General features: G+C 45.3%; 3 protein-coding genes and 1 pseudogene across 3 annotated transcripts; all 4 read left to right on the forward strand.

Annotated features, from left to right (window-relative positions):
- The first annotated feature begins 76660 nt into the window (after positions 1 to 76660).
- LOC145418460 (protein GVQW3-like) lies at positions 76661 to 77224 on the forward strand. Its single transcript, XM_080286877.1, has one exon. It carries the CDS (start codon positions 76661 to 76663, stop codon positions 77222 to 77224), a length of 564 nt encoding a protein of 187 aa, XP_080143003.1.
- Positions 77225 to 235800: 158576 nt separating this feature from the next.
- On the forward strand, positions 235801 to 454821 carry LOC145418401 (acid ceramidase-like). Its single transcript, XM_080286805.1, has 12 exons — positions 235801 to 235913; positions 255505 to 255545; positions 274471 to 274555; positions 276673 to 276762; positions 323536 to 323613; positions 350016 to 350131; positions 356886 to 357030; positions 363323 to 363417; positions 383703 to 383832; positions 430523 to 430756; positions 449264 to 449377; positions 454164 to 454821. The coding sequence occupies exons 1-11, from the start codon at positions 235833 to 235835 to the stop codon at positions 449351 to 449353; spliced, it is 1185 nt and encodes a 394-aa protein (XP_080142931.1). The 5' UTR covers positions 235801 to 235832; the 3' UTR covers positions 449354 to 449377; positions 454164 to 454821.
- LOC145418494 (5S ribosomal RNA) lies at positions 354782 to 354898 on the forward strand (annotated as a pseudogene).
- Positions 454822 to 474126: 19305 nt separating the features above from the next.
- Positions 474127 to 487260, forward strand: LOC145418380 (uncharacterized). The gene is made up of 6 exons (XM_080286787.1): positions 474127 to 474274; positions 474640 to 474774; positions 475402 to 476781; positions 477166 to 477906; positions 479475 to 479619; positions 487149 to 487260. Exons 1-6 carry the CDS (start codon positions 474127 to 474129, stop codon positions 487258 to 487260), a joined length of 2661 nt encoding a protein of 886 aa, XP_080142913.1.
- The last annotated feature ends 41387 nt before the right edge of the window (positions 487261 to 528647 follow it).

Consider the following 528647-nt stretch of genomic DNA (forward strand, 5'->3'; position numbering starts at 1 on the left):
AATATGTAGTATTCACTTTCTCGTCCTGTATACTAGCGATGAGAGCGAATCTGTCACTTTCACTTTCACTTTCATAACTCATAGTATTCATACATGCTAGAGTGAAACTTTCACTTTCATTACTCCTAGTATATATACTCATATTCTTATAGTGCTACTCATTTACATTTCTATTTACATTCTCTATTTTATTTACATTATTTACATTTCTATTTTTTTACACTGTTATGCACTGTCATTTGCAGTAACTTATAAAATTATTTTCCACTGTTCACTTACATTTACATTCATTGCTTTCACTTGCTGTTTGCACATTATTTACACATTATTTACTTTTTCCACTTGCACTGTTTTAGTCACCAGAAATATCGTAGTCAATGTCCATCATTTTCATTGATAAATTAGCCAGTTCACGTTCCACAGCAGTCACTTAGCCCTTTACCCCTTTCCACACGAGGTTTAGTAGGGGTAGAGGTCACAGGACCCTTTGCATGGGGCTAAAAAGCAGCAGAATTGGACAGGCGCAAATCCGACGTGGTTTCACCTTGAAAGACGACAGTAAACTGAATGCTGTGGTGGCCCAGAGGCAGTGAAAGGCTGCCAATGTCAGTGTGGTGACAGCTGCTAATATAAGTGCTATGAAATGATTGGCAGGAAATCTAGACAATACATAATAAATTACGTAGTTCCAGGTGAATGTAAATATCACTTAGGCTTCTCCCTTCCTTTCTTATACTGTATATATTTTTATTACGAGAAAAGATTATACGGTATATTTCAAGGGGAAATAATCTATCTATCTATCTATTGCCAGATGCCTCAATCCCGTTTGGGGTGGCCACAAACAAATCGCCTCCAAGTCGCCCTGTCCCCCGCCATCTCACTGCCCTGCTCCCAACTCACACCCCCCCTCTCTCATATACCTCTCCACCCCATCCCTCCATCTCATCCTCAGCCTCCCCCTCCCTCTTCCCCCCTCCACCTCACTCTCATACACTCTCTTCGTCAGTCTTTCACCCTCCATCCTCTCAACATGGCCAAGCCACCTCAGTGTGTTCCTCATAACGCTTCCTATCACATCCACATCCACACCACAATGCTCCTTTATATCCTCATTCGTCAGCCTGTCTCTCCATGTGACTCCACAGGCTCCTCTTAAATAACTCATTTCCACTGCTCTCACTCTTGACTTGTGTCCTTCCAACAACGTCCAAGCTTCATTTCCGTACGTTAGAGTTGGTATCACAATACTGTCATGTAGTAACTTTTTCACTTCCATGCTCACTTCCCTGTTTCTTATCACTGCTTTCAAAGAACCAGCAACCTTTCTTCCCTGCTATACCCTTTCACGCACTTCACCCTCTAAACCTCCATCCTTACTCATCACACTACCCACGTACTTAAACGTACTCACATTTTCCAATTCCTCACCATCCAACCTCGCTGTACATTTACTGACTTCACCTCTCTCAAAGACCATCACTTTACTCTTCCCTACATTCACCTTTAGATTCCGTTTCTTACACACTCTCCCAAACTCATCCACCAAGCCTTGCAGCTCCCCTTCGTCTTCACTCAACAACATAGTATCATCTGCAAACAATAGTACAGGGAGTTTCCAAACACTATCCTCTCTCACCAGGGCCACTCCAACATCCACTACACTACCTTGTACCTCTTTTATTACCCCATCCATGTACAGATTGAACAAGCATGGAGACATGACACATCCCTGTTTCAACCCAACTTTCAAAGAGAAAAATTCACTTAGTTCACCATCCACATGCACTGCAGCCTTCGCACCATTGTACATACTCTTCACAGCATTCAACAACTTCCCATCTACTCCATATATTCTTAACACTTTCCACAATCCTTGTCTATCCACCCAGTCATATGCTTTCTCCAAATCCATGAAAGCCGCATACAACTTCTTTCCCTTCTCTAGAAACTTTTCCACTAAAGATCTAAGAATGAATATCTGATCTACACAACCTCTTCCCTTCCTAAAGCCTCCCTGTTCTTCACCAACTAATTTCTCTGTTCTTTCTCTAACTCTGTCAATAAGTATCCTACCATACACTTTTCCTATTATACTAAGAAGACAAATGCCCCTATGATTACCACACACTTCTTTTTCCCCTTTTCCTTTGTACAAGGGAATAATTATACCTGACTTCCAATCCTCCGGGACTCTACCTTCCTTCCAGGCCAATCTGCACATCTTCCACATCCATTCTACTACTATCTCTCCCCAAAGCTTCAGCATTTCACCACACACTCCATCAATTCCTGAGGCTTTCCCCGATTTAACTTTCTTCATTGCTTCCACAACTTCTATCCTACTGATTTCTTCCTGTCTTCTCACCTTCCTCCTTCTCCCAGCCATTCCCCAGCTAATTATACTCGCATTACTTCCATCCCGTACGTTCAACAATTCCTTAAAGTGTTCTCTCCATCTGCTCACTTTTTCTCCCTTCTCCACTAGTAATCTACCATTTTTATCTTTCACTCCCCTGCTAACTTCACTTCCACCCTGTCTTACTCATTTCACCTCTTTCCAGAACATTTTCTTACAGTCCCTCCACTTTACACTGAAATTCCTTCCAAATTCCTCATCCACTCTCTTCTTACTCTCTCTTACTAATCTTTTCACCTCTCTCTTTCTTTCTACATATAACTCTCTCTTCTGCCTCTCAACTTCTTCCACGCCCCTATTTCTCATCCATTCATTGTATGCTTTCTTGTTTTGTGCCACAGCCTGTCTCACCTCTTCAGTCCACCACGCTGTTCCTTGCACCCCCCTCCGTCTTCTCTTCCTTCCACACACCACATCACATGCTGCGCATATTACTTCTGTAAAAATCCTACACACACCTTCCATGTCTCCCATCTGCTCCAATTCATATTTGCCCAATCGTTCCTCCACTTCTCTCTTATACTCTGCCTTTTTCTCATCCTCTTGTAACCTTTCCACTCTCCTTGCAACTACTCCTTCCTCTCGTCTTTCCCTTCTTCTATTCCTCCATCTTACTTGAATCCTAATTCTGGCCACCACCAAGTAGTGGTCAAAAAGTCCCCTTCCCCAACCTCTATGAGCTCTTGCATCCATTACACATCTTCGCATCCTTTCATCCACACACACATAATCAATCATTGCCTTCCTTTCATTCAGTTCACCACCCACCCTTCTCATCACTCGCCATGTATACCTGTGGATCATTTTATGCCTGAAGAGGGTATTGGCCATCACCAACCCCCTCCCAGCACAAATGTCCACTAACGCACTCCCATTCTCATCTTTCTCAGCAGGCACATCCCACTCACCAACTATTCCATCCACCTTCACATTCCCAACTTTACCATTCATATCACCAATCAAAAACACTCTCTCATTAATAAACAGGGAAAATTAGCAAACGAGTGCACTTGAGGTGTTGTCAGGTTATAATTGGCCAATTCCAGGTGTAAGGCACTATCAATTACCTTATTTCTTTTTTATATATATTATTTTGTATAAGAATATGGCATAGGGCTTATTTCAATGAATGAAATCAGCGGAAAATTCCGGGGAAGATTTACTTAGCGCAGCGCGGCCGGACAGGCGACTGGAAAGGGTAATGGAAGGGAGGTAGGGAGGGGAGTCAAGAACGGGGAAAAATGACTAAATTGTCAACAATGGATGGGAGTACAGATGAGATTAGGAGTGCTGCCTAGTGTTGGACATTGGCAGTACTGATGGATGATACAAGCCACCACTTGAAAGCCCGGGCAAATTCAAAATAACACAGAATCACAAAAGTGACGCTCCACGGTATGATCCCTTGCTCCCAAGCGTCACGAAAGTGACGCCCTGCGGTTAAGGGGTTAAGACCCTGTTCACACCAATAATGGACTGAAAACATGAAATAGATGAAAAGGAAGCAAAGAATGAGGAATTAGAAGTGACTGTACCTCACCCAGGGTACTTACGGCACATCTGTGGCCGCCATCTCTAAGGCTTTGGCAGTGGTGAAAATGCTCTTGAAGCACGAACAGTAATCCAGTGTTGTGCTGCACTTAATTCTTTACATGTGAGTTATAATTGTTTAACACTGCATACTGTGTTTAACTGCATCACACCAGTTTCAACCGCCAATTTACACTCCACAGTTAATCCTTTGCACTCTAAATTCTAATTTCTTAACAATGCACAACATTGTAAATTCCCATGTGGTTTAGTGGCAAGGTATTGCAGTTTATTCACTGTTTATTCACAAAAAACGAGCACATGTGGCTTCCACTGCGATAAGCATCTACTCGCGATCAAAGTTAGGAAGTAACTGTTGGTGACGGGGAAACAGAGTTGCCGGACCGCAATGGCCACATTACCAAACTCCTCAACTTTCATTACCAAATTTAATTTTCATTACCAAATTCGTAAAGCTAGCATTTATTCTTCACTAATTATATATACAAGTGGAAATACATGTAATCACTCCTCTTATAATTAACAGCATGTTGATTATTTTCACTCTATGTAGGCTAGCAGATTAATCAGAGAGAGCAAACAATCCACCATCTCCATCCTGTGTATCCTCATGCATGTGAAAAATCCGTTTGGTAATGCATTATTCTGATTCATTACCAAACAAATTTTTCATTACCAAATTGGCCTACATTTGGTAATGAAAAATACTAAATGGCAACCCTGACAGGGAAGGGGGGAGGAAGGAAGGGGTGAAGGGGCTGTGGTGTAAACAGCTGTTTGGCGCCGCGCGGCAGTTTCAAATTACAGGTGGAAAAACATTCGGATTTAGGGGGAATTTTTTTTCTTTTCTTGGTTAACAAGGGGGCTGGGAACGTAACCCTCGCTAATTTGGGGGGATGGTTACTGTACTGTATGATACTGTGCAATATTGTAATCAGTACAGTACTATAACTGATTACAGTGAACATATAGAAGTGTAATGAAACATTAGGCCTACAAGTCACAGATAACATTTCCTTGACTGCCGAGATCATTCCAGACATCTGCCGAACAATCAAAGATTTTCGTAAATGGGACTATTCGGTAGATCCGACATTTCGGCAGTTTTGAGAAATACAGTAGTCCCATTTACGAAAATCTTTGATTGTTCGGCAGATGTCTGGAATGATCTCGGCAGTCATATATATACACTAAAAGTACTATTATTCGGCAGCTGATTATTCGGTAGATCCAACATTTTGGCAGTTTTGAGAAATACAGTAGTCCCATTTACGAAAATCTTTGATTGTTCGGCAGATGTCTGGAATAATCTCGGCAGTCAAGGAAATGTTATCTGTGACTTGTAGGCCTAATGTTTCATTACACTTCTATATGTTCACTGTAATCAGTTATAGTACTGTACTGATTACAATATTGCACAGTATCATACAGTACAGTAACCATCCCCCCAAATTAGCGAGGGTTACGTTCCCAGCCCCCTTGTTAATTCTTGAAATTCGCTCATTCTTGACGCCTTCCTGAAAATGACGTTTACTGCTAATTGAGTAGCCCATGAACCACTGATACTGTAATGCATTACCCATAAATAGATGTTGCTTGTTAAATCAGTGTCCCCATTGTTTTTAGCTGTACGGCTGTGACGGCTCTTGTATTTTGATTCCTCAGCATAATGGTGGAAGGAACTGTCCTAAGTGTTTAACTAAACCTAACCTAACCGAGTTTAACTGCATCTAATAATTTACCCAAACCTAACCTAACCTAAAGTCAGAAAAATACGTAAAATAAACTGGGAGAATATGAATTGCTAAGGTCTTTCTGATGAAAGTTAAACGTACATTTAGCGCTCAATTTTTTGTTCGTTTTTGTGTTTATATATGAAAGAGTATTGATGAAAACAGTAATGTATCCCATAGTGGCTCAGTGGTTTAGAACGCTCCGCTCTGACAGAAGGGTCGGAGGATCGAATCCACCCAAGGGTCATTGGTAGACATCAGGAAGGGCATCCGGTCATAATATGCTACACGCTCCAAACCAAAGTCCTCTACCCAGGGGCAACGCCTTAACCCATATCCAAAAAAGGGGTACCTGGTGTAAAACTCACTAACCCCCTAATAACCTCCGGCATTGAACAACCCTTTACAGTACCGATGTCAGTGATGTCAAGTTAGTGTGAGCTATAAAAAAAAATGAACAATTATGGGGAGGGAACGAACATCACTGGTATGTTTACACGACTCTACGCTACGATTCCAAGCAGTCAGGGGGTCGCTTTATCTCAGATGTTTTCGCCCATTTGGTAAATGCACCGTAACTTTATCAATTCTTCCACGACTCATAGCGAATCATAGCGTGGATTTAGGAAGCTAAGTAACACATTGCTAGGAGCACCAGATGATTATCTTCACATCTTTAAGAAAAATAAATTGATTTCAGAAGAATGGAAGAAACTTACTCTACGAACTCAAAGAGGGATTAAATTTCTTCCATTTTCTTGTGGATGTGAAAATAATCATCTGGCTCACCTAGCAATGTGTTATTTAGCTTCCTAAATCCATGCTATGATTCACTATGATTCACAGGAGAATTGAGAAAGTTACGGTTCATTTACCAAATAGGCGAAAACATCTGAGATAAAGCGACCCCCCCTGACTGCTTGGAATCGTAGCATAGAGTCGTGTAAACATACTAGTGACCTTCGTTCCCTTCCCATAATTGTTCAGTTTTTCATAGCTCACACTAACTCGACATCACTGACATCGGTAGTGTAAAGGGTTGTTCAATGCCGGAGGTTATTAAGGGGTTAATGGAATACATTACTGTTTGCATCAATACTCTCCCTTTCACATGTAAACAAAAAAACGAACAAAAGAATGAGCGCTAAATGTACGTTTAACTTTCATCAAAAAGACCTTACCAATTCATATTCCTCCACTTTATGTAATTTTCCAACTATTTTATTTTGTGTTTGGAAAAAGTACTGTATACAGTACTTACTCCAAACATATTCATAATAACATAAGTAGTGATGCCAATGTTCACCAATACAAATGATGTACTGAGCTGATAGGTAATATTCTGTATCATTTCAGTCATCCAGGAAGTGTTATCTGACATGTAGGCCTACTGTGTCATTATACTTGTATATGTTCACTAATTTATATATATACAGTATTTCAGTTTCAGGTATAGTACTGTATTGATTACAGTATTGTACAGTATACAGTACTCTTTCCACACACAGCTGTAATACCATAAGGTGTGATGACAGTGTTCACCAATATATTTAAGGTACTGAGTGGGTAGGTTTTTTTATTATTCGGCAAATCCAATTTCTTGGCAGCAGCCCGGTCCTACAGATGCCAAATAATAGGACTTTTACTGTATATATATATATATATATACAGTCAGACCTCGATATAACGGACTTCAATAGACCAGAATTCGCTTTTATCGGACTCGAGGAGCTATCGGACTAAATTCCTTTACATTGGAAAAAGTCCGATAAAGCCAGAAGCAGTCCGGACTCCTTGACCACTTCTGCTATGTTCACCACAATAAGGTAAATAAAAGACATGTTTATATATATATATATATATATATATACAGTATATATATATATATATATATATATATATATATATATATATATATACACAGTATATATATATATACAGTATATATATATATATATATACCAGTACAGTATATATATATATATATATATATATATATATATATATATATATATATATATATATAAATATATATATATCTATCTATCTATCTATAGCCCAACGCCCCTAATCCCGCAAAGGGTGGCCGCAGACAAAACGCCTCCAAGTCACTCTGTCACCCACCATTTAACTACCCTCCCCCCAACTCACCCCCTCCCTCATATACCTCTCAACTCCATCCCTCCACCTCATCCTCGGTCTACCCCTGCCTCTCCCTCCCTCCACCTCACCTACATACACCCTCTTAGTCAGTTTTTCATTCTCCATTCTCCATTCTCTCCACATGTCCAAACCACCTCAGTGTATTTCTCCTAATCTTCTCAACCACATCCACATCTACCCCACAACGTTCCTTCACTTCTTCATTCGTCAACCTGTCCCTCCACGTCACTCCACATGCTCCTCTCAAGTACAGTAACTCATTTCCACTGCTCTCACTCTTGACTTGTTCCCCTCTTGCAAGGTCCAAGCCTCGCTACCATACGTCAGGGTAGAGATCACAATACTATCATGCAGTGACTTCTTAACTTCCATACTCACCTCCCTATTTCTCATCACTGCTTTCAGTGTACCAACAACCTTCCTTCCCTGCTGTACCCTTTCACGTACTTCATCCCCCAAAGTTCCATCCTTACTCATCACACTACCCAAGTACTTGAATGCACTCACATTCTCCATATCCTCACCATCCAACCTCACTGCACACTCTGTGACTTCATTCCTCTCAAACACCATAACTTTACTTTTGTTTACATTAACTTTCAGCTTCCTCCTCCTACACACTGTCCCAAATTCATTCACCAAACCTTGCAACTCCCATTCATCTTCACTCAACAATACTGTATCATCAGCAAACAGCAACACCGGAAGCTTCCAAATCTCACCCTCATTCATTAGGGCCAGTCCCACATCCACTGCCTTACCTTGCACCTCCTTTACAACCCCATCCATATATATATTAAACAGCCATGGAGACATCACACAACCCTGTTTCAGTCCCACATTGAGATCAAAGAACTCACTCAGCTCACCATCCACTCGCACCGTAGCCCTAGCTCCATCGTACATACTCTTCACAGCACTCAACAATTTCCCCTCCACTCCATATATTCTTAATACCTTCCACATACCTTGCCTATCTATTCTGTCATAAGCTTTCTCCAAGTCCATGAAGGCAGCATACACTTTCCTTCCCTTCTCTAGATACTTCTCCACTAAACATCTTAGAACAAATATCTGATCTACACACCCTTTTCCCTTCCTAAATCCCCCTTGTTCTTCTCCAATTAGCTCCTCTGTCATATGCCTAACCCTAGCAATGAGTACCCTACCATATATTTTACCAGTCACACTAAGACGGCAAATACCCCTATGGTTACCACATACTACTCTCTCCCCTTTTCCTTTGTACAGAGGAACAATTATACCTGATTTCCAGTCCTCTGGAACCCTTCCCTCTTCCCAAGCCAACTTCCATATCCACTCCACAACAATCTCACCCCCATACCTAAGCATTTCACCACACACTCCATCAATTCCTGGGGCCTTTCCCAGCTTAATCTTCTTCATCGCTTCCACTACTTCCGCCCTACTGTATATATATATACGTACGTGTGTGTGAATTTGACTTTTTTTTTCTGGCGCCCTTCATCATATCAACATTAGTAAATGTGGCCCAAAGCTTACAAAAGGTTGAGGACCACTGCCATACATCATATTCCTGAGGCCAGCACAAGCCTTCAATCAATGAAACCAGCCAATGCTGTCTTTGAAACCCTCCTTAACCTCCACCACCTCCTCTTCTTCAGGTATTTCCAGAGGGACAAAGCTTTGGCACAAATGAAGCCCCTTACCTAGAGGCATCCTAGCATAATTCAGCTCATTGATCCACAGCACATGCAGCCGCTTTGGCTTTGAAATCCTCCTTAACCTCCACCTCCTCCTCTCCAGGTCTTTCCAGATGGACAGAGCTTTGGCACAAATGAAGCTCTCACCTAGGGGTGTCCTAGCACAATTCTGCTCATTCACCCACGTTGCTTCACCCACAGTGCAAGTAGTCACTCCAGAGCCTCGGCACAAATGAAGCTCTTACCTAGCAAGATTCTGCTCATTCACCCACAGCAAAAACAGGAGCTCCATCTCCATTACTGGTTCCCTGGTCTACAGTATGCAAGGCTTTTGGCAGTCAGCTGCAAGGACTGCTGCAGACTTCTTGGTCATAGTTAACACAGATGACCGGGGCAGCTTAAGGCCAACAGCAGTTTTACTTGCTCCTTCTCCAGCCCTACGGCACTTTGCATTGTCCAACTCAACTTCAGGGGAAATGCTTCATCTTACCCTCTTGGCCATTCCTTCAGCACCTTCACTAGCACCACTGTTTTCATTAGGCCCTTCATTAGCATCACACTTTTCACCGGGCCCTTCAATAACACCATGCTTTTTCACTGGGCTCTTCACTAGCACTATACTTTCCACTGGGCCCTTCATTAGCACCACACTTTCCACTTGGCCCTTCACTAGCACCACACTATTCACTAGGCCTTTCACTATCATCATGCGCAGGGTTGGCACCAAAGTGGGTAACCCAGTTTTACCCACTAGGTTTTTTCAGTAAAACCCACTTGAAAAAAAACAATATTTTACCCACTTTACTGAGTTTTTTAAAAACAATATATTTAATAACAAATTCAGTTTTATTTGATTAAATGGTTATATTTTTGCACGCAACATCAGAAGTAAATAATAGCTACTTAACCCGCCACGTCCCGGAGACGTGATTTTACGTCCTCACATGATGTGCATTCATATCCCGGAGACGTGAATTAACGCAGCAACATTGCAAGGTCCCTGATTTGTACAATTTTCAATTTTTGCGAGTGATTTCGCGAGTGATTTTTGTCACTTATACACGGGACACCTTCCTCTATTCCTCTACAAGATGCCAAGCAGGGACAATGCCTTACACCGCATAACCTCTCCCCCCCACCCCCTGCACGCCATTGTCTCGGCAATTCACCTGTTACCAGTGACCTGGCCAATAAAGACATTCAGGGCCAGAGTGATTCCCCAATCGATGACAATGTGGAGGACAAAGTTTACATAGCATTAGAGGAAGAAACAGTCAGAAATGATGATCAAGTAATGTGGGAAAAAAAGGTCATGAAAGGTGATGAGTTAGTGAGTGAAACAATGCTTATAATGCCTATATTACTGTTTGAAAACCAATATACTCTTGTACTACATATAAATTCGTACCAAGTAAATAAATAAATACTGTTTATGAGTGGATAAAATAGTTACCCTCCCATAGAACTCGTTTTCTTTGGTGCCAGCCTGTTAGAAAACCCAGTCAGGTAAGGAGGTACTCGTACCTAGATCGAGTATTTTAAACCTCAGGTGAGTGATTTCCCTATGAATTTTCGATGTTTCTCACCAAAAGCGGATGTTTGAGCCAAAAAAAAGAAAAGGTCCAAAAATGTCGGGACTGGGGCGTACCACTGCCCAAAAAACGTCGGGATGGGTTAATCATATTCTATTTCAGTGGTTAAAAAAACACAATATCACCAAGTATTTATAATATGCTATTTGGAAGCATAATCATAGATTTAAAAAAGAAAAAAAAAAGGCTTATAACATTTCTCATCACCAACATAAGTAAAACATGTTCTTTGCATATATGAATGTTGCTTTTTTTTATTTTTTCAAAACTTCATAATACTTCTATTTTTCTAATACCTTTTGTAACCATATCCTTTTCTTTTGAAATTTTTGTGTCACAGTAAATAATAGTTCTTGTCATGTTACCCAACCATTATGACAAAAGAACTTTTTTTTTTTTCAAATAAGAAAGCAATTCTTTGCCTCAGAGAAAAAATAAAAATGACACTTCACTTCTAAATGACTTACCAGCATGAAATAATATTATTTCCTGAAAAAAAAAAAAAAAAAATTACTACTTACTGCAATTTCAAAAAAATCAAGTCAAAGTTTTCTTCTTCTTAAGAATATTTTTACATTGCTTTCCTTCCCAGCAGATATGTGGTTGTATTATGCAGTCGACCCTGTGTGTGTGTGTGTGTGTGTGTGTGTGTGTGTGTTTTCTTACCTAATTGTTCTTACCTAATTGTATCTTTACAGGAATGAGTCAAGCTCGTACTGTCTCGAGTCTTAAACCATATTTATCGTACATATCCTTAAATTTGTGAATTGTTTTGGCACACACTATTTCATTCGGTAGTGCATTCCATTGATCAACTGCAATGTTTGGGAAACTGAATTTCCTTACGTCTTTATCACCTCTCTTCTTATGCAGTTTTTTGCAGTGTCCTCTTGCTGATGCTTCTCCATATGTTAAGTAATCATTTATGTCTATTTTCTCCTTCCCTGATATGCACTTATATAGCATAATCATGTCACCTCTTTTCCTTCTCTCCTGTAGTGTTGGTAGATTCAGTTTATTTAGTCTGTCTTCGTAGCTTAGGTCCCTTAAGCTTGGTATCCATCTTGTAGCGGCCCGTTGAACTTTTTCAATCTTGTCTATGTGTTTTTTGAGATGAGGACTCCAGACTACTGATGCATATTCCAGGGTTGGTCTAATGAATGATGTTATTATCCTTCTTAGCATGTCTTCATTTATGTATGTGAATGCTATTCCCATATTTGCAAGCAGTGTATACATGTTCCGTACCTTCTCGCTGATGTGGTCAGCCGGAGATAGTCTGTTATTAATAATCACACCTAGGTCTTTCTCTCTTTCTGATGTGTATAGGGTTTTATTTCCTAACTTATAATCCCAATCAGGTCTTTTTCCACTTTTACCAAACTTGATTACATGACACTTGTCCACATTGAATTCCATTTGCCATGTACTACTCCATTCATGAAGTTTATTTAATTCTTCTTGTAGCTCTTTACAAGAGTCTGTGTTAGTAATTCTCCTTTGTGTTTTTGCAAACATATTCAGATAGCTCTCATTTCCAGTGTTACTGTTTATATCATTTATATACACAAAAACATGATTGGTGCCAGCACAGAACCCTGTGGTACTCCACTAGTCACTTCTTTCCATGATGAGTAGTTTCCTCTTAGTACTGTTCTCATTTCTCTTTTTATGAGAAAGTCTTGCATGCAACAAAACAGTTTGCCTCGGATTCCTCCTTGATGGTACAGTTTCCATAAAAGTCTTTGGTGTGGTACTGTGTCAAAAGCTTTCTTGAAATCTAAATAGATACTGTCCACCCATCCTTCCCTTTCCTGTATTGTGTTTGTTACTCTGTCATAGTAGCTCAACAGATTAGTAACACATGATTTTCCTTTTCTGAAACCAAACTGTCTTTCTGTTATCATACTGTGTTCTTCTAGATGATTTACCCAAGCTTTTCTTATAAGCTTTTCTAATACCTTGCTTACAACACTGGTCAGTGATACTGGTCGGTAGTTGAGTGGAATTTTGTCTATTTCCTTTCTTGAATAAGGGGACAATATTTGCTTCTTTCCAAATATCAGGTAGTTTACTTTGACCCAAGGATTTCTTGAAAATTAAAAAAAATGGTTTACTTAACTCCTTTGCACATTCTCGTAGTACCCAACATGAAATTTCATCAGGACCACTTGCTTTTCCTCTGTCTAATCTACTTAACTCCTCCTGTATTACTTTTTCTGCTATTTGTATATCTGGTAGTATGTGTGGACATGCATGTTCCACGTAGTCCCTCTCAAAATTTTTTTCTTCTGTAAAAATTAATTGGAAATTCTTATTTAGTCCTTCACAAATATCTTTCTCTTGTGTATAAGTGATTCCCTCGTCCGTAATGGATTGTATTTTATCTTTTACTTTGGTTTTGCTTCTGATGTAGCTGTAAAACAGCTTTGGTTGATCGCTACTTTTATTTATTATATCCTCCTCAAACTGTTTATGGGCTTCCCTCCTTATTCTTGTATAATCGTTTCTTGCCTGTTTATAATTATTACTTATGCGCCCTTTCACTATTGTGTCTTCTGTATCTATTCCACAACAAATCTCTTCTTTCTTTTGACTTTTTACACTCTGTATTGAACCATTTTTGAATTTTCTTATCTGCTTCTTTGTGCTGTGGGATGTACTTCTGGACTTCTATTTCATAAAATTCACAGAATTTTTTATATACAGCATTTAAATCTTGTCCTCTAAGCTCATTTTCCCAATCAACTTCTAAGAAATACTTCTTTAGGTCTTGATAATTTCCCTTTTTATAGTTTAGGCTCTTTTTGTAACTGTCATTGCTGTTAACTATGTCATATGCTATCCTGAAGTTATAATTTAGTACTGCATGATCACTTTTGCCGAGTGGAGGGTGATATATTAAACTGTCAATATCATTTTCTTGCCTAGTAAATATTAGATCTAGCACTGAAGGTACATCAAGTCCTCTTTTTCTGGTGGTTTCCCTCACATGTTGCGTCAGGAAAAACTCCTGCACGAGATCCAGGAGCTTTTGGTCCCAACAGCTTTCTTGGCTAATTATATCTACAGTAGAGTATTCCAATTTATATTTGTGTTAAAATCCCCAGTTAGTATAATTCTTTCCGATTTCTCTTCCACTTTATGTAGTAATGATCTTAAACTCTGAATTGTACTCTCTGCCAGGTCTTCATATTCATCTCTTTCCCATGTGTTTGATCTGGGTGGCATGTACAAATTGGCTACAATTACTTTCCCTTCAGATGTGTTGATCTCTACTGCAATCAGTTCTACTTGTGATGGTATATCTAGTTTTACTTCATTGACTTTTAGATTTTTCTTAGTTAATATTATAATTCCTCCTTTTTTTAAATTTCTGTCTCTTCTCCATATATTGTATTCCTCTAAGTTTAGTATGTCATTGGATATCCTTGGTGTTAATTTTGTTTCAGTTAAGCATACTATTTGTGGTTCATTTCCTCTGACATAATCATTCATCTCTAATCTAGTGTGTGTGTGTGTGTGTGTGTGTGTGTGTGTGTGTGTGTGTGTGTTCTTACCTAATTGTTCTTACCTAATTGTATCTTTACAGGAATGAGTCAAGCTCGTACTGTCCCGTGTCTTAAACCATATTTATCGTACATATCCTTAAATTTGTGAATTGTGTTGGCACACACTATTTCATTCGGTAGTGCATTCCATTGATCAATTGCTCTGTTTGGGAAACTGAATTTCCTTACGTCTTTATCACCTCTCTTCTTATGCAGTTTTTTGCAGTGTCCTCTTGCTGATGCTTCTCCATGTGTTAAGTAATCATTTATGTCTATTTTCTCCTTCCCTGATATGCACTTATATAGCATTATCATGTCACCTCTTTTCCTTCACTCCTGTAGTGTTGGTAGATTCAGTTTATTTAGTCTTTCTTCGTAGCTTAGGTCCCTTAAGCTTGGTATCAATCTTGTAGTGGCCCGTTGAACTTTTTCAATCTTGTCTATGTGCTTTTTGAGATGAGGACTCCAGACTACTGATGCATATTCCAGGGTTGGTCTAATGAATGATGTTATTATCCTTCTTAGCATGTCTTCATTTATGTATGTGAATGCTATTCCCATATTTGCAAGCAGTGTATACATGTTCCGTACCTTCTCGCTGATGTGGTCAGCCTGAGGTAGTCTGTTATTAATAATCACACCTAGGTCTTTCTCTCTTTCTGATGTGTATAGGGTTTTATTTCCTAACTTCTAATCTCAATCAGGTCTTTTTCCACTTTTACCAAACTTGATTACATGACACTTGTCCACATTGAATTCCATTTGCCATGTACTACTCCATTCATGAAGTTTATTTAATTCCTCTTGTAGCTCTTTACAAGAGTCTGTGTTAATAATTCTTCTTTGTATTTTTGCATCATCTGCAAACATATTCAGATAGCTCTCATTTCCAGTGTTACTGTTTATATCATTTATATACACTAAAAACATGATTGGTGCCAGCACTGAACCCTGTGGTACTCCACTAGTCACTTCTTTCCATGATGAGTAGTTTCCTCTTAGTACTGTTCTCATTTCTCTTTTTATGAGAAAGTCTTGCATCGAACAAAACAGTTTGCCTCGGATTCCTCCTTGTTGGTACAGTTTCCATAAAAGTCTTTGGTGTGGTACTGTGTCAAAAGCTTTCTTGAAATCTAAATAGATACTGTCCACCCATCCTTCCCTTTCCTGTATTGTGTTTGTTACTCTGTCATAGTAGCTCAACAGATTAGTAACACATGATTTTCCTTTTCTGAAACCAAACTGTCTTTCTGTTATCATACTGTGTTCTTCTAGATGATTTACCCAAGCTTTTCTTATAAGCTTTTCTAATACCTTGCTTACAACACTGGTCAGTGATACTGGTCGGTATTTGAGTGGAATTTTGTCTATTTCCTTTCTTGAATAAGGGGACAATATTTGCTTCTTTCCAAATATCAGGTAGTTTACCTTGACCCAAGGATTTCTTGAAAATTAAAAAAAATGGTTTACTTAACTCCTTCGCACATTCTCGTAGTACCCAACATGAAATTTCATCAAGACCACTTGCTTTTCCTCTGTCTAATCTACTTAACTCCTCCTGTATTACTTTTTCTGCTATTTGTATATCTGGTAGTATGTGTGGACATGCATGTTCCACATAGTCCCTCTCAAAATTTTTTTCTTCTGTAAAAACTAATTGGAAATTCTTATTTAGTCCTTCACAAATATCTTTCTCTTGTGTATAAGTGATTCCCTCGTCTGTAATGGATTGTATTTTATCTTTTACTTTGGTTTTGCTTCTGATGTAGCTGTAAAACAGCTTTGGTTGATCGCTACTTTTATTTATTATATCCTCCTCAAACTGTTTATGGGCTTCCCTCCTTATTCTTGTATAATCGTTTCTTGCCTGTTTATGATTATTATCTATGCGCCCTTTCACTACTGTGTCTTCTGTATCTATTCCACAACAAATCTCTTCTTTCTTTTGACTTTTTACACTCTGTATTGAACCATTTTTGAATTTTCTTATCTGCTTCTTTGTGCTGTGGGATATACTTCTGGACTTCTATTTCATAAAATTCACAGAATTTTTTATATACAGCATTTAAATCTTGTCCTCTAAGCTCATTTTCCCAATCAACTTCTAAGAAATATTTCTTTAGGTCTTGATAATTTCCCTTTTTATAGTTTAGGCTCTTTTTGTAACTGTCATTGCTGTTAACTATGTCATATGCTATCCTGAAGTGTGTGTGTGTGTGTGTGTGTGTGTGTGTGTGTGTGTGTGTGTGTGTGTGTGTGTGTGTGTGTGTGTGTGTGTGTGTGTGTGTGTGTGTGTGTGTCTGTAAACAAGCTGGAGGCCACAATTCTTCACAGATTTGGTTCAAATTTGCCATGATCATTTATTTCATACAGAAGAAGGCTGTTATTGATTTTGGTGCATGCTGTGTAGCAGCCAGCCCAAGGATACCAGCCAAACAGGTCAAAACATGATTGTTTTCATTTCCCTCATTCAAATAACTGTGTGAAAAATTAGATTTTATTGGGCTATTCATAATTAGCCTCAGTGGTAGGTGGTGGCGACCATCATCCACTCACCTGATGGAGTGCTGCCTACTTCTTCCTTAGCCTTTATCATTCTTTTCCTGTGCCTGCCCTCTTCTCTTCCTATTTCTCCCATCTTTCCTGTCACTTCTTATTGCTTTCCTTTCCTTTACAGGTGGCTTTACATTGAGTGACAAGCCAAATGGTTTCCTGTAAGCCAAGAAACCATTTACAACGCCAGGTGGTAACCATATAACCAAACCACACGTGCTCCCTACGTGTCAACAAGTGGGTTGGTGGAGGGTTAGTGCCCCTCCCCGTAAAACAAATTACTCAAAGTCAAATGGCCACCCCTTATGGGATTATGGCATCTGGCAATAGATAGATAGATAATTAGCCTATGTATAGCGGAAACATTATTTAAGGTAAATTTTGAATAAAAACCCACTTTTGCCCGGGTTTCTTGGTTATTTTGTGAAAAAAAACAAAAAAGCCCAGGTGGGTTGGGTTAATAAAAAAAAAAGTGTTTTTTTTGCCAACCCTGCATTACCAGTGAGGCCTGCACCCTTGCCAGATGTGATATCAGTTTTATTACTAATAGATTGCATCTTCCCACTTTACAGTGCTCAACAAACTGATGGGTGCACACTTGCAATCTGATATTGCAACAGTGATGGTGGTCCTGTGGTGATGCACAGGCATGGTGATGATGTAACACGATGAGCATAAAGAGAGATGATCACCGCGGTGAAACACGTAAGAGAGTGGGGGAGTGCGACGTGGACTTCATAGGGGTAGTGAGAGGAAGGGAGTGTGCACAGAGGATTTCAAAAGGGGTTCTGCACATGTAAACATGGGCAGACATCTTGGATCAAGTCTATGACTGTCGAACTGGCATATGTGGCCCATGTGGACACATGGAATCATGACAGGGGTCACGTCGACCATCACTATAGCAATTCTCACAATTGCTTAGTGACCCCGTGCAGAACTTCTTAATACATCTTTCTAGCGACTCATTGCATAACAATTTGTCATAGGGAGGCCTGTATGTATTGTAAACAACAAACTGGTAAATCAGCTTAATAGGCAACAATGGAACTGTAATCTGCAGTTTTTTTTTTACCATTCAATGGACCTAAATGAAGCCCAGTCAGCCAGCATTTTATCCTTTATCATCCCACCAGTAGTACATGGGCCTGGCACTAGGTTAATTAGTTTAGACATCTAAGGCAAAAGTGACTAACTGTTTGCCCCTGAACAGTATTACATAAACAATAAACCTCAACCATCCTTCAGATGTTATCTCTTATGGTTCACATTCAGTTGGAGTGCCTTAACCCATTACCCTACCAGGAGTACATTCAATTATGGTGCAAGGTTACTTTTTTGGTATAGTACCTGTACATGGTTCCCTAGGCTAAAAATCATTTGGCTCATTATTCAGCATAGAGTCACCTGAAGGCAGCACTACTCCATTCAAATGGATGGTGGGTGCCCTAACCTAATTAAAACACAGACCGCCTATAGTCGCCTCAGTGGCAGGTATTACTGTACTACAAATATATTTGGGATAAACACATAATAAACAAAGCTTTTAGGCATACATACTCATACTAGTAAAGAACTTACGATAAGTATTACCCCTTCACTTCAGTGGCATACAGGCATACCCCGATATCCGGCACATCAATAACCAATGATTCACTAAACCAAACAAAAGGAATGGGGGAATATTCCCACAATCCAAACAGCCATCAGTTCACTAGTTCGAACACTTAGTCCCTCTCTAGGTTTGACATGAGCGCGTCTGAACTGGATGTGCTGTTGCATATGGCTCTCCCTGTCCTCCCTCCATCCTCTCTCTTCTCCCCCCATCCCTCCTCCATCTCCCACCACACTCAGCACTGCCAGGCGTGTCTCCCTCTCCATCCCCCCACCCCCTGTTAGTCTCCCTCCCCATCCTCCCGCCCTCTCCACCCACCCCTGTTTGTCCCCCAAGGTGGGTGCGTGCGTGCGTGCATGCGAGAGAGAGAGAGAGAGAGAACCAGGGTGGGGGGCAGAAGGGCAGTTTGGCTGTCTTGTCTCCCTTCCCATCCTCCCCCCTTCCCCCACCCCAGCTTGTCTCCCTCCCCATCCTCCCATCTTCCCCCACCCCCTGCTTATATCCCTCCCCATCCCCCCATCCTCCCTGATCCCTGCCTGCTTGGCCAGCCCGTCCACTCTCCCACACCCGCTGTGTCTGTTGGCCTGAATACCTTCCTGCATGTGATGTCTGATGTCTAATTTTTTAGCAATAGCACTGTTTATGAGGATAATAACATTATGCATCTCTTTCTTTTCTTCTTATCATCTCATGCGAAAAACTGCATCCATAACCGACATACTCACTGACCGAACACTCCCACCAATACACAACAATGCCGGATATCAAGGTAGGCCTGTATTTTTAAACTCCTACCTTTGCTGATTCTAGATACAGTCATCTCGCGTAAAGTGCATGAATATGGGCGACACAGCACGTCGCACTTTATAAATTCGCACTTTGCGAAGCATATGATCCCATGTTGGCTTTATGGGCGACACATCCTGAATTTTTGTATACTGATTCACCAATACCTATCCCTAACTAACATGCAAAAGGAAAACTTACAATAGAAACATGCAAGAGTAATACTGTATATTTTTTATGAAAATTCAAGACCTTACTAGCATTGTGCAGAGGGTAGATAATGCGAATTGTTGTTGTGGTATCCGAGGCCATACCACGGAAACTGAATCAAAACACTCAACAGCTGTTCTGCACATTCACTCTCATCACTACTGGAGGGGTTTTGGCTATCTTTTGTATTTTTTTTGTTTTTTTCTTGGAAAGAAAAGTTTGTTGACTCTTGGCCTTTGGTTCCTTCTTTCTTGCATTAAAAGAAAAAGAAAAAAAAAACACCATCTCCACCGTCAGTACGCTCATACGTGTGAAAAATCCTTTTGTTTATGAATCATTCTGAATCATTATCGATCAAATTTTTGGTACTTAATCATTCTGAATCATTACTGATCGAATTTTTGGTAATTAATCATCCTGAATGATTACCAATTGATTTTTTCATTACCAAACTGCCTCACATTTGGTAATGAAAAATACCAAATGGCAACCCTGGTGACAACTGCACCAGTGATTAACAAATGCTCTTAAAGCACAATATTGTGTGGCTAGTTTTATGGAATGCACCTAGTTTCCACTAGGTTAGGTGCTGCCTGTTGCCGCTCCAGGAAGCCCACAAGGTCCAGGTCAGACATTACAGACATTACATCATCAACCTGCTGCTGTGGTCACCACTCACACACCAGCTGCACACAACCACACATACTCACCAGCCCCACTCTTACCCATAGCATGCTACAAATTATGCTCCCGAGTTGTGAGAGAATACCATATTTGCCTCAATTTTTCATGCCCATCACACACTGCAAGTAGCAAACGTACTTTCTAAATTATTAATTATCGTCACACTCCCATCGCACATTAGGCGAGACGCACTTTGCGAAGGTGCACTTTAGGCAAGATGACTTTGTATTTGACACAGCTAAAAGGAAAGTGTTGAGATTAACTAACTCCTTTCCCGTGTTGGGATTAACTTAGAAAGAGTCAGCTGCCTGTATCATTGAATTATCCCCAGGCTGGCAAAAATTGATGTTTGGGTCAGTGGCCAAGCAGGTGTGCAAGTGAATTTGGCCCAAGAAACAAGAAAAACATGACAATCTGACACGTCCAAACCATACTGTGGCTCCTGCAATTTATAGAAGATTGCGTGACCTTGGCAGCAGGCCACTTGTACCTACAGTATATAACACATCCCCAGGTCGTCAAATTCGATGTTTGGTTCACAGTATATGAGAAGGTTTTGGCCTAAGAAATAAGTAAAAAAAATCAGGTGTATATGTTTAGAGTTCCCGTTATTTAAAGGATAACATTGGCAGTTGAGCTCAGTTACGAGAGTGTTGTTGCATCATTCTGGGATCATGCCACTTAGCACTTTTTCACTGTTGCATCCTAATGCACCTGGCTCAGTGTTTTATCACTTGCACCATTTTATATTATACATGATATTGTAATATGGTTACTATAAATGTCTGGCTACAAAAAATATTCGGTGAAACAACCTGGGCCTGCAGCGGGCCTAGTGGCCTCAGCTGGGAAAACATAAGTTGTCACCTATCAGTTTCTGATGTCTGCGGTCATTCTGACACAAATATGGTGGAGGATCAAAATGTAAATACACAGGGTTGACACTACTGTACTGTCACATCAGCCACCAAGTATATCTATGAGGAAAGCAATCAATAGGTTAATGGAGGTTATGTCCAACACCACCATTAGTGAGGGCTATGTCCAACACCACTAGTTTGAAAATGCTCTCTTAAGCTAAATAAATGTATCTTAAGGTAGTGAGATTCAAATTGCAACTACAAAACTCGATTAAAGAGATTAAATACTGTACATGCATTAATAACAACAGTGCTCCATACATGCATTTTTAGCAACAGTGCTCCATGACTGAGTGGGTCAGCTTTGTTTGCCTGACACCTGCAGTCCGAGCTATATATGTTTAAAAAATATACATATGTCAGTTGGCAAACATACGGACTTCACCTTTGTGAAAACAGACTGATTCACCAAAAGCAAAACCCATTCACATAACTAAGATTCCCTAGTATTCATACTGGACAGTACAAGCAAACCATATTAATGAACATTTACCTCATTTTCCTTTTCCATCTCCTCTTGTCTTTTTATCAGTACTTCATTCTTCTGTTGCTGAAGCTTAAGTTGTTCTCGAGTGGCTGACAGTTCCTGAAAAAAAAAAATCAATTAGGCAACTGGTGTGCTGGAAGTTCTTGACTACAATATTAATTCATAAACTGTGGCATTAGGATTCCCCTCCCATTCATTCTATGGTGCCAGAAAACAGCTTGCTCTTCATCTATCTATCTAATGCTAGACAAGCAAATCTCAGAATGGGTCACCAAAAATGAGTTACCTCCATTCTATCCTCCATCCTCCATCATTAGGCTGCTTTCTCCCCACCTCACACCCTCCTCACTCATATACCTCTCCATTTCATATCCCTCCTCCTCGTCCCTGCCTTTCCTTTTCTCCATCCATCTACACCTCGTTCACATACACTCTCCTAGTCAATCTCTCTTTCTCCATTCTGTCCACATTACCAAACCATCTCAAGGTGCTTCTGATGCCTTCCAGCTTATCAGTATCAACATCACAATGCTCATTCTTTATCATTTGTCTGCCTGTCTCTCCACATACCTCCACATGCTTCTCAAACAAGTCATTTCCATTTCTCTCACTCTTGACTTCTGTCTTTACAACAAAGTCCAAGCTTCAATTCCATACATTAACACGTCACGTCCCGAGCTATTTCGCACCTCTGACATCCCCCAATCCCGAGGTGTTTTCGATTTTTTTTGGGGGGCTAAAACCTCCGCTTTTGTTGAGAAACATTGAAATTCACAGAGAAATCACTCACCTGAGGTTTAAAATACTCGATCCAAGTACCAGTACCTCCTTACCTGACTGGGTTTTCTAACAGGCTGGCACCAAAGAAAACGAGTTCTATGGGAGGGTAACTATTTCACACCACTCATAAACGGTATTTATTTATTTACTTGGTACGAATTTACATGTAGTACGAGAGTATATTGGTTTTCAAACAGTAATATAGGCTTCTGATAAATTACCAATATGCTGGGAATCGAACCAGGGACTCTCAGGTGAGAGCCAGGCAACATACCACTACACCACGACCAGGTAAAAGTTAACTAACGTTGTCACAATCTTGTAACCAACGTCCCTCCGCCCCCACTGTGGGCATCAAGAGGATGAGTTAACCCCCTGGCACTCGGGCAAGTAGATGCTTTTAACCCTTTAACCGCGGGTGTCATTCCAGAATGACATCGACAAAACTGGACCAAACCGCGGGTGTCATTCTGGAATGTTCGTGAATATTTTGAACAACTCGCGTTTTTCCTGTGCGCAAATTGTCTCACGCAAGAGTAGCTGTCGAGTTCTTTCATGCCAGCCATCCCACACCTCCCTCCTCCCACCCCGAGGGGGCCCCCCCCACCCCTGCCCTGACACGCATCAGTCAGTATCTGTTCAGCTCTGTGCGTGATAATGGCGCTCCGTCCCGACTCATCGTCGCTCGCTTCCTCCTCGCAAATGATTAGTGCTAGTATGCCTTCGACCTCTACACCGAGGAAGGAACTGCCGACGGCGAGGCAGAAGGGGTTGAGCACTCCAGAAATTAGAACAGAGCTGGACAAAACTGTAAGTACAACTCTGGATTGTGGCAGTGAGAGTGATACACTTACAGCAAGTAGTGACGATTTTGCAGTGATTGGTGGTGAACCCTTTAGCATTGACAGTGACAGTGATGAAAGTGAGCATGTAGTTTCCCCCCCACCACCCCCAACTTACTCTGGGAAAGGGAAGGCGCCTATGGGGAAAATTGGTGTTGCACGTGGGAAGGGAGTGAAACACAGACTTACGTCTCCTACACCAGGCCCTAGCAAGCATTTCCCACCACTTTCCCGTTCCCCTAGCCCTATTGCCCTCACATCATCTTCATCTTCTGCCGTGCCCTCTCCTCAGTCTACATCATCTGAGGAATATGAATTCCCAGAGCCTGCACAGCGAGGGAAGGCAGGCCGTGCAGGCCGTGCAGGCAGGGTAAGCAGGGCAGGCCGGCCTAGAACAAAGGGGATGCATGGCAGTTGGAGGGCAAAGCTGGGTGATAAGCGAGGTGATAAGCGGGGAAGAAAGGGTCAAATTTCACCATGCACCAGGTCAGTAACCCCCCTGCCTGCCCCCCGCTCAGCTCCCTCACCCTCGCCACCCCCCCACTCACCACCCTCGCACTCACCCCCCTCCCACTCGCCTCCTGCCTCACCCATTGCCTCACCCATTGCCTCCACCTCAGCTCCTTCTCACGGGGAAACGAGTGCAATGCGACCTGCCACTTCCACTGAACCACGCACAGGGAAAGTTGATGCATTTGTTTGGTCTGACGGTGCAGATTTTCAGCCACACAATCCGCCGTTTGATATGACAAATGCTGGAATACAGCCTGCCTTTCCATGCAACGCAGGAGATGATTTTGTTGACTACTTCCTGGCCTTCATGGATGACGAAATCGTGCAGTATGTCAGCGATGAGACCAATAGGTATGCAGCTCAGTGTGCAGCAGAAGGGCTGGGACCTATTGGCTCACCAAAGCAAGTGTCGTGGTTGCCTGTCGGGATCAGAGAGCTGTATATGTTCTTTGCAATGATGTTCTTGATGCCCCATATCAAGAGACATGAGTTGGAGGAGTACTGGCTCGTGGATGACATTACTTCTATCGCAACATTCGGGAAGTATATGTCACGGTATCGGTTCCGACAGCTGCTAGGATACCTGCACTTCACTGACAATGGAAACCCGTCCCAAACTGACCCTTTGTGGAAAGTGAGGGATTTTCTCAACAGGATTAGGGATCGATTTATGCGATTTTTCCATCCTATGCAGAAAGTCGTCATAGATGAATCCCTGGTATTGTTCAGAGGACGTTTCAAATTCATGCAGTACATCCCCAGCAAACGCCACCGCTTTGGGATAAAGTTCTTTGTGCTGTGTGACTGTGAGAAGGGGTATATCCTTGATTTCGTGATCTACTCTGCAAGCACAATGGACATGAACAGGAAAGACCCCCTTGGCTTCTCTGGCTCCGTTGTAAAAGTGCTGATGGAGAGGTATTTTGGTGGGAATCATGTGCTGTACACAGACAATTATTACACAGCACCGAAACTCTCCAAATACCTGGCTGAACATGGCATTGGCACTGTTGGCACTGTACGGAGCTATAGGAAAGAGTGGCCAAGTTTCCCAGAAGCATCATCCTCATCCAAGGGAGATGTGCACCTGAAGAAGTCAGACAAGCTTCTGGCGATCAGGTGGCATGACAAGAAGGTCGTGAATATGATCAGCACCATCCACAAGGGGGAATTGCAGAGAACTGGGAAGGTCAGCTACAGGACAGGAGAGCCAATCATGAAGCCTGATGCCGTCATTGATTACAATGTGGACATGAGACTTGTTGATAAGTCTGATATGATGATTAGTGAAATAGACTCTCAGGAGAAACACCCGATGGTACAGGAAGGCTTGCCTGCACATGCTCGATATGTGCATGCTCAACGCCTTCATCCTCTACAAGACACAAGTCGGGGGCATAAGGCAACCATCCCTGAGACAGTTCTCCAAGACTGTCGTGCAGCAGCTGCTTGCACGATTTGGTCAGGTGACGGCATTGATCCCAAGGCGACACTCCTGACCGTCTTGAGTGCCACAATTACGTGAGCCGGCACCAGCTTGTGAAATTGCCTCTTACCGCAGGCGGCAGGTTGTCACAGGGCCGCTGCAGAGTATGTCATAACACCACACGGAGGCCTCGGACGAGAAAAATGAGCACACACCAGTGCCAGGAATGCCAAGTCGCTCTATGTGTGACTCCGTGCTTTGCCGAGTACCACTCTCTGAGTAAATACTGAAAGTGACAGTGATATACAGTGATGCGACAGTGACGTGCTTTACCAATAATTGTATAATAGATAATGTAGTAATAAGGGATATTTTGCCTAGAAAAAAATGTAAATATTGGCCAGTATAATAAGTGATATTGTAATACGAGAATCTGCGGCACTTGTGTAATTCTGCGGCACTTGTGTAATTCTGTGATGCGACAGTGACGCAATATAGTAATAAGTGCAGTGTAAATATAATGTATATTGCCCAGATTATATGTAAAATAACATTAGAAGTTAGAAATAATGAAAACATCGCCGCTAACCAAACATCAGTGAGCGGGTGAAGCCGCAGTGAAGTGCGGGCAATTACAGTGCCTTTTACCTACCTCAGTGAACACAGAGTGAGTGTTTATCGTATGTGCAGTGTTCATATATGTTTATATTACTATTATCAGAGAGTGGTTGGCATTTGGTACTGGTGTGTGGGGCATAAAATAGTGATTTTACACCCCTCACTTCTAACGGCACTGCCCGTCCTGTGAAAGTCAACAAAGTCATGAAACCTACATCAATGGAAAGCTGAAGGTTAGTACTTTCTAATGGTACCTTATTTTTTTCTCTAGCTTTATTCTGTGCAGAGTTATTAAGGTTTAAAGGTTTGTTTACATTTGGCTGAAACCCCCGCGGGAGAGGACAGTCAGGCCAAAACAATGCCCGCGGTTAAAGGGTTAATCTATCCCAAGCACTTACGGCAAGTCAGAAAGAAGAGAGAAACCTGTACTGTACACAGGAAAAATCATCTGATAAATTACTAATATGCTGGGAATCGAACCAGGGACTCTCAGGTGAGAGCCAGGCAGCATACCACTACACCACGACCAGGTAAAAGTTAACTCACGTTGTCACAATCTTGTAACCAACGTCCCTCCACCCCCACTGTGGGCATCAAGAGGATGAGTTAACCCCCCGGCACTCGGGCAAGTAGATGCTTTTAATCTATCCCAAACACTTACGGCAAGTCAGAAGTACAGGTTTCTCTCTTCATTCTGACTTGCCGTAAGTGCTCGGGATAGATTAAAAGCATCTACTTGCCCGAGTGCCAGGGGGTTAACTCATCCTCTTGATGCCCACAGTGGGGGCGGAGGGATGTTGGTTACAAGATTGTGACAACGTGAGTTAACTTTTACCTGGTCGTGGTGTAGTGGTATGCTGCCTGGCTCTCACCTGAGAGTCCCTGGTTCGATTCCCAGCATACTGGTAATTTATCAGATGATTTTTCCTGTGTACAGTACAGGTTTCTCTCTTCAGTAATATAGGCATTATAAGCATTGTTTCACTCACTAACTCATCACCATACCTGACCTTCTTTTGCCACATTACCTGATCATTATTTCTGACTGTTTCTTCCTCTAATGCTATGTAAACTTTGTCCTTCACACTGTCATCGATTGGGGAATCACTCTGGCCCCGAATGTCTTTACTGGCCAGGTCACTGATAATAGGTGAATTGCCGAGACAAAGGCATGAGGGGGGAGGGGGGAGGTTATGCGGTGTAAGGCATTGTCCCTGCTTGGCATCTTGAAGAGGAATAGAGGAAGGTGTCCCGTGTAATGTACGAAAAATCACGCGCGAAAATTGAAAAGTGTGCAAATTAGGGACCTTGCAATTGCACGACGTACCAGTACGTCGCCGGGACTGGCAAATGAAAAATGTTGCAATGTACCCATATGTCGACGGGACGGGGCGAATTAAAGTGGGGATCACAGTACTGTAATGTCATGCAATGACTTTTACTTCCATGCTCACTTCACTATTCCTTATCAATGCTCTCAGTAATCCTGAAGCCTTCTTCCCTGTTGCATCTTTTCGATTATCTCAGTAAACCTGAAGCCTTCTTCCCTGCTGCATCTTTTCAATTATCTCAGTAAACCTGAAGTCTTCTTCCCTGTTGAATCTTTTCATGCACTTCATTCGCTAAATTTCCATCCTTTCTTATTATGCTACTGAAATAAAGGCACTCACAATCTCCATTTCATGACCGTACAACTGTTTAAAAACAGTTGTACTCCCTTGACATGAAAGACAAAATCATACCATACAACTATTTAAAAACAGTTGTACTCCCTTGACATGAAAGACACAATGTTGAAATGTGGATATACTTAATATAAGCTCTGTATTTCCCATACAATATTCTCCCATTTATCCAATGCTACATTACCCAAAATGAAATCATCATCAGACAAAGCAGAAAAATCTGGCTGAATTAAAGCAATATAAATTTTTTATTATATTAAACGATGGTAGGCATGAAAACTGGATTTTTTTATTTGCTTGATGCCTTCTGTAACACCCCTGCACCACCAATGATGCCCACTAAATCAAGGGCTTCTGCGCACTCTCCTTAGACACTGAGTAAGTCATCTGGTGTTGGTGAGCATTAAGTCTGCCATGGAGTCCATGACCTTTGTTGCCATACCAGAGATTATATAGGGGCTCATGTTGCTTGCTTTGTGTTGTCTGCACGCTTCTGGGGAAAATAATACAATGTCTGCGTAAATATGCACACAGTTGGCGCCAGCCTATTTTCTTTGCGTTATGTATCTTATGTAGCCAGTTGCCTGCTTTTGTTTTTTTTGTTTTTTTTTTAAATACAAGGAAGAAGGAACCAAAGGCAAAGGGCCTACAAACTGTTCCTTCCAAGAAAATAACAAAGATAATACAAGACAGAGCCAAATTCAAGATCCGTTCATTTCAAGATGCCTGGAGAGACTGCGTTTGAATGACTGGAGATCATAGGAAGTAGGAAATACAGCGGGCTCGCACAATACGTGTGATCACAGTGCGTGAATTGCACAGTACACGAGTGACCAAAAATCATAACCATAAACCTATCAGTGCACGAGTTTAGCCCATAATATGCAAGGCAGAGACAAGGAGTGGACCAAAACCGCTATTTTCCCAGACTATGCGACCCCCCCCCCCACATGACGCACCCATTGTGCCTTAGAGGCTCGTGGGGAAGGTGCTCAAGAGAAGTCTACAGTAAGATCTCCCCAATAACGACTTCGACAATAATGTTTTCGGCATTAATGCCAAGTTAGAATAGATACCCAGTTTCTATAATAATGTTTGGAATCACTAATGCCAAGTTGTTATACTGCAAATACGTTCATAACAAGATAAGGAATGAAACAGACAAACAAGAGAAGAAGGAAATTCCCCAATATGTGAGCAGTAAGGAGAAGATGAAGGACCCTCCCCTCACCATCCCCCCTGACTCGTCCACTGCCATCCTCTCCACCTCCACTGCCCCACCTGACTCACCTGCTTCACTTGGCATACCTGCAACCCCCACCATAATGACTGTTGATGCATTCTAGAAGAAATATAACATTCAACAGGCCATAAATTTCTTCGTCAAAGCCTGGCATAATACAACACTATCTATCTATCTATTGCCAGACGTCTCAATCCCGTTTGGGGTGGCCACAAACAAATCGCCTCCAAGTCGCCCTGTCCCCCGCCATTTCACTGCCCTGCTCCCAACTCACACCCCCCTCTCTCACATACCTCTCCACCCCATCCCTCCATCTCATCCTCGGCCTCCCCCTCCCTCTTCCCCCCTCCACCTCACTCACATACACTCTCTTCGTCAGTCTTTCACCCTCCATCCTCTCCACATGGCAACCATTAAACACACGTGGTGCAGTGCGTGGTGCGGCAGGGGCACTCTAAGTGTGTTGCCGCGCCTTGGAACCCCTGCTATTTAAATCCATCAGGCCTATTGTCTACCATTTTTAAGGTAACTGACCACATTTCTGTTACTTTAGCTGTAACTGTAGTATATGTCTTTAAAATATTCCCATTATTATATTTCTAAAAAACTATCAAGGTTTGAGGGGGTCCCGCCCATATATTATTTTTCCCATTAGATCATGTATTCACAGTAGCAAAATCACAGATAGTGAGGTTGTGGACTGCCCATCCACTCATGCACTGTGCAAACCCACTGTACAGACAGGCAGAGACAGTTCCAGAGTTAATCTATTGCATAAATGAAGGACTGGAAGTAATGGCTAAATCTTGCATTAGAGAGTTGGACAGAAAATGGATGAGAGTTTCTTGCTAGACGGGTGCTACACGCCTGTCGTAGAGGTGGAGAGATGCAAGTAGTTAGTTCAGAGGAGCAGTGACCATTAAAGTAGCAATAGAAAAGAGATAAAGATGCAACAGTGCGGCAAAGAGACAGAAGTTGAAGGGAACCAGTAAGAGAAGGAAAGCTAATAAGATGAGAAGCCTTTGACTCCACCTTGTCGAGAAGAGTTGTATGTGGGGAGTCTCTCCACACATGAGAGTTGTACTCCACACAGGGGCAATAAAACCTGTGTAAAAAGTCAACAACTTTTCAAAGGTAAAGAAGGTAGAGTCAGCTTAGAACACCTAATCTCTTGGAAGCAGATTTTACAAGAGATGTAATACGATCTTACCAAGATTATTCCCGAAAGAATGAAACCCCAGGTATGTTTAAGGATGATGTACGACTGAGCTGGATATTAACAAATATTAGTGAGTACTCCTGTGGAAGATTTTGTCGGGTTGAGAGGTGTAGGATATGAGTCTTTGAAGCATTTAAAACAACAAGATTACTTTTATCTCAATCACAGATACGAGCCAAATCAGACATTAGGTGTGCCATAGCCTCATCCCTCGTTTGTTGAAGTAACTGCCAAGATGAACTTTGCAGAAAACCGAATGGAAAGGTGAAGGATGGAATCATCAGCGTATGAGTGGACAGGGTTAGACATACATTTAGAAGGTCACTGATGAATAAAAGGAAGAGAGTTGGTGATTGGACAGAGCCCTGAGGAACAACACTCTTGAAAGATCTTGGAGAAGAACGGTGGCCGTCTACAACAGCTATAGAACGACTAAAAAGGAAGCTAGAGATGAAGGCACAGACAGAAGGATAGAAATCATAAGAGGGCAGTTTGGAAATTAAAGATTTATGCCAGACTCGATCGAAAGACTTTGAAACGTCAAGTGCAATGGCAAAGCTTTCGTCATGGTCCTGAAAGGAGGATAACCAGGAGTCTCAAAGGTAGGTGAGAAGATCGCCAATGGAGCATCCCTGAAGCAACCCATACTGACGATCAGAAAGAAGGTTGTGATAGGAAAGATGCTATAAAATTTTTCTGTTAAGAACAGACTCGCAAACATTTGAGATACAGGATGTTACAGCAACTGGGCAAAAGTTAGAGGGTTGGGAAAGGTCATCCTTCTTTTGGACTGGCTGAATGAGAGCAAACTTCCAGCAAGAAGGAAAAGTACAAGTTGACTGAAAAAAGCGAAAGAGTTTACCTAGGCAGGGTGTGAGCACAGAAGCACAGTTCTTGAGGACAACAAGAGGGACTCCATCAGGCCCATAAGCCTTGTTAGTATTGAGGCCAGTGATGGCAGAAAATACATCAGTCGAAGAAAATCTAATGTTAGCCATGAGGAAGCAAGAGGGGGGAAATCATGGATGAACAGCACCAGAATCGTTTAAAGTGGAAGTAGAGGAGAAAGTCTGAGCGAAGAGATCTGCTTTATCAGTTGAAGAAATAGCTACAGAGCCATCAGAGTAGAAAAGAGGTGGGAAGGATGATGAGGTAAAGTTGTAAGAAAGGTTTGTGGCAAGGTGCCGGAAGGAACAGGAAGAATTCGTGTTGGAGAGTTGAGAGCATTTAGTATGAATAAAATTATTTTGAACAGAGCAAAGAACAAATTTACATCTAATCCTTCTGCTTACACTGGTAATCTTTTCTCTCCGTTGGGCTCCTCCAATCGCAACCTTATCATCTTAACCTGTCCTATTGCTCCAGTATGGCCTGTGGACCCTCCAAAGAAACGTTGTCTGTGACACTTTGGAGCTGTGGATTGGGAAGCCCTCAGGCAGTACTTCTTTTATTTTCCCTGGAATGATTATTGCTTCCATGGCCGGGAGACGTCTGAATATGCCTTGTGCATTATGAAGGATATTCTCTCGGGCATGGAAGCATACATTCCTTTCTTAGATCCTTTGAATAATGCAAGAAAGCCTTGGTTTAATCACACTTGTTCTAATGCTGTCCACAACAAGGAGAGGGTCTATAAAAGGTACCGGAGCCAACCCACCCCTGATTCACATCTTTCATATGTTTCTACCTGGAATCATGCTAAGTCTGTTCTTCGCTCTTCTATCTATTTATCTATTGCCAGTCGCCTCAATCCTGTTTGGGGTGGCCACAAACAAAAAGCCTCCACATCGCCCTGTCCCCCGCCATTTCACTGCCCTGCTCCCAACTCACACCCCCCTCTCTCATATACCTCTCCATCCCATCCCTCCATCTCATCCTCGGCCTCCCCCTCCCTCTTCCCCCCTCCACCTCACTCACATACACTCTCTTCATCAGTCTTTCACCCTCCATCCTCTCCACATGGCCAAACCACCTCAGTGTGTTCCTCATAACGCTTCCTATCACATCGCTCTTCTAAAAATAATTTTATCCGTACTAAATGCTCTCAACTCTCCAACTCAAATTCTTCCCGCTCCTTCTGGCACCTTGCCAAAAACATTTCTAACAACTTTACCTTATCATCCTTCCCTCCTCTTTTCTACTCTGATGGCTCTGTAGCTATTTCTTCGACTGATAAGACAGATCTCTTCGCTCAGACTTTCACCTCCAATTCCACCTTAGATTATTCCGGTGCTGTTCCTCCATCACTTCCCCCCTCTGACTTCCTCATGGCTGACATTAAAATTTCTTCAGCTGATATATTTTCTGCCATCACAGGCCTCAATACTAATAAGGCATATTGGCCTGATGGAGTCCCTCCTGTTGTTCTCAAAAACTGTGTTTCTGTGCTTACACCCTGCCTAGGCAAACTCTTTCGCCTTTGTCTGTCAACTTGTACCTTTCCTTCTTGCTGGAAGTTTGCTCTCATTCAGCCAGTCCCAAAGAAGGGTGACCATTCCCAACCCTCTAACTATCATCCAATTGCTTTAACATCCTGTATCTCAAATGTTTTCGAGTCAATTCTTAATAGAAAAATTTTAAAGCATCTTTCCTATCACAACCTTCTTTCTGATCGTCAGTATGGGTTCCATCAGGGACGCTCCACTGGCGATCTTCTCACCTCCCTTTCAGACTCTTGGTCATCCTCCTTTCGGGACTTTAGCGAAAGCTTTGCCATTGCACTTGACATCTCAAAGGCTTTTGATTGTGTCTGGCATAAATCTTTAATTTCCAAACTGCCCTCTTACAGTTTCTATCCTTCTATCTGTGCCTTCATCTATAGCTTCCTTTCTGGTCGTTCTATAGCCGCTGTTGTAGACGGCCATCGTTTTTCTCCTAGATCTATCAAGAGTGGTGTTCCTCAGGGCTCTGTCCTATCGCCAACTCTCTTCCTTTTATTCATCAATGACCTTCTAATCTGTACATCAAACCCTATCCCCTCATACACTGATGACTCCACCCTTCACCTTTCCATTCGGTTCCTGCAATGTCCATCTCAGCAGTTACTTCAGCAAACAAGGGGTGAGGCTATGGCACAACTAATGTCGGACTTGGCTCGTATCTCTGACTGGGGTAAAAATAATCTGGTTGTTTTTAATGCATCAAAGACTTAGTTTTTACACCTATCAACCCGACAAAATCTTCGACAGGTATACCCACTAACGTTTAATAATATTCAGCTGAATCCTGCAACATCCTTGAACATGCTTGGGGTTTCATTTACTCAGGACTTATCTTGGGAAAGATCATATTACGTCTCTTGTAAAATCTGCTTCCAAGACATTAGGTGTGCTAAGCCGACTCCATTCCTTCTTTACCCCTGCACAATTGTTGACTCTATACAGGGGTTTTATCCGCCCCTGTGTGGAGTACAACTCTCATGTGTGGGGAGGCTCCCCACATACAGCTCTTCTCAATAGGGTGGAGTCAAAGGCTTTTCATCTCATTGTCTCCTCCTCTTACTGACTCCCTTCAACCTCTGTCTCTTCGCCGCACTGTTGCATCTTTATCTCTTTTCTATCGCTACTTCAATGGTCAAAGCTCCTCTGAACTGTCTGCATGCATTCCTCCACCTCTACGACGGGCATGTAGCACCCGTCTAGCAGCAAACTCTCATCTCTTTTCTGTCCAACTCTCTCATGCAACAGTTAACCATTACTCCCAGTCCTTCATTTATGCAACAGGTCAGCTCTGGAACTGTCTCCCTCTGTCTGTATTTCCAGTTTTCTATGATCTCCAGTCTTTCAAACGCAGTGTGTCCAGGCATCTCGAAATGATCAGATCTTGAAATTGTCTCTCTCTGTATTTTGCATTTCTCTTGGAAGGAACAATAATTGTGGGTTCGCAGCCTTTGGTTCCTTCTTCCTCGCATAAAGAAAAAAAAATTAGCACAATTCCATTCAGAAACATAAAAATGATGTGATTCTTGGGTGGGTTGGCTCTGGTATCTCTTGTAGGCCCTCTCCTTGTTGTGGACAGCATTAGAACAAGCATGATTAAACCAAGGTTTTTTTTTTGCATTTGTTAAAGGATATGAGAAAGAAATGTATGCTTCTGTGCCTGACAGAATAACCTCCATATCCATCAATGCACCTCATTCTTAGTTTTATTAAATAACAAAATATTCGTAGTGCCCAAGGCTCATTCTGTAGAAAATATTATATACATAAATATGCATGCATTTAGCCCCAGCCTGTCTCCTTTGTTTTACACAATTTTTGTAGCTCTACTCATTTCCATCTAGTAGTAAATTTAGCATGGTTAAATTCTGACAGCTTGATTTTCAACAATACATCAAATAACTACCAGCTCAAAATTTTCTACCCCAAAAATGATGATTTGTGACAGGGTGAAGGACCTGATCCAAGTTACACTAATATGGTACGGGTATTCGTATTTGCCATAATTTGACAAATCAAAATTAAGTCAAGAAAAGACAAAAACATAACGTATGTTGCATCATCAATGGCATATATTGCATCAGTTGTTCACACTGTCAAGGAAGTAGCTGTACATGGGTCAAGGATGCAGGTGGTGATGCTCAATTCCAGTCATGCCTTGGCCAAAGAGCAGTGTCACATTTCACTCCTTATACACCCATACCCCGATACCTGGCAGTGTTGTGTACCAGTGGGAGTGTTTGATCAGTGAGTATGTTGGATATCGAAGCAATTTTCCCCATAAGATACTGCAGAAAAGCCAGAGATGTGTTCCAAATCCAAACTCTCACATACCTTACTCAATCAATAGAGACTGACACAGAAACACCAAAGGTAAAGTTATTATCCTCATAAACAATACTATTGCTAAAAAATGGCACATAAAACATCACATCCAGGAGGGTAGGGGATGGGACGTGTGGTGTTGAGATACTTCAAGGTAACTAAATAGCCAGACAGGAAGCTGGCAGTGCAGCAAGTGGGGGTGGGGAAGGGTGGGGGAATGGGGAGGGAGACAAGCAGGGGCGGGAGAGAGTGTTTAGTGGGGGTGGGGGAGGGTGGGGGAACAGGGAAGGAGACAAGAAAGCCAAACAGCCCTACTACCCTCCCCCTTGTCTCACTCTCATTCACTTGTTCACTCACTCACTCACTCACTCATCATTCTCACTCACTTGCCACTCTCACTCACTCACTCACTCACTCACCTTAACTCACTCACACACACACACACACACACACACACACACGCTGGTGCAGTGGTAACGTTCTCGCTTGCCATCTGGTAGACGGGAGTTCGCACCTCGCTCAGGTTGCGAAAAGTTTCACTGACGAAGTGGGTGGTTACTGTCCCCCTCGAGCAAGGGGACGGTGTGTGGGTGTGTGAAGGTCACAGCCGTGCCCTTAGATCGGACTATATGAGCTCTCAGCTCCCTTCCGGGAGGGTAAAATGCTGACGATCACGACCATCAAGTGATCCTGACCGACCCGGTGAATTACACACACACACACACACACACACACACACACACACACACACACACACCCCTCCCCCCCGTCCCTCCTCGATCCCCCACCATACTCAGCACTGCCAGGCATGTCTACCTACCTGTCCCCCTGCCCTCCCCCACCCCTGCTTGTCTCCTGTATGTGTGTGTGTGTGTGTTCTTACCTAATTGTTCATACAATTAGGTAAGAACAATTAGGTAAGAACACACACACACACACACAGGAGACAAGCAGGGGTGGGGGAGGGCAGGGGGACAGGTAGGTAGACATGCCTGGCAGTGCTGAGTATGGTGGGGGATCGAGGAGGGACGGGGGGAAGGGGAGAGAAGAGAGGGGATGGAGGGAGGATGGGAGGGCTGGGAGAGTCTTGTTTCAAACCTAGGGAGAGGCAGGGTGTTGAACTAGCGAGGCGACGGACATTCAAATTGTTCAGATTGTGGGAATGTTCCCTTATTTCTTCTGTTCGGTGTAGCAAAGCGCCGGTTATCATTACGTCAGATAACGGGTTATGGGTGTACCCTGAAAAACTAAAAGTTAAAGGAATAATGATATTAAGTAAATGGTTGTGCAGGTACCAGCTGTGTGCACTGTGTGTATCTTTTCTGTTAAAAAAAGATTCAGTCCTGATCTAGCCCCACCAAAACAAAAAGTGAAGAACAGTACTATATTGTACATTGCAGTATTTACTGGCAATACAGTATAACACTAAAATTTAGTGTAATAAAGACATCGAGCGAACAATTGTGCATGTACTCGCAATATGCATTCATTCTTTTATGACAAAATGTATTCTACTGGAAATGAACCACGACAAATAATTCTAACCTTGTGAATAATGACTGCTTTCAAGAGGGCATGAACAAGAACCTAACTGAATCACCTAGCCAATATTTTACTGAAAATAATTAAGCTTGTGATGAACTGAAATAATAGAGAATAATGCAAGATAACTAAAATGTACAAGGGGCAAAGACATGACTATGTGCATCAGTGATCAAACACTGACGAAAGCAGCAGCTGGAGGATGCCTGTATGTCCTGGCTGACTGATTCATTCCAGCTTTAATAATTTACATTTTTAACAGTCTCTCACCATGACCACTTGATTACATTGTTACTGATAAACCAATAGCAAGTACTTATTCATTTGGTAATATATTGAAAGGAAGTGGAAATGGTATGTTGTTTTGTTTGGCTTGTCTTCATGTTAAAATGAAGGAGCAGAAAATTAAACAGAAAAAAATAATAATTTGTTTGTACTGTCACCAATCACTCCTAGCACCAACTTACATTTCTCCACAAAAAGTCCATTTAAGTTTGGGGGGCTTAAATTTTTCAAGGTTTTCACAGTACCAAATGGTGTCCTAAATTTAAGACTCTACTGTACACATCTCACTCTCACTTTCAACAAATGACTTAAATGCCTGTAGCTAAACAAGTATTCAGTGCAGATGTGAAAGGGCTATGGTGGAATATGTATAAATGAAGTGCAGTTTTAGTCATTAAAATCACACAAACATCAAAACTACATGAAGGGAAAGAAAAGTGGCTGGACTGGGTATTAAGTGTACTTTACTAACATTTGTGCCCAACTTTTTAACCCCTGCCGCGCTCATCGCCCCATATGAGGCGATATGCAGGCCAACCCTGGCAACGCTAATCGCCTCATATGAGACGATGGGTCTCCACGTCATACTTTCAAGCACAAGGATGCGTCAGTGGTTTCCATTGGAACACTGACTCTCCCTCTATGCCATCAGAGCTGGTGCCAAACCCTGCCACACCACAGTTGCCAAATACTGCATATTATGTAATTCAGATATGCAGGCCACCCCTGGCTGCACTGATCGCCTCATATGAGATGGGTTTCTGCGCCATAATTTCAAGCACAAGGAAGCATCAGTGGTTTCCATGGGAACGTTGAGTCTCCCCCTATGCCACCAGAGGCTGCTGCCAAGCCCTGTCACATTGCAGCTGCCAAATACGGCATATTTAGTCCTGTAATTCAGTTCTCGTTTGTGGCCCAGCAATGGCAGATTCATGCCTGTCTACCCCCTACGGTGCTGGCAATTTACTGCCACCCTCACACCCACCCAAGAAGCATAAATTACTAAAAGAGGAGGGTGATGAAGAGTTCAAGCTCAGAAACACTGGGTCTGATGACAAAAAATCAACATTAAAAAAATAAATAATAAGCCCTAGAACAATGGCTCAGGGAAGGTAATGAGGTTGATAAGAATTAGTGTGGTGGGAGTTAAAGAAAATCCTGCAAAGAAAAGAGTACTGATACAATTTCTTTACTCTAAACACATACACATAGTACTTGGGTATTTTGACAGGTTGAAGATATAATTATGAAATCCCAACAACCAAGATGCACAATGCTATGTGAAGTACTAATTTTGTAACCTAAATATGGAGATTCCTGTGTAACAATATACACCTGGTATAGAGTTACAGAAGTCAGTGAGGCTAGGGAACTGGCAAGAGATTGAGCTGGCTGGATGAATGTTGTGGGGAGAAGTGCATGATCAGTGATTTTGGCACCCTTTTTTTAATGTGGCAGCATCCAGACTGACTCAATCGGATACGTTCGTGTGAAGCTACAGAATGTGGTGAATCTTTTTGGCGTAACCGATGGAGCCAGGATTCCAGGGGCTTGAATGATGAGTGAATGGAAATGTGGCCCATTGGATTGGGCAAATTTGGGCTGTCTGGACGCTGTCTGGACATTCCTCACCCTGCCCTTGGCTGGGAAAGGAGGTCCAGATGATGATGATGATGCTATGAGTTACACTGGACTCTTTTACCCTGGGTAACTCCCAATAATTCTGCTCATTGATGGATATCTCCCGAGGTCTGCGGGTTAAGAATCTACCCAGCTTTAATAATAATTGTTCTTTTTATGTTGCTTACATGGGTAAATGGTTTTTAAAAAATCATTATAAAACACATTATCATAATATGTCTTAGGATTCTTAAGTATCACAGCAAGATTGGTAAACTGCTTAAGTGGTAGTTAGCATTGGGGTGATACAGCTGGTTGGTGCTGGCCCTTTGTTGTATTCATGCCAGATGGGTTACATGCTGTCACTCAGAAGGAAGGTGTCTGGACTTTATTTATTTTATTTTATTTATTTTCTTGACATCTAACAATAACCTTAAGAATTTGTATTGAAATGCTGTTACTTTTTATTAGCAACACTGCTGCAGACACTTTCAATACAAATATTCAAAATGTGCACAAAAGACATCTCTAGAGGCAACAGAGACACAACCCCAACTTCACACCAGAAAGTCAAGGCCTTATCAGTCAACGGGACACACTGCAACACTCCCCAACACCCCCATACACAAGACACGGTACAACAAATACAAGCACTCAACACTCAAATAAACAATAAATATCAGAACAGCACACACTAAATTAGAATAATTATCTCCAAAACTTGATCACAAAACAAACACCAGCAAACTCTACAAAACACAATCACACGCTGTCATCACAACAACAGACACCATACCCTCAAACAAACAACAAGCAAACACTCATCAATCACTTTTCATACATAAGTCTTCTAAACTCCCATCGCGACAACCGATAAGTTATTCGACACAAGAGACAGTTCCCCATAGACCCAGACTTCACTTCCTTCACTTACAACCAGATGAAGCACATCATTAACAACCTTAAGCATTCATATGCCTGTGGTCCAGACAAAATATGCAACATAAACCTAAAATCACCGTGGACCACAAGACATACAAGCACTCACCAACATATCAAACTACAGCTACTCACACAACATAATACCCAACATCAAGAAGCATGGTACTATCATCACTATCGCCAAACCCAACAAAGACCCCATGTTGCCTTCCTCACACCACCCCACCACGCTCCTCCGCATCCCCTCCAAAGTCACTGAATGACTAGTACTATAATTAGTGACATCTCACATCTCCCTAGCCCCACCACAACAAGGTTTTAGACCACTACACCCTTCTTACAGACCTTACACAAAGGGTTTTTGATGGCCTCAATTCAACCAGGCCAACACACAGTCCACTCCTAGTCACACTAGACATTAGCAAAGCTTTTGATGCCATCCCCCAACATAACCTCATAAACAAAATATTCAACACAAGCATACACAACAGCACAAAAGAATGGTTGGCAAACTACTTAGCAGGCAGATGTGTACATGTAACATTTGCTGGTCAGTCATCGAACATCAGAAACTTCACCAACAGCATCCCTCAAGGATCTTCTTTGTCCCCTACTCTCTCTAAACTTATACATGCACGACATACCCACACCCCACACACCACAGATACACATAGCTTCCTATGCAGACGACATAACACATGTACATACCAAAATGCAAACACAGCCGCACACATCCTCCAACCTTACCTCAACACACTACACAAATTGTTCACCACAAACTGACTCAATATAACCCCAACCAAACCTGCGGTGACCCTTCTCACAAATTGGACAACAGAACATAGTCACATTCCACACCTCACCATAAACAACATCCCCCTACCACACAAACACACACATAAAATCCTTGGTGTAACATACAAGATATCAATGTCATTTAAACAACACATAAGAAATGTTAAAAACAAATTAACACCATGACTGAAAGCCCTAGGGCCACTTGCCCATACAACATTTGAACACAACAAAGAAACCACCACCACAGTATACAAACAATATATACGTTCAGTGATGAATTATACAAGTCCTGCTTGGGCTTCTAACCACACCAAAACATGCTACAACACTCTACAGACCATACATAACAAGGCCCTAAAAATAATCACAGGTTGCACAGCTACTACACCTACAGACCACCTACACCAAGAAACCAAAGTCCTTAAAGTCAAGGACCATCTAGGCATGAGAGGCACCCAAATTTTTGCCACTGCCTCTGCAAACCCACTACATCCACTACACTACATGGCGGCACATCCACACATACCAAGGAACATCAAAACAACAAAAAGCACACAACATCATACACAAATACTGTCATCTCTCCCCGCTCACCTGCCTCAAACCAGTTTCCAAAAGCATATCCTGCTCAAATCACTCACCACTCCATTCAGTCACTCAGAGACAACACACAGCTGCATACATGGCCTACTGATATTCACCCTTCTGATTCCTACCTCCCTTGTGAGGACAGGCTGGGATGTGGGCATATTTCAGTTCTCTTGCATTATCAGAAGAGGTTGGATGACTCTGATGCCAATGCCTGTCCAGGATGCAACATAGCACCCCATACTATTAAGCACATTTTGCACACAATCGCTTGTGCCAACAATGCAACATACACTCCATGAGAGCTCTGTGAGAAAGTCCAGTCTCGGCAGTGGCCTTCCACAAGGACTCAGGGCTATTTGGCCAGACTGCCTAGGGAACAACTACTACTACTACACTATACAAGTAAACTGCTAAATTCTGGTACCATATTACAAACTTGATATATGATGGGCAACCTGTTCTAATGGACACCCTTCCTTCCCAGTTAGTCCATCTTAAAGGGGTTTTACTATACTTGGGGTCACCTCACTGGTGACCAGAGGCAATCACTGTGAGCATCTAGCACAATGGGGTAGCGGTGAGCAACACTGGCATAGATGGATGAGCCAAGCTGCTGCACATGCCTTAATGCAGTAAGGCAGCAGTGTGGTATCTTTATCTTAACATGAGGTGCCATGGTGATGGGTGAGGTCATGACTGTACACGCATTATGCTCCTCATAAAATGCCTCACAAATATAGTCCTGAGCAGATTCATGTGTAGGTCCTTTTACACCCCACATCAACATCCACATTCCAGTTCACTCATCATATGATAGTAACACAACTGGGATCAGTGCTTCTGAATGAGATCTGGAGACATGGCGGGGTCTGTGAGGCAGTGTCAAGAGGTGTCAGTGTGTCAGATGCAACCTGCATGTTGATGTCAGCAGTGGAGTTCCTGTAGACAATTTGGTCCATTCCTACTCCAAGATGCATTAAGGGGCTGGTGTGCAATGTTAATGGCCTGGGTAGGGCATGACCAAGGGGATTCATCTGGTGACATCATGAAGAGTCCATCATTGGCTTCTGGCACTTTATCTTCCACAGTGTCTCCTCCAGCAGTACAGGCACAAGTTTTGATGGACAGCTTGAACAAGCATATACAGTTCAGGTTGCTGCTCTGGCAGGAAAGTCATGGTCAGCTGAGGGGATGGTAGGGTGTTGTGAGGGTATCAAGCTTCGGCACTGGGTCAGACGGCTTTGGAGGAAAAATGAAGGCCCGGCTCTTTCTAATACGGCTGATGTATTTACAGTTTTGCTAGTGCGGACAGTGGTGGATGATTGCAACCATCATCAACTCACTTAACATAGTACTGCCTACTTTTTCTTTCATTTTTATCATTCTTTTTCAGTGTCTGTCCTCCTCTCTTCAATTTCTCCCATCCTTCCTGTCACTTTCATTACTCTTCTTTCCACTTCAAATGGCTCTACACTAACTGTTTCCTATAACCCAGAAATCAATTTACAGTGCTGGGTGGTAATCAAATAACCGGTTGATATGGAGCCTATTGTGATGCCTCTATTAAGTGGTGCAGAGACACGAACGTGGCACCTATCCAAGAACCAACTCTCCTCATTCTTCCCTGCATCTTACTCTGGCAAGAAACAGAAGAAAGAAACCGAACAAATACGGTAGGTCTCCACACTAAGGTGTGGAGGCCTAAATATACATCATAAGATTCAAGAAGTTAACCATTATGGCAAGGTAAATGTAGCTTTGAAGAGACTCATTTCCACCCATAACAGCAGTACCACACCCTTCATTATGTAAATTAAACACATACTACACTGACATGTCCTAATGAGCCGGCTTAGATTAATGTACAGTACCTGTTGTAGTTGAGTAACAGCTAAATGGTATTCATTTCTCTCAGTGGTGGTGTGTTGCATCTCTTGTTGCAGTATTGTCAACCGTTCCTCCAAATCATGCTTCTCAACGCCTAATTGACGCACACACTCCCGTACCTCCTGTAGCCCCACCTGCAACAATCGCAAAATAAAGGTAAGCTAAAGCTAGGGGCAGATGTCATGAGGTGCTAAGCCGTGCCCATCACCACAACATAGGCCTCTGAGTCTGTAGCAGGTAATTTAACCACTAATTTGGAAAGGCCACTGCATCATCCACAGTTACCTCATCTATATGTTATACTAGGTACAGAACTGTGATCCCTTGGTCATAGCAGTTTTTCATACCACTGAGATGAAAATCTACACTCCTGCTTTCAAAGTGTACTTTTCAGCTCAAAAACATCATTATCACACACCTCAGGTGGTTTCTGCCGACAATGATAGTGCAGTGTCTGTGATTTCTGATGGCTTTGAGGGATTCAACAATTGAGACCCTACTTGAGGAATTAATCCTAGGTGGAGATCACTAACTCTCCACCCCCTAGCCTCAGAACCCCTCACCTCATGCCCATCGCAGGTCTCTCTATGATATGTATTTCTTCTTTATTGTGCCCTTTCCATCACTTTCTATTAACTTAAAAATGCTTATATGCACTTCAGATACTTACCACAACAGTATGTATGTATTTAGTGGGTCTAATAAAAGGGAAAATTTGGACTTGCAACTGCAATGCCTGGTACCAGTCAGGATAAATCTCATAGCATATTCCATACTTAAGAAGATGAGAATGTGCAAATATATGGTATACAGTAACTATTGTACTAACTTAGCACTGTTAAGTCAATATTTCTTTTACAGCTATAACATGACATTACAGGGCACTAATGATATTAAATAAATCATAATCATCATCAAACCTAATTTATCATGATATACTGTATAGGTGACAGTTACAAACCAAAAGCCAGAAATGAAAAACCTGAAAAAAGAGGCAAGTAAATAGCAGGTAGCTAATGGTATTCATCACTCACCTGATGTAGTCCCAGCACATAACTCTACATTGAGTGGCAAGCCAAATTGTTTCCTGTATATCATGAAACTACAGTATATCCTCACTTAATACTGTATAGTAATGTTCCCAAAAGCTACCATGTTTAGTGAAAATCAGTAAGTGAAGGCTGTGTTCCAGCAATAACGATTATCTTTCCTAATATCTATAAAAAAAAAAAAAAAAAAAAAAAAAAAAAATTCATATATGCTCATCTGTATTGTAACAGAATGTATCTGATGTTGTGACTAAATGTATCTGTGGATGAAAGTCCACAAGCAGTTAAAAGAATAAGCATTATAGTGTATTAAGTGACATGCTCTTGATAACTGTTTCAATTATAAATCTCCACTGCATATTCTAACCACTTTGTAAAGAACAATGGCATGTTATAAGCAAAGCGTTCCTATCATGATGAAATGCTTTATTGTACAGGAAATATCAAGTTTAAAAAAAAAGCATGTTAAAAATTTCTTTACTCATTATGCTTCAGTAGCTGATCACAGTACTGTATCAAAAACCTCCTATACTTGACTGGCACCATCAAGGACATATGTTAGTTGATGGGAAGCTTGGTATGGTGGGGTTGGTGGTACAATAATAGTTACCACACTGCTCTTGAGTCTGGTGGGGCCCTGCACACACCAGAGGATACAAGGCACTGTGGTTTCTAGAGCTGCCTTTTGGCCTGATAATAAGATGTTCAGAACTAGGAGAAATACCCCAGCAGGGTTCAGTATCACTTGTGAGGCCAGTTACAGTGCCAAAGCATGCTTGAATACTAACCCTGTAGCTGTTCTAGTAGCCCTCTTATGCCACTTGCACGTACAATGGGTTCTTGGCCTCAGTTTTCTGAAGCTTCGGTGCTCAGTCACTGCCCCACAACAAATTACAATATAACAATAGAAAAAACACAGAATACCAAGCTTGAAGGACCTTATTATCTCACAAAGAATACCAAGTTTCAAGGACATGATTACCTCACAGGGGTTGAGTTACCCAGTTCCCTCATATAAAGTGTGAGAGCAAGAGTTGGAGGAGGTAGGTGAGACAATGAGTTTGAGAAGGATGTATGCTATATACACAAGACACACAGTACTATGAAAGGTAGAGCTGGGGAGATTAATCACTAGAAGTTTTACTGCAAGTAAGGATGATGGGTTCTGGTAGGACTGAAAACTTCTTGGGTGAATGGTGGATTAAATATATGAGTAAAGAAGATAAAGTGAAAGGAAGAATAATATTTATGGTACTTAGAAATGGTATCAATGAACTACTAGTGACTAGGGTGGGGGTATGGATGCCAGTGAGACAGTGTTGTTGAGCAGTGATCTGAATGGATTTGTAGGTGAATAACCTCAAGGATATGATGCGATAAAGGCAGGGAGTTATGGTTTTATGAGCTGGATGGGAAACTACTGTACTTGAGTCTGATGAAGAAATGAGAGTAAATTGATAACATACAGATCAAGGGATGTTCACATTTATTCCATTTTTTGGTTATGAAGTTATGATTGGAAGGCAGCTGAGGAAGTTAAAAGCCACAGTAAGTGAGAAATGTGCACAGCTAAGCATACATGTATGTTTTTGTCACAGAAAAATATGAAGTGAAGAAAATGGCACACAGTACATACATACCTGTAAATGTCTGAATATTAAAGAAGCAGACACTGAGTGGAACATCCAATGAAGTGATGCGTAATGGGATGGTAAATTACAGTTCTATGACTGTGGTTTTAACTTTTAATTTACCATAATTATAATTTTTTTCACAGCTACTTGCTATCACCAGATAATTTGATTCACATTGGGAGAGAGTGGCCCTGATAAGAGAGGGTAGTGTTTGGAAACTCCCTGTACTGTTGTTTGCAGATGATACTGTGTTGTTGAGTGAAGACGAAGGGGAGCTGCATTGCTTGGTGGATGAGTTTGGGAGAGTGTGTTAGAAACAGAATCTAAAGGTGAATGTAGGGAAGAGTAAAGTGATGGTCTTTCAGAGAGCTGAAGTCAGTGAATGTACAGCAAGGTTGGATGGTGAGGAACTGGAAAATGTGAGTACATTTAAGTACTTGGGTAGTGTGATGAGTAAGGATGGAGGTTTGGAGGGCAAAGTGCTTGAAAGGGTACAGCAGGGAAGAAAGGTTGCTGGTTCTTTGAAAGCAGTGATAAGAAACAGGGAAGTGAGCATGGAAGTGAAAAAGTTACTACATGACAGTATTGTGATACCAACTCTAACGTATGGAAGTGAAGCTTGGACGTTGTTGGAAGGGCACAAGCCAAGAGTGAGAGCAGTGGAAATGAATTATTTTAGAGGAGCCTGTGGAGTCACATGGAGAGACAGGCTGACAAATGAGGATATAAAGGAGCATTGTGGTTCTTACCTAATTGTATCTTTACAGGAATGAGTCAAGCTCGTACTGTCCCGTGTCTTAAACCATATTTATCGTACATATCCTTAAATTTGTGAATTGTTTTGGCACACACTATTTCATTCGGTAGTGCATTCCATTGATCAATTGCTCTGTTTGGGAAACTGAATTTCCTTAAGTCTTTATCATCTCTCTTCTTATGCAGTTTTTTGCAGTGTCCTCTTGCTGATGCTTCTCCATATGTTAAGTAATCATTTATGTCTATTTTCTACTTCCCTGATATGCACTTATATAGCATTATCATGTCACCTCTTTTCCTTCTCTCCTGTAGTGTTGGTAGATTCAGTTTATTAAGTCTTTCTTCGTAGCTTAGGTCCCTTAAGCTTGGTATCCATCTTGTAGCGGCCCTTTGAACTTTTTCAATCTTGTCTATGTGCTTTTTGAGATGAGGACTCCAGACTACTGATGCATATTCCAGGGTTGGTCTAATGAATGATGTTATTATCCTTCTTAGCATGTCTTCATTTATGTATGTGAATGCTATTCTCATATTTGCAAGCAGTGTATACATGTTCCGTACCTTCTCGCTGATGTGGTCAGCCGGAGATAGTCTGTTATTGATAATCACACCTAGGTCTTTCTCTCTTTCTGATGTGTATAGGGTTTTATTTCCTAACTTATAATCCCAATCAGGTCTTTTTCCACTTTTACCAAACGTGATTACATGACACTTGTCCACATTGAATTCCATTTGCCATGTACTACTCCATTCATGAAGTTTATTTAATTCTTCTTGTAGCTCTGTACAAGAGTCTGTGTTAGTAATTCTCCTTTGTATTTTTGCATCATCTGCAAACATATTCAGATAGCTCTCATTTCCAGTGTTACTGTTTATATCATTTATATACACTAAAAACATGATTGGTGCCAGCACTGAACCCTGTGGTACTCCACTAGTCACTTCTTTCCATGATGAGTAGTTTCCTCTTAGTACTGTTCTCATTTCTCTTTTTATGAGAAAGTCTTGCATCCAACAAAACAGTTTGCCTCGAATTCCTCCTTGATGGTACAGTTTCCATAAAAGTCTTTGGTGTGGTACTGTGTCAAAAGCTTTCTTGAAATCTAAATAGATACTGTCCACCCATCCTTCCCTTTCCTGTATTGTGTTTGTTACTCTGTCATAGTAGCTCAACAGATTAGTAACACATGATTTTCCTTTTCTGAAACCAAACTGTCTTTCTGTTATCATACTGTGTTCTTCTAGATGATTTACCCAAGCTTTTCTTATAAGCTTTTCTAATACCTTGCTTACAACACTGGTCAGTGATACTGGTCGGTAGTTGAGTGGATTTTGTTTATTTCCTTTCTTGAATAAGGGGACAATATTTGCTTTTTTCCAAATATCAGGTAGTTTACCTTGACTCAAGGATTTCTTGAAAATTATAAATAATGGTTTACTTAACTCCTTTGCACATTCTCGTAGTACCCAACATGAAATTTCATCAGGACCACTTGCTTTTCCTCTGTCTAATCTACTTAACTCCTCCTGTATTACTTTTTCTGCTATTTGTATATCTGGTAGTATGTGTGGACATGCATGTTCCACATAGTCCCTCTCAAAATTTTTTTCTTCTGTAAAAACTAATTGGAAATTCTTATTTAGTGCTTCACAAATATCTTTCTCTTGTGTATAAGTGATTCCCTCGTCCGTAATGGATTGTATTATATCTTTTACTTTGGTGTTGCTTCTGATATAGCTGTAAAACAGCTTTGGTTGATCACTACTTTTATTTATTATATCCTCCTCAAACTGTTTTTGGGCTTCCCTCCTTATTCTTGTATAATCGTCTCTTGCCTGTTTGTAATTACTATACGCCCTTTCACTATTGTGTCTTCTGTATCTATTCCACAACAAATCTCTTCTTTCTTTTGATTTTTACATTCTGTATTGAACCATTTCCGTATTTTCTTATCTGCTTCTTTGTGCTGTGGGATGTACTTCTGGACTCCTATTTCGTAAAATTCACAGAATTTTTTATATACAGCATTTAAATCTTGTCGTCTAAGCTCATTTTCCCAATCAACTTCTAAGAAATACTTCTTTAGGTCTTGATAATTTCCCTTTTCATAGTTTAGGCTCTATTTGTAACTGTCATTGCTGTTTACTATGTCATATGCTATCCTGAAGTTATAATTTAGTACTGCATGATTGCTTTTACCGAGTGGTGTGGATGTGGATGTGATAGGAAGCGTTAGGAGGAATACACTGAGGTGGTTTGGCCATGTGGAGACGATGGAGGGTGAAAGGCTGATGAAGAGAGTGTATGTGATTGAGGTGGAGGGGGGGAGAGGGAGGGGGAGGCCAAGGATGGGATGGAGGGATGGGGTGGAGAGGTATATGAGAGAGGGGGGTGTGAGTTGGGAGCAGGGCAGTGAAATGGCAGGGGACAGGGCGACGTGGAGGCGATTTGTTTGTGGCCACCCCGAACGGGACTGAGGCATCTGACAATAGATAGACAGACTGGGAGAGATTCACTATTAGAGGTCCTTGATTTGGTGATAAAAAGTGGAGACAGACCACGTCCCTCCCACCTACACAGCCCTAAGCCCAGATGGGGGATCAAGAAACCAGAGCCTATCAACCATAACCAATGGCTGTATCAGGGGCCTCAGGGCACCCCACCAAGGCAGCCACAGGGACAACCTCCAAGCGCGCTTTGGCACTGGGACTGCCCCGCCATGATACATCAAATTACAATGTCCCCTCTAGCACAGATTCAATCCCCCGCCACATCCCGGCCCAAAGCCAAGCTGACCGAGCACGTCCTACACCTCCTTTCATGTCCACCATTAGGCAGCAAAGGCAAAGTTTTCCAGCTACATGCCCCTGCTAGCGCCAATCCCTGTGAAAAAGTGAGATACAGTGCGTGGTGCATAAAGTGTATGTAGTGTGGTACTATAAGAGGTCTATCCAATTATAATCCAAACTTTTTAAACAGAGCACCAACTAGCTAGCACAGCGTGATTGCGATGGAAGCACTGTGTAGTGGCGACTTTAAGCTTTAGTCTAACACCAGCCACATCACTTACTCATCAAGGTACACACACTTGAGTAAACATGTGTTTAATGCACTTGGTGAATTTTCTTCTATCTCCTCTATTGTCTGAAAACAGCAACCTTTCAGGGTGGATATCAACTCTGGAAACAAAAAAGGGTCTGCAGGGGCCAAATTCAGAGTAGGATGGCTGGGAGATGATAGTTGTTGTGTCCTTAGACAACAAGTCATGGATAAGGAGCGATGCATGAGCAGGTGCCCTGTCATGGAGCAGCATCCAGGTTTTGTTTGTCCATGCCTCAGGCCTCTTCCTTCACACTGAGTCCCTCAGATGCTCCACAGTATCCATGCATAACTCTTCACTGAGTGTCTGACCACATGGACCGAACTCATGATGAACAAGGCCCATCCAATAAAAAAAGACAATCAACATCACTTCCAACTTTGAGTGAAGTTTGAGTGACTCTGACATGCTTTTTTTTTTTTTGGGGGGGGAGGGGGGGGCCACAGTGACAATGTTCCAACCCACTGCAAAAACTGCTATTTCTTTTTCAACACCATCACCTGTTATGGCATTTTTCAGAAAGTTTTCATCAGCATTTGGGCAATCAACCAGCTCCTAACTAACTGTGAAACTATTCTCTTTTTGCTCACCTGTCAGTAGACATGACACAAATTCTGCAGCATAACGATGCATCCCCATTTGTTCAGTTAAAGTCCTGTGGCATGAACTTTTACAAATGCCTACTTCTTTGTAAGCTTCACGAACAGTCAGACAACAGTTTTCTTGGATCAAAGCACACTCTTTCTCAACATGATCATCTTTTGATGTGGAAGGCTGTCTAGATGTGGGATCGTCTTTTGTGGATGTTCTTCCTGATTTGAACCGCTGGAACCACTTGCGAAATTGAATATGGCTCAAACAATCCTCGCCATAGGCCTGTTGCAACAACTGAAAATTCACCATAAAAGTTTTTCGCAATTTGAAACAGAATTTCAAGTAACCATGTTGCTCTTCAAGATCCGTCATTGTTCAATTTGCAACAAAATGCCAAGTGTACTAAAACGTGCTCATTCAAATGCATGTACATTACCTTGATGACTAAGCGATGTGGTATGATGCAGCTTGTTAGACTAAAGCTCAATGTCACCGCTACACAGTGCTCCCATCAAGATCAAGTTAAGTTGGGAAGTTGGTGATTTTTTTTTTTCCTCCCCAAACCTCATACATAGCAGATAGTCTGAGAAAAGTATTTGGGAGGGCACGTAGGCCTACCCTCCATGTTGGTTAGGTCCTTCCTAGACTGAAAAAAATTGTCTGGTAATGGTCTGAGTAACTGAATAATACGTCAAGTTGAAAAGCTTAGCTTACGATGCTATCCTCTAAGGCAGGATCTGGTGCTGGAGATGGAGACCACCATGTGGTGGCATCTAAGTAACTGGGCTGCCCTCCTTACAAAAACATCCCTCAATTCCCTCCCTATCAAATAATAAGAGGATGGTGAACTGCAGGAAAAGGATAATTTCAGCTGCAGTTGACTCACCTATGAACAGATGAGTCTGTGGCCACAACAACTAATATGTATCTCCTGAGATCCCCCAGTATAACCAGTGGCAGCACAAAGGCCACCATGGCATGAATATCTTTGTGGTAACATGTGAAAATTAATGTAGCAATAAGGGGAAAAAAAAAAAAATAGTGTTTAGGGAACAAAACAAGGTTGGTAATGAAGTACAGTACAGTAATATACTCAAGACAGCAGAGTGGACAAAAAGGAAAATGAGGGATGTCACTGGATTAAAGGGCTTAAAACCACTGAGCTCTACAGTATGGAGAGGCTATCTCCGCCGTGAGCGTGTGGTTTTGGCCGCCATATTGAAACACCTACACTCATCACTTACAATACAAAAAACATGAATGAATTGTGATTTTCTTTTTTCTGCCTAGTTTAATGAATTATATGGGGTACATTTACCCAATGAGTATAAAACAATGCCATAGGTTGCTGCACTCCAGAATTTTCCCTTTACAGCATTAAGGCAGAGAAAGGTAATGGCAGAAAGGGAAAAGACAGTGTGGTATTAACAGTGAAATGACAGTGATGTTGACGCTGTTTTACGTCAAAGTAATGGTGTTGAAATGGTGTGGGAAGTCCTTAGATTATCCATGTCATGAAACCAAATGTCCAGATTGATAGGGGCCAGAGGAAATATTATCTTCAAGAGAGTGTGAACAGAAGAGAAGAGGACATGGAGAGAAAGACTGAAGATAAATGGGCTCCTTTTCATTGCCTCATTCATGCAGGGATACTGGGGAAGAATCTTTTCTCCCCACCCCAGAGGGCAGTAATGTTACAGAATTAGCAGCAAGATATATTTCTTACTTGTGAAATGTAACACTATCACTCTTCGATCAATTCCTGTGCCCATTTTTGTATCCCTAAGCTGCACAGTGGACCATGGCACTATATTTTCCACAATCATCAGATGCTTTAAGAAACCCACAAAGCAGCTCAGTACAAAAATGTGGGCATCAGGCGTAGTGTAACATGGCTGCCACTACACCAGCGTCGCCCTGGCAGTGGCTACATAAATTATGCGGTGCTGCCCATGAGAAAACCTCTCTATACTATAGAGCTCAATGGGTTAAACCTTCAAGGTAAGCAACACAAGTCCTTAAGAAGATCTCCAGCAATTTTCAGTTTTCTACCTATCTATCTATCTACAGTAAGACCTCACTATAACGGACTAATTGGGGCCCGAACCATTCTGAAAAATGCGAAATTCTGATAAAAGCGACATCCGGACCTCCCCCTGCTAAACCGGACTTTTTCCGATATATCAGACATTAGTCCAGATCGCATGAACAGTTTTTAAACTGTTTTAACTACCATTGTGGTACCATACTGTGTTATAACTTCACTACAATAATCAAATAGTATAATATATATAACAGTATTGTACTGTACGCTGATAAACATGTTTTTTATTTACCTTATTGTGGTGAACACAGCTGAAGTGGTCAGGCAGTCCGGACTGCTTCTGGCTTTATCGGACTTTTTCCGATATACAGCAGTTTAGTCCAGTAGCTCCTCGAGTCCGATAAAAACGAAGTCTGGACTATTGAAGTCCGTTATATCGAGGTTTTACTGTATTGCCAGACACCTTAATCCCATACGGGATGGCCACAAATCGCCTCCATGTCGCCCTGTCCCCCGCCATTTCACTGCCCTGCTCCCAGCTCGCACTCCCCTCTCTCATATACCTCTCCACTTATCCCTCCATCCCATCCTTGGCCTCAACCTCCCTCTCCCCCCTTCCACCTCACTCACATACAATCTCTGTCATTATCTCACTCTCCATCCTCTCCACATGACCAAACCACTTCAATGTGTTTCTCTTTACATTTCCTATTACATCCACATCCACACCACAACACTCCTTCACTTCCTTATTTGTCAGCCTGTCTCTCCATGTGACTCCACAGGCTCCTCTCAAATAATTCATATCCACTGCTCTCACTCTTGACTTCTGTCCCTCCAACAAGGTTCAAGCTTCAGTTCCATACATTAGAGTTGGTATCACAATACTGTCACATAGAAACTTTTTCACTTCCATGCTCACTTCCCTGTTTCTTATCACTGCTTTCAAGGAACCAGCAACCTTTCTTCCTTCTTGTACCCTTTCAAGCACTTCATCCTCTAACCTTCCATCCTTACTCATCATACTACTGAAGTTCTTATACACAGTCACATTTACCATTTCCTCCTCACCCAACCTCACTGTACATTCACTGACTTCATTTCTCTCGAAGACCATAACTTTACTCTTCCCTACATTCACTTTTAGATTCCAATTCTTACACACACTCTCAAACTCTTCCACCAAGCCTTGCAGCTCCCCTTTGTCTTCACTTGACAACACAGTATCATCTGCAAACAACAGTACAGGGAGTTTCCAAACACTGCCTTCTCTCATTAGGGCCACTCCAACATCCACTACCCTACCTTGCATCTCTTTCATAACCCCATCGATATACAGACTAAACAACCATGGAGACATGACACATCTCTGTTTCAATTCAACCTTCAAGGAGAAAAATTTACTTAGTTCACTATCCACATGCACTGCAGCCTTAACACCTTCATATATATTCTTCACAGCACTCAACAACTTCTCATCTACTCCGTATATTTTTAATACTTCCACAATCCTTGTTTATCCACCCTGTCATATGCTTTCTCCAAATCCACGAAGGCCACATACAACTTGTTTCCCCTCTCTAGAAACTTTTCCACTAAAGCTCTAAGCATGAATATCTGATCTACACAACCTCTTCCCTTTCTAAAACCTCTCTGTTCTTCACCAATTCCTCTGTTATTTCCCTATCTCTGTCAATAAGTATCCTACCATATATTCTTAATACACTAAGAAGCCAAAAGCCCCGATAATTACCACACATATCTTTTTCCCCTTTTCCTTTGTACAAGGGAATAATTATACCTGACTTTCAATGCTCCGGGACTCTACCTTCCTCCCAGGCCAATCTACAAATCTTCCACATCCATTCTACTACCATTTCTCCACCATGCTTCAGCATTTCACCACACACTCCAGCAATTCCTGGGGCTTTTCCCATTTTGACTTTCTTCACTGCTTCCACAACTTCCATCCTACTGATTTCTTCCTCTCTTCTTGCATCCCTCCCTCTCCCAGCCATCCCCCAGCCACTTATACTCGCATTACTTTCATTCTCTATGTTCAACAATTCCTTAAAGTGTTCTCTCCATCTGCTCACTTTTTCCCCCCTTCTCCACTAGTAATCAATCATTTTTATATTTCACTCCCCGACTAACTTCTTTGCCAACCTGTCTAACTCTCTACCCTTTTCCAGAACATTTTCTTACATTCCCTCCACTTTACACTCAAATTCCTTCCAAATTCCTAATCAACTCATCAGTTCCTTATCAGCTTTGCTGATAGTTATGTACAGGCAGACTGCAGACTCAATATGCCTATGGTCCGTCTATTTTACGAAGAGCGTTTGGGCGTTGTCCCTCTTGGGAATTTCCTCGGCCGCCTCTCTGCCAAACGTGTGCACATCTCTGTCTCATGTCAGCTATTTACAACTTCCAAATGAAGTTTATTTACAGTATATTTATATTTAATTCTTTAATAAGGCTATATAGTGTTATAAATGCCTTTTTTTTTTCTTTTAATAACAATTACTTTTTATAAATACCACAACACTTGGCAACGTTGCCACACTTGTGAGGGTAGAGTGACCGTGTTAATCTAGGCCATTTCCACTCTGGCCGCCACCTGAGATGGATGCTCTTACTCCTGCTACTCACTCTCATGTGCTCCACAGTAGAGAAAATGAACTTTAAGTATTTTTTAGAAAAGGCGGCAAATAAATTATTGTTCCCTCGAAAGCTGTTGGTTAGGCCTCCTGGGGAAAACCTTTATAAAAAAAAAACACGCCTTGACTTTTACCTCAAAGGAGGTGTGGAAAAAAAGTCGAGATTATAGAGAACAAATAAAACATCATACTTTATGGAAAGTATCACATTCATAAGAAAAACATAATGTTGACAGACAGTCAGTAACAGAAAGAGAGAGAGAGAGGAGGGAAAGGGAATGGAGATAAGGGAGATAGGCAGACAGCGAGGGAGGAAAGTTGGAGGGGCCGGAGATAAGGGAGAAAAGGCAAGACGCAGGGAGGGAGGGAGGGAATGTGGTGGAAATTGAATAGGAGCGCAACAAGACAGTCAGGAGGCTTTTCCTCAACCTCAAAGGTGGTGTGGAAAATAAATCAAAATTATAAACCACAAATAAACCTCACACTTTATGGAGCAAATCACTGTCATAATAAAAAATAATGTTAGAGAGACAGACAGACAGACAGACAGAAGCAGAAAGTAGGGGGAAAGGTCATGGAGAAAGGGAATGAATAAGAGCGCAACAAGACAGACTCTTTATAGAAATAAATCTATAAAAAATGCAATTTCTATATGCAGAGAGAGAGAGAGAGAGAGAGAGAGAGTGGTGTGCTGGGAGGGAGAGTTGTCATCAGCGCCTTGTTTCTAATCCGATTAAGTTGCCCAGTACAAAGTATGGCAACACTGTGGGACGGGGACTCCCCAAGAGGGACAACGCCCAAATGTTCTTCATAAAATAGACGGACCATAGTAACCAAGGAGATATATCTGTACCTCATATCTTGGGCTTATCGAACTTAATGCAACCACACCTTTGGACAGTATTCAAGTTGTGGAAGTGGTCTGGTTCAGTAAGGTGAGAACAAACTGATTGTAATAACTAGGGAGACTGACTCCTATCTTGTAACTAAGGCTCATCAATTTTAGCATCTATCCATCCATCCATCCATCATCCAATCCTATGTCACCCCACAGAGAAGGATAGGAACCTGTGGCTAGGCATGTTGGTCCTGACATTTAAGATGAGAGTGATCATAAATTTTACACAACCATAAATTCTGTCAGGGAAGTAAAGATGGATATGGTGGTCTGGGTGTGTTGGTTGAGGAAAAATGGGTGGAATGTGTCATGAATGTAATAGCAGTGAATGAAAGGACTACAGCAGTGAAAATATTGTTGGGAAGACTTATAATCTCATTTATACCAGTATATGTTCCACAGGCTGGCTTCAGTGATGTAGAAAAAGATTCTGGGATGACCTGATATGTGTGGTATTTGGTATGGGGGATGATAAGACTGCAGATTTGAGAGGACACTTAAATCATGTTTTTGATATGTTCCATGGTGCTTAAAGAGCAGATGATGAAAAAGAGGACCTATGCACCTAGAAGGAAAATATGGAAGTTGAAACACCAATCAGTAAGGGATGATTTCTACTGACAGATGAATAGAGTGGTGGCTGAACAGAGAGATGTTGATTAAAGTGTTAATGAACAGTACAGAGCCCTCAAGAACAACCTCTTGAGAGTTACTGAATCAGTGTGTGGATGGACAGGGGGCACCCCAAGACATAAAGTAACTTGGTGGTGGGATGACGGTGTAGAAGCTGCAGTTAAAGAGAAAAGAAGGCTTTTCTGGTAACGGAAGAAGGGTGATAACAAAGAGGAATACTTGGCTGCCAAGCATTGGGCAAGAAGAGAGGTTTACAGGGCAAAGTCTGAATCTCAAAGACTTTTACTTGATATCCTAAATAGTGGGGAAAAGAAGAGTATGATATTAAAGGTGGCAAAGTAGAAAAAGAGAGAGACTAGAGATATACGTGAGCTGTGTGTCAAAAATGTTGAAGGAAAAATAGTGGTGAACAGTGGCGATATTAAACACGCCTGGAAAGTGCAATACAACTGGTTATTGAATGTGGAGTTTGACTGCAACAGGGAAGGTTTGGAGCCAGCAGATCGTGTCTGGCCCTTGGCATTTGACTGATGCTGCTACTGTGAGCACAGCAACAGGCAGGATGCAGGTGAAGACGGCAACAGGTGTGTCTGGGTTGACTGCTGAAATGCTGAATACCTCCGAATATAGGTGTAGGGTTAGGCACAAATTTGATAAATACGATTATCTATGAGTGTGTTGTCCCAGATGACTGGCTGAAAAGTTTAATTATAAGTGTAAAGAGAGGGAAGGGTGATGCCCTGGAAAGACGACATTATAGAGTCATAAAGTTTTTGGACCAGATAATGAAGGTAATATAGAGATTTCCAAAAGGTGTGATTAAAGAAAGAGTGAATACTGATGAGATGCAGTTTGGGTTCATGAAAGGCAAAGGGACCACAGATACTATATTCATTGTTCGACAGCTACATGTAAAATATATTGAGAAGAAGAGGTAACTGTACGTACTTTGTTTCTGTTGATTTGGAGAAGGCCTTTGACAGAATCCCTAGAGAGGTGGTGAAGTGTGCAATGAGAAAGCTTGGAGATCAAGGAGTGGCTGGTTAAGGTGCTTCAGGCTATGTATGTAGGTGCTCACACCCAGGTAAGGGTGAATGGAGATTTGAGTGATGAGTTTCCTTGCATGTTGGTGTGCATCAGGGGTTGTCTTGAGCCCCTTGTTGTAGTAGTAGTAGTAGTAGTTGTTCCCAAGGCAGTCTGGCCGAACAGCCCCGAGTCCCATGGGAAGGCCATGGTCGAGACCGGGCTTTCCCACAGAGCTCTCAAAGAGTGTATGTTGTGTTGTTGGTGTAGGTGATTGTGTGCAAAGCAGTCTTCCATAATGTGCTTAACAGTATGGGGTGCTGTGTTGCATCCTGGACATGCATCAGCGACGGAGTCATCCAGCCTCTTCTGGTAGCTTAAGAGAGCTGGATGGTGCCCATCTCAGCCTGGCCAGGTGGACCCTGTCCTCACGAGGAAGATAGGATTCAGAAGGGTGGATGTCAGGAGGCCGTGCATGCAGCTGTGTGTTGTCTTTAAGTGACTGAATGGAGCGGCGAGTGATCTGAGTGTGGATATGCTTCCGGAAGCTGGTCTGAGGTGGGCGAGAGGGGAGAGATGACAGTATTTGTGTATGGTATCGTGTGCTGGGTGTTGTTTTGATGTTCCTTGGTGTGGGTGGATGTGCTGCCATGTACTGTAGTGGATGTTGTGTTTGTGGAGGCTGCAGCAAGAAACTGGGTGCCTCTCATGTCTAGGTGATCCTTGACCTTGAGGAGTTTGGTTTCTTGATGTAGGTCGTCTGTGGGTGTAGTAGCTGTGCAGCCTGTGATTATTTTTAGGGCTTTGTTCTGTATGGTCTGTAGAGTGTTGTAGTGTGTGTTGGTCAGGTTAGAAGCCCAGGCAGGGCTTGCATAATTCATCACTGAACGTATGTATTGTTTGTATACTGTGGTGGTGGTTTCTTTGTTGTGTCCGAATGTTGTATGGGCAAGTGACCTCAAAGCTTGAGTCTTGGTGTTATTTTATTTTTAATATTTGTGATGTGTTGTTTGAATGACATTGATGTATTGTATGTTACACCAAGGATTTTGGGTGTGTGTGTGCGTGGTAGTGGAGTGTTGTTTATGGTGAGGTGTGGGATGTGACTGTGTTCTGCTGACCAGTTTGTGAGAAGAGTAACTGTAGATTTGGCTGGGGGTATTTTGAGCCTGTTTGTGGTGAACCATTCGTGTAGTGTGTTGAGGTAAGGTTGAATGATGTGAGCAGCTGTGTTTGAGTTCTGGTGTGTACATGTAAGTGTTATATCATCTGCATAAGAAGCTATGTGTATCTGTGGTGTGTGGGGTGTGGGTATGTCATGCATGTATAGATTAAAGAGTGTAGGGGACAAAACAGACCCTTGGGGGATGCCATTTGTGAAGTTTCTGATGTTAGAAGACTGACCGGCAAATGTTACGTGTGCACATCTGCCTGCTAAGTAGTTTGCCAGCCATCTTTTTGTGTTATTGTGCATGTTTTTGTTGAGTATTTTGTTTGTGAGGTTGTGGCAGGGGATGGCATCAAAAGCTTTGCTAATGTCTAGTGCGACTAGGAGTGTTCTGTATGGTGGCCTAGCTGAATTCATGCCATCGAAAACTCTGTGTAAGGTCTGTAAGAAGGGTGTTTGTGGAGTGTAGTGCCCTAAAGCCATGTTGTGACTGGGCTAGGGGAATGTGAGGTGTGACTAGTTGTAGTATCAGTCGTTCAGTGACTTTAGAGGGGGTGCAGAGGAGTGTGATGGGGCGATGTGAGGAGGGTAACGTGGGGTCTTTGTTGGGTTTAGGGATAGTGATGATATTGCCATGCTTCCAGATGTTGGGTATTATGTTGCGTGTGTAGCTGTAGTTTGATATGTTGGTGAGTGCTTGTATGCCTTGTGGTCCTAGGTGTTTGAGGTGAATGTTGCTTATGCTGTCTGGTCCACAGGCAGATGAGTGCTTGAGGTTGTTAATGATGTGCTTCGTCTGGTTGTAAGTGAAAGGTGCGTAGTCTGGGTCTGTGGGGAACTGTCTCTTACGTCTTATGATACGTCGGTCTTCCGGAAGGGGGGTTAGATGGCTGACTTGTGAAAAGTGATTGATGAGAGCATTTGCTTGTTGTTTGTTTGAGGGTATGGAGTCTGTTGTTGTGATGGCAGCGTGTGATTGTGTGGTGTTGCTGTTGGAAAGTGTGATGCTGTTTAGTGTTTTGTAGAGTTTGCTGATGTTTGTTTTGTGGTCATGTGATTGGAGGTAATTTTTCCAGTTTAGTGTTTGCTGTTCTGATATTTTACTGTTTATTTGAGTGTTGAGTTCTTGTATTTGTTGTATGGTGTCTTGTGTATGGGGTGTTGGGGAGTGTCGCTGTGTGTCCCGTTGTCTGATGAGGCCTTGAATTTCTGGTGTGAAGTTGGGGTTGTGTCTCTTTCTGTTGCCTCTAGGGATGTGTCTTTTGTCTGAGTTTTGTATGATTATATTGAAAGTGTGCACAGCGGTGTTGATGTCTGTGATGGATGTACTGTTTAGTGTTTCGAAATGTTGTTCTGTTTCAGTTACAAAGGCCTCCCAGTTGGCTCTCTTATAATTAGTCTATGTGTGTTTGTGGCCAGCTGGGGTGATTCTGGTTTTGGTAGTGATGATGATTGGGAGGTGATCAGAACCTAAGGTTCAGACCACTCTCCATGATGTAGTGGGAGCGAGGTTTGGGGAGCAGAAGGTGATGTCTGGAGATGATGGGAGGAAGAGGGCTTGGTGTGGGATATGGGTATATTGGTCTAGACTGTTTAGTATGAAAAGATGATCTGTCTGGGATTGTAGTACCAGCCCTCTGTCTGTGTCAGGGTTGTTGACATGCCAGGCCAATGACCTGGCATTGAAATCACCACCCAGGATGATGTTGGGTATGTTAGTGATGTGGTGTATCTGTGGAGAGTAATTGTGTGGTACTGTGGGGGACGATTGGGGGGAATGTATGTGTTAGCAATTGTTATGTGTAATTTGTTACCAGTGCGTATTTTAATTGATTGTATTTCTGTTGTGGTGTCATGTGGGGGGAGAAGTGACTTTGTGTGTGTACTGGTATCTGCAAAGTTGATGGATTTGTGTACCAGGGTGATGAGTCCACCGCCACCGCCATCGGACCGGTCTTGTCGAATGGTGGTGAAGTTATGAAATGTCGGTGTTTTCTGTGCTCTGTGTAGTTTTGTTTCTTGTAAAATGGCAATGTGTATGTTCTGTTGTTTGATGAATTGTGTGAGTTCATGTATTTTGGTGTTTATGCCATCTATGTTTAACTGAAGGATGTTTATGTTGTGTGTGCGATGTGTGTCGGCTGCTGCAGCACGGGGGGGAGGTGGTGTGGGTGGAGGGGAAGGGGTAGGAGGAGGTTGTGATGGAGGTAAGGGTTGAGGTGGATTAGGATGGGTTGGAATGGGAGGAGTTGGGGGACTGGATGGTGTGGGAAGGGTCAGTGGGTTTGGCTGTGGAGGTGTGAAGGAAGTAGGAGTAGGATTGGAAGGGGGGTTGATGGGTGGAGGGAAGGAGCATAAGGAGCAGGTCCAGGTGTTTGTGTAATGTTTCCTGGATGCAAGTGTTGTGCAGGTGTAATGGGTCCAGTTCTTGTAGGAGTTAAATTGAACTGAACCCTTTGTCTGTCGGCTTCACATGATAGGTTTTGGGCATGCTGGACATATGTATTTGTTGGTGGGTCCTGGATTGCTCTCAATGTCCCCGGCTAGAAGAAGTCGTCGAGAAATGACAGCCAGGGAGTTGTTTATTATGGTACTTAAAGCCCTCTCACGTGACCAGAAATGGACTCCCGTGGGAGATGCTGTACAAGTATACTGATGATTTGGTGTTGACTGCAGAGAATGAAAGGAAGGTGGAGGAAAATTCAGAAAATGAAGACATGGTATGGGGCACAAGGACTTAAGAGTACATGCAGACAGAACAAAAGTAAAGGTATCTAGGGCTGGGGGTGGTACTGTCAAAGAGGTGGGGGGGGGATGGCCATGTGCAATTTGTCACAAGGGCATGGGAAATAATTCCATCTTGTGCAATGTTTGTGATAAGTGAGTGCATAAGAGACGTAGTGGTATTAGAGGCTGACTGCGATAATGCTGATTTCATGTGTGTGGAATGTTGAGGACAGCATGTGGAGATTGCCAGGTGTGAAAGGTTGAACCTGCTGGTGAGTCTCTTGAGTGTGTGGAAGAGTTTTGTTATTTGGGAGACATGCTACGTGCTGGAGGTGGGGCTGGAGCTAGCTCTGTGGCTAAAGTGAAGAGTGGTTGGGAGAAGTTCAGGGAGCTGTTGCCTCTCCTGACATTGAGAGGGCTCTATCTCCATGCTACGGGACCTTTGAATGAAGCAAGTGTTAGGAGTATAATGCTGTATGGTGGTGAGACCTACAGTAGGCAGTAATGGAAGAAGATATTCGCAGGCTCAAACACACAGAAATGACAATGATTATGTGAATGTGCAGTGTCCCTGAGTGTGAGGCTTGGGGGGGCTAAGTTTACGATGGAGGAGTTGAGAGGCAGAATGGGACAAGAGTGTACTGGTGTTGTGATGAGAAGGGGTAAATCGAGACGGTCTGGGCATGTGGAGAGGATAAGGGGTGATAACTGAGTGCAGAAAGTGAGAAGTGTTAATACTGGGGGTAGATCAGTGAGTGCAACCTTAGGGATATGGGACTAAATTGGGATGCTATCAGAGATCAAGCAGCATGGAGAGCTGCCATTAGGTGACCATGGCCGACACATGCAGGCATGCTGAAGCCTTCAAAAACGAAACAAAATGAATGAAACAAAGTGAGTGACGTAGATCAAGAATATGAAGGGATGCTCAGGGGATGCACATATGATATGAGGAATGTGGAAAGGGCAAGGATAGTCAAATTTGAGGAAGCAATGAACGCGACTGTGTGCAACATGTATTTTAGGAAAAGAAACAGTAGGATGATTAGTGATTACATATGGGTCTGGGGGAAATAGTAGTCAGACTGAGTATTACCTGGACAGGAGGGTTAATAGGAGGTTTATGAGGAATGATAAAGTTATAGAGAGTGAAAAGTGTGTGCAGCAACACAAATTAGGCTACTGATATGTGACATGATGCTTAAGGAGCGGGTGGTGAAGAAGAGGACATATGCACCTACGAGGAGAATATGGAAGCTGAAAAGCCAAGCAATAAGGAATACCTTCTACAGCAATATGAGTAGAGTTGTGGTTGAACAAGGAGCTGTTGACAAAAGTGTTAATGAACTATACAGAGCTTTCAAGAACAACCTCCTGAGAGTTGTTTATTCAGCGTGTGGATGGATAAGTGGCCTTGAAAGGCATAAGGTAACATGGTGGTGGAATGAAGGTGTAGAAGCCACAGTTAAGGAGAAAAGGCTTTTCCAGGAATGAAAAACGGGGTGATCACAGAGAGGAATACTTGGCTGCCAAGCACAAGATTAGAAGGAATGTTAACAGGGCAAAATCTGAGTCTCTGGGACTTTGACTGGACAACTTAAATAGCACTGAAAGGAAGAATACGACATTCAAGGTGGCAAATCAGATGAGGAGGGAAAACAGAGATATTCTAGGTGGGCAGTATGTGAAGAATGATGAGGGATTTAGTAGTGGATGGCGAGGATATTAAAGATGCCTGGAGAGAGCACTGTAATTGGCTGCTGAATGAGGAGTTTGACCTGTACAGGAAAGGTTTGTCAGCAGATCCAATGTGTGGCCCTTGGACCTTAACTGACGCTGCTACTGAATGCAGAGCAACAGACAAGATGCAGCTGGGGAAGGCGGCATGTGTGTCTGCGTTGACTGCTGAAATGATGAAGGCCTTAGGAGATACAGGAGTGGGGTTAGTTACTGATTTGATAAATATGATTATATATGAGTGTGTTGTTCCAGATGGTTGGGTGAAGAGTGTGAATGTAAATGTGTAAAAGGGGAAGGGTGATCCCCTAGAAAGAGGAAATTATAGAGGCATAATACCTTTGGACCAGATAATGACTTTCATGGTGAGAGCTCTAAATGGTATGATGAGATGCAGTTTTGGTTTATGCCGTTCAAAGGAACCACTGATGCCATAGTCACCTTCTGCCAGCTTCAGAAAAAATATATAGGAAAGAAAAGGGATTTGTACTTTGCTTCTGCTGATTTGGAGAAAGCCTTTGACAGAGTCCTTCGGGAGGCGGTGAAGCAGGCAAGGAGAAAACTTGATATCGAGAAGTAGCTAGTTGGAGTGATTATGCCTTCGTATGTGGGTGCTCACACCCAGGTGAGAGTGAATGGAGATATGAGTGATGAGTTTTCTTTGAATGTTGGCATGCATCTCGGGTCAGTCTTGACCCCTTTATTGTTTGTCATGGTGTTTAGAATTTTCACATGTGACTTCAGAAATGGACTCTCATGGGTGATGCTGTATACTGATGACTTGGTATTGATTGCGGAGCAAGAAGGGAGGCAGAGGAAAGATTAGAGATATGGAGCGATGGAATGGGGCACAAGGATTTGAGAGTAAATGTGGATTTAAAAAAAAAAGATGATGATATCTATGGCTGATGGCAGTATTATTAAAGCAGAGGGAAAGTGATCAAATGCAGTTTGCCACAGGGGTGTGGGAAGTACCTCCAACTTCTGCAGCATTTGTGATAAGTGAGTGCATAAGAGCTATAGTGGATTTATTTTTATTTTTTCATTTTTTATTTTTTTTAATGCAAGGAAGAAGGAACCAAAGGTCAGGAGCCCACAAACCGTTCTCTCAAAGAAAAAAAAAAATTTATTTCGAGATGCCAGGACACACTGCGTCTGTAGGACTGGAGATCATAGGAAGCAGAAAATACAGACAAAGGGAGACAGTTCCAGAGTTGACTTATTGCATACATGAAGGGCTGGGAGGATCGGTTAACTCTTGCATTAGAAAGCTGGACAGAAAAGGGATGAGAGTTGGTTGCTTGACGGGTGCTATGCGCCCGTCGTAGGGGTAGTGCAATGCAATAAGACAGTTCAAAGGAGCAGTGACCACTGAAGCAGAGACAGAAAAGAGATAAAGATGCAACAGTGCAGCGAAGAGACAGAGGAGGAGGAGAGTTAATGAGACGAAAGGCTTTTGACTTCACCTTGTAGAGAAGAGATGTTGTCGGGCTGATAGGTGTAAGAACTAAGCTTCTGATGCATTAAAAACAACAATACTTCTTTTACCCCAGTCAGAGATACAAGCCAAGTCAGACATTAGGTGTGCTATAGCCCCATCCCTTGTTTGTTGAAGTAGCTGCTGAGATGGACATTGCAGGAAGCAAATGGAAAGGTGAAGAGTGGAGTCATCAGTATATGAGTGGGCAGTTAAATGTAAGGCTTAGAAGGTCACTGATGAATAAAAGGAAGAGAGCTGGTGACAGGACTGAGCCCTGAGGAACAACACTGTTGATGAATCTTGGTTAAGAACAGTGGCCATCTACAACAGCAGGTATAGAACAACCAGAAAGGAAGCTACAGATGAAGGCACAGGCAGAGGGATAGAAACTGTAGGGGGGCAGTTTGGAAATTAAAGATTTCTGCCACACTCGATTGAAAGCCTTTGAGATGTCAAGTGCAATGGCAAAGCTTTAGCCAAATACCGAAAGGAGGATGACCAGGAGTCCGAAAGGTAGGTGAGAAGATCACCAGTAGGGCTTACCTGATGGAATGCATTTTTTTTTTTTTTACACCAAGTCCCCCTTTTTTGGATAAGGGCTAAGATGTTGCCTCTGGGTAGAGGACTTTGGTTTGGAGTGTGTAGCATTTTATGACCGGATGCCCTTCCTGATGTCTACCAATGACTCTTGGGTGGATTCGATCCTCCGACCCTTCGGTCAGAGCGGAGCGCTTTAACCAACTGAGCCACGGCTGCATACTAACGATAAGAAAAAAGGTTTTGATAGGAAAGATGCTTTAAAATTCTTTTGTTAAGAATAGACTCGAAAACTTTTGAGACACGGGATGTTAAAGCAATTGGGCAAAAGTTAAAGGGTTGGGAATGGTCACCCTTCTTTGGGACAGGCTGAATGAGAGCAAACTTCCAGCAAGAAGGAAAGGTACACGTTGATGGACAATGGGCAAAAGTTTATCTATGCAGGATGTAAGCACAGAAGCACAGTTCTTGAGGACAACAGAAGGAACTCCATCAGGCCCATTTGCCTTGTTAGTACAGTATTGAGGCCACTGATGGCAGAAAATACATCAGCTGCAGAAATTTTAATGTCAGCCATGAGGAAGTCAGAGGGGAGAAGCGATGGAGGAACAGTACTGGAATCATCTAAGGTGGAACTGGAGGAGAAAGTCTGAGTGAAGAGTTCTGCTATATCAGTAGAAGAAATAACTATGGAGCCATCAGACTTGAAAAGAAGTGGAAAGGATGATAGGGTAAAGTTAGCAGAAAGGTTTTTGGCAAGGTGCCAGAAGGACCGGTAAGAATTCTAGTTGAAGAGTTCAAAGCATTTAGTACAGATGAAATTATTTCTAGCAGAGCGAAGAACAGACTTAGCATAACTACAGGCAGACACATAAAAGGGATGAGATTCAGAAGTGGGTTGCTCCGGTACCTTTTGTAGGTCTTTTCCATGTTGTGGACAGCATCAGAACAAGCATGATTAAACCAAGTTTTTTTTTTTTTTTTTTTTTTTTTTCATTAGTCAAAGGATATGAGAAAGGAATGCATGCTTCCATGCCCGAGAGAATAACCTCCACAATGCGGAAGGCACACTCAGCTGGCTCCCAGCCATGGAAGCAATAATCATACCAGGAAAAATAAAAGAAGTACTGCCTGAGGGCCTCCCAATCAGCAGCTCTAACGTACCACAGCTGCCATTTCTTTGGAGGGTCCACAGGCCTTACCTGAGCAACAGACAGGTTAAGGTGATAAGGTTGTGCTCAGAGAAGCCCAACAGAGAGGAAAGATTAACAGTATATGAAGAAAGATTGGATGTAAGGAAGAGGTCAGGCATGTTGGAACTCTATCCAAGGCAGTCAGGGATATGGGTAAGGTGCTGTACTAGCGGCTCTAGGTCAATACGGACAGAAAAGATGTACACTTGTTCACCAGGTGAATAGGTGAAAGGAGAGGAGAGCCGAAGGTGATGGTGAACACTGAAGTCTCCTAGAATGGAGATTTCAGAGAAGGGAGAAATGGACAGGATGTGTTCCATCTCAGAAGCATGACAGTCGAAGAATTTTTCACAGTCAGTATAATTAGGGGATAAGTAAACAGCATAGATATATTTAGCCAGAGAATAACAGGAAAGCCAAAGGCAAAGGGTAGAGAATTCAGAAGATTCAAGTTCAGGAACACAAGAGCAAGATATGTTGTTGCATACGTATGCACAACAGCCACCTAAGGTTTTGAAATGAGTATAGAGAAAGTAGAAGGATACAGAGAAGGGTTTGCTAGCAGTCGCCTCAGACAGCTGAGTCTCTGTTAGGAGGAGAAGGTGAGGTTTAGATGAGAAGAGGTGGTGCTCAACATGGAAAAAGTTAGAGGAATGGCCGCAAGTATTGCAAAAATGAAAAAGTAAGTCAAACAGAGGTTCCAGATATCTCGCTGGGTCGTCACCGGGAAAGGGGAGGATGGTGCGGTCATTTATGTTCCCCCCCCCCACCTTGGGGACTCCAAAGCTTGATCATGAGATGCCAATTTGATGAATTCTGAACAGGAAGTGTAGTGTGTAATGTGCATGTAGTTTGGTGTTGACAGTAAGAGGAACTTGTATTGGAGAGCATGCTGGCTTACACTCTGTGTTATTAAAACACTTGGAAAAGTTTAGCAAAGGGGGATGGTCAGGAGCTAGTCAAGAACTGAAGTTCCAGCTCTCCCTGTCATCAGCTTACGATCCACCCAAGTGGTACTACAGTCTACTCCCTGGCAATTAAAGGTAAACTGAAAGCTAATGCTGATTTCGTGTGTGTATGTGCGATGTCTTGGGAGATTGTCAGGGGTGAAATGGTTGATCATGCTGTCGAGCCTCTTCAGTGCATGGAAGAGTTTTGTTATTAAGAGGACATGTTACATGCTGGAGGTGGGGCTGAAGTTGTGGCTGGGGTACAGAGTAGTTGGAGGGAGTGCAAGGAGCTGTTGCCTCTCCTGACACTAAGACGGCTCTACCTCAGTGCTAAGGGCATGTGTTAGGAGTGTAATGTGTTAGGAGTGTAATGCTGTGTGGAAGTAAGACCAAGACAGTACTGGAAGACGATATTCGTAGGCTCTAATGCGTAGTGCGTCCTTGAATGCGAGGCCTGTAGGGTACATTTACTATTGAAGAACTGGAAGGAAGGATGGGATTGGAATGTTTTGGTGCTGTGATGAGGAAATGCAGATTGAGATGGTTTGGGTATGTGGAGAGGATGGAGAATGACAACTGGGTGTGGAAAGTGAGAAGAGTGAACGTCAGGTGTATGATTATGCGATGCAGACCGAAAAAGGCCTACAATGAGGTCATAGAGTGCGCGGTGACCATGGATGATGTATGCAAGCATGTTATAGCGTTTATAAACTATACAATATGAACAAACTTAGAATTCAAGTTGTGAGAGTGGCCCACATCCATTAAGTGAAAACAAACCAACTAAAATGCATATTATCTTACAGTACTTACCTGAACATGATCATCCAGACTGTTTATGGCTGAGTATAGATTGTCAAGGCCTTGAATGTTCTGGCTTCTCTCTGGAAACATTAGAGCACCATAATCATAAAAAATACATTAGTTTACATCACTATCTATCTATACCCAGACACTTTAATCCCGTAAGGGGCGGCCACAAATAAATCGCCTCCATGCCACCCTGTCCCCTACCATTTAGCTGCCCTCCCTCCTGCTCACAACACCCGATCTCATAAACCTCTCCATTCCATCCCTCCATTTCATCCTCAGTCTCCCCCTCCCTCTCCCCTCCTCCACCTCACTCACATACACTCTCCTCATTAGTCTCTTGCTCTCCATCCTCTCCACATGGCCAAACCACCTTAATGTATTTCTCCTAACACTTTCATCACATTCACATCCATACCACAATGCTCCTTCACAGATGTCACATACCCCCACTCATAGAATAGGCCCACACAACATAAACACATAATGAGGAACTGCACAGCACATGCTACACTAAGATGTTGATACATCATTGGTGTAGGGAATCTATGGGACAAATCCATAAGGGCGGCTGCTTATCTTTAGCCAATGGATCTGCTAAATCAGGCAGGCCAGAGTTAGGTAATAATAACATTAATCCCTTCAATCCAATTATGTGTTCATCTAATTTAGACTGATACCTGATAATTTCTGCTAAAACAAGGAAAGTTCTCTGGTTGTGAGGGGTTATTTAAGGTCATATCTTATAAATCCTACATTTTGGAAGCCTCTTCTAAGCTGAATAAAATAATCTGGATGACACAAGCCTAAAGAAATCTCTCATTATAATGAACTGGTTTAAGCAGCAATACCCAATGCACATCTTGGACTTTAAAGTTAGAAATGGCTGCACAATACTGTATCATACATTGCATTTTCCCAACCACTTCTCTGAGTCTATTAAGCCATTCACTTTTAGAGTATACGGTATAACTTTAATCTTACTGCAATGAGGGGAATTTTTTTTAGCTTGAGGAATTTTCCAACAGAAAGGGTCAGATACACTACAGCATTCATATACCCCTCCACAAGACACCTCCCTTAAAGTGAATCAGATCAGCATGTGGTATCATATTTAAACAGACCAAACAATTTTGTCATCTGAAGAAGAGATTAACATGAATGAAGCAAACTACAGTATATAATACTTTGTCATGACTGGTACTGAAAACCTTGGCACCATAAAGTACTGTATAGAGCTTGTTTACATTAGTCCCATGAGTCATAATCCTTCTTTTACAGGGCAAATTCTCAAAGCAGAAACTCTGATTTCCAAAACCTTCACTTTCCAAAATACAGTAGCTATTTTTCATGTGACAGGGGATGCTTTAACCTGTCCTCACACAATCAAGGTATATTTGAGCTTTTCTTTTTTACAAGAAGAAATTATGAATTACTAAAAAAGGTACTTTACTGTTGTTGCTGTTTTTGTTTAACCCTGGTCTGTTAGGCTGAGAATACCCGTTGACAATAAGTGAGCAACTGTTTCTCTTGGGGTCTTCCAACAGTTACACCATGTAGGGAACCAGCATCCCCCTGTGGTAAACAATGCCTCATCAGGGTCATATCAATGTCCTTCCCCATAGCAAGATCAGGAGAAATAAGTGGAGGCTTGGTGCCCAGGTGGACGCCACAGCTGCTTTGCTTCACTCAAGGTGCATATTGCTACCACGTGTAGGCTATCAGTTACAGCATTTTCTCATTGGTTATTATTAAAGTTCTACATATGAAAATTTTCAGTTTTCTGTAAAGCCTTTAGAACTAAGCATTCCAGATTTAAGAGCATGTACTGAATTTATCTTAATACAAAATAACTGGCATAAATGTAAAACCTAGCCACAGAACTTGCAAAACAGACTGGACAACACAAGCCTAACAACACTGTTGTTATTGCAAATACAGTAATGCTTTATCACAGTCTTATTCTGTTAAAAAAATAAATAAATAAATAAATAAACTGAATACAGTTGTCATCTGGATATAGTTAGAACAAAATGAAAAATATGATGCCAGTCTCAAGTTGTTAATGGAGATCATTCTTAACCCGTTAACTGCACATGGCAGTTTTTAGGAGGTGTCCGTGGTGCCAGACATACGGATAAAAATGAAATTTACCAAAGGCCAAACATTGTCTTAGGAATTGAGAGAACACATGCCAAAGTATATAGTAACAAAATATTAGCTCAATATTTACCTTGGTAATGCCATGGATGAACATCAAAGTGTCTGATTCCCTATAGGAACGTATGGTTTTCGTTTTCTTTTTCTTTTTCGGTTTCGGTTTTGAAGGCTAAAACATGCTTCCATAGGTCGGCCTTGGTCACCATGGCACTATATTCGAAAATCACCTGCACAGCCAGGGCTGTATTGAGCAGTTGCACTCAGAACAGCTGAGGCTGTATAGAGCAGTTAATGGCTTAATACCTTCATTTTATGAGAAGAGGCATCACTACAGTTTACAAAATGAACTGGAGACAACAAGAAAATTACAGATGATATCACAGAGAATAGGGTTAAACATTAATCAGCCAACCTATCTCTGATATTCCTTAACAACACCATAGGCCAACACCAAACACCAGTCACTTTGTACTGTAATGCTGCAGCTATGTCCATCAACCCACAACTCACCAACCTCATGTACCTCTAAAGCATTCTTAGGACCTGGGTACGAAATGGGAAAATTTGACTGCCGAAATGTTGAAGGCCTCAGGCGATATAGGGGTGAGTTTAGTCACTGACCTGATAAATAGGATTATTTATGAGTGTGTTGTCCCAGATGATTGGCTGAAGAGCGTAATTGTAAATGTGTATAAAGGGAAGGGTGATGCCCTGGAAAGAGGAAATTATAGAGGTATAAAGCTTTTAGATCAGATAATGAAGGTAATGGAGAGAGTTTTAGAAGGTATGGTTAGAGAAAGAGTGAATATTGATGAGATGCAGTTTGGGTTTATGCCAGGTAGGGGGACCACTGATGGCATATTCATTGTTCGACAGCTTCAGGAAAAATATATTGGTAGGAGAAGGGATCATTATTTTGTTTTTGTTGATTTGGAAAAGGCCTTTGACAGAGTCCCTAGAGAGTTGGTGAAGTGGGCAATGAGAAAGCTTGGCTTGGGGGAGTGGCTGGTTAGGGTGGTTATGGCCATGTATGTGGGTGCTCACACCCAGGTAAGGGTGAATGGAGATATGAGTGATGAGTTTTCCGTGAATGTTGGTGTGCATCAGGGGTCAGTCTTGAGTCCCATGTTGTAGTAGTAATAGTAGTAGTTGTTCCCTAGGCAGTCTGGCCGAACAGCCCCGAGTCCCTTAGGAAGGCCATGGCCGAGACCAGGCTTTCCCACAGAGCTCTCAAAGAATGTATGTTGTGTTGTTGGCGTAGGTGATTGTGTGCAATGCAGCCTTCCATAATGTGCTTAATAGTATGGGGTGCTGTGTTGCATCCTGGACAGGCATCAGCGACGGAGTCATCCAGCCTCTTCTGGTAGCTTAAGAGGGCTGGATGGTGCCCACATCTCAGCCTGGCCGGTGGACCCTGTCCTCACGGGGAAGATAGGATTCAGAAGGGTGGATGTCAGGAGGCCGTGCATGCAGCTGTGTGTTGTCTTTAAGTGAATGAATGGAGCAGCGAGTGATCTGAGTGTGGATGAGCTTCTGGAAGCTGGTCTGAGGTGGGTGAGGGGGGAGAGATGACAGTATTTGTGAATGATATCATATGCTGGGTGTTGTTTTGATGTTCCTTGGTGTGGTTGGATGTGCCGCCATGTACTGCAGTGGATGTTGTGGGTTTGTGGAGGCTGCAGCAAGAAACTGGGTGCCTCTCATGTCTAGGTGATCCTTGACTTTGAGGACTTTGGTTTCTTGATGTAGGTGGTCTGTGGGTGTAGTAGCTGTGCAGCCTGTGATTATTTTTAGGACCTTGTTCTGTATGGTTTGTGGAGTGTTGTAGTGTGTTTTGGTCAGGTTAGAAGCCCAGGCAGGGCTTGCATAATTCATCACTGAACATATGTATTGTTTGTATACTGTGGTGGTGGTTTCTTTGTTGTGTCCGAATGTTGTATGGGCAAGTGACCTCAAAGCATTGAGTCTTGGTGTTATTTTATTTTTAATGTTTGTGATGTGTTGTTTAACCCTTTAACCGCGGGTGTCATTCCAGAATGACGTTGCAAAAACTGGACCAAACCGCGGGTGTCATTCTCGAATGTTTGTGAATATTTTGAATACCCCGCGTTTTTTCCGTGCGCCAATTGTTTCAAGGGAGAGTAGCTATTAAGTTCTTTCACTCCAGCCGACCCCCACCTCCCTCTTCCCCCCCCTAGGGCCCCACCTCCAACCCCCTGGGTCCCCCACCCCACCCCTGACCAAGCGCGCATCAGTATCTGTCCAGCTGTGTGAGTGACAACACATGTTGATGTGGCAGTGAAGTGCAGGCAATTACAGTGCCTTTTACCTGTCTCAGTGAACACAGAGTGGGTGTTTATCGTATGTGCAGTGTTCATATATGTTTATAGTATTATTATCAGAATGTGATTGGCATTTGGTAATGGTGTGTGAGCGAAAAATAGTGATTACAACACCGCTGATGTGGCAGTGAAGTGCAGGCAATTACAGTGCCTTTTACCTGCCTCAGTGAACACAGAGTGGGTGTTTATCGTATGTGCAGTGTTCATATATGTTTATAGTATTATTATCAGAATGAGGTTGGCATTTGGTAATGGTGTGTGAGCGAAAAATAGTGATTACAACACCGCTGATGTGGCAGTGAAGTCCAGGTAATTACAGTGCCTTTTACCTGCCTCAGTGAACACAGAGTGGGTGTTTATCGTATGTGCATTGTTCATATATGTTTATAGTATTATTATCAGAATGAGGTTGGCATTTGGTAATGGTGTATGAGCGAAGGTAATGATGTGTGAGCGAAAAATAGTGATTTTACACCCCTCACTTCTAACGGCACTGCCCGTCCTGTGAAAGTCAACAAAGTCATGAAACCTACATCAATGGAAAGCTGAAGGTTAGACCTTTCTAATGGTACCTTATTTTTTTCTCTAGCTTTATTCTGTGCAGAGTTATTAAGGTGTAAAGGTTTGTTTACATTTTGCTGAAACCCCCGCGGGAGAGGACAGTCAGACCAAAACAATACCCGCGGTTAAAGGGTTAAATGACATTGATGTATTGTATGTTACACCAAGGATTTGTGTGTGTGTGTGTGTGTGTGTGTGGTAAGGGAGTGTTGTTTATGGTGAGGTGTGGGATGTGACTGTGTTCTGCTGTCCAGTTTGTGAGAAGGGTCACTGTAGATTTGGCTGGGGCTTTTTTGAGCCTGTTTCTGGTGAACCATTCGTGTAGTGTGTTGAGACAAGGTTGAATGATGTGTGCAGCTGTGTTTGCGTTTTGGTGTGTACATGTAAGTGTTATATCATCTGCATAAGAAGCTATGTGTATCTGTGGTGTGTGGGGTGTGGGTACATCGTGCATGTATAGGTTAAAGAGTGTAGGGGACAAAACCGATCCTTGGGGGACACCGTTTGTGAAGCTTCTGATGTTAGAAGACTGACCGGCAAATGTTACGTGTGCACATCCGCCTGCTAAATAGTTTGCCAGCCATCTTTTTGTGTTATTGTGCATGTTTGTGTTGATTTTGTTTGTGAGGTTGTGGCGGGGGATGGCATCAAAAGCTTTGCTAATGTCTAATGTGACTAGGAGTCTTCTGTGTGGTGGCCTAGCTGAATTTATGCCATCGAAAACTCACTGTGTAAGGTCTGTAAGAAGGGTGTTTGTGGAGTGTAGTGCCCTAAAGCCATGTTGTGACTGGGCTAGGGGAATGTGAGGTGTGACTAGTTGTAGTATCAGTCGTTCAGTGACTTTAGAGGGGGTGCACAGGAGTGTGATGGGGCGATGTGAGGAGGGTAACGTGGGGTCTTTGTTGGGTTTAGGGATAGTGATGATATTGCCATGCTTCCAGATGTTGGGTATTATGTTGTGTGAATAGCTGTAGTTTGTTATGTTGGTGAGTGCTTGTATGCCTTGTGGTCCTAGGTGTTTAAGGTGAATGTTGCTTATGTTGTCTGGTCCACAGGCAGATGAGTGCTTGAGGTTGTTAATGATGTGCTTCGTCTGGTTGTAAGTGAAAGGTGCATAGTCTGGGTTGTTTATCATGGTACTTGAAGTCCTTTCACGTGACTTTAGAAACGGACTCCCGTGGGAGTTGTTGTATGCTGATGATTTGGTGTTGACTGCAGAGAACGAAAGGGAGGCGGAGGAAAGGTTTAGGAAGTGGAAAGATGGTATGGGGCACAAGGGTTTAAGGGTAAATACAGATAAAACAAAAGTGATGATATCTAGGGTTGGTGGCGGTACTGTCAAAGACGAGGGAGAGTAGCCATGTGCAGTTTGCCACAAGGGCGTGGGAAGTAATTCCATCTTGTGCGGTGTGTGTGATAAATGGGTGCATAAGAGATGTAGTGGTATCAGAGGTAGACTACGAGATAATGTTGATTTTTGTGTACGGCGTGTCGGGGTGAGCAGGTGGAGATCGTCAGATGTGAAAGGACTGAACTTGCTGGTGAATCTCTTGAGTGTGTGGAAGAGTTTTGTTATTTGGGAGACATGTTGTGTGCTGGAGGTGGGGCTGGAGCTAGCTTTGTGGCTAGGGTGAGAAGTGGTTGGAAGAAGTTCAGGGAGCTCTTGCCTCTCCTGACACTGAGAGGACTCTCCCTACATGCTAAGGGGTCTTTGTATGCAGCATGTGTTAGGAGTGTAATGCTGTATGGTAGTGAGACCTGGGCAGTGAAGGAGGAAGATATTCGCCAGCTCAGACGTACAGAAATGACAATGATTAGGTGGATGTGCAGTGCGTCCCTGCGTCCAAGGCCTGGAGGGGCTGGAGTTACGATGGAAGAGTTGAGAGGTAGAATGGGACTGGAGTGTATTGGTGTTGTGATGAGGAGAGGTAGATTGAGGTGGTTTGGACATGTGGAGAGGATGGGGGATGATAACTGGGTGAGGAAGGTGAGAAGTGTTAATATTGGGGGTGGGGTTATGAAGGGTAGACCAAGAAAGACATGGGACGAGGTCATTAAGTGTGACCTTAGGGTTAAGGGACTGAACAGGGAGGCTGCAATGGATCGTGCAGAGTGGAGAGCTGCCATTAGGTGACCAAGGCCGACACATGCAAGCATGTTGGAGCCTTTAAAAACAAAAATGAAAACAAAAACGAAGTACATCACACTAACATACTGTACAGTTAAACCTGGGGATGCAACACCAACAACCACACCAAGTAGCTAATGACTGCACATTGTAAACATGGCTGCACATACTAAGCTAAAGAATATTATTACTTACTGGTAAACTTCTTAAAACTGAGAGTGCAAAGGTATAAGAATGCCTCTTAATTTTTAACAAACTGAGAGTGCAAAGGTATAAGAATGCCTCTTAATTTTTAACAAACTGAGAGTGCAAAGGTATAAGAATGCCTCTTAATTTTTAACAATCAATTACAGAACAGAACACCAATAACTGTCAGATGAGACCATCCTGCATCCTACACTCAAAGTGTTGCCAGCAACACCAAATCAAACAACTTCTATTATCATCACTTGCCCTAGGATTTATAATAAAAAATCCAGGATTTGTTGGCATTTGTGCACTCTGCTAATGCAAGGTCCTTACCTTTAGATGTATAACTCGTCCTCCTTTCCTGACTGCATGCTGTGGTGGCTGATGCAGCACCATGTTGCATATCCCTGCTTGTATCAACCATGCCATCTGCTGGCCCTGTAGATGTGTGTGCCTGGCTCTCCCCTGCCCCCTCTCCCATCTCCATGTCTGTATCAATACTTGAGGCAGAGGTTGACATTATGCTCCTTTTTTCATTAACTGCAAGAAATCATATCACGACAGGGATTTAATGAATTAATTTATGAAATTCTTGGATAAATAGACCTGCAGAGACTGAATAAACCTCCCCTCTCGTCCACCTTCATGTCTGTGTCAATACTTCAGGCAGAGGTTAGGCCTCTTCTATCTCAATACAGTAAAACCTCACTACAATGGACTAATTGGGGCCCAAGCCATTCCAAAAAGACAAAACTCCAACAAAAGTGACATCTGGACTTCCCCCTGCTAACCCAGACTTTTTCCAGTATATCAGACATTAGTCCGGATCACACCAACGGTTTTTCATAGTGGGGTCAAAAACTGTTTTCACTACCACTGCAGAACTGTACCGTAATATACTGTACATTCACTCGTTTTCATTTTGTTTTTGAAGGCTCCAACATGCTCGCATGCATCAGCTTTGGTCACCTAAAGGTGGCTCTCCATGCTGTTTGATCTGTGGCTGCCTCCCTGTTCAGTCCCTTAACTCTGAGGTCACATTTAGTGACTTGTTCCAGGTCTTTTTCAGTCTACCCCTCGCAACCCCACCCCCAGTATTAATGCTTCTCACTTTCTGCACCCAATTATCATCCCTCATCCTCTCCACATGCCCAAACCATCTCAATCTACCTCTCCTCATCACAACATCAATACACTCCAGTCCCATACTACCTCTCAACTCTTCCATCATCAACCCAGCCCCCCCAGGCCTTACACTCAGGGATGCACAGCACATCCACCTAATCACTGTCATTTTTGTATGTTTGAGCCTCCTAATATCCTCTTCTTTTACTGCCCAGGTCTCACTACCATACAGTACGAGGTATGACAAAAAAGAAACAGGACTTTGGCAGCTAATCACACGATTCAGCAGCCACACAGTAATGAGGTACATCATAGTGTTGCCCAGCATCTCAGCACTGTGTGAGAAAAGCAGCACTTCAATTAACCTATTCTCTTTCTTTTCACAGGTGGTTTTATAGCTACTATTAAGTGCTCTCTGTCATAGTCTGAACCTTGAGCAAAGGATTAACATCAAGTTCATGGCTAACTTGGGAAAAACTCCAGCAGAAACCCTTGCCATGCTGAAGGATGTGTACAGAGAGGAAACAATGTCCTGTACACATGTCTATGAGTGGCACATGAGGTTCAGGATGGGGCAGGGTGATGTAGAGGATGACCCAAAACCAGGACGTCCTTCAACAACAAGAAATAATACCAACATCAAGAAGGTCAAGGAACTGGTGCAGAGAGATCGCAGACTGACGATCAGAATGATGGTAGAGCAACTGGGATTGAACAGGGAGTCACTGAGGTCGATCTTATTGGAAGATTTGGGCATGAGGAAGATTCACGCAAAGTTGGTGCCCAAACTGCTCTCCAAGGACCAAAAGACCCGAGGTGCGGATTACGGGACATTTTGGAGCATCACCCAGCCCCATCCTGAATTTCTTGTGCCACTCACAGACATGTGTATGGGACATTGTTTCCTCTCCATACAAATCCTTCTGCATGGCAAGGGTTTCTGCTGGAGTTTTTACCATGTTGGCCAAGAACCTGATGTTAATCCTTTGCTTAAAGCTCATTCTATGACAGAGGGCACTTGACAGGAGCTACAAAACCACCTGTGAAAATAAAGATAATAGCTTAATCGAAGTGATGCTTTCCTCATACAGTGCTGGGATGTTGGACAACACTATGATGTACTTCATTACTGTGTGGCTGCTGAATCATGTGATTAGCAGCCAAAGTCCTGTTCCCTTTTTGTCACACCTCATATTACACTTTTAACACACGCTACATGCAAAGATCCCTTAGCACACAGGAAGAGACCTCTCAATGTCAGGAGAGGCAACAGCTCCCTGAACTTTCCCCAACCACTTCTCATCCTAGCCACAGAGCTAGTTCCAGCCCCACCTCCACCACATAACATATCTCCCAAATAACAAACTACTTCCACACACTCAAGAGACTCACCAGCAAGTTCAATCCTTTCACACCTAACAATCTCCACCTGCTCTCCCTGACAGGAACACGTAAAATCAGCATTATCTTGGGGAAGCGGTGGCTCAATTGGTAGCAAGGTGGCCTGCAGTCCTATTGGACCCAGGTTCAAATCTCCGCTGGGTCAGGGAACAGTTTAAGGATTTGATTTTCATAAAATCAGACTTTACTGATCTACCAGAAGACCTGCCGATATGTCATAAAAATATCCCCGCTAATACCAATACACAGCCCTAGCATGTATTCAAAGTGGATGGTGGGTGTTAGCACCGAAGTAGTGACATGTAAAGGTATATGGTATGTAGGAGGACTACTGGGCCATGAGAGCAGACTGTGAAGCCTATGCCCAGCGTCAGACAAAAAAAAAAATTAATTAAAAAAAAAATCTACCTCTAATACCACTACATCTCTTATGCACCCACTTATCACAAACGCTGCACAAGCTGTAATTATTTCCTTCGCCCTTGTGATAAATCATGCATGGCCACTCTCCCTCTTCCTTGACAGTACTGCCACCAACCCTAGATAACATCACTTTTGTTTTATCTGCATTTACTCTTAAGACCTTGCACTCCATAGCATCTCTCCGCTTCCTAAATCTTTCCTCCGCCTCCCTTTCATTCTCTGCAATCAACACCAAATCATCAGAATACAACATCTCCCATGGGAGTCCATTCCAGAAGTCACGTGTGAGGGCTTCAAGTACCATGATTAACAACAAGGGACTCAAAACTGACCCCTGATGCACACAAACATTCACAGAAAACTCATCACTCAAACCTCCATTCACTCTTACCTAGGTGTGAGCACCCACATACTTGGCCATAACCACCCTAACCAGCCACACCCCCATCCCAAGCTTTGTCATTGCCCACTTCACTACCTCTCTAGGGACTCTGTCAAAGGCCTTTTCCAAATCAACAAAAACAAAGTACAGTTCCCTTTTCTTTCCTATATATTTTTCCTGAAGCTGTTGAACAATGAATATAGCATCAGTGGTCCCCCTACCTGGCATAAACCCAAACTGCATCTCATCAATATTCACTCTTTCTCTAATCATACCATCTAGAACTCTCCCCATTACCTTCATTATCTGATCTAAATGCTTTATACCCTTATAATTTCCTCTTTCCAGGGCATCATCTTTCCCCTTGTACACATTTACAATCACACTCTTCAGCCAATCATCTGGGACAACACAATCATATATAATTATATTTATTAGGTCAGTGACTAACCTCACTTGCATATCTCCTGAGGCCTTCAACATTTCAGCAGTCAACCCAGACACACCTGCTGCCTTCCCCACCTGCATCCTGCCTGTTGCCTCACTCACAGTAGCAGCATCAATTAAAGGACAAGGACCAAACACTGGATCTGCTAGCTCCAAATCTTCCCTGTCGCAGTCAAACTCCTCATTCAACAACCGGCTATAATGCTCTCTCTCCATGCATCTTTAATATCCCCACTGCTCAGCACTACCCTTCCTTCATCATTCTTCACACACTGCTCACCTATAATATCCCAATTATCCCTCTTCACCTGATTTACCACCTTAAATATCATAGTCTTCCTTTCCACATGGCTTAGGTTTTCAAGTAAAAGTCTCTGTGACTTAGACTTTGCCCTGTATACCTCTCTTCTAGCCCTACACTTAGCAGCCAAGTACAGTATTCCTCTTTGTTACCATCCTTCTTCCATGCCTGGAAAAGTCTCTTCTCCTTAACTGAAGTTCTACACCCTCATCCCATCACCAAGTTACTTTATGTCTTGGTAAGCCTCTTGTCCAACCACTTACTGCAACAGCAACTCTCAAGACATTTGTCTTGAGGGCTCTGTACTGTTCATTAACACTTCCGTCAACGGCTCCCTATTCAGCCACCACTCTCCTCATCTCGGTATAGAAAGCATCCCTTACTGCCTGGTTTTCCAGCTTCCACATTTTTCTCCTAGGAACATAAGTCCTCTTTTTCATCACTCGTTCTTTAAGCACCAAGTCACATATCAATTATTTGGGCTGCTGCACACACTACTCGCTTCCTATAACTTTAACATCTCTCACTAACCTCCCATCAGCCCTCCTGACCAGAAAATAATCTGTCTGACTGCTATATCCCCCAGACTCATACATAATCAACATACTTTCTCTTTTCCTGAAATGTGTGTTGCACACAATCATGCTCACTGCCTCCCCAAACCTGAGGATCCTTTCTCATTTCTTGTACCATATGCACATCCCCCAGGTACTCCCTCATATCCTTGAGTTGCTTCAACATGACTATTTAAGTCCCCTACCAAAACCACTATCTTATCATCCCCCATACCACTTACAATAAGTATTAAGTCATCCCAAATCTATCCTTCTCTACCTCATCCAGGCTTGTCTGTGGAGCATATACCAATATAACTGAAAACACCATTCAGCTGAACAAAATTTTCACTAGTAATATCCTATCACTTACTCTCATAACATTCATAACATATTCCACCATTTCTCCACAACTAACACACCCACATCCCCATATCCATCTGTCCCCCCCTGCCAAAACAACTTATACTGTAGTAGCAATCCTTCCCAACAACGTTTCTGGCTGATCCACCCCTGTACCAGACTACCTGCAAACATCTCACATCCACCCATCTCCTAATGAATGCCTCAACGACTTCCCCCGCTCTACACCTTAAACTTCCTACATTCGATAAATTCCATGAACCCACCCTCATCCCCCTGGGTGATTTAGTGTTCTCTGGTTTGCTCTGATGCTTATTCTCGTACTTGTCATACTCAGTAATAATAAATGGGGACAGACATACCACAGGCCCACCCATTGCACAGTCCCAGGTCCAGGCAATGGATCTGGGATCCCTAGCCCACCAGCCTTACCAGTGGCTGTGGTAGTGGCCTCGGGGCACCTTGCCAGGACAGCTACAGCAACACCCTCCAAGCGCGCCTTGGCACTGTAACTGCTCCGCCGTTATGCACCCACTGATAAGGTAGCCTCTTGGGGTGCTACTCCCAGGTACAGGCCCCTCTCTATTGGGCAAAAGCAGCAGTCTGAGAACCGCAATGCCCTCTACCCTCAAGCACAGGTTCGAGACCCATCTCGCCCCGGACCCACAATCTATGCCAGTGAAACCCCAGTCACGCCTCCCCCCAAAATTCCGCCACTACAGTAATCAAATGGTACACAGAAATATATAGTAGACTCTCTACATTCACGCGGGTTAGGGAACAGAGACCCCCTCGCAAATGTGGAAAATCCGCAAATGTTTGGTGCCCCCCATAAATGGCTCTGCGGCCGCAAAGTCATCTGCTACATATCTACCCTAGTTGTTACAACCATACAGTACTCATTAAATACAGAGATTACTCACCACTGTCCTTGAAGTTTTGCTGGTTTTGCTGGATGACCTCTGATGACTGGTAGTGATGATGATGATGATGATGATGATGATGATGATGAAGATGAAAATGATTAGCCATGCAGTTACTTGATAAGATGCTGCAGAGTGGAGTGCAACCACATGGCATGAGGAGTATGTATGTGAGTAGGCTCCTCGTCTCCACTACATTATTAACCCCTTAACCGCGGGTGTCATTCCAGAATGACGGCGACAAAACTGGACCAAACCGCGGGTGGCATTCTGGAATGATCGTGAATATTTTGAACACCGCGCGTTTTCCCGGCGCGCAAATATTCTCACGCAAGAGTAGCTGTCGAGTTCTTTCACGCCAGCCATCCCACACCTCCCTCCTCCAACCCCGAGGGGACCCCCCCCACCCCTGCCCTGACCCGCGTCAGTCAGTATCTGTCCAGCTCTGTGCGTGATAATGGCGCTCCGTCCCGACTCATCGTCGCTCGCTTCCTCCTCTACAATGTTTAGTGCTAGTGTTCCCTCTACCTCTACACCGGTAAAGGAACTGCCGACGGCGAGGCAGAAGGGGTTGAGCACTCCTGAAATTAGAACTGAGCTGGACAAAACAGTAAGTACTACTCTTGATTGTGGCAGTGAAAGTGACACACTCACAGCAAGCAGTGATGATTTGGCAGTGATTGGTGGTGAACCATTTTCCATTGATAGTGACAGTGATGAAAGTGATCGTGTTGATTCCCCCCACCACCCCCAACTTACTCTGGGAAAGGAAAGGCTCCTATGGGCAAATCTGGTATTGCACATGGAAGGAGTGAAGCGCAGGCTCACGTCTCTCCACACCAGGCCCTAGTACGCATTTCCCATCAATTTCCCGTTCCCCTAGCCCAATTGCCCTCACATCATCATCATCATCATCTGTCGTGCTCCTCTCCTCAGTCTACATCATCTGAGGAGTACGAATTACCAAAGCCTGCAAAGCGAGGGAAGGCAGGCCGTGCAGGCCGTGCAGGCAGGCCTAGAACAAAGGGGATGCGTGGCAGTTGGAGGGCAAAGCTGGGCGATAAGCGAGGCGATAAGCGAGGTGATAAGCGGGGTAGAAAGGGTCAAGTTTCACCACGCACCAGGTCAGAAACCCCCGCCTGGCCCCCGCTCAGTTCCCTCACCCGCGCCACCCCCCCCACCACCGCCCCCGCACTCACCCCCCTCCCCGTTGCCTCCTGCCTCACCCACCTCCCGCTTGCCTCCTGCCTCACCTCCTGCCTCACCCATTGCCTCTACATCAGCTCCTTCTCACGGGGAAACGAGTGAAATGCAACCTGCCCCTGCCACTGAACCACGCACAGGGCAAGTTGATGCATTTGTTTGGACTGACGGTGGAGATTTCCAGCCACACAATCCACCGTTTGATATGACAAATGCTGGAATACAGCCTGCCTTCCCATGCAACGCAGGTGATGAGTTTGTTGATTACTTCCTGGCCTTCCTTGATGATGAAATTGTGCAGCATGTCAGCGATGAGACCAATAGGTATGCAACTCAGTGTGCAGCACAAGGGCTGGGACCTATTGGCTCGCCAAAGCAAGTGTCGTGGTTGCCTGTCGGGATCAGAGAGCTGTATGTTTTTTTTGCACTCATGTTTTTGATGGCCCATATAAAGAGACATGAGTTGGAGGAGTACTGGCTCGTGGATGACATAACTACTATCCCCATATTCGGAAGTATATGTCACGGGATCGGTTCCGACAGCTGCTTGGATACCTGCACTTCGCTGATAATGACAACCCGTCCCAAACTGACCCTTTGTGGAAAGTGAGGGATTTCCTCAACAAGATTAGGGATCGATTTATGCGATTTTTCAGGCCTATGCAGAAAGTCGTCATAGACGAGTCCCTGGTATTGTTCAGAGGACGTCTCAAATTCAGGCAGTACATCCCCAGCAAACGCCACCGCTTTGGGATAAAGTTCTTTGTGCTGTGTGACTGTGAGACGGGGTATATAATGGATTTTGTCATTTACTCGGCTAGCACAATGGATGTGAACAGGAAAGACCCCCTTGGCTTCTCTGGCTCCGTTGTAAAAGTGCTGATGGAGAGGTATTTTGGTGGTAATCATGTGCTGTACACAGACAATTATTACACAGCACCGAAACTCTCCAAATACCTTGCTGAACACGGCATTGGCACTGTTGGCACTGTACGGAGCTATAGGAAAGAGTGGCCTAGTTTCCCGAAGCATCATCATCATCCAGGGGAGATGTTCACCTGAAGAAGTCAGAAAAGCTTCTTGCGATCAGGTGGCATGACAAGAAGGTTGTCAATATGATCAGCACCATCCACAAGGGGGAAATGAAGAGAACTGGGAAGGTCAGCTACAGGACGGAGAGCCAATCATGAAGCCTGATGCCGTCATTGATTATAATGTAAATATGAGACTCGTTGATAAGTCTGATATGATGATTGGCGAAATAGACTGTCTCAGGAGAAACACCCGATGGTACAGGAAGGCTTGCCTGCACATGCTCGATATGTGCATGCTCAATGCCTTCATTCTTTACAAGACACAAGTCGGGGGCATAAGGCAACCATCACTGAGACAGTTTTCCAAGACTGTCGTTCAGCAGCTACTTGAACGATTTGGTCAGGTGACGGCATTGATCCCGAGGCGACACTCTGACACACAACCTGACCGTCTTGAGTGCCGCAATTACATGAGCCGGCACCAGCTTGTGAAATTGCCTCCTAAAGCAGGCGGCAGGTTGTCACAGGGCCGCTGCAGAGTATGTTCAACCACCACACGAAGGCCTACGACGAGAAAAATGAGCACACACCAGTGCCTTGAATGCCAAGTCGCTCTATGTGTAACTCCGTGCTTTGCCGAGTACCACTCTCTGAGTAAATACTGAAAGTGACAGTGATATATAGTGATGCGACAGTGACGTGCTTTGCCAATAATTGTATAATGGATAATGTAGTAATAAGGGATATTTTGCCTAGAAAATAAAGGAAATATTGGCCAGTATAATAAGTGATATTGTAATAAGAGAATCTGCGGCACTTGTGGAATTCTGCGGCACTTATGTAACTCTGTGATGCGCCAGTGACGCAATATAGTAATAAGTGCATTGTAAATATAATGTACATTGCCCATATTATATGTAAAATAATATTAGAAGTTAGAAATAATGAAAAGATCGCAGGAAACGTCAGTGAGCGGGTGCCGCCGCAGTGAAGTGAGGCGCAGCCGCAGTGAAGAGCGGGCGCAGCCGCAGGGAAGTGCCTTTTACCTACCTCAGTGAACACAGAGTGGGTGTTTATCGTATGTACAGTGTTCATATATGTTTATATTACTATTATGAGAGAGTGGTTGGCATTTGGTACTGGTGTGTGGGGCGTAAAATAGTTATTTCACACCCCTCACTTCTAACGGCTCTCCCCGTCCTGTGAAAGTCAACGAAGTCATGAAACCTACATCAATGGAAAGCTGAAGGTTTGTACTTTCTAATGGTACCTTATTTTTTTCTCTAGCTTTATTCTGTGCAGAGTTATTAAGGTTTAAAGGTTTGTTTACATTTGGCTGAAACCCCCGCGGGAGAGGACAGTCAGACCAAAACAATACCCGCGGTTAAGGGGTTAATTAACTCACTTGTTAGCACAGCACTGCACCTGTAACCTTGGTATACACGTGACAGCACAAATATATGGTGCAATATCGATATTACGGGAGGTTTTGCGTGGCAGGGAAACAACCGCAACAGTGGCTGGGCACAGACTGAGAAACAAGTGGCACAGTGCGGGACAGTGTGATAGCTTGGTGCGGAATGTGCATGGCGGGACTTACTGTGCTGCGAGCGTCCACTCTCCGATGTGGGGGGACCGACTTTTTGCTCCACAGGGGGACAATCCACGAATGTTCGAAACAGTGAAAGTTGGAACCGTGAATGTAGAGGGTATACTGTATACTGTACACAATGGGTACCCGAGTTTAGAGTTTGCTTTATTCCGGCCATAACACGCCGAACTAGTGATATGTGCTTACACATAAATAGCCATGTTCCTTTTGACTTACAACAGTATCCACTCATATTTACATCTTAGTCCAAGTTATTCGCTCATATGATACTATAAGCAGTCTGCTGCACAACACGTATAATTTTTGAAAGGTTTTAACTCCACAAAGGCCATACAATATTGTTAAGAAGTGAGATTTGCCACCGAAGTCCTCGAGAAGCTTCTCAGCGTTTCTTGTACAGTAGTTACAGTATCGGTACGAGTCAGAGTTGCCAGCTTGCCTGCTGTTTGTGAGCGTAGTTATTTCGTAAGTTATGCATTAATTTTTCTGTTCTTTTGCTTTAAAATGTATTATTTAAGTGATTGCTTGTTCTATCTATCTATCCATTGCTAGACGCCTCAATCCCGTTTGGGGTGACCGCAAACAAATTGCCTCCACGTCGCCATGACCCCCGCCATTTCACCGCCCTGCTCCCAGCTCACACCCCCCTCTCTCATATACCTCTCCACCCCATCTCTCCATCTCATCCTCGGCCTCCCCCTCCCTCTTCCCCCCTCCACCTAACTCAGATAAACTCTCTTCGTCAGTCTCTCATCCTCCATCCTCTCCACATGGCCAAACCACCTCAGTGTGTTCCTCATAACGCTTCCTATCACATCCACATCCACACCACAACGCTCCTTTATATCCTCATTCGTCAGCCTGTCTCTCCATGTGACTCCACAGGCTCCTCTTAAATAACTCATTTCCACTGCTCTCACTCTTGACTTGTGTCCTTCCAACAACGTCCAAGCTTCACTTCCATAAGTTAGAGTTAGTATCACAATATTGTCATGTAGTAACTTTTTCACTTCCATGCTCACTTCCCTGTTTCTTATCACTGTTTTCAAAGAACCAGCAACCTTTCTTCCCTGTTGTACCTTTTCAAGCACTTCACCCTCCAAATCTCCATCCTTACTCATCACACTACCCAAGTACTTAAACGGACCCACGTTTTCCAATTCCTCATCATCCAACCTCGCTGTACATTCACTGACTTCACCTCTCTCAAAGACCATCACTTTACTCTTCCTTACATTCACCTTTCGGTTCCGTTTCTTACACACTCTCCCAAACTCATCCACCAAAGCCTTCCACTTCCCCTTCGTCTTCACTCAACAACACAGTATCATCTGCAAACAACAGTACAGGGAGTTTCCAAACACTATCCTCTCTCACCAGGGCCACTCCAACATCCACTACCTTACCTTGTACCGGTACCTCTTATATTAGCCCATCCATGTACAGATTGAACAACCATGGAGACATGACACATCCCTATTTCAACCCAACCTTCACTTAGTTCACCATCCACACGCACTGCAGCCTTAGCACCATCATACATACTCTTCACAGCATTCAAAAACTTCCCACCTACTCCATATATTCTTAATACTGTACTTTCCACAATCCTTGTCTATCCACCCTGTCATATGCTTTCTCCAAATCCATGAAAGCCGCATACAACTTCTTTCCCTTCTCTAGAAACTTTTCCACTAAAGATCTAAGAATGAATATCTGATCTACACAACCTCTTCCCTTCCTAAAGCCTCCCTGTTCTTCTCCAACTAATTCCTCTGTTCTTTCTCTAACTCTGTCAATAAGTATCCTACCATACACTTTTCCTATTATACTAAGAAGACAAATGCCCCTATGATTACCACACACTTCTTTTTCCCCTTTTCCTTTGTACAAGGGAATAATTATACCTGACTTCCAATCCTCCGGGACTCTACCTTCCTTCCAGGACAATCTGCACATCTTCCACATCCATTCTACTACTATCTCTCCCCCATGCTTCAGCATTTCACCACACACTCCATCAATTCCTGGGGCTTTCCCCAATTTAACTTTCTTCATTGCTTCCACAACTTCTATCCTACTGATTTCTTCCTGTCTTCTCACCTCCCTCCTTCTCCCAGCCATTCCCCAGCCACTTATACTAGCATTACTTCCATCCTCTAAGTTCAACAATTCCTTAAAGTGTTCTCTCCATCTGCTCATTTTTTCTCCCTTCTCCACTAGTAATCTGCCATTTTTATCTTTCAATCCCCTGCTAACCTCACTTCCACCCTGTCTTACTCTCTTCACCTCTTTCCAGAACATTTTCTTACAGTCCCTCCACTTTACACTCAAATTCCTTCCAAATTCCTCATCCACTCTCTTCTTATTCTCTCTTACTGATCTTTTCACCTCTCTCTTTCTTTCTACATATAATTCTCTCTTCTGCCTCTCAACTTCTTCCACGCCCCTATTTCTCATCCATTCATTGTATGCTTCCTTCTTTTGTGCCACAGACTGTCTCACCTCTTCAGTCCACCAAGCTGTTCCTTGCACCCCCCTCCATCTTCTCTTCCTCCCACACACCACATCACATGCTGCACATATTTCTTCTGTAAACATCCTGCACACACCTTCCACGTCCCCCATCTGCTCCAATTCATATTTGCCCAATCGTTCCTCCACTTCTCTCTTATACTCTGCCTTTTTCTCATCCTCTTGTAACCTTTCCACTCTCCTTGCAACTACTCCTTCCTCTCGTCTTTTCCTTCTTCTATTCCTCCATCTTACTTGGATCCTAATTCTGGCCACCACCAAGTAGTGGTCAGAAAGTCCACTCTCCCAACCTCTATAAGCTCTTGCATCCATTACACATCTTCGCATCCTTCCATCCACACACACATAATCAATCATTGCCTTCCTTTCATTCAGTTCACCACCCACCCTTCTCATCACTCACCATGTATACCTGTGGATCATTTTATGCCTGAAGAGGGTATTGGCTATCACCAACCCCCTCCCAGCACAAATGTCCACTAACACATAGCCATTCTCATCTATCTCAGCAGGCACACCCCACTCACCAACTATTCCATCCACCTTCACTTCCCCTATTTTACCATTCATATCACCGATCAAAAACACTCTCTCATTCCTTCCAAACTTTTCCATGCACACTTCCACATTTGTCCAGAACTCTTCTCTCACTCTGCTAGCACGATCTTGCGTTGGCGCATACAGACACACAATCGCCCACATTTGTATTCCAACTTTCAACTTTACCCACACAATCCTTGCCCCAACTGATCCATACTGTCTTATGCTCTTCTTCCATCTTTTACTCACAACTATACATACTCCTTCCTTTGCCCTCTCATTCTCACCTACCCCTGCACATATACATCCATACTCCCATTCTCTCACACTTTCTCCTCTCCATTTTGTTTCAGTTATTCCACATACATCCACTTTCGCACCCTCAAGCACCTGGACAATCTCTCTCTCTTTCACCTCATCATTCGCTCCTCTTACATTCCATGTAGCCATTACCAAGTCCTTTGTCCGGTCCTGGGTCGTTATCGTTAGGTCAGTCCTTGTCCGAGGCTTCTTGTTTGTTTTTTTAGTTAGTTGTTTTCCGGGGAGGGACACTAACCCTCCGCCAACCCTTTTAGTCGCCTTTTACGACAAGCAGGGACACTGAGGGAGTATTCTTGAAAAAAAAACCTACCCCCATGGGGATTGCTTGTTAATTTACTGTATGTAATTTAAGTTCGTATGGTAAATGATATAGTGTTATGTAATTTAGGAAAACTCTAGCATGTTTTGATGTCTCCGTTGTTGCTAGGGGCTGATGCAAGACCAGCATGTTCCAGAATTGTGAAGAAGTAGATGATTCTCGAATAATGCATGCTTATATAAGAATGGGGTGGAGACTATTTCAGTTTAGTCGGGTTTCAGGTCAGTTTGAGTGAAGTGCAGTTGGTTTTCAGTTCAGTTTGAGTGAAGTCCAGTCGGTTTTGGTTCAGTCTGAGTGTAATGCTGTTATTGAAGTTTGTAAAGTGTTGCTGGCAAGCATTAAGTGTAATTACTGTCAGTGAAGATTTTCTGTACTTGTGAAAACAGTGTTGTTAAGCATTAAGTGTAATAACTATGAAGTGTTGTTAAGCTCCAGTGCTTGTGAGAATAGTGAAGAGAAGTTGGAAAGCATTAAGTGGAATTATCTGGAAAATAAAGACAGTGAACTTTAAGGAGCCAGTGTTTATTTTTGCCTCAGCTGATCTTGTGTACTGTACACCTTAAGGCTGACCATAGGAAGAACAACTCACTGGGCAACGTCCTTCCTATCCTGAACTACTGCTGTTGGAGCCTGTGGCAGTGTTGGGTGGGGACATGACAATATGCAACACACACAAGAAGATATTTCCATACATGAAAAGCATCATGGCCACCATCCTGCTTCACCCCACCGGCTCACTCGAAGCAATATCCCATTTGCCTCTGAACTTTTCTCAAATTCCACTATAAATAATTTAGCTACTGCATAACAGAGTAAAATCTAAGCAAAACTTGGACACAACAAAACTCATAAGTACACTCGACCCTCGATTTACCAGACTAAAAGGGGGTAGACCAGTCCGGGAATGTCAAAAGTCCAGCCCCACATACCATTCCTCGGACTATTACCATACTTTGTCCGAATTCTCCAATATTGTCCGGCATTTATTCCGATAATCTAGAGCATTCTGGAATGTAGGCTACCTATAACAACTAACATACACAGCACATAAAATAATAACACTGACGCAATAACGATAATACTAACTGACACAACAGCTGTATTTTGCTAGCTACGACCCCAAGAATGGTTGTTTAGACAGTTGGTGACAAGAATGTGGAGGGTGTGATACAAGAAGATCAGGAAGCTGAGGAAAAAAAGGAAAATGAACAAGGAATGGAGCACCACAAGGTCAGCGAACCACTAATCAGCTGACCGAGATACAAACACGCAATCTTGGACCAAATCGGCAATTTTAATTGGAAAATATTTTAATATTTATCACCATATAGGTTTGCACACCTAATTATTTGAAAAACAGTCAAAAGTTTCTGCTTAATATAATTGTTAATAGAAAATCAGGATTCAGAGCAAAAATTTCTTAAAGTTAGCAGAAGTGTTTTGCCAGTAGCCTAACAACTCATCTTGATGGACTTTTGTGTTGGATAAATATCGATTTACAATGCAGATACATTTTTTTTGTACTCAAAATAAATATTCAGGCAAAACAGAAGTTCATCAAGGTGTGCTGATGATCTGAAGGGGAAATATCTGCTAACATTGGCCAACCACTCACCAGCTAACCCAGATATAAACACTGACGATCTGAAGGGGAAATATCTGCAAACATTCGCGCATTTTTGCTCTGAAACCTATTTTTTTTTTTTTAAGTTATATTAACCCTCTCCCTCCATATTTTTTTTTTTTTTCTCCAAATTGGTTTAATTTAAGTTTACTACTTTTGTAGGATCATACAAAAGGAATCCTATGTTTAAAGGTTTTTAGCCTATGTAGTTTTTCAGATATTATGTGTTGCCAGATGGCAACGCTAGGAGAATACAAGTACAAAAAGTCTAAGGTATGCAGAACCATTATTTCATTCATATTTCAGCATACAATACAACTCAAACCTTGCGTATGTGTATAATAGTAGACGCAGGTAAAAGAAAAATAAATTAATATCTCCTTTATCATTGCTGCAGGTAAAGTATTAATCATTTTTTACAAGCAAGCATTTCCATTTTCACTGTTCTGAGTGATAATATATGATGCACTTTACACAGTCCAGCATTACATTTTGTACACTGAATTCGCATAACTGATGTACAACCAGTCTGTGCACATCTCCTTTTCTTATTATCAGGGACAGGCTCAACAAAGTGTCCACAGTTGTCATATCTTACAACACTCTGTCTTGGAATATTGCCAGATTTTCTTCCTTTTTCTTTTGGGTAGTGTGATGAGTAAGGATGGAGGTTTGGAGGGTGAAGTGCTTGAAAGGGTACAGCAGGGAAGAAAGGTTGCTGGTTCCTTGAAAGCAGTGATAAGAAACAGGGAAGTGAGCATGGAAGTGAAAAAGTTACTACATGACAGTATTGTGATACCAACTCTAACGTACGGAAGTGAAGCTTGGACATTGTTGGAAGGACACAAGTCAAGAGTGAGAGCCGTGGAAATGAGTTATTTAAGAGGAGCCTGTGGAGTCACGTGGAGAGACAGGCTGACGAATGAGGATATAAAGGAGCGTTGTGGTGTGGATGTGGATGTGATAGGAAGCGTTATGAGGAACACACTGAGGTGGTTTGGCCATGTGGAGAGGATGGAGGGTGAAAGACTGACGAAGAGAGTGTATGTGAGTGAGGTGGAGGGGGGAAGAGGGAGGGGGAGGCCAAGGATGAGATGGAGGGATGGGGTGGAGAGGTATATGAGAGAGGGGGGTGTGAGCTGGGAGCAGGGCAGTGAAATGGCGGGGGACAGGGCGACTTGGAGGCGATTTGTTTGTGGCCACCCCAAACGGGATTGAGGCGTCTGGCAATAGATAGATAGATAGATTCTTTTGGGGAAGTTCCAAATTGCTGAAGGTATCACATGGCAATTTCCCGGCGAAACTGTAGTTGTGTTAGTGTACTACCATGCCCTTTGACAGTCCTCCTTATCTAGATTAGAACTGTCAATGAATTGCAGACACTTCATTAGGTATTCAAACCTGTCCCAGTGCACTGCATTACAGACAGCCTCCGTTACCAAGATCCTTACCAATAGACCAGAATGAAGCTTTACCTGGCAATCAAATATCTTGATTTTTGCTTTTGTTACACTGACAGCAGGCCAATTCTGATAATTACAGTAAATCGTGGACTGCTGAACTAGGAACACACATAAATCATCAAAAAACAACTCAAACAGTTGTCTAGGAGATAAATCTCTGTACTTGATATGGATTTGTTCAGGAAAAAGAGGCAGACCTATTATTTTCTTACCTATACACCATTTTGCTGCATCATTATGTCTCTTAAGTTTCTTTTTTGGAGGTTGATTATCTTCATTCTGAGGTAGAGTTTTGCCTTCATCATTTTCATTGGTTCCGTTTGGACAATAAATTTCTGTCTTAGCAAAAAGCTGAGATCCACTAAGTCTTTCTGGTCGTACCTCCTCATCCTCACCGGCAGAATCCTCATCAGTCAGCTCTCTAACTTCAGGAGGCTCGATTTATACATCATGTGGCTCAACGTCTTCTCCAAGATGTCCAAAATCCCGTTCAACGTAGGGCTTCCAAAAAACAGTGTTTGTACACAGATTACCCTAGCGTGTCCATATGGCAATATTGAGTTTTCATCATTTTTTTTACAATATACAGTCACTGATCTCTTTCATGTCTGGTGTATCACGCAGGTAGATAATTACTTTAAAAAAGACATAAAGAATGAAAGCTATGTGACTAACGGTATAACAGCCAAACATGTACCTTTTACCACTTGACATTTTGAAGAACAAAAAATCCTGTGTTCTCTCAATACAAAGTACTGCAAGGAACTAAGCCGTGAGTAAGTAGCTCAGCTAAACTGTTGGGTGGAGGAAAACTTAACATACTGCACAAAAATTCTCGGCAGAGTAAAATTCATACGTTATGAACAATTATCCATTTTAACTTCTGTGTTGCCATATGGCAACACGAGGAGAGAATGGGTTGTAAAATTTTTAAAGTAGATTTCAGATAATTAGGTGTGTATGAGCCACTGTGGCAAAAAAAATTAAAATATTTTCCAGTGAAAAGTGCCGATTCAGTATCTAGTCACACCAAGTGACTTTGTCCGTAAGAAAATATTTCTTTTTATAACCTATGAATATTATTGTGTCCAAGCCTTCCTTAAACTTTACTGTGTTATGCAATAAACTATTTATAGTGGCAACTGAGAAAAATAAGAGGCAAATGGGATACTGCCACGAGTTAGGAGCTGGTGGTGTGAAGCAGGTTGGTGGCCAAGATGCGTTTCATGTATGCAAATAATTTCTTGTGTGTGTTACAAATGGCCTTTATTGAGTCAAAACCTTGCTAAAATTATACTGTGTTGTGCAGCAGACTGCTTATAGTTTTATATGAGAGAATAATGGCCAGACTTTTCTCGAGAATTCCGGACTTGTACAGGCATTTATTTGGCATTTGATAATATTGTCTGGCCTCAGCCCGTGTCCAGGAAATCCGAAATCCGGGAAATAAGGGTCCGCCAAATCGAGGGTCGAGTGTAATAACAAAATATATTTTCTTACATAACCATTCCAACTCATTTGGCTCACCCAACTTCCCCCCCCCCCCACCTTGCCAAGTGTTTATCATCATTCAGCACCTGGTGAAGGATCCTTCAGAGCAATTCGTTCAAAATCATTACCCATTATCTTCAGGTCACTGTCAAGGAACAATGAATCATCCTCCTGACTGTCTTCATTGGCAGGAGCTGAATCATGGACGAGAACTGGGGGTGTAGCTTGTACCTTGTGTGCCATGTACCGTGTAATTAACGGCGGGGGACAGGGCGACTTGGAGGCGATTTGTTTGTGGCCACCCCAAATGGGATTGAGATGTCTGGCAATAGATAGAGAGATAGATAGTCTCAAATTTATATTAATATTAATATTAATATTAATGTAGACCATTTTTCTAATTTTTAGCATTTGGAAAATACTTCAATGTTACAACTTAATTTTCAACACTTTTCAAATACTGTACTGTACACTTTTTTCTTTTTTTTCATTCATCATCTAATCCTGCGTTCTCCCAAGAGGAGTGCAGAAGCCCGAGGCTAGGCAAGTTGGACCTGACATTTAAGATGAGAGTGACCAACCTCACTCATCCCTGAATGACATTACATGAGCAATAAGCCCAAACCACTCCTTCAATATAAACCTTCACCGGCTCAATCCAACTGGAGCGCTGCAACTACCCACTAAACCACCAGGCACCATAAATTGTTATATGGTTACTGCCAATCACAGTAAATGGTTTCCTGTTGTACAGGAAACCATTTGGCTTGCCACTCAGTGTAGAGTCACCCACAGATAGAAGGAAGAGGACAGAATGAAATAAAGACAGAAGAGGAAGGATGGAAAGAAGGAAGGAAGAGAGGAAAGGGCAGCCACCAAAGAGCAGTACTACATCAAGTGAGTGGATGGTTAATGCCTCCATCAACCACTTTCTGTTTAGTTTACTACCATATGTAAATTTCACATCAGTACATGTTTTGTTTGCGATACTTACAAATCAATCAATCAATTATTTCCTGTGGCACCCCACAGGATGCATAGGGCCTCGGTGAACTCTCTCCACCAATATTTGTCTCTTGCCATCTCCTTCAGGTCCCATCAACACTCCTCTCCTGCTTCTCTTGTCATTGTCCTCAACCAGGTTTCCCTTGGCCTACCTCTACCTCTTCTTCCTCTAGCAGTCCACTCTGCCACATCCTGTATTAAACTGCCTTCTTTTCTGTATATGTGCCCCAGCCACTTCCAGCGAGACAGTCTCACATATTCATTAACTGGTTCCACTCTCGTAATATCCCTTACTTTTTCATTTGTAACTCTGTCTTGCCACTTTACCCCAAGAATCCTTCTCAGTATTTTATTCTCAAATCCTATTACTTTCTGATCTGTTTCAATGGGAGCCCCCACAAACTGGAAAAACATGCCACCTCTCGCCAGATACCTTAATGTAAAGTGCAAAAGTGGGGTCAACTTGAATTACTCTCTGTTATACAATTTTTGTTACTTTACTGAAAATAGGATATTTATTGATTTATCTACATATAATACTGGAGAAAAAATGGCTTCTTTATCAAAATATAAAAGAAATGGAAGGTTGCATCCATCTCAGTTTAGGGACAGCCTACATACGAGCATTATGTTGCCTGAGTATTGATCACTGTCGTGTTTTTAAGTGACGAATGTACATTTGTAAGGAAAAAATGGTAAATGGGTATAATGAAATTGTATCTTATATAGCAAATGAAGGAAAAATGGTACTTAAACAATCGAAGATCATATGAACTCACTGCGCTCATATGGAGGCGCTTTCTCATGGGCAGCGTGGCGTAGTTTCTGTGCCTGCCGCCAGGGGCCCAGGGTAGCGCTGATGATGTGTATACACCACACCTGCTGCTCGCGCCTTTTGAAGTCAGCCAACAAATCTGGAAAATGTAGTGCCATGGTCAACTGTGCAGCTAAAATATATGTGGAAAAATAGATTGTAGCAGAAATGAGACGTTTTTTCAAAGCAAGAGGAATACAACGCCTTTAAAAATTCGGGCCACTGATCTCAGCCACGTAAGATTTCGGCAGTACAATTCTTACTATTACTAAGTGTATAATGGACAGAATCACGTCAGGATTTGCCAATGAAAGATTACGATCTTTGGAAACTGTATGATAAATTTTTTCAACAACTGAGATTCATAACACTTGATAAAAATGTGCTGAATGAAAAAACACACAATAAGCTTTAATGGCTTTTGCTGGTTAGTACTTGGATGGGTGACCGCCTGGGAACACCAGATGCTGTTGGCATCCCTACGTGTCAAGTAGGGTTGGTGGAGGATTAGTGCCCCTCCCTGTAAAACAATTAACTCTAAGCCCTTGACCACCCCGTTTGGGATACCGGTACATGGCGTCTGGCGATGGATGGATGGATGGCTTTTAGTAAACTCTATGGAGGAGTTTGCAGAGTAAATCTCGTTTAGAGCATCAGTAAGATATCTAAGATGAAAATAATACTGGTATAATGCTTTATGCATGAGTAATAATCCTGATAGGAATTTTTTTGAAGCAAGGTACACCAACTCTGAGCAGGGAGTGACCCCATGCTACTTAGTGATCTGGCGAACACTGGCAACTTTCAGGAGTTTGTGCAGGCTCCCATTGTACTGTACCATGACTCATGCCCATAAATTAATATTGGTCTAACCATGGACTTGTAAATTTTCACTTTAGTATGTACCGAAAGCATATTATTATTCCAAACAGATTTCAACATTCCAACAGCTCGCCAAGCCTGTCTAATCCTCTCCTCAAGTTCATTGTTTCATGATCCATTAGATGATAGAATCATTCCCAGATATTTAAAGTTTTCTACATTCTTCACCACATTATTCCCAATTACACAATCAATTTGGTTCTCCACGTTCATATTAATAATTTCAGTCTTTCCACAATTTATTACCAATCCCACTTTTTCTCCTTCCTCCACCAGACAATCAAGTACCCTCTGCATCTCGTGAATACTTCCGCAAATCAGTACAATTTCATCAGCATAGTCCAAATCCATCAGCTTCTTATTATCTTTCCAGTTAATTCCTGCACCTGTTCTCCTTACAACCTTTCTCATAACATGATCCGTAACTAAAACAAACAGCAAAGGCGAAAGAACTCCTCCTTGAATCACTCCTGACCTAACTTCAAATGGATCACTCAAAGAATCACCCACCATTACCTTACAAAAAGTACCTTCATGTAGGCTTCTAATAATATTTACAAACTTTTCTGGTATACCATAGAATCTCATAATTTTCAACATAGCTCCACGTGAAACATTATCAAACGCCTTTTCAAAATCCAAAAAACACATACTAAGTGGCATTTTCATCTCATTAGCTTGTTGCATTAGATCCATCCATCCATTGCCAGACGCCATGTATCCCAAACGGGGTGGTCAAGGGCTTAGAGTTAATTGTTTTACAGGGAGGGGCACTAATCCTTCACCAACCCCACTTGACACGCATACATTACAATAAAAATCTGATTATTACAACCTCGACCCTTTCTAAATCCTGCTTGTTCTTCTTTTAAAACTTTATCAATTACCCGGTACTGGCTCTATTCTGTTCAACAAGATTTTGGAAAAGATTTTTGCAACTACAGGTGTCAAAGTTATCCCCCTCCAATTGCCACACACACTTAAATCTCCCTTTTTTGGTATTTTTATAATCACTCCATTTTTCCACTCTTCTGGAATTCCTCCATTATCCCAAGCCACATTAAAAAGTTTCAAAAGCGCATTCATCAACTCGTCATATTACACCTTAAGCATTTCAGGAAATATTCCATTCTCTCCTGGGACCTTAAAATTCTTTAACTCCTTCATAGATTTTGCTACCTCTTCCAAGGTTCTATCTCCTGTTTCTATCTGCAAATCTCTCTCGGCTGGCAAAATGTCCTCTTCAGCTGGGATTGGTCTATTTAGAACAGATTCAAAATGCTCTTTCCACCTTCCTTTTATATCCAAATCTTTAGTCATCAAATTACCATTTCTATCTCGTACAGGTATTTCCTTCCTTCTCTTTTCAGTCCCAGTTAACTCCTTTATGGCCTGATACGCTGCTCTTGTGCTCTGACTGTCATTTTTACTTAATTTAATTTCTGTCTCTGTTGCCTTTTCATCATATAGCCTCCTCTTATGTCTAACGAGTCTTTTTACTTCAGAATGTAAACTCCAGTACATTGCTCTAAGTACTTCAACTACCTGGCCATCAACATATTGTTCTTCACTTCTTAACTTTGCCTCTTTCCTTTTCTGAATTCCATTCCATGTTTCATCTGACATCCACTTTTTCCCTCTCGCTTTTCCCTTTTTCTTAATACAGTAACCTTAGCACTCTCATGCAAAACCTTTTTTACCTCTCTCCACATTTGATTAATATCATTGTCTTCAGATTCCATCAAAGTCTGCAGGACTAGAAACCAGTTCCTACATTCCCACCGAAACTTTTCCCTCGTGTTCTCATCATTCCTCAGTTCATCAAAATCATAATTACTGTATTACCTCCTGTACAATTACCATTAACGTTTCTCTTAAGTTTTATTTTAATCTTTGACACAACGAGTTGATGATCACTACCTATATCTGCTCCCCTCCTTACGCAAACATCTTGCAAAGTACTCCTATGCCATCTGCTAATTGCAATGTGGTCAATCTGGTTACAATATTTACCAGATGGTGAAATCCAAGTAGTCTTATGTATTTTTTCTATGTTCAAAGATAGTTCCACCAATTATAAGGTCATTTGCCAAACAAAAGCTTCCAAATCGCACCCCATTTTCGTTTCTTATACCAACACGCTCTTTACCCATACAATCTTCAAAGCCATCCCTACTATCGGTACTGCCAACAATCGCAATAAAATCACCAATGCAAACTAACACATCATGTCTTGCCACTCTATTCACTACATCCTGCAGCTTCTCATAAAAGTCATCCTTCATTTCATCAGCAGCCTCATTTGTCGGAGCGTACCCTACAGCCATACTGATATTACCATGGTAAGATTTTAAACGAACATAAAGCAAAAGCTCATTAATTGGTTCAAACTCACATACTGCCTAACAAGCATCTCTACTAAGCAGTAAGCCTACTCCTTGGTAATGATTTCCATCATTCCTACCAGAAACCAACATAGTTATACCATCTTCCAAATTCATTTTATCAACTCCAAGCAACCTCATTTCTGTAAGAGCACAAATATCCATCTTGTATTCCTTGAACACTGAAATAAGTTCTTCCATTTTACCAGCCTGATTCAGAGTTCAAACATTCCAGTTTCCTATTCTTAAGGTTCTTTTTGGATGTATAAACTTATTTCTACACTGCGGGATTCTTAGCACCCCCTGCTCACTTAAGGGCTGCACGGAACTGAGGGCCATTGCTTCGTAACCAAAGTCCATCAAGATTTCTTAGGCAGAAAAATATTTTATCCTGGAGCCAATGCCAGTGGCTCGCAGGAACCAGACAGTGGAGAGAGGAAAATAACTAAATGAAAGTTAAATGCAGAGGGTTTGGACAGACAAAGTACAAGGTAAAGAAAGAGAGCAAAAAGAATATAGATAAAAGTGTCCCTTTTAGTCGCCTCTTACGACAAGCAGGGAATACTGGGGAAGAATTCTATCCCCACTTCCCCAGGGGGAATAATTACAAATACTGTAACCATAATAAAAGATTATTTTACATACCGGTAATCATATTTCAATAAAAAACCGCACAAGTAACGTTTCTCACATTTCCAGTAACGTGTCTGATGGTCACATTTTCCTTAACAGCTCAACAGTAATTAGCAATATTAAAATATGCCGTAAAAGATGGAAGAAGAACATAAGAGAGTATGGATCAGTTGGGTCAAGGATTGTGTGGGTAAGATTGAAAGTTGGAATACAAATGTGGGCGACTGTGTGCGTGTATGCGCCAACGCAAGATCGTGCAAGCAGAGTCAGAGAAGAGTTATGGACAAATGTGTAAGTGTGCATGGAAAAGTTTGGAAGGAATGAGAGAGTGTTTGTGATTGGTGATATGAATGATAAAGTAGGGAATGTGAAGGTGGATGGGATAGTTGTGAGTGGGGTGTGCCTGCTGAGATAGATGAGAATGGCTATGTGTTCGTGGACATTTGTGCTGGGAGGGGGTTGGTGATAGCCAATACCCTCTTCAGGCATAAAATGATCCACAGGTATATATGGCGAGTGATGAGAAGGGTGGGTGGTGAACCGAATGAAAGGAAGGCAATGACTGATTATGTGTGTGTGGATGAAAGGATGCGAAGATGTGTAATGGATGCAAGAGCTTATAGAGGTTGGAGGAGTGGACTTTCTGACCACTACTTGGTGGTGGCCAGAATCAAGATCCAAATAAGATGGAGAAATAGAAGAAGGGAAGGACGGGAAGATGGAGTATTTGCAAGGAGAGTGGAAAGGTTACAAGAGGATGAGAAAAAGGCAGAATATAAGAGAGAAGTGGAGGAACGATTGGCCAAATATGAATTGGAGCAGATGGGGGACATGGAAGGTGTGTGCAGGATATACACTGAAGAAATATGTGCATGTGATGTGGTGTATGGGATGAAGAGAAGACGGCGGGGGGTGCAAGGAACAGCGTGGTGGAATGAAGAGGTGAGACAGGCTGTGGCACATAAGAAGAAAGCATACAATGAATGGATGAGAAATAGGGGCGTGGAAGAAGTAGACAGGCGGAAGAGAGAGTTTTATATAGAAAGGAAGAGAGAGGTGAAAAGATTAGTAAGAGAGAGTAAGAAGAGAGTGGATCAGCAATTAGAAAGGAATTTGAGCGTAAAGTGGAGGGACTGTAGGAAAATGTTCTGGAAAGAGGTGAAGAGAGTAAGACAGGGTGGAAGTGAAGTTAGCAAGGGAGTGAAAGATAAAAATGATAGATTACTAGTGGAGAAGGGAGAAAAAGTGAGCAGATGGAGAGAACACTTTAAGGAATTGCTGAACACAAAGAATGGAAGTAATGTGAGTATAAGTGGCTGGGGAATGGCTGGGAGAAGGAGGGTGGTGAGAAGACAGGAAGAAATCAGTAGGATAGAAGTTGTGAAAGCAATGAAGGAAGTTAAGTTGGGGAAAGCCCCAGGAATTGATGGAGTGTGTGGTGAAATGCTGAAGCATGGGGGAGAGATAGTAGTAGAATGGATGTGGAAGATGTGCAGATTGGCCTGGGAGGAAGGTAGAATCCCAGGGGATTGGAAGTCAGGTATAATTATTCCCTTGTAGCAGGGGAGTGAAAGATAGAAATGGTAGATTACTAGTGGAGAAGGGAGAAAAAGTGAGCAGATGGAGAGAACACTTTAAGGAATTGTTGAACATAGAGGATGGAAGTAATGCGAGTATAAGTGGCTGGGGAATGGCTGGGAGAAGGAGGGAGGTGAGAAGACAGGAAGAAATCAGTAGGATAGAAGTTGTGGAAGCAATGAAGAAAGTTAAATCGGGGAAAGCCCCAGGAATTGATGGAGTGTGTGGTGAAATGCCGAAGCATGGGGGAGAGATAGTAGTAGAATGGATGTGGAAGATGTGCAGATTGGCCTGGGAGGAAGGTAGAGTCCCGGAGGATTGGAAGTCAGGTATAATTATTCCCTTGTACAAAGGAAAAGAGGAAAAAGAAGTGTGTGGTAATCATAGGGGCATTTGTCTTCTTAGTATAATAGGAAAAGTGTATGGTAGGATACTTATTGACAGAGTTAGAGAAAGAACAGAGAAATTAGTTGGAGAAGAACAGGGAGGCTTTAGGAAGAGAAGAGGTTGTGTAGATCAGATATTCATTCTCAGATCTTTACTGGAAAAGTTTCTAGAGAAGGGAAAGAAGTTGTATGCGGCTTCAATGGATTTGGAGAAAGCATATGACAGGGTGGATAGACTAGGATTGTGGAAAGTGTTAAGAATATATGGAGTAGATGGGAAGTTGTTCAATGCTGTGAAGAGTATGTACGATGGTGCGAAGGCTGCAGTGCGTGTGGATGGTGAACTAAGTGAATTTTTCTCTTTGAAAGTTGGGTTGAAGCAGGGATGTGTCATATCTCCAAGGTTGTTCAATCTGTACATGGATGGGGTAATAAAAGAGGTACAAGGTAGGGTAGTGGATGTTGGAGTGGCCCTGGTGAGAGAGGATAGCGTTTGGAAACTCCCTGTACTGTTGTTTGCAGATGATACTGTGTTGTTGAGCGAAGACGAAGGGGAGCTGCAAGGCTTGGTGGATGAGTTTGAGAGAGTGTGTAAGAAATGGAATCTAAAGGTGAATGTAGGGAAGAGTAAAGTGATGGTCTTTGAGAGAGGTGAAGTCAGTGAATGTACAGCGAGGTTGGATGGTGAGGAAATGGAAAATGTGAGTACAGGTACGGTTAAGTACATGGGTAGTGTGATGAGTAAGGATGGAGGTTTGGAGGGTGAAGTGCTTGAAAGGGTACAGCAGGGAAGAAAGGTTGCTGGTTCTTTGAAAGCAGTGATAAGAAACAGGGAAGTGAGCATGGAAGTGAAAAAGTTACTACATGACAGTATTGTGATACCAACTCTAACGTACGGAAGTGAAGCTTGGACGTTGTTGGAAGGACACAAGTCAAGAGTGAGAGCCGTGGAAATGAGTTATTTAAGAGGAGCCTGTGGAGTCACATGGAGAGACAGGCTGACGAATGAGGATATAAAGGAGCGTTGTGGTGTTGATGTGGATGTGATAGGAAGTGTTATGAGGAACACACTGAGGCGGTTTGGCCATGTGGAGAGGATGGAGGGTGAAAGACTGACGAAGAGAGTGTATGTGAGTGAGGTGGAGGGGGAAAGAGGGAGGGGGAGGCCGAGGATGAGATGGAGAGATGGGGTGGAGAAGTATATGAGAGAGGGGGGTGTGAGTTGGGAGCAGGGGAGTGAAATGGTGGGGGACAGGGCGACTTGGAGGCGATTTGTTTGTGGCCACCCCAAACGGGATTGAGGCGTCTGGCAATAGATAGATAGATAGATAGACAAAAGGGAAAAACGAAGTGTGTGGTAATCATAGGGGCATTTGTCTTCTTAGTATAACAGGAAAAGTGTATGGTAGGATACTTAATAACAGAGTTAGAGAAAGAACAGAGGAATTAGTTGGAGAAGAACAGGGAGGCTTTAGGAAGGGAAGAGGTTGTGTAGATCAGATATTCATTCTTAGATCTTTAGTGGAAAAGTTTCTAGAAAAGGGAAAGAAGTCGTATACGGATTTCATGGATTTGAAGAAAGCATATGACAGGGTGGACAGACAAGGATTGTGGAAATTATGAAGAATATATGGAGTAGATGGGAAGTTGTTGAATGCTGTGAAGAGTATGTACGATGGAGCTATGGCTGCAGTGTGTGTGGATGGTGATCTGAGTGAATTTTTCTCTTTGAAGGTTAGGTTGAAACAGGGATGTGTCATGTCTCCATGGTTGTTCAATCTGTACATGGATGGGGTAATAAAAGAGGTATCGGTACAAGGTAGGGTAGTGGATGTTGGACTGGCCCTGGTGAGAGTGGGTAGTGTTTGGAAACTCCCTGTATTGTTGTTTGCGGATAATACTCTGTTGTTGAGTGAAGATGAAGGGGAGCTGAAAGGCTTGATGGATGTGTTTGAGAGAGAGTGTAAGAAACAGAACCGAAAGGTGAATGTAGGGAAGAGTAAAGTGATGGTGTTTGAGAGAGGTGAAGTCAGTGAATGTACAGCGAGGTTGGATGGTGAGGAATTGGAAAATGTGAGTACGTTTAAGCACTTGGGTAGTGTGATGAGTAAAGATGGAGGTTTGGAGGGTGAAGTGCTTGAAAGGGTACAACAGGGAAGAAAGGTTGCTGGTTCCTTGAAAGCAGTGATAAGAAACAGGGAAGTGAGCATGGAAATGAAAAAGTTACTACATGACAGTATTGTGATACCAACTCTAACGTATGGAAGTGAAGCTTGGACGTTGTTGGAGGGACACAAGTCAAGAGTGAGAGCAGTGGAAATGAGTTATTTAAGAGGAGCCTGTGGAGTCACATGGAGAGACAGGCTGACAAATGAGGATATAAAGGAGCGTTGTGGTGTGGATGTGAATGTGATAGGAAATTTTAGGATGAATACACTGAGGTGGTTTGGCCATGTGGAGAGAATGGAGGGTGAATGACTGACAACGAGAGTATATGTGAGTGAGGTGGAGGAAGGAGAGGGAGGGGGAGGCCAAGGATGAGATTGAGGGATGGGGTGGGGTGGAGGGGTATATGAGAGAGGGGTGTGTGAGTTGGGAGCAGGGCAGTGAAATGGCGGGGGACAGGGCAACGTGGAGGCGATTTGTTTGTGGCCCCCCCGAACGGGATTAAGGAGTCTGGCAATAGATAGACAGTGCCTGATGGTCACATTTTCCTTAACAGCACAACAGCAATTAGCAATATTAAAATTTGCTGGGTATGGTTATGATCCATATCTATCTATCTATCTATCTATTGCCAGACGCCTCAATCCTGTTTGGGGTGGCCACAAACAAATCGCCTCCAAGTCGCCCTGTCCCCTGCCATTTCACTGCCCTGCTCCCAACTCACACCCCCCCTCTCTCATATACCGTACCTCTCCACCCCATCCCTCCATCTCATCCTCGGCCTCCCCCTCCCTCTTCCCCCCTCCACCTCACTCACATACACTCTCTTCGTCAGTCTTTCATCCTCCATCCTCTCCACATGGCCAAACCACCTCAGTGTGTTCCTCATAACGCTTCCTATCACATTCACATCAACACCACAACGCTCCTTTATATCCTCATTCGTCAGCCTGTCTCTCCATGTGACTCCACAGGCTCCTCTTAAATAACTCATATTTACTGCCATATTATTGATGTGATGCACTCTAGAGATGTACTGATAGCAAAATTTTGACCGCTACCACTACCGATACCACAAAATTGGACCGATACTAATACTACTACCGATAGCAATACCGATAACAGTGAGGGAGGGTGGTGCCTCCCATCTGAGGGCTGTGGCAGGACCCTGAGCTGCTGATGCGAGGCTACCAACCTGTCTCGTACATGTCCATGGTGGCAGATGTGGCTCATTCCCAAAGAATGTATGTATTACTACACACCACATTCTCAAGATAATACTAAATCATTGGAAATTACCAGTAATTTATTTTTCGTCCCTATAAAACATCCAAATTCTATTTAAAATAATTTCTAGTGAGTGATATGTTATGCACTAAATTCCTTTTAAGTACCGGTAGTATTGGCAGAAAATCAGCCGATACCGATTCCGATACCCAAAAAATGGGCCGATACCACCGATACCGATACATCGGTATATCTCTATAGCACTCCTTTTTTTTTTTTTTTTTTTTATACAAGGAAGAAGGACCCAAAGGCCAGGAACCTGCAAACCATTCCTTCCAAGAAAGAACAAAAACAATACAAAAGGGAGCCAAATTCAAGATCTGTTCATCTCAAGATGCCTGGACACACTGCATTTGAAAGACTGGAGATCATAGGAAGTAGGAAATACAGACAGATGGAGACAGTTCCAGAGTTGGCCTGTTGCATAAATGAAGGACTGGGAGTAACGGTTAACTCTTGAATTAGAGAGTTGGACAGAAAAGGGATGAGAGTTTGTTGACAGATGGGTGCTTCGCGCCCATTGTAGAGGTGGAGGGATGCAAGCAGAGAGTTCAGAGGAGCAGTGACCACTGAAGTAGCGACAGAAAAGAGAAAAAGATGCAACAATATGGTGAAGACACAGAGGTTGAAAGGAGCCAGTAAGTGAAGGAGAGTTAATGAGACAAAATGCCTTTGACTCCACCCTATTGAGAAGAGATGTATGTGGAGAGCCTCCCCACACAAGAGTTGTACTCCACACAGGGGCAAATAAAACCTGTGTATAAAATCAACTACTGTGAAGGGGTAAAGAAGGTACAGAGTCGGCTTAGCACACCTAATCTCTTGGAAGCAGATTTTACAAGAGATGTACCGGGTAATACTGTATTATATTTCCAATATAAGTCCTGAGGGAGTGAAACCCCAAGAATGTTTAACTTGACAGCTGCTATGTACATCATATGAAGAATAGCGTGCAACTGCTACGTACATCAAATGATCAAGCTTTTTTTTTTTTTAAAGGCGCGCTATGCTTTTCACCCAAATGTCCATAAATAATGTACCACGGCCAAACTAAGATAAATAAAGAACTCATATTTGGTTTTCCTATTCTTTTCCATGCACTGTTTCACTTACCCTATAAAAGCAAAAATTATTTTTTAGGAAAAAAAAAAAATCCCTTTTGTTGTGCATGGGGGGATCGACCACGAAACCTAATGCCGCAGTTACTGTAACAGTTAAGGACAATGCAGGATTGAGCTGGATATTATTAAACATTAGTGGGTACTCCTGTGGATGATTCTGTCAGGTTGATAGGTGTAAGAACTGAGTTTCTGATGTACGGTATCAAAAACAACAAGATTATTTTTACCCCAGTCAGACAGGCCTATACGAGCCAAGTCAGACATTAGGTGCGCCATAGCCTCATCCCTTGTTTGTTGAAGCACGGCTCTTGTTTGGCGAGCCATAGCTCGCAAATGAGAGTATTTTTTCCCTTTGGTGAACAAATTTTACATGCAAGTCACCTTTTGGCGAGGAGAAAATACATCCACTTCAAAACCCAGTAAACTACAAAATAAGTAATCTCACTTAAATGAACAAAAAAGCACATTGTAATCGATTATTGTCTTTCCTTGTCATCATTGTGAATGTTTAAAAATAGACAGTGTCTAATAAATAAATAAAGACAGTAATCACTCCAATATCCGACGTAATAGAGCCATAGGTAGGTCCAGTTATTGGTTTTGTCCGGATATTGGGCCCCAGTTTATGGACTTGTACTTATGGACCCTAACTCAGAGAAACACCTATACAACTCCTGCTGGACATGCATAGCACCTATTTAAGACCCAAATCACACCAATAAGGCACATAAATGACTGAAATAAATGCAAAAGAAACATAAAATGAGGGTTTAGAAGTATGTTCATACATTAATAAACATTCTGGTACTTATGGACCCTAACCTAGCCTATCTCAGAAAAACACATTCCTACTGCACATGCATAGCTACTAACACCCTATTCACACCAATAAAGGACATTAAAGAGTGAAATGAGGTAAGTATAGTATGGAAAAAAGTACAGTATGAAACATTCTGGCTACTTACAGCAAGTCCCTGGCCACCTCGATGAATAATCGCCTCCTCTCGGACTCTGACAGTAAGAACGATTTCCTGAAGCACTTGCAGTACACTGTTCCTGAAGCCTTGCACTGAACTTAGTCAATAACACACAGAAGTCCATTCTCTTCACAGTGTGCACTTTTGTCTAAATAATGCTCCATTGTAACTTACTAAGTGTTGCACTTTAACTTTTCCCATTCTTATAATTTTCCAAAGCCAAAACAAACAAGTCCATTTACGTTAAATTTTGTTTCTATAGAGTCTTTTCTCTCACAACTTTAAATCCTTAACACAACACACTGTTTTTTTCACTGCACAACACTCAAAATTCCCGTGTGGTCTAGTGGAGAAGTTCTTGCTGTTTATTCACTGTCAGAGTCCGAGAGTATCACTGGCAGGCGACCTAGGGGTGCATCACTGGGTCGTGGTGATAGCGTACCCACTGCAGATGACTCTGAAGACAGCCGCAAACTCACGTCGAGCGGTGACTCCACCGTGGCTGATGTGCTGGGCTGTGGCTCGGAGCATGAGGGCCTGTCTTGGGGAGGCAACGGAGTGGAGCCAGGGCTGGGCACAGCGGGGGTCACGGGCCTGAAAAAACTGTCAATGGTTGATTGACACAATGACCGACGATTCTGACGATTGATGACGCGCTGCCTGAAAGCACGCACTTCCTCCACGAGTCCCAAGGGCCCCATCTCCCTGTCGCAGTCCGGGTGTTCCAGGTGTTCTAGGACGAACTCTAGATGTTCCCGGAGTGCGCTCAGCTTGGGGATAGCTGGAGTAGTGTCCTGCTGAGAGGAGTCCGCATCATCGTCGCCTTCAGCGTCGGAATCTTCAAGTTCGGTACTGACACCTGCAACTGAAGACGCGATCTCGATATCAGACAAATTCTGATACCCAGGATCGCCCTCGTCATCATCCAACCACTCACGAGCATCGTCCACATCTACATCGTCGCCGTGCGTACGTAGCCGTGCATGAAAGTCATCCACATCAAAGCCCAGAAAATCGTACTCCACATCCGTTCCGAGAAGCAGACGAGACCAACCATTTTCCAGAGTCTTCACAGGGACTTCCTTCCGTGCACTAGCCCAATTGTACAGCACAGACTTGATGTTGTAGCGGGGAAGGTTTTCCAAAGTCCACTTGCCTCATGTGTCCCGTCCCTCCCTGCGCTCGTCCTCATCCTCGAGAACAACCATCACCTCGTCCAGGAACTTCCAACGGTATAGGCGCTTTGTTGCCACGATCACTCCTTGGTCCATTGGTTGGATGAGAGCAGTCGTATTAGGTGGCAGAAACATGCACCTAATACGGCCATTTTCAGCAACCAAGTCCTTGTCGCACGGATGGGCAGGTGCATTGTCGAGTAGAAGGAGGGCCTTTACCTGGTTGCGCGGGATTCCCAGTGTCTTCGTCTGGTAATGGATGACCTCCTTGACGAGGTGACGGTGAAACCAGTCTTTGAAGATCACAGCTGTGAACCATGCCTTCAAAGAATGGTACCAGACGACAGAAAGGACATCCATCACCCCACGAAGGCACCGAGGCTGCTTTGCACAGCCAACAACAATGGGCTTAAGCCGGTGCATGCCGTTAGCACTGGCACAACGCAAAGCAGATATCCGTTCCTTGGAAAGCTTGAGGCCAGGTACACGCTTCTCCGTCTCCTCAGCTAGAGCGTTCGTTGGCAGCGAGCGATAGAATAGGCCAGTTTCGCCAGCGTTGTAGACTTGACTGAGAGTTAGGCCCTCCCTGTCGATCAAGCCCTTCACCTTGTGCTGAAACTCGTCAACTCCATCCTCGTTAGCAGCCAATGCTTCGCCATGTGCTTTATGATTGGTAAGGCCATGCCACAACTTGAACGCGAAGAGCCAACCCTTGGATGCCTTGAAGTCTAGGGCGTCGTGAAGCCTGGCGAACTTCTCAGCAGCAGCCTTCAGCTCCGTTCCACGTACCATCACACCAGCAGCACGTTGTTGTCGATACCAAATCAACGTGGATCGGTCGATTTCTGCAAACTTGGGGGTAAACATAACCTTCCTTTCCACGTTGCGTTTGCTTCTCGACGAGAAGTCAGCCATGTACTGCATGAGTTTGTCTCGGGACCTCTTGATATCGAACAAAGTAGACCGGGCCAGGTTAAACTCGTGGAGAATGCGGGAAGAAGACCACCCCACATCTACTTTCTCCAATATCTCCCTCTTCTTCTCCAGAGTCAACACCACTCTCTTCCTTTTCTCAGGTGGCGAGGCCATCATCACACACGCTAAGAGGAGGCCCGAGAGCAGCAGGAGGCCCTGCAGCAGGTAGGGCACCACCACAAAAGCGATCATGTGGGCAGCCATTACGACGAGCGTGCACTCGCGGCGAGAGACAGGCAGAAAGTGGGGAGGATGCAGGGGCGCTCTATCGGACGTCGGAGGAATGACACGCCAAAACAATGCTCTCCCGCGGCGCGCGCGGTAAGTTCAAATTACGGACGGGAAGAATTTATTTATTTATTTATTTATTTATTTTTTTTTTTTTTTTTTTTTTTTTATTTTTTTTTTTTGGGGGGGGGTTCCCGGACCATTTTGGGAATGTTGGATCCCAGGACAATTATGTCCGGGTAGTGGGGATGTTCGGTTATTGGGCGTCCAGATATTAGAGTGATTACTGTATATTTATTGCTCGTAAAATACTTCGGCTCACAGTCAGTTTGGGTACTAAAAATTTATTTGGCTCATTAATCTGGAACATTAGGAGCCAAATGGCTCACAACTATAGGCAGTTAGCAAGAGCCCTGTGAAGTAACTGCTGAGATGGATGTTGCGGGAAGCGAATGGAAAGGTGAAAGGTGGAGTCATCAGCATATGAGTGGATAGGATTAGAGGTACAGTTTAGGTCACTGATGAATAAAAGGAAGAGAGTTGGTGATAGGACAGAGCCCTGAGGAACACCACTGTTGATAGATCTAGCAGAAGAATGGTGGCCATCTACAACAGTAGCTATTGAACGACCAGAAAGGAAGCTATAGCTAGATGAAGGAACAGATAGAAGGTTAGAAACTGTAAGAGGGCAGTTTGGAAATTAAAGATTTATTCCACCCTTGATCGAAAGCCTTTAAGATGTCAAGTGCAATGGCAAAGCTTTTGCCAAAGTCCTGAAAGAAGGATGACCAGGAACCTGAAAGGTAGGTGAGAAGATCGCCAATGGAGTGTCCCTGATGGAACCCATACTGACGATCAGAAAGAAGGTTATGATGAGAAACATCCTTTAAAATTTTTCTGTTAAGAATAGACTCAAAAACTTTTGCAGCTCCCCTTCGTCTTCACTCAACAACACAGTATCATCTGCAAACAACAGTACAGGGAGTTTCCAAACACTATCCTCTCTCACCAGGGCCACTCCAACATCCACTACCCTACCTTGTACCTCTTTTATTACCCCATCCATGTACAGATTGAACAACCATGGAGACATGACACATCCCTGTTTCAACCCAACTTTCAAAGAGAAAAATTCACTTAGTTCACCATCCACACGCACTGCAGCCTTCGCACCATTGTACATACTCTTCACAGCATTCAACAACTTCCCATCTACTCCATATATTCTGAACACTTTCCACAATCCTTGTCTATCCACCCCGTCATATGCTTTCTCCAAATCCATGAAAGCCACATACAACTTCTTTCCCTTCTCTAGAAACTTTTCCACTAACGATCTAAGAATACACAACCTCTTCCCTTCCCAAAGCCTCTCTGTTCTTCTCCAATTAATTCCTCTGTTCTTTCTCTAACTCTGTCAATAAGTATCCTACCATACACTTTTCCTATTGTACTGAGAAGACAAATGCCCCTATGATTACCACACACTTCTTTTTCCCCTTTTCCTTTGTACAAGTGAATAATTATACCTGACTTCCAATCCTCTGGGACTCTACCTTCCTCCCAGGACAATCTGCACATCTTCCACATCCATTCTACTACTATCTCTCCCCCATGCTTCAGCATTTCACCACACACTCAATCAATTCCTGGAGTTTTCCCCGATTTAACTTACTTCATTGCTTCCACAACTTCTATCCTACTGATTTCTTCCTGTCTTCTCACCTCCCTCCTTCTCCCTGTCATTCCCCAGCCACTTATACTCGCATTACTTCCATCCTCTATGTTCAACAATTCCTTAAAGTGTTCTCTCCATCTGCTCACTTTTTCTCCCTTCTCCACTAGTAATCTACCATTTTTATCTTTCACTCCCATGCTAACTTCACTTCCACCCTGTCTTACTCTTTTCACCTCTTTCCAGAACATTTTCTTACAGTCCCTCCACTTTACACTCATATTCCTTCCAAATTCCTCATCCACTCTCTTTTTACTCTCTCTTACTAATCTCTTCACCTCTCTCTTTCTTTCTACATATAACTCTCTCTTCCGCCTCTCAACTTCTTCCACGGCCCTATTTCTCATTCATTCATTGTATGCTTTCTTCTTTTGTGCCACAGCCTGTCTCACTTCTGCAGTCCACCACGCTGTTCCTTGCACCCCCCTCCGTCTTCTCTTCCTTCCACACACCACATCACATGCTGCACATATTTCTTCTGTAAATATCCTACATACATCTTCCACGTCTCCCATCTGCTCCATTTCATATTTGCCCAATCTTTCCTCCATTTCTCTCTTATACTCTGCCTTTTTTCATCCTCTTGTAACCTTTCCACTCTCCTTGCAACTACTCCTTCCTCTCGTCTTTCCTTTCTTCTATTCCATTTTACTTGAATTCTAATTCTGGCCACCACCAAGTAGTGGTCAGAAAGTCCACTCCCCCAACTTCTACAAGCTCTTGCATCCATTACACATCTTCGCATCCTTTCATCCACACACACATAATCAATCATCGCCTTCCTTTCATTCAGTTCACCACCCACCCTTCTCATCACTCGCCATGTATACCTGTGGATCATTTTATGCCTGAAGAGGGTATTGGCTATCACCAACCCCCTCCCAGCACAAATGTCCACTAACGCACTCCCATTCTCATCTATCTCAGCAGGCACACCCCACTCACCAACTATTCCATCCACCTTCACATACCCAACTTTACCATTCATATCACTGATCAAAAACACTCTCTCATTCCTTTCAAACCTTTCCATGCACACTTCTACATTTGTCCAGAACTCTTCTCTCACTCTTCTAGCACGATCTTGCGTTGGTGAACAGGGAGGAATGGTACTCGGGAGGCGGCGAGGATTCGTGGGGCACTATGTTATTAAATATAATAATGAATAATGTGATGACGCAATGGGTCAAAGAAGAGACACGGTTTCGAGGTGAGGACACACCAGCAAGGTTAGATTTACTGTTCACCAAAGAACCCGATGTAATAGAATCATTGGAATATCTCTGTCCTTTGGGAAAAAGTGATCACGTGGTCATTGAGTTCCAGATGTCAATAGGCAACGTCGAGCCAAGAGACGAGCTTCATAGACAGGGAAGATACAACTTTGGGAAAGCAAATTTTACAGGATTGAGAAGCTTTTTTGAAAATGCGGATTGGAGAAAATTCAGAGAAACAAGAGAGATACAGAGGAAGTGGGATATCTTTCTAGACCTCTATAATTTGGGAGTGGAAAAATTTGTACCAAGAGTAAGAGGGAAAGAAAACAGGAAAAAGGAGTGGTTTAATAGAAGGTGTATGATAGCAAAAAAAGAGAGAGATAAGGCATGGAACAATTGGAGAAAGAGAGGTAAAGACAGAACAAAGGAAGAATATAAAAGAACAAGAAATGAATACACAAGAATACGTAGAGAAGAAGAAAGGAATTTTGAAAAAGGTATAATTGACAAATGCAAGGAAGAACCCAAACTGTTTTATAGATTTGTTAATGGCAAACTGAAACAAAAGGAAGGAATCACCAAGCTGAAAGTAGAAGGAGAGGTCTTTAAGGATGCGGCAATGCAAGCAGAAATAATGAACAAACGTTTCCAGTCAGTTTTCACTAAAGAAAAGGAGCTTGTGGAAGGGGAGGGAGTGATTAGAAATGTTCCGGTGATGAAAGATATAAAAGTGGAGGTACAGGAAGTGTATAAATTACTGGAAACTCAAGATGTAAGGAAAGCCCCAGGACCTGATGGAATTTCTAATTGGGTACTGAAGGAATGCAGAGAACAACTGGCGGATAAAATTCACAGCTTAATTGTATGCTCACTGGAAGAAGGGAAAGTGCCAAAAGAATGGAAGAGGGCAAATGTGGCACCAATTTACAAGGGAGGAAACAGGGTAGAACCCCTGAATTATAGACCAGTGATTGGTGCCCCTCCCTGTAAAACAATTAACTCTGAGCCCTTGGCCACCCCGTCTGGGATACATGGCGTCTGGCAGTGAATGAATGTGAATGAATGTCTCTAACCAGCATGGTTGCAAAATTGTGTGAGAGAATCCTGAAAGACAGATGGATAAAATATCTGGAAGAGATGAATATTTTGGCTGAATATCAGTTTGGATTCAGAAGTGGAAGGTCATGTGTTTCTAACTTGTTGAGCTTTTACTCAAGAGCGATTGATGTGGTACAGGAGAGAGATGGTTGGGTGGATTGTGTGTACTTAGAGCAGGCCTTTGACAAGGTACCTCATAAGAGACTAATGTGGAAACTAGAATATATAGGAGGACTAAAGGGGAAACTTCTGGAATGGATGAGAGACTTTTTGAGAGACAGACAAATGAGGACAGTAATAAAGGAAAAGATGTCTGGATGGAGGGAAGTAACAAGTGGAGTCCCTCAAGGCTCAGTGTTGGCGCCAGTAATGTTCCTGATTTACGTAAATGATATGGTAGATGGAGTGAACAGTTATGCAAGTCTGTTTGCTGATGATGTAAAGATCTTGAGGAAGATAGAGGTTGAGGAGGACTGTAAAATACTGCAGGAGGATTTGGATAGGATACACAATTGGAGCCGGACGTGGGAAATGAAATTTAATGTAAAGAAATGTAAAATATTGGAAATGGGTAAAAGTACCAGGAGACCATCACTGAATTATTTTTTGGGTAATGAATTAATCACAAAAAGGAGAGAAGAGAAAGATTTGGGAGTGCTGGTCCAAGATAGTTTGTCACCAGAAAAGCACATTAACAAGATAGTTGGAGAGACTTATAAACTCTTGACTAACATAAGAGTAGCATTTCATTATATGGATGAGGAAATGATGAAAAAATTGATAGTGGCCATGATCCGCCACAGGTTAGAATATGCAGCGGTAGTGTGGTCCCCACACAAAACGAAAGATATAAACAAGATTGAGAGAATACAAAGAACAGCAACCAAGATGGTCCCCAGTCTGACAGACCTGTCATACAGAGAGAGGCTGGAAAAACTGGATTTGCCTTCGTTAGAGGAAAGGAGAAAGAGGGGAGACATGATTGCGGTGTTCAGGACCATGGTGGGAGTAGATAAAATTGACAAAGAAGATCTGTTTGTATGGGATAAGACAGCAACAAGAGGACATGGAATGAAATTGAAAAAGTCAAGCTGCTTGAAGGATATCAAGAAATATAGCTTTCCTTACAGAAGTATAGAGTTATGGAATAGCCTGGACAAAGAGATCGTCCAGTCTAGAAACTTAAACGAGTTTAAAGCCAAATTTGACTTATTGAGAAACAGCGACGGAAACCCACGAGCATAGTACATTCCGTGTATATCACAATTAGGTATATTAGGTAAATACTTAAATATTTGGAACGACTTAGTCAAAGAGGTGGTGCATGAGAAAAACATTCATGTGTGTAAAGGTAGACTTGATAAATGTGGATATGGAGACAGGACAACACGAGCATTGCTCAATTCCTGTATACTACAAATAGGTAAATACACACAATCACCCACATTTGTATTCCAACTTTCAACTTTACCCACACAATCCTTGACCCAACTGATCCATACTGTCTTATGCTCTTCTTCCATCTTTTACTCACAACTATACATACTCCTTCCTTTGCCCTCTCCATTCTCACCTACTCCTGCACATAAACCCCATCCATACTCCCATACTCTCACACTTTCTCCTCGCCATTTTGTTTCAGTTATTCCACATACATCCACTTTCGCACCCTCAAGCACCTGGATAATCTCTCTCTCTTTCACCTCATCATTCGCTCCCCTTACATTCCATGTTCATTACCAAATTCGTAAAGCTAGCATCTATTCTTCACTAATTATATACACAAGTGGAAATACATGTAATCACTCTTCTTATAATTAACAGCATGTTGATTATTATCACGCTATATAGGCTACCAAATTAATCAGAGAGAGAGCAAACAATTGACCATCTCCATCCTGTGTATCCTCATACATGTGAAAAATCCATTTGGTAATGCATTATTCTGATTCATTACCAAACGAATTTTTCATTACCAAATTGGCCCACACTTGGTAATGAAAAATACCAAATGGCAACCCTGACAGGGGAGGGGGGAGGGGGGAGGAAGGCAGGGGTGAAAGGACCATGGTGTAACAGCTGTTTGGCGCCACGCGACAATTTCAAATGACGGGTAGGAAAAAAGTCAGATTTTTTTCGAATTTTTTGCGGTTTTTGGCCCATTTTGGGAATATCGGATCCTGGGACGATTATGTCCGGTTAGTGGGGATGTTCGGATATTAGAGGGATTACTGTACAGTATAACACAGTCGGTAGAGAGGTGGCCTGCAGTCCTTACGGACCCAGGTTCGAATCCCGGCTGGGGCAGGGAACAGTTTAAGGATTTGAATTTCATTAAATCAGGCTTTACTGATCTACCAGAAGACCCGCCGACATGTCGTAAAAATACCCCCGCTAATACCGATACACCAGTCCTGTATGAGACAGCCCTAGCATGTATTCAATATGGACGGTGGGTGTTAGCGCCGAAGTGGTGACATGTAGAGGTGTATGGTATGTAGGAGGACTGCTGGGCCTTGATAGCAGGCTGTGAAGCCTATGCCCAGAGTCGGACACAAAAAAAAAAAAAAAAAAAAAAAAAACTTGTCTCTGAGTGTAATGTTCCTCATGATGGAATGACCCCATATCAGCTTTTTACCCTGGGCAAGGAACGTTGCTTGGTCTCCTCGTTGCCCAGTGCTACCGTGCATCCTTTGTGTGCATGACTAGGTAAACCCAGTCTTGGCTTTGGGGCAGGACCCCTTAAAACCAGTCTTGATCGGTCTGATTTTTCTGAAACTGTCTCGCAAGAACATCCATGGGACTAGTCTTGACTGGTCTGAAAGCTTCACGAAAATGCAGCATTATATTCAAATGTTCTCTACCAGGAAGTACTGGTACTTTAGTTTCAGTGTGTGAGCTATGGCAGGAGTACTGGTGTAGCTTATACACAAACTACCCAAACCTAATCTGTCAATATCTAAATGGAATTAAATAGGGTACCGTACGGTAAGTAAAGAAAATCAGTTGGCTTAAATTTGGTTAGGTTGTGTGTGTGTTCCCCCAACTCAAAACCCCAAATTCTCGTGCAGCCCCTTAAATTACCTACATCAATATTTTCTGAGTGCTATATGGCGTGATTTCTTTCAAACTTTTTTTTTTTTCTTACGGAAGTCATTTAGGCTAATGCAGAAATACCACCCACTTATTTCTTAAAAATGACTACCAATAGTCTTTTTTAGGGAAGTGCATCAGATTGCACCTTGAAAAGGTAAATCTACAGAAGTGGACCAGTTTTCTGGTCTCTCACGTTTTTCTATTAAATAATCTGTTAAGTGCATGTATCTGTACTTTCCATTTCCTTGCATTCTTAATGTGCAATGAAAAATATTATTTATTAACCGAAAATATACCAAACACACCTTTTCGTTCGACAGCATTTTGCCTCCGATTGGTTATACTGTATTGAAAAAATGCTGTATCTCCATTATTACTTAATTCTGATCAGTGTCAGAAGAAAAGGTGTTTGCACAGGTGTGATTTTGCCTAATAAATGATCATTCCAAAGCTAATCAGATTAAATATGGGCTGAAATGAAATTATTACATGTGCTACATGTATACTGTATGTACTGATATTTATATGAACGAAATGCGGTACGGGAGTTAACCAATACACTCTTGTTAAACAAAGTCACAAAAATGCCAACTCTCTACAGTAATCTATGAAAAATGGCATATGCTCCGCGAGAGCTCCATTTCGAGGGAAACGTAAAATCCGTGCTCCATGGTTAAATACGGTACTTTAAAAATACCATTGGGCTATGTCAGCTAGTACTGATAATATTCTTACTGAATAATCCTCTAACCAGGTTCTGATCTCGGACTTACTCTGTACAGGTACTGCTGCTCAAGATTTGAATATCCCACAGCCACCAATAACTTCTAAACCTTATAGTTTAACATAGTTCTGTGGATCAACGATCAAAATAATCAACACTCCCGCCTCTGTGTCTGTAAACAAATCCGGATTCCTGGTTCTGACTTCTGTTACTGTAACTGTTACAAGAACACTGGTATGATAACTCTTTAAATGTATATCTAATTATTATTTATTATTATTATTATTATTGTTATTATTATTATTATTATTATTTGTCAATGTTACGACTTCATATGCTATGGAAATAGGCTACTTTTCGTAGTACGATTTTTCTTTTTTTTTTTCCAGAGTTGGCAAGCCATGCTTCGCATGGAGAACTCGATCTGTGTCTAGCCGAATGGTACTAAACAAAATGCTACCGTTTTAGGCATCAGAGGAAAAATGTTGTACTCACAAAATCATCATATACTAACGCGCCCATCATCCACCCATTTACAGGTGCCCTGTTTTTAGGGTGGCTCTACATCGACTGGCAAGCCAAATGATTCCCTGTAAACCAGGAATTCATTTACAACGCTGGGTGCTAACCTTATAATCAACCAACACGTGTTCCCTACGTGACAGCAAGTGGGTTGGCGGATGGTTAGTACCCCTCCCCGGAAAACAACTAACTAAAAATATGAACTAAAAGGCTGCAGGACATCGAAGCAGACAGCAACAATCCACCAGAAGGAGCCCACGGAGGAGTGTACACGGCGCGAATGAGCTCCGGGAGGAAATGGCCTAAGTCCACCCGGGCCGGCCTCCCCTATGACACGGAACTCTCCCGCCGCCACCATAGCAGGAATAGAAGACTACCTGCCGGGTGTGCTGCCCATCAATCAGAACAGGGTGGAACTGTTTCTCCAGTTCCAAACAGCACCCCTGAGACGGCCGGTAGCCACTCACCCTCCTACAGGAGATGGACTGAAGCCGCTCTGGAGGAAACAAGGAGATGGCCTGAAGCCGCTCCCGCCTTCGTCAGGAGATGGCCTGCAGCCTCTTGGAAGGTGCCATACAAAGAGACGGCCTATAGCCGCTCAGCCTCCTACAGGAGACGGCCTGAAGCCGCTCCTGTCTTAGTCAGGAGACAACCTGCAGCCACTCGGAAGGTGCCCCTCGGAGAGATGGCCCGTAGCCGCTCACCCTCCTACAGGAGATGGCCTGAAGCCGCTCCGGAGGCTAATCAGGAGAGGGCCAGTAGCTGCTCCCACCTTCCTCAGGAGACAGCCAGAAGCCGCTCTGCAGGTGCCCCTGGAGAGACGGCCTGTAGCCACTCACCCTTCCACAGGAGACGGCCTGAAGCCGCTCCGGAGGCTAATCAGGAGATGGCCAGAAGCCGCTCTGAAGGTGCCCCTGGAGAGACAGCCTGTAGCCGCTCCCTCTCCTACAGGAGACAGCCTGAAGCCACTCCAGAGGTCAATCAGGAGACGGCCGGTAGCCGCTCCCGCCGTTGTCAGGAGATGACCAGCAGCTGCTCTGAAGGTGCCCCCGGAGAGTCGGCCTGTAGCCACTCTACCCTCCTGCAGGAGACGGGTGGTAGCCGCTCTAAAGGTGCCCCGAGACAGTCACGGCCAGTAGCCAGGCCCTACAGCCAGAGATGGCCTGAAGCCACTCCTTCGCCAGGTGCTGAGCCCGGTCCACTCACCCAAAACTTGGAGGGAGTCCCCAGCCTGGAGGAGTATTGGAGAGGCCCTGTGACCACCACCGGGCTCTTCTCTCTACAGCTGGTGGAGATGCCCCTGACAGACCCCGACACCGGTCAATGCCACAGCTTACTCCTGACAGCATCCCCTACCTTCGGGGACCACAGCTCCCGCGACCTCCGAACTGCCCCTCAGACTCCCGGGCGGGACCTCCCTGCACCCAGATGCCAGAGATCCTCATCCTCCGTTGGGCACCTGACTCAAAAGTTCAGGTGACTGTTTGGCCCCAGCCCAGAAGGCCAGACTCCCACCCCAAGCCCAGGGGCCTGGGGCCCCTGTGCCCCCAGCAGCCCCGGACGAGAGAGGACGCCCCTACATGCCGTCCCCTGCCCCTGGGACCTAGCAGCCCCTGGTGGATCCCAACCCCGTCAGTAGGGAGGTTGAGACTCCAACGCCACCCTTGCGCCTGACTGTGGCACGTCCGACCTGACAGTGAGTGAAAGTGAACACACGCAGCATAAAGACAGTGTAGGAGTGACAGAATAAAGTGTGCCGGTGGTTAGAGCATAAAAGAAAGTGGTGGAAAAAGATAGTGCAATAGTGAGACAGTGAAGGACGGGTCTACCATAGTGAACAGTGCCGCCGTATCACGTGAAGATCATACGTAGGCCACTGTGTTGAAATTCCAGTACCGCCAGCTCCACCTGGGTACATAATGAAGTAGTGTAATAGTGATCTATGGGCCGAGGTACAGTGAACACTCTATCCAACAGTGACGGCACATCTCGGTAAGACCACGCTTAGGCCCAGTGTAAAATATTAATGCTACCCAGGGAAATCAGACAACCACCACCACCGACCTAGGAAATCTAAACTCCCCCTCCACCATAAGTGTCTAGCTCAAGTGCCGTTCACCCTAACCAATCTGGTCCTGTACAGTATCCTGAGTGATACTACTATTCCATATCTGCAGCCCAAGAATTATAATTGTCCAGTTTATTTGTATTTGTGACATCTGCTCGTTCCTGTGTAAGATTTAGTAATACACATGTAAGGTGTTGCCTTGAGTTTTTGTGTCCTGCCTCTCACTTATTTGTCTAAGCTCCGGTCTAGAAAAAGAACCCAGCTATTCACTAGGTGCTCTAGGGACGGAAGGCCGACCCTAAAAGTAAAACACCTAGCATTACACTGGTGGACAGCGGTGGTTCTTGACCCGGGCATATGAGAGAGGTGATCAGGAAATGCTATCAAAATGGCAACTAAACCGCATGTGCAATTACCAAAATTCGACCCCGAACAGTATGATGTTCACATATACATGGCAATTGTTATTTATTAAACCTTTGCTGGATATCAGATTCGAGTACGATAAGCAAAAAATCGCAGTCACGCTCGCATTACTAGGCAAAGCGGCAGCTAATATAGCACCGAAAATCGTTCTGGGGCTCACTTGGCAAACTTTCACGAAACTCGTGATTCAAGCTATCACTCCCTCACTAGGGAAAGTAGTAGCGCTGTCCCAGTTGGGTAGCCTAACCTTCAATGGAAATTTGGATGATACCCTAATCCAGGCTAGACACTTGGTCACTGCTGCCTACCCAGAGGTAGACGATGACACCCGGGAACAACACACCTTCAATACTCTCCTGAGAGTGCTCCCTAGTATGGTGAAGGAACATTTCACAATCCATGACCCTACAGGAGACATGGATAAGGATATCCAATTGATACTCTGCCTCCTGACCTCCCGCCCTGGACCCCAGCAAATCAACGTGGTAAAGAAGTTTCCCACAAATGCTCCGGCTCTCCCAGTCAAGCCATGCCCACCCATGCCCCACACCAGCATCACCCCGGCACCCAGCCTGCCTAGAGCACACCCCACCCACCGACGCCCTGGTCACATGGAGAACCCCAACCTCATCCTAGTCAACCCTTGGGAGTTCTATGCCTGCAGCTCCTGATGCCCCCTGCACGACATCAGGGACCAGCTAAAGGCTGCCAGACGAAAAACCACCACCCTGGGCAGGTGTAAAGTCTCCTCCCTAGATAAGGAGGAGCCGGACGACGAACCTGGCCCCGTGGAGGAAGCCGAACCTTGGGAGCAGGAGCCAGAGGAAGAAGAAGGAGGCCCCCAACAGTTGGATTTTTAGGACCACCCCCACACCTTCCCACGGTGGCGGGGGCCACTTCCCCCAAATGTCACCCCCCAGTTTACCACAAGATGAAGCTGAGCGGGGTAAAAGCCAGATTGCTGGTCGACACGGGAACAACCAGATCTTGCCTATGTAGCCACTACTTCTCCCATTACAAGTCAACCTTTGGCGTGCTACTCTCAATGGGTATTCACCTGGTGGACACGGGGATTGGCCCCCTGCCGATCCGTGGGGAAACATGGGCCCTGCACTTCGACACCCATCAGCCAGCATCGGCGATGCACAAATTTATTGTGTTCGACTCTTCCTGACAAAAGTACGACGGCTATCTGGGGCTGGACCTGCTGCAGAAGCTGGGCACCACCATCGACTGCCAGAATAGACAGGTCCAGTTCTGGAAACCCCCCGCCCCCCCCCAGGAGGGCCATCTGCACTTTCACGTCACAGCCCCGCAAGGAAGACTCCCCGCTCCCCCCTCCCCCTCTCTTGCCCCCCTTTCCCCCTCTCTCTACCCCCTCCCCCCTCCCCTCCTTACCCACCGCCACCTCCTTGGCTGTCACTATCCCCCCCCCTCATCACGAGACTTGGTTGCCCCTTAACCGGCCCCCAGGTACCTCTGTTCTATTTTCCCCCCTCCTTCCTCCTGGAACCCTCTTGGCCTGCCTCCTGCCCCCAACCTTCCTTCCCCCTCATCACTCGGCAGTCCGGATTGCAAATCTTGCTCCCTCGCCCCTCACCCTCCCGAAAGGGCTCATAATCGGAGAGATGGAAGAAGCCGAGCCCTGTGCCCCTTCCCCATCCCACTCCCCAGCCCCTCTGCCCCCTATCGCCGACCATCTCTCCGCCCACCAATCTGACACCCTCTGCCGCCTTCTCCTGGACTTCCAGGACCTATTTGCGGCAGGACCCACCGACATTGGACATACCACCTACCTATCTCATGAGATCCATACGACGGGCCCACCGATCCGACAGCCATTTAAGCAGAAAAAACCCAAGCAACGGGAAGAGGAAGACCGCCAGGTGCAGGAGATGATTGAAGCAGGAGTTGTCTCCCCCTCTACCAGCCCTTGGTCCTCCCCTGTAGTCCTCGTGAAGAAAAAGGATGGCATGATGCAGTTCTGTGTCGATTACTGCCGGCTCAACAATGACGTCACTATCAAGGACGCCACTCCACTCCCGCAAATAGACGATTCCCTAGACTCCCTATACAGTGCCTCCTGGTTCTCCACCCTCGATCTCCAGTCGGGGTACTGGCAGGTCCCGGTGCGACCAGAGGACAGAGGCAAAATTGCATTTTCCACCAGCAACGGGAATCATAATGATTTTCATGTTTTACCTTTTGGCCTCTGTAATGCCTCTGCCCCTTTTCAAGACTCATGGAATCCGTCCTCATCGGCCTTATGTGGGAGATCTGTCTGGCGTACTTGGACGACGTCATCGTGTTCAGCCAGACTTGGGCCGACCACCTGCAGCACCTCTGCCAGGTTTTTTCCCGAATCTGACAGGCAGGCCTCAAACTCTGGCCCTCCAAGTGCGTTCTCTCAGCCAGAACCATCTCATTCCTGGGGCATGTCATCTCCCAGGCCGGCATATCTCCCGACCCCAACAAACTCTGCACCATCATGTACATTCCCCCACCCAATGATATCCATGGAATCCGAGCATTCCTCTGCCTGACTTCTTACTACCGCCGTTTCTTGAAGGGATTCGCGCACATTGCCAAGCCCCTCCACGACCTGACCCAAAAGGGAGAGCCGTTCATCTGGACAGACAAGAGATGAGCCACCTTCCAACAACTTAAGGATAAGCTCATATCCGCCCCTGTCGTCGCTTTCCCCAACTACACCCTTCCATTTCGGCTCTACACAGACGTCTCCCTCATTGCAACTGGGGCCGTGCTGGAGCAAGTCCAAGAGGGCCACGAACACATCATTGCCTGCACCAGTCATACCTTAAATCAGGCGGAGAAGAATTACGCCGCCACCAAGAGGGAGTGCCTAGGTATTGTCTGAGCACTCGAGCTCTTCCGGGCGTACCCATCAGGGACGCAGGTCACCATCATCACTGATCACCAGTCCCTCCAGTGGTTGCGACAGTCTGACACCCACAACGCACAGCTCATCAGGTGGCGAGAACCTCTGGAGGAGTTTAACTATGAAATCTCGTACCGCCCGGCAAACTCCACACCAGTGCGGACACCCTTTCCCGACTCCCTATCAGCGTTGCCCAGCCGGGGGCCAACCTCCTCCAACAATGGCATTAGAAGGAAAGGCCACCCTGGATTCCTCAGCCCCTCTTTAAAAAATTGTACTGCCAAGGCGACTATTTGCTAACTCCATCTGGGCATATCATCCTGGCCCCTGACACTGCCCTAGACGCCGTTCGACACCTGCATGCCCACAGCGGTATTCACCTGTGCATGAAGAAACTCCTACAGGTTTTCAATGTCGCCTATTGGACGCCAAATCCCTCCACCCCCACCAAGGAGATTATCCAATCCTGCCAAGCGTGCTCCCTCGGTAAAGTCATCACCTGTACTGCCGGCCCAGCTGGGCGTATTGTCGCCCACAAACCTTGGCAACTATTGGCGCTCGACGTAGTGGGACCTTTGCCCCCGAACTCAAGCCTATAGGTACGTAATTACATTCATCAACAAGTACTCTAAGTTTGTTGTAGCCTGCCCAGTGAAAGAACACCACACTGTCGCAGTGGCTGACGCCCTGGTCCGACATGTTTTTCCCTACTTTGGTATCCCGCAAGCCATCCATTCAGACAACGCACCAGAATTTACCAGCAAAATCTGGGAGGAACTCGCCCATCTTTTCAGTTATATCCCACTCGTTCCCTTACTGGCCCCAAGGAAGTGCCATGTGCGAACACAGCCATCGTACACTAATGAATCAACTCTGCACCCGGATAGAAGCCACCAAACATGACGACTGGCCCACCCATGTAAAAATTGTGCAATGGGGCATTAACTCCTGCCCCCGAGAGGATGGCATCTCACCCTACGAGCGAGTGTTTGGAGAAACACCCCTCCTTCTGCCCCTTCAGCAGCACTTGCAACCCCCTGCTTCCACCCCCACCTCCGACCCCTTACACCACCTTAAACGACGGCTGACACCTCCAAAACAACCTGGACCTCCACCCCGACACCGCCTTCAACCCCTACAAGCCAGGCGATACCATGATGATCGCAAAGCTCCCCACCTCCCACAAGCTTGCCCTGCACTTTACGGGGCCACACACCATCACTCACGTCCCTAACCCCTACCAGGTGACCGTAGAATACCACGACATGTCCCGCACCCTCAGAAACCGGCATGTCCGCCCCTTCCACGCCCCCACCTCCCAGGCTCCAGCCCCATGCCCCACCCCACCCCCCAACCCCTGCGCCACCTTCCTCTACCTCTTACAACTGTTATATCTCCCCTTCCCCGTCTCTCTCTCCCTCTCCCTCCCCTGCTGGCCCCACCTCATCCCCCGCCACGTCCAGCACCTCACCTGATAGCTCACCAACACCACCAAGCCCATGCACCTCTCCCACCCCCTCACCACCTAGTACCTGAGCCCCCACGCCCGACACCAAGTGTCCCACCCACGCCCCTGCACCCTTTCCGCCCACCACATCCCCGCCTCAATCTCCGCCCCCCTCCGACAACCAAACCCACCAACCACTGCCCGCCCACACCCAATCGGTCTCACTCACCCCAGCTCCCACCCCTGCTTCTGCCAGAGCCATCCACATGCCCACCCCACCACCAACCCCTACACCCACCCCCCACTCCCCTCCTTGCGCTATCAACCCACCGACCACGCCCAAACCAACCACCCGTGCCCCATGCCCATCACAAGCAGGCTGGTGCCTCACACCCCCATCGCTGCCCACACTCACCCTCAGAACAACCACCACCTGTTCCGGCCGCCTTTCCTGCTCACCCGCCCGATACGTCCACTCACCCACCCCACCCACCTTGCTGCAAATTCACACGCCGACCCCTACCTTAAGCCCTCTCACATACATGATACACCTAGTTCAGACTCTTACCACCTATACTCCCCAGAGACTCCACGCCGCATTACCCCGGCATAAAACTCCACACTTGCCCTCCATCTCCAGCATTCAGCATAGCCCAACACCCGAGATGACACCTACCAAGAAGATCCACTCAGCCGTATGGGCACCGCCCTCCAAGGACCTCGCCACCTCCTACGCCTCCTCTGCTCCTCCACCGACCAATCCACCCTGTTCATCACTTGTGACAAACAGCACGAAGAAAATCCTGCTACCACAGCCTGGCACGCCCTCCTCCAACTATTCCAGCCAGTCTACACCACCTATGATACAAGAGTTCATCACCTCCAGTAACGAGGCCGTGACTTTTTCCCAGCCGATGGCGGTAAAATGCAGCAGGACATCGAAGCAGATAGCAACAATCCACCAGAAGGAGCCGACGGAGGAGTGAACACGGCGTGAATGAGCTCCGGGCGGAAATGGCCTAAGTCTAACTGGGCCGCGCATCCCTATGACACAGAACTCGCCCGCCGCCACCATAGGAGGAATACAAGACGACCTGCTGGGCGAGCTGCCCATCAATCAGACTGGGGTGGAACTGTTTCTCCAGTTCCAAACAGCACCCCTGAGACGGCCAGTAGCCACTCACCCTCCTACAGGAGACAGCCTGAAGCCACTCCCGCCTTTGTCAGTAGACAGCCTGAAGCCACTCCCGCCTTTGTCAGTAGACAGCCTGCAGCCACTTGGAAGGTGCCCTACAAAGAGACGGCCTGTAGCCGCTTACCCTCCTACGGGAGACGGCCGGTAGCCGCTCCTGCCTTCGTCAGGAGACAGCCTGCAGCCACTTGGAAGGTGCCCCTTGGAGAGACGGCCCGTAGCCGCTCACACTCCTACACAAGATGGCCTGAAGCCACTCTGGAGGTCAATCAAGAGATGGCCGGTAGCCACTCCCACCTTCATCAGGAGACGGCCGGCAGCCACTCTGAAGGTGCCCCCGGAGAGTCGGCCTGTAGCCTCTCTACCCTCCTGCAGGAGACGGCCGGAAGCCACTCCGAAGGTGCCCCTGGAAAGACGGCCTGTAGCCGCTCCCCCTCCTACAGGAGACAGCCTGAAGCCACTCTGGAGGTCAATCAGGAGACGGCTGGTAGCCGCTCCCGCTTTCATCAGAAGACAGCCGGCAGCCACTCTGAAGGTGTCCCCGGAGAGTCGGCCTGTACCCGCTCTACTCTCCTGCAGGAGACGACAGGTAGCCACTCCAAAGCTGCCCGAAGACAGCCACAGCCAGTAGCCAGGCCCTACAGCCAGACACGGCCTGAAGCCACTCCTTCGTCAGGTGCTGAGCCCGGTCCACCCACCCACGACTTGGAGGGAGCCCCCAGCCTGGAGGAGTACTGGAGAGGCCTTGTGACCACCACCGGGCTCTTCTCCCTACAGCCAGTGGAGACGCCCCTGATGGACCCCGATGCCAGTCGACACCACAGCTCACTCCTGACAGCGTCCCTAACCTTCGGGGACTGCAGCTTCCGTGACCTCCCGGCTGCCCCTCAGACTCCCAGGCAGGACCTTCCTGCACCCAGATGCTGGAGATCCTCATCCTCAGTCAGGCGCCTGACTCAAAAGTTCAGGTGACTGTTTGGCCCCAGCCCAGAGGGCCAGACTCCCACCCCAAGCCCAGAGGCCTCGGGCCCCTACACCCCCAGCTGCCCTGGACGAGAGAGGACGTCCCTACGCGCTGTCCCCTGCCCCCGGGACCTAGCAGCCCCTGGTGGATCCCAGCCCCGTCAGTAGGGAGGTTGAGACTCCGCCGCCGCCCCTGTGCCTGACTGTGACACGTCCGACCTGACAGTGAGTGAAAGTGAACACACGCAGCATAAAGACAGTGTAGGAGTGACAGAATAAAGTGTGCCGGTGGTTAGAGCGTAAAAGAAAGTGGTGGAAAAAGATAGTGCAATAGTGAGACAGTGAAGGACGGGTCTACCATAGTGAACAGTGCCGCCGTATCACGTGAAGATCATACGTAGGCCCCTGTGTTGAAATTCCAGTACCGCCAACTCCACCCGGGTACATAGTGAAGTAGTGTAATAGTGATCTACGGGCCGAGGTACAGTGAACACTCTATCCAACAGTGACGGCACATCTCGGTAAGACCACGCTTAGGCCCAGTGTAAAATATTAACGTTACCCAGGGAAATCAGACAACCACCACCACCACCGACCTAGGAAATCTAAACTCCCCCACCAACATAAGTGTCTAGCTCAAGTGTCGTTCACCCTAACCAATCTGGTCCTGTACAGTATCTTGTGTGATAGCCTACTATTATTCCATATCTGCAGCCCAAGAATTATAATTGTCCAGTATATTTATATTTGTGACATCTGCTCGTTCCTGTGTAAGATTTAGTAATACACATGTAAGGTGTTGCCTTCAGTTTTTGTGTCCTGCCTCTGTCTTATTTGTCTAAGCTCCGGTCTAGAAAAAGAACCCAGCTATTTGAAAAAAATAGCCGACCCTAAAACACCTAGCATTACATGAACAAGAAGCCTCGGACCAGGATTGATCAAGGACATGATACGGATGGCGACATGGAATGTAAAGTGTGCAAATGATGAGGTGAAAGAGAGAGAGATTGTCCAGGTGCTTGAGGGTGCAAAAGTGGATGTATGTGGATTAACTGAAACTAAATGGAGAGGTAAGAGTGTAAGAGAATGGGAGTATGCTTGGGGGATATGTGCAGGAGTAGGTGAGAGTTATGCTGGGTGTTTTTAGTTCGACCTCTCGTCCTAAAAACACCAGCGACTGAGCGGGGTCCTCTTTCTAGAATGGAAGTAAAACACTCACAAAGGAACAGGGCATAAAAACTCGGCAGTATACCTTAACACATCTATTGTCTTAATTCAAACTCTTTACAATACACATACAGAGATATACTGAATATGGAAGGGGGTAAAGTGACAGAGTTACTACTATTGGTACAATGTGTCCATAAGTGACGTATTGATGTCTGAGTCAGTGTACAACTTTACTTCAATACACATATATAACAGGTCACAAGGGCACAATATAGATGTTAGAGTTTGTTATGCAGGATGTTTTTAGTCCGACTTCTCGTCCTAAAAACGCCCGCAACTGAGCGAGGTCCTCTTTCCGGAACGGAAGTACAGCACTCACAAAGGAACAGGGCATATAAACTCGGCAGTACACCTTAACACATCTATTGTCTTAATTCAATACACTGTTACAATATAAAAACAAAGAGTTACAGGATATGATGGAGACAGGTTTACAGAGTTAGCTTCTCAATATAATGTATCACACACAGCACAGGCAGAGAGTGGAGTTCTGCAATTATACCCCGATGGTGAGTTGTAAGTTCTATATACCCGTATTGTGTCCATAGACAGAATTAGTATTTAATAGTCTCAACCAGATGCACTAGGGGTAAAGAGGGCCAGGGGTCGAGAGAGTGAATATTACTTTAACTTGTCAAAGCGCGAGTCGCGACACTTAGGATAGTTACTTAGTCGCAGAGACACTGTTCACAGACTTTTGGCTTTTCCTCGCGCTCTTGCCGTTTCCATATGGCTCTATGTCCGTGCTTACTAGTCTTTTCTGTTCTGCCTGGGTATTTGTCTCACTGTTTGTCACTTATATTATTCTGGCCTCACTCTTTCACTATCACTGTTCACTCCCGTCTCAGTGGTTTTCCAAGGCACACGAGATGCGTTAAAGTCACTACTTGCCCTTGTTTCCTGGGCTTAACACAGAAGGCGCCCGGGCGTGGGAGGGAGCTCTACTGGGGAGCCCTCCTGCAGGAGACAGTGCACTACCCATAGGGGTGTCACTGCCCGGGCTTTCTTCATCAGGGGGGTGCAGGGAGGCTCTCCCGTTTGGGGGCCTCGACCTGAGAGGCCCTCGTGCTGGAGCCTTGTCGGTGGGGTGCAGGGAGGCCCTCCAACCTGGGGGCCTCTACCTGAAGGGCGGCCCTCGGGACTAGGGCCAAACAGCTGCAAGAGACGGGTCTATCGCCTCTTATGCCGGGCGGAGAGCCGTGGGGGAGTGGAGCCCAAACGGCCTGGCTCTGGGGCCCGCCGGTCCAGTCTGGGTGCCCGGGTGCTGCGGTCGCCTGTTGGGAGGGGCGTCGTCAGGGGCAGACTACGGCACCTCTCCTGTCTGGCGACCGTCAGGGACCTGGGCCGACCATAGGTAGGCGGCAGCACCGACACAGGGCCGTGCCACCACTCTGGCAGCACCTCTGGGGAACCACACCTAGAGGGAGTAAGAAAGGGGCGTCCCATGCAGCCGAGAGGTGAAAGACCAGCTGCGCAAGGGACCTCCTTCTCTGGGAGGACCTCAGGAGTCACGGATGAAGAGCGTACAGTGGCCGCTCCTTCCCCCACACGTACAGTGGCCATTGTGGCGGTTCCGTAATCCCCAGGGTCCACAGCTGAAGGGCATACAGTGGCTGCTCCTTCCCCCACACGTACAGTGGCTGTTGTGGCAGAGCTGCTCCCGAAGGAGGAAGAGGCAGATGAGGGGCGCACAGTGGCCGCTCCCTCCCCGGCACATACAGTGGCCGTTACCGCAGTGTTACTCCTGTAGGAGGAAGAGGTAGTGGATGAGGGGCGTACAGTGGCCGTACCCTCCCCGACACATACAGTGGCCATTATCGCGGTTCCACTCCTGCTTCCTTTGCCAGCCGGAGTGCGCTCAATAGCTAACACTCCAGTGGTGTTACTCCCGTAGGAGGAGGAGGTAGTGGATGAGGGGCGTACAGTGGCCGTACCCTCCCCGACACGTATAGTGGCCGTTATCTTGGTTCCATTCCTCCTTTCTTTGCCAGTCAGCATGCGTTCAATAGCTAACACTCCGAGGCCGTCTCCAAATGTGGCTGTAGCTGAAGGGCGTACAGTGGCCGTCCCTTCCCACACACGTACAGTGGCCGTTGTGGCGGCGCTACAGGGGGAAAGCAACTGAGGGGCATACAGTGGCTGTACCCTCCCCAGCACGTACAGTGACCATACCACGGTGTTGCTTGGGACTGAATCTGGCTCGGTCCCACCCACGAGCCTGCGGGCGGGGCAGCCCGCAGGCTCATGTCTTTCGCCGGCATAGCTTCTGTCGGACTGGTTGAGTGACAGAGGGACTTAGGACAGGGGAGCACCGGCGCCCTTCTTGCCCCGGGTTGACCTCTCGGTGATCCGGCCCTCCGTGGCGTCCTCCTGGGGTGGTGGTGAGGCGGCGGCTCGGTGGTAGGGTGGGATGTGGTGTGGTGGTCAGTCCGGTGGCGGCGGGTATTTCACCACCTTCCGCGGTCGAGAAGTCACGGCACTGTGACTGGAGGTGGTATGTTGTGGTGGTGGAGGTCTGGTGGGCCGGTGTGAGATGTTTGAGGAGGTTGGTCCAATGGCGGGTGGTGAGGTTTGGCTCCTGGTGGGGGTTGAGGGTGAGGCATAGGGACGATGGTTTGGTGGTCTGGGGTAGGAGACGGAGGAGCTGGTGTGGCGCCCTTATCCTGATGGTGGGGCGGTCGTGGGGGCGCCATAGTATTCTTTCAATCTTCATCTCCGGTGGTGGTGCTTGGTGCAGGGGCAGAAGCTGTATGCTGGCGAGTGAGGAGATCTTGGAGTTTATATGGGGTATAGTTTGGTGGGAGGAGCGTTTTCCTTTGGTGAATTGGGAATTGGGAAGTTTCCACCTTGCTTGATGGAGGGGGAGGGTGATGGGGGTAGTGTTTGAGGGGAGGGTGGCATTTGTTGGGGAATGGGGAGCAGGATGGGGAGGGTATGGAGGTGTTGGGGTGTATCTAGATGGTGGGTGAGAGAGGCATCCTGATCTGGTGGTCGTGGTGGTGAGGGTGGGTGTGGGCAGTGAGGGTGGGTGGACACGTGGTGGTGTTGGAGTGTTACCGTGGGTGGTGGAAGTCGTGGGCGGTGGTGTGGCGCGTTGTGTGTAGTGAGAATGGTCAGTGGGTAAAGGGGGGGCAGAAGTGGTGGTATGGGTGGTGTGTGCGAGAGGTGGTGTGGGCGCACGTGGTGGGCTGGAGGGTGGTGTGGTGGCAGGTGTAGTGCGTGGGGTGGGGTGAGGGGGGGGGTAGGATGCGGTGATGTTGGGTGTGAACTGTGTTGGTTGGCAGGGGATGGGCAAGGTGGTGGGTGCCGTGGGTGGTGTTGGAGACGGGTGTGGAGGAGATGGTAGGGTGGGCGTAGGAGAGGCATGGAGAATTGTTGGTGGTGGGGGATCAGGGTCGGGGAGAGGGGGCGGTGTGTCGGAGGATGGAGTTGGGGGAGGTGGCGTGACTGTAGGTGAGGTGGAGGGGGGTGGTGAGAAGGAGTAGGAGTAGGAGTCTGGGGGGTAATTCTCGGAAGACACTGCGGTGGTAGGTGCGCGGCGGGCGGTGTGTGGCGCGCGGGTGAGTGTGGGGTCATTGTTGGAGGGTGGGAAGGGACGCACGTGTCTGTTTCGGTAGGTTCGTGCTTGTCCCTGGTGGTCATTCGTGACTTGCTAGGGGTTAGGGACTTTGATGATGGTGAAGGGACCATCAGAACGGGGGGAGGTCTTGGTGGGGGTAGGCAGACGTGCCATGACAATGGAATCTCCTGGCTTGTAGGGGTTGGAGGGGTTAGTGTCGGGTTGCAGGTCCTGTTGTACTTGGAGGTGATGGAGGCGCCGTTTGAGGTGGTGTAGGGGGTCGGTGGTGGAGGGTGGGGCGGGAGGTTGGAGGTGGTGGTGGGGGGGGTAGGAGGAGTGGGGCTTCCCCGAAAACTCGCTCGTGGGGGGTGATGCCATCCTCTCTGGGGCACGTGTTCAAACCCCATTGCACGATTTTGACGTGCGCCAGCCAATCGTCATTTCCAGTTTGTACAATTCTCGTCCTTACTTGGTTTAGGAGGGATCTATGACTCCTCTCGCAGATGCTGTTTCCCTGTGGCTAGTATGGAGATGAGTGGGAGATGCGGTAGCCAAATATTGATGCGAATTCCTCCCAGATTTTTCCCGTAAATTCTGGTGCGTTGTCTGAATGTAAGGCCTGTGAGATTCCGAAATAGGGGAAAACGTGGCGGACTAGGGCGTTGGCATCTGAAACGGCATTGTGGTCTTTAGCAGGGCAGGCGGTGATGAATTTGGAGTAAACGGCTACGAAGATGATGATACATTTGTATCCCGCTTTAGGTGTGAGGGGGCCGATGACATCGAGAGAGAGCAACTGCCATGGTTTTTGTGCAGTTAGTTTCCCTGCTGGGCCAGGTGTGTGGGTGATGTCTTTGTCCAAGGCACAGGCACAGCATGCTTGAACACTACTCTTGGCAATGGTGGAGGGGTTAGAGGTCCAATATATATCATTGAAAACTTGCAAAAGTTTCTTTGTACCGAGGTGGATGCCGTTGTTGGCGTGGAGGTGCGGCATTGCGTCGAGTGCAGTGGTCGGGTTAAGGATGATATGGCCATCTGAGTTGAACAGGTGATCGCCGTGTCGGTGTAATTTGGCGAATGTGCGCTGCGGAATCCAGGTGGGGCATTGTTTATCCTGCCACATTTGAATGAGGTCGGGTTTGGGGCGGATAGCATTGATGGGTAGGCGGGAAAGGACGTCAGCGTTGGTGTGTAACTTGCCAGACCGGTAGGATATTTCAAAATTGAACTCCTCTAATGCTTCTTGCCACCGGATGAGTTGGGCGTTGTTAGTATTGGACTGGCGTAGCCACTGGAGGGATTGGTGGTCGGTGATGCCGTAGATATATGACCGGAAGTAGTCTAACGACCAAATGATTCCGAGGCACTCGCGCTTGGTGGCCGCGTAATTACGTTCGGCCAGATTCAGGGTGCGGCTGGCGCAGGCGATGCTGTGTTCGCGCCCATCCTACACTTGAGCAAGAACAGCCCCTATGGCAATGACGGAGACGTCGGTGTACAGACGAAAGGGAAGGTTGTAATCTGGAAAGGCAACGATGGGGGCTGAGATGAGTTTTTACTTGAGGTTGTTGAATGCAGCTTTCGTTTCTTCGGTCCATACGAACGGTTCGCCCTTCTTTGTCAGGTCATGGAGGGGCTTGGCGATATCGGCGAAGCCTTTCACGAAACGCTGATAGGATGAAGTTAGGCCTAGGAAGGCATGGGTTTCGTGGACATCTTTAGGTAGAGGGATGTCGGCTATCGTGCATAGCTTTTCTGGGTCAGGTGAGATGCCCTCAACTCCGATCACGTGTCCTAGGAAGGAGACGGATTGCTCGGCTAGGACGCATTTGGAAGGCTTGAGCTTTAGTCCAGCCTGGCGTATATGTAGGAAAACTTGCTTTAGGTGGTGTAAGTGGTCGGCCCAGGTGCGGCTGAAGACAATGACGTCATCGAGATACGCCAGGCAGATTTCCCAGGTTAGACCGCTCAGTACAGACTCCATGAGGCGGGAGAATGTAGCTGGGACGTTGCAGAGTCCGAAGGGAAGGACGTTGAACTCGTGGTGTTTGCCGTTTGAGGTTGAGAAAGCCGTCTTCTGTTTGTCCTCTGGATGATCGGGGCCTTGCCAGTAACCTGACTGTGGGTCTAGCGTGGAGAACCAGGTTGAGCCGTGTAGGGAGTCGAGGGAATCGTCGATTCTCGGGAGGGGCGTGGCATCCTTGGTGGTGACATCGTTGAGTTTGCGGTAATCCACACAGAACCGCATTGTTCTGTCTTTTTTCCTAGCACGACGGGGGAGGACCATGGGCTATTTGAGTTGGAAATGACACTGGCATCGAGCATGCCCTGGACCTGCCGGTCTTCTTCTGCCCGTTGTTTAGGGTTTTTGAGGCGTGATGGTTGGCGGATGGGTGGTCCGGTTGTGTGGATCTCATGGCTGAGGTAAGTAGTGTGGCCGATTTCTGCAGGGCCAGATGAGAAAAGATCTTGGAAGTCCAGGAGTAACTGTCGGAGGCTGTTAGTTTGGGAGGTGGATAGGTGTGGAGGGAGAGTAGGTATAGTGGGGTGGTTGGAGGGTGGTGTTTCACAAGGCTCGGCTTCTTCCATGTTGCCTATAATCAGCCCTCGTGGCAGGGTAAGTGGTGTGGCGGCGAGGTTTGCGACACGGATGGATCGGACATGTGGGGGGAGGAAAGTGGGGGACACTAAACATGACGACAGGGGTCCGGTTGGTAGGGCGGGAGAGAAGAGAACGGAGGTACCGGAGGGTCTGTTTAGTTCTAACCAAGCCTCATGGTGGGGTGGAATGGTGATAGCAGAGGTGATAGTGGCGGGGAAAGTTGGAGAGGAAGGTGACATAGGCTGGGTGGAATATAAGGATGATGAGTGAGGAGAGGAGGTGTGGGGTGATAAGGGAGTGGAGTTGCATGTGCAGATGGGTTGGGGAGGATGACTGTTAGGGGGTGGTGGTTTGTATGTGTTGTGTGGATGGGTGGTAGTTTTTTTTTTCTTGTGGGGCGTTGGGGGCTGGACTGTAATGGAGTCGTCACTGGTGACAATCGATAGTGGTGTGTAGCTTTTGTAGAAGGTCCAGCCCCAGGTATCCGTTGTATGCACGGCAGGTGGAGTCGAAGATGATGCTGGGATGCGTGGTGGATGCTTGTTGGTGGGTTTCGGTCTTCAGGGCCCGAGTTTCCCCACAGATAGGAAGGGGGCCATCCCCTGTATCTACGAGGCTGGCTGAGGTGGGGAGAAGGTGGCCAAAGGCGGAACTGTGGCGGGAGTAAAAGTGTGAATACAGGCATGACCTGGCAGCTCCGTGTCCACCAGTAGTCTAGCCTTGACCCCGTTCAGGCGTATTTTGTCGTAGACTGGGGGTCTGTACTTGTGTGAAGTGGCCCCCACCACCATGGAGAGGTGCGGGGGTGGACCTAAAAATCCATCTGCTGAGTGTCATATTCTTCGTCGGGCTGCTCGTCGCTGGGTTCTGGGTAGATGAGCGGAGCGTCGTCTTGTGGAGCGTCGTCCTCTAGGGATGATACTTTCCTGCACCCCTGTGTGAGGGTCCTGCATCAGTTCGCCTTAAGCTGCTCTCTGATGTCGTGCAGGGGGCAGGTACGACTATAGGAAGTAAATTCCCAGGGGTTAATAGAGATCAGGTTGAAATTTTCTCTGGGGTTGCAGCGTTTTCTCTGTGGGTGAGCCCTGGGGACAGTGCTAAACGGCTCCGTGGTGGGGTGGGTGGGCTGGGTGGACGGCGTCTTTGCCTTGGGTGGTGGGGTTTTGGTGGTAGAGAATTTGCTCACAGCGTGGATAGGCTGTGGCACAGAGAGGGCGGCGAGGAGCCGTCGGACGAGTTGTAGGTCACGATTCATGTCTCCTGAAGGATCATAGATGGTGAAGTGCTCCCATACTATGCTCGGGAGATTCCTCAGCAGGGTGTTAAAGGTGTGTTGGTCCCGAGTGGCTGTGGTAGCTTCGGGATAGGCGGCACTGACGAGGCGCATGGCCTGGATGAAAGTGTCGTCGAGGCAGCCGTCATAGGTGAGGGCGTCGAGTTGTGAGAGGGCGACAACTCTGCCCAGTGAAGGCGTCACTGCCTGTTTCACAATGTGTGAAAATTGGTCCCATGTTAAGTCGGGGACATTTTCGTGGCAATAGTAGCAATTATTTTGCCCAGGTTGGGTCGTGTGACAGCTATTTTCTCTCTGTCCGTGTCAAACCCAATGTCTAGGAGGGATTTTACCATATCCAAGTAAACAACAATGTCATATTGTTCAGGATTGAACTTTGGCAATTGGATGTGAGGTTTGGCTGCCATTGTGCAAGTTTCCCTTTTATGTTCCTCCGTGCTTTACTCGGATCCAGAACCACCACTGGCCACCAGTGTTATACGGGATGATTTCAGTCCGACTCCTCGTCCTAAAAACGTCCGCGACTGAGCGGGGTCCTCTTTCCGGACCGGAAATAAAGCACTCACAAAGGAACAGGGCATAAAAACTCGGCAGTACACCTTAACACATCTATTGTCTTAATTCAATACACTGTTACAATATAAAAACAAAGAGTTACAGGATATGATGGAGACAGGTTTACAGATTTAGCTTCTCAATATAATGTATCACACACAGCACAGGCAGAGAGTGGAGTTCTGCAATTATACCCCGATGGTGAGTTGTAAGTTCTATATACCCGTATTGTGTCCATAGGCAGAATAGTATTTAATAGTCTCAACCAGACGCACTAGGAGTAAAGAGGGCCAGGGGTCGAGAGAGTGAATATTACTATAACTTGTCAGAGCGCGAGTCGCGACATTCGGGATAGTTACTAAGTCGCGGAGACACTGTTCATAGACTTTTGGCTTTTCCTCGCGCTCTTGCCGTTTCCATGTGGCTCTATGTCCGTGCTTACTAGTCTTTTCTGTTCTGCCTGGGTATTTGTCTCACTGTTTGTCACTTATATTATTCTGGCCTCAGTCTCACTATCACTGTTCACTCCCGTCTCAGTGGTTTTCCAAGGCACACGAGATGCGTTAAAGTCACTACTTGCCCTTGTTTCCTGGGCTTAACACAGGAGGCGCCCGGGCGTGGGAGGGGGCTCTACTGGGGAGCCCTCTGCAGGAGACAGTGCACTACCCGTAGGGGTGTCACTGCCCGGGCTTCCTTCGTCAGGGGGGTACAGGGAGGCTCTCCCGTTTGGGGGCCTTGACCTGAGAGGCCCTCGTGCTGGAGCCTCGTCGGTGGGGTGCAGGGAGGCCCTCCGACCAGGGGGCCTCTACCTGAAGGGCGGCCCTCAGGACTGGGGCCGAACAGCTGCAGGAGACAGGCCTGTCACCTCTTATTCTGGGTGGAGAGCCGTGGGGGAGTGGAGCCCAAATGGCCTGGCTCTGGGGCCTGCCGGTCCGGTCTGGAAGCCTGGGTGCTGCAGTCGCCTGTAGGGAGGGGCCGTCAGGGGCAAACTGCAGCACCTCTTGTGTCTGGCATCCGTCAGGGACCAGGGCCGACCATGGGTAGGCGGCAGCACCGACACAGGGCCGTGCCACCACTCTGGCAGCACCTCTGGGGAACCACACCTAGAGGGAGTAAGAAAGGGGCGTCCCACGCAGCCGAGAGGTGAAAGATCAGCTGCGCAAGGGACCTCCTTCTCTGGGAGGACCTCAGGAGTCACGGATGAAGAGCGTACAGTGGCCGCTCCTTCCCCCACACGTACAGTGGCCATTGTGGCGGTTCCGTAATCCCCAGGGTCCACAGCTGAAGGGCATACAGTGGCTGCTCCTTCCCCCACACGTACAGTGGCTGTTGTGGCAGAGCTGCTCCCGAAGGAGGAAGAGGCAGATGAGGGGCGCACAGTGGCCGCTCCCTCCCCGGCACATACAGTGGCCGTTACCGCAGTGTTACTCCTGTAGGAGGAAGAAGTAGTGGATGAGGGGCGTACAGTGGCCGTACCCTCCCCGACACATACAGTGGCCATTATCGCGGTTCCACTCCTGCTTCCTTTGCCAGCCGGAGTGCGCTCAATAGCTAACACTCCAGTGGTGTTACTCCCGTAGGAGGAGGAGGTAGTGGATGAGGGGCGTACAGTGGCCGTACCCTCCCCGACACGTATAGTGGCCGTTATCTCGGTTCCATTCCTCCTTTCTTTGCCAGTCAGCATGCGTTCAATAGCTAACACTCCGAGGCCGTCTCCAAATGTGGCTGTAGCTGAAGGGCGTACAGTGGCCGTCCCTTCCCACACACGTACAGTGGCCGTCCCTTCCCACACACGTACAGTGGCCGTCCCTTCCCACACACGTACAGTGGCCGTTGTGGCGGCGCTACAGGGGGAAAGCAACTGAGGGGCATACAGTGGCTGTACCCTCCCCAGCACGTACAGTGACCATACCACGGTGTTGCTTGGGACTGAATCTGGCTCGGTCCCACCCACGAGCCTGCGGGCGGGGCAGCCCGCAGGCTTATGTCTTTCGCCGGCATAGCTTCTGTCGGACTGGTTGAGTGACAGAGGGACTTAGGACAGGGGAGCACCGGCGCCCTTCTTGCCCCGGGTTGACCTCTCGGTGATCCGGCCCTCCGTGGCGTCCTCCTGGGGTGGTGGTGAGGTGGCGACTCGGTGGTAGGGTGGGGGGTGGTGTGGTGGTCAGTCCGGTGGCGGCGGGTATTTCACCACCTTCCGCGGTCGAGAAGTCACGGCACCGTGACTGGAGGTGGTATGTTGTGGCGGTGGAGGTCTGGTGGGCCGGTGTGAGATGTTTGAGGAGGTTGGTCCAATGGCGGGTGGTGAGGTTTGGCTCCTGGTGGGGGTTGAGGGTGAGGCATAGGGACGATGGTTTGGTGGTCTGGGGTAGGAGACGGAGGAGCTGGTGTGTCGCCCTTATCCTGATGGTGGGGCGGTCGTGGGGGCGCCATAGTACTCTTTCAATCTTCATCTCCGGTGGTGGTGCTTGGTGCAGGGGCAGAAGCTGTATGCTGGCGAGTGAGGAGATCTTGGAGTTTATATGGGGTATAGTTTGGTGGGAGGAGCGTTTTCCTTTGGTGAATTGGGAATTGGGAAGTTTCCACCTTGCTTGATGGAGGGGGAGGGTGATGGGGGTAGTGTTTGAGGGGAGGGTGGCATTTGTTGGGGAATGGGGAGCAGGATGGGGAGGGTATGGAGGTGTTGGGGTGTATCTAGATGGTGGGTGAGAGAGGCATCCTGATCTGGTGGTCGTGGTGGTGAGGGTGGGTGTAGGCAGTGAGGGTGGGTGAACACGTGGTGGTGTTGGAGTGTTACCGTGGGTGGTGGAAGTCGTGGGCGGTGGTGTGGCGCGTTGTGTGTAGTGAGAATGGTCAGTGGGTAAAGGGGGGGCAGAAGTGGTGGTATGGGTGGTGTGTGCGAGAGGTGGTGTGGGCGCACGTGGTGGGCTGGAGGGTGGTGTGGTGGCAGGTGTAGTGCGTGGGGTGGGGTGAGGGGGGGGGTAGGATGCGGTGATGTTGGGTGTGAACTGTGTTGGTTGGCAGGGGATGGGCAAGGTGGTGGGTGCCGTGGGTGGTGTTGGAGACGGGTGTGGAGGAGATGGTAGGGTGGGCGTAGGAGAGGCATGGAGAATTGTTGGTGGTGGGGGATCAGGGTTGGGGAGAGGGGGCGGTGTGTCGGAGGATGGAGTTGGGGGAGGTGGCGTGACTGTAGGTGAGGTGGAGGGGGGTGGTGAGAAGGAGTAGGAGTAGGAGTCTGGGGGGTAATTCTCGGAAGACACTGCGGTGGTAGGTGCGCGGCGGGCGGTGTGTGGCGCGCGGGTGAGTGTGGGGTCATTGTTGGAGGGTGGGAAGGGACGCACGTGTCTGTTTCGGTAGGTTCGTGCTTGTCCCTGGTGGTCATTCGTGACTTGCTAGGGGTTAGGGACTTTGATGATGGTGAAGGGACCATCAAAACGGGGGGAGGTCTTGGTGGGGGTAGGCAGACGTGCCATGACAATGGAATCTCCTGGCTTGTAGGGGTTGGAGGGGTTAGTGTCGGGTTGCAGGTCCTGTTGTACTTGGAGGTGATGGAGGCGCCGTTTGAGGTGGTGTAGGGGGTCGGTGGTGGAGGGTGGGGCGGGAGGTTGGAGGTGGTGGTGGGGGGGGTAGGAGGAGTGGGGCTTCCCCGAAAACTCGCTCGTGGGGGGTGATGCCATCCTTTCTGGGGCACGTGTTCAAACCCCATTGCACGATTTTGACGTGCGCCAGCCAATCGTCATTTCCAGTTTGTACAATTCTCGTCCTTACTTGGTTTAGGAGGGATCTATGACTCCTCTCGCAGATGCTGTTTCCCTGTGGCTAGTATGGAGATGAGTGGGAGATGCGGTAGCCAAATATTGATGCGAATTCCTCCCAGATTTTTCCCGTAAATTCTGGTGCGTTGTCTGAATGTAAGGCCTGTGAGATTCCGAAATAGGGGAAAACGTGGCGGACTAGGGCGTTGGCATCTGAAACGGCATTGTGGTCTTTAGTGGGGCAGGCGGTGATGAATTTGGAGTAAACGGCTACGAAGATGATGATACATTTGTATCCCGCTTTAGGTGTGAGGGGGCCGATGACATCGAGAGAGAGCAACTGCCATGGTTTATGTGCGGTTAGTTTCCCTGCTGGGCCAGGTGTGTAGGTGATGTCTTTGTCCAAGGCACAGGCACAGCATGCTTGAACACTACTCTTGGCAATGGTGGAGGGGTTAGAGGTCCAATATATATCATTGAAAACTTGCAAAAGTTTCTTTGTACCGAGGTGGATGCCGTTGTTGGCGTGGAGGTGCGGCATTGCGTCGAGTGCAGTGGTCGGGTCAAGGATGATATGGCCATCTGAGTTGAACAGGTGATCGCCGTGTCGGTGTAATTTGGCGAATGTGCGCTGCGGAATCCAGGTGGGGCATTGTTTATCCTGCCACATTTGAATGAGGTCGGGTTTGGGGCGGATAGCATTGATGGGTAGGCGGGAAAGGACGTCAGCGTTGGTGTGTAACTTGCCAGACCGGTAGGATATTTCAAAATTGAACTCCTCTAACGCTTCTTGCCACCGGATGAGTTGGGCGTTGTTAGTATTGGACTGGCGTAGCCACTGGAGGGATTGGTGGTCGGTGATGCCGTAGATATATGACCGGAAGTAGTCTAACGACCAAATGATTCCGAGGCACTCGCGCTTGGTGGCCGCGTAATTACGTTCGGCCTGATTCAGGGTGCAGCTGGCGCAGACGATGCTGTGTTCGCGCCCATCCTACACTTGAGCAAGAACAGCCCCTATGGCAATGACGGAGACGTCGGTGTACAGACGAAAGGGAAGGTTGTAATCTGGAAAGGCAACGATGGGGGCTGAGATGAGTTTTTACTTGAGGTTGTTGAATGCAGCTTTCGTTTCTTCGGTCCATACGAACGGTTCGCCCTTCTTTGTCAGGTCATGGAGGGGCTTGGCGATATCGGCGAAGCCTTTCACGAAACGCTGATAGGATGAAGTTAGGCCTAGGAAGGCATGGGTTTCGTGGACATCTTTAGGTAGAGGGATGTCGGCTATCGTGCATAGTTTTTCTGGGTCAGGTGAGATGCCCTCAACTCCGATCACGTGTCCTAGGAAGGAGACGGATTGCTCGGCTAGGACGCATTTGGAAGGCTTGAGCTTTAGTCCAGCCTGGCGTATATGTAGGAAAACTTGCTTGAGGCGGTGTAAGTGGTCGGCCCAGGTGCGGCTGAAGACAATGACGTCATCGAGATACGCCAGGCAGATTTCCCAGGTTAGACCGCTCAGTACAGACTCCATGAGGCGGGAGAATGTAGCTGGGACGTTGCAGAGTCCGAAGGGAAGGACGTTGAACTCGTGGTGTTTGCCGTTTGAGGTTGAGAAAGCCGTCTTCTGTTTGTCCTCTGGATGATCGGGGCCTTGCCAGTAACCTGACTGTAGGTCTAGCGTGGAGAACCAGGTTGAGCCGTGTAGGGAGTCGAGGGAATCGTCGATTCTCGGGAGGGGCGTGGCATCCTTGGTGGTGACATCGTTGAGTTTGCGGTAATCCACACAGAACCGCATTGTTCCGTCTCTTTTCCTAGCACGACGGGGGAGGACCATGGGCTATTTGAGTTGGAAATGACACTGGCATCGAGCATGCCCTGGACCTGCCGGTCTTCTTCTGCCCGTTGTTTAGGGTTTTTGAGGCGTGATGGTTGGCGGATGGGTGGTCCGGTTGTGTGGATCTCATGGCTGAGGTAAGTAGTGTGGCCGATTTCTGCAGGGCCAGATGAGAAAAGATCTTGGAAGTCCAGGAGTAACTGTTGGAGGCTGTTAGTTTGGGAGGTGGATAGGTGTGGAGGGAGAGTAGGTATAGTGGGGTGGTTGGAGGGTGGTGTTTCACAAGGCTCGGCTTCTTCCATGTTGCCTACAATCAGCCCTCGTGGCAGGGTAAGTGGTGTGGCGGCGAGGTTTGCGACACGGATGGATCGGACATGTGGGGGGAGGAAAGTGGGGGACACTAAACATGACGACAGGGGTCCGGTTGGTAGGGCGGGAGAGAAGAGAACGGAGGTACCGGAGGGTCTGTTTAGTTCTAACCAAGCCTCATGGTGGGGTGGAATGGTGATAGCAGAGGTGATAGTGGCGGGGAAAGTTGGAGAGGAAGGTGACATAGGCTGGGTGGAATATAAGGATGATGAGTGAGGAGAGGAGGTGTGGGGTGATAAGGGAGTGGAGTTGCATGTGCAGATGGGTTGGGGAGGATGACTGTTAGGGGGTGGTGGTTTGTATGTGTTGTGTGGATGGGTGGTAGTTTTTTTTTTCTTGGGGGGCGTTGGGGGCTGGACTGAAATGGAGTCGTCACTGGTGACAATCGATAGTGGTGTGTAGCTTTTGTAGAAGGTCCAGCCCCAGGTATCCGTTGTATGCACGGCAGGTGGAGTCGAAGATGATGCTGGGATGCGTGGTGGATGCTTGTTGGTGGGTTTCGGTCTTCAGGGCCCGAGTTTCCCCACAGATAGGAAGGGGGCCATCCCCTGTATCTACGAGGCTGGCTGAGGTGGGGAGAAGGTGGCCAAAGGCGGAACTGTGGCGGGAGTAAAAGTGTGAATACAGGCATGACCTGGCAGCTCCGTGTCCACCAGTAGTCTAGCCTTGACCCCGTTCAGGCGTATTTTGTCGTAGACTGGGGGTCTGTACTTGTGTGAAGTGGCCCCCACCACCATGGAGAGGTGCGGGGGTGGACCTAAAAATCCATCTGCTGAGTGTCATATTCTTCGTCGGGCTGCTCGTCGCTGGGTTCTGGGTAGATGAGCGGAGCGTCGTCTTGTGGAGCGTCGTCCTCTAGGGATGATACTTTCCTGCACCCCTGTGTGAGGGTCCTGCATCAGTTCGCCTTAAGCTGCTCTCTGATGTCGTGCAGGGGGCAGGTACGACTATAGGAAGTAAATTCCCAGGGGTTAATAGAGATCAGGTTGAAATTTTCTCTGGGGTTGCAGCGTTTTCTCTGTGGGTGAGCCCTGGGGACAGTGCTAAACGGCTCCGTGGTGGGGTGGGTGGGCTGGGTGGACGGCGTCTTTGCCTTGGGTGGTGGGGTTTTGGTGGTAGAGAATTTGCTCACAGCGTGGATAGGCTGTGGCACAGAGAGGGCGGCGAGGAGCCGTCGGACGAGTTGTAGGTCACGATTCATGTCTCCTGAAGGATCATAGATGGTGAAGTGCTCCCATACTATGCTCGGGAGATTCCTCAGCAGGAGTGTTAAAGGTGTGTTGGTCCCGAGTGGCTGTGGTAGCTTCGGGATAGGCGGCACTGACGAGGCGCATGGCCTGGATGAAAGTGTCGTCGAGGCAGCCGTCATAGGTGAGGGCGTCGAGTTGTGAGAGGGCGACAACTCTGCCCAGTGAAGGCGTCACTGCCTGTTTCACAATGTGTGAAAATTGGTCCCATGTTAAGTCGGGGACATTTTCGTGGCAATAGTAGCAATTATTTTGCCCAGGTTGGGTCGTGTGACAGCTATTTTCTCTCTGTCCGTGTCAAACCCAATGTCTAGGAGGGATTTTACCATATCCAAGTAAACAACAATGTCATATTGTTCAGGATTGAACTTTGGCAATTGGATGTGAGGTTTGGCTGCCATTGTGCAAGTTTCCCTTTTATGTTCCTCCGTGCTTTACTCGGATCCAGAACCACCACTGGCCACCAGTGTTATACGGGATGATTTCAGTCCGACTCCTCGTCCTAAAAACGCCCGCGACTGAGCGGGGTCCTCTTTCCGGAACGGAAGTACAGCACTCACAAAGGAACAGGGCATATAAACTAGGCAGTACACTTTAACACATCTATTGTCTTAATTCAATACACTGTTACAATATAAAAACAAAGAGTTGCAGGATATGATGGAGACAGGTTTACAGAGTTAGCTTCTCAATATAATGTATCACACACAGCACAGGCAGAGAGTGGAGTTCTGCAATTATAACCCGATGGTGAGTTCTATATACCCGTATTGTGTCCATAGGCAGAATTAGTATTTAATAGTCTCAGCCAGATGCACTAGGAGTAAACAGGGCCAGGGGTCGAGAGAGTGAATATTACTATAACTTGTCAAAGCGCGAGTCACGACACTCGGGATAGTTACTTACAGTAGTCGCAGAGACACTGTTCACAGACTTTTGGCTTTTCCTCACGCTCTTGCCGTTTCCATATGGCTCTATGTCCGTGCTTACTAGTCTTTTTCTATTCTGCCTGGGTATTTGTCTCACTGTGTGTCACTTATATTATTCTGGCCTCACTCTTTCACTATCACTGTTCACTCCCGTCTCTGTGGTTTTCCAAGGCACACGAGATGCGTTAAAGTCACTACTTGCCCTTGTTTCCTGGGCTTAACACAGGAGGCGCCCGGGCATAGGAGGGAGCTCTACTGGGGAGCCCTCCTGCAGGAGACAGTGCACTCCCCATAGGGGTGTCACTGCCCGGGCTTTCTTCATCAGGGGGGTGCAGGGAGGCTCTCCCATTTGGGGGCCTTGACCTGAGAGGCCCTCGTGCTGGAGCCTTGTCAGTGGGGTGCAGGGAGGCCCTCCGACCTGGGGGCCTCGACCTGAAGGGCGGCCCTCAGGACTGGGGCCAAACAGCTGCAGGAGACGGGTCTATCGCCTCTTATTCCGGGCGGAGAGCCGTGGGGGAGTGGAGCCCAAACGGCCTGGCTCTGGGGCCCGCCGGTCCAGTCTGGGTGTCCGGGTGCTGCGGTCGCCTGTAGGGAGGGGCGTCGTCAGGGGCAGACTGCGGCACCTCTCCTGTCTGGCGACCGTCAGGGACCTGGGCCGACCATAGGTAGGCGGCAGCACCGACACAGGGCCGCGCCACCACTCCGGCAGCACCTCTGGGGAACCACACCTGGAGGGAGTAAGAGAGGGGCGTCCCACACAGCCGAGAGGTGAAAGACCAGCTGCGCAAGGGACCTCCTTCTCTGGGAGGACCTCAGGAGTCACGGATGAAGGGCGTACAGTGGCCGCTCCTTCCCCCACACGTACAGTGGCCATTGTGGCGGTTCCGTAATCCCCAGGGTCCACAGCTGAAGGGCATACAGTGGCTGCTCCTTCCCCCACATGTACAGTGGCTGTTGTGGCAGAGCTGCTCCCGAAGGAGGAAGAGGCAGATGAGGGGCGCACAGTGGCCGCTCCCTCCCCGGCACATACAGTGGCCTTTACCGCAGTGTTACTCCTGTAGGAGGAAGAGGTAGTGGATGAGGGGCGTACAGTGGCTGTACCCTCCCCGACACATACAGTGGTCATTATCACGGTTCCACTCCTGCTTCCTTTGCCAGCCGGAGTGCGCTCAATAGCTAACACTCCAGTGGTGTTACTCCCGTAGGAGGAGGAGGTAGTGGATGAGGGGCGTACAGTGGCCATACCCTCCCCGACACATACAGTGGCCTTTATCTCGGTTCCATTCCTCCTTTCTTTGCCAGTCAGCATGCATTCAATAGCTAACACTCCGAGGCCGTCTCCAAATGTGGCTGTAGCTGAAGGGCGTACAGTGGCCGTCCCTTCCCACACACGTACAGTGGCCGTCCCTTCCCACACACGTACAGTGGCCGTCCCTTCCCACACACGTACAGTGGCCGTTGTGGCGGCGCTACAGGGGGAAAGCAACTGAGGGGCATACAGTGGCCGTACCCTCCCCAGCACATACAGTGACCATACCACGGTGTTGCTTGGGACTGAATCTGGCTCAGTCCCACTCACGAGCCTGCGGGCGGGGCAGCCCACAGGCTCGTGTCTTTCGCCGGCATAGCTTCTGTCGGACTGGTTGAGTGACAGAGGGACTTAGGACAGGGGAGCACCGGCGCCCTTCTTGCCCCGGGTTGACCTCTCGGTGATCCGGCCCTCCGTGTCGTCCTCCTGGGGTGGTGGTGAGGCAGCGGCTTGGTGGTAGGGTGGGGGGTGGTGTGGTGGTCAGTCCTGTGGCGGCAGGTATTTCACCACCTTCCGCGGTCGAGAAGTCACGGCCCCGTGACTGGAGATGGTATGTTGTGGTGGTGGAGGTCTGGTGGGCCGGTGTGAGATGTTTGAGGAGGTTGGTCCAATGGCGGGTGGTGAGGTTTGGCTCCTGGTGGGGGTTGAGGGTGAGGCATAGGGACGATGGTTTGGTGGTCTGGGGTAGGAGACGGAGGAGCTGGTGTGTCGCCCTTATCCTGATGGTGGGGCAGTCGTGGGGGCGCCATAGTACTCTTTCAATCTTCATCTCCGGTGGTGGTGCTTGGTGCAGGGGCAGAAGCTGTATGCTGGCGAGTGAGGAGATCTTGGAGTTTATATGGGGTAAGGTTTGGTGGGAGGAGCGTTTTCCTTTGGTGAATTGGGAATTGGGAAGTTTCCACCTTGCTTGACGGAGGGGGAGGGTGATGGGGGTAGTGTTTGAGGGGAGGGTGGCATGTGTTGGGGAATGGGGAGCAGGATGGGGAGGGTATGGAGGTGTTGGGGTGTATCTAGATGGTGGGTGAGAGGGGCATTCTGTGGTGAGGGTGGGTGTAGGCAGTGAGGGTGGGTGGACACGTGGTGGTGTTGGGGTGTTACCGTGGGTGGTGGAAGTCGTGGGCGGTGGTGTGGCGCGTCGTGTGTAGTGAGAATGGTCAGTGGGTAAAGGGGGGGCAGAAGTGGTGGTATGGGTGGTGTGTGCGAGAGGTGGCGTGGGCGCACGTGGTGGGCTGGAGGGTGGTGTGGTGACAGGTGTAGTGCGTGGGGTGGGGTGAGGGGGGGGTAGGACGCGGTGGTGTTGGGTGTGAACTGTGTTGGTTGGCGGGGGATGGGCGCGGTGGTGGGTGCCGTGGGTGGTGTTGGAGACGGGTGTGGAGGAGATGGTAGGGTGGGCGTAGGAGAGGCATGGAGAATTGTTGGTGGTGGGGGATCAGGGTCGGGGAGAGGGGGCGGTGTGTCGGAGGATGGAGTTGGGGGAGGTGGCGTGACTGTAGGTGAGGTGTAGGGGGGGGGTGAGAAGGAGTAGGAGTAGGAGTCTGGGGGGTAATTCTCGGAAGACACTGCGGTGGTAGGTGCGCGGCGGGCGGTGTGTGGCGCGCGGGTGAGTGTGGGGTCATTGTTGGAGGGTGGGAAGGGACGCACGTGTCTGTTTTGGTAGGTTCGTGGTTGTCCCTGGTGGTCATTCGTGACTTGCTAGGGGTTAGGGACTTTGATGATGGTGAAGGGACCGTCAAAACGGGGGGAGGTCTTGGTGGGGGTAGGCAGACGTGCCATGACAATGGAATCTCCTGGCTTGTAGGGGTTGGAGGGGTTAGTGTCGGGTTGCAGATCCTGTTGTACTTGGAGGTGATGGAGGCGCCGTTTGAGGTGGTGTAGGGGGTTGGTGGTGGAGGGTGGGGTGGGAGGTTGGAGGTGGTGGTGGGGGGGTAGGAGGAGTGGGGCTTCCCCGAAAACTCGCTCGTGGGGGGTGATGCCGTCCTCTCTGGGGCACGTGTTCAAACCCCCATTGCACGATTTTGACGTGCGCCAGCCAATCGTCATTTCCAGTTTGTACAATTCTCGTCCTTACTTGGTTTAGGAGGGATCTATGACTCCTCTCGCAGATGCTGTTTCCCTGTGGCTAGTATGGAGATGAGTGGGAGATGCGGTAGCCAAATATTGATGCGAATTCCTCCCAGATTTTTTCCGTAAATTCTGGTGTGTTGTCTGAATGTAAGGCCTGTGAGATTCCGAAATAGGGGAAAACGTGGCGGACTAGGGCGTTGGCAACTGAAACGGCATTGTGGTCTTTAGCGGGGCAGGCGGTGATGAATTTGGAGTAAACGGCTACGAAGATGATGATACATTTGTATCCCGCTTTAGGTGTGAGGGGGCCGATGACATCGAGAGAGAGCAACTGCCATGGTTTTTGTGTGGTTAGTTTCCCTGCTGGGCCAGGTGTGTGGGTGATGTCTTTGCCCAAGGCACAGGCACAGCATGCTTGAACACTACTCTTGGCAATGGTGGAGGGGTTAGAGGTCCAATATATATAATTGAAAACTTGCAAAAGTTTCTTTGTACCGAGGTGGATGCCGTTGTTGGCTTGGAGGTGCAGCATTGCATCGCTTGCAGTGGTCGGGTCAAGGATGATGTGGCCATCTGAGTTGAACAGGTGATCGCCGTGTCGGTGTAATTTGGCGAATGTGCACTGTGGAATCCAGGTGGGGCATTGTTTATCCTACCACATTTGAATGAGGTCGGGTTTGGGGCGGATAGCATTGATGGGTAGGTGGGAAAGGACGTCAGCGTTGGTGTGTAACTTGCCAGACCGGTAGGATATTTCAAAATTGAACTCCTCTAACGCTTCTTGCCACCGGATGAGTTGGGTGTTGTTAGTATTGGACTGGCGTAGCCACTGGAGGGATTGGTGGTCGGTGATGATGACTACGTGGGTGCCGTAGATATATGACCGGAAGTAGTCTAACGACCAAATGATTCCGAGGCACTCGTGCTTGGTGGCCGTGTAATTACGTTCGGCCTGATTCAGGGTGCGGCTGGCGCAGGTGATGATGTGTTCGCGCCCATCCTACACTTGAGCAAGAATAGCCCCTATGGCAATGACGGAGACGTCGGTGTACAGACGAAAGGGAGGGTTGTAATCTGGAAAGGCAACGATGGGGGCTGAGATGAGTTTTTACTTGAGGTTGTTGAATGCAGCTTTCCTTTCTTCGGTCCATACGAACGGTTCGCCCTTCTTTGTCAGGTCATGGAGGGGCTTGGCGATATCGGCGAAGCCTTTCACGAAACGCTGATAGTATGAAGTTAGGCCTAGGAAGGCATGGGTTTCATGGACATCTTTAGGTAGAGGGATGTCGGCTATCACGCATAGTTTTTCTGGGTCAGGTGAGATGCCTCAACTCCGATCACGTGTCCTAGGAAGGAGACGGATCACTCGGCTAGGACGCATTTGGAAGGCTTGAGCTTTAGTCCAGCCTGGCGTATATGTAGGAAAACTTGTTTGAGGCGGTGTAAGTGGTCGGCCCAGGTGCGGCTGAAGACAATGACGTCGTCGAGATACGCCAGGCAGATTTCCCAGGTTAGACCGCTCAGTACAGACTCCATGAGGCGGGAGAATGTAGCTGGGACGTTGCAGAGTCCGAAGGGAAGGACGTTGAACTCGTGGTGTTTGCCGTTTGAGGTTGAGAAAGCCGTCTTCTGTTTGTCCTCTGGATGAATGGGGCCTTGCCAGTAACCTGACTGTAGGTCTAGCGTGGAGAACCAGGTTGAGCCGTGTAGGGAGTCGAGGGAATCGTCGATTCTCGGGAGGGGCGTGGCATCCTTGGTGGTGACATCGTTGAGTTTGCGGTAATCCACACAGAACCGCATTGTTCCGTCTTTTTTCCTAGCACGACGGGGGAGGACCATGGGCTATTTGAGTTGGAAATGACACTGGCATCGAGCATGCCCTGGACCTGCCGGTCTTCTTCTGCCCATTGTTTAGGGTTTTTGAGGCGTGATGGTTGGCGGATGGGTGGTCCGGTTGTGTGGATCTCATGGCTGAGGTAAGTAGTGTGGCCGATTTCTGCAGGGCCAGATGAGAAAAGGTCTTGGAAGTCCAGGAGTAACTGTCGGAGGCTGTTAGTTTGGGAGGTGGATAGGTGTGGAGGGAGAGTAGGTATAGTGGGGTGGTTGGAGGGTGGTGTTTCACAAGGCTCGGCTTCTTCCATGTTGCCTACAATCAGCCCTCGTGGCAGGGTAAGTGGTGTGGCGGCGAGGTTTGCGACACGGATAGATCGGACATGTGGGGGGAGGAAAGTGGGGGACACTAAACATGATGACAGGGGTCCTGTTGGTAGGGCGGGAGAGAAGAGAACGGAGGTACCGGAGGGTCTGTTTAGTTCTAACCAAACCTCATGGTGGGGTGGAATGGTGATAGCAGAGGTGATAGCGGCGGGGAAAGTTGGAGAGGAAAGAGACATAGGCTGGGTGGAATATAAGGATGGTGAGTGAGGAGAGGAGGTGTGGGGTGATAAGGGAGTGGAGTTGCATGTGCAGATGGGTTGGGGAGGATGACTGTCAGGGGGTGGTGGTTTGTATGTGTTGTGTGGATGGGTGGTAGTTTTTTTTTTCTTGGGGGGCGTTGGGGACTGGACTGAAATGGAGTCGTCACTGGTGACAATCGATAGTGGTGTGTAGCTTTTGTAGGAGGTCCAGCCCCAGGTATCCGTTGTATGCACGGCAGGTGGAGTCGAAGATGATGCAGGGATGCGTGGTGGATGCTTGTTGGTGGGTTTCGGTCTGCAGGGCCCGAGTTTCCCCACGGATAGGCAGGGGGCCATCCCCTGCATCTACGAGGTTGGCTGAGGTGGGGAGAAGGTGGCCAAAGGCGGAACTGTGGCGGGAGTAAAAGTGTGAATACAGGCATGACCTCACAGCTCCCGTGTCCACCAGTAGTCTAGCCTTGACCCCGTTCAGGCGTATTTTGTCGTAGACTGGGGGTCTGTACTTATTTGAAGTGGCCCCCTCCACCATGGAGAGGTGCGGGGGCGGACCTAAAAATCCATCTGCTGAGTGTTATATTCTTCGTCGGGCTGCTCGTCGCCGGGTTCTGGGTAGATGAGCGGAGCGTCATCTTGTGGAGCGTCATCCTCTAGGGATGATACTTTCCTGCACCCCTGTGTGAGGGTCGTGCGTCGGTTCGCCTTAAGCTGCTCTCTGATGTCGTGCAGGGGGCAGGTACGACTATAGGAAGTAAATTCCCAGGGGTTAATAGAGATCAGGTTGAAATTTTCTCTGGGGTTGCGGCGTTTTCTCTGTGGGTGAGCCCTGGGGACAGTGCTAAACGGCTCCGTGGTGGGGTGGGTGGGCTGGGTGGACGGTGTCTTTGCCTTGGGTGGTGGGGTTTTGGTGGTGGAGAATTTGCTCACAGCGTGGATAGGCTGTGGCACAGGGAGGGTGGCGAGGAGCCGTCGGACGAGTTGTAGGTCACGATCCATGTCTCCTGAAGGATCATAGATGGTGAAGTACTCCCATACTATGCTCGGGAGATTCCTCAGCAGGGTGTTAAAGGTGTGTTGGTCCCGAGTGGCTGTGGTAGCTTCGGGATAGACGGCACTGACGAGGCGCCTAGCCTGGATTAAAGTGTCGTCGAGGCAGCCATCATAGGTGAGGGCGTCGAGTTGTGAGAGGGCGACAACTCTGCCCAGTGAAGGCGTCACTGCCTGTTTCACAATGTGTGAAAATTGGTCCCATGTTAGGTCGGGGACATTTTCGTGGCAATAGTAGCAATTATTTTGCCCAGGTTGGGTAGTGTGATAGCTATTTTCTCTCTGTCCGTGTCAAACCCAATGTCTAGGAGGGGTTTTACCATATCCAAGTAAACAACAATGTCATATTGTTCAGGATTGAACTTTGGCAATTGGATGTGAGGTTTGGGTGCCATTGTGCAAGTTTCCCTTTTATGTTCCTCCGTGCTTTACTCGGATCCAGAACCACCACTGGCCACCAGTGTTATGCGGGATGATTTCAGTCCGACTCCTCGTCCTAAAAACGTCCGCGACTGAGCGGGGTCCTCTTTCCGGACCGGAAATAAAGCACTCACAAAGGAACAGGGCATATAAACTAGGCAGTACACCTTAACACATCTATTGTCTTAATTCAATACACTGTAACAATATAAAAGCAGAGTTACAGGATATGATGGAGACAGGTTTACAGAGTTAGCTTCTCAATATAATGTATCACACACAGCACAGGCAGAGAGTGGAGTTCTGCAATTATACCCCGATGGTGAGTTGTAAGTTCTATATACCCGTATTGTGTCCATAGGCAAAATTAGTATTTAATAGTCTCAACCAGATGCACTAGGAGTAAAGAGGGCCAGGGGTCGAGAGAGTGAATATTACTATAACTTGTCAGAGCGCGAGTCGCGACATTCGGGATAGTTACTTAGTCACGGAGACACTGTTCATAGACTTTTGGCTTTTCCTCGCGCTCTTGCCATTTCCATATGGCTCTATGTCCGTGCTTACTAGTCTTTTCTGTTCTGCCTGGGTATTTGTCTCACTGTGTGTCACTTATATTATTCTGGCCTCACTCTTTCACTATCACTGTTCACTCCCGTCTCAGTGGTTTTCCAAGGCACATGAGATGCGTTAAAGTCACTACTTGCCCTTGTTTCCTGGGCTTAACACAGGAGGCGCCCGGGCGTGGGAGGGGGCTCTACTGGGGAGCCCTCTGCAGGAGACAGTGCCACTACCCTTAGGGGTGTCACTGCCCGGGCTTCCTTCGTCAGGGGGGTGTAGGGAGGCTCTCCCGTTTGGGGGCCTTGACCTGAGAGGCCCTCGTGCTGGAGCCTCGTCTGTGGGGTGCAGGGAGGCCATCCGACCTGGGGGCCTCTACCTGAAGGGCGGCCCTCAGGACTGGGGCCGAACAGCTGCAGGAGACAGGCCTGTCACCTCTTATTCTGGGTGGAGAGCCGTGGGGGAGTGGAGCCCAAACGGCCTGGCTCTGGGGCCCGCCGGTCCGGTCTGGAAGCCTGGGTGCTGCGGTCGCCTGTAGGGAGGGGCCGTCAGGGGCAAACTGCAGCACCTCTTGTGTCTGGCATCCGTCAGGGACCAGAGCCGACCATGGGTAGGCGGCAGCACCGACACAGGGCCGTGCCACCACTCTGGCAGCACCTCTGGGGAACCACACCTAGAGGGAGTAAGAAAGGGGCGTCCCACGCAGCCGAGAGGTGAAAGACTGGCCGGGCAAGGGACTTCCTTCTCCGGGAGGACCTCAGGAGTCATGGATGAAGGGCATACAGTGGCCGCTCCTTCCCCCACACGTACAGTGGCCATTGTGGCGGTTCCGTAATCCCCAGGGTCCACAGCTGAAGGGCGTACAGTGGCCGATCCTTCTCCCACACGTACAGTGGCCGTTGTGGCGGTGCTGCTCCCGATGGAGGCAGAGGCAGATGAGGGGCGCACAGTGTCCGCTCCCTCCCTGGCACGTACAGTGGCCGTTACCACGGGTCTGCCTGCCCTACGGGAAGTAACTGAAGGGCGTACAGTGGCTGCTCCTTCCCCAGCACGTACAGTGGCCATTGCCGTGGTGTTACTCCCATAGGAGGAAGAGGTAGTGGATGAGGGACATACAGTAGTTGTACCCTCCCCGACACGTACAGTGGCCGTTATCGCGGTTCCACTCCTGCTTCCTTTGCCAGCCGGAGTGCGCTCAATAGCTAACACTCCGGTGGTGTCCTGTAGGAGGAGGAGGTAGTGGATGAGGGGCATACAGTGGCCGTACCCTCCCCGACACATACGGTGGCCGTTATCGCGGTTCCACTCCTCCTTTCTTTGCCAGTCAGAGTGCATTCAATAGATAACACTCCGAGGCCATCTCCATATGTGGCTGTAGCTGAAGGGCGTACAGTGGCCGTCCCTTCCCACACATGTACAGTGGCCGTTGTGGCGGCGCTACAGGGGGAAAGCAACTGAGGGGCGTACAGTGGCCGTACCCTCCCCGGCACGTACAGTGGCCATACCGTGGTGTTGCTTGCGACTAAATCTGGCTCAGTCCCACCCCAAACCCGGTGAAGGCTGCCCTGCCAGCAGAGTTGTGTCTTTCGCTGGCGTAGCTTCTGTCGGACCGGTTGAGTGACAGAGGGACTTAGGACAGGGGAGCACTGGCGCCCTTCTTGCCCCAGGTTGACCTCTCGGTGATCCGACCCTCCGTGGAGTCCTCCTGGGGTGGTGGTGAGGCAGCAGCTCGGTGGTAGGGTGGGGGGTGGTGTGGTGGTCGGTCCGGCGGCGGCAGGTATTTCAGAGTTAATGCACAATTCCCATTTAATACACATGGCAGGATACTCTGCATATGGATGGAGTGAAGCGCCAAGTTAATCAGTACTAGCATACATATCACATAGGTGTGGTGTCTATACCTGAGTCATGGCGCATGGGAATGTCACTTAACCACGGCGACACTGATCACACGTTCTGTCTTTGTGAACTGTTCTTAATATGTTAGTCTCGGGCCACCACTAATAAATTTCCCTGGTTCCGAAGGGCTTGGGTATAAACACAGTACCTTGGATAAGTTAGAGTAGGAACCTTGGTGTATTGCTTCTGTCTCACTGTTCACATTCACTGACCATCACCTTCTGATGTATTGTTTCTGTCTTACTGTTCACATTCACTGACCGTCACTTTCTGGTGTATGGTTTCTGTCTTACTGTTCAGATTCACTAACTGTCACTTTACCTAAGTCTTTGACACGACTCTGTAGGTGGAAGGTGTCGTCACTGGACTGCTGATGCCTGGGGTTATCTGAGGTGGCGCCCGGGAGTGGGAGGGGGCCCCTCAGGAGAGCTCTCCTGTAGGAGACACGGCACAGCTCTCGGAGCATCACTGCCCGGGCGCGTGTCCGGTCTGTGGTGCAGGGAGGAGGCCTCGACCTAGTAAGTGGCCCTCGGGACTGGGGCCAAACAGCATCAGGAGTCGGGCCCGCCACTTCTTACTCTGGCCGGAGGGCCGACGGGGAGCGGGGCCTGAGCAGTCCCACCTTGGGGTCCGCAGGCTGGCCCTGGGAGGCCTGGTGCTGCGGTCGCCTGCAGGGTGGAGCATTGTCAGGGGCTGGCTGTGGCACCTCTCCTGTGGGGCGTTCGTCAGGGGCCGGTGTCGTCCAGGAACAGGCCATAGGGCAGGAACCCGGCCTTCAGGGACAGGACCTCACCACTATTCCTGGAACAGCAGCACCTCCAGGGAACCACACCTGGAGGGAAAGAGAGAAGGGCGTCCCACGCAGCCGAGAGGTAGTGAGCCAGCCGCGCAAGGGGCCTTCCCCTCTGGGAGAACCCTTAAGACTGCGAACGAAGGGCATACAGTGGCTGTCCCTTCCCCAACGCATACAGTGGCCGTCGTTGCGGTTCCACAGTTTCTAAGGGCAGCAGCAGAAGGACGTACAGTGGCCGTTACCGCGGTGCTGCTCCCAAAGGAGGAAGAGGCAGATGAGGGACGTACAGTGGCCGTTCCCTCCCTGGCACATACAGTGGCCTTTGCCATGGGTCTGCCTACCCAACAGGAAGTAGCTGAGGGACGTACAGTGGCCATTCCCTCCCCGGTACGTACAGTGGCCATTACCACGAGGCTACTCCCGTAGGAGGAGGAGGAGGTGGACGAGGGACGGACAGTGGCCATTCCCTCTCCGATGTGTACAGTGGCCATCGTCGCGGTTCCACTCCTCCTACCTTTGCCTGTTGGTGCGTGCTCAATAGCTAGGACACCGAGGCGGTCTCCAGATGTGGCTGCAGCAGAAGGACGTACAGTGGCCATTCCTTCCCAGTATGTACAGTGGCTGTTACTGTGGGGCTGCAGGGGGAAGCAACTGAGGGACGTACAGTGGCCGTTCACTCCCCGTTACGTACACTGGCCGTTACCTTGGTGCTGCCTGGGACTGTATCTGGAGCAGTCCCACCCCGATCCTGGTGAGGGCTGCTCCGGCCGAGAAGTAGTGTTGCATTCCTGCAACGTTGCAGTTGGGTAGGTTGAGGGGAAGAGGGACTCAAGGTAGGGGCGCCCCGGCTCCCGTCTTGCTCTGGGCCAGTCCCGCACTCACCTTGTCAGCTGTGGTGTCCTCCTGGGGTGGGGGTAGGGCTGCGGCGCTGTAGCGGGGTGAGGGGTCCGGCGCCGGAGGCGCGTATTTTAGTGAGAATGAGAGGGCAAAAGAAAGAATGTGTACTGTTGTGAGTAACAGATGGAAGGAGAATATAAGAGAGTATGGATCAGTTGGTTCAAGGATTGTACAGGTAAGACTGAAAGTTTGACTACAAATGTGGGCGATTGTGTGTGTGTATGCACCAACGCAGGATCGTGCAACCAGAATGAGAGAAGAGTTCAGGACAAATGTGGAAGTGTGCATGGAAAAGTTTGAAAGGAATGAGAGTGTTTTTGATTGGTGATATGAATGGTAAAGTAGGGAATGTGAAGGTGGATGGAGTAGTTGGTGAGTGGGGTGTGCCTGCTGAGATAGATGAGAATGGCAGTGCTTTAGTGGACACTTGTGCCGGGAGGGGGTTGGTGATAGCCTTACCCTCTTCAGGTACAAAATGATCCACAGGTATAAATGGCGAGTGATAAGAAGGGTGAATGGTGAACTAAATGAAAGGAAGGCAATGATTGATTATGTGTGTGTGGATGAAAGGATGCGAAGATGTGTAATGGATGCAAGAGCATACAGAGGTTGGCAGAGTGGACTTTCTGACCACCAGTTGGTGGTGGTGAGAATCAAGGTCCAAGTAAAATGGAGAAATAGAAGAAGGGAAGGACGGGAGGATTAGATATAAGGAGAGTGGAAAGGTTACAAGAGGATGAGAAAAAGGCAGAATATATGAGAGAAGTGGAGGAACGATTGGGTAAATATAAATTGGAGCAGATGGGGGACGTGGAATGTGTGTGCAAGGTATTCAGAAAGGAAATATGTGCAGCATGTGAGGTGGTGTGTGGGGTGAAGAGAAGACGAAAGGGGGTGCAGGAACAGCATGGTAGAATGAAGAGGTGAGACAGGCTATGGCACAAAAGAAGAAAGCATATAATGAATGGATGAGAAATAGGGGCGTGGAAGAAGTTGAGAGACGGAAGAGAGAGTTATATGTAGAGAGGAAGAGAGAGATGAAAGATTAGTAGGAGAGAGTAAGAAGAGAGTGGATGATGAATTTGGAAGGAATTTGAGTGTAAACTGGAGGGAGTGTAAGAAAATGTTCTGGAAAGGGGTACAGAGTTAGACAGGTTGGCAATGAAGTTAGTAGGGGAGTGAAAGATATAAATGGTAGATTACTGGTTGAGAAGGGAGAAAAAGTGAGAAGATGGAGAGAACACTTTAAGGAATTGCTGAACATAGAGAATGAGAGTAGTGCGAGTATAAGTGGCTGGGGAATGGCTGGGAGAAGGAGGGAGGTGAGAAGATAGGAAGGAATCTGTAGGATGAAAGTTGTGGAAGCAATGAAGAAAGGCAAAATGGGGAAAGCCCCAGGAATTTTTGGAGTGTGTGGTGAAATGCTGAAGCATGGGGGAGAGATGGTAGTAGAATGGATGTGGAAGATGTGCTGATTGGCATGGGAGGAAGGTGAAGTCCCAGATGATTGGAAGTCAGATATAATTATTCCCTTGTACAAAAGGAAAGGGGAAAAAGAAGTGTGTGGTAATCATAGGGGCATTTGTCTTCTTAGTGTAATAGGAATAGTTTACGGTAGGATACTGATTGACAGAGTTAGGGAAATAACAGAGGAATTAGCTGGAGAAGAACAGGGAGGCTTTAGGAAGGGAAGAGGTTGTGTTGATTAGATATTCATTCTTAGATCTTTAGTGGAGAAGTGTCTAGAGAAGGGAAAGTTGTATGCGGTCTTCATGGATTTGGAGAATGCATATGATAGGCTAGATAGATAAGGATTGTGGAAAGTATTAAGAATATATGGAGTAGATGGGAAGTTGTTGAATGCTGTGAAGATTATGTATGAGGGTGCTAAGGCTGCAGTGCGTGTGGATAGTGAACTGAGTGTGTCTTTCTTTTTGAAGATTGGGTTGAAACAGGGATGTGTCATGTCTCCATGGTTGTTCAATCTGTATATGGATGGGATTATAAAAGAGATTCAAGGCAGGGCAGTGGATGTTGGAGTGGCCCTAATGAGAGAGGGCAGTGTTTGGAAACTTCCTGTACTGTTGTTTGCAGATGGCACTGTGTTGTTAAGTGACGACACAGGGGAGCTGCAAGGCTTGGTAGATGAGTTTGGAAGAGTGTGTAAGAAACGGAATTTAAAGGTGAATGTAGGGAAGAGTAAAGTTATGGTCTTCGAGAGAGGTGAAGTCAGTGAATGTACAGTGAGGCTGGATGATGAGGAAAAGGAAAATGTGAGTACGTTTAAGTACTTGGGTAGTGTGATGAGTAAGGATGGAAGTTTGGAGGGTGAAGTGCTTGAAAGGATACAATAAGGAAGAAAGGTTGCTGGTTCCTTGAAGACAGTGATAAAAAACAGGAAAGTGAGTATGGAAGTGAAAAAGTTATTGCATGACAGTATTGTGATACCAACTTTGACGTATGGAAGTGAAGCTTGGACGTTGTTGAAGGGACAGAAGTCAAGAGTGAGAGCAGTGGAAATGAGTTCTTTGAGAGGAGCCTGTGGAGTCATATGGAGAGACAGACTGACAAATGAGGATGTGAAGGAGCGTTGTGGTGTGGATGTGGATGTGATAGGAAGCGTTAGGAGAAACACACTGAGGTGGTTTGGCCATGTGGAGAGGATGGAGAGTGAGAGACTGACGAGGAGAGTGTATGTGAGTGAGATGGAGGGGGAGAGAGGGAGGGGAAGGCCGAGGATGAGATGGAGGGATGGAGTGGAGAGGTATATGAGAGAGGGAGGTGTGAACTGGGAGCAGGGTAGTGAAATGACGGGAGACAGGGTGACGTGGAGGCGATTTGTTTGTGGCTACCCCGTATAAGGGATTAAGGCGTCTGGCAATAGATAGATAGATAGATAGATAGATATCTTTTTTTTCTTGATGATGGTTCACATAATTTTTCTTCTATATTCAGTAGGCTTATGAAATATAGTTAATACTGTAATTATGAAATTCAAGAACACGAGTCGCTCAAACCATGAAGAGAATGAGATATCTATTTATAGCCAGACGCCGTAAGGGGTGGCCGTTTGTCTTTTAAGTTAGTTATTGTTATGCAGCGTATTCTAGGTCTAACTCCTTGGACTCAGATATGGGCACGGACTTAGGTTCTTTTGTTCTGGACCGGGCTAGAGCATGCAAACAAGGGATAGAGCTCAAACACAGGCTAACCAGATTCACACGTATATTACCTTGTAAAAAAAATACAGTGGGCTTTACACAACTAGCACATGAGCAACATGTTATGCTAAGTTTTTAAGGTCGACTTCTCGTCCCTAAAGCACCTGGCAATTGAGCCGGGGTCCTCTTTTCGAGACCGGAGCTAGAATACAAAACGAGAAGAGCTGGACACAAAAACTCTAGACAACAACTTTGCACGTATTGTTATGCTAGGTGTTTTTAGGTCGACTTCTCGCCCTAAAGACACTAGCTACTGAGCGGGGTCCTCTTTCGAGACCGGAACTAGAACACACTCACAGAGGAATAGGGCATAAATACTCGGCAGGCTACTTTTACACATATATTGCCTTAATTCGACTCCCTCATAATACACATACAATCGTATTCAATATAGTGCACAGGTACAGTGACAGGCTTTTAGGGTTAGCATTTACAGCACACCATAGGCTACATACAATGTGATTACGCTCAGTCAGCAATGTACACCAATAATACACAGGGGCTGGAGACACAGTCCTTGTAGTCCTTTCTCCTCACAGTCCTAGTGTATCGTTCTTTGGTTCTGGACTTAGGTAACTCGCACTGTATAGAAAGGTACCACTGTCTTTAGATATACTTTCACTGTCAGTTTTCACTGTATCACTGCTCTGAGTACAAACACATAACACAGGCACTGTCAGTTTCTGTTCTTCGGTGTGACACTGAGATTACACTAGAGAGTTTCTTGGGCTGCTGAAACCTGGGCTCAATCAAGGTGGCGGCCGGGCGTAGGGGGCTGGCCCACGGGCGTGCCTTCCCGTAGGGGACACGGGACTGCTGCGGGGGGCGTCGTAGCCCGGGCGTGTTTGTGGTCCGGGGTGCAGGGAGGCTCTCTCCTGGTGGAGCCTCGATCTGGTGAGTGGCCCTCGGGGCTGGGGCCAAACAGGGCCAGGAGTCGTTCCTGCCACCTCCTGCGCCGGGCAGAGGGCCGTCGGTGAGAGGGGCCAGGGAGGTTTCGCCCTGGGGTCCTGGGGACGTCCCTGGGTGGCTGGGGACTGCAGTCACCACTAGACTGGGGCGCCGTCATGGGTCGTCTGCGGCGTCCCTTCTGGGTGGCGTCCGTAAGGTCCGGGTGTCGTCCAGGGGAGATCCGAAGGGCGTGGATCCCCTCCTCTGCAATCGGGTCCTGCCACCACTTCTCGAACGGCAACTCCTCCTGGGAACCACACCTGTGAGGAGAGTGGGATGGGCTTCTCGTACGGCCTCTGGGTGGGACGTGGGCCGCTGCAGGGGCTTCCTCCAACGGGGAAGCCCTAGGGACTGCAGATGAATGGTGTACAGTGGCCGACCCTTCCCCGACGTGGACAGTGGCCGATGTTGTGGTTCCACAGACCCTGAGGGCAGCAGCAGAAGGGCGTACAGTGGCCGTCCCTTCCCTGGTATGGACAGTGGCCAATACCGCAGTGCTGCTCCCAAAGGAGGTGGAGGCAGATGAAGGGTGTACAGTGGCCGTCCCTTCCCCGAAGTAGACAGTGGCCAACATCGCAGTTCCGCCTTTCCCTGGCTTGCCTGCCGATGTGTGTACAGTGGCCATCACCTCCAACCAGGGGCGTACAGTGGCTGCCACTGCAGGGCTGGTTCCAGGTGTGGCTGCAGCAGAAGGGAGTACAATGGCCATCCCTTCCCTGGTATAGACAGTGGCCGATACCGTGGTGCTGCAAGGGGCAACAGCTGAAGGACATACAGTGGCTGATTCTTCCCCAGTATGGACAGTGGCCGATACCACGGTGCTGCTTGGGACTGTTCTTGGACAAGTCCCACCCTGATCCTGGCAAAGGCTGGCCCGGCTGAGATGTAGGTGGCCAGTACTGAGTGGTTGCTGCTGGTCGTGTTGAGGGAAAGAGGGGCATAGGGCCGTGGCGTACCTGGGCCCGTCTCGCTCGGACCCAGCACACACTTTACCTGCCCCCACCGTGGTGTCTTCTTGGGGTGGGGGTGGGGTTGTGGCTCCGTCTTAGGGGGGTGATTCCAAGGGGACGCGTATCTCACGTATATTAACCAAATCACAACCTCTATACAACACAATGTGGATTACACACAATACACTATGTATGATCACTTGGGCTAGATGGACTATAGGGTCCTGACTGGTTAATGAGTATCATGCAGGATACTGGACGGACACTGTATGATACAAAATAGTATCTTAACACATCAGTCTGAGTGCCTTAATAGATATTACAGTGATACAGGCACTAACACAATACTGTCTTACATCTGGGCACAAGAGTATGTTGGGTTGTTTGTTAGAGTGTACGTACAAGTACTACACTGTAATTGAGTTCTGTCGGCACTGCAATCACTTTTACCTGAGCAGTCACTATTGCACTTGGTGGGGCAAGGGGCTCCGGTTATACTATGGGGACCGGGTGAGCCACAGGTGTCGGCCAGGTGTAGGAGGGTTCCCGTCAGGTGTCTCTTCCCTCAAGGGCCACGGAACGACCCTCAGTGGTGATGTCGTCGGTCGGAGGCTGTGGTCGGGCGTGGAGAGGGGCCCTTTGCTCGTGGGGCCTGCTGGGGTGGTCTGGTCCTCCAGGCTGGAACCAAGCAGGCTGAGCAGGCTCTCTTGCCTGAACCTACTCTGGGGAGAGGGTTGTCTGGAGCAGGAGAGGGCATGCCCCGGGGGAGCGGGGGCACCTCAGGGAGTCCGGCATCTACAGTCTCCCTTCCACTGGGCCGCCATCAGGGCAGGGCTGCGGCGTTGCCTTGGGCAGGAGTCCATCAGGTGGTTGCCTCCCATGGGCACCGACTGGACAGCACACCTTCCAGGGGCAGCACGGGGCCATGCCACCCTGTATCCAGGCCGAGGGGATCCTCCTGGAGGCTGTGTCGGGAGAGAAGAGCAGGGGTATGGCAGCTAGAGGCCATCCCTCTTCTGCAGGTGCAACTGCGGGCCGTTGCTGGTGCCCTACAGGGGGAGTGACGTGCAGTCGAAGTGCAGGCGGAGGCCGTCACCTGCCTGCTGGTGCGGCTGGAGGCCGTCACCAGTTTTGTACTCCCATGGGCACCTACAGGAGAGGGAACGTGCCCTTCTCTCCCCAGACGTGGCTGGAGGCCATCACTGGTTTCTGTAGGAGGGGAGAGGGAAGGAGCAGCACCCGAGCAGCTGGTGGTCATCTCTGTTTGTGAGTGGCTGAGGCCATCTCCTTTTAGTGAGCAGCTGAGGCCATCTCCGATCGTGAGCGGCTGCGGCTGTCTCTTTTTTCGGTGAGCAGCGGCGGCCATCTCCCTTTTGTGAGTGGCTGAGGCTGTCTCCTTTTGTGTGCGGCTGGAGGCCGTCACAGGGGTGCTGCTCGGGACTAGAGCTTTAGTCCCACTCCAAACCTGTTGAGGGCTAATCCGGTTGAGAGGTAGTGCCCCCAGACTGAAACCTTCCTGCTGGATCTGTTGCAGGCAATACAGGCGCAAAACCATAGGCAACATATGTCCCTCTAGCCGGGATAACCCGTGCTCTTTATTAACCCCTCCGTGGTTTCCTCCTGGGGTGGTGATTGTGATGTCTTGGTGGTGGTTTGCCACTGCGGGTATGTCACCACCGTCTTCGGGGAAAAAGTCACGTTCCCGTGGCTGGAGGTAGTAAGCGTCGGTCGTGGCAGTGCTGTTGGAGGGGTCAGGTGCTGGAGGATGGTGGTCCAGTGTGAGGTGAGTAGGTTCAGGTCCTAGTGAAGGGCACAGGTGATGTAGATGATGGAGGTTTGATAGGTTGCGTGAAGGAGTCGAAGGAGATGGAGGGGTCAATGGATGCGTTGTTTCCTTGCATAGGCAGGGATCCAGGCGGCTCGCTGTACTTTCATGATTGGTGGTGGTTGCTGTCCAGTGGAACTTATCCGAATGCTGGCGATCGGTGAGGTGGTGGAGGTTTTATGGGGCCGACGAGGGTAGGTGCAGAGGTTTTCCCTCGGGATAGGGGCGGGTGGAGTTCTCCACTGGACTTGGTGTATTCTGAGTGTTATGGGGGTGGTGTTGGGTGTGTGATGCATTGGGGTGGTTTGGCCCGTGGGTGGAAGCAAGGTGGGGGGAGTGGGGGATGGCTTGGTGGAGTATCTGGCTGGTGAGCATGGAAGGCGGCCGGAATGGGTGATGGTAGTTTTTATTGTGGGTGTGGGTGGTGAGGTGGGAGTGTGGCCTCGTGGTGCAGGAGTTGGGCGAGGTGTTTGAGGGAGTGGAGAGGGCGTTGGTGGGGAGGGAGAAGTGCTCCCACACAGTGTTTTGGATGAGTGTTGTTTCTGGATGTTCTGTGGGGGTTTGGTGTGGGTGTGGGTGGCAGGTGGTGTCTGAGGTGTAGGGTGGGTTAGGGTTGTGTGTGAGGAGAGGAGGGTGTGGGTGTGGGGGCTGCGGTGGGCATTGGTGAGGGCTGTGTGTGTGCTATGGAGGGGGGCGGATTTAGGCCTCCTGGGTCGGGTGGGTGGATCTGCGGTGATGGTGAGGTGGTGGACAGGGGGGGGTGAGGTGCAGCGGGGGAGTGGGCTGGCAGGGAAGGAGTAGGGGATGAGGGTAGGGAGGAGGAGGGTGTAATGTAGCTGTCACAGTGGCAGGAGGAGGGGGGCCTCCCCGAAGATTCTTTCGTGGGGTGATATACCGTTGTCTCGGGGGCAAGAGTTGATCCCTCATTGTACAATTTTGACGTGGGCTGGCCAGTCCTTGTTCTTGGTCTCCTCTATTCGGGCTCGCACCTGACTCATGAGGGTGTGGTGGCTCCTCTCGCAGATGACGTTGCCTTGGGGCCAGTATGGGGAGGAGTGAGACAGGCGGTAGCCAAAGATGGTTGCGAGTTCCTGCCATATGGCGCTGGTGAACTCGGGGGCATTGTCAGAGAGTAGGACCTGTGGAATCTCAAAGTAGAGGAAGACGTGGTGCCGAGTGCGTCAGCCACGGCTATGGCGTGGTGTTCCCTGGCTGGACAGGTTATGAGGAACTAGGAATAAGTCTCTACAAAAGTGATAATATACTTGTAGCCGGATTTGGGTGGTAGGGGGCCCACTACGTTGACGGATAGTAGTTGCCATGGTTTATGAGCAAAGATGTTCCCTGACGGGCCTGGTGTGTTGGTGGCATTTTTGCCAAGTGCACAAGCTCGGCCAGACTGGGTGACTCGCCTAGCTAGGTTGGAGGGGTTAGGGGTCCAGTATGCGTCATTAAACACCTGTAGCAGTTTCTTGATTCCTAGGTGAATCCCATTGTCGGAGTGGAGGTGCATCATGGTATCTAAGGCAGTGTCGAGTTCGAGCACAATGTGTCCTGATGGGGTGAATAGATGGTTGCCCTGCCGGTGGAGCTTTGAAAACAGGTGGGGTGGTAACCATTGTGGGCGTTCTCCTTTGTGCCACTATTGTAGGAGTTCAGGTTCGCCGCAGGTGGTGCTGATTGGTAGTCGGGATAGGGCGTCAGCGTTAGTGTGTAGCTTGCCAGGGCGGTAGGAAATCTCGTAGTTAAATTCCTCCAGTGTTTCCCTCCATCTAATGAGCTGGGCGGTATGTGTGTCAGATTGCCAGAGCCACTGAAGTGATTGGTGGTCGGTGATAATGGTGACGTTTGTACCCAACAGGTAGGCCCGGAAGTGTCTGAGGGCCCAGATGATGCCTAGGCATTCTCTTTTCGTAGCGACATAATTCCTTCCTGCCTGGTTGAGGGCGCAGCTGGTACAAGCAATGATGTGTTCTCACCTCTGCTGTACCTGGGCGAGGACAGCTCCGATTGCCACGAGAGATACATCCTTGTATAGGCGGAAGGGCAGGGTATAGTCGGGGAAGGCGATGATTGGGGCGGTGATTAGCTTGTTCTTCAGTTCCTGGAGAGCATCTCTGCACTCGTTTGTCCAAGTGAAAGGCTCTTCCTTCCTGGTTAAGTCGTGGAGGGGTTTGGTAATGTCAGCAAACCCTTTCACAAATTGCCGATAATATGAGGCGAGGCCCAGGAAGGTGCAGACTTCGTGAACGTCTCGTGGCAGCAGAAGGTCTGCGATGGCCCACAATTTGTCAGGGTCGGGCGAGATGTCATCCTTCGAGATGACGTGCCCGAGGAAGGCGACAGTTCGGGCTGTGAGGACACACTTGGAGGGCCTGAGTTTGAGGCGTGCCTGCTGGATATGCAGAAAGACTTTCCTGAGGCGCTGGAGGTGATCGATCCATGTTTTGCTGAAGGTAATGACGTCGCACAGGCAGGCCAGGCAGATTTCTCAGGTGAGGCCACTCAAGACAGACTCCATCAGCCTAGAAAAGGTGGCGGGGGCGTTGCAGAGTCCGAAGGGTAGAACGTTGAACTCATAGTGTTTCCCATTGCTAGTGGAAAAAGCCATTTTTGCCCTGTCCTCGGGGTGCAGGGGGACCTGCCAATATCCCGACTGGAGGTTCAGGGTCAAGAACCGCGAGGCTCCATGTAGGGAGTCGAGGGAGTCATCTATTCTGGTGAGTGGCATGGCGTCCTTGGTGGTCACGTCGTTCAATCGGCGGTAGTCCACGTAAATACGCGTGGTGCCATCCTTCTTTTTGACGAGGACGACGGGGTAGGACCACGGGCTGGTGGAGGGTGACAACACCGGCATTAAGCATGTCCTGGACCTGCCAGTCTTTCTCAGCCTGTTGTTGTTGTTCTTTTTTGCTGGGATGGTTGGCGTATGGGCGGTCCAGTCATATGTATTTTGTGTGTCAGGTAGGTGGTGTAGCCAATGTCTGTAAGGTCTGACGCAAAGAGTTCTTGAAAGTCCAGGAGAAGGCAGGGGAGGCTATCCGCCTGATGGGGGGAGAGATGATCAGGCAAGTGTGGTAGAGTGGCAGGGGGAGGAAGAGGGGAGGGCGGTGCAAGGCTCGGCTTCTTCCATCTCTCCTGCCACTAATCCCCTGGGCAGCGTGAGGAGGGTAGTGGAGATGCTGGCTATTCTGACTGTGGTGACGTGGGGGGGGGGGAAGGAAGGTGGGGGACAGCAGACAGGCCAAGAGGGTTCCGGATGGTAGGTTGGGGGAAAACAGGACGGAGGCGCCGTTAGGCCAGTTTAGGTAGAGCCAGGCCTAGTGGTGGGGAGGGATTGTTAGGGCGGATGCAATGGTTGCTGAGAAGGTGGGGTGTGGGGGCTGGGGGATGGGCTGAGGGGGATGCAGGGGGGGAAGGAGGAGAGGGTGAGGGGAGTGGGAGGGGTCTGCACATGGACTGGAGGGAAGGGGAAGGGGGATCCGGGGGATCCAGGGGATTCTGGAATTGGAGCTGCCACTTGTGGCAGTCAATGTTCACACATAGCTTCTGCAGGAGGTCCAATCCCAGGTACCCGTCGTATGCACGGCAGGTGGAGTCGAACACAATAAATTTGTGTTGGGTGGAGACTCGTTGGTGGATGCGCATAGGGCTGGGGTTTCCTCACAGATGAGCTGACGTAGGGAAAAGTGGGCCAAAAGCCGACTTGTTATGGGAGAAGACGTGACTGTAGAGGCAGTCAACCAATAGCCTCGCTTTTACCCCGTTCAGTCTCATCTTGTAGACTGGGAGACGGTATTTCTGAGAGGTGGCCCCCCGCCAACGTGGGGAGGTGCGGGGGCGGGCCTAAAAATCCAGCTGCTGCGGGATCTCATCCTCCCCTGGTTCCGCTTCCCTGGGGTCAGTGTCCTCTGTGGGTGCGATGTCGTCCTCGGGGCCTTCGTTGTCAAGTGAGGACACTATTCGTCGTCCCTGGGTGGCCGGTCTCCATCTGGCAACTTTTAATTGCTCTCTGATGTCATGGAGTGGACACCGGTGGCTACAAGTGGTAAATTCCCAAGGGGAAATGGAAATTAGGTTTTGGTTCTCCTTGGGGTTTGGGTGCTTGTTGGTAGGGTGCGCCCTGGGTAGGCTGGACATTGGAGTGGTGTTGGTGTGGGCCAAGGGCGGCCGAGGTTTGCTGGGGAGCACTGGTCTCCAAGTAGAGAATTTACTGACTGCGTTGATTTGTTGATGGGTGGAGTGGGAGGTTAGGAGGCGCCATATGAGCTGCAGGTCTTGATCCAGGTCTCCCGTAGGGTCGTGTATAGTGAAATGTTCTTTGACCATGCTGGGGAGGACCCGCAGTAGCGTGTTGAATGTGTGTTGTTCCCGGTTAGCATATCTGTTTCCGGGTATGCAGCGGTGACGAGCCGCCTGGCCTGGATGAGTGTGTCGTCCAGGTTTCCGTCATAAGTTAAACTATCGAGTTGTGAGAGTGCCACAACTCTTCCTAGTGATGGCGTGATAGCCTCTATTACTATTTTGGTAATTTTGCCCATGTTAGCTCCGGGATGATTTTGAGTGCCATGTTGGCCGCTGCTTTGCCCAGGAGGGGTAGGGTGACTGCGATTTTTTTGTTTGTCGTCCTCAAAGCCTATGTCCAGCAGTGATTTGATTATAGATAGGTATGTGTGTATGTCGTATTGTTCTTGGTCGAACTTGGTAGCTGTACGTGAGGTTTCATTGCCATTTTGCTGTTGTCCCTTTTTGCTTCTCCCTGCATTCTGCCCGGGTCAAGAACCACCGCTGGCCACCAGTATTATGATAGGTGTTTTAAGGTCGACTTCTCGTCCCTAAAGCACCTGACAATTGAGCTGGGGTCCTCTTTTAGAGACCAGAGCTAGAATTCACAACGAGAAGAGCTGGACACAAACTCTAGGCAACAACCTTACACGTATATTAACCATATCACAACCTCTATACAACACAATGTGGATTACACACAATACACTATTTATGATCACTTGGGCTGGATGGACTATAGGGTTCTGACTGGTTAATAAGTATCACGCAGGATACTGGATGGACACTGTATGATACAAAATAGTATCTTAACACATCAGTCTGAGTACCTTATTAGTTATTACACAGTGATACAGGCACTAACACAATACTGTCTTACATCTGGGCACAAAAGTATGTTGGGTTGTCTGTTAGGGTACAAATACTACACTGCGTGTGAGTTCTTTGGGCACTGCAATCACTTTTACCTGAGCAGTCACTATTGCACGTGGTGGGGCAAGGGGCTCCGGTTATACTATGGGGACCGGGTGAGCCACAGGTGTCGGCCAGGTGTAGGAGGGTTCCCGTCAGGTGTCCCTTCCCTCAAGGGCCACGGTACGACCCTCAGTGGTAATGTCATCGGTCGGGCATGGAGAGAGGCCCTTAGCTCGTGGGACCTGCTGGGGTGATCTGGTCCTCCAGGCTGGAACCAAACAGGCTGAGCAGGCACTCTTGCCTGAACCTACTCTGGGGAGAAAGTTGCCTGGAGCTGGAGAGGGCGCACCCCAGGGGAGCTGGGGCACCTCGGGCAGTCTGGCGCCTGCGGTCTCCCTTCTGCTGGACAGCAGTTAGGGTAGGGCTGCGGCGTCGCCTTGGGCAGGAGTCCATCAGGTGGTTGCCTCCCACGGGCACTGGCTGGATAGCACACCTTCCAGGGGCAGCACGGGGCCGGGCCACACTGTATCCAGGCTGAAGGGATCCTCCTGGAGGTTGCGTTGGGGGAGAAGAGCAGGGGTAGGGTAGCTAGAGGCCGTCCCTCTTCTGCAGGCGTGACTGGGGGCTGTTGCTGGTGCCCTGCAGGGGGAGTGACGTGCACTCGAGGTGCTGGCGGAGGCCGTCACCTGCCTGCTGGTGCGGCTGGAGGCCGTCACCAGTGTCGTACTCCCGTGGGCAGCCACTGGAGGCCGTCTCCGTTCATGAGCGGCTGCGGCCGTCTCCCTTTTGTGAGTGGCTGAGGCCATCTCCTTTTGTGTGCGGCTGGAGGCCGTCACAGGGGTGCTGCTCGGGACTAGAGCTTTAGTCCCACCCCGAACCTGTCGAGGGCTAGTCAGGTTGAGAGGTAGTGCCCCCAAACTGAAATCTTCCCGCTGGGTCTGTTGCAGGCAATACGGGCGCAGGACCGTGGGGGACATATTTCCCTCTAGCCGGGATGACCCGCGCTCCTTACCAACCCGTCTATAGTTTCCTCCTGGGGTGGGGATTGTGACGTCTTGTCGGTGGTTCGCTACAGAGCGTATTTCACAACACTGTATACGGTACAAGTATAGCATATGACACAACACTATATACGACACAGGTATGGTATATGGAATAACACTAGATATATCACAAACATGGCCTACTGCACAAGGATGTATATATATATATATATATATATATATATATATATATATATATATATATATATATATGGACAAGGATATATATATATATATATATATATATATATGGACAAGGATGTATATATATCTATCTATCTATCTATCTATCTATCTATCTATCTATATATATATATATGGACAAGGATGTATATATATATATATATATATATATATATATATATATATATATATATATATAGGGAGACAGATATCCCGTAGGACTATGACACTGCAGGTTACCACAAATATTCTACAGGGGTCGTGATATAACAACTGGGGCATGAGGGGGCGGGCGAGATATTACACAGGGCAAGTATGGTATATAGGGGTCACAAATATTACACAGGGGCATGGATATTATACACAGGGTACTGTGTTACACAGGGGTGTAGGATAATACACAATGGATCTCAGACAGGGGCGATGCTAGGGGTTGAGAGCAGTACACAGGGGCAGAGTACGAATATTACAAAGGGGATGTGTACGCCCAGGGTCTATGACACGTTACAAGGGGGTTGTTGTATTACACAGGGGCACGACACTCTGGATAGGGGAGATGGGGCTCACACAAGGTCTATAGCACTAGGGATTGGACACGAATGTTACACAGTGTTGATGGTGCCGCTGGAGGGCCCCATTGAGGGCTAGGTCACAGGTAAACACAAGTGACGGCCCGGTGTGGGAGGAGGGCCGTCAGGGGTGCATTCCCGATAAGGGCACAGGTCTTGGGCAGCGTGTTCTGGCGTCCGGGGTAAGCTGGAGGGCGGTGTGGTGGGTGGCCCTTTCCTGATGGGGGCCCTGGGAGTGTGGTGGCCCTCTGGACTGGGGCCAAACAGAGCTAAGAGGTGCTCTGCACTGCTCCTGCCTTTGGCCATGGTGGGAGTCCTGGAGGAGGGTCCAGGCTGCTCCGGGCCTGGGGTCGGCTGCGGGGCTTCCCTCAAGGTCCGAGGGCTGCGGTCTCGCCGAGAGGAGCAGGCCATCAGGGGTTGGCTGTGGCCGCTCACCCAGGGGGAGTCCGTCAGCTCTGGGGGCGTCGGGGGCTGGGCTGCAGGGACAGGACACCCAGGCTCACAATGGGTCTGCTCCAGTTACTCTCCGACTGGGGCCCTGTTGGAGAGCAGTCTCCACCCTCTGTAGTGGAGGGAGAACAGGAGGGGTGTCTCGCTTGGCCTCTGGAGGGGCAGGCTGAGCCAGAGACTGCACCCTCGTAGGAATCCTCCAGCGTAGTGGAGGGACAAATGGTGGCCTGTCCCTCAGCCTGGCAGGCCTGGCAGACCCTGCCGAAGCTCCAATCTGGGGCAGAGGAAGGAGGTCCGGGGCACACTCCTTCCACCTGGTTGGTCCGGGGGACGCTACCCAGGCTCCCTCCCTGGGCAGTGGATGAAGGAGACCCGGGGGACACTCCTTCTGGCCGACAGGTCCGGGGGACACCGCCGGGGGACCACTCATCCCAGGGACAGTAGGAGGGGAAAGTCCAGCGGACTTTCTGGCTTCTGCAGCAGGTCCAATGGATTCTACTGCCCTCCTGCTGTCGGGGGAAAAGTGCAGCTGGGGGACAACCGGTGGTCTCTCCCTTGGTAGCAGGTCCGGTGGACTCTACCACGGGCCCGCCGCCCTCCTGGGGACTGTAGATGAATGTCGTCTGGATGACGGTCCAAAACGCCTGCTCCCGAGGGTGGGTGGCAGAAGGATGAGATCCAGTGGATGCTCCTCCTTCAATAGGTCCAGTGGATACTACTGTGCCACTGTTCCCCTGGGGTAAAGTAGGCCTGTGAGCACCTGAGGTCGTTCTTCCACTTGTGGAGGCAGGTCTGGTGGACACTGCTACATAGGGCCTACTCGGGACTGTCGTAGTGCAAGTCCCACCCCGATTCTGGCGAGCGCTGTCCCCGTCAGAGGGTAATGCTCCTGGTCGGTGCACTTCCCGTGGGTCCGGCTGCATAGAAGAGGGGCATAAGGTCACGGGGGAAATGAGTCGGTGTAGTGCGGGACACCTGTACACCTCCCAGTCGCTTCCTCTTGGGGTGGGGGTCACATCCCCATGTCCTCCTCCTATGGGGGTGGTGTTGGGGTCGCCCCACAGGGTGAGTATTTCACCACCGTCGCGGGGATGGAAGTCACGTCCCAGTGGCTGGAGGTGGTAGGAATCGACGGTGGAGGTATGATAGGAGGGCGTGAGGTGGTGGAGCAGGTTTGTCCAATCATGTGTGGATTGGTTTGGCTGCTGGTGTGGGCAGTATACGATGGTCAAGGTGGATGGCTGGTGCGTCTGTTGGAGGAGGTGGAGGAGTTGGGCTGTGCCTTTGAGGTGTCACTTGCGTCCTCCGGCCGGAGTCCATAGGATGTGCTTGATCTTCATCTTGGGTGGCAGGGAGTGTGGTGAGCGACCTGTGGTTGCCAGCTGCAGACTGGAGATGAGTGAGGTCGCCTTGCTTTTATGAGGTCGTGGAGGGGTTGCCCTAAGCAGCTTCGTGGGGTGGGCCATTGGAATTTACGACATGGTGTGTTGTACTTTTAGGGTGAGGGGGGAGGTGTTGGGGGTGGGTGGTGTGGCGGGGGTCAATGTGGGTGGAGGTGAGGGCGTTGGGGTATATCTGGCTGGGGGGCGGAATAGGCGTCCTGATCTGGTTCGGGTGGTAGTCAGTACGGGTGTGGGTGGTGAGGGGTGGGCAGTTGGTGGATGGGCGGGAGGTGTTGTGATTCGGGGGGACAGTGAAGGTGATGGGTGTGAGGGGGTTGGGTGACGTGCTGGAGGAGTGGGCGGCTGGTGGGTGGGTGGTTGGAGTTGTGATCTTGGGTGGTGGCGAGAGCGTGGAGGTAGGGGATGGGGAGTTGGGGTGTCTACTGGAACTGGGGGATGGGGTGGAGTGAGGAGTGGGTGGCGGTGATGGGCGTGAGGGCGCTGGTTAGCCGTGTGGTGTTGGGCTTGGAGGTGGCGGCATGGTGGGGGAGTGGGTGGTGTGAGGTGAGGTTGCTGGAGGAGAGCGGGGGTGTGAGGGGAAGGGGAGGAGTCCGGGGTCAGGGTGGTGATGGTGGAGGGGGGACTGGGCGAGGATAGTGAAGGGGAGAGGTAACAAGAGTATGAGTCATCGGGCTCAGGTTGAGGGGTGGGGCGCGAGTTAGGCAGGTGAGGGCGACGGGGTGGTGGGGTTGGAGGTGCGTGAAAACGACGCTCATTGCAGTTTCGGTAGGTACGGGTGGTGTTGTGATACTGTATGGTAACTTGGTATGGGTTAGGGACCTTCACAGCTGTATAGGGCCCAGTGTAGCATGGAGCTAGGTTGTTGGATGTTGGCAGTGTAGCTACCGTGACGGAGTCACCTGGTTTGTAGGGGATGGTTGCAGTGGTGTCAGGTTTCAGGTCCTGGATGTTTTGAAGGTGGTGTAGTTTCCGCTTTAAATGGTGTAGGGGATCATAGGCGGGGGGGGGGGTTGCAAGTGGTGGTGGAATGGCAGGAGGAGAGGTGCTTGGCGAACACTCGCTCATGTGAGGTGATGCTGTCCTCGCGAGGCAGGAGTTCATGCCTCATTGCATGATCTTAAAGTGTGCTGGCCAGTTTTCATCCTGGGTGTCTTGTATCCTGGTGTGCACCTGGTTGAGTAGGGTGCGATGGCTCCTTTCGCAGATGCCATTTCCTTGCGGCCAATATGGTGAGGAATGGGAGAGGGTGTAGCTGAACAGTGTGGCGAGTTCGGCCCTGATCTTGCTACTCCGGGGTGTCGTTGGAGTGGAAAGCCTGGGGAATGCCGAAGTAGTGGAACAAATGGCAGACCATTGTGTCTGCGATGGTGACGACGTTGCGTTCTTTCACCAGACTGGTAATCAGGAACTTAGATTACGTGTTCACAAACGTGATTATGTATTTGTAGCTGGACTTAGGTGGGAGAGGTCTGATGACGTCTACTGACAGGAGCTGCCAGGGCTTGCTGGCTAGGATACTTCCGGATGGGCATAGTGTTCTGGTGGTGTCTTTTCCCAGGGCATATACTTGGCATGCTTGGACGACTTGTTTGGCGAGTTGGGAGGGGTACGGGGTCCAATAAATGTCACTGAATATCTGTAGGAGTTATATTAGTGCCGAAGTGTATTCCGTTGTTGGAGTGAAGGTGAGTTAAGGTGTCTAGGGCAGTGACGCAGTGTCCAGGTCTAGAGTAATGTGTCCCGAGTGAGTGTACAGGTGGTAGCTGTGCCTTTGTAGTTTGGAAAACACGTGGGCTGGTATCCAGTCAGGGCAGTATTTTCCTTGCCATTGTTGTAGGAGGGTGGAGGTGGCGTGGATGGACTTTATTGGAAATCCGGAAAGGGCGTCGGCATTTGTGTGGAGTTTACTGGGCCGATAGGCCATGTCGAAGTTAAATTCTTCGAGGGTTTCTCTCCATCGGATGATCTGGGCATTATGAGTCTCTGACTGTCGTAACCGCTGTAGGGATTGATGATCAGTGATGATGATGTGGGTCCTAGACAGGTAGACCCGGAAGTATTCCAGGGCCCAAATAATGACCACACACTCTCGCTTTGTAGCAACATAATTCTTTTTGGCCTCGTTTAGTGTGTGACTAGCGCAGGCAATGATGTGTTCCCTCACGTCTTAAACTTGGGCCAGGACGGCTCAGGTCGCCACTAGCGATACGTCGGTGTACAGGCAAAAGGGGAGGGTGAAGTCTGGGAATGCCACTATTAGGGGCGGTGATGAGTTTGTCCTTTAGGGTGTTGAATGCCTGTACTCGATAGGCTACTCTGTCCATGTGAAAGATTCCCCTTTACTTGTTAGGTCGTGGAGCAGCTTTGCAATATTTGCGAAGCCTTTCACAAAGTGTCGGTAGTATGACGCCAGGACGATGAAGGCGCGGACCTCGTGGTTGTCTCGGGACAGGGGGAGATCTGCTATAGCCCGTAATTTGTCTGGGTCGGGCGCTATGCCTTCTTTGGATATGATGTGCCTCAGGAAGGAGATGGAATGTTGGGCTAGGACACACTTAGATGGCCTAAAGTTTAAGTCCAACCTGCCAGATCCTGAGGAAGACTTGTCATAGGCGGTGGAGGTGGTTGACTCAGGTTCTGCTGAAGATGATCATGTCATCCAAATAGGCCAGGCATATTTCCCAGGTGAGGCCGCTGAGCACCGACTCCATTAGTCTGGAGAATGTTGCTGGGGCAATGCAGAGGCCAAAGAGGAGCATGTTGAATTCGCAGTGCTTCCCGTTGCTGGTGGAAAATGCAGTCTTGCCTCTGTCATTGGGGTGCACTGGGACCTGCCAGTATCCTGACTGCAGGTCGAGGGTTGAAAACCAGGATGCCCCATTGAGAGAGTTGAGAGAGTCGTCAGTTCTAGGCAGAGGGGTGGCGTCTTTGGTAGTCAGATCTTTGAGGCGTCAGTAGTCCACGCAGAAGCATAGAGTACCGTCATTTTTCTTCACGAGGACGACGGGGGAGGATCAAGGGCTGGTGGATGGTGATATCATCCCGGCATCTAGCATGTCCTGGAGCTCCCAGTCTTCCTCAGCCCATTGGTTGAGATTTTTTCTTCGTGAGGGTTGGCGTATGGGTGGTCCCATCCTGTGTATCTCGTCGGACAGGTATGTGGTGTGGCCAATGTCTGTTGGTCCCGACGAGAAGATGTCTTGGAAGTCCAGGAGGAGGCATCGAAGGCTGTTGGTTTGTTGTGGTGAGAGGTGGTCGGGTATGGGGGAAAGGGTGTGGGAGGGAAGGGAGGGGAGTGAGGTGCAGGGCTCAGCTTCCTCCATCTCTCCGACAACTAGTCCCTTGGGGAGGGTGAGGGGAATGGTGATGTTGGCGATGTGCACTGCTCCGATGTGGGGTGGAGGAAGGTGGGGGACAACAGGCAGGAGGCGGCAGCACCCATCGGTAGATTTGGGGAGAATAAAATGGAGTTTCCGGTGGGGAGATGTAAGGGAAGCCAGGCCTTATGGTGGGGAGGAATGGTGATGGTGGAGGCAATGGTAGCGGGGAAGGTGTGTGTTGGGAGGTGTTAGGGGTGGTGGAGGGGGTGGATGAGGCGATGGGATGGGTAGGGGAGCAGGGGGGGAGTGAAGTGGTGCACCTGCACAGTGGCTGAGGGGGGATCTGGGGGTTTGTTAAAATGTAGGCGCCACTTGCCGATGCTGGTGTGGAGTTTTTGTAGATCTAGCCCCAGGTAGCCATCATATGCACGGCAGGTTGAATCAAAGACAATAAATCGGTGTTGGGTGGTCACATTTTGGTGGGTTTCAGCACGAAGGGCCCGTGTCTCCCCACAGATGGGCAGGGGGCCATCCTCTACATCTACGATATGGGCGGAGGTGGGGAGGAGAGGGCCGAAGGCTGTGAAATGACTGAAGTAGAAGTGGTGGTAGAGGCACGATCTGGCTGCTCCCGTTTCAGCCAGAAGCCTCGCTTTCACCCCGTTCAGCCTCATTTTGTTGCAGACTGGGGGGCGGTATTTATGTGAGGTGGCCCCCGCCACCGTGAGGATTTGCGGAGGCGGTCTTAAAAATCCAGCTGTTGTGGGGCGTCCTCTGTTATGCTGAATGTTTCTAGACCGACTTCTCGTTCTAAAGACACCAGCGACTGAGCGGGGTCCTCTTTCTAGACCGGAAGTAGAACACTTACAAAGGAACAGGGCATAAAAACTCGGCAGGACACCTTAGCACATCTATTGTCTCAGTTCAATTCCCTGTCAATATACATACAAAGATACACTGAATATGGATGGAGTAAAGTGACAGGTTGATCAATGCTAGCATAACATATCACATGGGCACGGTATTGATGCCTGAGTCAGTGCACAATTTCCTTTCAGTATACATACCAAGATACACTGAACACGAATAGGGTAAAGTGACAAGTCAATTAATACTAGCACAACATATCACATGGGCAAGGTATTTATGCCTGAGTCAATGCACGAGAGAATATCACATAGCCGTGGCGACACTGTTCGCACACTCTGTCTTTTGGACTGCACTTGGTAGGTTAGTCTCTTGGGCACACACTAGTACATTACCCTGGTTCAGGAGAGCTTAGACATAAACACAGTACTTTAGATAAATTAAAGTAGAGACCTTTGTGTATTGTTTCTGTCTCACTGTTTATATCACTTATAGTCACTTTCACTGTTTAAGTCTTTAGCACGACACTGGGAGTTGGAGGCGTCGTCACTGGGCTGCTGAGGCCTGGGTTTAACTGAGGTAGCGCCTGGGAGTGGGAGGGAGCCCTTCTGGGTAGCCATCCTGCAGAAGGCACAGGACAGCTCTCGGGGGCGTCACGGCCCGGGCGCGTGTCTGGTCTGGAGTGCAGGGAGGCCCTTTCCTGTGTTGGCCTTGACCCGGTAAGGGGCCCTCGGGACTGGGGCCAAACAGCATCAGGAGTCGGGCCTGCCGCTTTTTACTCCTAGCGCAGGGCTGACGGTGAGTGAGGCCGGAGTGGTCCCACCTTGGGGTCTGCGGGTTGGCCCTGGGAGGCTTGGAACATCGGTCGCCTCTAGGTTGGGGCACCGTCAGGGGTTGACTGCAGCACCTCTCCCGCGGGGCATCCGTCAGGATCCAGTGTCGTCCAGGGGCAGACTGTAGGGCGTGAACCCCGCCTTCGGGGACAGGACCTCGCCACCATTCCTGGAACGGCAGCACCTCCGGGGGGCCACACCTGGAGGGAGAGAGAGAAGGGCATCCCACGCAGGCGAGGGGTAGTGAGCAGGCCGTGCAATGGACCTTCCTCTCTGGGAGAAACCTTGAGACTGTGGATGAAGGGCATACAGTGGCTGTCCCTTCCCCAACACGTACAGTGGCCGTCGTCGCGGTTCCACAGCTCCTTGGGGTAGCAGCAGAAAGACGTACAGTTGCCGTTCCTTCCTGGTACGTACAGTGGCCATTACCGTGATGCTGCTCCCAAAGGAGGAAGAGGCAGATGAGGGACGTACAGTGGCCGTTCCCTCCCCAACCCATACAGTGGCTGTCGTCGTGGTTCCATTCCTCCTGCCTTAACTTGTCGGTGTGTGCTCAATAGCTGTCACACCGAGGCAGACTCCAGATGTGGCTGCAGCAGAAGGACGTACACTGGCCATTCCTTCCCCGACGCATACAGTGGCCATCGTTGCAGGGCTGCAGGAGGAAACAGCTGAGGGATGTACAGTGGCTGTTCCCTCTCTGGTACGTACAGTGGCCGTTACCGCGGTGCTGCCTGGGACTGTATCTGGAGCAGTCCTACCCCGATTCTGGCGAGGGCTGATCTGGCCAAGAAGTAGTGTCGCATTCCTGTGACGTCGCGGTTGGGTAGGTTGAGGGGAAGAGGGACACAAGGTCGGGGCGCCCCTGTGCCTGTCTTGCTCTGGGCCAGTGTCGCATTCACCTGGCCCACCGTGGTGTCCTCCTGGGGTGGGGGTAGGGCTGCAGCTTCGTAGCAGGGTGTGGGGTCCGGCAGCAGGGACGCACATATTATCCTCCTCTCTGAGTTCTGATTTCTCAGGCTCGGGGTAATTGGTTGTAGGGGCCTCATCCTTGACGTGGTCATCCTCGATGGAGGAAACTTTGTGGTGCCCTTGGTTGGCTGCCCTGCGACGGGCGGCCTTTAGCTGCTCTCTGATGTCGTGTATGGGGCAGTGATGGCTACATGCAGAGAACTCCCACGGGTTGATAGAGATCAAGTTAGTGGTTTCTCTGGGGTTTGGGCATTTCTTGGTAGGGAGTGCCCTCAATATGGTGGGAGGGTTGGGTGAAGCAGCGTTCCTGGGGGGGTCCAGGGCTTGATGGGGGCGGTTTCCATGTAGGGACTCGGCTAACTGCCCTGCTCTGCTGAGGAGTGGTGTGAGCTGCAAGCAGGCGCCTCAGTAACTGCATGTCTCTATTGAGGTCCCCAGTTGGGTCGTAAATCGTGAAATGCTCTCTGACAGTGCTGGGGAGGATCCTCAGTAAAGTGTTGAAAGTATGCTGGTCCTGGGTGTCGGCATCGGCCTCTGGGTAGGCGGCGGCGATGAGTCACCTGGCTTGGATGAAGGTATCGTCTAAGTTGCCGTCATAGGTGAAGGCATCTAGCTGGGAGAAGGCAACGACCTTCCCTATTGAGGATGTGACTGCTTGCATCACTATCTGCTTAAACTGTGCCCATGTTAGCTCTGGGACAATTTTTGCCGCAATGCTAGAGACCACTTTGCCTCGTTGTGGGAGTGTGACTGCGATCTTCTTTCTGTCATTGTCGAAACTTATATCCAATATAGGTTTGTTTTGACCATGCACATATATGTGTTTATGTCGCACTGATCAGGGTCAAACTTAGATAATTGGACGTGCGGTTTGGCAGCCATTTTGTAACTTTCCCTTTTGTCCCTTGTTGCTCTCTGCCGGATCGAGAACCACCGCTAGCCACCAGCGTTATGCAGTGTATTCTAGGTCCAACTCCTTGGACTCAGATACGGGCACAGACTTGGGTTCTTTTGTTCTGGACCTGGCTAGAGCATGCAAACAAGGGATAGGGCTAACTAGATTCACACGTATATTACCTTATAAACAAATGCAGTGAACTTTACACAACTAGTACATGAACAACACTGTATATGGTACAAGTATGACATAAGACACAACACTACATATGGCACAAAAAAGGTATAGTACACAACACTATATACGACACAGGTATGGTATATGGTACAACACTAGATATATCACAAGTATGCGCTACTGCACAAGGCTATATATATATATATATATATATATATATATATATATATATATATATATATATATATATATATATATATGTTATGCTGAGTGTTTTTAGGTCGACTTCTCGTCCTAAGAACACCAGCGACTGAGCGGGGTCCTCTTTCCGGACCGGAAGTAAAGCACCCACAAAGGAACAGGACATAAAAACCAGGCAGTATACCTTAACACATCTATTGCCTTAATTTCTACACCGTTACAATATAACACAGAGTGATATTTGATATACAGTAGACAGGGTCACAGAGTTAGCCTTTGACACCACGATGCACAGTTACACTTAACACATACCGGTAGTGTATTTTTTTTTTTTTTTTTTATGTGCTCGACTCTGGGCATAGGCTTCTCAGCCTGCTCCCAAGGCCCAGTAGTCCTCCTACATATCGTACACCTCTACATGTCACCACTTCGGCGCTAACACCCACCGTCCATATTGAATACATGCTAGGGCTGTCTCATACAGGACTGGTGTATTGGTATTAGCGGGGGTATTTTTACGACATGTCGGCGGGTCTTCTGGTGGATCGGTAAACTCTGCCGTAATGAAATTCAAATCCTTAAACTGTTCCCTGCACCAGCGGGGATTTGAACCTGGGTCCGGTAGGACCGCAAGCCACCTCTCTACCGATTGAGCCACCGAATACATGTACACTTATGTTATTAGTTATATGTAGCGATACCCGTGTTTCATCTTTAGGCAGAATATATATTTAATTGGATGCAATGGGAATGAACAAGATTAAGTGTCCGTGGGGTGAATACTACTATAATTAGACAGGGTGCGGATCGCGACACTTGATGTAGTCACTTAGTCACGACGGCACTTACACACAGACTTTTGATTCGCCCGCGCACCCTAGTCTCCGTTCACAGTTACTGAAAGTTCTCTTATTTAGGACTCACACAATCACTATAAGTTCTCTTATTTAGGGTTCAAGCTATTTTCTGTTCTGCCGGGTATCGGGTTCCTATAGACTAATAGTAACTGTCACTGGCTTTACACTGGCCTTCACTTAGTCACTGTTAACTGTTATTTCCCCCTGGGTTGTTCTCGGTACAAGGGACGTCACTATTTACCCGTGTATCCTGGGTAGAGATCACTCTGAAGTACGGGCGTGAGGGGAAGGCCCTAGGGGGAGCCTTCCTGCAAGGGGCAATACGCTGCCTGCAGGGGAGTCACTGCCCGGGTCCTGGTCGTCGGTGAGGTGCAGGGAGGCCCTCCTGTTTGGGGGCCTCGACCTGAGAGGAGGCCCTCGTACTGGAGCCTCGTTGGAGGGGTGCAGGGAGGCCCTCCGGTCTGGGGGCCTCGACCTGAGAGGTGGCCCTCGGGACTGTGGCCAAACAGCTGGAGGAGGCGGGCCTGTCGTCTCTGGCTCTGTGGGGTGAGTGAGCCTGGGTTGCCCTCGTCTGGAGGCTGCTGGTCGGGCCTGGGAGTCCTAGGACTGTGGTCGCCTGTAGGGAAAGGCGCCGACAGGGGTGAGCTGCAGCACCGTCTCCGTCGGGTGTCCGACAGGAACAGAGATCTCCCAGGGGTAGGAGGTAGGGCCGGTATCGGGCCTTGCCACCACTCTGGCAACACCTCCCGGATGGTGACAAAGGGCGTCCCACGCAGCCGAGAGGAAAGGGGTCGGCCGTGCATGGGATTTCCTGTGTCAGGAGTGCTTTCAGAGCCACGAAGGGCATACAGTGGCCACTCCTTCCCCGTCACGCGCAATGGCCGTGAACGCGGTTCCGTGACTCCTAGGGCACACAGCTGAAGGGCGTACAGTGGCTGCTCCTTCCCCCGCATGTACAGAGGCTGTGCTGGCGGTGCTGCTCCCACAGGAGGAAAAGGCAGGAGAAAGGTACACGGAGTCCGTGTCCTCTCCGGTACGTACTTGAGCCGTAGCCTTGGGTCTCCTTACCCTGGTACATACTGTGGCCGTAGCTGTAAGCCTACCCATCTTACGAGAAGCAACTGAAGGGCGTACAGTGGCCGCTCCTTCCCCGTCACGTACAGTGGCCATCCACACGGTGTTGCTCCCTTAGTAGGGAAATGCAGGAGAGGGGTGCTAAGAGGCTGCGCCCTCTCCGGTATGTACTGAGGCCGTAGCCGAGGGCCTGTCTACCCTGGTACGTACTTTGGCCATAACCGGTAGCTTATCTTCCCTTAGAGAAGCAACTGAAGGGCGTACAGTGGCCGCTCCTTCCCCGTCACGTACAGTGGCCGTCGACGCAGTGTTGCTCTCGTAGGAGAGAAAAGCAGGAGAGGGGTGCACAGAGGCTGCGCCCTCTCCGGTACACATTAAGGCCGTAGCCGAGGGTCCTTTTACCCTGGTGTGTACTTCGGCCGTAGTCGTAAGCCTGCCTGCCCTTTGGGAAGCAACTGAAGGGTGTACAGTGGCCGCTCCTTCCCCGTCACGTACAGTGGCTGTTGACGCGGTGTTGCTCCCATAGGAGAGAACAGCAGGAGAGGGGTGCACAGAGGCAGCGCCCTCCCCGGTGCACACTAAAGCCGTAGCCGAGGGTCCCCTTACCCCGGTGTGCACTTCTGGCCGTAGCCTTGGGCCTCCTGCCCTTGGGCCTCCTGCCCCTGGGGTGGTAACTGAAGGGCGTACAGTGGCTGCTCCTTCCCCGTCATGTACAGTGGCCGTCAAAGCGGTGTTACCTGGGACTGAATCCTGCTCAGTCCCACCCCAATTCTGGTGACGGCTGTCCCGCCCTCAAGGTCATTGCCTTTTTCCGGTCACCTGGTGTTGGGGTAGTTATGGGGAAAAAGGACTCAGGACAGTAGTGTCCCGGTGACCCTCTTGACCTGGGTCACTAGCACCACCGTTGTGTCCTCCTGGGATGGTGGTGTGGTAGCGGCTCGGTGGTGGGGTGGGGGTTGGCGGGGTGGGTGGTCCGGCGGCGGGTATTTTAATATATATATATACGTATACATATATATCCCATAGGAATGACACATTAGGTTACCACAAATTTTCCACAGGGGTCGTGATACAACAATTGGGGCATGAGGGGGCGGGCGAGATATTACACAGGGCAAGTATGGCTATTATACACAGGGTTCAGTGTTACACAGGGGTGTAGGATAATACACAATGGATCTCAAACAGGGGCGATGCTAGGGGTTGAAAGCACTACACAGGGACAGAGTACGAATATTACACAGGAGATGTGTACGCCCGGGGTCTATGACACGTTACAGGGGGGTTGTTGTATTACACAGGGGCACGACACTCTGGATAGGGGAGATGGGGTTCACACAGGGTCTATAGCACTAGGGATTGGACACGAGTGTTGCACAGAGCTATTGGTGTCGCTGGTGGACCCCGGGGCGCACAGAGGGCTAGGTCACAGGTAAACACAGGTGACGGCCCGGTGTGGGAGAAAGGCCGTCAGGGGTGCGTTCCCGATAAGGGCACAGGTCTCGGGCGTCATGTTCTGGTGTCCAGGGTAAGCTGGAGGGCGGTATGGTGGGTGGCCCTTTCCTGATGGGGGCCCTGGGAGTGTGGTGGCCCTCTGGACTGGGGCTGAACAGGGCTAAGAGGTACACTGCACTGTGCCTGCCCTTGGCCGTGGTGGGAGTCGTGGGGGCGGGTCCCGGGTGGTCCAGGCCTGGGGTCGGCTGCGGGGTGCCCCTCGAGGTCCAAAGGCTGCGGTCTCGCCAAGAAGGAGAGGCCGTCAGGGGTTGGCTGCGGCCGCTCACCCAGGGGGAGTTCGTCAGCTGCTGGGGGCGTTGGGGGCTGGGCTGCAAGGATAGGATACCCAGGCTCACAATGGGTATGCTCCAGATACTCTCCATCGGGGGCCCTGTTGGGAAGCAGTCTCCACCCTCTGTAGAGGAGAGTGAGCAGGAGGGGCATCTCGCTTGGCCTCTGGAGGGGCAGGCTGAGCCAGAGACTGCACCCTCGTAGGGAGCCTCCAGGGTAGTGGAGGAGGGCGACCTCAGCCTGGCGGGCCTGGTGGATCCTGCCGGAACTCCATTCCAGGGAAGAGGAAGGAGGTCCGAGGGACACTTCTTCCGCCTAGTAGGTCCGGAGGATGCTACCCAGGCTCCCTCCCGGAGTAGTGGATGAAGGAGACCCGGGTGACACTCCTTCTGGCCGACAGGTCCGGGGGACACTGCCAGGGGACCACTCGTCCCAGGGACAGTAGGAGGGGAAAGTCTGGCAGACTTTCTGGCTTCTGCAGCAGGTCCGATGGACTCTACTGCCCTCCTGCTGTCGGGGGAAAAGTGCAGCTGGGGTACGACCGGTGGTCTCTCCCCTGGTGGCAGGTCCGGTGGACTCTACCACGGGCTCACCGCCGTCCTGGGGACTGCAGGCGAAGACCGTCTAGATGATGGTCTGAGATGCCTGCTCGTGAAGGTGGGTGGCAGAAGGATGAGATCCGGTGGATGCTCCTCCTTCAGTAGATCCAGTGGACACTACTGTGCCATTGCTCCCCTGGGGTAAAGTAGGCCTGTGAGCACCTGAGGTCGTTCTTCCTCTTGTGGAGGTAGGTCTGGTGAACACTGCTACCTAGGGCCTACTCGGGACTGTTGTAGGGAAAGTCCCACCCAGATCCTGGTGAGTGCTATCCCCGTCAGTGGGTAATGCACCTGACTGGTGCACTTCCCATGGGTACGGCTGCAGAGAAGAGGGGCAAAAGGTCACGGGGGAGATGAGTCAGTGTAGTGTGGGACACCTATAAGCCTCCTCGTCGCCTCCTCTTGAGGTGGGGATCACCTCCCCATGTCCTCCTTCTGGGATGGTGGTGTCAGGGTCGCTCCGCCTGGTGGGTATTTCAGTTATTTTACTGTATGCCACCTCACCTGCTGACACATAGGGAACACGTATGGTTACCTCCCAGTGTTGTAAATTGTTTTCTGGTTTACAGGTGTTATGCCACTTACTTCAGAGCTCAACTTCTTGCTCCCTGAGTACGACTGTCTGATATGGGTTCTTTCCAAGACCGGGTCCAGAGCATTCAACCAGAGGAACAGGGTTCAAAACTTAGGCTAACCAATCTTACACGTACATTACACTTGAAGAAATGCAGTGGCTGGACACAATACAATGTGATGGATTACACACACTATGAAGATTCAGGGGCTAGAGTTTGTGACTAATGTTGATAGGTTAACTGCAGGTGGCGCCCAGGGGTGGGAGGGGTCCCATCAGGTGTGCGATCTCTGAAGGGGTGTGGGACCACTACCGTATGCTGGATCGTCAGGTGAGGGCTGTGGGGCTGCATAGAGGGAGGCCTTTCACTGGAGGAGCCTCTGTAGGTGCGTCGGCCCTTGGGGTTGGGGCCAAATAGGGCAAGTAGGCGCACTACCTTGTGCCTACCCTTGGTGGAGGATGGCTTGCCAGCTGGTCTGGGGAGGTCTCGGCTGGGAGTCCTGGGGGCGTCCCTTGGTGACTGGGGGCTGCAGTCTTGCCTTCGTCGGGAGTCTGACAGGGGCTGCCTGCAGCTTCTCTTTCTCTGGGAGTCTGACAGCAACTGGTGACGTAGGGGCGCTGGTTGTAGTGAGCATACCCCCAGACTCACTATAGGGCTGCTCCAGACTCTTTCCAGCAGTGACTGCTGGGGAGCTGGCTCTGCCCCTTGGGGTGTGGGGAGAGTGGGAGGAGCGTCCTGCTCGGCCTCTGGAGGAGTGAGGGGAGCAAGGGGCGTTACCCTGGGTGGGTGGTGCAGGGTTAGCAGATGAGGGAAGCACGGTGGGCATTCCCTCCCCGGTGGGCGAGGTGGGCGAGGTGGGCGCCACCGCAGTTCTAATAGGACCCTGGGACTGCAGGTGAGAGGAGCACGGTGGGTGTCGCCGCGGTCCTGCTCCCGGTGGGGGCTGCAGATGAAGGATGCACGGTGGGTGTTCCCTCCCCGACGGGCACGGTGGCCTTCGCTGTGGTTCTGCTATGCCGTGGGACTGCATGTGAGAGGAGCATGGTGGGCATCCTCTCCCCAGCGAGTACAGTGGGCATCTCTGTGGTCCTGCTTCCAGCAGGGGCTGCAGGTGAGGGAAACATGGGGGACGTTCCCTCCCTGACGAGTACGATGGGCGTTGTCGCGGTCCTGCCTGGGGCTGTAGGTGAAAGGAGCATAATAGGCGTCCTTTCCCTGACAAGCACGGCATCGTCGCAGTCCTATCTGGGGCGTCTGTTGGTACACGGATCCCGCCCTGATTCTGATGTGTGCTGGTCCAGGTAGAGAGTAATGCAGCAAGGTGACGTACGTCCCGTGGATTCCGTTGAGGGGAAGGGGAGCGCGTGGTGGGTGAGGACGTATGTTCATCTTGCTCAGTCTCTTGTCGCACCTCTCTGTGGTCTCCCCTTGGTACATCTCGTATTTCAACAGGAAACTATTAGATATCACTCAAGGTAAAGCTACCTGAAAAGGAAAGAAGAGTAAAAAAAAAGAAAGTGACAGAAAAGACGAGGGAAATAGGAAAAGAGAAGGGCAGAGAAAAAAAAAGATAAAGATAAAGGAAGAAGTAGGCAGCACTACATCAAGTGCGTGGATGTTGGACGCCACCACCTACGACACAAGAATGAGATATGTTGTCTCTATTGAAATACTCTAATTTCTGGCAAAAAAAAAAAGGACCAATCCGTTTATGACGACACTTGGTACTGGAGCCGCCACTCCTTTAGGGTTAATAAGGCCTGTTTGGGTCAAATTCCTAAACTCCTACTGACATCCCGCTCCAAAAGTAGCGTACCGATACATTCAGTACGATATGGTAATAACATGAATTAAAACTGGTTATGAAAGACAGAGAGAGAGAGAGAGAGAGAGATGTATGGTGATCCACAAAATTAGGTGGTGGTGTTCATAATGGTGATGAAGATGTGATGATAGTGATCGGGGCAATGATAATGACGAAACTTATGCTTGCACTGTCCAACGCAGTCTTATTTGTCTGAAATGTGTGAAAAGGAAATGTATAGAAGTTGAGGGAGCTATAGTAGTGACAGTGATGATGATGTTGTTGTTTTTGTTGAGTGTTATGTTGACTAATGGCAATGATGAAAATGAAAAGCGTTACCACTAAGGGATGAACAGCATTGATAATTTTTGACCAACAACATTATGAAAGAGATATAAGACCGATACAAATAGTGATGGATTCAGTTATGCGATACTTAGGGTAATATAATCTGCTTATCAAGTTTAGAGTACTCAATCGATAAACTAGGTAGCAATCACTAACAGTTCTAGAGCCACCAACTGGCAAAGGTGACAGAAGAGTCAGCAAATTGCGGTAATTTGTCGCACTTAACCATCCACTTTATTCGTACTTGCTTTCTCTGTATGGTAACCCCCACCCTCCCGAGATTCCCGCTGAGTCGCTGACGTCACAAAAGGTGCGCAGGGCAGCTAAGCGAGCAGACCATTTTCATTGGCCTCTAATTAGTTTTTTATTTTCAACAGCCATGGCGTCGAACACCACAAGGTAGTCATTTGAAGAATGCAAGGGCAAGCTCTCAAACTGTATGACCTTTAGGCTACATAATCAATGACTCGTTTCAACAAGGAAGGGAGTATAAATACAAAGGGGCAGATCCAAAGGGGGGTCAGGGGAGCACGTCTTCCCCCCCCCCCCGCAGTCCTAAAAAAATTCAAGTACAAACACGCAGCTTCTCCTGCCTTCCTAAAAAAAATTTAAGTACACACACTCAGCTTCTCCTGCCTTCTCCTTCTCCCCTCCCTCTCCTTCTTCGTCTCCCCTCTGTACTTACTGGTCACTCTCCGTCTAGTTTTATTGGTATCATCAAGCTACCTGAGTCTGTTCAACGTAGGTGGACGAAACGTATCTCAGGTCTGGAGCACTTACCTTATCACGCAAGACTCGGCCTTGGATTTGTTTTCTGTTCGTGGAAGGTTATTGCGTGTTGATCTTGTAGAGTGCTGGAAGAAAATGCGTGGCAAGACATACGTTGATGCTAGTACAGTACTTTGTTCCTGTGCTCCAGTTGTGGGAACTGGATGTTATTATATAAGTTAGCGCATACTCGCTGCTCCCTTGACTGTCGTAAGCGTTTTTTCTCAGTTCGTGTTGTGTACTTTTGGAACTCTTTACTTTCCTCGGTTGTTGAGCTAGAAGAAATTGGAATTCTCATATCGGCCCTCAGACAGGTACTAGCCTCTAAGTTATTTGAATACTATGTGAAATACCTGCCGCCGCCGGACCGTCCACCCCACCACCCCCCACCCTACCACCAAGCCGCCGCTTCACCACCACCCCAGGAGGACACCACGGAGGGCCGGGTCACCAAGAGGTCAACCCGGGGCAAGAAGGACATCGGTGCCACCCTGTCCTGGGTCCCCCTGTCCCTCAACCGGTCCGACAGACAGACACGACCCTGCGGGCAGGACAGCACTCACCAGGTTCAGGGTGGGACTGACCCAGATTCAGTCCCAAGCAACACCGTGGTACGGCCTTTGTACGTACCGGGGAGGGTTCGGCCACTGTATGCCCCTCAGTTGCTTTCCCCCTGTAGCGCCGCCACAACGGCCATTGTACGTGTGGGGGAAGGGACGGCCACTGTACGCCCTTCAGCTACAGCCACATCTGGAAAAGGCCTCGGAGTGTCAGCTATTGAGCGCACTCCGACTGGCAAAGAGAGGAGGAGTGGAACCGCAATATCGGCCACTGTACGTGTCAGGGAGGGTTCGGCCACTGTACGCCCCTCATCCACTACCTCCTCCTCCTACGGGAATACTACCTCCAGAGTGTCAGCTATTGAGCGCACTCCGGCTGGCAAAGGAAGCGGGAGTGGAACCGCAATATCGGCCACAGTACGTGTCGGGGAGGGTTCGGCCACTGTACGCCCCCCATCCACTACCTCTTCCTCCTACGGGAGTAACACCGCCACTTCGGCCACTGTACGTGTGGGGGAAGGAGCGGCCACTGTACGTCCTTCTGTTACTTCCCATGGGGCAGGCAGGCCCGCGGTATTGGCCACTCTACGTGCCGGGGAGGGTGTAGCCGCTGTGCATCCCTCATCTGCCTCTTCCTCCTTCGGGAGCAGGACCGCCACATCGGCCACTGTACGTGAGGGGGAAGGGACGGCCACTGTACGCCCTTCAGCTGTGGACCTTGGAGATCACGGAACCGCCACATCGGCCACTGTACGTGTGGGGGAAGGAACGGCCACTGTACATCCTTCATCTGTGATCCCTGAGGTCCTCCCGGAGAAGGAGGTCCCTTGCGCAGCCGGCCTTCCATCTCTCGGCTGCGTGGGATGCCCCTCTCTTTCTCCCTCCAGATGTGGTTCCCCTGAGGTACTACCAGAGTGGTGGCGCTGACCTGTGTCAGCCCTGCTGCCTACACCTGGTCAGTCACGGTCTCTGACGGACGCCAGACAGAAGAGGTGCCGCAGTCTGCCCCTGACGGCATCCTTCCCTAAAGGCGACCGCAGCACCCAGGCTCCCGTACCGGGCCAGTGGGCCCCAGGGTCAGGCCGTTTGGGCTCCACTCCCCCACGACTCTCCGCCTGGAAGAAGAGGCGACAGGCCCGTCTCCTGCAGCTGTTCGGCCCCAGTCCCGAGGGCCGCCCTTCAGGTCGAGGACCCCCAGTTCAGAGGGCCTCCCTGCACCCCACCGATGAGGGTCCAGCACGAGGGTCTCTCAGGTCGAGGCCCCCAAAGGGGAGAACCTCCCTGCACCTCCCTGACGAAGGAACCCGGGCAGTGACACCCCTATGGGTAGTCCACTGTCTCCTGCAGGAGGGCTCCCCAGTAGAGCCCCCTCCCACACCCGGGTGCCTCTTGTGTTAAGCCCAGGAAACAAGGGCCAACAGTGACTGAAATGTATCTCGTGTGCCTTGGAAAACCACAGAGACGGGAGTGAACAGTGACAGTGAAAGAGTGAGGCCAAAATAATATAAGTAACACACTGTGAGACAAGTACCCAGGCAGAATAGAAAAGACTAGTGAACACGGACATATAGCCTGAGCGCAAGGAAAAGCCAAAAGTCTGTGAACAGTGTCCCCGCGACTAAGTAACTTTCTCGAGTGTCGCGAGTCGCGCTCTGATCAATTATTGTAATATTCACTCTCTCGACCCCAGGCCCTCTCTACCCATAGTGCATCCGGTTGAGACTATCAAATACTAATTTTGCCTATACACACAATACGGTGTGTGAAAGGAGGAAATTGAAAGTAAATGAGAATAAGAGTAAAGTGATGAAGTGCACGAGGTTGGTAGATGGTAGGGGGATGAATATAGTTTTGAATGGCGAGTTGCTTGAGGAGGTAGAGTGTTTTAAATATCTAGGGTCACATGTTGCTGTGGATGGAAGAATAGATGCAGAAGTGAAGTTTAGAATAAATGAAGTAGGAAAGGTGCTGGGAGGAATGAAAAAAATGTATAGATGTCGTTCACTTAGAATGGATGTAAAGAGAAGGTTGTATGAGGGTGTTGTGGTACCGACTGCATTGTATGGGGCTGAAACATGGAATATGGGTGTAGCAGAGAGGAAAAGTTTGAATGTAATGGAGATGAGGTGTCTGAGGAGTATGTGTGGAGTGACGCGTATGGATCGAGTGCGGAATGATGAAGTGTGAAGGAGAATTGGAGTTGTTCGGGAGATGGCTTGTAGAGTTGAGCAGAGGGTGTTGCGATGGTTTGGGCATATGGAGAGAATGGATAATGAGCGATTGGTGAGAAAGATAACTAGATCTGATGTGAGAGGTGTAAGGCTGAGAGGAAGACCACGAATAGGATGGATGGACAGTGTGAAGAGAGCGCTGGATGCGAGAGGGATGTCTGTTGAGCAAGGAAGAGTGGCTGTGCGTGACAGAAATGGGTGGAGAGAAATTGTGAATGAATAAGTGATGACGCAGCCCTGAGGGGATATTCTCCCGCATTTGATCTGATCAGCTATTTCAGGTCAGGTGCGGGTAAGGGGATGAGTCTGTTATGATGTGGCAGGGGTAAACCAGCTCTGCTGTCGGGCCCTGATGCTGATGTCACTGTTTGCATTGTGCAGTTGACCCTTGTGCAGTGTGGTACGGTGAGGATCCGTCCGTTCTCCCCTTTGGGGCTAAGATGCGAATGAATGTGTTTGAATGGATGAGTAAATGGGGAGTGTGTCGTCCTGTCTCGGCTACCTCCCTTTCCTTGGGGGAAGCAGCCTAGGTATATAGATAGATAGATAGATAGAACTTACAACTCACCATCAAGATATAATTGCAGAACTCTACTCTCTGCCTGTGCTGTGTGTGATACATATTATTGGGAAGCTAACTCTGTGAACCTGTCTCCATAATATCCTGTAACTCTTTGTTTGTATTTTAACAGTGTATTGAAATAAGCCAATAGATGTGTTAAGGTGTGCTGCCTAGTTTTTATGCCCTGTTCCTTTGTAATTGTTTTATTTCCGGTCCGGAAAGAGGACCCTGCTCAGTCGCGGGCGTTTTTAGTCCGAGAAGTCGAGCTAAAAACACCCCGCATAACACTATGACTGATAATTCTTTTAGCTACGCACAATGCACTTTCAGTACATTTCTGTTTTATGTACCTTTTTTTTTCTTTTAAAGGCTGGCGCATTGGTAATTTTTGGCCTTTCTATACTCCTCTTGTCCGTACACCAGTGTGTAATTCCTTGGGGGAAAGGCCATCCAGGTAAGATATCCTGGTAAGATTCACAACAAACCATAAAGCTTAGTTTGCACCAGGAAGGTCATGATCCATTTTCCTTTTCAGGTCTCACTACGATAGTCTTATATCTCCTTTCACACTTTTCTATAACATATCTGTTATGCTAGGTATTCTTAGGCCGACTTCTTGTCCTTGGAACACCTGCTACTGAGCCGGGGTTCTCTTTTGAGACCGGAACCAGAATACACAACAAGAGGAATAAGGCATAAAAACTCGGCTGACCAACCTTACACGTATTTTGTCTTAATTACAATCTTTACAGTACAACAACTAAAATACATGCCACCGCTGGACCGATCACCCCGCCACCCCCCACCCAACCACCGAGCCGCCGCCTCACCACCACCCCAGGAGGACACCATGGAGGGCCGGATCACCAAGAGGTCGACCCGGGGCAAGAAGGGCGCCGGTGCTCCCCTGTCCTAAGTCCCTCGGTCATCCAACCGGTCCGACAGAAGCTATCTATCTATCTATATACCTAGGCTGCTTCCCCCAAGGAAAGGGAGGTAGCCGAGACAGGACGACTCACTCTCCATTTACTCATCCATTCAAACACATTCATTCGCATCTTAGCCCCAAAGGGGAGAACGGACAGATCCTCACCGCACCACACCGCACAAGGGTCAACTGGGCAATGCAATCAGTGACATCCGCAGCAGGGCCCGACAGCAGAACTGGTTTACCCCTGCCGCATCATAACAGACCCATCCCCTTACCCGCACCTGACCTGACTAGCTGATCAGACCAAATGCGGGAGAATATCCCCTCAGGGCTGCGTCATCACTTATTCATTCACAATTTCTCTCCATTTATTTCTGTCACGCACAGCCACTCTTCCTTGCTCAACAGACATCCCTCTCGCATCCAGCGCTCTCTTCACACTGTCCATCCATCCTATTCGTGGTCTTCCTCTCAGCCTTACACCTCTCACATCAGATCTAGTTATCTTTTTCACCAATCGCTCATTATCCATTCTCTCCATATGCCCAAACCATTGCAACACCCTCTGCTCAACTCTACCAGCCATCTCCCGAACAACTCCAGTTCTCCTTCGCACTTCATCATTTCGCACCCGATCCATACGCGTCACTCCACACATACTCCTCAGACATCTCATCTCCATTACATTCAAACTTTTCCTCTCTGCTACACCCATATTCCATGTTTCAGACCCATATAATGCAGTCGGTACCACAACACCCTCATACAGCCTTCTCTTTACATCCATTCTAAGCGAACGACATTTAAACACTTTTTTCATTCCTCCCAGCACCTTTCCTACTTCATTTATTCTAAACTTCACTTCTGCATCTATTCTTCCATCCACAGCAACATGTGACCCTAGATATTTAAAACAATCTACCTCCTCAAGCAACTCACCATTCAAAACTATATTCATCCCCCTACCATCTATCAACCTCGTACACTTCATCACTTTACTCTTATTCTCATTTACTTTCAATTTCCTCCTCTCACACACCCTTCCAAACTCCTCTACCAACTCTCTCAATCTCTCCTCTGAATCAGTCACCAGTGCAGTATCATCTGCAAACAGCAGCTGCTTCAGATTCCACTCTCCTCCATCAACATTTACCAGACTCAGACCACCTAAAACTCTTGCATTCACCTCCCTTACAACACCATCCATGTAAATATCAAACAACCAAGGCGACATCACACATCCCTGTCGCAGCCCCACTCTCACGGGAAACCAATCACTCACAGCATTTCCCACTCTTACACACGCTCTACTATTTACATAAAAACTTTTCACCCCTTTTAGTAACCTACCATCAAGTCCATACAATCTTAAAACAGTCCACAAAGCCTCCCTATCAATTCTATCATACGCTTTCTCTAAATCCATAAATGCCCAAAACACATCCTTGCCTTTCGCTAAATACTTTTCACACACTTGTCTCACAGCAAACACCTGATCAACGCATCCCCTCCCTCTCCTAAAGCCACACTGCTCATCACTAATTACTCCCTCTGTACCCTCTCTAACTCTCATAATTTACACTCTACCATACACCTTACCTACAACACTCAACAGACTTATACCCCTAAAGCTAGTACATTCATACTTATCACCCTTGCCTTTATACAACGGGACCACACAAGCACTTGCCCAGTCAATTGGCACCATACCTTTCTCAAAGCACACATTCAACAATCTTACTAACCAGTCAACAATAGTCACTCCACCACCCTTCAGGCATTCCACAGCACACCCATCCATACCTGCAGCTTTCCCTGCTTTCATCTCCTTTACTGCCTTCTCCACTTCCTCCTTCGTGATCAAAGAATCATTCAACTCTCCCAACACATTTATTCCTTGCACCTTTCCATCCGCCACAATCTCAGCCACCCTTTCCTCCTCTACATTTAACAATCTTTCAAAATACTCTGCCCATCTCTTCCTTACTGCATCCATCTCAATTAACATCCTTCCATCCTCTGCTTTTACTCGTTCTTCCTTCCCAGACTCTCCCTTTTGCACCCTTTTCACCTCCTTCCAAAACATTTTCTTATTCTGCTGAAAATTCTCTGTCAGCCGCCTACCCCACCTCTCATCTGCTGCCACTTTAGCATCACGCACAGCCCTTCTCGCTCTATTCCTCTTCTCCTTATACCTTTCATATGACATCTCATCCTTCCTCTGCAGCCACACTTCATATGCACGTCTCTTCTCAGCGACAGCCATACTTACTTCCTCGCACCACCATTCACTTCCTTTTCTTACACCACCACCCACACGTCTCACACCACACACCTCTTCTGCATGCCCCACCACAGCACTCTTAAACAACTGCCATTCCTCCTCCACGCTGCCATTTTCCCGATCTTTCACTGCGTTCCACTCATCTTTCAATTTCTCCTGATACTCTATCTTTTTCTCTCTTTTATCGAACTCACTCACTTTCAAAACCTCCCTGCCACACCTAACCCTCCTAGCTCTCATCCATCTCTTACCTACTCTTAACTTTCCCTCCACCAGGTAGTGGTCAGACATACCTCCACCCTCCCCTCTCAGAACTCTCACATCCAACAATCTTCCTATTACATTCCTAAACACAACCACATAGTCCATCAAGGCTCTATCAACAACCCTTCCACCCTCCTGTCTCACCCATGTATACTTATAAATATCTTTCTTCTCAAACAGCGTATTCCCAATCACCATCTCTCGCTCAACACACATCGCTATCATTCGTTCCCCATTTTCATTTCTTCCAGGCACACCATGCATACCAACTACGCCTTCAACTGCTACATTTCCCACTCTAGCATTCAGATCTCCCATCATTACCACATTCACATTCGCTTCAAAACTCTGCAGACACTCATCAACATCATTCCAGAAAGACTCCCTCTCTTGTTCATCCCTTTCACTACCAGGCCCATATGCACTCACAAACACCCACAACTCACGTTCAAATTTCGCTTTCACCCACATCAGTCTCGATGACACCTCCTTCCATTCAATCACATATTGCTGAACTTCCGGACTCACTAACAAGGCCACACCTTCTCTTGCCCTTCCTCTATCAACACCTGACAATCTTCCATTCACACTTCCAAACATAGATTCCCCCTTCCCTTTCATCTTCGTTTCACTCAAAGCTAACACATCCAACTTTCTTCTCACAAACATTCTCCCAATCTCCTCCCTTTTAGCCTCAATCGTACTACATCCACGCACATTCATAGACCCAATCTTCAGGGTACGGGGATAACTCCATCCCCCATCCCTTTCTCTGGCCTGTCTCTTTTGTAGTCCGACAGAAGCTACGCCGGTAAAAAACACGACCCTGCGGGCGGGGCAGCCTTCACCAGGTTCAGGGTAGGACTGAGCCAGATTCAGTCCCAGACAACACCGCGATAACAGCCACTGTACGTGCCGGGGAGGGAGCGGCCACTGTATGCCCCTCAGTTGTTTCCCCCTGTAGCACCGCCACAACAGCCACTGTACGTGTGGGGGAAGGAGCGGCCACTGTATGCCCTTCAGCTGAGGACCTTAGGAATTGCAGAACCGCCACAACGGCCACTGTACGTGTGAGGATAGGAGCGGCCACTGTACGCCCTTCATCTGTGATTCCTGGGGTCCTCACGGAGAAGGAGGTCCCTTGTGCGGCCGGCCTTTCACCTCTCAGCTGCGTGGGACGCTCTTTACTTACTCCCTTCAGGTGTGGTTCCCCGGAGGTGCTTCCAGAGTGGTGGCGCGGCCCTGTGTCGGTCCTGCCGCCTACCTATGGTCGGTCCCAGTCCCTGATGGACGCCAAACAGAAGAGGTGCTGCAGTCTGCTCCTGACGGCGCCCCTCCCAACAGGCGACCGCAGTACCCGGGCTCCCATACCGGACCGGTGGGCCCCATAGCCAAGCCGCTTGGGCTCCACTCTCCCACGGCTCTCTGCCCAGAGTAAGAGGCGACAGGCCCGCCTCCTGCAGCTGTTCGGCCCCAGCCCCGAGGGCCGCCCTTCAGGACGAGGCCCCCAGGTTGGAGGGCCTCCCTGCATCCCACCGACGAGGCTCCAGCACGAGGGCCTCTCAGGTTGAGGCCCCCAGATGGGAGAGCCTCCCTGCACCCCCCTGACGAAGCGGGCCAGGGCAGTGACACCCCTGCGGGTGGTGCACTGTCTCCTGCAGGAGGGCTCCCCAGTAGAGCCCTCTCCCATGCCCGGGTGCCTCCTCTGTTAAGCCCAGGAAACAAGGGCAAGTAGTGACTTTAACGCATCTCGTGTGTCTTGAAAAACCACAGAGATGGGAGTGAACAGTGGCAGTGAAAGAGTAAAGCCATAATAATATAAGTGACACACAGTGAGACTAATACCCAGGCAGAACAGAAAAGACTAGTAAACACGGGCACAGAGACCTACGGAAATAGTGGGGCGCGAGGAAAAAACAAAAAACTGTGAACAGTGTCTCCGCGACTAAGTAACTATTCCAAGTGTCGCGACTCGCGCTCTGACAACTTATAGTAATATTCACTCTCTCGGCCCCTGGTCCTCTTTACCCCTAGCACATCTGGTTTATACTATTAAATGCTAGTTTTGCCTATGGACATAATACGGGTATCGAGAAATTGTAATTCACCATCGATGTATAACTGAAGATCTCCACCCTCTGCCTGTGCTGTGAGTGATACAATATATTGAGAAGCTAACTCTGTAAACCTGTCTTCATCATATCCTTGTAACTCTTTGTGTTTATATTGTAACAGTGGATTAAGACAATAGATGTGTTAAGGTGTACTGCCTAGTTTTTATGCCCTGTTCCATTGTGGGTGCTTTATTTCCGGTGTGGAAAGAGGACCCAGCTCAGTCGCGGGCGTTTTTAGGACGAGGAGTCGGACTAAAAACATCCCGCATGACAACAACAATGATACATATATACAGGTTAAGCGGGGCACAGTCAGGCTGATAGACCCTGGCCTGGGCTGCTGTGGGGTTGTGCTGCTTACAGGTGGCGCCCGGGCATGGGAGGTAGCTCGTCAGGTGTGCCTTTCCATAGGAGGCACAGGACTGCTGCCAGGGGCGATGTTGTCCGGACGGGGCTGTTGGTTGGCGTGGAGGGAGGCCCTTTCCCGGCGGGGCCTCAACCGGGAAGGCGGCCCTCTGGACTAGGGCCGAACAGGGCCAGCAGGCATGCTTACCTCCGCCTGCTCTTGGACGAGGGCCGTCTGCAGGTGAGGCTGGGGAGGTCATGCCCTGGAGTCCTAGGGGTGCCCCTGGGTGTCTGGGGGCTGTGGTCTCTGCAGGGTCAGACTGCCATCAGGAACTGCCTGCAGCATCCCTTCCTCGTACAGTCCATCTGAGGAGGGCGTTGTCCAGGGGCGGGCTACAGGGCATAGATCCCCAGGCTCGTGATGGGCCCTCGCCACAACTCCTCTAGCCACGACTCCTCTGGGGGACTGCACCTGTGAGGAGAGAGAGAGAAGCATCCCACTCAGCCTCTGGATGGGTGGTGGGCCAAGCCAGGGACTTCCTTCAAGGGCTGAGGACGAAGTGCGTACTGTGACTGTCACTTCCTGCCCGGTGTGTACAGTGGCCATCACCACGGGTCTGTCATTTCCTGGTTTAGTAGCTGAAGTGTGAACAGTGGCCATCACTTCCTGCCCGGTGCGTAAATGGCCATCACCGAGAGGCTAGTTCCAGGTGTGGCTGCGGCTGAAGTGCATACAATGGCCATCGCTTCCTGTCCCGTGCATACAGTGGCCATCAACACAGGGCTGCAGGGGGTAACAGCAGAAGGACGTTCAGTGGCTGTCCCTTCCCCGGTGCGTACAGTGACTGTCACCGCAGTGCTGCTTGGGACTGTGCTAAGATGAGTCCCACCTCGATCCTGGCAAGGGCTGGCCTGGTTGTGATGTAGTCTGCCAGGACTGCATTCCCGCTGGTGACTGTGTTGAGGGAAAGAGGGGAGCAGTGTTGTGGGGAACCTAGGCCCATCTCACTCGGGCCTTGGGCTCTCTCTATGCACCTCCCTGTGGTCTCCTCCTGGGGTGGGTGTGGGGCTGTGGGTCCTTCCTGGGGTGGGTGTTGCGACACCCCTCCCCAAGCTTCCCGAGGGGGCGGGCATTTCAATATCCACGCCATTTCTACATATTGCATGCTGCACTTTATGTTTTCCTGCCAGTTTTGTTTGGAGATTTTGTTGGGCGGGGGAGAGCCTTCATCTTTGCTATCTGTAATGCTAGATGTTTTAGGGTCGGCCTCCCGTCCCTAGAGCACCTAGTGAATAGCTGGGTTCTTTTTCTAGACCGGAGCTTAGACAAATAAGAGAGAAGCAGGACACAAAAACTCAAGGCAACACCTTACATGTGTATTACTAAATCTTACACAGGAACGAGCAGATGTCACAAATACAAATAAACTAGACAATTATAATTCTTGGGCTGCAGATAGGGAATAATAGTATCACACAGGATACTGTACAGGACCAGATTGGTTAGGGTGAACGACACTTGAGCGAGACATTTATGTTGGTGGGGGAGTTTAGATTTCCTAGGTCGGTGGTGGTGGTTGTCTGATTTCCCTGGGTAGAGTTAATATTTTACACTCGGCCTAAGCGTGGTCTTACCGAGATGTGCCGTCACTGTTGTATAGCGTGTTCACTGTACCTTGGCCCATAGATCACTATTACACTACTTTACTATGTACCCGGGTGGAGCTGGCGGTACTGGGATTTCAACACAGGGGCCTACGTATGATCTTCACGTGATACGGCGGCACTGTTCACTATGGTAGACCCGTCCTTCACTGTCTCACTATTGCGCTATTTTTTTCCACCACTTTCTTTTATGCTCTAACCACCGGCTCACTTTACTCTGTCACTCCTACACTGTCTTTATGCTGCGTGTGTTCACTTTCACTCACTGTCAGGTCGGACGTGTCACAGTCAGGTGCAGGGGCAGTGGCAGAGTCTCAGCCTCCCTACTGACGAGGCTGGGATCCGCCAGGGGCTGCTAGGTCCCAGGGGCGGGGGACAGGACGTAGGGGCATCCTCTCTCGTCCAGGGCCGCTGGGGGGGGTAGGGGCCCCAGGCTTCTGGGCTTGGGGTGGGAGTCTGGCCCTCTGGGCTGGGGCCAAACAGTCGCCTGAACTTCTGAGCCAGGCACCTGATGAAGGAGGAGGATCTCTGGCGTCTGGGTGCAGGGAGGTCCTGCCCGGGAGTCTGAAGGGCGGTCGGGAGGTCGCGGGAGCTGCGGTCCCCAAAGGTCGGGAACACCGTCAGGAGTGAGCTACAGCATCAGCCGGCATCGGGGTCCATCAGGGGCATCTCCACCGGCCGTAGGAAGAAGAGCCTGGTGGTGGTCACAGGGCCTTTTCAATACTCCTCCAGGCTGGGGGCTCCCTCCAAGTCGTGGGTGGGTGGACCGGGCTCAGCATCTAATGAAGGAGCGGCTTCAGGCCGTCTCTGGCGGTAGGGCCCTGCTACTGGCCATGGCTGTCTCGGGGCACCTTCGGAGTGGCTATTGGCCGTCTCCTGCAGAAGGGTAGAGTGGCTACAGGCCGACTCTCCAGGGACACCTTCAGAGCAGCTTCCGGCTGTCTCCTGATGAAGGAGGGAGCGGCTACCGGCCGTCTCCTGATTAGCCTCTGGAGCGGCTTCAGGCCGACTCCTGTAGGAGGGTGAGTGGCTACAGGCCGTCTCTCCGAGGGGCACCTTCCGAGCGGCTGCAGGCCGTCTCCTCGTTTCCTCCAGAGCAGCTTCAGGCCGTCTCCTGTAGGGCACCTTCTAAGCGGCTGCAGGCCGTCTACTGATGAAGATGGGAGTGGCTTCAGGCTGTCTCCTCGTTTCCTCCAGAGCAGCTTCAGTTGTCTCCTCGTTTCCTCCAGAGTGGCTTCAGGCTGTCTCCTCGTTTCCTCCAGAGTGGCTTCAGGCCGTCTCCTGTAGGAGGGTGAGCTGCTACCGGCTGTCTCAGGGGTGCTGTTAGGAACTGGAGAAACAGTTCCTTCCAGTCTGATTGATGGGCAGCTCGCCAGGCAGGTCGTCTTGTATTCCTGCTATGGTGGCGGCGGGCGAGTTCCGTGTCATAGGGGCACGTGGCCCGGGTGGACTTAGGCAGTTTCCTCCTGGAGCTCATTCGTGCCATGTACACTCCTCCGTGGGCTCCTTCTGGTGGATTGTTGCTGTCTGCTTCAATGTCCTGCTGCATTTTACTATCCCTATCTTGTTCTAGTAGCTTAGCCACTCTTATAGGAGCTGCCTAGCGTGGACCAACTGGCTTACTACAGTAATCCTCTCTCCTTGTGCTCTTTATGTGAAGCAGCATCAGAGCAGGTGGTCACGCTCAGTATAGGTAAGTGTTCATACTACTGTCAAGCAAGGTGACTATAATCAGTACTTACGGTACACAGACTCTCGCAAAACTATAAGAAGAATTCAATAACTTTCATGAAGGGAGCAACAGATGATAAATGGATTTCAGTGAGGACAAGTGCCATGTATTTAAGTTTGGTAAAAGTGGAAAAAAGACCATATTGGGATTATAAGGAGGAAGTTCAATCCTGCACATATCAGAAAAGGAGGACCTAGGAGTGATTATCAATAACAGACTATCTCCGGCTGACCGCATAAATGAGAAGGTACAAAATATGTGCACAGTACTTGCTAATATGAGAATAGCATTCACAAATATAAATGAAGGCATGCTGAGAAGGATAATAACACCATTCATCAGACCAACTCTGGAAAACGCATCAATGGTCTGGAACCTTCATTTTAAAAAACATATAGATAAGACTGAAAAAGTACAAAGGGCTGCTACAATATAGGTACAAAGCTTAAAGGATCTAAGCATGGAGAAAGACTAGAAAAACTGAACCTACCAACATTACAAGAGAGATGGAAAAGAGGAAACATGATTTCGCTGTATAAATGCATCTCAGGGAAAGAGAAAGTAGACATCAATGAGTATATAACCAATGGGGAGGCATCAGCAAGAGGACATTGCAAAAAAACTACATACTGTATGAAATACAGCATAGTGTCCCCGGGAGTGCTCAACCCCCCACACCAGAGATTCAGCATAGTGCCCCCGGAAACTCACCAACACCCCCACAAGGACCCCTCGGAGGAGCAGCAGCAGCAGCACACCGAGACTCGGCACGACAATGGCACAAGCCAGCCCAGGCCGTACGCCCCTATGACCCGGAGCAGCCCAACCATCGCCATAGCAGGAATCTGGCACTACCTTCCGGGCGAGGTTCCATCAAACCATCTTTGGGTGGAGCTGTCTGTCCAGCTCCAATCAGCGCCCCTCAGGAGTTGGCCTGTAGCCATCCTGACTTCTACAGGAGTGTGCCAGTAGCCTCTCCGAAGGTGTCCTCCCTCTTGGGACGGCCAGTATCCGCCCATCCCTCATAAAGGAATCAGCTCAACGCTGACCTGAGGGTAATCAGGAGACAGCCAGTAGCTGCTCCCGCCTTCGTCAGAAAGTGTCCTTCTGGAGACAGCCAGTAGCTGCCACACCCCCTCCTGAAGGAGTCGGCCTATAGCTGCTCCCACCTTCGTCAGACGGCTGGTAGCCGCTCCGAAGGCATTGCCCCTGAGTCGGCCTGCAACGCTCCACAGCCCCCTCCAGGAGTCGGCCTATAGCCGCTCCCACCTTCGTCAGACGGCCGGTAGCTGCTACGAAGGTGTTGCCCCCGAGTCGGCCTGTAGCCGCTCCTCATACCAGCAGAAGGAGACGGCCTGTAGTCGCTCCCACTTTCGTCAGACGGCCGGTAGCTGCTCCAAAGGTGCTGCCTTCGAGTCAGCCTGCAGCCGCTCCCCACCCCTCCTGCAGGAGATGGCCTGTAGCCGCTCCTGCCTTTGTCAGACGGCCGGTACCTGCTCCGAAGGTGTTCCGAGGTGCGCTGGTTCATATTCCCCCTCTCAGGCCACGGCCAGTAGTCAGGCCTCTGCGCCTTATGGTCGCACCCCTAGGAAGCCACGGCCAGTAGCCAGGCCTCTGCGCCTTATGGTCGCACCCCTAGGAAGCCACGGCCAGTAGCCGGGCCACACGGCTGGAAGCAGTCGAGAGTAGTCCTGCCCCCCCAGCGTGAGATGAGTATCCTGACCCCCGATGCAGTGGACGTAGGAGAGTACTGGAGAGGCCCTATCGCCTCCCCCGGCCTCTGCTCTCTACGCCTGGCCCTGGAGAAAACCCACCTGACGGACCCTGACGCAGGCTGGTGCCACAGCCCCTCCCTGACAGCGCCGCCTGGCTCTGGGGGCCGCAGCCCTCTGGAACTCCTGGCCCCCCCCCCCAGAACACCAGGGGGGGACCTCCCTACACCCCAACGGCGGAAGACCTCCACCTCCGGCCGAGACCTGACCGCAAGGTTCTGGGAATTGTTTGGCCCCAGTCCTGAGGGCCATACCCCTGTTCCCAGCCCGGAGAAATTGGGCCCCTTCGCCACCTGCAGCCCCAGATGAGAGAAGACGCCCCTGCGTGCCATCCCATGCCCTCTCGGCACGACCTCCCCTGGCGTTGCCCCTGCCCTGGCAGAATTGTCACCGGCATATCTCCTCGCCGCACCCGCCGCTAGTAACTTATGAGACAGTGATTGTGCCCTAAGTACAGTGAAACAGTGACAAGGTGATAGTGTACTTTCCTAGTACCAGGCCAAGTGTATACGTGACAGGGAAATGATGGCCTAATGTACAAAAGTGCAGAATAGTGGACAATTCCTCTGAAATCCAAGTGATAGTGCATAAGACTCATGTACGACTCCCTTCACGTTATCATCAGTGTAACAACAAAGCCGTGGAACTCATATTAGTAATTTATCCAAATGTCCCTTGCTCTTAGAAAATAATAAATCAAACACGCTATCAATACCCTCCACTTCATATTACTATAAACATAATTAGACCCCAGTGCCTTACACCCTCCCCTAGTGAGCTTTACCTTAAACTCCCCCCACATGCGCAACAACCTTGGATCGTATTGTGATAATTGACAAATAACCCTTTGCACTTGGAAAATATAAGTTGAACGCGCTATCATTAACCTCTGCCTCATACTACCATAAATACAATTAGACCTCACTCCCTCCCCTAGTGAGCCCTGTCGCTCACTCCCCCCCACGTGCACCGAGATCCTGGACGATACTAATACTGTACACTACGCCTTGAGTGAGATTCCCAGTACATACTATTGTAGTATCCTGCGAGATACTGAGAATCTAGTTATAAGAGTTTGTAACTGACCAAATATTGTGCTGTATCATCTGCTGTTGTCCCTTGTCTGAGTAAGTAATACACATGTAAAGGTTATTGCCTGAAGTTTTTGTGTCCTGCCTCTCTCTTATTTGTCCTAAGCCCCGGTCTCGAAAGAGGACCCCGCTTCACGTTAGGTGTTCTAGGAGCGAGAATTCGAGCCTTAAACACCTAGCATTACACTGTAAATAGAGAGGTGACGGACGTAAGGAAATTAAGTTTCATTGCACTACCGAATGAAATACTATGTGCCAAAACTATTCATAAATTTAAGGATATGAGTATGTATGATAAAAATGGTTTATGAAATACAGCATAGTGCCCACGGAAACTCCCCGACACCCCCACAAGGACCCCACAGAGGAGCAGCAGCGGCACAACGAGACTCGGTGCGACAACGGCACAAGCCAGCCCGGGCCGTACACCCCTATGACGCGAAGCCGCCTCACCGTCGTCATAGCAGGAATCCTTCACTACCTTCTGGGCGAGGTTCCACCAAACCAGATCGGGGTGGAGCTGTCTGTCCAGCTCCGATCAGCACCCCTCAGGAGTTGGCCTGTAGCCACTCCCGCCTTCCTAAGGAGTGTGCCAGTAGCCTCTCCGAAGGTGTCTTCCCTTTAGGGACGGCCTGTAGCCGCCTGCCCCTCGTAAAGGAATCAGCACACCACCGACCTGAGGGTAATCAGGAGATGGCCTGTAGTCGCTCCTGCCTTCGTCAGAAGGTGTTCTTCCGGGGACGGCCGGTAGCCGCCCCACACTCCCTCCTGATGGAGTCGGCCTGTAGCCGCTCCCACCTTCGTCAGACGGCCTGTAGCCACTCCGAAGGCGTTGCCCCAGAGTCGGCCTGTAGCCACTCCTCACCCCTCCTACAGGAGTCAGCCTGTAGCTGCTCCCACCTTCGTCAGATGGCCTGTAGCCACTCCAAAGGCATTGCCCTCGAGTTGGCCTGTAGCTGCTCCACACCCCTCCGGCAGGAGTCGGCCTGTAGCTACTTCCATCCTTGTCAGACGGCCGGTAGCCGTTCCAAAGGCGTTGCCCCCGAGTTGGCCTGTAGCCGCTCCTCACACCAGCAGAAGGAGAAAGCCTGTAGTCGCTCCGGCCTTCGTCAGACAGCCGGTAGCCATTCCGAAGGTGTTGCCCTCGAGTCGGCCTGTAGCCGCTCCCCATCCCTCCTGCAGGAGTCAGCCTGTAGCCGCTCCTGCCTTCATCAGACGGCCGGTAGCCGCTCCGAAGGTGTCCAGAGGTGCGATGGCATTGATTCCCCCTTTCAGGCCATGGCCAGTTGCCGGGCCTCGGCGCCTTATGGTCGTGCCCCTGGGAAGCCACGGCCAGTAGCCAGGCCCCACGACTGGAAGCAGTCGAGAGCAGCCTTGCCGCCCCAGCGTGAGAAGAGTATCCCGACCCCCGACGCAGAGGACGTAGGAGAATACTAGAGAGGCCCTATCGCCTCCCCCAGCCTCTGCTCCCTATGCCAGGTCCTGGAGAAGACCCACCTGACAGACCCTGATTCAGGTCGATGCTGCAGCCCCTCCCTGATTGTGCTGCTTGGCTCTGAGGACTGCAGCCCTCGGGAGCTCCAGGCCCTCCCCAGAATGCCCGGGCGGGACCTCCTGTTATGCAGGGTGTTTTTAGTCCAACCTCTTGTCCTAAAAACGCCCGCGACTGAGCGGGGTCCTCTTTGCGGACCAGAAATAAAACACCCATAAAGGAACAGGGCATAAAAACTCGGCAGTACACCTTAACACATCTATTGTCTTAGTTCAATACACCTTACAATATAAGAACAGAGAGACACTGGATATGGTTTAGACAGGATAACAGAGTTGACTTCCCAGTACAAACTTACATACATCATACACAGATTGTGAGTCATTAATACAGAACACCAGTATTACAGTTTGGGCATAATTATCATTTAATATTCTGGATCAGATGCACTAGGGGTGGAAAGGACAAAGGGTCAGGTTGGTGAATGTTACTATAAACTTGTCAGGGTGCGAGTCGCGACACTCGAGATTGTCACTCAGCCATGGCGACACTATTTCACTGGTTTCTGTCTATTCTTGGCACGCCACTAGTATAGACCCAATGTTTCTGATCGTCTTTATGCCCGTACTTATAAATCCTTATTTTCTGCCTGGGCATTCATGTAACTGTGTGTCACTTATATTATTATTATTGTCTTCACTGTTTCACTGTCACTGTTCACTCCCGTCTCTGTGGTTAAGACATAAGAGAGGCGTTGAGGTCACCACTATGCCCTTGGTTCCTGGGCTAATAGAGGTGGCGCCCGGGCATGGGAGGGGGCCCTACTGGGGAGCCCTCCTGCAGGAGGCAATGAACCACCCACAAGGGCTTCGTCACCCGGGTCTTCTTCGTCAGGGGGGTGCAGGGAGGCTCTCCCGTTTGGGGGCCTCGACCTGATAGGTGGCCCTCGTGCTGGGGCCTCGTCGGTGGGGTGCAGGGAGGCCCTCCGGTCTGGGGCCCTCGACCTGATAGGTGGCTCTCTGGGTTGGGGCCAAACAACTCCAAGAGACTGGCCTGCCGCCTCTTACTCCGGGCGGAGGGCTGTGGGGGAGTGGGGCCCAAGCGGCCCTGCTCTGGGGCCTGCTGGCCGGACCGGGGAGCCCGGGGGCTGCAGTCGGCTACAGGGCGGGGTGCCATCAGGAGTAGACTGCAGCACCTCCTCTGCCGGGCGTCCGTCAGGGGCCGGGACTATCCAGGGGTAGGCTGCAGGACTGGGACAAGACCACGCCACCACTCTTGGAACGGCAGCACCTCCGGGGAACCACGCCTGGAGGGAGAATGAAAAGGGTGTCCCATGCAGCCGAGAGGTGGAGGGCTGGCCACGCAAGGGACCTTCTCCTCCGGGAGAACCCCAGGAATCACGGATGAAGGGCGTACAGTGGCCGCTCCCTCCCCCACATGTACAGTGGCCGTTGTGGCGGTTCCTCAATTCCTAAGGGCAGCAGCTGAAGAGCGTACAGTGGCCGCTCCTTCCCCAGCATGTACAGTGGCTGTTACCGTGCTGTTACTCCTGTAGGAGGAGGAGAAAGTGGATGAGGGGTGTACAGTGGCCGCTCCCTTCCCGACACATATAGTGGCCATTATCGCGGCTCCACTTCTTCCTTTGCCAATCGGAGCGAGCTCAATAGCTAACGCTCCGAGGCTGTCTCCAGATGTGGCTGTAGCTGAAGGGCATACAGTGGCCACTCCTTCCCCCACATGTACAGTGGCCATTGTGGCGTCGCTACAGGGGAAAACAACTGAGGGGCGTACAATGGCCGCTACCTCCCCGGCACGTAGAGTGCCCGTCACCGCGGTGTTGTTTGGGATTGAATCTGGAGCAGTCCCACCCCGAACCTGCTGAAGGCTGCTCCGCCCGCAGGGTCGTCTCTTCCTCCTGCGTGGTTGCTGTTGGGCCAGTTGGGCAGAAGAGGGACTTAAGGTAGGGGATCCCCGGCGCCCTTCTCACTCTGGGTCAGTCTCACCGTGACCCGGCCTGCCGTGGTGTCCTCCTGGGGTGGTGGTGGGGCTGCGGCTTGGCGGTGGGGTGGGGGGTGGCGGGGTGATCGGTCCGGTGGCGGCGGAGGTGTGTATTTTACTACCTTCTGCTGTCGAGAAGTCACGGCCCCGTGACTGGAGGTGGTATGTGCTGGTGGTGGACGTCTGGTGGGCCGGATTGATGTGTTGGAGGAGGGTGGTCCAGTGGTAGGTTGTGGGGTTTGGTTCCTGGTGAGGGTTGAGGGTGAGTCGGAGTGACGAAGGTTGTGTGGCGTTGTGTAGGAGACAGAGGAGCTGGTGGGTTGCCCATATTCTGACAGCAGGGCGGTCGTGGGGGTGCCATAGTACTCGCTCGATCCTTATCTGTGGTGGTGGTGCTTGGTGCATGGGCAGTGGCTGTATGCTGGCGAGGGAGGAGATCTTCGGCTCTTTATGGGGGAAAATTTGGTGGGAGGAGCGTTGTCCTTTGAGGAATTGGGAATTGGGAATTTTCCACCTTGCTTGATGGAGGGGGAGGGTAATGGGGGTGGTGTTAGGGGTATGGGTGGTATGTGTTGGGGAATGTGGGGCAGTATGGGGGGTAGAGGTTGGTGTGGGGGTGTATCTAGATGGTGGGCGGGAGAGGCATCCTGATCTGGTGGTTGTGGTGGTAAGGGTGGGCGTTGGTGGTGGTGTTGCAGTTCTACTATGGTTGGGGACGGTCATGGGTGGCGGTGCGGTGTGTCGTGTGTAGTGGGAATGGTCGGTGGGTAAGGAGGGGGTAGGAGTGGGTGTGTGGGTGGTGCGTGCGACAGGTGGAGTGGGTGCACGTGGTGGGTTGGTGGGTAACGCGGTGGGCAGGGTGATGCGTTGAGGGGTGTGGAAGGGGTGGGCGGTTGGTCGTGGTGGTGCGGCGGTGTTGGGTGTGGCTTGCGTCTGTTGATGGGGTTTGAGTTGGGTGGTGGGCACCACGGGTGGTGATTGAGAGTGATGTGGAGGAGACGGTGGGGTGGGCGTGGGAGAGTTATGGATGATTGGAGGTGGTGAGGGGTCGGGATTGGATAGAGGCGGTGGTGGGTCGAGGGTGGGCGTGGGGGGTGGTGGTGTGACGGTGCATGAGGTGGAGGGGGGGGTGAGAAGGAGTAAGTGTAGGAATCCGGGGAGTAATTCTCGGAAGACACTGAGGTGGGAGGTATGCGGCAGGGGGTGTGCGGCACGAGGGTGAGTGTGGGGTCATTGTTGGAGAGTTGGAAAGGACGCACGTGCCTGTTGCGGTATGTGCATGTTTGTCCCTGGTGATCAATAGTGACCTGATAGGGGTTACAGACTTTGATGATGGTGAAGGGACCGTCAAATCGAGGGGACATTTTGGTGGGAGTTGGCAGACGTGCCATGACGACGGAATCTCCTGACTTGTAGGGGTTGGAGGCGATTGTGTCAGGTTGTAGGTCTTGTTGTGCTCGGAGGTGGTGGAGACGCCTTTTGAGGTGGTGTAGGGGGTCGGTGGTGGAGGGTAGGGTGGGGGGTTGGAGGTGTTGACGGAGGGGTAGGAGGAGTGGGGCTTCCCCGAAAACTCGCTCGTGGGGGGTTATGCCGTCATCTCTGGGGCATGTGTTTAGACCCCACTGCACAATTTTGATGTGGGCCGGCCAATCATCGTTGCCTGTTTGCACAATCCTGGTTCTCACCTGGTTTAGGAGGGATCTATGACTCCTCTCGCAGACACTATTTCCCTGTGGCCAGTATGGAGATGAGTGAGAAATATGATAACCAAATATTGTTGCGAGTTCCTCCCGGATCTTGTCCATAAATTCTGGGGCGTTATCTGAATGTAGGGCTTGGGAGATTCCGAAGTAGGGGAAAACGTGGCGGACTAAAGCGTCGGCGACTGTGACAGCGTTGTGGTCTTTGGAGGGGCAGGCGATGATGAATTTTGAATAAACATCAACGAAGGTGATGATGTATTTGTATCCCGCTTTAGGTGTGAGAGGGCCGACGACATCAAACAAGAGTAGCTGCCATGGTTTTTGTGCAGCCAGTTTCCCTGATGGGCCAGGTGTGTGTGTGATGTCCTTGCCTAAGGCACAGGCACGGCACGCTTGAATGATGTTTTTGGCAATGGTGGAGGGGTTTGGTGTCCAATATATATATCACTGAAGACTTGTAAAAGCTTCTTTGTGCCGAGGTGGATGCCGTTGTCGGCGTGAAGGTGTAACATGGCATCGTGTGCGGTGGAAGGGTCGAGGATGATGTGGCCGTCTGGGCTGAATAGGTGATCGCCGTGTTGGTGTAGTTTGGCGAAGGTGCAGGGCGGGATCCAGGTGGGGCATTGTTTATCACACCACATTTGAATTAGGTCAGGTTTGGGGCAGATAGCGTTGATGGGGAGGTGGGAAAGAGCGTCAGCATTGGTGTGTAATTTTCCTGGCCGGTAGGATTTCTCAAAATCGAATTCCTCTAAAGCCTCTCGGCATTGAATGAGTTGGGCGTTGTTGGTGTTGGATTGGCATAGCCACTGGAGTGATTGGTGATCTGTGATGATGACTATGTGGGTGCCGGAGATGTATGAAAGGAAATAGTACAGTGCCCAGATGATTCCAAGGCACTCGCGCTTGGTGGCAGCGTAATTTCATTCAGCTTGATTGAGGGTGTGGCTGGCGCAGGCGATGATGTGTTCTCACCAATCCTGCACCTGAGCAAGAACAGCCCTATGGCAATAAGGGAAACGTCAGTGTAAAGATGGAAAGGGAGGTTGTAGTCTGGGAAGGCTACAATGGGGGTTGAGATGAGCTTTGATTTGAGGTTGTCAAAAGCTGCTTTTCTTGCTTCTGTCCACATGAATGGTTCGCCCTTCTTTGTTAGGTCGTGTAGTGGTTTGGTGATATCGGCGAAGCCTTTGACGAAACGCCGGTAGTATGAGGTTAGGCCTAGGAGGGCTCGTGTTTCATGGACATCCTTGGGTAGAGGGAGGTCGGCTATGGCGCGGAGTTTGTCGGGATCAGGTGAGATGCCCTCGGCTCCGATCACGTATCCTAGGAAGGAGATGGATCGCTCGGCACGGATGCATTTGGAGGGTTTGAGTTTAAGTCCGGCTTGGCGTATGCGTATGAAGACTTGTTTGAGGCAGTGGAGGTGGTCAGCCCAGGTACGGCTGAATACTATGACATCATCGAGATACGCCGGGCAGATCTCCCAGGCCAGACCGCTCAGGACGGATTCCATGAGACGGGAGAATATAGCTGGGGCATTGCAGAGTCTGAAGGGGAGGACGTTGAATTCATAGTGTTTGCCGTTTGAGGTGGAGAAAGTGGTCTTTTGTTTGTCTTCTGGATGAATGGGGACTTGCCAGTAACCTGATTGCAGGTCTAGGGTGGAAAACCATGATGAGCTGTGTAGAGAGTCGAGGGAATCGTCGATTCTTGGTAGGGGCGTGGCGTCCTTGGTGGTGACATAATTGAGTTTGCAGTAATCCTCACAGACCCGCATGGTGCCATCTTTTTTTCTAACCAGCACAGAGGGGGTGGTCCACGGGCTGGTGGAGGCAGAAATAACGCCGGCATTGAGCATGTCCTGGACCTGCCGGTCTTCCTCTGCGCGTTGTTTGGGGTTTTTGCGGCGTGATGGTTGGCGGATGGGTGGTCCGGTTGTGTGGATTTCGTGGTTGAGGTAGGTAGTGTGGCCGATGTCTGCCGGGCCAGATGAGAAAAGGTTTTGAAAGTCCAGGAGTAACTGTCGGAGGCTGTTAGTTTGGGAGGTGGATAAGTGGGAAGGTAGGCTAGAGTAGGTAGAGTGGGATGGTTGGAGGGTGGTGTTTCACAGGGCTCAGCCTGTGGTAGGGTAAGTGGTGTGGCGGCAAGGTTCGCGATATGGATCGCTCGGACATGGGGAGGGAGGAAAGTTGGGGACACTAAACATGACGACAGGGGTCCGGTTGGTAGGGCTGGGGAGAAGAGGACGGAGGTACCGGAGGTTCTGTTTAGTTGTAACCAAGCCTCGTGGTGGGGTGGAATGGTGATGGCAGAAGCGATAGTGGCAGGAAAAGTTGGAGGGGAAGGTAGTATAGGTGAGGGGGAGTATGAGGGGTGTGGGTGAGGAGATGAGGTGTTGGGTGATGGAAAAGTTGGGTTGCATGTGCAGATGAGTTGGGGTGGATGACTGTTGGGTGGTGGTGGTGTGTATTTGTTGCGTGAATGGTTAGTTTTTTTTTTTGTCTTGGGGGATGTTGGGGGCTGGACAGAAGTGGAGGTGGCGCTGGTAACAATCGATGGTGGTGTGCAGCTTTTGTAGGAGGTCCAGCCCCAGGTACCCGTCGTATGCACGGCAGGTGGGTTCAAAGATGATGAAAGGATGTCTAGTGGAAGTTTGTTGGTGGGTTTCAGTCCGCAGGGCCCGTGTTTCTCCACGGATAGGCAGGGGTCCATCCCCCACGTCCACGAGGTTGGCTGAGCTGGGAAGAAGGGGGCCAAAGGCGGAACTGTGGTGGGAGTAAAAGTGTGAGTACAGGTATGACCTGGCAGCGCCCGTGTCCACCAGTAGCCTTGCCTTGACCCCGTTCAGGAGTATTTTGTCGTAGACTGGGGGTCTGTACTTGTGTGAAGTGGCCCCTGCCACCGTGGGGAGGTGGGGGGGGCGGACCTAAAAATCCATCTGCTGAGTGTTGTCTTCTTCGTTGGGCTCCTCGTCGCCTGGTTCCGGGTATATTATGGGTGGAGTGTCATCTTGTGGGGCATCGTCCTCCAGGGAGGATACCTTTCGGCGCCCTTGTGTGAAGGACCTGTGTCGATTAGCCTTGAGCTGCTTTCTAATGTCGTGCAGGGGGCAGGTGCGACTACAGGCTGTAAATTCCCAGGGGTTGATGGAAATCAGATTGAAATTATCCCTGGGGTTAGGGCTTTTTTTCTGGGGGTGGGCCCTGGGAACGGTGGTCGATGGCTCCGTAGTAGGTTGGGTGGGCGGTGTCCTTGTCTTGGGTGTTGAGGCCTTAGTTGTAGGGAACTTGCTCACAGCGTGGATAGGCTGTGGCATGGGGTGGGCGGCAAGGAGGCGTCGGACGAGTTGTAAGTCACGATCCATGTCGCCTGAGGGATCATAGATAGTGAAATGCTCCCTGACTGTGCTTGGGAGGATTCTCAGCAGGGTGTTGAAGGTATGTTGATCCCGAGTGGCTGTGGTTGCTTCGGGATAGGAGGCGGTGACGAGGCGCCGTGCCTGGACGAAAGTGTCGTCTAGGCTACTGTCGTAGGTGAGGGCGTCGAGTTGTGAGAGGGCGACAACTCTGCCCAGTGAAGGCGTGACAGCCTGTTTCACGATGTGTGAAAATTGGTCCCATGTCAATTCAGGGACGATTTCTGTGGCGACAGTGGCGATTATTTTTCCCAGGTTGGGTACGAGTAGTGTGACCGCTATTTTCTCTCTGTCAGTATCAAACATAATATCTAAGACAGGTTTTACCTTATCCAAGTAGACGTCAATGTCATATTGCTCAGGGTTGAATCTTGGCAATTGGATGTGATGTTTGGCTGCCAGTGTGCAAGTTTCCCTATTTGTGTTCCTCCATGCTTTATTCAGATCCAGAACCACCGCTTGCCACCAGTGTTATGCGGGGTGTTTTTAGTCCGACCTCTTGTCCTAAAAACGCCCGTGACTGAGCGGGGTCCTCTTTCCGGACCGGAAGTAAAACACCCACAGAGGAACAGGGCATAAAAACTCGGCAGTACACCTTAACACATCTATTGTCTTAGTTCAATACACCTTACAATATAGGAACAGAGAGACACTGGATATGGTTTAGACAGGATAACAGAGTTGACTTCCCAATACAAACGTACAGACATACATCATACACAGATTGTGAATCACTAATACACAACACCAGTATTACAGTTTGGGCATAATTATCATTTAATATTCTGGACCAGATGCACTAGAGGTGGAAAGGACAAAGGGTCAGGTTGGTGAATGTTACTATAAACTTGTCAGGGTGCGAGTCGCGACACTCGGGATTGTCACTTAGCCGTGGCGACACTATTTCACTGGTTTCTGTCTATTCTCAGCACGCCACTAGTATAGACCCAATGTTTCTGATCGTCTTTATGCCCATACTTATTAATTCTTCCTCATTTTCTGCCTGAACATTCATATAACTGTGTGTCACTTATATTATTATTGTCTTCACTGTTTCACTGTCACTGTTCACTCCAGTCTCTATGGTTAAGACATAAGAGAAGCATTGAGGTCACCACTATGCCCTTGGTTCCTGGGATAACAGAGGTGGTGCCCAGGCGTGGGAGGGGACCCTACTGGGGAGCCCTCCTGCAGGAGACAATGAAACACCCGCAGGGGCGTCGTCGCCCGAGTCTTCTTTGTCAGGGGGGTGCAGGGAGGCTCTCCCGTCTGGGGGCCTCAACCTGATAGGTGGCCCTCAGGGCTGAGGCCAAACAACTCTAAGAGACGGGCCTGCCACCTCTTACTCCGGGCAGAGGACCGTGGGAGAGTGGGGCCCAAGCGGCCCTGCTCTGGGGCCTGCTGGCCGGACCGGGGAGCCCGGGGGCTGCGTTCGCCTACAGGGCGGGATGCCGTCAGGAGTAGACTGCGGCACCTCCTCTGCTGGGCGTCCGTCAGAGGCCAGGACCGTCCAAGGGTAGGCTGCAGGGCCGAGACAGGATCACGCCACCACTCTTGGAATGGCAGCACCTCTGGGGAACCACGCCTGGAGGGAGAGAGAAAAGGGCGTCCCACACAGCCGAGAGTTGGAGGGCCGGCCACGCAAGGGACCTTCTCCTCCGGGAGAACCCCAGGAATCACGGATGATGGGCGCACAGTGGCCGCTGCTTCCCACACACGTACAGTGGCCGTTGTGGCGGTTCCTCAATTCCTAAGGGCAGCAGCTGAAGGGCGTACAGTGGCCGCTCCTTCCCCCACACATACAGTGGCCGTTGTGGCGGTGCTGCTCCCGAAGGAGGAAGAGGCAGATGAGGGGCGTACAGTGGCCGCTCCCTCCCCGGCATGTACAGTGGCCGTTACCATGGCTCTGCCTGCCCAGCGGGAAGTAACTGAAGGGCATACAGTGGCCGCTCCTTCCCCAGCACGTACAGTGGCCGTTACCGCGGTGTTACTCCCATAGGAGGAGGAGGAAGTGGATGAGGGGCGTACAGTGGCCGCTCCCTCCCCGACACATACAGTGGCCGTTATCACAGCTCCACTTCTTCCTTTGCCAGTCGGAGCGCACTCAATAGCTAACGCTCTGAGGCCATCTCCAGATGTGGCTGTAGCTGAAGGGGGTCCAGTGGCCGCTCCTTCCCCCACACGTACAGTGGCCATTGTGGCGTCGCTACAGGGAGAAACAACTGAGGGGCGTACAATGGCTGCTCCCTCCCCGGCACGTACAGTGGCCGTTACCGTGGTTTTGTTCGGGTCTGAATCTGGAGCAGTGCCACCCTGAACCTGCTGAAGGCTGCTCCGCCCACAGGGTCGTCTCTTCCTCCTGCGTGGTTGCTGTTGGGCTAGTTGAGCGGAAGAGGGACTTAAGGTAGGGGAGCCCCAGCGCCCTTCTCACCCGCCATGGTGTCCTCCTGGGGTGGTGGTGGGGCTGCGGCTCGGCGGTGGGGTGGGGGGTGGCGAGGTGATCGGTCCGACGGCGGCGGAGGTGTGTATTTTAATTAGACTCTAAAATGTTATGGCGTATTGAAACCAAGCGCTGCCAGACGTAGGAAGCAAGCCAGCTGATGGAGCAGAGCACAGTGCGAGTGAAGACAACTGTTTTGGTTTGCTTGGAAAACTTGTTGTACCGGAGGCAGCAACTAAATATCAACATACTTTCTTGAAGTGAATTAAGTTTTATTCTTACTCACAGGGAGTTTAATGTGTCAGTAAGAATTATAATCAACTATTATTGTTGGTTAAAGATTTACATATATATTTCTATGCATGCATAAACCAGGCTGCAACCGCTGGGAAATATTTTTTTATATTACTATATTTTTTCATGCTGCATTGACAAAGCACTGTTTAATAGAGAAGAAATAGAATATTTACATATTTTTACAGTATATAAGATGCATGAAAAAGGCCATTCAATCATTCCCCGACATGTGATTTTTTTTCCATCTGAAAAATTAAAATACTGGTGATATCTGGCATTTCTCCAGTCATGCGAACGCTCCTATTGTCTTGTTACTGTTGTGACGGCGAATTGACTTGACGGCAAATTGTCCCGAAACCCTATGCTTCACCATGATCAACAGCTTATGCAACTTCGTTATCGCTGGCAACGGCTTAACCATCTCGAAACCACTGTTTACATTCACACATAATTTCGAAGAGACTACATGTAAGCCATGCAAATCTCTCGTAATAGCTTTAATAGTGTCATGACTACAATCAAACGAAAATGTCAGTAGGTAATCTGTCTTCCTCAACACGCAACTACTTTTGTTTACTGAGGATTCGTCCTTAACCCGTCACGTCCCGAGCTATTTCACACCTCCGACACCCCCTAATCCTGAGCTATTTTGGATTTTTTTTTTTTTGGTTAAAACCTCCGCTTTTCGTGAGAAACATCGAAAATTCAGAGAGAAATCGCTCTCCTGAGGTTTAAAATACTCAATACAGGTAGCAGTACCTCCTTACCTTACTGGGTTTTCTATCAGGCTGGCTCCAAAGAAAACGAGTTCTATGGGAGGGTAACTATTCCACACCACTCATAAGCGGTATTTATTTATTTATTTGGTACGAATTTATATGTAGCACGAGAGTATACTGGTTTTCAAACAGTAATATAGGCATTATAAGCATTGTTTCACTCACTAACTCATCAACATACCTGACCTTTTTTGGCGACATTACCTGATCATCATTTCTGACTGTTTCTTCCTCTAATGCTATGTAAACTTTGTCCTCCACATTGTCATCGATTGGAGAATCACTCTGACCCTGAATGTATTTATTGACGAGGACACTGGTAACAGGTGAATTGCCGAGACAATGGCGTGTGGGAGGGGGAGGTTATGCTGTGTAAGGTATTGTCCTTGCCTGGCATCTTGTACAGGAATAGAGGAAGGTGTCCCGTGTATACGTACGGAAAATCATGCACGAAAATTGAAAATTGTGCAAATTATGAACCTCACAATTGCGCAACGTACCTGTACGTCGATGGGACTAGCTGTGACAAAATGTTGCATTGTACCCATACATCGATGGGATGCCTGGGGTTAACTTACTTTTGGCTCACCGAATTAGGCTCATTGTACACGGTCCAGAGGAGAAAGAGACCTTAGAATGGCAAGTAAGAGTAAGTAGTAAAAATTATGGGACTGAACTGTGAAATCAGCACGGATTTAGTTGGCAAAATTCCCAATGCCGCTGGCATAAGAAATAACCAATCATCCCGGTAGTTCTTCTCTCTGCAGTGCGAATGACTGTACGTCTGGCAGCCGGCGGCTCATGCGCAGTGAACGCAAGGAGTCACGATCAGTGAGGGAGTCAGATCTGAACGCTACACCGCCACCAACCCTAGATATCATCACTTTTGTTTTATCTGCATTTACTCTTAAGCCCTTGTGCCCCATACCATCTCTCCACTTCCTAAATCTTTCCTCCTCCTCCCTTTTGTTCTCTGCAATCAACACCAAATCATCAGCTTATAACATCTCCCATGGGAGTCCGTTTCTGAAGCCACGTGAGAGGGCTTCAAGTACCTTCAGCATACAATATGGATGGGAGTTATACACGATACACTATTCACTATCAAATGTACTAGACAGACTAGAGGGACCTGACTGGTTTGTGTGGTATTGGTATCACGCAGGATACTATCCAGTTGTAAGGACACTGAACGGACACTGTACACAAAGTGATGGTAGATTTCACACAGTTTGTTACTTGGGCTTGAGTACCAATCTGAATACCTGTGTCTTGCTGTGTACTATGCAGTGGTAGGAGCACTAGTAAGACACAGTACACAATATGAAAATAGAGACACACGGCACACTACACAGTCACTAGAGCATTAGTCCAGCACTATATACAACACGAGCACTATAGTCACAATATGTACTGAGCAGTCACTGTTACACTGGGTAGGCTGGAGGACTCCGGCTAGGCTGCAGGGTCTCCAGGCGTCGGACAGGTGTTGAAGAGGTCCTGTCTGGAGTCCCTTCTCTCAAGGGCCATGAGATGATCCTCAAAGGTGACATCGTCTGCTGCAGGCTGTGGTCGGGCATGGTGGAAGGCCCTCTACTCGTGGGGCCTGGCTGGGCAGTCCGGTCCTCAGGGCTTGGGCCAAACAGCGTGAGTAGGTGTGCTTGTCTGCACCCACCCTGGGGAGGAGGTTGCCGTCGTCTAGGGCTGGGGAGGTCGTGCCCCGGGGTTTCAGGGGCACCATGGTGAGCCTGGCATCTGCTTTCTCCCTCCCAACAGGCCGCTGTTGGGTTCAGGCTGTGGTGTCGCCTCCAGCAGGAGTCCGTCAGCTGGCCATCTCCCACGGGTCCCGGCTGGATGGCACACATTCCTAGGGACAGCACAGGACCTCGCCACACTTCTTCCAGGCAGGAAGGCTCCTCCTGGGGGCTGCCTCTGTGGGGAGGAAGAGAGGAATGTCCCGCTCGGCTACAGGAGGGATGAGCTGAGCAAGGGTCGTCCTCTGCTGGGGAAGTCTCAGGGGGTGAGAGACTTTGGTGGTGGTGTCTCTCCCTTGCATAGATGGAGGCCATCGCTGAAGTCCCGTGGGCAACAGTGGGAAGGCGGCTAGAAGCTGTCAATGAGGCCTGACTTCCTAACAGGACTGTGGGCGAGGTGCCAGTGGAGGCTGTCACCTGACCATGGGTGTTATGCTGGGTGTTTTTAGTCCGACCTCTCATCCTAAGAATACCAGCGACTGAGTGGGGTCCTCTTTCCAGACCGGAAGTAAAGCAGCCACAAAGGAACAGGACATAAAAACCAAGCAGTACACCTTAACACATCTATTGTCTTAATTCTTACACCGTGACAATATACACAAAGAGATATTGGATATGTATAGGGGCAGGAAACACAGAATTAGCCTTTAATACAAATGGGTAGGGTTACACGCACAATAGGTCACTCTTCACTTGTACATGGATATTTGATACTAATACTACATTACCCGGATACGGTTTCTAGGCAGAGATGGCGTTTTATATACTGAGTTCATTTCACTAGGAGAGGACGGGACCAAGAGTGGGGGGAATGAATATTACCATAAGTGGGTAGGATGTGGTCGCGACACTCACGGGAGTCACTTAGTCGCAGTAGCACTAGTTCACAAGTTTCTGATGAATCCCGCATGTCTCTGACTTTAACCCACGATTTCTAGAAGTCCTCCCGTATATAGTTATTGGTCTTTTCTGTTCTGCCAGGTACTGGGTCACTGTGCACTGTGTGTAACTCTAGTCACTTATGTATCACTTAGGCCTTTACTCTGTTATTTGTCACTGTACACTATTGTGTTGATTGTTCACTGTACTAGTATTATTAGTGTCACTATGTACCCATATTTTCCCTGGGTATCACCTGCTGCACGTCCTGGGCGTGAGAGAGGGGCCCTACGGGGAGCCCTCCTGCAGGGGGCAACGCACGTCCATAGGGGCATCACTGCCCGGGTTGTAGTCGTTGTTGGGGTGCAGGGAGGCCCTCCGATCTGGGGGCCTCGACCTGGGAGATGGCCCTCACACTGGGGCCGCGTTGGTGAGGTGCAGGGAGGCCCTCCAGTCTGGGGGCCGTGTTGGTGAGGTGCAGGGAGGCCCTCCAGTCTGGGGGCCTCGACCTGGGAGGTGGCCCTTGGGACTAGGGCCGAACAGCTGCAGGAGGCAGGCCTGGCACCTCTGGCTCTGAGGAGAGAGAGAGCCTGGATTGTCTGGGCCTGGGGGTTGCTGGCCAGACCTGGGAGTCTGGGGACTGCGGCCGCCTACGGGAAGAAGCGCTGTCAGGGGTGAACTGCAGCGTTGCCTCTGTTGGGTGTCCGTCAGCAACAGGGACCTCCCAGGGGTAGGTGGTAGGGCTTGGACTGGGCCATGCCACCACTCTGACAGCACCTCCAGGGAACTGCTCCTGTTGGGAGACAAAGGGCGTCCCACGCAGCCGAGAGGGAAGGGGTCGGCCGTGCAAGGGGTCTCCTGCTCCGGAAGGGCCTTCAGAGTCACGAATGAGGGGCGTACGGTGGCCACTCCCTCCCCGTCATGTACGGTGGCCATGAACGCGGTTTCGTGACTCCTATGGCTTGCAGCTGAAGGGCGTACTGTGGCCGCTCCTTCCCCCGCACATACTAAGACAGGTCTGGCGGTGCTGCTCCCGAAGGAGGAAAAGGCAGGAGAGGGGTGCACGGGGGCAGCGCCCTCTCCGGTGTGTGCTGAGGCCATGGCCGAGGGTCTACTTACCCTTGCACACACTGCGGCCGTAGCCGTGTGCCCACCCACCTGCCGGGAAGTAACTGAAGGGCGTACGGTGGCCGCTCCTTCCCCGTCATGTACGGTGGCTGTGAATGTGGTGTTACTCCCGTAGGAGGAAAAGGCAGGAGAGGGGTGCACAGGGGCAGCGCCCTCTCCGGTACGTACTGAGACCGTAGCCGAGGGTCTATCTACCCTGGTACGTACAAAGGCCATAGCCGTGGGCCTGCCTGCCCTTCGGGAAGTAACTGAGGCGTTACTCCCGTAGTAGGAGGTAATAGTGGATGAGGGGCATATGGTGGCCACTCCCTCCCCATCATGTACGGTGGCCATGATCACGGTTCCACTATTCCTCTCTCTGCCAGTCAGGGCGCGTTCAATAACTAACGCCCCGAGGCCGTCCCCAGAGGTGGCTGTGACTGAGGGGTGTACGGTGGCCACTCCCTCCCCCTTCACGTACAGTGGCCGTGATGGCGGTGTCACAGGGGGAAACAACTGAAGGACGTACAGTGATTGCTCCTTCCCCGGTATGTACGGTGGCCTTACCGAGGTGTTGCCTGGGACTGACTCTGGATCAGCCCCACCCCGAACCTGGTGAAGGCTGCCCCGCCTGCAAGGTCATTGCCTCTTCCCGCTCACCTGGTGTTGTGACAGTTGCTGGGAAGAGGGACTCTGGACAGAGGTGTCCTGGTGACCCTCTTGTCCTGGGTCACTAACCCCGCCGTGGTGTCCTCCTGGGGTGGTGGTGTGGTGGTGGCTTGGTGGTGGGGTGGGGGGTGGCGGGGTGAGTGGTCCGGCGGTGGCGGGTATTTTAATGGGTGTGGCTGGAGGCCATCACCGGTGTTCTGCAAAGGGAGTGACGTGCTGTCGAGGTGTGGGCGGAGGCCATCGCCGGTGTCCTACTCCCGGAGGCAGCTGCAGAAGGAGGGGGAGGGCACCTTTCTCACCCTGAGTGCGGCTGGAGGCCATCAACAGTTTCTGCAGGAGAAGGGGGGGGTTGGCAGCACTGGAACGGCTAGAGGCCGTCATGTTGTGTGTGCGGCTAGAGGCCGTCACGTTGTGTGTGCGGCTAGAGGCCGTCACTTGTTTTGAGTGGCTAGAGGCTGTCTCTTTTATTGTGCGCCTAGAGGCCATAACAGGGGTGCTGCTTGGGACTGACTCTTCAGCCCCCACCCCGAACCTGTCGAGGGCTGGTCTGGTTGGAGGCTAATGTACTCGGACTACGACACTCCCGCTGGGTCCGTTCCGGGGAATAAGGGTGAAATGCGTGGCTTTAACAGTGCTCCCGAAGAATACCATAGTATCCCTGACGACAGGGCGAACCAGGAACAGCAGTGTTTGCCCACAAACATGCCGACACCCCCACACGGACCCCACGGGGTAGCCGCCACCAGCCACCACCACTCCGGGCAACAGCGACGCATGTCAGCCCGGGCCGTGCGCCCCTGTGACATGCAGCCACCACGCCACCGCCACCGTAGGCGAAGGACACTACCTTCGCGTGGCGGAATCACTGAGCTAGCTAGGGGTGGAGTTAGAACTCAAACTCCAGACGGCACCCCTCTGGTAGAGACGATCTATGGTTGCTCCTAAAGTGTTTCGGTAGAGACGATCAATGGTCGCTCCCGCAGTGTTCAGGTAGAGACAATCAATGGTCGCTCCCTTAGTGTTCCGGTAGAGATGATCAATGGTCGCTCCCACAGTGTCCAGGTAGAGACGATCAATGGTCGCTCCCTTAGTGTTCCGGTAGAGACGATCAATGATCGCTCCCACAGTGTCCAGGTAGAGACGATCAATGGTCGCTCCCTTAGTTTTCCGGTAGAGACGATCAATGGTCACTCCCACAGTGTCCAGGTAGAGATGATCAATGGTCGCTCCCTTAGTGTTCCGGTCAAGACGATCAATGGTCGCTCCCACAGTGTCCAGGTAGAGACGATCAATGGTCGCTTCCACAGTGTTCAGGTAGAGATGATCAATGGTCGCTCCCACAATGTCCGGGTAGAGACAATCAATGGTCGCTCCCACAGTGTTCAGGTAGAGACGATCTATGGTCGCTCCCAGCCTCGTGAGACGATCTACGGTCGCTCCGAGGGCGTGCAAAGGAGAGGGACTTCTCCACGGCCGGAGATTGAAATCCAGTCTCTCTGTCCCAGAACACCCTGGACAGGCCTCCTCGCCTCCCCCGGTCTCTGTTCTTTACGCCTGGCTCTAGAGCAGACGCACCTGTCAGGCCCCAGTGAAAGTCGCTGCCGCAGTCCTCCCCTGACGGCGCCTCTAGACGTTGGAGACCACAGCCCACCGTCTCTCTCGGTCCTCCCCAGAACACCCGGGTGAGACCTCTCCACGCCCCCACGACGCCAGGACCTGACACAGAGGTTCCTGGAGCTATTTGGCCCCAGTCCCAAGGGCCACACGCCGGAGCCCAGTCCAGAATCCACAGGGGGTCCCGAACACAAGAGGACGCCCTTGCGAGCCGCCCCGTGCCCTCTCGGCTCGCCCTGCCTTGACGGTGCCCCTGGCTCAGCCGGATCACCAATGTCGTGCTCCTGTCTTTCTCCCCAAGAAAATACGGGTGATAATGTAACATAAGTGATTTAGGTTAAGTATGACTCTCTCCTAGAATAAGTATTGTGTAGTGAATCCATGTAATGCATATCAGGGTAAATCAGATCACAATGAGAAGTTAAAGGTCGAGAATGTGGACTAAGATCTGAGTGACTATATGTGCGAGTGCCACCCCGGATATCTATAAAGACATACCCCCCATTGTTGTGAAGGAAGACTGTGAGAAAGGAATGTAATAGTGTTCTATCTCTCCCCACGCTGAAACAAGATCTATTGGCTAGCCGCGAAGTAATATTGTGAAAGTAGTATTAAGAGTATTCCATCTTTCCCCACGCTGTGAAGCGAGATTCTATGGTAAAATGCCCGCTGAGCCCGCCACAGGACCTCCCACCTCACCACCCCCCACACCACCCCCGAGCCGCCACCCCACCACCACCCCAGAAGGAAACACCGGTGAGGTTAGTGACCTCGGGCAAGAGGGTCATCGGGGCATCCCAACCCTGAGCCCCTATTCCCCGCAAGTGCCCCAACCCCAGGCGTTCAGGCAAACTGAACTACTGTGCGGGCGGGGTAGTGACCGTCAGACCAGGGGTGGGACTGAAAAGAGGTCAGTCCCAGGTAACACCGTCTTGACGCTCTTGTTACACCCTCTAGGGCAGGAAGAGGCCCAAGGGCAGGAAGAGGCCCAAGGCTACGGCCATAAGAGAGAAATAGACACAGGCTACGGCCTGACAGAGTGTGTAAAGGGGAAGGTGACCCCAGGCTCCGGCCTTAACACGCTGAGGAGAGAGAGTTGCCTGTGTGCATCCCTCTCCAGTTGTACTTTGGCTACGGCCAGAATACGGTCCAGGGTAGAGAGACCCTGCTGCCGTACGTGTAGCGCTACCCAATTACAGAAGCGGCGACTCGGGGCCGGCCTCTCGCCGGAGCAGGCGGGTGATCCCGTTTCTCCGTTAGTCGTTTCCCGTATGGGCAGACACTCGGCTCCGGCCGGGGCACGTACCAGGGTGGAGAATTCCCTGACGGTAGGATCTGTCCGTATTGGAGAGAGTGCGGCTCTTGAGCCCCTCACTCCGGCTTGTCTCCTACTGCGGGAGGAGCACCACGTCGACGGCCTCTTGCCTCGGCGAAAGAGCGACCTCGATCTCCCTATAGGTGTCCCTCACACGCCGGGCAAGTTCACGGCTCCAGCCAAAGTCCACACTAGGGGAAGTAGAGCCCCAACTCAGCCCTATGAACACACTCAGGGAACCATGAAGAGCGTGAGTCTCCCTCTAGCCTCTTTCCCTTCGGGGAGCCCTTTGTCGCCATCCAGGCTTCTTGGCCAAGAGGAGGCGTTAGAGTGGTGGCAAGGCCCGATAGCGGATCTACCGCCCACACCCGGACGCTCCTTAGCCCTGTCGGAGCCCTACAGGAGACGCTGCCGCAGCCCAGCCCTGACGGCGCCTCTCCCCCTGAGCACCCGCAGTCCCAGCACGCCCAGGCCTTCCACCGCGGTCCACGACGACGGAGACCCAGGCTCCCTCACTCACCGGAAGCAGAGGAAGCAGGCCCGAATCCTCCGACTGTTCGGCCCTAGTCCCGAGGGCCCCCGATCAGGTCGAGGCCCCCAGACCACAGGGCCTCCCTGCACCCCACCAGCGCGGCCCTAGGAAGGAGCCGCCCCTCAGGTCGAGGCCCCAAACAAGGGAGCCTCCCTGACAGTAAGTACCAGTGACTTAACCACCCAAGAAACAAGGGTAAAGCAGTGACAGTGACAGTGACCCCGAATACAGTGACAGTGATCCAATGCACAGTGGCAGTGTCTAATAAAAGCTATATTAAAGTGCTATCATAGAAAGTCGTGTGCAAGCGTTAAACAGTTCAGTCCCCCTCTATAGGAAAGAAACGGGGAGTTTTCTATGGACCTGGAGGTAGGTGCATGAGTGAGCCGAAATGCAAGTGAAGTGCTCCCCCGCGACTTGGTGATAGTGTCGGATGTCGCCATACGCACCCTACCTCTATTATAGTAATATCTCCGCCACAGACTCCCGATCACAGTGAACCAAAGTGAGACTCCCCCATTTATTATTATCCACCAGTGACATGACAATTAATCCAAACTGACAACCACAGTGAAGTGATATCTCCTCTAAGTAACAGTAACACATATCCACGACTGCCCTGTGCCCTGTGTTAATGTATATTGGATCAGATTATGTAAACGAGTGTAATATTGTATCTCTGTTCTATTATGTATCAAATATTGTTGTATGTACACTGTAATGAGTAGAACTTAAGCAATAGATGTGATTCGGTGTACTGTCTCTTTTTATGCCCTGTTCCTTTGTTAGTGCATTACATCCGGTCTAGTAAAAGGACCCCGTTCCAGTGCTCGTGTTTTTACGACGAGAAGTCGCCTTAAAAACACAGCATTACATATGGACTCTATCCGGAGGACCTTTCTGACATATATGTGATTAATAAGCCTGTGCCTAAAAAGATATACCCCCATTACGGCGAAAGAATATCGAGAAAGGAAGTATTAATAATATTCCTTCCCTCCTCACGCTACCCATAAAATCTTCTCTATTACTCGCTCTCGCTCCTAAAACTAAAATAAATGTAAATCAAGGATCAGAGTCATTTGCCAAAGTATCTTATCTAGCGGAAACCATATAAACTCCCCTGCTAATATCTGTCGTCTTCCAATATTACCATAACTTTCTCCTCGCCGTTTTAAGTCACTCTCCGCACCGCCCCTATCCCCTCCTACTGAGTCACAACCCCCCATTCCCCCCTCCCCCTCCCCGCTCTGTGCGCACTTGTATCTACTGCACTCCTGATACACTAGGATTGTTGTGTTGTCATTAGTATCAAGAAAGCAAGTATCCTGCGAGATACACATATCCTGGATAAGGTTTTAAATATTGCTCTATATTGTGTTGTAATATCTGCTGATTTGTCCTGTGTCTGACTGTGGTAATATACGTGTAAAGGTGTTGCCGAGAGTTTTTGTGTCCTGCCTCTCTTTATTGCACAAGCTCCGGTCTTGAAAGAGGACCCCGCTCCACGTTGGGTGAAATAGGAACGAGAAGTCGAGCCTAATTCAACCCAGCATTACAAAGGGCGCAAGGTAGTCGGGGACATAGGTCCATACTGCCTTGGCAACGCTTGCGCCCTCAGAGCCTCTCCGTTGTCGCCTCCTGTGGGGGTGTCGCAATGTCCCGGTGGTGCTCAGGTGCCACGGTCGATATTTCAATTTTCACATTAATATTGACTCTTATTAGCTATACATGGCGTAAGAGAGTTTTTAAATGCGTCTCCAATAGCTATCAATTTGGCGTTTTCTGTGCTAGATCTAGCACTCCACAAAACTTTGGGAGAAAATTGTTAGATTTACTCCGCAAGATCTCCTTTTGAAGTCTAGTTTAGCAAGGAATTTTCGACTGACTACCTCTAATCACCGAGTTTTAAACTCTAGCTTAGCGCTTTTCACGACGTGTATTTAGCAAACCTGACGACGTACTCGTTATCAGCTGTTGCTTAGATAGGTGTAAGGTTGCGCTCAGCGAAGTTGGAGACCACTTGTCTCTTGTAAGTCTGTGATTGTAGCTTAATGTATTCTGCACCTTGGTGTGATAAAATGCACAAATCCAATTTCACTTCCTCATTATTTTCCACGTTTTTCTATTATGGTGGTAAATTATTTTTTAATGTTGATTTTGCTTTTCTTGTTGTTTTTATCATAAGTAAATCAATCAGTGCTCATTCCGAAGAAATCTTCAAGGAGACTTAGGATCGCCCGTTTTATATTAACGACAAATTTAACCAACCTTTACTTTTGTGTGCAGAAGTGCATTTTCAAATGTGAAGATGATGCGTCAATAAACAAAGTACGATTATACGAGGGATGTGGTTAGCATAGGATAAGTTTGATTGAGTTAGCATAAAATCAGGTTAAGGTAACTTAAGTTACGAAAATTTGCTAGTTTGGTTAAGCTGCATCGTTAATGGGATATCGTGCTAAAAATGGGGTTCTAAGATGGCTTTTTTCTGTCTTCGGCGTATCACATGATGGCATCCCTCGTAGTAGTCGTAGGACCCATGCACGATATATAGACAAAGAGCCATGTATGTATGTGGGTCCTGGTCGTAGTAGTAGTAGTGGGTGGGGCGTAGCCTTTGTATTGTCGCTCGCTTCTTATCTTTTTCAGTCCTTTTTTTGTTAAGCCGTGCGCTGATGACTTATTTTCTTTTCTCTTAGTGTCCACAGTTCATAATTTTATTGTCTTCCTGTTTTTCTTTATTTTCTCCAAACAGAAGTAGAGTTTTTATTATATCTGTTCTATTCTCTGGAAAGGGCTGTTGCAACAGATTATTTTTGATTCTCACTACACTTAACCCTTCATAATCTAGTAGAAAGTGTTCTAATGTTTCATTTTCATATTGGCTTATAGGACACTGTTTCTTCATTGTTGTGTTTTTTCCTCCAGTTTAAGTTTAGTGTGTTTGTTCGCGCTATGAACAGTACTGCTGAATCCCAGCCATTTTCATACAGTGTATCTTTAATTTTATATTTCCATTGCCTGTAGTATTCTAGTGTGGTCTTGCCAAGTATTTCTGCTTTCCATATTTGTGTGTCAGTGATGTTCACTTTTAATTTCAATTTCTTTTATTTTGCAACTCCTTCCAAATTTCAATTTACTTTGTGTAGATTGCATTTTATTAATTTAGCCCAACTTGTGCTTTGGTTTTCATACTGGTCCAAAAATACTGCTTTTACTAGTTTATTGCTTTGGTCACTCAAAATGTATCTGTCTATCTATCTATCTATTGCCAGACACCATAATCCCATAAAGGGTGGCCATTTGACACTGAGTTAGTTGTTTTACAGGAAGGGGCACCAACCCATTTGTTGACACGTAGGGAGCACGTATGGTTTGGTTATATGGTTACCACCCAGCGTTGCAAATGGTTTCTTGGCTTACAGGAAACCATTTGGCTTGTCACTCAATGTAAAGCCACCTGTTAAGGAAAGAAAAGGAATAAGAAGTGACAGGAAAGATAGGAGAAATTTGAAGCGAGGAGGGCAGGCACAGAAAAAGAATAATAAAAGCTAAGGAAGTAGGCAGCACTACATCAAGTGAGTGGATATCTGACATATGATAATTTACTTTGTATGTCTCTTGTATATGAGGTTGACGTGCCAATTTCAGCTCTAAGCGCACAACCTGGGGTATAATTTGGTGCTCAAAATATTCTTTTATAAGCCTTGTTTTCTATTATTTGAAATTTGTTGTTTTCGCCTTTGCTGATAGACATACAGTAGCTTCTGTTGTGTGCAGTAAACTTGGCAGGGCCACATTTTTCCAAAATACTTTTCCTATCTCACCACTTGTAAAAGAGATAAAAAGCAACAGAACTTGAAAATTAATACAGTAAATAGTTAGAGAACTCTATGAAGGGCTTTGGTATTCAAAAGACTGAAGAAGGCTGCAAAATAAGGTGGTATGTCCCGTTGAAGATCGCCATTCAACATTTACACCCTCTCCCCATAATCCTATCAACAATAATTTGGCGATTCATAGGAATTAGGAGTTTTACCGTAGATTACCGTAGATGTTGTACTGGAAGAGGCTCTTTCCTAAGCCTGTGTCTCCGGGCTTCTCAATTCTTCACTATTGTTATAATCCAGATGGTGGTCATGTGTGGTGGATATCTTTTCCTTATAACTAAATTTCTGTCTCTGACATTTCCAAAATTTATCCAGACATGTTTCAAACCTCTCCACACTGGCTGCCCCTACCACCCATTCCGGTTATTCATTCCAGTTATTTATCACCCGGTGTGGGAATGAATATCTCCTCAGGTCCAGGTTTGCTCTGTTCTTGTATATCCTCTTGCTGTTGCCTCTTGTACTGCCTTCCTTCCTCAACTGAAATATCCCACACGTGCAGTCCTCATCGTATATGCCGCTGATGATCTTAAAGGTCTCAATCATATCTCTACGGGATCACCAGAATGTTAATGATGGCAGGCCTAGCTTTTTCAAGTGCTCCTCACAGGATAGATCCTTTAATCCTGGAACCATCTTAGTGGCTCTTCTTTGAACACCCTCCAGTGCTTCAATGTCCTTCACTAGGTGAGGACTCCACATTTGGTTAGCATATTCTAAATGTGGCCGCACTAGGGCAGTGTAGAGACCTTTAAGGGTTGTTTGGTCCAAATTGAAAAAGATCCTTCCAATAATCCCCACAATCCTGTTTGCCTTGTTAATTTTTTCAGCTAAGTGATCGGAAAACTTCAATCTGTCATCTGTCAACACCCATATATCTTTTTCTACTTTGGTCCTGCTTATTTTTGTTTGCAAGTGGTATCCTTTATCTTCCACTCCAGTTCTCCCTATCCTTATGTACTTGTTCTTCTGAGGATGATAATGCAGCCTTCATTTTTTGGTCCGCTTTTGCAGTTCTAATAGGTCTTCGTGTAGCTTTTGGCAGTCCTCCTCGTTCTCTATTTCCCTGAAAATTTTTGTATCATCGGCGTACAGGTAAATTTCGCTATCCTCTTTCACAATTTCTGGGAGGTCATTTACCAATAGGACAAACAGTAGAGGCCCGAGCACCGATCGTTGCGGTACCCTGCTGGTTACATTTTTCCAGCCTGATGATATACCATTCACAAAAACTGTCTGTCTTCTGCCTGACAAGAAGTTTTGGGTGAGAGGAGGGGACATATGGTTTGCCATCAGAATCAAGGTGACACAGATCAAGAAATTACCTGCAAGCAGAAAAACCATACCTAATGCAACCAACTAATTCATCTAAAAATCAGAGAATGAGGGCATAATAAGACCTCAAAATATACCATAATTGGCTGCTACAGATTTCATTACCACACTTCCAAAAAATCTAGGGACTTAGTCATCTCTGCCTAAGGTCTAGAAGCAAAACTAGGCTACTTATTGAGAAGGGGTACAAAAGTAGTGAAAGCAGTGCATAAATGGAAGATAAGCTTTCGTAAATAAATAAGGCCCCTTGCGGAAAGTAAGAGCACAAAAAACAGTATTCATCAGGTAGCAATGCCATAAGTAAGGAGCCATAAGTCTGTACATTTGCAAATTAGGGGAGCCTACATGTGGTGGTACTGGAGCAGCTATAGTGTACAACCAGCCCTTCTTGGGGTCCGAGAACCTGGGAGTGGCTTCAGTCACCCGGGCAAGTACAGTACCACATCTTTCAACACACACAACAACACCGTTTTTTCTACACCAAGATATGACTCCCCAGTGGTCATTTCTTGACGACTTCTAGCCGGGGACATTGAGATCAATCCAGGACCCACCAACAAATACATATGTCCAACATGCTCAAACCTGTCACTTCGAGCTGACAGACAAAAGGTTCAGTTCAGTGCAATTCCTGCAAGAACTGGATCCATTACACCTGGACAACACTTGCATCCAGAAAACATTACACAAACACCTGGACCTGCTCCTTATGATCCTTCCCCCCCCCCCACCAATCCTACTCCTACTTCCTTCACACCTCCTCAGCCTAACCCACCGATCCTTCCCACACGATCCAATCCCCTAACCCCTCCCATTCCACCCCAACCTAACCAACTCCAACCCTTACCTCCATCACAACCTTCTCCTACCCCATCCCTTCCACCCACACTACCACCTCTACCCCGTGCTGCAGCAGCCAACACACACCGCACACACAACTTAAACTTAATTAAACATAGATGGCATAAACACCAAAAAACAAGAACCCACACAATTCATCAAACAACAAAATGTACACATTGCCATCATACAAGAAACAAAACTACATAGGACACAAAAAACACCAACATTTCATAATTTCACCACCATTAGACAAGACCAGGCTGACGGCGGTGGCAGTGGACTCATCACCCTGGTACACAAATCCATTAACTTTTCAGATACCAGTGTACACACAAAGTCACTTTTCCCCCCACATGACACCACAACAGAAATACAATCAATTGAAATATGCACTGGTAACAAATCATATATAACAGTCGCCAACACATACATTTCCCCCCAGTTGTCCCCCACAGTATCACACAATTACTCTCCACAAATACACCATATCATTAACATACCCAACATCATCCTGGGTGGTGATTTCAACGCCAAGTCGTCGGCCTGGCATGTCAACAACCCTGACACAGACAGAGGGCTGGTACTACAATCCCAAACAGATAATCTTTTCATACTGAATAATCTCCATCAACATACCCATATCCCACACCAAGTCCTCTTCCTCCCATCATCCCCATACATCACCTTTTGCTCCCCAAACCTCGCCCCCACAACATCCTAGAAAGTGGTCAAAACCCTTGGATCTGATCACCTCCCAATCATCATCACTACCAAAACCAGAATCACCCCAGCTGGCCACAGACACACATAAGAAAGCCAGCTGGGAAGACATCACAACTGAAACAGAACAACACTTTGAAACATTAAACAGTACTGTACATCCGTCACAAACATCAACACCGCTGTGCACACTTTCAACACAGTTGTACAAGACACAGACAAAAGACACATCCCTAGAGGCAACAGAAAGAGACACAACCCCAATTTCATACCAGAAATCCAAGGCTTCATCAGTCAGTGGGACACACTGTGACACTCCCCAACACCCCATACACAAGACATCATACAACTAATACAAGAACTCAACACTCAGATAAACAATAAAATATCAAAACAGCAAACACTAAATTGGAATAAATACCTCCAAACACTTGATCACAAAACAAACACCAGCAAACTCTACAAAACACTAAACAGCATCACACTCTCCAGCAGCAAAACTACACAATCACATGCTGCCATCACAGCAACAGACACCATACCTTCAAAGAAACAACAAGCAAACACTCTCATCAATCACTTTTCACATGTCAGCCATCTAAACCCCCATCGCGACGACCAATGTATCATCCGATGTAAGAGACAATTCCTCACAGACCCAGACTTCGCACCTTTCACTTACAACCAGACGAAGCACTTCATTGGCAACCTTTAGCATTCATCTGCCTGTGGACCAGACAACATAAGCAACATACACCTGAAACACCTTGGACCACAAGGCATACAAGCTCTCACCAACATATCAGACCACAGCTACTCACACAACATAATACCCAACATCTGGAAGCATTGCATTATCATCACTATACCCAAACCCAACAAAGACCCCACATTACCTTCCTCACAGTGCCCCAGCACACTCCTCTGCACCCCTTCCAAAGTCACTGAACGACTGGTACTGCAACTAGTTACACCTCACACCACCCTAGCCCCATCACAACATGGTTTTGGGCCACTACTCTCCACAAACACTCTTCTTACATACCTTACACAGAGAGTTTTTGATGGCATGAATTCAGCTACGCCACCATACAGAACACTCTTAGTCACACTAGACATTAGCAAAGCTTTTGATGCCATACCACGCCACAACCTCATAAAAAAAAATATTCAACACAAACATGCACTATAAGACAAGAAGATGGCTGGCAAACTACTGTACTTAGTAGGCAGATGTGCACATGTAACATTTGCCGGTCAGTCTTCAAACATTAGAAACTTCACAAATGGCATCCCCCTAAGATCTGCTTTGTCCCATACACTCTTTAACCTATACATGCATGACATACCCACACCCCACACACCACAGATACACATAGCTTCCTATGCAGATGACATAACACTTAGCCTACATGTACACACCAAAATGCAAACACAGCTGCACACATCCTCAAACCTTACCTCAACACACTACATTAATGGTTCACCACAAACAGGCTCAAAATAGCCCCAGCCAAATCTATAGTGACCCTTCTCACAAACTGGACAGCAGAATGCAGTCACATTCCACATCTCACCATAAAAAACACTCCCCTACCACACACACACACACACACACACACACACACACACACACACACACACACACACACACACACACACACACACACACACACACACACACACACACACACACACACACACACACACACACACACACACACACACACACACACGCAGAGTCGTTGGTGTAACATACAATACAGTACATCAATGTCATTTAAACAACACATCACAAACATTAAAAATAAATTAACACCAAGACTCAATGCCTTGAGGTCACTTGCCAATCGTACAACATTTGGACTCAGCAAAGAAACAACCACCACAGTACCGGTATACGAACAATATATACATTCAGTAATGAATTATGCAAGCCCTGCTTGGGCTCCTAACCTCACTAAAACACACTACAACACACTACTGACCAAACAGAACAAGACTATAAAAATAATCACAGGCTGCACAGCTACCACACCTACAGACCACCTACATCAAGAAACTAAAGTCCTCAAAGTCAAGGATCATCTAGACATGAGAGGCACCCAAATTCTTGCTGCAGCCTCCACAGACTTACAACATCCACTACACTACATGGCAGTGCACCCGCACACACCAAGGAACATCAAAACAACACCCAGGGCACGTGATATCATACACAAATACTGTCATCGCTACCCCCTCGCCCGCCTCAGACCAGCTTCCAGAAGCATATCCATACTCAAATCACTTGCTGCTCCGTTCAGTCACTCAGAGACAACACACAGCTGCATGCACGGTCTCCTGATATCCACCCTTCTGAATCCTATCTCCCTTGTGCAGACAGGGTCCACCTGGCCAGACTGAGATGTGGGCACCATCCAGCCCTCTTAAGTTATAAGAAGAGGTTGGATGACTCTGTCGCTGATGCCTGTCCAGGATGTAACACAGCACCCCATACTATTAAGCACATTATGGAAGACTGCATTGCACACAGTCACCTATGCCAACAACACAACATACACCCCGTGAGAGCTCTGTGAGAAAGCCCGGTCTCGGCCGTGGCCTTCCTTGGAGACTCGAGGCTGTTCAGCCAGACTGCCTAGGGAACAACTACTGCAACTACTACCAGGAGAAACCTCCTTATACTTCTCTGCATTTTGCTGTGGGAAAGACCTTGGTGAGGCACTGTTTGCCACAAGCGAGTACTGGATCTCTGCATGGCATATGTACTATACTGCACCTGTAGGACAACTCAGAAGAAGTTGCTTACCCGTACCCATTGTTGACACGTCTGCATGGCTACTTGGCCAGACAGACCAGGGTTATGGAACAACAACCAGTCAGAAAATTGGTGTTAAAACATTGCAATTATGAATGGCTTTTATTAGTTTTGGTTAAAGTACATTTTATTTGTTCTGTCTGTTATTATTATTGTTAGATTTTTTTTTTGTGAAACTGCAGGAAAGCTATGCATTGAGTTTGCTGTTGTATTTTTTTCTCAGTAAACTATAGTGTACCGGTAGCTGTCACTGTGATAGGCTTAAAAGGTTGCAGAAATTTATACTTTTAAAGACATCAACTAGCTATACAACCTCTTCAAGTCAGCATGGAAACTGTGGCAAGTGGCCATCTGCCATGAAGGATTTTAATGTTGATTTGGCTCCAAAGTCTGTCACCAGTCATTTGTCCCACCTTGATTATCATCCATCTTTTCACACATCTCCATGGGATCAATGTGTGTGACCAGTCTTCACCATATGGCTTGGTTCTGTGGTTTGGTCCATTTTTTACAACTGAATGACTTCCTAATGCCCACCTTCCCCCATGTATCTGAGCTTGGGACAGGCACCAAGTTAAGCTGTCTTGTTTGCTCAGTAGTTGGAGGGTGTACTTTACTCTGACTGCTGCCAATAGGCCTCTCATCTATGGTCCCACTTAGCCAAAGCAGCACCCAAGCCAGTACAAGGCAGCACTCCACAAGCAAGCTATCCACCCTCAAAGAGCCGCTGCCACACTTTGTGGCTGGGGCCATTGTAATAACTTTCATGAAACTTAACAATTAATCACTGTCCTAGCCGAGATTCGATCTCAGGCCCCTGCGCTTCATACACGCACACGTTACCACTGAGCCAAAGAGAGGATCCCCCCTTTGTCTCAAGGCAACACGGGCTTTTATACACCCCATTACATCACTCTTTTCTCCCCGTGGTGATTAATTCAGTCAGTTTTAAACACATTTGGTAGTGTAGCGCACTGGAGGCCACTACCGGGGGCGCTGCAGACCACACTGGACAGCTCACCCCCGGGATGTAAGGCCTGAGACACTGTCAACAACAACAATGCCCTCTAAGCCTCACCTCCCATCCCACACCGCTGCCAGCCAGTGTAATAACCAACATGAAACTTAACAAATTAATCATTGTATTTCCGAGATTTGATCTCAGGCCTCCGTGCTTCACATGCGTGCACGTTACCACTGAGCCAAAGAGAGGATCCCCGCTTTGCCTCTAGGCAGTGCAGGCTTTTATACACCCCATTACACCATGACTTAAGAGAATATCAGCACAGGTGGGGGATGAGGTGGCCTGGCCAACCTCTTTAGGACCTGCTTGTACTCATTCTAGAAAAGCTACCACCATCCCTAGCTGGGGCTGGGGCTTAATAATGTCTCAGGAGAGGTGGAAGATGAGGTGGCCTTGCCATCCTCCTCCACACCCAACTCGTTTTGGCTGGTTTTATGACCTGATGTCATTCCTAATCCCAGCCTTCCTCATTTATCCAGGCTTGGGACCAGCACCAAGTTGGGCTAGCTTGTCCTTCATTGACTGGGTTTATCGGTCTTCCTTGCTAACTTAACCCAAAATGACTTAACTAACTTAGGCTACAGTAACACAGCTTAACCTAACCTAATTAGGCAGTGACTGAATTGGTAGAGAGGTGGCCTGCAGTCCTAATGCACCCAGATTTGAATCCCTGTTGGGGCAGGGAACAATTTAAGGATTTGAATTTTATTAAAGCAGACTTTACTGATCTAACAGAAGACCTGCTGATGTGTCGTAAAAACAGCCCCACTAATTCCAGTGCACCAGTCCTGTATGAGACAGCTTTAGCATGTATTTAGTACCTTGATCACTTGATGGTAGCTGTCCATGCTGCTTGATCTCTGTCAGCCTCGCTATTCAGTTCCTTATCTGAGGTCACACTTTATGACCTCATCCCAGGTCTTCTTTGGCTTGCCTCATGCAGCCCTACCCTCGACATTCACACTTCTCACCTTTCGCACCCAACTTTCATCTTCCATCCTCTCAGCATGCTCAAGCCGTTTCCATCTACTCCTCCCTATCACAACAATACAATGCAGTTCTATCCTTCCTCTCAACTCTTCAGATGCAATCCTAGTCCCTCCAGGCCTCACATTCAAGGTGAGCCTATGAATATCCTCTTCCTGTACTGCTAAGGTATGACTGTCATACAGCATTACATTCCTAACATATGCTGTATACAAAGATCCATTAGCATGGAGGGAGACTCCTCTCAATGCTGGGAGAGGCAACAGCTCTCTGTACTTCTTCCAACCACTCCTTCACAGATCTAGCTCCAGCCCCACCTTCAGCACACATGTCCTCCAAATGACAAAACTCTTCCACACACTCAAGAGACTCTCTGTCAAGATCAGTCCCATCATGCCTGACAATCTCAACATGCTCTTCCCAACACAGCACACATGAAATCATCATTATTTTGCAATCTAGTTCAAATACCATTACATCTCTTATGCACCCACTTATCACAAACACGCATAAGATGGTGTTACTTCCCACATCCTTGTGGCAAACTGCACATGGCCACACTCCCTCTGCTTTGACAGTACTGCCACTAGCCCTAGATATTATCATCATCATCATCCAATCCTACATTGCTCCATGAGGAGCATAGGAGCCTGGGGCTAGGCAAGTTGGTTCTGACGTTTAAGATGAGAGTGACCAGCCTCACTCATCCCTGAGTGGCAGTACGTGAGCACTAAACCCCAACCACCCCTTGGATAAAACCTTCACCGGCTCAATCCGACTGGAGCTCCATAATTACCCACTAAACCACCAGGCGCCAAAATTTGGTTATATGGTTACCACCCAGCATAGTAAATGGTTTCCTGTTGTACAGGAAACCATTTGGCTTGTCACTCAGTGTAGAGTCACCTACAGGCAGAAGGAAGAGGAAAGAATGTAGGAAAGAAAGACAGACGAGGGGGTGTAAAGTCACCTGTAGGCAGAAGGACGAGGAAAGAATGAAGGAGAGAAAGAAAGAAGAGGATGGAAGGAAAGAAGGATGGAGGAGAGGAAAGGTCAGACACCCGAGAGTAGCACTATATCAAGTGAGTGGATGGTGAGATTATCACTTCTGTTTTATCCACATTTACTCTCAAACTGTTGTGCTCCCCCTCCTCCCACAACACACACACATTTTTCATCTTTTCTTTCATTTGTAAAGGCTCCCAACAAGCTTGTATATGTTGGCTTTGGTCATCTAATGGTGACTCTCCTTGCTGCTCCATCACCTGCAGCCTCTCTTTTCAGTTCCTTATCCCTGAGGTCACACTGTATGACCTTGTCCCATGTCTTTTTCTGTCTGCTTCGCAACTCTGCCCTCAATATTCATATATCTCACACACCACACCCAGTTGTCATACTCCATTCTCTCCACATGGCCAAACTATCCCAATACTGTATATCCTTTTTCATCACAACACTAATACTTTCAATTCTTATGCTTCCATTCAACTCTTTATTTGCAACCCTAACCTTCCCAGGCCCGTCATTCAAAGACACATTACGCATCTATCTAAATATTCTCATCTGTGTATGTTTGGACCTACGAATATCCTCTTCCTTCACTGCCTATATATCAGTACCGTACAGCATTACTCATTTAATATTTGCTGCATACAAGGACCCCTTAGCACAGAGGCAGAACCTCGCAGTGTTAGGAGAGGCGTCAACTCTCAAAACTTCGAACCACTGTTGAAGACCTTACTGAATAGTGACAGAACCATGATCCATCCCTGCATGAACAAATAGAGAGCCAAATAAACTATTATACAGTACATTAGCGAGCCATAAAAATACCACTTCACACAACAGGGGGGGGAAAAAAAAAAAAAAAAAAAAAGGAAACAAACACCCTTTCATGTATCTCACAAGCATATCAAATGATAAAAAATGGAAGAATCCCAAGAAATTTAGAGTGCCCTATTTCTGTAAGGGCATGGTTTGTCAAGACACTGTAAGAATGGTAGTTTTATACGTAATTCTGAGAAATCATGTGAAGTTGAATATTCTTTTAAATGAACCTAACACTTTAAAAAAGGTGACTATCAGTAATAAGATCAAACAGATACTGTAGCCTATTCATCTTTGAAACCTCAGTCCCATAGCCATAAATGCTCTCACTGAAGTTTTCAACTTTTCCTGGATTCAAAACCAAATTCCTTGCATTTGGAAGAAAACAATCATCATCCTAATACCTATGCTAGACAAATAATGCAGTAGTGCATCACTGTTTAAGCCAGCATCTCCCCTGTGCACAGTACGGTATCCAGAATCATGGAGAGATTAATTCTCCAAAACATCACACGCACATCGCCCTATCTGATTTGCAACATGGATGTAAACTGAGGCGCTTAATTACCATACAGTTTCTAAGTTAATCCAACTCATTTTAGATGGTTTTAGCAAGAAACCCTTCCATTAAGAACTACAAAGCTTTGGCAGAGTATTAAGACATATCCTGGTGAAAAAAATCTTGAACACAGCACAGATAATATAACATGAAGTGGCTTGCCAACTTCCTCTCAGGAAGACAGACATGTGATAGGGTGAGACAAATTTTTCCTGGTCATGGTATAGTTTTAAGCTGCTGGACTGTCATTTTGCAATCCTGGGTTCAATCTCCAGCATAATACAGATAGATTAAAAGCTTTTGATATACCTGGTATATTTCTTGTGGCACTACAGGTTCCTTTTATGGGGGAGTAAGTTTGCTGACGGTCATATTAGTTCACTATTACAGCACTGGTGAGACTATTATTATAAAATAATAAGTGTGTTATGATGTTTGTTACAGAATACTGTGCCCGGCAACTGTGGGAACAAGAAAGGCCAGTGTAACCTGTCGATGATGAAGACTGATGTACTGATTCTAGTTGCTGCTCTTTCTGGACTGTGTACACTTATGGTGCATGTTAGTGGACAAGAAGTATGTATTTTAGTGTTTATTAACAAAGAACTGTATCATAAAGTCGCTGGTGAACCCTTTTACATTGGTTTTGAACATGTGATGCCATATGTGCATATCAGTCTTTAAAACACATCATGATCATCATCATCATCATCATCATCATCATCATCATGCCTTGCCCACTCCTGGGAACACTGGGCTTTCCTCCAGTCTTCTGGAAGTTTCCCTGTCTCCCATGCCAGTCTACACACACTGCAATTTACTGCCAGCCTCATCACCACCATTTTTCAGCATGTCTCAGTGGACACCATCCACTCCTGATGCCTTATGTAGCTGTAAGTATAACCCCCCATGCTAATTATTCCCTGCCCCACTGCTCTACCACCTCCTGTATCCATGCCCCAACTGCTGCTTTATTATCTGCCACTGTCAGAGAGCTAAAATATTCTCCATACTGTATACCATCTATTTTCCAGCACCCTCCCATTGCTACTAAGTTTATCCCCCTACCTCTCCCATCACCTTCAGTCATCTAGCTTCCTCTACTGTCTCGTATTTGTTTTCATCGTTCTTCTACTGATCACTTGTGTTTCTTTCGTATCAACATCCACTCACTTTCTGGCTTCTTTTATTATCCATTTTACTTTCTGGTTCAATTTCCTGCATTCCTACTTCCTCCCTTCTCTTACTTCCCTAAGTGCACTTCTATGAAGCATCTTTTTCCATGCCACCTTTTGTACTTTCAAGGCTACATCTGTATCACTGGTGAACCAAGCATTGCCCCTCTTCTTACCACTTTTCACAATTTTCTTACAACATAATGCTTCTGCTGCACCTACCATACCCTTCTTCACAACTTTCCACATTTCCCTTTATATTTTTCTCCTCATTTAGTTCCACACTAAAATTTTCTTCTATTTTTTTCAACTTCAACCAAAATTTTTCATCCACTTCCTTTTTCACTTGGTTCTCTAACCTTCTCTCTCTTCCGGTACTGATTCCTCATTCCTCTCATGCTTCCATTTATTTCTAATTCTGGCCTTTGCCAGTACTGCAAATTGATCTGAATCATTTAACGCACCTCCAGCTGCTTCAGCATCTATGACTCTCCTTCTAAACCTCTGATTTATCACTATGAGCCATAACTTCCTGCTGCCTATTTTCATTTTCCTTTCTCTGCCAAGCATAGCTTATCTATGAATCAACTTGTCCTCAAAATATGTATTAGCTAAGTACATTGATCTTTCTGCACAGATTTCTCACGAATACTCACTATTCCTGTTCCTTCCCTTCACATCTCACTTTCCTACAATATTTATTCATCATCCTTTACCCTACCATAAAAAAAAAAAAAAAAAAAACTCTTTTGTCTTTTTTTTTTTTATACATTCATTTATCTGCTCTCAAAACCTTCTATTCTCTCCCATCCCCTTGCCTATTTCTTTGTTTACAGGTGCATATACACATAAAAATATATACTTATACAGTGATCCCATGGTTGTTGCACACTTGGTGTAGCAGTTTTCATTATCACTGCAAGATGAAAATCTGCATTCCTGCTGTTCTTGCACATTTTATGGCTGAAAAACTTCATTATCATGTGTCCAAGCTGGTTTCTGCATACAGTGATGTCTGTGGTTTCTGATGACTTTAAGGGATTCAAAGATGAGGCCCTGTTCTAGGAATTTAATCCCAGGACATAAAGACCACTGACTCCCCACCCCTTAACCTCCAAACCCCTTACCCCAAGCCCATCTCAGGTCTCTCAGTGGTATGGTATGTGTTATTCCTTATTATGCCCTTTTCATCCCCTCTCAAGTCTCTCAGTGGTATGGTATGTTTTCATCCTTATTGTGCCCTCTTCATCACTTTCTGTTAATCCAGAAACAGTATGTATGTATTTAGTGAGTCTTAATTGTTGTAAAGGGAAAAATTTGGTGTTGCACTTGGGATGCCCAGTACCAAGTAGGATAAATCCATTAGGTTCTGTGCTTTCATTATTGTGCAATTTTGTTATCATGCTCCACACTCAATAACTACCAATTATTTGTGATAACCAGGGGATCACTATATCTTTGTCTTGCACTCACACCACACAAGCCTTGCATTAATATAGTTATATATTCCTTCATGTACTGTTCATTCTCTCTGATAGAAACAAAGTAACACTTTCCTTCTTCCTCCCCGTATATTCTTCTTTCAAACTGACCACACCACCCATCCCTCTCTTCAACCCCATATATCAGATTCTTCTCCACTACACCACATTCCACTGCTTATAAATGCATTTCACCTATGCCACATACATCCAGTCTTGTCTCTCTCTTTTCTTTCTTGAAACCAAACCTCTTTTTCTTGATCATTCATGTGATTCACATTAAACTTGGTCATATTTATCAGATTGTCCTGTAAAGAGGGAGTTGGTTTCTTAATGAATGATGAACGGCACTGAGGACTGAATGAGTTTAAGTATTCAACCACGTCACTCCATTCTTGCTACCTTCAAGCAGTTTTATTCAGATTAAGAAAATTGTTCAAATTGGAGATTGTAGATATGAACTTCATTAACCTGCTTATTATGAAGAATCAGTTTTTAGCTGACTCAAATAATCTAAAGGAAACAATAAAAAATAAAAAAATACTATAGTCGCGGCACGCAATTCTGAGGTTGTAATTATTGTGCCCTGGCAACCTGTCATTCAGAAGTGTGTCTGATTTCGTGTATAATGTGAGACACGTGATTCGTGTATAATATATTCATGTCTATCTATCTATCTATTGCCAGATGCCTCAATCCTGTTCGGGGTGGCCACAAACAAATCGCCTCCACATCGTCCTGTCCCCCGCCATTTCACTGCCCTGCTCCCAACTCACACCCCCCTCTCTCATATACCTCTCCACCCCATCCCTCCATCTCATCCTCAGCCTTGCCCTCCCTCTTCCCCACTCCACCTCACTCACATACATTCTCATCGTCAGTCTTTTACCCTCCATCCTCTCCACATGGCCAAACCACCTCAGTGTGTTCCTCATAACACTTCCTATCACATCCACATCCACACCACAACGGTCCTTTATATCCTCATTCGTCAGCCTGGTTCTCCATGTGACTGCACAGGCTTCTCTTAAATGACTCATTTCCACTGCACTCACTCTTGACTTGTGTCCTTCCAACAATGTCCAAGCTTCACTTCCATACGTTAGAGTTGGTATCACAATACTGTCATGTAGTAACTTTTTCACTTCCATGCTCACTTCCCTGTTTCTTATCACTGCTTTCAAAGAACCAGCAACCTTTCTTTCCTGCTGTACCCTTTCAAGCACTTCACCCTCCAAACCTCCATCCTTACTCATCACACTACCCAAGTACTTAAACGTACTCACATTTTCCAATTCCTCACCATCCAACCTCACTGTACATTCACTGACTTCACCTCTCTCAAAGACCATCACTTTACTTTCTCCCTACATTCACCTTTAGATTCAGTTTCTTGCACACTCTCTCAAACTCATCCACCAAGCCTTGCAGCTCCCCTTCGTCTTCACTGAACAACACAGTATCATCTGCAAACAACAGTACAGGGAGTTTCCAAGCACTATCCTCTCTCACCAGGGCCACTCCAACATCCACTACCCTACCTTGTATCTCTTTTATTACCCCATCCATGAACAGATTGAACAACCATGGAGACATGACATCCCTGTTTCAACCCAACCTCTAAAGAGAAAAATTCACTTAGTTCACCATCCACATGCACTGCAGCCTTAGCACCATCATACATACTCTACACAGCATTCAACAACTTTCCATCTACTCCATATATTCTTAATACTTTCCACAATCCTTGTCTATCCACCCTGTCATATGCTTTCTCCAAATCCATGAAAGCCGCATACAACTTCTTTCCCTTCTCTAGAAACTTTTCCACTAAAGATCTAAAAATGAATATCTGATCTACACAACCTCTTCCCTTCCTAAAGCCTCCCTGTTATTCTCCAACTAATTCCTCTGTTCTTTCTCTAACTCTGTCAATAAGTATCCTACCATACACTTTTCCTATTATACTAAGAAGACAAATGCCCCTATGATTACCACACACTTCTTTTTCCCCTTTTCCTTTGTACAAGGGAATAATTATACCTGACTTCCAATCCTCCGGGACTCTACCTTCCTCCCAGGCCAATCTGCACATCTTCCACATCCATTCTACTACTATCTCTCCCCCATGCTTCAGCATTTCACCACACACTCCATCAATTCCTGGGGCTTTCCCCAATTTAACTTTTGTCATTGCTTCCACAACTTCTATCCTACTGATTTCTTCCTGTCTTCTCACCTCCCTCCTTCTCCCAGCCATTCCCCAGCCACTTATACTCGCATTACTTCCATCCTCTATGTTCAACAATTCTTTAAAGTGTTCTCTCCATCTGCTCACTTTTTCTCCCTGCTCCATTAGTAATCTACCATTTTTATCTTTCACTCCCTTACTAACCTCACTTCCACCCTGTCTTACTCTCTTCACCTCATTCCAGAACATTTTCTTACAGTCCCTCCACTTTACACTCAAATTCCTTCCAAATTCCTCATCCACTCTCTTCTTACTCTCTCTTACTAATCTTTTCACCTCTCTCTTTCTTTCTACATACAACTCTCTCTTCTGCCTCTCAGCCTCTTGCACGCCCCTACTTCTCATCCATTCATTGTATGCTTTCTTCTTTTGTGCCACAGCCTGTCTCACCTCCAGTCCACCACGCTGTTCCTTGCACCCCCCTCCGTCTTCTCTTCCTCCCACACACCACATCACATGCTGCACATATTTCATCTATAAATATCCTGTACACACCTTCCACGTCCCCCATCTGCTCCAATTCATATTTGCCCAATCGTTCCTCCACTTCTCTCTTATACTCTGCCTTTTTCTCATCCTCTTGTAACCTTTCCACTCTCCTTGCAACTACTCCTTCCTCTCGTCTTTCACTTCTTCTATTCCTCCATCTTACTTGTATCCTAATTCTGTCCACCACCAAGTAGTGGCCAGAAAGTCCACTCCCCCAACCTCTATAAGCTCTTGCATCCATTACACATCTTCGCATCCTTTCATCCACACACACATAATCAGTCATTGCCTTCCTTTCATTCAGTTCACCACCCACCCTTCTCATCACTCGCCATGTATACCTGTGGATCATTTTATGCCTGAAGAGGGTATTGGCTATCACCAACCCCCTCCCAACACAAATGTCCACTAACGCACTGCCATTCTCATCTGTCGCAGCAGGCACACCCCACTCACCAACTATCCAATCCACCTTCACATTCCCTACTTTACCATTCATATCACTGATCAAAAACACTCTCTCATTCCTTCCAAACTTTTCCATGCACACTTCCACTTTTGTCCAGAACTCTTCTCTCACTCTGCTAGCACGATCTTGCGTTGGCGCATACACACACACAATCGCCCACATTTGTATTCCAACTTTCAACTTTACCCACACAATCCTTGACCCAACTGATCCATACTGTCTTATGCTCTTCTTCCATCTTTTACTCACAACTATACATACTCCTTCCTTTGCCCTCTCATTCTCACCTACTCCTGCACATATACCCCATCCATACTTCCATTCTCTCACACTTTCTCCTCTCCATTTTGTTCCAGTCATTCCACTGTTACGGCTATAATTATTACTCCTCCGCCTCATCCCTCGTGAACTCCCATCTTTTGACTGAAGTCAAGCACTCGTCCACCTCACGCTACCAGCGCTCCATCTGTTGACTGGATTTGATACTACTAGTTTCCCAACATGTCACCTGACTTTCCCTCCCTTTTTCTGTGTGAAGCGAGGTTGCCTGATTATCTGGTTTCCCGCGCAAGTTCAGTTCACACTCATCCTCTGCCCTGGGAATATTTTAGTGAACCACTCCTGACCTTTACCTGGAAGCCTGTGTTATAGGGAACCCATCTTCAACGCCTTCTTTTGCTGTAAACCATGAGTATCAGTTTTCTCCTTGCATTAGTTCATTAATCTTCTGATGGTGAATGGCTTTAGGTATTTATATTGTTTTTTCTTAGGTTTAGTTAGGTTTAGGGTTGTAATTATTGTATGTTTAGTTTGTTAAATTAAATGAATAATCAACCAAATCATTATCAATCTACCCTGTAGTTTGTCTAGTTGCATAGTGTTCATGATCCTTCTCTTTTCTTATTGCTTTCCATGGGTCTTCATAGGGTAGATACAGTTAAATACTCCCCATGGATCGTAATAAATGGCGACCGTGACAGGACCTATTTCAGCTGGACAGACATTTACAGTAATGGTGTTTTGAGGGGTTGCTGTTGCTTGTTCCCATAGATTTTAAATTTTCCTTGATGTATTTAGCATTTTGGTATTAGTGTGAAACTTGTTTCCATTCGATTTAAAATCCTTGATGCAATAAACATTTTGGTATTTGTGTGAACTTGTCAGCACATAGGTTTATAGGTTCAGGAGTCTTCATAGAACTTATCTTTCATTTTTAACGAAATACAGGGTCGTTATAAGTTCTATCAAATGTGGGGAATATATCCGGATCGTTTATAATGCCGTATCCCACGCTCCAGTGAGGTCTACATCTGCTAGTTGCGATAGGGCAAGTGGCTAGTTTGATACACTCACTCTTCCAAGTCCCAGATTATTCAAGAATCAAAGTTGTTTTGTCTTATCCTATAATCAGGGGTAATCCGGATCATGCTAAAAGCCGTCATCCTCTGCTCTTAATCATAGACAACGACTTTCGTAAGTTAATATTTTGGTCAAGGCTCTGGAAGTTTCCAGGACTTCAAAGAGTTTTCTTCCTGTAATCTGTGTCTAAAATATAACTTACCATAATTTTCTCATACATTTTAATCATGTTTGACCTTCAAAAATTTGTTGAAAATCCTAGCCATGAGCAATTAAAAGACTTAAAGAAAGATGAGTGGAAAAGCATTGCTACCTAAAGATGAGTGGAAAAGCATTGCTACCTACTTCCAAATAGAAATTGAATCTCGTATGACAAAAGAGGTCTTAAAAAACACAATTATAGAGTCTTTAGTTCAAAGGGAAGTCCTGGGGACAGAGGCTATTGATGTTTTGACTCCTATGAGTTATTCCTTTCCTACTAGGGTTGATAATCCTTATTCAACTCATACTAAACAAGGACACAGTGACCCAGTGGAGATGGAAAGATTAAGATTAGAATATCAGCTTAAGATAGAACAATTAGCTCAAGAAGAGAGAATGAAAACAGAACAATTAGCTCAAGAAAAGATAATGAGAACAGAACAATTAGCTCAAGAAGAAAGAATGAGAACAGAACAATTAGCTCAAGAAGAGAGAATGAGAACAGAACAATTAGCTCAAGAAGAGAGAGTAAAAATGAAAGAATTACAAATAAGAGAGCTTGAAGCAAATGCAAATTCAAACCTTAGGGAAAAGGAAATTGAATTGAGAGAGAAATTAACTGCGTTTAAACCACACAAGGAAGCTGCTTTATTGCCTCAGTTTGATGAGAATGATGTGGATGGATTTTTAAACACATTTGAGCACATTGCCAAGAAAAATGAGTGGCCTGAACAACACTGGATATCAGTCTTGGTCCCAAAGCTGATCGGAAAAGCTCAGAGAGTTTATAATAGTTTTGATGATAAAAATGATTATAATGGTTTAAAGACTAGTATTCTTCGTGCATATTCAATTTCTCCTGATGGATATCGACAGAAGTTCAGAAAACATGTAAAATCAATTTCTCATACTTATGTGGAGTTTGCAAATGATAAATTAAGACAGTTTAAGAAATGGCTTGAAACAACTAACACCTCAACATTTTCAGACCTGGTTAATCTCATGGTTTTGGAAGAGTGGAAGAGTAAGTTGCCATTCACCATCCTGAAGCATGTGGAGGAGCAAGGACAGAAGGATCTCATGAAAGCAGCGGAGTTGGCTGACGCCTATGATTTATTGATGGGATCTCTAAATAACAGGAGTGGTTCCATCTCAGGTGTTAAGTACTCCTCTGGTGTAAGCTCCGGTATGGTGGGTGGTAAGCAGAGCTCTTCACACTTGATGCCTTGGACTCAAAATATCTCCAATATATCCTGTAGTTATTGCAAAAAGCCAGGTCATTCTATCCAGTCCTGCAAACACCCTAATTGTAAAACTTCAAAAAACATGTTTAACCCCAAAGAAAAATCTCCTCATGAAATTGAAAAGCCAGTAGTGACTTATGATTCAAATAAGCCTCATCAGAATTCCTTCCTTCCTTTTATGTTTCAGGGTACAGTCTCACTGAATAAAGATGATGAGTCATATCCCATTACTATCTTGAGAGATACTGGAGCATCTCAATCAATTTTGGTCAGAAATGCTATTCCTTGTGTATCTAGTGCCTTCACTGGGGAGAAGGTGATTTTGTCTGACCTTTCATCTAATCCCTCCTATCCCTTAGCTGAAGTTTATCTCCAGTGTGACCTTTTATCTGGAAATGTTAAAGTAGCTGTCAGAGAAGACCCTTTGCCAGTCAAGGGATCTCATCTGCTATTGGGAAATGATTTGGCAGGAGAACTCATTGTGCCTATGGTTTCAGTGGTTGAAAACCCTTTAACTGAGAGCCCAACTGAGATTCTAGATACTGTTGCTCCCCACTTATTTCCCTCCTGTGTTGTAACTAGGTCACAGAAGGCTAAAAAGAACAAAATCAATCCATTACCACCACCTGCTCCCAAGGAATATCTGCTGGATCAGACTATCTCAAAAGAAAACCTAATTAAAGCTCAGAAGGCTGATCCATCACTTGCTACCCTGAGACATGCTGCAGTCGAAGGTAAAGACCTAAATACATTGCCTTGTTTTTACTTCCATGATGGCGTTTTGATGAGAGCTTATAGACCACCAGAACTAAAACATCTTGATACCTGGTCAGAAATCCACCAAGTTGTGATTCCCAAATCTGTCTGACAATCCATCCTTAAACTGGCTCATGACGGGATAGCTGGTCACCTAGGGGTCTTAAAAACTTACAAAAAAATCCTACAACATTACTATTGGTCAGGTCTTAGAAAGGATGTTTCTACTTTTATAAAAACTTGTCATGTTTGTCAAGTGGCTGGTAAACCTAATGAACAGCTTAAGTCTGCTCCACTCCATGCAATTCCTATAGTGACAGCACCTTTTGAAAAGGTAGTTATTGATTGTGTGGGACCTCTACCTAGGACAAAGAAAGGTAACCAGTACTTATTTACTATCATGGATACTGCAACAAGATACCCTGAAGTCTATCCCCTCAGAAATATCACCTCTAAAACTATAATGAAATCCCTGCTTCATTTGTTCACTGCATTTGGCATCCCTAAAGAAATCCAATCGGATCAAGGGACGAATTTTACCAGTAGGCTTTTCAAAAAAGTTATGGAGGAACTAGAGGTTAAACATGTCACTTCCTCGGCTTATCACCCACAATCCCAGGGCTGTTTAGAAAGGTTCCACCAGACCTTTAAATCAATGTTGAAAAAGTATTGCTTGGAAAACCACAAGGAATGGGATGAAGGCATAGACTTTCTTCTTTTTGCTATAAGGGAGTGTCCTCAGGAGTCTTTAGGATATTCTCCATTTGAGGTATTATATGGACGACAAATAAGGGGTCCCTTGAAGCTTCTGAAAGATCAGTGGTTTAACAGCACTACTCAAGAAAGTCCATCTGTATCTCACTATATTGATAATTTAAGATCTAGATTATCAGAAGTCAGAACGATTGCTAAAGATACCTTATTAAAGGCTCAGTGTAAAATGGAAAGACTTCAACATCCATCGTCTGTTGCACACAGTTACTCCCCAGGAGACAAGGTCTTGCTCTTTCTTCCCATTCCAGGTAGTCCCCTCAGGAGTAAATTCACTGGCCCATATGTAGTTGCCAAAAAACTATCAAAGTTGAATTATGTAGTACACACTCCAGATAGACGTAAAGACTCTCAACTTGTTCATGTGAATTTAATGAAACCTTATTTTACTAGATGCCCAGAGGAGCACTATGCAGAGAGAAATGAGATGAACCCTGTACTGTTTGTGGGAACGGAGCCAGAGCCAGAGCCAGAGACTTCAGACTTGACAAACCCAGAATTGGACCTACCCCAACCGTCCGGTAACCTACCTAACAGCATGATCATGGAATCTCTATGTGATTACCTATCAAGTTTGACCAACATACAAAAGGATGACCTAGAATTGTTATTGAAGTCTTATCCTGAAGTTACTGCTGATTTACCAGGGTTTTGTGGTCTCTTAAAACATGACATACGGTTGGTTAGCGATGCTACTAGTCCAATTAAACAGCCAGCATATCGTCTTAATCCTTTAAAAATGAAAGTAATGAAAAAGGAAGTTGAATTCTTAACTGCTAATCACCTTGCAGAACCAAGTTTTTCTCCTTGGGCTTCCCCATGCCTTTTAGTTCCAAAACCCGATGGAAGCCACAGGTTCTGTACAGACTATCGTAAAGTCAATAAGGTCACTGTCTCTGACTCTTATCCCCTACCACTCATAGAGGACTTAATAGATTGCATAGGAAACTCCGAATTTATTAGCACAATAGATCTCCAAAAAGGCTATTACCAGATAGGTATGACAGACAGAGCTAAACTAATATCTGCTTTCATAACCCCATTTGGGTTATATCAGTACACTGTAATGCCATTTGGGTTATCTAATGCTCCGGCCACATTCCAGAGGATCATCAACTTCATCACACAGGATTTGGTTGGGACTTCAGCTTATCTGGATGACCTTGTGGTGATGGCTGACCAGTGGGACGAACACCTGACACGTCTCCATGCCCTCTTCAACAAACTAAAAGAAGTAGGATTTACCATCAACTTAGCTAAATCTACTTTTGGAGACTCTACAGTAACATATCTTGGACATGTTGTGGGACAGGGGCAAGTTCTACCGAAGGAGGCCAATGTGGAAGCAGTTCTAGCGTTCCCAACTCCAACCACCAGAAAGGAAGTCATGAGGTTTTTGGGGATGGCCGGTTTCTATCGTCGTTTTTGTAAGAACTTCTCCAGTGTTGCAGCTCCACTGACTGATCTCACCGCACTTCGAACCCCCTTCAAGTGGACCTCTGCCTGCGAGACTGCCTTTCAACGTCTGAAAACTTTTCTTGCCAGCAGACCTGTCCTCAGAACTCCTGACCACTCGCAACCTTTCCATCTTCATATCGATGCTAGTGGAGTTGGGGTTGGTGCTGTTTTGCTGCAAACCAACCCAGTGAGTGGTGTTCTCCATCCTATTGCCTACTATTCGTCGAAGCTGAAAGGACATCAACGGGGCTACTCCACAATTGAGAAAGAGGCTCTAGCTCTCGTGCTAGCAATCAAGAAGTTCGAGTGCTATCTTCGCCACCATCCTCATCCTACTACTGTCTTTACGGACCACAATCCTCTTGTATTTCTCCAGACTATGAAGAATTCCAATCAACGGATTCTACGATGGGCCCTGCTTGTTCAGCCATTTAATCTTCAAGTTCAGCATATAAGGGGTGTTGACAACATTCTCGCGGATACCCTGTCGAGACATCCCATCGAGGCTACAGAGTAATCTACCTCCTTCGTGCTTCCACTGCGTAGGTCTTTGTGGGGGAGGTGTTACGGCTATAATTATTACTCCTCCGCCTCATCCCTCGTGAACTCCCATCTTTTGACTGAAGTCAAGCACTCGTCCACCTCACGTCCACCTCAGCGCTCCATCTGTTGACTGGATTTGATACTACTAGTTTCCCAACATGTCACCTGACTTTCCCTCCCTTTTTCTGTGTGAAGCGAGGTTGCCTGATTATCTGGTTTCCCGCGCAAGTTCAGTTCACACTCATCCTCTGCCCTGGGAATATTTTAGTGAACCACTCCTGACCTTTACCTGGAAGCCTGTGTTATAGGGAACCCATCTTCAACGCCTTCTTTTGCTGTAAACCATGAGTATCAGTTTTCTCCTTGCATTAGTTCATTAATCTTCTGATGGTGAATGGCTTTAGGTATTTATATTGTTTTTTTCTTAGGTTTAGTTAGGTTTAGGGTTGTAATTATTGTATGTTTAGTTTGTTAAATTAAATGAATAATCAACCAAATCATTATCAATCTACCCTGTAGTTTGTCTAGTTGCATAGTGTTCATGATCCTTCTCTTTTCTTATTGCTTTCCATGGGTCTTCATAGGGTAGATACAGTTAAATACTCCCCATGGATCGTAATACCACATACATCCACTTTTGCACCCGCAAGCACCTGGACAATCTCTCTCTCTTTCACCTCATCATTCGCTCCTCTTACATTCCACGTAGCCATTACCAAGTCTTTTGTCCGGTCCTGGGTCTTCTGTCACGGTGTTTTTATAATATCACGGTGTTTTTAAATAAATGCTTATTATTATTTAATTGATAATACTGTAATATTCAATAATATTGCAGAGCAAAGACAATGATTGTCTTGCTAAATCAAGCAACGATTACTTTACGCTGGCTTGTTTCGCACGATTCTCTAAAAACGAGAATTTATAAACTTTCTCAACAGTACACAGCAGAGACTAATCACTCAATTTCTGTTCATTAGTACTGTTAGCCTCTGGAGAAAGTTTCTTCACCCCTGACAATAAATAACTAAGACTAATAATATCAGGTTCTTGCTGATGCTTAACTCCTAGGTGGCACAACGGATTTTAAGCTTAATACACAAGACTGGCCTAAATACCAGTTATGAATGCAAACGTTTATGCAAGCTAGGAGCTATATGGAAACTAAGCTTAATTGTGGAGAAATGAAACAAGAGTTTACATTACATTAAGCTCAATAAAAAGAACTGTTAAATTTATTGATTACAAAATAAATTTAACATTACACTTCAAATGAATTCAAATAGAGAGATCGTACTCACTCACACACGAGCTAAATTCTTACGGCTAGGAAAAACACCTTAATTAAACTCTTAAACCTAGGAAAATACAAAAAGGAAATACTGGTCGATGAATGCTGTGTATCACCCAAAGCTGAACTAAGGGTGGGAGCACTGGAGATTCCTGTGGTCTAGTGGAGTCTGGGTACTAGCTGGCCTCTCACACTGCTGGAGCACAGGACCTCTCTCCGTCAGAGCAAACACTCGACTGAGTAAGTCGTGGGAAAAAAGGAGGGGAGCACTAGGCCGCATTTTTTAACGGTCGAGTGAGCGAAACGCGCCCAAAACAAATCGGTCAGCGGAAGCGCTAATGTCTCACACAAAGACGATCACGTATGACAATGAAAAATTGATTTGACAAAGCTTCCGTCCGAATGAGCGGTTAACTGAACGATACACAGTGAGTTTTCCACTAATAGTTCGTGGCTTCTCACAAAAGGGAAATGTCGCGAATTTGATTCGTGACATCTTCATCGTTTGGTGAGTCCTTGTCCTTGGCTTCTTGTTTGTTTTTTTAGTTAGTTGTTTTCCGGGGAGGGGCACTAACCCTCCGCCACCCTTTTAGTCGCCTTTTACGACAAGCAGGGATACTGGGGGAGTATTCTTGAAAAAAAGCCCTACCCCCAGGGGTCATATATTCATGTACAGTATAATAATTTTCGTGTACAGTATAATATATTTGTGCTTGATAACATAATTTGTGTATCTTATGATTCGAAATCGGACGCACTTTTGAACAGTAGGTTGCCAGGGTGCGATAATAAGAACCTCAGAGTCGTGCGCCGCGACTATAGTACCTCCCCAGATGTTAGGTCAAACTCAAGATCCATAAATACATTAAATTTAAGTATGTGATGGTGAAGGTGATATTGATTATTATATATGGACCTGTATTGATTAAGATGTAGAGAGGAAGGGCATATACAGTACAGTATATAAAAAAGATATAGAGTGTTAATGATGAGGGAAATATGAATTTAGGCTAGTATTCTTGAACTGTAAAATGTACAGTAGAGTGGACTGCATGCTCCCATGATACTGCTGATAATTTCTCAAGTATGTGATGAAGATGGAATGTTTATGGCCTTCTCATAGTATTGCTAACTGACTTTCTTAATGTGGAATGCAGGTTGATCATACACAGTAACCACACAGGCATTCCATGAAGACTGTCAAAAATTAGGGGTATCATTGCATTTTGAGATTTTTGATTAGGCATACTGTACTACAAAAAGAGTTGATATATACAGTATGGGCCCAGAGAATTATATAATGCATTATATTGTTCTTTTCATACTGTAAAACACCGTACCTTCGGACAGTGCCCAAACTTCGTACGGTTTGCAAAAAAATATAATAATTGAAGTTTATTGGAAGAGAGTGCGATATTTGCAAAAAATATTGATATGGGTAGGTAGGGTAATCTTTAAAGATTATTATGTATAAGTCCTATTAAACTAGCTTGAATATATGTGAGTGAAAAAAATTTATGAATCAAATGGTGAAAAAAATCGACATTTTTTAACCCTGCAAAACTTTGTTCACACAGAACAAACAGTTTCAATTGTAAGAACGTACGGTAATTAGTACGATTATATGTGGAAAAGTGTTGTAAGTACTGGGCAGTAAACTATTTTAAAATATATACATGCATCATCTTGCTATGACTGTTTTAATGAATATCTCTATTTTTCAAAAAAAAACTCCTAAATTCGGACAGACAAATTACTGGAAAAATACAGACAATTGGTGTGTTTGTGTGTGTTTTACAAGCACAGGCCTCATAGGAAAGTGTGTGTGTGTGTGTGTATTCTTACCTAATTGTATCTGTACAGGAATGAGTCAAGCTCGTACTGTCCCGTGTCTTAAACCATATTTATCGTACATATCCTTAAATTTGTGAATTGTTTTGGCACACACTATTTCATTCGGTAGTGCATTCCATTGATCAATTGCTCTGTTTGGGAAACTGAATTTCCTTATGTCTTTATCACCTCTTTTCTTATGCAGTTTTTTGCAGTGTCCTCTTGCTGATGCTTCTTCATATGTTAAGTAATCATTTATGTCTATTTTCTCCTTTCCTGATATGCATTTATATAGCATTATCATGTCACCTCTTTTCCTTCTCTCCTGTAGTGTTGGTAGATTCAGTTTATTTAGTCTTTCTTTGTAGCTTAGGTCCCTTAAGCTTGGTATCCATCTTGTAGCAGCCCTTTGAACTTTTTCAATCTTGTCTATGTGCTTTTTGAGATGAGGACTCCAGACTACTGATGCATATTCCAGGGTTGGTCTAATGATGTTATTATCCTTTTTAGCATGTCTTCATTTATGTATGTGAATGCTATTCTCACATTTGCAAGCAGTGTATACATGTTCCGTACCTTCTCGCTGATGTGGTCAGCCGGAGATAGTCTGTTATTGATAATCACACCCAGGTCTTTCTCTCTTTCGGATGTATATAGGGTTTTATTTCCTAACTTATAATCCCAATCAGGTCTTTTTCCACTTTTACCAAACTTGATTACATGACACTTGTCCACATTGAATTCCATTTGCCATATACTACTCCATTCATGAAGTTTATTTAATTCTTCTTGTAGCTCTTTACAAGAGTCTGTGTTAGTAATTCTCCTTTGTATTTTTGCATCATCTACAAACATATTCAGATAGCTCTCATTTCCAGTATTACTGTTTATATCATTTATATACACTAAAAACATGATTGGTGCCAGCACTGAACCCTGTGGTACTCCACTAGTCACTTCTTTCCATGATGAGTAGTTTCCTCTTAGTACTGTCCTCATTTCTCTTTTTATGAGAAAGTCTTGCATCCAACAAAACAGTTTGCCTCGAATTCCTCCTTGATGGTACAGTTTCCATAAAAGTCTTTGGTGTGGTACTGTGTCAAAAGCTTTCTTGAAATCTAAATAGATACTGTCCACCCATCCTTCCCTTTCCTGTATTGTGTTTGTTACTCTGTCATAGTAGCTCAACAGATTAGTAACACATGATTTTCCTTTTCTGAAACCAAACTGTCTTTCTGTTATCATACTGTGTTCTTCTAGATGATTTACCCAAGCTTTTCTTATAAGTTTTTCTAATACCTTGCTTACAACACTGGTCAGTGATACTGGTCGGTAGTTGAGTGGATTTTGTCTATTTCCTTTCTTGAATAAGGGGACAATATTTGCTTTTTTCCAAATACAGTATCAGGTAGTTTACCTTGACTCAAGGATTTCTTGAAAATTAAATATAATGGTTTACATAACTCCTTTGGACATTCTCGTAATACCCAACATGAAATTTCATCAGGACCACTTGCTTTTCCTCTGTCTAATATACTTAACTCCTCTTGTATTACTTTTTCTGCTATTTGTATATCTAGTAGTATGTGTGGACATGCGTGTTCCACATAGTCCCTCTCAAAATTTTTTTCTTCTGTAAAAACTAACTGGAAATTCTTATTTAGTGCTTTACAAATATCTTTCTCTTGTGTATAAGTGATTCCCTCGTCCGTAATGGATTGTATTATATCTTTTACTTTAGTTTTGCTTCTGATATAGCTGTAAAACAGCTTTGGTTGATCACTACTTTTATTTATTATATCCTCCTCAAACTGTTTTTGGGCTTCCCTCCTTATTCTTGTATAGTCGTTTCTTGCCTGTTTGTAATTATTGTATGCCCTTTCACTATTGTGTCTTCTGTATCTATTCCACAACAAATCTCTTCTTTCTTTTGATTTTTTACATTCTGTATTGAACCATTTCTGTATTTTCTTATCTGCATCTTTGTGCTGTGGGATGTACTTCTGGACTCCTATTTCATAAAATTCACAAAATTTTTTATATACAGCATTTAAATCTTGTCCTTTAAGCTCATTTTCCCAATCAACTTCTAAGAAATACTTCTTTAGGTCTTGATAATTTCCCTTTTTATAGTTTAGGCTCTTTTTGTAACTATCATTGCTGTTTACTATGTCATATGCTATCCTGAAGTTATAGTTTAGTACTGCATGATCGCTTTTGCCGAGTGGAGGGTGATATATTAAACTGTCAATATCATTTTCTTGCCTTGTAAATATTAGATCTAGCACTGAAGGTACATCAAGTCCTCTTTTTCTGGTGGTTTCCCTCACATGTTGCGTTAAGAAAAACTCTTGTACGAGATCCAGGAGCTTTTGGTCCCAACAGCTTTCTTGGCTATTTATATCTAAAGTATTCCAATTTATATTTGTATTGAAGTCCCCAGTTAGTATAATTCTTTCCGATTTCTCTTCCATTTTATGTAGCAATGATCTTACACTCTGAATTGTACTCTCTGCCAGGTCCTCATATTCGTCTCTTTCCCATGTGTTTGATCTGGGTGGCATGTACAAATTGGCTACAATTACTTTACCTTCAGATGTGTCGATCTCTACTGCAATCAGCTCTACTTGTGATGGTATATCTAGTTTTATTTCCTTGACTTTTAGGTTTTTCTTAGTTAATATTATAATTCTTCCTCCTTTTTTTAAATGTCTGTCTCTTCTCCATATATTGTATTCCTCTAAGTTTAGTACAGTATGTCATTTGATATCCTTTGTATTAATTTTGTTTCAGTTAGGCATATTATTTGTGGTTCATTTTCTCTGACATAATCATTCATCTCTAGTAATTTAGATACCATTCCATCCACATTTGAGTACATCAACTTTATCATCTTGTTTATATACTTGTCATGACATGGTTCTACTACCTTCCTCCTTTTTCTTCCATCCTGTTTGTGTACCACTTTCGTACCTGTAATCCTATTACTTTGTAAAAAAATTTCTTCTTGTCCTCTTCTGATCTTCCCTCATTTTTTGTTTTTGCTTCCTCCCTTTTCTCTTTCAGTAATTCCAGTTCCTCTTGTGTTAGGCATCTTTTTATCCATACATTTTTGAACTCCTCTTTTTCCTTAAGATTCTTTGCATTTTTTAGTATCTCTTCCACAGTGTTTACACTCTGGAAAGTCACCTTTAGAGGTCTTGTCTTGCTTTTCTTGTATTTCCCTAACCTTTTGTGTTCCTCTGTGTCTTTACTACAGATTTCCTCTGATACTTCTTTCAGTAAGCTCATTACATTTGCCATCTCCTTTTTGTCTCTTGTGATCTTGTTTTTAACTTCATCCTCTTCTATACCAGTGATTACTATTGATTTGTTTATCTCTACTGAATCTCTGACTAACTTTGGATTGTTTTGGATTATTCTTTTCACCTCCTTTTTAATGCTTTTTTCCTCCACCCTTGTTTCTAAGTCTTTCTTTACTTTCACCATTTCTGCATACGTGGTTTCTACATCATTTTTGTAGCTTTGCATAGCTTCATTTACTTGTGTTATCTTCTCCTCAATCTCACTGCTCTGGTCAATAAGACTGCTAACTTGCCTAATTGTCTCTGTGTCATTTTTGAACTCTTCCATAACACTCTCATGATTGACTACTGTACTTGCCATTTCACTAATTTTCTTGCTAAGTGTACTCAGTTCCACGGTTAGTTCACTGATGGTTGTGTCTTTCTTATTGGCCTCCCTTCCTAGTTTTTCTATTTCTTCCTTTTGTGTGTGTGTGTGTGTTTTACAAGCACAGGCCTCTTAGGGAAGTGTGTGTGTGTGTGTGTGTGTGTATTTACAACCACAGGCCTATTTGGGATGTTTGTTTCTGTGTGTGTGTGTGTGTGTGTGTGTGTGTGTGTGTGTGTATGTGTGTGTGTGTGTGTGTGTGTGTGTGTGTGTGTGTGTGTGTGTATAAGACTAAAGTGTGTAGCTCGTTAATACATTCCATGGTGCCTTCATAACATGTGCCTGTGTGTGCGTGTGTCTATTGATTTGTGTGCGTGTTAGTGGGTGTCATTGGAACCAGTAAGAAGTGTTTAACATTATATTATGTTATTTCAGTATGCATTTGTTGAGTCAATGAGGTAGGTACTTGATAATTAAGTGAAGTTTTGTTTAGGAAAAGGAGATCAGTTCCCCTTACAGTTTGGAAAATATGCAATGCATTTTATATAACTTTTTCATCTGAAAAAGTTTCTGAAGAGGTCTTAGTTATATTTATGGCCAGATTACCTCACTGCAATGTGATATGATGCATCTTACTGTGATTTCAAATTATGAGCTCAAAAAAGAAGATATGTTTGGATATTTCCCTTTATATATGTATAACTTGGGCCACGAGTGCCCAGTATTTTTTTTGACATTTTTTAAAAAACTTTAAAGTGTCCGAAGTTTGGCCAGTGTGTCCAGAGACAGGTGCTATTAACCATTCTCATGTTTAAAGGGCAAATACTTGGATGTCCGAAGTTTAGAAGAGCTGTCCAAAGTAAGGAAATTTGTTCCTAACTTTGGACACTTGAAAAAAAAACAAAAAAAACACGAGTTTAGCGTGGTTAATTTTTTTTATTATATAGATTCAGTAGGTACTGTCCCTGGCTACCACATGACACCAACAGGGATAAAATTGCACCATTTTACACAGAGTTATTCATTAAAACACATAAAAAATGTCCAAAGCTAGGGTGTTTTACAGTACTAGAAGGAAAGGGAAGGTATACTGATAAAGGACTTCAACTGATGAATGTTTAGCAGGAGTTAGAGAATATGATAATGATAACTATAAAAACTTTTTTGTTACTTTCAGTTTGAGAAATGTGAAACTTCTGCCTACCCACCTGAAAAACAGTGAGTACTTGCCAAAGCTGTGATTTGCTTTCAGCTGAATAAAATAATTTTACATTAAGTAGTAGCTATAGATTACTGATATAGATTATACCTTGCCATCTAGGACAAGTCATCATGAACATGAAACTTTCCTAATGGGACTCCTCAAGGCTGTATTCTCTCACCTACACTCTTTTAACCTACACTTGCATGATATCCCTACACTGCAACTGCCCACAAACATTGCCTCACTTGCACCTGGTATTACTGTAACAACTATACACCACATTTCAGACAACCTGCTTACTGCAACAAGATTATCTCATTACACTTCAGGCATGGGTGAAGGATAACAAGCTGAATATTGCCTCAGCCAAATCCACTACCATACCTATTAGCTACCAGTGATAATCATGAGCACAGGTACACCCAAACATCACACTAAGTACTGTACCTGTAATGTGTCTGTGCCACATACTCCCTCCACTTAAATCCTTGAAGTGACATATGACACTGGACATGCCTTCAAGGACCACATACAAGATGGAAAGAGGTGATGCACCCCAGACTAAACACACTCAGGACACTTACAGACACCGACTTACAAAAATAGAAACATTCCCCCTACCCTACAAACAGTATATCACATCAGTGATGTCGTATGCTTCCCCAGCATGGGCTGTCATCCTATCTAACACCCACTACAACACCTTGCAAACTATGTAGAATAATGTGACAGTGCCCTATGCAACATCATTGGCAGCACTAGTTTTACTTCCATAGTTCACATACACTGTGTAACTAAAAACCTTTCTGTTAAAGAAGACCTTGATACAAGAGGCACGCAATTCTGCGTGGCAGCTTGTGTTAAATCACGTCACCACTGTCAATTTATGAGAGAGCCAAACAGTACAACTATGGACATAAAACCATTACCACACAAACATTACTAGACTCTCTTTAGCATCATCCCACCTCCAAACATTCCTGCACTAACAGTGAAGAAACACCTACATACCCATTTCATGTGTAGGACAATACAACCCCAGTCAGAACGTTATACAGTACTACAAGCACCATCCTGACATCCACCAGTCAGAGGTATCCTGAAATACAGCTTATTCAGTACACCAGCAAGGCTTAGATCAGGACATCTCCCAGCCCTTCTAAGTTATCTGCCTAGGTGTGAGTTGGGTGTAATCACAGATGACACATGCCCTGCTTGTAGAATAGCCCACACAACGTAACACACAGAATGAAGCATTGCACAGCACGTGTTATATACTCAACATCATTGGTATAGAGAACCTATGGGGCAACCACATGGGGCAGTTGCATGTCTGCACTTGATGGATCTGTCTGGTCAGGTGGACCAGGTTAAACAACAACAACAACAATAACAACTAGAGTTGTCACAATTGTGAGAGGGTTTAGTGAGAGTACAAAGGGTCAGGCTCATGTGGCTCATTAAATGTAATAAAATAATTGATGTTAGCTGGAACAGAGTACATTACTGAGTTGGTCTGACCTTGAGATGGTTGATATTTCTCTTGTGAAGATTCTAGGACATTGAAAAAATACAAGTAATCCCTCCAATAACCGATGTAATAGAGCCAAAGGCATGTCCGGGAATTGGGTTTGTCCGGGATTTGGGAAAATTCCTCCTGGACAGGTACTTATGAACCCTAACCCAAACCAACTCAGAAAACCACCTACATGACTCCCTACCAGACATGCTAGCACCTTTTTAAGACCCTATTCACACAAATAAGGGCCAGAAACCATGAAAGAAATGAAAAGGAACCAGAGAATGAGGAATTAGAAGTGAGCATGGAGAATATTTAGCAGTGTACAGGGTACTTACAACACGTCCATGGCTGTTACGAAGATTAACCCACCTCCTCTAAGGCTCTGACGGTGGTGAAAATGCTCTTGAAGCACATACTTTAATCCAGTGTTGTGCTGCACTTAATCCTTTGCGCTGTGAATTATAACTCTTTAACACTGCACATTCTGTTCTTACTGGCACCATGCCAGTTGCAACATGCCAGTTTGCACTCTGCATGTAATCCTTTGCACTCTGAATTCTAATTTCTTAACACTGCACAACACTATAAATTCCCATGTGGTCTAGTGGCGAGGTATTGCAGTTTATCCACTGTTTCTTCACAAAAATGAGCACGTGCGGCAGCCATGGCGACGAGTGACTAGTCACAACAGTAGTTAGGCGGGAACGGGAGGGAAGGAAGCAGGGGGGTGCCCTACTACGTGCATAAAACACAGGTGTTCGGTGGCATGTGCTAAGTTGAGAGTACGGTTGAATTTTTTTTTTTTTTTTTTTTTTTTTTTTTTAAGGCCTGGGCCCAAAATGTCTGGAAATTACGGTGTCTGGGAATTGGGCATGTGGTTATTACAGGGATTACTATATATACAGTACAGTAATTCCTAGACACTATTTGTGTAAGGCAGTGGTTCCCAAGCTCTTTTTTTTGTCTCTTTCCCTATTTACAACCATATTGTTACCTGTGGACTAACTGTCCTACCCCTTGCTTACAGCAAAATGCTGTAGGTGAAATAACCAAAGTTGATAATAGCCATTGCAGCAGAAGTCCAGTACATTATGGGAATTAACTGTATCACATGAAAGCAGTGATAAGACACAGGGAAGTGAGCATGGATGTGAAAAAGTTACTACATGACAGTATTGTGATACCAACTCTAACGTATGGAAGTGAAGCTTGGACGTTGTTGGAAGGACACAAGTCAAGAGTGAGAGCAGTGGAAATGAGTTATTTAAGAGGAGCATGTGGAGTCACATGGAGAGACAGGCTGACGTATGAGTATATAAAGGAGCGTTGTGGTGTGGATGTGGATGTGATAGGTAGCTCCAGGCAGTTTTATTCAGCTTTGGCAGTCTTTTCTAACTAGAGGGGTTCTGTACAGCCTTCATTTGCAGCTTCAATACAAAAGGTCTCCCAAAACCTAAATAAAACCATGTGGAGGTTGCCAGAATAATTGAAATACCAGTATGTCATTATATAAAAGATATGAGAGGGAAGAAGTATCTTCCCAGCATTTGGTGAATACATTTCAAAAAATTTGAGCAATCAGAGACATGCATTAGTCCACTTAAAAGTCTGGTTATATTTTGCTAGTTTTCATCAGTTTTCAGGTAGACTGGAAATGTATTTGATTTTCTGATTGTCATCATCATCATCATCATCATCATCATCATCATCATCATCGTCATCATCATCATCATCATCATTGTCATCATCTAATCCTGTGTTGCCCTTTGAGGAGTGTAGAAGCCTGGGGCTAGGCAAGTTGGTCTTGATATTTAAGATGAGAGTGACCAGCCTCACTCATCCCTGAGTGGCATTACATGAGCAGTAAACCCCAACCATCCCTTGGATATAAACCTGCATGGGCTCAGTCGGATTGGAGTGCCTTAATTACCCACTACAGTAAATCACCAGGTGCCATAATTTGGTTATATGGTTACCACCCAGTGTAGTAAATGGTTTCCTGGTGTTCAGGAAACCATTTGGCATATCACTCAGTGTAGAGTCACCTGCAGACAGAAGGAAGAGGAAAGAATGGAGGAAAGAAAGATAGAGGAGGAAGGAAGGAAGGAAGAGAGGAAAGGGCAGTCACCTGAGAGCAATATTGCATTTAGTGAGTGGATGGTGAGTGTGTCCACCTACCATCATTTTCTGATTGAACTGTGGACAATATACTTCTTGTCACAAGCTTAGATTTGTCATTCCCTTTTAATAATGCATGTAAATTAAAAAGTGAAGGACATATGTTCTCAGTGCTCATGCACTGTATGTTGTTTATTTGACAGAGTACAAAACAGCAGAAATATTGCTTGGGTTTTTATATGAATATGAGGAAATCATCAGCTTCAAGCGTACTTCTTTAAACTCCCAACAAGTTATGTCTGTCCGTCTGTCTGTCTATACACCTAGGCTGCTTCCCCCAAAGAAAGGGGGAAATAATGTATCATCATCAACATTTTTGTTGTTTTTGTGGTGGTGGTGGTAATGGTGGTGGTGGTGGTGGTGGTGGTAGTTTGACAGAGTAATATTGCTTGGTTCTTTGTATGAGTATGAAGAAAGGATAATGATGATGATGTCACTTATCCCCTCTGAAGATTGGGTGAGTAAGGGTCCAGAAAGCTAGGAAAAGTAGAGAATATGCTTGTGGAAGAATTAATCAGCATCATGCCCAGTGAAATGGGTAATGCACCCATTTATTCATTATTCAGCCCCCCAGAGTCCTGGGTTCACTACATGGTTATACCATTTCAACTGTACATGTCAGACAGAGTCAGTCTGATGATTGTCAAGCTAAAAAAGGCGTTGCCAAACTGCTGTCATATGCTTCATACAAAATTAATTTATCCAGCTTGATCCTTTGTCAGTTTCCTAGCCTTGTCAGCCTCCATACCTCTTTCTCACACAGTCATTTTCCATATCTATCCCAGTTCTTTTTGGTGTAACACTCCTTACATCTTGAAGCACACACATATACCCATTTCATCACCCTGTTTATACCTTTCCCTCCATATGATCATACCATCTAAGCACACTGTCTTCAGCTGTGTTGTCCATAGACTCCCTAACTCCACATCTTTTGTGAATCACATTAATGTATATCTTATAGTTTGCTTGCCTCACATTTCTCTAGAATCTCATATCCTTGCTCTAATGTAGGAACAGTACTAATACACCATATAATCAGCTTGCTGCTGTCATGCTCAGACCTTTGTTGTGTATCAAGGCCATCATGGCGCCAGTCACTTTCCTTTTGTGTACAGTACATCCTTCAACTTTGCGAATTTTAACTTTGCAATTCACCAATTTTGCAAGATAGTTTCGAAAGTCATGTATTTTTTAACATTTATGAACTTTATGAGCGATCACACACTTTGCGAGGTCGAGTGGTGGGAAATTCGTCTTCCCGCACTACTTTGCCACACGGAGTAGTGGCGTCATGGTTCACTGGACGTGCTGCGCCTCCTAGTTCAGTGGTCTGCCGCCCTGCCACGTTTGTTTGCACCTGTTCCCAACCAAGGCGCTGACCCTCACAATTTCGTGGTGCTCCTCGCAATATCCCAGCAGTCTAACCTTGCGCAAGTGTTATCATGGCGCCAACAGGTAAGAAGAACAAGAAAATAAGTTTGGAGACCAAATTAATATGATTGAAAGGTCGGGAGTTTGGTGTTTCTATGTTTCTTACCTATGGTGTTTTCTTATTAATATTACTGTACAGTACATCAGTTCATGTTTGTTTCATTTATCAACGTAAAATTAAGAGGTAGGGTTGAGAGAAAGAGTGGGAAAAAGTGCTTACCTTGGGGTGATGTTAACCAGTTTGCTTATAATTCATATATTTAATTGTTTCAATTTTCCGAATTTTGATTTTGCGAGGGTTTTTGTCGACCATATTCTTGCAAAATTGGAGGAAGGACTGTATTACTCTGCTTTGCACTTCCATTGTAGATTTACCTCTCTTTTCTGTCACCGCATCCAGGTACTGAATTCTCTTACAGATCATGTCTCTCTTCATTCACCTTAACATTAAACTACTGTAGGAGTCACCTTCTTTCTCAGCAGTCATCACTTCATTGCCATCTACGTTTACTTTTAAGGCCTGACACTTACAGATATCAGCAACAGTCTGTACCAGTCTGCAAAGTTCCTGTTCACTATTACCCAACACCACAGCATCATCTGCATAAAAAAAATGTAATACAATAGACCCTCGCTATAACAAACCCCAGTATAATGGATATTGAATTAATGGACGCCACAAAGCCCACCAGACTTTCATCGGCTATAATGAACAGTGTCCATTAAATGAAGTGCAACGGGTCACAATACTTGTGTTTCCTACCCATTTTACTCTAATGTGGCATGACATTGCCCTTTTTCCTCATCAGTGTGATTGTTGAGGTCTAATAACGGACTATAGTAATATACTGTACTAGTCACGAAAAAGTGCTATGACAAGGATGTGAAATAAACTGCGAAAGGACAAAATAATGGTCGAAGTTAATGTAAAATGGGTATAGTTTACATTTTTAGTAGTAGAATATGCTGCTGTACTCATTTGTTTTCAAACAGGTGCTTGAAATCCCACCTCAGGGGAGGACCCTCAGATATAAAGGACTATCGGCTTTAACAATTCTGGCATTCCCCTAGTTATCAAGGGTCTTCTGTACAACCAAAGTCATTGTCGTATCATATCATTGTATCATTTATGAAGGCTCAAACTTGCTTGCATACATCAGCCTTGGCACCTAATGGCAGTTCCCCATGCTGCTTAATGTCGGGCAGCCTCCCCAGTCAGCCCCTTATCCCTGAGGCCACACTCTGTGACCTCATCCCAGTCTTTTTTGGTCTGCCTCTCACAAACCTACCCTCGACATTTACACCTCTCTTGTCGAGAGTAGGGTTGTGAGAGAGAAGAAGAAAAAGGAAAGAAAGAAAGAAACAGGAGCCAAACCTCCTCATATATCCCTGCACCTCACTGTGGGGAAGGGCCCTGGCTTGACCTTGGTGAGGTGCTGTCTACCACACAGGTCTGCAGGTTCCCTACAGTGTGTGTGTGTGTGTGTGTGTGTGTGTGTGTGTGTGTGTGTGTGTGTGTGTGTGCTTTAAATAATGTGTCCAGTTCTGACCATAAGCTTCACAATCTGTTCCCTGAGGCCTAGTAGTACTCCTACATACTATACACCACATGCCACCACTTTGGCACTAACACCTTTCATTCATAATTAACACATGCTAGGACTCTCTCATACTGGGCATGTGCGTTGGTATTAGTGTGGGTATTTTATGACATGTTGACAGGTCATTTGGTAGACTGGGAAAGTCTGCTTTAACAAAATTCAAATCCTTAAACTATTCCTTGCTCCAGCCAGGATTTGAACCTGGGTCCATTAGGACTGGAGGCCACCTCTCTATTGACTTGGTCACCACCTCCCCTGTACCTGTAGGACAGCCCCACAAAAGCAGTTGCCAACCTGTGGCCGATGGATTTGTTCAACCAGACAGACCAGGATTCATCAACATCAGCAATAACAGCTTGATTTTTTAGGTAGCAAAATTACGTGGAATGTGAGGGGAGCGAATGACGAGGTGAAAGAGAGAGAGATTGTCCAGGTGCTTGAGAGTGCGAAAATTGATGTATGCGGAATAACTGAAACGAAATGGGGAGGTGAGAGTGTGAGAGAATGGGAGTATGGATGGGGTATATGTGCAGGAGTAGGTGAGAATGAGAGGGCAAAAGAAGGAATATGTATAGTTGTGAGTAAAAGATGGAAGAAGAGCATAAGAGAGTATGGATCAGTTGGGTCAAGGATTGTGTGGGTAAGATTGAAAGTTAGAATACAAATGTGGGCGATTGTGTGTGTGTATGCACCAATGCAAGATCATGCAAGCAGAGTGAGAGAAGAGTTTTGGACAAATGTGGAAGTGTGCATAGAAAAGTTTGGAAGGAATGAGAGAGTGTTTTTGATCGGTGATATGAATGGTAAAGTAGGGAATGTGAAGGTGGATGGGATGGTTGGTGAGTGGGGTGTGTCTGCTGAGATAGATGAGAATGGCAATGCATTAGTGGATATTTGTGCTGGGAGAGGGTTGGTGATAGCCAAAACCCTCTTCAGGCACAAAATGATCCACAGGTATACATGTCGAGTGATGAGAAGGGTGGGTGGTGAACTGAATGAAAGGAAGGCAATGATTGATTATGTGTGTGTGGATGGAAGGATGCGAAAATGTGTAATGGATGCAAGAGCTTATAGAGGTTGGGGGAGTGGACTTTCTGACCACTGCTTGGTGGGGGCCAGAATGAAGGTCCAATTAGGATGGAAAAATAGAAGAAGGGAAGGACAGGAAGAAGGAGTATTTGTAAGGAGAGTGGAAAGGTTACAAGAGGATGAGAAAAAGGCAGAGTATAAGAGAGAAGTGGAGGAATGATTGGGCAAATATGAATTGGAGCAGATGGGGGACGTGGAAGGTGTGTGCAGGATATTTACAGAAGAAATGTGTGCAGCATGTGATGTGGTGTGTGGGATGAAGAGAAGACGGAGGGGTGTGCAAGGAACAGCGTGGTGGAATGAAGAGGTGAGACAGGCTGTGGCACAAAAGAAGAAAGCATACAATGAATGGATGAGAAATAAGGGCGTGGAAGAAGTTGAGAGGCGGAAGAGAGAGTTATATGTAGAAAGAAAGAGAGAGGTGAAAAGATTAGTAAGAGAGAGTAAGAGGAGAGCAGATGAGGAATTTGGAAGGAACTTGAGTGTAAAGTGGAGGGACTGTAAGAAGATGTTCTGGAAAAAGGTGAAAAGAGTAAGACAGGGTAGAAGTGAAGTTAGCAGGAGGGTGAAAGATAAAAATGGTAGATTACTAGTAGAGAAGGGAGAAAAAGTGAGCAGATGGAGAGAACACTTTAACCCCTACACCGCGGGCTTGTTTACCAATGACTTGAGTGTCCCGCGGGGTTATTTGGGCTCCGACAGACGCTCAAAAAATATTTGCCAAAAATCAGTTATTAGTCCTAGAATAATAAAATTACATATGCTTATGGCACATACCTTCAGCTTTCTCCTGGAATGATTGTTGAGCCTTCGTCGGTTACCGTAGGACTTGTGGAGACCTCTGAAGTAGGGTAACGAAGTCTCCACTTTACACTTCCCGACAACCCGTAATATGGTTACCACAGCCAGATACAAACACTATAAACACTATTCTACAATTTTCAAGTAGTTTGGGATCCATACTCCAAAAAAAAAAAAACTGTGAAAGCAATGGAAATTACGAACGCGTCTGATCGTCGCACTTGCGCTAGTTCGCTCTAGGCACTCTGTCATTTATTATTCATAAAACCCCTCACACTTTATATTTCTATTACTATATCACACTTATATATATCTGGAGTCTTTCTCCATAAGTTTCCTTCAGTCTTATTAGTTTATTGTCACTGAAGTCATTCAATTTTTCTATCTATCTATCTATCTATAGCCCGACGCCCTAATCCCGCAAAGGGTGGCCGCAGACAAAACGCCTCCAAGTCACTCTGTCACCCACCAATTGACTACCCTCCCCCCAACTCACTCCCCCCTCCCTCATATACCTCTCAACTCCATCCCTTCACCTCATCCTCAGTCTACCCCTCCCTCTCCCTCCCTCCACCTCACCTACATACACCCTCTTAGTCAGTCTTTCATTCTCCATTCTCTCCACATGTCCAAACCACCTCAGTGTATTTCTCCTAATCTTTTCAACCACATCCACATCTACCCCACAACGTTCCTTCACTTCTTCATTCGTCAACCTGTCCCTCCACGTCACTCCACATGCTCCTCTCAAGTAACTCATTTCCACTGCTCTCACTCTTGACTTGTTCCCCTCTTGCAAGGTCCACGCCTCGCTTCCATACGTCAGGGTAGGGATCACAATACCATCATGCAGTGACTTCTTAACTTCCATACTCACCTCCCTATTTCTCATCACGGCTTTCAGTGTACCAACAACCTTTCTTCCCTGCTGTACCCTTTCACGTACTTCATCCCCCAAAGTTCCATCCTTACTCATCACACTACCCAATACTTGAATGCACTCACATTCTCCATATCCTCACCATCCAACCTCACTGCACACTCTGTGACTTCATTCCTCTCAAACACCATAACTTTACTTTTGTTTACATTAACTTTCAGCTTCCTCCTCCTACACGTAGAGAGCCACGGATTCACTTTCACTGTTATAACATAAATTATTTGTACTCATATTCTTATATTACTAATTACTAACATGACTATTTACATTTTCTATTCTATTTTCAATATTTACCCTGCTATTTTACTTACACTATGTTATTCACTGTCACTTTCAGTAAGATAAAACTATAATACACTGTTCAATCATATGAACTGAACATCCATTGCTTTCACCTGCTATTTACACATTATTTACACATTATTTCCAAATAATTCTGCTTCCACACTTGCACTGTTAGAACTGCTTCTGGCTGTGGTAATCGAAGAAGCAGGTAACACAAAGGGGAACCTGGCACTCAGCGCACTGCCAAGAGGTGCGTTTATGCTCAGGTGTGCGGCGTGTGGTATGCGCACATACCTGACACCTGCGAATCGCAGCCTTTCTTTTCCCTGTGGCAGGCATTAGCTCAAGTCTGTGCCGATCCATATACGCCCTCTGCTCAAGTCAGTCGGGAAGTGTTACTGGATGGCGCCTTGGAGTTGCTGCTGTCACCCTACCATATCTTTCCAGCAGCTGCTGGACACAAGTCCTGGCGAACAACCTCAGGGAGAAGGACTTGGGTGGCTTGACCTTCATCTTGTACAGGATGAAGGCGTTCAGCATCGTCATATCTATCAGATGCAGAAAAACTTTCCTGTACCACCTAGTATTCTTCCTGAGGCAGTCGATCTCACCAATCATCATGTCGGACTTGTCCACCAGCCGCATGTTGATATTATAGTCCAACACAGCATCAGGTTTCATCACAGGTTCGCCTGTCCTACGGTCGACCTTCCCACTGTCTCTCATCTCCCCCTTATGTACGGTGGTGAGCATGTGCATGACCCTCTTGTCATGCCACCGTATTGCCAATATCTTCTCACACTTGCGTAGGTGCACGTCTCCTCGCTGCAAGGTTCCCGCCTCTGGGAATTTGGGGAAGTGGGCACGATCACTTTTCACAGTGCCGCAGGAGCCAATGCCGTGCTCAGAAAGGTATTTGGCAAGTTTCGGTGCTGTATAGTAGTTGTCTGTATACAGCACATGATTCCCACCAAAATACTTTTCTAGGAGCACTTTCACTACACAGCCTGAGAAGCCAAGGGGGTGTGTTTTATCGAGATCGACAGTGCTGGCTGAATATATGACGAAGTCAAGGATGTACCCCGTCTTACAGTCGCACAGTACAAAGAACTTAATTCCAAAGCGATGGCGTTTGCTTGGAATGTACTGAACAAACCGAAGACGTCCTCTGAACAAAACCAAGGATTCATCAATGACAACCTTCTGAAAGGGGTGGAAGAATGACATAAACTTATCCTTCATTCTGCTCAGAATCTCCCGGATCTTCCAGAGTGGGTCGGTTTGGGAAGGTACATCGTTGTCGGCAAAGTGCAGGTTTCCCATGATGTTCCGGAAGCGATCTCTGGCCATGTACTTATTGAAGGTGGGTGAGGGTAGTAAGGGGTCCATGGACCAGTATTCTTCCAACTCATGCTTCTTGGAGTGTGGCATGAGAAGCATGAGGGCAAAGAACACATACAGCTCCTACACTCCCAGCATGGACCACTGTTACATCTTGGCTGCACCTGTACCACTTGCAGCACGTTGTGATTCATACCTGTTGGTTTCATCACATATGTGCTGCATGACTTCGTCATCTAGGAAGGCCAAAAGGTAGTCGACACACTCAGCATTTTCATCCATAGTGAAGGCAGGCTGAACTCCTGAGGAGCTCTCATCAAAAACTAGATTTTCGGGCACAAAATCTGACCCTTCCGTCCATGCGAAGGCGTCCAGGATTCCCTGTCGTGGCGGTGTAGGGCGGGTGGTGGTGGTGGTGGTGGAGGTTGGCTGTGAGGGAGGTTTATCTCGGTCAAGGTCACTCGCACTGACCCTAGGTTGCCGTACAGCACTAGCAGCCCTTACCCTACTAGCTACAGTACTTTTCACTCTCTTTGATTTACCTCTACCTCTACGGCCTGCCTTCACTGTTGATGCTGGTGGTGACTCCGACGACGAAGACTCCGGAGATAACTCAGCCGACGATGATGAAGAGATGAGTAAAGTGGGGCTTGGGGAACGGGGAGGTGAATGCACTCGTGACTCATGGCGGGCTGGGTCACGTGGGGGCATTGTTCTGGGGCTAACACGCCGCCTTTTCACTCCCTTCCCAAATTCTTGTCCTTGCTGCACTAAAGGCTCCTTTCCCTTGGAGCTAGACACTGTTTCACTTACTGTAGCACTCGTTGTTGCTGTTTCTGGCGCGATAACCTCACCCGGCTCATCACATGATTCACCCGAATCGTCATAGTCACTGTCCATCATTATCATGGACAATTCTGCCAGTTCACGTGCCACTGCAGAGTCACTAAGGCCTTTCCTGCTTGCCTCACCACTTTTCTTAGGAGTAGAGGTCACGGGGCCCTTTGCAATGGGTGCAGAAGCGGCAGGAATGGCGGGGCGCGAGTGCGACATGGTTTCTCTACAGCGGAGGACAAGGAACTAAATGCCGCGGCTTATCTGAGAAGGGAAGGGTTGACAATGACACTTTAGGCTGACTGCTGCTAACTTACAGGCTAATTTTTTATAGGTAGAAAATCTCGGCAATAAATAAAGAAATAGGTAGTGCCAGGTGAATGTAAATGTCAGTTAGGATTCTCCCTTCCTTTCTGATACATATTTTTATTACAGACATCGATTACAAGGCATAAATCAAAGGGGAAATTACTGTGGTAATGTAGCGAATGAATGCACGTGAGGTTTTGTCAGGTGATAATTAGCCAATTTCTGGTGTATAACACTATCACTTACCTGTTTTTTTTTTGGTATATATTTTTTTTGTATAAATATAGGGCATAGGGCTTATTTCAATGGATGAAATCTGTGGAAAAATCAGGGGGAAATTTGTGTAGCGCAGCGCGACGTGGGAGGTGAGAGGACAGGGTAATGGAGGGCAGGTAGGGAGGGGAGTCACGAAGGGGGTAAAATCGCTAAATTGTCAACAATGGATGGGAGTACAGATGAGATTTGGAGTGCTGACTAGTGTTGGACATTGGCAGTACTGATAGATGATACAAGCCACCACTTGAGAGCCCAGAATAATTCAAAATAACACAGAATCACAAAAGTGACGCCCCGCGGTATGATCCATTGTGGCCGAGCGTCACGAAAGTGACGCCCCGCGGTTAAGGGGTTAAGGAATTGTTGAACATAGAGGATGGAAGTAATGCGAGTATAAGTGGCTGGGAGGAGGTGGGAAGACAGGAAGAAATCAGAAGGATAGAAGTTGTGGAAGCAATGAAGAAAGTGAAATTGGGGAAAGCCCCAGGAATTGATGGAGTGTGTGGTGAAATGCTGAAGTATGGGGGAGAGATAGTAGTAGAATGGATGTGGAAGATGTGTAGATTGGCCTGGGAGGAAGGTAGAGTCCCGGAGGATTGGAAGTCAGGTATAATTATTCCCTTGTACAAAGGAAAAAGGGAAAAAAAAGTGTGTGGTAATCATAGGGGCATCTGTCTTAGTATAATAGGAAAAGTGTATGGTAGGATACTTATTGACAGAGTTAGAGAAAGAACAGAGAAATTAGTTGAAGAAGAACAGGGAGGCTTTAGCAAGGGAAGAGGTTGTGTAGATCAGATATTCATTCTTAGATCTTTAGTGGAAAAGTTTCTAGAGAAGGGAAAGAAGTTGTATGCGGCTTTCATGGATTTGGAGAAAGCATATGACAGGGTGGATAGACAAGGATTGTGGAAAGTATTAAGAATATATGGAGTAGATGGGAAATTGTTGAATGCTGTGAAGAGTATGTATGATGGTGCTAAGGCTGCAGTGCATGTGGATGGTGAACTGAGTCAATTTTTCTCTTGGGAGGTTGGGTTGAAACAGGGATGTGTCATGTCTCCATGGTTGTTCAATCTGTACATGGATGGGGTAATAAAAGAGGTACAAGGTAGGGTTGTGGATGTTGGAGTGGCCCTGGTGAGAGAGCATAGTGCTTGGAAACTCCCTGTACTGTTGTTTGCAGATGATACTGTGTTATTGAGTGAAGACGAAGGAGAGCTGCAAGGCTTGGTGGATGAGTTTGGGAGAGTGTGTAAGAAACTGAATCTAAAGGTGAATGTAGGGAAGAGTAAAGTGATGGTCTTTGAGAGAGGTGAAGTCAGTGAATGTACAGCGAGGTTGGATGGTGAGGAATTGGAAAATGTGAGTACGTTTAAGTACTTGGGTAGTGTGATGAGTAAGGATGGAGGTTTGGAGGGTGAAGTGCTTGAAAGGGTATGCAGGGAAGAAAGATTGCTGGTTTCTTAAAAGCAGTGATAAGAAACAGGGAAGTGAGCATGGAAGTGAAAAAGTTACTACATGACAGTATTGTGATACCAACTCTAACGTATGGAAGCGAAGCTTGGACGTTGCTGGAAGGACACAAGTCAAGAGTGAGAGCAGTGGAATTGAGTTATTTAAGAGGAGCCTGTGGAGTCACATGGAGAGACAGGCTGACGAATGAGGATATAAAGGAGCGTTGTGGTGTGGATGTGGATGTGATAGGAAGCGTTAGGAGGAATACACTGAGGTGGTTTGGCCATGTGGAGAGGATGGAGGGTGAAAGACTGACGAAGAGAGTGTATGTGAGTGAGGTGGAGGAGGGAAGAGGGAGGGGGAGGCTGAGGATGAGATGGAGGGATGGCGTGGAGAGGTATATGAGAGACGGGGGTGTGAGTTGGGAGAGGGGCAGTGAAATGGCGGGGGACAGGGCGACGTGTAGGCGATTTGTTTGTGGCCACCCCGAACGGGATTGAGGCGTCTGGCAATAGATAGATAGATAGAAAATTACTTAGCAGTATATTTACGCAGTCATTGTTGTTGTTCTTTGTGTTGTGCTACCCCAGTCTACCTGATTGAGCAGACCCATCAACCACAGGTAAGCAACCACTCCTGCAGGGCCATCCTGTGCAGTGAACAGATGTTCAGTTCTGTAATACACCCATGCCCTGTTATCCGGCGCATCAATAAATGGGGCTATGGTAGACCTAATGCAAGAAACAGGGGAACATTCCCACAGTCTGAACAGGTTGAATGTCCGTCGCCTTGCTAGTCCTACACCCCACCTCTCCAGTACAACACCTTGCCTCTCCCTAGGTTTGATATGAGGCTTTCCCGGTCCTCCCTTCCTCCCTCCATTCCCTCTCTTCTCCCCCCCCGATCTCTCCTCCATCCCCCACCACACTTAGCACAGCCAGGTATGTCTCTGTGTCCCCCTGCCTTCCCCCATCCCTGGTTGTCTCCATCTCCCCACCCCCACCCCCGCATGTCTCCTGTGTGTGTGTGTGTGTGTGTGTGTGTCTGTGTTTGTGTGTAATTCACCGGGTCGGTCAGGATCACTTGATGGTCGTGATCATCAGCTTTTATCCTCCTGGAAGGGAGCTGAGAGCTCATATGGTCTGATCTAATGGCAAGGCTGTGACCTTCACACATGCCACACCCGTCCCCTTGCTCGAGGGGGACACTAACCACTCACTTCGTCAATTAAACTTTTTGGAACCTGAGCGAGGCGTGAACTCCTGTCCACCAGTTGGCGAGCGAGAACATTACCACTGAGCCAGCGAGCAGTGTGTGTGTGTGTGTGTGTGTGTGTGTGTGTGTGTGTGTGTGTGTGTGTGTGTGTGTGTGTGTGTGTGTGTGTGTGTGTGTGTGTGTGTGTATATGTGTGTGTGTGTGTGTGTGTGTGTGTGTGTGTGTGTGTGTGTGTGTGTGTGAGTGAGTGAGTGACAGTGGTGAGTGACAGTGGTGAATGATGGTGGTGAGTGAGACAGTGAGTTGAGTGAGTGAGTGAGTGAGTGAGAGTGAGAGAGTGAGTGAGGGAGTGAGTGAGACTAGGGCGGGTGAGTAGTAGGGCTGTTTGGCTTTCTTGCCTCTTTCCCTGTCCCCCTCCCGTCCCTCTCCCCCACTTGTCTCCCTCCTCCACCCCTGTTTGTCTCCCTCTCCATCCCCCCACCCTCGTTTCGCACACTGCCAGCAGCCTGCCTGGCTGTGTAGTTGCCCTGAAGCGGTGTTGAACACCACATGTCCCACCACCCTACCCTCCTGCATGTGATGTTTGATGTGCCATTTTTTAGCAATAGTATTGTTTATGAGGATAATAACTTTACCTTTGGTGTTTCTGGCAGCCTCTGTTGATTGAGTAAGGTATATGAGAGTTTGGTTTTGGAATGCATCTCTGGCCTTTCTTCAGTATCTTATGGGGAAAATTGCTTTGATATCTGACATACTCGCTGAACGAACACTCCCACTGGTACACAACACTGCCGGATATTGGGGTATGGGTGTACATGTCACTGTAAAATCAATGTTTGCAAACCATGCACATCACATTTTAACTCTAAATATAAATGTATGTCAGTTTTCTAAGATTATTTGTTCGACATGAGGCTATAGCTGTGAATTTTAAGACATTTTTATTGCCTGCCTTTACCAAGGTGGAGCAATAATGTTTTTGCCTGTGCACAGGCGTATGTGTGTGTGTGTGTGTGTGTGTGTGTGTGTGTGTGTGTGTGTGTGTGTGTGTGTGTGTGTGTGTGTGTTACCATTGTATCTCATGAACGGCTTGAGCTATCAACATGAAACCTTCAGGGTATCAAGTTATGGCCAAAATCTTGGACGAGTTTGAAAATGGGTACTGGGGGTCAAGGTCAGGGTCACCAAAATTCCTGCCAAAGGTCAGCTATTTTCAATATGGATTATTTGTTACCATTATATCTGATAAACAGCTTGAGCTATCAACATGAAACCTGGAGAGTATCGAGATATGGCCAAAATCTTGGACAAGTTCGAAAATTGGCACTTGGGGTCAAGGTTACCGAAATGGATGCCAAAGGTCAATTAATTTCAGTATGGATTATCTGTTAACATTATATCTCATGAACAGCTTGAGCTATCAACATGAAACCTGGAGGGTATCAAGTTATGGCCAAAATCTTGGATGAGTTCAAAAAGGGGCACTTGGGGTCAAGGTCAAGGTCACCAAAATGGCTGCCAAAGGTCAACTAGTTTCTGTCTATCTGTCTATTGCCAGACACCTTAATCCCGTAAGGAGTGACCACAAACAAATTGCCTCCATGTCGCCCTGTCCCCTGCCATTTCACTTCTCTGCTCCCAGCTCACACCCCACTCTGTCATATACCTCTCCACTCCATCCTTCCATCTCATCCTTGACCTTCCTCTCCCTCTCCCCCCTCCACCTCTCTCACATACACTCTCCTTATCAGTTTCTCACTCTTCATCCTCTTCACATTGCCAAACCACCTCAGTGTGTTTTTCCTGATGCTTCCTATCACATCTACATCCACACCACAACAATCCTTCACTTCTTCATTTGTCAGTCAGTCTGTCCATGTGACTCCACATGCATCTCTCAAATAACTCATTTCCACAGCTCTCACTCTTGACTTCTGTCCCTCCATCAAGGTCCAAGCTTCGCTTCCATACATTAGAGTTGTTCACGGTACTGTCATGTAGTTACTTTTTCACTTCCATGGTCACTTCTCTGTTTCCTATCATTGCTTTCAAGGAACCAGCAACCTTTCATCCTTGTTGTACCTTTTCAAGCACTTCACCCTCTAAACTTCCATCCTTACTCATCACACTACCCAAGTACTTAAACGCACTCACATTTTCCATTTCCTCCTCATCCAACCTCACTGTACATTCACTGACTTCACCTCTCTTGAAGACCATAACTTTACTCTTCCCTACATTCACCTTTAGATTCCGTTTCTTACATACTCTCCCAAACTCATCTGCCCAGCCTTGCAGCTCCTCTTTGTCTTCACTTAACAACACAGTATCATCTGCAAACAACAGTACAGGGAGTTTCCAAACACTGCCCTGTCTCACTAGGGCTGCTCCATTAACCACTGCCCTACCTTGTATCTCTTTTATAACCCCATCCGTATACAGATTGACCAACCATGGAGACATGACATATCCCTGTTTCAATCCAGCCTTCAGATAGAAAATTTCTCTAAGTTCACTATCCACATGCACTGCAGCCTTAACACCCTCATACATGTTCTTCCCGGCATTCAACAACTTCCCATCTACTCCACATACTCTTAATATTTTCCACAATCCTTGTCTATCCACCCTGTCATATGCTTTCTCCAAATCCATGAAAGCTGCATACAACTTCTTTCCCTTCTCTAGAAACTTTTCCACAAAAGATCTAAGAATGAATATCTGATCTACACAACCTCTTTCCTTCATAAAACCTTCCTGTCCTTCTCCAACTAATTCCTTTGTTATTTCCCTAACTCTGTCAGTAAGTATCCTACCATATACTTTTCTTATTACACTAAGAAGACAAATGCCCCTATGATTACCACATACTTCTTTTTCCCCTTTTCCTTTGTACAAGGGAATAATTATACCTGACTTCCAATCCTTCGGGACTCTACCTTCCTCCCAGGCCAATCCGCACATCTTCCACATCCATTCTGCTACTCTCTCCCCTGTGCTTCAGCATTTCACCACACACTGCATCAATTCCTCGGACTTTCCCCATTTTAACTTACTTCATTGCTTCCACAACTTCCTACTGATTTCTTCCTCTCTTCTCACATCCCTCCCCCTCCCTGCCATTCCCCGTTCAACTAGTTTTAATATGGATTATTTGTTACCATTATATCTCATGAACGGCTTGAGCTATCAACATGAAACCTTCAGGGTATCAAGATATGGCCAAAATCTTGGGCAGGTTCGAAAATGGGCACTCAGGGTTAAGGTCAAGGTCACCAAAATGGCTGCCAAAGGTCAACTGGTTTTAATATGGATTGTTTTTCTTGTGAAACACTGACTGATTTCCATGGAGTTTTGCAAATTTTCTCCACATTTGGTTTATAAGTAGCTTGTAACTCTGGCCAATGGCATATTCTGGCGGGTGATTAGCATTCGGCTCCCGAATGCTTTTCTTTCATTTATTTTTAGTGTTCGGGAAAGTGCAGTGCAGGATTATTTATTTTTTTTGAGCAATCTGTCATGTATGAATTATCAATGAAAAATGTATTGGTTTGTTATTAATTTCTGGACCAGTTTATTATGTACATTATTATACAGTGTAAATGGTGTGAAAATAAAACTTTCTGTACGTTTATTGAATCGATAATTTAATGTTTCAGTAATAAGGTGCCAGTGTATGAGCTGAACCTGGATCTGCCACCCGCACACCGCTGGACAAATCTCATGAAGGATAAAGGTCCACAGGTACATAAAGCTTTAATTATTCATGTGTTTTACAGTTGTGGTTAAAATGTCCCAGTCACAGTGGTGGCCTTACATCAGTTCCATCCCCAAGAGGTGGCTGGAGGTTTTCCACGCTATGTAAGGAAGTAGGTGTGAGAGAGGGATGAATTCACACAGTAGCACCAGTATACCTTGGTAGTCGAGCTGCTCATTTATCCCAATGCCCTGCGTCTTCCTCCCTGTTCTCTGAAAGGTGGATGGTAGACTGCAGGAAAAAGACAGTTTTGGCCTTCAGCTCACTAGTTTCATGGCCAGATGAGCCTGAAGCCACAGCAATGACAACTACTGATCAGCAAACCATGTGAATGCCTGTTACTGTAAATAGTAAACTCTGTCAGTCCAGTAATGTGTTTTCTGTTTTATTCTTTCTATCTTCTGATCATTTTACTCAGATTTGGGAATCTTCTTATAGTATGTCGAGTTTGGCAGTGTACCACCTCTTGATGTCATGTGTGTGGTTCTTGTAGGCTAGACTAGTGTCATATGTCACTCCAAGGATCTTAGTGGGGTGTGTGTGTGTGGCACAGGTACAATATTAAGTGTGATGTTAGGGTTGTACCTATGTTGATGATTGCTGCTGGCGATGAGTGTGGTGGTGGATTTAGCTGGATCAATTGTTGACCTGCTGTCTTTCATCTATGCCTGAAGTGTGTTGCGGCAGTCCTGTTGCAGTGTGCGGGCTGTATTGGTGATGTGGTGCGTGGTTGCTAAAGTCACCTCATATGAGGCAGTGTTTGTGGGTGGTTGGGGTGTAGGAACATCATCCATGTGTTGTGTTGTAGGTGAAATAATGGAGCCCTGTTGAACTCCAGTAGGGAAGTTTCGTGCTCATTATGATTTGCTCTGGAATGTAACGTGTTCTTCTTCCGAATAAGTATTTGGCAAGCCGAGATTTGTTATTGTTTTCATTGTTTATATTGTCAGTTTTTGTGTTTGGTTTGTCAGGGAATTGCATTGTAGGCTTTACTAAAGTCTTTTGTTGTAAAAAGTGTCTGTTGTATGAGTCTCATGGAGTTGATGCTGTCTTGTGTAAGGTTGGTTAGTTGGCAAGTACTGTGCCTGGAGGAAGTGCCCAGATTCCTACAATACTCTGAATTCACTTGCAGACAGACATGGGGATGAAAGCTGGCTTTGGCTTCAGTTTCGGTTTGATGAAGTCATGGTTTTTAGGTCGCAGCTTCCGCATCAGCTTCAATTTCATGAAGCCATGGCTTTTTGGTCACAACATTGGCTTCAGCTTTGGCTTTGTAACTTTGCAAGGGCTTCAGCTTTGGCTACAAAGCCAAGGGGCTGGCTTCAACCTCAACTGCTGGTGAAAGTATCACGGCCAGAAAATTCGTTACAGGAACAGAGTATGTTTACAACATATGGGACAGTGGAAACAGTGCTTCTTAATCCTGCTGTAAGAGGATTGTGATGTGAAAAGGTCTAGAACATACTGGGATAAGCAGTATTCCTCGCTACACTAGTAGTAGACCTCGGCTTTGGCTTTGGCTTCACGACTTTCCAAGGGCGCCAGCTTAGTCTTCGGTGTCGTGACTTTTGAAGGACTTCGGCTTCGAAACCAAAGAGCTAGCTTCAGCCCCATGTCTGCTTGCAGATGAACTCATGGCCACCCACAGGAACAGCATAAAATCAACCATATTTTGACCAGTTTTTCAATTTGATGCTTTGTGGTTGTTACCTGTGGAGAGGGGATCATAGCTCTGAGATGCTGTCACAAGTGTACCAAAGTTGTTGTTTACAGTTGTTTCATTTTAAGCTGTTTGAGTACAACATGCTGATAATTTTACATTTTTTCATCACCAGTTAGTTACTCATGCTTCATTATCAAGTTGTTTTAAACTTGTGAGTGAGTATTTATTGAACTTTTAGCCCCCAGTCCTGAATCAGCAGCAAGTCTCATAGTTGTTTCACCTATATTAACATTTTACCAGCCTAGATCTTAAGTGAGGATTGTTTACAGGTTAAGTTGTTCGAGTACGGAAGACTTTTGTTTATGATTTTCTGTTCTTTAGTATTGTCAGTTTTATTGTTTTTTTGCTATAGTTATTTACAGTATGCCATTGTGTTTGTAGGTGCGTTCCTTAGTGGATGAAGTGACCAAGTTGGCACGAACTATCATGGGACCTCGATTATTCCAACTCCTTCTTTCCAGCCTCCCAAAAGTAAGTCATGAAGTTTTCTTGAATTTAAGAGTTTGGTTGATATCCTTAGTTATTCATATGTCTGATAAATCTGAAAGCATCTTGTGATTACTATAACTCAGGTGGTGGAGAGAGGCTTTTCTGTGATGCATTGTTTTGGGTCAGAGAGTAGAGGCACCTCCTGCTTGGGAATGAATCCTCCTCATCCTGCCCTGAGCCTGCAAGGAAGACCCTGGTCCAGCCTGGCAGGGCACCATCTTCCTTAGGGGGGGGGAGGGGAGCCACTCCCTGTGCCATTTTTTACAGTAAGGGAAATAGTTCTCCGGCTGTCATTTCCCTGCTTCTCATACTAGCCAGAGAGATTATGAGCTATCCTGGGCCCCAAACACAATACATATGCTGTGTTTGCTCCCAACACACTACAAGCACAAGATGAACATGTAGATCTGTTCAGTGCAGCTGTTGAAGAGGAGAGGTCTACATCACATGTATTACCCTATCAGATGCCAAACAGTGCCACAACACATGGGTGTGTGATGGGACGCACATCCAAAATCACTCCTGTCACACCAATCACAGCCCCCACCTCCACCAACAACTATCCCACTTACACAACTACAGACTTCACAGCTCAGTCTTCTTGCACAAGCACTACACATATCTTGCACAAGCACTACACATACAACACAGACACACTCTGGATGCATACCACCTCAAACATACATAAATAAACCTTTCTGTCCATCAGTAGTCAGACACCATAATCCCGAAAGGGGTTGCTGTTCGTCTTTGAGTTGTTTTCCAGCGTTGTAAATGGTTTCCTGGCTTACAAGAAACCATTTGGCTTGTCACTCAGTGTAAGGTCACCTGAACAGGAAAGAAGAGTAATAAAAAGTGACAAGAAAGATGGGAGAAATAGGAAGTGAGAGGGCACACACAGAAGAAGAGTGAAAGAGGAAGTAGACAGCACTAAATCAGGTGAATGGATGATGGTCACCACCACCTACCACCTTACTACATTTAAATGTTAAAGGCCTCCATTGCAAGAAGGAAGTCAAAAATAGAACCACACAACCCCAACAAACACTCAACACTCTACAGGAAACAAAACACACACAACAGACTCCAAAAATCACACACTACTCACACATTCACACAGACAGAACTGATGGCTGTGGATGAGGCCTCATTACATACATTCACCCATCAATCCTCTTCAGAGACACAATACAATCACTTCTCCAAATGACACAACATTAACCCTTTAACCGCTGGGCGTCACTTTCGTGACGCTTGGGAGCAAGGGATCATACCGCGGGGCGTCACTTGTGATTCTATGTTATTTTGAATTTGCCCGGGCTTTCAAGTGGTGGCTTGTATCATCTATCAGTACTGTCAATGTCCAACACTAGTCAGCACTCCTAATCTCATCTGTACTCCCATCCTTTGTTGACAATTTAGCCATTTCTCCCTGTGCTTGACTCGCCTCCCTACCTCCCCTCCATTACCCTCTCCTCTCGCCTGCCCAGCCGTGCTGCGCTAAGTAAATCTTCCCCAGAATTTTCCAGTGATTTCATCCATTGAAATAAGCCCTATGCCGTATTCTTATACCAAGTAATATATACAAAAAAGAAATAAGTAAGTGATAGTGCCATACACCTGGAATTGGCTAATTATCACTGACATCACCTCACGTGCACTCGTTTGCTAATTTCCCCTGTTTATTTCCCCTTGAAATATGCTGTATAATCTGTTCTCTTAATAATAATATATATAAGAAAGGAAGAGAGAAGCCTAAGTGATATTTACATTCACCTGGAACTACCTAATTTATTATGTATTGTCTAGATTTCCTGCCAATCATTTCATAGCGTATATATTAGCAGCTGTCGCCATGCTGACATTGGCAGCGTTGCACTCCCCCTAGGCCACCACAGCATTCAGTTTACTCTCGTCTTTCAAGGTGAAACCACGTCGGATCGCGCCTGTCAAATTCTGCCGCTTTTTAGCCCCATGCAAAGGGCCCTGTGACCTCTACCCCTACTAAACCTCGTGTGGAAGGGGGTAAAGGGCTAAGTTACTGCTGTGGAATGTGAACTGGCTAATTTATCAATGAAAATGATGGACAGTGACTACGATCTTTCTGGTGACTAAAACAGTGCAAGTGGAAATGTAAATAATGTGTAAACAGCAAGTGAAAGCAATGAATGTAAATATAAGTGAACAGTGGAAAATAGTTTTATAAGTTACTGCAAGTGACAGTGCATAATACAGTGTAAATAAAATAGAAATGTAAATAATGTAAGTAAAATAGAGAATGTAAATAGAAATGTAAATGAGTAGTGATATAAGAATTTGAGTATATATACTAGGAGTAATGAAAGTGAAAGTTTCACTCTAGCATGTATGAATACTATGAGTTATGAAAGTGGAAGCGAAAGTGAGAGATTCGCTCTCAACGCTAGTATACAGGATGAGAAAGTGTTTGCTACGTATTTTACTGAAAGAGAAGTTGAATGCCTGCAGTGACAATAAACTACTATTACTGAAGGAAACTTATGGATAAAGACTGCAGATATATATAAGTGTTATATAGTAATAGAAATATAAAGTGTGAGTGTTTTTATGAATAATAAATGACAGAATACCAGCGGCAAACGAGCGCAAGTGTTTAGCTGGTACGCGCTCGTAATTTTCATTGCTTTCGCAGTGTTTTTGTTTTTTGGAGTATGGATTTCAAACTATTTGGAAATCATAGAATAGTGTTTCTAGTGATAACATCAGGCTGTGGTAATCATATTACGGGGTGTCGGGAAGTGTAAAGTGGAGACTTCATTACCCAACTTCAGAAGTCTCCACAAGTCCTACGGTACTCGACGAAGGCTTAACAAACATCCCAGGAGAAAGGTAAAGGTATGTGCCATATGCATATGTAATTATAATATTCTAGGACTAATAACTGATTTTTGGCAAATATTTTACAAAGTCTGTTGGAGCGCAAATATTGCCGCGGGACACGCAAGTCGAGCCAAAACAACCCCGCGGTTTAGGGGTTTAAAATACAATCACTCAGTGCCAAATCTGAACACAAAGAAGAAATCAACATTTTTAACATTTACATTACCACTGACACCTCTCTTGCTGTAACAGCACAATACAACCCTCGGCTCCTCCCCCTAACACTTAATTTTATGATTGCTAGAGACTTTAGCGCTAAAAACATGTCTGGTATGAGTTCAATACAACTGCTGAGGGCTCAGCATTGCTTCACAACTCAGCGTATATGACACCTCACAATACACCCATATCTCATACCAGACACACTGCAATCCCTCCTCTCCACACATCACAATCTCTTTGCCAACACTTGCACTTATCACCATTTGGTGAACTGAACCCAAGCTCACTACAGATCATATCCTCATCATTATCACCATAGGGACTCAATCCAAATCACAGTCCTCACATACACACTACAGGAAAACAGATCAGAAAATATTCTTTGGAGAAAGAGAGCATCATTTCAGCATACTGAACAACACACCTATCACAGAGTAAAGTTCAACAGCCTCACATTCAATGCAGGCAAACATCACATTTCTTGAGGCAACAGAAGTATGTTACAACCAAAACTATACACTAGAGATTGCTTTTCTTATAAAACAATGCAGCTCACTTAACACAACCCCTCGCCCCCACACACGTAAGACACCATCACAAGGCTCCAAGAACTAAGCAGTGAGATCAACAAAAATATTAGTACCTACATAGAAAACAGAAAACTGGAAGGCCTTTATAACTATACTTAGTCACATCATAGATCCCTCTCTGCTCTAGAAAATACATTGTACTATCACTGGGTCATAAACAAGCACCTCCAAGACCCATGCTGCTATAACCTCCAATCCCCAGAACATCCCTTTCTGCAGAGAACATGCAAACATTCTCATGACCCACCATGCAATCATAAGTCACTTAACACCAGCATTCACTGAGTCTGGAAAACAGTCCTCCCGGCATAGGCAGTCCTATCCACGATAACAGTGCAGCCCCATTCAGTCCAAAACAGATGCATAACATTATCAAGAATTTAAAAAACTCTTCAAGCACTAGACCAGATGGCATCAGCAACCTGCACCTGAAAATATGTAGGACCACAAGGCATCCAGGCCCTCACAAACATTAGTAACTATTATGCACACTATAGTATTCCCAGTATTTAGAAACATAGAACAGTTATCCAGCATTCCATTATCCAATCCTATGTCGCTTCATGAGGAACGTAGGAACCCGGAGCTACGCAAGTTGGTCCTGACATTTAAGATGAGAGTGACCAGCCTCATTCATCCCTGAGTGGCATCACATGAGCAATAAACCCTAACCACCCCTTGGATATAACCTACACAGGCTCAATCTGATTGGAGCACTTTAACCCTGTGGATTGCGCAATTACCCTTTTTTATTCCCACCCCGTGGTTTGCAAAAAATGAGGAAATTTTTTTTTTTTTTAAGTTTTTGTTTATTATAAACTTGAAAATAAACATCCAAGGCATCATCTGGTGAAAAGAAACAATCTCTCTATCTCTCTTCATCTTTGCGTAGGGCCATGCGCAAGTTTACTTGGGGGAGTAGTTAAAAAATGAATAAAAAAAACAAAAAAATTTTTTTTTGTTTTTGTTTACCATAAACATGAAGATAAACATCCAGGGCATCATCTAGTGAAAAGAAAAAATCTCTCTCTCTCTCCATCTTTGCGTAGCACCATGCGCAAGTTTGGGTAGGGGTGGAGTAGTAAGCGGTGATGCACGGCCAGCTCAGCCTGAGCTGTGGCTCGCAACTTGACGTTACCCAGCCAGAGCTGTGGCTCACAATCCACAGGTTAAGTACCCACTAAACCACCAGGCGTCACAATTTGGTTATATGGTTACTACACAGCGTAGTAAATGGTTTCCTGGTGTACAGGAAACCATTTGTTTTGCAAAGCTGGGACTAGTGTCGCTATTAGTAGCGGCACTACATAGCGCTGCTACTATTTTAATAGCGATGGTGGTAACGCCATTACTTTTTTTTAAGCCAGTAGCAGCACTGAGAGCGCCACTACTTTTTGGCCGTACTCACACGTTACCGCACTCCTCGCCACTCACGCGACGAATACACCATTCTCACTGCTGCTTTTCATCCTGGTTTTAAGTTATGGTGGATGGATACAAAGGAATAGGCAAAATATACACAGATTTTCATGGCGAGAAAACTGGAAGAGGTGGCTGAGCTTGAGGGAAGTATGGGTAGTGGACATGTTAGAAATGAAGCTGATGATTACGATGATAATTAGGATTTCTTTGGGAATTTAAAATTAAGTGAGAATACTCATCGAGCTCAACAGAGTTCAAATGAGGTGACCATATTTCTCAGCATTCCCCTACTGGATCATTAAATATTGATTGTGATAGCTTTCCATCAAAGAATTTTAAATCAGTGTTCATTGCACTTAACACTGCAATTCCTTCTAGTGCCGCTGTAGAGAGAGTCTTTTCTGTAGGAAAAGATATACTGCAACCAAAACGAGCTAGCATGTCTGATGCAAAGTTTGGAAATATTGCTTTCCTCGAGATAAATAAGGATGTCAGCTAGATGTAGTCAATGCTAACACACACACACACACACACACACGCAAACAGGTCGCCGACAGAGATGGAGCTCTTCCTGGATCGTGGAGAAATAATCTCAAAATCAGCGACGAAAAGAAGACCAACCTATTTGTGATATGTTAATGAGTGCGTGAGTGGTGGTCCCATCGGACAGTAGTAAAAAAACCGCGGTTTCGCTCACAAAAAGAACAAGATATAGTGAAAATAGAAAGTCTCCATATGGTTGAATCATGGCGGACGGTGCAATGTTTACAAGTGGCGAGAGAGTATTCGAGGACTTCTGTGAAGAGGATGCGGGAAATGGAAGTATTAAGTTGAACCAAACAAGAATAGCAAGTGTAGAGAAAACAGCGGAGAGGAATGTCTATCTATCTATCTATCTATAGCCCGACGCCCTAATCCCGCAAAGGGTGGCCGCAGACAAAACGCCTCCAAGTCACTCTGTCACCCACCATTTGACTCCCTCCCCCCAACTCACCCTCCCCTCCCTCATATACCTCTCAACTCCATCCCTCCACCTCATCCTCGGTCTACCCCTCCCTCTCCCTCCCTCCACCTCACCTACATACACCCTCTTAGTTAGTCTTTCATTCTCCATTCTCTCCACATGTCCAAACCACCTCAGTGTATTTCTCCTAATCTTTTCAACCACATCCACATCTACCTCACAACGTTCCTTCACTTCTTCATTCGTCAACCTGTCCCTCCACGTCACTCCACATGCTCCTCTCAAGTAACTCATTTCCACTGCTCTCACTCTTGACTTGTTCCCCTCTTGCAAGGTCCACGCCTCGCTTCCATACGTCAGGGTAGGGATCACAATACCATCATGCAGTGACTTCTTAACTTCCATACTCACCTCCCTATTTCTCATCACTGCTTTCAGTGTACCAACAACCTTTCTTCCCTGCTGTACCCTTTCACGTACTTCATCCCCCAAAGTTCCATCCTTACTCATCACACTACCCAAGTACTTGAATGCACTCACATTCTCCATATCCTCACCATCCAACCTCACTGCACACTCTGTGACTTCATTCCTCTCAAACACCATAACTTTACTTTTGTTTACATTAACTTTCAGCTTCCTCCTTCTACACACTGTCCCAAATTCATTCACCAAACCTTGCAACTCCCATTCATCTTCACTCAACAATACTGTATCATCAGCAAACAGCAACACCTGAAGCTTCCAAATCTCACCCTCATTCATTAGGGCCACCCCCACATCCACTACCCTACCTTGCACCTCCTTTACAACCCCATCCATATATATATTAAACAGCCACGGAGACATCACACACCCCTGTTTCAGTCTCACATTGAGATCAAAGAACTCACTCAGCTCACCATCCACTCGCACTGTAGCCCTAGCTCCCTCGTACATACTCTTCACAGCATTCAACAATTTCCCCTCCACTCCATATATTCTTAATACCTTCCACATACCTTGCCTATCTATTCTGTCATAAGCTTTCTCCAAGTCCATGAAGGCAGCATACACTTTCCTTCCCTTCTCTAGATACTTCTCCACTAAACATCTTAGAACAAATATCTGATCTACACACCCTTTTCCCTTCCTAAATCCCCCTTGTTCTTCTCCAACTAGCTCCTCTGTCATATGCCTAACCCTATCAATGAGTATTCTACCATATATTTTACCAGTCACACTAAGAAGGCAAATACCCCTATGGTTACCACATACTTCTCTCTCCCCTTTTCCTTTGTACAGAGGAACAATTATACCTGATTTCCAGTCCTCTGGAACCCTTCCCTCTTCCCAAGCCAATCTACACAACTTCCATATCCACTCCACAACAATCTCACCCCCATACCTAAGCATTTCACCACACACTCCATCAATTCCTGGGGCCTTTCCCAGCTTAATCTTCTTCATCGCTTCCACTACTTCCGACCTACTGATCTCTTCCTCCCTCCTCTCATCTCTTCTTCTCCCAGCCATTCCCCAACCACTTATACTCACACTGCTCTTACTCTCTACATTCAACAAATCCTCAAAGTGCTCCTTCCATCTCCTCAATTTCTCTCTCTTCTCCACCAACAATCTATTATTCCTATCTTTCACTCCCCTACTATTTCCCCTTTCACACTGCCTTACTTTCTTTACCTCCTTCCAAAACAATTTCTTACTCTCCCTCCATTTCACACTCAGATTCCTCCCAAACTCTTCATCCACTTTCTTCTTACTCTCCTTCACCAGTCTCTTAACCTCCCTTCTCCTGCTCACATATACCTCCCTCTTCTCTCTCTCATCTTCTCCCCTACCTCTACTCGCCAACCATTCACCATATGCCTTCTTCTTTTGTTCCACAGCTCGTTTCACCTCATCATTCCACCATGCTGTCCCTTGCACACCCTTGCATCTCCTCCTCACTCCACAAACCGCCTCACACGCTGCGCTTATCTCTTCCGTGAATATCTTACATACGTCTTCCACCCCTTCCATCTGCTCTAGCTCATACCTTCCCAATCTTTCTTCCACTATGCTCTTATACTCTGTCATTTTCTCACTATTTTGCAATTTCTCCACTCTTCTCACAGGAGCTGCTTCCTCCTGTCTTCGTCTCCTCAACCACTTTCTTTGCAGCTCTACCTTGGCCATCACTAAGTGATGGTCCGAGACTCCATTCCCCCATCCTCTCCACACCCTTGCATCCAACTCTTGTCTTCTCATTCGCTCATCCACACACACGTAGTCCATCATTGCCTTTCGTTCAACAAGTTCACCATCCATCCTCCTCATTACTCTCCATGTATACCGGTGGATCATCTTATGACGAAAGTAGGTGCTGGCTATTGCCAACCCCTTACCAGCACAGATGTCCACCAAAGCACTACCATTCCCATCTACTTCAGCTGGCACACCACTGACCAACCACTCCATCCACTCGTACATTCCCAACTTTGCCGTTCATGTCTCCAATCAACAGCACTCTCTCGCTCCTCTCAAACTTGTCCATACATCCTTCTACTCTCGCCCAAAACTCATCTTTCACTCTTGCCATGTCCAGGAGATAAAAAAGGTATGGGCAGTAATTAAAGAGTTACAGGAACGGACCATAGAGCAGGATAACGAGATCAAAAGTTTAAGGAATACACTGGAAAAAATTCGTACACGCAGTGACGAACAAGAAAGAGAAGTTACCGAATTAAAAGTTAGCAATGAATCAGCCTCTAATGAAATAAATCAGCTTAAGAGGGAGAATAAGAGGTTAGAAGAAGAAAGGGACAGGATGAAAAACAAACTAGATGAGTATGAATCCAAATCAAGAATACAGGACGAGCACATTAAAGAAATCAAGGAGCAACATAGGGGGTGGAAGAAAATTCAGGAAGAAGGAAATGTAAATTTGAAAGGGATTATCGAACAACAAAGCAAGGAAAAAGTGGAGAGGGAAGTGGTTAGGGTGTTGAGAAGTACAGAATCTTTAGTCAGAGATGTAGCAGACAAGAAAAAATGTATAATAATTTCAGGAGTTAAAGAGAAACGTATGACAATAAGATCAGAAAGAGAAAGAGAAGAACTGAGAAAGTTTAAAGAAATAATATCATTAGTCATGGAGGAAAACCACGAAGCTCAAGAAGAGATTGAAGAGGTGTTTAGGTTAGGAAAGTCCGAGGAAGGAGGGGCAAGGCCATTGAAGGTAAAGTTTAAGTCCAAGCAACAGTAAATGACCTTATCAGTAGAACATGGAAATTATCGGACAAGGAAGAGTTAAAAAATGTTTGGATAAGGAGAGATGCAAATGAGGAAGAAAGAGCCAAGATAAAGGAGTTAGTACAGGAAGCAAAGGTAAAAAACAAACAGAGAACGGAGGAAGAGAAGACAGTGTTTTATTGGAGAGTCATGGATCTGAAATTAAGGAAGTGGTACTGGTGGAGAGAAGGAGAAAAGAAGGTATAAAAAACATCAAAAAGAATTAGAAGGTGGCATATACTAATGTTGATGGTTTAATATCGGCAAGGCTAGAAATCAACGATTTTTTGAGGGTGCATGAACCTGATGTTATGTGCTTTGTAGAGACCAAATTAAGAGAAGATATTGATGTTCATATAGGAGATGGTAAATACAAACTGTGGAGAAGAGACGGAAGAGAAAAAACGGGAGGAGGAGTGATGATAGCAGTGAAGAACAACATCAATGTAGATACCGTGGACATGGGAGAAGGCAGGACTGAAGTGATAAATATGAAATTATAAACTGAAGAGAATAGCAAGAGAGATATGGCAGTAGTGTATGTTCCCCCTAAGACAAGAGCATGGAGTGATGATGAATACCAGGAAATGTTGTCAGACATGGCTAGCTATTTACAGAAAATGATTGAGAAAAGTAACTATAATTTTAATAGGTGACTTCAATTGTAAAGAGGTGAACTGGGAGGAATGGGACTCAGGAGGCCGCAAAGATTCATGGGGCACTACATTATTAAATATTACAATGAACAATGTGATGACCTAATGGGTCAACGGTTCCGAGGTGAGGACACACCAGCTATACTAGACTTATTGTTTACAAAAGAACCCGATGTAATAGAATCCTTGGAAAATTTGTGTCCTATTGGAAAAAGTGATCATGTGGTCATTGAGTTCCAGATAATAACAGGGAACGTGGAGCCAAGAGAAGAGCTTTATAGGCAGGGAAGATACAACTTTGGGAAAGCAAACTTTACAGGATTGAGAAAATTTTTTGAAAATGCAGATTGGAGAAAATTCAGAGAAACAAGAGAGATACAGAGGAAATGGGATATTTTTCTAGGCTTCTATAATTTGGGAGTGGAAAAATTTGTGCCAAGAGTAAGGGGGAAAGAAAACAGAAAAAAGGAGTGGTTTAATAGAAGGTGTATGATAGCAAAAAAAGAGAGAGATAAGGCATGGAACAATTGGAGAAAGAGAGGTAACAACAGAACAAAGGAAGAATATAAAAGAACTAGAAATGATTACACAAGAATACGTTGAGAGGAAGAAAGGAATTTTGAAAAAGGTATAATAGATAAATGTAAGAATGAACCCAAACTGTTTTATAAATTTGTCAGTGGCAAACTGAAACAAAAGGAAGGAATCACCAAACTGAAAGTAGAAGGAGAGGTCTATAAAGATGTGGCAATGCAAGCAGAAATAATGAACAAACGTTTCCAGTCAGTTTTTACTAATGAAAGTGAGTTTGTGGAAGGGGAGGGAGTGATTAGAAATGTAGTGATAAAAGATATAAAAGTGGAAGTACAGGAAGTATTTAAATTTCTGGAAACTCAAGATGTAAGGAAAGCCCCAGGACCAGATGGAATCTCTAATTGGGTACTGAAGGAATGCAGTAAACAACTGGCGGATAAGATTCACAGTTTAATTGTGTGTTCTCTGGAAGAGGGGAAAGTGCCTCAAGAATGGAAGAGGGCAAATATGGTACCAATTTATAAGGGAGGAAAGAGGGAAGAACCCCTGAATTGTAGACCAGTGTCCCTAACCAGCATGGTTGCAAAATTATGCGAAAGAATTCTGAAAGACAGATTGATAAAATATCTGGAAGAGATGAATATTTTGGCGGATAGTCAGTTTGGATTTAGAAGTGGAAGGTCATGTATGTCCAACTTGTTGAGTTTTTACTCAAGAGCGATTGATGTGCTACAGGAGAGAGATGGTTGGGTGGATTGTGTGTATTTAGATTTGGAGAAGGCCTTTGACAAGGTACCCCATAAGAGACTAATGTGGAAACTAGAGCATATAGGAGGACTGAAGGGGAACCTCCTGGAATGGATGAGATACTTTTTGAGAGACAGACAAATGAGGACAGTAATAAAGCATAGGATGTCTGGATGGAGGGAAGTAACAAGTGGAGTCCCACAGGGCTCTGTGTTGGCGCCAGTAATGTTCCTGATTTACGCAAATGATATGGTAGATGGAGTGAACAGTTATGCAAGTCTGTTTGCTGATGATGCAAAGATCATGAGGAAGGTAGAGGTTGAGAAGAATTGTAAAATGCTGCAGGAGGATCTGGATAGGATACACGATTGGAGCCGGATGTGGGAAATGAAATTTAATGGAAAGAAATGTAAAATATTGGAAATGGGTAGAGGTACCAAGAGGCCATCATTGAATTATGTGATGGGTAATGAACCAGTCACAAAAGCGAGAGAAGAGAAAGATTTGGGAGTGCTGGTCCAGGATAGTTTGTTACCTGAAAAACACATTAACAAGGCAGTTAGGGAGACTAACTCCTGACTAATATAAGAGTAGCTTTTCGTTATATGGATGAGGAGATGATGAAAAAATTGATAGTGGTCGTGATTCGCTCCAGGTTAGAATATGTAGCAGTAGTGTGGTCCCCACACAAAAAGAAAGATATAAACAAGATTGAAAGAATACAAAGAACAGCAACCAAAATGGTCCCCAGTCTGGCAGATGTCGTATAGAGAGAGCTTGGAAAAACTGGATTTGCCTTCCTTAGAAGAAAGGAGAAAGAGAGGAGATATGATTGCAGTGTTCAGGACCATGGTGGGAATAGATAAAATTGACAAAGAAGATCTGTTTGTATGGGATATGAGAGTAACAAGATGACACGGAATGAAACTGAAGAAGCCAAGCTGCTTGAAGGATATCAAGAAATATAGTTTTCCTTATAGATGTATAGACCTCTGGAATAGTCTGGACAAAGAGATCGTCCAGTCTAAAAACTTAAAAACGAGTTTAAAGCTAAATTTGACTTATTGAGAAACAGAGACGTTACCCCACGAGCGTAGCTCATTTCCTGTATATCACAATTAGGTAAATACAATTAGGTAAATACACACACACACACACACACACACACACACACACACACACACACACACACACACACACCGCTCACTGGTGCAGTGGTAACGTTCCCACTTGCCAACTGGTGGGCGGGAGTTCGCGCCTCGCTCAGGTTGCGAAAAGTTTCACTGACGAAGTGGGTGGTTACTGTCCCCCTTGAGCAAGGGGACAGGTGTGTGTGTGTGTGAAGGTCACAGCCGTGCCCTTAGATCGGACTATATGAGCTCTCAGCTCCCTTCCGGGAGGGTAAAATGTAACCATCACGACCATCAAGTGATCCTAACCGACCCGGTGAATTACACACACACACACACACACACACACACACACACACACACACACACACACCTCTAACTATCCCCGCGTCTAACTCCCGCTTTCTCCCTCACTCTCTCTTTCTGACTAATTCTTACTCACTACATTATTATTTCATAACAGTTTGTTATTTCAGTTTAAAATAATGAAAAAAAAAATTGCTGTTGTGTTAATAGCCTTTAAAAGAAAGCCCCAGTTCATTTTTACTTTCGTTTTCGGACACATATTAAATAGGTATCATTGAAAGTACAGTATAATAAATCTGTATAATAAGTGTGAATGGTAGGCCACAGTTTTTTGCCTTTTATTTATGTTACTTTCAGTAGGTATACTAGGTAACAGTGTAAAAGAACATTTGTTACATTATACAGTAAATAGCTTTTTCCTGTACCTTCGGCTCTAAGCTTCATTAAATTGACACTGACGTACAAGATGTTCTTTTTATTTTCAATATAAGTATATACGGACATTACTGGTACACAACATAACCACTCAGACTGACTAATATTATTAAAACAGTGTATAGTGTATTGCTGTATCACAGATTTTTGTTAACCTTTCCTTTGTGTACCTTTTTTTTTTAATCCAAAGTAGAGGGAGTGGTAGCGCCGCTACATTTCATATCAGATAGCGAAATCAGTAATGCCACTACTTTTTCAAGCTAGTAACAGCAATGGGAGCGCCACTACTTTTTATTAGTAGCATTCCCAGCAATGTTGATTTGTCACTCAGTTTAGAGTTACCCATAGGCGGAAGGAAGAGAAAAGAATGAAGGAAAGAAAGACAGAAGAGGGAGTGTCAAGTCACCCGTAGGCAGAAGAAAGAGGAAAGAGTGAAGGAAAGAAAGACAAAAGAGGAAGGATGGAAGAGAGGAAAGAGCAGACACCCAAAGCAGCACTACATTGAGTGAGTGGATGGTGAGTGCCCCCACCTACCACCTATCTTAATCCATACATGGACCCAAAACACTATTTTTTGTACAGAACCATAGCACTACATAGCACATCATCCAAAGTAACTGAATGCCTCACCACAACATGGATTTCAAGCACTTCACTCTACAAACTCCAGACACAACACATGTGTATTACAAGAGCTGTTAATAAAGCCTTTGATACCATCCCACCTCCCCCTGTTGAAACTAGTCTCAGAGATATGTAGTATACATATGGAGAACAACACCAGATGCTGGATTGCCATTGAATTATCTAGTAGACAAGCACATGTTGTATTCCAAGGAAGGTCATCACTAACATGAAATTTTCCTAAAGGTGTTCCCTACAGCTCCATTGTCTCACCCACACCGTTCAGTCTATACATACATGATATTCCCACATTCCAGCTGTCCACATACATGGCATCATTTGCAGATAACATCACCAGAGGAGCCCGACTGCAAACACAGCCTGCATGCTGCAACAGGACTACTGCAACACACTGCAGACATGGGTCAAGGACAACAAGCACATGATTGACACATCCAAGTCCACCACCATACTCATCACTAACAGTAAACATGAACACGGTTACTCCTTCACATGACAATTAACAATGTACACACACTGCAAAAAGTATCTTTACAACTCCTTCACAAAACAAAGTCAAACCACAAACAAATGATTTGATAACAGGCCTGTGAGGCATTCCTTATACTGGTATCCCTATTTATCTGTGGTGTGGCTTTCCTTGCTCGGATCAGATGATGGGCACTTAAATGAGGCAATAGGATACTGCCACTGGAACACAGTTTGAAATTTAGTCAGAATCTTGTGCATCAGTGTTATAGCACTCCAGTATTGTCTTGTTATGATTGATGAAATCATGCTATGCCATCTCACATGTTTATATTTTTTAAGACATTATGAGACGGGTGAAATGATGAAGCATGGAGGAAAGATAGCAGTAGAATGGATATGGAAGATGTGCAGATTGGCCTGGGAGGAAAGTAGAGTCCCAGAGGAGTGGGATTCAGGTTATAATTATTCCCCTGTACAAAGGAAAAGGGGAAAAAAGAAGTGTGTGGTAATCACAGGGGTATTTTTCTTCTTGGTGTAATAGGAAAAGTATAGGGTAGGTATTAGAGTGCAAGACAACCCCTCTCACTGGCTTCACACTGCCAACTAACCAGGCCCTGCCTACGCACTGCAGGACCCTTCCGGTGACATCACCACTTGGGACGTAACAGAAGTGTGTGCGCACACACACACTAACAGCAGTATGCACTAACACTCTCATCCTCTTTTCTTAATTTGAAGAGAGATTCCAAGGACGAAGCTGAATGGACTATTGGTGTCTGATACACATTATGTATCCAATACATAGACTTTTGTTTAAGTACAATCAAGACCCAGTCTGTGGCCACATACAGATATGTGATGTCCCATGAAGTATTATAATCCTTCTAGTCCTGGCTGACTGCTGCATGCAGCCGCTTGGTCAAGGCACCTTTCTTGGTGAGACAGTCAGCCAGTTGTTGTGATGTATCCACCCATGACACTTCATGAATCTCCCCTCACTCCAACATGTCTAGTAATACAGCAATATCAATGTGCAATCTCCTGTCTTCTACGCATCTTCAGGAGTAAAGGGAGTCCACCAGACTCATGTCGACGAAACACTTGCTCTTGAAATTTCCACATCCGGAGACCTCACGCAATATGTTGGCGAGATATACAGCAGTCTCAGCACATTCAAGCAGCGCCAACGCATCAGCAGATAAGGTAGATTTGACAACCCGCCTGATCTTTCAAGTCTGCCAGAATGTGGGACATCTCGCCTCACTAACATCTCGTAGGAAGATCACAAAACCTCCCTGAGACCCATTGCCTACAAGGTTGGCAAATGAGACATCCGCAAAGCACTGTATATTACAGTCGTTGAGTGGCCCCATTCTGAGAATGTATAGCTTCATGTTGTCAGTCTTCACCCTCATGATCACCTTGTTGGGCCTAAGCAAATCCGCTACGGTAGCTCGGTTGCTAGTCACACTCAACTCACACACGTCAAAGGCAGTATCTGGCCGAGTGTGTGTGGCAGTCCAATTGAGTTGCCCAGTTGAAGCTCGGTACTCCATGTTCTCTGACTCGGACAGCTCTCCTGATTTCACTGCTGCACGATGACTGCTCAGCGTGACTGGTTTCAAAGAAGAAGCGTACTGGAATTGGTTCAGCGTTATGTTGCCATTGATGTTGGAGATGACATGAAGACCAACGTATTTGAAGGCTTTTGATTCTGAACTGCCGATGAGGAATACACTATTTGACTCAAGCGGATTATCACTTGCTGCTCGAGCTCATGTGTACCAGCCCAAAGGAAGTCATCAACATAAATGCATACAATGCCTTCAGCTTTGCCACTATTGCTCCAAGAGAACAGCGCTGAATCCAGTGATGACACTTTAGCTCCGGGACTCAGCAACTGATTTTTTATGCACAGATGCCAATGCCTAGCAGCATCACAAAGGCTGTAAACCGTTTTCTTTAGTCTCCACAGCTTACTGTTTGCATATTTAGGCAGAGGACATAAATGAAGAACTCGCTCAGTGTTATTACCTTGCAGGTAAGCAGCTTTCACATCCATAGCATGGCAATCCCATTGGTTGGTGGAGACAAAAGAAAATGCCAAACGCACAGCTTTTTTTGAGCATGTAGGAGTCTTTTCGGAGATCCACTGTGTCTTCCTCAAATCCTCTGGCGACTAAACAGGCTTTAACAATCAGCTTTCCATTTTTCATTTTTTCCATCACAACCCATCGAACAGTTATGGCATCTTGCCCAACATCATCTACTTCCTCATACACATCATTATTTTGCCAGTTTGTAATTTCATTTTCCTTGGCGCATAATATGTCCTCAGCGTTGAAAAGAATAAGCATTTCTGTGTCATCATCAACAACTTCCCATGTGCTAAAATCATTTTGCAAATCCACCCAATCAGTGTTGCCATCAGAGTCTCTCTTCAAATTGTAGCAGTGTTTGTACTTTCCAGTGGCTTTACTTGCCCGACTCACAATCCTTCCAGACACTGACTCTCAACTTTCTGAATGTATTCCCTTTATACATTGACCAACAGAAACTTTGGGAGGCTGATTAACCGGAATAGAAACTGTGGGAGGCTGATCAACCAGAATTGCACCATTTTCTGACTCATCATCTGGTGGATAGTCATTCAGCACTTGCGAAGAATCGTCTCCTGGACTACACTGTTCTTCTCATCACTGCTGACACTGCCCCCAACTGTAGTATTTTGCTCTGGAGCACGTGCTAGACGACACATGTGCACTCGCACGTAGACACTGCCGTGTCTCACCAGAATTTGTTTTCCATCTCAGCCTATTACAGTTCCAGGACCGGGCCACTCATGACTGTCATTTCTTTTGCAGAAGACTTCATCTCCATTTCAGATGTTGTTTAAGTCACTCGAATGTATGTTGTGCTGCAGAGCCCTAGCCAAACATTCACCCAGTTCAGTCTTTTGAAACTCATGTCTTGCTAAATGAAGAGCGTTCAATTTGTCCCTCACATTTTTTTATGGCGATGTAAGTTCCAAGGCTGGAGGAGCATTTGCATAGACATGAGGCAAACCAGGGTTGTGACCAAAAACAAGTTGGTTAGGAGAAAAACCTGCATAGTTGGTGAGAGCATTTCTTGCCAATACTGCCCAAGCCAAGGCCACATCCAAGTCACACTGGCCATCAGCCATTATCTTCCTAACAGTGTCACCAATGACTGCATTTTGACGCTTACATACTCCGTTGCTCCATGAACTCTCTGCAGATGTCGTCATGATCTTGATATTGAAGGCCTCTCCCAACGCTCGCATTTCAGCATTGTTGAATTCACAACCATTATCTGTAAGAATTTTTCCAGGTGCGCCAAACACAACAATCCAGCTCTGAAATACAGTACTCCTTTCATATTGGTGGCCGCACATTTGTCTGCGATTACTATCATAGGGCAATACTTGGTCACCAAGTCAACAAGGACTAAGAAATGATGCCTTCCCCAAGCTTTCAAATCCATGGCTATAGCTTCGTTAAACTTAGACGCCTCGGGCAAACTGACTACGGGTCAGGGCTTGGCTTTCTTGAATCTATAACAGACTGTACATGCATCAGATACAGCCTTGATAACCTGCTCCAGTTCTGAATTTTTAATTCCATTATCTGTAATCATTTTAATTAGTTTTGCCAAAAATTGGGTGCCCAAATTGCCTGTGAAGCTTCGAAGCAGTTTTTTCTACATCACCCTCAAGAGATGCCAGCGCGATTTTTTCACAAAACTCTCAGCCTAGTCATAAAGAAATTGGAAGCAAGTAATGACCTGAAGGTGAGGACTTCAAATTAATGATAGTTCCACAAATTTTAACCTGGTCACTTTCAAAGTTAATTAACATTTTTGCTTTTTTCATGGAACATTTGCTCAGCAGCAAGGGAATATTGCAGTTCACAACATCAGTCATAATGGTTGCATACATATTTCCAGTGTAACAGGGCAGAGTAACATGTTTGAGGGAAGAAACTGTGATGCCATCAGTGAAAATAAATGTTGAGGATGACTTTTCTCCTATTATAGCTCCATGTTCATAATCACTGACCTCACTTAGATAGCAATTGATCCATTCAACTCCACATACAGTTGTAGAATACCCTGTGTCTAGAACAGTACATCCTTTAGATTCTTCTACCAGTGTCTGTAATTTACCTGTACTAGCGGCATCGTCCGCATAGCCCATAAATAATGACAGATGCACTGTTTCCGAATTTTCTTCATTATTTTCGTATGCATCCGGATAGTCACGTGCCCAATTAAATCGAGAATCACATACTAAACACATCGATACTTTGCCATCAGGCCTGAGCGGGTTCTGCCTCCTGCTGGTGGATGAGCGTTGGGAAATTCTAGCAGATATGGTTGAATAGCGGCCATCACCACGACCTTGACCATGTTCTGCATCACCCCGAAATAGTGTCCGTCCATGTCGAGTACCTCTAATGTAAAACTTTTTCTCACCCCCGACTTCGTCACTCCAAAAGGCTGGTTCACTCTTCACCTCACTGGCAGACACCAATGCATAGTTCTGCCCACAAATTTCACCAGCGATAATACGATTCAGGGCAAATTTCATATTTTCGTAAGTCACCTCAGTTATCGCAGATATCACTAGTTGTTGCTCACTATCTGAAAGTTTGCACAAGCCAGAAGCATAAAAGCCATCATAGATTTCGGCAGTTCCATGTCCTGCTTCGTAAATTTGAAATAAACATGCTCAAATTCTGCCACGAATATACGAATGTTCATATCACTGGCTCTTCTGAAGTTGAACAATTCATGAAAAGCTGCAAATTGCTGACGTCCTTTGTCCACGAGAAATAAACCATCTAGTTTGTTCAAGAAGGTCTGAACATCTTTATCTTGTTTCAAATCAGCAATTTCCAAAGATGCCACCCTCACTCTTCCTGTCGATGAAAGGTGAATGGCTAGAGCTTGCTTCTTTTTCAGTAAGTCCGTCAGTTTGCACCATATGTTGATGTCCTTCTTCCGTCTCTCATAGGCAGAAGTATTTTCAAATTTTGGAGGCCACATAGTTGAGCACGATGCCATTATGTTCGAACTACGCTCTGCTATCAGTATTAGAATGCGAAACAACTGCACTAACCGGCTTCACACCACCGACTAACCAGGCTCCACCTACACACCACAGGACCCTTCTGGAGACGCCACCACTCGGGACATAACAGACGTGTGTGCACACACACACACACAAACAGCAATATGCACTAACAGTAGGATATATACTTATTGACAGAGCTGGTGAAATAACAGAGGAATTAGTTGGAGAAGAACAGGGAGGTTTTAGAAAGGGAAGAGGTTGTGTAGATAAGATATTCATCCTTAGGTCTTTAGTGGAAAAGTTTCTAGAGAAGGGAAAGAAGTTGTATGCAGCCTTCATGGATTTGGAGAAAGCATAATTATGACAGAGTGGATAGACAAGGAATGTGGGAAATATTAAGAATATTGTATATGGAGTAAATTAGAAGTTGTTGGATGCCTTGAGAGTATGAGGGTGCTAAGGCTTCAGTGTGTGTGGATAGTGAACTGAGTGACATTTTCTGTCTGATTGTTGGATTGAAACAGGGATGTGTCATGTCTCCATTGTTTTTCAATTTGTATATGGATAGGATTATACAAGAGGTACAAGGTTGGCCATTGGATATTGGAACGGCCCTAATGAGAGAGGGCAGCGTTTGGAACTTCCGGTTCAGTTGTTTACAGATGATAATGTATTGTTAAGTGATGATGAAAGGGAACTGCAAAGTTTGGTGAATGAGTTTGGGAGAGTGTGTAAAAAATGGAATCTAATAGTGAATGTAGGGAAGAGTAAAGTTATTGTCTTTGAGAGAAATGAAGTCACTGAATGTAGTGAGGTTGGGCGATGAGGAAATGGAAATTGTGAGTGCGTTTAAGTACTTGGGTAGTGTGATGGGTAAGGATGGAAGTTTGGAGGATGAAGTGCTTGAAAGGGTACAAGGAAGAAAGGTTGCTAGTTCTTTGAAAGCAGTGATAAGAAATAGGGAAGTGAGCATGGGAGTAAAAAAGTTATTGCATGATAGTATTGTGATACCAACTGTAATGTATGGAAGTGAAGCTTGGACCTTGTTGGAAGGACACAAGCTAGGAGTGAGAGCAGTGGAAATAAACTGAGAGGAGAATGTGGAGTTACATGAAGAGACAGACTGACAAATGAGGAAGGGAGGGAGCATTGTGATGTGAATGTGAATGTGATAGAAAGTGTTAGAAGAAATATATTTAGGTGATTTGGCCATGTGGAGAGGATGTAGAGCGAGAAACTAATGAGGAGAGTTTATGTGAGTGAGGTGGAGAGGAGGAGCGAGAGGGGGAGGCTGAAGATGAGATGGAGGGATAGAGTGGAAAGGTATATGAGAGAGGAGGCTTTTAAGCTGGGGGGAGGGCAGTGAAATGGCGTTGGACAGGGTGACATGTAGGCGATTTGTTTGTGGCCAACCCTTATGGAATTAAGGTGTCAGGCAATAGATATATAGATAGATGAGACAGTCATGCCAGGTGTAACACTTCAACACTGATAGCAATATCAACACCTCCGTCTTGAAACTGTTGTGACATAGACCCAATATTAATCATAATTACAGTACCTTATTCCTGGTGATTCATTATTCCACAGTGCAACACCAATAAAAATACTGAATATGATACCCAGTTGAAAACACGTACATTTGCAATATCAATTAATTTTCACGTGCATAATTCTACAGTAGTCCAATCAGGCAATTCTCCCATAGTCATTCTTACCAACCCTTATGATGAAGCTGGAATGTTCAGTTCATAGCTCATCAGACCCCTCTGTACAGATACTTTTTGAAGTATGTGTACATGTGCCACAGACCTCATCCATTCAGATCATTGGAGTGATGTATGACACTGGACTCATCTTTAAGAACCATACACATGACATCAAAAGGTATTTTATCCTCAGACCAATGCACTAAAGGCAAACTTTAAGGGGGGGCGGGGGGAGGAACACTCTCCTTTCTTTACAAGAGTGCATTATTTCAGTGATGTCCAATGTTAGTGCTAGTTGGTGGCAACCATCATCCACTCACTCGGTGTAGTGCTGCCTGTTTCTACCTTCACCAATATCATTCTTTTCTTTGTCTGCCCTCCTCTCTTCCCATTTCTCTGTCTTTCCTGTCACTTTTTATTACTCTTCATTCCTATTCAGGCAGTTTTACATTGAGTGACATGCCTTATGGTTTCCTGTAAGCCAAGAAACCTTTTAAAACACTGGATAGTAGCCTATAACCAACCCATAAGTGTTCCCAACATGTCAACAAGTGGGTTGGTGGAGGGTTAGTGTCCCTCCCTATAAAACAACTAACTCGAAGTCAAATGGCCACCCCTTATAGGATTATGGTGTCTGGCTGTAGATAGATAGATATCCTATGTCTCCTTGACATGGGCTCCCATCCTGTCTAATACTAATTACACCTTGCAAACCATACAAATCAACACCCTACGCATGACGGCTGTCTGCATCAAAACTACTCCCACAGGTCACTTACACTCTGAAAATAAAGTCCTCCCTGTTAGAGACTGCCTTGATGTGAGAGGCACACATTTCTATACAGCAGCCTGTGCCAGTACACAGCACCTCTGTCATGATATGACAGAGACACACAACAGTCGTAAGCACATAATAGAATCACCACACAAACATTACCAAACCCTCTACAACAATATCTCACTTCCAGATATTCCAACACTAGCAGTGTAAAGAGACTTACACACTCACTTCATTCCCAGGCAATACAACACCTCAGTCATAATGCATTATTACAAGCTCCCCTCCTGACAGCCACCCATTGGAGGTCATTTTTAAATAGATATGATTGAGTTCATCTAGTAAGGCTTAGATCAAGATATCTCCCAGCCCTCCACACCTACCAGCTTAGATTTAGGGTGGGTGGAACCACATATTACATGTGCCCAGCTTGTAAGATAGACTCACACAACAAAAAATTTATAATGGAGCTTTGAGCACTGGACAGCACATACCACAGTAAGACATTGCCATAACATCAGTGGTGTAGGGAACCTATAGCACGACCTCATAGGGGCAGTTGCTTACCTACCATTGAGGACAGTGCTCTATCAGCTGGACCAGGGTTGAGCAATAACAACAACTATAACTCAGGTTCGTGCACTTGTGATACCTTGATGTTTTTCAAAAATTCAACAGTGATGTTCCTCATAGTTCTGTCCCTTTCCCTACTCTTTTCCATTTGTTCATCTGTGACCTGAGCTGTACATGTACACTTGCTGATGATGTCACCCTTCACTAATCCACCTGCTTGTACAGTGTCCATCACAACAGTTAGCACAACAGTCATATGAGTTTTGGGCAGACCTGATTTTTTTTATGTTCCTTATTTTGGATTGTGGTAGAAGAAACAGTGCTACTTTTAATGATCTAAAAACTCATTACTTTCATCTTTCAACAAGGGGGAACGTTTGTACCTACACCTAGACCAGCTGTATGGAGATTGATATTGGAGGCTATTAGGTGACAGTTTCAGGGGAATGTTAAGTTTGCACAAAAGGCTAGTGTTCAAGTAGATGGAGTAGAAGGTTGGAGGGTACTGAATAAAAACTACTCACTTTGAGCAGACACAGTCTGTGGATGGGCCAAAGGTAATACAGTACAAGATGCAGAGAAACCTGGTGGTGGAATGATGCAATAATGCTACAAAGACTTTGGAAAGATTGGAAAAGAGGTCAGAGCAAGGACCAGTACCATAAAACAAGGTGAGAGGCAAGCCATGAAATAATTTTTAAAAGTTAGATGAGAGAGCGAGAGAGATACTTGGAATTAAAAAAAAAGGATGACTTTTATAAAACTGCAAAACAAATGACCAGGCACTTTAATATGCAGTTAATAGTTGAAAAATATATACAATATGAGAAGGAAGAGATATAATTTGTTGATAACTCAAGGAAGGAAGCCTGAAGAAGCCAGTATAGCTGGCTATTTAATGAAGATTATGAATGAAGTAGAGATGATTGTGGAGGTTTGGTTCCTGGATGGACACCACATTTGTGTCTGTCCACCCAGGTAACAGGGGCATTATAATAGGCTGGATATCACCCTGTTATTTGGTTATATGGTTACAGGTGTCACCCAGCATTGTTAATGGTATCTTGGGTTACAGGAAACCATTAGGCCTGTCACTTAGTGTAGAACCACCTGAACTGGGAAGAAGATTGATAAAAAATTGACAGGAAGGCTAGGAGAATTAAAATAGGTACAGCAGACACAAAAATGGAATGGTACAGGTGAAGGAAGAAATAGGTAGCTTTGTAGTAACTAAGGAGTTTAGCTACAGCTAGGTAGGGTTTGGATGAATCAAGAAAAAAGTGGTTAGACTGGATGCAGGAAATGAATGAAGGAGGGAATATACCGGGAGTAAGAAGCACATAACGGGACCAGTAAAGAGAAACGAGCGTATCAAAACTGTACAGCTTCACTCCACAGCAGGAGACCCCAGGGGCATAGGTGTTGGCTCATTGGGAAACCTATCTACAGTATCTATTGCCAGACACCTTAATCCCATAAGGGGTGGCCACAAACAAAATGCCTCCATGTTGCCCTGTTCCCTGCCACTTCGCTGCCCTTTCCCCAGCTCACACCCCCGTCTCTCATACACCTCTCCACTCCATTCCTCCATCTCATCCTCGGTCTCCCTGTCGCTTCCCCCCCCCTCCACCTTACATATACTCTCTTCTGGTGATGTATCGGATACCCGTCTCCGCCTCTGTCTCTGCAATGAAAATAATGTTCGCATTACTATCCGCATGCGCGTCTTCAGACAACAAAAGCTCCACATCATTATCCGCCACCGCGTTTTCAGATAACAAAAGCACCGCATAATAATCTGCTTCCGCGTCAAAGAACTGCAGAGGTTGCTGATTTCCACCCATCCAATATTTCTCCTTTCTCTTTTTGTCATAATTCTTTTTCTCTCTCCTTTTCATCCACAACCCTCCTCTCCATTCCTCTCACTTACCAGTCCCTCTTCCTCTTTGTGTTTTCTTCTCTATTAGCTCTCTCTCTCTCTCTCTCTCTCTCTCTCTCTTTACTGGTGACTCTCAGTGTATAGTCCACAGCAGTTCCAGTGTACAGACAGGCATCAAATTTTGGACAAGGTGGCAGTGATCTTTTTATCTATGATGCATGACGAGTTGGGTCCCCATCCCGCATCCTGGTAACAGACTTAAGTGTACATTTAAGTGTGGCTGAAACTCGTCACTTTATACTGCATAAATGTACTGCAATATGTGTAAAAAAAAATCTTTGTCCATGTCCGCAACCGTGGACATGGAGGTAAAAATACAGTAATCCCTCCACTATCTGGTGTATGATAGAGCCAAAGGCATGTCCAGAAAGTAGTCCCGTCCGGAAAGTGGGCCTCTGCCTGCTTGACTGGTACTTATGACCCTAACCCAGCCTAACTTTGAAAGCCACCTAAATAACTCCCTACTGGACATGCATAGCACTTATTTAAACCAATTTAAGACCCTGTTCACACCAATAATGGACATAAAGCATGAAATAAATGAAAAGGAACCAGAGAATGAGGAATTAGCAAGTCAGTCTATCCACCTATCTATTGCCAGACACCTTAATCCCAAATGAGATGGCCACAAACAAATCGCCTCCACGTCGCCCTGTCCCCCACCATTTCACTGCCCTGCTCCCAACTCACACCCCCCTCTCTCATATACCTCTCCACTTCCTCCCTCCATCTCATCCTCGGCCTCCCCTTCCCTCTCCCCTCCTCCACCTCACTCACATACACTCTCCTCATCACTCTCTCACCCTCCACCTCAGTATGTTCCTCCTAACGCTTCCTATCACATCAACATCCACACCACAATGCTCCTTTACCACCCCATTTGTCAGCCTGTCTCTCCATGTGACTCCACAGGCTCCTCTTAAATAACTCATTTCCACTGCTCTCACTCTTGACTTGTGTCCTTTCAACAACGTCCAAGCTTCACTTCCATACGTTAGAGTTGGTATCACAATACTGTCATGCAGTAACTTTTTCACTTCCATGCTCACTTCCTTGTGTCTTTTCACAGCTTTCAAGGAACCAGCAACCTTTCATCCTTGTTGCACCCTTTCAAGCACTTTATCCTCAAAACTTCCATCCTTACTCATCACACTGCCAAAGTACTGAAATGCTCACACATTTTCCATTTCCCCATCATCCAACCTCACTGTGCTTTCAGTGACTTCAGTTCTCTTGAAGACCATAGCTTCCCTACATTCACCTTCACTCTCCCAAACTCATTCACCAGGCCATGCATTTCCTCTTCATCTTCACCTAACAATACAGTACAGTATTATCTGCAGACAACAGAACAGAAGTTTCCAACATCGATTGCCCTACCTTGTATCTCATCCATATACAACAACCATGAAGAAATGACTCATCTCTGTTTCAATCCAACATTCAGATAGAAAAATTCACTCAGTTCACCATCCACAGACACTGCAGCCTTAGCACCCTCATACATACTCTGCATGGCATTCATCAGCTTCCCTTTTACTCCATATATTCATATTTTTTCCTCAGTCTTTGTCTATCCACTCTGTCATATGCTTTCTCCAGATCCATGAAGGCCACTTACAACTTCTTTCACTTCTCTAGAAACTTTTCCACTAAAGACCAAAGGATGAATATCTGATCTACACAACCTCTTCCCCTCCTAAAACCTCTCTGTTCTTCTCCAACTATTTCCTCTGTTATTTTCGTAGAGGAGTTTGGAAGGGTGTGTGAAAGGAGGAAATTGAAAGTAAATGAGAATAAGAGTAAAGTGATGAAGTGTACGAGGTTGATAGATGGTAGGGGGATGAATATAGTTTTGAATGGTGAGTTGCTTGAGGAGGTAGATTGTTTTAAATATCTAGGGTCACATGTTGCTGTGGATGGAAGAATAGATGCAGAAGTGAAGTTTAGAATAAATGAAGTAGGAAAGGTGCTGGGAGGAATGAAAAAAGTGTTTAAATGTCGTTCACTTAGAATGGATGTAAAGAGAAGGCTGTATGAGGGTGTTGTGGTACCGACTGCATTATATGGGGCTGAAACATGGAATATGGGTGTAGCAGAGAGGAAAAGTTTGAATGTAATGGAGATGAGATGTCTGAGGAGTATGTGTGGAGTGACGCGTATGGATCGAGTGCGAAATGATGAAGTGCGAAGGAGAACTGGAGTTGTTCGGGAGATGGCTGGTAGAGTTGAGCAGAGGGTGTTGCAATGGTTTGGGCATATGGAGAGAATGGATAATGAGCGATTGGTGAAAAAGATAACTAGATCTGATGTGAGAGGTGTAAGACTGAGAGGAAGACCACGAATAGGATGGATGGACAGTGTGAAGAGAGCGCTGGATGCGAGAGGGATGTCTGTTGAGCAAGGAAGAGTGGCTGTGCGTGACAGAAATAAATGGAGAGAAATTGTGAATGAATAAGTGATGACGCAGCCCTGAGGGGATATTCTCCCGCTTTTGGTCTGATCAGCTAGTCAGGTCAGGTGCGGGTAAGGGGATGGGTCTGTTATGATGTGGCAGGGGTAAACCAGTTCTGCTGTCGGGCCCTGCTGTGGATGTCACTGATTGCATTGCGCAGTTGACCCTTGTGCGGTGTGATGCAGTGAGGATCTGTCCGTTCTCCCCTTTGGGGCTAAGATGCGAATAAATGTGTTTGAATGGATGAGTAAATGGAGAGTGTGTCGTCCTGTCTCGGCTACCTCCCTTTCCTTGGGGGAAGCAGCCTAGGTATATAGATAGATAGATAGATTTTCGTAACTCTGTATATAAGTATCCTCCCATTTACTTTTCCTATTACACTAAGAAGACAAATTCCCTTATGATTACTATACACTTCTTTTTCCCCTTTTCTTTTGTACAGGGGAATAACTATACTATACCTGACCTCCATTCCTCTGGGATTGTATCTTCCTCCCAGGCCAATCTGCACATCTTCCATAAACATTCTTGTACTGTCTCCCCCATACTTCAATATTTCATCACACATGCCGTCAATTCCTGGGGCTTTCACCATTTTTACTTTATTCATTGCTTCCACTACTTCTATGCTACTGAACTCTTCCTCCCTTCTCACCACTCTTCTCCCAGCCGTTCCCCAGCCACTTATACTCACATTACGTTCATTCTCCATTTTTAACAATTCCATAAAGCATTCTCTCCATCTGCTCACTTTCTGTGCCTTCACCACTATCAATCTATCATTTTTATCTTTCACTTCCCAACTAACTTCGTTATCACCCTGTCTAACTCTCTGTACCTCCGTCCAGAACATTTTCTTATGTTCCCTCCCCATTATACTCAAATTCCTTCCAAATTCCTCATTCACTATCATCTTACTCTCTCTCTTACTAATCTTTTCACCTCTCTCTTCCATCTGTCAATGTCCTTCGTACCTTTGCTTCCCATCCTCTCATTTTATGCTTAAAACCTTGTCTGGCTGGACCTGTACCATTGTTTTAAATTTCATGTTCTGATTCCTTAGTAAAAAAAAAAAAAAAGAAGAAGAAGAAGAAGAAAAGACTGCACATACTAGCATTGCCAGAGACCCATGGGAAATGTCTCCATTCTCCTGTCACCTTTGGTGGTCCCACCTTGCCTATGATCTGAATGAAGGTCTACCAGTGCAAAATATTGTATCTAGGTAAAACAATGGTATTGCTTTCCTCCCAGAGGATTGCTTCCCCATGATGGGCAGGGAAACTCCACCCTGCCTGAAAGCCTAGTTTGGATGGTGTGCAACATCATGTTTTCATATGTTAAAAAAATAAAGTCAATAACCATGCTCACCATTACTGACCGGAATCACCTGGGGTTGCTTCGCTCTTGTGCGGGCAGCCTTCGGTTATCCCACCCTGCCAAAAACCTGATGCTACCACTGTACAAACTATTGTCTTCCTAGTCAATCCTGGATGCTCAGGTTGTCAGAAAATGCATAATCTGAGAACTGCTCTTCCCCTACCTCCCTTTTCTCCTCCTCCTCCTCTGTCCTGGTGAAATATCATGCTTTTCCCAGTCTGTGGAATGAGAAAAAGAAAGAGCAAACTATGGTAATGGAAGAAAAATAATTAAAAACTACTTTGAAATTACTGTAGAAAACTGTTTTCAGAAGAAGTATGACAGTGTAGAAGTGAGGGTGAAAAAAGTGTGAATGTGTGACAGATGAGAATGGAAGAATACTGATAAATGAAATAAAGTAAAGAACAACGGGAAAGAATAATTTGGTAGGCTGATGAATGGGACTGATGAGAGCAAAGTGGAAGTAAACCACAGAGAATAATGTCAAGTGGGAATTCATAATATTGACAGAAGTGAAGAATGCTGTGAAGAAGGTGAAATGGGAAACCTTCTGGTGTTGATGAGATATATGCAGAGATGGTTAAATGTAGCTGGTGGAGAGAATGAAATGAATGAAGGCTGTGATTGTGGTCTTGTACAATAATCAAAGTGATGGAAATAAGTGCTGAAATGATTATGGTGTTGGTTGAGTCTGCTAGATGTTGCAGGAAGAGTACTGTATATGGAAGAACAATTGCAGGGAAAGTAATGAATATATCAGATTGCCTTGTAACCTGGTGCAGTGAGATACAAAGTGAAGAAAGTATGTGTGAAGGACTGTAAGGTAATTGTGGTATTTACTGTTAACAGCATACAACGACGTGAAGTGAGAAGAATTACAGAAGGTTTTCGTTATGTGTGTTGTGGATGAAAAGCTGATGAATGATATAATGAGTTATTATAATAGTAGTTACACATGTCAAGAATAGCTATGTGGCTTTCTAAGTGAGTGATTTAATATCAATGTTGGAGTGAGACATGGATGTGCTATGTTCCCATATCTGTACACTGTGTATGTGGATGAAGTTATGAGAGTGATTAATAGTTGAGTTGTGGATAGACAGATGACAATGGTAATGAATGATGAAGAGTTCAGTATCTCAGAATTAAGTGCTGTATGCAGATGATGCTTTCCTATTTGCTGTTAGTCAGGCAGAGCTTTGCTATTTGATGTACTGTTTTTTGAATGTCTGGAAGCATTTTGTTCTGAAAATCTATCTATCTGTCTATTGCCAGACTCCTTAATTCCATAAGGGGTGGCCACAAACAAATCACCTCCATGTCGCCCTGTCCCCCGCCATTTCACTGCTGTGCTCCCAGCTTACACCTCCCTCTCGCATATACCTCTCCAATCCATTCCTCCATTTCATCCTTGGCCTCCCCCTCCCTCTACCCCCCCCACCTCACTCACATACTCTCTTTGCATCACTCTTGTTCTCCATCCTCTCCTCATGGCCAAACCGCCTCAGTGTGTTTCTCCTAACGCCTTGTATCACATCCACATCCACACCACAATGCTCCTTCACTTCCTCATTTGTCAGTCTGTCCTTCCATGTGACTTCACATGCTCCTCTCAAATAACCCATTTCTGCTGCTCTCACTCTTGACTAGTGTCCCTCCAACAAGGTCCAAGCTTCATGTCCATACCTTAGAGTTGGTATCACAGTACTGTACTGTCATGCAGTTACTTTTTCACTTCCATGCTCACTTCCGTGTTTCTTATCACTGCTTTCAGAGAACCAGTAACCTTTCTTCCTTGTTGTACCCTTTCAAGCACTTCACGCTCTAAACTTTCATTCTTACTCATTACATTACCCAAGTACTTAAATGCACTCACAGCATAGGTAATGTGAGTTAAGAAAGATGTGGAATAAGGAAGCCTTTAGAGAAACATCCTTTTACAGGCTTATGTTATATTTTGGCAAGGATGCAATTATGGCACAGAGCAAGTTTAATTTGAACACACTGTCTGGCTTGATTGGTCTAAGAGCTGGTTCTTCTTTTGAGTTAAAGTATATATATATTGTATATATATATATACAGTAATCCCTCTAATATCCGAATGCCCAATATCTGAACATCCCCACTAACCGGACATAATCGTCCCGGGATCCAATATTCCCAAAATGGACCAAACACCGCAAAAAATTTGAAAAAAATCTGACTTTTTTCCCACCCGTAATTTGAAATTGCCGCGTGGCGCCGAACAGCTGTTACACCATGGTCCCTTCACCCCTTCCTTCCTCCCCCCTCCCCCCTCCCCTGTCAGGGTTGCCATTTGGTATTTTTCATTACCAAGTGTGGGCCAATTTGGTAATGAAAAATTCGTTTGGTAATGAATCAGAATAATGCATTACCAAATGGATTTTTCACATGTATGAGGATACACAGGATGGAGATGGTGGATTGTTTGCTCTCTCTGATTAATTTGGTAGCCTATATAGTGTGATAATAATCAACATGCTGTTAATTATAAGAAGAAAAATGTATGGTAGGATACTTACCGTATTGACAGAGTTAGAGAAAGAACAGAGAAATTAGTTGGAGAAGAACAGGGAGGCTTTAGGAAGGGAAGAGGTTGTGTAGATCAGATATTCATTCTTAGATCTTTAGTGGAAAAGTTTCTAGAGAAGGGCAAGAAGTTGTATGCAGCTTTCATGGATTTGGAGAAAGCATATGACAGGGTGGATAGACAAGGATTGTGGAAAGTGTTAAGAATATATGGAGTAGATGGGAAGTTGTTGAATGCTGTGAAGAGTATGTACAATGGTGTGAAGGCTGCAGTGCGTGTGGATGGTGAACTAAGTGAATTTTTCTCTTTGAAAGTTGGGTTGAAACAGGGATGTGTCATGTCTCCATGGTTGTTCAATCTGTACATGGATTGGGTAATAAAAGAGGTACAAGGTAGGGTAGTGGATGTTGGAGTGGCCCTGGTGAGAGAGGATAGTGTTTGGAAACTCCCTGTACTGTTGTTTGCAGATGATACTGTGTTGTTGAGTGAAGACGAAGGGGAGCTGCAAGGCTTGGTGGATGAGTTTGGGAGAATGTGTAAGAAACGGAATCTAAAGGTGAATGTAGGGAAGAGTAAAGTGATGTGTCTTTGAGAGAGGTGAAGTCAGTGAATGTACAGCGAGGTTGGATGGTGAGGAATTGGAAAATGTGAGTACATTTAAGTACTTGGGTAGTGTGATGAGTAAGGATGGAGGTTTGGAGGGTGAAGTGCTTGAAAGGGTAAAGCAGGGAAGAAACGTTGCTGGTTCTTTGAAAGCAGTGATAAGAAACAGGGAAGTGAGCATGGAAGTGAAAAAGTTACTACATGACAGTATTGTGATACCAACTCTAACGTATGGAAGTGAAGCTTGGACGTTGTTGGAAGGACACAAGTCAAGAGTGAGAGCAGTGGAAATGAGTTATTTAAGAGGAGCCTGTGGAGTCACATGGAGAGACAGGCTGACGAATGAGGATATAAAGGAGCGTTGTGGTGTGGATGTGGATGTGATAGGAAGCGTTATGAGGAAGACACTGAGGTGGTTTGGCCATGTGGAGAGGATGGAGGGTGAAAGACTGACGAAGAGAGTGTATGTGAGTGAGGTTGAGGGGGGAAGAGGGAAGGGGAGGCCGAGGATGAGATGGAGGGATGGGGTGGAGAGGTATATGAGAAAGCGGGGTGTGAGTTGGGAGCAGGGCAGTGAAATGGCAGGGGACAGGGCGACTTGGAGGCGATTTGTTTGTGGCCACCCCAAACGGGATTGAGGCGTCTGGCAATAGATAGATAGATAGATTACATGTATTTCAACTTGTGTATATAATTAGTGAAGAATAGATGCTAGCTTTACGAATTTGGTATTGAAAATTAAAAATGGTAATGAAAATTGAGGAGTTTGGTAATGTGGCCGTTGCGATCTGGCAACTCTGTTACCCCGCCATCATCAACAGTCACAGCCTAACTCCGATCGAGAGCAGATGCTTATAGCAGTGCAAGCCACAGGTGCTTGTTTTTTGTGAATACACAGTGAATAAACTGGAATACCTCGCCACTAGAACACACGGGAATTTACAGTGTCGTGTAGTGTTAAGAAATTAGAATTTAGAGTGCAGAGGATTAACTGTGGACTGCAAACTGGCAGTTCAAACCAGTCCAGGAGCCAGGGACTTGTAAGTACCCAGAATGTTTAATATTGTATAAACTCACCTCTAAAACCTCATTTTATGGTTCTTTTGCATTTATTTCAGTCTTTTATGTCCCTTATTGGTGTGATTTGGGTCTTAAATAGGTGCAATATATGTCCAGAGGGAGTTGTATAGGTGTTTTTCTGAGTTAGGGTCCATAAGTACAAGTCCAGGAGGCTGGGGCCCAATATCTGGACAGGATCACTATCCGGACATGCCTTTGGCTCTATTACATCGGATATTGGAGGGATTACTGTGTATATATATATATATATATATATATATATAATATATACACAGTATACAGTGCTCGTCAGAAATATCGAGCGCCCATGGCCGGGCGCGCAGTACTTATGGCCAAAAAAGAATCACCCATTTTTGGTGGTAAAAATTGAGCCACAAGTTTGCGGCGCTAGCATGATGTCACGGTAGCCTGAGGTCTTCCAACACGCTGGTTGGTTCCCGCCTCAGTTGCCCACGGGCAGCCTGAGGGAAGGGAACTCCGCCGCGTCTCCCTCTCTTTTTGCTCCCTTTTTTACCGAGTGTCCCGCAGTGTTTTGGGTTTCGCCACTTTGTTATGGCACCTACCCATGAACTATCGAGTGAAATCATATTCCAGATCATTGCTCTAAAGGAGGCAGGCCACCAGACAAAGGAAATTAGTGAATTGGTTGGTGTGGCTCGATCGACAGTGCGTCGGTGGTGCGCGCGGTTTCGAGTGGAAAACAGTGGTGAAATTCCCACAAAAAAAACGTCGTCTGGTAGGCCTAGGAAAACTTCCCCAATGTCTGTTAATGTTTTAAAATGTGCAGTGGAGTCTTATCCTCTTGTGAGTGCAAGGAAAATAAAGGAGAGCAACCCGGAAGTGTTTGGTGAGGTGTCTGTGAGAACAGTGTCTTGTAGGGTCCATGAACTTGGTTACACAAGTCACAGGCCTGTGAGAAAGCCTCTTGATGCAAAAAAACCAGTGACTTCGTAGGCTCTGCCTTTGCTAACAGATATCTTAACTGGGGTGAGGAGCAATGGTTGTCAGTGTTGTGGTCTGATGAGGCAACATTTAGTGTCACCTGTAACAGAGGAGCATGTGTGTACTGACGCAAAGGTAGTGACCCACGGTACGTAGAAAGCACAGTTAAACATCCTGATTCACTCATGGTATGAAGTTGTTTCTCAGGGAAGGGTTTGGGGAAGCTTGTTGTACTTCCCAAGAACCTTAGAGTGAATCAGGATGTTTATCTGGAGCTTCTGTGTGATCATTTACCAGACTCCTTCGAGCTAACAGGTGCATGAGTGTTTCAGCAGGATGGTGCACCTGCTCACAAGGCCAAATCGGTCACCAATTGGCTTTGTGACTGCGTGGTATCATTCATGAAAGACTGGCCAGGAAATAGCCCAGACCTCAACCTGATTGAAAACCTCTGGTACCTCGTAAAGAAGAGTCTCTGAGGGAAGGACGTGAGCTCTCTGCCTAAGCTGGAAGCCGCCATTCGTGACTCCTGGGACAAAATACCCCTCCAGCACCTATGGAGCCTCGCCCTTTCACTTCCAAGACGTCTCAGGTCTGTGAAGAAGTTTAAAAGATACCCTACGAAGCACTAAAGGTAAATTAAATGCATTATTTATATGTTTTTTCAATGTTGAAAGGTTTGTTTCGTAGGAGGGACGCAGGGCGCTCGATACTTCTGATGAGCACTGTATATATATATTTTTAATTTTATGTCATGATTCCTTTTTCAGATAAGGGCTAAGACGTTGCCCCTGGGCAGAGGACTTTGGAACATATAGCGTTTTATGACCGGATGCCCTTCCTGATGTCTACCAATGACCCTTGTGCGGACGCGAACCTCCAACTCTTCGATTATAGTGGAGCATTCTAACCCACATATGCACAGTCCATTTTGCTTAATACGCAAGTTTCTACAATGCAAAATGCCTAGAGTGTGACGGTGTGTGTGTGTGTGTGTGTGTGTGTGTGTGTGTGAAAAAATTAAATAATCGGTAGTGCACGAGTTGGTTTTGAAAACATGGAATCAGGGCAGCAAAATAAATTGAATCTGGTGTCGCACTGCAGAGTGCGGCCTAACCTTGTAGAGCATGCGAGGAAGTGACACGGGCCATGATGTCAGCGCACCATGTGACGTAGCGGGCATCCGGCAGCTTCTCTCAGCCGAGCCCAGGCAACCTCACACGGTGTATACAGTCTCCTCGTTTACACAAAGCCATGCTTTTTTTTGCCATCATCACCATGCCTCTCCCCGAAAGGCAGAAGCAGCTCATCGCCCACAAGTTCAAGATGGAGGTGATAGAGTGAAAGAAGAAAGGAGAAGGTAGTTCAGCCAATGGAGAGGCTGTAGGGTCTGGCTGAATCAACAGTTCGGAAAATATGGAGTAAGAGGGATAAAATTGAAATGATAGTAAACTGTTATGGAGTGTTTACTGTCCCATAATACATAGGCAAAATGACAGACAAGGGGCCACAGAGGTGACTTTTGAGGTAGCCACTGCACCAATTAGAATTTTCCCCATAAGGTGTGTTATTTGTAAATCGCAAAGTTTCTAGAGAGTAAGGTCTTCTACTGCCCATATTCTTGCTTATTAAGCGAATGGACTGTGTGTGTGTGTGTGTGTGTGTATATATATATATATATATATATATATATATATATGTATATAATGTGATGCCATCTCTGACTTATGAAAGTGAAGCTTGGACCCTGTTGGAGGGACAGGAGTCAAGAGTGAGAGCAATGGAAATGAGTTATTTGAGAGGAGCATGTGGAGTCACATGGAGAGAGACTGACAAATGTGGAAGTGAAGGAGCATTGTGGTGTGGGTGTGGATGTGATAGGAAATGTTAGGAGAAACACATTGAGTTGGATTGGCCATGTGGAGAGGATGGAGAGTGAGAGAGTGATGAGGAGAGTGTATGTGAGTGAGCTGGGGGGTAGGAAGGGGGAAGCCTAGGATGAGATGGAGGGATGGAGTAGAAAGGTATATGAGAGAGGGGGGTGTGAGTTGGGAGCAGGGCAGTGAAATGGTGGGGGACAGGGCGACGTGAAAGCGGTTTGTTTGTGGCCACCCCTTACAGGATTGGGGTGTCTGGGAATATATATATATATATATATATATATATATATATATATATATATATATTTATATATATATATATATACATATACTGTATATATATATATATATATACAGTGCTCGTCAGAAGTACCGAGTGCCCTGCGTCCCTCCTACGAAACAAACCTTTCAACATTGAAAAAACATGTAAATAATGCATTATATTTACCTTTAATGCTTGGTAGGGTATCCTTTGCGCTTCTTCATGGACCTGAGACATTGTGGAAGTGAAAGGGCAAGGTTTCTCAGGTGCTGGGGTGGTATTTTTGCCCAGGAGTCACGAATGGCTGCTTCCAGCTTAGGCAGAGAGCTCACGTCCTTCCTTTGGAGATTCTTCTTTACGAGGTACCTGAGGTTTTCTATCGGGGGTCTGGGCTATTGCCTGGCCAGTCTTTCATGAAGGAGATCTTGCAGTCACGAAGCCAGTTGGTGACCGATTTGGCTTTATGAGCAGGTGCACCATCCTGCTGAAACACTCATGCACCTGTGAGCTCGAAGGACTCAGGTAAATGATCACAAAGAAGCTCCAGGTAAACATCCTGATTCACTCTGCAGTTCCTGGGAAGCACAACAAGCTTCCCCAAACCCTTCATAGAAACAACCCCATACATTAAGTGAATCAGGGTGTTTAACTGTGCTCTCCACGTAACGGGGGTCAAGTGGGTCACTACCTTTGCGCCGGTACACGCACACTCCTCGATTACAGGTAACACTAAACGTTGCCTCGTCAGACCACAACACTGACAACCATTGGTCCTCACCCCAGTTAAGGTACTTGTTAGCAAAGGCAAGCCTATGAAGTCACTGGTAACGTGTAAGAAGAGGCTTTCTCACAGGCCTATGACCTGTGTAACCAAGTTCATGGACTCTTCGAGACACCGTGCGCACTGAAACCTCACCAAACACTTCAGGGTTGCTCTCCTTAATTTTCCTTGCACTCACACGAGGATTAGACTCCACTGCACGTTTTTAAAACATTAACAGACCTCGGGGAAGTTTTCCTGGGCCTACCAGACCACGGTTTCTTTGTAGGAACGTCACCACTATTTTTCACTCGAAAACGGTCACACCACCTCCACAGTGTCGATCGAGCCACACCTACCAAATCACTAATTTCCTTCGTGGGGTGGCCTGCCTCCTTTAGAGCAAAGATCTGTGATATGATTTCACTCAAAAGTTCACTGGTAGGGGCCATAACAAAGTGGTGAAAGCCGAAACACTGCGGGACACTAGGTAAAAAATGGCGCAAGAAGAGAGGGAGGAGCGGCGGAGTTCCTCTCTCTCACGCAGCCAATAGGCAACTGAGGCAGCAGCCAACCAGCGCGCAGTAAGGCCTCAAGCTGCCGTGACGTCATGTTAGCGGCCCAAACATCTGACTCAATTTTTAGTACAAAAAAAGGGTGGTTCTTTTTTCGCCAAAACTATTGCGCGGCCTGACATAGGCACACGATACTTCTGACGAGCACTGTATATATATATATATATATATATATGTATGTATATATGCACATCTATACATATATATACAGTACCCTCGCGTCCAGTATGCGTTTGTCTGATACTATTCGCATCCAATACGGTCAGCAAAATAATGAAATAAGTTTATTACTGTAGTACGGTTTGTTGGACTAATATGGATCCGCCGCGCAAAGTGGGCCAAACCTGAGGAATTCTCCTCTAGTACTAACATGCTGTGTCCAGTACTATTACCCGCACGCACGCGGGAAGATGGCCAACACCAAGAAACGTTTCCCTAGTACTGCCGCGCCAGTCCAGTACGCCTTCCTCGTGACTCGTGACGTGTGCCAGTCAAAATGTAATATTGCACTTACCCCTGATGATGAAGATGACGATGTGTCAGTGTGTGACTGTGAGGGATTTTTGAGGAAGGCTGAGGCAGAGAGGCCTCCTCAGGATCCTGAAGGCTTTCCTCCAGGGGGTCAGTAGGACCTCCTACAGCCTCGGAAACCCGTCCCCCTTCCCCCCCCAAGCCCATCACCACTCACCTTAAAGGTTGATAAAATATGATTTGTCAAAATCTAGTTAAGTTGAATTTTGGGGGGACTTTTTCAAGGTTTGTCTGACATTATTTATTTTTCCCATAAGGGCTGTTGTTTGTCCAGTACAGATATACAGTAGTCCAGTACGGTGGTACTATCTGACAAAAAGACCATACTGGATGTGAAGGTACTATATATATATATATATATATATATATTTTTTTTTTTTATGTGTCCGACTCTGGGCATAGGCTTCACAGCCTGCTATCAAGGCCCAGCAGTCCTCCTACATATCATACACCTCTACATGTCACCACTTCGGCGCTAACACCCACCGTCCATATTGAATACATGCTAGGGCTGTCTCATACAGGACTGGTGTATTGGTATTAGCGGGGGTATTTTTACGACATGTCGGCGGGTCTTTTGGTAGATCAGTAAAGCCTGATTTAATGAAATTCAAATCCTTAAACTGTTCCCTGCCCCAGCCGGGATTCGAACCTGGGTCCGTAAGGATTGCAGGCCACCTCTCTATTTATATATATTTATATATATATATCTATCTATCTATCTATTGCCAGATGCCTCAATCCCGTTTGGGGTGGCCACAAACAAATCGCCTCCAAGTCGCCCTGTCCCCCGCCATTTCACTGCCCTGCTCCCAACTCACACCCCCCTCTCTCATATACCTCTCCACCCCATCCCTCCATCTCATCCTCAGCCTCCCCCTCCCTCTTCCCCCCTCAACCTCACTCACATACACTCTCTTTGTCAGTCTTTCACCCTCCATCCTCTCCACATGGCCAAACCACCTCAGTGTGTTCATCATAACGCTTCCTATCACATCCACATCCACACCACAACACTCCTTTATATCCTCATTCGTCAGCCTATCTCTCCATGTGACTCCACAGGCTCCTCTTAAATAACTCATTTCCACTGCTCTCACTCTTGACTTGCGTCCTTCCAACAACGTCCAAGCTTCACTTCCATACGTTAGAGTTGGTATCACAGTACTGTCATGTAGTAACTTTTTCATTTCCATGCTCACTTCCCTGTTTCTTATCACTGCTTTCAAAGAACCAGCAACCTTTCTTCTCTGCTGTACCCTTTCAAGCACTTCACCCTCCAAACCTCCATCCTTACTCATCACACTACCCAAGTACTTAAACGTACTCACATTTTCCAATTCCTCACCATCCAACCTCGCTGTCCATTCACTGACTTCACCTCTCTCAAAGACCATCACTTTACTCTTCCCTGCATTCACCTTTAGATTCCGTTTCTTACACACTCTCCCAAACTCATCCACCAAGCCTTGCAGCTCCCCTTCGTCTTCACTCAACAACACAGTATCATCTGCAAACAACAGTACAGGGAGTTTCCAAACACAATCCTCTCTCACCAGGGCCACTCCAACATCCACTACCCTACCTTGTACCTCTTTTATTACCCCATCCATGTACAGATTGAACAACCATGGAGACATGACACATCCCTGTTTCAACCCAACCTTCAAAGAGAAAAATTCACTTAGTTCACCATCCACACGCACTGCAGCCTTCACACCATCGTACATACTCTTCACAGCATTCAACAACTTCCCGTCTACTCCATACATTCTTAACACTTTCCACAATCCTTGTCTATCCACCCTGTCATATGCTTTCTCCAAATCCATGAAAGCTGCATACAACTTCTTTCCCTTCTCTAGAAACTTTTCCACTAAAGATCTAAGAATGAATATCTGATCTACACAACCTCTTCCCTTCCTAAAGCCTCCCTGTTCTTCTCCAACTAATTTCTCTGTTCTTTCTCTAACTCTGTCAATAAGTATCCTACCATACACTTTTCATATTATACTAAGAAGACAAATGCCCCTATGATTACCACACACTTCTTTTTCCCCTTTTCCTTTGTACAAGGGAATAATTATACCTGACTTCCAATCCTCTGGAACTCTACCTTCCTCCCAGGCCAATCTGCACATCTTCCACATCCATTCTACTACTATCTCTCCCCCATGCTTCAGCATTTCACCACACACTCCATCAATTCCTGGGGCTTTCCCCGATTTAACTTTCTTCATTGCTTCCTCAACTTCTATCCTACTGATTTCTTCCTGTCTTCTCACCTCCCTCCTCCTCCCAGCCATTCCCCAGTCACTTATACTCGCATTTCTTCCATCCTCTATGTTCAACAATTCCTTAAAGTGTTTATATATATATACAGTACCCTCGCGTCCAACACGCGTTAGTCCAGCATGATTCACGTCCAGCACGGAGAGCAAATAATTAGTATTATTGACCACGCATGCCAAATTTATTCCTCTGCATGTAAGACCAAACTTCACGAGCTTGATGTGCTCCACAATACGGGACTACGACTGTGCTCGGGTGCATACTGCACTTCCCCTGTGGAGAGTTTATATGTAGATACAGACCAGCTTCCTCTGGACTTACGCAGGCATGAGTTAGGGCTTCGCTACATTGCGCGAATTAAGAGCAATCGTTACACCAATCCTTGTGCTGATGTTCTGTTGCAGTGTGACCCGTCTGAGGTCTATGGTCCTAGAGCCTCTATACCATTCCAGATTCGCATGCTTCCTGTGGGTGACGCATCATTGAGGGAGCAAAAAACTGAACCAGTAAGCTACAGCAGTCTCCCTCCTTGGCTCATTCCAGAACCTAACGTGTGTCCCAAAACCATACGTAGACAAATCTTTTCGGATGAAGAAACTAAATCGAAGTTTTTGCGTCATGACCTTCTCCACAGAGACTCAGTAAAGTTGTATACTGATGGCTCAAAGTCACCCCTTGGTGTAGGCTGTGCTGTTGTCCATGAAGAGGGTGTACGTCTTGGACGGCTTTCTATTAATGCGTCTGTTCTCACTGCTGAACTAACTGCTATTGAGAAGGCTCTTGAAGAGGCTTACTCAATGCCAGGAAAGACATTTACAATATATTCAGATTCCTATGGAAGCTTGACCGCCATTAAGCAGTTTAACACATTCCACCCTATAATAAGGAAGATTCAGTCTTGGCTTTGGCGCCTGGCTACAAAGTATAAATTTGTTTCGTTCTGCTGGATACCGTCACATGTTAATCTCTATTGGAACGAATTTGCTGACAAAGAGGCAAAATCGGCATGTTCTCTTCCTTCTGTTGGGTATAATAAGGTTCCCTATTCTGATTTGAAGACCGTTATCCGTAACTTTGTTTGGTGTGAGTGGCAGGCGAGATGGGCTTCCCCCTCCCTGGCCAGTAACACGAAGTATAGAGAGATTCGGCCATCGGTTTATGCCTGGTCATCCTCTTCTCAGGCTTGTCGGGGTTTTGAGACGAGGTTGACTAGGCTGCGAATTGGCCATACGCGTTTGACTCACGGGTTCCTTTTGGACCGAGGGGTCCCACCCCAGTGTGACATCTGTCAAGTCACAGTAACTTGCAGGCATTTCTTATTGGACTGTCCCACCTATGCTCGCTCTCGGTTGAAATTTTTAACAAATAGGGGATCCCTATCAGTTGTTTTAGGTAATAGGGCAAATGTTTCTAGCCTTATGGCATTTTTAAAGGAGACAGGGCTATACTGCAAGCTGTGATTGGTGTTGTCATAGTTATGTTTTAGGGCTAGCTGGCTACATCTGTTTTCATTTTACCTACGATTGTAGTTGCATGATTATTGTGTAGTAGTTTTCTCAATTTTTATACTCATTCTTTTAAACTATCGTCTTTCGTATCTCACTCATCAAAGCGCTGAATGACCTATCAGGTCCCAGTGCTTGGCCTTTGGCCTAAACTTCATATTCCATTCCATTCCACACAACAACGCTCCTTTATGTCCTCATTTGTCAGCCTGTCTCTCCATGTGACTCCACAGGCTCCTCTTAAATGACTCATTTCCACTGCTCTCACTCTTGACTTGTGTCCTTCCAGCAACGTCCAAGCTTTACTACCATATGTTAGAGTTGGTATCACAATACTGTCACGTAGTAATTTTTTCACTTCCATGCTCACTTCCCTGCTTCTTATCACTGCTTTCAAGGAACCAGCAACCTTTCTTCCCTGCTGCACCCTTTCAAGCACTTCACCCTCCAAACCTCTATCCTTACTCATCACACTACCCAAGTACTTAAACGTACTCACATTTTCCAATTCCTCACCATCCAATCTCGCTGTACATTCACTGACTTCACCTCTCTCAAAGACCATCACTTTACTCTTCCCTACATTCACCTTTAGATTTCGTTTCTTAAACACTCTCCCAAACTCATCCACCAAGCCTTGCTGCTCTCCTTCGTCTTCACTCAACAACACAGTATCATCTGCAAACAACAGTACAGGGAGTTTCCAAACACTACCCTCTCTCACCAGGGCCACTCCAACATCCACTACCCTACCTTGTACCTCTTTTATTACCCCATCCATGTACAGATTGAACAACCATGGAGACATGACATCCCTGTTTCAACCCAACCCAACCTTCAAAGAGAAAAATTCACTCAGTTCACCATCCACACGCACTGCAGCCTTAGCACCATCATACATACTCTTCACGGCATTCAACAACTTCCCATCTACTCCATATATTCTTAACACTTTCCACAATCCTTGTCTATCCACCCTGTCAAATGCTTTCTCCAAGTCCATGAAAGCCGCGTACAACTTCTTTCTCTTCTCTAGAAACTTTTCCACTAAAGATCTAAGAATGAATATCTGATCTACACAACCTCTTCCCTTCCTAAAGCCTCCCTGTTCTTCTCCAACTAATTCCTCTGTTCTTTCTCTAACTCTGTCAATAAGTATCCTACCATACACTTTTCCTATTATACTAAGAAGACAAATGCCCCTATGATTACCACACACTTCTTTTTCCCCTTTTCCTTTGTACAAGAGAATAATTATACCTGACTTCCAATCCTCCGGGACTCTACCTTCCTCCCAGACCAATCTGCACATTTTCCACATCCATTCTACTACTATCTCTCCCCCATGCTTCAGCATTTCACCACACACTCCATTAATTCCTGGGGCTTTCCCCAATTTAACTTTCTTCATTGCTTCCTCAACTTCTATCCTACTGATTTCTTCCTGTCTTCTCACCTCCCTCCTCCTCCCAGCCATTCCCCAGTCACTTATACTCGCATTTCTTCCATCCTCTATGTTCAACAATTCCTTAAAGTGTTTATATATATATACAGTACCCTCGCGTCCAACACGCGTTAGTCCAGCATGATTCACGTCCAGCACGGAGAGCAAATAATTAGTATTATTTAATACGATTTAATTACTGCAACACGAGCGTGTTAGCATAACACGCACAGAGCACTGAGAAGTGGGCGAAATCCGCAGAGTTCACCTCTAGCACGATCACCTCTGGTCCAACACGGTCATACTGGACATTCCTATTATGATGATAGCCAATGAAAACTTCTGATCAAGTAGCCTTCCCTGCCCGCTATCGTGACGTGATCATGATGCCGCCCAATTAAAAACGCTTCTGCTGTCACGTGATGTTTTTTTTTAATTTCTTCCGCCACAGCGCCACTCAGTCGCATAATTCGCATTGGAAGGTGCTTTTTTCTTGCTGCATTTTCAGCCCTTGTTACTGCATTTTACCCTGCTCACGATGCCTAGGAAGCCTTCTGAGAACCCCAAGAAGCGTCGGCACCTCCCTCAGGCCACCAAGCTAGAAAGCATCGAGAGGAAGAAGAAAGGGGAGAGGAAAGTTGTCATTGCCAAGGCCTACGACATGAATGAAGCCAACATGAGGACCATAATAAAAAACCAAGACAAGATCCTGGCAGCAGTGAAGGCTTACAGAGTGCTAGGACAGGCAGAAGCAGGACTTCCATGCCTGTGGACGAAGATAGTGATTCTGAGTGTGATTTCAAAGGATTTATGAGGGAGGTTGAGGAGGAGCAGCAGCCATTACCCGCTAGTGATGCCAGCAGCCATCCTCCGGGGACCCAGTAGGACTACCTACAGCCTTGGATACCATCTTCCATTCCCAGCAAGCCCACCAACACTATCCTAAAAGGTTAGTTATCATTCATAGCACAGTACCATTTATTATAATTACAATAGTACCAATATATGTATAGGTATATGGCAGGTATTTAGGGTGACTTTTCCTAGGGTTGCTGACATAATTCATTTTTCCCCATAAGCTCTATTGTTTGTCCAACACGTTTTTGGTCCAACATGGGACACATGCATGACAATATTACCGTGTTGGACGCGAGGGTACTGTATATATATGTATATATATATATATATAGTAATCCCTCCACTATCCGATGTAATAGAGCCAAAGGCATGTCCGGAAAGTGGTCCCGTCCGGAAATTGGGCCCCTGCCTGCTGGACTGGTACTTAAGGACCCTAACCCAGCCTAACTTTGAAAGCCACCTTAATGACCCCCTACCAGGCATGCATAGCACCTATTTAAACCTATTTAAGACCCTGTTCACACCAATAATGGACATAAGGCATGAAATAAATGAAAAGGAACCAAAGAACGAGGAATTAGAAGTGACTCTACCTCAGCCAGGGTACTTGCAGCACGTCTGTGGCTGCTTTCTCAAAGGTTTTGGCAGTGGTGAATATGCTCTTGAAGCACGTACAGTAATCTAGTGTTGTGCTGCACTTACAGTAATTCTTTGCACTGTGAGTTATAATTGTTTAACTCTGCACCACGCCAGTTTCATCCACCAGTTTGCACTCCACAGTTACCGGTAATCCTTTGCTCTCTAAATTCTAATTTCTTAACACTGCACAACACTGTAAATTCCCGTGTGGTCTGCTGGCGAGGTATTGCAGTTTATTCACTGTTTATTCACAAAAAACGAGCACATGTGGCATCCATTGCGATAAGCATCCACTCGTGACCGAAGTTAAGCAGTAACTGTTGGAGTGTTGGTGATGGGGAAACAGAGTTCTCAGATCGCAACGACCACATTACCAAACTCCTCAATTTTCATTACCTAATTTAACTTTTCATTACTAAATTCGTAAAGCTAGCATTTATTCTTCACTAATTATATATACAAGTGGAAATACATGTAATCACTCTCCTTATAATTAAGAGCATATTGATTATTTTCACGCTATGTAGGCTAGCAGATAAATCAGAGAGAGCAGACAATCCACCATCTCCATCATGTGTATCCTCATACATGTGAAAAATCGATTTGTAATGCATTATTCTGATAAATTACCAAGCGAATTTTTCATTATCAAATTGGCCCACATTTGGTACTGAAAAATACCAAATGGCAACCCTGACAGTGGAGGGGGAGGGGAGAGGAAGGAAGGGGTGAAGGGGCCATGGTGTAAACAGCTGTTCGGCGCCGCATGGCAATTTTAAATTACGGGAGGGGAAAAAATCGGATTTGGGGGGGATTTTCGCCTATTTTTGGCCATTTTTGGGTTCTGAAGGTCCAGGCCCACAAGGTCCGGTAAATGGGGTGTCCGGAAAGTGGACGTCTGGATAGTTTAGAGATTACTGTATATATATATATATATATATATATATACTGTATATATATATATACTGTATATATATATATATATATATATATATATATATATATATATATATACAGATATATATATATATATATATATATATATATATATATATATATATATACAGTATATATACATATATATATATATATATATATATATATATATATATATACACAGATATATATATATATATATATATATATATATATATATATATATATATATATATATATATATATATATATATATATATATATATATATATATATATATATATATATATATATATATATATATATATATATATATATATATATATATATATATAGTATATATATATATATTTATATATTTATATATATATATATATATATATATATATATATATGTATTTGTATAAGAAGCTGATTTTTTTAAAGAATAGTACAGTTGTCCCTCTCATAACGCAATATCATGTAACACGGATTTGTACTTACGCAGTCACCTACAATGTGACCAATGAATATGTACTGTGGTCACAAACAGATATACTGCTTTGAGTTGTCAGGCATCAAAGCTCAGACGGCCCACCGAAAGTCAAATGTCATGCGTGATGACGTCAGGCGAGCAGTGCACCGTGATTGGTTGCATGACGTTACATCCATGTGCACCCCCATTGGCTGCTGGGGGCGTCCTCCATTGTTTTTTGGTGGTCTCCCACCTTGTGGCCGTGTCTGAAGTAGCTATTCCTGTGGTACAGAGCATTGTTACCTAAGCATTATGTCTCGCAGCTAGCTGGACCCGACCTAGTGACAGCGCTTCACCTACGGGCAGAAAATGGAGATAATACAAGAGTTGGTGGGCAGGAGGAGAGAAGTTGGCTTGGCAGAGGAGCACAAGGTTAATAAAAGTACCATCAGGACAGTATGGAAAGAATGAGAGTGAGAGAAGATAAAGGCATACATTAAGAGCAATCCCACAGCAGCAGGACAAGTTGCAATGAAGATCAGGAATGCAGCTCTGAAGACCACGAAGCAACTTTTACTTTGGTTCACTGAGAGGCAGAGATAGAGAAACATCCCTACTGACAGCAGCATGCTACATGACAAGGCCAAGCATTTCTTCAGTGAGGTAACAATACGGCTAAACAGGAGATCCTGACACCCTTCAAGGCCTTGAAAGTTTGGTTGAATTCTTTTATTAAGAAGAATGGGTTTAAGAGCGTTAGTTTAACAGGTGAGGGGCCCAGTGCTGATGTTTCCACTGCTTCTACGTTCCCAACATTTCATAGAGATGTCATCAGAGATCGTGGGCACACCCAGGACCAGATTTTTAATGCTGACGAGACAGGGCTTTTTTGGAAAATATGCTCACAATAACCTACATCCAACAGTGTGAGCGGCAGGACCAGGGTTACTGACCAGCAGAGCCTGTCAGGTTAGTGACCTAAACTTTTTTTTATGAATGTCTAGGAGCCTTTCTTATGTATTTTTAGTAATTTCCCATGTATGAGTATCAGATTGAATGTCAGTAGGTTGTTTTTTGGAGGGTGTAGGTGGGACTTGGGGTGAAAAGGGCGAGTTTGGAAAATGTCCAGTCTAGGTTAGCCCTTTATACTGGAAACGTGGAATGTATAACGTGGAAAAGTATACCGCAGCTTGTTGTCAGTCTATATTAGCTGCGTTATGGGAGGGAGGACAGTATTATGATAATAAAGAGCAATTTGTTTTGCAGGTTGGCAGGAGCTTGCCAGCACCATACTATGAGGAATTGCAGGGTATCTCAGCAACCACTGGCATCTCATTTAGTCAGGTTAGTCTTTAAGGATACTAGAGATGCAGTATAGCTTATTTCTTATCACAGAATGTTATGAACATGAAAGCCATCTAAACTGATCCAGATTTTTTAAATGCTACTTTTAATTATGCAACAGACAAAGTGTTAATAGGAGGCTTTTGTATAGTTATGTAGAATAACTTTAAAACACAAGGTGAAGCTGAAAAATAATTGACGAATTTTACAGTAATTAATTACAACATGACTTTTATAATGCTCTCTTACTACTCTGTAAAGCAGAGAGAGGATAAAGTGACTCGTGGAAGACTGATCACTGTGTTCATCAGACTGAGCTTTCAAAACTCAGAAAGAGTTATTCCACTGTACTGGGCTTGGCAGCTTCAGCACTGCCAAGAATTTATAACTAATGAGCCATCTTCCTCTTCAGGTATTGTCTTTTCAGTTCTGGTTTCTATCTCGATGGATGACATGTACCTTTCAAAACTTATTCTCCCTCTTCTTGAATCCTTCATCATCATGTCCTTAATCATCACTCTGAGAATCTGAATGTACATCCCATTCACATGCTTTAGAATCTAATTACAGTGTAGTCCAAAGAATTGTGTTAGGTCAAAGGGATTCTCCATTAGCTTGACTTTAAGGGAGTATGGAAACAGCATCAGTGTCTGGGTTTAAGTTCACATCTTGAGTCACTGTCTGACTTGATTGTGATGTCTGTCAGCATCACAGCGGATGTCAGGATGTTCTGTATAGTTTGAGAGATTTCCTAACACCTTTTTCTAAGTAGTTTATTCAGCACATATTCCTCATTATTGTCTCAGATTGTTAATTGCAAAGTACAGAATCTATCTGTCGCCAGATGTCTTAATCCCATAAGGAATGGCCACAAACAAATTGCCTTCATGTCACCCTGTCTCCCACCATGTTGCTGCGCTGCTCCCAGCTCACACCCTCTTCTCTCATATACCTCTCCACTCCATCCCTCCATATCATCCTTGGCCTCCCCCTGACCTCCCTCTCCCCCCTTCCACCTCACTCATATGCACTCTCCTCATTAGTCTCACCCTCTATCCTTTCCACAGTACAGAATGTTGATAATAAGAGAATGCAAAGGTGTTTTTATTGTACACTACTACCCCCGTATCTCAGATTGAGCAAACCCATCAGTTGCAGGCAAGCTACCACCCCTGCAGGGGCAGCGCATCCAATGAATTGTGTTCCCATATGGCTGACAGTGACTTGTCACAGTGAGGTGTGGATATTTGTGTGGAGGGTTGGTTCCTGCGTGGGTGTTGCATTTGCATCTCTCCACCCAGTTAACAGAGATACCATAATAAGCTCCACATCATCCCGTTATTTGGCTATATGGTTAACACCCAGCATTGTAAATGTTTTCCTGAGTGACAGGAAGCCATTTGCCTTGTCACTCACTGGAGAGCCACCTGCAGTGGTAAGGAGAAATGTAATATGCAAAATAAACCATTAAGGAAGATGTGGGATGAAGCTTCCTGTGCCACATAGAATATAGCTCAGAGTCCCATTGGAAGGAATTAGAACATCCCCAAGGTTCTCTTCACCATCATCTTTCTCAACCCCAAATATGTTATGCATTCCAAGAGAGTCCTCAGTATATGCTACCTGTTTTGACATTTACTTTTGCTGTTAACTCATTCAATTAGTTGACATGTTTCGTTCATTTATGCTTGCAGATTTTATTCAGTTTGGATATAGCTCTCGTAGTGACAGGGCAAGTTCGTCATAGATCAAACATTTCCACTTTGAATAGTCTTTCCAAAGCTGAATAAACTGCCTGGAAGGAGCAAGAAATATTGAAAAATTTGTCATTGGATTAAAGGGGTTTAACCCGCGGTGTCCCGTCGACGTTCTTTAACAACCACACGTTTTGTCACTGCCAATCCCGTCGACGTACATAAACGCAAAAAAATTGCAAGGTCCCTAATTTGCACAATTTTCAATTTTCGCAAGTGATTTTTGGTACGTATACACGTGACACCTTCCTCTACAAGATGCCAGGCAGGGACAATGCCTTACCCAGCATGACCTCCTCCTCCACCTGCATGCCATTGTCTCAGCAATTCACCTGTTATCAGTGACCTGGCCAGTATAGCCATGTCATGCCACGGTACGAAATTCAGGGCCAGAGTGATTCCCCAATCAATGACAATGTGGAGGACAAACTTTACATAGCATTAGAGGAAGAAACAGTTAGAAATGATGATCAGGTAATGTGGCAAAAAAAGGTCAGGTATTAGTGAGTGAAACAATGCTTATAATGCCTATATTACTGCTTGAAAACCAATATACTCTCGTACTACATATAAATTCATACCAAGTAAATAAATAAATACCGTTTATGAGTGGTGTGAAATAGTTATCCTCCCATAGAACTCGTTTTCTTTGGTGCCAGCCTGATAGAAAACCCAGTAAGGTAAGGAGGTACTCCTACCTATATTGAGTATTTTAAACCTCAGGTGAGCGATTTCTCTATGAATTTCGATGTTTCTCACCAAAAGCGAAGGTTTGAGCCAAAAAAAAATTTTCCTAAAATGGTCGGGATTGGGGGGAGTCAATGGTGGAAAAGTGGTCGGGATGGGGCGGACTAATCTACAGTAAGTTTGATAAAAATTACCCATTAAAGTTTCATTGTTACATGTAATGCTGTTTTCTAGCTTCTAGTTCACATTCATGTGTTGTAGAACTGCCTATATCTTCCATCGACTTTATCATTCACTTTCTTTTTCTCCCATTTTTCCTTTCACTTTTATTCTTCCTCTTTCCACTTTAGATGGCTCGACACTGAGTGACAAGCATAGCGGTTTCCTGTATCCCAGTAGCCTGATAGGGGTACCACGCATTCACGTCTGCATAAGATATCATGAACCACGGTAGTGGTTCATAATAGGGATTGCCCTGGAATTTCCTGAAAACCCTAATAGAACAGTGGTTCATAATAGGGATCGCCCAGGAATTTCTTGAAAACCCTAATAGAACAGTCATCTGAAAACCATCTTAGAAAGTAAATTTAATCTTGAAACAAAGTTGACGACTAAGGACCAAACAAAGGACTTGGTCAGGATAGCTACATGGAATGTAAGGGGTGCAAACGATGAGGTGAAAGAGAGAGAGATTGTCCAGGTGCTTGAGGGTGTGAAAGTGGATGTATGTGGATTAACTGAAACTAAAAGGAGAATTTAGAGTGTGAGACAGTGGGAGTATGGTTGGGGTATATGCGCGAGAGTAGGTGAGAATGAGAGGGCAAAAGTGTGTATTGTTGTGAGTAATAGATGGAAGGAGAATATAAGAGAGTATGGATCAGTTGGCTCTAGGATTGTGTGGGTAAGAGAGAAAGTTGGACTACAAATGTGGGCGATTGTGTGTGTGTATGCACCAACGCAAGATCGTGCCAGTAGAGTGAGAGAAGAGTTCTGGACAAGTGTGGAAGCGTGCTTGGAAAAGTTTGAAAGGAATAAGAGAGTGTTTTTGATTGGACATATGAACGCAAAAGTAGGGAATGTGAAGATGGATGGAGTAGTTGGTGAGTGGGGTGTGCCTGCAGAGATGGATGAGAATGGCATTGCTTTAGTGGACATTTGTGCCGGGAGGGGGTTGGTGATAGCTAATACCCTCTTCAGGCACAAAATGATTCATAGGTATACGTGGCGAATGATGAGAAGGGTGGATGGTAAACGTAATAAACGGAAGGCAGTGATTGATTATGTGTGTGTGGATGAAAGGATGAGGTGTGTAATGGATGCAAGAGTATATAGAGGTTGGGGGAATGGACTTTCGGACCACCGCTTGGTGGTGGTCAGAATCCAAGTCCAAACAAAGTGGAGAAATAGGAAAAGGGAAGGACAGAAGGAAGTAGTTCTTAAAAGGAGGGTAGGAAAGTTACAAGAGGATGGAAAAAAGACAGAATATAAGAGGGAAGTGGAGGAGCGATTGGGTAAATATAGATTGGAGCAGATGGGGGATGTGGAAGGTGTGTGCAAGATATTCACAGAATAAATCAGTGCAGCATGTGAGGCGGTGTGTGAGGTGAAGAGAAGACGAAAGGGGATGCAGGGAACAGCATGGTGGACTGAAGAGGTGAGAGAGGCTGTGGCACAAAAGAAGAAAGCATGTAGTGAGTGGATGAGAAACGGGCATGGAAGAAGTTGAGAGATGGAAGAGAGAGTTAAATGTAGAGAAGAAGAGAGAGGTGAAAAGATCAGTAAGAGAGAGTAAGAAAAGAGTGGATGAGGAATTTGGAAGGAATTTGAGTGTAAAGTGGAGGGAATGTAAGAAAATGTTCTGGAAGGAGGTAAAGAGAGTTAGACAGTGTTACAAAGAAGTTAGTTGGGGAGTGAAAGATAAAAATGGTAGATTACTAGTGGAGAAGGGAGAAAAAATGAGCAGATGGAGGGAACACTCTAATGAATTATTGAACATAGAGAATTAAAGTATTGCAAGTATAATTGGCTGGGGAATGGCTGGGAGAAGGAGGGATGTGAGAAGAGAGGAAGAAATTAGTAGGATGGAAGTTGTGGTAACAATGAAGAAAGTTAAAATGGGGAAAGCCCCAGGAATTGATGGAGTGTGTGGTGAAATGCTGAAGCATGGGGGAGAGATAGTGGTGGAGTGGATGTGGAAGCTGTGCAGATTGGTCTGGGAGGAAGGTACATTTCCAGAGGACTTGAAGTCAGGTATAATTATTCCCCTGTACAACAGAGAAGGGGAAAAAGAAGTGTGTGCTAATCATAAGGGCATTTGCCTTCTTAGTGTAATAGGAGAAGTATATGGTAGGATTCTTACTGACAGAGTTAGGGAAATAACAGAGGAATTAGTTGGAGAAGAACAGGGAAGTTTTAGGAAGGGAAGGGGTTGTGTAGATCAAATATTCATTCTTGGATCTTTAGTGGAAAAGTTTCTAGAGAAGGGAAGGAAGTTGTGTGCAGCCTTCATGGATTTGGAAAAAGCATATGACAGGGTGGATAGACAAGGATTGTGGAAAGTATTAAGAATATGTGGAGTAGATGGGAAGTTGTTGAAGGCCGTGAAGAGTAGGTATGAGGGCGCTAAGCATGCAGTGTGTGTAGATAATGAACTGAGTGAATTTTTCTATTTGAAGGTTGGATTGAAACAAGGATGTGTCATGTCTCCATGGTTGTTCAAGCTGTATATGGATGGGGTTACAAAAGAGATACAAGGTAGGGCATTGGATGTTGGAGTGGCCCTAGTGAGAGAGGGCAATGTTTGGAAACTCCCTGTACTGTTGTTTGCAGATGATGCTGTGTTGTTAAGTGAAGACGAATGGGAGCTGCAAGGCATGGTGGATGAGTTTGGGAGAGTGTGTAAGAAATGGAATCTAAAGGTGAATGTAGGGAAGAGTAAAGTGATGGTCTTCGAGAGAAGTGGAGTCAGTGAATGTACAGTGAGATTGGATGGGAAGGAAATGGAGAATGTGAATACTTTTAAGTACTTGGGTAGTGTGATGAGTAAGGATGGAAGTTTAGAAGGTGAAGTGCTTGAAAGGGTGCATCAGGGTAGAAAGGTTAATGGTTCCTTGAAAGTAGTGATAAGAAACATGGAAGTGAAAAAGCCACTACATGACAGTATTGTGATACCAACTCTAACATATGGAAATGAACCTGGACCTTGTTGGAGGGACAGAAGTCAAGAGTGAGAACAGTGGAAATGAGTTATTTGAGAGGAGCATGTGGAGTCACATCGAGAAACAGACTGACAAATGAGGAAGTGAAGGGTTGTTGTGGTGTGGATGTGGATGTGGATGTGATAGGAAATATTAGGAGAAACACATTGAGGTGGTGTGGCGATGAGGAGAGGATGGAGAGTGAGAGACTGACGAGGAGAGTGTATGTGAGTGTGAGAGACTGATGAGGAGAGTGTATGTGAGTGAGGTGGAAAGGGGGAGAGGGAGGGGGAGGCTAAGGGTGAGGTGGAGGGATGGAGTGGAGAGGTATATGAGAGAGGAAGGGGAGTGAGCTGGGAGCAGGACAGTGAAATGGCGGGGGACAGAGCGACATGGAGGTGATTTGTTTGTGGCCACCCCTTACAGGATTAAGGCATCTGGCAATAGATAGATAGATAGGTCAGCCAAGCATTGATAATGTGGAAAAGAAGTGTTATAAGAAACTTTGGTACATTCAAAATTAGCCAGTTTGTTCTTATTATTCATATTAATATTATTGTTTCACAGGTCTACAAGAAAATCTATTCCGTATTTCGGGATAGAAACTAGCCTGTCGTACTTAATGGGTCACTGCACATGTCCATGACCTATTTTAAAACACCTAATCGAAGATGATCATCCACCATCCGGGTACATAGAGATTCCTCTATGCCATTGCAAGCAAGTGAGAAGCCATGCAAGTATGGAATTAGAGACACCATGAATTCTAGTTCATGGTCTTGCCCGCCAGGTGTCCATAGTGTAGCTTCTGGACAGAAAATGGAAAATGTGGACAACTCAAAATATCCTTATATATGTATATATTTCTATATATTTCTAGTGAACGTATTTTTCTCATTTATTTTCTGTATAACTTGTAATATATACTGTATGCAGTACTGTACGATAACTACAAGTGCTTCTTTGTCCTTGTGTTCGTTGTTGAGTGCGTTCATCTTGGGATATATTTGGTATATACTTCACTCTTTTTTCTTTAAATCCAGCAGCAGCATTCAGTGAATTCGTCCAAGTATTTTATTGCCGTATGTTCCATTACTTGGCAGTCATCTGATTTTAGTGACACCGTATTTAGTATCTCGCACCGAAATATGTTTGCCGGTTTGAACAATAACAAAGCCAACCCAGCTGACCGACCCCGGGTGTCGTCTGCATGGAGTGACATGCTGGAAGTTACTGCTGAAAGTATCTGCATGTTATCTCAAGTATTGTGCCATTTATCAACAACATTTTATGAAATACATGTGTCGGGAATATGGCTGGATGTCTTACTGACTACAGGTAATTGGTTCTAGGACAATTGCCCCCCGGACAGTTGTCCCCTAGACATCTGCCCCCAGACAACTGCCCCCTGGATAACTGCCCCCATAGGATTATTTCCCCCCGGACAACTGCCCCCCAGATAACTGCCCTCATAGGATAATTGCCCCCTACGGATAACTGCCCCCGCATCCACGAAAGGCAAGAGACAGACATTATTATAAATGTATTTTTTTATAAATGTATTTTTCGTATAATATAATCAGGTCGTTGAAACAGGTCATGTCACATGTCATGTCACATAGGTCATGTCGATTTTGAAGAGGTGCATGCATACATTTTCAAAATTAAAACTGCAAATTGTGAGCGATGCTCCGCAGGTAATCAATGATATCTTGTTCTTCAAACTGTCTGACGATGTTGAAAATCCTCTGCGTCAAGTCCTGATATCGCTTCTTTTTTGGTGGTGGCGGATGACCTGCCAACATCTGGTTGATGACCACTTCGTTGAGGGCTTGCTCTTTTCTCAGTGTCTGGAGAAACTTCCATATGTTTGGGTGGCACGCCGATATACTTGACTGTATGTGGTTGTGCCAACCTTCAGCGGCGTTATTGGTGCGAGGCAAGTCCTCCATCAGGCGGCCATCTATGTTCCACATGTCAGTCGGGAATAACAGAGCTCGCCTAGCTTGTCGCCGTATCCTTTTGATGTATGTGTCTTCGAAGTAGTCCATGACAGGATCAGCTTCGGGGCGCATAATTTCCTGAAGTACTTTGAAAGCATTCAGCACTTCGTTGGGTGGCACGAAGGCTAAGGCCGGCAACATGCGCATTTTAAGTCCAAACTCCGCATTGGCTTGATGCGTTTGTTGGAGTCCTTCGGATTGCACTTTATGGTAGACACTTTGCGAGAGGTGATAAAAGCAGCCATTCACTGTCACTCCAGGGAACCATGACTCAATAGCATTCTTTGCGGCTTGTTCATAGTCGATCAGCACAGTGTCTGGGCTCAGCATTAGGTTGATTTGCAGCAGCTGTTCGAATAATTCCCGGTAAGTGTAGTGCTGCTTGTTCGGCAACAAAGCATAAACACATGGAAATACTTGGTTGGAGTATTAATGCATGAACAATATAAAGCTGGTAGAAAATCGCATGCACCACTTTGAATGATCCATCAGCAAACCAATTCACTGAGTTTTGCAGACGTTGTAGGTTCTTTCTAGTAAAAAAAATCAGCATAAGCTGCCAACAATTTCTCCACCACGCACCTTGAGCTTGGCCTTACAGTTGTTGTGTCGACGTCTTTCACACTCATAGGACACCACGTCATTAGCTAAGGTCTTCTGCTTCACGTATATGTGGCCTTCGTAAATGAGCTTTGGCTTGCCACGCCCACTTGGAATGAACTCCATGGCAACAGTATTGGTCTGGTTGGTGACCACAGACTGATACAACCGGCTTCACCCCACAACTCCGAAAGACTGTCAGAATGAAGCTGTCATGACCAGCCAACACTTCAACTGATCAGGCTGGTTAATGTTTTCGGAACAGTGAGAATGACACCGTGGGTCGACGAACACGGCTTGCTCTTCATAAGGCCAGCTTACTAAACATGTTTTGTATTGGTGGCTTTGACGTATGTTTGTTGTGCTGCCAGTTTGGGGGGCAGGTATCCATGGGGGGCAATTATCATACGAGGGCAGTTATCCGGGGGGGAATAATCCTACGGGGGCAGTTATCCAGGGGGCAGTTGTCCGGGGGCAGATGTCCAGGGGGCAACTGTCCGGGGGGCAATTGTCCGGATACCCAGGTAATTATAGGTCGATATAAATATATATACTTATGTTACATGCAGATTGTGAAATCAGCCATTTCATGAATTGAGGTTAGTTTAGTTTAAGTTTATTTAGGTTAGATTGATCAAAGATGAGGTTAGGTAAGGTTAGTTTAGGTTTGGTTAGGTTAGGTTAATTTAGGCTAAAGAGAAGGGAACGATAACTTCCAGCATAAGTCACTCCGTGCATACGACACCTGCAGCGTGATTCACCCTGTGCAGTATGGAGCCAGATTTGTTTGAAAAATGGACTGTTGCACAGCTTAAACAATACAGTACTTAAGACAAAGATCAGTGCCTCATTCGGGATATAGTAAAGGATGACTAGTACAGCTATACCTCATACCAATTAATCTGGCCAGGCATGTATGGCAACAGTGTTCCTGCCGAGATTCTGATTGGCTGAAGGGGGTTGTTCGATTTCGTTGTTGCATAAACCGGTACTCTCTTTATTATCGGATGTAATACTGAATTTGTCGACAGTACAGTCGTCAAAAGCAATAAGATATCGGTTATATACTTAACAACAATGAAATTTTCGTAGGAAGGTAAAGATATGAGTCAACAAAGTATTATAACAGTCCAAGTCAAGGTCAACATTCGAACAATTCCTTTAAATCTCCGACACTCCTTAATATAACAGAAAATTAAGGAAACCTGCTAAATCTAAGCATTGGTATAATACACATTTAAATTATAAGATCAGTCCTCACCTTTAAAACGTACCAAAACTCTGAATGATTAAAAATTCCAATGAAAAGACAAGTTCTGCGGGGAGGGAGGTTTGAAACAATCGTGAAATTCAAAGTTGGCTAAAGGAAAACTATTTCATTGTATCTCCTCTATTATCACAGTAAGGACCGATCTAAAATTTTAAATGTGTTATACCAACGCCTAGATTTAGCAGGTTTCCTTAATTTTCTGTTATATTAAGGAGTGTCGGAGATTTAAAGGAGTTGTTCGAATGCTAACCTTGACTTTGTTATAATACTTTGTTGACTCATATCTCTACCTTCCTACGAAAATATCATTGTTGTTAAGTATATAACGGATATCTTATTGCTTTTAACAACTGTACTTTCGACAAATTCAGCATCACATCTGATAATAAAGAGAGTACCGGTTTATGCAACAACGAAATCGAACAACCACTTCCAGCCAATCAGAATCTCGGCGGGAACACTGTTGCCATACATGCCTGGCCAGATTAATTGGTATGAGGTATAGTGAGAAACTCTTGAATATTCCAATTTACTGGATCAGGTTGAGCCAACTGAAGGCAAGAGCGTAGGTGAATCGAGACAGACTCTTTGTGTTAATGGGAAATTATTGGTATTCCCAGATCCCCATTTACTGACAAATTGGGATGATAACCCATTTCCTCTCCAGTCAATAAAATGTCTTGAGCATATTGCATGGAATCTCGTAGCCTTCCATCCTCCATTCTGTTTACATCTATTTTCCCAGAGCTTTCGTCATTTTGCTTCCTCCTTAGCCGAGGGAAATTTCTCACGGCCTCTAACTTCAGTCATAGAAGGATACCGATTAGCATATTTCCTGAATCCAACGAGCAGTCTACCACTGCACAAACAAACACAGGCATCGTCACTCCAAATGCCTGAGAATCGTTGTGTTTGTGACAGTCCGAGACTTTGTCCTAGAATGATAATCGTGTGCCTGGCAGCGTGGCGGGCATCTGCATAAAGATGCCAGTGATTCCTTATTTCATATCTTGGCCAATATATATCAATTTTCACAGACAGTGACATGCATTTATATTACCTTTTACAATCTTACCATAGTTTCTGGGTACATAATAAGTCACTTCAGTAACCGCTGGCTGTTCTAGAATGTGTGAAAGGACCCTAAATTGGTATTTGTTAAGTTTTCATACAAATTTTGTAGTATTCACACAAAGATGACATGCCTTTATTAATATCAGATACTACATCTTTATATTTATGTTGAATAATGGAAATTGCTTTCAAGTATAGTTTAAGCTGAGGAACAAGAAAAATAAAATTTCGTAACATTACTCTCTACCGCCCCTTGTCCCCATTTTCTGAGAACAACACTGTGGACACCTGGCGGGCTAGACCATGAACTAGAATTCATGATGACTCCAATTGCTGTCAGGTATCAATTGTGCATCACTAGCAGTGTGACTATGTTAAATTTTATATTGTACTACATTATTACTAAGTGGAAAACTGTAACTAGTAGACTACTTACGTGGGCAATGACGCGCCATTGTGGGAAAGGGTCTTTGCATAATTAATGCGCACCGGTGCGATTTTACACTGTTACATTAATTTTTAACTGAAGGCTTTATTTAGTCTTTTTTAGTTCATCCCTGAAGGCCCACCAGGCTTGTGCGTAAACATCATGTGTGACGACTTAAAATCGCGGGCTCTGAAATTGGAAGTGATCACGTTGTGATATCATGACCATTTCTTAAAGCGCATTAACACCAAACTTGAATAAGTTTTTCAGCGTTACTGGAATTCATCGTGACAGTAACCATCTTACGAGTCAATTGCCGGGGGGGGGGGGGGCAGTGGAGGGGAAAGAGGAAGAGATGGGGTTTGGGTACAAAGAAGAGGCAGAGGAAGGAGATGAAGAGGGGATGGGGGAGGCACAAGAAGTCCCCCCTACATCAGTTTTTACTGTAATTGTAATGTTGCATTTCCAGTTTAAAAAAAATATATATACTATTATGCAGAACAGTCATTCAGAGCACACAGCAGCAGATTTTTTATTCTGTCTTGCAATCATTTTGAATATATAAAGATTTTCAGATATTACTCAGTGCAACTTCTTAAAAATTATCATTGTTTAATTAGTTTGCAAAATATAAAGATTCTGAAGCAGTCATTGTCCACTGTAAGAGGCCTCACAGCTATGGTAAACAAAATGAAGACCAGAATTTAAAATAACAACCAGCAATCAGTGTGTGCAATGGCAAAGCACCACAGCAATGAAAATTATTAGAAAATGCCAAGTATTTGGTGTCATGACATAAAAGCCTTAATGGTAATTGAGATGCAAGAATTTTGATTGTTTAATTCATAAACAGGCTGTAAAAAAGTAAGCGGACGAGGTAAATGAAAATTAGTAATTAAAAAATGGGGAATAGGAATCGCTAATAAAAAAGTAAACAAGCAAGGAAGGATTGCTGGAGAGCATGCAAAACCAAGGATTCAAGTAACGTTGACAATGTAAACCCAGAAATCCCAATTTTGACTCTTTACAGACTGTTAATACCAGAGTCAAAAGGGATTTGTGAGTTTACGTTGTCAGTGTTACTTGAATCCTTGCTGGTTTTGCATGCTCTTCAGAGATCCTTTTTTGTTTGTTTACTTTTTTTTAGCAATCCCTATTCCCCATTTTTAAATTACTAGTTTTTTATTTACCTATTTTAACACTTTCATGACCTTTGAGCCCTACTTATCAATATTAGGGGGAGTGTTGCTCTGACAGCTTTGAGCTTGTTTCATAAAATCCATTGATACCCAAATTAGCTGTTGCCATTATTGGAACTTCTAATTTTGCTCATATCTCTCTAAGTTCTTTTCATGTCTTAGAGATAAAGGTGTCTATACCCATGTTTTTATGGTCAAGGATTATGATGAACAGTTCAAAATCACCATTTAATGAATTTTTAGAGAATTTATATGCAAATTAAGTGAAAATACAAGCAAAATATGTAAGATGCCTCCATCGTTTACAAATGAACACTGATGTGAGAAAAGACTAAACACTGGGTGGGTTCTTTCTCACTACTGACATATCAACAAATAAATGGCATATAACAGTTCCAACATGTCCTCCATTGAATCACACCTTTATGTAAATTAACTGATGTCATGTCAGATGTAGGGAACTTCACGGCCTCGCAATAAATCAGTTGTGGTCCAGTTGTGTACTCAGGGTCCAAAGATTGATGATTCACACACTATCCACTCCCTCTACATCTGCTTCCAAGCTTGTGACTATTTTTTTCATTTCTATACTTCAACTCTCCATGGCACAAGCACAGTGCTGTGCATGGCAGTTTGGCTACATTGCAATGGCATTAGCTGTTAAGCCTGGTTTCTCAGAGGAACAATGACAGTGGATCATCTCAAGTAATTCTTGAGGTGATTGTGGTGTATTTGCAGGCAGTAGCAAAGAAACTGGCAACAGTGAAAGGTTCAGACTTCCATCCATATAACATGGGATCCAACGTCAGGGGTTCGGCTTCACAGGCTGACATCAATATAGCAGTTTGAATGTGGGCTCTTCATATGTTTAGTTCAAAAGCTTCTGTTGTGGGTAGGAGATTCTTCAGGTCAGGGGCTGCAGTTGCCTTCTGCCTTACCATCTTGGCCGACTAGACATCGAGTCGCATGTCAAATATATTGTTCAGCTTTGTACTTCCATAGCAGCTGGCCATGAAAGTTGTAGCCTGTTTTACGACATTGTCAATGTGCAAGTCAGTTTTTCCGAGTGCCTGAAGGCAGTTGCCAGCATGAAGTGCCTTGATTGCTATTCCCTTCCCAGTGCCAAAGCACTGGGCAACTGTGTCACACCCTGTCAGAGCATGCACACCAGGAAGATGTGGAATAATTGTCTTGTGCTTTTCTGCACTCGGGCCAGCATCAATGAGTGTACCCAGTGCTTTCCACAGTCAATACTCATGACAGGCAAAGTGTGTGGAAGAAGTACATGAGCAATATGAATACATCGGTATCATCACAAGTAACTCAGATGCTCTTTGCTCTTTCATTGGCTACTTTTGGAACATGCTGAGCTATGATCATGTCTGCCTCCTCGTGCATTGTCCGAAAATCAATTAGATCTCTTTGCATCCCTTTAAACATCTCGATTGGAGTGGATTCCTTCCCAGTGATGACCAATTTGTGGCCAAGGCTTTGCCCAGGCTAACAGCCACAAGCTGTTGGCAGATCAATTCCACCAATTGGACCTTGTTCTCGGTGACAGTAAATGTGACTTTCTGTGGTGGAAATGGTGTTGTCAGGCCCAACTTGTGCCTTCTGTTAGTGAACCGGCCAGATCTGGCCAGTCTTGTACCATTCTTGATGCTAAAGTCATGATATCTGTCAAATACCAAATACACATCTGAAAACCTTGCCTTTTCCAAAACGTTGAGTCAAAAGTTGTTAACCTAGTCTTGGACTGCTCCTTTGGTTGGCCAGGGTACTACCCATATAATAGCACTTACATCAGCTAAGTATTATTTCTGGTGTGGGGGCTAATCGATCAGATGTCTCAACTTCCAGTGGCTCTTTCATGACCAGGCTTGGAGTAATTACATATGCTTTCAGTCAGTTACAATTACAATTAGAATTACTTGCCCATTATTACATTACAGTTACAAATACAATTACAGGGAAGGAAAAAAATGGCAAGTACAATTACAATTACAATTACTCAGTTTTAATACTTCCAAATTACAATTGCAATTACAGTTACAACCCAGTTTGTGTTCAGTTATATTTCAATTACTTATACACAGTTAATGATGCACTGTCCCTGGTACAGTCTTACTCCAGTGACCAGTCTTCCTGGTAAGCGTGGCACTGAGAGAGTGAGGTGATAAATTATCTACTAGATCAGGCCCTCTCCAAAGTCACGTGTAGTGGACGTGTTAGAGTCGTGTACTGTCTCGTGTAACATGTTTACTTCAGAGCAAATCCACCCTTCTCTCTCTCTCTCTCTCTCTCTCTCTCTCTCTCTCTCTGTTCAGTATATCATATTATATACTGTACGTTTATCAAAGTATTTGTGTGATGTAATTATAATTGTTCTTCTCCTAAATGCTCAATTACAATTACAAATACAATTACTATATTACTTAAAAACACAATTACAATTACAATTATAATTACACATCATTAGAAATAATGAATTACAATTACAATTACAATTATCTTAAAAATGTGTAATTAATTAATTTCAATTAAATTACAATTACAATTACTCCAAGCCTGTTCATGACTGACTTATTTGATATTCTCATCTTCCCTTTTTCATCGAACATTGCAGTTGGCATTGGAGCCAGTTCATGTTTCAGAACTTCTTGAAAGCTGATGTCTCTTGTTGTGGGGGCTAATCGATCAGATATCTCAACTTCCAGTGGCCCTTTCATGACTGACTTATCATTTGATATTCTCATCTTCCCTTTGTCGTCGAACATTGCAGTTGGCATTGGAGCCAGTTCATGTTTCAGAACTTCTTGAAAGCTGATGTCTCTTGTTGCCTTTAGTCCAAGCACATATGAGTAGATCAATGTGGCATCAAATACATCTGTAGATCCTACACGTATGGACATCCTGGCGACAGCCATTGTTACATAGTTGTTTGGTACTGTAGAGTGGAACCCTACTGGCCAGGTAGCTGGATATTTTGTCATTTGTTTCTTTCCAGTTGCCACTGCATTGTGAACATTTACCTTGTCGGATGCAATCCTGCCGGTAGCAGTGTTGATAAGGGAGTGCACATGATCAGCTGCATCAAATGGATCAGTGCATGTTTCCAGCTTCATGTTGATGTTTTCTCAGTCTTGTGCATCTGACTAAATCCTTAATGGCTTCTCCCCCAAATGGCTAGTCACCTTATCTACTCAGCTGCTGTTGGTCATGTCAGAAAGATCTTGCAGAATGCGGTTTCAAATGTGCATGCTAAAGCCCACTTCTTAAGAATTTCTGTCTTCATTGTCACTCTGATGATGCTATGGGGACCTTTGCCATTTCGCATACTGTGTTTGCCTATGTATAGGGTGACTCTTGAACCTCACAAAAAAATTGAGGGTCGTCCTAAACACCGGGTATAAATCCTAACCTCTACATCCTGTGGTTGTGGGATCCATAGGTGTGATAGGGAACATTGCCAAACACTCACCTTGACCCATGTTTCCCTGAATGTAGTACATATACTGTCAAAAACTGTTGAAATTACTACCATCATCATCAAACAAGTGAAAAAGTTACTACATGACAATATTGTGATACCATCTCTAATGTACGGAAGTGAAGCTTGGACGTTGTTGGAAGGACACAAATCAAGAGTGAGAGCAGTGGAAATGAGTTATTTAAGAGGAGCCTGTGGAGTCATATGGAGAGACAGGTTGACGAATGAGGATATAAAGGAGCGTTGTGGTGTGGATGTGGATGTGATAGGAAGCATTATGAGAAATACACTGAGGTGGTTTGGCCATGTGGAGAGGATGGAGGGTGAAAGACTGACAAAGAGAGTGTATGTGAGTGAGGTGGAGGGGGGAAGAGGGAGGGGGAGGCCGAGGATGAGATGGAGGGATGGGGTGGAGAGGTATATGAGAGAGGGGGGTGTGAGTTGGGAGCAGGGCAGTGAAGTGGCGGGGGACAGGGTGACTTGGAGGCGATTTGTTTGTGGCCACCCCAAATGGGATTGAGGCGTCTGGCAATAGAAGAAGAGAATCTTCAAACAACTTGTTTTTTATATGAAGTCAAATTCTTATAAAAAATGTCCATGGATACGGCCATGAGGACGTAAGAAAGATGAGTAACCTGCTGAGCCCACACCTTGAACACCATTGTGTCCCGGCAGCAACTGGCTGGGTTGTTTACAAATGTCCATCGAGCACAGCGTTGCCAGATCTGAACAAGACTCATTACCAACAGTGATAAACAACAGTGACATTGCTCTTATTCCTGGTGGATTAACTTCAGTCCTACAACCACTTGATGTCTCTCTGAAGAAACCATTCGAAGACTGTATCCTTGAGGAACAGAGTGCATGGATGATCAGTAGTAAAAAGTCATATACAGGTGGTGGGAATATGCTTGCTCCAGGTGTGGATGTGCTGTGTGATTTTATTACCAAGGCATGGAATGACATTTATGTGGAAACAGTCATCAACTCTTTCAAGAAATGTGGAATATCCAATTCAGTGGATGGCACAGAAGATGACATTTTGTGGGCAGATGAGGAAGAGGAAGCTGATGCCAAAGCTACACCTTTGAATTCAGAGTTTGATCCTTACAACGAAGGACTGTGAACTTTAGCCCAGGATGAAGTTGATGAACTGATGATGTCAGATGTGGATGATACTGATTTTGAAGGTTTTTAATCACTGACAGTGTAGCTTTCCATTAACCTAGTGTAAAATTCACGGAAACATGATTTTAAGTTTTAATACAGTAGTAATTTATACTCGAATATTATAAGTATAATCCATTTTGCTATCGGAGGTGGCATATGCAGCTTAGATAGCCAGTAAAACCCATAGAAGAAACTGTTTTAAAGTAAAACCTGACCAAAGGCTGTGTTGCATAGCATCGTGTTATTAATACTGTATCACTTCACTGGTTAGTGGGAAGAGTGATAAAGAACTGGGGTTACTGGGGCAGCAAGCTCCCAGTGTCTAAAGAGCTGGGGCTCGTCTTATGCACAGAGTATACCTCTAAACTCACATTTTGTATGGAAATATTAGGAGTAGTCTTATTCACAGGTCAGCCTTATACACCGGCAAATACGGTAAATGTTGTTTCATTGTACATGTTGGACCAGATGCCATTCCACAGACCCTCCTTGTGACACATTACGTGCTCCCCTTTCATGAATTTCTCAAGTACATTGCCATGAAGACTTTCTGCTGAACGCAGGTAATACATCCCGTATCTAGCATAACTGTGATGCCCAGCAGCAAAGAAATACAGGAGCAGCTTTTGCATGTATATATTCAACTTAATCCTTGACCATGCGAACATAGGCATAGACACGTTTATCTCTAAGATAGGACAAGAACTTAGAGAGATATGAGAAAATTAGAAGTTCCGATAATGGTGACAGCTAATTTGCACATCAATGGGTTTTGTGAAAAATGCTAGAAGCTTACACTTTCCCTAATATTGTTTAGTAGAGTCCAAAGGTCATGAAACTTTACATATATTTTCTGTGGACGTGAGAGCATGCTTCACTCAGAACTGGGGGTTTGATGGTCGGGCTAAAACCATTTATAATTCTGGGTGATAACTATATGACCATGTAATAGAGTGATGTGGAGCCTACAATTGGTGCCCCTGTTAACTGAATGGAAAGATGCAAATGCATTGTTCATCCAGGAACCAAACTTCCACATTTCTCCCCTTAGCTGTGACAAGGCATTGTCTGCTGCTGGGGAACATTGGTTCATTGCATGGAACAGCTCCATAGGGACAGTTGCTTGCCTGCAGTTGATGGGTCTGCTCAGCCAGATAGTGTGGGGTTACTCAGCAACAGCAATAACAATAATACCAGTTATATGAAAAAAGTTGTGGTATTTTTAAAAGCATCACTAACCATCCATCCATCCATCATCCAATCCTACGTTGCCCCATGAGGAGCATAGGAGCCCGGGGCTAGGCAGTTGATCCTGACATTTAAGATGAGAGTGAACATATGATGAAATCTCACTGTACAGAACACCCTTGAACAGGCAGAACATCCTTGAACAGGCTGCTTACATGAGTCATGAATGTGTTCCAGAATGTCACAACTTTTTCATACATTTTGGCATAGCAAATTTGAGGAACTGGTAAATTAGCTGTATAAACTGTTATCAGTTGAACTATAGTGGACTGTTAAGCTGTAATTTTCTCTAAAGTTAACCCCTTCAGTCTGCTGATAATTTTCCAGTTTATTTGTGCTACTAGCAGAAATTTTATTCAGATCAGGATTGACTTTGAACTGCAATAGGCAGTTTTTCTTTTCATTACAATGGCTTAACCTTTACTTTATTGAATTTTTGTTTTATTCTTGCTCCAATAGTCAGATTTGATAAATGTAACTTAACCCCTACTTTATGCCATTTCTGTTTTGTTCTTGCTACATTAGTCAGAACTGATATACAGTATTTTGGAGGGACATTAGAATTTCTTTTACAACCTAATTGCCTGGCCAAGCAGAATAAACTCATTCGACAGTGGCAATAATAAAATTTAAAAAGTACATAATAGATTGAAGGGGTTATTAAGAAAATTCATCATCATCCAGGCCTCTCACATCCTGAGGTGAAAATTTTGTTTGGTAGATGCATGATTTTATTTATATCGGCATATGCCACAGAGTCTGGCATGGATGATGCAGAAAAAGATAGACAACTTGATATGCATAATAAGTGGTATGGGGATGATAAGATTGTAGTTTGGGGAGGACAGTTAAATGGTCATGTGGGTGAAGCACCTCAAGGATATGAAGGGGAACATGGGGTGTGTGCATAAGGTACTAGGAATGTGGAAGGGTGAAAGGATACTTGAATTTGGGAAGGCAGCAAACATGATTGTATGCAACATGGTTTTCAGGAAGAGAGAGAGTAGGGTAATTACATATGGGTCCAGGGAAAATAGTAGCCAGATTGACTATTTCCTAGTCAGGAGGGTTGATAGGAGGTTGGTGAGGGATGTTAGAGTTATAGGAAGCAAAGAGTGTGTGCAGGAACACAGATTACTGGTATGTGACATGGTGGGTGTTGAAGAAGAGGACCTATGGACCTAGAAGGAAAATATGGAAGTTGAAAAACTAAGCAGTAAGGGATGCCTTCTGTAGCGAGAAGAGTAGAGTGGTGGCTGAACAGGAAGCTGTTAATGGAAGTGTTAATGAGCAGTACAAAACTCTCAAGGGCAGTCTCCTGAGTTACAGATTCAGTGTGTGGTTGGACGAGAGGCCCCCCCAAGATATAAGGTAACATGGTTGTGGGTTGAGGGTGTAGAAGCGGCAGTTAAGGAGAAAAGAAAGCTGTTTTGAGAATGGAAAAGGGGTGGTAACAAAGAGAAATACTTGGCTGCCAAGCTTAAGAAAGAGGTATACAGGGCAGAATCTGAGTCTCAGAGACCTTTACTGGATAAAGTAAACTATGTTGAATGGAAGAATACGATATTTAATGTGGCATATTAGTTGAAAAGGGAAAACAGGGGAATTAAAGTGAGCTGTGTGTGAAGAATGATGAAGGAAAGGTAGTGGTGAACAGTGAGGATATGAAAGATGCCTGGAGAGAGAGTTATAACTGGGTACTGAATGAGGAGTTTGACTGGAACAAGGAGGGTTTGAAGTCAGCGGATCCAGCATTTGGCCCTTGGCCTTTGACTGATTCTACTACTGTGAGCAGGGCCATAGGCAGGATGCAGTTGGGGAAGGTGGCCAGTGTGTCTGAGTTCACTGCTGTAATATTGAAGGCCTTAGAAGATTTAGGAGTAGCGTTAGTTCGTGATTTGAGTGTGATTGTAAATGTGGGAAAGGCAATGCCCAGGAAAGAGGAAATTATAGAGGCATAAAACTTTTGGACCCGATAATGAAAGTAATGGGGAGAGTTCTAGAAGATATGATTAGAGAGAGATTGAGTATTGAAGAGATGCAGTTGGGTTTATGCTGGGCAAAGGGATCGCTAATGCCATGTTCATTGTTTGAAAGCTTCAGGAACAATATAAAGAAAAGAAAAGAGATCCTTCTGCCTATGGGTGACTCTACACTGAGTGACAAGCCAAATGGTTTCATGTACACCAGGAAACCATTTACTACACTGGGTGGTAACCATGTAACCAAATTATGGTGCCTCGTGGTTTAGTGGGTAATTAACCCCTTAAACGCGGATCGTCGCATTTGCGACGGTCGGCCCAAAGGACAGAACGGCGGATCATCGCGTTTGCGATTTGAGTAAATTTTGAATAACCGCGGGCAAGCAGGCTCCAGCTGGTATTGTCTATCAGTACCACCACCCTCTAGCTACAACTAGCATACTTTACCTTTATACTACTGACCTCAGTTGTTGCCAAATATCGCGTTTTCCCCCCGTCCCCCCCCCACCACGGCCCAGCCAGCCTGGCTGTGATACATGGCAGCGATCTGAACGCTCAGAACTGTAAATCTGCGCTCTCCTCTTACAAGCAGTTTATGCTACTAGGAAACGCTTGTTTCCCCAGTTGTAACACTAGCTTTTTTTCTCACGGTTTGCCCCTGTTTAGCGTCAGTTTACTGCAGGCTTTCAAAGTGAGATTATGGCGAGTTCTAGCTCTTCCCAGTCAGTGCAAGCAGCCGACAGGAACGAGAATAAAGTGGCGGACGTAAGGCAGAATAAAAAGCGCGCCGTGGTGATCTTTTGGGAAGTAATATGATTGAAAATATTGTAGTATACATGTTTTTAGCTGTGAAAATGGAAATGTTTGTTGAGTGACGGGAAGACCGCCGCCACAGTGCATGTCGGCCGTACGCTTCGTTGATTTTAGCCTTATTTTCAGTGCTTATTGTACAAATACGGATTCCTAACTACCTTTACGTTGTAGTATAAAGTTTACTGTGACAGAATAAGGCTGTGGTAGAGGGGAAACCGGGTTGCTGGAGGTGTGAAAGTGAAGATTTGGTTACCCAACTTTGCAAGTCTCCACAAGTCCTTGGGTAGTCCACGAAGGCTCAACATATGTCTCAGGAGAAAGCTGAATGTAAGTACTATATGCCATAAAAATTTTAATGCTCTAGGGTTAATCTCTGATTTTTGGCAAATATTTTCCCACAGGTACTCAGACCCCGCTACAACCCCGCCACAGTGGGGGGGTCGGCTGTACACAGCCACGTTTAAGGGGTTAAGGCGCTCCAGTCAGATTGAGCCTGTGTAGGTTTATATCCAAGGGGTGGTTGAGATTTAATGCTCAAGTAATGCCTCTCAGGGATGAGTGATGCTGGTCACTTTCATCTTAAATGTTAGGACCAACTTGCCTAACCCTGAGCTCCTCTGCTCCTTATGGGGCAACACTGAATTGGATGATGGATGGAAAAGAGATATATAATTTGTTTTTGTTGATTTGGAGATGGCCCTTGACAGTGTCCTTAGGGAGGTGGTGAAGTGGGCAGTGCGATAGCTTTGGATCAAGGAATGGCTGGTTAAGAGTGTTTATGGCTATGTATGTGGGTCCTCACACCCAGATGAGAGTGAATGGAGCTTGGAGTGATGAGTTGTCTGTGAATGCTGGCATGCATCATGGATTAGTCTTGAGCCCATTATTGTTTATCATGGTGTTTGAAGCCCTCTCACATGACTTCAGAAATGGACTTCCATGGGAGGTATTATATGTTGTTGATTTGGTGTGGATTGCAGAAAATGAAAGGGAGGTGGGGGAAAGATTTAAGAAGTGGAGAGATTGTATGGAGCGCAAGGGCTTGAGAGTAAATGCAGGTAAATCATAAGTGATGGTGTCTTGGGTTAGTGGCAGTACTGTCAAAGAAGAGGGAGAACAATGAGGGAGAATGGCCATGAGCGATTTGCCACAAGGGCATGGGAAGTAATTACATCTTGTGCAGTATTTGTGATATGTGGGTGCATAAGAGATGTAGTGGTATTAGAGGTAGACTGCAAAATAATGCTGATTTTTTGTGTGGTGTGTCGTGGAAAGCACGTGGAGATTGTCAGGTGTGAAAGGATTGATCTTGCTGGTGAGTCTCTTTAGTGTGTGGAAGAGTTTTTTTTTTTTACATAGGAGACATGTTATGTGCTGGTGGTGGGTCTGGAGCTAGCTCTGTGGTTCGAGTGAGGAATGGTTGGAAGATGTTCAGGGAGCTGTTGCCTTTGCTGACATGGAGTGGGTTTTCCCTCCATGCTAAGGGATTTTTGCATGGCAGAATGTAAGAGCATAGTAGAAGAAAGATTGGGAAGGTATGAGCTAGAGCAGATGGAAGGGGTGGAAGACGTATGTAAGATATTCATGGAAGAGATAGGCGCAGGGTGTGAGGTGGTTTGTGGAGTGAGGAGAAGATGCAAGGGTGTGCAAGGGACAGCATGGCAGAATGATGAGGTGAAACGAGCTGTGGAACAAAAGAAGAAGGCATATAGTGAATGGTTAGTGAGTAGAGGTAGGGGAGAAGATGAGAGAGAGAAGAGAGAGGTATATGTGAGCTGGAGAAGGGAGGTGAAGAGACTGGTGAAGGAGAATAAGAAGAAAGTGGATGAAGAGATTGGGAGGAATCTGAGTGTGAAATGGAGGGAGAGTAAGAAATTGTTTTGGAAGGAGGTAAAGAAAGTAAGGCAGTGTCAAAGGGGAAATAGTAGGGGAGTGAAAGATAGGAATAATAGATTTTTGGAGGAGAAGAGAGAAAAATTGAGGAGATAGAAGGAGCACTTTGAGGATTTGTTGAATGTAGAGAGTGAGAGCAGTGCGAGTATAAGTGGTTGGGGAATGGCTGGGAGAAGAAGAGATGAGAGGAGGGAGGAAGAGATCAGTAGGGCAGAAGTAGTGGAAGCAATGAAGATCAAGTTGGGAAAGGCCCCAGGAATTGATGGAGTGTGCGGTGAAATGCAGAGGTATGGGGGTGAGATTGTTGTGGAGTGGATATGGAAGTTGTGTAGATTGGCATGGGAAGAGGGAAGGGTTCCAGAGGACTGGAAATCAGGTATAATTGTTCCTTTATATAAAGGAAAAAGGGAGAGAGAAGTATGTGGTAACCACAGGGGTATTTGCCTTCTTAGTGTGACTGGTAAAATATATGGTAGAATACTCATTGATAGGGTTAGACATGTGACAGAAGAGCTAGTTGGAGAAGAACAAGGGGGATATAGGAAGGGAAAAGGTGTGTAGATGAGATATTTGTTCTAAGATGTTTAGTGGAGAAGTATCTAGAGAAAGGAAAGAAAGTGTATGCTGCCTTCATGGACTTGGAGAAAGCTTATGACAGAATAGATAGGCAAGGTATGTGGAAGGTATTAAGAATATATGGAGTGGAGGGGAAATTGTTGAGTGTTGTGAAGAGTATGTAAGAAGGAGCTAGGGCTATGATGCGAGTGGAGGGTGAGCTGAATGAGTTCTTTTATCTCCATGTAGGACTGAAACAGATTTGTGTGATGTCTCCATGACTGTTTAATATATACATGGATGGGGTTGTAAAGAAGGTACAAGGTAGAGCAATGGATGTGGGGGTGGCTCTAATGAATGAGGGTGAGATTTGGAAGATTCCGGTATTGCTGTTTGCTGATGATACAGTATTGTTGAGTGAAGATGAATGGGAGTTGCAAGGTTTGGTGAATGAATTTGGGACAGTGTGTAGGAGGAGGAAGCTGAAAGTTAATGTAAACCAAAGTAAATTTATGGTGTTTGAGAGGAATGAAGTCACAGAATGTACAGTGAGGTTGGATGGTGAGGATATGGAGAATGTGAGTGCATTCAAGTACTTGGGTAGTGTGATGAGTAAGGATGGAACTTTGGGGGATGAAGTGCGTGAAAGGGTACAGCAGGGAAGGAAGGTTGTTGGTTCACTGGAAGCAGTGATGAGAAATAGGGAGGTGAGTATGGAAGTTAAGAAGTCACTGCATGATAGTATTGTGATCCCTACCCTGACATATGGAAGTGAGGCGTGGACCTTGCAAGAGGGGAACAAGTCAAGAGTGAGAGCAGTGGAAATGAGTTACTTGAGAGGAGCATGTGGAGTGACATGGAGGGACAGGTTGACGAATGAAGAAGTGAAAGAACGTTGTGGGGTGGATGTGGATGTGGTTGAGAAGATTAGGAGAAATACACTGAGGTGGTTTGGACATGTGGAGAGGATGGAGAATGATAGACTGACTAAGAGGGTGTATGTAGGTGAGGTGGAGGGAGGGGTAGACTGAGGATGAGGTGGATGGATGGAGTTGAGAGGTATATGAGGGAGGAGGGGGTGAGTTGGGGGGAGGGTTGTCAAATGGTGGGTGACAGAGCGATTTGGAGGCGTTATTTCTGTGGCCACCCTTGTGGGATTAGGCATCAGGCTATAGATAGATAGATAGATAGATGTATGAGGAGTGTAATGCTGTCTGGTTAATGGGACCTGGGCAGTTAAGAAAGAGGATCTTCATAGGCGCAGACTTAAAGAAATGACACTTATTAGGTGGATGTGTTGTGCATCCTTGAACATGTTGCCTGGAGGGGCTAGGTTTAATAAGGAAGAGTTGAGAGGAAGGATGGGACTGGAGTGTTTTGGTGTTGTGATGAGGAAAGGTAGATTGATGTGATTTGGGCATGTGGAGAGGATGAAGGATGACAGTTGGGTACAGAAAATGAGAAATGTGAACATTAGGGGTGGGGTTGCGAGAGGCAGACTGAAAAAGGCTTGGGATGAGGTCATAAAGTGTGACCTCAGGGATAAGGGACAATTAGGGAGGCTGTCAGAGATTGAGCAGCGCGGAGAGCCACCATTATGTGATGAAGGCCAATGCATGCAAGCATGTTGGAGCCTTTATAAATGGAACAAAACAAAATGATGCAGTATATATCGAATGAGATCCTAACCAAACTTTGCCCAGTTGAATGAGCCACTCTCCCATTCACTCACCATCTAAGCCCCCCAAATCCTGGAAAAAATAGAATAATAAATCCATGCTAATAAGTGTAATGCAGACCTAATGTATCCTTGCATATACCAGAAATGCTGTACATCTTCTTGGAGGCTTTCAGCTTGTGTGTTGAGAGGATTCAGTCTCCATTAACCCCTTTTCGAACCAGATTTTTCCCCAAAATGAATAAAATGATCTGAAAGTAGCAGTAATAAAATTAAAAAAATATATGTAATCATATGGAATGGATTCATGACAAAAAAAAAAACATCATTTACTGTTTGTCCTATTGCAGATAACAATGTACATTGTGTACAAGGCATGACATGGGAACAATTTGTTTGTGTTCATCTTCTCCAGAATGAGCATGTACAAGTGTACAGTAACACTCCAGGTTTCGTGGCATCCAGATTGGCAAAATCGTATTGGCGTCAGCCATCAAATATTCCCCTGATTGCACATTTGCGACTAAAAAACGCACTTTCACGCCCTCTGGCAGCACAAGTATCGGATTCTCGCCACAGTGACACCAGCGCCAACACTCAATTTCGGCCTATTTCCAGCACATATTCAGTGTCTCCGCACGTTGAGTGTTACACTCTCGTGGCCTTGATTAGTAATTGACAGAAATAAGTCATCTTGAGTTTCAAGTGGAGCTGGAGGTGGGCTGGATGATAATGGAAATGGTGTAAGAAGGCGTGAACCTGGAACAGCAGGTGCTGAAAGGAAGGCTAAGTGTGACTACTGCAATAACAGAGTGAATGTGCTGCCTCAAAGGGCGCAACAACAAGGGAGTGGTGGTGATGGAGACGGTATTGGAGGCAGTGGTGGGGCCCACTAGTCCTACCCAGAGCCTTGGATACCCAAGTCCATTAAGCCCTTCACTCTGGTCTTGCTAGTGAATGTTATGTTTGAATGGAGTGAGTATGTGTGTTACACACTTAAGTGATATTGCTAATACATACTGTATTATTTAAGTGTTCTTTATGATGTTTTTAGTTTTATTGTTAATGTTACTTTATGATTGAATGTGTTAATAGAAACATTTCAGGTAACTTTAGCATATATTTAAAGTAGGAAGTACACTGGGGGGGTGATTTTTCTTACAAGTGCAATCCCTATTAGCTTATTTCCCATAAGGTCATGGCCCCTACTTTGGCGGAATCAACTTTGGCAGCACTTTTCACCATCCCTATTAGGCGTGAAATCTGTTGCTTTATTGTACTGTAGAAGGATAGATAGGTGGAGAGTAACTGGATTGAAATGTTTAATAACAGAATAGATTTGACAAAGCTGTATCATTGCAGATAACACTGTACAACATCTTCTATGAGGCATTCAGCTTGTGTACATCTGTTGTGGTGCAGGACTCCAATGGACATATCACACATGCCCGCAACCTTGATAACGGAGCCTTCCTTGGGTATGGTGTCACACTTATGTCTAGATTTAGTAAGAGAATATGAACTGTAGCCTCATTAGGATAGGAGACTTCTTAGCCTCTCTTCCTCACAGTAGTGATTTACTGTAGTTTATACATCCCCCTGGACATGTTACACATCCCTGCAACCTTGACAAAAAGCATTTCTTGGGAGTGTTGTTGTTGTTGTTGTTGTTGTTGTTTTTGTCCCTGACTCATTAAATGTCAATCCAGTAGACTGCGGTATGAAGCCGCCCTTTTGTAGTCCACCATTCTCCTTCCAGGGATAGGGAGGGAGTTGAGGTTGCTTTGTTTTTTCATTTATAAAGACTCAAACATACTTACATGCATTGGCCTTGGTCATCTAATGGTGACTTTCCATGCTGGTTAACCTCTAGCAGCTTCTATTTTCAGTCCCATAACCCAGAGGATGCATATTATGTCCTCATCCCAAGCATTTTTTGGTTTGTCTCTTGCAACTCTGCCCTCAGCTTACCTCTTATCTTCCTTACTCAGTTGTCATCGTTCATCCTCTCCACATGCCCAAACCATCTCAGTCTACTCCTTATCACAACACTAATACATTCAAATCCTTTTCTTCACCTCAACTCTTTATTCTCATTCCTAACTCCCCCCCTTCCGGCCTGTCATTCAAAGATGTGCTTTCTGCACATCCATCTAATCATTGTCGTCTCTGTACATTTGAGCCAAGGAATATCCTTCTCCTTTATCGTCCAAGTCTTACTACCATACAGCATTGCACTGCTAACACACACTGCATACAAGTATCCCATAGCACAGAGAGAGAGCCCTCTCAGTGTCAAGAGAGGCAACAACTCCCTGAACTTCTTTGAACCACGTCTTACGCTTGCCACTGAGCTAGCTCCAGCCCCACCTCCAGTACATATCATGTCCCCTAAATAACAAAGCTCCTCCACACACTCAAGAGACTCTCCAGCAAGATAATCCTTTTTTACCTCTGCAGGCTCTCCCCCACACGCCGCACACACAAAATTAGTACAAACTTATTATGCAGAGTACTTCTAACTCCACTACATCTTTTATGTACTCACTTACCTCAAACACTGAATAAAGTGGAGTTACTTCGCACACCCTTGTGACAAACTGCACATGATCACATTACCTTAGCTTTGACAGTAGGCTACTCTTACCTGCCCTAGGTATAAATCATTTTTGTCTTTTCCAGATTTACTCTCAAACCTTTGTACCCCATTCCATCGCTTCACTTGATAAAGCTTCCCTCCATTACCCTAATGGCAGCATTATTATAATTTTGAGAGCAACAGTATACACAGCAGTATCCAGGATCATTGTTGCAATGAAATGAATGCAGTCTGTGCAGAGGGGTTTATTCCATCTTGGTGTAAGGTGATTTGTACTAGCATAGTGGCTCAGGATTTTTTTATCAGTTAACACAGTTTCTTTTTTGGTTTTGAATTCTGCTTTTACTGATGGGTTTTCATGTGTTTTGAATGTTTTTTTATGCATGGTTTTTTTGTAAGTACCCTATTATGCCATTGTCTCCCCCACTGCTCCATCGTCACCATGGCAAAACAAAGCATTTTTGACGGCAAGTATAAAAAATCAGTTGAAAAACATGAAAACCCTCAAGAAAAGCTGATTATTACATTATTGTAACCACCCAGACTGACACTAAACATAACCTTGAAAGCCGCTCAGACCTTCCATGTGCTTACCTTCTCAGGAACAGACATTACTCTGAAAGGTGCTGTTTTGGCTGTTCAGCCAACTTGCCACATTTGGGTATGGAAAATGCCCAGATCTCCCAGGCATGTGCACTCTTTATCTTGTTGTGGAGAGAAGCTGTGTCTGATAATACTGCCACAAATGCTTCTGGTTATTCCAGCATAAGTTACCACACTCTGACCACTCCACCATACCCAATAAAACATTGTGCTTTAGCAAAAGTCCAGACTGATCAAATTATTCTGAAAACAAAGGCTAACAATTTTGTAGAGAAAATGCGTACACTCATGACATACGGACATTTTGAAAATTGCTTAGTGCGGCTTTGTGGGGAGTAGGCCTGTGTCACCTTGACATCCATCTGGTTGTGTTATGTTGTTAGTGGCCTCTCATCGGAGGGAGTTGAGATATTCGAATGGTAGCATTGCAGCATCCTCATTGTCTGATTTAAAGCATCTCCCAGGAATCAGAGCAAAAAGATTGACAGGGGGCAGCATGATTGGAAATAATTTTAAGCAAGCTATCATCGGGTCAAGATCTCCCCTTACTTATGTAAGTTATGTGATAGAAATAAAGTCCCCATAAGGATACATTTCTAAAGGAAATATCCTAGAGATGACCCACCAGTTTTGACACCAAAGTATCATAGAAGAGACCAAGAATACCTTTGGGTTACTTTGTGATAAACTAAAAGGATCCTATGATTCACTAGTATGTTTGTTTGTTCATTGTTTGAGGGGATATGTTAAGTGTTAGAGGTGACGGCAACATGGGTCTTGTAGGTATATGTTTGTGATTTGGTGAGAGAAGAAATGACCTTCTAATATTTTGTAACTTTTTCAACATTCTTTCATCACATCCACAGTCTCATCAGTCATGGGGCTATTAGCAAATTTTCATCCTGAATATATGTCATGAAAAGCAAAAGTGGGTTCATGAAGCACATATGCATTCTGAGATGATAAAGAGTGTTACAGGAAGCAAGAAAATTACACGTATAACACATAAACAAAATCTACCTATCTCTCTATAGTCCGACGCCCTAATCCTCAAAGGGTGGCCGCAGACGAAACGCCTCCAAGTCACTCTGTCACCCACCATTTGACTGCCCTCCCCTAGCTCACTCCCCCCCTCCCTCATATACCTCTCAACTCCATCCCTCCACCTCATCCTTGGTCTCCCCCTCCCTCTCCCTCCTTCCATTTCACCTACATACACCCTCTTAGTCAGTCTTTCATTCTCCATTCTTTCCACATGTCCAAACCACCTCAGTGTATTTCTCCTAAATTTCTCAGTCACATCCACATCCACCCCACAATGGTCTTTCACTTCATTCATCAACTTGTCCCTCCATGTCACTCCACATGCTCCACTCAGGTAACTCATTTCCACTGCTCTCACTCTTGACTTGTTCCCTTCTAGCAAGGTCCACGCCTCACTTCCATACATCAGGGTAGGGATCACAATACTGTACTATCATGCAGTGACTTCTTAACTTCCATACTCACCTCCCTATTTCTCATCACTGCTTTCAGTGAACCAACAACCTTCCTTCCCTGCTGTACCCTTTCAATCACAAAATTCGTTTTCGTTTTCATTTTTAAAGGCTCCAACATGCTTGCATGTGTTGGCCTTGGTCACCTAATGGCGGCTCTTCACGCTGCACGATCCATTGCAGCCTCCCTGTTCAGTCCCTTAACCCTAAGGTCACACTTAATGACCTCGTCCCATGTCTTTCTCGGTCTACCCCTCATAACCCCAGCCCCAATATTAACACTTCTCACCTTCCTCACCCAAATGACAAAATGCTTAGCAATAAAAAGAAAGTGCCAAAATCAGTAAAAAAGAAGTTAATAATATTAAGTAGAGAAATGTTATCAATGTAAGTAAATCAGCCTGTGTAGAAATTTTGACAATACAGTGGGCCCATATTTTTGCAGGTGTTGATTATGCTAATCACCTTTTACACAGGACCCCCAGTCTCAACCCTTTTAATTTTTGTGCTGGCTATTACGGGGTTTACACAGAAAGGTTGTGGCAGTCAACCCCGGATCTCCAGCTTCAACATTCATAACACCTGCACAGTGATGTGGTGGTCATGGAAGACTGATGCATGCACACACACCACTCTTGGTGTTCTCCCTCTGTCCCTTTCACTCGTACTGACTGCGTATTGTGTCCTGACCTCGACTCATGTACACTTAAGAATCCCGTGTAATCTGCTGCCATTGTAATTGAGCATGGATGGATAAAGCTGTTACCCCACACTACCTTATGGCCCCACCTCTGATGATCACAGATATTCTGAGAGAGGTGGTGGAGCTGTTAAGACGCATCCCAAGAGAAAGTTTTGAAGACATTATGAGAGAGGATATCCTGCAACTTGTTGGGTCAGAGGCATCAGTGACAGTGGACAGCATCATGAGTGAGATGGAGGAGGAGAAAGAGATACAGGAGAAAGAAATATCAGTGGAACAGACACTCCCACCTACAAGCAACTTAGTCACATCCTTGAGGCAGCAGACATCTTGAAGGATTCCTACCTGAGCCTGAATCTCACAACTGAGACGTTGTATGCCATTTAGGCAGACATTGACATGATTGGGGCTGATGAAAAGCAGTTGTTAAATAAGATCAGTCAGTCCTCCCAGCAACTTATTACTTACTTCATTAATCAACCAGCACTATGTCAGCCACCGTTGCCTTTCCTCTTATAGCCAGGACCTTCTCTTGCACCAGACACTGCACTGGACTAACCTGTTGATGTTGCGGGGGGGGGGGGGATATATATATATTTTTTTTTTTAGCTCTTCAGGGGTTATAGGTACTACTTATTCCCCCCCTCCTGTAGCTCCCAGCATCAGATGCCCCCTCCCAACACAGCTTGACAAATAATTTCTGCTACTGTGTCAAGGTGTGTTTTGATTCTACTGTTACCACGTTGAGTACACCGCTTCCCGTTCGATCAGCGAAGTTAAGCAACGTTGGGTCTGGTTAGTACTTGGATGGGTGACCGCCTGGGAACACCAGATGCTGTTGGCATCCCTACGTCAAGTGGGGTTGGTGGAGGATTAGTGCCCCTCCCTGTAAAACAATTAACTCTAAGCCCTTGGCCACCCTGTCTGGGATACATGGCGTCTGGCAATGAATGTATGAATGAATGTTATTACTTCTGTTCTTGTACAGTCAGTATTTAATCATTGTAGGTTTATGCATGTATCTGATGTGGTGCAACTTTCAGTAGGCCATCGTAGGGACTTTATAAAAATTCTGGAAGTCATTCCCCACATTTGCCATATAACAATGTATACTGTGGGGCCATTGATGTGGAATCTATTTACGGAGGGACCTTACCCCCCACATTACCCTCATAAAACAAAGTCTCCCTGTTTGTACAGTACAGTATTAGAAAACTTCTGAAGCCGAATGGATGTGTGGTTTATTGGTTGACAGTTCTTCGACAGTTATGCTTTCTGTTTTTTATTCTGGAACTTTTAAACTTAATAAAAAATGTGTCATTGGTCAGAAAGAAAAAAAAGCCTATTATTTATGATATGTTGTGACTAGAGGGATATAAACAATTTTCCCAAACCCTCTAATGACAACAGTATTTTTTTATTTTCTTTGCTGCCTCCATATTTCTTTTTTCAACTATGGAGTAACCTCTGGTGGTAGTTGATGCTGCCTACCATTCATTTCATTTTGTTCTTGAAGGCTCCATCATGCTTGCATGCATCAGCCTTGATCACCTAATGGCTGCTCTCCATGCTGCTCAATCTATGGCGGCCTTCCTGTTCAGATCCTTAACCCTGAGGTCACAATGACCTTGTCCCACATCTTTTTCTGTCTACCCATCGCAACCCCACCCCTAGTATTAATGCTTCTCACTTTCTGCACCCAATTATCATCCCCCATCCTCTCCACATGTCCAGACCACCTCAATCTGCCTCACTTCATCACGGCACCAATACACTCCAGTCCTATCCTACCGCTCAACTCTTCCATTGTAAACCCAGCCCCCCCCCAGGCCTTGCACACAGAGACGTACTGCACATCCATCTAATAATCGTCATTTTTGTACGTTTGAGCCTGCGAATATCCTCTTCTTTTACTGCCCAGGTCCTACTACCATACAGTTTTACACTCCTAACACATACTGCATACAAAAATACCTTAGCATGTAAGGAGAGCCCTCTCATTGTCAGGAGAGGCAACAGCTCCCTGAACTTCTTCCAACCACTTCTCACCCTAGCCACAGAGTTAGCTCCAGCCCCACCTCCAGCACATAACTTATCTCCCAAATAACAAAGCTCTTCCACATACTCAAGAGACTCACCGACAAGTTTAATCCTTTCTGTCTATCTGTTGCCAGATGCCATAATCCCGAAAGGGGTGGCGATTTGGCTTTGAGTTACTTGTTTTACGGGTAGGGGCACTAACCTTCCATCAACCCACTTGTTGACACATAGGCAGCTCATCCCTATGGTTTGGTTATATGATTACTACCCAGTGTTGTAAATGGTTTCTTGGCTTACAGGAAACCATTTGACTTGTCACTCAATGTAAAGCCACCTGTAAAGGAAAGAAAAGCAATTAGAAGTGACAGGAAAGATGGGAGAAATAGGAAGAGAGGAGGGCAGGCACAGAAAAAGTATGATAAAGGCTAAGGAAGAAGTAGGCAGCACTACATCAAGTGAGTGGATGATGGTCATGCCTGACAATCTCCACCTTCTCTCCCCGACATGCTGCACACATAAAATCAGCATGATCTTGCAGTCTGCCTCTAATACCACTACATCTCTTATACACCCACTTATCACAAACACAGCACAAGATGGAATTACTGTACTTCCCACGTCCTTGTGGCAAATTGCACATGGCCATTCTCCTTCTTTGACAGTACCGCCACCAACCCTGGATATCATCATTTTTGTGTTATCTACATTTAGTCCATAATGTAGTCATTGGCTTGAAAGGTTTAAACCATTGCAGTCTTGATAACACCTATATTTCTGCCATTTTCTTGCAGTTGGGACAGCAGCAACCACACATGGCGTGTTTCTGAACTGCTTCGGCCGGTCACAGTTCAGTTAGACTGGAAAAAAGACAATATAACAGTGTTCCACTCCATCAACTTTGCTGGCTACATTGGTGTTTTGACTGGAGTTAAAAAGGTGGGTGATATGAGGTTTAGTATAGACAAATATGACGTGAGGCTGGTGTTTAAAGTAGCCCTTGGGAGAAACTACCATAGAAGTAATCTATCTATCTATTGCCAGACGCCTCAATCCCATTTGGGGTGGCCACAAACAAATCACCTCCAAGTTGCCCTGTCCCCCGCCATTTCACTGCCCTGCTCCCAACTCACACACCCCTCTCATATACCTCTCCATCCCATCCCTCCATCTCATCCTTGGCCTCCCCCTCCCTCTTCCCCCCTCCACCTCGCTCACATACACTCTCTTCGTCAGTCTTTCACCCTCCATCCTCTCCACATGGCCAAACCACCTCAGTGTGTTCCTCATAACGCTTCCTATCACATCCACATCCACACCACAACGCTCCTTTATATCCTTATTCGTCAGCCTGTCTTTCCATGTGACTCCACAGGCTCCTCTTAAATAACTCATTTCCACTGCTCTCACTCTTGACTTGTGTCCTTCCAACAACGTCCAAGCTTCACTTCCGTACGTTAGAGTTGGTATCACAATACTGTCATGTAGTAACTTTTTTACTTCCATGCTCACTTCCCTGTTTCTTATCACTGCTTTCAAAGAAGTAATATGGGACCAAATGTCAGGTAGCTGGCCTTGCATGGCAGTTTCAGGCAGGGAACCCTACCGCTTTTATTTATAGCTGACACAGTTGCTCATAGTTAGTAGCGGACAGGATCATAAAACTCACGTGGGCTTGTTTTATCAGATTGGACCACATTTTCAATTGGTACAAGGCTAGGAGTGAATGGGGAGTGAGTTGAGCAAAAGTAAGTAAGTGAGGAATGAGTAAGTGAGTGAATGAATGAATGAGTGAATTGGTGAATGATTGAGTGGGAATTGAGTGAGTGAGTGGGTAGTGAGTGAGTGAGTGGGAAGTGAGTGAGTGATTGGGGACTGAGTGAGTGAATGAGTGGGTGAGTAAATGGGGAGAGTGACTGATAAGTGGAGAATGAGTGTGTGTGTGAGCAAATGAGTGAGTGAGTGTGTGAATGAGAGTAAGTGAGAGGTCAGAGACCGAGTGAGTGAGTGAATGAATGAGAGTGAGTGGGGAGAGAGTGAGCAATAATACTAGTAGTAGTGGTGGTAGCAATAGTATTGGTAGTAGTAGTAGAAGAGCAACCTCACTTCGTTTGGCCAAGCAGATCCATCAACCACCAGCAAGCAATTGCCCCTGCAGGACCATCCTGTGCAGTGAACTGATGTTTCCTTGCAGTGGACAGCATCTTGTCACTGCAAGGCATAGGGAAGAGTGTGGAGGTTTTGTTCCTGGATGGATGCTGCATTTGCATCTCTTCACCAAGTTAACAGGTGCACCTCAGTAGGCTCCACATCACCCTGTTATTTGGTTATATGGTTACCAACCAGTGTTGTAAATGGTTTTCTTGGTTACAGGAAACCACTGGGCTAGTCACTTAGTGCAGCATTACTGTACCTTAGGAAGAAGTAAGCAGCACTACATCAAGTGAGTGGATGAGGGGAGTTAGTGAATGAGAGGGAAATAAATGAGTGGGGACTGAGTCGGTAGGTGGCAAAGGAGTGAGTGAGGATTGAGTGACTGAGTTAGAGAGTGAGGAGTGCATGAGTGAATGAGTGAGAGTGAATTGAGTAGGGAGAATTTGAGTGAGGGACTGCACAGTGAGTTAGTGAATGAGTGAGTCAATGATTGAGTGTGTGAGTGGGGAGCAAGTTAGTGTGTGAGTGTATGAATGGGGAGTGAGTGAGTGATTTTGTAAGTGGGGAGTGACTTAGTGAGTGTGTGTGTGATAAATAAGTGGGGAGGGAGAAAAGAGTTAAGCAAGAGTGGATAGAATGGGTGGAAAGAGAGTTTGGTACTGTATATGGTGGTGAGGGACAAGGAGGTGGATATACAAAATGGTGGGAGAAGGGATGCTTGGGTTAGAATGATGTTGAGAATTTGAGTGGACAGAGTGAGTCAGGAGGGAGGGAGGGAGGGAGGCAGTGAGGGAAGTGAGAAGGGGAGGAAGGAGGGAAAGCAGAGTGGGGATAAAGTTATATGGTGAGTTTTAGTGAGGGGGAGATGAGAACTGAATTAGAAAGTGAAAGGGAGAAAAAAAAGTGGAGAGGGGAGGAGTGGGAGGTAGTGTGAAGCTTGGCTTTTGTGAGTTTTTGTGGAAAACAAAGAGAAAGAAAGAGAGAAAAAAAGGAAAGGTGTGGATGGGCGGGAGAGTTATGACATTGTGTGCTATGGGTTGACAAGAAGTGAGGAGGAAGAGTTTGGGGAGAAAGGGGGTGATGAAAAGACTAGTGTGGAGGAAAGAAAGATGAGATAAGGATAGAAAAGGACGGAGAGGGTGACGGGAGGAAATGAAGAGATGAAATAAATAAAAGAGTGGGAAGATTTTTTCATTTTTTCATAAAACCTCTAACATGCTTGCATGCATCGGCCTTGGTTACCCAGCGGTGGATCTCTACACTGCTTGATATCTTGTCGCCTCTCTCTTGAGTCCCTTAACCCTGAGGTCACACTCTATGACCTCATCCCATGTCCCTTTTTAAGTCTGTCCCTTGCAACTCCACCCCCATCATTCAGACTTTGCATCCACTGCACCCAGTAGGCATCCTTCATCTCCACATACCCAAGCCATCTCAGTCTACATTTTATCACAAGATTAATACATTCATGTACTCTTGTTCCTCTCAACTCATCATTCACATTCCAAACCCTCTTAGGCCTGCCATTCATTGATGCACTGCACATTCATCAAATCATTTTCATCTCTATATGTTTGAGTCTACAAATATATTCCTCCTGCACTGCCTAAGTTTTATTACCATACAGCATTACACTCCTAACATTTTCTGTGTACATGGACCCCATAGCATGGAGGGAGAGTCCTCTCACTGTCAGGAAAGGCAGCATCTTCCTACATTTCTTCCAACCACTCCTTACCTTTGCAGTCAAGCTAGCTTCAGCCCCACCTCCAGCACATGTCCGCTAAATAACAGTACTCCTCCACACGCTCAGGAGACTTTCCAGCAAGATAATCCTGTTCTGCCTCCGCTTCTTTATGCTTTCTTCTACATACTGCACATTCAAAAGCAGCACTATCTTGCAGCCGACTTCTAATACCACTACATCTCTTGTGCACCCTCTTATTTCAGACACTGCACAAAATGGAGTTATTTCCTGCTCCTTTATGGCAAACTGCACATTGGCACCCTCCCCTTGCATCAATAGTACCTCCACCTGACTTAGATATCTAACTTTTTTTTATCAGCATTTTCCAGTCCAAACCTTGTGCCGTGTTCCATCTCACCACTTATAGATATGCTTCATGATCAACACCAAATTATCATCATGCAGCACTTCCCATGGGAGTCCAATTCTTATGTCTCATGAGAGAGCTTCAAGTGTCATGATAAATAATAAGGGGCTTAAAATGGACCCCTGATGCACAACAACATTGACAGAAATTTCATCACTAAAACTCCATTCACTCCCACCTCGGTGTGAACACCCCCATACATTACCATAACTTCTCCAACTAATCATTTCTCAATGCCAAGCATTTTTTTTTTTTCTTTGCCACCTCCCTGATCAGCAAAATTGAAGTACAACTCTATCATCCATTCTATATTATTTTCCTGATGTGGTCAGACATTGAATATATGCATCAGTTTTCCCATTGCTTGGCCTAAACCTAAACTGCATCACATCAGTATTCCTCCATCCCTTATCATACCTTCCAGAACTCTCTATTATCTTCATTATCTGGTTCAAAAGGTTTATGTCTCTGTAATTTGCTCTTTCCAAGGCATCATTCTTCTCCTTATACACATTTACAGTCACACTCTACAACCAGTCTTCTGGAGCAACACACTCATAATTGAAAGAATTTTAAAAATCAGTAGCTATACCCTTTCCCGTACCTCTGGAGGCCTTCAGCATCTGAAGAGTTAATCAAGACACACCCACCATCTTCATTCTGTCAGTTGCCTTGCCCATGGTACCAGTATTAAACAAAGGCTAATGGATCTGCCATCTCTTGAGTTTCCATGTTCTTGTCAAACTCATTATTCAACAGCCGGTTGTAATGCTCCATCCAAGGGTAAGGCAAGGAAAAGGAGATGAAGGAGAGGAGGGAGGAGGTTAGGCAAAGGGTGAGGAACTGAGAGAAATGATGCAGTGAAAGGAGGAAAGGATGGTGTTAAGAGGTGGAAAAGGGTGAGGGAGTAAGAAGAGGAAGAAAGCGAGGGGAGAAACATAGATGACAAGCAAAATGAGAGAGATGGAGAAGTGACAGAAAGGAGATAGCTGTATTATATGAGTAAGAATGAGATGGAATGAGGGGAAAGGGTAAGTAGTAAGACAAATGGTGGGGGAATACAAGGGAGAGTGGGGGATGGGATGGTGGTAGAAGATAGCACTGAGGTGATGGAAGGTTAAGAGAGAGGGACATGAGAGAGGAGGGGGAGAGGTAATAGGAAATAATATGGGGAGTAGGAGGGAGAGAGAATGGAGGGAGAAGCTGGGAAGAGGAGGAGAGACACAGGGCAAGAGGCGACATTGTAAAGAGGAGAAATGTGGAGTTCCAGAGGAATATTAGATTATTTGGCACTAGAGGGCACCTACTCATGGTGGCATTGTGTATCCCAGGCAAGGAGAAGTAATTGTGACTTCATCTTGGGAGCAAAACTTCCAGCACATAACATTCCCCCCAAATAAAAAAATTCTTCCACACGCTCAAGAGACTCACCCGCAAGATTAGTCCTTTCATGCATAATGATGTCTAAATGCTTTCTCCAACACACCACACACATGAAATTTGCATTATTTCGCAGTCAACCCCTCATACTACTACATCTCTTATTCCACTTTTCACAAATACTGCACAAAATGGAGTTACCATACTTCCCACACCCTTGTGGCAATATGCACACAGCCACTTTCCCTTTTGCTTTGACAATACCACCTCCAGCCCTAGATATCACTTTTGTTTTATCCATATTTGCTCTCAAACCCTTGTGTCTCATTCTGTCTCCCCTTTCCAAATAATAATAGTAATAATAATAATAATAATAATAATAATAATAATAACAAAAATAATGATAACCATCCATCCATCATCCAATCCTATTTTACCCCATGAGGAGTGTAGGAGCCCAGGGATAGGCAAATTGGTCCTGACATTTAAGATGAGAGTGACCAACCTCACTCATCCCTGAGTGGCATTACGTGAGCAATAAACCCCACAGGCTCAATCCGACTGGAGTGCCTTAATTACCCACTAAGCCACCAGGCACCATAATTTGGTTATATGGTTACCACCCAGAGTGGTAAATGGTTTCCTGGAATACAGGAAACCATTTGGCTTGTCACTCAGTGTAGAATCACCAATAGGCAGAAGGAAGAGGAAAGAATGAAGGAAAGAAAGACAGAAGAGGGAGTGTAAAGTCACCCATAGGCAGAAGGAAGAGGAAAGAGTGAAGGAAAGAAAGACAGAAGAGGAAGGAAGGAGGAAAGGGAAGGGCAGACACCCAAAGTAGCACTACATCAAGTGAGTGGCTGGTGAGTGCCCCCACCTCACTTACAGATTACTAATGGATAGCTTCCTATTTTGGTTTGTCCTTCAGCCATTATCTTTTTTCATTTTCCCTGATGTGCAGAATAATTCATTCCATAATTAAAAAACAATAGTCACCCCTTGCTTTGATATCTCCAATAAACACTCCATAACTCTTTGGCATGTATTCTCTCCTATTTAGTTGGTCCCAAGACTCCTTTTCTTCCATGCCTGTCATGTGTCATATACTGTACAGCACAAGATGTATATTCAGTAATCAGTTTCACCTTCACCATCTAAAGCATAAACTTGACATATGCACACTTCAGGTTGATAGGCAGTCATTCATTCCTCTCCAGTAATACATTAATCATCAACAGACTACCTCACTTTACTCCACCAACACATGCTCATACCAGACCATACACCTCACATCATCATCATCATCGTCATCATCATAATCATCATCATCATCATCATCATCATCATCATCATCATCATCATCATCATCATCATCATCATCCAGACCTCTTTTCCCACCCTAGGGCAGGGTGAGGATACACCTCACACCTTATATATCATCATATGCATGTCTTAACATATACATGTTGTGCCACAGACATGTCACACCATCATTAAATGTCACACCTTATACTTGTCATAACCTATACATCACCCTTTATACATGCATGGTAAGTGTAACAAAAGGTTTGGTTTATTTACAGGGTGCATTTAGCTTTTCCCTGGACAAGAGATTTGGATTCACCGGAGGCTTCATGGGTATTTTGGAGTGGGTCCTCTTTGGTGATCATGATCAAAGGTGTGTAATAAAATGTTGTTTGTATGAGTAAAGAATGTATAGTATACCAAAACTTATATAACTTTATAAAACTGCTACTGTAAATTGAGAGAAAATGGCTATTCAGCTATATAGACAGTACAGGAACTTAAAAAAATAGCACTCCAGCAGCTTACTGTTGATTTCATTGCAAAAAAGAATTCGAGACACCCTCGATATATTGAACCAATTGGTACCAGACCCTTGACGTTGGAGCTGATAGTTCATTAACCCGCCCCGTCCCGACGACGTATGGGTACGTCACCACGATTTGCATTTGCCAGTCCCGGCGACGTACCAGTACGTCGTGCAATTGCAAGGTACCTAATTTGCACAATTTTCAATTTTTGCACGTGATTTTTCGTATGTATACACGGGACACCTTCCTCTATTCCTGTACAAGATACCAAGCAGGGACAATGCCTTACACTGCATAACCTCCCCCCTCCCCCCCTCACGCCATTGTCTTGGCAAAGGACCTGTTACCAGTGACCTGGCTAGTAAAGTTATTCAGGGCCAGAGTGATTCCCCAATCGATGACAATGTGGAGGACAATGTTTACATAGCATTAGAAGAAGAAACAGCCAGAAATAATGATCAGGTAGTGTGGCAAAAATAGGTCAGGTATGGTGATTAGTTAGTGAGTGAAACAATGCTTATAATGCCTTTATTACTGCTTGAAAACCAATATACTGTCATACTACATATACATTCGTACCAAGTAAATAAATAAATACCGTTTATGAGTGGATAAAATAGTTACCCTCCCATAGAACTCGTTTTCTTTGGTGCCAGCATGTTAGAAAACCCACTCAGGTAAGGAGGAACTCCTACCTGGATTGGGCACTTTAAACCTCAGGTGAGCGATTTCTCTATGAATTTTCGATGTTTCTCACCAAAAGCGAAGGTTTTAGCCAAAAAAAAAAAAATTCGAAAATACCTCGGGACTGGGGGATGTCGGAGGTGCTGAAAACCTCGGGACGTGACGGGTTAAACCCTAACACCATGCTGTTTGGAAATTTCCCAGGCATTGTGGGTTTTACTGAACAAAGATTGTTAAATATAGAGCTTCATGTCGCTGTACAGTTGTACACAACAATATACAGCTAGGTCTAAATGGTTCTTTCTCAATAAATGCTCTATTTATGGCCCCTTTCACGATGCTGGTCACCCAGAGACTGATGCCGCTTTCTGCAGGATGTGGAGGAGCATGGGGATGATTGTATTTACAGTAATCCCTCCAATAACCGATGTAATAGAGCCAAAGGCATGTTTGGAAACTGAGTTTGTCCAGGAATTGGGAAAATGCCTCCTGGACAGGTACTTATGGACCCTAACCCAGCCTAACTCAAAAAACCACCTACATAACTCCCTACCAGACATGCATAACACCTATTTAAGACCCTATTCACACTAATAAGGGACAGAAAACATGAAATAAATGAAAAGGAACCAGAGAATGAGGAATTAGAAACGAGTATGGAAAATATTTAGCAGTGTACAGGGTACTTACAACACATCCGTGGCTGTTGCGAAGATTAACCCACCTCCTCTAAGGCTCTGGCAGTGGTGAAAATGCTCTTGAAGCACGTACAGTAATCCAGTGTTATGCTGCACTTAATCTTTTGCACTGTGAATTACAGTATAACTGTTTAACACTGCACATTCTGTTCTTACTTGCGCCACGCCAATAACTTGCAACACGTCAGTTTGCACTTTGCACTTAATCCTTTGCACTCTGAATTCTATTTTCTTAACACTGCACAACACTGTAAATTCCCATGTGGTCTAGTGGTGAGGCATTGCAGTTTATTCACTGTTCATTCACAAAAATGAGCACATGCAGCAGCCTTTGTGATGAGCGTTTAGTCAGAACAGTAGTTACACGGGATTACACAGGAAAGCAAACAGCAACAGACCTTATGGTCCTTTCGAGGCTGCTTGTTACAAAGAAAACTATGACTACGAGATCTAACTCTACGTGCTGAAGGATAAGGATAGTAAAGCAAGAAGGCTACCCCCACCACCAAACCCTCCAGGAAAAAGTGAGAAAAACCACCATGCAGCATGGAAAAACTGACATGGAAATTTTATAGGAAACACTGGAAAGAAAAAGTCACATTCTATAATACTTTATCTATAAGCTACCCGATTGAGTAACCTGAAAGAGAAAGTAAACAAATAATATAATAGTTACGGCATGACATTATAAACCGGTACATTGAGTTAATGGGAAGTCTGTGGACATAACTTGGAAGCTACACACTGCACAGTGTGGATGTTTAGGGATGGTGCGGCAGCCTTGCCTGGTGCTTTTAAGGTAGGCAGCAGTCAATCAGGCCCTAGCTCCGTTCGCTCCACTGAGACAAGGAACTCTCCCATGTGGGACAAGTACACAAGTTTCATCCTGAAGCAGTGACCCCTGGTACGTTAAAAAAATCCTGATGGTGGTCACTTGACTAACAGGGACCCTCAGTGATCCACAGCCCATCACAGGTCGAAAGTAAGAGTAGTGACCGTTAACTCAGGGTTATCTGTGCAGATCCTAATCTGTGCTTATATTGCTTTGTTTGCATCGAATAAATTGAAAAATGTATAATGACGTGACGCGACACTATGTATGGATACGTTGTTTAAAGGATGTCTTGTAGACAAAAGGGGCATGAACTTACATGTACTGTAGCTATAAAAGCAAGTTATTCAGACAGAAAAAGAGTCAGCTGAGGATTCTCGTGCAAATACTTGTCTAATTTGTTTTTGAATGTCTCAGTTGAGACATCTGTTCCAGATATTTACAACTCTGTTAAAGAAGTATTTTGCTTCGTGGGATTTGAATCGCTTTCCCATAATTTTGCAGCCATTACTTCTGGTTTGACTCGACCGGTCTGTATCAAAATATTTATTCATGTCTAAGTTGTCATATCCCTTCATGATTTTGAAAACTTCAATAAGGTCCCCTCTTAACCTGCGCTTCGTTAGGCTAAATAATTTAAGTTCTTCAAGGCGTTCCTCATATGGTTTGTTTCTAAGTCGTGGTATCATTTTTGTGATTCTTTGCTGAATTTTCTCCAATTTTTCAATGTCCTTTCTGTAGTACGGAGACCAGAATTGCACACAATACTCAAGATGGGGGCGCACTAGCGACTTGTACAAGGCAAGTATGACTTTTTCCGATTTAAACTCGAAAGTTCTTCCAATAAAACCCACCAGCTTGTTTGCAATTTTAACTGCCTTGGTACATTGCTTGCTTGGTTTTAGTTCATTTGATATTATCACACCAAGATCCTTTTCATTGTCTGTACTTGATAGCTGAATATTGTTCATTTTGTAATTCGCATGGACGTTGTTACTTCCAATATGAAGTACTTTACATTTTTCTGTGTTGAATTTCATTTGTCATTTTTCTGCCCAGCTTGCTAAAGTATTAAGGTCATTTTGTAACTGCTGCCACTGTAATTTTGAAGTGACTTTACTGGTTATTTTAGTATCATCTGCAAATTTGGATACTTTACAGTTTAGACCCTCATCAATATCATTTATATAGATAATAAATAGTAACGGTCCAAGTACTGAGCCTTGGGGAACGCCGCTGATCACATAATGCCATTTGGATTCCTTTCCGTTTATCACAACTCACTGTTTTTGGTCTGAAAGCCAGTCTTGTAACCATTTTTGGGTATTTCCTTTTATTCCATGTGTTTCTATTTTTCTCATGAGACTGGGGAGGGGAGAGCAGGGGGCTGCCCTACAATATGTGAAAACACAGCTGTTCTTTGCTGCGCGCCAAGTTCAAAGAATGGTTGAAAAAAATGTCAGATTTTCTTTGCTTTTTTATGTTTTTTGGCCATTTTTGGGTTCCGAAGGCCTGGGCCCAAAATGCCCGGATACTGGGGTGTCTGGGAATTGGTCATCCGGTTATTACAGGGATTACTGTACCTAGTTGTGATGTACGGGATGTAAGCTACGCTTTGGGGGTCCTATCTCCGTGTCTCAGCCGGTCAAACTTAGCTTTAAACTCATTTAAGTTTTTGGACTGGATGATCTCTTTGTCTAGGCTATTCCACAGGTCAGTGCATCTACTATATATGGAGAACTGTATTTCCTGATATCCTTCAAGCAACTTGTCTTTTTCAGTTTCTTTCCATGTCCTCTTGTTGCTCCCCCATCCCATACAAGCAGATCTTCTCTGTCAGGTTTGTCTACACCCATTATGGCCCTGAACACCGCAATCTTGGTGCCCCTCTCTCTTCTTTATTCTAAGGAAGGCAGACCAAGTTTTTCTAGTCTTTCCTTGTACGACTGATCTGCCAGGCTTGGGACTGTTGTGGTTGATGTTGTTTGTATTCTCTTGATCTTGTTTATATCTTTATGTTGTGACCACACCTCTGCCACATATTCCAACCTAGGGTGGATCATAGCCACTATCAATATTTTCATCACCTCATCCATGTAATGAAATGCCACAGTTATGTTTGTCAGGAGTTTATATGTCTCTCTGACAATCTTGTTAATGTGTTTTTCGGGTGACAAATTATCCTGGACCAACACTCCCAGGTCCTTCTCTTGCTTTTTTGATTGGTTCATTTTCCATCGAATAATTCACTAATGGCGTCTTGGAACTTTTACTCATTTCCAGTATGTTGCATTTTTCTGCATTGAATTTCATTTCCCATACCCAGCTCCAATCTTAAATCCTGTACAGGTCTTCTTGCACCATTATACAGTTCTCTTCAGCTTCTACTTTCCTTATGATCTTTGCATTATCTGCAAACAGTCTTCCAGAACTGTTCATTCCATCCACCAGATCATTTATGTAAATCAGGAACATTGCAGGCGCCAGCACCAAGCCCTGCGGGACTCCACTTGTTACTTCTTTCCATCCTGACATGTCTTTTATTACTGTCCTCATCTGTCTGTCTCTCGTAAAGTCTCTCATCCACTCTAAGAGGTTCTCCTTCAGTCCTCCTATGTGCTCCAGTTTCCACATTAGTTGCTATGGGGTACCCTGTTGAAGACTTTCTGCAGATCTGAGTACACACAGTCTGCCAAACTATCTTTCTCCTTTAGCACATCAGTTGCCCTTGAGTAGAAGAGAAGCTCAACAGATTAGAGACACACGACCTTCTATTTCTGAATCCAAACTGGATTTCTGCCAAAATGTCCATCTCCTCCAGATATTTTATCCCTCTGTCTTTCAGTATTCTCTCGCACAGTTTTGCGACCATGCTGGTCAGGGACGCTGGTCTATAATTCAGGGGTTCTTCCTTATTCCCTTCTTTGTAGGTTCTTCCTTATTCCCTCCTTTGTAATTGGTACCACATTGGCCGTTTTATGTTCCTGGGGCACTTTCCCTTCTTCCAGAGAACACATAATTAAACATTGAATCTTGTCTGCCAGTTGTTCTCTTAATTCCTTTAGTATCTCCTCTAAGGCCCTGGGGCCTTCTTTACATCATGAGATTCCAATTTTTTATACACTTCCTGCACTTCCACTTTTATATCTTTTAACACTACATTTCTAGTCACTCCCTCCCTCTCCACAAAATAACTTTCTTTAGTGAAAACTGATTTGAAACTTCTGTTCATTATTTCAGGTTGCATTACTGCATCTTTGTAGACCTTTCCTTCTATTTTCAGCTTCTTGATTCCTTCCTTGTGTTTCAGTTTGCCATCTATAGTGACATGAGTAGAGTGGTGGCTGAACAGGGAGGCATTGACAGAAGTGTTAATGAACATTGCAGAGCCCTCAAGAACAACCTCTTGAGAGTTACTGATTCAGTGTGGTTGGACAAAGGGCCCTCCAGGACATAGAGTAACTTGATGGTGGTCAGATGAGGGTGTAGAAGCTGCAGTTAAGGAGAAAAGAAGGCTTTTCCAGGAATGGAAGAAGGGTGGTAACAAAGAGGAATGCTTGGCTGCCAAGTGTAGGGCTAAAAAAAGAGGTTTACACAGCAAAATCTGAGTCTCATAGACTTGTACTTGGTAACCTAAATAGTGTGGCAAGGAAGAATATGATATTTAAGGTGACAAATCAGATGAAAAGGAGAAGAGGGATATCATAGGTGAGCAGTGTGTGAAGAATGATAAAGGAAAGGTAGTGGTGAACAGTGGGGATATCAAAGACGCCTGGAGAGCACTACAACCGGTTGTTGAATGAGGAGTTTGACTGGGACAGGGAAGGTTTGGAGCCAGCATGTCCAGTGTCTGGTCCTTGGCCTTTGATTGATGCTGCTATTGTGAGCAGGGCAATAAGCAGGATGCAAGTGGGGAGGGCAGCAAGTGTGTCTTGGTTGACTGCTGATATGTTGAAAGCCTTAGGATATTTTGGAGTGGGGTTAGTAACTGTTATGAAAAATACATATATATATGGGTGTGTTGTCCCAGATGATTGGCTGAAGAGTGTAACTGTAAATGTGTACAAGGGAAAGAGTGATGCCCTTCATTCATTCATTGCCAGACGCCATGTATCCCAAACGGGGTGGCCAACGGCTTAGAGTTCATTGTTTTACAGGGAGGGGCACTAATCCTCCACCAACCCCACTTGACACCGGAAATTGAAACAGGAAATTCGTTTTCGTTTTTTCGTTTTCGTTTTTAAAGGCTCCAACATGCTTGCATGTGTCGGCCTTGGTCACCTAATGGCGGCTCTCCATGCTGCACGATCCATTGCAGCCTCCCTGTTCAGTCCCTTAACCCTAAGGTCACACTTAATGACCTCGTCCCATGTCTTTCTCGGTCTACCCCTCATAACCCCACCCCCAATATTAACACTTCTCACCTTCCTCACCCAACTATCATCCCCCATCCTCTCCACATGTCCAAACCACCTCAATCTACCTCTCCTCATCACAACACCAATACACTCCAGTCCCATCCTACCTCTCAACTCTTCCATTGTAAACCCAGCCCCTCCAGGCCTTGGACGCAAGGACACACTGCACATCCACCTAATCATTGTCATTTCTGTACGTCTGAGCCGGCGAATGTCTTCCTCTTTCACTGCCCAGGTCTCACTGCCATACAGCATTACACTCCTAACACACGCTGCATACAAAGACCCCTTAGCACGTAGGGAGAGCCCCCTCAATGTCAGGAGAGGCAAGAGCTCCCTGAACTTCTTCCAACCACTTCTCACCCTAGCCACAGAGCTAGCTCCAGCCCCACCTCCAGCACACAACATGTCTCCTAAATAACAAAACTCTTCCACACACTCAAGAGATTCACCAGCAAGTTCAATTCTTTCACGTCTGACGATCTCCACCTGCTCACCCCGGCACGCCGTACACATAAAATCAGCATTATCTCGCAGTCTACCTCTGATACCACTACATCTCTTATGCACCCATTTATCACACACACCGCACAAGATGGAATTACTTCCCACGCCCTTGTGGCAAACTGCACATGGCCACTCTCCCTCGCCTATTTGACAGTACCGCCACCAACCCTAGATATCATCACTTTTGTTTTATCTGCATTTACCCTTAAACCCTTTTGCCCCCATACCATCTCTCCACTTCCTAAACCTTTCCTCTGCCTCCCTTTCATTCTCTGCAATCAACACCAAATCATCAGCATACAACAACTCCCACGGGAGTCCGTTTCTAAAGTCACTTGAAAGGGCTTCAAGTACCATGATAAACAACATGGGACTCAAGACTGACCCCTGATGCACACCAACATTCACGGAAAACTCATCACCAAATCTCCATTCACTCTCACCTGGGTGTGAGCACCCACATACATGGCCATAACCACCCTAACCAGCCACTCCTCCAAGCCAAGCTTTCTCATTGCCCACTTCACCACCTCTCTAGGGACTCTGTCAAAGGCCTTTTCCAAATCAACAAAAACAAAATAAAGATCGCTTCTCCTACCAATATTTTTTTCCTGAAGCTGTCGAACAATGAATATGGCATCAGTGGTCCCCCTACCTGGCATAAACCCAAACTGCATCTCATCAATATTCACTCTTTCTCTAATCATACCTTCTAAAACTCTCTCCATTACCTTCATTATCTGATCTAAAAGCTTTATACCTCTATAATTCCCTCTTTCCAGGGCATCACCCTTCCCTTTATACACATTTACAATTACACTCTTCAGCCAATCATCTGGGACAACACACTCATAAATAATCCTATTTATCAGGTCAGTGACTAAACTCACCCCTATATCGCCTGAGGCCTTCAACATTTCGGCAGTCAATCCAGACACACCTGCTGCCTTCCCCACCCTCATCCTGCCTATTGCCTCACTCACAGTAGCAGTATCAATCAAAGGCCAAGGGCCAGACACTGGATCTGCTGGCTCCAAACCTTCCCTGTCCCAGTCAAACTCCTCATTCAACAACCGGTTATAATGCTCTCTCCATGCATCTTTAATATCCTCACTGTTCACCACTACCCTTCCTTCATCATTCTTCACACACTGCTCACCTATGATATCCCAATTATCCCTCTTCACCTGACCTGCCACCCTAAATATATTTTTCCTTTCCCCATGATTTAGGTTATCAAGTAATTGTCTCTGACTCAGACTTTGCCCTGTATACCTCTCTCCTAGCCCTACGCTTGGCAGCCAAATATTCCTCTTTGTTACCACCCTTCTTCCATTCCCGGAAAAGCCTTCTTTTCTCCTTAATTGCAGCTTCTACACCCTCATCCCACCACGAAGTTACTTTATGTCTTGGTGGTCCTCTTGTCCAGCCGCATGTTACATCAGTAACTCTCAAGAAATTGTTCTTGAGGGCTCTGTACTGTTCATAAAGCTTTTGGACCAGTTAATGAAGAAAATGGAGAGAGTTCTAGAAGGTATGATTAAAGAAAGAGTGAATATTGATGAGATGCAGTTTGAGTTTATGTCACGCAAAGGGACCACTGATGCCATATTCATTGTTTGACAGCTGCAGGAAAAATATATAGGAAAGAAAAGGGAACTTTACTTTGTTTTTGTTGATTAGGAAGAGGCCTTTGACAGAGTCCCTAGAAAGGTGGTGTAGTGGGCAAAGAGAAAGCTTGGGATTGAGAAGTGGCTGGTTAGGGTGGTTATGGCCATGTGTGTGGGTGCTCGCACCTAGGTAAGGGTGAATGGGGATTTTAATGATGAGTTTTCCGTGAATGTTTGTGTGCATCAGAGATCACTCTTAAGCCCCTTGTTTATAATGGTACTTGGTGGGAGGAGGCTGTAGCACGGGCCAAACAGGGTTGTACTCTCGAGGGGAATGGGAATGCTGGTGATAGGGAGGGCTGGAGTTCCTGTTTCACTAGCTACCTAACCATCCCCCTTTGCTGACCTTTTCAGTGTGACAGTAACATGGAGAACAGACCAACATACTCTCCCAAACATTTCCTCTAACTGTCTTATGCACTACACCACATGCGCTTTACATTTCACACAACGTATCCCACTACATTACAGGGGTTGATGCCAGCAATGGCATGCGGCCAGAAAACTTTGCCCTCACTACCTAGTGGCGGACTTTTTTTTGGGGGGGGGGGCAGCGTGACGGGGGTTCCGCTGGCGTAGGTCATGAGTCCAGGGCGAGATGGAGCTCGAACCTGTGCTAGAGGGTACAGGGCATTGCGGTTCCCAGGCTGCCCTTCCACCCAGTAGAGAGGGGCCCAAACCTGGGAGCAGTGCCCTAGGCGGCTGCCCTATCAGTGGGTGCATAATGGCGGGGCAGTTCCAGTGCCAAGGCGCGCTTGGAGGGTGTCCCTGCAGCTGTCCTGGCAGGATGCCCCAAGGCCACTACCACAGCCAGTGGTAAGCTGGTGGGCTAGGGGTTTCAGATCCATTGCCTGGACCTGGGACTGTGCAGTGAGTGGGGCCTGTGGTATGTCTACCCCCTTTATTATTACCAGCTATGACGGAATACAAGAGTAAGCTTCAAAGCAAGCCTGAGGACATTAAATCACCCAGGGGGATGAGAGTGGATTCCTGGAATGTAGGAAGTTTGAGGGGAAGAGCAGGGGATGTCGTTGAGTCATTCAGTAGGAGGTGGGTGGATGTTCCATGTTTGCAGGAAGTCTGGTACAGGGGGGGACAGACAGATATGGGGGTGTAGGTGTGTTGGTTGTGGAGAAATGGGTGAAATATGTTATGAATGTTATGACGGTAAGCAATAGGATATTGGTAGTGAAAATTTTGTTCGGTTGAATGATGACTACAATTATATCAGCATATGCTCCATGGGCAGGTTTGGACGTGGTAGAGAAGGCTAGATTTTGGGATGACTTAATATGTTTAGTAGGTTGTATTAGGGATGATGAGGTAGTGGTTTTGGGAGGGGACTTAAATGATCATGTAGGTGAAGCAGCTCAAGGTTAAGAAGGAGTACATGGAGGATGTGCATATGATATAAGGAATGGGGAAGGGGAAAGGATACTCAAGTTTGGGGAGGCAATGAACATGATTGTGTGCAACACACATTTTATGAAAAGAGAGTGTAGGTTGATTATGTACGAGTCTGGGGGAAATAGCAGTCAGATAGATTATTTTCTGGTCAGGAGGGCTGATGGGAGGTTAGTGAGGGAGGTTAAAGTTATAGGAAGCGAAGAGTGTATGCAGCAGCACAAACTATTGATTTCTGACATGGTAGTTAAAGAACGAGTGATGAAAAAGAGGACTTATGTACCTAGGAGGAAAATTTGGAAGCTGGAAAACCAAGCAGTAAGGGATGCTTTCTATAGCGAGATGAGGAGAGTGGTGGCTGAACAGGGAGCCGTAGACAGAGGCGCTAATGAACAGTACAAAGCCCTCAAGAACAACCCCTTGAGAGTTACTGATGTAATATGCAGTTGGACGAGAGATTCCACCAAGACATAAAGTAACTTGGTGGTGGGATGAGGGTGTAGAAGCTATAGTTAAGGAGAAACAAAGGCTTTTCCGAGAATGGAAGAAGGGTGTTACCAAGGAGAAATACTTGACTGCCAAGCGTAGGGCTTGAAGAGAGGTATACAGGGCGAAGTCTGAGTCACAGAGACTTTTACTTGATAACCTAAATCATATGGAAAGGAAAAATATTATATTTAAGGTGGCAAATCAGATAATGAGGGATAATTGGGATATTATAGGTGAGCAGTGTGTGAAGAGTGATGAAGGAAGGGTAGTGGTGAACAGTGGGGATATTAAAGATGCATGGAGAGAGCATTATAGCCAGTTGTTGAATGAAGAGTTTCGCTGGGACAGGGAAGGTTTGGAGCCAGATCCAGTGTTTGGCCCTTGGCCTTTGATTGATGTTGCTACTGTGAGTGAGGCAATAGGCAGGATGCAGGTGGGGAAGGCAGCAGGTGTGTCTGGGTTGACTGCTGAAATGTTGAAGGCCTCAGGAGATGTAGGGGTTAGGTTAGTCACTGACCTGTTACAAATGATTATAAATTATATGAGTGTGTTGTCCCAGATGATTGGCTGAAGAGTGTAATTGTAAATGCGTACAAAGGGAAGGGCGATGCCCTGGAAAGAGGAAATTATAGAGGTATAAAGCTTTTAGATCAGATAATGAAGGTAATGGAGAAAGTTCTAGAAGGTATAATTAGAGAAAGAGTGAATATTGATGAGATGCAGTTTGGGTTTATGCCAGGCAGGGGGACCACTGATGCCATATTCATTGTTCAGCAGCTGCAGGAAAAATATATTGGAAAGAAAAAGGATCTGTATATTGTTTTTGTTGATTAGGAAAAGGCCTTTGGCAGAGTCCCTAGTGAGGTGGTGAAGTGGGCATTGAGAAAGCTTGAGTTGGAGGAGTGGCTGGTTAGGGTGGTTATGGCCATGTACAGCATGTGGGTGCTCGCACCCAGATAAGAGTGAATGGAGATTTGAGTGATGAGTTTTCCGTGAATGTTTGTGTCCATCAGGGGTCAGTTTTGACTCCCATGTTGTTTATAATGGTACTTGAAGCCCTCTCACTTGACTTCAGAAATGGATTCCCGTGGGAGATGGTGTACTCTGATGATTTGGTGTTGATTGCAGAGAATGAACGGGAGGTGAAAGAAATATTTAGGAAGTGGAGAGATGGTATGGGGCACAAGGGCTTAAGGGTAAATGCAGATAAAACAAAAGTGATGATATCTAGGGTTGGTGGTGGTACAGTCAAAAGAAAAGGGAGAGTGGCCACGTGCAATCTGCCACAAGGGCGTGGGAAGTAATTCCATCTTGTGTGTGATAAATGGGTGCACAAGAGATGTAGTGGTATTAGAGGTAGACTGCAAGATAATGCTGATTTTATGTGTGCAGCATGTCGGGGAGAGCAGGTAGAGATTGTCAGGCGTGAAAGGATTGAACTTGCTGGTGAGTCTCTTGACTGTGTGGAAGAGTTTTGTTACTTGGGAGACATGTTATGTGCTGAAGGTGGGGCTGGAGCTAGCTCTTTGGCTAGGGTGAGAAGTGGTTGGAAGAAGTTCAGGGAGCTCTTGCCTCTCCTGACATTGAGAGGACTATCCCTATGTGCTAAGGGATCTTTGTATGCAGCATGTGTTAGGAGTGTGATGCTGTATGGTAGTGAGACCTGGGCGGTAAAGGAAGAGGATATTTGCAAGCTCAGACATACAGAAATGACAATGATTAGGTGGATGTGCAGTGCATCCCTGTGTGCAAGACCTGGGGGGGTAGTTGGGTTTACGATGGAAGAGTTGAGAGGTAGGATGGGACTGGAGTGTATTGGTGTTGTGATGAGGAGAGGTAGATTGAGATGGTTTGGACATGTGGAGAGGATGGGGGATGATAATTGGGTGCAAAAGGCGAGAAGTATTAATATTGGGGGTGGGGTTGCGAGGGGTAGGCCAAGAAAGACGTGGGACGAGGTCATTAAGTGTGACCTTAGGGTTAAGGACCTGAACAGGGAGGCTGCCATAGATCAAGCAGCATGGAGAACTGCCATTAGGTGACCAAGGCCAACGCATGCAAGCATGTTGGAGCCTTCAAAAATGAAACTAAACGTGAAACAAACGAAGCCCTCTCATGTGACTTCAGAAATGGACTTCCGTGGGAGATGTTATATGCTGATGATTTGGTGTTGATTGCAGAGAATGAAAGGGAGGTGGAGGAAAGATATAGGAAGTGAAGAGATGGTGTGGGGCACTAGGGCTTGAGAGTAAATGCAGATGAAACAAAAATGATGGTATCTAGGGCTGGGGGCGTTACTGTCAATGTACGGGGAGTGGCCATGTGTGATTTGCCACAAGGGCATGGGAAGTAATTCCATCTTGTGCTGTGCTGTGATAAGTGGGTGCATAAGAGATGTAGTTGTATTAGAAGTAGATTGTGAGATAATGCTGATTTCTTGCATGTGGTGAGTCTGGGAGAGCATGTCAAGATTGCCAGGCGTGAAAGGATATGAACTTGCTGGTGAGTCTCTTGAATGTGTTGATGAGTTTTGTTGTCTGGGAGACATGTTATGTGCTGGAGGCAGGACTGGACCTTGCTCTGTGGCTAGAATGAGGAGTGGTTGGAAGATGGTCAGGGAGCTGTTGCCTCTCCTGACGTTGAGAGGGCTATCCCTTCATGCTAAGGGATCTTTGTGTGCGGCATGTGTTAGGAGTGTAATGCTTTATGGTAGTGATACCTGGCAATAAAGGAAGAGGATATTTGCAGGCTCAAACATACAGAAATAGCAATGATTAGGTGGATGTGCGGTGAGCCCCTGAGTGCGAGGCCTGGGGAGGGGCTAGGTTTACAGTGGAAGAGTTGAGAGTTAGGATGGGTCTGGGTGATAATTGGGTGCAGAAAGTGAGAAGTGTGAATGTTAGGGTAGGGTAGCAAGAGGTAGACCGAAAAAGACCCGGGATGAGGTCAGTGAGCTTGACCTCAGGTATAAGGGACTGAATAGGGAAGCTGCCAGAGATCAAGCAGCGTGGGATCAAGCAGCGTGGAGAGCTGCCATTAGGTGACCAAGGCCTATGCATGCAAGCATGCTGGAGCCCTCAAAAATTAAATGAAACGAAACAAAACCTATTAAACAGTTTAGGTTCTTCCTTACATTTGTCAGTTACACCTCTTTCAAAGTTTCTTTCTTCCTCTGCGGATTCCTGTATGCTCAAGTTCGTTTGTACTCTTCCTTTGTTTTATTATTGCCTTTTTTTCTCCATTTGTTCCATACTGCATCCATTTCTTTTTTTAGTTATCATACACTTTTTGTTGAACCAATCCTTTTTCCAGTTTTCTTTCTCATTAACTCTTGGCACACACCCAAGTTATAAAATCCTAGAAAGATAACCCACTTCTTCTCTGTCTCTCTTGTTTCTGTGAATTCTCTCCAATCCAGTTCTTTGAAAAATTTTCTTAAAAGGGAGTTGACGGCAGCACCAGCCAGTCAGCGTGGTACTCCCAAAGGGAATGGGAGTGCTGGTGATAGGGAAAGCTGGTGCTACTAGACCATCCCCCTTTGCTGACCTTTCCAGTGTGACACTAACATGGAAAGTGATCAGCATACTCTCCTAAACACTTTCCTCTAACTATATCATGCACTACTCAACATGTGCTTTACATATCAAATAACATATCCCAATACATCTTGGGTTGATGCCAACAAGGGCATGCAGCCAGAAAACTTTGTCCTCACTACCTAGTGGTGGATCTGTTGTGGGAAGGCATGATGAGGGCTCCGCCAGCATAGATTTTGGTGGCGGGATGGGATGGGGTTCAAAACCTGTGCTAGAGGGCACAGGGCATTGCAGTTCCCAGGCTGCCTCTTCTGCCCAACAGACAGGGGCCCGAACCTGGGAGTAACGCCCCAGGAGGCTGCCATATTGATGGGTGTATAATGGCAGGGCAGTTACAGTGCCAAGGCACACTTGGAGGGTGTCCCTGGGGCCACTGCTACACCCACTGGTTACGGCTGGTGGTCTGTGGGTCCCAGATTCCATGCCTAGGCCTGGGGCAGTGTAGGTGGGTGGGGCCTGTGATATGTCTTTCCCCATTACTTTTTCTCATCACATTTTGACAAGAGAGAAACTGGAAATTCTAAGCAAGCCTGAGGAAACTAAATCACTCTGGGGGATCCGAGTGACATCATGGAATGTGGAAAGTTTGAGGGGTAGAGCAGGGGAAGAAGTTGAGGCATTTGATAGGAGATGGGTGGATATGGGATGTGTGCAAGAAGTCAGGTATAGGGGAGGATCAGCCAGAATGATTGCTGGGAGGGAGGGATGTGTCAAGTTGTTGTGGTACGGTCGTGCAGATGGATATGGTGGTGTGGGTGTGTTAATTAAGGAGAAATGGGAGGAATATGTCATGAATGTAATGAGTTGGTGAAAGAATCATAGTAAAAATTTTGTGTGTTGGGGTTATGTTTGCATTTATATTGGCTTATGCTACACTGGCGGGCTTGGATGAGGTAGAGAAGGATAGATTATGGGATGATCTAATATGTGTAGTAAGTGGTATGGGGGATGATGAGATTGTAGTTTTGGGAGGGGACTTAAATAATCATGTGGGTGAAGCAGCTCAAAAATATGAAGGAGTACATTAGGGATGTGCATATGATATAAGACATGAGAAAGGGGGAAGGATACTTGAGTTTGGGGAGGCATTGAACATGATTTTATGCAACACACATTGTAGGAAAAGAGAAAATAGGTTGATTGCATATGAGTCTGTGGGAAATAGCAGCCAGACCGACTATTTACTGGTCAGGGGGGCTGATAAGAGGTTAGTGAGGGATGTTAAAGTTGTAGGGAGCAAAGAGTGTGTCCTGCAACACAGGTTATTGATATGTGACATGGTGTCTAAGGAATGGGTGATGAAAAAGAGGATCTATGCACCTAGGAGGAAAATATGGAAGTCGAAAACCCAAGCAGTAAGGGATGCCTTCTATAGTGAGATGAGTAGAGTGGTGGCTGAACAGGGAAACATTGACAGAAGAGCTATTGAACAGTACAGAGCCCTCAAGAACAACCCCTTGAGAGTTACTGATTCAGTGTGTGGATGGACAGGGGGCCCCCCCCAAGACATAAAGTAACTTGGTGGTTGGATGATAGTATAGAAGCTGCAGTTAAGGAGAAAAGAAGGCTTTTCCAGGAATGGAAGAAGGGTGGTAACAAAGAGGAATACTTGGCTGCCAAGTGTAGGGCTAGAAGCAAGGTTTACAGGGCAAAGTCTGAGTCTGAGAGACTTTTACTTGAAAATCTGAATAGTGTGGAAAGGAAGAATATGATATTATGAGAGAGGGGGGTGTGAGCTGGGAGCAAGGCAGTGAAATGGTGGGAGACAGGGCGACATGGAGACGATTTGTTTGTGGCCACCCCATACGGGATTAAGGCATCTGGCAATAGATAGAGATAGATAGGTGACAAATCAGATGAAGAAGGAGAATAGGGATATCATAGGCGAGCAGTATTTGAAGAATGATGAGGGAAAGATAGTAGTGAACAGTGGGGATATTAAAGATGCCTGGAGAGAGCACTACATGAGGTTATTGAATGAGTTCGACTGGGACAGGGAAGGTTTGGAGCCAGCAGATCCAAGTGTCTGGCCCTTGGCCTTTGATTGGCACCGTTGCTGTGACCAGATAATAGGCAGGATGTGGATGGGGAAGGCAGCAGGTGTGTCTGGATTGACTGGTGAAATGTTTAAAGCCTCAGGAGATATAGGAGTGGGGTTAGTCACTGATTTGATAAATATGATTATATGTGAGTGTGTGGCTGAAGAGTATAACTGTAAATGTGTACAAAGGGAAGGGTGCTGCCCTTGAAAGAGGAAATTATAGAGGCATAAAGCTTTTGGACCAGATAATGAAGGTAATGAAGAGAGTTCTAGAACATATGCAGTTTGGGTTTATGTCAGGCAAAGAGACCACTGTTGCCACATTCATTGTTCAACAGCTTCAGGAAAAATATATAGGAAAGAAAAGGGAACTGTACTATGTTTTTGTTGATTTGGAGAATGCCTTTGACTGAGTTACTAGAGAGGCGGTGGAATGGGCAAAGAGAAAGCTTGGGATCGAGGAGTGGCTGGTTAGGGAGGTTATGGCCATGTATGTGGGTGCTCACACCTAGGTAAGGGTGAAGGGAGATTTGATTGAGGGGTTTTCCATGAATGTTGATGTGCATCAGGGGTCAGTCTTCAACCCCTTGTTGTTTATTATGGTACTTGAAGCCCTCTCACGTGACTTTTGAAACAGACTCCCATGGGAGATGTTGTGTGCTGATGATTTGGTGTTGACTGCAGAGAATGAAAGGGAGGTGAAAGAAATGTTAAGGAAGTGGAGAGATGGTGTAGGGCACAAGGGATTAAGAGTAAATGCAGATAAAAGAAAAGTGATTGTACCGTATCTAGTGCCGGGGGCGGTACTGTCAAAGAAGAGGGGGGAGTGGGCACGTGCGATCTGCCACAAGGGCGTGGGAAGTAATTCCATTTTGTGCTGTGTTTGTGATAAGGGGGTGCATAAGAGATGTAGTGGTATTAGAAGCAGACTGCGAGATAATGCTAAGCTCATATGTGCGGTGTGTCGGGGAGGGCATGTGGAGATTGTCAGGCATGAATGAGATGATCTTGTTTATGAGTCACTTGAGTGTGTGGAAGTTTTTTTTTATTTGGGAGACATGTTATGTGCTGAAGGTGGGGCTGGCACTAGCTCTGTGGCTAGAGTGAGGAGTGGTTGGAAGAAATTCAGGGATTTGCTGCCTCTCCTGACATTGAGAGGGCTGTTCCTCCGTGCTAAGGGATTTTTGTATGGGACATGTGTTAGGAGTGTAATGCTGTATGGTAGTGAGACCTGGGCAGTAAAGAAAGAGTATATTCACAGGCTTAGACATACAGAAATGGGAGTGATTAGATGGAGGTGCAATGCATCCTTGAGTGCAAGGCCTGAGGGGGCTAGTTTTACAATAGAAGAGTTGAGAGATAGGTTGGGACTGGAGTGTATTGGTTTTGTGATGAGGAGAGGTAGACTGTGATGGTTTGGGCATGTATAGAGGATGGGGATGGTAATTGGGTGCAGCAGTTGAGAGTGTTAATGTTGGGGGTGGGGTAGCGAGAGGTAGACCAGGGACCAGGTAGTTGAGTGTGACTTCAGGGATAAGGGACTAAATAGGGAAGCTCCCAGAGATCGAGCAGCATGGAGAGCTGCCATTAGGTGACCAAGGCCAACTCATGCAAGCATGTTGGAGCCTTCAAAAATGAAACAGATCTTGGAAAGTTTGGTTTCCCAAACCTGTATCATCCATACCTTTATAACTGATCTCTTGTTGCCACATTCCCTTCTGTTGTTTGAAACTCAGTCACCACATGATCACTTTTTCCTAAAGGACACAGATATTTCAGAGATTCATTTATGTCAGGTTCTTTGGTTAGCAGTAAATCTAGTCTAATTGGTGTCATCACCCCCCAAATCTTGTCCCTTCTTTAACCCGCTGGGTCATTACATTATTTATTGCTATATTTAACATTGTACTGCTCCACGAATCTTCACTACCTCCTGAGTCCCACTCCTCCCTTTGCAATTGAAATCACCCACCAGGATTATATTATTTCATTTCTGAATCTCTTTCTGTAGGTGTCTAACCATGTCTGACAACATCAGGTATTCATTCTCATTCCATGCCCTTGTCTTGGGGGGGGGGGGGACATATGCTACTGTAAAAGTCTCTCCTGTCTTTCCATGAGGTTTCTAGTTTCGTATATATCACATCTGTCCTACCTTCTTCCAGTTCCATATCATCCACATTTATGCTGTTCTTCATTGCTATCCTCACTTCTCCCATTTTTTCTTTTTTTATCTGTTCTTCATAATTTGTATTTACTATCTTCCACTTGGATATCAATAGCCGTTCTTAACTTGGTCTCTACAAAGCACATAATATCTGGCTCATTTACCTTCAAGAAATCTTTTATTTCTAGCCTTGCCGAGGTGAAGCCATCTTTGTTACTATATGCCACTTTCAATCTTTTTACTTTATATTTTATTCTCTCCTTCTCACTTCCATTCTCCATCGGTATCACTTCGTCAGTTTCTGATCTATAACTCCAATAGAACTCTGACTTCTCTTACTCCGTTCTCTGGTGGTTTTTTCCTTAGCTTCCTTGACTAGCTCCTTTATTTTAGCTCATTTGCATCTCTCCTTATCCAAACATTCTTGAACCCCTCCTTGTCTGCTAGTTTCCTTGTCTTGTTAATCTCATTTATTGTAACGTGTGGCCAAAGCTTAACTTTTAGTGGCCACACCCCTCCCATCTCGTATCTTCCCAACCTAAACACTTCTTTTGTCTCTTCTTGAACTTCATTATCGTCCTCCATAGCTAATGGTATTATCTCTATTAGCCCTTCTCATGTCTTTTCTTTCCCTTCTTGATCTTACTAACCTAGGTTTTTCTTTTAATCCTGTAATTATCATACTTTTTTTTTCTTGTCTGCTACATCCCTTAGCAGATTTTTTTAACTTTTTAGTATCTTCACCACTTCCTTCACCACCTTTTCCTGGTTTTCCTTTCTCTGTTGTTATAAAATATCCTTATTTTACCTGTTGAGTTTTCTTTAACCCCTTCTGTTCATCTTGGGTTTCCGTGATATGTTCCTCGTGAATCTTAGTTTTAGGTTCATGCTCATCAAGTTTACATTTCATCTTGTCACTTTCCTCCTCCAGCCTCCCTTTTTCCCGTTTAAGCTGTTTTATATCATTTTTTACTGATTCATTACTTGCTTCTATTTCTGACACCTTTCTCTCCTGGTCAACACTGCGTGAGCAGATGCACTCAAACTTTTTTTTTCAACTCCTTCATCTCCATCTCCTGTTCTGAGGTCCATTCCTGTAATTCACTAATTATTGCCCATACCTGTTTTAATTGCTGGGCATTCTTCTCAGCCATTTTCTCCACACTTGCTACTCTTGTTTGGTTCAGTTTAATGCTTCCGTCGTTTTGGTCTTCATTGGAGATCCCAGTGAACTCACTATCACTGGATATAAACAGTTATTTGTTGCATCATTGTATTGAGCATACTACAGTACTTGCTGCTTCCTTCATTTGCATTGTCGCTTTCTTTGTACCTCACCCCAATCTTGAAATGGGAATTAGGGTTGGAATTATTATGAATTAAAAACAGATGTCTTAGTTAGGTCGCATCTTGAAAGTATTAGCTTTGTTTTTGCCCAAGATTCACATAGATATGAGCCTGGTGGACTGTCGAAAATCACTTCACCCAAGGAGTTTCAGAGATCTTTTTTTTTTTTTTTTGTACAGCTGGGTGTCTTTCCTAGCATGAGGATGATAATGATGATGACAGTGATGATAATGATATCTGTCTGTATTTTAATTATTATTTGATCTGCATTTCAGTTGGGTGTCGTTCTTGCCAAGAGAAGTACTAGAACACACTGAGAGTTATCAAGATGCACAGGACTTACTTTCTTCGCGTCGACTGCTGGCTCCTGTATACTATATCCTTGCTGGCACAGAACCATCTCAAGTAAGTACAGGGTGTGGAGTGAGACATCTTTACATGGTGGTGCTGATATAATCAAGCATCTCCACTGCCTGGTTTTACAAATGTCCCTCAGCTCCCTCTCTGTCCCCTGAAAGGAGGAGAGTGAGCTGAAGAAGAGCAGCTTCAGCCTGCATTCCACTGGGGTTTAAGTCCAGATGTGTCTAGAGCCACAGCAGTAGTCCTTTGTATGTACAGGCAACCTTCAGTACCAGAACATCCAGTAACAACATTTTTGCCCATCCCAGTTGCTATTAATTGCAACAAAACCCATTTATTTGAATCGATTCTCATTATCTGAATTGGCAATTCAAAAAAATTCCCTTATGAAAGATTTTTAAATAACACTAAATGCTAGACACAAGGAAATACCCAGCCAACCACTGGAAAGTTTGTCTGTACTGGATTTCTTTTGCGTTATACCCTTTTACCAAGTCAGTAGTCCACTGTACCTGGGAATAACTCATTGACCATTTGACATAGACCTATGTAGTGTAATCTGTGTGTTATTGAGTATTGTCTGAATTCTGTTGCAGGTGTTCTTACTACTGTAATGCCAAATTTTGCAAGACTTTAGGCATAAAGCTGGCTTTTTTCTTTGATTAAGGGTCACTGACCCCACAAAAACATTCTTTAGCCTCCAGTCAGCTGACCCCTGTAAACACTTCATTCAGCTGCCACTGTTTCCATACAATGTTGATGTCTAAATTACATCCACAGCTGCTTCTAACATGTGTGTATATTATCAGTCACTGTAAGTCACATTTTCATAATGTAATCCAAAAGAATTGTGAAAACGACACTTACAAAGGAAGAGAAGACACCATCTTTGTTTACACAATGGAATCATACCTCTGACCTTAAGCTACCTCGTGCTTGCTCCTGGGCTGGCTTGGCTTGGCTTGAGGCTGGCTAAAGCTCGGCCTGAGTTCATCTTTGACTCTTGCACTGCAAAAGTGGAAATGGGCACTTTATTTAAGAGAGGCTCAGTCCAGGGTATGACAAAAATGTGGCATAAGTCTCTAATGTGACTGGATATGTACTTAAGAGCTGACTAAAATCTCACATGATAACCCTGTACAGTATGGCCATTGAACATAACCCCATATAACCCAGGTGTTATTGAATGTTATACAAAGTCTGTACAGGTGCTGTGCTTTTGTAAGTGTATGATTGTGACTGGATATGCCATTACTCTTGAGGAAAACCAGTTTGACTGGCCAAGCAGATGTATCAGCTGCAGGAAAGCAACTGCTCCTTTGCAGTAAACTGATGTTTCCCTGTGGCAAATAGTGCCGTGCCACAGCAAGGTGTGGGGAAGTTTGTAGAGGTTTGGTTCCTGGAAGGAAATTGCATTTGCATTTGTGCTTCTCCACTTCGTTAGTAGAGGCACCATAGTGGGCTCCCCATCACTCTGTTATTTGTTAATATGGTTACCACCCAGTGTTATAAATGATTTCCTGGGTTTCAGGAAACCATTTGGCTTGTCGCTCAGTGCAGAGTCCCCTGAAGTGTATCCATCCATCCATCAATCATCCAATCCTACATTGCCCCATGAGGAGCGTAGAAGCCTGGGGCTAGGCAAGTTGGTCCTGACATTTAAGATGAGAGTGACTGGCCTCACTCATCCCTGAGTGGCATTACATGAGCCACTCCGTGGATATAAACCTTCACCGTCTCAATCCAATTGGAGCACCGCATTTACCCATTAAACCACCAGGCGCCATAATTTGGTTATATGGTTACCACCCAGCGTAGTAAATGGTTTCCTGGTATACAGGAAACCATTTGGCTTGTCACTCAGTGTTGAGTCACCCATAGGCAGAAGGAACGGGAAAAAATGAAGGAACGAAAGACAAAAGAGGGAGTTTAAAGTCACCCGTAGATAGAAAGATGAGGAAAGAATGAAGTAAAGAAAGCCAGAAGAGGAAGGAAGGAAAGGAGGGAGGAGAGGAAAGGGCAAACACCTGAGAGCAGTACTACACTGAGTGAGTGGATGGTGAGTGCCCCCACCTACCACAAGAAGAGCAATAAAAAGTGACAGGAAGGATGGGAGAAATAGAAGGATAAGAGGACAGACACAAAAAAGAATGATAATGGTGAAGGAAGAAATAGGTAGCACTACATTGAGTGGATAGTGGCCACACCACCTACCACCAGTGAGGGACTACCGTACTTTGGGGATGATTAAAGTCAGACACATATAAAGGTGGCATCACACTAGTCCCTTGTTTTTCCAGCAGAACTCATTCCAGGTGCAAGGTCCCTGGAATCAGGTAAAGACCACATCACACCACACTGTGCCTTAAGCTTTGAGTGGTTGACAGAGATGCTTCTTTTCCTTCTCCTTTATTGAGTTCAGCCCAGTTTTTTGGACCCGTGATCATCTACTAGTGCTCAAGGCCATGTTTATGAGAGGCCTTCTTTACTACCCATCTCTGTAGAAGTTGCCTAGCATGGACCAACTAGCTTACAGCAGTTGTTCTTTGTTCTTGTATAGTAACATGTTATATTATAAAGCATATGTTTTCAAGTCAGATGCATCCAGTAGCAGATCAGCAGTAGGGGAAAAAATATCAGGAAATGAACAGCAGACCCCTGTTATACAATGAACCGGTATACGATCAATTGCTTTTGTGATGACTAAAAAGTTAGGACCATTTTTTTTTTTTTTTTTGGTATGCAATATTACAGTTACTTACAGTGTACAGTGAGGGTGATGGGTTAAGAACCTTTTGCATGCACTGACATGCAGGTCAACTGTTACTTGCCTGGGCCAAGATAGCTGCCAATGTTTACATGCCCATGACTCAACTGTGTCAACCCTCTAACATGCCACCCATTTGAGCCACTCGCCTGCTCCCCCTTTCTCCCTTTCACGTGTCACTCACTTGTGATAGTGCCTCCTTGTGGGTATCATGTTGCATCGCCTTCTCATGCTTGATGTAACATCACAGAACCATATCAATCATAACTGTGCAGTACACGTGATCCATAGACATCAATTTGTGTGATTTGAAGTGGCTTTTTATTTACTTATTTATTTATTTATTTGAGTGATGTAACTTGTCACTTAGCATTCGTGTCAGGCAAGGGTGCAGAAGTCACTGGCCCTAGTTAAGGGAGGCGAAGTTCCAAAGGAGAAGTCTTTCCCATGAAGTAATGCTAGGCATTCTTAAGTGTCCTAAGGGTGGCCAGGGCTCAATTAGCATTACCAAAACTCTTCACCTGCCCCAGTCGACCATCTCTACTGTAATAAAAATGTCAATGCTGTCTTTGCTGTGGATGAGCAGATATCCTCCCTCACTGCTAAGCACATTACCAAAACCCACAACTTCATTATGGAGATAGGGCAGCTGATGTTGATATGGGTGCAGGACCAAAACAGGAGGAAGATATTGCTGGGTTCAAACATAATCTGTATGAAGGTGCAGGAGCCCTTTAATCTGCACACACTGGGCTATTTTTAATGCAGTCATCACCTCACTTTGGGCAATTTCCCGGAAACTGCTGAAAAATTGTTTGTTTTCAGACCTTAATATCTCAGAAACTATAGCAAATAGGGAAACAAATTAACTGCCATTTTACTCTCCAACTTTTCCTCTTGTGAGTGAAAGTATCCCCAGGTAACTAGGTCATTGCGTTGATGAGTAATGACATGAGGAAGAGAACTAATTTTCACTGCAAAAGCAGCATGAGAGCAGGATGTGTTCATGTGTCTGCCCACAGCCCTGACTCTGGCTTTGCTCTCAACATTATAACTTCTCCACTACTAGATAAACTAAACACTTTGCATCTAAGGCATGCCTTATGGCACTATCACTAGTCATCTAGTATCCTTGGAAAGAGACTTGGTAGGGGTGGATGATGCAATTGGCTACAGGCAGCATGGATGGAATCAGAGAAATTGGAACCTGATGACATTGTTACACACCTGACAAAAGCACGGTAGAGATTAACTCTCGCATGTGTGCTATGGAGGGACTCCCTCTGTAACCTTTGGTGGTGATATGAAATAGTGGACAGTTCACACAGTGGCAAGAAGACACTTGTGTGTATAGACATCATCTGGCGGCCCCATAGCAGCCAGATTGTGACGTGTATAGACGTTACCAAGCAGACCGGTAGAGAGGTGGCGTGCGGTCCTAACGGACCCAGGTTCAAATCCCGGCTGGGGCAGGGAACAGTTTAAGGATCTGAATTTCATTAAATCAGGCTTTACTGATCTACCAGAAGACCCGCCGACATGTCGTAAAAATACCCCCGCTAATACCAATACACCAGTCCTGTATGAGACAGCCCTAGCATGTATTCAATATGGACGGTGGGTGTTAGCGCCGAAGTGGTGACATGTAGAGGTGTATGGTATGTAGGAGGACTGCTGGGCCTTGATAGCAGGCTGTGGAGCCTATGCCCAGAGTCGGACACATAAAAAAAAAAAAAAAAAAAAAAAAAAGACAGGGGTTAAGGCCAGCATGGGCTGGTTTGGCATGCAGCACATGAGTTTGGTTGGTGAGTCTGCCATTGCAGACCATGTAGCTGCAGCACTGTTCTCTGATGCTCTCAAGGTGTGCATCATGGGCAGTGCCTACAGTCCCAAGCAACTGTTGAACTTTGGTGAGACTGGGCTGTATTGGAAGAGGATGTCATCCAAGATTTTTTGGCTTTTTAGGAGAGGCCAGTGCTGGGGTTTAAGGTGGCCAAAGATTGGGTCATCCTCATTCTAAGGGAGAATGTCGAGGCCGACCTCAAACGGCACTGCTGGTCTAGCATTTGGAGAATCCCTGAGTGCTGGCTGGCTATGTGAAGGAGAGCCATGACGAGATTTGGAAATCAAACACCAAGGCCTGGCTCACCTCGGTCATATGCAGGACTTACGTCATCACAGGCTATTTGTTGCCCACTCTCCGAGATTAAATTGAGAGAAACAACCTCGTGGTAGGCAGTGCGCTCAGGTGACTAGGTGGATAACACTAAAGTTGTTTTCCTGCCCGTGTACTTAGTTTCCTTGCTGCTGCCGATGGAATAGGGCATCATAACAACATTCAAGACTCTGTACTTCCACCGATTGATGCAGCAACATGCGAGGGCAAACAACCAGTCTACCATCAAGATGTTCTGGTGAAATTATAACATACACTGTGCCAAAGAAAACATCACAGCGGATTGGAAGGAGCTTAAACAACCAGCAAAGAACAGTATGTGGGAGAATGTGTGGCCAGTGTGTGTCCACTCCTTCACTGGCTTTCCTGAGGTTGAGGAAGAACAGCAGAAAGGCATCTCTGAGGATGTATACAGGGACATCCTCGACCTGTCCCGCGAGGTAGGGTTCAGCAAGGTAGATGCAGACGACATGCAGGTGTTGGATGGCCACAGTGAGGAGCTGTCAAATGAAACGTTGGTAACCCTTGTACAGGTTGAAAATAAAAAGTGCCAATAATATTTCAGAACCATACACCATAATATACCTTGCTTTTATACATTTTTACCATGATGTTGTGTATTCATTACATTGATTCTGTATTTATTTTTTTCAGTTGAATGATGACGCTTGAGACTAGTACAGTATATTACCAGTGAGTTCATATATAAATTCTGTGATATTTATCCACATTTCTAAAAGAAAATATCTTGAGTAGTTAAAAGTTGTATCACAAGGGCCTGTGAGGAAAGGTTGAGTGCTTCACTAAGGGGAGTGATGTGCTCTCTCTCTGTATTTTTATTTCTGAAGGGCAAAGTCGTGTCCTTCAGCCTGGAGCTTTTTATTCCTCTTGTCCCCATTATGAGTTAGTACCTTGACTTCTAATCTCCTAAAAGGGGTGCAAGTCTAGGTGCACGTCTGGGTGTAAATTTGGGAGCGGACTTCAACCAAGTGCCGACATGATGTTTTGGTTCTGAGACTGGATCCTGAATAGCCATTGTCTTGTTTTTGAGTAATTATCAAGCCTTGCCTAGACCATGGAACAAGTCCAATCTCCCTGGTATCAGCTAGCATTTATGGAAAGACAGGGCATTAATAGAGAAGCACCAGCTACACCTAGGTGTTTTGTCAACATCCTCTCAGGAAAATACTTATCTTCCCAGAAAACTTAAATTGAACATCCACACCAGAGTGTCTTGTAAATTCAAGAGTTAATGCAGCCATATATATCTTGTACCCTTCACCAAGTTATAGCCCCAGAGGGGCTCAGTTTGTCTGTTTGTTTATTTGTCTGTTTGTCTGTTAACAACTTTATGCTAAAACTACTGGTGAGATTTTAACTAAAATTACAGGGATGATGGGCAGTGACCTTCTGATCACCTGATTAAATTTTAGGCCAAATTGAGCCAAGACCCAGGCTGTAGGCAAAAAAAAAAAAAAAAAAGGTAAAAAATAGTTTTTTCGCCATAACTCCTTTCAAATTCATCATATCGACATGAAACCAAAACCTAAAGGTCCATCTCTCAGATCTGCATCCTATAACATGCCTCATTACATCAGGGGGGTCTCCCCCTCAGTTAGTGGTAGAGGGGTCAGTGTCAGATGGGTTGGGCCTAAAACTTCAAATGAGCAAAAAATTATCAATTTTCTCCCGATGTACTCCAAATTTCATATGTGACACCTTTGACTAGATATCCTGTTGTGTTTATATGTCAGCACTAAAATGACTGCTGAGGATTGGTTTGCCGTTCCTTGGCATCGTTTATTCTTCTTCTTTTTTAATAACAGTTCTTTAAAATTTCACACCTTCATAAACCCCATATATTAAATGTACTGATCAATTATTATTTGAAAGTGGTTGTTTTTGGCCAGTACATCTTGGTGGCAGCTTAATGGGATGATTTAAGCCTGTTTTCAGGCAGTTTTTGTAAACTTTCTTCTGTTTTAAGGCTTAACCCGCCATGTGCCAGTGCTGTTTTAAAATGGTCTGACGTATCAGCCAGTGCCAGTGCCATTTTAAAACGGTTTAAAATAAAAAAAATTCACTTACCGCATTTTTCAAGATTCGTGGGTAAAAATTGGCGGGCATGTATGGTAACTGTTCCTCTACCATCCCCAAGGCTGTCAAGGCCATACACTCACTCGCTTCCCCCCTCACGCTCGCCCTGCCTCACTCTGCCTGTGTTCCTCACCCAGTGCTGTACATAGTGAAGGCATTTTGTAAATACAGTAAAACCTCGATTGAACGGCATTCATTGTAACGGCAACCCCAGACTAACGGCAGAAATCTCCTGAGGAATATTTGTGCAAAAAAATTATAAAAATTCCCCCCAAATGGGCAAAAATTAGAAAGAAGTTCAAATGTGGCGGGCGCTGCGTGCATCTCGATCGTCTGTTTGCAGTTTCCCGCCAACTGGGTATGTTTATGCTCACCCAGTCTTCCTCCTGCCTAGCCTGACCCCAAAATGAAAAATAATTAGCATGTAAGGTTAGATTTATGAACTAGTGTTTTAGACTTCATAATTTACGTAATGCCATCTATTCTACTCCAACCTGCCAACTAATATTTACCTGTATTACAGTAGAGTCCTGATTTAAGACCAAACGAAACGATCCTACAGTAACACGAGCATTTAATTTCTCCCATAATTATCTAATAGCACAGTAATACCACTCAACTGCACGAGAGAAACTGTGGGAAATGGGTGTTTTGGTACTGGATTTCCAGATACAACTCGTGTGTTATGCTTTTGTCGGTCACTGATTGGTTTCCTCGACCCGACCCGACCCACGTGACCCCCATACCACTAGCCACAGCCTGCTGCCTACCTCAGTGTTGTGTTGTGTGAACGGTCGCTGTGATGAGAAGTTTATTTGCTTATTTCCTTGCTCCTCGTTTCCTCTCAGAACTGAGCACGTGCTTCCAAACTAACTTTATTATGCCTAAGCACCCTGAAAGTGCTGTGAACACAAGCATTTATTCTAAATGAAAATGTAAAATTGTTGGACGAAGTGGCGTGTAGCATTGCAGCTTAAATGCAAATGATTAAGACAGATAAAATGAGTCTGGATGTTTACAGTGTGGATAGTTTTCTTTGTTGGAAAAAAAAGTTAATGATGGAGCAGTAAATTTCATGCATTTGCCTTTAGTGCAACGTGTGTGAAAAAAAGAAGAAAAAAGGCTTTGTGCTCGAGCTTTTTGTTATAAACTGATAATCTTTGGTCAAGTAAATTCGGATCTTACGATACGTGAAGACACTACTTGTTGACATAAACAGGCAAGATAATTATATGAGCTCAGTTCATGTGAATTATACTGTCATACAAATTATACTGTTTGGCTGACGTGTTTATTTTTCACGATTTCTGCATTCATGTGTATCTGAGAAGTAAGATACGCAAGCACTCCATTCTGATGACTCCTTTATATTCTTGTTTTCTTTTATTGTTGATGACTAACGGCTTTCAAAAAGTTTCACACTGCATTTTTTTTTTATTAGTACCGAAAGTGATTCGTTTCGAAATATGCCTAATGCTGGCCGGCCATTATTCACGTGTTGTTTAGGTCAAGTTTTTGCCTGATTTCTAATGAGGACTGTCAAGAGGCTTAGTGGCAATCCTTGGTGATTAAAATTTTTATGGGGAGTATTAGGGGCAAAACTAATCGGTTAGGTTAGGTTAGACTGTAGTAGCTATGCACTGACGTGGCCAGTCAGTGGAGGTCGTATGTAAACACACTGTCTTCGGTGTCTTAAGGCAGACGTATTTCTAGTAATCTATCTTTAAATATATTTTTAACAAAAAATATGAGGCTCCTACAACCTAACTTCCATTTTACATTTAAATATATGTCACATTTTTAGCACGAAATCGATTTTGCACGAGGTTCTACATAACCTATCTCGTGTTGTATGAAGACTCAACTGTACTGTACTGTACTTACCTGGATTACTGTACAGTACTTTACAACAACACCACACCTACCTGCTTTATTTTGTTCTAAATATAAAATTTTTTTATTGATTTTGTATGTCTGCACATGTTTATATGCTTAAAAATGTGTTAAAATGTGTTAGTGTGAGTTCCAGGGGTATCAATAGGGGTAAGCCCCAATCTAACAGAATTTCGTTTTTTTCGGCATGCTCAGGGCCCCCTAGGGTGCCATTAAATCGAGGGTTTACTGTATTATCATGTAAGTGTAAGTTGTAACTATTTTCTTGTAAGTGTAAGGACTACATAGTGAAGTCAAGTTGTAAGTACCATCTTGCAAGTGCCAGGACTGTATGTGATGAAGTCAGGTTGTACCTATCTTCAAGTAAGCATAAAATAATGCATTCACAGTGAGAAAGACACACAAATTGTGATAGATGTTAAAGTAATAAGTAATCAGAAAAGTGTACTGAACACTGCTATACCTTCCCAGCATAAATACCTGAGTACCGTATACCTCACATAGAAAACGGCTTTCTCTCACCTACGTGGTGAGCGTGAGAGAGCGGCTATACCTGTATATGAGTATGCAGGACTCGATAAAACCCATTTCTGAGCCTCGATGAGCGTTTTAATGGTCATATTTGTTGTTTCCACATCAAAATCTATCATTTTAGCCAAAAAAAAAAAAAAAAAAAAAAAAAAAAAAAAAAAAAAAAAGGTCGAAAAATGGCCGGCACTGGGGCAACCCATCTATCTATCTATCTATTGCCAGACGCCTCAATCCCGTTCGGGGTGGCCACAAACAAATCGCCTCCACGTTGCCCTGTCCCCCGCCGTTTCACTGCCCTGCTCCCAACTCACACCCCATCTCTCATATACAGTACCTCTCCACCCCATCCCTCCATCTCATCCTCGGCCTCCCCTTCCCTCTCCCCTCCTCCACCTCACTCACATACACTCTCTTCGTCAGTCTTTCACCCTCCATCCTCTCCACATGGCCAAACCACCTCAGTGTATTCCTCCTAACGCTTCCTATCACATCCACAACCACACCACAACGCTCCTTTATATCCTCGTTTGTCAGCCTGTCTCTCCACGTGACTCCACAGGCTCCTCTTAAATAACTCATTTCCACTGCTCTCACTCTTGACTTGTGCCCTTCCAACAATGTCCAAACTTCACTTCCATACGTTAGAGTTGGTATCACAATACAGTACTGTCATGTAGTGTCTTTTTCACTTCCATGCTCACTTCCCTGTTTCTTATCACTGCTTTCAAGGAACCAGCAACCTTTCTTCCCTGCTGTACCCTTTCAAGCACTTCACCCTCCAAACCTCCATCCTTACTCATCACACTACCCAAGTACTTAAATGTACTCACATTTTCCAATTCCTCACCATTCAAACTCGCTGTACATTCACTGACTTCACCTCTCTCAAAGACCATCACTTTACTCTTCCCTACATTCACCTTTAGATTCCGTTTCTTACACACTCTCCCAAACTCATCCACCAAGCCTTGCAGCTCCCCCTTGTCTTCACTCAACAACACAGTATCATCTGCAAACAACAGTACCGGTACAGGGAGTTTCCAAACACTACCCTCTCTCATCAGGGCCACTCCAACATCCACTACCCTACCTTGTACTTCTTTTATTACCCCATCCATGTACAGATTGAACAACCATGGAGGCATGACACATCCCTGTTTCAACCCAACCTTCAAAGAGAAGAATTCACTCAGTTCACCATCCACACTCACTGCAGCTTTAGCACCATCATACATACTCTTCACAGCATTCAACAACTTCCCATCTACTCCATATATTCTTAATACTTTCCACAATCCTTGTCTATCCACCCTGTCATATGCTTTCTCCAAATCCATAAAAGCCGCATACAACTTCTTTCCCTTCTCTAGAAACTTTTCCACTAAAGATCTAAGAATGAATATCTGATCTACAGAACCTCTTCCCTTCCTAAAGCCTCCCTGTTCTTCTGCAACTAATTCCTCTGTTATTTCCCTAACTCTGTCAATAAGTATCCTGCCATACACTTTTCCTATTATACTAAGAAGACAAATGCCCCTATGATTACCACATACTTCTTTTTCCCCATTTCCTTTTGTACAAGGGAATAATTATGCCTGACTTCCAATCCTCCGGGACTCTACCTTCCTCCCAGGCCAATCTGCACATCTTCCACATCCATTCTACTACTATCTCTTCCCCATGCTTCAACATTTCACCACACACTTCATCAATTCCTGGGGCTTTCCCCAATTTAACTTTCTTCATTGCTTCCACAACTTCTATCCTACTGATTTCTTCTTGTCTTCTCACCTCCCTCCTTCTCCCAGCCATTCCCCAGCCACTTATACTCGCATCACTTCCATCCTTTATGTTCAACAATTCCTTAAAGTGTTCTCTCCATCTGCTCACTTTTTCTCCCTTTTCCACTAATAATCTACCATTTTTATCTTTCATTTCCCTGCTAACTTCACTTCCACCTTGTCTTACTCTCTTCACCTCTTTCCAGAACATTTTCTTACATTTCCTCCACTTTACACTCAAATTCCTTCCAAATTCCTCATCCACTCTCTTCTTACTCTCTCTTACTAATCTTTTTACCTCTCTCTTTCTTTCTACATATAACTCTCTCTTCCGCCTCTCAGCTTCTTCCATGCCCCTATTTCTCATCCATTCATTGTATGCTTTCTTCTTTTGTGCCACAGCCTGTCTCACCTCTTCATTCCACCATGCTGTTCCTTGCACCCCCCTCCATCTTCTCTTCATCCCACACTCCACATCACATGCTGCACATATTTCTTCTGTGAATATCTTGCACACACCTTCCACGTCCCCCATCTGCTCCAATTCATGTTTGCCCAGTCGTTCCTGCACTTCTCTCTTATATTCTGCCTTTTTCTCATCCTCTTGTAACCTTTCCACTCTCCTTGCAACTACTCCTTCTTCCCGTCCTTCCCTTCTTCTATTACTCCATCTTATTTGGGTCTTGATTCTGGCCACCACCAGGTAGTGGTCAGAAAGTCCACTCTGCCAACCTCTATAGGCTCTTGCATCCATTACACATCTTCACATCCTTTCATCCACACACATATAATCAATCATTGCCTTCCTTTCATTCAGTTTACCACCCACCCTTCTCATCACTTGCCATGTATACCTATGGATCATTTTATGCCTGAAGACAGTATTGGCTATCACCAACCCCCTCCCAGCACAAATGTCCACTAATGCACTCCCATTCTCATCTATCTCAGCAGGCACACCCCACTCACCAACTATTCCATCCACCTTCATATTCCCTACTTTACCATTCATATCACCGATCAAAAACACTCTCTCATTCCTTCCAAACTTTTCCATGCACACTTCCACATTTGTCCAGAACTCTTCTCTCACTCTGCTTGCACGATCTTGCGACCCATAGGGCTAAAAATAGCTGGCATGCAGTAGTTAAAAGATTCCCACCAAAACCATGTGTTAGCCTAACAACATGTAAATGCCTGTTGAAATGCCAGCTACAGCCAAACCGCATGGGAAATGCCTGTTGAAATGCCAGCTACAGCCTAACTACAGCACATGGTAAATGCCTGTTGAAATGCCAGCTACGCTGTAGACTTTTGTTTCCCATATGTTTCATCTTTGCCATTATTGTTAGCTTAAGTCAAAATGACAGGCGAAGTTGATGACAATCAGTTCAGGGGAGCAGAGGATGACCTTCAGGAAAATCCTCTTTTAGCTACTATTCGAAAGTTGAACATAAAATGCCTTGGACCATTGTGGGTGTTGGAAATCATTAGAGATGGTTAGGCATATAAGCAGTCAAATATGTTTGACAACGTGGTGCTCTACCAAGCAGCCAACAAGATAAAGAAGTACTATAGAACTGAGGAGTGGCTGTCTAAACCTCAGGAACAGGTGCAAGTGTGTAGTGACGTGGGTTGGGACTGTGTACCATTGGATCCCAGCCAAGAGTGAGGAAACCTCCGTCAAGACTAATTGAAGAACTTTAGAATTAGGACAGCCTTTGGATGTATGGCTGTATTGAAAGTATTTGTTAAGGCTAGGGTGAGAAATGGTTGGAAGAAGTTGAGGGAGCTGTTGCCTCTCCTGACACTGAGAGGACTCTCCCTATGTGCTAAGGGGTCTTTGTATGCAGCATGTGTTAGGAGTGTGATGCTGTATGGCAGTTAGACCTGGGCAGTGAAGGAAGAGGATATTCACAGGCTCAAATGTACAGAAATGACAATGGATGTGCAGTATGTCCCTGCATGCAAGTCCTGGGGGGGCTGGGTTTATGATGGAAGAGTTGAGATGTAAGATGGGACTGGAGTGTATTGGTGTTGTGATGAGGAGAGGTACACTGAGATGGTTTGGGCATGTGGAGAGGATGGGGGATGATAATTGGGTGCAGAAGGTGAGAAGTGTTAATATTAGGGGTAGGGTTGTGATGGGTAGACCAAGAAAGACATGGGACGAGGTCATTAAGTGTGACCTCAGGGTTAAGGGACTGAACAGGGAGGCTGCCATAGATCGAGCAGCATGGAGCGCCACCAGTAGGTGACCAAGGCCGACGCATGCAAGCATGTTGGAGCCTTCAAAAACGAAACGAAATGAAACGAAGATCATTATCCTAAGTGTAAAATTGGATTTTTGCATGATGTATGCTGAACTGTGATAATATTAGTTATAAAATATATATTTATGCTCACTTGTATACTCAGTCGAGTACTTAATTTTTCCTAGGAACCATTGGCTGTAATTGATACATTGGACCTTATTGTAAAGGTGCTGTTTTTTGATTGGTACTAATGTAACTTTGCTGTAATGATGTGTATCCTGATTTTAAGTGGGAATTGCTCTCACGGTTGTATTTGGGTGATGGCTTATTTACTTGTGATACTCATAGTCTGTTTTCTTGCTTGATATTCTGTGGTAGACAAGTTACACTTATAGGCTGCTGGCCATTTTTCCACTGGCCCGTTGGGACATGGGCTGACTTAAGTAATCGTCACTCAAGGAATTGTCAAGATCTGCTATGAGCCTTTTGTATAACTTTTAGTGTGTTAGTGGAGAGTATGAATAGTGAATGAAATTATATGAAGTTTCTAAGTTGAGGCTCAGTTCAGTCTTCTGAGCTTGCATTAATTGCCTTGTCTGGCAGTTTACTTTGGGAAACAATATAGGCACTCTGGGAAAATCAGACTATGACATCCCTGTGATGTGTCTCTGAGGGACAGTGTGTACTGTGGTACACAAAAAGACAGTTTAAGGGAGGAAATTATTTGTGCATTGGTTGTACTTTATCCTTCCCATGTTTTTGTAAGAACTTTCTCCATTGTTCAAGTTTGTTCTGGCCCAAGGTCCTTTTGATTTATTTGTCTGCATACCTCAGTAGTGATTCTCTACACATTTTTAATTCTTACATTCCAGAGTGTCATCACTCAACCCCCCAAAAAAAAAATTGGAGGAGAATGGTCAGGTGTACAGGTTGAAAAAAATGCCAGTAATATTTCTACACATTACACTGTAATATCCCTTGCTTTTATACATTTTTACCTTGATGATGTGTGTTCTTTACTTAGATTTAGTATTTATTTTTTTCAGTTGAATGAAGACACTTGTGACTAGTATATTACCAGTGAGTTCATATGTATATTTTTTTTATATTTATCCACATTACTAAAAGAAAATATCACAAGTAATTTATAAACTTTATCATAAGGGTTGCTGAGGGGAGGTTGAATGCTTCGCTCTGGGGAGAGATGCTCTCTCTCTCTCTATTTTGATTTCTCAAGGGCAAGGTCCTGTCCTTCAGCTGGAGTTTTTTCTTCTTCTAGCCCCATTTCGAATTAGTACCTTGACTCCTAATCCCCTAAAAGGAGTGCAAGTCTAGGTGCAACTCTAGGTATAAATCTGGGAGTGGACTTCAACCAAGTTCTGGCATGATGTTTTACTTCTGAAACTGGATCCTGAATGGTCATTGTCTAGTTTTCAAGTATTTATCAAGCCTTTCCCAGACCATGGAACAAGTCAAGCCTCCCTGGCATCATCTAGCGTGTACGGAGAGACAGGGCATTAATAAAGGAGCACCAGCTGCACCCAGGTGTTTTGAGGACATCCTCTCAGGAAAATACTCGACTACCCAGAAAACTTAAATTGAAAAATCAACAGCAGAGTCAAGAATATGGATCTCATGAATTGAAGAATTAATGCTCCCATTTATATCTTGTACCTTTCACCACAAAATGTACCTGTGCACACATTGCACTTAGCCTTCTGTGTTCCTCTCCAAAGGCTAGAGTAGGAATCTCTTACAACCGTGTCAGACCTGGCGTTTCTCATTTACTGCCCAAGCACACTCATTTGTCCACAAAGATGTTGCTGGAAGGTGCTTCTACTGCAACAAGAGTGTATGAATGCCATTTGACCTGCTGACATTATTGAGGCTACTCCTGTTGGATAGAATCTACTGAGAAAGGGAGCAAGAAAGGGCACCCGTGAAGGCCAGCCACCCCTCCTCCCTCAAATGTCATCAGGGCCTAGTTGATATTTTTTTTTTTTTTTTTTTTTTTTTAAATGCAAGGAAGAAGGAACTGAGGGCCAGGAGCCCACAAAATGTTCCTTCCAAGAAAAAAAAAAAAAAAAATACAACAGAGAGCCAAATTCAAGATCCGTTCATTTTTAGATGCCTGGACACACTGCATTTGAAAGACTGGAAATCGTAGGAAGTAGGAAATACAGACAGAGGGAGACAGTTCCAGAGTTGACCTGTGGCATAAATGAAGAACTGGGAGTAATGGTTAACTCTTGCATTAGAGAGTAGGACAGAAAAGGAATGAAAGTTTGTTTGCTAGACGTGCTACACACCTGTCATAAAGGTGGAGGGATGAAAGCAGACAGTTTAGAGGAGCAGTGACCATTGAAGTAGCGATAGAAGAGAGATAAAGATGCAGAGTGCAACAAAAAGACAGAGGTTGAAGGAAGCCAGTCAATAGAGAGGTGGCCTGCAGTCCTACCGGACTCAGGTTCAGATCCTCGCTGGGGCAGGGAACAGTTTAAGGATTTGAAGCAGACTTTACCCATCTACCAGAATACCGCCAACATGTCGTAAAAATACCCCCACTATAATACCTAGCATATATTCGGTATGGACGGTGGGTGTTAGAGCCGAAGTGGTAGAGGTGTATGATATGTTGGAGGACTACTGGGCCTTGGGACCAGGCTGTGAAGCCTATGCCCAGAGTCGAGCACATTAAAAAAAAAAAAAAAAAAAAGGAGGAGAGTTAATTCATGAAAAACCTTGGAATCCACCTTGTTGAGAAGAGCTGTATGTGGGAAGCCCTCCCACACATGAGAGTTGTACTCTGCATGGGCAAAAAAAAAATGAAAAAAAAAGTATAAAGTCAGCAACTGTGCAGGGGGGATGGAGTCAGCTTAGCACACCTAATTTCTTTGAAGCAGATACTATGAGAGATGTAATATAGTCTTCCCAAGATAAATCCTGAGAAAATGAAACCCTATGTATGTTTAAGGATGATGCGGGATTGACCTAGATATTATTAAACATTATTGGGTACTTCTGTGGAAGATTTTGTCGGGTTGATGGGTGTAAGAACTGACTCTTTGATGCATTAAACACGACAAGATTACTTTTACTCAGTGCTGGGCAGGTGCGCAAACACTTGCGCAAAGCGCAATTGCGCACCCTTGCGCTCCGGTAACATCGTTTGCGCATTGCGCACCGCACAAGACCATGCGCAATCTTGCGCTTGCGCACATGAAAAGGCAGGTGCGCAAACGCAAACTTAGTTGCGCTTGCACAACTAAATTTGTGCTTGCACACCTGCCTTGTGCACCTGCCCTGTGGATTGCGCACTGCTTAATCCAAGGGACACGTGGTCTTCCAAGGGTCTTGGGAGCTTCCCGCATGGCTGGACAATGGATGGGGGAGGCTGGGGCGGGTCGCGAAGGTGGGTTGGTGGGGAGAGGCGGGAGGGAAGGGGGTTGTAGCATTTCTTAATATGCTTCAACAAATGTATTTTTAATATTTTTTAAATTATTATTATTAGTAAATAATAATAAATATACATTATTTATTAAGATTAGCATATGCAATTCCTTACAAAAACCATTAAAACATATTACTTAAATCAAATACCCACAGCCTAATAATTTATCAGGCTCTGGATATTTGATGTAAATACTCTGTTTTCATGATTTTTTTTATTTTGTAACGAATTATATATGCTATTGTATATCTATATTGAATTATTAAATAAATTGTCTTGACAAGACAAGAGAGAGAGAGAGATAAAGAGCATTATTCTGAGAGAGAGAGAAAGATAAAGAGCATTATTCTGAGAGAGAGAGAGAGAGAGAGAGAGAGATAAAGAGCATTATTCTGAGAGAGAGAGAGTAAATACGGGAATGGCAAAGGAGCGTCCCTTTGAGTGTGGAGATAAGGCATAAACTTCGTCCCTCTTCTCTCTCTTATTCTCCACTCCTTCCCTCTTCTCTCTCTTATTCTCCATTCCTTCCCTCCTCTCTCTCTTATTCTCCATTCCTTCCCTCCTCTCTCTCTTCTTCTCCATTCCCTCCCTCCTCTGTCGGAGAGAGAGAGAGAGAGAAAGAGAGAGAGAGAGAGTTGATGATAAAGTAATCACGTGATCTTTGCCAATGCCTTGGTAAATATAGGCTGTTTTTCCCGGACAATGACCTACTGTACCTCAGTCACCGCGGGTGGTGGGCAGGTTGCTAATTTAGTAATTTATTTAATTATCTATCTCTATCTCTATCTATTGCCAGACGCCTCAATCCCGTTTGGGGTGGCCACAAACAAATCGCCTCCAAGTCGCCCTGTCCCCCGCCATTTCACTACCCTGCTCCCAACTCACACCCCCCTCTCTCATATACCTCTCCACCCCATCCCTCCATCTCATCCTCGGTCTCCCCCTCCCTCTTCCACCCTCCACCTCACTCACATACACTCTCTTCGTCAGTCTTTCACCCTCCATCCTCTCCACATGGCCAAACCACCTCAGTGTGTTCCTCACAACGCTTCCTATCGCATCCACATCAACACCACAACGCTCCTTTATATCCTCATTCGTCAGCCTGTCTCTCCACGTGACTCCACTAGCTCCTCTTAAATAACTCATTTCCACTGCTCTCACTCTTGACTTGTGTCCTTCCAACAACGTCCAAGCTTCACTTCCGTACGTTAGAGTTGGTATCACAATACTGTCATGTAGTAACTTTTTTACTTCCATGCTCACTTCCCTGTTTCTTATCACTGCTTTCAAGGAACCAGCAACCTTTCTTCCCTGCTGTACCCTTTCAAGCACTTCACCCTCCAAACCTCCATCCTTACTCATCACACTACCCAAATACTTAAACGTACTCACATTTTCCAATTCCTCACCATCCAACCTCGCTATACATTCACTGACTTCACCTCTCTCAAAGACCATCACTTTACTCTTCCCTACATTCACCTTTAGGTTCCGTTTCTTACACACTCTCTCAAACTCATCCACCAAGCCTTGCAGCTCCCCTTCATCTTCACTCAACAACACAGTATCATCTGCAAACAACAGTACAGGGAGTTTCCAAACACTATCCTCTCTCACCAGGGCCACTCCAACATCCACTACCCTACCTTGTACCTCTTTTATTACCCCATCCATGTACAGATTGAACAACCATGGAGACATGACACATCCCTGTTTCAAACCAACTTTCAAAGAGAAAAATTCACTTAGTTCACCATCCACACGCACTGCAGCCTTAGCACCATCATACATACTCTTCACAGCATTCAACAACTTCCCATCTACTCCATATATTCTTAACACTTTCCACAATCCTTGTCTATCCACCCTGTCATATGCTTTCTCCAAATCCATGAAAGCCGCATACAACTTCTTTCCCTTCTCTAATTCCCACAAATATATGCAAATGATTTGCGCTAGCGCTTTGCAACAGTGCACAAGCTAAATATTAGACTGCGCACTTGTGCAAATTACAAATAATAGAAAATAGCAACAATAAATAAAAGTAAGTAAGTAGGTATGCTGTTTTATTTAAATATCTCAATATTTTTCATTAATTCCCAAAGTATATGCAAATGGTTTGCGCTTGCACTTTGCGACATTGTGCAAGCTAAATATTTGTCAGATTGCGCATTTGCTCTTGTGCAAGGTAGTGAACTGTGGATTACGCTTTGCGCTTGCGCAAGGTCCTTCTTCGTTTGTGCTGCCCACCACTGCTTTTACTTCAGTCAGAGATACGAGCCAAGTTAGACATTATGTGTACCATAGCCTCATCCCTTGTTTATTGAAATAACTGCCGAGATGGAGCAGGAACCGAATGAAAATGTGATGTGTGGAATTGTTAGCATATGAGTGGATAGGGTTAGATGTACAGCTTAGAAGGTCATTGCTGAATAAAAGGAAGAGAGTTGGTGATAGGACAGAGACCTGATGAACACCACTGTTGATAGATCTAGGAGAAGAACGGTGGCAATCTACAACAGCAGCTATAGAATGACCAGAAAGGAAACTATAGGTAAAGGCTCAGACAGAAGGATAGAAATTGTAAGAGGGCAGTTTGGAATTTAAAGATTTATGCCGACTCGATCGAAAGCCTTTGAGAGGTTAAGTGCAATGGGAAAGCTTTCGTCAAAGTCCCAAAAGGAGGATGACTGGGAGTCTGAAAGGTAGCTGAGAAGATTGCCAGTGGAGCATCCCTGACGGAAGCCATACTAACGATCAGAAAGAAGGTTGTGATAGGAAAGATGCCTTAAAATTTTTCTGTTAAGAATAGACTCAAAAACTTTTGAGACACGGGATTTTAGAGCAATTGGATGATAGGTAGAGGGCTGAGAATGGTCATACTTCTTTGGGACAGGCTGAGAGCAAACTTCCAGCAAGAAGGAAAGGTACAAGTTGATAGACAAAGGCAAAACAATTTACCTAGGCAGGGCACATAAGCACAATTCTTGAGGACAACAGGAGGGACCCCATCAGGCCCATATGCCTTGTTAGTATTGAGGGCAGTGTTGGCAGAAAATACATCGGTTGAAGAAATTTTAATGTTAGCCATGAGGAAGTCAGAGGGAGAAGTGATGGAGGAACAGCACTGGAATCATCTAAGGTGGAATTGGAGGAGAAAGTCTGAGCAAAAAGATCTGCTTTATCAGTAGAAGAAATAGCTACAGTGTCATCCAAGTAGAAAAGAGGAGGGAAGGATGATGAGGTAAACTTGTTAGAAAGGTTTTTGGCAAGGTGACTGAAGAAGCGGGAAGAATTCGAGTCGGAGAGTTTAGAGCATTTAGTTTGCATGAAATTATTTTGAGCTGAGCAAAGAACAGACTTAGCATAATTCTTGGCAGAAACATAAAAAAGATGTGATTCAGGGGTGAGTTGGCTCTGGTATCTTTTATAGGCCCTCTCCTTGTTGTGGACATGTTTAGAACAAGCATGATTAAACCAAGGCTTTCTTGCATTAGTCAAAGGATATGAGAAAGGAATACCTGTATATGCTTCCATGCCCAGGAGAATAACCTCCGCAAGGCACACTCAGATGGCTCTCGGCCATGGAAGCAATAATCAATTCAGGGAAAATCAAAGAAGCACTGCCTGAGGGCCTCCCAATGAGCAGCTCCAAAGTGCCACAACCGGCATTTCTTTGGAGGGTCCACAGGCCATACTGGAGCAATAAGACATGTTGAGGTAATTGAGTAGTGATCGGAGGAGCCAAGCGGAGAGGAAAGATTTACAGCGTAAGCAGAAGGATTAGTTGTAAGGAAGACGTCAAGTATGTTGGAACTCCCTCTAAGGCGGTCACGGATAAGGGAAGGGTGCTGTACAAGCTGTGCTAGGTCTTTAAGAATAGAAAAGATGTAGGCTTGTTCACCAGGTGGTGCAGTGAAAGAAGAGGAAAGCCATAGGTGGTGGTGAACATTGAAATCTCCTAGAATGGAGATTTCAGAGAAAAGAGAAACAGATAGGATGTGTTCCTCTGTAGAAGAAAGATGGTCGAAGAATATTTCATAGTCAGTAGAATTTGGGGATAAGTAAATAGCACAGATATAGTTAGTCAGAGAATGACAGGAAAGCTGAAGTCAGAGAGTAGAGAATTCAGAAGAATCAAGTTCAGGAACACGAGAGCAAGATAAGTCATTGCATACATATACACAACAGTCACCTTTGGCTTTGAAATGAGTATAGAAACAGTAGGAGGATACAGAGAAGAGTTTGCTGTCAGTTTCCTCAGACAGCTGAGTCTCACTTAAGAAGAGAAGGTGAGGTTTAGAAGAGGAGAGGTGATACTCAACAGAGAGAAAGTCAGAGGAAAGGCAGTGAATGTTGCAGAAATGAAGAAAAAGTGAGTCAGACAGTGGTTCCAGGAAACTCATTGAGTCATCACTGGGAGGGGCAGATGGAGGGGGCATTTATGTCCCCCCCCCCTACCCCCAGGGACTCCGAGGCTTGGTTATTAGACACCAATTAGGTTTAAATTTTGAACAGGAAATGTAGTGTGTACTGTGCATGTAGTTTGATATTGACAATTAGAGGAACCTGTATTGGAGAGCATGCTGGCCTACTCTCTGTGGTACTGAAACACTGAAAAAGTAAAGGAAAAGGGGATGGTCAGGAACTAGTCACGAGGGCTAATGCAACAGGAGCTCCAGCTCTCTCTGTCATCAGCTTTCCATCCACCTTGGGAGTACTGCCCTGCTCAACTGGTGCCAGTTAGAAACAATGATGTATAGAGGATGATGGTTGCTACCCATTTATGAACCAGTGCTGACTTCTGTTAATGCAAAAGGTGGATCTCTGAGGCATAAATCTAAGGCTGAAGGTTTACCAGTGATGGGGTCATATTGTGTGGGAATAAAACTTGGTATAAGGAGGCTTACCTAGGGCTGTTTGTAAGGAACTGAATGCTGCTTTTCCAGAGGCATTGCCAGTGCTCTTGGTCACCTCTGGGTCCCAGTGAGGATGATGTGTGTGAAAGTTGCCCATCAGTAGACAAGGAGGAGGTAGGAGGGCTTGGTAGCGTGTAGTTCCTTTTCAAGCAAATTCTTACATGGGCTGTAACAAACCCCACTGTGATCCATTACCACATTACCCCATCTATTAGTCGAGTTAAGAGAAATTTCATGTTTGGTGGCTGTTATGAACCAGAAGGGCAAGGCCCATCTGCCCTGTTCACAGTATTGTCCTAAACAAGAAAGATAATGAGGGCATAAGTCATGTCTCATAGAATCCTATAACATCTGGCTGTTTCCTACCAAATTCGCTTTTCAATTTCATGCAATTTCCTTAAAATGGAGTGGGCATTCCAGAATACAAAACAATAAAGATTAAGAAGGGCCATCACTGGGACATAAAAAATACCCTCTGACGTGGCCACAGCTGCACAAATAGGCGGGGGAGGGAAGGGTGTCTGGTGATGCCAAGTGTCCGGAGTTGCCACAAGCACAGTAAAAATAATTTTCCTAAATGTTTATGCCTGAATAAAGTTCTGAAAATAAAAGTAAATTAATAAAACTGTATAGTAGATGATATTTACCTTAATGTGAGAGATGAAAGTAAATCATGTCAAGACCATATATAATACTGGATATATGAACAGCTCATTTATGCTGTCAGAGGAGCTGTTAAGCTCCACTGATATCATAGCATGAGGTGCCCTAGAAGTACTGTACTTGGTCTGAAACACCAGAAGTAGTTGGCATTGCTGAAGTATTACCAGAAGTACTTGCAACTGGCTTGAAGAATGTATTCGGCTTCAGTTGTTTATTGCACTGATGTTGTCCCCATATGATGATTTCTCTGAAATTTCTGATGTATTCATAGTAGGGTTTTGTTTCTTAGTTATCGGTTGTGTCTGTATAGTTGAGAATAACATCAAGATTGTCATGAATAATACTCATTTTGGGCTTAACAACTTGACATTCATCTTCATCACTGCTACTCTCAGCTTTGTCATCAGCATGCACTTCCCAGGCGATAAGAGTATCTCTTAACTCAGATTGCCATCTTCATCTTCAAGCCATGACAGGACATCATATAAACTAAAGTCCTTCCCACCACTTCTTTGTAGTACATGATAGAAATCAGCTGCCTCGTATCCTTCATAGTCAGATTCAGATGTGTCATCATGCAGCAGCTTTTTCCAGCAATTGGACAGTCACACAAACAGCACATCTTTTTTTTGTACATCTATCTATCTATCTATAGCCCGACGCCCTAATCCCGCAAAGGGTGGCCGCAGACAAAACGCCTCCAAGTCACTCTGTCACCCACCATTTGACTCCCCTCCCCCCAACTCACCCCCCCCTCCCTCATATACCTCTCAACTCCATCCCTCCACCTCATCCTCGGTCTACCCCTCCCTCTCCCTCCCTCCACCTCACCTACATACACCCTCTTAGTCAGTCTTTCATTCTCCATCCTCTCCACATGTCCAAACCACCTCAGTGTATTTCTCCTAATCTTTTCAACCACATCCACATCTACCCCACAATGTTCCTTCACTTCTTCATTCGTCAACCTGTCCCTCCATGTCACTCCACATGCTTCTCTCAAGTAACTCATTTCCACTGCTCTTACTCTTGACTTGTTCCCCTCTTGCAAGGTCCACGCCTCGCTTCCATACGTCAGGGTAGGGATCACAATACCATCATGCAGTGACTTCTTAACTTCCATACTCACCTCCCTATTTCTCATCACTGCTTTCAGTGTGCCAACAACCTTCCTTCCCTGCTGTACCCTTTCACATACTTCATCCCCCAAAGTTCCATCCTTACTCATCACACTACCCAAGTACTTGAATGCACTCACATTCTCCATATCCTCACCATCCAACCTCACTGCACACTCTGTGACTTCATTCCTCTCAAACACCATAACTTTACTTTTGTTTACATTAACTTTCAGCTTCCTCCTCCTACACACTGTCCCAAATTCATTCACCAAACCTTGCAACTCCCATTCATCTTCACTCAACAATACTGTATCATCAGCAAACAGCAACACCGGAAGCTTCCAAATCTCACCCTCATTCATTAGGGCCACCCCCACATCCACTGCCCTACCTTGTACCTCCTTTACGACCCCATCCATATATATATTAAACAGCCATGGAGACATTACACACCCCTGTTTCAGTCCCACATTGAGATCAAAGAACTCACTCAGCTCACCATCCACTCGCACCGTAGCCCTAGCTCCCTCGTACATACTCTTCACAGCACTCAACAATTTCCCCTCCACTCCATATATTCTTAATACCTTCCATATACCTTTCCTATCTATTCTGTCATAAGCTTTCTCCAAGTCCATGAAGGCAGCGTACACTTTCCTTCCCTTCTCTAGATACTTCTCCACTAAACATCTTAGAACAAATATCTGATCTACACACCCTTTTCCCTTCCTAAATCCCCCTTGTTCTTCTCCAACTAGCTCCTCTGTCATATGCCTAACCCTATCAATGAGTATTCTACCATATATTTTACCAGTCACACTAAGAAGGCAAATACCCCTATGGTTACCACATACTTCTCTCTCCCCTTTTCCTTTGTACAGAGGAACAATTATACCTGATTTCCAGTCCTCTGGAACCCTTCCCTCTTCCCAAGCCAATCTACACAACTTCCATATCCACTCCACAACAATCTCACCCCCATACCTAAGCATTTCACCACACACTCCATCAATTCCTGGGGCCTTTCCCAGCTTAATCTTCTTCATCACTTCCACTACTTCCGACCTACTGATCTCTTCCTCCCTCCTCTCATCTCTTCTTCTCCCAGCCATTCCCCAACCACTTATACTCACACTGCTCTCACTCTCTCCATTCAACAAATCCTCAAAGTGCTCCTTCCATCTCCTCAATTTCTCTCTCTTCTCCACCAACAATCTATTATTCCTATCTTTCACTCCCCTACTATTTCCCCTTTGACACTGCCTTACTTTCTTTACCTCCTTCCAAAACAATTTCTTACTCTCCCTCCATTTCACACTCAGATTCCTCCCAAACTCTTCATCCACTTTCTTCTTACTCTCCTTCACCAGTCTCTTATCCTCCCTTCTCCTGCTCACATATACCTCTCTCTTCTCTCTCTCATCTTCTCCCCTACCTCTACTCGCCAACCATTCACCATATGCCTTCTTCTTTTGTTCCACTGCTCATTTCACCTCATCATTCCACCATGCTGTCCCTTGCACACCCTTGCATCTCCTCCTCACTCCACAAACCGCCTCACACGCTGCGCTTATCTCTTCCGTGAATATCTTCCATACGTCTTCCACCCCTTCCATCTGCTCTAGCTCATACCTTCCCAATCTTTCTTCCACTATGCTCTTATACTCTGTCCTCTTCTCACTATCTTGCAATTTCTCCACTCTTCTCACAGGAGCTGCTTCCTCCTGTCTTCCCCTTCGCCTCCTCAACCACATTCTTTGTAGCTCTACCTTGGCCATCACTAAGTGATGGTCCGAGACTCCATTCCCCCACCCTCTCCACACCCTTGCATCCAACACTTGTCTTCTCATTCACTCATCCACACAGACGTAGTCTATCATTGCCTTTCGTTCAACAAGTTCACCATCCATCCTCCTCATTACTCTCCATGTATACCGGTGGATCATCTTATGACGAAAGTAGGTGTTGGCTATTGCCAACCCCTTACCAGCACAGATGTCCACCAAAGCACTACCATTCCCATCTACTTCCGCTGGCACACCCCACTGACCAACCACTCCATCCACTCGTACATTCCCGACTTTGCCATTCATGTCTCCAATCAACAGCACTCTCTCGCTCCTCTCAAACTTGTCCATACATGCTTCTACTCTCGCCCAAAACTCATCTTTCACTCTTGCCACTCGATCCTCTGTTGGAGCATACACACATACAATCGCCCATGCTTGTATACCTACTTTCATCCTCACCCATACAATCCTTGCACCCACTGTTCCATACTCTCTTATATTCTCCTTCCACTTCTTGCTTATCATCAGACATACTCCCTCTCTTGCCCTCTCATTCTCACTGACTCCCGCACATATACCTACACCGTATTCCCATTCTCTCATCCTTTCACCTTTCCATTTAGTTTCAGTCAATCCACATATATCCACTTTTGCATCCTCAAGCACCTGGACAATCTCTCTCTCTTTCACTTCATCATTCACTCCTCTCACATTCCACGTTCCTACTCTCAGAATGTCCTTTGTCCGTTCCTTAGTCGTCAACTTATGGTCCGTCCGGGTCCGAGGCGCTTTATTTGCTTTTTTAGTTAGTTCTTTTTACGGGGTGGGGCACTAACCCACCACCAACCCTTTTAGTCGCCTCGTACGACAAGCAGGGATACTGGGGGAGTATTCTTGAAACCCCCCTACCCCCAGAGGGATAGGGTCTCTGTCTTTCACCACTTTCATTTGCTTTATCATCATTGTCATCATCATCATCATCCGGACCTCCTTTCCCACCCTAGAGCAGGATGAGGAATAGCAGCATCCAGACAGCCCAAGTTTGCCCAGTCCAATGGGCCACACTTCCATTCACTCATCATTCAAGCCCCTGGAATCCTGGCTGTATCTGATTCGCTAAAACGTATTTGGTAGAGTCAATCCGGACACTGTCACATTAAAAAGGGATGCCAAATCCCTGATCAAGCATTTCTTCTCACAACATTCATCAAACCAGCTCAGTCTCTTGTCAGTCTCTTAGCCTCATCGACTTCCATATTTCTCCTCTTCTCACACTCATCCACTATATCCCTCCACCTTCTCCTTGGCCTACCTTGCCTCCTCCTTCCTTCAGATTCAATCAGATATACCTTTTTCACCACTCTGTTGTTATCCATTCTGTCCACATGGCCATACCATCTCAGTACACTCTTTTCAATTCTTGTGTCCACAGATTTCCTCACTCCACATCTTTCATGAATCACATTATTGTATCCTTTCCTCTCTCTGTACTCCACACACATTCCTCAGCAGTCCCATCTCCACTGCTCTCACTCCTGACTTTTCATTTTCATGCCACACCGTAGTCTCACATCTGATATCACTACCTGATGTTATCCACCATTACTTATAAGTATTTCAGGGCATATTAAATAAGCTTTTCAGTGGCATTCCTGATATGAGACACTTTTTGTTTTTCACTCCATAGTCTTCACATACATGAATTTGATTCTGTTTAGTCAGACAGAGAGGAGTTGAGCAACAGCAACAGGTGCCTGTGATTCAGGTTTCTTTATCAGTGCAACACTTACAGTTACACACTTTCTCTTAATCAGTTCAATGCATAGAGTTACACACTTTCTCATAACACCTGATGTATCTTTTGATGCCATAGTTTGTTGAAATAGGATATGTAGAGCAGTAAACTATAGACATTGTTTAGTTTCAGGAAACACAATGAAATATGTGTGCACTGGTATAGTAAACAGAACAAATGATGGCACATGAGCCAGGCCAGGTTGTGCAGAGTGTTGATGAGACACGTGAACACCTCACAAATCAAAAGTCATGGTGAACTATTCGGAAAGAGTTTCAGCTGCAGAGATGACCAGAGCAGAAACAACATATTTTGTCCAGTGCTTCTGAAATCCAGTGAATTGGGGTCTGTGTTTTCAAGGATCTACTGTAAGGAGGGACCTGATTTTCAAAGGAAGATGGCTGATGTCAAAATAAATACTAGGGTTCCTGGAGGACCATTATCTGTGACTCATTGGTTATATTAAAGGTTGGAGAGGGGTTATGAAGTAACCTTGAAGGTAGACAATAAACAGTGGATTATGCTGAAGTTGAGCCAGACTGGATTAAGGGTTAGGAGGGTGGGTCTCCTACTATAATGTCCCAGTAGTTGTCTACAGTGGTCCTAGATGAATAGCATGATCTATGTTACATCGTGCATCTCTTCTGGGAGGTCACATGTCGGGTGGCATGCAGAAGAATGGAACTCGGTGACTTGGGACACAGTGTTACTAATATATGTGTATTTCATCCCTGTCCTCCACTTACCGTCTGTATAGGGCTCCCTTTTACTTCATCTGCAGTTTTCTGTCCTTGCCATGACCTCGATGAATCTAACACCCCCATGGACAGGGCTGGGTGGGGCACTAACGATGTGCAAAAGTGTAGAGGTGTGGAATGGCCAGATGTGCATAGTATATAATTGATATATTGTAGTGTTATGGGGGAGGCGGTGGCTGAATTGGTAGAGAGGCGGCCTGAGGTCCCAATGGACCCAGGATCGAATCCCGGCTGGGGCAGGGAACAGTTTAAGGATTTGAATTTCCTATTAAAAAAAAAAAAAAAAAAAAAAAAAAAGCAGACTTTCCTGATCTACCAGATGACCTGCCGACATGTCGTAAAAATACCCCCGCTAATACCAACACACCAATCCTGTATGAGACAGTCCTAGCATGTATTCAATATGGATGGTGGGTGTTAGTGCCGAAGTGGTGACATGTGGAGGTGTAGGAGGGCTACTAGGCCTCGGAATGGGTCACTGCCCCTGAGAAATAGGCCTTGAAGCCTTTGCCCAGAGTCGGACACGTAAAAAAAAAAAAAATAAAAAAAAAAAAAAATAAAAAAAAAAAATAATCCAGTGACTGAAAAGTAAGTGCCCACAGCATAGCAATAAACTGGACAGGAATGGGAAGTAACCATTTGGTCCTCATCACAAGAGAAACAGTATGAGTGTTTAGCATACTGTTGACCCTCAGTTGAAGCTTCCCCCATGGAACTCACTGCAGTGATGATGGTGGACATGTTTTCTGCAAGGTATAGCACTGTGACCAAAATGCCAACAGATGAAGCATTGCAGAATGGGAAGAACGTATGAGGACGTGTGAGGTCACTGTGAAACAAGTGTATCTGAATGAGAGTTTTTCTGGTAGGGGGCCCATGAACTTCACACAGGCACTCCTAGCTGGAATACAAGTACTGTACTGTACTGTACTTAACCTGCATGCTTTCTGGGATATGGCTGTTAAACAGCCATCTCCATAATGATTGATGGGTTTTTCCTCAAACACCAAGGCTCTGTCAACAAATCTTTCCATGAAATATCCACCGCAATTACCCAATCTTCCCATAAGAGTAGTCGCTTCCCTCTGAAGAGTGAGCCCTCCAACACTATACTGTCCTATTCACATATTTAAGTAGAGTCTCAGGTGGGTGAGCCAGTTTAAGAATGTTTTCAGTCCCAAATCTAAAAGCATCTCCCCATCCAGGGATCTGGAGTCACTCTTGTTCCACATATTTTGACAGGTATGATTAATTGATGGTCTCCAAGAGGAATGAAAGAGTGGAAAAAATCACATTATCAGCAGGGTGTCTACCTAGCTAATAGTATGTGTCATAATCACACTAGATGCAATTAACCCTTCTTTCATACGTAGCAGTATACAGTACAGTCATACCTCTCAGTATGCAGTGAGGTTATTTCATGTGAAAACTCATTGCATTACAACTTGTAGTATACTAAGGTCCTTATAACATAGGTTCATTGGGGACAGGGGGGGGCCAAGGACCTTGTAATCGTAAATCTCAAAAACCACCTCTGCCACTTTAGGCTGGTCCGAGTTGTCAGCAAGGGTGCCCCTGAGGTTTGGGGACAGCTGGAAGGCTTGGATGGTCTTTTCAGGTCCTCAGGAGGTGATGAGAGATAGGGAGAGCAAAGCAAAGAGGCTGAGGGAAAGTGTATTGGTGAGGCTGAAGGAGAGTGTAGTGGAAAGGCCGAAGAAGAGCTTAGCAATGTGGGAGCAGGGAGCATAGCAGTGTGGTGGTGGGGGAGCGTAGGGGTGAGCTGAGGCAGGTGGCAATGAAGATAAGACAGACAAGGCAGAGGCAGATGAGGCAGGATATGGCATTTTCACCCCATCTGTTGATTGCTCTTCTTCGGCAGAGTATAAGAGAGAAGTGGAGGAACGATTGTGCAAATATGAATTGGAGCAGATGGGAGACCTGGAAGGTGTGTGTAGCATATTTACAGAAGAAATATTTGCAGCATGTGATGTGGTGTGTGGAAGGAAGAGAGGACGGAGGGGGGTGCAAGGAACAGCGTGGTGGACTGAAGAGGTGAAACAGGCTGTGGCAAAAAAGAAGAAAGCATACAATGAATGGATGAGAAATAGGGGCGTGGAAGAAGTTGAGAGGCGGAAGAGAGAGTTATATGTAGAAAGAAAGAGAGAGGTGAAAAGATTAGTAAGAGAGAGTAAGAAGAGAGTGGATGAGGAATTTGGTAGGAATTTGAGTGTAAAGTGGAGGGACTGTAAGAAAATGTTCTGGAAAGAGGTGAAAAGAGTAAGACAGGGTGGAAGTGAAGTTAGCAGGGGAGTGAAAGATAAAAATAGTAGATTACTAGTGGAGAAGGGAGAAAAAGTGAGCAGATGGAGAGAACACTTTAAGGAATTGTTGAACGTAGAGGATGGAAGTAATGCGAGTATAAGTGGCTGGGGAATGGCTGGGAGAAGGAGGGAGGTGAGAAGACAGGAAGAAATCAGTAGGATAGAAGTTGTGGAAGCAATGAAGAAAGTTAAATCTGGGAAAGCCCCAGGAATTGATGGAGTGTGTGGTGAAATGCTGAAGCATGGGGGTGAGATAGTAGTAGAGTGGATGTGGAAGATGTGCAGATTAGCCTGGGAGGAAGGTAGAGTCCCGGAGGATTGGAAGTCAGGTATAATTATTCCCTTGTACAAAGGAAAAGGGGAAAAAGAAGTGTGTGGTAATCACAGGGGCATTTGTCTTCTTAGTATAGTAGGAAAAGTGTATGGTAGGATACTTATTGACAGAGTTAGAGAAAGAACAGAGAAATTAGTTGGAGAAGAACAGGGAGGCTTTAGGAAGGGAAGAGGTTGTGTAGATCAGATATTCATTCTTAGATCTTTAGTGGAAAAGTTTATAGAGAAGGGAAAGAAGTTGTATGCAGCTTTCATGGATTTGGAGAAAGCATATGACAGGGTGGATAGACAAGGATTGTGGAAAGTGTTAAGAATATATGGAGTAGATGGGAAGTTGTTGAATGCTGTGAAGAGTATGTACGATGGTGCGAAGGCTGCAGTGCGTGTGGATGGTGAACTAAGTGAATTTTTCTCTTTGAAAGTTGGGTTGAAACAGGGAAGTGTCATGTCTCCATGGTTGTTCAATCTGTACATGGATGGGGTAATAAAAGAGGTACAAGGTAGGGTAGTGGATGTTGGAGTGGCCCTGGTGAGAGAGGGTAGTGTTTGGAAACTCCCTGTACTGTTGTTTGCAGATGATACTGTGTTGTTGAGTGAAGACGAAGGGGAGCTGCAAGGCTTGGTGGATGAGTTTGGGAGAGTGTGTAAGAAACGGAATTTGAAGATGAATGTAGGGAAGAGTAAAGTGATGGTCTTTGAGAGAGGTGAAGTCAGTGAATGTACAGCGAGGGTGGATGGTGAGGAATTGGAAAATGTGAGTACGTTTAAGTACTTGGGTAGTGTGATGAGTAAGGATGGAGGTTTGGAGGGAGAAGTGCTTGAAAGGGTACAGCAGGGAAGAAAGGTTGCTGGTTCTTTGAAAGCAGTGATAAGAAACAGGGAAGTGAGCATGGAAGTGAAAAAGTTACTACATGACAGTATTGTGATACCAACTCTAACGTACGGAAGTGAAGCTTGGACGTTGTTGGAAGGACACAAGTCAAGAGTGAGAGCAGTGGAAATGAGTTATTTAAGAGGAGCCTGTGGAGTCACATGGAGAGATAGGCTGACGAATGAGGATATAAAGGAACGTTGTGGTGTTGATGTGGATGTGATAAGGAGCGTAATGAGGAACACACTGAGGTGGTTTGGCCATGTGGAGAGGATGGAGGGTGAAAGACTGACGAAGAGAGTGTATGTGAGTGAGGTGGAGGGGGTAAGAGGGAGGGGGAGGCCGAGGATGAGATGGAGGGATGGGGTGGAGAGGTATATGAGAGAGGGGGGTGTGAGTTGGGAGCAGGGTAGGGAAATGGCGGGGGACAGGGCGACTTGGAGGCGATTTGTTTGTGGCTACCCCAAACGGGATTGAGGCGTCTGGCAATAGATAGATAGAAGACTGTTGATTGCCTTGGATCTCCCTCAGTGCTGGTGGTTTATGCACAGGGAAAGAAAGAGGTGGTGGCCTGCCATGCTGCCTGTACAGCCACAAGTATTGCTGTATGCCGTGCATAACTGTGTCACACCTTGCCAGGTTGAGGTCCTTGTCCTGGATGTACGAAATGGCCTCATCCATCTTTGCTAGGAGCTCCTTCAGTGTCTTGATGTCCAGAACATGAAGAAGGATTTCATCCTCCCCACTGTACTTGCCACCCTCCTGTGCCTCTGCCATTCGTTCCCTTAGTTCAGTGAATTCCACTATCAAGAGTGGCTTGGTGTGGCTGTCCTGTACCCTTTGCTTATCAGTCTCATTAACTTTCTCAAGCCCCACCTCATGGGAGAAATCGAGGAATTAATGGTGGATGTTCTTCACCAACAGGAACCCTGTGAAGGAGTGAACACACTCTGGCCATACTCTCCTCCAGATGGCATTCAGTGTGGCTGGCTGTACCTCCTTCCATGCCACATGATGTTATTGATGACATTCTTTTTTCCAAAACTGCTGCACTGCATCAGTCTCCCCCAAGTTGCTTGTCCTCACCATTTGCTCCATGGTGCGAGGGAGGTGGTGGGCCATAAAGGTGGCAGTGATACCGTGGTCCATGGCGTGGAGTAATGATGTGTTGGGGGGAAGATACTCGATCTTAATATTGTTTTCCCAGTCCTCCATGCTGTCAGGGTGGCTCGGGGCATTGTCCACCATGAGGAGGAAGCAGTTTGCTAGATTGTTGTGATAGACATAGTCATGTGGGGGGGGGAACAGGGGTCCTACCATGTATGATCAGCAGAGTGTGAAGGTCAGCCAACTCCTGGAGTTACTTTTCCAAGTAACCCCCCATGACTATCCTTCATGTACAGTTGCAGACATATCAAACGGAAACACCCAGTCCACCAGCAAGGTGGTGTATTGCTGTCCACATCTAGTAGCACTGATAGGTATGGAACTTCACCAAGCTTCGTTCGGTTGCTAGGACGAACTGAACGTGATGGTCATTGCCACTGTGTGCAGTTACTGGTTGTAATATAAAACGTAAGCAATGTTCCCCCAGAAATATTCTGATAATAGCATGTCATGATTATGGTAAGTTATTAAAGATACAGTAATCACTCATTTATCTGGACATAATAGAGCCAAAGGCATGTCCAGGTAGTGGCAACATCCAGATAATGAACACTGTTCCCCCACTGTTTTCAGACCCTACCTATATCCAACCTCCAGCCTATACCTAACCAATTTGTACAGTACCTGTGCTTAATTTGGCAGTGTTTTCTGGTCATTCAGGCATATTTAGACATCAAAACACACATAGGAATATCCAAAGCACAGTAGGGCCTCGCAGCTAGCGATCTTAAGAGACTGATGAAACCTCGCTAGTTGTGAAGTCACTAGTTTTGGAGGCAAATTTTATATAGCGAAGAATGAAAATAGACTGGAACGTTTAGAAAGTTTGACTATTTTTCCATTTTTGTGTACTTTTATCCATTAGTCACATTTTTATATACAGTACTTATTATAATTAATAGAACAAAGCAACATAAAGTCACCTTTAAATATTCAGAATGCAGTTTACTGAAAGAATAAGGTGGGAGTTGGGAGTACGCATGCTTACTGGGAGTAAGCGCCACCACCACCACCATCGCCTCTCTCCTCTCCACCATTGCTACCCTCTTGAGCACCAGCCTTTCTCTGTATCTCCTGTAGTATCTCATCATCACTTTCAAACCCTTCATAGTCATTAGGTTCACCACCATTTCCACCACCAGCCAGAGAAGCCATGAGGTGAGCGAAAACAGTGAACAGTGGGGGTAGCCAGGTATAAAAGGGCAAGGTTGCACTAGCGTAACGATGGGCAGGACAACATTGAATCGAAACACACCATATAACTTGCTCGCTAGGTGCGGCTCACCTACTAGACAAGACTCACTTGCTAGGAAAATGAGTTGAAATGTGCCTTGTGGCTCACTCGCTTGACGATGATTGGCACTGAGTCGCTAGTTTCAAGTTTTTGTCGCTAGTTATGAAGCTGAAGACAGTTCCTATCCTATCGCTAGTCAAAAAAACGTTAGTTGCAGGTCCATACTGTAATGCTAAACACCAAGAAAACCATGCAGAAAAAACAGTGAAAACCAAAAAACACACTACCTATACACTACTGTATATATATTACCCCTCCTTATTTTTGCAGTGTTTTCTGGTCATTCAGGCATATTTTGACATCAAAACATACATAGGATTATCCAAAATAATTTTCAACACCGAGAAAACCGTGCAAAAAAATATTGAAAACCAAAAAACACCATACTCATACATTACTGTATGTACAGTATCCCTCGTAATTTTGGCACTGTTTTCAGGTCATTCTGCCATATTTTGATATCAAAACACAAGGGAATATCCTAAATAGATTTTTACACCAAAGAAACTGCAAAAAAAAAAAAAAACAAAGTTCCCAGCCAAAGAACATTCATTTGGGTTACTTACCACCCAGTGCACTGCAGACAGTCTTCTTAACCCGCACATCTCTAGCAGGTGTAGAGTCGTCCCATGTGGTCTAGTGGCTAACCTTTACGCTTAGCAAATGTCGAAGAACTCCTACTCCTCCTCTACCTGCTGGAACTGGACGATGAGCGGTGATGTGTGGGGTGGTGATGATGACGTACCCACCGCTGAAGACAACCACAAGCTTACATCCAGTGGAGACTCAGTGGCTGTTGACGTGCACGGTTGCAGGTCTGATGGTGAAGGCGGGCAACGAGATGGTGGTGGTGGTGGTGGTGAGAATGGGCTGGCACTTGTGGGGATTACAGGCTTGAAGAAGAAGTTGATCCTGGTCTGACAATAGGACCGACAATTCTGCCAGAGGATGACAGCGTCCCAGACTCCTTGCAGCTCCATCGCCAGGCTGAGCAGCACCAACTCCTTGTCACAGTGTGGGTGCTCGGCATACTCCAGCATCCCCTCCAGGTAGCCATGGAGGACACTGAGACAAGGGAGTGAAGGAGTTGTGGAGGGCTGCAAACCAAGTTCCTCATCCTCGTCGGTCTCACTGTCCTCTTTCATGCCCGGAGAGGCATCAGTGGTGATCTCATCATCAGACATGGTTTGATAACCAGGATCACCGCTGTCGTTGTCCAGCCAATCCCCCACGTTGTTGACTTCCACCTGCTCTCCTGCTGTTCGAAGGCAGCAGCGGAAATCATCCACGTCAAACCCATGAAAGTTGTGCTCGGCTTCGATTCCCTGGAGGAGATGAGACCAACTGATTTTGAGGGTTTTCATAGAGACTTCCTTCCACGCTTTTGCCCAGTTGAACACTGCAGACCTCAGGTCATAACACCAAAGATGCTGCAAGGTCTGCTTCCCACGTGTGTCCTTGGCCCTGTCCTCATCCTCCAGCACCACTGTCACCTCGTTCAGGAACCTCAGGCAGTACAGTCTCTTGGCAGCCACAATAACACCCTGGTCCATTGGTTGAATGAAAGCAGTCATATTAGGTGGCAGAAACATGCACCTAATCCATCCCTCATAAGAACCCAAATCTTTCTCAGACAGATGTGTTGGTGCATTGTCCAGGACTTGACCAAGAGCAAGGCCCTCGTCCTTGATCAGGTGCTGCACTTTCTGGCAAAATGGGTCTACTTCCTCTGCTGCTGCGTCCAAGGCCTTGCCATGTACCTTATGGCCAGCAAGTCCATGGCAAAGTTTGAAGCGAAAGAGCCATCCTTTGGATGCCTTAAAGTTGTGCACGTTGTGCAGGCATGCACACTTCTCAACAGCAGCCTTCACCTCAGTCCCATGCACTAGCACACTGGCAGCACGTTGCTGGCGAAATCACAACAATGTCGACCAGTTGAAAATGGTGTGCCGGGCCTGGGCCATGACCTTCTTGCCTCCCCTACGTGTGCTTTCGCTGAAGTCTTGTCCATACTGCTTAAGCTTGGCCTGTAACTTCTTGATATTAATGTTGAATGGGCTAGATCATATTCCTGCAGTATACCTGTTGTTATATCAAATCCCAATATGCAGTTGATACTGTTTTAAACTTCACTTCATCCAGTTTTGATTACTCATTATATAAATTAAATTGCCAAAACATTACCAAATATATCTGTGTAGTTTATCGTTCCCCCAATGCTTCTTCGGAACCCAGTGTATTTGATTCCATATCCACTCAGTTGAGTAACCTTGACCTTGCCCTTGGCCATGAAATTACCATTTTGGGTGATTTTAACATACACAATGTTGAATGGTTATTGCATTCCGCCCGGACTGACGACGCTGGTCTAGAATGCGAGCTGTTTGTGGAATCGTTTAATCTCACCCAGTTGGTAAAGCAACCAACCAGAATACCTGATAATCCTGACCATAATGCCCATCTCTTGGATTTATTCTTGACAAATAATCCAGATCAATACAGGATAGAGGTACTGTCACCACTTGGATCCTCTGACCACAATCTCATCAAAGCCTCATTAGTTAACCCTCCTACACCTCCCCATTCCGAACCTGTCAGGGTGACCCGATGGCACTTTGACAGGGCAGACTGGGATGGATTTAGAAATTATCTTGCTGATGTTCCATGGCAGTCTTTCTTCTCTAGTGATACCAATTCTACCCAGTCCCACATTTGTGACTTAATACTAGCTGGTATGGATTTATTCATACCAAGTCAACAATTCACTAAAAGATCAAACTCTCCAAAATGGTTTGATGGCAATTGTGCCAGAGCAACAGCCCAAAAGTCATTAGCATATAACTCTTACTTAAAATCAAAAACACCTGAATCACTCTCCCAATTTAAAATTGCTAGAAATCATGCAAAAGCTGTATTAAATCTATCTAAATCAAACTTTCTTCAAAAGCAAGCATCAAAACTACTTAACAACCCTAATGACAATAGAATATTCTGGTCAACTCTTAATTCTTTCAATAATAACTTTAACAAGTCATCTTCCATTCCCCCACTAAAATCTTCAGATGGCATTATTACAAATGACCCATGTGGGAAAGCAGATATCTTTGCTAGTACCTTTGCAAGAAACTCTACCATAGATGATACCAGCCAGAATGTCTCAGTACTGGAACTTGATTCTCCCGAAATTGCCCCACTTAAAATACAGACAAGATTTGTAAAATCCATCCTAGACAATTTACCTACCAACAAAGCTCCAGGTCCAGATGGAATTCCGCCAATTGTTTTGAAAAAGTGTTCCCCTGAACTTGCCTCTGTCCTAGCTAAATTATTCAGACTATGCATACGTACTTCTTTATTCCCAAATTCATGGAAAGAAGCCAATATCCACCCAGTTCCGAAGAAAGGAAGTTCGTCTGACCCCTCCAATTACAGACCAATAGCCATCACATCTTCTCTTGGTAAGGTATTTGAAACTTTAATTAACAAGCATATTGTTAAACATCTTGAATCCAACAACTTAATTAATGATAGACAATACAGTTTTCGCCACGAAAGATCCACCATTGACATACTCAATCTCTTAACTCATACCATCCATCAATCAATTGATCTTTTTGGAGAAACTCATGCAGTAGCTCTTGATATCTCTAAAGCTTTCGACAGAGTATTGCACCGTTCCCTGCTGTCCAAACTCCCTTGCTATGGACTAACGTCTTTTGTTCCTTTGATTTCTTCTTATCTTAGTGACAGGAAAATAAGAGTAAAAGTAGATGATGTATATTTGAATTTCCACTCAATTAACGCCGGCGTGCTGCAGGGATCAGTTCTGGCGCCAACCCTATTTCTGGTTCATATTAATGATCTCTTATCTGTCACTCACAATCCCATTCACTCATATGCAGATGACTCAACACTACATAGTTCATTCACACTCAGACATCCATTTACAAAGTCTAATATCTCTACCTCTCAACTCAATACAGCCATCTCCATAAATCAAGATCTATCTACAATCAGTGAATGGGGACAAAACAACCTTGTCTCTTTTAATGCTAGTAAAACTAAATATATACAGTTTACTAATAGACAGATATTGCCAGATTCGTACATTACCTTCAGTGCTACTAATATTCCCATCTCCAAAAGTATTGAAATTCTTGGTGTCTCACTTAACAGTGCCCTCAGCTGGACCTCTCATGTCAGATCACTTGCTATAACCGCCTCAAAGAAACTTGGATTATTGTACAGAGTCCGTAACTTCTTCGCCGATGAGCAGTTAGCTATAATTTATAAGAGTCATGTGCGCTGTCAGCTTGAATATTGCTCACCCTTGTGGAATGGTTGTGGAGAGGTTGCATTAAGACAACTAGACAAAATTCAGAATAAAGCTGTTAGAATCATTAACAACCCTGCCATTACATATAAACTACCTCCCCTGCAAGTAAGAAGGAATGTTGCCTCCCTTGCATTATTTTACAGATATTTTTTTGGCAAATGCTCAAACGAAGTTGCGTCCATGGTGCCACCTCTCCATGCCTTCCCTCGTGCTACACGGGCATCTGGTAGCGCTCATGACTGGTATGTCACTCAACCATATTGCAGAACTTCTGCCTATCAGAATTCTTTCATTCCCCGAACTGCATCTCTCTGGAACTCGCTTCCCCATAGTTGTTTTCCTCCAAATTTCAACCTACAACTGTTCAAGTCTAACTGTTACAGATATTTTATGAACAGAGGACACCAGTAATCTGGTGTATGGATTATTTTTTTTCTCCATTTGTTTTTCCTTCCTCCGTTCTGTTATTAAAAAAAAAAAAAAAAAAAAAAAATACGTCCTGTGGTCCAGCTTGCATGAACCTTGCTCAGTATCTCACATTTCTTCTCCACAGTTAGAACCTTGCTCTCCTGCATCTTAGGTGGTGGTGGGGCCATCACCACACACTTGAGAATACAGCAGAAAAGGGCCACAACCTGAAGAAGGTAGGGGACCACCACAAAAGCTACCGCATTCACAGCCATTCTTGCAAGCGAGCCACTCAGGCAAGAGAAAGGCAGGAACTGAGGTACGGGCTTATTGGCCGGCAAGCAGTGCAGCGCTGCCATATCGCACCCCACGGTTGCGTCCGAGCACAGACGATGTAAAACGTGACAGACTGACATCCGCATGCAAGGTTCACTTCCGTTTGCCTAAGCAAGGGCTAGCATGTGACGGCAACAGCATATGACCAGTACGTCACCGCCTCAGGCAGTGTATGCCTAATGCGGCTGGCCAGCTGACACTGGCCATTCAGTACGGAAGCGGGCAGGGGCAGGTGGTGGGGCGTTTCTGCACTAATCCTGGAGGCCAGGGGACTCCTGCCATTCGGTGTAAAGGCAGACGGGCGCTTTTACTGTACATTTCCTCATGGCTTGGGGTCTGTGTTACTCATGTGTTGACCACTGGGAACCTTAGCCAGGAACGACGCTTGCCCCGTCACTTCAAAACTACTGATAGGATTTTCATCCCTTCACTATCCAATGTAATAGAGCCAAAGGCATGTCCGAAAAATGGGTCCGTCCGAATAGTGGGTCCCTGCCTCCTGGACTGGTACTTATGGACCCTAACCCAGCCTGACTCAGAAAACCACTACATAACTCTCTGCTGGACATGCATAGCATGTATTTAAGACCCTATTCATACAAGTAAGGGACAGAAAGTATGAAATAAATGAAAAGGAACCAGAGAATGAGGAATAAGAAGTGAGTATGGAAAATATTTGGCAGTGTATAGGGTACTTATAACATGTCCGTGGCCGTTCATTACGAAGGTTAACTCGCCTCCTCTAAGGCTCTGGCAGTGGTGAAAATGCTCTTGAAGAACATACAGTAATCCAGTGTTGTGCTGCACTTAATCCTTTGCACTATGAGTTATACTTGTTTAACACTGCATATACTGTTCTTAATTGCACTATGACAGTTTCAACTGCCAGTTTACACTCTGTACTTAATCTTTGCTCTCTGAATTCTAATTTCATAACACTGCACAACACTGTAAATTCCCATGTGGTCTAGTGGCGAGGTATTGCAGTTTATTCACTGTTTATTCACAAAAATGAGCATGGGTGGCATCTATTGAATGAGCGTCTAGCCGGGATGGTAGTTCGGTAGCAACTGGGGAGGCCGGAAGGGATGGGGGAGGCAAGCAGCGAGCGTAAACACAGCTGGTTGGCACTGCGCGCCAAAGTACAGTTGAAAAAAATATGGGATTTTTTTCAGTTTTTTTTACATTTTTTGGTCATTTTTTGGGTTCCAAAGGCCTGGGCCCAAAATGTCCGTTAAGTGGGGAGTCCGGGTAGTGGGCGTCCGGATAGTACAGGGATTACTGTATACTCCAGGCAATATTACATATGTGATCCTAACCTAACTTAACCAAGCCTATCCCACTATGGCTGCTTGGCTGAGGTGGCTGGTATTGAAATGAATATCCATACAGAACAGAAATGTACTGTACAGTACATACACATATACTGTACTATCATATGCATTTATACGGAGATTATGTACTGATATTGTAATCATATCATGGGAAGGACTCTCTCTCTCTCTCTCTCTTGTGTGTGTATGTCCCAGTGAGCAGGTGACATTGGACATTCAGTAGAGAGATGGACAGCTGCTGTCACTGAACATGTACTCATAGCTTTTTCGACGCGTGGTGGTAGTTGGGAAAGACTTAGCCCGGTGGCTGCATGGCTGTCAACATTTGGTGGGGATGTGTACAGAAGTTTTGACACCACTTGTGGGTTACAGTCATATTACATGGGTGCTAGAGGTTTGTAGGGAGTGATCACACAAGCACACGACTTTGACCATTCAGTACAGGGGCAGACGGACATTTTAGCTCAGGTTGTGGGGTATGGCCTATTTCCCACTAATGGCTTGAGCCCAGCGGTCATGACACCGAATGTTTGAACATGTTGGCTGGCCGGCTAAAGTTCTTGGGGACTTTTATATTCAGATACTAGAAAGTAATTCGGATAATGGTTTAACAAAGCGAAGGTACAATGTCTGGATAATGAACATGTCTGGATACTGCATGTCCGAATGGATGAGGGACTACTGTCACGCAATACACCCTCTTCATAATGACAATTATGAATGACGCGGATTTCATGAGTGGTTTACTTTCGAGTCAAGAACCATGCAACAGTTAACCCTTAGACTTACCAATGACAACCTGGGTCGTCATGCATTTGTCAACCTCTGACGTCAGTGTGACGACTTTGCCCATCATCCGATGTAAGCTCTAAAGAAATATGTAGGGAGTCGTCATTTTTGTTGGATGACGGGCAAAAGTGGGTGGAGCTAAGCCTGCCACAGCTGGTGCGTGTGTGCTCACTTGGTTTGTTTGGCTCAGTGTGGTGTGAGGTGCCTCACAAGTAGGATGTACACCTCTTGACTTCCTGCCAAACACTTATGCTTCTTTTTCTCATGTATCTATATGGCGTTGGCGTTATTATTAAGAAAATACAACAAATGATGCATTTTTGGAAAGGAAATTTATTCTGCTACGTATTGAAGAAAAAATATTATTACTTCTTGAATAGTTTTTTTGGGGCGAATATTTTTTTAAAGGAGTGTAACTCTTTAGCATGTCAGCTAACTTTTACTCACTTTTTTTTGCATTTTATTTTGTATATATTGTCTTTTTGAACAATGTACGACAGAGCAAAAGTCTTCATCTTCAAAGTAGACCAAAGTGACCTTTCTATGATGAATAGTAACTTTCCTATGAGCATCAGAAGTAAAATATCTCTACGCGACTGTTCTGAAAGCTCTCGAGCAAGAGTTATGCGCCACAGCCAGAATTTACGCGCTTCCCTTTACGGGATAGGGTTAACAATTCATCATTTAAGTCATAGTTATCAGCTTCCCCACAAATATCAGTGAACAGAAAATTAGTGTGACGCTCATCCTTCCTACCGTGAACCTGTCATTGGTAGACCTCTGAAACTGAAGCAAGTTCACTACATACAGGAGGTGGCGCCATGGGAGACAGCAGGGTGGTGGTGGGGGATCTGGGAGACAGGAGGTGGGAGGTGGATGAGGAAGGGGGCAATAGTGGTCAACTGGGGCCTAGAGGAGAGGGGTGATGGGGTAAGGTGCAGTGGACTTTGATAGACGACAGGAGCTACTACATTGGGAGGGATATTACGAGGTGATGACTGGCCAAATCATTGTTTCATGGAGAATGTGTAAGTTTACTGTCAGACCAGGAAACGCTGTGTTGACGTTACCATGTGTTGTAACAAACTGTCATGGTGTGTAACAATTCACAACACACTTTTTACTGGGTGGCTCAGTACCCCTGTATTATGAGTATGGTGACTGTTAATGTGCAGATATATGACACATCCCTACAGTTTGTCAGATGTTAGAGCTGTTGTCATAGTGACTGGGAACTACTCTTGTAGCCTGTTATGTACAGTATTATCATCATGGATGACAACTGATATCACAAACAGAGTAGGGATAGGCTTATGTAGATTTTTCCTTTATCACCAATAAATATGAAGAGTCTGACAGTAATGATGGTCCCAGTGGTTCTCATTAACATCCGTTTGGCATCGACGTAAAATAAAGGTGGATATACTTAACCCAAGTTTATGTTACCATTTTCTGCATGCCGTGTTTGGCTGTTGATTTTACACATTGCCAGTGGTTATTGGTTGTATTTAGGTTCATGCTGGGCAGCTGTCATATGCTCCAAGCATTCCTTCACAGATCCTCAAGCCAATAATAGTGGAACAAAGTTGTAATGTCTGCAGTTATCTAGTCTGAGCACATGCATATTACATCAACTATGACATTAGTTACAAAAATTGTTAGTGTTAAATGCAAACACACACTTTAGCTGCAGTGTGTTTTGTTATGCTAAACAACTGAGCAGCATTCACAGTGTATGACATTGACAGGATTAAGTTAAATATGAGGTCCATTGCCCTGTTCACGTAGAGCAACTTCTGAGCCACACATCTCAGCAGTGTCCAAACATGGAGCTGTTGCCCTGGCTCAGTAATGATGTATATTGCAATCCCTTAAAGAAGACAGGTGAATCACTGTCATTGATGTATAAACATGTGATCCGCTGTTCATGGTGTAGCAGTCATTGCAACCATCTCCTCTCCCCACCAGTACCCATGTCTGAGTGTACACAGTTGTCGGGAAAAGGGAGGAGCAGACAGTGAACTGGATACTGAGGTTGTGAATCAGATTGCTTAACAGTTACACGCCCTTCATACCACGATTTACTCTGTCAGTATAGGGTTAACAGTAATCTGACATAAAGATCATGTAATACAGCCGTCAAGGCATCTATCTACCCACGTATTAGCCCACCCCAGTTTCGCCACCTATGTTCGTGGACTCAGTCCATCCACCCCTAGTAAATCATGTTTTTGTTTACATCGGTGCAATACAGATATTAACAAGAACCATAGGCATGAATCTCTACTGTTAACTAATTTATTGTGGCAAGAGAAAATTCCTCCCTCCCTCTCCTCTGCTTTTAATACCATAGTCATCATCCATGATGTTACTACGTGAGTGCAACAAGAATTACTCCCAATCCCTATGACAATAGGTGTGACATCAGACATTCTAGGGGCATTTCATATATCACCATGTGATGACAGAGTCGTCACCATATACGAATAATGAAGAGTTTGTGTAATGTGCCACCCAGTGGGGAGTAGGTCGTCCTATAGACGATTTAACAAAACATACTGGTAGATTGTGTAACTTGCCAAAGTCTGCATATCGTTTAACAGCCTGGCTATCAAATTCCATAATCAACGTTAAACTATAGCTGATTTGGCCCCATATCACTAGCGTATCATTTATCCATCCCATCCTAGCTTCCAGCCACAGTCTATTCTCCCTTATCCCATCACTTGTCGCCTGTAGAGCCCCCTCTCCCACCAGCCATACCACTATTGTCCCTTCCTCATCCACCTTCCTCCTCCTGTCTCCCAGGCATCCCACCCTGCCTTCTCTTATGGCTGTTATGAAACTGTGTCGATTAAAGGGGTCTAAGTTTCAGGTTTACGGTAAGGGAGGAGGGGGGGTCACGGTAATTTTGTGATTATTATGATAGGTGCAGGAATGCAGATATTATCATAATGGTTCATATGCTGGCCGTCGGTAAATGTTGCATGGTTTGTGATGTTTGCCGAAAGTAACTTACGAAACCTGTGTTTAACACAAATAAAATACAAATAAGTATGGTGTGAAATTATTTTATTACCATATTCACAAAATGTTGTTAGTTATAGTATATTTTCAGGTGGGATATTGTTTATATACCACCAATAAATGTGCACAGCTGCAATGATCACCTTGTTCAGTTCATCCTAGTGACCGAACAAAACGTGGAGAAGTTATCAGTGTTACCAGATGCGGAGAGCATCACACCACCATGCTGGTGGACAGGGTTTTTCTGTTTGATATGTCCACAGCTGTACCATGCCAGTGCCTAGGGATTCCCCCTAAGGTATGTGAGCAGGAGTTTTAGCTAATGGTCACCTTCTGAATTTGCACCAAGGAGGAGGGTGAGGTGGTCCTTGGCTGCCTCAAAGCCTGGCCAATGTCATTCTCCCTTGCTTCTGTAGGTCTTACAGGAGATTCATTTGCAAAACAAGCCTGTTTCATCAATGCACAGAACCTCTTTTGGAGTGTATCCTCCTTCCTATGGTCACCTTCAGCTTGACATGAAATGCCTCAGCTGCCATGTGGTCAGCACTTGCTGCCTCCCTGTGCATGGTCACAGGTTTATGGCCAGCACAGGCCTTAAGCCACGCAGACCAACCCTTGCTGGCATTGAACTCCTCCTTGGCCTCCATTCCTTCCTTTTCCATGAGCTCCTTCCACAGATTGAGAGCCTTTGTGCAAATAAAGCTATGATCCGCGGGCTGCTATGTTCACTTGTGCTCATAGCCCACAGCACTAGAAGATGCTCCACTTCTTCCATAATGGGTATGCAAGTTTTTGTTAGGCACTTAGCAGTCAGGGTAGGCATGTTCTGTGATGCCATTAGGGCAGTATAAGATTCTTAAACTATAGAGCCCGTGGACTTGGGTATCTTTAGGGCCTTGGTGATTTTGGTCGGCCCCTGCCCTTCCTCATGCCATTTAACGTTGTCCAGTTTCACATTAAGGGAAAGGCTGTGCTTTACTGCTTTAGACTTGCCCTTGGTGGCATCAGTAGCACCATGCTTTCCACTAGAGGTAGCCACAGACATGATTTCCTAGCCACAAGTTTCAGTATTTTACACACAAAAATTCTCTCTCTCTCTACTTATTATCTCATAGCGCACTATTTGTTGAGCAAGTACACTGTTAACAGTAACGATAGTGTTTCAGTGGTCTTGCACATGAGACAGTTAGATAATGTCAAGGAACACCAGGGAGACATTCAGAGGTGCTGGACACTTGAACAAGTGGATGAATGAGATGGGGTCTTCAAAGGGGTGGAATGAAGGAGACCACATGTGCAGAGATCTAAAGTAGGGGTTCTGTGCATGTAAACACTGAGCAGCCATCTTGGGTCAAATATCTGACTCTCTGCCAGCATTTGTCACCATGTCCACTCGAGATTGTCATATGCAGCCATCACATTTATCGTATAAACAAAGTTTGCCATCATTATCGTGAAACTGATATAACTTGTGGTTCATCGTTCTAGCAATATATCGCATACCAAACTGACATATACCGAACCCTGACTGTACTTACAGTACCTGGGAGACCACCATCGTCTTGCATCTCCTCACTCTCCAATGACCTGGACCTTGATTTCTTCTTACTTGATGAGAGGTCCATTTCTATCATCATCTGCTGTGTTAGCAATTGGGTAAACATGGCTGCGTCAGCATCGGTCATCAGTGTCATGTCATTGTAAGGCCGTGTCAGTTATGTAGGCGCTATGATCAGGTCTGTTGTACCACCAAACACTGTGAAGGGAGATGAAGAACCAGTCAGCAGTCAGTTGGGAAAGCACACAAAATCTGATCAAGCAAAACCGACACATGGCCACACTGCACTAAAGCTGAATGAGGAATTCACTGTTTAATTTATTGGCTGCAAAACCATCTCAAAACAGATTTTAAACAAGTAGGTTCAAACATCAGGTGATGTTTTGGGGCACTACATACTACTGTATCTCAAGACAGTTACCTAATTTAATTATAATTACAGAGGCTTGTTTTGGGGGGCATCACGTATTTGCAGATTTTATCATTCATACGGGTGTCAGGTACTGTACACATCGCCTGTTAATATGGAGAGTTAAATGTATAGATAGATAGAGATTATGTCAGAAATAAGTCTAGCTCCATATATACAATAAACCCTTGTTATAAGTCACCTTTTCCTACAATCTCTTTTGTTTTCAGGTCAGTAAATTAAAGAAAGGTTGAATATTAAATTAATATTGGTATGCAAAAGATAATGGGATAGGATGTTACTTTAGTTATTATTTTTATTTACTCTTTTTTTACCATTTGATAGTTTAATACAGACTTCAATGATGAGAGGATAGATGTATGGCCCATTTTTTATTGGGCTTTCTGGTGATGGTTTTCCTTCTTTAATAGCAACTTTCCTATTCATGTTTCTCACTTCATCGTAGGAGGGAAAAAGGTGTCATGATAATGAGGAGGAGGTTGATGTTGATGATGATGATGATGATGACATTGATGACGAACACTTCAACAGGGTTGCATCATCACTCGGGACAGAGATAACTCCAACATATTTACACTAAAGTCACAAGAAGTTGGTTCTGGGTCATGGTTCCTGGTGGAGACAAACTATGACCACTGGAAGCATCCACCCTTCTTTGATGACCGCCGCACACCTGCCTCTCAGTGCCTTACCTTAGCTGGGCAGCAAAGTGCATCACCATCACTTCTGTACAATGTCCTCTCTACAAAACCCATTTTGAATAAGGTTAGTTCCCTTATACTGTTATGATTAAGAGTTCACCAGCACTGCTATGCAATGTACTTTCCACAAAACTTCTCTTGAATATGGTTAGTTCTGCCATAATGTGCACTATCATAATCAAGAGTCCAGTGCTTGTATAAAATGTCCTCTACACAAAGTCTATTTTGGGTAAGGTATGTTCCCATGTAATGTAGCTACAAGAGGTCTTTTTTGTTGTTGTTGATCAGCCCCAGCCTTCTCACAAAATAGACCCATCACCAGGCAAGCAGACATCCCTGCGTGGCCATCTTGTGCAGTGAACTGATGTTCCCTTGCAGCTGACAGCACCTTGCCTAAGTGAAGCATGGGGAATGGTCTGAGATTTGGTTCTTGGATGGATACTACATTTGCATCTTGACCCAGTTAACAGGGGCACCATAGGAAGCTGCACTTCGCCCTGTAATTTGGTTATGTGGTTACTATCCAGTGATGTAAGTGGTTTCCTGGGTTACAAGAAACCATTAGGCTTGTCACTCAGTGTAGAGCCATGTGAAATGGATAGAAAAGTAATAGAAAGTGACAGAAAGGAAAGGGAGACATAGGAAAAGAGGAAGCCAGACACACAGATAGAGTGAGAAAGGGGAAGGAAGAAATAGACAGTACCACATCAAGTGAATGGATGATGGTTGTCATTGCCTACCACCAAGTCTTTTTTGTAAGTCAGGGAAGTGTTCCAGAATATCACAGAATATTCTTTGGTGCTGGAAATTGTCTTCATATGCAGACAGTGATATAACTGGTTGGCTGCACTGCCCAGTTATATGACCATCTTTCACTGAAAAGGAAGATAATGGACTAGATGAGAATGGCAGCTTCAGTCTGCAGTCCACCAGATTCACTTCCAGGTAAACACAACAGCTACAACAGTCTGTTAGTGTACAAGCAGTCCTCAGTACATTATGGATGTGTTCCAAAATAGCACAGGATTTTCCATAAAACTGGTGCAGCACTGCTAATTGAAGAGAAATTGGCGAATCAGGTACACAGGTAAGAGTGGAACTTTGATAGACAGTGCTTTTTGTAATTTAAGGTGGACTTATAGCATCAAAGAATGCCAAGAAAGGCAACATGTAATGGGGACTTACTGTACTGTAGTATGTTAATTAAAAGTTCATTGACACATCCCTGGTGACTGTGACAGTGGAAGATGTTGCATTAAGTTTTTGCTTGGGATGCAGTATAAAGCACACAGCAAAAGAACAGGGGAAGGAGAGGTAGTCTTTCATCATGGGAGGAATGAGAAATTAGGCATTTTAACCACTAAACTACCAAGTGCCCTAAAGACATTTATCTATCTATCTATCTATAGCCCGACGCCCTAATCCCGCAAAGGGTGGCCGCAGACAAAACGCCTCCAAGTCACTCTGTCACCCACCATTTGACTCCCCTCCCCCCAACTCACCCCCCCCTCCCTCATATACCTCTCAACTCCATCCCTCCACCTCATCCTCGGTCTACCCCTCCCTCTCCCTCCCTCCACCTCACCTACATACACCCTCTTAGTCAGTCTTTCATTCTCCATCCTCTCCACATGTCCAAACCACCTCAGTGTATTTCTCCTAATCTTTTCAACCACATCCACATCTACCCCACAACGTTCCTTCACTTCTTCATTCGTCAACCTGTCCCTCCATGTCACTCCACATGCTCCTCTCAAGTAACTCATTTCCACTGCTCTCACTCTTGACTTGTTCCCCTCTTGCAAGGTCCACGCCTCGCTTCCATACGTCAGGGTAGGGATCACAATACCATCATGCAGTGACTTCTTAACTTCCATACTCACCTCCCTATTTCTCATCACTGCTTTCAGTGTGCCAACAACCTTCCTTCCCTGCTGTACCCTTTCACGTACTTCATCCCCCAAAGTTCCATCCTTACTCATCACACTACCCAAGTACTTGAATGCACTCACATTCTCCATATCCTCACCATCCAACCTCACTGCACACTCTGTGACTTCATTCCTCTCAAACACCATAACTTTACTTTTGTTTACATTAACTTTCAGCTTCCTCCTCCTACACACTGTCCCAAATTCATTCACCAAACCTTGCAACTCCCATTCATCTTCACTCAACAATACTGTATCATCAGCAAACAGCAACACCGGAAGCTTCCAAATCTCACCCTCATTCATTAGGGCCACCCCGACATCCACTGCCCTACCTTGTACCTCCTTTACGACCCCATCCATATATATATTAAACAGCCATGGAGACATTACACACCCCTGTTTCAGTCCCACACTGAGATCAAAGAACTCACTCAGCTCTCCATCCACTCGCACCGTAGCCCTAGCTCCCTCGTACATACTCTTCACAGCACTCAACAATTTCCCCTCCACTCCATATATTCTTAATACCTTCCACATACCTTTCCTATCTATTCTGTCATAAGCTTTCTCCAAGTCCATGAAGGCAGCGTACACTTTCCTTCCCTTCTCTAGATACTTCTCCACTAAACATCTTAGAACAAATATCTGATCTACACACCCTTTTCCCTTCCTAAATCCCCCTTGTTCTTCTCCAACTAGCTCCTCTGTCATATGCCTCACCCTGTCAATGAGTATTCTACCATATATTTTACCAGTCACACTAAGAAGGCAAATACCCCCTATGGTTACCACATACTTCTCTCTCCCCTTTTCCTTTGTACAGAGGAACAATTATACCTGATTTCCAGTCCTCTGGAACCCTTCCCTCTTCCCAAGCCAATCTACACAACTTCCATATCCACTCCACAACAATCTCACCCCCATACCTAAGCATTTCACCACACACTCCATCAATTCCTGGGGCCTTTCCCAGCTTAATCTTCTTCATCGCTTCCACTACTTCCGACCTACTGATCTCTTCCTCCCTCCTCTCATCTCTTCTTCTCCCAGCCATTCCCCAACCACTTATACTCACACTGCTCTCACTCTCTACCTTCAACAAATCCTCAAAGTGCTCCTTCCATCTCCTCAATTTCTCTCTCTTCTCCACCAACAATCTATTATTCCTATCTTTCACTCCCCTACTATTTCCCCTTTCACACTGCCTTACTTTCTTTACCTCCTTCCAAAACAATTTCTTACTCTCCCTCCATTTCACACTCAGATTCCTCCCAAACTCTTCATCCACTTTCTTCTTACTCTCCTTCACCAGTCTCTTAACCTCCCTTCTCCTGCTCACATATACCTCTCTCTTCTCTCTCTCATCTTCTCCCCTACCTCTACTCGCCAACCATTCACCATATGCCTTCTTCTTTTGTTCCACAGCTCGTTTCACCTCATCATTCCACCATGCTGTCCCTTGCACACCCTTGCATCTCCTCCTCACTCCACAAACCACCTCACATGCTGCGCTTATCTCTTCCGTGAATATCTTACATACGTCTTCCACCCCTTCCATCTGCTCTAGCTCATACCTTCCCAATCTTTCTTCCACTATGCTCTTATACTCTGTCCTCTTCTCACTATTTTGCAATTTCTCCACTCTTCTCACAGGAGCTGCTTCCTCCTGTCTTCCCCTTCGCCTCCTCAACCACTTTCTTTGCAGCTCTATCTTGGCCATCACTAAGTGATGGTCCGAGACTCCATTCCATGAAGGCACAGTTAATCCTCTCAGTTTGGTGCCTTTCATGTATTTACCTAGTTGCCACCCACTCACCCGATGTAGTGCTGCACTCGGGTGTCTGTCCTTTCCTCCCCTTCCTCATTTCCTTCCTTCCTCCTCTGTCTTTCTTTACTTCATGCTTTCCTCATTCTTTTGCCTTCGGGTGATTTTACACTCCCCTTTTTGTCTTTGTTTCCTTCATTCTTTCCTGTTCCTTCTGCCTGTGGGTGACTCTACACTAAGTGACAAGCCAAATGGTTTCCTGTACACCAGGAAACCATTTACTACGCTGGGTGGTAACCATATAACCAAATTATGGCGCCTGGTGTTTTATTGGGTAATTAAGGTGCTCCAATCGGATTGAGCCGGTGAAGGTTTATATTCAAAGGGTGGTTGGGGTTTATTGCTCACGTAATGCCACTCAGGGACGAGTGAGGCTGGTCAGTGTCATTATAAATGTCAGGACCAACTTGCCTAGCCCTGGGCTCCAGTGCTCCTCTTGGGGCAACACAGGATTAGATGATGTATGTATGGATGGATTTACCTAGTTGTGATATCAGGAAATGAGCTACGCTCATTGGGTCCCGTCCCTTTTTCTCAGTAAGTCAAATTTTGCTTTGAACTCATTTAAGTTTTTAGTCTGGACGATCTCTTTGTCCAGGCTATTCCACAGATCTGTGCATCTGTATGGAAAAATATATTTCTTGATATCCTTCGGGCAACTTGGCTTTTTCAGCTTCATTGTGTGTCCTCTTGTTACTTTCCCATCCCGTACAAACAGATCTTCTGTCAGTTTTTTCAGCTGCCATTATGACCCTGAACACTGTAATCATGTCGCCACTCTCTCTCCTTTCTTCTAAGGTAGGCCAGCCTTTCCCTGTACGACAGATCTGCCAGGCTAGGGACCATCGTTGTGGCTGTTCTTTGTAGTCTCTCAATCTTGTTTGTAACTTTCTTTTTATGTTGGGACCACACTACTGCTGCATATTCCAACATGGGTGGATCATGGCCACTATCAGTTTTTTCATCATCTCCTTATCCCATGTAATGAAATGCTACTCTTTAGTCAAGAATTGATACATCTCTCTGTCTTGCTAATGTGTTTTTCGAGTTACTAATTATCCTGGACCAGCACTCCCAATTCCTTGTTTCTCTTGCTTTTGTGATTGGTTCATTACCCATCAAATAATTCAGTGATGGTCTCTTGGTACTTTTACCCATTTCCAGTATTTTACATTTTTTTGCATTGAATTTCATTTTCCTAATCTGATATTCTATCCAGCATTTTACAATCTTCTGTACCTTCTACTCTCCCCTTGATCTTCACATTGTCAGCAAACAGACTTGCATCTACCATGTCGCGTACGTAAATCAGGAACATTATTGGTGCTAAAACTGAGCCCTGTGGGACTCCACTTGTTACTTCCCTCCATGCAGATATCCTGTCCTTTACTACTGTCCTTATTTGCCTGCCTCTCAAAAAGTCTCTCATCCACTCCAAGAGGTTCCCCTTCAGTCCTTCTATCTATCTATCTATCTATTGCCAGACGCCTCAATCCCGTTTGGGGTGGCCACAAACAAATCGCCTCCAAGTCGCCCTGTCCCCCGCCATTTCACTACCCTGCTCCCAACTCACACCCCCCTCTCTCATATACCTCTCCACCCCATGTGTTCCAATTTCCACATTAGTCACTTGTGGGGTACCTTGTCAAAGGCTCTCTTCAAATCTAAATACACACAATCCACCCAACTATCTCTTTCTTGTAGTACGTCAATCGCCCTTATTAAGTAGAAGGTCAGCAACGTGGAAATACACAACCTTCCACTTCTGCATCCAAACTGACTTTCTGCCAAAATGTCCATCTCCTCCATATATTTTATCCATCTGTCTTTGAGGATTTTCTCACACAGTTTTGCAACCAGGCTGGTCAGAGACACTGGTCTGTAATTCAGGGGTTCTTCCTTGTTCCCTCCCTTATAAATTGGTACCACATTGGCCCTCTTCCATGCCTGAGGCACTTTCCTTTCTTCCAGAGAACACAAAATTAAACCATGAATCGTATCCACCAGTTGTTCTCTGCATTTCTCCAGTATCCAGTTAGAGGTCCCATCAGGTCCTGGGACCTTCCTCACATCTTGAGGTTCTAGTAATTTGTACACTTCTTGCACTTCAACTTTTACTTCTTTTAACACAACATTTCTTGTCACTTCCTCCTAGACCAATATATTTAATATTCAAGGAATCCTTAGGTCAAGGTAAACTACCTGATATTTGGAAGAAAGCAAACATTGTTCCCCTATTCAAGAAAGGGAATAGACAGAATCCAGTGAACTACCAACCAGTATTACTAGCCAGTGTTCTAAGATACTGGAAAAGCTGATAAGAAAAGTATGGGTAAACCATCTAGAGGAACACAGTATGATAACAGAAGTGCAGTTTGGTGTCAGAAAGGGAAAATTATGTGTTACTAAGCTATTAAGCTTCTATGACAGAGTTGCAGAAACAGTACAGAAAAGAGAAAGGTGGGTGGACAGTATCTATCTAGATTTCAAGAAAGCATTTGACAGAGTACTGCACCAAAGACTTTTATGGAAACTGTACCATCAAGGAGGAATCTGAGGCAAACTGTACTGTTGGATGCAAGATTTTCTCAGAAAAAGGGAAATGAGAACAGTACCAAGGGGAAATTACTCTTCATGGAGGGAAGTGACTGGCGGAGTTCCACAGGGCTCAGTGCTGGCACCAATTATGTTTTTAGTGTATATAAATGGCATAGATGGTAACACTGGAAATGAAAGCTATCTAAATATGTCTGCTGATGATGCAAAAATACAAAGGAGAATTACTAACACAAACTCCTGTAGAGAGCTACAAGAATTAAACTTCAAGGATGGAGTAATAAATGGCAAATGGAATTCAGTGTGGACAAGTGTCATGTAATTAAGTTTGGTAAAAATTGAAACAGACCAGACTGGGGTTATAAGTTTGGAAGTAAAACCATATACATATCAGGAAGAGAGAAGGCCCTACTGTAGGTGTGATGATCAATAATGTACTATCTCCAGCTGACCATATCAGTGAGAAGGTACGGAACATGTATACGCTGCTTGCAAATATCAGAATAGCATTCACATACGTTAATGAAGACATGCCAGCCAAATGCCTGGCAGCTGATTTTCTGTTAGTCCTATATGAATTACCCAGTGCTAGGCAGGTGCTCAAACACTTGCGCAAAATGCAATTGCACACCGTTGCGCTCCGGTGAATATCGTTTGCGCATTGCGTACCGCACGAGACCATGCGCAATATTGCGCTTTCGCACATGAAAAAACAGGTGTGCAAGCACAGATTTAGTTGCACTTACACAATTAAATTTGTGCTTGCACACCTGTCCTGTGGATTGCACACTGCGCAGTCCAAGGGACACTTGGTCTTGGGAGCTTCCCGTAAGTCTGAACAAGGGATGGGTGAGGCTCGGGTGTGTCGCGAGGGTTCTGCTGGAGGGAGGCGGGAGGGACGGAAGGTAGTAGCATTTCTTAAAATGCTTCAACAGAGATAATGTATTTTAATATTTTTTAAATTATTATTATTAGTAAATAATAATAAATTAAAAATACAGTATTCATTAAGAGTGGCATATGAAATTCCTTACAAAAATCATTAAAACATATTTAAATAAAATACCCACAGCCTAATAATTTATTAGGCTGTGGATATTTGATTTAAATAATATGTTTTAATGATTTTTGTAAGGAATTATACATGCTATTGTATATCTATATTGCAAAAATGCAGATAAAAGTAAAACTGGCAACATCACAGCCCTTGTTTCCCTGCCCATCCGCTTTGCAGCCCACTCACTCCTCTGTTTGAACTTCCACGAATGAAGAAGTTACTACATGACAGTACTGTGATACCAGCTCTAATGTATGGAAGTGAAGCTTTGACCTTGTTTGAAGGACAGAAATCAGGAGTGAGTGCTGTGGAAGTAAATGAGTTAATTGAGAGGAGCATGTGGAGTTACATGGAGAGACAGACTGACAAATAAAGAAGTGGAGGATCATTGTGGTGTGGATGTGGATGTGATAGGAAGCGTTAGGAGAAACACATTGAGGTGGTTTGGTCCTATGGAGAGGATGGAGAGTGAGAGACTAACAAGGAGAGTGTATGTGAGTGAGGTGGAGGGGGGGAGAGGGAGGGGGAGGACAAGGATGAGATGGAGGGATGGAGTGAAGTATATGAGAGGGAGGTGTGAGCTGGAACCAGGGCAGTGAAATGACAGGGGACAGGGTGACATGGAGGCAATTTGTTGTTTGTTTGTGGCCAGTGGCCACCCCTTACGGTATTAAGGCGTCTGGCAATAGATAGATAGATAGAATAATAATAAATAAAAGTATGTGAGTATGCTAATTTATTTATATCTCAATATTTTACAGTAATTCCCACAAATACATGCAAATGGTTTGCGCTAGCGCTTAGTGACATTAAGCAAGCTAAATAATAGATTGCGCACTTGCATAAATTACAAATAATAAAAATAATAATAATAAATAAAAGTAAGTATGCTGTTTTATTTAAATATGTCAATATTTTACATTAATTCCCACAAGTATATGCAAATGGTTTGCGCTTGCACTTCGCGACATTGCGCAAGCTAAATATTTGTCAGATTGTGCACTTGCGCTTGCACAAGGTAGTGAACTGTGGATTGCACAAGGTCCTTCTTTGTTTGCGCTGCCCACCACTGGAATTACCTGCCGTCAAACGGGCACGTCGCCTGTACAACTCTTTGGGCGAACCCATCAACCGTGCCATTGTTCTGTGGGAGGGAGAGGACTCCTCCCCTCCCGAATACCGCTTTGAGCTACTTCTTCCCCCCTGTACCTTCATTGAGGCCACGACATCACATCCTCTGTGTTATCGCTGATATGAGTCCGGCCACATCTCATGCTACTGCCGGTCAGCAAAACAGCGTGGTCTGTGCAGTGGCCCCCAGTCAACGACAACCTGCCCTGTCAGGTACCTCACTTTCCCAGTCCCTATGCACCTGACCCCCATCTCATCTGAGTTCCCGGAACTGCTCCTACCGCCCACGCCACCAATCTGAGAAAGATAATAACATCATTCATCAGACCAACCCTGGAGTATGCATCAGTAGTCTGGAATCCTCATCTCAAGAAACAAATAGATAGAACTGAAAAAGTTCAAAGGGCCGCTAGAAGATGGTTACCAAGCTTAAGGGATCTAAGCTACAAAGATAGTCTAGAAAAACTGAATCTGCCAACATTACAGGAGAGAAGGAAACGAGGAGACATGATTATGCCATATAAAGGCATCTCAGGGAAGGAGAAAATAGACATAAATGAGTATATAACCTATGGGGAAGCATCAGCAAGAGGACACTGCAAAAACTGCATAAAAAGAGAGATGATAAAGACGTAAGGAAATTCAGTTTCCCAAACAGGGCAATTGATCAGTGGAATGCACCACTGAATGAAATAGTGTGTGCCAAAACAATTCATAAATTTAATGATATGTATAATAAAAATGGTTTAATACATGGGACAGTATGAGCTTGACTCATCCCTGTAGAGATACAGTTAGGTAAGAAGAGTTAGGTAAGAACACACACACACACGGGTCGCCGTCAGAGACGGACCTCTTCCAGGATTGTGGGGAAATAATCGCTGAATCACCGACGAAAGGAAGCTGAGCCTAATTGTGACTGTGTTAATGAGTGCGTGAGTGGTGGTTAAGTCTTTGTTTTGTTGATTTTGAAAAGGCTTTTGATAGTGTTTCGAGAGAGACTATGGGGAAGATCATGAGACATTATGGAATACCAGAGGAGTTTGTGAGAGTCATTATGAACTTGCATGAGGACACATTTTGTAAAGTGATGGTTGATGGTTGTCTGAGTGATTCGTTTGAAGTCAAGTCCGGAGTAATTCAAGGTGGTGTTCTATCGCCTTTACTATTTATATTGGTCATTGATTACATTATGAAACGCGTTGGAACAGAAACCGGTGCAGGTATACTTTGGGGAGAGAACAGGAAACTTTTGGATTTAGATTATGCAGATGATATAGTTTTGATTTGTGATGGGCCAGAAGAGATGCAGAGAGTGTTGAACTGTTTGGTGAGTGAAGGTCGCAAGGTGGGTTTGGTTATTAATTGTGGAAAAACTGAAATAATCAATATGAATATGGAAAATGCGCAGGAATGTGTAATTGGAGGTATGGTTGTAAAGCAAGTTGATAGGTTTAAATATTTAGGTACTTATTTAGCCAAGGATGGTTCTTTGAACTTTGAATTCGAGGAAAGGTTAAAGAAGGCTAATCAGGCAATGGGAATGCTTAAAAATATTTGGAATAATAAAAATTTTTCTGTGCATACAAAAATCAAACTTTATAAGGTAATGGTTAGGAGTATCTTAATTTATGGACACGAGTCTTGGTACAGCACAGTGACTATGGAAAATAAATTCTTGGTGTTTGAAAACAAAGCACTTAGAAGAATATTAGGAGTTAAGTGGTGGGAAAGGATACCAAATAGTAGAATTAGAGAAATAACGGGAGTGCAGCCGGTCGATGAATATGTTGGGTTCCCACGATGGAAGTGGCTAGGACATGTGTATAGGAGACAGGGAATAGTACGAGGTACACCAGGGTGGGTGGCACCTGGTAGGAGAGGTAGAGGAAGGCCAAAAGAGACGTGGGTGAGGACAATGAGACGGGAAGCTGGAGATGAGTGTTGGGGAGATCTTGAGGAGTTAGCACAAGATAGGATGTGGTGGTGTGAGTTCATCGAGGCCCTATGCATCCCCGAGGGTGCCACAGGAAATGATTGATTGATTGATTGAGTGGTGGTCCCGTCGGACAGTAATAAATAAAAACTGCGGTTTCGGTCATAAAAGGGACAAGATAAAGTGAAAACAGAGAGTCTCCATATGGTTGAATCATGGAGGAAACGGACGGTGCATTGTTTATGATCAGTGAGAAAGATTTTGAGGGCTTCTGTGAAGAGAATGTGGGAAAAGGAAGTATTAAGTTGAACCAGACAAGAATAGCAGGTGTAGAGAAAACAGCGGAGAGGAATGACCAGGAGATAAAAAAGGTATGGGCAGTAATTAAAGAGTTACAGGAACGGACCATAGAGCAGGAAAACGAGATCAAAAGTTTACGGAGTACACTGGGAAAAATCTATACACCTAGTGACGAACAAGAAAGGGAAGTTACTGAATTAGAAGTGAACAATGAATCAGCCTCGAATGAAATAAAACAGCTTAAGAGGGAGAATAAGAGGTTGGAAGAGGAAAGGGACAGGATGAAAAGTAAACTAGATGAGTATGAATCCAAATCAAGAATACAGGACGAGCATATTAAAGAAATCAAGGAGCAACATAAGGGATGGAAGAAAATTCAAGAAGAGGGAAATGTAAATTTGAGAGAGGTTATAGACCAACAAAGCAAGGAAAAAGTGGAGAGGGAAGTGGTTAGGGTGTTGAGAAGTAGAGAATCTTTAGTTAGAGATGTAGCAGATAAGAAAAAATGTATAATAATTTCAGGAGTTAAAGAAAAACATATGACAATAAGATCAGACAGAGAAAGAGAAGAAGTGAGTAAGGTTAAAGAAATAATATCAATAGTCATGGAGGAAAACAACAAAGCTCAAGAAGAGATTGAAGAGGTGTTTAGGTTGGGGAAGTACGAGGAAGGAGGGGCAAGGCCATTGAAGGTAAAGTTTAAGTCCCAAACAACAGTTAACGAAATTATCAGTAGAACATGGAATCTATCAGACAAGGAAGGGTTTAAAAATGTTTGGATAAGGAGAGATGCAAATGAGGAAGAAAGAGCTAAAATAAAGGACTTAGTAAAGGAAGCAAAGGTAAAAAACAAACAGAGAACGTAGGAAGAGAAGACAGTGTTTTATTGGAGAGTCATGGATCAGAAGTTAAGGAAATGGTACCGGCAGAGAGAAGGAGAAAAGATGGTATAGAAAACATGAAAAATCATTGGAAGGTGGCATATACTGTACTAATGTTGATGGCTTAATATCGGCAAGGTTAGAAATCAACGATCTTTTGAGGGTGCATGAACCTGACGTTATGTGCTTTGTAGAGACCAAGTTAAGAGAAGATATTGATGTTCATATGGGAGATGGTAAATACAAACTGTGGAGAAGAGACAGAAAAGAAAAAACGGGAGGAGGAGTGATGATAGCAGTGAAGAACAACATAAATGTAGATACCGTGGAAATGGGAGAAGGCAGGGTTGAAGTGATAAATATGAAATTAGAAACTGGAGAGAATAACAAGCGAAATATGGCAGTAGTGTATGTTCCCCCTAAGACAAGGGCGTGGAGTGATGATGAATACCAGGAAATGCTGTCAGACATGGCATGTTATTTACAGAAACTGATTGAGAAAAGCAACAATATAATTTTAATGGGTGACTTCAATTGTAAAGAGGTGAACTGGGAGGAATGGGACTCAGGAGGCGGTGAGGATTCGTGGGGCACTATATTATTATATATAGCAATGAACAATGTGATGACGCAATGGGTCAAAGAAGAGACACGGTTCCGAAGTGAGGACACACCAGCAAGACTTGACTTACTGTTTACCAAAGAACCCAATGTAATAGAATCCTTGAAATATCTGTGTCCTATTGGAAAAAGTGATCATGTGATCATTGAGTTCCAGATGATAACAGGGAACGTAGAGCCAAGAGACGAGCTTTATAGGCAGGGAAGATACAACTTTGGGAAAGCAAACTTTACAGGATTGAGAAAATTTTTTGAAAATGCAGATTGGAGAAAATTCAGAGAAACAAGAGAGATACAGAGGAAGCGGGATATTTTTCTAGACCTGTATAATTCGGGAGTGGAAAAATTTGTGCCAAGAGTAAAAGGGAAAGAAAACAGGAAAAAAGAGTGGTTTAATAAAAGGTGTATCATAGCAAAAAAAAGAGAGACACGGCATGGAACAATTGGAGAAAGAGAGGTAACAACAGAACAAAGGAAGAATATAAAAGAACTAGAAATGAATACACAAGAATACGCAGAGAAGAAGAAAGGAATTTTGAAAAAGGTATAATAGATAAATGTAAGGATGAACCCAAACTGTTTTATAGATTTGTTAATGGCAAACTGAAACAAAAGGAAGGAATCACCAAACTGAAAGTAGAAGGAGAGGTCTATAAGGATGCGGCAATGCAAGCAGAAATAATGAACAAACGTTTCCAGTCAGTTTTCACTAATGAAAGTAAGTTTGTGGAAGGGGAGGGAGTGACTAAAAATGTAGTGATAAAAGATATAAAAGTGGAAGTACAGGATGTGTATAAACTACTAGAAACTCAAGATGTAAGGAAAGCCCCAGGACCAGATGGAATCTCTAATTGGGTACTGAAGGAATGCAGAGAACAACTGGCAGATAAGATTCACAGTTTAATTGTGTGTTCTCTGGAAGAGGGGAAAGTGCCTCAAGAATGGAAGATGGCAAATGTGGTACCAATTTATAAGGGTGGAAACAATGAAGAACCCCTGAATTATAGACCAGTGTCCCTAACCAGCATGGTTGCAAAATTCTGTGAAAGAATTCTGAAAGATAGATGGATAAAATATCTGGAAGAGATGAATATTTTGGCTGATAGTCAGTTTGGATTTAGAAGTGGAAGGTCATGTGTTTCCAACTTGTTGAGTTTTTACTCAAGAGCGATTGATGTGCTTCAGGAAAGAGAAGGTTGGGTGGATTGTGTGTATTTAGATTTGGAGAAGGCCTTTGACAAGGTACCCCATAAGAGATTAATGTGGAAACTAGAGCATATAGGAGGACTGAAAGGGAACCTCCTGGAATGGATGAGAGACTTTTTTAGAGACAGACAAATGAGGACAGTAATAAAGGATAAGATGTCTGGATGGAGGGAAGTAACCCCCTGGGGGTAGGGGGGTTTTCAAGAATACTCCCCCAGTATCCCTGCTTGTCGTAAAAGGCGACTAAAAGGGTTGGCGGAGGGTTAGTGCCCCTCCCCGGAAAACAACTAACTAAAAAAACAAACAAGAAGCCTCGGACAAGGACTGACCAAACGATGACGACTCAGGACCGGACAAAGGACTTGGTAATGAGTACATGGAATGTAAGAGGGGCGAATGATGAGGTGAAAGAGAGAGAGATTGTTCACAGGTGCTTGAGAATGCGAAAGTGGATGTATGTGGAATAACTGAAACAAAATGGAGAGGAGAAAGTGTGAGAGAATGGGAGTATGGATGGGGTATATGTGCAGGAGTAGATGAGAATGAGAGGGCAAAGGAAGGAGTGTGTATAGTTGTGAGTAAAAGATGGAAGAAGAGCATAAGACAGTATGGATCAGTTGGGTCAAGGATTGTGTGGGTAAAGTTGAAAGTTGGAATACAAATGTGGGCGATTGTATGTGTGTATGCGCCAACGCAAGATCGTGCTAGAAGAGTGAGAGAAGAGTTCTGGACAAATGTGGAAGTGTGCATGGAAAAGTTTGGAAGGAATGAGAGAGTATTTTTGATTGGTGATATGAATGGTAAAGTTGGTAATGTGAAGGTGGATGGAATAGTTGGTGAGTGGGGTGTGCCTGCTGAGATAGATGAGAATGGGAGTGCGTTAGTGGACATTTGTGCTGGGAGGGGGTTGGTGATAGCCAATACCCTCTTCAGGCATAAAATGATCCACAGGTATACATGGCGAGTGATGAGAAGGGTGGGTGGTGAACTGAATGAAAGGAAGGCAATGATTGATTATGTGTGTGTGGATGAAAGGATGCGAAGATGTGTAAAGGATGCAAGAGTGTATAGAGGTTGGGGGAGTGGACTTTCTGACCACTACTTGGTGGTGGCCAGAATTAAGATGCAAGTAAGATGGAGGAATAGAAGAAGGGAAAGACGAGAGGAAGGAGTAGTTGCAAGGAGGGTGGAAAGGTTACAAGAGGATGAGAAAAAGGCAGAGTATAAGAGAGAAGTGGAGGAACGATTGGGCAAATATGAATTGGAGCAGATGGGAGACGTGGAAGGTATGTGTAAGATATTTACAGAAGAAATATGTGCAGCATGTGATGTGGTGTGTGGAAGGAAGAGAAGACCGGGGGGGTTTGCAAGGAACAGCATGGTGGACTGAAGAGGTGAAACAGGCTGTGGCACAAAAGAAGAAAGCATACAATGAATGGATGAGAAATAGGGGCGTGGAAGAAGTTGAGAGGCTGAAGAGAGAGTTATATGTGGAAAGGAAGAGAGAGGTGAAAAGATTGGTAAGAGAGAGTAAGAAGAGAGTGGATGAGGAATTTGGAAGGAATTTGAGTGTAAAGTGGAGGGACTGTAAGAAAATGTTCTGGAGAGAAGTGAAAAGAGTAAGACAGGGTGGAAGTGAAGTTAGCAGGGGAGTGAAAGATAAAAATGGTAGATTACTAGTGGAGAAGGGAGAAAAAGTGAGCAGATGGAGAGAACACTTTAAGGAATTGTTGAACGTAGAGGATGGAAGTACTGCGAGTATAAGTGGCTGGGGAATGGCTGGGAGAAGGAGGGAGGTGAGAAGACAGGAAGAAATCAGTAGGATAGAAGTTGTGGAAGCAATGAAGAAAGTTAAATCGGGGAAAGCCCCAGGAATTGATGCAGTGTGTGGTGAAATGCTGAAGCATGGGGGAGAGATAGTAGTAGAATGGATGTGGAAGATGTGCAGATTGGCCTGGGAGGAAGGTAGAGTCCCGGAGGATTGGAAGTCAGGTATAATTATTCCCTTGTACAAAGGAAAAGGGGAAAAAGAAGTGTGTGGTAATCATAGGGGCATTTGTCTTCTTAGTATAATAGGAAAAGTGTATGGTAGGATACTTATAGACAGTGTTAGAGAAAGAACAGAGAAATTAGTTGGAGAAGAACAGGGAGGCTTTAGGAAGGGAAGAGGTTGTGTAGATCAGATATTCATTCTTAGATCTTTAGTGGAAAAGTTTCTAGAGAAGGGAAAGAAGTTGTATGCGGCTTTCATGGATTTGGAGAAAGCATATGACAGGGTGGATAGACAAGGATTGTGGAAAGTGTTAAGAATATATGGAGTAGATGGGAAGTTGTTGAATGCTGTGAAGAGTATGTACGATGGTGCGAAGGCTGCAGTGCGTGTGGATGGTGAACTAAGTGAATTTTTCTCTTTGAAAGTTGGTTTGAAACAGGGATGTGTCATGTCTCCATGGTTGTTCAATCTGTACATGGATGGGGTAATAAAAGAGGTACAAGGTAGGGTAGTGGATGTTGGAGTGGCCCTGGTGAGAGAGGATAGTGTTTGGAAACTCCCTGTACTGTTGTTTGCAGATGATACTGTGTTGTTGAGTGAAGACGAAGGGGAGCTGCAAGGCTTGGTGGATGAGTTTGAGAGAGTGTGTAAGAAACGGAACCTAAAGGTGAATGTAGGGAAGAGTAAAGTGATGGTCTTTGAGAGAGGTGAAGTTAGTGAATGTACAGCGAGAGAGTGTGTAAGAAACGGAACCTAAAGGTGAATGTAGGGAAGAGTAAAGTGATGGTCTTTGAGAGAGGTGAAGTTAGTGAATGTACAGCGAGGTTGGATGGTGAGGAATTGGAAAATGTGAGTACATTTAAGTATTTGGGTAGTGTGATGAGTAAGGATGGAGGTTTGGAGGGTGAAGTGCTTGAAAGGGTACAGCAGGGAAGAAAGGTTGCTGGTTCCTTGAAAGCAGTGATAAGAAACAGGGAAGTGAGCATGGAAGTGAAAAAGTTACTACATGACAGTATTGTGATACCAACTCTAACGTACGGAAGTGAAGCTTGGACATTGTTGGAGGGACACAAGTCAAGAGTGAGAGCAGTGGTAATGAGTTATTTAAGAGGAGCCTGTGGAGTCACTTGGAGAGACAGGCTGACGAATGAGGATATAAAGGAACGTTGTGGTGTGGATGTGGATGTGATAGGAAGCGTTATGAGGAATACACTGAGGTGGTTTGGCCATGTGGAGAGGATGGAGGGTGAAAGACTGACGAAGAGAGTGTATATGAGTGAGGTGGAGGGGGAAAGAGGGAGGGGGAGGCCGAGGATGAGATGGAGGGATGGGGTGGAGAGGTATATGAGAGAGGGGGGTGTGAGTTGGGAGCAGGGCAGTGAAATGGCGGGGGACAGGGCGACTTGGAGGCGATTTGTTTGTGGCCACCCCAAACGGGATTGAGGCGTCTGGCAATAGATAGATAGATAGATAGATATGGTAGCTGGAGTGAACAGTTATGCAAGTCTGTTTGCTGATGATGCAAAGATCATGAGGAAGGTAGAGGTTGAGGAGGATTTCAAAATGCTGCAGGAGGATCTGGGTAGGATACACGAAGGGAGCCGGATGTGGGAAATGAAATTCAATGCAAAGAAATGTAAAATATTGGAAATAGGTAAAAGTACCAAGAGGCTATCATTGAATTATTTGATGGGTAATGAACCAATCACAAAAGTGAGAGAAGAGAAAGATTTGGGTGTGCTGGTCCAGGACAGTTTGTCACCTGAAAAACACATTAACAAGACAGTTAGAGAGACGTATAAACTCCTGACTAATATAAGAGTAGCTTTTCATTATATGGATGAGGAGATGATGAAAAAATTGATAGTGACCATGATTCGCCCCAGGTTGGAATATGCAGCAGCAGTGTGGTCCCCACACAAAAAGAATGATATAAACAAGATTGAGAGAATACAAAGAACAGCAACCAAGATGGTCCCCAGTCTGGCAGATCTGTTGTACAGAGAGAGGCTGGAAAAGCTGGATTTGCCTTCCTTAGAAGAAAGGAGAAAGAGAGGCAGCATGATTGCAGTGTTCAGGACCATGATGGGAATAGATAAAATTGACAAAGAAGATCTGTTTTTATGGGATAAGAGAGAAACAAGAGGACATGGGATGAAACTGAGGAAGCCAAGCTGCTTGAAGGATATCAAGAAATATAGTTTTCCTTATAGATGTATAGACCTGTGGAATAAGCTGGACAAAGAGATCGTCCAGCCTAAAAACTTAAACGAGTTTAAAGCTAAATTTGACTGATTGAGAAACAGAGACGGGACCCCACGAGTGTAGCTCATTTCCTGTATATCACAATTAGGTAAATACACACACACACACTCTCTCTCTCTCGGGAGACAAGCTGGGGTGGATGAGGTGGAGGGTACGGGAAGTTAGACAACAGGGGGTGGGGGAAGGTGGGCAGGTGGAGAAGGAGACACACCTGGCAGTGCTGAGCATGGTGGGGGATGGAGGAGGGATGGTGGGAGATGAGAGGGGATGGAGGGAGGACAGAGAGAGCCATGTGCACCGCCACAAAGGCCACATCCCGTTCAGACATGCTCGTTTCAAATCTAGGGAGGGGTGGAGTCATGCCATCATCCAAGTCAGCTGATAATGGTCCCCATCCTTCCACTAGCACGGCACTCTAACCATCTAATAGCCTTCGTAATTCTAAAGTTGTATAGTAAATCACTTTCTGATGACATTCTTTTATTTGTTTATGATAACATTTGGTACAGTGCAATAAAGAACAGAAAAAAAGTACCGTACATTTTTTTCTTGTTAGCCTATACCCCGTTTACTTTCAACCAAGGTTTCCTTAACTCTATTTTCCCCATATATTGACTTCACCAAGCATGATTTTCCCAACCATGGTGGTTTTCAGGAACCTAACCCTCGTGGTTGGTGAGGGTGCACTGTATAACTATCTATCTGTCTGTCTGTCTACCTACCTGTCTATCTGTCTATGTATATATATAGAGTATAGATAGATAGATATATGAGCACTTTAATGATACATAATTCTTTTGCATCCAGGGATACTCGGTAATCATATTACAGGTATAATACATATCTAAATATTATTTTCATTTCAGGAGACTGTATACACAGCCCTCATGGATGCCAAGTCAGGGGAGTTTTCAGGTTGGCTGAGGGAGTGTCCTGATCCGTGCTGGCCCTGGTAACACAGCAGTTATTATGATACAAGTGTGAGTGGAAAACTGTTGGTATGGGGAAGGAAGGCAGTAACAAATTGGACTTGAAAGCTTTGTAAAGTAATTTTGGGACAGATAACAGTACCTTGGTAGTGGAAAGTAGGTTTAGTGTAACTGTACATTTGTAAAGGGAAAGAGGAGAAAGAAGAGAATTTATTAACCCCTAAACCGTGGGGTTGTTTTGGCTCGACTTGCGGGTCCCGCATGGATATTCGCGCTCCGACAGACTCTCTAAAATTATCTGCCAAAAATCAGTTATTAGTCCTAGATTATTAAAATTAAATATGCATATGGCACATACCTTTAGCTTTCTCCTGGGATGTTTGTTGAGCCTTCGTCGAGTACCGTAGGACTTGTGGAGACCTCTGAAGTTGGGTAACGAAGTCTCCACTTTACACTTCCCGACAACCTGTAATATGATTACCACAGCCTTATATTATCACTAGAAACACTATTCTATGATTTTCAAATAGTTTGGAATCCATACTCCAAAAAAAAACACTGTGAAAGCAATGAAAATTACGAGCACGTATGACCTTCCCACTTGCGCTCGTTCGCCCCTGGTATTCTGTCTTTTATTATTCATAAAAACACTCACACTTTATATTCCTATTACTATATAACACATATATATATCTTCAGTCTATCCATAAGTTTCCTTCAGTAATAGTAGTTTATTGTCACTGTAGGCATTCAATTTCTCTTTCGGTAAAATACATAGAGAGCCACGGTTTCACTTTCACTGTCAAAACTTCAAGTATTTGTACTCATATTCTTATACTACTAGTTATTTACATTTGTTTACATTTTCTATTGTATTTTCAATCTTTACACTTCTGTTTTACTTGCACTATGTAATGCACTGTCACTTGCAGTAACTTATAAAACTATATTACACTGTTCCATCATAATTACATCCATTGCTTTCACTTGCTATTTACACATTACAGTATTTACATTTTCCATTTGCACTTTTAGAACTGCTTCAGGCTGTGGTAATCAGAGAAGCAGGTAACACAGAGGGGAACCTGGCACTCAGCGCACTGCCAAGAGGTGCGTTTGTGCTCAGGTGTGCGTCGGGTGGTATGTGCACACACCTGGCACCTGCGGATTGCAGCCTTCCTCTTGGTTGTGGCAGGCATTTGCACCAGTCTGTGCCGATCCATGTACGCCCTCTGCTCAAGTCTGTCGGGAAGTCTTACTGCATGGCGCCTTGGAGTTGTTGCTGTCACCCTACCATATATCTCAAGCAGCTGCTGGACACAAGTCCTGGCGAACAACCTCAGGGAGAAGGACTTGGGTGGCATTACCTTCATCTTGTACAGGATGAAGGCGTTCAGCATCGTCATGTCTATGAGATGCAGAGAAACTTTCCTGTACCACCTAGTGTTCTTCCTGAGGCAGCCGATCTCTCCAATCATCATGTTAGACTTGTCCACCAGCCACATATTGATATCATAGTCTATGACAGCATCAGGTTTCCTCACAGGTTCGTCTGTCCTATGGTCGACCTTCCCACTGTCTTTCATTTCCCCCTTGTGTACGGTGGTGAGCATGTGCATGACCCTCTTGTCATGCCACCATATTGCCAGCATCTTCTCAGACTTTCTTAGGTGCATGTCTCCACGCTGCGAGTTTCCTACCTCTGGGAATTTGGGGAAGTGGGCATGATTGCTCTTCACAGTGCCACAGGAACTGATGCCGTGCTCTGAAAGATATTTAGCAAGTTTCGGTGCTGTATAATAATAGTCAGTATACAGCACATGATTCCCACCAAAATACCTTTCAAGCAGCACTTTCACTACACAGCCTGAGAAGCCAAGGGGGTGTGTTTTGTCCAGATCGACAGTGCTGGCTGAATAGATGACGAAGTCAAGGATGTACCCCGTCTTACAGTTGCACAGTACAAAGAACTTGATTCCAAAGCGATGGCGTTTGCTTGGAATGTACTGTACAAACCTAAGACGTCCTCTGAACAAATCCAAGGATTTGTCTATGACAGCCTTCTGAAAGGGGTGGAAGAATGACATAAACTTATCCTTCATTCTGCTCAGAATCTCCCAGATCTTCCAGAGTGGGTTGGTTTGGGAAGGTACATCGTTGTTGACGAAGTGCAGGTTTCCCATGATGTTCCGGAAGTGATCTCTGGCCATGCACTTATTGAAGGTGGGTGAGGGTAGTAAGGGGTCCATGGACCAGTATTCTTCCAACTCATGCTTCTTTGAGTGTGGCATGAAAAGCATGAGGGCGAAGAACACATACAGCTGCTGCACTCCCAGCACGGTCCACTGTTGCATCTTTGCTGCACCTGCACCACTTGCAGCACGTTGTGATTCGTGCCTGTTTGTCTCATCATATATGTGCTGCATGACTTCGTCATCGAGGAAGGCCAAAAGGAAGTCCACACACTCAGCATCCTCGTCAAGAGTGAAGGCAGGCTGTATCCCTGAGGAACTCTTGTCAAAATTAAGATGTTCAGGGACGAAATCGGAACCTTCCGTCAACACAAAGGCGTCCAGGATTCCCTGTCGTGGCGGTATAGGGTGGGTGAGGGTGTAGGGTGGCTGTGAAGCAGACTGGGCTGTTTCAAGGTCACTCCCACTGACCCTAGGTTGCCATGTAGCACTAGCAGCTGTTACTGTACTTGCTACTCTACTTTTACGACGAGTCAGGGATTTACCTCTTCCCCTACGGCCCGCCTTCACTGTAGATGCTGGTGGAGACTCCGACGACGAAGACTCAGGAGAAAATTCCTCTGAAGATGAGGAAGAAATTAGTGAAGTGGGGCTGGGGGAGTGGGGAGGTGATTCACCTCGGGACTCATGGCGGGCTGGCTCACGCAGGGCCATTGTTCCGGGGCTAACCCACCGCCTTTTCACTCGCTTCCCAAATTCCTTCCCTTGCTGCACTAAGGGCTCCTTTCCCTTGGAGCTAGGTATAACTTGAGACGCTGAAGCACTCGTACTAGGAGTTTCTGTAACGATTTCCTCCCCAGGCTCATCACATGATTCACCCGAAGGATCAAAGTCACTATCCATCATTATCATAGATAATTCTGTCAGTTCACGTTCCACTGCCGAGTCACTAAGTCCTTTACTGCTTCCCACACAAGTTTTTCTGGGGGTAGAGATCACAGGGCCCTTTGCAATGGGCTCAGAAGCAGCGGAAATGGCGGGGCGCGAGTGCGACATGGTTTCACCTCAGAGGATGACAAGGAACTGATTCCCGTGGCGTATATGGGCAGTCAAGGGTTGACAAGGTCAATAGGGTGACAGCTGCTAATATACATGCGATGAAATGACTGGTAGGAAATCTCAACAATACATAAAAAAATAGGTAGTTCCAGGTGAATGTAAATATCACTTAGGCTTCTCCCTTCCTTTCATATATACTGTATATTTTCATTACGAGAATAGATTATACGGCATATTTCAAGGGGAAATAACCAGGGGAAAGTAGCGAACGAGTGCACATGAGGTGTTGTCAGGTGATAATTAGCCAATTCCAGGTGTATGGCACTATCACTTACCATATTTCTTTTTTGTATATACAGTATTATTTTGTATAAGAAAAGGGCATAGGGCTTATTTCAATGGATGAAATCAGTGGAAAATTCCGGGGAAGATTTGCTTGGCGCAGTGCGGCCAGGCAGGCGAGAGGAGAGGGTAATGAAGGGGAGGTAGGGAGGGGAGTCCAGAACGGGGAAAAATGGCTAAATTGTCAACAATGGATGGGAGTACAGATGAGATTAGGAGTGTTGACTAGTGTTGGACATTGACAGTACTGATAAATGATACAAGCCACCACTTGTAAGCCCGGGAGAATTCAAAATAACACAGAATCACAAAAGTGACGCCCTGCGGTATGATCCATTGTGCCCGAGCGTCACAAAAGTGACTCCCCGCGGTTAAGGGGTTAAGTATGTAGCTACAACAGTGATGCAGTGTTTCCAAATTTCTTATTGGAATGAAATTTGACAGGATCCTTTGTTACTTTTTATAGATTAGCATATGAAGTGGGCATATTTAAATTGTTGGTTTTTAAAAATGGTCTCAGTATTGTATGCAATACTGCGCATAGCTTATATTTTACGGAATGTGAAGTGATTTATTTGCTGAGCGCTGTTTTACTGACATGTTTCATATTTTAATGGATGTCCCTTGTATGGTGATATATTAATATTTGCTTTATGGTTGCATTTAACTTCGCCATGGCATGGTCATGTGACGATTGTGCCATGATTAACGAACGCCCTTCACACACGATACTGTTTTAGTGCAAGTTTTATGCAGTGCACATATAATTAGTTTGGATGCTGTGAAGTAGGTTATAATCATTGGGGGATCTGGGGACAGAGCCCCCCAGCTAGGCTTCCAATGCTAATTGGGTGCTAACTGGGGGGGGGGGGTCTGGGGATGCAGAGCCCCCCAGTTAGGGGACATGCTTATCTAGATACATATCCACCAAAATGTATGGTAATTAAATTGTGTAGATTTGAGTGTTTGTTTAAAGATATCAGTTTGAGTGCAGTGGGAAAACTGAAGCTCATTAAAGGAGTATATGATGTACTGTATGAATGACAAGGTGGATTCAGGAAGGTTAGGGGATTTGTTCATCTGGTATTTACAGTAAAATACCTGACAGAATGTTCTGGAGGAGGATGAAATGTTGTCTTTGGTTAAATGGGGTGCTAGAGACTGGATCAGAGTGTGTCACTGATAAAAACAGGTGGTTCTGCTGTCTGCTTATATAAATGTAAAACTCCCTCCTAATCCCCCAGAAGGAGGCTGGTGGAGTGCAAGAAGAGGGCAATCAGCAGTCCTCTGGATTGATGTTCAGATTTGCCTGGGACCACAACAACATGGATCTGGAGAAAGCATCCTATGGAGTACTCAGCAGGCATTGTGGAAGATACCAGGAGTTTATGGGAATGGAGGGTAAATTATTGAAATCTTCCCAGAATATGTATGTTTGAGCAAAAATACTTGTTAAAGTAGGTAATGTGTTGAGACTCGGTTTGATTTTAGGAATGAAACATTGGTGTGTCATGCCGCCATGGCTATTTTACTCTCAGTTTGATGGCGTAGTTTTTATTTTTGCTAACATCAAATGAATTATTTACCCAAGGATATACTTTTTCTGAATGGAAATGCTTGATGTAGTCTTCATTTTCCTCTTTACTAGTAGGATGATATCCAAAACTGAATAGCTAAAGCCAAATCCTTATTCTCCCCATCCCAGGTAGGATGCTCTTTTAAGCTACTTAAAGTCATCAGGTGATTGCAAGAATAAATGAAGAAACATGACATGGAATTGAAAGGGTAAACACAGCATGGCCTGCTGAAAAAGTTGGTAATGATGTGTCTTGTTATGATGTACAGGAAGTACAGTATCAGTGTCGATAGACACTGTACGTAGGAATGGCCCTGAAGTGCCCATAAGCCTTAACAATATAATCATTTGTATCTCTCAAATATGGAGGTATCTTTTTTTTTTTTAAGTACCTAACCTTAATCCTTATGCTTTTCTGTACATAAAACATCACCTAAAGTAGGTAGACCATTCATTAATAAAGGTAGAAACTCGACAAAAATCTTGATTTCTCCATATTCTTTTTTCTTCATCATCATTATCATCATCTTGTTTGTCTTTTTCTTTCTTACATTCCACAAAGTCTAAAATTGCAAAACTGATCTCACGTTTTTTTTTCTTCTTTGAAGGGTTTACTTTCCACTGGGTGTGAAGCGTGGTATACAATATATTGCCTGAAAAAGATCATAAAGTCAGAAATAGATCACTCTTTACGGTTTGTATCTTATTTAGACAAAAATTTTTAGAAGGGTGAAGGGTTGAAAAGGGTGAAATTTTTCAGTTTTTGGAACAATCAGTCAAAATTCAAGCTCATAGGACACAGTTAAACCTTTGGCATTTTAACACAGAAAGTTGTGTTTCACTGTGGATTAAACCCGGTGGAGCTATTTAGGGTCATCCATGGAATAAGTTAATCAATTTTGAAACCAATAGGACACAGGTCTTTGGGCAAGGTCAACTTAACCCTGCATTAGTCCCCTGACATGTTGGAACACAGTTAGTACCCTGGGGTGTTGGAACACCCCACCCCCCAAACTTCATGTATTACTGCTAATTTTTCTAATATATTCATATGGCTTCTTGAATATACTCCTATAGTTACTCATGAAACAGGTTAATTTCATTGTAGCTGATATTTTAGAAAATATGTGTAAAAGAATTGGTCGACCAAACAAAATCAGAATTTGGTTCTAACATTTAGTAGATAGAGGTATACAGTATTATATATATGATATGATTTTTATTCCCTCAGAATCATCATAGACAATATACAAACTCATAAATTAGTTTCATTTTCAGATTCTATACTAAAATCATAGCTAGAGAAATATGTCAGTGTTGGTTAGTACATTGGGGTGACTACACACCTCAAAGGACAAAAATGTGTCTATTCTTCACACGACCAGGGGCAGGAGTGTGAAACTCTCAGTGGTCCCTCCCCTCACATATTCAGGAAGGTACTGGAGAGGAGAGGAATGTCAGTGTTGCCAACTCAAAATTGTGAGCATACAATTTTTGGGGGGTGTTCAAACACCCCAGGGTACTAATGTAGGGTTAAACACTTTTGACACAGTTTGAAGCAGACTTATTGGAGGGGTTCTTGGTTGTGCAAGGATGAAGTATATCAGGTTTGAGATCATGAGATGAATCGGTGAAAGGTTAAGGCCACAGAGCTAGTCAAAAGTTTAGTTATAGTCCCATTGCAAGGCATGGATGTTGTGCTCTTTCAGTGCTGTTTCTTGGCAATATCTCTAGAAAATTATATCTACTCAAGAGAGACGTTTTGAACTGGAATGAGTTAATCGGATTCTTCATTAATATTTTTGCTATTACAATGCTCCTAAGTTGAAAAATTTACAAATCCTTCAGAGGTTTCTTACATAGGGGCATATAAAAAAAAACTAAAACAAGTATTAAAAAATTTCATAAAACGCACACAGGTGTAGGGATGACCACCCCAGGAGGAGGGTATAGGGAGGTAACCCCCACCCCACCAGGAGACAATGGGGAGGTACTTCCACGTTCTGAGTGGAAGGGACATATATCCCCCGTGACCCGACGCCCCTCTTCCACGCAGCCGGACCACCAGGCAGTATTCAGTGTGAGTGCATTGCACTCTGACGGAGCAAGCACTTGCCAGAATTGGGGTGGGATATGCAGTAGACAAGTCCCAAGTAGGCCGTCAGATGTAGAGTCCATTGGACCTGCCTCTAAAAGAGGAAGAGACTCCACCGGAGCTCCAGTACCTACTACACCCCATGGGAGCAACGGCACAGTAGCATCCACCAGATCTACTGTAGGAGGAGTGACCACCAGTTCTCCTTCTGCCACCCACCTCCGGGAGCCAGCGTGTTGGAACATATTCCAGACGACCTTTGTTAGTGCTTCCCAGGAGGGCGGCAGGCCGTGTGGTAGTATCCACCGGATCTACCACGGGGGTAGACCACTGGTCATCCCCCACCTGCGCCATCCCCCGACGGCAGGAGGGCAGTGTTCACCAGACCTGCGGCATCTGCCAGGAGGCCTTACGTGACTTTCCCTCCAATCGTCCCCCAGACAAGCGGTCTCCTGAAGGAGTGTCCACCAGATCTCCTTCGACCACTCCCCCGGGCGGGAGACTGGGCAGTGTCCACTGGATCTGCTTGGCTGAAGGGGCGTCCTCCGGACCGTCTTCCCACACCCCAGCATGGAGTTGGGGCAGGGACTGTCAGGCCCGTCAGGCAGGGGAGTAGACCACCGGTCATTCCTGCTCCGTGGCTCCGGAGGCTCCCTACAAGGGCAACGCTGCTTGCTTAGCCCACCTATCCTGTGGTCAAGTGAGGCACCCCTCTCGCCTTTCCTCCTGTATGGAGAGTGGAGACTGCTCCCCCACAGGTACCCTGCTCTTTACCCCACAGGTACCCTGCCAGAGAGCATCTGGGATGGGACCACCCCGAGACCAGGTATCCTGTTGCTGCAGTACCGCCCTCATTGACCACAGTCTCTGACGGACTCCCTCAGGGTGAGCAGCCATAGACCACCCCTGACGGCCCCCTCCTCCAGGCGAGACCACAGCCCCAGGTGCCAGTGAGCCGCCCCGACACCGACAGCAGCTGCCGCACTTCCCCCAGTACAGGCTGCTGCAGTCATCCCCTGACGGCCTCCTCCTCCAGGCAAGGCCGCAGCCACAGGGAGGCAACGAGTGCCCCACAGCCGACCCTCGGCCCAGACCAGGTCAGGTCCGCCCCCAAGACGCCCACCACGATAAAGGGCAGGCGCTGTACTGAGCGTTTCCTAGTCCCGTTTGGCCCTAGCCCTGAGGGCCACCATTCTTCCAGGGCCCCCACCAGGAAAGGGCTGCCCACCACTCCGCCCTTCAGCTTCTCCCGGACCCCAGGTGACACCAACAGAGACTCCTACCAGGAGCACTCCCCTGACGGCCCTCCACCCACTCCCAGCCGCCATCTATGGCTGCCAGTATAGCTGCCCCAGGTTGCACCCCTCATGCCACTCACTGTCCAGCTGTACCCATGAGTTATAGTACTACAAACTGTGTATGTACACCCTCTCCCCATATCGGAAGTGCCACGCCCCTGCGTGTGCCCTCTACTTGCGTGCCCCCCCTCCTCCCTGTTGTGTCAGTGTAAGCCCCTGTGGAAGTGCCCCCCACCATTGCCCTAAGTAATGCTCCCCCTCTCCTCTTCCTCCCCCAAATGACACCCCGACCCCAGTGTATTCTAGCCTGTGATTCAGAGGGAAAGACTGTCTGACCCCATCCCCGACATATGCTGGATATTATATCCAGGTACAGTGGACTCATTCCCAGCTGTCAAACGTGTGTTCCCCTCCCCATGCAATACACGGCCGACCCAGCCCCATATCCCCCACCTAGTGTATAAGTATTGTGTTATAATATTCCGTGCTTATGGATATATCCTGTTCATGTCACACGAGTGCATTATGAATGATATACCATTGCGTTCATGTCAAGCGTTTGTGCTCATACCGAGATATACTGTGCCTAAGGTAGGTTATATTGTGCCCATACCCCTACGTGTGTTCTAATGGAATATGTCTAGTGTACTGTATGTGTAGAACATGTATTGTATCATGGTGTATGTTTAGCGTACGTGTGATTCATATTATATTCTGTTGTCTAGTGTACTTATATTGTGTAGGATTGTCCATGTACTGTAGTGTGTATTGTTGTGCTTTGCTCATTTGTTAATATACTTGTAAACTTGGTCAGTTTGTGTTTGACCCCCACCTCCTTGTCTGCATACTCTAGCCTGGTCAAGAATAAAGAACCCAAGGCCCGCACCATATCTGGACCTGAGGAGTCGGGCACAGAATATGCTGCATAACACTTTCCCATGAGGAAAAGATGAAAACTAAGCATAAAATATAGTACAGTAATGATACAGTACAGTAATACAGCGCAGGTTGACTACCGTTTACTAGCCAGTTGATATGCCTCAACGCCAGATATTGCATAGAACCACTGGATAAGTATCGTTTCAGTGCTGGATGTTGCATAATTTTGCCAGATATTGCTTAAATAGACCTGAGCCAGCAGTGCTTGATGTTGGTTTGGGCCGGATATTGTGATGACGGGTAATTGAGAGTTCATTGAATTTACCAAAAGTGGGAGTGGAATGCATACATAGATACAGGCAGAACTGAGAATAGGTGACTAACTACATAGGTTACATAACAAAGAAGACAGCTTGGCGCCACACGTCTGCAGGCATGTTTACATAAACACGTCGTTATTTTGCTCACCAGGAGCTACAGGCACCAAGAATAATTATTTCATAAAAGTGAAAGTGACATGCATAGATGATTATGAGCTGAAACGAAAGCAGGAAACTATGTAAATTACTTAACCCGCAGGTTTTTCACCACTGAACCCCCCAATCCCAGCAGATTTTTTTTTTTTTTTTTTTTTTGGCTAAAACCTCTGCTTTTTATGAGAAACATCAAAAAATTCACAGAGAAAGTGCTCAGTTGAGTTTAGAAATACGATACAGGTAACAGTACCCCCACCTTGGTACTGTGTTGTCTCATGCTAGGCTCAAGAGAAAACGTTCTCTTGGGAGGGGTAGCTATTCCAAACCACTCATTATATGTAAATATTTATTTATTTGGTACGAATTTATATGTAGTACAAGAGTATATTGGTTTTCACACAATAATATAGGCAATATAAGCATTGTTCATTCACCAAAAATACCAACATATGGCACCCTCCTTTACGACATTACTGCCTCATCACTTCTGCTTGTTTCTTCCTCAGGCTTCTTTCTTCCTTTGTCCTCCACCTCGGGAATCACTTTTGCCTTGAATTTCGTCATTGGAGAGACCATGGTGCGACATGTCTATATTGGCCAGGTCACTACTAACAGGTAAGTTGCCGAGCAAATGGCGTGTGGGGAGGAGGGGGTTCAGGTGGGGCCAGTCATTATCCCCACCAGGCGTTGGGTAGAGGAAGGTCTCCCACATATGCCTACAAAAAATCACCCATGAAACTTTAAAAATGTGCAAATGACAGACCTTACAATTGCAAAACGTATGGATACATCGTCAGGTGTCACTGTGACAAAACGTGACAACGTATCCATACGTCATTGGGATGCCTCGGGTTAAAAGGGGATATGGAAAAAAAAAAAAATTTTTTACATTTTTGGGCCTGCAGTCTGGGCCATGGCCTAATTTGGCCCTAAAGTTAATCAGGTAATCAGAAGGTCATAGCCCATCATCCCTGTAATTTTAGTCAAAATCGCACCAAAAGTTTGTGTGTAAATTTGTTAACAGACAGACAAACAAAGCTAAACCGAGTGAAAACAATACCCATCCCCGAGCCCCTCTGGGGAGGAGATGGGTAACAATCATCCAAGTAAAATATTATAGAGGAAAAAATGAAATGCACAACATTACAAAATATCACTGCTCACATCAGTAGGCTACCTGACAACACTGTCTAATAACTAGAAATGGAAGAACTATCCAGAATTTTCCACTACCACCTTCCTAGCACACCTCCTCCCTAGTCCTTTTGTTGTTCCGACAAAACTACACAGTATTTACAATATAATCCTTAATCTTAACAAAACATTTCATTATACACAAAATAGTCATTGAACCTATCAGGTCTTCTATGCCGCTTCTGACAACGTCCCTGCTCGCCTACACGGTCCACTCCTCCGGGAATGGCCTGGTTGTCTTCCTGATCCACTTTTTCCGTAGGGAAACTCTCACCATCATCTTGTGCTTCAGCTCCTTGGTCCTCCTCAACATCATCAGCTGCAGGTGTGCACGATTTCTCAAAGACGTCCCAGCTGTACTGTCTTAGCCCATGGTGCTGCCAAAGATGATTCACATGTTATGCAGCGTATTCTGTGCCCAACTTCTTGGGTTCTGATATGGTGCGGGCCTTGGGTTCTTTATTCTTGACTGGGCTAGAGTATACACACAAGGGAAGGGGCTCAAACACAGGGTGACCAGATATGCACGTATATTACCATCCAAACAGAGTACAGCAGTCTACACACAACTACATGGACAATCCTACATAAAATACAAGTACACTATATGACAGTACAATATAAAACACACTTATACTATATATCACGATATAATACACACAGGTGGCCTGAACACAGTATGACACATGATACTATAATAGCTCAGCACAAGACACACAAGGACATGAACGCAATATAACCTATGACACAGTATATCACAATACAACACACACACGTGGTATGAACGCAATACAACGTCAGACACAGTATATCACAATACGATGCACGTACGAGGTATGAGCGCAATTTAACACAAGGTACTGTATATCACATTACAATTTACCCATGTGGTACAAACAATATAATACTAAACACTAGACTGGAACATAGAGTCAGGTCAGGTATGAATTGCACGAGGAGGGGAACAACACACTCGGCAGCCCAGGAGTGATTTTCTACACCGCAGTATATTACAATGGTACGTTACAGGGATGGATGTGGATTTCCGGGTGGATATTTCAATGCATTGGGCCACTGTATATCACCACTCGTAAGGCCTAGAGGGCTCAGTGCACCCATGAGGGGTCAGGATACTGCACAGGGGAATGTGGGTGTCACTCATGGGGTAAGAGGGAGGGTCACACATCAGGGAGGGGGGTGCACAAGGGTATACGCTCGGGAGGATCATGGTGGGGAGGATCTGGTACAAGTAAAAGACACACACACACGGGCACGGCACTCTAGGCAAGGGGGAGGGACAGACACACACGAGCTATAACACTGTAACTCACGGTGTAGGCTGGTAGTCAGTGGGCGCGAGGGGCACATCTAGGGCTACAGCACAGGCAGCTGCAGGTGGCGGCCTGGTGTGGGAGGAGGGCCGTCTGGGGTGTGTTCTTGGTGTGAGTCTCGTACGGCGTGGACTGGGGTCCAGGTCAAGCTGAAGGGCAGAGCAATGGGCGGCCCTTTCCTGGTGGGGGCCCTGGGAGTGTGGTGGCCCTCTGGGCTGGGGCCGAACAGGGCTAGGAGGCGCTCAGCATGGCACCTGCCCTCGGTGGAGTTGGGAGTCCTGGTGGTGGGCCTGGGCTGGTACAGGCCCTGGGCCAGCTGCGGGGTGCCCTTCACTGTCCTGGGGCCGCAGTCTCACCTGGAGGAGGAGGCCGTTAGGGGTAGACTGCAGCAGCTTGCCTTGGGAGAGTCCGTCAGCTGCTGGGGATGCCTGGGGCTGGGCTGCATAGACAGGATGCCTGGCCTCGGGGTGGTCTCATCCCAGGTACTCTCTGATGGGGATCCTGGGGGGGGGGGAGCAGTCTCTACTTTCTGTGAAGGAGGGGAGGTGGGAGGGGCATCTCACTTGGCCACAGGAGGGGCAGGCTGAGTAAGAGATGGCGCCCTTGTAGGGAGTCTCCAGAGTCATGGAGGAGGAACGATCGGTGGTCTGTTCCTCAGCCTGGTGGGCCTGACGGTCCCTGCCGGAACTCCACACTGGGGTGGAGGAAGGAGGTCCGGAGGACTCTCCTTCTGCCGGGCAGGTCTGGAGGACACTGTCCAGTCTCCCTCCTGGGGTGGTGGTCGAGGGAGATCCAGTGGATACTCCCTCTGGCCGGCAGATCTGAGGGACACTGCCGGGGGACCACTCGTCCCAGGGACGACTGGAGGAGAAGTCCTGTAGGGCCTTCTGGCTCCTGCAGCAGGTCCAGTGGACTCTGCCACCCTACTGCCGTCAGGGGATAATGCAGCTGAGGGACGACCAGTGGTCTCTCCCCATGTGGCAGATCCGGTGGATACCACCATGGGGCCCGGCACCCTTCTGAGGAGCACAGGCAAAGGTCATCGAGGTGATGGTCCAACATGCCTGCTCCAAGAGGTGAGTGGCAGAAGGAGGAGGAGATCCGGTGGACGCTCCTTCTACAGTAGATCTGGTGGATACTGCTGTGCCGCTGCTCCCCTGGGGTGAAGTAGGAATGTGAGTGCTGGACACAGCTCTCCCTCTAGTGAAGGCAGGTCCGGTGGACTCTGTGTCCGAGGGCCTACTTGAGATTTTCCTAGGGCAAGTCCCACCCCGATTCTGGCGAGTGCACTATCCATCAGAGGGTAACACACTCAATCTGAGTACTACCTGGTGGTGCATAAGGTCATGGGGGAGATGAGTTGGTGCAGCGCGGGATTGTGTGAGACATCTGTAAGCCTCACTATGGCCTCCTCTTGGGGTGGTGGTGTCAGGGTCGCTCCATCTGGTGGGTATTTCACTACCTTTGGGCGAGAGTTTCTGCCTCTCCGAATCCAATACGTTATGTCTGACAGGCAGTTCATCACAGTGTAGGGTCCTTCTCAAACCTTGTTGCTTCTAACATGTCCTGCCCCAATAACCATTGCAATATCATTACACTTTTGTCACCAGCTGCAATGCTTCCATTGCGAATTCCATTTAATTTAGTAGGACTTATGGCCCTTGCAGGTTATATTTGGCCAGTGTCATACCCCGCAGAGGTTACTGAGTTACTTACGGCATCCTCGGGAGGGATTGTGGTCCTTCTGAAATCTTGTGGCTTCTAACAAGTCCTGCCTCAATAACTGAGTCATATTGTCATTGCAGGCTCCAACTCTTGGACTGGGAACTCCGTTTAGTTAAGGAGGACATTATGGCCCTTGTAGACTATATTTAGCCAGTGTCATATCCTGCAGTGTTACTGAGTTTCCTATGGCCTCCTCGGGAGGTCTTATCGTCCTTCTGGAACCTTGTGACTGCTGTCAGGTCCTGCCTCAATGACCGAGACATATCATTACATCTTTGTTATCATAAGCTGCCACGTTTGATTGGGAATTCCATATAGCTGAGGACGACTTACGGCTCTTTCAGGCTATATTTAGCCAGTTTCGTACCCTGCAGGGCTACGGAGTTACTTTCGGCCTCTTCAGGAGATCTTTTAGTCCTTCCGAAACCTTATGGTTGCTGACAGGTCCTGCCTCAATAACCAAGTCATATCGTTACATCTTTGTTGTGACAAGCTGCAATGCTTGGATTGGGAATTCCATTTAGCTGAGGTGGACTTAGGGCCCTTGTAGGCTATATTTAGCCAATGGCAGGAGGCGCAAGATTTCAGACGGCTCATAAGACCACCCCAAAAGGCTGTAAGTAACTCTGTAACCTTGTAGAGTATGCCACTAGCTAAGTACAGCCCACAAGGGCCGTAAGTCCTCTTTAACTAAATGGAGTTCCAATCCAAGCATTGAAGCTGGCAATGACGATATGACTCGGTTATTGAGGCAGGACATGGTAGAAGGCACAATGTTTCAGAAGGACCATTAGTCCTCCCGAGTAGGCCGTAAGTAATTCATTATCCCTGCAGATATGACACCAGTTAAATATAGCCAGCAAGGGTGGTAAGTCCTCCTCATCTAAATGCAGCTCCCAATCCAAGTGTTACAGCTTCAAAAACAAAGGTGTAACAAAATGACTCACTTTTTGTGGCAGAACCTGTTAGAAGCCGCAAGGTTTCATAAGGACCATAAGACTTTCCAAGTGGGCCATCAGTATGGTATGACTGACTAAACATAGCCTGCATGGGCCATGAGTCCTTCTCAACTAAATAAACGTCGGAGCTATCAACGATGATATCACTCGGTTATTGAGGTGGGACATGTTAGAAGCAGCAAAGTTTCAGAAGGACCATAAGTCCTCACGAGGAGGTCGTAACTCATCATCCCTGCAGGATATGACACTGGCTACATGTAGCCTCCAAGGACCGTAAGTTCTCCTCAACTTAATGAAGTTCCCTATCCAAGCGTTGCAACATGTGACAACAAAGCTGTAGCAATATGACTCAGTTATTGAGACTGGACCTTTCAGCAGCTGCAAGGTTTCAGAAGGATCATAAGACCTCCTGAGGAGGCCGTAAGTATCTCAGTAACCCTACAGGGCATGAAACTGCCTAAATATAGCCTGCAAGCATCGCAAGTCCTCTTCAACTAAACGGAGTTCCTAACCCAAGTGTTGGAGCTGGCGAAGACGATATAACTCGGTTACTGGGGCAGGACATGTTACAAGCCAGAAGGTTTCAGAAAGACCAAAAGCTCTGTCAAGGAGGCCGTAAATAATAAATTATCCCTGCAGGGAATGACACTGGCAAAACATAGTTTGCAAGGGCCGTAAGTCCTCCTCCTTAACTAAAAGGAATTCCCAATCCAAGCATTGTAGCTTGTGACAACAAGGGTGTAACGATACGACTCGATTATGGAGACAGGACCTGTTAGAAGCTGCATTACTTCAAATGGTTCATAAGACCTCCCGAGGAGGCCATAAGTAACTCATTATCCCTTTAGGGTATAACACTGGCTAAATATAGCATGCAAGGGCCGTAAGTAAACCTCAACTAAACATAGTTGCTAGTTCAAGCATTGGGGTTGGCAACGATAATATGACCCGGTTATTGAGACAGAACATATTAGAAGCCGGAAGTTTTTAGGACAGTCAACCCTCCCAAGGAGGGCGTTAGTAATACATTATCCCTGCAAGACATGCTAAATATAGCCCGCAAGGGCTGTAAGTCCTCCTGAACTAAATGAAATTCACAATACAGTGTGGCAGCTTGTGACAACAACGGTGTCACGACATGATTCGGTTATTGAAGCAGGATCTGTCAAAACTGGCAAGGCTTCAGAAGGACCATAAGACATCACGAGAGGAAAGTGAGTAACTCATCATCCCTGCAGGGTATGACACTGAGTAAATGTAGCCTGCAAGGGCTGTAAGTCCTCATCCACTACATGGATTTCCCTATCCGAGTGTTGCAGCATGTGACAACAAAACTGTAAAACTATGACTCAGTTATTGAGCCTGGACCTGTCAGCAGCTGCAAAGTTTCATACAGATCATAAGACCTCCCAGGGAGGACGTAACTAACTCAGTAACGCTGAAGGGTATGCCATTGGCTAAATATAGCCTACAAGGGCCGTAAGTCCTCCTCAACTAAATGGAGTTCTCAGTCCAAGCATTGGAGCTGGCAACTACGATATGACTCGGTTATTGAGGCAGGACATGTTAGAAGCCACAAGGTTTCAGAAGGACCATTAGCCAGGCAGGACCTGTTAGAGGATCCAAGGTTTCAGAAGGACCATAAGACCTCCTGAGGAGGCCGTAAGTAACTCATTATCCCTGCAGGGCATGACACTGGCTAAATATAGCCTGCATGGGCCGTAAGTCCTCCTCAACTAAACGGAATTCCCAGTCCAAGCCTCAGAGCTGGCAACGACGATATAACTTGGTTACTGAGGCAGGACATGTTAGAAGCCACAGGGTTTCAGAAGGACCATAAGACCTCCCGAGGAGGCTGTAAATAACAAATTATCCCTGCAGAGTTTGACACTTGCTAAACGTAGCCTGCAAGAGCCGTCAGTCCTCCTCCTCAATTAAATGGAATTCGCAATTCAAGTTTTGCGGCTTATGACAACAAAGGAATAACGAAATGACCTGGTTATTGAGGCACAACCTGTCAGAAGCCGAAAGGTTTCAGAAGGACCATAAGACCTCCTGACAAGGCAGTAAGTATAACTCATTATCCCTGTAGAGTATGACACTGGCAAAACACTGCATGCAGGGGCCGTAAGTAAACCTCAACTAAATGGAGATCCCAGTCCAAGCATTGGAGCTGGCAACGACGATATGACTCGATTATTGAGGCAGAACCTGTTAGAAGCCACAAGGTTTCACAAGGACCATAACCCCTCCTGTCGTGGATTTCGGGTTTAAATATTCCCGCCCACGACAGCACATTTTTGTAAATAGTTCTCTCCTTGCCACCAGCTAGTACAGACGTGCCTTAAGCATTCTCCAAGGATTATCCATCTCTCTCTGCATTTATTACCGTCAACACCACAGCTAAGTACTCAGGATATTTATTAGGCCTAGCATATTTATACTGAGTACTGATCAAAACGCCATATTCACATACCGTTTATTATAATGGTGAGTTGTTGTTTTGCTTTATGTTAGTTTACAATTAAAACCCCCTACAGTGATAATAACTAACATAAAATTGGTGCCGTGACCAGGATTATATCTAGTGATAGAGAACAGGGGGTTGCGGGTGTGAGACCAGAGCATTGTTTGTGATGTGTCGGCAAACAACCATATGTTGCGTGGGGCACCAGGGAAGGCTGCGCGTGGTTGGGGGGGTGTCGGGGTAGGGTTTGAACCCTCCCCAGTAGATTATCCGTCCCCTTTGAAGAAAGTAGCCTTCTTTGGGCATTCCTATGTCCAGAGATTCCCACTAGGTTGTCCGGTGCAGTATCCAGACGATGCTCCAGCCTTTTATGTCCGCAAATTTGGCGTGCCTGGTGCTAAGGTCAGCACAATTAGAGATAGTAAGGAATACCAGGACCTCCTAACATACAAGCCAGACTTAACAATTCTGATCGTCGGGGGGAACGACTTATCCCTAGATGCGGACTTGAATCAGTTGGCCCTCGATATAGAAGCCCTGGCTAGGGAAACTGAGGATGAAACAGGGGGCCACTGCCTCATTGTCGGCATCGAGAAAAGGCCGAACCCCCGAGATATGACCAATGAAGAATACATCCGGGCCAGAAACGGAGTGAACCAGCGCCTGAAGAGAACTTTTCCTTTCGCAAAGGGTCGGTTTATCTTCATGGGGATGAATGAATCTGATCTGTCATGGGATGGGGTACACTTGTATACGCCAGGCAACAAAAGGGTGTTCGATGGCCTTCTGAGAAGAGCGTGTTGCTTTCTTGGGCAGTAAGCTCCTTGTGAGGGGGTTTAAGGTTTGATCTCCTGGACTGCCTAACATACTACTCTCACAGGGGCTTTACAAAATTGTCAGAATTTTAATATAGAAATTTGGCTTTGTTTTAATTCATTTTATTTATTTGGATTCGCCCAAGAAAGAGTACATTCAACTTGAAATTCTGCATTGTTGTCATCTGCTTTCACTTAATTGCTATAATTAAAATGGATAAGATAAAATCATTAAAGAGGCTTAGAGCTGCCAAAAAGGGAGCAGTCACAAAACTGACCACTAACTTGACATAATTTATAGAACATGCCGCAACCGTTCACGACATCAAATGTATGAAGGTAACGGTTAAGAAAATCCTCGCTGAGATCGAGTCTTACAATCAGGAGTTGTATGAATTATATCCTGATGAAGACCTAGAAGAAGAAGTGGTCAGTGATACGGAATTTGTTAATAAGGTCAAGAGACACTTGATAGAATTAGAGAGTGCTCTAGAATTACCCGCCAAGGACTCGGTAGTACAAGAACGGGCAGAGAGTTGGAAAGCAATGGGAATTAAATTACCGTCTCAGAAATTGCCAGTATTTGAAGGTGATCCCATTCAGTGGCTGGGTTTTTGGGAGCTGTTTGACTGCAGTGTGCACTCCCGAACAGATCTGACAGACATCCAGAAATTTACATATCTTAAGGGACAATTAAGTGGTGAAGCACTCCGAATTATTAGTGGATTCAGTTTGGTAGCAGCTAGTTATGAATCAGCAGTCACAGTTTTAAAGAATACCTACGGTCAAGAAGATCGCATAAAAGGCTGCTCACATTGCTAAATTATGTAATTTACCTCCTCCACCTCATGAAGTGAATGAACTAAAGGACTTTTCTGCATCATTTGAATGTGCGTTAGAATCACTGTGACTGTGAGTGAAATTTGTGCTGTTTTACTCCATAATAAACTCCTTGGTGCACTTTCGGAAGTCATCAAACGTGAACTTAAAGAGAAGTGGTTGGAAGTAGATGATTATGTTCTTGTGTTAAAGACAGAGGTATGTAACATCGAAAGTAGACAGAATCTCTTAGATCATTTCGGTGCGATCGCTACGGCAGCATATGCAGTGATGCAAGTGATACTCGCTGAACCTATGCAGAGGAATGGATGTAAATTGTGTTTTAAACCAGGACATTTTTGGGCTAAGTGTACAAGGTATAAAGTAAAAGGGGCAAAATTAAAGAGAGCAAGGCAATTGAAGCTGTGTGTCGGGTGTTTGTCGGCAGATCATGGTAGTCAGGGTTGTACAAATCCCAAAGTAAGGCCATGTCGATATTGCCAGCAGAAACACTACAACTATTTGTGTCCAACTGCTCGTTCTGAACCCCATGAACAAACAGTAACCCAAGAACCAACAGTGACAATGGCTGTGGCTTCGAGTCGCAATGCAGTGTTGTTGCCAGCGATTCAGATCCCATTGGTTACTCAAACGGGCCAGCAGAGCAATTTTTTTTTTTTTTTTTTTGGGATATTCGTCCCAGTTGAACTGGGACACGGGCAAACAGAGAGCCCGTCACAGTTGCACATATAGTGCTCATTCAGAGATTAACGTGGTGGAGGATAGTCCCTAACCATGTTGAGTAACATATTAAAGGGTGCCCTGGCAACAATGCCAGCGGCATCCCTAAATTCATCACCCGATCGGGCCTGGCCACCATCGGGGCAAGACCTTAGCCGAGATGTAGCGGGGCAGTGAAGGAGGTAATGTATGAGGGGCACATCAGACCTGGCCAAGCAATGAGGGCATGGATCAGGCTCCGTACCAGAGATCTGTTTGAAGCAGGGGAACCCAAGGCGCAGTCTCCGTATTCTCACCACTAAAAAATTGGGCAGGGCCTTAGGAGGCAGGAGGGGAGAGTATGCTGTAGCAGTGGCATACCAGTCTGCAGAGCTAGAGCCCCCCGAGATGCAGAGTTGGTGTTCCTCCCGGGACAGCCTGCCTATGGTTGCCTTTAGTGCTCCAAGAATGTTTGAGGGGCTGGGGCGGAGGGGGAATGCTATCTCTGGATGAGTGCAGGCAGCGCGTGCCGCGTCATCAGCTCTTTCATTGCCAGTAATCCCGACATGACCTGGGAGCCAGTGAAGTATGATAGTGGCTCCCCTTTGGACAAGAAGAGTTGCAACCGTGTAAATTGCTGTTAGGAGGAACACATTATCCTGGAGGGAGAAAGAGCGTAGTCGTTGAAGGGAGGAAAGACAGTCTGTATGGATAACGACACGTCTATAATGGTGGTGATGAGCATGGCGCAATGCACCCAAAATGGCTGCAAGCTCTGTTTGGAAGGCAGACACTCCTGGGGAGAGGCGCCATGATTCAACCAAATTCCCCACAACAAAAGCAGATCCAGCAGAGCCATCAGGAGAAACAGAGCCGTCAGTAAAGTAGGTGGCCGAACCCGGGGAGTCTAATGCAGCCACCCGACTAAGACCATCCTGACGCATCATGGCGGGAATGGAAGAGCGAGGTTTGGCCTCTGATGGACTGATGATATGGAAAGGGAGTGGGGTCCAAGGTGGAGGATCTTCAAAGCCAGGGAAAGAAGAATCAGGGTCTTGGCACAGGCTTGGAGCAGCTCCCAAATTGTGAATGGTGGCAGCTGTGGTTCGGGCCCAGTCACGTTGAGGGAGCGCCTCAGGTGGATGGCCCAAAAGTCGTTTGAGCAGGGTTGAGACAGGTAGATCAGGCCGGCGCTGCACCAGTTGGAGTGTGATTGTTGCTGCGCGTAGCGCAATTCGGTGCGTCAGTGATGGCAGTCCACTCTCCAAACGTAAATTCACTATACGGGTCCAAGGTGGAGCTCCGAGCATGATACGTAGAGCATTGTTCTGTAGAACTTCCAAGGACTTGGAGATGGGTGGGGAGAGACCAGTCATACAGATTGCTCCGTAGTCCACCAGGGATCGTATAGAGTGAATGTAGAACGTGCGGAGGACAGAAAAAGATGCCCCCAAGCTCTTTTTTGAAAGGTACCGGAGAGCAGCGAGGCGGGTGGAAGCACGTTCCCGTAGGTATCTTACGTGGCTTGCAAAGGTTAGGCCCTGGTCAAACCAGACCCCCAGATACTGGTGTGAAGTTGCAACAGTGAGCTGGTGACCCCCGAGAAGCAATGGAAAGTCTGGAGGGCGGAGGCCAAATGGCAGACACTTTGTTTTTTCCAGATTGATTTTTAAACCAAGCTCGTTGCATTTGGCGTGGAGTCGAGACATGGCATAGTGCGCCTGGGAGAAGCAATCTCGGCGTGTGAAGACCAGGGCCAAATCATCTGCATAGCAGAGGAGAGAGGTGCCTGGCCCATAATCAACGGTTAAGAGCCCCTCCATTAAGATGTTAAAGAGGAGAGGGCTCAAAACACTTCCCTGGGGGGTGCCGTTAGGGTGAGGATGAAAAGGGGAGAGGTGCCCCTGAAAGCGAACCCCTGCAGTGCGTTCGCTAAAAAAGTCCCGGACCCAGGATATGAGTCTGCCCCCTACTCCCCTGGCCGCAAGAGCCGCCAAGATAACAGTGGAGTTTGCCAGTTCGAAGGCCTTCTCGAGGTCGAGGAAGATGGCCATCCCCCGTCCGCCCCTCAGCTCCCCAAGGAATGATGCAAGGCAGTGGGTGGCACTCCTGCCTGGATGATAGGCATAAATCCTTGGGTGCAGCGGTCCCAGCCGCCAAGCAAGACGAGCCCGCACAACCCTCTCAGCTGTCTTAGCAATGCAACTGAGCAGGGAGATGGGGCGCATGGCAGTGGGATCGCGAGGCTTCGGAATCGGGTGGATGACAGCCATCTTCCACGACCTCGGTAGATGCCCCTCAGACCACGAGAGGTTGAGCAGATCAAGAAGCCGATCTTTCCCACAATCTCCAGCATGTGATAACAGAGAGTAGGTTAGCCCGTCGAGTCCCGGAGCAGTGTCTCCTCTGTGCTGCAGCGCTTTATGCAGTTCCCCCCTGGTGAAGAGAACATCGGCAGGGTCGGGCTTTTCGCAGGCAGTTTGAATTGCTGCAAGACGAGAGGTAGACAACTGCTCCTGCTTGTCTCTGACGGACTGTGGAAGATTGTGGGAAGCAGAGCGATCCGCGAAGTGTTGAGCGAGACGGCTGGCCTCAGCGGCCGGGTCAGGGTGAGAGGGAGGACGGGGGGGACGTGGGTCAGAGATCGACCGGATTCTCCTCCACATCTCCCTGAGAGTGGAGTGAGAGTCTAAGGTCCTACACCATCTGATCCACGCCTCCTCCTTCAGCCGGCGTTTTTCTGTCACGACGTGTTGCGTGACAGCAGCAAGGTGTCGGCGGTGCAGAGATGTGCGGCGCCGCCGGAATTGCTTTCGCGCTGCGTTGAGTCTGTGGTTGAGTTCCCTGACCCTGTCGCAGTAGATCCAGCCGTCTCGGTAACGCCTCTCGGAACGCGGCTGCTGCGGGATGGATATGGAGGCAGCCTGTGCAAAAGCACTGGCAACTTGATCCGCTCTACCCTCGAGGTCCAGGACGGGAGGGGCGGCCTCAAAAGAGGTGGATAAGGCCCTGGCAAAGGCAGCCCAGTCAGCTTTGCTGAGGTCCCATCTCGTTGGGGGAGGTGGGGGCGGGGGAGGGTGTGAGTGGTAGCCTGATCTGTATGGCGAAGTGATCACTGGCTAGGCGTGGGTGGAGCGACCATTGCGCCGGGCCAGCAAGTGGGGAGGAGGTGAATGACAGATCCAGGCGTCCTCCCCGAATGTGGGTGGGTTCTTGGATGTTGTTTATTAAGGAGACACCTTCCATCTCCTCGAGAACGAGAGAGATGTGCCGTCCTGCCTCATTGGATGGAAGGGGCGATGCAAGAATGTCGTGATGGGCATTAAAGTCGCCCCCGATAAGGACAGAACGGGAGGAAGCGTGGGAGAACACCTCCCCAACATCAAGAGCGCCCCCCTGGCTTCTGTAGACATTGTACACAGTTAGTGAGGAGGATGCGAGGTGTAGCACAACACCTTGCACCTCTACACCTGGTCCACAAAAGGGCAGGGGGTCACAAACAGTGTGAGGGACGTGATCTCGGACGAGAATGGCACATCCTCGTGTGACTCCACGTTCATAGGGGAGGAGATGGGAGGTGTATCCAGGTAGCCGAAAGGGGGAACTGTCTGGGAGTAAGGTCTCCTGCAGGAGGAAGACGTGGGGCTGATCCCTGGCGACTGCCTCCTGCAGGAGGGGGAGCTTATGTCTGATCCCCAAACAGTTCCACTGTATATTCGGATGTCTGCAGGGTTTGCTTGCAGGTCATGGGGGGCAGGGGGCTGTCGCCCGAGAGGGAAGCCGGGGCCTCGACCACGACCACCGTGTCGACTGCCACCGGTGCCGGCGCATCTTCTGATGGGGGGGGTGGGAGACGAGGGTTCTGAGCCCTCTTGGATGCAGTAGCGGTGTGTCGAGGCCGTCCCCTCCGTCTCGGGCGTGCCGCCCTGCGCAGTGGGGGGTTGGTGGTCTCTGGAGGGGGTGCAGGCTGAGGTGTGCCGCTTCGCTTCTTGTCGGCGGCCTCCTTGATGATTCCGTCTATTGCGGCTGAGATATGGTGTGTGGGGCACGTTATTCCCATCAATTGTTTGATCCCTAGGATTAAGGCCTGGACAATCTGTTTCCCAATGCCGTCGAGCTCCGCGAGGGTGAATACAGGTTCCTGCTGAATGGGGACCTGGGAGGGACTGAGAGTGGCCCTGGCTGCTGGGTGCTGCGGTGGCGAGGCTGGAGAGTGTACCTCTGCCGTCGTGATGACCTGGGTGAGAGCAGATGGTGGGGGGACTGCTGTCGTGGTGCGTAGCGGTGGGCTCGGCGTGGTAGGCAGCGGAGGGAATTCTGCCTCGCTGGTGGCTGGGACTTTTTCCGTGGGGCGGCGCTGTTGGCCCCAAACGAAGGTACCTGGAGGGGCTGGAGTCAGGCTGATGGCCTGCTGCTCCTGTACCCATGCCACTTGCTGCTCGCGGCCTTTCATTACTCTCCTCGTTCTGGCTGGGCAGCTGGGGTGCCAGGCATGGTGCGATCCTGAGCAGTTGGGGCATCGTGAAGTTACTGGCTGTTTTGTTTTCAGCCTTGCCAGGCACTGCTCGGTGTCGTGGCTGGCGCTGCAAATGCCGCAGACTGGGGGGCGGTGGCAGTTGGCCCTGTGGTGTCCATATCTTTGGCACCTGTAACAACGGAGCGGCTCTGGCGTGAAGGGGCGCAGGTGGAATTCGCCCCAGTTCCCTAGATCGAGGGAAGGTATTAGCGGGCCCCTCAGGGTGACTGTGACCTGCAGGGTCTCTTCCCGCGTGCGCTGATTTTGGCAGCGCTTGGCCTCCTCCACTAGGGGGTGCTGTAGGAGGATTCCTACCGGCATACGCCTGGGGTAGCCCATGACAGTGGCCTTGGTGAGCTGTTCGCCCCTTTGCAGCTCTACAATTTTCAGGGGTGGGGCCTCGTCCTCCGCCAATGCCCAGCAGAGCAAGGTTAGGGCTCTATTAGATCAATGCTCACAACTGCAAGGATTTACTGGCTCTAGGGGTAGTGATGAGTATGAGGTAGTGGAGTTGTTTTACTGCCATCGTAGAAAGGTGCGCAAGTTGAGGGCGGTGGTTGTAGACGAACTACCTAACTATAGCCTAAGCCAGGGAAGGCGCTGCAACATAATGTGCGGGATCTGAAGGCTCGAGGCTACAAGTTAGCAGATCCAAGTGTCACTAGTGGGGATATAGTCGAACTGCTGATTGGGGCGGACTTTTATTATCACTTTGTACACGCTGGCTATATAAGGGAAGGAGGCATAGTTTTGTTACCCACAATTTATGGTTATACACTGAGTGGCACTTATCGGTCAGAAGAAGAAGGTACTCATGTAGAGTTGGTAACTGTTCTGAAACTGGCTGCAGATCCGATAATGGAGTTAGCAAATATTGATGGCAGGAATACTACTCCAGAAATCAAGGATCTGACAGCTCTATGGGACCTAGATCACATAGGTATTAGTCCCAATGAGACCGATAAGAAGGGAGAGAAGGTATTAGGTAACTTCTATGAAACGGTACAATATTCCAAAGAACAGAGACAATATATTGTAGAATTACCATGGAAAGAAAACGTTGATAAGTTGCCTGATAATTTCAAGTTAGCCTTAGGCAGATTAAGAGGTTTGCAGCGTAAATTCATAAAGGATCCCAACTACTGCAAACAGTATAGTAAAGTCATCCAGGATCAATTAGAAAGAGCTTTCATAGAAAAGGTGGAGGACAAGAGTCTGGTAGGACATCCTGTACACTATCTAGCTCATCATGGTGTCACTAAAGATAGCTTAACAACACCAATTAGAGTAGTGTTTGATTGTTCAGCTAGAGAGCATGAGAGGGCATATAGTCTGAATGACTGCTTACAAGCAGGCCCATCTTTGGTTAATGACCTCACACAGATATTGTTGCGCTTTCGGTGTCATCGTTTTGCCTGGGTGAGTGACATCGAGAAGGCATTTCTTATGGTGGGGTTAACTGAAAGGGATAGGGATGCCACTAGATTTCTTTGGCCTGTTGAACCTTTAAATCTAAATAGCCCTTACATTATATATAGGTTCAAGGCAGTATTGTTTGGAGCCACTTGTTCCCAATTCCTCTTGAATGCCACCATACAAAAACATTTATCAGTGGTTCAGGAGGATAAAGCCTTGATTGATAAATTAAGGAAAGGGTTGTATATTGACAATTTGCAAGGAACCAAGGAAGATGAGGATGCTTTACAACAATTGTGTTGGGATGCCCTGAGAGTATTTTCAAGTGCCAATTTGTCCTTAAGAGAGTGGGTAACAAACAGTGTGAAATTGCGGAAGCTACCCCACCTAAAGGGTTTGGCTTCTGAAGTTCAGGACAAGGTAAAAGTGCTTGACACTGTTTGGCTAACTGATATGGATATGTTAAAGGTGAAGGGACACGAAAGCAGACCCACAGTATACACGAAACGTGAGGTGTTGAGCATAACTGCAGGTGTTTTTGACCCTCTGGGAGTATTATTGCCGGTGCCCATCCGTGCAAGAAAATTTGTGCAAGATCTATGGCGTATTGAATGTGGGTGGGATGTTCCCATACCGGAAGATAAGGAAGTTGAATGGCAGGGGATATATGAGGATATGATGAACAGTACCAGTATTATATTTCCCCGCCAAGTCACTGATAGCAAAAAGGTCATGCTGCATCTATTTAGTGACGCAAGCACCACTGCTTATGGTGTAGCAGCCTACTTAGTTAGTGGGGGAAGTAGTAGATTAGCTATGGCAAAGGCCAAAGTAGCACCCATTAAACCCCTCACTATACCAAAATTAGAACTGACTGCTGTCATGCTAGCAGCTCGTCTCGCCAAGTATATTTCTGAGGCCTATGCGGACGAGTTAAGCATAGAAAAAATATACCTCTGGACGGACAGCCAGATAACCCTATACTGGTTGTTTAGTAAAAAACTGCTGCCTGTATATGTTCAGAACAGAATTGACGAAATAAAGGCATTAGTCCCTGATGCTGAATTTCGTTATGTGTCTACAAAGGACAACCCCAGTGATATGGTTTCCAGAGGGAAGTCACATGCGTCCTTAATAAGTTCTTCTTTGTGGTGGGGAGGGCCCACATGGCTACCTCACCAAAAAATGTGGCCGGAAAATGGTCCATTTGAGGAAGTTGGGGACGCCACCACGGGTTGTCTCCTTGAAGAGACCCTGTCATTGCCAGTATCGGTAACCCTTCCTGCCATATTGAAGTGGGACCGATATGGTTCTTATGTGAAGACAAGGCATGGGTTGGCATGGGTATTGAGATTTATCAAGACACTGAAAGATAGGAGGCAAAGAACACATGAGGCAATGCTGGCTTATTTGACAGTGCCGGAAATAAGGACAGCAGAATCAGTAATGATTAAGTTAGCTCAAATGGAAGAATACCCTGAGGATTACCATTATTTATCCACTAGAGAGGGCACACCAAGTAATGCTGTGAAGCAGTTAGGCCTCTATATGGAAGGTGTGCTGTTGCGTTGTAAGGGTAGGTTACAGTTGTCGGACTTAAAGGAGGAAGCAAAGTACCCTATCCTAATACCTAGTAAACATAGGTTAGCAGCTCTCCTTTCTGAGTACTGCCACAAGGTGTGTAGCCATAGTGGAGTAAGTTATGTTGTAAGTTACATAAGACAAAGATTTTGGATTCCTAGGATCAGACAAGTTGTAAAGAAGGTTTTAAGGAAATGTATAACTTGTAAAAGGTTACAAGGTGCCCCATATAGTGCTGTACAGGCTCCGCCATTACCCTACTTTAGGGTTCAGGAAGTGAACCCATTTCAAGTAACAGAAGTAGACTACACTGGTGCTCTACCCATTAAAGAAAAGGGTATCGTAGGAAAATTATATGTAGTCTTGTTTACCTGTGCAGTTACTAGGGCTATACACATTGAGACGGTGTCAAACCTCTCTTGTGAGTCCTTCATTCATGCCTTCCGTCGGTTCTGTAGCAGGAGAGGCTTCCCTGAACTCATAATTAGTGATAATGCCACTACATTTATAAGTGGAGCCAGTGTGTTGAGGGAGTTAAAAAATGATCCAAGGTTACAGAGTGAATTGGTAAAGGTAAATTGTGAGTGGCGGTTCATACCAGCCAGGGCGCCATGGTTCGGTGCCATCTGGGAAAGAGTGATAGGTATCCTAAAGGCTGGCCTGAGAAAGGTATTGGGTCGAGCTTTAGTATCCCGTGAAGAACTGGATACTGTATCATTGGAACTTGAGGCCACAGTCAATGACCGTCCACTTGGATATACATACGGTGACCTTGAAGAGCCATTCCCTATTACTCCTTCACAACTTATTAATGGGAGGCGTCTTAGACAGTTTCCGAAACAGGAAGTCAGGGATGATGATCTCACGGACATCACCTGGCGGACTAATTCGGGGATAAACAGACGTCTCCTATATGTGACAAAGATTTCACGAGATCTGTGGAGGAGATGGACCACTGACTACCTAATATCTCTCAGGGAGCAACACCGTCAATTGACATACAAGAGGGGGAAGGCAGCACCACAAGTTGGGAATGTCGTGCTGATACACGACGATGGACCTCGACTTCTCTGGCGACTAGGTCGGGTTACCAAATTGTTATATGGTCCCGATCAAGAATGTAGGGTAGTACAGCTAAAGACAGGCGCCGGTTTGACCACGAGACCAGTGGTTAAGCTGTATCCCTTAGAAATTGATATAGAAAGGGAAGAAGATGACAGCCAAACCGGCGCTACCCAACACCTCCCTACACCGGTAAATGACCGATGTGATGCCCCGTTGAGGACATCACGTCGGACCGCCTTAAGTTCCTCCCAACTATGGCGTACCCTGATTGGGACGGGACAATTGTAAATATTGTATATACAGTATTTTGGGCGGGGGAGTATGTCGTGGATTTCGGGTTTAAATATTCCCGCCCACGACAGCACATTTTTGTAAATAGTTCTCTCCTTGCCACCAGCTAGTACAGACGTGCCTTAAGCATTCTCCAAGGATTATCCATCTCTCTTTGCATTTATTACCGTCAACACCACAGCTAAGTACTCAGGATTTATTAGGCCTAGCATATTTATACTGAGTACTGATCAAAACGCCATATTCACATACCGTTTATTATAATGGTGAGTTGTTGTTTTGCTTTATGTTAGTTTACAAAAACCCCCTACAGTGATAATAACTAACACCTCCTGAGGAGGCCGTAAATAACACATTATCCCTGCAGGGTGTGATGCTGGCTAAATAAATCCTGCAAAGGCCGTAAGTCCTCCTGAAGTAAATGGAATTCACAATACAACGTGGCAGCATTTGACAACGAAGGAGTAATGATGTGACTTGGTTATTGAAATGGGACTTTTCAGAAGCTGGAAGGTTTCAGAAGGACCATAAGACCTCACGATTAGGCCGTAAGTAATTCATCATCCCTGCAGGATATGACACTTGCTAAATATAGCCTGCAAAGGCAGTAGGTCCACCTCAGCTAAATGGAATTCCCTATCCAAGCGTTGCAACATGTGACTTCAAAGCTGTAACGTTATAATTCGGTTATTGAGGCTGGACCTTTTAGCAGCTGCAAGGTTTGAGAAAGATCATAAGACCTTCCAAAGAGGCCGTAAGAAACTCAGTAACCCTGCAGGGCATTACACTGCCTAAATACAGCCTGCAAGGGTCGTAAGACCTCCTCAAGTAAACGAAGTTCCTTATTCAATCACTGGAGGTGGCATTGACGATGTGACGCGGTTGATGAGACAGGACATGATAGAAAACCCCCAGGTTTCAAAAGGACCATAAGACCTGCCGGGGAGGCCTAAAGTAACTCATTGTCCCTGAAGGATATGACACCGGCAAAATATAGCCTGCAAGGGCCATAAGTCCTCCTGAACTAAGTGGATTTCACAATACAACGTTGCAGCTGGTGACATCAAAGCTGTAGTGACATGACTCAGTTGTTGAGGGAGGGCCAGTTATAAACATAGCCTGCAAGGGTCGTAAGTCTTCCTCCACAAATAAATGGAATTCCCCTAAAAAGTATTGCAGCTTGTGACAACAAAGGTGTAACTACTACTCGGTTATTGAGGCAGGACCTGTCAGAAGCCGCAAGGTTTCAGAAGGACCATAAGATCTCCCGAAGAGGCCGTGAGTAACCTATTACCCCTGTAGGGTATAACACTGCCTAAATATAGCCTGCAGGGTCCGTAAGTAAACCTCAACTAAATGGAGTTCCCAGTCCAAGCATTGGAGCTGGCAATGACGATATGACTCGGTCATTGAGGCAGGACCTGTTAGAAGCCACAAGGTTTCAGAAGGACTATAAGCCCTCACGAGAAGGCCGCAAGTAACTTAATATCCCTGCAGGGTCTTACATTGGCTAAATATTGTCTGCAAGGGCTGTAAGTCCTCATCAACCAAATGGAATTCACAATACAAGCGTTGCAGCATGTGACAAAAAAGTTGTAACAATCTGATTCGGTTATTGAGGCTGGACAGGTCAGCAGCCACAAGGTTCAGAAGGATCATAAGACCTTTTGAGGAGGCCGTAAGTAACTCAGTAACCCTGCAAGATATGCCACTAGTATAATATAGCCTGCAAGCGCCATAAGTCCTTAACAAAATGGAGTTCCCAATTCAAGCATTGGAGCCGCCAGGTTTCTGAAGGATCTTTAGCCCTCCCGAGTCGGCCGTAAGTAACTCATTATCCCTGCAGGGTATGACACCAGTTCAACATAGCCTGCTTTGGTGGTAAGTACTCCTCAACAAACTAAATGCAATTCCCAATCCAAGTGTTCAACCTGAAACAACAAAGGTGTAACGATATAACCCACTTATTGAGGCAGGACCTTTTAGAAGCCGCAAGGATTCAGAAGGACCATAAGACCTCTCGAGGAGGCCGTAAGCAACTCATGAATACTGCGGGGTATGACACCAGCTAAACATAGCCTGGAAGGGCCGTCAGCCCTCCTCAGCTAAACGGAGTTCCCAGTCCGGGCGTCGGAGCTGGCAAAAATGATATGACTTGGTTATTGAGGCAGGACATGTTAGAAGCCGCAAGGTTTCGGAAGGACCATAAGCCCTCCCGAGATGGCCGTAAGTAACTCATTATTCGCGCAGGGTATGACACCGATTAAATATAGCCTGCAAGGGCGTTAAGTCCTCCTCCTCAAGTAAATGCAAATCCCAATGCAAACTTTGCAGCTTAAACAAAAAAAGTGTAACGATATGACACAAATTTTGAGGCAGGACCTGTTAGAATCCACAAGATTTCAGAAGGACCATGAGACCTCCTGAAAAGGCCGTATGTAACTCATTATCCCTGCATGGTATGACAATGGCTAAACATAGCCTGCATGGGCCGTTAGTCCTCCACAGTTAATGGAATTCCCTATCCAAGAGTTGCAGCATGTGACGACAAAGCTCTAACAATATGACCCGGTTATTGAGGCTACACTTTCCAGCAGCTGCAAGGTTTCAGAAGTAACATAAGGCCTCCCGAGGAGGCATAAGGTAAACCAGTAACCATGTAGGGTATGACACTGCCTAAATATAGCCTGCAAGGGTCGCAAGTCCTCCTCGACTAAATGGAGATCCTAATCCAAGCATTGGAGCGGGCAATGACAATATAAATCAGTTATTGAGGCCGGATATATTAGAAGCCACAAGGTTTCAGAAGGACCATTACCCCTCGTGACGAAACCGTGAGTAACAAATTATCCCTGCAGAGTTTGACACTGGCAAAACATAGCCTCCATAGGCCATGAGTCCTCCTCCTCAACGAAATGGATTTCCCACCCAAGCATTGCAGCTTGTGACAACAAAGGTGTAACGATATGACTCAGTTATTGAGGCAGGACCTGCCAGAAGCTACAAGGTTTCAGGATGACCATAAGACCTCCCGAGGAGGCCGGAAGTAACTCATTATACCTTTAGAGTATGATCTAGGGGGTCAGAATGTTTCAAGATCAGCAAATCGAGGACTTTTGGAAAATATTTGGCTCTCACTCTAACAGTTAGCCTTGTAACATGGGTTTCTTTGGTGCCATCTGTGCGATTCCCTTTTCCATGGAACAAGTCAGTCATACATTAGCCACGTAATTGGAGAGGTCACTTACATATACAATATGTTGTTAGGTCCTCGTCCCATATTGTCACAGGTCCTAACAGCAGTAGTTCAGTGAAGGAAAGATGTCACTCAGTGAATTATTCCTCGTGAGATCAGCCTGTCAATGTACACAAGATCAACTCAGGTGTAGTAATAACACAAGCATCTCAGGTTCGTATTGTTGTTTTCCAGGTAATTACATTTTTTTTTTTTTTTTTAATAACAGAACAGAGGAAGGAAAAACAAATGAATAAAAAAAATCCATACACCAGATTACTGGCATTCTTCATCCATAAAATATCTGTAACAGTTGCACTTGAACAGCTGTAGGTCGAAGTTTGGGGGAAAACAACTCCGGGGAAGCGAGTTCCAGAGAGATGCATTTCGGGGAATAAAAGACTTCTGATAGGCAGAAGTTCTGCAGTATGGTTGTGTGACATTCCAGTCATGAGCGCTACCAGACGCCGGTGTAGCACGAAGGAAGGCATGGAGAAGTGGCACAATGAACGCAACTTCGTTTGAGCTTTTGCCATAAAAGTATCTATAATACATTGCAAAGGAGGCAACATTCCTTCTTACATGTAGGGGAGGTAGTTTATTAATAATAGCAGGGTTATTAATAATTACAACAGCTTTGTTCTGAATTTTGTCTAGTTGTTTTCGTGCAACCTTTCCACATCCATTCCACAAGGGTGAGCAATGTTCAAGCTACAGCGCACATGACTCATAAATTATAGCTAACTGCTCGTCAGTGAAAAAGTTATGCTCTCTGTTCAATCATCCAACTTTCTCTGAGGCGGTTTTAGCAAGTGATCTGACATGAGAGGTCCAGATTAGGGCACTGTTAATTGAAACACCGAGAATTTCAATACTTTCGGAGATGGGAATATTAGTGGCACTGGAGGTAATGTACTAATCTAGCAATATCTGTCTATTAGTAAATTGTATATATTTGGTTTTCTGCCTGTCTATATATTGCCAGACACCTTAATCCCGTAAGGGGTGGCCACAAACAAATGCCTCCATGTCGCTCAGTCCCCCTCCATTTCACTGGCCTGCTCCCAGCTCACACACCCCTCTCTCATATACCTCTCCACTCCATCCCTCCATATCATCCTTGGACTCCCCCTCCCTCTCCCCCCTACCACCTCAGTCACATACACTCATCTCGTCAGTCTCTCACTCTCCATCCTCTCCACATTGCCAAACCACCCCAGTGTGTTTCTCCTAACGAGTGACATAGGCAACTATCGGCCAATTTCATTATTACCAATATTTTCAAAAATAATCGAAAAAATCGTTGCTAATCAACTTACTAACTTCCTAGAAACTAACAGACTGCTATCAAACACTCAACACGGTTTCCGACCTAAATTATCTACAGATACAGCGCTTACAGTAATAACAGAAAATATATATAAAAACATGGAAAACAAACATATATCTCTGTTAACTCTTTGTGACCTCTCCAAAGCATTTGATAGTGTAAGTCATAATATTCTTCTTAATAAACTAAATAAAGTAAACACTGATAGCTTCTTGTTTGATAACTATCTTAGTGATAGATCACAAAGAGTGCGTATGCATAATACAGTTTCCTCTAATGTAAAAGTGGCATATGGTGTCCCTCAAGGTTCAATCCTAGGCCCAATACTGTTCAATATATACGTCAATGACATGGCACAAAACTTTAATGACTGCACACTGGTCCAATATGCTGATGACACACATTTCCTTCATTGTGGTACACTAAATGAACTAAATACTCTAATCAGTAAGGCAGAAGAAACTCTAAATAATGCCAGAAGATATTTCTCAAGAAATGGACTTATTCTAAACACAAACAAGACTCAGAGTATCTTCATAGGGACCCGTCAGCTAATTGCAAAAATACCACCAAACACTACTGTTAATTTTGGTAACAGTCATATTAAACCAAGTAATTATGTCAAAAACTTAGAACTGTACATGGACAGCTACCTTATATTTGACACCCATGTGAACGAGATAAGTAAAAGGGTTACAGGAGCCTTAATGCATATTAACAGAATAAAAAATAGTTTTGATAGGTCAACTCGGCAAGTCATTGTTCAGTCACTTGTACTAAGCCTTCTAAACTACTGTATTGCAATATGGGGCTCAATAAACAACACTTTACTCAATAACGTCCAAAAACTACAAAATTTTGCTGCTAAAATAGTAGATGGGAGAGCTAGAACATATGATCATGTTACCTCTATCTTAAAGGAACTAAAGTGGTTTAATATTCCTAATATAATAATCTTCAACATAGCTGTCAAAATTTTCAAACAACTACACAGTCAATACCCAGATTATCTTCTATCTCTCCCTACTGTAAATTGTGTAACTCAAACTACTACCAGACAACAAAATAACCTGTATGTCCCCAAAGTAAACTCTAACACTGGTGCCAAATCCATCTCTGTAAAGGGACCTAAGATATGGAACCAACTCCCATTAAATATAAAAAAAAGCCAGTAATATATATTCATTCAATGCAAAACTAAAGGAATTCCTTCTAACTTAGGCACATCAGTTTATGTAGACAACTGTACACTATTGGATATACCATTGTCAATACTATGTATGAAGAATAACCACTCATGTGGAAATAAAGTTTATTATTATTGTTATTATTATTATTATTATTATTATTATTATTATTATTATTATTATTATTATTATCCTATCACATCCACATCCACACCACAACACTCCTTCACTTCCTTATTTGTCAGTCTGTCTCTCCATGTGACTCAACATGCTCCTCTCAAATAACTCATTTTCACTGCTCTCACACTAGACTCCTGACCCTCCAGCAACGTCCAAGCTTCACTTCCATACGTTAGAGTTGGTATCACAATACTGTCATGTAGTAACTCTTTCACTTCTGTGCTGACTTCCCTGTCTCTTACCACTGCTTTCAAGGAACCAGCAACCTCTCTTCCTTGATGTACCCTTTCAAGTACTTCACCCTCTATACTTCCATCCTTACTCATCACACAACCCAAGTACTTAAAAGCACTCACATTTTCCATTTCCTCCTCATCCAACCTCACTGTACATTCACTGACTTCATTTCTCTCGAAGACCATAACTTTACTCTTCCCTACATTCACCTTTAGATTCCGTTTTTTACTCACTCTCCCAAACTCAACCACCAAGCCTTGTAGCTCCCCTTCGTCTTCACTTAAAAACACAGTATCATCTGCAAACAACAGTACAGGGAGTTTCCAAACACTGCCTTCTCTCATTAGAGCCACTAGCATTAAATGAGACAAGGTTATTTTGTCCCCACTCATTCATTTTAGATAAGACATGATTTATGGAGATGGCTGTACTGAGTTGAGAGTTAGAGATATTAAACTTCTTAAATGGGTGTTTGAGTGTGAATGAACTGTGGAGTGTTTAGTTATCTGTATATGAATGGATGGTATTGTGGGTGACAGATGAGAGATCATTAATTTGAACTAGAAATAGGGTTGGCACCAAATCTGATCCATGTGGCACACCAACGTTAATTGACTGGAAATTGGAATATGCATCACCTACTTTTACTCTTGTTTTTCTGTCACTGAGATATGAGGAAAGCAGAGGAACAAAAGACGTTAGTCCATAGCATGGGAGTTTGGACATCAGGGAACGGTGCCACACTCTGTCGATAGCTTTAGAAATAACAAGTGCTACTGCATGAGCTTCTCCATGTTGGTCAATTGATTGATGGATGGTATAAGTCAGGAGACTGAGTAGGTCAATGGTGGATCTTTCTTGGCGAAAACCATATTGTCTATTACTAATTAAGTTGTTTGATTGAAGGTGTTTAACTATGTGATTATTAATTACAATTTCAAATACTTTACCAAGAGAAGATGTGATAACTATTGGTATGTAATCAGAGGGGTCAGGGGAACTTCCTTTCTTCGGAATTGGGTGGATATTGGCTTCTTTCCATGAATTAAGGAATGATGAAGTATGTGTTCACAGTCTGAATAATTTAGGTAGAACAGAGGCAAGTTCTGGGGAGCATTTTTTCAAAACAGTTGGAGGAATTCCATCTTGTCCTGGAGCTTTGTTGGTTGATAAATTGTCTAGAATGGATTTTACGTATCTAGTCTGTATTTTAAGTGGGACAATGACGGTAGAGTCAAGTTATAGTACTGGGACGTTCTGGCCGACTTCCTCTACGGTAGAATTTCTGGCAAATGTATTGGCAAAGATATTCGCATTCCCACGAGGGTCATTAGTAATGTTACCATCTGAAGATTTTAGAGGTGGAATGGATGATGGCTTGTTAAAGTTATTGTTGAAAGAACTGAGAGTTGACCAGAATGTTCTGTTGTCATTAGGGTTGTTAAGTAGTTTTGATGCTTGATTTTGAAGAAGGTTTGATTTAGGGAGATTTATTACATATTTTGCATGGTTTCTAGCAATTTTAAATTGACAAAGTGATTCAGATGTTTTTGATTTTAAGTAAGCGTTATATGCTAATGACTTTTGGGCCTTTGCTCTGGCACAACTGCTATCAGAGTTCGATCTTTTAGTGAGCTATTGCCAATTAAGTTTAACTAATTTCACAAATGCTAGAGTTACACTAACTTCACAAGGGCCACAAGTGAACTTACTCACTCTTCTCTCTCTCCCATCATTTTCATAACCTTCCTTGCCACTCGAACATTTTAGGTACTCCCAGCAGCAACAGAGTTATAAGTCGGAGACATCCAAAATATTCCAAGAGCTGTCTTTCATTACGTAGCACTCCAAATGCTTTAGCATAGAAATTGAAATGAAATCTCAATATTACATAATTTAACAATATGCGGTGCCAAAGCACAGCAAACCCGTCCCCGGCAGTCATTTTAGTGATGATGTAAAAACAACAGGGTATCTAGTAAAAGATGTCTCATCAAATTTGGAGTAAATCGGGTGAAAATTAACTATTTTATGCCCATTTGAAATTTTAGGCTCGACGTACATGATACTGTTCCCCCCCTACCGCTAACTGGGGGGTGACCCCCCTGATGTAATGAGGCATGTTATAGGATTTGATTTCATGTCGACATGAATTTGAAAGGAGTTATGGTGAAAAAATATTTTTCTTTTTACAGTTTTTGGGCCTACAGCCTGGGCTTCGGCCTAATTTGTCCCTAAATTTAATCAGGTGAGCGGAAGGTCATAGCCCATCATCCCTGTAATTTTAGTCAAAATCGCACCAGTAGTTTTCGTATAAAGTTGTTAACAGACAGACAGACAAACCATGTGAAAACAATACCCGTCCCTAAGCCCCTCCGGAGCGGGACAGGTAACAATCATCCAAATAAAATATTATAGAGAAAAAAAAAATAACGCGCAACATTACAAAATATCTCTGCTCACATCAATAGTCTACCTGACAACTCCGTCTAATAACTAGAAATGGAAGAACTATCCACCTACCTTGCACACCTGCTTCTTAACATTACGCCTTCCCTAGTCCTATTGTTGTCCCGACAAAGCTACACAATATATACAACATAATCCTTAATCTTAAGAAAACAGTTCATTATACTCAAAATAGTCCTTGAACTCATCAGGTCTTCTATGCCGCCTCTGACAACGTCCCTGCTCCCCCCACACGGTCCACTCCACTTTTTCCCTAGGGACTGTCACCGTCCTCTTCTGCTTCAGCTCCTTGATTCCTCAAAGACGTTCCAGCTGTACTGTCTTGGCCCATGGTACTGCCATAGATGATTCATGTTTACCACCTTTAGGCGAGACTTCATGCCTCCCCGAATCCGGTACGTTGTGTCTGACAGCAGTCCATCACAGTGCAGGGGCCCCTTCCACGGGCTCTGCAGATTCGGTGACTGTCCCTGTCACTGAGGATTGTACAAGCAGACTTTGTCACCATCCTGGAAGCTCATCTCACTTGCCTTGGTATCATACTTGTGCTTCATCATTTCACTTGAAAACTTCAGTGTTCCTCAAACTTGATGATGTACCCCAGCCAGTCTTTTCTGAAGATGCATCACATAACTAGAGGTATCTGTAGAAAGCTCTTCACCAAGTGGTCTTCCCATTAGCAAAACTGGCAATTGTAATTCGTGGCCCAACATCAGTTTTGCAGGGGTGTAGCCAGTGGACTTGTGGGATGCGGACTGATATGCTATCAGCAACGCAGGTAATTTCTGGTCCCATTCTGTCTGTCCCTATACACAGTACTTGGCCAGTTCTTGTCCCAGCATCCAGTTGAATTTCTCCACCATCCCATCTGACTATGGCCTTAGTGGAGTTGTCCTGGTCTTCTTGATCCTCAGTAACCTGCACCACTCACGGAACACAGCAGACTTGAAGTTTCTACCCTGGTCTTGTGTCATACCGAAACAAGAAATGGTCAACCAGCACCTGAGTAACAGTTTTGACTTCCTGGTCCAGGATGGCATAGACTTCTGGCCACTTTGTGTAGTCCATGGCGACACATATATATCGGTTTCCTCTTTCAGTGTGTGGCAGAGGTCCGGAAATGTCCACCACGACTCTTTCCATCGGTGCATCCACTTGGTACAGTTGAACAGGGGTACAACCACGTTTTTTGGGTCCCTTCTTGGAACAGCATACATCACAGGCCTGACACCACTCATCAGCATCCTGGCATGTCAGTCCAGTAGAACCTTTGTCGTAGCCAACTTAGTGTTTTCTTCACTCCCAGATGCCCACTAGTAATCCGGTTATGGGACTCTTCAAAGACCTCAGACCTCATTTTCTTAGGAACCACCAACTGCCAAAACAGCCATGAGCCACTAAGCATCCATGATACATTCTGAAAAATAGGATGTTAGGGGATCTGGATGTTAAGCGACAACTGTAACTTATGCCCTATACAGGTATACTGTGTACAGTACTGTGTACTGTTGGGTGGCCACCTGGCCTATCTGGCCGCACTCTGGTAATAGACCCTATCCCACCAGCTGTATAAAAATGGCCGTCTGCCTCCATACCGAATGGTCAAAGTCGCCCAGCCGCCCTTGCGAACCGTGTGCTGGTAAGAGAACCTAACCCACCAACTGGGAAATGGCCTACATATGCAGGTATATTGTATATACTGTACTGTATATTACTTTTAAAGTACCGTACAGTATAAAAAGCCCAAATTAAGACAATAATACTTTATGTAATGTTATGTAAACCTGATGCAAGGATACGCAAGAACACTCAAAAGCAGCAGTACGCGTGCGAGTAGAGGAGGCTGCCTGTGGCTGGTGTTGATGACCCTGTTATATGTAAACATTATACCACTTTTTGGTATATTTTTTACTGTTTTATATGAGTAGGAAAAAAAGAAAATATTAAGACACATGAACAATATAACTGTATAGGTTATACATGTACTGCTTATCATACGGCCGGCACCATAATCGCTTTGTTTTGGGATGCTGGCTGGCCGTCACGCAGCAACACTGCTTTGCACCTGCATACACTTGCTACATCTTGTTCTTTGGATTTTTTTTATGGGTCCCTGGATGTTAAAGCGAACGGACGCTGTGTGGTAGGACGTTAAACGGCTCATTACTGTACTTGCTGAAGCCATCGGGTGTCTCCCACTGACTCCAGTATTCCATTGTTCAAATGACTCCAGTAGCTCTTAGTCACAAGGCCAAATTTGGAAACCTCTTCCCAAGATGGTCGCACTGAACTCTGCTGCAGCCACTCTAGCACTGGGTGTAAAACTGTATCCTTCATCTGCATCCTCTTCAGGTCTTCTTCAGCTGACACTGGTCGTGTCGGGCCTTCTTCAGCTGACACTGGTCGTGTCACTGCAGTACAGCTGCATTTCTTGCTAAGATTTTCTTACCTATCACTTTACCTTTACCAGAGTGCCAGTCAAGTGACATCGGCGACCCTGGAGCATCATTTATCCCTTTCCTTCGCCATCCTGACCAAGTCCGCCACTCTTCTTCCTCCGCCAGTAGGACTGTCCATAAACTTCATTCTCTGCCTTCCCCTTGCCCTTGTTCCCTCCACTCTTCCCAGCAAACAGTTGCTCTCAAGCCCCGTAGCTCTAAATATGTGGCCAACAAACTTCAGCTGCCTCCTTCTTATGCATTTCATAATCTTTCCTCCCATTCCTGCCCTTTTCAGTACTTCCTCATTTGTCACTCGAGCTGTCCAAGGAATTCTTAGCATTCTTTGTAAAAACGCCATTTCCACAGCTTCTATCGTCTTTTTCATGTTCTTTATAGTCCATGTTTCGCGTCCATACATAAGAGTTGACCATATAAAACATTTTAACATCCTTATCCTTATCTTCCTGCTTAGACTTATGTCGGTTAGAGTCTTCTTTACTTTCCAAAAGTTGCTTTTGCTGTTACATTTTTTCTTTTTATTTCTTTTTCACAATCTGCATCCTCTGACATTAGACTCCCTAAGTATTTGTAACTTTCAGCTTGCTTTGTTTGTCACCCTGGTACATTCACTATTACTCTCATACTCTCTCTTCTCTCCGTTATTCCCATGACCTCAGTCTTCTTAGCATTTGTCTTCAAACATCTCTCGCATGACTCTTGCAGCTCGTTTACCAAACTCTGCAACTTTTCCTCCTAATTCGCCAACAAAACCATGTCATCTGTGCAAGAAATATTATTCACATTTATTCCTCCAATGCTTAATCCTGCCACGTCTTCCACATCTGCACATGCAATGAAAATGGATCTGGAGACAGGACACACTCCTCTCCGAATATCAACCCAGTCTGTCTTCTTATCTCCTATTTTCACCACAGCCCTTTGATTCCAGTACAGATTTGTTATCAACCTTATATCATTACCTATCTCCTGTAACATATTTACCATTTCTTCATGCCTCACTGTGTCAAATGCTTTTTCAAAATCTACAACACATATGTATCTATTTGCATTTCCACCACTCTGTCTGTACATTACTCATTCTCAAGGAAAAGCTTGCATCAGTGGGGTCTTTACTCTTTCTGAACCCACACTCTCTCGCGCCACATTACTGTCTATCTTTTCTCCTATTCTGTTTCAGATCACTCTGAGAACTAGTTTTCCCATCTGACTCATAATACATATCGTACCTTTGTTCACACTCTGTTGTCCCTTCTTTTTTTGGAATCGTTATAAATAACGACTCTCTCATCACTTCTGGAATATAGCCAGTAACATATAGCTTATTCGCCAATTCTGTTATATTCTACATCGCAAAGTCACCAGCTGCCTCCTGCATTTCAATTGATATTTCATTTTCTCCCACACTATTTCCCTGCTCATCCCTTTGATTGCTTCCTGTATTTCCTGTTTCAAAATTGGCGGTTCCTCCAGCTCATTCACCATCTCCGGTCTATCACCTCTTGTGTCAGTATACAGCTCCGTTATACTTTTTTCCCATCTTTTAAAAACTAACGATGTTTCCATCAATACAGTTCCTGGCCTGTTCTTGATTACTGAACTTCTCATTGGCCTCCTCCCTCTGGTTATATTTTTTATCTTCTTGTACATCTGGTGAAAATTCACCCTCTAAAGCTGCTCCACCTCCACACATCTTCGGTTCAACCACTCTTCATTTTTCTCCCTGCACTTTCTCTTTACTTCCGTACCCGGCTCCCCATACCTCACCTGATCCCCCTTCCAGCGTCTTCTCACCCATCAACTTCAGAATTTCTTCTGTCATCCACCTCTGCTTTGCTCTCCTCTGCTTCTTCGGCTCCACCACCTATTACACTGCTTGCAAACTGGGTCACAAGGCCGACGACTCAGATCGTCAACATTGCCACGAATGTGCCTGACCAGGATGGTGCTGCACCTCGTACTGTAGTTGTGCTGGTCCAGCTTCTGCAGCAAGCGTGCCAGTTGTTCTTCTGGATTCTTCAATGTCTTCACCCACCTGAGTGCTGCATGGTCCATCCTGTTGATGAAGTTCTCTAGGACCCACCAGTAGGGATGGAAGAAGTCAAGGGTTTTCATCATTGCCAACAGCTCCTTGCGGGTCACACAGTAGTTGTGCTTCGGTGGGCAGAGCTTCTTGCTGTAATACGCCACTACATGCTCTTTGTCATCCTTCTCCTGCGACAGGACCACCAATGCCACAGTCACTAGCGTCACAGTCCAGGATAAATGGTTGGCTGATCTGGGTACAGCAACACTGGAGAGCTTGCCAATGCATCCTTGAGTAGAACCACATGGCAGTTGACAGAGCATCCAGCATGTCATCAGTTCTTGGCAAGAGGTACACATCATTCACTACACTTCATTTTGGGCTCGATAATCCAAACAGCACCTCATTGAGTCATGCTTCTTCCTTACCAAAACAACTACTGACGTTCAAGGACTGCTGAACTTTTCTCTTACTCCTTGACTTTGAAGATTCTCCATCACCCTCTCCATTTCTTGGAGCTGAGCTGGCTCCATCCTCTAAGCTGTTTAACTGGATGGTGATCCCCGGTGTCGATACAGTACTCAACGAGATCTGTTTATCCCAAGTCTGTACATCCCCAGTCTAGGTCTCCAGTGCAAAAGACACCAGCAACCTGCACTAGCACTTGCCTTAATTGCAACACTTGAGTCATCCAGGCACTGGCAACTCCTTTAAAACAGGTCTTGTAAGTGGTCTGACAGATTCCCATCTTCTTTGACCATAATCCTTTTCCAGGCCTTCCACTGATGCTACTCAGGGTATACTGTCTGACACAGCCCCGCTATTTTTTTTTTTTTTTTTTGAATAACAGAACAGAGGAAGGAAAAACAAATGAAGAAAAAAAAATAATCCATACACCATATTACTGGTGTCCTCTGTTCATAAAATATCTGTAACAGTTAGACTTGAACAGGTGTAGGTTGAAGTTTGGGGGGAAACAGCTCAGGGGAAGCAAGTTCCAGAGAAATGCAGTTCGGGGAATAATAGAATTCTGATAGGCAGAAGTTCTGCAATATGGCTGAGTGACATTCCAGTCATGAGAGCTACCAGATGCCCGTGTAGCACGAGGAAAGGCATGGAGAGGTGGCATCATGGACGCAACTTCTTCTGAGCATTTGCCATAAAAATATCTGTAAAATAATGCAAGGGAGGCAACATTCCTTCTTACTTGTAGGGGAGGTAGTTTATTTGTAATGGCAGGGTTGTTAATAATTCTAACAGCCTTGTCCTGAAGTTTGTCTAGTTGTTTTAATGCAACCTCTCCACATCCATTCCACAAGGGTGAGCAATATTCAAACTGAGAGTGCACATGATGTCACGAATCAATTCGCGACATTTCCTTTTTGTGAGAAGCCACGAACTATTAGTGGAAAACTCACTGTGTATCGCTCAGCTAACCGTTTCTCCCTCCATTACGGAGTATACTTTCAAATCATTCGTCACCGTTTTCAAAAAGGTGACCGATTTAATGCACGTCACTAAGTGCTGTACTGAGCGATACTATTGTTTTTTATTGTTCGCCCCTGCTCATTCGACCGTTAAAAAAATGCGGCCGAGTGCTCCGCTTTCCCACGACTTACTCAGTCTTGTGTTTGTTGTGACGGAGGAAGGTCCTGTGCCGCAGTGTGAGAGGTCAGCTAGTACCCAAACTCCACTTCACAGTTAGTCCAGTCTTCCCACCCATCTGGTGATACGCAGCATTCATCGACTATAGTATTTCTTTTGTGTATTTTCTAGTTATAAGAGTTTAATTAAGGTTTTTTTTTTTTTTAGATGTAAATATTTAGCTCGTGTGAGAGTGAGTGAGTGCGTCTCATTGATTTGAAATGTAACGTTAAATTTATTTTTTTGGGATTAATAAATTTAACAGTTCTTTTTCTTGAGCTTCAATGTAAAGTAAAATCTTGTTTCATTTAATCCAAATTAAGCTTATTTTCCATATAGCTCCTAGCTTGCATAAACGTTTGCTTTCATAACTGGTACTTAGACCAGTCTTGTATTAACTTAATATCCGTTGTGCCATCTGGGAGTTAAGCATCGGCAAGAACCTGATGTTAGTATTAGTTATTTATTGTCAGGGGTGATGTAACTTTCTCCAGAGGCTAACAGTACAGTAATTCAGCAATTGTGAGTAATTAGTCTCTGCTGTGTACTGTTGAGAAAGTTTATAAATTCTCGTTCTCAGAGAATCGTGCTAAGCCAGCGTAAAGTAATCGTTGCTTGATGTAGCAAGACAATCATTGTCTCTGCTCTTCAATATTATTGAATATTATTATCAATTTAAATAATATTTAACCATTATTTTCAAAATTATTCTGATATTATAAAAACCCCGTGACAATTGGCGACCTCGCCAGGATATTAACTCCTAGCTCTAAAGCTATTCACGAGATAGTGCTCACTCATTCATATTTAGGTATTTATTATTAAAGTTTATAGGCACAAGTTTACTGGTGGTTACCGTTAATTTAGCAAGTGAATTTTGCTTTATTAATCAATAGAGTACTTAACTCGTTTATTCTTGGTAACGCCAGACGATTTTATTCGCTCCTGGGAAGTCGGCGTACCCATTGTGTTTATTATTGAGTCTTCCCAGTCATTTACATTTTTGATTTATTCTTTGCCAGTTAACTGGATAAGACTGGTCACCACTAGCTTGTGTCTGTACTCTTTACTTGTGTTTATTAGCATTCGTTTGCGAAGCAGCAATCAGTACCGAGTCGCTAGTTATTTAGATTGAGTTAGCGACATGGCTACCACCATATTTTTACAGGAAGCCAAAGATATGGGTCTTACAGACCCAACTGAAATTAAAGAATACATACTTTCAAGGCATAATCAGGAGCAGCAGCGCGAGAATGATGCCCGTGAAGAGTGTAAGATTCAGCGCGAATACGAGCGTGAACAGCGCGAATACGAGCGAGAACAGCGCGAACAACGTGAAAGAGAGCGTGCATATGAACAAGAGCAGCGTGAGAAAGAGCGCGAATACGAGCGTGAACAACGAGACAAAGAACGAGAACATGAACTTGAAGTGCTGAAGCTCAAGCGAGATTCCTTGGCTTCAGACACATCTGGTGCAGTTGGTTCAAGCTCCACGAGCGCTCTCCCTGCACATGTTATGGCGACCCCACACATCAAGCTTCCCCCATACAAAGATGGCGAGCGAATCGAGCCATACATAGCTCGATTTGAAGACATGGCTCAGCTTTACCAGCTCGATGATGCAGCTAAGCGGCTTCAGTTTCTTAGCCTGTTTGAGGGCCCTGCCCTCGATATTCTCCACAGAATTCGTGGAGACAATCTCACGTATGAAGTGATGAAAGCTGCACTCATTAAGGCGTATGGTCTCACAGTAGACGACGCCAAAGCTCAGTTCATGCGAGCTCATCTCCAAGACAAGGAGACAGCTGTTCAGTTCCTCGACCGTCTTACTGCTTACCTAGGTGAGTGGATGGAGAAAGATGAAACTCCTTCCACGCGTGAGGGGATAATTGACCTTATGCTGCGTACACAGCTAGAGAGGTCGTGGCCTGCTGAGCTCATAGCACAGCTTAAGATCTGCCAGGTGAAAGATGCCAGCCAAATGGTAGAGAAGGCTGACGCATTCTTTACTGCATACGGGTATCAAACTCGCAAGCAGCAAAACACCTGGAACAGAAAACCTGACAAGTCTGGGAAGCCGTCTCAGACTGAACCCCAGCAACAAGGCCATTCTCAGAATAATGGCCAAGGTCCGAAACCGCAGTGGAAGGACCAGGGGCAAAACACTCAGAAACCTGAGTGGAAGAGGTACAACAAGTACCCTAACCAGCAGCAGTATCAGCCACGCAACCGACCGTCGGGACAAACTTTTTCACCACCAGCTCAAAAGAGGCAAGAAGCGAATGCAGCCTTCATTCCTCAGCAGCAGCCTGGTGGTCACGTCCCTACCAGTGTGGGTACTTCCCCACAGTTCACTAGTCCCACAGTGACAGTGAACCCCCCTCCACAGATGGCCAATGTTCCATCTTATAATTCACAAGGCACAATGTTTGCCACATCAATTCAGCAGCCTCATGAGTGGCTAGCTGCTTCCTCCATAGGCCCTCCCACAGGTGACAGTACCTTCCTGGTTCAGCCAGGGTTTGTGGGAGACATTCCTGTGAAGGTCCTGAGAGACAATGGTTCCTCAGGTTGCTCTGTTAAGCAGAGTTTAGTTCGGCCTGAGCAGTATACAGGTCGACAGATCCATGCAAAGCTTATTGATGGATCAGTGAGATTGTTCCACAAGGGCATGTATCCAGGTGGCATCTCCATTTTATACTGGTACGACACTCGCAGTTGTCATGCCAGAGCCTCTATTTGACTTTATAGTAGGCAATATTAATGGAGTCAAGGATAGTTGCTCCGATGATGCTACTCAGACTTCGGCTGCTGTGGTAACACGAGCCATGGCTGAGGCTCCAGACTGTGTCACCCCAGTGATCATTGAATCGCCGCAAGATCTGATGTGCAGTCAACTTGTTGTGCAAGAACAACATTCTGACCCGACACTTGCTGCCGTGCGGAACAAACAAAAGGGTCGAGTGATTAAGTATTCACGGGGAGGTCAAGCCAAGTTCCTTCGCAACCAAGGACGGCTCTACCGTGAGTCACGAACACCCGAGGGCGAGGTTCGACTGCAGTTTGTCGTTCCCGCCAAGTACCGCCTAGCAGTGTTACAATGGGGTCATTGTTCAGCCTCAGGAGGTCACATGGGCAAAAGGAAGACCCAGGGCCGTATCCGAGCTGACTTTTTCTGGCCAGGGATGGGACGAGACATAGATAGTTTTGTCCGTTCCTGCAGTGTGTGTCAAAGTAACACCACTAATCAGGGACATGCCCTTCCTGTGCCGTTTCTAACCACACCTGTAATCTCTGAGTCAGCTGAGAGACAGGATAGTGGTAATGTGGGTGTAGACCTGATGTCTCACCTACTAGCTGCTTACTAACTAGCAACTGTTGTATGATGGGTTCCATAATAGGCATCCTAAGCGATTTGAGTAATCCAAGGACCAGCCTGGTTCCCAGTTAAAAGTGTAGACCAGACGTCTCACTCGTTGGCCCTACAGGACACAGTATATCCAGGGCTTGTACATACATGTATACCATAAGTTAAGGGGGAAGTTTGAGAACCTTGCAGAGACAGTCCGAGGCTGTGTATGAATTACCTTGTGGAATGTCTCGAGCTGTGGGCCTCTCTGAGGATTCCCGGAGAATGCACATTACCCACATGAGTGTTCACACCCACGGTGGGTGTTAAAACGTGACCTGCCCGAGATTTGGTAGCGATTTTCCAGCTTCCTGTATTACTCGTAAGTGTAGAGTTAGGTTAACCAGTAAACTGCCCGTTCTAAGCAATTTTGTGAATTCAAGAACTGGCACGTTTCCTGGTTAATAATGTTAGGTTAACCAGTAAACTGCCCGTTCTAAGCAATTTGTGAATTCAAGAACTGGCACGTTTCCTGGTTAATAATGGCGTTAACCAGTAAGCTATAAGGGTTCTAAGCAATTTGTGAATTCCAAGAATTACGTTTCCTGGTTAATAATGACAAGTACTGATTGCTAGGCAGAGAGAGAGAGAGAGACAGAAATAACAGTTTTGATGCTCCACCTTAATTCTTTTAGCAGGTGTAGCTGGTGGGTGCAGCATTGCCGTGCAGATCAGCTGGCCGTTCCTGTTGCATGCTGCCGCCCCTTCTCTTCTGCCTCGTCATCATTATTTTACTATAAATTTGTATTACTGTGTCATTTTACACGTAGGTACAGTTACACTACAACTGTCACACCTACACCGTGTATTACATACACAACACTACATAACAATTAGTTGTTAATGTAAATGTAGCGAACTTTCGTTCAGTTTGACCTGAATACAGGATTTTCACAGTCGTCACGGAGTTTTTCCCTCAAGCTTGTTTCTATTAACGTAAATACGAGGTTTTTCGCTCACTGGCGACTGCGACTTTCTCCTGTAGCAGGATAGCACACACACCACAGTGTGAATCTCGTGCGAATGACTTAGGGATGTGTACACATATATATATATATCCACAAATTTTTTTCCCATAAGGAAAAAATTTAACATTCTAAGGCGTAATGTCACGAATCAATTCGCGACATTTCCTTTTTGTGAGAAGCCACGAACTATTAGTGGAAAACTCACTGTGTATCGCTCAGCTAACCGTTTCTCCCTCCATTACGGAGTATACTTTCAAATCATTCGTCACCGTTTTCAAAAAGGTGACCGATTTAATGCACGTCACTAAGTGCTGTACTGAGCGATACTATTGTTTTTTATTGTTCGCCCCTGCTCATTCGACCGTTAAAAAAATGCGGCCGAGTGCTCCGCTTTCCCACGACTTACTCAGTCTTGTGTTTGTTGTGACGGAGGAAGGTCCTGTGCCGCAGTGTGAGAGGTCAACTAGTACCCAAACTCCACTTCACAGTTAGTCCAGTCTTCCCACCCATCTGGTGATACGCAGCATTCATCGACTATAGTATTTCTTTTGTGTATTTTCTAGTTATAAGAGTTTAATTAAGGTTTTTTTTAGACGTAAGTATTTAGCTCGTGTGAGAGTGAGTGAGTGCGTCTCATTGATTTGAAATGTAACGTTAAATTTATTTTTTTGGGATTAATAAATTTAACAGTTCTATTTCTTGAGCTTCAATGTAAAGTAAAATCTTGTTTCATTTAATCCAAATTAAGCTTATTTTCCATTTAGCTCCTAGCTTGCATAAACGTTTGCTTTCATAACTGGTACTTAGACCAGTCTTGTATTAACTTAATATCCGTTGTGCCATCTGGGAGTTAAGCATCGGCAAGAACCTGATGTTAGTATTAGTTATTTATTGTCAGGGGTGATGTAACTTTCTCCAGAGGCTAACAGTACAGTAATTCAGCAATTGTGAGTAATTAGTCTCTGCTGTGTACTGTTGAGAAAGTTTATAAATTCTCGTTCTCAGAGAATCGTGCTAAGCCAGCGTAAAGTAATCGTTGCTTGATGTAGCAAGACAATCATTGTCTCTGCTCTTCAATATTATTGAATATTATTATCAATTTAAATAATATTTAACCATTATTTTCAAAATTATTCTGATATTATAAAAACCCCGTGACACATGACTCTTATAAATTATTGCTAACTGCTCGTCAGTGAAGAAATTACCGACTCTGTACATTAATCCAAGGTTCTTTGAGGCGGTTTTAGCAAGTGATCTGACATGTGAGGTCCAGCTGAGGGCATTGTTAAGTAAGACGCCAAGAATTTCAATACCTTTGGAGATGGGAATATTAGTAGTACTGAAGGTAATATACGAATCTGGCAATATCTGTCTATTAGTACCTGGCAATATCTGTCTATTAGTAAATTGTATATATTTAGTTTTACTAGCATTAAAAGAGACAAAGTTGTTTTGTCCCCATTCACTGATCGTAGATAGGTCTTGTTTTATGGAGATGGCTGTACTGAGTTGAGAGGTAGAGATATTAGACTTTGTAAATGGATGCCTGAGTGTGAATGAACTCTGCAAATGAGTGGATGGGATTGTGAGTGACAGATAAGAGATCATTAATATGAACCAGGAATAGGGTTGGGGCCAGATCTGATCCCTGCAGCACGCCGGCATTAATTGAGTGGAAATTGGAATATACATCATCTACTTTTACTCTTATTTTCCTGTCACTGAGATATGAGGAGATCAAAGGAACAAAAGACGTTAGTCCATAGCAAGGGAGTTTGGACAGCAGGAAACGGTACCATACTCAATCGAAAGCTTTAGAAATATCAGGGGCTGCTGCATGAGTTTCTCCTTGTAGGTCAATTGATTGATGGATGGTATGAGTTAGGAGAGTGAGTATGTCAATGGTGGATCTTTCGTGGCAAAAACCATATTGTCTATTACTAATTAAGTTGGTGGATTCAAGATGTTTAACAATGTGCTTATTAATTAAAGTTTCAAATACCTTACCAAGAGAAGATGTGACTGCTATTGGTCTGTAATCAGAGGGGTCAGAGGAACTTCCTTTCTTCGGAATTGGGTGAATATTGGCTTCTTTCCATGCATTTGAGAATGAAGAAGTACGTATGCATAGTCTGAATAATTTAGCTAGAATAGAGGCCTCACGGGAGAAACTGGCCACCACAACTTGCACTTCACCCACACCTGTCTCCACCAAAGCTCTCCCCACCATCACTCCAGCCTTCGTCTTGCATCATTCATCCGGCTCCACCGCCCCTAGACAGCTGTTAAAAGAGCCACTCACCTTACACTGGAGCAATAGTTCTGATCCTGGGGTATCACCATAGTGCGCAGCACTCAACTCACCACCAGAACTGGTTTGTCTCACTGCCGTGATAGGACCAGCTTTCCTTGGACCTTGAGCTTCATGGAGCAGAAGTCCAGCTCACATCCCATATACATCAGATAGTCCAGACCAAAAGGGCAAGGATCCTCCACGTCAGCCATATAGACTGGAAGCGTAGCCTCATGCCCAGCCACTTCAGTCTGGACATCCAAGGGTCCCCTCAGTTCTGCACAGTGTCCAGTTACGCCACACAATTGTTCCGATGACTCAGGAAAATACCGATGACGTAAAAAATCAGGCCTCACAAAAGTTTGCTCTGAGGCTGAATCAGTCACCAGGGAACACTTCTTGCCATCTATTCTTCCACCTACCAGCTCAGTCAATCGAAGGTTTTGTGCATTTTCTCAGTAGTGTGACTACTTGGGAAAAACCGGCGGGTTGTTGCCCCTTAGCATTACTAGTTTTCTGCTTCTTTCTTGTCGCCTGCAGCCTTCTTCTTATCCTCATTTTTCTCCTTTCAACAATCAGAACTGAAGTGTCCCACCTGCCTCATGTCCGACACACTTTTGTTGCAATCGTAGATTTCCTTGCACTGTTCTGTTCTTGCTTCTTCTTGCACTTATAACAAACCTCCTTGTGTCTTGGCTTCTCACAGAACCAGCAACCTCCTCTGATCTTCTTCTGCTCCCTCTTCCACTTGGAGCTGTCCTCTTTCCTATGTCCTGGCTTTTCACAGTACCAGCAACTTCCTTCATATTTTTCCACTTCATGTACCCCTGCCGCTTTCTTGCCTTGAATCCTGCACTACGACTTGCCTGAAAAGTTGACGTACTGGACCTGACATAGGACTCAAATTCTAGAGCCCTGGCTAGTGCTTCTTGCATGCTTCTGTGTTGTGCCTGCTTCATTTGCACTTTCAACTCACACTATCAAGAGCATCGATGAACTGGTCCCTCAGAAGAATAGCCATCAGGTTAGGTGCTATTCCAGAGTACGCCTTGCATTACATTCACTCCAAGTCAAGAGCAAGCTGAAGGGATTCATCTCGAGCCCGTACACAGGTCTGGCATATTGCTCTGTAAACATCTTTTTGGTACTGTACATGGTCTGTGTAACACTGGCGGATTTAGTGGGGGGGGGGATAATTGGGACCATGGCCCCAGCCCCCCCAGGAGGCATGTTGGCGCCCCTCTGTAATACTTTCCAGTTGTTTGCTACGCCTCTTGTTCCTTTCATCTCCTAGGGCTATAGGCAAGAAGAAGCGTCAGGCACCTCACCCTCACCCAGACATATAGATTCCGAACATGAAAAGTATCTTTGTGTGTGTGTGTGTGTGGAATTGGGGACATTAGTGAACGTTTTCCTATAGAAAACATTCCCTGTATGTCCAGCCTAACCTTGCAAAAGTTACTCATAAGAATTAGATATATACGTAATAAGTAATGAAAAGCGGGTGCCCCTTTCTTGCTTGGCCCCCTCCAGAATAGCCGTCTATGGCGCCCCTTTCTTGCTTGGCCCCCTCCAGAATAGCCGTCTATGGCGCCCCTTTCTTGCTTGGCCCCCTCCAGAATAGCCGTCTAGATCCTCTTATTGATAACTATTCCTTTCCTCCATTGACATCTGGTCAAGAATCTCCATTGCGGCACCCTTGAGGCTAGTAACAAGTTGCACTGCCCTCTACCAATCATCCCAACCATTCTGATCTGCAAGTAACTCAGACAGGACACGATAAGCCCCCCAAGATACTTTACCATCAAATTCCTGGGGTTCCTTTTTGATTGGACCCCCAGTTTAGCCATGCACTTCACTGGTTTCGGGTAAAAAAATGGGGCATTATGATTAAGTCCAGGACTCAAAACTTCTACATTCTGATTATTGAACCCTGTAATGCTACTTTTAGGTGATTAGGATTCATCAAGATTCACCCTACACTGTTCATTTTTTGCACATGCTCCCTGTATACTACCCTGAGGCTCATCAGTGCAATATTTCTCTACAGCCTCAATGCTCGTACTAATTATCTTCAACTGGTTGTCTATATACTGCCTTCACTCCATCACGTTATTGCACACCTCATGCTTCTGCATCTATAGCTCAGCATACAGTATACTTCCCCCTTCAACTGTTGCTGTTCTTCCTTCAATTCCCTCTTGGAAGTATGTAGCTGTTCCTGCATCCTCAGTTGTAACTCCTGTGTTTCATGTAATGCCTCTTAAAACCGTTCATGTCGTTCTTTCTGTTCTTTATTTTGTGCTTATGGTTGTTCTCTGAGTTCTTTCTTGAGCTCTTTCTGTCCTTCACTTTGTGGTTGTAGTTGTTCACTTTGTAGTAACTTCATGATTGCCGCCGGAGAAGCGTCCTCCTGCCTAGCTTGGCTTCTTGTCTGTATTCCGTCCAGCTCCATGTCGAAGATTTGATTCACTGCTGACACCACTTGTTATGTCCTCATCCCACACTGCCACGAGCTCCAGCAACAGTAGTTCAGTAAAAAAAAGATGTCAGCCAGCGAATTGTTCCTCTTAGGGTCAGCCTTTCAGTGCACATAAGATCAACTCACGCAGCATAGTAACACTTGTTCTCGAGTTTGTAGTCTTTATTTTCCAGGTAATTACATAGTCTGCTTGCCAACTTAACTAATTTCACAAGTGGCAGAGCTGCACCATCATCACAGGGGCCACAAGTGTACTACTCTCTCCCCCATCCTTTTTATGACCTTCCTTGTTACTCGAGCTTTCTAGGTACTCCTAGCAGCAACAGAGTTCTAGGTTGGAGACATTCAAAATACTCCAGAGCTTTCTCACATTACGTAGCACTCTAAATGTTTTAGCATACAAATTGAAATTTAATTTGAAAAAAATACATTATTTAACAATCATCCAAAAAAAAAAATATATATATATATAACTTTACAAAATACCTCCACTCACATCAGCAGACTACCGAGCAACTCCGACTAGCAACTAAAAATGCTAGAATTATCCGGAATTTTCCACTACCACCTAGCCAGCAGTCCTGCTTCTTAACTTGCCTCTACTAGTGCGTGTTTCAGATTTTTTTTTTTTTTTTTTTTTTTTTTTTTTTTTTTTTTTGTGTCCGACTCTGGGCAAAGGCTTCAGAGCCTATTGCTTGGGGGCACTGAACTATCCCAAGGCCCAGTAGTCCTCCTACACCTCCACATGTCACCACTTCGGCGCTAACACCCACCATCCATATTGAATACATGCTAGGGCTGTCTCATACAGGATTGGTGTATTGGTATTAAGCGGGGGTATTTTTACGACATGTCGGCGGGTCATCTGGTAGATCAGGAAAGTCTGCTTTTAGGAAATTCAAATCCTCAAACTGTTCCCTGCCCCAGCCGGGATTCGATCCTGGGACCATTAGGACCGCAGGCCGCCTCTCTACCGATTCTTTTTCTGCTACGTATTCGTCAATCTTTGGGAAGATACTTGCGTCTCTGTACACCTCACAGGAAGCCTCTCCTTAGTACATGTCAGCAACTAATAAGGCTTACTTATTGTGAGAAATACGAAAAATGGGATGCTTGTAGGTGGAAGAAGATGCTGTGGTTATATAAGGGAACATTCGAAACAGTGAGAAAAAAGGGGAAAAGTGTACCACAGAGCAGAAATCATCCCATACAACCTCAGATTCACCCAACCAACAGCAAAATACCCTGACTTTGTAATGATCTGGGGGTGTTTTGTCTATGACTGTGTTGGTAAGTTTGGTGTGTTTCCTCGTAACCTCACTATAAACTAGGATCGTTACCTAGAACCCCCTTGTCTCTACAGCTCCGCTAATGATAGAAGTTTTGCCCAGTAAACTACTGGACTGGCTCGAGGCCAAAGGACGTCATATAGGGTACTAACCGAGGCGATAAGTACCAAAGTCCCACATTCTTATGGACTTCATTAAGTACTTGCTTTCTCATTTATATACTTTTATATGATGACGATGATGATGATGATGATTATAATTACAGGCGAGGTGTAAGGTGACATTTTAATGCTTTTGAATTTCAGTGGCCTCGTTCGTACCTCGCCGACAAAGGCGTCTTACTTATTATTATTATTATTATTATTATTATTATTATTATTATTGTGTGTGTGTGTGTGTGTATCTGTGTGTGTGTGTGTGTGTGTGTGTGTGTGTGTGTGTGTGTGTGTGTGTGTTCTTACCTAATTGTTCTTATTTACTTGTATCTTTACAGGAATGAGTCAAGCTCGTACTATCCCGTTTATTAGATCATTTTTATCATACATTTCCTAAAATTTATGAATAATTTTGGCACACTATTTAATTCGGTAGTGCAGTCCACTGATCAATTGCCCTATTTGGGAAAATTAATTTCCTTACGTCTTTGTCACCTCTCTTTTTATGCAGTTTTTTGCAGTGTCCTCTTGCTGATGCCTCCCCGTAGGGTATATGCTCATATGTGTGTGTATTTTCTGTTTCCCTGAGATACATTTATATAGCGCGATCATGTCTCGTCTTTTCCTTCTCTTTTGTAATGTTGATAGGTTCAGTTTTTCTAGTCTTTCTTCATAGCTTAGATCCTTGAAGCTTGGTACCCATCTTGTAGCTGCCCTTTGTACTTTTTCAATCTTATCTATGTGTTTGTTCAGACGAGGACTCCAGAGCACTGATGCATATTCCAGGGTTGGTCTGATGAATGATAATATCTTTCTCAGCATGTCTTCATTTATTTATGTGAATGTTACTCTCACATTAGCAAGCAGTGTGTGCATGTTTCATACTATCTCATTTCCGTGGTCAGCCGGAGATAGTCTGTTATTGATAATCACTCCTTGGTCCTTCTCCTTCTCTGATATGTGTAGGGTTGAACTTCCTAGGTTATAATCCCAATCTGGGCTTTTCCACTTTTGCCAAACTTAATTAGTCCACACTGAATTCCATTTGCCATCTATTGCTCCATTCACTAAGCTTATTTAATTCATCTCGAAGCACTCTGTATGAGTTTGTGTTTGTAATTCTCTTTTGTATTTTTGCATCATCAGCAAACATATTTAGATACCTTCCATTTCCAGTGTTCCTGTCCATATCATTTATATACACTAAAAACAAAACACTGAGCCCTGTGGAACTCCGCTAGTCACTTTCCTCCATAATGAGCAATTACCCCTTAGTACTGTTCTCATTTCCCTTTTTCTGAGATAATCCTGCATCCAAAAGAACAGATTACTTTGGATTCCTTCTTAATTGTACAGTTTCCATAAAAGTCTTTGGTGCGGTACTTTGTCAAATGCTTTCTTAAAATCTAAATAGATACTGCCCATCCCTGCTTCTCTTTTCCGTAGTGTTTCTTCAACTCTATCATAGTAGCTAAATAGATTTGTAACACATGATTTTCCCTTTCTTAAACGGAACTCCCTTTCTTTTCCCATATTGTATTTTTCCAGATGATTCCCCAAATTTTTCTTATAAACTTTTCTAGTACCTAGCTTACAACACTGGTTAGGGATACTGGTCTATAGGTGAGTGGATTCTGTCTATTTCCTTTCCTGAATAGGGGAGCAATGTTAGCTTTCTTCCATATATCTGGTAGTTTACCTTCACCTAAGTATTCCTTGAATAAATTATATTAGTCTGCTTAAATCTTCTGCACATTCAAGTAGCACCCAACCTGAAATTTCGTCAGGACCGTTTGCTGTTCCTTTGTCTAATTTGCTCAACTTTTCCTGTATCTCTTGTTCCGATAATCGTACATCTGGTACTATGTGTGGGCATCCGTGGTCCTTATCATCTGTCTCAGAATTACTTTTTTCTATAAAACCGATTGGAAATTTTTGTTAAGAAATTCACAAAAATCTTTTTCTTGTGTATAGATGATCCCCTCATCCATGATGGACTGTATTTTATCTTTAACTTTGGTTTTGCTTCGGATGTAGCTGTAAAAAAGCTTCAGTTGATCACTACTTTTATTTATAATGTCTTCCTCAAACTGCTTTTTAGCTTCTCTCCTTATCCTTGATTAATCATTGCTTGCCTGTTTATAGTTGTTATATGCCCTTTCACTATTGTGTCTTCTGTGTCTGTTCCACAGCAAGTCACTTTTCTCTTTTGATTTTTTTTTTTACATTCTGTGTTAAACCACTTCTTTATCCCAATTGCTGTTTCTTTGTGCTGAGGGATATAATTTTGGACTCCTGTTTCAAATAACTCACTGAATTTTCTATATGTGCAGTAGCAGTTGTAACTTGTCCTCTAAGCTCCTTTTCCCAATCTGTTCCCATGAAGTACTTTTTTTAGTTCATGGTAGTTGCCCTTTTTGTAGTTTAGGCCCTTTTTGTAAGTTTCATTACTTCTAGCTATATCATACGCAGTCCTGAAGTTAAAATTTAATATATTTTTTTCTTTTATGCAAAGAAGAAGGAACCAAAGGCAAGGAGTCCGCAAACCGTTCCTTCCAAGGAAAAAAAAAAAAAAAAACAATACGACAGAGAGCGAAATTCAAGATCCGTTTCTTTAGAGATGCCTTGACACGCTGCATTTGAAAGACTGGAGATCATAGGAAGTAGGAAATACAGACAGAGGGAAGCAGTTCCAAAGGTGACCTGTTGCATAAATGAAGGACTAGGAGCAACGGTTAACTCTTGAATTAGAGTTGGACAGAAAAGGGATGAGAATTTGTTGCTAGACGGGTGCTACGCGCCCGTCGTAGAGATGGACCGACTCAAGCAGACAGTTCAGAAGAGCAGTGACCATTGAAGTAGAGACATAAATGAGATAAAGATACGACCGTGCGGTAAAGAGATAGAGGTTGAAGGAAGCCAGTAAGAGGAGGAGAGTTTCATTCATTCATTCATTGCCAGACGCCATGTATCCCAGACAGGGTGGCCAAGGGCTTAGAGTTAATTGTTTTACAGGGAGGGGCACTAATCCTCCACCAACCCCACTTGACGTAGGGATGCCAACAGCATCTGGTGTTCCCAGGCGGTCACCCATCCAAGTACTAACCAGACCCAACGTTGCTTTGGAGAGTTGGTGAGATGAAAAACGTTTGACTCCACCTTGTTGAGAAGAGCTGTATGTGAGGAGTCTCCCTACGCATGTGAGTTGTACTCTACACAGGGGCGAATAAAACTCGTGTATAAAGTCAAAAACCGTGTAGGGGTAAAGAAGGTACGGAGTCATCTTAGCACACCTAATCTCTTGGAAGCAGATTTCACAAGAGATGTAATATGATCTTCCCAAGATAAATCCGGAGAGTATGAAACGCCAAGTATGTTTAAGGATGATGCAGGATTGAGCTGAATATTATTAAACATTAGTAGGTACTCCTGTGGAAGGTTTTATCCGGTTAATAGGTGTAAGAACTGAGTCTCTGATGAATTAAAAACAAGATTACTCTTACCCCAGTCTGAGTTCAGAGCCAAATCAGAGATTAGGTGTGCCATAGCCTCATCCCTTGTTTGTTGAAGTAACTCCTGAAGTGAACGCTACGGGAATCGAATGGAAGGGTGAAGGGTGGAATCATCAGAGTATGAGTGGATAGGGTTAGATGTGCAACTTAGGTCGTTGATGAATAAAAGGAAGACGGTGATAGGACGGAGCCCTGAGGAACACCACTTCATAGATCTAGAAGAATGGAGGCCGTCTACAAAAGCAGCTATAGAACGACCAGAAAGGAAGCTATAGATGAAGACACAGATAGAAGGATAGAAACCGTAAGAAGGCAGTTTAAAAATTAAAGATTTATCCAACACTCGACCGAAAGCCTTTGAGATGTCAAGTGCAATGGCAAAGCTTTCGCCAAAGGCACGAAATGAGGATGACCAGGAGTCTAAAAGGTAGATGAGAAGATCGCCAGTGGAGCATCCCGGACAGAAACCCTACTGACGATCAGAAATAAGATTGTGATAAGAAAGATGCTTTAAAATTTTTCTGTTATGAATAGACTCGAGAACTTTTGAGACGGGATGTTAAACCAATTGGGCGATAGTTAAAGTGTTGGGATTGGTCACCCTTCTTTGAGACTGGCTGAATGAGAGCAAACTTCCAGCAAGAAGGAAAGGCACAAGTTGACAGGCAAAGGCAAAAGAGTTTACCTAGGCAGAGAGTAGGCACAGAATGACTACAGGAGGGACCCCATCAGACCCATAAGCCTTGTTAGTATTGTTACGACCCAGTCCCACACGGCCACAGGCTCCAACAGCAGTAGTTCAGTATAGGAAGGACGTTGCTCATTGAGTTGTTCTTCCAAGAGGCTGCCTTACGGTGTACAGTACACAAGATCAGCTCAAGCTTGGTGAATAATCACTGGTTTCTAAAGTTCACTGTCTTTATTTTCCAATTACACTTAATGCTTTCCAACTTCACTTCACTGTTTTCACAAGCAATGGAGCTATACAAACTTTACTAACTGCAATAACACATCACTATTTTCACAAGTATAGAATATATACAAACTGCATTGCACTGACACTGAACTACACTCAAACTGAACTGAAACCTGACTGAAAGTGCTCTAGTCTCTTCCCCATCCTTATATAAGCTTCCTATATTCTAGATTGTTCTGCATCTCCATAGCTCTTTTGTATTCCAGAGAGAGTGACTATTACAACAGTTACCAACTCGGAGACATCCAAAATATGTCAGAGTTGCTGCATAACACTCCAAATATTGTAGCATACAAACTTAAATTAAATTACGTAATCTAACAGTCACATAAATAAAACATTATAGAGAAAAAGAGCACAAAAATTAATGTACAACACTCAAAATAACTATGCTCACAAACAGCAGTCTAACTGGCAACTCTGATTCGTACAGGAACTACGACAAACATCGAGAATGCTCCAGAACAATCTAGTTAGCAATCCAGCATCTTAACATCACTGAGGCCAGTGATGGCAGAAAATATATTAATTGAAGAAATTTTGGTAAATATTACTAAGAGGACCGGACTCGATTTTATGGTTAAAACATTTTTTTTTAAATGGTTTTTGTTGTGATTCGTGTGATTTTGACCTTCATTTCAGTCGGAAATGCTTTGTTTGTCCCCCCCCCTCCTACAATTAAGGGGACTCATGGAAATGCAGGGTTTTGGGTGAGGAAATGAAGGAAAACGAAGCAAAACTGGGGATTTAGAAGGTGAAAATCACACAAATCAAAACAAAAACCATCTGAAAAAAACATGTCAACCATAACCAAACCTAACCTAACCTAACCTAACCTAATCTAACCAAACCTAACCTAACCTAACCAAACCTAACAACCTAACCTAACCTAACCTAACCCAACCAAATCTACTAACCTTAGTGATAATGCGGTAGAGCAGGATCGTCAGGGTCCTCGTCGGAGTCGCGAGGGAGGGGGATCCGTGGTTGTTGGCGTTGGTGTTCCAACTGCGGCGGGTACAGAAGAGCAGCTTGGTGCAGGAACTCATGGAGGGGAAAGCCAGGGTGATCCGTGAGGAAGATATAACGACCCAAATATTGCTTCAGACATTGGCGATGGATCCCTGGACAGTTGATATACTCCTTTACATCCCACCACAGCCTTTCTATGTTCTGAGTGTGGATTCTGTTGTCTTCTGGGTCCACAAAACGTTCTGTGTGATTAATCACCCAATAAGTGTAGCCCTCGTTGCAAAGACTGGCATAAGCTGCCCAGCCGTCACTGACGATGATGGAATTTGGTCTGATGCAATGCTTGATAATTGGAACTAGTGTCTGTCGATCCCTTTTTTTCACTTAAAGAATCAGTCAGTGCAAGAATGAACCTCCAGGATGATTGTTACTCAGTCCCTCCAAACAACCAGACTATACCCTCCTTTCCACCAGCAACCTGACCATGGTTGTATTTTCTGCGAACCACTAAAGTTTCATCTCTTTCCACTGATACCCCATCTCCTCCAATGGGAGCCTGATGGTTGAACCAATATTCAGTCACTTCTGAACAAAATGAACACCAGTCAATACCCACCCTGAGAGAATTTTGCAAATTTGAAAGAGTATATTTGTGGTCAAATTTCTTATCCAGCCATAGGATTACAAAACTAAGCACTTTCCACGGTTGAATATGATTCTTTCCCAAAAAGGTTCCCTTGAAATGAGCAACAGTAAAGCTACATCTCCTGCATTTCTTGGTGTTGGGAATAACGTATGTAGGCTACCGTCACAAACCCATTGTCTTTTGTCCTTACGGTATCTACAGTACATGGTCGCTCACAACGTGGACACCTCACAGATGATGGAAGGACACCATGTGCAACTAAAATTTCTAATGTTTTTTCATTATCTTCATACATGTCCTTCAAAATCCGTAGTGGAAGAGGGGAACAGCCATCACAAAGACGCTCCATGTTGAAACTAAATTTGAATTCAAGGAGGGAATCCGAATAGGAAATTTGAGATCGTTAACTTGCTGTTCCTGTGCAAGTGATGTAAAAAAAAAAAAAAAAAAAAAAAAAAGCACTGATTGGAGCAAAGGCGCCACCAGATAGCGCAGTAGTCAGTCTAGCCGTGGGCCGCATGGGAGAGAGGTAATAAAGATGATCCCACCACCTCCCCACTTGATACTGGATATGGTAGGTTTATTCTTGTGGAACCGAAAATATTCAGCCGTAATTTTTATTAGAAATGCGATGACCTCCATGCCCTGGATAATACTCGGAAACAAAAAAGAAATAAAAAAATGACCTCGATCACCAATGAAGTGAGTACAGCCCTCTTAGTAATAAATACCGAAATTTCAATGGAAGTCAGAGGGGGGAAGTGATAGAGGAACAGCACTGGAATCGTCTAAGAAGGAATTGGTGGAGAAAGTCTGAGCGAAGAGATCTGCTTTATCAGTAGAAGAAATAGCTGCAGAACCACCAGAGTAGAAAAGAGGAGGGAAGGATGATGAGGTAAAGTTGTTAGAAAGGTTTTTGGCAAGGTGCCAGAAGGAACGGGAAGAATTCAAGTTGGAGAATTGAGAGCATTTAGTACGGATGAAGTGAGCAAAGAACAGACTTAGCATGATTCCGGCCAGAAACATAAAAAAGATGCAGTTCAGGGGTGGGTTGGCTTTGCTACCTTTTATAGGCCCTCTCGTTATTGTGGACAGCATTAGAACAAGCGTAATTAAGCCAAGGCTTTTTTGCATTAGTAAAAGCATATGAGAAAGGAATGTATGCTTCCATACTTGAGAGAATAACCTTTGTAAGGTGCACGGTGCACTCAGATGGCTCCCGGTCATGACCTGAAGGCCTCCCGGTCAGCACCAAAGTGCCACAACCGATGCTTCTTTGGAGGGTCCACAGGCTGTACAGGACCGAGAGGACAGGTTAAGGTAATAGGGTTGTGACTGGGTGGCCCGACGGAGGGGTAAGATTATCAGCGTAAGCAGAAGGATTAGTTGTAATGAAGAGCTCAAGTATGTTGGAACTCTCTCCAAGGTGGTCAGGGATATGGGTAGGGTGCTGTGCAAGCTGCACTAGGTCATTAAGGATAGAAAAGATGTAGGCTTGTTCACCAGGTGGATCAGTGGAAGGAGAGGAGAGCCAAAGGTGGTGGTGAACATCGAAATCTCCAAGAATGGAGATTTCAGAGAAAGGAGAAACGGATAGGATGTGTTCTATCATAGAAATAAGATAGTCGTAGAATTTTTCATAGTCAGTAGAATTATGGAATAAGTAAACGGCACAGATATATTTCTTCAGAGAATGACAGGAAAGCCGAAGCCAGAGTAAGCCACCTTTGGCTTTGAAATGAGTATAAAGTAGGAGGATGCAGAGAAGGGTTTGCTGTCAGTTGCCTCAAGCAGCTGAGTTCCAGTTAAGAAGAGAAGGCGAGGTTTAGAGGAGGAGAGGTGGTGCTCAACAGAAAGAGAGTTAGAGGAAAGGATGCGAATGTAGCAGAAATGAAGAAGTGAGTCAGACAGTGGTTCCAGGCAACTCGTTGAGTCGTCATAGCGAGAAGGGCGGATGATGGTGGCATTAATGGTCCCCCCCCTCCCAGGACTCTGAGAATTGGTTATTAGACACAACTTTGGTTTAAATTTTGAAAAGGAAGTGTAGTGTGTAATGTGCATGAAGTCTGGTGTTAACAGTTGGAGAAACTTGTACGGGAGAGCATGCTTGTCTACTCTCCATGGTACTGAAACACTTAAAAAGTACAGCAAAAGGGGATGGTTAGGAACTAGTCCCGAGGGCTGATGAAACGGGAGCTCCAGCTCTCCCTGTCATCAGCTATCCATCCACCTTGAGAGTACTGCCCTGCTCGACTGGTGCTACAGTCTACTCCCTGCGGCTCTCAAGAGATGTAAGAGCATGGCAGTTATAAAAGGTGATTATTAAATGGAGGAATCTTAATGGGAGAAACATTAGGGAAGAAAGTACTGTAGAATACCGTAGTTAACCTGTGAACTGCCTAGAGAGAGAGAGAGAGAGAGGGGTAACTTGTCAGTTACAGTAACCAGTTTGTAAAGTGTTAACAGATTAAATTAACTATATCATTAGCATCTAGACGTTAACAAGTTAAATTTTGGTCAACTTTTTTTTTTTTTTTTTAAAGTTTACTGTCGTTAACTCCTCTCGCTTTTGAAGGCTCCAACATGCATGCCTATCCTGACATTGAGAGGGCTCTCCCTCCATGCTAAGGGATCTTTGTATGCAGCATGTTAGGAGTGTAATGCCATATGGTAGTGAGACCTGGGCAGTAAATGAAGATATTCGCAGGCTCAAACGTACAGAAATGACAGTGAATAGGTGGATGTGCAGTGTGTCCTTGGGTGAGAGGCCTGGGGGAGGGGGGGCTAGGTTTACGATGGAAGAGTTGGGAGGTAGGATGGGACTAGAGTGTACCTGTGTTGTGATGAGAAGAGGTAGATTGAGGTGGTCTGTGCATGTGGGGAGGATGGGGGATATTATTTGGGTGCAGAAAGTGAGAAGTGTTAACGTTAGGGGTAGGGCTGCTGTAATGGGATGTATAAAAAGCCCGCACTGCCTAGAGGTAAAGCGGGGATCCTCTCTTTGGCTCAGTGGTAACGTGCACGCGTATCAAGCGCGAGGGCCCGGGATTGAATCTCGGCCAGGACTGTGATTAATTTGTTAAGTTTCATTTCAGTTGTTACATTGGTAGCAGCGGTGGAATGTGAGGCGGGGCTTGGTTGGCAATTTGATGTTGGTCTTTGGTTAGCTGACAGCGTTCCTGCCCTCATCCCGGGGATGGGTTGTTTTGGTGTGGTCCGCAGCCTCCCCATGGTGGCCTCCGATGCTTACTCTACCTTGTGTGTTCGAAACTCACCAAATTAATCACCAAGGGGAGAAAAGAGGGGTGTAATGGGGTGTATAAAAAGCCCGCGTTGCCTAAAGGCAAAGTGGGAATCCTCTCCTTGGCTCAGTGGTAACGCGCACTCGTATCAAGCGCGAGGGCCCGGGATCGATCTCAGCCAGGACTGTGATTAATTTGTTAAGTTTCATTTCAGTTGTTACACTGCGAGAGGTAGACCGAAAAAAACCTGGGATGAGGTCATTGAGCATGACCTCAGGGATGAGGGACTGAATAGGGAGGCTGCTAGAGATCGACCAGCATGGAAAGCAGTCATTAGGTGACCAAGGCCGATACCTGCAAGCATGTTGGAGCCTTCAAAAACGAAACAAAACGAAACCATACTATAGTTAACTGTAATTGATACTTAACGGAAGTTAACAGTTATGTTGATTTATTGTTTCATGCCCGTTTTTCAAACAATGTTTTAATCTTTGAGAAATGAATCAGAGAGGCATAAATCCCCCAATCCAATCTGTGTCCCTAGATGAAAACTGCAATAATTTTAACAATGGGCTTTCCAGCATTTATTTTTAAACAACAAATTTATGTATTATCTTCAGACATTTCATCACACCATTCAATTGTACACAAAAACAAACATTCTCTTACCACTGCATCACACTAGCATCATCATCCACCTGATCCCTTTTCCCAAATTCCAAAAGAAACAATAAATTCACGGTACAGGCTGCACTGGTAACTAAAGACAAAATACCAGAAGTGAACTCCCTTCCCACTGCATCAAATCATCATCCTGACATTTTCCCCAAACCCTAAAATAAACATGGTCGCTTTTGCCGAATAGAGGATGATACATTATGTTGTCGATATCATTATCTTGCCTGGTAAATATAAGATCTAGTAATGGTGGACCATCAAGTCCCCTTTTTCTGGTACTTTCCTTTACATGTTGTGTTAAGAACAACTCCTGTACAAGACCTAGGAGCTTTTGATCCCAACAGCTTTCATAGCTTCTTACATCTAGAATACACCAATTTATATTTGCATTGAAATCTCCAGTTAATATAATTATTTCAGATTTCTCTTCCATTCTATGTAGTAGGGCTCGTAAACTCTGAATTGTACTTTCTGCTAGGTCTACTCATTTGCCTCTTTCCCAAGTGTTTGTTTTGGGTGGCATGATGTTAGATGGATGGATGGATGATATAAATTTGCCATAAATTATTTTCCCTTCAGATGTGAAAATCTCTAATGCGATCTAAAATACGGGCCGTGGCAATCCAGGTCTCCACCACACCACCAGGAGGAGACCACGGAGGGGTAGACAGAGCGCGCAGTGTGTCCAGTCTATACAGACATAAGTGCACCCGGGCCGCGTGCCCCTATTCTCCAGAAGGCGCTTGACGAGACCACCCCAGTCCGAGTGTACTATCTCTCGGGCAAGCTAGCCCTCGCCAGGATCGGGGTGGAGCTGACTGAACAGCTCCAGGCAGCACTCCAGCGACGGCCCATAGCCGTGCCAGCCAAGAAACAGCCCATAGCGTCTCCGACCAAAGGGCCACGGCCAATAGCCAGGCCCCAGTGACGGCCAAAAGCTGCACACAAAAAAAAGGCCATGGCCTATAGCCTGGCCGCCAATAAGGAGACGGTCCATAGCTTCTCCATCAGGTGCTGCCCACGCCCCCTGCAGAACCAGCGACGGCCCACAGCTGCGCCGGGGAGAGATAGGTACACTCCCTCTCCTTCTGCAGTTGCCTCAGAGGGCACGACACAGGCAACGGCTCATAACCGTGCCCATAGGCAGGAGACGGCCCATAGCCACTCCTCGTCTACACGTCGCCCTCCATACAAGACTTTGGCAACGGTCCACTGCCGTGCTGACAGGCAGGCAACTGCCCATAGCCGCACTTCGTCTGCATTCCCATTAGGGAGTCGGGCCCCGGTGACAGCCCACTGCCACGCCAACAGCAAAGGGACGGCCCATAGCTGCCCTTCGTCTGTTGCCCAAGGGAACCCAGCGAAGGCCCTTAGCCACACCGGGGAAGGACACCAAAGTCCCTCGCCCCCTATGACTCTGCAGTGCAAGGGCGACCTGCGGTCAGCCCTGCCTATTGGCAGAAGTGCAGGCCGCCCCTCTGTTCACCCAGACCGAGGCAACCTCCAGTAGGAGGACTTCTGCCCCGAGGACTGGTGGAAGGCCCAGCGTTATCTCCGGGGCTCTTCTCCATCCAGTCAGCCGCTGAGGAGGACCTCCACCTGATGGACTCTGGCTGGGAGCAATGCCGCAGCCCCAACCTGACGGCGACGTCACAGGAAGGAGACTGCAGCCAACGGGCCTCTAAGGACCCTGGAGCAAAACCTCACCCCTCCATGATGAAGGCGACGCCCTTCCTCCACCAGGCACCTGAAAGAGCACTCCCAGGATCTGTTTGGCTCAAGTCCTGAGGGCCAGACCCCAGTCCCCAGCCCCGACAGTGAGTGGCCCTTTACCACGCCCAGCCCAAACCCTCGAGGAGAAACGATGCCCCTGAGAGTGGTCCCGTGGCCGCGGGACAAAGGGACTCCTGAAGGGACTCCGCCCACCCCAGTCCGACAACTGAGTCCCCCAGGCCGCCCCCTTCCCCTTTGCCCGATCAGTGACAGTCCCGAACAGTGGCAGTGATATATGGCTCTTACAGACTGACGACGAGAGGCCAGGACTGTGCATTATATGTGAAAAGTGTGATTCAGTGAAGTCAGGAAAAACACCTGAAACAGTGCATATCTATTTTACGTAAGGCGAGAGGCAAACACTCAGTGTCACCCTTACAACTCTGCGTCCGTGTTCTGCCACCCTGTGTAAATCAAGAAACAGAAAACAGTGACATAACTCTTATAACTATCGTGAAACTAGAACCAGAGTCAGTGCCAGAGCTAATTCCCCTGAACTAATAAAACCTGTGTTTTGCCTCCCTAGTGGGAAAAGGCCTCTTGTGCAAAGACTGTAAAGTTGTGTATTGCCCCCCAGACCTGAACTGAGACTCCTGTCTGTCTAGTATCCTGTGCGATACTCCATACCCACCTACCACTCTATGTATTAATTTTGATTAGCATATTGTGTACATGTCTTCCTGTTCCACAATAAGGAATTTGTCAATACACGTGTAAGGTTGTTGCCCTGTGTCTTTATGCCCTGTTCCTCACATACTGTGTCTAAGCTCTGGTCTAGAAAAGGGAACCCAGCTACACTCTAGGCGTTCTGGGGATGGGAAGCCGACCCTTTAACGCCTAGCATAACACAATCAGTTGTACTTGTGATGGTATATCTAGTTTTATCTCTTTGACTTGTAAATTTTCCTTTGTTAAAACCAGAACTCCTTTTTTTTTTTTTTTTTTTCAAATTTCTCTCTTCTCCCTATACTGTAATCCTCAGAGCTTAGGGTGCCGTTTGATATTTCTGGGATTAATTTTGTTTCAGTTAGGCAAATAATATGAGGTTCCATTTCTTTAGTATAGTCTTTTATCTCTAACAGTTTGGATACCATTCCGTCTACATTTGAGTACATCAACATAATCATGTTATTTACATATTTTGACATTTGAGTCTACTACCTCCTTTTTTCTTAGTCCCTGTTGTTTTCTTACTTGTAATTCCACTGCTTTGTAAAAAAAAATTTGCTTCTCTCTGCCTGTGATCTTTCCTCATTTCTTGTTTTTGCTTCTTCCCTCTTTTCCTTTAGTGATCCTCATTCCCCCTGAGTTAGGCATCTTTTTCTTCATCCATCCATCCATCCAATATTCAATCCTATGCCGCCCCATGAGGAGCGTAGGAGCCCGGGACTAGGCAATTTTGTCCTCACATTTAAGATGAGAGTGACCAACCTCACCCATCCCTGAGTGGCATTATGTGAGCAATAAACCCCAACCATCCCTTGGATATAATACCTACACAGGCTCAGTCCGACTGGAGTGCCTTAATTACCCACTAAAAAACCACCAGGCGCCATAATTTGGCTATATGGTAGTATAACATAGTAAATGGTTTCCTGGTGTACAGGAAACCATTTGGCTTGTCACTCAGTGTAGAGTCACCCATAGGCAGAAGGAAGAGGAAAGAGCGAAGGAAAGAAAGACAGAAGGGAAAGGAAGGAAGAGACGAAAGGCCAGACACCCAAAGTGAATGAATGGTGAGTGCTTATACTTATTTAAATTCCTCCTTTTCCATGAGTTTCTTAGCATTTTTTAACATTTCCTCTACAGTGATCACATTTTGGAAGATTACTTTCAGGGGCCTTGACTTATTTCTCTCCTATTTCCCTAGCCTTTTGTGTTCCTCTATATCTTTATCACAGATATCCTCTGATACTTCTTTCAATATGTTCATTATATTTGCCACCTCCTTTTTGTCTCTCGAGATTCTGTTTTGTATTTCTTCTTCATTTATACCAGTGATTTGTTGCTATCTGCTGATTCTTTGATCAGTTTGGGGTTGTTTTTAGTAATTTCTTTCACTTCCTTCCCAATGCTTTCTTCTTCGACATTTGTTTCTTTCACCATTTCAGCATATGTAGTTAGTACTTCATCTTTGCAATATCTCATAACATCATTCACCTGGGTTATCTTTTCATCAGTATCATTGCTTTGGTCTATCAGACTACTTGCTTGACTAATTTTCTCCGTATCATTTCTGAACTCCTCCATAATACTCTCATGGTTGACAACTGTACAGTACTCGCCATTTAATTAGTCTTTTTTTTTTCCTAAGTGAAACTACCTCAACTGACAGCTCGTCTATTGTTGTGTCGTCTTTAATTCCTCTACTAATTTTTCATTTCCTTCCTTCTGCATGCCCAGCTTTATCTTAATTTCATCTATTTCCCTTTGAAAAGTTTTCTCCAGTTTATTCGCTTTCTCTACTAATGTATTAAATGTTTCCATTTCAACCAGTTCTGGGTAGAAATCATCCTGTTTTCTACCTTTTTCCCCATTCTTAATTCCTTCCATTTTCACTTTGCTAAAGATTGTACTCATCTTGCAGAAAGATAATTTGCATCTCCCTGCTACCCGCCAGCTGATAATGACGACACCTAGGTGATATTTACGGTGTATCACCGGATTCCTTTAATGCACTGACTTTGATGCATTCTGTTATTTGGACAACAATGTTTTTGCTTATACTTTCTCTGTTATATTAGAACTTAGCTTAATTTAGCCTAGTACATTCAAGTACTTGGGTAGTGTGATGAGTAAGGATGGAACTTTGGGGGATGAAGTACGTGAAAGGGTACAGCAGGGAAGGAAGGTTGTTGGTACACTGAAAGCAGTGATGAGAAATAGGGAGGTGAGTATGGAAGTTAAGAAGTCACTGCATGATGGTATTGTGATCCATACCCTGACGTATGGAAGCGAGGCGTGGACCTTGCAAGAGGGGAACAAGTCAAGAGTGAGAGCAGTGGAAATGAGTTACTTGAGAGGAGCATGTGGAGTGACGTGGAGGGACAGGTTGACGAATGAAGAAGTGAAGGAACGTTGTGGGGTAGATGTGGATGTGGTTGAAAAGATTAGGAGAAATACACTGAGGTGGTTTGGACATGTGGAGAGAATGGAGAATGAAAGACTAAGAGGGTGTATGTAGGTGAGGTGGAGGGAGGGAGAGGGAGGGGTAGACCGAGGATGAGGTGGAGGGATGGAGTTGAGAGGTATATGAGGGAGGGGGGGGTGAGCTGGGGGGAGGGGAGTCAAATGGTGGGTGACAGAGTGACTTGGAGGCGTTTTGTCTGCGGCCACCCTTTGCGGGATTAGGGCGTCGGGCTATAGATAGATAGATAGACAAAGCTTGACTCATACAAAGACATTATTAGGTGTGGCCAGTAGTGGCCAGCACTGGCCAGTGTGGAGAGTAATGACCTGCATCCTCTTTCTGCCCTCTCGCCAGTGTGTTCTTACCTAAATGTAGCTTTACAAGAATGAATCAAGCTCGTACTGTTCCATGTATTAAACCATTTTTATCATACATATCCTTAAATTTATGAGTTGTTTTGGTACAATGTATTTCATTCAGTAGTCTGGGATACTGAATTTCCTTACGTCTTTATCACCTCTCTTTTTATATAGTTTTTGGAAGTGTCCTCTTGCTGATGCTTCCCCATAGCCTTTTATACTCATTTATATCTATTTTCTCCTACCCTGAGATTCATTCATGTAGGATAATCATGTCTCGTCTTTTCCCTCTCTCCTGTAGTGTTGGTAGATTCAGTTTTTCTAGTCTTTCTTCGTAGCTTAGATCTCTTAAGGTATCCATCTTGTAGCGGCCCTTTGTATTTTTTCGGTCTTCTCTGTGTTTTTTGAGATGAGGATTCCAGACTACTGGTGATTACTCCAAGGTTGGTCTGATGAATGATGTTATCTTTTTCAGCATGTCTTCATTTATATATGTGAATGCTATTCTTATATTAGCAAGCAGTGTATACATGTTCTGTACCTTCTCACTGATGTGGTCAGCCGGAGATAGTCTGTTATTGATAGGTACTCCTAGGTCCTTTTCCCTTTCTGACATGTGTAGGGTTGAACTTACTAACCTGTAGTCCCAGTATGGTCTTTTTTTCACTTTTACCAAGCTTAAGTACATGACACTTGTGTACATTAAAATCCATTTGCCATTTATTGCTCTATTCATGAAGTTTATTTAATTCTTCTTGTAGCTCATGCAAGAATCTCTGTAAGTAATTTTCCTTTGTATTTTGCAGCATCAGCAAACATAATTAGATAGCTTTCATTTCCAGTGTTACTGTCTATGTCATTTATATACACTAAAAACATAATTGGTGCCAGCACTGAGCCCTGTGGAACTCCGCTAGTCACTTCCCTCCGTAAGTGATTTCTCATTAGTAATGTTCTCTTTCCTCTTCTCTGAGAAAATATTGCATCCAACAGTACAGGTTGTCTTGGATTCCTCCTTGATGGTACAATTTCCATAAAAGTTTTTGGTGCGGTACTCTGTCAAATGCTTTCTTGAAATCTAAATAGATACTGTCCACCCATGCTTCTCTTTTCTATATTGTTTCTGCAACTCTATAATAGTAGCTTAATAGATTAGCAACACATGATTTTCCCTTTCCATGTCCACCCATCCTTTTTCTATATTGTTTCTACTTCTCTATAATAGTAGCTTAATAGATTAGCAACACTACGATATTCCCTTTCTAAAACCGAACTGCCTTTTTGTTATCAATATTGTTTTCTTCTAGATGGTTTACCCAAACTTTTCATATCAACCTTTCTTGTATCTGACTTACAACACTGGTCAGTGATACTGGTCAGTAATTAAATGGCTTCTGTCTATTCCCTTTCTTGAATAGGGGAACAATGTTTGTTTTCTTCCAAATATCAGGTAGTTTACCTTGACCTAAGGATTCCTTGAATATTAAATATGTTGGTCTGCTTAACTTTTCTGCACATTCATGTAGCTCCCAACCTGAAATTTTGTCAGGACCCTTTGCTTTTCCTTTGCCTAATTTACTTAACTCTTCCTGTACTTCTTTTTCAGATATTTGTGCATCTGGTAATATGTGTGGGCATGCATAGTGCTTATCATCTCTCTCAAAATTACCTCCTTCTATAAAAACTGATTAAATTTTTATTTAGTACTTCACAAACATCTTTTTCTTGTGTATAGATGATCCCCTCGTCCGAAATGGACAGTATTTTAACTTTGGTTTTGCCTCGGATGTAATTGTAAAAAAGCGTCGGTTGATCACTACTTTTATTTATAATGTCTTCCTAAACAGTCTTTGGGCTTCTCTCTTTATCCTTGTATAATCGTTTCTTGCCTGTTTATTGTTGTTATATGCCCTCTCACTATTGTGTCTTCTGTATCTATTCCACAGCAAATCTCTTTTTCTTTTGATTTTTTACATTCTGCATTAAACCATTTCTTTATTTTCATTTCTTTTTCTTTGTACTGAGGCGTGTGTGTGTGTGTGTGTGTGTGTGTGTGTGTGTGTGTGTGTGTGTGTGTGTGTCCCTGTTATATCAGCATTTTAAGTATTGTAGCCTTTGTGTCCTGCTTTTGTAAGTGTATGACTGTTTGATGTGCGTCTGTGTGTGTATGCGACCGTTTGTTTATGCATTTTTATTTTCTCTATGTTCATCCATGAACTGTATCTGAATTTGGAGATTTTTTACTGTAAACTTTCCGTACTTACAGTGGCGGAGTAAAACAGTACTACGGTCCAACATCCTTTCCTTAGCACTTCTTTGTGACTAGCATCATATTCTAGGTTTAGTCTCGTTATAGGTCAGTGGCAGAATAAGACAATACTACCGCTCTACATCGTTTCCTTCGCACTTCTTTGTGACTATCATTATATTCGTGAGTTTACTGTTAGAGCTCAAAAATGAAGGTGGAGATTTGGCAATTTTTGGCCAAGTCAGAGTGAGCGGAAAATAGACTGACAGTTGCAGAGAAGACAGCTCAGGACGGGGTATTAATATTCACAGGGAATTTACACGCTAATGAGGTCACGGGGTTAATTGGCTCTTGCACATCGTATACATATTAGCAAAGGTGAAGGAAAAGTAATTACAGTAGTGGAGAAAAGGTCATTCGTTTGTATCATCTTTATGGCTAAATGTCACTCGTTTTCTCCTGTGATGTTTGTGGGATTTATAATTATTTTTATCATTATTGGCTGCCCTATCCTCTCTTTCCTTCCTTCTTTCCTTCTTTCCTCTTATGTACTTTCCTTCATTCTTTCCTCTTCTTTCCTTCTTTCTTTCCTCTTCTTTCCTTCTTTCTTTCCTCTTCTATCCTTCTTTCTTTCCTCTTCCTTCTGTCTGTGGGTGACTCTACACTGAGTGACAAGTCAAATGATTTCCTGTACACCAGGAAACCATTTCCTACGCTGGGTGGTAACCATATAACCAAATCAGATTGAGCCTGTGTAAGTTTATATCCAAGGGATGGTTTGGGTTTATTGCTCACGTAATGCCTCTCAGGAATGAGTGAGGCTGGTCACTCTCATCTTAAAATTTGTCAGGATCAACTTGCCCAGCCCCGGGCTTCCACACTCCTCATGGAGCAACACCGGATTAGATGGATGGAGATTACTGTTATCACAAATATTATTACCCCTGCCAACGAAGTTGGGTGGAGGTTGTGTGATCTTCCCTGTCTGTTTGTCTGTCCACAAACTATCTCAGAATTGCAGTCGATTTCGATTAAATTTTCTGGAGGGGTAGCTCACAGGCCAAGGAAAGTTGATTACATTTTTAGGCGGATTTGGTTCCAGATGCGGATCCAGAATTATTTTTCAATGGCGCTGGCGGAGGTTTCCACTCTCTGAATGCTTTCTGGTTACTGTTATTATCATATCATCACCACCACCATTAGCATTGCCATTATCGTTATCATTATCACTTATCACATCATCACCATGAACATCATCATAATTATAACCAAATTTTCTCCTCTTTCAGTGTGACTGTTGTATACAGAAAACTAAAAACGAAAAAAGAATGCCTCCCACACATAAACGCCAGATTATTTAGTTGCTCTTATGAGACCTGTTGGGTAGGGTCATTCCGTCAACTGCCCTGTTTAATCCCTCCAGCACGATGACAACTTGTTTATGCTTACTACTGCCAGACAATTGTGTTCAGCTTAGAAGATATCACCCTCCCGTAAAAAAAAAAAGAAAAAAAAATCGTACACATTTCCGAACGATAACGGTTTTTTCTAGTGTAGTTCTTGCTATATCGGACGATTTTCTTGCTAACGAGAGACCCCATAGTGAAGGGATTAGCACCATAACTACGGTTACTTCTTAGTTTACTTTCCCGCATTCAAAGATTCTATTCAGCTTAGGAAAATCTTTTCGAACTGGAGCCTTCATTAACCCCTTCAGTACTAGAGACCCTTCCTAAATTAAATAAAATCGTCTGGCGGTAACAAGAGTAAATATACTGTAGAGGAATCTTTGTGTGCCTTGAACCAGTAAAATAACAATAGTAGTAGTAGTGGCAGCAGCAGCAGCAGTAGTAGTAGTAATAGTAGTAATAGTGATAGTGATAGTGGCAGTAGTGGTAGTAATAGCATTATTATTATTATTATTATTATTATTATTATTATATGTTTGAGGATCCTAAGGCTGTAGTGCGTGTGGATAGTGAACTGAGTTAATTTTTCTATCAGAATATTGGATTGAAACAGGGATGTGTCTTGTCCCCACGGCTGGGCAATCTGTATATGGATGGGGTTATAAAAGAGATACAAGGAAGGGCAGCGGATGCTGGAGCGACCCTAATAAGAGAGGATCGTGTCTGGAAACTCCCTGTACTGTTGTTTACAGATGATAATGTGTTGTTAAGTGAAGACGAAGGGGACTTGCAATGCATGGTGAATGAGTTTGGGAGAATGTGTAGGAAACGGAATCTAAAGGTGAAAATACGGAAGAGAAAAGTTATGGTCTTTGAGAGAAGTGAAATCACTGAATATACAGTGAGGCTGAATGAGGAGGTAATGGAAAATGCAAGTGCGTTTAAGTACTTGGGTAGTGTGAAGAGTAAGGATGGAAGTTTAGAGGGAGGCTTTAGGAAGGGAAGAGGTTGTGTAGATCAGATATTCATTCTTAGAGCTTTAGTGGAAAAGTGTCTAGAGAAGGAAAAAAAAGTTGTATGCGGCCTTCATGGATTTGGAGAAAGCATATGACACGGTGGATAGACAAGGATTGTGGAAAGTATTAATAATATGTGGAGTAGATGGGAAGTTGCTGAATGCTGTGAAGAGTATGTATGAGAGTGCTAAGGCTGCAGTGCGTGTGGATAGTGAACTGAGTGAGTTTTTCTATTTGAAGGTTGGGTTGAAATAGGGATGTGTCATGTCTCCATGGCTGTTCAATCTGTACATGGATGGGGTTATAAAAGAGATACAAGGTAGGGCAGTGGATGTTGGAGTGGCCCTAATGAGAGAGGGCAGTGTTTGGATACTCCCTGTACTGTTGTTTGCAGATGATACCCTGTTGTTAAATGAAGACGAAGACGAAGGGGAGCTGCAAGGCTTGGTGGATGAGTTTGGGAGAGTGTGTAGGAAACGGAATTTAAAGGTGAATGTAGGGAAGAGTAAAGTTATGGTCTTCGAGAGAGGTGAAGTCAGTGAATGTACAGTGAGGTTGGATGATGAGGAAATGGAAAATGTGAGTGCTTTTAAGTACTTGGGTAGTGTAATGAGTAAGGATGATAGTTTGGGGAGTGAAGTGCTTGAAAGAGTACAAGAAGGAAGAAAGGTTGCTGGTTCATTGAAGGTAGTGGCAAGGAACAGGGAAGTGAGCATGGAAGTGAAAAAGTTATTACATGACAGTATTGTGATACCAACTCTGACGTATGGAAGTGAAGCTTGGACGTTGTTGGAGGCACACAAGGCAAGAGTGAGTGTAGTGGCAATGAGTTGTTTAAGAGGAGCCTGTGGAGTCACATGGAGAGACAGATTGACAAATGAGGATGTGAAGGAGCGTTGTGGTGTGGATGTGGATGTCATAGGAAGCATTAGGAGAAATACACTGAGGTGGTTTGGCCATGTGGAGAGGATGGAGAGTGAGAGACTGACGAGGAGAGTGTATGTGAGTGAGGTGGAGGGGGAGAGAGGGAGGGGAAGGCCAAGGATGAGATGGAGGGATGGAGTGGAGAGGTATATGAGAGAGGGGTGTGTGAATTGGAGTAGGACAGTGAAATGACGTGGAGGCGATTTGTTTGTGGTCACCCCATATAAGGGATTAAGGCGTCTGGCAATAGGTACATAGAATAATAATAATAATAATAATTAATAATAATAATAATAATAATAACAAAAAAAATGATTGTAATAAATTATTTTCCATTCATTTCTAGAGCAACTGGCATGGTGATTATACACCTTACTGGCCAGCTCTAGCAAATTCCTATTTACATCAGACCATTTTCGTCAAGTATGAGTGGTGTTGGATGGGCACGCCTTCCAGTGGTGGCACCTATATCGTTAGGCGGTGGAGCCACCCAGGTATACAAACGTCCCTCATTCCCCTCCCTGGCCCTCGAAATGAACATGGTTGCCTGTAAAAGAGGGGAAGCTTCAGTCTGCAGTTCACCGGGTTCACATTCAGATGAGCCTGGGGTTGCAAGTACTACTACAACTGCTGTTGCTGCTACTGCTTCAACCAAAAATTAGTATACTGTAGGGGCTTGAGTGTGTTAATATTGCCATTTACTCTCATGGTCAGGACAACTTCAGTGTACTAAGCATGCCAGTGCCAGGTGATTTTATTCATCTGTAAGTCATAGGAGCTTAGAAGGGTATTACAATTGTTTGTCTCAAGGTAACCTTAGTAGTTTAATTTTCTGCGATTGTCCAAGTACTTGAGCATTAAAACCGTTTCCCATTAAGTGAACAATAAAGTTCCATTTTCTGTGACTGTTCCGTTATTGGTATGTTATAACTGTATTTCCACAGTAATTTAGTAACAGTATTGATAATAATAATAATAATAATAATAATAATAATAATAATAATAATCACTGCCAGCAAGTACTAATGACTGAGTGCATGACAAATTTCACCAGTCTGATCATGCACAGTTCAGTCATGTTGCTAAGTCACTGGGGTAAACACACACACACACACACACACACACACACACACACACACACACACACACTCACATACATGTGTTAGGAAGAATTCTGCCACCGTATTCCCTGCGTGTCGTAAATGGCAACTAAAAGGGGCTGGGTGAGGGGACTAGGGACCCCCTACTCTTTTTTTTTTTTTTTTTTTTTTTTTGTTCCTAAAAAGAGAAAGGCCATGGAAAGACATGGGGGACTGAGTTATCCCCGTACCCTGAAGACTGGGTCAATGAATGTGCGTGGATGTGGTTCGATTGAGACTAAAAAGGAGATTGGGAGAATGTGAGAAGAAAGTTGGATGTGTTAGCTTTGAGTGAAACAAAGATGAAAGGGAAAAGTGAGTCTAAGTTTGGGAGTGTGAATGGATGATTGTTGTTGACAGAGGAAGGGCAAGAGAAGGTCTGGCCTTGTTAGTGAGTACGGAAGTACAGCAGTGTGTGATTGAATGGAAGGAGGTGTCATCGAGACTGATGTGAGTGAAAGCGAAATTTGAACGTGAGTTGTGGGTGTTTGTGAGTGCATATGGGCCTGGTACCGAAAGGGATGCAGAAGAGAAGGAGTCTTTCTGGAATGATGTTGATGAGTGTCTGCAGAGTTTTGGAGCGAATGTGAATGTGGTAATGATGGGAGATCTGAATGCTAGAGTGGAAAATGTAGCAGTTGAAGGTGTAGTTGGTATGTATGGTGTGCCTGGAAGAAATGCAAATGGGGAACGAATGATAAGGATGTGCGTTGAGCGAGAGATGGTGATTGGAAATACCTTGTTTGAGAAAAAAAGATATTTATAAGTATACATGGGTGAGAGGTGGAAGGGTTGTTGATAGAGCATTGTTGGACTATGCGGTTGTGTCCAGGAATGTAATAGGAAGATTGTTGGAAGTGAGAGTTTTGAGAGGGGAGGGTGGAGGTATGTTTGACCATACCTGGTGGACGGAAAGTTGAAAGGAGGTAAGAGATCTGTGAGCTCTAGGAGAGTTAGGTGTGGCAGGGAGATTTTGAAAGTGAGTGAGTTGGATAAAAGAGAGAAAGTGATAGAGTATCAGGAGAAATTGAAAGATGAACGCAGTGATAGGTCAGGAGAATGGCAGTGTGAAGGAGGAATGGCAGATGTTAAAGAGTGCCGTGGTGGGGCATGTGGAACAGGTGTGTGGTGTGAGACAAGTGGGTGGTGGTGTAAGAAAGGGAAGTGAACGGTGGTGCGAAGACGTAAGTATGGCTGTGGCTGAGAAGAGACGTGCACATGAAGTGTGGCTGCAGAGGAAGGATGAGGTGTCATATGAGAGGTATAAGGAAAAGAGGAATAGGGCGAGAAGGGCTGTGCGTGATGCTAAAGTGGCAGCAGATGAGAGGTTGGCTAGGCGGTTGACTAAGAATTTTCAACAGAATAAGAAAATGTTTTGGAAGGAGATGAAAAGGGTGCTAAAGGGAGAGTCTGGGAAGGAAGAGCAAATAAAAGCAGAGACTGGAAGGATGTTAATTGAGATGAATGTAGTAAGAATGAGACGGGCGGAGTTTTAAGAGAGATTGTTAAATGTAGAGGAGGAAAGGGAGGCTGAGATTGTGGCAGATGGAAAGGTGCAAGGAATAAATGTGTTGGGAGAGTTGAATGATTCTTTGATCAGGATGGAGGAAGTGCAGAAGGTAGTAAAGGTGATGAAAACAGGGACAGCTGCAGCTATGGATGGGTGTGCTGTGGAATGCCTGAAAGGTGGTGGAGCGACTATTGTTGACTGGTTAGTAAGACTGATGAATGTGTCTTTTGTGAGAGGTATGGTGCCAGTTGACTGGGCAAGTGCTTGTTTGGTCCCATTGTATAAAAGTAAGGGTGATAAGTATGAATGTGCTAGCTTTAGGGGTATAAGTCTGTTGAGTGTTGTAGGTAAGGTGTATGGCAGAGTATTAATTAAGAGAGTTAGAGAGGGTACAGAAGGAGCGATTGGTGATGAGCAGTGTGGCTTTAGGAGAGGGAGGGGATGTGTGGATCCAGCGCCATGGAAGGCGCTGCGTGGATCAGGGGTTTGCTGTGAGCCAGGTGTGTGAAAAGTATTTAGCGAAAGGTAAGGATGTGTTTTGGGCGTTCATGGATTTTTAGAAAGCATATGAGAAAACTGATAGGGAGACTTTGTGGACTGTTTTAAGACTGTATGGACCTGATGGTAGATTGCTTAAAGGAGTTATTATGTAAATAGTAGAGCGTGTGTAAGAGTGGGAAATACTGTGAATGACTGGTTTCCCGTGAAATTGGGACTGCGGCAGGGATGTGTGATGTCGCCTTGGTTGTTTACTATTCATATGGATGGTGTTGTAAGGGAGGTGAAGGCAAGAGTGTTAGGTGGAGGTCTGAGTCTGGTGGATGTTGATGGTAGAGAGTGGAATCTGATGCAGCTGCTGTTTGCAGATGATACTGCACTGGTGACTGATTCAGAGGAGAGATTGAGACAGTTGGTAGAGGAGTTTGGAAGAGTGGGTGAAAGGAGGAAATTGAGAGTAAATGAGAATAAGAGTAAAGTGATGAAGGGTACAAGGTTGGTAGAGGGTAGAAGGATGAACATAGTTTTGAATGGTGAGTTGTTTGAGGAGGTAGAGTGTTTTAAGTATTTAGGGTCACATTTTGCTGTGGATGGAAGAATAGATGCTGAAGTGAAATTTACAATGAATGAAGTAGGAAAGGTGCTGGGAGGAATGAAAAAAGTGTTTAGATGTCGTTCGCTTTGAATGGATGTAAAGAGAAGACTGTATGAGGGTGTTGTGGAACCGACTGTGTTATATGGGGCTGAACATGGAATATGAGTGTTGCAGAAGGGAAAAGTTTGAATGTAATGGAGATGAGGTGTCAGAGGAGTATGTGTTCAGTGACGTATGAATCGAGTGAGAAATGATGAAGTGCGAAGGAGAACTGGAGTTGTGCGGGAGATGGCTGATGGAATTGAGCAGAGGGTGTTGCGATGGTTTGGGCATATGGAGAGAATGGATAATGAGTGATTGGTGAAAAAGATAACTGGATCTGATGTGAGAGGTGTAAGGCTGAGAGGAAGACCACGAATAGGATGGATGGACGGCCTTAAGAGAGCGCCAGATGTGAGAGAGATGTCTGTTGAGCAAGGAAGAGTGGCTGCGCGTGATAGAAATGGCTGGAG

This window comes from Coenobita brevimanus, chromosome 114 (genome assembly GCF_032717465.1).
Source record: "Coenobita brevimanus isolate Jiangsu-jjx chromosome 114, ASM3271746v2, whole genome shotgun sequence".
Classification (NCBI taxonomy): Eukaryota; Metazoa; Arthropoda; class Malacostraca; order Decapoda; family Coenobitidae; genus Coenobita; species Coenobita brevimanus.

Coding starts and splice junctions, on each gene's coding strand:
- LOC145418401 (XM_080286805.1), top strand. CDS start 235,833: ATGATGAAGACTGATGTACTGATTCTAGTTGCTGCTCTTTCTGGACTG. Junction 323,614..350,015: donor CTGGCATCTCATTTAGTCAG/GTTAGTCTTTAA, acceptor GTATCATTGCAG/ATAACACTGTACAACATCTT. Junction 350,132..356,885: donor GATAACGGAGCCTTCCTTGG/GTATGGTGTCAC, acceptor ATTTTCTTGCAG/TTGGGACAGCAGCAACCACA.
- LOC145418460 (XM_080286877.1), top strand. CDS start 76,661: ATGGCTAACTTGGGAAAAACTCCAGCAGAAACCCTTGCCATGCTGAAG.
- LOC145418380 (XM_080286787.1), top strand. CDS start 474,127: ATGACAGTGGCCTTGGTGAGCTGTTCGCCCCTTTGCAGCTCTACAATT. Junction 477,907..479,474: donor ATATGGTCCCGATCAAGAAT/GTAGGGTAGTAC, acceptor TATAGCCTGCAG/GGTCCGTAAGTAAACCTCAA. Junction 479,620..487,148: donor CCCTCACGAGAAGGCCGCAA/GTAACTTAATAT, acceptor TACCACCTTTAG/GCGAGACTTCATGCCTCCCC.